This window comes from Ochotona curzoniae, unplaced genomic scaffold (genome assembly GCF_017591425.1).
Source record: "Ochotona curzoniae isolate NIBS_2020 unplaced genomic scaffold, NIBS_Ocur_1.0 contig_2754, whole genome shotgun sequence".
Taxonomy (NCBI): Eukaryota; Metazoa; Chordata; class Mammalia; order Lagomorpha; family Ochotonidae; genus Ochotona; species Ochotona curzoniae.
In genome coordinates this window covers 16789019-17365734 of record NW_024465582.1, presented here as the reverse complement: position 1 = coordinate 17365734, position 576716 = coordinate 16789019, and the positions used below count along the sequence as shown (strand labels likewise).

General features: G+C 41.6%; 5 protein-coding genes and 2 pseudogenes across 10 annotated transcripts; 4 read left to right on the top strand and 3 right to left on the bottom strand.

Annotated features, from left to right (window-relative positions):
• Positions 1 to 37182: 37182 nt before the first annotated feature.
• On the bottom strand, positions 37183 to 37283 carry LOC121154704 (annotated as a pseudogene).
• A 117739-nt stretch (positions 37284 to 155022) lies between these two features.
• GDNF (glial cell derived neurotrophic factor) lies at positions 155023 to 178623 on the top strand. Of its 3 annotated transcripts, none has more exons than XM_040977672.1 (3): positions 155023 to 155077; positions 159613 to 159711; positions 178139 to 178623. In XM_040977672.1, exons 2-3 carry the CDS (start codon positions 159639 to 159641, stop codon positions 178621 to 178623), a joined length of 558 nt encoding a protein of 185 aa, XP_040833606.1. In that variant the 5' UTR covers positions 155023 to 155077; positions 159613 to 159638. The 3 variants fall into 3 exon arrangements, with proteins under 3 accessions (XP_040833606.1, XP_040833604.1, XP_040833605.1); XM_040977670.1 differs by having other exon boundaries at positions 159613 to 159789; XM_040977671.1 differs by lacking the exon at positions 155023 to 155077 and adding an exon at positions 158104 to 158131 and having other exon boundaries at positions 159613 to 159789.
• Positions 178624 to 215749: 37126 nt separating this feature from the next.
• Positions 215750 to 417205, bottom strand: WDR70 (WD repeat domain 70). 3 transcript variants are annotated; one of them, XM_040977476.1, is made up of 18 exons: positions 417114 to 417205; positions 416962 to 417027; positions 412523 to 412606; positions 401651 to 401768; positions 398992 to 399190; positions 380135 to 380194; positions 376799 to 376932; positions 358314 to 358467; positions 344186 to 344262; positions 310072 to 310246; positions 264218 to 264317; positions 262659 to 262743; positions 261330 to 261468; positions 244413 to 244513; positions 242849 to 242928; positions 240749 to 240865; positions 238623 to 238785; positions 215750 to 216410 (listed from the first exon to the last, which is right to left on the bottom strand). In XM_040977476.1, exons 1-18 carry the CDS (start codon positions 417136 to 417138, stop codon positions 216323 to 216325), a joined length of 1965 nt encoding a protein of 654 aa, XP_040833410.1. In that variant the 5' UTR covers positions 417139 to 417205; the 3' UTR covers positions 215750 to 216322. The 3 variants fall into 3 exon arrangements, with proteins under 3 accessions (XP_040833410.1, XP_040833409.1, XP_040833411.1); XM_040977475.1 differs by having other exon boundaries at positions 215751 to 216410; positions 401651 to 401771; XM_040977477.1 differs by lacking the exon at positions 416962 to 417027 and having other exon boundaries at positions 215751 to 216410; positions 401651 to 401771; positions 417114 to 417153.
• On the bottom strand, positions 277831 to 277985 carry LOC121154686 (annotated as a pseudogene).
• LOC121154488 (translation machinery-associated protein 7-like) lies at positions 363560 to 364084 on the top strand. The gene has a single exon (XM_040977478.1). It carries the CDS (start codon positions 363562 to 363564, stop codon positions 363754 to 363756), a length of 195 nt encoding a protein of 64 aa, XP_040833412.1. The 5' UTR covers positions 363560 to 363561; the 3' UTR covers positions 363757 to 364084.
• A 2636-nt stretch (positions 417206 to 419841) lies between the features above and the next one.
• On the top strand, positions 419842 to 466136 carry NUP155 (nucleoporin 155). Of its 2 annotated transcripts, XM_040977473.1 has the most exons (35): positions 419842 to 420123; positions 422588 to 422725; positions 422994 to 423090; positions 423447 to 423517; positions 426599 to 426691; positions 428128 to 428294; positions 428600 to 428705; positions 430118 to 430191; positions 430993 to 431084; positions 431482 to 431579; positions 432034 to 432186; positions 433763 to 433863; positions 434764 to 434934; positions 436958 to 437068; positions 437940 to 438034; positions 440173 to 440261; positions 440686 to 440748; positions 442405 to 442549; positions 444318 to 444384; positions 445917 to 446032; positions 447825 to 447922; positions 448363 to 448493; positions 451024 to 451215; positions 451903 to 452041; positions 454987 to 455122; positions 456064 to 456217; positions 456411 to 456515; positions 457063 to 457217; positions 459380 to 459509; positions 459732 to 459845; positions 461247 to 461367; positions 461796 to 461906; positions 463811 to 463947; positions 465504 to 465610; positions 465949 to 466136. In XM_040977473.1, the coding sequence occupies exons 1-35, from the start codon at positions 419967 to 419969 to the stop codon at positions 466085 to 466087; spliced, it is 4173 nt and encodes a 1390-aa protein (XP_040833407.1). In that variant the 5' UTR covers positions 419842 to 419966; the 3' UTR covers positions 466088 to 466136. The 2 variants fall into 2 exon arrangements, with proteins under 2 accessions (XP_040833407.1, XP_040833408.1); XM_040977474.1 differs by lacking the exon at positions 451024 to 451215.
• Positions 466137 to 470530: 4394 nt separating this feature from the next.
• CPLANE1 (ciliogenesis and planar polarity effector 1) lies at positions 470531 to 558782 on the top strand. The gene is made up of 54 exons (XM_040977331.1): positions 470531 to 470559; positions 473510 to 473628; positions 476446 to 476581; positions 476689 to 476808; positions 477213 to 477445; positions 479350 to 479456; positions 480805 to 480961; positions 482230 to 482333; positions 483085 to 483267; positions 486714 to 486963; positions 487128 to 487283; positions 487438 to 488204; positions 489063 to 489271; positions 489770 to 489850; positions 490928 to 491086; positions 493836 to 494009; positions 495670 to 495898; positions 496563 to 496702; positions 497944 to 498161; positions 498961 to 499125; positions 500313 to 500451; positions 502995 to 503104; positions 503254 to 503412; positions 505247 to 505355; positions 506389 to 506686; positions 508188 to 509130; positions 510730 to 510875; positions 511418 to 511584; positions 512971 to 513053; positions 514363 to 514466; positions 516904 to 516981; positions 520538 to 520724; positions 523593 to 523886; positions 524023 to 524769; positions 527217 to 527383; positions 529837 to 529969; positions 530933 to 530987; positions 534251 to 534355; positions 537300 to 537421; positions 537696 to 537876; positions 538050 to 538226; positions 540967 to 541065; positions 541275 to 541522; positions 542124 to 542211; positions 544183 to 544341; positions 547010 to 547040; positions 547146 to 547277; positions 549657 to 549822; positions 551708 to 551766; positions 552217 to 552384; positions 553331 to 553455; positions 555097 to 555186; positions 557472 to 557650; positions 558341 to 558782. Exons 2-54 carry the CDS (start codon positions 473548 to 473550, stop codon positions 558515 to 558517), a joined length of 9894 nt encoding a protein of 3297 aa, XP_040833265.1. The 5' UTR covers positions 470531 to 470559; positions 473510 to 473547; the 3' UTR covers positions 558518 to 558782.
• The last annotated feature ends 17934 nt before the right edge of the window (positions 558783 to 576716 follow it).

Below are 576716 nucleotides of genomic sequence, written 5' to 3'. Positions count from 1 at the left end.
TCCATCACAAATGGGATGTCTAGTTGACTTGTTATCATTTGCCATATGCATCCCACATTGTAAGTACTAAAGGAACCATCAAACTTTGCATACACACACACACACACACTATAAACACTTCGCTATCAAAAAAACATACTTTGAGAACAGATTAAAATGTTTTTATAAAAGCATGTTATTTTAAATTTTTTATTAAACTTTATTAAATTTCAGATAGCAAAGATATAACTGGAATAACAGAGGGTCATTTATTTTTATTGAAAAGGTAGATTTACAGAAAGATTTTCTGTGCACTGATTCATTCCGCCAGTGGCTGCAATGGCCAGAACTGAGCAGTTACAAAGCCAGGAGACAGAAGTCAGGAGACTCTTCCAGGTCTCCCAAATGGGTGCAGGTTCCCAAGGCTTTGGGCCATCTTCTACTGCTTTCTTAGGCAAGAAGCAAGAAGCTAGATGAGAAGTGGAGCAGGCAGAACACAAACCGGTGCCCATATGGGCTCCCAGCATGTGCAAGATGAGGATTCAGCCACTGAGCCATCACGCTGGGTGAACAGAGGGTCATTAGAGATGATTTTTAAATTTCAACAGTAGAGAGATGATGTAATTCTATGAAGCTTGGAACATGAGCACTTGAGTTGTACCTGTAGGATTATTGATATGCAAATAGGTATAGAGCAAGAAGAATGTCATTCTGGGTGGCAAAGCAGTGAAGGTGACTCAGATGAGTCCAGGTGGTCTGGTAAACACAGAGGTGAAGGCATTTTGACTGGTAACAGTAAGGACAGATTCTGAGTTGTCAATATCTTATTGCAGTGGTCTGGGATCCACTGTGTCAACCACTTCCACAGTAACATACTTCATCTATGTAATTTCTGGAAGCCCAGGCTAGGGAATATTCTTGCTGAATTCACAACAATTCTGTGAGCTAGTATCAGCTAACAGATATTTTTCCACTTAAACTAGCTAAACACAAATTCTGTTGCCTACTTCTAAGAACCCTAACCACTTAACATTTTCTGATTGAAAGCCCATCTCAATTGCATCTTGACAGGTAAGAAAATGGAATCTGTGAGACTATCTCATTTGTTGAAGAGTTTTCAGCAGATATATGACAGAGCACAATATGAATCTCAGACACAATTCCACGTCATTTCTACACCACAGAGACATAGATGGTACTCACTATTTCTGATACTAACAAGTGTATCTCCAAATAGAATAGTTTCCAACATGGGTCATAAAACACTCAATTCAAACTCTGAATTTGAGCATGTAAAAGTAGATGAGAATCATTCCAAAGGAAGAGTAATACCAAAAAGTTGAAAATTGTCTGTAATTTATATTAAAGACAAAAAAAAAAAAATCCCAATGAGTCCCTGGAGTGAATGGGCCAACCTAGCCATGTCTAACTTTACTTTTTATAATTTTTTATTAATTTAAAATAAACTTCAGCAATAATCTCTATAGCCTCATAAATAGTTCAAATTCACAACGTAAAACAAGTTTCACATTGCTCAAGCCATGCTGTTTCGTATATCGAATTTCAACATCTCATGAAGGTTAAGTTCTTTTCCAGGGATAATGGAGGCGATTTAACCACCTGCCTTAATGCTTTTAACTTTAAGATCAATTTTATTAGGTGTTCTCATTAGACAATGGCTGGGTTGATGCATTCTCAAGACCACATGTCCATGCTTAACGTAGCATCCATGACAAGATTAAAAAAATAAACGATGTAGTATCCTCTCTGGCCTAAGAAAATATGACCACTGTTGGCCTCTGGCCTAGAATTGTTCTTAATACAGTGCGCCAGACTGTCTCTTCAGATTGACGGAGTTGGTGACTTGAGATAAAACCAACCTGAAACTTTTATCTATCTCCTTCCTTTGGCGCCTTATCAGGAGGACTCACAGTCAAGGAGTCTCACTGCAGCCATTTTATGCCAACCACAACTGGAAGTCAGCCAGAGACTGACTTAGACTGCAGGCGCAAGAAAATTTACCCCCTAACCTCACACTTCAAGCCTGATTCCACACCTGTTTAAAACACTTCACAGCTCCCGTCCATTCATATGGTGTACTTCATGATGTTCCTGTCTGTCCTCAATTCCATCTTCAGCAAAGCAAACAAACGCTGCAGGGACTCCCAGCTTGTTCCCAAGAGGAGCCTCATACATTTAAACAGTTTTGCTCTGTGTCCCGACCTACAGGCAGACTGCATACTTCATTGCCCTGACAGCCAAGTCATGTCTTTTGTCCCAGGCACACGGATAGAGCAGGGTAGAGAAAGTTCACGTTGAATGCTCTCATTTCAAAAATGTAAACAAATGGCTCACACCAGAGGCCCAGCGCACTTAAGTTGAAAAGACAGACCTTCCCAAAGAAAGGAGTGATTCAAAGAGAACTTTTCAAGACCCTGGGCTATGATGGCTGCACCTGGGGGCGGGGTTGGAAGAGGCCACCAATTGGACGCAGGGTATCCTGCAATGAGTAGGACACGTCAACATGCGTACTTTCTATGCTTTCCTGACGTGTACCCTGAAATACATTATATTATTACTAGATGCATATCTCTTATAATAGATGCACATCTCTTTGCCCCACTAAGCCCTGTTTCTACCTTTTTTCTTCTTTCTTTTGTCCCTTTTTTCTCCTTATTATTCCTTCTGCTTCTTATTCCTTCAGCTTTTTATCACATTTTTGGGTTCTGTGTCTTTTAGATTTTTTTTTTTCTACTTTGAAGCTTTTGCTTTTCCTCCAGTTGTCCAAAGAACTTTCACTGCTGGTCCCATTTTGCTGTGCCAAACGATCCTTTTTCTACTTTAACTATACTTACCTACTCTTTGATTCTATCTGCCTTTACTGGGGGAGCCCTATAACCTCCATGCCCTAAATCCCATCAATGAATACAGATCTGGAAAAGGGGGGTAACCCTTTAAACATTTGTTATGGGTAACCAAAGCACTAATAAACCACCACAGCCTATCCTTCTCCTACAGTTGCCCTTTTAAAATAAGTTACATTTTGATACTTAAATCACTGCAAGATTTCCATATTCTTATAGTGCAAGTATGTTCATTATAGAAAAATTAGTGGCAACAGATAAGTAGAAAGAGAAATGCTAAAAACCATTTGCAATTTTATCCTTAGAGGACACTCCTGGGTTTGATGATTCACGCTGTTTTAAAGATTCAAAGATGAGTGATAGAGACATTGTCTCTGCTTTTGCAGAGCCTATTTCCAATGTGGAAGAAAATTAAACACTTAGAATACAGCATATTAAGAACGAAAGATAAAGGGCCCAGTGCAGTAGCCTAGTGGCTAAGTCCTTGCCTTGCATGCACCACGATCCCATCTGGCCACTGGTTCATATCCCAGCTGCTCCACTTCCCTTCCAGCTCCCTGTTTGTGGCCTGGGAAAGCAGTCGAATATAGCCCAAAGCCTTGGGACCTGCACGCACGTGGGAGAACCAGAAGAAGCTCCTGGCTTCAGATGAGCTCAGTTCTGGCCATTGTGGCTACTTGGGGAGTGAACCAGTGGGTAGAAGATCTTTCTTTCTGTCTTTCCTTCTCTCCATAAAATCTGAATTTCCAATAAAAAATATAAATAGATCTCATACACACAAGACAGGAAAGCTAAGAATCAACAGAACTGGTAGGGGATGATTAAGGGTGAGCCTAACAGAAGTTATATCATCTTGAATGACAAGTAGAAACTAGCCAAGCACAAAATAGGAAATGAAAATCACTCAATGGTAAGTCTTTACAGCAAGAGAGCATGAGCCTGAGAACAAAGACCTAAAGGGAGTTCCGCATGGTTTAGACAAGAGACAATGGCAGTCAACAGGCCAGGAGAGCTGAGCACGCAGGGCCGTGTAAGTTTGCAAAAAAGCAAGAGAAGCATTGGAGAATGCTAAGGAAGGAATAACATGACTAGGCTTGAACTTCTAATAGGTCTACAGGCTTAAGAGATAGAACCACAGCATACAGTAAGTGCCACCTTTGTAATCAGGACTTTAACCCCATAAAGAAAAGAATGAAGAGAGGGTGATAGGAGGGGAGGGAGCTAAGAGAAAAAGGAGGGACAAAGAGAAGAGAGGGAGGGGAGCAGGAAAAAGAAAAGTTCTGATGCAGATATTAGGTCCAGGACACACTCTCAGGCCGTCGCCTACACTATATTCTCTCTTATGATGCTAGTTACAATCTTTATTGAGACCCAGCCATTTGGGATGATCAATCAGGAAACGCAGGCTTCCATCTTTTGTACAAGAGCTCTCTGTTCTTCCTTTTTACGATGGAATTAACCCTTTGACTTGGACTTGCGGTGTGATCAGGAACATGGTGAGCTAGGACTGCAGGGAGTGATCCAGGACTCCTTGGGAGGAGGACCTCTCCAAGCATTCTGTGCGCTCTGGACTGGAACCAACCATGTGACATTACCCAGGTTCCTGTTTTGGCTGCCTCAAAATCTCCAATGATCACTCACTGCTATGCTTTCATTTTTCTGCATAGCTCTTATCACTGTATGTTTTTAAATATTATTGTTGCTGCAAGTTGCTCCAAATCCTCAAAGACTTTATGATTTTCCCACCCCACTCTAGATTATATCTTTTCCGTCACTCACTGACACCAGGACAATTTTCCCATTAAAGCAACATAGCCAGCACAATCACTTGAACTTGAACCTAGAGATTAGCTAGCTCCTTCTTATACTTTTTAATGATAACTCAGTAAAATAGTATGTTTCATACTGATATCTAGAATAAACATAAATGTCTACATAATTGAAACAAACGTTTGAAGAAATATTAGTTGCACACTCACATGCAACACAGTGTGTGATGCTGACTTCTTTTTTTTTCAATCCTGTTCTGTTTCTATTTATTCTATTGCATTTGACTCTGGATTGATACAATCACTTCAGCAAACTGTTGCAGGAATTACTAAATGTGAACATATCATATGATGTATTGAACAATTTCATTCTTAGGTTTATATTCAAGATAAATGAGTGCATGTGTTTATCACTGAACTTGCTTAGAATGTTTACAGAAGTAATACAAACAAAAACAATGTTCTTAAGACCAAATTTTGGAAGTTACCCAAGGGCTCATCAATACTAGAATGTGCAAAATATTGGCATGTTTACACAATGGAGCATAGGATTAGTTGTAATCCTATGCATGAATATTATGTATAATATTAGGTAGACACTAAAGAGTAGTAGGGGCCAGTATCATCACACTAAAATGCGAGTGTCCCATTTGAATGTAGCTTTGAGTCCTGGCTGCTCAACTTCCAATCCAGCTCCCTGCTAATGTGTATGGTAAAGCAGTGGAATATTGCCCAAATGTTTGGGTCTCTGCATTCATGTAGGATCCAAGAAGCTCCTGGATCCTGGCTTCGGCCTGGCCCACCTCTGACCATTGTGGCCATTTGGAGAGTAAACAAGTAGATGGAAGACTCCTGTGTGTGTCTGTATCTCTCCCTCTATGTGTAACTCTGCCTTTCAAATACATAAATAAATCTTTAAGAAAAAGCTCATATTACATACTGTCATGTATGTAATATTCAAAAGCATCCAAAACTAATGTGTGCAGTTAGAAAACAGAGCAGTGACTTACGTTTGGAGCAATAGTGATATTTTAAGAGTTATGGGTGGCTGACATTGTGGCACAGAGAGCTGTGCTGATGCCTGAGACACTAGCACTCATACGCAACACCACTTACAAAGCTGGCTATTCTGGCTCCAATCCAGCTACCTGTTGATGCACCTGTGAAGGCAGCAGAAGATGCCCAGATACTTGGGCCCAGCCTCAGCTATTGTGGTCATTTGGGGAGTAGAAGGGTGAATGGAAAGCCCTCTTTCTCTTTCTCTCCCCATCCCCTCCTTCTGTGTCTCCTTCTATAAGTCTGTCTTTCAAATAAATAAATAAAAGCCTTTTTAAAAGAGTCATGAAAGGAGCTGTTAGGGAACTGGTGCTTCTTGAGCTCACTTCTGGCTATAAGAACGTGTCCAATTTGTGAACATACATCAAACATAATACATGCTTGTATCTGTATTATTTCATCATGCACTACATAATGTATCAGCCAACAACAGAACTCATACATAATCATGGTCTCTCAGGATTATATTATCTAGGGACATCATAGCCAACTATTCTGCAGTACTTCATAATGACAAAATTATCTAATAACATTTCTCAAAACATATCCTCTTAGTTAAGCAATGCATGATTGTACTTCCATAAAATATTAAGAAAAATTACTAGTCATGGACCTCTAAGTTAGATTCTTTTTTCTTTTTCATTTTATTATTATTATTATTATCTTATGATACAGTTTCATAGGCCCTGGGATTTCCCCTACCCCCTCCCCAAATCCTCCCTTTCAATTGCTAGTAATCCATGACTTGAAATACACTACATTAGATACTTAAAAACACCAATGAAAGAAATGCTATGAACTATAACATATTAAATTTTTCGAATTTTATTTATAGCAAAAAACCCTCAAAAGCCTTACTTATGAACCATTAGACAATCAAAACATATAGAAAATCCAGCAAAATGGAACTAAGACAAGAATATTTTGTCCCTTCATATTGATTTTTTCATATTAATCTAAGCTTGGTGCCAATCACTTTGTTAAGAAACACAACAAATTAGAATATGCTTACTCAGCTTTTTCCACAGTGCCTAAGTCACCAATCTCTTATGGAAATAGCAAGCAGTAGTTTACTGGTAAGGAAAATATCCTCTAAAGCTCCACTTTAGGACCATGTTCTTCCAGCTGGTCTTTCCTATTGGAATCTGTTTTGCCTTTGGACTTCCATCTATCAAAAGATCCTCAAAATTTTCAACCTGCCTTGGTCTTTTCAGGAGGTGAGCAGAGATGGCACCCAATCATAGATGACTGCAACCAGCATTTACACGCTCATCCATGAGCACAGTGCTTGGTATTTTAAAGAGACCCAGATGTATTCCTATGTGCAACCATTATCTTTCCCAAGCAAAATATAGCTTACAAGCTACACTGCATATGATTTTTGTTTCTCAAACAGCAGATTGTTACACACATATAGAAGGCAGATGTCTTCCAGGATACTTCTTGGCTAACATCTTTATTCCATGATTCCCTGAGAGTTTTATTCAACTTCCACCAAGTAGTAAGATCTCCAAAAGAAGGAAGTCCAGCTATCTTGGGAAACTGTTTTCCACTTTAGCTGGCTGTGTCAAAACATCACTGGTCACAGATGCCATTGCTTGGCTACAGTCCTTCAGCACATCACTGTGGAACCTATATAGATCTGTGGGGGCCCTACACTCTCCTGAAACACAGACTGCATCCATTTCCAAGAATGTCTAGCTGTGTCAGACTGTCCGAAACATCTGCCCAAGTCCCCCTCACTCTTTACATTTGTCTAAACACAAGGTCAAGAGATATGTTGAGTATGATGGGAAGCCAAGAGTCTGCTCAGGGTTCTGAGTACACCTCCAGAGCTAACAGTGAGAAAGACATGAAACAAATTCAACCTGGTTTCTACTGCAGCAGAATTTAAATTTTCTGTCCACTAAAAGTACTTTTGAAAAATGAAATCTTTCCATATGGCTTCATTTTCTTCCATATAAAAGGGTTAGCCTGAATTTTACTTCAAAAAAGAAATAGAGCTCTATGTACATAGTGCTGACATATACACGAAAGTCATCTGGAAAAAATACAAGCTACTATAACAAATGCCAAATGCCAAAAGTAGCCCTCTCATTCTATTGGAACAAATAGAATGCAGGGGAAGTATATTTAGTTGACAGACTGAACAGAGAAAAACTGATTTTTATTGTCAAATCTACCGTTTCTGAAGGCTGGGAAGTTCTGTGCACAGAAAATAAACTTCAAACCTACAGATCAACTTATCACAGCACAGGATAAAACTATTTACATGAGACTGTTCACATTAGCTGTTCCTCTTTAATTCTTGAAATAAAGAAGAGCTGTCGTTCAGTAGAAAAGCACACTTTTACACAGTTTTGGATCTCAAACGGAAAGAAACAACACATCCCATAAAAAGAACACTTAGCACCCAATGTTCAAAGGATCCTGCTGGGACCCCTTCCCCTTTTGATGAGTGCACAGTCACTTAAGATTACAACAAACTTGTCACAGAACCAGATTTCAATTTGGAATATAATACGGCTACAAACAGGAAAAAAATGTCGCATTTCCTCCAGTGATTTGCCACAGGGCCATATTCTCTCCCTATATGAGAGTCTATTAGAGTCCATACAGCACCAGAAAAGAGGGCAGGCAGGGATAAATATGAGAGTAACCAAATCCTTCACTTCTATTTGCCATAGAATAAATCCAAAAAGAAAGAAAGCATTTCTAAGACCAAAGATCATATTTTCAAACATGTAAGTTTCCTTTTCAATGTGTCTTTCAAAAAACCATTTGGCTAAGAATCAAAGTCTTATTTTGGCTGTAACACAGGAAGCTTTTCATGGAGGATCTGAGTTGCACATGGTTTTTAGAAACATATAAGGGGTTCATCTGCACAATCCCCAGTCTTGGCTCTTACAGGTAACAAACTAATTCCATTTCCTTCCATTTACCAGCAAAATTCTGCCTCTTTGCATTGCTACCATTTCTTCTACTTTGTTGTGTCTTTCTCCTCAGTAAACTCGACACTCTAGTAATTCAATCTCCTGTTCAATGTCATGGTTGAATCAAATTGCTGTCACTCAAAATATAACCTGAGGCTTGAAACGTGGTATGGTTGAGTGATCAGGGCAAATATCCTCAAATCTGGAATTTCTGGATTTTCAGTCATTGAGCCACTAAGTGGCTTTAAACAATATGTTTCTCTGTCTCATGAGGACAGGTCAAATCCTGTTTGTACTGACTGGGACCCAATTGGGTCCCACACGTTAGGCCAGGAAAATTCCTTCTGCAGCTGACCTCTCTCTGGGTTGCATGGAAATTATTTGCAATAGGATTTAAAAATTGGTAACAACAGCCAGCATTGACCTCACAAAATGGAGATGGAAATTAGCAATGAATGGGAAAGCTTAACAAATGTCAACTTTCACACCAGGGTAGAAATTGAAAAAGACCAAAAAGAAACCGTGTTTAAAGATTATTTTACTCGTGCAGTAAAAATAATCATGTTTCCCAGCGGAAATCATTTCCATTCCCACCACCAGCTCCACTTAAACAAATCTGAAGGCCAATAAAATCATAGAGCTGGTTTACAAGGGTTACGAGAAATGAAGGAAGATGGTGAATCTTTCTTAAGTTCAGAAGTTTAAAGGGAAAAATCTTAAGAACAGGAAATGACAAATTGTATCACTACTGATTCTATGTTTGCATGTATGTGAGTGTATTGTGTGTTTATGTGTGTGTGTATATATATATATACACACATATATATATATATATATGTTCAAGACAAGAACCAGGACTAAGCACATCACACAAATGTTATTAGACAAGAGTAGAAATCTTTCTAAGGATGATGACAGGGAAACACCTGGAGGAGCAGCACTTGTTCATGAATCAGAAAACATGGCTACATGAACATACCACTGACTGCAGCCAACTAGCCTGCTGGACATTTGTTGTACACAGTGAGAGCAGTGCTGAAAGGAACCCAGAGGAGCTGAAACCCTGAAGATGTGTTGGGAAAGCCATCTGACAAGATCCAGAGCTAAGGCACCTGGCTCAGAGCGCAAGACTTTTGCCTAGCAGATTCCTCCTGATGGAGAAAGAGGGCAAGCAGATGGCTCTTAGTGAAGTCCTATCACAAAGTAGGACTATGGCTCCATATATCTTTGTGGAACTGGATTGTTGAAATAAGCCATACTCAGACAGAAAAGCTGGGATTTTTCAAATTAGAAGAACTACTTTGATGAGTCGCTCTGCTCAAACTGCAAATGGTCCAGGAAGGAAGACTCTAGAAATAAATACTCTTTTTTGCAACCGATAGTAAAATTTGAGGGAAAGTCAGAGAGCAGGCAATCAAAATCAAATGGATGTGGGCCATTTAAGTAATTGGGTCAAGGGAGAGTAAATGCAGTTCAATTTAAGATAATGTTCAATAAATTGCTTTAAGAAATAACCTAGGGAATACAGGTTAAATGGAACATCCATGTAGGAGATTGATCTGCAAGACATAATATAGAAAATCGTTAAAACTACCCGCCGGAGCATTACCAACATTAGTAAAATGGCCATGGCTACCCTTACAGCAAAAATGCAAATAAAGTCACTTGGACCAGGGAACAGCTGTCTTCATTCATGTGCTGCTTTTTCCTACAGTAGTGAAAAATTAACCATTTTCTAAGCAGCTTTCCAAACTAAATGCTTCAAGATTATTAGAAGTATTCTCTAATTTTTCTCTTCTTTTTTTTTTTTTTGCTTAGAAATTTCACAGATAAAAATTGACATGGTACAAATGTTGCTACCCCCTTGTCAGAATCTTTGGCGGACCATCAGTGGTTGTGCTTCTCCCTCCAAAATCCATGTATCACACTTTTCCCCTATAACAGGTGGAATAAGGCTCAATGACAACCTCAAGCCCCACAGATAAAACTAATAGTGAATTAGGCTTTTATCTACAGTAATAGAAGTAGGTGGGCTTGAATGGTCTATTTGAACTTAAACTTGATTCCTTTAATTATAAACAAGACACATACGAACAGTTCATTTCAATGGGCATCTGCTGAACCATGTGCCACACACTGTGCAGGGCATTAGAATTCTGCAATGAATAAGCTGAACATTCTGTCCCAGTTACTAAAGGAGACAATTCCAACCAGCCAGCTGAGGACAATTTCTGCTTCATGTAAGGGCAACTCACATGTTCTCAGCACACCTGGTCCAGACATAAATTTGGAACCAGCTTTACAAACCAAAAAAAATAAAACATAAGGGAATATTGTATCAAGGCCTTTTTAAGCCCAATTGAAAGAGAGAGGCGGGGGTGATGAATTCCAATTATTTTGTTAAACAAAGAAGATCTGTTTTGCCAGTAAGACAACAGTTTGAACAACAATATTCCAGCCAACTTCTTTTCCCAGCTTGGTTCCACTTTGCCATAGCCCTGGAGGAATTGACTTTCCCTGACATCTGGGATTCACCTGATTTCCTAAAAGGACAAGGAATAACCCAATCAGACTAGTTAAGTGACTGGATTTCACTAGTTCAAGGAAAAAATTTTTAATTAAAGGAGCATAGGCGCTGGAATCTGAGCGAGATGTCTGGTCAGTTGTTATTTAGGCTTCCTGACCCTCAGAGTCCAAATCTATACAATATTTGACTATTGAATTATTCGTTATAGGTGGTAAAATATGTAACACAGTGACTCATATATAGCGATTCTCTACATGTTAAGACCCAGGCTACAGGAGGAGGCTTGTATCCCAACCCTGAAGACTCCCAGATCCTCACCAAACACTATCAGTAGGAGCACCAAGGACTACATCCCAACTGCCAAGGAGACCAAGGGGAACTGGAGTGCCTCCTGAGCCTGAGAACTATGAGGTCAACCACCTCCATCTGGATCTACCACGTGGGATGGAAGAAGTTCAAATCCTGCCTTGCAGGATCCAAGGTCATCGGAACGACAACCAGGAGCCCTGAGCGGTCCACAGAAACAGAACAGTAAACTTCCTTCAGGACTAGGGAGGGGAGCTTTCTCTAGTCCTTGCCTGTTTCTGACTTTGGGTCCCCACCCTCTCTCACAATGACCATCAAGATTGCCCCCAGAAACCCCTCAAAACAAACAAACAAACAAACAAACAAAAATCTAGAATAGATAAAGAACAACAAGGAAAGCTTAGAATCAGACAAGAAATGGTCAGCATGGATGCACTTATACCTCACTAGGTGGGACACAAAGATTAGTTACTCCTCACTAGGGTACTGAAGATTTCTCTGCACACCCCTCCTAAAACTGTTCACCTAAACTGTTGACACATGTCTTGTTAGAGTTATAGAGTTAGACTACCAGAAAAACAGCCGGGTTCAGCAAAATCATGCTTCAACGCTATAAACTGCTAAATACTAAAATTAAAATAGACATGAAACAACTGAATAGTAATCTATAGCCATTTTAAGGTGTATAGAACCTGGTTGTATATAAACTAACAATTGAAATGTCAACGTAGAAGTCACAGGATGTGGTTCAAAACTTGTATTTTTTTTAACATATTGGTTACTCAATACCATGTCAATTAATTCCATAACGTTATAAATTGTTGCTGATGTTATGTCGGGGCTTTTAATTGATCAGGATGATACTCTGCAGGGTCTACCTTCAGACCAGAGATGGTCTCCCCAAGAAACTTTTGAACTTATCTGGACAATAAAATACTGGACTTTGTGCTTGGTAAATGCTTGCAACGAAAGAATCTCAACTGAATTTGAACTGTGGTAATGCAGCAAGGTGGAGGATTCCACCATGGGAGGAAGGTTTGGGGAGGAGTCGGGGGAATTCCAGGGCCTATACAACTGTGTCACATAATGCAATGTAATCAATAAAAAAAAAAAAAAAGACCCAGGCTAAACCACTATTCCTGTCCAATGTGAGAAAATTATCCTTTGAATTTCTATTCTCTTATTGAGCATACTGATGGGCAGAGGAGAGTAAGAATGGCCTCAGCTTACCATTGGATCCAGTAGATACCAAAAATTGCTTTTTCTGAATGAACAAAAACATGGCAGACTTAAGATGGGGAAGCCATACCTCTTTCCAGAAAATACATTCAAGGTCACATTTCTTAAACCAGTGTTGAAGCAGAACCTTATGGAATTCTCTCTACAGTATTCATAGCCTAGTAGAAATGAAAAGAGAAAAGCATAAACATTCCTGATAATTCAACAGGAGAGAGGTTGAATCACTAGCCAAATACACACAGCATTTCCAAAGGAAAATGATGTGCCATGTGCCTCAACTTCTACACTGTGTTCTCTTCTGGCATGAATTGGCTTTGTTGTTTTCATCATCAGAGCTCAACACCTAGCAACACCCAAAGCCCACGACTGTTGGCAACACCTAGCAACACTCAACCAGAGTAGGCATGCACTAATGCTTATATTGAAATAATCATTAAGAAAGATTAAATCAATATCATGGAGCAGTTCAGAACCTGTCCTTAAACCAGATCTATGTACCAGAAAGAAGATAACCTGTTCCAAAGAAGGAAAAAAAGGAGCTATTTTGTTCCAAAGCAGAAAAAAAAGATGCAACCAAATTCCTCCACTCCCACCCCACATCATTATCTTCCAATATTTCTTAAGAACAATTTGTTGTCTATTCTCAAAGCAATTCTCCAAACCAAAGAGATTTCAGCATGATTTAAACTTACAACATTTTTTTTAGTGAAGAGACACCAGACAAACACTAGGAAAGCTAATACTTCAGTCCCAACCAACCAAACAGATGTGATTCCTACCACTTCCTACCTTTCCAAAAAGACGTGATTAATGGTGAATTATAGGAATATTCTAATACTTGTTGAAAAGCTTGATCGATTTATCGGTGCTAGCAGCCAAGCCAATAACCAGGTCCACAATCTGGGTCTCATCAAGATTCTATACTTTGCTCCAAGACTGATGCCAAGAAAATTCTCTTCCAGCTCAGTAATCCTTCTTCCTTTCTGGATAAATGCTATATAGCTTGCCTTTTGTTCTTGCCTTGGGTTAAGATTTTTGTGCAATAGTCTTGTAAATGACTTCTGACTTCTGAAGATTCTTTAAAGTTACACCATGTCTCTGCTCCCCACCCATGGAACCATTTCCATTTTCCACCAAACAAAATCTTCCAAAGAGGTCTCCACCTGGCATTCACCACTCCCCACCTCACCCCACTGCTCAGGAAGCTGTCTCCAATCCCTATGTCCCTAGCCTAGGTTGGGGTCTTGTGCCTTGTGTTCTCACAGTCTCTTCCATATCTCATCTTTACACTTTATTTTCACTTTCTATTTAATTACCTGCAAGACTAGGATGAAAAGATCATGTTCTTGGTACCTGATAGTTGTAAAGTAAATGAATTCCTACCAAGGTTTTATCAGCCCTCAAAGTTCAAATGAAAGAAACCACAGCACCTCCACTTTAGTGGGTTATATCACCATATTTGTTGCAACTCGTACCCTTTGGTTAATTGAACTGTAAGGTTTTAGACTGAGAATACAGCCACACAGTTGGAGATGCTGCCATCTAGGTCCTGACCAACTGGATGTGAGTTGAAGAGGCAGGTGCAACTTCCCAGTCATATCATTAAAAATGGAAGCTTCTCCACCTATTCCTCCCCTCTTCCTTCAACCAGAAAAGTGGGGATAACAATGTAAGGGATGAAATAAATGCACAACACAAAAGAAACTCCATTCCTGGGTGATCTTAGAGAATACAGCCATCGGTCTACTCTGCTCACTCATTTACCTGTGGATAGGAAGAAACAAACTTGTCTTCTGTTTATGCCTCCAAATTTAGGGCTCTTTCTTTCTCTTTTCCTTTTCTCCTTCCTCCTTCCAATTTTTTTTTCAAATATTTAACTTATACCTTAATGATCTAAATCAATTTCAAATTTCCATAACTTAATTTTGCCTGGAGAACATTTTTTAGCTTTCTTATTCAAATTATCAAGCATCTGTCATTACTTTCACCATGTATATCAGAAACTCATAGTTTAATATTCATTAGCTACTATCCACCAATATTAAACAATTTAGTATAGCATAACTATGCTCACCATCTACACTATAGTGAATGTTTTGTTCAATTCACAAAGAACTATTATCTTAATTTTGGACTGTAAAATAATGTGCTAGGTGGTAGAAACTGATACAGATTGCCTTTCTCAACATTATTTAGGATCATAACATGTCTTGAGTGGAAGTAGTATAGTCAAACAGGCCTAACACATTACACAATTGTTATTCTACTTCCACAAGACATTGGAGGTTACAAATAGAAAGAAATACAACTAAGATTCATGGGGAACCTACACAATCAGTCTTGAGTCTTCAAGTCACACCTTGCATATTTGGGTTTTCAGAAAGCCAGTATTTCACTGTTAAAAATAATAAAACCCCAGGGATCACCACAATGAACCTGGACCTTCTTGTTCTTTTTCTTAGTACTGAAATCCTGAACTCAGAGAAAATACTCACTTTTGGCTGGCAAGGACTTTCTCAGCTTTTAAAGCTGTTAATGACACTTCAGCCTGTCATGGACTATGAGTTAGACTCAACCTTTGCCATGACTGATTTCCTGCAAGCATATCCAATAGTTTGTAGAGTTCTCCAGGTGTCCCAAATGAACCAGGTGGCAATAAACCAAATCCCCTTCAAAACAACAACACTGTTACCTATGATCCGTTGCAGGAGTTAGACTATATCCTCTGGATAAGCTTGCCTTGCCTCTAACCCACTTATGCTCTGGTTAGACCCGAATGGATACTACATTCCCCTTAGCACTCACCTTCACAGATAACCATATCACTTCCTTTGGATGTTTGTGCAAATGGCATTTTCCACTGAGACCTATTCTGACCCTTCCCATGCCTGTATTATTATATAATATACTCTACACTTTGTTGCTTTCTATTATTTGTTGTCTCTCCCCTACTAGAAAATAAAATCTGTGTATAACTTTTTGTTTAGTGCTATATCCTAAGACCTAGTGCTTGTCATATGGGAGAGGATTTCAGGAAATGCTTATTGAACCAATGAACGTAAGGAGGTCCCTGTTTTGAATGCCTGTGTTGCCCAACTCAGCAATGTATATTCTGATCCTAGTGCTTGCTCACACATTCCAACAGCATCAGCCATGAAAATCACTCGGTTGCTCTGTTTTTGCTATGCTTTGTCTCATCTGTGACAACAGATCAAGGAATTGGCACCTAAGATGTCATCACAATGGACAGCAATCTAAATATCTTTAAAAATTAAAAAAAAAAATTTTCCAATAATAGCTGGAGAGGTTTAGCTTCACTTATGGGTTAAATTTGTCTCCCAAATACATATATTGACATCCTAGCTTCCAGTACCTCAGAATACCATCTTATTTGAGGGTAGAGTTTTTTGAGGGGTGCTGAAATTTAAATGAGGTCACCAGGATAGGCTCTAATCTGAATGAGGACCTTACTGAAGGAGACAGTGGAGACACATAGAGAGACATACTCAGAGGGAAGATGATGTGAAGACACACGAGATGAAGACAGTCATGTGACTGGAGTGTTGTATTTATAAGTCAAGGAATGTCAGATAGCCAGCAAGGCCAGAAGCTGATATAGAACAGGAACCATTATTTCTTAGCACCAACAGAGATACATATAGGCCCCACCAACACTCTGCCTCCATAATTGTAATACAATACATTTCTTTTGTTTTCAGATACAGAGTGTTTGGTACTATGTGCTAAGAAGCTAACAAAGCTTCTACATTCTTTAGTGCATGGCTCAGAGTCTCTGGAAGCTTTTCTCCAGTTCCAGTCTTGGCCGCCTATCAGGAAGCTCAAGTAGTTCTCAGGTGCTCCCAAGTTAATCATTAGCAATTTCCAGGACTTAACGCTTTTTCACATAAAGTAGGGAACAGTAAGTTAGCTTTCACAGCAATTAACTGAAGTCTAGGGCTTGAGTCTCATTCCTAACGGTCTGATTTGAGTCACATGCTGAAATAACAAATCAGTGACAGCATGCAAGGAGACAGATTATGCCAAAGACATCTTGTTAGTCAAGGTCTGCCCCTTGAAAGGTACAGGGACGCGTACGAAAGCAGTGACTAGTGGTGCTACACACAGTCCTCAGCACTCAAGCTTGTTTACTGCAAACACCTGCTACTCTGACAGAAGCCTGTTTTTCTTCCTGACCCCAGAATAAGGGTGTGGCCCATGCATGAGGCAAATGAAAAATTCCAGCATCAATGCCCTCAGAAGCAACCTTCAAGGAATAGTTAGTAGGGAACTAACAAGTGAATAGCTCAACCACCTCTCTCTCCACCTGGGAAAACTCTGAGATATGCTTTGTAGATGTATCCAAGAGTTTCCATGGGTTTTTGAGCTCCAATTCCTCGTACTGGTTGAGTAAACGCTGTCTTAGTCTTTGTGTACTGGTATATCAAAATGTCAAAGACTGGGTTCTTATTAGCCATCAAATTTATTTCTCACAGTTCTAGGGGCTATAAGCCAAGGCACTAACACATTCAGAGTATGATGAAGGCACAGCCAGCCATCTTATCACTACATCCTCACATGGAGGAAGGGGGCTATGGAGCTCTCCAGTGCTTCTTTTACATATGCACTAAATTCCCCACTGAAGACTCCACCCTTATGACCTAATCATTTCCCCCAAACACTAATCACCTAATACCAATAAATAGGGAATCTGGATTTCAGCATTCGGGGTTACATATCCAGACTATAGTATATATCCTTTATTGACTTTCCTCCCTCCCTACCATACTTCCTCATTCCCTCACCACCAGTATTTCTCCTAAATTCTTAGTGCTGGATTGGGCTCCAGAGGTAACTAAACCAAGATTGTAAGGGAAAAAAAAATTGTAAGGGAAGATATTCTGAGTTCTACCAGGAAAGTGAAAGGTGAGTCTAAAAAAGCACTTCAATGTCAACCAAAAAGTATCCACCACAGTCAATTAAGGTTTCCTTGTTTTTAACTAATCGATAAGTCAGTTATCTGTTTCCCCAAACAGATTTGTTAAAACAGATAAGAGTTCATCATTACCTAGTAGACAGGATGCACATACTGTGTCTTTTTTTTTTATTCCTTCTCTTACCTGCTATGTTTCTGCAGGTCAAGTTCTTTCTCTACATTACATCTCAAGTCCCCACATGATGAAGACTTAAGTTCCCACTGAATTAACTTCTTGCGTCTAGAAGAGTAAGACCTCAAGAAAGCAAAGCATGGCCTAAGGTGAACCCGTCTTAAACCTCTTTCTGAGTGGGTTTGCTGCTTTAAATCATCAGATTGGCATGCTTAACACTATTCCCCATCACTTGATTCCAGAAGACAGCACTAGAATTCCAACGAGTTAGATCAAAGATCCAGGACAGAAAGACAAATTTGCTCAGGATCATTCTCTGCTGTCCAGAAGTCAGCTCTTCTTGTTTTAATAAACTACCTTTAAAAATACAATCTTTTTTCCTGGAGGAGCTCATGAATGGTTCCCCCACAATGAGGCCAGTGCTTCTTAACAGTCCATTCATATTAAGCGTTCCCTAACTGTTCCAGCATATCCCAGCTTCCCCAGATGACACAGAAACAATCCACAAGAAAATCTACCATGTCTGCAGCAGGCATAGGCGGTCCTTTGCAAGTACTGCAGGTTCGCATCCTTCCAGCTCTCCTTTGTTCTCTGAGTATAAGCAGATGTTAGGAATTCTTCTCATTATCTCAGGAAACTGTGTAATATTATTACGGTGTCAGACTATTAGAGGCAGCAAATGCTATACAACAACAGCCTTAATTGAGGCTTAGAGTTGAATTATAAGTATGAAACCTAGGGTGTTTGCAAATGCTTTCTGGAAACAGTTTAAAAAGATGTTTTCAATTGTTCAAACAGCTCTTACCCTGCCAAGATCAAGTAAAAGCTTAAGATATGGGCACAATAAACATATTTCTTAAGATTTTGATTTTTTTTCCAGCCAGAAACACAGCCAATGTGTGAGCCAGAAAGCCTCATCCATGCCACTTCCTGAACCATCTGAGGGAAAAATTAATGAAATGCTGCAAAAATTGAACTATGATCTATTATGATCTCACAGCCACAGAATTTCATTCTTTCTTTGAAGTTATTTTACTATAATATACTTGTGTGAGTCTGGGTTTGGCACTCTTCTATCCATAGGAACAGAGACCTGGGCGCATCTGGTGACTGAATCTCTGCAAGGAAGCTCTGACAAGAAGACCATCCATCAGTCTTAGCTGAAATGTTTGTTATCATACACGTGAGGTTATTGGTGCTGTAGTCCTATGACAAATTACAGCCTCAAGCATTTGGTAAAGGCACATTAAAAGGCAGGAAACTCCAGGTCGCTTAATACTAGTTCCAGGCATAAACTATTAAACCACAGTTTGACTCTCCTTTACTGGAGAGAGTAAAGGGGAACAGAAACCAAGCACTTTGAAAAGCACACTCTGAACAGAATCTGGAGGACATGGCATATTCTCCAGACTGAGTTATCCAACTCACTGTTTCCAAAGTCTGCTCCCAAGGAGTTGACTCCAGTGGGGGTTTGGGGTTGTTTTCAATGACTTGAAAGGGACAAGCATTACATGCCCTTTTTGTTACTTGTTAGTAGAAATGATCATAAACTAAATAGGGAGATCCAGAAGAATGAAGAAATTGTAGAACTACGTTAATATAGATCCTGGAACTCAGAATTTAATGTTAGTCTAGCACTGTTGTCTTTTGAAGGAAATTCATGTTGGAATGAGACTAGAAAGCTATTATTCTGCAATTTTTTCTGATTTCATGTGTCTTAGAAGGAGATGGATTTCAGGCAAAGAATAAATGTAAATTATCATGTATCTGCCTAGTAGAATCCAAAAACTATAAACTTGTCATGAAAAAATTATTTACCAAAATAAAACTACATTTCTTTGAAAACCTAAATATATCAGCTAAATATTACCTGCACAATTAGGTTACTCAACTCTATCTTTATCCTTAACAATTCTGTTTTAGTGTTGTATTCACTATACTAAATGAGATTCAGCTATCAGTATTTTCATTTTTTGCAATTACAACTTATGAATATAAACAGTATTTTAATATCAAGATAATCCTGGCAAGTAGAAGAAATCCAGTAAGTAGCAGAGGCCATATTTTTCTAATTATCTCCTGCCCTGTTAATTATATTTAGATTTTTGAATCTATCTTCAAAAAATTCTACTTAAGGAAAAAAAAACTGAAGCTGAGACCACATATCCAAAACAAAACACAACAGGCCAGGAAATATGATGACATCACACAAGAGTAATCATGAACATGGACATATTGCAGCCATCTGGGAAGTGAGCCAGCAGATGGAAGATATCTCTCTTTTTCTCTGCTATAACACTGACTTTCAAACAAATAAATAATTTTTTGAAAATTATCAATTTAAAAATTAGCCAGATTTCTCTTCTCTTCTCTTCTCTTCTCTTCTCTTCTCTTCTCTTCTCTTCTCTTCTCTTCTCTTCTCTTCTCTTCTCTTCTCTTCTCTTCTCTTCTCTTCTCTTCTCTTCTCTTCTCTTCTCTTCTCTTCTCTTCTCTTCTCTTCTCTTCTCTTCTCTTCCCTCCTATTCTATTTTGAGCCTGCCTGCAGTTATCTTTGTAAGGTTAGACCAAATGATTTCATGGGTCTTAGAAGGGCCTAATACCTGAAAGACAACCAAATCCACAAAACACACAATTGATAATATCCACCACAAGGCCATTTAGTTAAGCATCCTTTCAGCACACATCTGGCAAACCATTTTGATTCAGTCTATTAGAGACATTCTCCAAATGAATAAATCTCCAGATATTAATGGATAATGATGTTTACTTGATAATAAGCTCTAGTAGTACATATTTGCAGAAGATACTGAAAGGGTCTCATATACCTTCAAAGCATGCTTGTGAAGTATGAAGAGGAGCACTACAGAAACACTTTAGCCATAAAACAGAGAACGAAATTATTCTGAGTTAATATAGTACCAGTTTGCTTTGAACAGAGTGATAAACTTGTCAGCAAACCATTAGGAAAAAGCACTACTGAAATGAAACTTCAGCTCTAGCCATGTTATTATTTGAAAAATATTTGAAAGGCTGCCTAGAACCCAGAAAACTATGTTGGAATTTTTACATTACCACTCATAAGACTGCAAGAGAATCTACAAGAAGCAACCAGCCTTCAGCTAGCAGTGACCTATCATAGCAAGTCCCTAACAATGCTGTCTTGTTATTTTAGAGAACTAGCCCAATTAATGAAAGTATGAATTAGAAAATATTTTGTGGAATTATTTTATAGGAATATATGATTAAAATTATCAAAGTATGGCTGCCTAATTTAGTCAAATATAGTTTGTAATTAGTCTGTTATTTATATACAAAGCAATTAAACGAATGTCATTGGAAGAATCCTTTAAAAGTTGCCACTGGGGCATGTGTATATCTGTCTTACTCTCTTTCAAATAAACATAATAAATAATTTAAGCAAATACATGGAAGTTTCTCTTTTCAGGTAATCTCAATATTCCTCCTTGGAATCCAATTTTCTGCATTAATTTGCATAGAGTTCTGAGTATTGCTTTTGTTGTTGCTTTTGTTGTTACTTTTCCTTTGCATGTTTTGATAACAAAGCAAAAATCAGAATAAGTCCAGCCCACATCAGAATGATTCTAACTTTTTAATGACATCTGTATTGAACAGATTTTACCTTAGGAAACTGTGTCTTAGAGTAATCCACAAACACGGCTCTGAATAAAGGCCAAACAAAGAAAGTTGCAGGAAGAGGAGGATAAAACTGAGAAAAGGCAACAAAGAAAAAGAAGGAAAACAACAAAAGAATTCAAGTCAGAATTTAAAAACTAGATATGGAATGCTTCCCATTGGAACTGAGTCATCCATTCCAGACAAAGAGGACCCTAGTCTTCAAACATTTATATTGAAGGAACATTTACTAAGAAGCTAATATTCACCATGTATTATGCTTGTAATTTAGTAAATGGAACAAATACCAAAAGCAGTTTCCTTGTGGCTCCTGTCCCTAGCGAATCCACAGTTTAATGGGGAATATAAACAAAAACCAATGATAAGAATAATGCTAGCCTCTATACATGCCAAAATATCCCAAATTTCAGGGGATTAATGAAACAGATGATGAAACAATTAATGAAACAATTAATGAAAGAGAGGGAAGGAAAGTGGAGGAGAGGAAAGAAATCTACCCAATCAGGGAGAAAAAAAACCTCAGAAACAGAATTCTATATCCTGCTGGTTTTATTGGTGAATTCCACCAAATACTTATGGAAGAAATAATTCCAGTCTTGTACAAAGTCTTAAAGAATAGATGAGAAAGGAACAGTTCTTAGCTCTTATTATGAGAACAGTGTAATCCTAATAGCAAATTTAAACAAAATCATTATTAAAAAGGAGAATTATAAGAACATTATTTCCATTCTAGCTGGCTGGAAAGAGGAAAGAACTTTTCTCTAAGCATGGAGATGGTATATACCATATCTATATGTGTATATACATGTGGCTGAGTTTGGTTTGAGATTTTGTTAGAGAAGCAGGAGACTACCTCAACTTCCCTTTTTCCTAACAATGGATTCAAACTGAGGTCTTTCAGAAAGAACTTCATAGTTGTGCATACACAATAGTTTAGGCTAATTTATAAGACACAATACCTGCTTGTTTAATAGGTATATGGTATCAGTCTTTGCAAATGAACACTGTGGTTAGAAATGCTGGTCTCATACATTAATAGGCCACTATGCTTTTGTTATTTTATATCATGGAACATTAGACCATAGAGTCAGGTGTGAGCTGGATACCAGATTCTCCTTCAGAATAACTTTGGATGACATGGAGCTGCTCAGAGTAGGTATAGTAGCTTGGATTGCCTTGAAATCTGACTTGGAGAAAAAGATCCAGGTGTTTGTAGTTTGTTTGAGATGTAATCTCAAGAGGAGGGGAAAGTGAGAGGGGACAAAGAAGGAAGAAAAATAAGTAAAAAGGATTGTTAACTTGCACATTATCACAATGATTAATGCTGGAGACTCAGGGTACCGAAAGCACACAGCTCTGTTCCACAGAGGGACTAGAAAGCTGAGAGTTCTTCCACATTCTATGTCCAAGCATGCTTCTGAGACTAGAGTAAAACCTCAGGCAGATATAGATGCTTGAGGGAGGAAAGCTCTGGCATGTCTGGGAACTGTCTAGAGAAACTGACAATGACTTCCACATGGACTAAAGTAATCTGAGCAAGACCTGACCAATGGCCGAAAAGACTGGCATACTTGCTGCAGAAGAGCCTCCTGCCAGTACTGTGTGGTCCAGAATAGACAGGAGGTCACACCCATCTTCACCTGCTGTGTGGTGACCAGCATTGTGTTGGAAGGGATTGGGTGTTGGACCTTTAGACATGAGGGGATGGAAAAGAAGCAGCCATGAGCCTCTTAGCACCCTTTCCTTTCTGATGATATTCCTGAAGGATTTTGGAGACAAAGTCTGCCTTTTGGGTCCTAACCACCTCCAATGTTATTTCATAGTAAGAGCGATTCCATTAGGGTGCCAGAAATCCTTCTAAACTCTCACAAGTTCCATGACCTGGGGAGCCTGTGGCTCCACAAACCCCCAGGTTCTGGTTTCAAAGCTGCTTCCACACATCCAGGCCTGCAGGGTGAGAAGCACTAAAGAAACACACTTTTCCAGATAACACTTGTCATTTCATTGTGACAGTTAGTGGTACTCCCCATTTTTAAACAGAATGAGATGCCATCATTAAAAACTACAAAATTAAAGAAGTATGCTGGCAAGCACAGAAAGCTTTATCTGTCAGCTGAGGTCGAATTACTTAAATGAACATTCATTTCTCCATCATGAAGAACCGAGAATTGAATCACCCACAAATCACCATTTATTTCTCCCTCTGCACACACTGGTGGGCAGATAACCACCCTCTGCCTCCAACCAGTGCATTTTATTCATTTTTGGTTACATTCTTGTCACCCAGTTCAATATGGAGATTGAGGTCCTGGAATTAATCAATTTCAGTTGATATTTACTTGGCATTAATTTTGGAGGGAAGCAGATAAATATGAGCAGAATAGCCATTTTCTTTTTCCTGTGTGAGTTTGCGCCATCTATATTCTTTTCTTTTCCTTTGGTTTTTTGAAGGGAGGAAATTCACAATTTCTAAAGTCTGCCAGCATAAAGGAATAAGAATTTCACAGGAAAGATAAGAAGTGGGGTAGGGGAAGGAAGTGTGAGGGAAGTACGAGGGTAAGTCATTTAACAATCTCAAGGACAGGCCATGGAGGAAATGTGTGGTACTATTTCTACTGCAGGAACATCTTGGCTAGATGAAAAGTGGTTCCCACTTTGGCATGAAGGGTGCTGTTTGCAGCCAAAGACTTGAGACTTCTGCATGGGACCTAAAAAATTTGTCAGTGTTAGTAAAAAGACATTGTCTTATAATGGTTTGGTGCACTGTATGTTTGCATGTGTTATTCCTAGTCCTTGGTTAAAAAGAGTTTGTTACATGGAATGCATTATAGAGAACAGCCAAAAATAACATCTGTCTTGCAAATAATGACAACAATCTCATTTCATATCTCTTCTTCTTTGACAGCATCCTTTTTCTTTCTTTACTGAAAAATTACAGTTTTATGTAGTTTACAGAAATAACATTTAAACACTGTCTGTGATTTTAGTCTCAAATGGGATCTACTTAATAAAACACACAAGCAATTAGAGAACTTGGTTGTAATCACTTCTGAAACCACAGAAGGTTCACATCGACTGAGCTAGGCAGCTGCCTTCCCAGCCTCTCCCGTTTCAGAAGCTGAGCAGTAGAAATCACCACTGCCCACAATGTTTATACAGATCAGCTATACCTAGCAGTGCAGATGTTTTTGAACTTCATGCTGCTACTGCTTGGGCAGATTTCTTATTTCTAGAATGAAAATTATATGCACTTGGGATTAGAGTTTAGTAGACGCAGACGTTAAACATGTTTGGCAGCTTATCTCAGTGATCTTTTTAGGAAAAGAAGAATGATTAGGAAATAAATAGCACTTTTCTGTTTTTCATTTCATGTAGTAGAGAGAGGAGTTACCTATTTTGTTGTAGACTAAGCCCACCTACTTACTTTTTTTTAACCTGCTCAAATATGAACCTTTCTAAAGGTCCAAATGCGCTCATGTGAAGGTGGCTATTTTGGCAAGCATCTCATGAAAACCAGGCTAGGTTTGTTAGGATTTGTGTTGCTCTTGTGTCTCATTCCGTGCATCAGTTGTTTTCATCAGATGAGACTCTGTTATCTCACAGGGAGATGGCGTTCCCACTGTTACGACAGGGCTGGATGAGCTCATTTCATTGCCACAGTCATGAATGTGTTGTGGGAGATGATAGTCTCTGATTCCAATGCCCTTATCTATTGGTTGAATCATCTCTTTGATGCCAAGGGAGAGTTTATTTGGATACTGGTGGTCTGTGTTGGGCAATACTGAGGTGGCAGAATTGGAAGCAGTGTGGGACATGATGTGATAATGTAATGGAGGGGGTGATAGAGCTGGTGATGAAGCTGGTGGGAGTGGTAGTGGTCATCATGGTCTAAGAAGCAACAGTAGTGGTGGTGGTGGTGGAGAAGGTGGTAATGGGATGGGAATGCTAGGCTCAGTATTTGGAAGAAGTTCCACAGAAGAGGCACTGGAACCTGCTATAACTTCAAGTGCCATCCATAGATCAGTGGCATTGATTACCACCCAAGATTTTTGTTAGAAACATGAAAGCTCAGGCTCCATATCAGATCAACTGAATCAGAAACGTACTTGGATTTTGATGATAGTCTCAGATCATTTGGGTGACTATTAAAGGTCTAGAAGTACTGTTGTGAGGGAGAAAAATCTGCACACACCTGTCACTTTTGAGGCCCTGTATCCCTGCCATGTCTACTTCCCCAACAGAGTTTTAGGATGCACCTGCATTGAAGAGAAGGAATGTTAAGCTGACCAGTGGAAGGTTATTTGAACTTCACTCCAGGATCTAGAGTTAGCTTAAGAATTCATCTGAAAGAAAACTGTGCCACAAAATTCTAGATCCTCCAACACAATACATCTTCAATAAAAACTGTTACAGTGACTGAAGTTCTCACTGATCTTTTTTATTTTTCTTCTGAAGAAGAAGTCTAGAATTTCAGCTGAAATGAAACATTTAGGTGCTATATGGAGGCACTGATAGATTACATCTAACCTGACTAATAAATTAGTGTGCAGAGACTCTTGGGAATGAAGCACACTCCACACAGTCTCCAAATCCTCAAAGAGTTTACTATCTTCCTGGATATATAATGGCATTCATGTCATTATTCATGTTCATTCATACTGATATCTATACTCTCTCTCTCTCTCAAACACATGCACAGATGATCAACGCATTAGCAGAGATTCTTTGGGAGTCATATGAGTATTAATTGTATGAGACAAAGTTGGTTTATTCACACGTATTTTGGTTATGCATCACCATACACTGAAATATCCAGAAGACCTACATGTGCTATAGGAACAAGTGCTTAAAATTAAAATGCCAGTTAAGATACCCACATTCTACTTCAGAGTGACTGACTTCAACACTTGAATCTAGATCATGACTCCAGCTTTCTCTCCAGCAAACCCCAGGAAACAGGAGTAATAACTCAGAGTTCAGTTCATGCCACCCACACAGGAGACCTAGATTGAGTTTCCAGCTCCTGGCTACAGCGGATACAGGCATTGAGGGGAATGAACCACTGCACAGGAGCTCTTTCACAGTCACTATGTCCCTTAAATAATAAAATAAAAATTTCAAAGCAGCAGCCATTTTTACTCATAAGTCTATCATGTGGGGTAGGCTTTGTGAGGGTAGCTTGTCTCTGCTTCCCTGGGCATCAGCCAGGTTAGCCAAACTAAACATGGTTGGCAGAGCCATTTCCAACTGGGGCCATTAACCAAGGCCTTGCTCTTGTGTGGCTGCCTTTTTGTATGTGTGTCCTAGGGGTTGATATGTGTGTATAAATATACACAAACACACTGATGAGAGATGATAGATAGATAGACAGATAGATAGTCCTAGTGTGATAGTAGCTAGATAATCTCCAACTACTCTTATGAGAAATTTTGATCAGGGCTTCATTGATGTGCAAGGTAATTACAAATGGAAAGTGACATCTGTAACTTCAGAAGATAAATTATAGCAAGAGTTACAAGTTCAGCCCAGGCCTGTTGGGACCCAGACCCATGCTGTGAGGAAGCCCAAGCACAAGGGCACCTTTCAAGAGGAATCAAGGCCTTGGTTAATGGCCCCAGTTCCCACCTCCATCCTAAACATCTCATCACTTTGCCCAGTAAAAAGGCTAGTAAAAAGGCAAATATCTCTCAGAAAGAGACTACCAGCCTCTCCTGTCACACATTTTAATGGTGTTTCTTCATGTACCATGAGGAGTTCCTTCTACCAGTGGAGGAAATGGAGAGTGGGTGGGGAATGCTGGTGCAAATTCGAGTTCATCATGCTTAAAGATTATGTTAGGTGCCTGAGGAAATTAAAAGAGGTACAAAGAGGTGGGTGATGTCCTTCTGCCCCTTATTAGGTAAATGGAGAGTCTTCTGTAGCCTCTTTGCCATGTTGCTGGTGTTTGAAAGAGACATTTAATTTTTAGTCAATGACTTTCTGGGTGGATCTCAGAAACTGCCAAAAGGCATAGCTTCCTTTTTGTTCTTTAGAGGGAGACAGGGTCCATGACTTGTTATAAAAGAAAATAGAGAAAGAAAATAGTAGCATGTGGACTGGAAATAAGAAGAAACAGAGCACAGAAAATGGAAGAGAGTGAACAAGTGGGGGAGCAGGCATCTGGCTTACATTTAAATGGGATGAGTTTCCTATCTTTTAAAACAAATTCTACCAACTTTTCATGTATACAAGGAGACCACACAGTGTTTGTCATAAACTTCAACTAGGATATATTTCTGGAGTGCCCTACTACCGTCCTATTTCCACCCTCTCAAAGAAACAAAAACGAAGGCCCATTTGGGAGCCAGTGGTAGGCGGAATGAGTACGGAAGAATACCACCAAGTTAACAGAATCACGATCACAGCATTTAATTCCAGGCCAGTCAAGTGGCCAAGTCCCACAGAAAGCAAACTGGTACCCAATCTTTCAGCCACAAGTTAATGAGGAGCAGAGTCCTGAGTGGTGTGAAAACTATCTCCTCCTGGTGTACCTTCAACATGAACTGGAGCTAGGTAGAGACAATTTTAAGTGCACGTATTTATTTCAGTATCTAATTCTTAGTTGGTTCATTCATTTTATCCCCTCTCTCCACTCATAGTCTTTGCATACATTTTTTAACATAGACGCATCACATTACCAGTCAGCATCACTGTATCTGCTTTTCTTCTTGAGGGCGTTCAGACAGAAAACAGTCAGAAGCGTTCTGTGAGCTTAAACGTGGCCCTGTTCCCTGTGTTTGAGAGTATTGTATTTACCTTGCAGGAAGCATTTACCTGAAGCAAGTGGGATGATATTCTAGAGCCAGAGTCAGTTAGCCTCTCTGGGAGTGAATCAACTAGAAATCCTGGAAACCAGTGCACAGAGCCCCTCCAGGAGCACACAGGTAGGTGTGGCTGCTCACTCAGACTCCCTTTGTTGATTGGAACCAGTCAGACACTTATCAACTCGTTATTCAATTGCTTCATGTTGATGATTGGGCCAGGGTAGGAGAATTTACACCACAAAATTGGAAAACACTACAGACTTCCGCAGGGTTCCTTTGTTAAACAATGACCAGCATGGCAACAGAACCTAATAGCTTGTGATAGTACATTCACACAGGGTGGAAGATGTCGCAAGAATATATTTAAGCCAAACATTATCATCATCATTAAGCTTGAACACCATCATTACATTTAACATAAATCTCACCAAGTGAGTTACTAAAATTTCTGGAACTGAAAGGAGATGACTTATGGAGGCCCTTTCAAATGTGGTTCTTCTGACTAAATACAAGATGACAACTGTAACACGTTCCCAATTAGAACAACTGATCATCTCTAGATTGTAGCTTAAATAAACACTCAGACCCTATTACACATTCAATGCTGAAAATCTCAAAAGCAAGTTGAGGGCCCAGCGTGGTGGCCTAGCAGCTAAAGTCCTCACCTTGAACATGTGGGGATCCCAAATGTGCACTGGTTCTAACCCAGCAGGTCTGCTTCCCTTCCAGCTCCCTGCTTGTGGCCTGGGAAAGCAGTCGAGGATGGCTCAGAGCCTTAGGACTCTGCACCCATGTGAGAGACCAGGAGAAAGTTCCTGGCTCCTGGCTTCAGATCGGTACAGCACAAACCATTGTGGTCACTTGGGGAGTGAATCATTGAATGGAAGATCTTCCTCTCTGTCTCTCCTCCTCTCTGTATATCTGACTTTGCGATAAAAATAATACATCTTTTTTTAAAAAGCAAGTTGAAAATTTCATACCAAAACCATAGTAGGGGTCCTGGCCGGCCGACTGGCCAGTCAATCAACTAGCTGCCTGCTCTCAACCAAGAACCCAGGTTTTGATGTGCTGAGCTTCAAAAACCATCCTTGTGCACTTGGATAAAAAAAAAAAAAAAAAAAAAAAAAAAACAACCACAACCACAACCACAACAACAACAACAACAAAACACATTAGTAGGTATGAGGCACTAGGAAGACACAGAACCCCAATCTCACATTTAGATGTTTTCAGAGGAGTCCTTTATCCAACAGATATTTACTATGGAATTAGTATATATGAGTAACTGTGCTGTGAGAAATCTGAAGATGATTAGGAAGGGTCCCTGTCCAGGTGACACATGCATGAAATACTTGTAAGTCTCACAAGAACAACAACTTTCACATCTTCTGCACTTTACCTGCCACAAGGTGGAGTACAAAAACATGGAAGGCAGTCAAGAGTCAGGTTGCATGCAGCCTGGGAAACAAAATAGAGTCTAGAGAAGATAAAAGGAAATGGTTGATGCAGAGAAAGAGAACATTGAGGGGATGAGGAGGAAATCTCACTAAGTTAACACAGATCATGAAAAAGCTTAAATATGTGACATGAAAGCTGAACTCTCAAGTCAAACACAATTGCCAACACTTTTGTTCCCAAGTTCTTTGAATTGCTCCACTCAAGTCAGCCTCAAGGAGTATTAGATATTATCCTATGTAATGGAATATTTGGGAATGGGAAGAAGGCTCTGATTTCTTCAACATCTGCCACAATACAGAGCTATTACGGGGTGGGGTTGGGCATAGAGGTTCATCTGGAAATGCAAGCAATAAAAGGTTTTTATTATTATTATTATAACCACCATCCTAGAGATCTCTCTCTCTTTCAAAGAAAGACTCAGAAAGCCAAGAGAGATGCCATCCAATGGTTCACTCCCCTAAATGACCACAATACCCAGTGATGGGTTAGGCTGAAGCTGGGAGCCAGGACTCAACCCAAGGCTCCCATTTAGATATCAGGAACTCAACTGCTTGAGCCATCACCACTGCACTCTGGGGTGCGTTTTAGCAAGAAGCTGAAATTAAAAGCAGAGCTAAGACCTGAACCCAGGTTCTCTGATATTGGATGTAGTTATCATAAACAGAGTCTTGATTGCTAAGTCATATACCTGCCTCTCCAAATACCAAATATTCCATCCTGCCCTAGTAAAGCCATTACTGCCACTTCCTGGCTTTGGCATGACCCCTGATTTATGTGGCTAGGACTTCAAGGTATAGCAAATGAATTAATCTCAGTCTTACTCTTCAAGGAAAGCACAGTCCAATATATATTATATAAATAATATATAAACATACAGCACATAAACAACATGTAAATATGTCATTTAATAACTGTGACTGAACACTGCCATGTGACAAAAGTCAGGCCAAGTTCCCTACAGGCTTTCCATACACAATCTTGTGCAATCTGGTTGGGAAGATACATAAGAAATTCATTGCAGAACTATAATTCCCACAATAACAGATGTGTTCCAGATACATGCTATAACCCCAAGTAGGCAATGATCACCTACACTACAGCCTAGGAAAAAGTCAAAGTTTCATATGACATGAGCAGTGTGAAAAAGGGCATGAAGAAGGGACGACAAAGAGCTTCCCATGGTCAAAATCAGATGACACAATGGCCTGATTTCAAGTCATGGGAATCACAGGAGCAAAACGGAAAAAGCATGTTGCCAGCATGTCAAGTTTAGGAGACTACAATAACACCTATGAGGCAATGAGTCTTGAGTTTCAGACTTGGTATTGTTACTGAACAGTTTCATGATCATAGACAAGTCAATGAAATTGCATAGATCTCAGTTTCTTTGTCTATAAAGTGGGCATGTTGGACTTGGCTATTTTCTCACTAGACATTTATTCTGCTCATCTTCCACACCAGCGTACCTTCTGGCTGAAGGAAGCCAACACACTCAGCTAAGAAACCTGCCTCCTGGAGACTGCAGCAGCTGCCCCAGTCTGACTCACAATCTCTGTATTTCTAATGACCTTGCTGTCAGTGAAGCCTTCATTCAACAGTCACATCTATGCCTCTGTCACATACAACCTATTTCAACCTCAAACTTGAACTACTCCCTAGGAGGATGCACCTCTATTACGCAACACATATCAGAAACAGCATAGGGGTACCGAAAACTCTGTCCTTAACACAAACACGACAAAAAGTGAGACTAAGCAAAAATCATTTGTCTGGGACGGATAGTCAAAAGATGACAGTGAGAAAGCCCTGTTGAAAGGTTTCAAATAGTTGAGGATTGTAAATTTTATGATTTCTCAGATTCCTTTTAAATCCACGGATTCTAAAATCAGGTTATTTTAGCTATGTAGTTACAAGCCTACACAGATTAAGGTCACAGGATTAATAATTCAGATGGAGAAAGAAGAGGTTAGAATATAAGGTCCCACCCTGCATCAGCTAGATTCAGAAGTATCAGATACTTTGACAGTTCAAAAAATACATAAGAACGTGACTACATATGCAATGCTGATATCCCAATTCTTCTTAGCACTTACTCCTGGATCACAAAGTGTGAAGTAGAGGTGAGACATAAACTACATACAGTAAAAATAAAAATAGGAGCACCACTCACGTAACACATGGCCACACGGTCAGGGCTTCTTAGACACTTCAGTAAGCACACACCCTCAGGGCATTGCTCACATAAGGAGGATTTCTTCGCCAAGGGGGGGAAAAAACTATGGGTTTGTAAGTACCAGATTTTTGACAATGTATTCAAGAACGGGTCCAGATTGCTGAGGTCTGCGTACAATCCTTAGTGAGTACAATTCTACAGGCTGCAAATTTTCTAGTGTTATAAACTAACTGAGAAGTGCTGTCTGACACAATACCCTAGTGGAGTGTTTGTTTTAGTAGTCAGGGCCTCTGAGTAGAGATGCACAGAATGTTCATCGCGTTTCCCTGTTAGTTCAGATATTGGTTGAGGGTGGCAGGAGAAAGGATGGCAGTCAGAGAGAGAGAGAGAATCCCAGAATACGAATCCACACAAAAAAAAAAAAAAAAAGAAAGAAAGAAAGAAAAGAAAGAAAAGGAAAAGAAAAAAACACACATTTTTATTTTGATGAACAATTATACTATTTCTTTACTCACTTGTTCATATCTGGGTAATTGTTTCCTACTTCTCTGTATTATTATTTTCTGTTACGTTGCTCCATGTTTTTTAGCTTATGTTTCTAAAAGGTATTCAGTGTCTTAATTTCAAAGATTAGTTACTTTCCGTCCTTCTTATTTTTCCTAATAAGTGCAGTTATGATCAAAATATTTTTCCAAGTACTGTCTTGGCCATATCACTGGTTTTTAACATGTTGTACTTTCTAAATCATTACTTATTTCCTTTTTTAACAAAGTGTTACAGAAAAATGGGGTGCTTTTTTCCGATTTCAAGAAATATATTTGGTTTTGGTTTTTGTTGTTTCTTTCTTCCTAATAATGTTAACACTTAATAATCAGTAAGCACAGACTAAATAATCTTCTTGAAAAGAAAAGATCTGTTAAAAGGGCTGGCATTGTGGAATAGTAAGTTAACCCATTGTCTGTAAGTGTTGGTTCAAGTCCTGGTTGCTCTATTTGTGATCCAATTCCCTGGCAATGAGTCTGGGAAAGCAGCAGATGGATGGTCTGAGTAATTGGGTTCCTGCCCAAGTGGGAGATTTAGATGGCATTCTAGTCTCCTAAATTCAGGTTGGTCCAGGATAGGCCCTTGTGGTCATTTGGGGAATGAAACAGAAAACAGAAGATCTCTCTGTAACTCTGCCTTTCACATAAATAAATAATTTTTAATCCAATAAGATTTTCTAACAGGATTGATTCTTTCTGAATATCTAATGTGGATTTTAAAAAACATTTTGTTTATTTGCTACATATAACATCAGATTTATATATCGTGTTGTTCAAATTCTTCATATTAGAGGTGAGGAAGCTTGTTTCTGCCAAGGGCCATTTGAATATTTATAGGATTTGCTGCCTATTCAAAATCATCCTCTTAAAAAATAGCCTGCTATGCATCTAATGGATTTTGAATCTCACCTGTGGCTGCCTTGGCAGAGCCAAGTCAAATGATTTCATGAGCCTTATGTGGCCTGCTGACTGAAACTTCCCAATCTTTGCTTTATATGATTGTTTACTTTAGTCTTTTATTTATTTATTTTATTTACTTTTATTTATTGGCTTCCCAAATATGTGTGATTTGAGTTACCATTTATCCTTATATTTCCCATTTGCTTTTGCTTCATATATTTAGAAGCTATGTTGTCAGAATCATAAAGATTTGACTGATGTACTTTTCTACCACTCTGAAACATTCATCTTTTTCCTTTTAATAATATTTTCCTTGAGTTCCATTTTGTCAGATATTAGTATTGCCAAATTTGTTCTATTTTGGTTAGTATTTTCTTTTTATATATTTTTTCCCATTCCTTTCATTTCAATCTTTTTGTGGCTTCAGCCTGCTTGGTGGAGAGAGCAGGATACACTGTTCTGGGCAGTGTGACCTCTTGCCTGACTGCTATCCTTTAGGGGAGGAACAGAATGTGCTACCTCAGGGCAGGCCCTCAGTCAGTATCCTGACAGGGACCCTATTGGTTCAGCTGGGTGTCATGGCCACCAAGGGCCCACCCAGCTTCTCCTTGCTGATAGTTTCCTAGAGACAGACACATTGGCTGCTCAATGTGTGGGCAAAGGAGAAGAAAAAAAGAACAGAGGAAAATGAATAACAGACCTAGAAGCTTCCGTGAAGAACCCCAACACATCACCCCTAACAGCTGCCTGAAAGGGCTTGTTGGCAATTTCTCGAAGCCACCAAACTCTGGCTGGAAGCATCCTTGGAGCCCTGCCCATTCCTGCAGAAGTTCTCTCCTGCTTGAATTTGGGATTTTGAAATCCTTCTTCAGTCTTGTTTCATTTTTCTAAAGTCCACAATTTATTCGTTTGTTGTTTTGCAGCATGTCACATCTAGAGATTTTGTGGGGGAGAGACAATTTGTAAGAATTTCCACATTTGTTCTGTCTTTTCAATTGCTTCTTTAGGCCAGATTACCAAAAATGGGGTTCTGGGGCAAAACATTTATGAACATTTTTAGAGACCTTGATATCCATTGCCAAATTGCTTTCTGGATGGATTATAATAATTTACAACAGCAATTTCTTCATTGGAAATTTTGCTCATTGTTTAGAGTAGAGATAGAAGATATATATTAAGTAATCTGACAGTTAAAGTCTTTTTAAAAAGCTTTACAAATTATAATCGACATGCAATAAACTTTACATACTTAAAGTACACAATTCAACTAGTTTTGCTGTATGTGTATACTTGTAAACCCATCACTACATTCAAGAGAGCAAATCGTCCAAATCCCCTAAAGTTTCCTTATATCTTGTTACAGTTCATCTCTCCCACCACTGCCTGCCTCATTCCCTGATTTCCAAGTAGCAATGGATGGGGTTTCTGTCACAATCACTTGGTACTTTCCAGAATTTCATATAAATGGAGTCACATAATATGCATATCTTCTCCTCTGGCCCTTCATTCATCCTAATCATTTTGATATGTGCCCATGTTTTTTTTCTCCAAGTGTCATATCATTTACTTCTGCCAACTGCTAAACAGTATTCCATAGTAAGGATATTGCACGACTTGTCTATCAACTCATTTGTTTCTGCTTGTATTGATTTTATTTAAAAAAGAAAAATACTGCGGTGAAAAAACAAAACAAAATTTATCACCTTAATACTTTAAAAATAACTTATTTATTTAGAATGGAGAGAGAGAGAAGAATATCTCATAAATGCCAGAACAGCTGGGTCTGAGGCAGGCCAGAGCAATGAGCCTGAACTCCTGTCAGCTCTACCATGCGTGTGGCAAGGGCCCAAGTACTTGGGCATCTTTTTTGCTGCCTTCCCATGGATATTAGCACATATCTGAACTAAAAGATAAATAGCTGGTATTTAAACTGCGTATCTCTGATATGAGATGACAGAGCTGCATGGGCAGTTAAATGTGCTCTACAACATCAGACCCCTTAGCTACACTTTTAAGTGTGTAGTTCAACATTGTTAATTATAATCCCACTGTTATGAAACAGATATCCCGAACAATGCCATCTTGCAAAGTTGCAATGCTATATCTATTATATAATTTATATTTTGCTTCTACATCTTATCCCCTATAACCATCATTCTATTTCAATTTCTATGAATTGGACTACTTTATATACTTAAGTGGAATCATACAGTGTTTGTAATTTTTTGACTGGCTCATTCCATTCAACACAATGTTGTTAAGGTTTTCTTTTTACAAAAAGGACTTCCTTCCTTCCCAAGGCTGAGTAATATTTTGATGTGTGCATTTATATACATATATAATACAGATAAAATATATATACTATGTATAAAATAAATGATACATATTAAATAGATGTCATTTGATTTTGTTTATTAAGTTATCTGCCAAAAGACATTTAGGTTGTTTTACCTCTTGACTATTGTACATAACGTGCCAACAAATGTGGGTGTTGAAATATCTCTTCAAGACTCTTTGCTGATTCTTTTCAATATATATCCAGAAGTAAAATTGATGGATCATATGACAGTTCTATTTTTACTCCTATGAGTAGTACCTATACTGATTTTTTAAAATAATTGTACCATTTCACAATCAGACCAACAATGCACAAGTGCTTAGGTCTCTCTACATTCTCAGAAACACTTGTTTTATCTCTTTATGACAGTCACTCTAGAGGGAATGAGATGATATCGCACTGTAATTTATTCCTCCAATTAATAGTGATGCTGAGCCATCACTAATGATGGTCATATGCTTTGTGACCCTCTGGATATCATGTTTGGACAAAAGTCTATCTAATTCCCTTTACCAGAATGGAGTGAGTTTTTTTTAAGCAAAAAAAAAAAGTAATGTAAACACAGAAAATTTATCAGAATAGACAAAGAACATCTATATGCCTGGTTAAAATATTTTGCTTGATTTGTTTTATATTTATGTCCTCACTTTAAACATATATTTTCATTAACTATTTCACTAACTTTCACATTCTTTAAGTTCCCATTCCCAAATACTTCATTGATGTCTTCCAAGAAAAAGGTCATTCTCCTATACAACTATCATATACATCATCATGAATTATCATATACATCATCATGATTCTATTTTCTCCTCTGCTTTGGGTTTTAGCTATAAATTTTTATTTTGTTATTTTAGTGTCTGGTTTTGGATTACCGTACACATTCCTGATTGTATACATTCTTGATTATAGCCACCAGGATCCATTTAATGTACTTACTTTATTTTTTTTAAATGCATATTTGAAAAGAACTTTGGGAGAAGGAAATCTTCCTCCATTGGTTTGCTCTTCAAATGGATGCAAAAGCCAGAAACAGGTCAAAAACAGCCAGGAACCAAGAAATGCATTCTAGTCTCCCCTCCCGGTGACTGGGGTCCACGGCCTCAGGCATTTTCCACCATTCTGCCAGGTGCATTACCAGGAAGTTGAACTAGAAGTAGAGCAATCTGGATTCAAGCCAGTGCTCCACATATCACAATGCTGGCCCCAGGGACTTTCTAGTGATAATCCTTAACCTCCTATATATCTAAAACGTGCATTTTCATTTTTGAAATATATTCTCACTGGCTATCAAATTCTGGTTGACATTTTTTTTTTTTTATCTTTCAATACTTGTGCATTACACTGTGTTCTGGCTTACACTGTTTCTGAAAAGCAACCGGTGCTATCCTCATCTTTGCTACTCCCTGTTTAAAGTGTCTCTTTTCTCTGGCGATATTCATGACTTTTCTCTTTATCAGTGACTTGATCATTTAATTCCAATGTGCTTTGCTGTGACTATCTTCAAAGTTCTTGGCTTTCTTTCCATCTATCATGAAATGCTGGTGGAATAACAATGTTTGTATTCTTGCGCACGGGCCATGCTAATCTTCTCTGTATTGCTCCAATTTTAGCATATGTACTGCCAAAGTGAGCACAATGTTTGTATTATAATACCTACATTGTATTCGTTTCCTGTAGATGTCATAAAGAATCGCCAATGACTTAAAACAGAAATTCATTCATTCTCTCACAGTTATAGAGATTACAAGGCCAAAATTAAGATGTTAGCACGACTGCATTTCCTTTGAAACCTTTAGCTTCTAGTGTTCCCCAATCTTCCTTGGCTTACAACACCAGATTGAACCTCTTCCTGTGCTTTTACATGGCCATATTCTCCGAGTCTGCAATTTTCATGGTGTTCTCCTTTGTCTCTCTTCTCCTCTCTCATAAGGACATGAATGTTAGTAATAAACACAAATATCCAATTTCCAAATCACATTACATTCAGAGGGATCACAGATTAAGGCTTCAACATACGTTTTGGCGAGAAATGATTCAACCATAATATCTTTGAATGTTACTTTACATTACTAAAGGAATTTTGTAGATATGATTAAGTTAAGATTATCCTGACTTGCCTTAAGTGAGTCAAGTGAAATCACAAAAGTGCTTATTACAGCAAGACAGGCAGGGTAGAATCACAGAAAACATGACAATGGAAGAAGCACTGGAAACAGGACAGACACAAGCCACAGAATGTACACAGCCTCTAAAAGATAAAACAGGTAAGCAATGCATCCTCTTCTACAACTTTCAGAAGCAATACAGCACTCTGAGTTTAGCTCATTTCAGACTCATTTCAAACTCTTGACCTTCACAAATAAGACATGTATTGCTTGAAGCCACTAAGTTTGTAGTAACTTGTAGAAACATGCATGCACTGGGATCCCATATGGGCACCAGTTCATATCCCAGCTGCTCCACTTCCCATCCAGCTACCTGCTTGTGGCCCAGGAAAGCAGCAGAGGATGGCCCAAAACCTTGGGACCCTGTACCCATGTGGAAGACCAGGAAGAAGCTCCTTGCTCCTGTCTTTCAGTTCTGCTCTGACCACTGTGGCCACTAAAGAAGTGAACCAGTGGATGGAAGATCTTTCTCTGACTCTACTTCTCTCTGTAAATCTTTCAATAAAAATAAACAAATCTTTAAAAGAAACAATACAAAATTAATATATATGGGTTTATAGCTTTCATCAGGTATAACATTTTTTGCAGTTACTCCGCCTTCAAGTATTTTTGTTTTTTCTGCTTTGCCTTCAGCAACTCCAATTACATATATACTGAGACTTTTGAAGCTGCCCTATATCTCATCATTCTTTTCTCTGTGCTTCATTCTTGAGAGTTTCAAATTCACTGAGCTTTCCTTCTGAAATAGTTAATCTGCCATTAATCTTATCTACTGTATTTTTCATGTGTGACTTCTAGCTTTCACAAACTATTTAAAATATATATATATATACATATTTCACATATTATATCTATCTTTTTTATTTCAGGTAGAGGGCTCTATAATTCTTTCATTTCATCTTGGCCAATGCAAAGCAAAGTTTTTAGTGTTATAAGCCTCTTATTTTTCTAAGCAACTCCACTACTCAACACAGATTAAAGATAAAGCTCCTATGATTTTAAAGTGAGGTAAAAGGAAAGTCTGCTAATACAGTCCCTCTAGGAAGCTCTCTGCTGCAAGAATTCAGATATTTGACATTCCTCCCGTGGGTACTTAAGACTCACAGAGCCTAATTTGAAAATCACATCTAGTCAGTCTCCTCCTGTTTTAGTTGGTGAAACTAAGACTCAGATTGGCTATGTCACTTGTTCATAATCACACAGCTAAAACCTGGATGAAACATCATGATGAATGTACCTAAGCGAAGACCTCAAGTGAAGAATGGTAGTACCTGCTACTATATCTGATCTTACAGTTTTGTATTTCCAAAGCTCTGTGACACTGACAGAAGAGGGAAAGACTGAGAGTTTATATAAAAAGATCCTTGCACCAGAGGATCACAGTTACCTCTTCCTTGATCCTTCAGGTTCACTTCCTGAAGCTCCAGCTCATAAGGAAGGACCTTGTGTCCAAAGTCGGTTCACAGACCTCTGGCAAAGACCAAGTTTGCGTGAATGCGTCAGAACAGAACCCAGATCCCTGAGTCCCAGGCAAGTGTTCTGTCTACTACACCCCATCACCTCCTATTCACCGGTAAAATTCTAAGATCCAGTGAAATGGTATTCTTTGTTAACCAATAAATATTTTAAAAGATATTCACCCAGAATAGCATGTTTGTGATTGTTGGCAAATTTTCCTGCAAACGCAGAAGAAGGTCTCAATTGCTCACTAAAACAGCACAGATTTCATTTTGCCTTGAACTTTTTGCAGTAAAATACGGTGTGATGGTGTTCAACAAGCAAGCCAAAGGAAGGCAGCTGATCAGGAATGAAGCCTTGGGCCCTCACTGAAAACAACAGGAAGTACATCTACTTGACATACTAGATGGTCTGGATCTACCACCTAGTTAATCTTAAAATCACTGATTTCCTCAGTAGTCATAAAACCTGTCACTGCTTGCTTCCCAGAGAACTGAGGAGCTACAACCATATTTAGAAACAATTTGTAAATTGTCCAGGGTTCCTTGAAAATATAATGATACATAAACATGCGGTATTACTATTATATTAACCATACTTACATATGTAAGCATGCTAGTCATCATTAAACATTAACAAAATTTTCTGATGTGGAATCATCCACGGAACTCTTTAGTGTCTCTTCCAATTAATCTTTCAAATGATAGAAGAGTTAATTACTTGAATCTTGTCCTATTACAATTCACTACAGCCAAACTTGGAAGGCATTTGGAACACTTTCCATATCAGTAAGAACAGAGACAACGTCATAACAACATAGTGATATTCATACCACACTCCATTACAGTATGTTCTCAGAGGCAACACCAATATGAAGAGTTAAGTATCCTCCTTGAGGACTCCATCTTGTCACTTTGTCCAGTTCTAATGAGAAATTTATATGAGGTGGACTCATTTTTTTGTGCTTTAATTGTAATTTTTAAACTATACTGTGAGCTTACAGGATCTGAGAAATAAACCAGCAGATGGAAGATATTTCGGTGTGTCTCTCACACTCTTTCTTGTAAGCTCTGATTTCCAAATAAATAAATAAATCTTAAACAAACAAACAAGCAAACAAAACCAGAGTTCCTAACCCCTAGGTCAGAACTGTGGTTTCAGGTCACCACTGGGGGAGCAAAAGGTAACCCTGGTGCCTGACAAGGCTGTGCATAGAAAGCACAGAAGACACGAAAAGGTTGCACAACATTGGGCTCTTCCCGACATTTCTCTCTCTCTCTCTCTCTCTCTCTCTCTCTCTCTCTCTCTCTCTCTCTCTTTCTCTGGGTGTGCGTGTGTGTGTCTGTGCTCCCTTTCCTCCAGCGCGTCCCTTTCATGGCAGCTCCGTGTCAACCTGACAAACCAATTGCGAGACTCACTTCCTCTTCTGCACAAACACTTCTCCCTGTGGGACAGCCTTTGGGCAGAAGCATTGGCACAAGATGGCGGCACCGTCTGTGCCTGTGAAGAGCTGAGGAGCTGGAGAAGCACCTGGCTCCATGGCTTGTCAGTGGCCCCCGGCAAGCCTCAGACACAACCCAGGCCTGTCCATTCCTGTTCCACTCGCTCCCCTCCTCGCCCCTCTCCAAGGCCTCCTGCTGGCCTGGAAATGGTGCCTCTGGGGACTGAGGTCAGCCAAACAATCACTGAGAATGCGTATTAAGATGATACTTTGACAGCACTTTGTAGAAATTGTTCCCTCATTTCCTGGTCACGACAGAGCGTCCCAAGGCCCCTCTCAGCCAGGATGGGTGTTCACAAACCTTCACCTGACCTCCTGGCAGGCAGTGGGGCTTTTTCTGCCAAAGGCCGTTTGGCTATATATACTACCACTCTGGGGCCATACAAAACTATCAACCTAAAAATTAGCCTGCTGTAGATTTATTGTCTTCTGAGTCTTGCCTGTGGTTGGTTACCTTGGCAGGACCCGACCAAATGATTTCACAGTCCTTATACTACCCCAGGTCATGTGTTCCATAACCTTGTTAGGGGAGATAGTGGGATAAAGTCTGAGGAGGAGGATGGAACACAGCTCCCAGAGAAAACCTGAGAAAATCATACTGCCCCCAAAGAAAATAACTGATTCAAAAACCCAGAGTAAAACCCAAGTCTTTACCCTACTCTGTCAGCCCCATTAGCTACCAGAAGGAGCACTTCTAATAAACATCCAGAAAAACAATCATTTCGCTTCTAAACTGCCTATACAGTGAGTTTGAAATAAATTTTAAAGGTCATTTATAGCAACTGGCATTGTGAAGTATACCAGTTAGTGGAAACTCCAGGAATAAGCCTTGGCTGTGCTAATGCCTCACGGGGCCTCTTTTGCTTGTCTTTTTCAACAAACATTTATTGCAAGCCTGCAAAAGCTAAAGAAGCATAGTCAACCATGCTCTGGCTCTGAAAACTTCTGGCTCAAAAAAACAAAAACAAAAAACAAAAAATCCTGTATTATCCTCTATGCTCTCATTTCACTAAACAACTAAGCAAAACAGTGGTCACGGCCAATTTCAGTATGCATAGATTATTCTCTCAAGGAAAAAAACACAAAATATTTGAAGACAGTTAGATGGTCCACAAGATCCCATGCTCTGAGACAATATTGTGCTACATCTGTTTTAGCTAAAAGGAGTTAGGACCCTCACAGACAAGCCATCCAGTAAGTGCAGGCAACCACAGGTTGTCATTTTTTCAACCAAAGCTAGAGACATCCTAAGACATGGGTGCTGATGAGCAGCACAAGCCAGAAGAACTCTTTGGAAGATACTTTTTTTCATTTCTGAGAATTCAAGGATGTATAGACCTGAGCCCTTTTGGAAATGACCGAATGACTACTCCACATAGTAGCAAACATTCAACCAAGAAGCTCTACACTTCTAAGGATGAAAAACAATGCCAGCATGATACCTATTCTTGCCTCTCGGGAAGCAGAATGATTTTTAAATGTTTATATGTGTGTAGATCTGATTGAGTTTGTCTACCTTTCTCCCATCTTTCAGTGCACAACTTGCCATTGCTTAAAATTCACCCATGGCTTTCTACTGATTTTATTCTTAACAATAAAAATATTCATTCTGTTTGTTCCAGTGACACTGACCTTCTTTTAGTTCTTTAGCAACTCTATGACTCTCACAATCCACAGAGCCACTCCACAGGCTGTTTCAATTGCTGGAATGATCTACACTCTCCCCTTCATCTAAATCATTTAATTCCTCTCTGAAGACTAAGTGTATCACCAAACCACAGATGTAACAAAGGACCAAAGCACGAAAAACAGTCTAAGTATGGGAAATATCTAACCCAGCTGTCTAAAGATTCCGTGTTTGAATTACAGCTATACTTTCAGAATGTCAGTACCCTAAATCCTATTGTTACGTGCTCCTGTATGATTTTTAAAAATGTATTCATATTGTCTGTTTTCTAGATGATTACTTCTAAATGCATAAGGACAAGAACTGTGTTCAATTTCTGCTCACTACAGAAAACCCTGTGTGTTTCTCTAAACACAGGATATCCTTGATATACAGTAAAATAAATGAAGAAATAATCGCTAAATGAATGAATGATGCTGTCTTCCCCCACCCCCCAACCACATACTAAAATGTCACCTCCAGCAAGAGCCCTTTCCCTGAAAAATGTGACAATTTCCACTTGAGGCCCATTTTTTGGCTAAGACAACAGGTCCAGTAAGTTCCAGAGAGTGTCACAGTAGCTGCCCTCTAACAGTGATGGATAGGGAGTCAGAGAAAAAACAAATTCTTTGTCATTTGAATGGGATAACTCTAAAGCAGTGGGTTTCTCAGTCCTGAAAAATTTTCCCATCAGGAAACATTTGGCAATGTTTGGAGACTTTGGGGATTGTCATAGCATGTAGGGGAAGCGGACAGGGCTCTCCAAGCTGCATGTCAGGGATACAGGCCAGGTTTGTAAAATATCCAACAGCACACATGCAGTTCTTCGGCAACAAATAATCATCCAGACCAAAATTCTCATACCGCTAAAGTTCTAAGGTGTGTGGTCTACACAGTCTCCCACAATGTCCCCACAGAACAGAGCTTCAGGTACCCACAGTGGTAACTGGTTTAGTAACACATCATTTATAGACGTCCTTCATGTACCTGCCTCACACCACCACTCCACAATTGATCTTTTCTCGGATCATCTACCAAATAAAACATTTGCCCTCAAGTTCTCATTTCAGATCCTGCTTCTGTAGAAAACCAAACCACAAACTTAAGGCACACAAACCTTATGTACCTCAGCAACCTGTCTCTTCCCATGTTTGTTTATGCAATAAAGCCACAGGAGCTGGCCTGGGAAACCCTAGCAATAAAAAGGGATGCTGGCATCTGAGCCTGGCAGCAGCTGTGCTGTAGCTCTTACAGAAAGGCTGTGCCATCTGATAAACTGCCTTGTGGAATGGGAGCCCCTTTCCCATGGAAATTTCTGGAGAGTCATTCCATTTGGAATAGTTACCTGTTTCATTCAGTGGAAGGAAGAAAAAATGTGGGGACCTGAAACGAGGGACCTGGTTCCAATCCTGCTTCTACTACTAATTAGATTTCTCCCATGACCAACTTCTCCCAAACTTTAAAAAGTTCCTAGAAATGCATGTGTGTGAAAAAAAATTTACATGGATTTTAATTTTTTTGTAACAGAATTAACTTAATTTTAATTTCATTTTCCACAAACTTCTTGACCCTCCTACTGTACTGTTTCCACCAACTTTAGGATGTTTGTAGATGCTTAGTGAGAACTCTTCAAATCCTAGCATTCCAAAAATGTGAGGACAGACCAGTCACCTTTCATGTCCCCTGCTCTGTGATCCAAGCCTTGGTTTCCTGCTCAGAGGCCTCCAGCTGCCCCCTGGAATCCTCCCACCCAACACGATCAACCCACAACAGGATCCAGTTGGCAGACCTCTTGCCCTCTTCTGCTAACACTTACATGATCCACACACATGCAGTTCAGCTCAGTTATGAAAATTCAGCACATCTCTTGGCTTTCCTTTCCTAGAGGCAAACCAAGGCATAAAGAAGTTTGCTCACTTTTTCAAGGTTGCAAGTTGCAAAACTCAAGGTTGCAAAGTTGCAAAAGTAAAAGTTTGAACAAGGGCACAAATATGCCTCAGCCAGCACTGGCAATTTACTGGGTATAAGATCTCAAGTGCAAAGGAAAAACCATTTAACCCTTTCTCCTATTCAACCAAAAAATAAGTAGCAATCACATGTGGCAAGTAGAATTATCAAGTGTAAGTTGTATAGGCACCAATTTTGAAAGAATTAAAAAACAATTCAAAATTAGAGCACAGAAGTCCATATCCTTTGCAATCCACACTTCACGTAAATAATTGGTTTCTTGATGGCTCCAAAGGCATTTTAAGGGGCAAAAATAACAAAAATGACTGACATTGGTTTACTCCCTGCCATTTGTAGTTTCAGTTTTCAAAAGGTTTATATAGCATTCGAAAGATCTGGGTGTGTAATTTCAGTGAGGATATAAGCATCAAGTGAAAGAGAATTTGGAAAAACAAACCGTACTTTTCTCAGTGAGAACGTAAGCTTGTTTGTCCACCTTCCACTTATATTTGACAAAAATAGCAATTATTATAGAATAATAAAAAGTGGGGCCCACCTTTTAGGTGGGTGCTGGCTCCGTGAATCCCGGGGTGGGGAATCTGGTGGGGCTTGGGTCTCCTGGTCTGGGTCCCAGGGCCTGCATAATAGGTGGGTGTCGGAATCGTGATCTCCAGGGGTGAAGGATCTGGCGATGCTTGGGACACCCGGTCCAGCTTCTTGGACTCGCCAGCAAGAACATGTCCCACTTAATGAAAAAGGCAGAGCAGAGGACACAGGCCCTGCTATAAAAGGAGAATAAGGCAGCACATTTAGTGCTGTAGCAGAAGAACAGAACTAACTGCACAACAACCCCAAACAAATGATGACAGCAAATAATCTCAGTGAATGGAGCCAATGGACATTGGAAGGGTGACATCATTCTTGGATTGGTGAAATCGGCAGCATTTCAGAACTATCCAAACCACTTGGACAGAACCCTGAGAATATGTACATTGAGACTGTGGGTCGACATGAGCTGATGGTTCCTCATCCCTGGGTACTGGAATGTGCGGAAAGTCATGAGTGCTATTCCCCTTTGTTTCTCCCCTTACCCCAGCAACTATAAGAAGAAATAGCAAATTTGGAAGCAACAAATTCACCCAATTTTCCCTAAACCTTGATCATGCCCACCCTGATCAACCATGTAATCATTATTTTAAAAAATAATAAATTATAAAAAAAGAAAAAATTATACAAGTAGACAAATGTCAAAAGTAAAAAGGATTTTATAAAGAAATACTAAAGATTTTATGACTGAAATGACATTCCCTAAGAAATTAAAAATTTTAAAAAGAGAAAAAGCCTGAAGATTAAAATCACCTACAATTCATACCTAGCTATGATCATTATTTAGGTTTCATACTTCTGTCCAAATAGTTTCTTCCAATATTTTAATTAATAATATCATATGTTCCAATTTATATCTCAGTAGCATTTAAGCAAAGATTTTTCACTTTTTAACGAAGTACTTAAAATTTCCTTTGTCAATCTGTGAAAAGCTGATTTAGCCCCACCCCTCTTGCTGAATGTTTAGGCTGAATCATTTTTTCACCTTTCATAGAAATCTCTCTGAATTTTGAGAGACTTGAAGAAACACGTTTGCTCATTGGTTCAAAGCACTGAAAAGGGGTTTAGACAAAGCTTAGCAGAAATAAAGACCACTAAGTATTTAATATGTTTCTCATTCATCCTTACCTAACAAAGATGAATATTACCCTGCTCTAATCCATAGATATGACTAGAATTCTTCCTCTAATGGGCACTTTTTTCCAGTGGTCTCTGTGGACACTGACTGTTCCTGAGAAGTTTAGCATCACATTTTGGGCAGAGGATAATTTCTGGAATAATGGTAATGTTCCTAATCTAGGTGGGCTTTCATAGCTAAACTCAGTTTATGAAAATCTGCTGAGCAACTTCGTGATTTGTACACTTTTCCATGTGCTTGTTACATTTCAACAACATGTGTGCTTACGAGAAAGTTCTTATACGTCAAAGTCACTGAGTCTGTATTTTCTCAAGTGAATCTTTGCTGACTTGGGAATAAACTACTGTGAATATCTGGAAGTGAGGGTTCTTTCCTGTCCATATAATCTCTGATTTCCTCCACACATAGGGAGTAAGGGCCCATGTAGTCAGGACACTCCAGACCCTAGGTCTAGAATCCAATCACCCAAAACATACATTTTAGCAAGTTCTTTTTCTGGGCTTAGTTTATTACCTATAAAACCTGCCTTGGTTCTCCCTGAAAAAGGTCAGCATCATACAGTTGCAAGGACTACTCACTGGCACAATGGGCACCTGGCTAAGTTATCTAGGATGGACTGGTATTAAGTGTTCACCAAGTTAGGGATCTTAGCCAGGGATATTTTTCTAATTCAAACAAAGACACCAAATGGGATGCTGAAGCCCTGCCTTTTGGATCTGACCTCTGACATTCTGGGATTTAGGTACATGAATCCATGTTGCCTTTACACATGTCCTAGCTCTACCACTTTGAGGCTATTTTTCATGGGTGCGCTGGACTGATTCTTCCATGACAGTCCATATCATTTAACAAGAAATCACAAGCAAGAGGATATTCCCACAAATGTTCAATACAGATTTTGACTCTAGTTCTAAAACAGGGCCTTTGTACCCTGTGCTCTGTACATGTATGTGACAGTTATTTTCTTAGGTCAGCTTAGCCAGACTGTGGAACTCAGTGCATTGATCGAACACCAGTTTAAGATGTTGTGTGAATGTTGCTTTGTAGACGTGATGAATATTTAGAATCAAAAGAATTTAAATAAGGCAGGTCACCTTCCTGCAAACGTGAACAAGCCTCATTCTGGTGGTTTTATGGACATATGGATGACAGATATCCTATTGATTATGCTCTCCTGATTATTATGCTGCATCTGAGAACTGCAGCCCTCCTGATGGAGCACAGCCTGCAGAGGAGGCTCCTTCATGTTTTCGTGAGACTTTTCACTGGAAAAAAAATGTCAAGGAGCATAGTGATTTGGGAAACCCACAAAAGCAGAGACCTCAATTGGCAGAAAACACACTTAGCCTTCATTTTAGAGGTCTTTGCCAAGCATGATAAGCACAAGCTGGCAACAAGCCATTTTTAGAAAATAACCAAATAGGTAAGGTTCTGGAAGTCAGGAGCTGACAGTGAATACATGACTATTTTTAATCTTTCAGAATGTGCTTTTTTCCATGCATGAGTTCATTTGATCTGGCAGTACCTCTCAGCAATAGAGGCATAAATTCAGTTCTCATAAAATTTTGGTCATTTGAAATCCATGGAATAAAACATGGGGAGAAGCAGATTGTGTTCTGCCACTGGAATCCATATGATTTCAGAAGAGTTTGTCTGGCTCCCTGGGCATCGTGCTTTTTAAATAATCTATGTCATTCAACTGATATTAAAAGCAAAGTGAATGTCTAAAAATAGTTCAAAAGAGAACATCTTCCCTGGATTTTCATGAGCAGGCCCAGAGTTTGAAACAGCATGTAAAGTCTACTCTAAAAAAAAAAAAACAAATTCTATTTAGAAATTGCAATCAATCATTTTCTTTCCTCTCCTCCCTTCCTCCCTTAATCTTTTTGGCAAATTAATCTGAAGAGCTCTGCCCAACCACCTCATTTCCTGTGTGCAAACACCCTCTAGATACAGACCAATAGATCGCTATCACCCCGGGAGTGATCGCAGGCCATTTGCTATTTTCACCTTCTCTTTTGGAAGACTCAGGCTGTCCATCTGTCCTTCCCATCTCTCGATGTTTTTTGAGACCATCTTCTTTCAGAATTGCCCTTCTCCTGTCAGAATTCCCCTGACAAAGGGACAGCTGCATTCTCGCTTTTGCTAGATTAGCATATTGTTTACTCAGAGGGAAAATTCGTGTAGTCTGATAGATACTGGGATCTGAACAGTTTTTACTCTTTGAGACTCATAGTTGGGGCTTAAGAACTGCTTTGAGACTTAAAGCAGGTAAAAACCTAATCCAATTTTTGGGGGTTGGGGCCTTTGTGGGCGATTGGGATTAGATAGGTCATGAGGGTGAATGTTCCCAGGACTGAATCCTGGTGGCTTTTTAAGAGAGAAATGAGAGGACACATATGTGTCCTCTGATCCCTCACCATGTCATGCCCTATACTCCCAAAGGATTATGCCAGCAAGGTCGTCATCACTTAATGTGGCCCTGACCTTGAGTCTCCAGAACCATCTGCGAAGATGACCCTCTTTAAAACTTAACAAGGTTGTTCTATCATATTATTAGCAACATAAAATGAGCAAAGACAACAGAGTAGCTCCACTTATCGTCTGTGTGTGCCAATGATCATTAAGATGATAAGAAGAGATAAGGAGGGGTGAGAGGAAGATGATGAAAAGAAAGCAGAGGAAGAGAGGGGATGAATGATGGACAAAGTGGAAAAGCAAATGGTTTCTTTCAGGTCCTATCATGTTCATCATTTAATCCTTGCCCCCTTTCTTTTGAAGGTTTTGTTGCAGAGTGCAAGAGGGATCACACTGGACCCACTTGTAGATGTTAGGAGGAGTCTTTATTTCCCAAGCTTGGTGACAGCAGTTCCCACTACACTCCACGAGCTACTGTGCAGAGCTGGCAAAGTCAGGGGTTTTTAAGCTCTCATCCTCCAATTAGATTGAGAGTCATGCAGTACAAAGTTTCAGGCAGGAAGGGAGTTACCAGAGCCCAAAGTTACGGTTACCTAACCTACCGTAGCACAGCAGAAGGCAGGAGGGGTAGGAGTGCAGAACCTCCCCAGTAATTTCCGTGCCATCAGAAGTTCTGAATGGTGTGGAAGGAGGAGCAGCGTGCACTCTTCGTGCCTTCAATTAACTTGAATGGCGGGAGGAGATTAAGAAGGACGTTTCTCCACCCTGTCTGCTGTCAAGTGGGTGTAAGCCATCAATGGCAGCGCCGCATTGCAAGTTTATTCATTCGTTTGTTTGTTTGTTTGTTTATTCAGAGTTGCAGAAAGTGACATGGAGAGACAGAAATACTGGTTCAACCCCAAGGTAGTCCCAACAGCCAGGTCTGGGCGAAGAAAAGAGCCAGGAGCCTATCCAGGTCTCCAATGTGGGTGGCAGCACCCAAACATTTGGACCATCTTCTGCTGCCTTTTCCAGGCTATTATCAAGGAACTGGATCAGAAATGGAGCATCTGTATACAAAGCAGTGCCCTTACGGGTAGTCTTGTGTTGCAAGCAGCGACTTTACCCACTATGCCACAATGCCAGTTCCCAACCCTTGTCTTTTAACATCATATCTAGCATACAGCATGTACTTCCTGAGTGGCAGGAAAGATTAGAAAAAAAAAAAAAGCATAGTTGGAGGCCTGGTGCAGACAGTCTAGTGGTTAAATCCTTAGGAAGTCTGTTTTGAGGATGGCTGCAATCTTAGGTGATTTAATATGTTCATTTCATGTTCTGACAGTGCCTCAGAATATAGCAGGAGACATTAAAACTGCTGAACTTTCAGTTTGATCAATGAATTGGACATTTCTTCTGAACATTCAAGGCATAATATAAGATTGTGAAAGAGATACATCTTTCATCACATTATTAATCCATTACCATGAGTTTCCACTCTCTAGTTAACAATGGAATGTTCTCTGACATCCCAGAGTATTTCCAACAGCCTCAATACACACAGGTTTGTCAGGGACTCAAGGATCATGGTGCTCACGCAGCTGACAAGTAATCACACTACATGTGCAACAAAGAGGAATTCCCTTTTTGATGACAGATGCATTGCAGGCACACCTGCTGGGTTGGGCACAGTCTCATGACCACTCCTGGGAACTGACCCAACAAGCTTTCCAAATAGACAGGTAAACATTGGTTCCAGCCTATCCATCCGTATCCTCAATGAAATGAGTACAGAGCACTCAGGGGATTTGCTAGAGATGCTGAGTGGCAGGAAAGATTAGAAAAAAAAAAAAAAAGCATAGTTGGAGGCCTGGTGCAGACAGTCTAGTGGTTAAATCCTTGCCTTGCACATGCCAGGATCCCATACGGATGTTGGTTCATGTCTTGCCTGCTCCACTTCTCATCTTTGTGACCTGGGAAAGCAGTAGAGAATGGCTCAAATCCTTGATACCTTGCACCCGCCTGGGAAGCCCAGAAGCAGCTCCTGGCTCCCAGCTTCAGACAGGCTCAGCTCTGGCTGTTGTGGCCACTTGGGCAGTGAACCAGCAGACAGAAGAGCTTTCTCTCTGTCTCTTCTGTCTCTCCTTTTCTCTGTATATCTGCCTTTCTAATAAAAATAAATAAATATTAAAAAAAAAAAAAGGCGCAGTAGCCTAGTGACCAAAGTCCTCACTTTGCACACACCGGGATTCCATATGGGCGCCAGTTTGACACCCCACTTCCTTTCCAGCTCTCTGCTTGTGGCCTGGGAAAGCAGACGAGGATGGCCCAAGGCCTTAGTACACTGGCACCCACATGGGGGACCCAGAAGCTCCTGGCTCCTGGCTTCGGACTAGCTCAGCTCCAGCCTTTGCAGCCACCTGGGGAGTGAATCAGTGGATGGGTGATCTTCCTCTCTGTCTCTCCTTCTCCCTGTATATCTGTATTTCTAATAAATAAATTTTAAAATCTTTTAAAAATGCATAAGGTCTATGTCTTTTTTTTATTATTATTCAGGCGAGAGTGCAAACGCAGTCCTCCACTACCACAAATTATGCAGTCGAGTTTCCCACAGGTCTATGTCTTAAACCCATACTTACTCATCTTCTACACCTGCCTCCTAATCACTCAACAGTAAAACACTTCCTTTACCAAGAACTCCTGAGTCACCACCTATTCATCCATCCATTCTTTTACTGATTTGCCACCCGGGGGTTATAATTTATATTGGTATTAGCCACTCCCTTGCCTTACCTAGACTATGGATTTTATCTAACCACATAACCTTTCCCCTAGATCAGAAGTGGCCAGATAGATATTTTTTTAAAAGCTTCCTCTTATGTCTGTGGCTCCTATGTTCCAACAGTCTTTCTTTGAAACTCCAGGAATTAAACCTTGAATGACAGCAGCTCATCTCAGTTGCACATAATGACAATGACAGCATTTATATTTGATGTGCTAAATTCTAATCAAAGAACTCTATTTCCATTTATAAAGAGTTGTATCTTGGTAGCCTAAGTGGCTAATCCTTGCCTTGCAACCACCAGGATCCCAAATGGGTACCAGTTCGTGCCCCTGGCTGCTCCACTTGCCACCCAGCTCCCTGCTTGTGGCCTGGGAAAGCAGTAGAGGATGGCCTAAAACCTTTATACCCAAAAGAAACTCCTGGCTCCTGGCTTCAGATTGGTTCAGCTCCAGCCACTGCGGCTACATGGGGCCAGCGGATGGAAGACCTTTGTCTCTCCTTTTCTCTGTATATCTGCCTTTCCAATAAATATGAATCTTTTTTTAAAAAAAGAAGAGTGTTTGTCTCAGAAAAATGTCCTACTCAATAAAGAGCAGGTAATAAGGGAAATTTTCCTTTGGCATAGACTGCCAGGAAAGGGGTTTAGAAGGGACGTTGGGTCCTCTAGGGCATCCTGCTTATCTGAGGCCAACATTTTGGAACTCTTTAGCTGTCAGTCCTGCTGAAAGGTCAATCCATAATCATGGTCTGGATGAGCTAGAATCTGGTGCCACAATAGCAGGAATTGAATCCCTAGATCTGCAACTCCAGCGTGAACTTGAGCACCTCTCTTAAACTCCCTGTGGAGGCCAGCACAGTGGTGCAACTTATTAAGCAGCTCCCTAATATGCTGGTACCTCATCTCAGGGCACTGTTTGGTTCCATTTCCAGTTACCTTGCTTCCAATTCAGCTTCCTGCCAATGCAGCTGGTAAAGCAGCAGAAGATGGTCCAATTGATTTAGTCCCTGCCACCCACAATGTAGACCAGAGAGAGTTGTGCACCCCTAGTTTCAGTCTGGATTAGCCACTACTGTTGCAGCCATGTGGGAAGTGATTCAGTGAATGGGGTCTTTCTGTGTGTGTGTGTGTGTGTGTGTGTGTGTGTGTGTGTGTGTGTGTTTTTCTCTCTCCCACCCCTCACCTCGCTCTTTCAAAAAAATAACTTTCTGTGGCCTGTTTTTTTCTGAGAAATAGGGAAAATGTCTACACCATAGCACAGTGAGGACATCTAATAAACTAGCAAAATAGCTGACTTTCAACTAGAGCAATCAGAGAAGACATCATGGCAGAGGAAAGTTCCAAACTGAGCCTTCAAAAGAGGGCGGGAGCTCCAGGATCTCCACAAGAACAGGGGAGCAGCATGGCTGGTGCTGACTGTCAAAAGAGCAGAAGTAATCAGGTCCAAGGAGTTGATCAGATCTATGGATACTAGGCAGCATGCAAGAGTTCCAAAAAATAGGTCTCCAATTTATCCTTGAGTTCAGATATCCATGAGGATTTTAGGATTAGCCTTTGGCAAAGCAGGATTTGGCAGATGTGTTTGCACCACTTGATAAAATCTTAAACCACACAAAACGCCAACTTTCACAAAGACATGTGAGTTCCTGCCCATTTTGTTCAACAGGCAACCTTCCCCACAACTACGCAGCCCCTATTCTGTCCCTCAAGTCACTCAACAAGACTTTCTCCAGTGATTCCCAGGACAGCAGCATCGGTATAGCTGGTGTGGTGAGCAGACTGATGGCTACCTACCTCCAACGATGCCTGTCCCCTAATTCCTGCGACCTGTGAATAGATTACATTACACAGCAAGGGAGAATTAAATTTATGTATGAAATTAAGGCTGCTAATCATTTTATTTTAAAATAAAGAGATTATCCTGGATTATCTGGATAAAGCCAGTATAATCACAGGTCTCCTTTAAGGCAGAAGAAAGAGGCAGAGAAGTTAGAACCATAGAGATTCAGTCTTCCTCTAAGAAAGACTGAATCAGCCATAAATAACTTTGAAGATGAAGAGGGGCCAAAGGCCAAGGGTTGCATATGATGAAATGCAAAAAATAAAAAATAAAATAAAACGGTTTCTCCCACCGGAGTCACCAGAAAGGAGCTCAACTCTATAAATACTTTGATTTAAGCCCAGTGAGTCTCATTTTGGACATGAGCCCTCCCACGCAACACGGTGGAACAGAGGTGTTGTTTAAGCCACGTGGTGATTTATTATATCGGCCACAGAAAACTAACACAACCTAACAAACTGTTAGAAGAGTAAGTACTATCACTGCAGCCTAGACTTCTTCAGCAGAAAATCTAAGGGTGGAGCCTAGCAGTTTGTCACCTCAAGGTGATTCTGATGCATGCTGAAGTTTAAGAACTGCTCACTAGACTAAGCAATCACAATTATTTCCCTGAAGCAAATGTATTCAGACACAGATTCCCAAGAAAACCCAACACTTACAGCTAATGACTTGATTAACCATGATCCAATCTACCAGGCCCATGTCATGCCTGCACAAACATACAATAAGAAAGGCAACCAAATACTCGGTGATTCAGATTCCTTTCCAGTTCAGGAATTCTTCATTTGGACTTCCAGTGGGGGATGTGCCTGATGCTCCAAACCTATCCTGAACTCATTTCTGTTCCCAGCTAGACTTTTGGTGGCAAGAGTCATTTCCTCTTTCTCACTAAAAGAGGGTAGTTGAGGATCTAAGTAAATCAAAGATTCCTAGTGACCTATTCCCAGATGAAATGGTAGACTCAATTTCACAGGCCCTAAGACATGGAGAGGTGGGGATTCTTAGAGAATTTCATGCAGGTTTCTCCACCCTGAGTATAGGGCATGCTCACCAAAGCATTGCCCCCGAATGAACATCTCTAAGGATGCACACCTCACACCTCCAGAGGTAAGCCATTCCGTTTTCCAGGAGTTCTAATTGTTGCACCTACAGACCCTTCACCTGGCAGTTAGTTGTCTTTGGCCCTCATGCTTGATTTCATTTTGGCTTACGCTGACCTCTTTGAAACCTCAGGTGCACACTCACATGCAAGATTGAATCACCATCAGGTTGCAGCCTCCACCACAGACATTTGCTTATTTTCTCAGCACTGTTAGCCTCCACTGACCTCAAAGGGAGGCATGTGTGTAAGCTGGGCAGGAGGTAGGCACAGGCCCTGTTAAAGGCAAAGTGCTTTAAAAGCCTTTGATGAAAGGCATTAGGGCTTGAAACGGTTGTTTCTGAAACACTACACCTCCCTTTTAAGAACTCTTAAGATCTAGAGGGTGATACTCTCTCACCCCAGAAGAATTCAAGCATGAATGTTCTTAGAGTCCCCAATTAAGAATCCAATTCCATGTCCCCAGATACTCATTTCCACCAAAATTACTGAATTGGACCTTTTTTTAAGGGACAGACTAAGTCACGGCAAACAGTATCTCAGAGTTAAATAATATATAGTGCTGACAAATTAAGATATAAAGACTCAATAGCTTTACATCATACACATTAACTGTAAATGAAAAGAAAATCACAAACCATTGTTGTGCTACTCACTAATTTGCCAACCCAGTTTTCCTGTGAGCCTGTTATATAACAAGCACTAGAAACCACAACACTTTAATGAAGTACAAAAACACAAAGGCTGTACTCCCAGGGCTTTGAAATTCCATTTAAATACCAACTCACCTATCTAGTCATATGAGGTTTTGATCATATGATAAAGAATTTGTAGAAATGTACTTGTGGACCTGGAATGTACCTAGATTCTTGATTCAGATGGCTCAGTGATGTTATGTACTATTTTTAGCAAAGGAAGCTAGAAACTCAAGACAAATACTTCCTGGATTTCCTAAATGTTGTATGTTAAAAATATCAAACAAAACATGTTCATGTGCACTAACATGCACTGTTAATATAAATGGCTAATTTGTATCTAAGAAGGAATTATTCAATAAAATGTAATGGGCGTTTTGTTTCATATTCTACGTCTTGATGTTCAGAAAGAAATTAAACTTGGTTGCTAGAGTCATCAACTACCAGAAGTAATTTGTGACCCTGTAATATTCCCTGAAACCTTGACCAGCCATTAGGAGATTTTTCTTCTCATTGCATTTACTGGTAAAAAAAAAAAAAAAATTGTAAACTACTAACTAATGTCATAACATTGGCCTTTACCTTTACCCTACAGACTCTCTACATCCCCAATTCTGGACGATCAGAACATCACTAAGACACATATGGGAACCTTCTATAAAAGCAACCTTGCTTCTATTCTGGATTAGAATGTTTGGTTGCAACTGAGACCCCCATGCAGCATCTTAGATAAGGACCCAGTTGTCTTCCCTAATGTGAACTAGAACATCAGCTCAAATCTCAAAATCAAAACCAAAACCACAAACCCTCTCAGTTCCTTTCAGAAACATTTGTCAAACACAAAACTTTCAAAATTTTGTATGTTCAGTGTTTATCCACGAGAGAGACAAAATTGTCTTTCCTGCTATATGAAATGCAACTTCCTCATGTCAGGCTTCCATGTTGTATTTACCAGAATTCTCCAGAGAAACAGAATCTAGAGGATGTATGTAGACAGAAAGAGAATGCGGAGATCGGCACATCCAAATCTACCTGGCAGCCAGCAGTCTAGAAACCCAGAGAACACTGGATGTTGCTTACTATGTCTAGAAGCACATGCCATTTCTCATCTTATTTCTTTCTTATATTTCTTGGGACCATCAACTGATCAGATAAGATTCACCCAGAGGGGTAATCTATCTCACCCCAAATTTACTGATTTAAATATTAATCCCATCTTTTAAAAATCTCTATAGCAACACTTTGACTACATTTAGCCCCGGAGTGGATATGGGGGGGACTCCGGCCTAGGCAATTTGACCCATAAAACTGAACAAATCATGATTGAACAAATCATGATTGTATCGCCCCAGCCATTCCCTTTCCTAGGCTGAATTAAACTGATCCTTTTGGTCCTTTTCCACAGTGGCAGTCTAGACTCTCCTCATCCCCTTCCATCATCCCTGCCTTCCTATGTTCATGCTTAGATCTTACTTATGTCTCCACCGCCATCTTCTGGCTTGTGAGCCATTGCATAGACTCAAACACAATACAAAATACCACAGTGGTGAACCCATCTGTCCCTTCCTGCAATGGTAAGACCATGGTTTCTGTTTAGTGTCCCATATTTTTAAATGATGTCCAAGACTTGGATTTTGGAGCCCATGTCTTCACTGTCTTGCATGCCCCCTCTTTCTAGGTTGTTTCTGGTCGTCCAGAGGTTATTATTCCACCTGTTATTTTCTCACAAATTCAAGACCTCCTCCATTTTGAACATGAAAATGAAGAAAAGTTATGACTTGCAGAACACTACACCTTGATATGGAATCAAAGGCAAAAGAAATTATATCTGAAAGCACTGGTGAAACTAGTCATCATGGTGGAAGAATACTCCACAATCCCGTGGAAACAAGTTCACAGGCAAAGAGGCCCAAGTACCAAGAAAGAAACTAAGCTGTTACTCCCAACCTATGTGAATGAGCCACCTTGAAAATTGAGCCTGCAGCTTTGACAAGCCTTCAGATGGTTCCACTCTGTGGAATCCTCCAGTGCACACTGTGAGTCCTACAGAGCAGACAAGTCACTGAGCTCACCTTCTCTGAAGCCTTGGCCCACAGAAACTACAAGATAGCAAGTGGTCCTTTTTATTTGACGCCACTAGAGTTTATGACAATTTGTTAAACCACAACAGATAATGATTACAGCATATATGTGTGTGACAGTAACTCCTCTTCAATAAAGCAATGACCTAAATATTTCACAGCGGCTCCAGCCACCCAAAGATCCTACTTTGCTACACCAGGCACTAAGATTTCAGCACATGAGATCTTCAAAAACAAATCACATCTATATCATAGCAAAACCATTAGAACAAATGATCCCCCAAAACTCCTGCTTCCTAACACACTTAAGAATTCTGTTGCCTTGTAAAGCAATATTGTTGAGCCTGGCATATGGCTGGGCAGGTAAATTTAAAAGAGCTTAAAGCTAGATCACAAAACAAGCATCTCTTAAGAAAGGTCTAAATATTTATTGTCAAGAATGATGATTATTCTGACAATACTAAGCAACACAATTCAGGCATTCCTTCCTTACTCCTATTTCAGAACCCACCTGGCTTACATTCTTTCCCCAGGAACCTGACAAGAAATTTGGCTAACTCGGGTAATGAATACTAAATAGAAATAATAAGAGGGGGAACTGTAGAGTTGGGACATTTTCTGCAAGAGGTCAGAATTGGAGGGAAAGTTTCACAAGACCTCCTGATGGGAGTCTGTAGCTCTATTTTCCTACTCTTGTCTTTGCTCATCTGTATCTAATGCTAAGGCAAGAGTTGTTGAGGCCTCTCAGCAGTGCCATCCTCAGGGTCTCTCTCCTCCATCCATTCTGCTTGGTCAATCAGATGTCAAGTGTTGTAGGTCAAGCATCATGATTGAGACCTCTTTCTCCTGGCCATGATGAACTCCAGGCACCAAACGAAGTTCTTGCACAACCTTCTTCCCATTTGCAGTCCCCTCCAGGGCTACCTGGACCATCACATTCACAACTGCCTGGCAGAAAACCAGGTGTGATGTTTCCTGCAGCCAACATTTCACCATTGTTGACTTCAAACACTAACCACCGAGTCCTCATCTTTCACCCCAACGCTGGACTTTGCTCTCAGCCTCAGCCAATTCTGATTTCCCAACAAAACATGCCCTTCTGCTACTAAAGAATAATAGAAGGAAATAATTTTTAAAATATGTGTGGGTTCAGTAGTCTACTTATAGTTCCTCAAACTGATCATGCTAATGAGAGACTTAAGATTCAAAAACCACAAGGATTTCTGCAAGGTGCAGTTCCAATATCGCTCCTGGTACAGGATCCACAGAAATGAAGGTTGTCATTCTTTCGATCTTTTCCCTCTTGTGCTTCATGAAGAGATTTGCATTTCCAAGACAGAGCCATGCAGACACATTGTGTCAATTTCTAGATGCTCACATTGAGTTTGAAAGATTTTAAACAGTGCCAAGAAAGACAAGTAATATTCCTTGGGAGAGAGAAAATCTACACAGCAGGATACAAACAGTTTCTGCTTCAGCTGGCCCAGAAATCAGCAGCCAGTTTCTTCCAATAGTAAAAATAATTTCAATCGGACTCATCCTATTGCAAAAACCATTTCATTTGTTTATGGATCAGCTTCCCCCCACCCATGGTCTGGAAAATAATTCTCCAGAGCTTTTATAAACAAGTTGAGCAGAGGAGACTCAAAGCCATCCTCTTTCTCTAAAGGAAATTACACCCAGGCCCCAAACCCCAGTATGCATGAACTCAGTGTCTAAAGAATTTGAGCTAATCCATGCCATTCTCAGTGGCTGGGCCTGCTGATCCAGGCTGAGATGTGAAAGAAGTGGGTGTCTGGGCCCAGCATGGTAGCCTAACAGCTAAAGTCCTCACCTTACATGCACCAGGATTCCATACGGGCGCCGGTTCTAATCCCAGCAACCTGCTTCCCATCCAGCTCCCTGCTTCTAGCCTGGGAAAGCAGTGGAGAATGGCCCAAAGCACCGGGACCCTGAACTTGCATGGGAGACCCAGAAGAGGCTCCTGGCTCCTGGTTTCAAACTGGGGCAGCTCCAGCCACTGTGGCTGCTTGGGGAGTGAATCATAAGACGGAAGCTCTTTCTCTCTGTCTCTCCTCCTCTCTATGTGTCTGACTTCGCAATAAATAAAATCTTTTAAAAACAAAACAAAAGAAGTGGGTGTTGTCTCATGAAAGAATTGAGCCTATGCAAAGTGGAGTCTCTTCTATTTATCATGTTACCACTTTAAAAAAAAGGGGGGGTGGCAGATAAAAGACAACATCCGATGTTCAAATTCTTTGGAGAGCATTAGCCTATTACTCACCCAGCATTCCACATGCTTCATAAGCAGACCTTGGGCAAAATGTCCAGCTGAGTGCTCCTTAAGTCTTCTGCCAGCACCAATCTGTTTTGGCCCCTAAACCCCAGTCACACCTCGTTCATATGCCAAACCTCTTACTCAGTCCCTAGCTGGGATGCCTTCACCAGCTATGAATTTTTTTCCCAACATTCAAAGTCCAGCCAAATGCTCACTCTTCCTCCTTCACACCTTTTGTAAACATTCCTGCAAGAAACCTCTACTTGCTGTGAAAGTTTATAGATCATCTACTATTTATTTCTACCCTTCACTTTAAATATATATATCATATATAATATATACATATGTATATTTTGAAGGCAGAATTACAGAGCAAGAGAGACTGAGATCAAGAGTTTTATCTACTGGTTTATTCCCCAAACAGCCAGAACAGCCAGACCTGGGCTAGGCTAAAACCAGGTCATTTATCCAGGTCTGCCACAGGGATGTATGGTCCCAAAGACTTAGGCCATCTTACTGCTGCTTACCTGGACATTCGCAGGGAGCTGGATTGGAAATAGAGCATCTATTTGAGAGACTCAAATCTGTGCCACTATGAGACGTTAGTGTCACACCTGATCGCTTAACCCATTGTGCCACAACATCACCTCCTTTCTTTTTTTTTTTTTAACATCACCTCCTTTCAACATGTTAGTTTTATATATTAATTTACTGAAGAAGTTTTTTTTATTTATTTGTGGGGTTTATTCAGTAAAGTTTACTATTTACTAAAGCCTTTTGACAATGGTTGCAAAACCAAGATTTTAAAGCAACCAAAACATGCTGTTAAATGTAGGACTACACTGCTCTTTCTAAAACTGCTAATCTCTATATTCTGAAGCTTGCCCTGTTTGAGCCAAATTTCAAGAAAACAAAAAGCTTCACAAACATCAGTAACTGCCTAGTTGAATTCACATTTTCACAAATAATGAGGTTGAGATCCAGAGGGTTCCTGCAAAGTTACAGGTTTGTGATTAGAGCTACCTCATGCTTGGTGCTGAGAACCCTGGAAAAGTTCCACATTTGGGATTACTCTACTGAGATCCCAAAGCAGAGAAAAGAAGAACTATCTCCCCAATCCACAATATCCTCAATACTCGAGGTTAGGGAGATCCTAGCAAGCTAGGAGTTCCAGGAGTAATCTAGGTTAAAATATGCATCCAATTGAATGGCTTCTGTATTAAAGGCTTCATTGTCAAATAACGAAATCTAAATCTAGTTAAGATGGGGAAGGGGACAATAAATGATACCTGTGATTATCTTATAATTTTTTCTTTAGTGCTTTAACAAAAAGTAGGTCTTAGAGCTGGCCTTACCATCGCCTGTAACACCAGCATCCTATATGAGCGCTGGTTCAAGTGCCTGCTATTCCACTTCTAATTGAGCTCCCTGCTAACACACCTAGAAAAGCAGAGGAAGATGGACCAAGCACTTGGGCTCCTGAACCCATGTGGGAGATCTGCCTGGAAATCCAGACTCCTTGCTTAGGCCTGGTCCAGCTTCAGTTGTGGCTATCTGGGTAGTGAATCAATGGATAAAAGTTCACTCATCTTCTCTCTCTCTTTCTCTCTCTCTCTCTCTCTCTCTCTCTGGCTCTCCCTTATTCCCTGTAACTCTACCTTCTAAATAAATAATCTTAAGACAAAAAAAAATAGAGCTTACTTAGAGACAATACTTGGAGTTACGTAATTCTCATGACTCTAGGTCTTCAACATCTAGCAAAGATATATCCAAAGATATCAAAAACACATGGATATACTATACCCATGGATAGATTAGATTAAGTAGATGATATAAAGAAAAGAATTGCCATCTCCTGGACTGTGCATTACAAATGTTCCTTACTTTGAGTGATAATACTTGAAAAAGTAAGAAGTCTAACAATTGTGCTTGCTTTCAACATTATTTGAAAATAATCTTCACCTATGAAATTCAAGGTCTTGGAACTACTGTCTAGCTAAGGGAGATTTCATTAATTTCAGTGCTCCATGATGTGTTTTGCCATTTATTCTCTTTCATATTGTTATCTAAATTATTAATTATAAAAGTACTCACTTGGTGTCTGTACTATATCACTCAGCATTAGAGACAAGTGCAAGTAGGGTAGACAAGGAGTCTACAGTCTGGGGAAGAGGCAGAAAAATAAACCATTACCCTGTAAAAAGTCATTGCTTCCCATCCCTGATAAATTCTAGGAGGGAGCATCTGTTCCTGCAGAACTCAACATCGCATCCTTCTAATGGACCATGCCCATATGCACAGTACTTATCCATTCATTCTTTTTAAATGTTTATTTTTATTTGGAAACGAGATTTTACAGAGAAAGGATGACGCAGACAGAGGTCTTCCATCGCCTGGTTTATACTCAAAATGATCAGAGCCGAGCCAGTATAAAGCCAGGAACCAGACGATTCCTCTGGGTATCCTACATTGGTGCAGGGACCCAAAGATTAGAACCATGTTACACTGCTTTCTTAGGTCATAAGCAAGGAGCTGGACAAAAAGTGCAGCTGCCAAGTCACAAACTGGTACCCATTTGGGATACCAGCGCTTCAGGCACAGGCTTAGCTTGCAATGCCACAGTGCTAACTCATTTTCTCTATTCATTTTTTTAAAAATATGTATTTTTATTAGAAAGTCGGATCTATGGAGATAAAGAGAGAGAGAGAGAAATATCTTTCATCCACTGCTTCATTCTGTAAATGGCCACAACAGCCAGAGCTGCCCTGATCCAAAGCCAGGAGCCAGGAGCTTTCTCCTGGTCTCCTATGTTGGTGACAGGTCCCAAGGCTTTGGGCAATCCCCGACTGGTTTCCCAGGCCAGAAGCAGGCAACTGGACAGGAAGTGGAGCAGCCAGGGACATGAACTGGTACCCACATAGGATCCCAGCACATGCAAGGTGAGAACTTTGGCCACTAGGCTACCGTACCAGGCCCTCTACTCATTTTTAAATAAGGGGTCTAGGCCTTTCTTAACGTCTGAGAGTTCCTTTGCAGTGTCTAGTAAACAAGAACCCTACATTCATTTTGACCTTTCTGCTTCCTTCAATCCCAGGTAGCCCTTCAAAAGTCAAAATATATCACATCCTTGGCACCCCATGATTCTCCCCAACTCAGGCACATTTTATTTGTGATATGTTGCCCCTGAAATATTTATTTTACTGTAAGATACAGAACCCTTTTCTGAAGGAGATTCCAATCAAGGTACATACAAAAATAATTATTAGGTCATTCAAAAAGGAAATACATGGCAAGTCACAATCATAAATTGAAATAATCACAAGAGCAATTAAATTTAATGAAACAAAATGGAAAAAGCAATAAAACTGCTTCTTGTGCACAGACAAGATAAGAAGTTTGTCTATTCCAATTTCCACCTCACACTCCAAGTGGGATTTTGTGGCTACACTACCCTTGAACATTTTCTAGCCACTTAGGGTTTATGCAGTGACCCAGTGAGGGGTAGGCTAGCTCACTGACAAAAACAAAAGAGTCGGATTTGTGGTCTTTGCCAATTTCCGATGAAACCAATACTCCCACTGCATCTGATTTCCAAATTTAAACTATTTGGCAACTGACTCACAGAACTCCTGACTGTTTAACTCTGAGTTCTCATCTGCCACTGTGAGCCAGCTCCTGCACACACCATGGGATGACTGGAATTGAAAAGCTACTACTCCACACCTAGACTTCCATCAGTATGCAAGATGTAAGACTTCTTTAAAAAGCTGAAGCATTTCCTTGAGGAAGTCAGCAACAAGCTAGTATCTCAGTGATTCACTGTTGTTACAACTCTGAAGACAGAATCCAATTGACAGCTTTGGGGGACCAAAGGAAAAGAAGGCAGGATCTGAACCTGAGCAGACATTGTACAGACTTTGGTAGGGAGATGAGCATTAACTACAGGCAAGCTTGAGAGTACAAAGGGAATGGAATAGGCTTACAGAGGGAAAGAAGTAATGACTAAAAGTGAAAATGAGAGAGAGGTAGCACATAGAGATTTTCCAAAAGAAGAACCAAGTAGAAAATTAACTCATATCATACCTTTACCTTCAATTGATACAACTGAGTTCTTTATCAAAATCCATTTAATTTTCTAGGAAAACAGAAAAATGTTGTTTTCTTCCTGTGGTCTGTCTCCCCAAGAACATGGTCATAGGAATGTGAACTCAAGCTGATAACTCCTTTCTGCACATATGGAACAGCTTTGGGATAGGAAAAATTTATTTTTTGAGACTGAAACAAACAAAACAAAACATCCCTGAAGAGAGAAGCTTGGCTTTTGGTTAATGGGCCTGATGACTTGAGAGGGATGAGGGATAAGAAGTGTGGGGAAAAAATTTTTTAATACAAATTGCTCTTCCTATAGAGTAGGGCTTTATCATTTGGTTAATGGAGGTCCACTTGTCCCCTAGGCCCAAGGAGCTAGGATATGCTTCCTGAAAGCCCTCTCCAGGAATCCTGAAGGCTAGAATCCTGAGGGCTCCCCAAATGTTTACTTACCCAAACATAGACACATATGTCTCTTTAAGAAAAAATAGCTAAACAAATAACTATAGGAAATTGAAGAACTGCTAAAAAGAAACAGTGAGAAAGTTGAAGTTACAGAAAACATTTTTGCAAGATAAGATGGCAGCAAAACTCAGATAAGTGATTTTTAATCTTTGGGATTCTGATTCATTTGGAGAAAGGTCAGAATATTAAAGGATTTTTTCCTGTTTATTTCTCTCTTTACAAAATATTCTTGATCATATTTTAGAATTTTTGTCAGTGGAAATGTTTTAACACATTGTATTTTGCATGAAATTTTAGTAATCTTTCACGGATGTACCTATTTCCTGAATTGGGGATGATAATTTTTTTGTAAGTCTTCTCACTACAGGTGATACACCATTCAAAGTCCATGTATAGACACACAGACACGGATATGAGGTACATAGAAATGTATTTTAAGGAATTGCCCCATACAACTTCTGAGGCTGGCAAACCAGTTTGTAGGGCAGGCCAGCAGGCTGGAAATTCAGCAGAAATGGATGTTAAAGTCTTAAGACTAAGACCTGTTGTGATGCTCAATGGCTAAATCCTTACCTTGCAAGTACCAGGATCCCATATGGGTGCCAGTTCATATTCTGTGTGCTCTACTTCCTATCTAGTTTCCTGCTTGTGGCCTCGGAGAGTAATAGAGGATGGCCCAAAGCCTTGGGAACCTGTACCTGCGTGGGAGACCAAGAAGCTCCTGGCTCCTGACTTCGATCAGCTTAGTTCCGACTATTGCAGGCATCTGGCGAGAGAACCAGAAGATGGAAGATCTTTCTATCTTTGCTTTTCTCCATAAATTTAATCTGTCTTTCCAATAAAAATAAATGAATATGTTTTTAATTTTTAAAAAGTCTTAAGCAGAATTTTTCCTTCCCCAGGAAACCTCCATTTTGTCTCTGGGAGCCTTCAACTGGTTAAGCAAGGCCCATAACACTGTGAATAATTTTTAAGTACACAGATTGTGAATGTTAACCTTATCAGTAAAATACTTCCACAGAAGCATCTGGACTAGCATTTGGCCAAATAACTGGCACCTAGCCAAATCAACATGTGAAAATTAGGCATCCCAGTTGAGATCAGTTTGCCTTCTCTGACCCCAGACAACAACTCATTCCCTAAAAACCCACAGGGCTTGTAGTTACATAAATGCAGCAGTTACCACAATGGCCCACATCCAGCCTGCTCTCTGTGTCTTCTAGAAGCCCTCTCCTGCCTTCTGCTCATCCCCACCTCTGTGTGTTCTCTTTTAACACATGGCTCTAGCCTGCTTCAAAGATGTGCGTCTTTTGTCCTAAATTAGAATCTGGGTGCTCAGGAGTAAATACCACAACCCAGAGTGCCTTCTCCATCAAATCAGCTCTCTTCAGGAAAGCAGCAGAAGAGTACACATCACTTGCGGGCTCCCAGCTGTGTCATCCTGCTTCCTGACCCCAGGATTTGGCCACTCTGCAGCCCTATCAGTAACCAGAGCCGAAGGAACAAGGCAGGCACTCACTTGGAGCTTCCAGCTGCAGGGTGCATATCAATGCTCAAAGCATGGACTAAAACACATTACATGGGCCTAGGAAACACAAGCAGCCACCTTCCCACCTTGCCATCAGGAGAGCTGGGAATATGTGTTGACCAGCATTAATCACTGTCACAAATCTTCAAGGTATCTGCTTAATCATAGCAGGTTGTCATGTCTTGTCTAATCAGATCCCCAGTCTTTTCTTTCTGTTGCCATGTTCTCCTGAATCTCCATCATGTGCATACAACAGTTATTCCCTGTCCACACTTATCTTTCTTTGACTTTCCTAAGTTTCCCGAATCAGTGCTGAATTTTATCATGGAAACACAATCTATACAAACAGCAGCAACGTTTTTCCAGATATACTTTGCTTTAGATGAGGGTTGCTTGACTGGTTTTAGTTTTGTCCAACTAAAATTCATTTTCTTGTAGATTAAACTTTTTAATGTATTTGAAGAAGAGGACAATTTCTGCCCAAGTTTCCTGATCCATTGTCCTTAACCTACACTGAAAATCTACCCAAGACCAATGACCACCCTAAGCTTAACATGACCCTGTGTTTCTAAAAATAAGCACTTTGACAAGAAGAAATTCTTCTGATAAAATATAGTAAGTAATTAAAGCAATATTTTGCAATGCTAAATAACCCCAATGTGCTGAAACAAAATATTTATAATACACACTTTATCTCAATTAGCCTCTCAGAAACCCCAAATGTCAGGGATTATTTTAATGTGCACTTTGTGGACATGTAAACAAAGATTCTGCAAGTCCATGTGTAGCAATGGAACGTCATGGATCAGGCCATGGACTCAGAAGCCCACCAGCAAGCATTGGAATCCCCTCTCGGCCTGATGTTCTATTACCCCACATGTCTCAGCTTCCTCATTAGTGACTGAGGGCAACATTCATACCTTGCTTATGAGGCAATGCCATTATTCACAACAAGGACTTAACAAAAATTGCCACATGTCAGCTCATATTATGAAGGCAATGGACCACTGAGATCATGGTCAGAAGGTGATAGGGCCAAAGCTGAAAGGCCAATGGGCTTGCCCAGAGCTTCCACACACTTAAAATCAACTGTACGCTGGACAGTGTGGCCCATCTCCCTCCCAAAGAACACCCTTCCTGGGCTGGCCCTTGTTAGGCCACTCCAAGGCATCCTACTTGACATTTGAAGTTTGGAATCTTCCCTTCATTCAGAGAAGCACCATATTTTCAACAACCCTATGTCCATAGATACTTCTAAGCAGGCAGAAGCCAAGGGGGTTACCCTTCACAATCAGGAAGAGCGGGGAGTTGTCTGTACGGGGCAGAAAGACACAGACAACCAGGTTGTGTTCACGTCCCGTCAAGCCACACACAATGTTCCTTAAAGGGGCTGCCTCCCACATCAAAGACCACTCTCCACCAGGTCTGAGGCAAGCACCTAGCTACCAGAACACTTCAATGGACACCACCTGGCCACCCCCATAACCAATCTGCTGTCCTGCAGGCAGCTACAAACATGTTGGACCTGCAGAAACCGAGAGTTTCGGGCCTTGCCTAAAATGTTGATGCATGTCCAATTTGGAAGCTTAGCTGAAGGAAAAAAGTCAACTCTTCCAGCTGACACCAAAGCTGAAGAAAGGAAGTGCAGGGCCTGTGAGCACGAGCCCAGACAGAAACTTCCTTTCCCTTGTTCAGTCTGGGGCTAAATGCAGAGGCCTAATTACTGCCATCCACATTCCAAGTGACTTAAACAACTTCAGTGCTGCCTCAAGCAGCAGGTGGAGTCAAACTTTCTCCTCTGAGAGGTGTAAGAAATCCCAGTGGTGCAATGGCAGACTTTGAGATTAAGCCCTTAATCCATCAACTGTCAGCTGAATAACCTGGGGCAACATGGTTCGTAAAATGAAGATGCTAATACCTATTGCATGGTGTGAAAGGGAGTTCTCAGGATTTCCTAGCCCCTATAGAAGGAAATCCAGGTGGCCCTTCTAATGAATCAAAATTTTTATTACCTCCATTTTATGTTACTTTGATCACTTGAGGGAACATGCTGGCAAGGAGGGTTATCCAGTCCTTCCCAGGGTTAGCCAGCTTCCAGAGACAGCAAATAGGTTGCCTTTGAACATGTGTCTCATGTGCAAATCAAGAAATCTGGAGCCTGTGTCCCAGCCATCTACTTCCTCTAACTCCCACACATCAAGCCAATCTTTCCTCTGCCCTAAATCTTGCCAGGGCCAGGTACTGGCAAGCAAAGACCATTAAAATTACAGGCCAGAGCCTGCCAAAAATGACTCCAGCTATCCAATTCTACTCTGCCCTGCCTGTGTTTCCTGAAGAAATTACAGTAGAGGCTCGCCCCATCTGCCTTCAGACTAATCCTAATACTTCCGCACGTGACCCTGCAGGGTGTGATGTGTCTCCTCCTCTTGGTAAACTCTTCTTTTCACAGTAGTGGTCTCTCACTGTCATCACCCAGTCACCTCTATTAATCAAATTGCTGGCACAATCAAACACTCCTGCTACCTAAAACTCCTTCTATTCACTCTTGAAACTCTGGAACCAAATAACTTTATAAAACCTGCTCTTCCAATTCCAATTCCAAATAATGCTTGCAATATGCATTCTGGGTCCTAGAGAACTTAATAATCAAAGATGCTATTGGATATCAGCAGCTCTTTCCACAACTGTCATAAACTGGGTCACTGTGTGGAGCTGCTTCTAGAGACACATACATGTGTATTTGTACACACCAAAACTCTGTGCAACTGAAGACATTTGATAACCCCAAATGTGTACATGCACAACAGTGCCTCATCAAGTTTGTGGAAAAATGGAATGCAAAGACAAGTTAATTTTGATGCAAAAAGAATTTAAACCCATGAATTTTTTTATTACAGGTATATCAGTAAAATAGAAGTCTAGGGATTTGTTTATTTTGTATAGCCCTCCTCCATTTTATTGTTGACCAGTGCTCTATTTTTAACTTGTTGAACTCTTTGCTTGCTGCAGCTTTAGGTCTACGACTATCAAGTCAATTAAAAATGGGTCACCACAAAAATTTTCAAAAGAGGAGCTGGTATTGTGGTGTAAGCCAGCAAAGCCACCACCTGCAATGTCAGGATCCTCTAGGGGTGTCAGCTTGAGTCTCAGCCACTGCACTTCTGACCCAGCTCCCTGCTGATGTGCCTAGGAAAGCAGCATCCATGAAAAAGATCTGGATGAAGTTCCTAGCTCCTGAAGTCAGCCTGGCCCATTCACAACCATTTGAGGAGTGAATCAGTACTCTCAATCTCTCTCTCATTCTATGTGTGTATGCAGGGTGGAGAGCTCTTTCAAATAAATAAATAAATCTTTTTTTAAAACTTTCAAAAGAAAGAGAAGATGGAAGGGAAGTATCACAGTCTTTGAATGAGCTACATGGTATCCGTTTCATATTTTATAAAAGTTCTAATTTTTTTAAAAAAGCATGTTTTTTAAAAGTATGTTTCTAAACTTCTTGAAGATCCTTCACAATTTATATAACAAATATACAGTAGTGCATGAAAATTACCAAATATATTATTACAAGTTCAAAGCAGCAAGAAAGCATCCACAATGTCAGCATAAGTCAATGGAGAACCAAACGTAACAGCCTAAGGAAAATGGAATGTTCTAGATTTAGGCTTAATTTTGAGGCTCATAATGAAACAGGAAACAATCCCTTGAGGTGCTTTGCCAAAAATGTTTCTATACATTCATAAGAAAAACCTTCACTGGTTAAGCTAACCCTCAGTGCTCAGCTTCCTTCTTAGAAGCTCTCCCCAGCCAGAAAACCAAATCCTGAGTTGTGGCCATACTTCCCATGGGCCATCGTACCAAACCACATTCCCATGAGACTTTGAGCCTCTCTTCATACCTGTGTCAACCTATTTTAGCCCATCATCTCACAGTTGCCTGGTGCCCATCTTACTTCTCCCTGAGGGAGTATGTGTCTGGGAATGCACTCTAGGATACAGGCAGGGGCATATACCTAGGCTCTGCCATTGATCCTTCACCCACAATCACAGGAATCACCAAGAAAACTGCTCCAGAAGTCAACCTTCCGATCAGAATTGGGTCCAGCAAGCTGCGCTCTGCAGTGGCTTTTTAAAGTTGCAGATGGGATGTCCCTTAACTGCACTATATATGAATGACTTTTCCTCAAGAACTGAAAATCAATCTGAAGAATTATCCATGTCCAGTTAGATGCTAAAAATATGTCTCTAATTTGATCTTTACTAGACTTTTGCAAATTGATGGCTGTTTGGTTGTCCCTGACAAGAATCATAACAGCGATGCATCACTACAAAGCTTTGTTTCTCCTAAGGCTGTATGTGGTAGAATACACATGGGTTGAAGAATCAGAATTAGTTGGGATCACTCGCTGGTTCTGCCTCTCCTCCAACCTGGAGAAGCTGAATGTGTCACCTAAGCTGCCCAGAGCTCAATTCCTCTCAGGGAAATGGGAATAATATTCCTACTTCATAGGGTTGTAGTGAAGATTAAGTAACATAAGTGAAATTCTTAGGAGAGTTCCAGGGATATCACAGGTACCCAGAAAAATTACATTTTCTAGCTTGGTACTAGCTAGCAAATACTTTTAAGCTCTTACTTTAAAAAGAATATAATGATATTATCCTTGACTTGAAAAAACAGTAAAAGGATGAAAAGATAACTACATGGCTATATGAAGGTATATTAGTCAGAACACACTATGATATGCTGCAATAACAGCTCCAACATCTCAGTAACCTAAAATAATCAGCATTTATTTCTTGCCATATTATACACTTATAATGTATAATAGGCCAATTTCACTCTCAATATCAGCTAGTGAACTTCACTACTGCCGTCGCATGATTCTTATTCATTCATGCTCTCATTCTTTTTCTCTCACTTTCTCTGTCTCCCTCTTTCCCTGTCTTCCTCGCTCTCTTTCTCTCATCTATAAATCTGCCTTTGAAATAAACACATCTTTTTAAAAAGATTTATTTGTTTATCTGTTCAATCGACAACTATTTTTAAGTGTTTGCCAGTAACAAGGCACTTGTTGCAGGAGCTGGAGTTCTGTTGGGAGCAAGGTTTACGTTACTTTGAAATTCAAATTCTAACATAAGGGAAAACATTGTGGGCTGGCATGGGAAATGGATTAGAGGGGACTGGCTGAAATGAGAAAGTGAAAAAAGAAAATTTTTCACAGTGGTATAGTTCAGTTAAGTAATACCTAAATGTAGCAAGAATGAAGAAGAACAAATACACTAAAGAGACATTTAAAAGAATTGATAGAGCTTGGAGACAACTGAACATAAAACGTAAAAAAAGTTGAATGAGTTAAGAATTCCCCGTTTCTCTGCTTGAACATCTACATGAACTTCAGCACTATTCACCCAGACGGAGAACTCAGAGGGGAAAGGAGGAAGGTGATGAGCTTGTCATTGTTTTTGGATACAGAATTTGAGATATGGCTACATGCCGAATATTCCTAGGAACAAATCTAAGGGAGCAGATATCATGCAGGAGGTTACAGATGAATGATAAGTGCATATCTCACTCTCTCAAAGCCGCGCTAGGGGAATATTAGAGTACTTAGGAAGATATGAATGCAAAAAGACAAGGGGAACACTAACCAACATATTCAACAAATAGTGGCTAGAGGAAGGAGAAAAGCGATAGCTGATGAAGGCATGCCAGCCATCCTCTCCAGAAATGCCAACTTGGGCAGCAGCCATTCCCACATCAAGTCACCCTCACAAGATACAAGAAAGTCAGGGGAGAGGTCGCAGTGCCCAGTTTTAGTATAATTAGAAAATGCATATCAAAGAAGATAGGAAGGGACAAGCTGTCACCTTCCACCTTCTCCAGTTTCAAGTAGTACATTGCAGAAAGAAATGCCTCCAACTTGGGCAGGGAGCAATAAACAAAGAATAAAGATTAGACCTCATTTGTTGTAGAATAATACGTAGAGACACTATGCAATAGTATCCAGCTGGAAATAAACTGAAAAGTGCCTATCGCATTGGCATTTGAAAACATACCTTTAGGAAAAAGTCTTATCACAAAAGTCAGTAGATAAAAGTGTCAGAAACAAGGGTCAGGCTTGTGGCATAGAGCGTCAGACTGTTGCCTATGATGGCAGGATCCCAGATGAGCACCGGTTCACATTACAGCTAGTGTATGTATGTATACGTGTGTGTGTGAGAGAGAGAGAGAGAGAGAGAGAGAGAGAGAGAGAGAGAGATCCAGCTTCCTGCTGATAACACTTGGAAAGGCAGCAAAAGGTAGCCCAGATCCCTGAGCCCCAGCACCCAAGTGGAAGACCTGGAAGAAACTCCTGGTTTCTACCTGGGAAACCTTGACTGTTGCAGCCACTTAGTGCGTAACCCAATAAATAATCTCTGCCTATCTCTTCCTTTATCACTGACTTTCAAATAACTTCATAAATCCTTTAAAAGCTAATAAAGGGCCCAGTGTAGTAGCCTAGTGGCTAAGGTCCTCGCACACACCAAGATCCCATATGGGAGCCGGTTCTAATCCCAGCAGCCTTGTTTTCCATTCAGCCTGCTTCTGGCCTGGAAAGGCAGTCAAGGAGGGTTCAAAGCCTTGGCACCCTCAACCACATGAGAGAACCAGAAGAGGCTCTTGGCTTCAGATCAGCACAGTTCCAACCACTGCAGCCACTTGGAGAGTGAATTAACGGATGGAAAATCTTCCTCTCTGTCTCTCCTCCTCTCTGTAAATCTGTCTTTCCAACAAAAATAAATAAATCTTTAAAAAAAAACTTTAATAGCAGAAGTGTCATTATTTATCAATAATAATTTTCATTATAAATTAAGATACAATTTAAAAATAAAGTAGATAAATGGATTAAAGAACAAACCCCAGTGATATGGTACCTACATGGAATGAACTTCACCAGTAAAGATACACACAGACTGAAAGTAAAATGAAAAAAAAAAAAAAGGCAGTCCACAAAAAGGAAACTAAAAGCAAACTGAAGTAGCTATGCTTACACCAGACAAAGCAAACATTAATACAAAAGCTCTACCAGGAGACAACTGATAAAGAGATTAATCCAACCAGACATACAATCATTATGCATTTACATGCATCTAATGTCAGGGAATCCAACTGAGGTCTAAAGGGAGAGATAAGTTTCAACTCAAGGATACTGGGAGACTTTGACAGCTCATTTCCATCAATGGATAGATCAGCCAAATCATCAACAAAGGAGAATCAGAAGCAAATTACATACTATATACCAATGGACCTACTAGAACATTCCATCCAACAGATTCAGAATACACATTCTTTCCATCAATACCTGTGGCATTCTCTAAGATAGAAGCACTCGTTAGGTCACAAAGCATGTCTCAACAAATTTAAAACAACTGAAGTTGTATCTCATATTTTTCCTGACCGCAATTGAATAAAAGTACAAATCAACAACAAAAGAAGCTCTAGAAACAACACGCAGAGACTGGAAAACATGTTTCTGAATTAATGATATGCCATTGAAAAAGAAGAAAGAAAAAAATCAAAACAAAAATGTTTAAAGTCTTTAAAACTGTTGCAGGTGTTTGGCCTGGTAGTTAAACTGTTAGTTGGAATACCTGAGTTTCACATACTAGCGCCTAAGTTTAAGTTCTAGCTCCAACTCCCATTTCAGCTTCCTGCTAATCCTAGGAGGCAATACATAATGAATGGTTCAAGTGACTTGGTTTCCGCCACATTTTTAGGAGACATGGAGTAAGTTCCCAGCTTGCCAGCTTTGGCCTGGCCCAATTCCAGCTGCTGCAGGCATTTCAGGAATAAAGCTTGAGATGGGAGTTCTAGCACTCTATCTTATCTCTGTGCTTATCTTTCTCTGTTTCTCATATAAAGAAAATTCTTGGAAGCAAATGAAAATGAGAACACAGGGAATGGCCCTGCATTCCTATCAGAGTACATGAGTGGAGTCCCAGCTCCACGCCAGATTCTAGCTGGCTGCTAATGCTCCAAGAAGCAACATGTAGTTGAGGCCCAGATACTCAGGTGACAGACCTGGACTAAATCCCTGGTTCCTGGCTTTGGCTCAGTACAGCTGAGTGAAAAACATATAGAGAGTGAACTAGCAGATGAGAAATCTCTCTAGGTATCTATCCAGCTATCTATTTTCCAAATAAAAATAAGTAAGCAAAAAAACTTTTTAAAAGGGAAATGGAAAACAACATACAAAACATACAAAAAATGCTGAATTAAGTGCCTCCATTGAGATAAAATCAAATAAACAACATTAGACAGCATATCAAGGATCTAGAAAACAGCAACAAAAAAAGAACAAAGTTAATGGAAGGAAATAATGAAAGAGTAGAGAGAAATAAAATCTAAAAGAAATAGAAAAGATCAATGAACAAGAGTTGTTTTTTTTTTTAAAAAAAAAGATAAAGATCAATATAGGTTTTTAAACCCAATAAAATGTTAAAACTCAAACCAGATATGAAAAAAAAGAATATTACAACTGATACCACAAAGAAACAAAAGATCATTAGGGATTATTGTGAACAATTATTTACCTACAAACTAGAGTGACTGGAATAAATGCAAGGAACTCAAATTTACGAATAATTTTATGAATTTATAAAACTTAACAATATTAAGACATGAACAGACCAATAATGAGTAACAAGATTGAACCAGTTATCAAAAGTTTTCCAACAAAGAAAAGCCCAGAACAAGATTGACTCGCTGATGAATTCTGTCACATGCTCATAGAAGAATACGGATTCCTGTAAAGCTATTCCAAAAAGTCAAAAGGAAAAGTACCCTTCCAGGCTGGCATGGTGGCTCAATAGGCTAATCCTTTGCTTTGCAGTGCCAACATCTCATATGGGTGCTGGTTTGTATTTCAGCTGCTCCCCTTCTAATCCTGCTCCCTATTCATGGCCTGGGAAAGCAAGGGAGGATGACTAATTCTCTGGGTCCCTGTACCCACTTTGGAGACCTGGAAGAAACTGGCTCCTGGCTTCATATCAGCTCAGCTCTGGTTATTGAGGTCTTCTGGAGAGTGAACCAGCAAATGAAAGTACATGTCAAATTCCTTTAACAAACCACAAACAAATTACATTCAACAAGTCATCAAAAAGATTATCCAAGGGCCAATGCCATGGCATATCTGACTAAGCCTTTTCCTGCAGTGCTGACATCCAAATGGGCTCGTTCCAAACCTAATGCCTACACTTCCAATCCAGCTCCCTGCTAATAGCCTGGGAAAGCAGTGGAGGATTATTCAAGTCCTTGGGTCCCTGCATCCACTTGAGAAACCCAGAGGAAACGATTGGGTCCTGGCTTTCTTCTGGCCCAGCTCTGGCTTTTGCAAGCATATAGGGAACAAACCAGCAGACAGTAGATTTTTTCTCTCTCTCTCTTCCCCTCTTCTCACTCTGCAACTCTGCCTTTTCAATAAAAATAATTAAATCTTACAAAAAAAATTATCCATCATGTTCACATATCTACCAGGGATGAGGAACAGTTTAATACTTGTGAATCAATAAATGTCAATATGTCACATCAATTGGAAAAAGAGTAAAAACAAAATTATAATCTGAATAGGTGCAGAAAAGGCATTTAATAAAATTCAACACTGCCTATAGCCAATGCCTGAAGCACTAGAATCCCAAATGGACACTGGTTTGAGTCCAGGACTTTCCAATTCTGATCCAACTCCTTCTAACATGCCTGGGAAAGCAGCAGAGGACAACCTAAGTGCTTGTGCCCCTGACCCCTCATAACAAGAGTTCTAAAATGACAATGAAGTGAGATGATGGAGGGAATTATCAAAAAACCATACCCAAAAGACATCCCAGAATTGTGGACAGATTTCCATTCAAGTACATACAAAGTAATTAAAAACAAATCTGAATTCAGTGACAATGAAACTTTGAAACACTTGACTTAAAAACATAAACTGAAGTCTGCCTGAGAGAAAAAAAAAATAGCATTGTTCATGTACAAAAGAGTGGTAGTTTTAATGCCCTAAGGTGGCAGATCACCCAAAAAGAAAACTATGAAAGTTCCAGATATCTTTGTGTAGGCAAAGGTCTCATTAAAAAGGACACAAAATACACTTTTTTTTTCAAAAAGTGAATAAGCTAGACTTGAATATATCATTACCATAGCCTTTGTGAACATTGTGCCAATACATAGATCTGACACGTTAATTGAATCCAGAATATTGAAAGAATTCCGTCCAACCAATTAAAAGAATAAATAAGATATCCATAGAAATCCACCTATATCCAAGCTATATATTTAATAACAATTGCTTTAAATTTTTGCATTTTATAATGCTATGATTGGTATTCTTAGGGAAAAAACGGCATAAAACTTACCAATGCTACACTGGAATCTAAAAGTCCATGAAGGAATGTACCCAAAATTCTGAAAGAAAATGTTTTGAATGTGGGATTTGACACTTTCAAAGTGTAACAGATAATTAAAGAAATGTTTCAGATGAACAAAATTCAAAAACTTTTTGAACATCCATGCACCCTTTCTCTGGAAGTTTTCAGGAGATGTTTCCACTAAACAAGGAAATATCAAGCATAACCAGAGAATGAGGGTATCAGCATGAAGACAGAACTCTGGAGAAAGGTACTTAAAAAAAGAAAAAAGAGAGAGAGAAATATTACATTTCTAGACATGAGTGAGCACTTGGGGAAAACTAATGATACATCTGTGACAGAGTTCAGATGAGTAGCTGTTGGCGGGTCTGCAAGTAAGAATTCAGGCTTGTCACTCACACTGGATGGAACATGATGATAGTGGAAAATAAATACTACTGTAGTCTTCTCCTTGGATCTAGAATTCATCATATGAATGTAATTAGAGTTAAAGGTTTCACACACACACAAAAAATAACCGTCTGAAAGGAGATCAGAGAGAAAATTGGGGAGATCACAGAGTTTTTCTATGTTAGCTTCAAACGTGACAGATGATACTGGAATTGTTATACTTTATGTATTATCTTTTGCCATGGTAAACAAGGTCTTTAGAAAGCAGTTTGACCAAATCCCTCAAAAATGGGTTGACCTTCTGTCAATTGCTGACTGCCTGACCCCTCCCACGCTGCCCTGTGGAGTGTGACCTTGGGCTCCTATCTCTCCTTTCTTGGCTTACTCTGGCTCCCATTCAGACAACTTTATGCTTACTTCATCCTGAGACTGAGTCCCTTGTCTCTTGCCCCTTGCCCTTCTCCAGGTGCCTGTCTCAGTGCCACCTTATCTGTTCTTGCAGCTGGCATGCCCACCTCCTGCCACACCTTCAGGAACACTTCAGCAAGCAGAGGTGGCTCTGCATTTCCTGACAGCATGCCAACCCCATAGCCACAGAGCTCATCAACGAACATTCTTCAATGAAACTGCTATCCGGCCCAATAACACAGCCACTGTGTTCTCAGACACAGCAATGCCTTGCTGGAAATAAAAGCACCAATTCCTCAGAATAGGAAGCAAAATAGGGAGACTACCCATGATAATGTCTCCAGGCTGACCACTGAATGAGCCAGAAAGTTCTAGAAATACAAAGGAAAATCACAGAAAATGTCATCAATTAGCACTTGTGAAATTAAGGACGTACCAGAGAAACACGCGGCTGATCCAAATCACCAGATGACTTGAATGGACATGTTATTTTTGTAGGGAAGCGTTTGAGATGGAGTCACTACAGACCAAGGGAAGCTATGTAAATGTAGAGGTATCTACTGAGTGCTTACAATGTGTTGCATTGAGAAGATTTGCCTAGATTGGTGTACCTAGCCCCCCCAAAAACATGCAAGATCAATATTATTATTCATATTTTACATACACAGAAACAGTTAACAGACAGATTATGTAATTTGCTCCAAAATCCCACATCTAGGCAACTGCGGTTTGAACCTGAGCTATCCCTCTCCAGAGTTACACTTACAAGCTCACACTATAATGCAAGGAATATAGACCACATGCTCTGCAAGGGTTTCCTGGCTTGGAAGCCACCTAGCTCTATGAGAAATAGACTATAAAGCCTCTAACAGAAGATATGGGAGCTGACCAAGAAAACGAACCTTGACACAGGTACCCAGTTCCTGCTCAGGGTGAAATTCTGGTAGAAAATTCTGGAGGTATGCATACAGGTATTTGTAAACATGCAATCAACAAAAATATTTTTCAATCATTTATTTATTTATTTGAAATGCAATGACAGAGGATGAGACAGAGGGAGATTTTCAATTCACTGGTTCACTCCTCAAATGGCCACAATGAGTAGAGCTGGGCCAGGTGGAAGCCAAAACCTGGAATTCCATCTGGATCTCCCATGTGGGTGATAGGGACACATTGCCTGGACCATCTTCCACTGCTTTCCATGGCATGTTAGCAGGAAGCTGGAAATGAAGTAGAGCAGCCAGGACTCCCACTGGCACTCATACAGGATACCAGTGTTCCAGGAGGTATCTTTTTTTTTTAAGATTTATTTTATTTTTATTGCAAAGTCAAAGAAGAGAATAGAGAAAATCTTCCATCCAATGATTCACTCCCCAAATGAGCTTCTTCTGGGTCTCCACGCAGGTACAGGATCCCAAGGCTTTGGGCTGTCCTCAACTGCTTTCCCAGGCCACAAGCAGAGAACTGGATGGGAAAGCGATGCTGCCAGGATTAGAACCAGCACCCATTTGGGATCCCAGTGCATTCAAGGTGAGGACTTTAGCCACTAGGCCACCATGCCGGGCCCTCCGTAAGGCATCTTAAGCTGCCAAGCCACAACAGCAGCCCAGTCACAGTAAAGTTTAACCCAGCACAAATGTAAGCACAAAAAACCTTGGCAAATACTTCTGCACCTATGCAGACATGCTCCTCATTTTCAGCACAGATATCCTCCAAGGTTACTTATCCTGATACCAACTGTAGCCTTCAGAAGTCCAAGGGTCCAACATTCAGGAGAATGATTGTGAAATTTATCTCAAACCTGGAGCCTACCATTCAGAAGGCTTTGTGTGCATTTCTAAAGAAAATTCTTCAAATAAGTTTTATTAAGCAATCAATTCACATCAAACATGATTCATCTGGAACTTTCTGATGTAACTGCCCAACTTAACTGTATAGTGTATACCCCTAAAGAAATCCATCTCCTCCAGCCCCTCACTCACATTTCCCATAGGGAGGGTCACTGAGACCTGTGCTGCCCAGCACAATTCTTCCCAGGAAGGGTTCCTGGCTCAGCACCACAGAGCAGAGGGCCTGTGGAGCTTAGACTTCAACATTAAAAAGCCATGTGGCTCCAGTCGTTCTTCACTTGCTCTTAGCTCAGGACCTGCAGTTAAGGTTAGATTTCACAGCTGGTTCCTAAAGGCAGCAAGCTGTGAGCTCTCCTACCAATGACCCAGAGCCCTCTGCAGAAGGTGCTTCCTGCCCTGACTTAGCCAGGGTAGAAGTACACCCTGTTTGCTACAGAGACAGAGTGCTCTGGAAAGTGTTAGCCCACCCAAAGGGGATGCAAGTCCCTTTGAAAACATTTCTCTAAGCCTGCTCAGAGATGAAGACAAAAACCATAACACATGGGAAGGACCAACATCCCACGCATGGCTGACTGATACTATCTGGGTGTTCTGCTTTCAAAAACATTTGGCTTATACAAGGAAAACGTGTTCCTGTCACTAACTGTACCCAGAGAAAGTCATTTACCCTTTCATTGTCTCAAGGATCTCATCTGGAAAAGTGGAAATTGAATTCATGACTGCTGAAATCTACATTGCTTAGTAATAACAATTGTCAAAAGTGATCCCAGGGGACCAGCACTGTGGTGTAGCAGGTAAAGCCACCACCTACCTGCCACCACCAGCATCCCATGTGGGTGCCAGTTCTTGTCCTGGCTGCTCCACTTCCAATCCAGCACCCTGCTAGTGGCCTTGGAAAAGCAGCAAAAGATGGTCCAAGTACCTGGGCTCCACCTTCCCATGTGGGAGACTTGGATGAAGCTCCTGACTCCTGACTTGGGTCAGGCTCAGTCCTGGCTGTTGCACCTATGTCAGTAGTTAACTAATGGATTGTCTCAGGGCTCTATGTGTGTGTGTGTGTGTGTGTGTTTCTCTAACTCTGATTTCAAACAAATAAATCATTTTTTAAAGTAATCCCATATTGGCGATTTCATGGTTCAATACACAAACACAGACACACACTGTGCACACACCCTCACAAACATTTACTCATTCATTTGATAAATATTTATTGCCTGCTGTTCAAGACACTGAAGATTCAGCAGAAAACAATGTCGATGAAGTCCTGCTTCATTGGCACTAACTTTCTAGAAGGAACAGATGTAAACAATAAACAAATACATGCCAGGTGACAGTAACTGCTATGAAGTAAAATAAGAAGGGATAGAGGGACAGGTGTTGGGTGCAATAGTTAAACTTCTGATTGCGATGTTCATGTTTTTGTTAGATTTATTTATTTTTAGTTGAAAGACAGGGTTACACAAAGAGAGAAGGAGAGACAAGATGAGACACTACAAGAGAACAGAGAGCAGGAAAGAATGAGTGAGATTTTTTTCCATCTGCTAATTCACTTCTCAAATGGCTGCAACAGCCAGAGCTGGGCCAGTCTGAAGTCAAGATCCAGGAGCTTCTTCTAGGTCTCCCAATGTGATTTCAGGGATCAAGCACTTAAGCCCTCCTCCACTGCCTTTCCAGGCCATTAGTGGGGAGATGGATTGGAAGTGAAGCAGCCAGGACTCTATCAGCACCCAGAGGGGATTCTAGTGCCACAAGCAGAGCCACAGACCAGCCCTTTGTGATGATCATACTTTACGGGATTGCCTGGGTTCAATTCTCAGCTTTGCTTCCCATCCAGTTTCCTGCTAATGTATACCATTGGGCCAGCGGGTTATGACTCAAATACTTGGGTCCCTGTCACCCAAATGGGAGACCTGGATTAAGCTCCTAGCTTCTTACTTCAACCTGGCCCAGCCACAGCTGTTGTGGGAATTTGGGGAGTAAACTAGAAAATGGAAGATATCTCTCTGCTTCTCCCTTTCAAATAAAACAGAGAGAGAGAGGAGAGTAAGATACAGTGGGGTTTTTTGGCTATGTGACCACAGAAGGCCGCCAGATCTAGTGACATATGAGAAAATACACATTTCTAGAAGATACATGGTAGGGAGTCAGCCATGGAATATTTTAGGCAAGGAGGTTCCAGGCACAGCAAAACCATATGCAAATGCCTGAGATGGAACCATCTCTATCAATTCATTATTCTGGAGTCTGCAAAAAAAACTCAGGCAGCTGAGAGAGACTTGATGGTGGGGAAGACATGTAAAGGGAAAAGAGACCAAGGGGCAGAGTGGAAGGAGGCGATGTCAGAAAGATTATCCAGGTCTGACAAAGTCTTGCTATTACCCTGAGTGATTTTTGTGTGTTTGTGTGTTCATTTGTTTTATTTTTGTTGGAAAATCAAATATACAGAGAGGAAGAGAGACAGAGAGGAAGTTCTTCCATCTGATGATCCACTCCCCAAGTGACAGCAACAGCCAGAGCTGTATCAATCTGAAGCCAGGAACCAGGAGCCTCTTCTGGTCTCCCACGTGGTTGCAGGGTCCCAAGGTTTTGGGCCGTGCTTGACTGTTTTCCCAGGCCACAAACAGGGAGCTGGATGGAAAGTGGGGCTGTCCGGACACGAACTGGCACCCATATGGGATCCCAACACGTGCAAGGTGAGGACTAGGCTACCATGCCGGGCTTTGTTATTCTGTATGAGATAGGAAGCCCCTGGAAGGTTTTGAGTTTTGGAGTGGCATAATCTCCCATCCCCAAACATAGACTCCTTCTGCCCTTTGGGGTAAACAAACTTAGAGAGACAAAAGTAGAAGCAGGGAAACCATAGGAAGGAACAGGATAATTCAGATAAGAACTGATGGTAGCTTAGACCAAATGCCAACAGCTGAGGTGATAAGTGCTGGATGTCTGAGTGTGTTGGAAGTCAAGGCAATGGCATTCACCACTGTGCAGTCTGTGGGGTCTGAGCTAAAAGCAGGGGTCAAAGATAACACCATGCTTTTGGGCTTGGTCAATAGAATGAGCAAGTGTCCATTTCCTGGACTGGAAAGGACGATTAGAGAAATGTAATTGGGATGGGGAAATAGGAGTGTAGATGTCTGTCTTTAGGCACATGAAGCCTGAGACGGCTTCCAGATACCTTATGAAAATATAATGTTAACATCACACGTTTCTAGAATCTTCTTTGGAGAATAATCTGAAACAGAATCCCCTGTGATGACATCTTTTACTTGGAAACTCCCCCAGATTCTACCTGTGACAGGTGCCAAACCGGAAAACATTTAACTATCTGTTATCCAGGTGATGAAAAAAATCACTAATGTGTAGCCTTTGCCCATTTCCATGGTGTAAATACCCCCCACTAAGGCCAGCATCAAGTTGCCAAAGGAGTCCCTGGATGCAGAGAATGGGATGATGATCTGCCCAGCTGGTTTGAGCAGCAGCTCCAGCATACTCCATGGAGACGTCACCTCCAGCCTTTGCTCAAATGGAGAACAAAAAGACAAAGTAGAAGGAATTTCAGGAGGGAAGGTGATAGCCTTGAGGCATTATCCTTTAAGCACCTTGACAGCAATTTTGAAAAAAAGAATAATAATAAAGCAGGTTATGTGAAAGCCAGAGGCATTTCTATTACAAACAGCTGCCTTCCTGTAGCAAATAGATCGAAGATCTGACATTAATTATCTCTAATGTAAAACAAATTTACTCTCAAATTTCTATGGGGGTAAAGCAGGCCAGGGGAGGATGGGAACCCTAGCCCAGCCGATGGACCTCCAAGTCCTCATTTCTGCTTTTGGAGTCCAGTGTTCCTTTCTGAATTAGTCAGGAAATACCTGAATCACCTACACATTTAGGATGAGAAAAGACATTGCTCCAGGCTCTAACTTACTCCTGGAGAGAACTATTTTCTCAGGTTGAGGAATGACACTAGGTTTGCATTAGCAAACTCTGTTGTCTGTTCAGCAAATTAAGAATTATTAGGAAAGGCTTTATTTCCTCCTCCATACTGGAACAGGGAGATTTAAATTTCTCTGCAGATGGGGGCATTTCTGGTTCTTTTTGTTTTGTTTTGTTTTTTAGCAGCTCATGTCAGGTTGCATGGGGCTAGGGTGAGACCTGGCCAAGGATGTGTTTTAACTGCTTCCCTGCCAGTCCTACATGGAACCAGGGTTGCACTATACCAAAAGACCAAGTGATGAGCAGTTAGAATCACACAATGATTTTTGGAAAATGTGCTCAAACACAGAAGGCAAGTTAATTTGGTGAGATGGAAGAGGACGGGACTAAGAATTGATGAACCCCACGTTCTGGTCCTATTTCTAGTATCTAGCCCATGTTGCTGGAAAAGCTACTCTAAAAATAGGGACTTTAGGCAGCTTCCAGGAGTATTCATGTCCCTAAAGGCCCCTAACAGGTATGTCTACTAAAGTCAGTAAATCACAGGAGCTTACTTTGGCACCCACTAAAGAGGTGACCTGGGGGACCCAAGAGTGGGTTACCAGAAGAATGACAGTATGGTTGCTGTTTGCAACTAATCAAAGAGCACTGGCTCTTTGATAACAGGACTTCTCCTGTGAAGGAGTGTCCATGCGAAGTCGGGTTGAGCCAAATGACTGCCCCAAATCAAATAAATCTTCTGCCCAGGATAAAGGGCCCAGGTTGACACAGGATCCTGGGTCTTCCCCATTCTCACACCTGAGCAGTTTCCTAGTTTCCTCACCTCACAAGGTGATAGGAGTCCAGTATTCTTCCAGCCTTATGGTTTGGATATGGTGCCCAATCCAAACCATAAGGCAACAAAGGTCAATTAAGGAATGTTTTCTAACATTAAATAATACTTCACTGTCTGATCTTCTGAGCTGGTAACCATAGAGTTCCCTACCATGAACCTGATCATTAATGGCTGCTTACACCAAAACCCTCAACATAATGGCAGTCTTCATGTTCTCCACACATCCTGTGCTTCCATTCAGACCAATCCCATCCTCTATCTCCACCCCACACATCTTTCCCCAGTTCACATGTAGATTCCAAAGCTTGGATCCAAAGGCGCAAGAAAAACACAGCAGACAAGAAAGCAGAATGGATGGAGCATGGCCAGCAGGACTGGTGGCTCAATGAAAAGAGAAAAGCCCAGAAAATGAGTATGAGGATTACAAGACTGCAGACAAATCTTCATAAATGTAGCCCAGGCAAGGACAATCAGGATGTGGTGCCTGGCACCCCTGGAGGGACACAGCCACTAGAGGAATCACAAGTGACTCCGGGAGGCAACAGCAACCTGTACTGATTGCATCGGAGACATTCCAGTCCATCTCCCTTCTCCAAGCATGTCTCTTGGGGAGTTGGAGAGGAAGGAAGGCTCAACTGCCAGTAGTAGCAGAGGCTTTTGATTAAGGAAAACAAATGGAATGGAAGCTTTGTCCTTTAAATCCCCCTATACAGTTTTCCAGAAGAATAATGTCGATTAAAAAAATAATAAGCAGCAAAAAAAAAAAAATGAGTAGACACATTCAAGGCTTCAGCCTGGAAAGCCAGATGGGAGAAGCAAATAAATTCAAAGCTTTCAACAAGAGTGCTGGGCAATGCTGCCAAACCAGACAGGGGAGGGATTTCTCTGTTTTCCTTACCTCTTTTCTCATCCAAGAGCACAAGCTCTGAATTTCATGGAAATAGATGGGGGATTGAATCAGTCACATTCACCTGTGAATCCTTCTGCAAACGCAGTGGTTGGCTTAGCACATCTGGCCTTTGGCCTGTGCTTCAGCCGTCTGCCTGAAAAGATTCTTTGCTTCACCATTGGGACCCACATGTTTCCTCCCCCACAGAGCCTCTCCAGGTTCCCCCTGGTAGTCTCTTATCTCTTCTCTCTCTTTTTAAGATGTATTTGTTTTTATTGGAAAGGCAGAATAACAGAGAGGACAGACAAAATTCTTCCATCCACTGATTCACTCCCCAAATGGTTGCAATGACTGGAGCTGAAATGAGCTGATCTGAACCCACAAGCCAAGAGCTTCCTCCAGACCTCCCATGCAGGTGCAGGCTTCCCAAAGCTCCAGGCCATCCTCCACTGCTTTCCCGGGAGAAGAACAAGGAGCTGTATGGGAAGTGGAGCAATGGGACACAAACCAGCACTCCCTTGGGTTGCTGGCACCTTGACGTGGAGGATTAACAAAATGAGCCAACATACCAGCTCCGTCCCTTCTCTTTTGTTTTCAACGCCATGATACATCTTCCCCAAAGATGGACTGTCATACTGTCATCTAGTTATATGTCTGTCTTCCCAAGTAAGCTAAGGACTCCAGGAAGGCAAAAGTGAAGTGCTGCCCATCTTCTCATTTTTTGTGCCTAATAAATCTCCACTAAAGGGAGCAGATGATTGGACAGACACAGGTGCCAGGGGAACTCAAAAGGAGGCTATTGACCTAAAATCAATTTCTTCAAAGGTGGCAGAGCAGCCAGCCCATGAGACAGACTTTCCTACAGATACCAAATCTTTTCTTGCTGGAAGTTTGGAAGGACTGTCAGCAAGATCTCTGCCAGTCTCCTCTGTCTCCATTTATGCCCTGGAGTTAGGAGACAGGAGACCGGAGAGCGACTGCACTCAAGGACAATGAACTCAAGGACAGCAAACACCTTCACTGCATTTACTGCTGGCAGGCAGCCCTGGCGATTAGGTTTCCTCTAGAAAGCAGCCGCTGAGACAGGAACATTGCACTCCTCGATCCTGGTGCTGTTTTCACAGAAATTGACAGAAATTTTAAATATCTGCTTGCTAGTCCTTATGTCGTCAAAATTCACCCTTAAACTAGCAAACAAACAAAAAAGCCAATAGAGATTGCAGTAGTTGCTGACACCAAGACTTCCAGGGAGGTTTCTTAACTGAAGGGGTATCAGAGTGTGGACTGTTTTTTTATCAGCAAAGAGGACACAAAATCAGCCTATCCAAATATTTTAACTATGTAACAGACCAAGTTAAAAAAAAAACTCAGAAAAAATACTTGGTTTTATACTTAATGGATCTGAAAACAGAGACGTTCTGTGAGATTACTATGAAAAGCATATTAACTCAAATTGCAAACACCTCAATATACTCCCTTTAGGGGAAAGAAGCATGAGGCTCCAGGATGAAGCACACACATTTGAGTGTAAGACAGCCCTGAACTAATTCCTGCTCTCCAGCACACCAGCTGGGGGACCCTGAGCAAGTTGCTCAACCCCTCTGAGCTTCAGTTCATTTTGTTATTAAATGGGGCTGTTGGATGGCTGACTGGGGTGCTCTGCACAGAACAAATTTCAGCCCAGTGTTCACCCAGACAAAGCAGATAGGTGCCACTGTTAACAGAAATTGTCAGTCATTACTATCACTGTTGTCATAACAAAGCAAATGGAGCCAGCAGGAATTCAGGAAGAAAGAACTGGACCCACTTTGAAAAAGAATCTCCTGAACTTTCTGCTCTAGCTCTACCTTATGTTTATCAAATACGTTGGTCTGTCTTTTTGCAGGACCCTCAGTAATGAAAGAAAGATCCAATTATGGTCATGGAATTTACCAGGAGGGCAGTCACACATGGGATCTAATGGTTGAGGCAAAAAGTGTTTCTCTTCTGAAGATTCGATGTCCAGCACACCCCATGGCTGCGGAGTTCTGTGAGATTTAATTATTCGTCAGCTTCAGGAAGCCCAAGGGACCACCTACAAGGTAAATTTCTCTTCAGAAGTCACGCCAGAGTTTCCACCCACCCTGCCTTCTGCAGTCTAGAGGAGCGGCATACACTCCAAGAGGAGGATTTGGGGGCTATTGGAAATAAAGTGCCATTGTCAATCACTCAATCCAAGTTCATGAACTTCAGTGGTATCAATCGCTGAGGACAGCACCCCTGCCACTAGAAACTTGAAATACTGAGCACAAAAAAAAAAAATCATCCTCTATTTTCTTCTAGGTTTTCAAGGGTTAAAACCCAAATATTTAAATGCAGCATATGGTGTGTGTGTGTGTGTGTGTGTGTGTGTGAGACAAAAGTGGATCTGAGGATGATGAGCCATGTCCCAATACCTAGTTCTGCCCATCACATCAAGGGCACTCCCAACATGCACAAATCATGTCATTCATGTCAGAAAACAACAATTAAAAAAAAAACAGCCAAAATACACATATCGGGTACTCAGAATCATACAGATGCAAATGAATGCCAAAGGTACATTCCTATGACCCTCATTTTCATCTGACTTTAAATGTATAGGCAGGCAATTGGATCATCAATTTTTTTGCCTTTCTTTTTGCAGCTAATCAATATTTACTTTTTTTAGTAAATCCCAATTACAATATAATTGTACTCCATTTGCACAGGCCAAATAATGATTGTTGAACTATACTTGCTAAGAGAAAGTAGCCTTCCTCTGATGAAAACCACTCTGGATAAAACGATAGATAATGACTTACCATGTATCTGTCTCCACAATAGCTATACAGGTGTGCATATCTGAATATATGCCTATATGTAGTAATATGCATATATATATAATATATATATAGACCTATGCACCCATACTAGAGGGATTGAATAAATTCCTGTGTGTGAATCATATACGTGTGTGTTCTTGTGAAGCTTCATCCTCACAAAAGAATTTGTCTCACGAGCCCTGTCTGTTGCTGACATACAGCCTTCTTTTAGAAAGTATGTTTTCCATTTGTATGGTTTATTATCCCCTATTGTTTCCTTCCTTAAGTAAAGAAATGCTGACCCTATGGCTTCTTTCCTTCTCCCTGCAGGTCACCTACCTTCACTGGGCAAGGCCAAGTTTTTTCCTCTCTCGGAAGACAGTGACACACCATCCTTCCCCAGGCTACATCAGAGAAGCTCTACCCCAATCCTAAGTGATCTAACTATGGATAACCATTCCTTTGTCCTCAAGGACCTTTCTTAGCCCTAACTGAAGGTTCACACAGGCAGCCTCTATGGGACATGTGACATCTGGACCAATAATGCCTTATAACAAAGCACCTCCTATAGCCAGAGAGCAAGTCACATCCATTAGGGTCTTGGTGGAAGTCATCTGTCTCCCTGTGTTAGAGTCCCTTATGAGGGCATGGGTTTAAGCTCTGGATTTTCTATACATACAGCCTATCACCCTTCCAAAACTACGGAACATTCTCTAGCTTGTAATGGATTTGCATTCTATAGTGATACATGCTCACTTTCCTGAAGCCAGATATGTAGGATGCCATGCCTGGATTCTCTCTCACTGGTCTGGGGTTCTCTCCCAAGCACATGGCAAAGTCTTCTTTCCACTCCCTCACTACCTCAGCTTCTCGAGATAAGAGGACGACTATGCACACACAGTGCCACCATCCTATTTCCCAGCCATGCTTTCAGTAGGTGTCAGTAGGGTTCACCCTTGTCCTACCCCAGGCAGTTGTCCTTAAAAATGCTCCAACAGCCCATCTGTACCTCCACACCTCTTCCAGGACCTCCTGCACATCCTCAACTTCCTAGTCATGTCCTACAGGAATCCACAATTCTGCATTCTCTTTACACATCCTTTTCCCTCACCACATACCTATCCATTTGCTGAGTCCCCCATCCTAGAGGTGATGAGTGATGAGTCATTATCACCCAACATGCTTGCTAGTGAAGTGTTAGCCCTTACTCAAAAATAATAAATAAATAAATAAGCAAACAAATAAAAGATCCATAAGGGTTAAAATTAGAAGTGAGATTGTAGAAATGCAGGGCAGGCATAAAAATGGTCATTAGAGAGTAAAGTAGTATTTTAGCCCTCTTATGATACTCCCTGTAAATAGCTGCCGACTCCATACCTAGCAGTGTCAGGAGAAGGCACAGATGACCACAGGAAAACACTTCTCTGAAAAGACAAAAGGAAATGTTCCCAGTGCTCGCCCCACCACTGACCTCTCTCCAAGCCACACAGGAAGCCTCTCTCTGCTCCCACGTGGAGGGTGGGCTTCTTCACAGTGTGGTAAGGGAGTACAGCAGACAAACAACACTCGAGGGGCCAGCAAGCCTCATGTGCTTTCCCCCAGGGCATGGCAAAGGAGCCCAAGTGCATGAACTCAGAAGCCAAGCAATCAAAAACACTTTTGGCAAGAATATGAGGGCCATCAGGAAGCTAATTTAGATCCTGCCTGCCTGGCTGCCTGGAGTCTGGAAGGAACAGAGAAGGAACAAGAAAGTTATGCAGTGAATTGTCAGAAGGCAGGAAAGACCCAAGGCCTTGGTCTTAATCAGGTTCCATGTGAAGAAGTTCTGGCATGGTGCATCCATGAGACCTGCCAAACCTTGAGTAATGGGAACAAGCATGGGAGGAGAGTGAGAAAGAGCTGAGAGCAACTTGGGGGGGGGGGGGGGGGGGGGGCCAGTCTGTATCTAGGTAGTGCCAAACATCTGGGTAAATTGTAAAATGTGTAAGCCAACAGCTGGTTACTTTTTCTATAGAACAGCAAACATCCCATGTGACAATGTCTAGGTTATACTACTAGGACTTCATTTGGTTTTATGCTTCGATGTTTGTGCAGATGCTCAAAAGTTGCTTGAGGGTACAATCAAGGTTTACTTATCTTCAAGGGTCTCCACAGTCCAAGCACTTGGCACATGTCTCACCCCTAGTAGTAGATACCCTATGCAGGTATGAGGAAGAAAGAAGAGGGAAAGGAGAAAAGAAGGAAGCCCTCTGCACATGAGCCTCCCAACTCGTAGTTATTAAGTGACTAAATAATTTATTATCCAAATTGGGACAATACTGTGAGAGTAAAAAGGAATGTTGACACTGGCTCAGAAAAACCTGGCCATATGGTCACCCTATGTATAGAACAATGAGCTGTTTAAAAAAAAAAACTGTCTTCCTTATTTTCCAACTTCTTTTCTAACTATAAATAACATAAGCTTGGAATAGGTGAGGCACAGCAAGGAGATCGACATGGTAGAAGTTGAGATGATAAGTCACAGAGACTTCATTGTAAGTATGCTGAGGAGCCATGGGAAGCCAGGTCAGCTACATGAGGGAGAAGGTCTGACTTATCTTTTAAGAGTTCTGTCAGACTGAAGTATGGTGAATGAGTCACAGGGTACAGGTAACAACAGGCTGCGATGATTGTCCAAATGGCAAAAGATGACAGCTTGGGCTGATGGTGGGAAGCATGGATGTTGCAGAGGAGGTGAAAAGGGGGTGTGGCTTGGGAATAGCTGGTCTATGCTGAGTTGCCAGACTTTGTTGATGTAAGGTAAGGAGGGGCATCAGGGGGAACTCCCAGAGGGTAGTGCTGTCCTTTATGCATTTGAAGAAGTCAGGTCAGGTCTGTTGTCTGGTGCCGTGAGCAGGTTTCACTGGCTTTCCTCTAAACATGGTCACTTTACCATCTGCCATCGTGCATTACTGATTTTTTAAAATTTTATTTATTTATATTGAAAGGCAGATATACAGAGAGGAGAGACAGACAAGAAGATCTTCTGTCCAATGGTTCACTACCCAAGCTGCTGCAATGGCTGGAGCTGAGCCAATCCGAAGCCAGGAGCCTCCTCCAGGTCTCCCATGCAGGTGCAGGGTCCCAAAGTCTTGGGCCGTCCTCAACTGTTTCTCCAGGCCACAGGCAGGGAACTGGATGGGAAGCGGGGCTGCCAGGATTAGAACCGGCACCCATATGGGATCCCGGTGCGTTCAAGGCGAGGAACTTAACTGCTACTCTATCATGCCAGGCCCCATAATTGATTTTTAACAGGTTTACTCAATTAATCTCTCCCATCAGATTGTTGTCCCCCTGAGTCAAGCCAAAGTCTGGTGTCCAAAGTCATCCAAGCAATTTTTGATCTAAAACTTGAAAGGGAGTTGAGCTCCAGTGCCCAAGCCTTCAAACTAGTGAGTATAGATAAACATACCTCACAAAGAGGGCAACACATCAGGTAGAGCAGGCCTGGCTCACTCCCTAGGATCTTTGCAGGAAGTACATTATCCTTACTACATGGCACCAGCCATATACCACTTGTCACCATCTTTCCAGAGTGTTATATATATAGTGGTCATGCAACACAGTATAAATGATCAAGTCTGAGATCCTCTGACAATAGAGTACACAACTCCTATCTCCTGTCCCCTGTCCTTCAAGTCCCAGCTCCCAGGTGAGCTTTAAAACATCTTCAAGGTTACTGCTGAGCCAGCAGCTCTGTGATTCCCAGGTCTCCCTGAGTCTACATTTCGTATTCCCAAGTGCCACAGCTCCCTTTATCTTTCCTCTCTCCAAGTTAATAGAAAAGACATAAAAAGGAAAACATAAAAGGAAACCAACCAAGCACCATGCTCTACTAGTTAAGACCTCCATGGCTGTTCACAAGAACCAAAATTCCTGCAAGGAAAGTTTCGAAGCCTGAACATACAGGCTGTTGACCAGAGTGGTAATGCTATGTACTATAATTCTAAAACCCGCCCCTTGTTCTCAGGGTTAGCCCATGCCAAAGAAAAGATCCTGAAAATAAGAATCTGAACCAGATTACTGCTGAAGGCTCCATTCTTCTTTGTCCAAACTTTGGTTCCCAAGCTCAATTCCACATCTAAAGATCACACTACCTCTGTGCCATCCTCCTGTTCACTGGACCTTTGATACCAGGCCCTTATCCACACTGCCTCTGTCCCTGGGTTGACCTGCACCTCTGTCAACACTAGGCACATTGATTTAGCTTCTTTTGGAATCCAAGAATCCCAAGTTTTGCAGGTTCAGCAGTTCCACTCTACTCTGTACTTTGCCCCTCCATCCCATGATTGCTCAATTGCTATGGTCTCCCATGCAGGAGCAAGATCCCAAGGCTTTGGGCTGTCCTCCACTGCCTTCCTAGGCCACAAGGAGGGAGATGGATGAGAGGTGGAGCAGCTGAGACACAAACCAGTGTCCAAAGGGGATCTCGGCGCATGCTAGGTGAGGACTTTAGCAACTAGACTTCCATGCTAGTTGCTACCCCAGTTGTTTTTTAAACACACCAGGCATGCACCTCCCTCAGGGACTTTGCACGGCCCTTTCCCTTCCCCAAAATAGTCTTCTAGCAGCTGGCTCTTTCCCTCTGTTCCTTCAAATTTGCTCAAATGACCTGTGCTTTCATCTGGAAGTCCAATTCCTTTTATCTTGGTTTTTTTTTTTTCTTTTTTTGGTATCTCAATCACATTCTAGCACACTATATCAACTACCTATCCAGTATGTTAGTCTTTTTCTGTTCCCTCTGATAAAATTTAAGTACTAGAAGGGAAGAATCTTTGCCCAACTTGTTCAGTGCTTAGAATAGTGCCTGGCATAATAAACAACTGAACATATTAACCAATATGAGTTGCATCAGTAATTAAGAGGCCAGACTCTGACCTTAGCACTAGGTGAGAATTTCAGCTCTACTCTTTACCAGCCGTGTGACATCAAGCAACTTTGTTAATTAACTTCGATATGTCAGTTTATCCCTCTATAAAAACGGAAAAATAACATAATCACTTGCAGAATTGTCTATGAAAAATGTCTCACAGTCTGCTTAGCACAGAGACTGGAATGAAGAGTGGTGTTTGAATGGAACCTCTTCTCAACCATGATGGACAAGCTAAACCTTGGAAAATATCAAAAGCCATCTGGTAGCTGAAGTGGGCAATTTTATTTATGTTCCAGAACAAGATGGGAAGGGGTCAATATCGTAGTCCACAGGGTTAGGCCACCACATGTGACACCAGATATTCCTTATCATGGTGCCAGTGAGTCTCAGCCACCCTGCTTCCAATCCAGCTCCCTGCTAACATATCTGGAAAAGCAGCAGAACATGACCCAAGTGCTTGCTCCCCTGTCACCTACAATGGGAGTCCCCGATGGGATTCCAGGATCCTGGCTACAGCTATCTGTAGAGTGAACCAGTGAATGAAAGGCCTCCTACACACCCTCTCCTCTGCACCCTATCACTCAGCCTTTCAAATGTAAACTTAGAAAAAGATGCAAGGATAATGCAGTGTGAGTGGTTCTCTTCTGTGGTTCATCAACCAGCCCTACAAAGCAACCCTGGGAAAGAAAATACTAAAGAAACCCACTTTCATGTTTGAAACAAGAAAACTGCCAGTGTGGCCCCCATTGAAGGGCCCCATCCATCTGACTCTGTAAGTCCTGACATTTGTTCATCAAAATCCCAATAGCAGAGATAAAAGACCTTTAGAAGTCCTCTGCCATATCACTGCCTTCACTGATGTGCTTCACGTCACTTTTTTTTGCTAAGGAAAATGAAGTGTTCCCTGAGTATCTGGGTCAAGAACCTCTGGGGAGAGGGTGTCATACATTCTGTAGAGAGGATATCATGGAAAGCGATAGCCTGCCCCAAGCCACACAGTAACCTGAGTGCTGGGAAGGTCTCAAAACCTGATCTGGACAGCAGAGATCCGACCTGGGAACAGACTGTCTGGGGCCCAGAGGCAAGAGTGGGGGTAGACTCACCCCCAGGGAGGCTGGCCATCAGCCAGGTCCTAAGACTTCTCCATCTTCCTCTTATCTCTCTCAACATCTCAGGAACAGAGGGGTGAAGACACAAAGGAGGCCTAGAGTGACACACTCAACCCTGTCAGCCTGAGATGATCTCCCATCCCAGGTGTACTTTCTGCAGTCTCTAGGCCAAGTGCATTCTTCTAAGTCCAGGAGCAGCTCAAGGAGGGACTTTCACAGAGGAAGGAAGAAAGGTTCAGAAACAGGGTGCAGGTATGGCTGACACAATTAGTGACCCACCCGCATCCCCTCAGGGCACCCTAGGGGACACATGCAGATGTTCTCCTGCCCACCACTGACTTCACACACCCCCTGGAGCATGTTGAGCCTGGAGGTGTTACAGAGGAGTTAGCACCTCAGCCTACTCTCCATTTCCTAGAGCTTCACAGCTCCTTCCCAGCAGAATGGAGTCCCAGTTGCTCTGATGGGCAAACCTGCACCATCACATCCTCCTTATAAGCCCTTCTCCTTCCCCTGTCTAATCCCCCACTCTCTCAGTGGATCCACTATGTGTCCACTAGGAGAGAGGCCTTCAGAGTAGTGTGTGCAGGAGCCAACCCAGACTGCTTCAAAGAATAAAGTCAGTTTAGTGAGCTGCTGTAAAGCAAAACCATTATTGAAAATTCAGTTATATGCACTGCCATGGCCTGAATTTCCTCCAGTAGTCATGCTTTGAAACTGGACCCTCAATGCATTGGGGCTGAGGTGGAGCCTTTGGGGAAGGAATTAGGTTCTAGGGAAAGCGGTACCCTCAAGAATGGATTACCCAAATAGAAGAGGACTGCAAAGGCCCCATTTGTCCTTGAGCCTCATGCTATGCAAAAATACAGCAAGAAGACCTTCACCAGACACAGACAGCTGGGTCACCTTGGTCCAGGCCAGAAGTTAAGATGCCAAGGAGGACAAATGTATCTGAAATTGGATTTCTAGGTTCAAGTCTCAGTTTCTCTTCTGATTCAATTTTCCTGCTAAAGCACACCTTGAGAAATAACAAGTGATGGCTCAAGTACCTGGGTTCCTGTTATCACATAAGAGACCCAGATTGAGTTCCAGGATCTTTTGCCTAGTCCACCCTGGCTATTGCAGATATTTGAGAGGAATGAATCTGCTGATGGACAAGATCTCAACCTCTGTCACTGTCTCTCTCCTACTCCCTCTCAAATAAAATAAAAATGAAATTTTAAAAAGGAGAATATTATCATCAATGTTTATAAATAATGCTAACAATAACAGAAGCAAGTTTTTTCACCACTGGAAAACAGAATTGTAAATACAGAAAGGGAAAAAACTATAAAATGATTCCTCACATTGGATTTGAGCCAGAGGTAACTAGGTGAATATATGATTATCAACAGAGAGAGATGTCAACACAAAACCATATCCCTGGGCCCTGGCCAACTGAGAGGGCCTGGGAGCAGCAACACTCCACCAGCCTTGAGCATACCCAGTACTCAGCTCTTGGATTCTAAGCATCATATTCCACTAAAAGGAACCAGGGCTCCCTAAAGAAATAGCTGATTCTAGGGCACAGGAAGTACAAAGGACCCTCTTTGTTCCAGAAAGTTCACAAGTGTTCCAAAGAATGATGGGGTTCATGTGAAAGGAAGATAGATACCAGCTGCAATAAGACCCCATTAGCCAAAGCAGGGACAAAGTGAGCATCAGGATAAGAATTAAAAGCCATTCACTGTGATAGGAAATTATGATTCTAATAGAGAAATAATTAGAATTGAATCTTTGGTAAGAAAAGAGATATTTGTTTCAAAATATTTCCTAATGAAACTGGACAGTTTCACAAGAAAAAAAAATAGATTTAGAGTGGGAACATTCAGAAAATACCAATTTAATCAAGTAATAAAAAGAAACAAAAGCAATTGCAATGGTGTAAATTCGTGTTAGTTGATAGGACAGAATGAAAAGAACCAACTTCTGGATTTCACTGCTAAAAATGCATAATCTAAGTAAAAGCATGAGGAAGCATCAGGCAAATCTAACCTGAGGAATGTGCTACAAAAACAAACAAAATAAAACAAGCAAACAAACAAACAAAAAAATTCCTGCCTTGCAAATCTCAGGAGGTATCAAGATGATCACAATTAAAGAATGTTTCAAAATGAAGTCACAAGAGAGATAACATCTGTACACAGAAGGTGATCCTGGATGACAACCTTTTTGCTATAAAGAAGTTACCAGAATAATCAGCAACTCTCTGAGTGTCAGGGTTAGGTAGACTGTAAGACACCAATGCCAGTTTCCTGTTTATTCTTTACCTTGGAAAGTTGGCCTTCACTGTTGATCTAAAGGTAAATGACCCCAACACAAAGCTTTTTGGGACTGAGCACAGCACTCACTGAGCATTTTGGCCTTGCAGAATGGGGCAATACACCAAACCTCACCTCTCCACATGGGTCGTCAGTGAGCATAGGCCACCAGGAGGGTGGCCAGGTGGAGAGCAGCAATAAATCAAGAGTAACAAGGCTAAGACCAGTTGCAGGATGCTTGTGTTGCTTGTCATGGCTTCCGGAAAGAACCACAGCTCCAGGGAGAATAAGCAAGGACGGGGAGCTTCTTCCAATACAGGAACACTGTCAACACTGAGAAGTCCAAAAAGAAAATGTCCAGAACAGAGATGCTGCCAGCTCGAGACTCTACCCATGCACCCACTGAAAGGCCCTCAACCTTGACACATGCTGAAATCACCTGGAACATTCCTTTCTTTTTTTTTAAGATTTATTATTATTTTTTTTATTACAAAGTCAGATATACAGAGAGGAGGAGAGACAGAGAAGAAGATCTTCCATTCAATGATTCACTCCCCAAGTGACCACAATGGTTTGTGCTGCACCGATCTGAAGTCAGGAACCAGGAACCTCTTCCAGGTCTCCCATGTGGGTGCAGGGTCCCAAAGCTTTGGGCTGTCCTCAACTGCTTTCCCAGACAACAAGCAGGGAGCTGGATGGGAAGTGGAGCTGCCAGGATTAGAATTGGTGCCCATACGGGATCCTGGCGCATTCAAGGTGAGGACTTTAGCCACTAGGCCACGCCACCGGGCCCCCATTCTTTTCTTTTTTCTTCTTTTCTCTTCTCTTCTCTTCTCTTTTCTTTTTTCTTTTCTTTTCTTCTCTTCTCTTTTTTCTTTTCTTTCCTTTTCTCTTTCTTTCTTTCCTTCTTTCTTTCTTTTTTCTTTTCTTTCTTCAAACTCCACTGTAATGGACTTTGTTACCTGTCACTTTGAAAAAAAGTATCTTGTCTCAATTACAAATAACCCCCAGAAAGGTTTGGCCAAACAAGACTCTGGCCCCCAAAGAAGTAATTTAAAGGAAATATAAACAGATCAATGAACATTCAGGCATGGCCTCCCACACTAAGTACAAAGAGTAAGAGAGATGCATCTTTCCTGGTGCCAGTGGTAAATGTGTTCACTAAAAGTGGTTTTTTCTTTGTTTCTGGAGTTGGTAGAGGTCAGCAACAGTCAATCTCACCTACATTCATTCTTTCACCCGGTCCTCTGTGAGAAGAAATGCACACTAGGTACTAAAGTTGCAATAAGGGGGAAAGGCATTGGCCCTACCATAAGATTGAACTAGGCTTTGCTTCCATACTGAGCCAACTAAGCCCCAGGTTGTACCATTTCCACCCAGTAACTGAAAAGTCAAAAGCAAAGCAGTTTGAAAAGTCTTCCTTATTGAAGAAATAAAAAGTTTTTAAAAAAATCCAAATCCATGAGATACAGTTTCCACTGATTTTTGTTGGTGAGATATGTCTCCTGCAGGCAACAGAGAAATGACTTTTGTTTTTTGATCCAATCTACTAACCTATGACGTTTCATTGAGGAATTTAAGCCATTTACACTCGGGACTAGTATCAATAGATAGTAATTTGGTCCTCTCATTTTAGCAGTGGGTTGTTCATTGTTTGATTTAGTCTTCTTTTGTTGTTTTACTGGGATGTTCTTCATGTTTGCCTTTGGTTTTGATAGATGCTATTGCTTTTCTCTGTCAAGAGAACATCTTCAAGTATCATTTGTAGGGCAGGTCTGAAAGAGGCATATTCTTCAAGCTTTTCTTTACTGTGGAAGAATTTTATTTCATTTTCAAAGACAAATGAAAGCTTTGCTGGGTACATTATTCTGGACTGACAATTTTTTATTCTTAGAATCTGCAATATGTCTCTCTATTTTCTTCTGGCCTGTAGAATTTCCTGTGAGAGGTCAGCTGTGAGTCTGATTACCATTCCTCTTTAGGCCAATTGATTTTTTTTTCTTGTGCACATTTAAGGATCTTTTCCTTATGTTCGATTGAAGAGAGCTTGATTATCATGTGCCATGGCAAAGATCACTTTTGGTTAACCCTATTGGGAGTTCTGTGCCCCTCTTGGATGTTGTTTCCCAATTCTTTCTCCATATTACATAAGTTTTCATTTATTATATCATTGAATATAGCTTTAAACCCAGCTTCTCTTTCTGTGCCTTCTGGAACTTCCATAATGCCTTTTAATTCTTGAATACTTTTTTTAGCTTGACCCAGCCTGCTTCCACCTTTTTGGTTGATTCCCCATGGTGACAAGAAATATCTTCCAATTCTGAGATTTTTTCTTCTGCTTTTTCATACTATTCTTGACAATAGGATGCTGGACTCTCTGCCATTATCCATGTCTACAGTGATGGACTTATGACTGTTTACAGTAGACCTATACTATTATAATAATATAGGAGAAATTTGTGATGGGGAGGGGTTTGGGGGAAGGGGTGAGGGAAATCCCAGAGCCTATGGAACTGTATCATAAAATAATAATAACAATAATAATAATAATAATAAATAATGGAAGAAATTCTTTCTTTTAAGGGACTTTGGCATTATTTAACCTCAACATCACTTTCAACTTTCATCCTAATTTCTATATCACTTACTGTTTCTCTATTATGCACACTGAATGAAAATGTCTAGATGTCTCTGTTGAGAAGTCAAGTTCATGGAGCGGCCATGGAGCCTAGCAGTTAAGTCCAACATCACAGTACCTGGGTCCAGTTCCTGGCTCCTGCTCCAGATTCCAGCTTTCTACCATTTCAGACAAGGGACGTCAGCTGTGAAGGCTGAGGGAATTGGATTCCTGACATCCATGCAGGAGACACAAATTGAGTTATAGGTTCCTGGCTTCTACCCAGCCCATACCCAGTCACTGTGCGCATTTAGAGAATGAACTAGTAGATGAATAATTTCTCTCTCTTTGTCTCTGTCTCTCTCTCACTGAGTGGTTCACCACTGAACCCTTTCACATGGCACACAAATGGACACAGGTGCTCAATAATGGGTGCTGAATGAAGGAAATATCTAGTAGTAGTTCTGTAGTGAACCTGTTCTCAATTGGTCACAAGAACATTAACTTCCAACCTTTCAAAATATGTGACCCACTGTTTTCATTACTTATCCTTTTTGCATCTCCAAGTCCAAATCCTAGCCAATGCACATAAACCACACAGGAAACAATGTCTTAAAAAAATTTCCCCAAATCCTCACATGACTCTGCCTCAACCACACAACATGGTTTCTCTTCAGCTGCCAAACTGCTTCTGCGAGATTTTGAATCTAGCCAGTTACAGTAGCTGGTGTAAAAGCTAATCTTAGAAAACACACATCACTTCTCCACCCCTGTAATTAAGACCAGAAATCTGTAACTGAGGCATTTGTAAAACTTGGGTCTCCATGTGCCAGCTTTGCCTTTGGAGTTCTACTGAATGGGCTAGAGGAGGGGGTGCATGGCCAGGATCATGTCATGGGGAGAAAAGTGAACTCAGTATGGGTGCTAGCCAGTGAGAGGTGACCCAACCCAGGACTTTCTTTAGGGCTCCTCTGCTTGATCCATTGTTCACTATTTCTCTATTCATCTTTAATCATGATTTAAGTGCTACAGCTAATCAACCATTTTCAAATCCACAACTTACAAGAGTAAATATCGAAGGGATAATGATTAATAACGTGTTAGTTTCTTTGAAACTCTGTATTAATGTCTCCAGTAGCCACTTGTAAACACAAAGGGTTTTAAGTTTTCATAACTATATTTCTATTTCACTCATTTTCTCTATCACAGACGAGACCAACTTCAACCAACTGTTTTCAGTCCTGATATTTGGATTCAAGTCAGAGACAGTTATTAAACTTATTTAGACAGAGCTTATTACTGAGTCCTGATTTATTAACATGTTTATTTAGACAAAGCCATAACCGCAGCTAGGAAGGTACAGCCACTCCTTCCCAGAATGCAAACTTTACTTTTGACTTTAGACACTGCAGTCTATCTGGATGAAGTACTGATATTGGCAGGATATCTCTGAATACATTTCAGGAGTATGTTTCGTTGATATAGCCAAGAAGGTAAAACTGCTGCACTCACATGTGTCTTCAATTTCAAAGATAATCTTTTCCCACTGCTTCCTACTGTGGAGACTTTTTCAATCTGTTTAATACTAGGGAGGAGCCAGGTTGCTATTTTGGGGCTAACTGAAATATTTATGGAGCTCTAATTTACCGAAAGCTATTTGAAATGCTGGAGCCTTAGGAATTGGATTGTTTTTATTAAATGGAGACCCGCAATTGATCATCTAATGGGAAGAGGAAGAACAAAGGCCATTCTAATTGGAAGGCTTGTGCACTAAGGGACACAGCCTAGAAACACCAAGAGGACAAGAAGGATAGCTTGTGGGTGTCTTGTCCATGTCTGTGAGTATAGCACGTGAACACTGGACAGGACCTTCTGCAGATTTTGCATGTTTTAGGAGAAAACTGAGAACCCAAGACTTTAAATGAGCCATTAAGGATCACACAATGAGTGGCAGAATTAGGATTGGCTTGTTGTGACATTTTTTAAAATTCCAACAAACGGCCATGAACACTACCAACCAAGAGCATGTGACTGCTGTTCTATACAAGTCAGAGCACAGGGTGGCTAATGTTCTCACCTCCACTCTGCACCCAAGTGAATATTCACATCAGCAGTATTTGTATTAAATTTGTTATACAAATTTGTTCCCAGAAGCGCAAAATCTGCTGTTCAGAACAGGGTTTCTTAATGTCAGCACCACTGACATTTTGGAATTGAAAGGGGATTTGGATAACAGGAACCAAATAAGAGTTAGAAGAAATGAGTATCTAGTTAGCACAGCATTGGGAAGTTACTATATAGTTCACGATAAACTGGTAAATGTCATAGAAAGGGATAGAGAAAAAAAGCTCCAAAGGGTTTCACTGATGTAGCAAGAAACAACATGGCACTTAACAGTCTTACTTTATTTTCATTTCAAATTCTCATTTCTGAAGCAATCCCAAAGGTCTAGGGAATGTGGCAGTTTGTAATTGTGCCAAGATACCAACTTGCAGCTGGTGGGTCCAAGACAGTGGTCAAAGGTGCTAAGCCAACTGACTAGCAGCCAGCAGTCAGTTCCACTGTTTGCTACTCATTGAAAACGTCTACACTGCAATTCAGGGAAACAACTTTCAAAAATGCCTTTTTACTTTAAAAAATTAGTCATCAAGTAAGTGATAAAACTTCAGGGAAATTTAGAAAGGCCATTAGGTATAGTTAGTGAGCAATGTGAGGAAAAGCCCAAGAACATTCAATTCTCAGCAGAGAGGCAAATTAACAGAAAAGAAAGAACTCGTGCATTTTCTCTCTGTTCTCAAAAGCTTGGGAAATCCAGCACATGGTCCTCTGGAATGTCAGGAACACCTGACACCCAGGGAAAGGTCAAGGGCACCCCAGGGAAAGGTCGGCTGAGTGAGGGCCAAGGTAAGGGGCTTTAAAGAACTAGGCTTGGTGAGGAAAGTGTGAGTGGGTGGGAGCCAAAGAGTTCTCAGAACTGTCTTCACAAGGAGTTCTCATTTACCTTCAGGGCGGAAGAGATTGCTGCTGGCACGGTGAGTTCACTGTAGGATGACAGGTGTAAAAAACAGCCAAGTCTTCTGTCTCCCAGACCCATAAAAAGCATATTAGCTACAGAAGGATGCTAACCCTAACATCTGAAAAATAGATCAGGCATGGCAAGTCGAGGAGACTGACAGAAGGTTAAAAATATCTGTTTTGGGGCCGGTTCTGTTAGTACTATAACATAGTGGTTTAAGCCACTGTCTGTGGCACTGGTAGCTATATGGACATTGCTTTGAGTTCTGGTTGCTCAACTTCTGATCCAGTTCCCTGCTAATGCACCTAGGAAACCAGAAGAGGATAGCCCAAGCAATTCGGCCCCTGCACCCATATGGGATAGCTAGATGAAACTCCTGGCTCCTGGCTTTGGACCAGCCCAGCTGTCTGTCTGTCTGTCTGTCTGTCTCTCTCTCTTTTTCTCCTCCCTCTTTATATAATTATGCCTTTCAAATAAATATTTTTTACAAATGAAAGAAAGAAAATGCTTGTTCTGCCTAATCCTAGGCAAAGGATAACGGATGTATTTTCCAAGACTCACCAAGCTTTTCTGATCATCTTCCCTATAAAGGGCATCACCAACACCCAAAGAAACCAGACCCAGCAATGGGCTGTGCAATTCCCTGCCACGGGCCTCTTCACTAACACCCAGATGAACAGATCAGCTGCAGATCTTAATCAAATGAATGGGGAGTGGATTGTCTGCCTGGCTGCATTGCCAACAGATCCATATCTCCAACAGTGGCTCCCACATGAGCCAGCAGGGAGATATTCATATTAGACTCTACAGCCATTCACTAAGCTGGAGAAAACCCTGCAACTCTGCTTCTTGAGAAAGATTCACTGTCCCATTATGTGCCAGGTAACTTATCCAGTTTTATTTCTACTTTGTGATAGCCCTCCTTATAATAACACAGCAACATACATATTTATAAATGAGAAGTTAAGTAATTTTCCCAAGGTTACACAACCTGTAAATGATCTGGCTGGGACTGAATCAAATCTAAAACCCTGTGCTTTCTCTGACAGCAAGAGATGTCCAAGATTCAAGAAAGATGCAGTAGTTAGGGCAAGTCTAAACAAGAGGCTAAGTGAGACAGACCTGGCAAACTTCACCAAGGCCATATATCCCCATGAGGCCCATCGTGTTGATGCCATGAGAGCACTGTCACAAGTGGCTACAGGCACTCCCTGTCCCCTAAACCTGCGCTTCCTACTATAGCCAATCTGGAACCTCCAGGGAATCAATACAGTCAGCCATAAAGAAAGTCAGCCCAGGATCCCCCAGCAACACTCCCGGCATGCAGAACTGTCGTTGGAGTTAGGAAAAAATAACTTCAGTCTGACTCCAGGTCCAGAGTCCGTGGCTGCTGAAACCAATGAGCATACATTTAGTGCTGTGAAACAAGACAAATTCATTATTTTATAGTTCTTAGGCCCAAAGTCTGATATGGATCTCTGGGCTAAAATCAGATGTTGGCACGGTTGCACTCCCAGCTGGAGGCTCAGGTGGAGGATCCACTTCCTTGCCTGGTGTACCTTATAGAGGATGCCTGCAGCCCTTTGCTCCTAACAGTCTTCCTCCATCTTCAATGCCAGCCTCAGCAGACCTACTCCTTACCTGGGGATTTGGTTTTGATGTGCGTTTTTTTTTCCCTTCCTAAGGGTCCCAGTTTTGTAAGCCTAAGTGCTGAGGTGGGTAGATCTTTAAGACAGGAAGGCCTAATAGTAGATTTTTAGATCACAGAGGGCCTATCCTCAGAAAGAATGAAGGGAACTGAGATAGGAGCATGAGTTTATACAAAAGAGCTATTACAAAAGAAAAAAAAAAAAAGAAAAAAAAGAAGAAGAACAGCAGGCCATTCCCAAGCCTCTGACTTCAGGCCTTCGATGGCATCTCCTTTGCCCACACATGCTCTTACCATTGTGGCACCATCCACTGTGAGGACCTCCTTGCAACTGAGCTGACTGTAGGGGCCATGCCCTCAACCTGCAAAACCCTGAACTAAATAAATTCTTTTTCTTGAGAAAGTTTTCCAGCCACAGGCACAAAGGTATTTCATAAAGCAGAAAAAACAATTAAAGGAGTTTATTGTGGAGTTTATTTTACAATCCATGCACCATTTTTTCATACTACATATTTCCCATGAAATCTGTGAAGATGCTCCCTTAGCTTTCATCATAGTAATGGGAAAGGAGCTAATACATATGATATCACACATCCTCCATAGTCACATCCTCCCTCCTATTCTCTTGTGCCTCCCTATTTCACTTTTTAAAAACTTCATTTTATTTGTTTATTGGAAAGGCAGAGAAAAAGAGAGATCTTAGTCCACTCGTTTACTCCCCAAATGCCTGCAAAAACTACAGCCAGGCTAAAGCTAGGAGCCAGGAACTCCACCGTGATCTCACACAGCTAGTAGAAGTCCAAGCACTGCACTGCTACCTTCTCAGGTGTATTAGCAGGAAGCTGAATCACAGCAGCCAGGACTCAAGCTAACACTCTGATATGGAATGTCAGTGATGCAAGTTATGGCTTAACACACTGTACCACAATGTTGACCTTTTTTTTCTCTCTCTCTCTCTTAAAAATGATAACTTTATCTATTTGAAGGAGAGAGAAAAGAACACTTGTGATTCAGTTGAATCTACCCAGACAATTCAGGTTGACCTCCCCATGCCCATTTCAAGGTCCTTAACATCAGCTACAAAAATTTCTTTTACCATGAAAGGTAACACATTCTCAAGCTCTAGCATTTAGCACATGAGCATCTTTGCGGGGGGGGGGGGGGCATATCCCATAAATCCTTACCATTCTTGCATCCTGCAGTGTTAGCATTTGCACAACTCTGGCCCAGGGCAGCCTTGGATTGTGAGCAAGTTGAGGACAAGACCACTCTGGTCTTACTAACAAGTGTCTGACCCATGGAAGGAAGTTAGTGGGAGCTGATGCATGCATTAAGTGCCAATATAGCCAAACGTCACTCCCAATGCTTTCACACCCAGTGAACTGAGATTACTCACATCTCCCTCCTATCAATGACTTACTCTCAAAACCTAAACCCCCTGACCACAACTCCTCACTCCCGACACACAACCTCAGCAGGAGCAGGGGTTGAGTTCACCCATCTCAGAGATTCCCTGGCCTTCAGCAAGGGCAATACCATTGAATGTGAAACGTTTGCAAATATTAAAATACTACCAGAGAAGACAGCCCTCAGAAATTCGTGATCCTACCCCAGAATCTCAAGGATTTGAATCAACAAGTAAAGTAGCTCTATGGTCTGGGAAGCATTGATTGGCTCTACCTTAGAAAGCCCCAAGGGTAAAATTCAAACCATTCAAAAACACAAAATGATTCTGGCAAACAGGTGAGTACATGACACAGTGACACTCCACATCTGTCTCCTGTTCACCTCTTAGTGCCCCTCCAGCACATTCCCCACCCTCCCAGGAAAAGGGAATAACTATATCACATCCTTACCCCCAAGATTTTGTACAACCTTCCAGGAAACTAATTCCAGCTTTGAAATGAGCAAACCAAGACGCAGTGACAATAAAGAACTTGCCCAAGGTCATATGACATACAAATAGGAGTTGACATACAAGTTGGATTAGGATAACCCAATGTGGCTTTATTTTGTTGTTGTTGTTGTTTGTTTTCATTTTCTTTGAAAGGTAGAGAATGAAAGAGAGACAGGAAGAAAGAAAGAAATAACATTTCCATCTGTTGGTTCACTCTTCATGTCTCTAGGAGACATCCAGGACTGAGTCAGGATAGCCATGAGCCAAGAACTTCATCTGTATCTCCCAAGGAGTGGCAAGGACCCAAGTACTTAAGCCATCACCTGCTGCCTCCCAGAGTTTAAATTTAGCAGGAAGCTATATCAGAAGAAAAAGAGCTGGAGCTCAAATCCATTCTGATATGGGATGCAAGTATTTTCATTGATGAGCCAAATACCAACTCTTCTGTGTGGCTCTGATAACAGATGAACTTTTGCCTCATTACATAACCTCCAACAGTGTGATGATATGGGTCACTATATAGGCTTTATCGGGTGACCAGAAGCATCCACTTAACGCAGTGCTGTACTGGCACAGCTACTGCAATATGATTTCTGAGTAGCCACTGTCCTCCCCTAACCCATTCCTTCTGTGAACTTGGGAACCACAATTCCTGTGATTTCTAAAACTGCCTTCTCTCAAGATTTACATGTACAGAATAAGGGATTAAGTCAGAACTGGCAGAACTTGCCCAAACGTTAAGGATCTGGTTAGAACGTTGTATTAAATATCCTAAATATAAGACTAAAGCACTAGAAAAGGATTACTGAATCGCCTTTCTTTATAATCATGCACAACAGGCATCCAGTGGCTAACTAAGGCTGTTTTCAACTATCTCCAGAGAAAACAAGATGGTAGAATAGGGTAAGGACATGTTTAAACAGATGGAGAATCAATAGCCAAGGTGAAGCAGAGAAGCCACAATGGGAAATAGGAGAGGACAGGCCAATGCAGACGGATACCTGGAGATCCATGGGCAAAGAATCAGCAGATAGTGGAGCAGTGTTGCAGTGACCAGATACCCCAGCAATGGTCAGCATTTGGAGTTCCACCAAAGGCCTTGTGGAAAGGGGAGTTCACCAGGAGCTCAAGAGGTCAACCCAGGCATAAAGTGTCAGAATTGGAAGACATTTCCATCAACAATGGGGGGAAAATTAAAAAGCTGAAAGAAAAACTGAGTCAAGTTAAGAAGAGTATCCAAGAATTAAAGGACACTATTAAGAGGATTAATATAAGAGTTATGGGAGTTCCAGAAGGCACAGAAAGTGAAGCTGGGTTTAAAACATATATTCAATGAAATAATAAAGGAAAACTTACCTAAATCAGAAAAAGAATTAGTAAACAAAATACAAGACAGGTATACAACTCCCAACAGGGTTGACCAAAAGTGATCTTTGCCATGACACATGATAATCAAGCTCTCTTCAATCGAACATAAGGAAAAGACCTTTAAATATGCAGGTGGGGGGTCAATTAATATATAGAGAAACGGTAATCAGACTCACAGCTGACCTCTCACAGGAAATTCTACAGGCCAGAAGAAAATAGAGACATATTGCAGATTCTAAGAATAAAAAATTGTCAGTCCAGAATAATGTACCCAGCAAAGCTTTCATTTGTCTTTGAAAATGAAATAAAATTCTTCCACAGTAAAGAAAAGCTTGAAGAATATGCCTCTTTCAGACCTGCCCTACAAATGATACTTGAAGATGTTCTCTTGACAGAGAAAAGCAATAGCATCTATCAAAACCAAAGGCAAACATGAAAAACATCCCAGTAAAACAACAAAAGAAGACTAAATCAAACAATGAACAACCCACTGCTAAAATGAGAGGACCAAATTACTACCTATTGATACTAGTCCCGAGTGTAAATGGCTTAAATTCCTCAATGAAACGTCATAGGTTAGTAGATTGGATCAAAAAACAAAAGTCATTTCTCTGTTGCCTGCAGGAGACATATCTCACCAACAAAGATAGGAAGAAATGGAAAGTCAAAAAAATGGAAAAAGATACTCCAGTTTAATGGGAAGGAAACATGAGGTAGTGTATCCAGTCTTATCTCACATAATATAGATTTAGATGTGAAAAATATTAAAAGAGATGAAGGATAGCATTTAATGATCAAAGGATCCATTCAACAAGAAGAGATTACCTGACTAGTCTCCTAGGATGTTTTCCTTTTCACCTCTAATTTTACTCGGTTTTTCTCTCTTGCTTTTATTTGCTAATCTGGCCAAATGTTTTACTCATCTTCTTAAAAACTGGCTCTTTCTTGTTGCAATTTGTACCTTTTTTAGTTTAGTTCCATTTATTTTTGCTTTGATTTCTATCATTTCTTGATCCCTGTTTATTTTTTTAATAAGCCCCTGAGATACATTATTAGATCATTTATTCGAGGTATTTCTACTTTTGTAAGCACCTGGTATTATAATTCTTCTTCTGTTGTTGTAAATTTTCTATTTTTCTTACTGTTGTTGATTTTGTTTTATGACTTTTCATTTAAGGGGGTATACAGTAACTGTGTAATACAGACTATTATATCCAGATGCAGTATGCATCATGTATAATGCAATACAAATCACATACAATAGAGTATGCATCTCTATTTCAAAATCATAACTGAACTCTCAATGAAACTATTAAATATGTCTTACAACAGGATGCTGGACTTTCTGCCATTGTCCACACCTACAATGTCAGGATATTAAGCATAAATAGCAGAATGATGAACTTAGAACTGTTTATGAATGACTATATTAATGTGACAATATAGGAAAAATAACTGGAGGTGGGGTGACAGGATTTGGGGAGAGGTTAAGAGAAATCCCAGAGCCTACATAAAATAAACAAAAAGATTATCTCCAAAAGTAAAGAAAAACAAACAAACCAAAAAGATGACCTGGGTCTTCTGCACTGATCCCCAGCCCCCCACCCAACCTTGCCCATCACATCACCCACCTTTGCAGGCCCATGAACCCCATGTCTGGAGTGGGAAAAGAAGAGTGCAGTTGCTGATGCCAGTTCTCAGAAGGACCCGAATCCCAGGGTCCACTCTGAACCAGTGCTTCTCACACTCAAACCCTGGCCCTAGACCCAGACTTTCCAATTCAGTAGTTCTGCAGAAGAATCCAAGAGACTGCTTTTCAAACCAGCTTCCGGAGGACATGGGGGTTGCTGGTTCAGAGTCCACACTTTGGGAACAATTGATCTAAACTTTTACGGGCTCCATCTCCTTACAAACACTGGGATTTAAAAGGGATCTGGGCTTCTGCCCTTGCAAGGGCCTGTGAAGCACCCCAGGGTCTGCCTGGCCGCTAAGGGCACTTTCTCTACCACCACCAGCTCTTTTGAGGGACTGCAATCTTCGAATGGAGGCTGTGGCACTCTCTCCCCATGCCAGCTGTCAGTAGGGCTTTTCTTGTCTCTGAAAAAGACACTAATCACAGAGGCCTCTGTTTACCAAACTACCACCGACTTGGCACTAAAGTTTGCTTAACCTTGGCTCAGCTGCCGTCTTCTGAGGATTTTCTTGTCCCGCCCTTGGCTGAGCTGTAAATCTTTCAAGTTCAGTCCTGAAATCCATTTATTTACCATTTGGAGGAATCTGCACTCTCTTCCTGCACGTGCTCTTCCTGGATTTCCCACTGGGGCCACGCCCCATCCTGCAGCTGAATCACACTAGGGGACAAAATTGGCCCAACGTACCTGCCCCAGCAGGCAGGGGTACTATAACATTGACTGTTTACAGTTATTGGCACATAGTGATAATAAAAAGCAAATAAGAAAGTTTGTTTTGCTACTGCTTTTCAATTTCTACAGACCATGTACCTCTGCTCCCCTAGTCTGCACCAGGAGCAGATGGTTCCAACCCAATCCCACCTAGAAAGATCAAAGGTGGACTGTGATTGTATGATCAAGCCCCAATTATACAAGGGCCATTGCCACAGGGACTCTTGAGGGACGAACCAGTCTATAGAGATGATTCCCAAGTGTTGCCAAAGACTTTGGGCCCACTACCATCACCACCCACACCAGCCAACCTCAGCACCCAAACTTATCCTCACTCATTCCTTCTCTACCCTTCCACCTTCCAGCAATTGACTCAAGGATCCATCAAAACCTTTCTCCAAAGGCCTCCAAAGAAAGGTTAAGACTTCTCCCAGACCTTTTCACCCTAAAAAACCAATCTCCCAGATAGGGCATTGTCTATTGACAAATCATCTTGCTGATGGTGACAATGAAGTCATTCTAGGATTCAGTAAGGATTAATGGAAAAGGCAGCCTCTAGTCAGGTCCTCTCATCCTCCTGCATACACAAAACTGTGAATATCCTGTGACACCTGCTTCCTTCTAACACCCAAACAAAAGGGCCTGAGCCTCATCTCAGGGGATCACATATCCCTCCTCAAGAATCCTGAGTGAAGGCTTGGGGAGAATGAGGGTTCTTTCAGGGACACCACACTTTCGGGGCTCCTGGGTTCACCATGTTACCTCCCGCTTTTATAGTCTTGTCTGTTCCCAAAATGATGGAGAATAACTTGTGTGTAGTCACATTCATACTACAATCTGGGAAAAAGAGAACAGAGGATAGGAAAAGATTGAAAATGACTCATCCTTGCCAATGTCCTTAAAGTTGCAACTAACTACTCTGCTTCTCTCCCTGGAGCTTTCCATTCTCACCTTCTCCTAGTTCTCCAGTTTCCAAACCCTTATTTCTTCCTTCTGCCTCCAAACTATTGAGGGAAATTGAAAAGCACTGGTCCCTTTATTACACTGACCTGTGAAAGTCTATTCCTCACTTTCTAGGAGCTTCCTCTGCTTAAATATAGTCTCCGGAAAGCCATCGTTCCACAGCAAAAATTCCAAGGCTCCCACTATACAGAGGGTCTGCAACAGGCATTTCTGCTTTGAAACAAGCATTCTTCCCTTCTGTTACAGCCAATTTCCTCCTCTACCTACAGACCTCAGTTTGATTCTTAAAGGCTAAGAACTGTTTCTTTGTGCCAACTCACTATCTGAAGTTACTGACAAATATCTAGTTTTAACTTCATAATATTGTAAATCCATTTTGTTATTCATTGTAAGACCAAAAACACATGACCCAATCACCCTAACAATTTTCATTTTTGAGAATCGCCATTCTAACTTCTGTTCACACACACATACTTCTTGAAGCATCTATGTTTTCCTTTTACTTCTGTATTTTCACATGATGCTACTCACAACTTTCCACGTCTTCAATGTTATTGTTTTAAAAGTTGCATAATATTCCGCTGAGCTGTTGAGTTATAGTTTATACATTTCTCATTATCAAAGCAGGGAAATTTTGTCTTGTTTATTAATATATCCCAACCAGTCCTCAGTACATAAAAGGATCTCAATACATGATTTTTGAGTTGAATGAGTGCAATTTATAGATTAATATGTTTCTAATTTCTCATTGTTGTACGTAGGATGAAATAAACATTTCCTTTGGCATAATTATTTCCCTGATATGGAATCCCAGAGTTATAATAATGAAAATAGCCTCAGCAAATATAATATCAAATCTTTATTAATCAGATTCAACATGCCATGCTCTGTGTTAAGTAATTCACTGTATAACATTATTGAAAACAGCCTTTTAAAAAACCCTAATTATCCCAGTTTTATAGATAAAACCAAAGAACTGAGTCACTTGTCCAAAGTTACAAAGCTTATACAAGGCAGAGACTGGATTTGAACTAAGCCAGATCACAGTCCAGACTCTGGGGTCTTAATTTTTACAATGATATGTGGAGCTAAAGGTGTGAACAAGCTCATGTCTCTTAATACATACTGCTACCTTGCTTTCAGATAGGGGTATGCTCATTTACAAACACAGATTTAAAAGTTCATATATCCTTATTTAAGATATATCACTTTAAAATACACATGCTTTAAGTTTTAAATTTTATTCAATCTAATAACTTTTACCCTTTAATATTTAATTCATTAACATCTAATGTAATCATTGGCTCATTCAAATTTAAATATCTCACCTTACTCTTCCACTATCCTTTGCTCCTTTTCTCTTTTTCATGCCTTCCTCTAAATTGATTTTGCCTTTAAAACTTTCTTCTAGCCAGGCAGATATTTATGAGGATATTCTCTTACTGTTACAGAAGAGGGATTCTATCATAAAATCTGCTTGCATTCAGTAGTAAACACAGCTATTAACCTTGTTTCTTAAATGCTCATTACAGAAGCTAAAACGAATTGTCTCCCAGAGCCCTCTTAGCCCCATTGGCACTGTGGATCATAGATTCAAGTCTCCTAGAGCATGACAGTGAAACTCTGTAAGCTGAGGCAATGTCAGGTTTGGGCACTAAAATATTAAGCAGCTCCTGATGTCCTCAAAGGAGTTCTATCCAGTACAAACAAGCAAGCATATCACTTGATAACCTAATTCAGATGGCCATCAGTGAAGGGACACAATATGAGCACAGAAATGGCAGAGATCGCTCAAAACCAGTTTCTGCCACAAAGCCAAGCCTGCTGAAACACCTTTGTAAAATCCCATAAAGACTTCGGAACCACCTCTCTATGATGTGATCTAAAATGTTGCTCATTATTCCAAAGATCACTTCACTCCTGATATTGTAATCCTTTACTTATTCATTGGAACACAGGACATTCAAACAGCCGTCACTCTTGGCTCTGGATGATGGTTCTTCATTTGTATTTGAAGTGTTCTCAAAGCTTTAAAATAAAACTGTGTTGCAAAGCGCTGGAGGGAAAAACAAACAAAACCTTGCAAGGTGCCTAAGATCTTCCTCACCTCTCTCACCTTCCCTCTCTTCATTCTGCAAGTAATACATGCAGACTTAGAGGTGGGAGTGCCAGTCATAGAAGACTGCCCAGCATCTATGCATGTATTTCCATAGTAAAGTACTCCAGGAATTCCTGAAAATTACTTCCCTGGCATCTCATTTGTGACCATGGATACAAATAATGAGAATGGAAAACATCTTTGGCCAGGGAAGTAAGCTGTTTCTGTTCCTTTATTTTACATCTGTTAAGCAAAGCTCTGCTGTCTGGTCTGGAATTAGAAAGGTCAGTTTAAGGTTAAGCCCAAGTGAATGGTCCATCATGGAGTAAACATAGCGAACCCAGGACTATGCGCAATGTTATTCTTTCACCTTCTTCCTGGAATTCCAGAAGTTTTCCAAATGAAACACAAAAATGGACCAAATAATGTAACACTACAAAAATAATGTCGGTGAAGAAATGTTTACTTAGGGATTCAAAGAAGAAATGAAGCACACTCACGCTTAAACTATGTGTCCATCTCTCCCTCCCAGCTCTTGTGCTTGCTTCAAGCAGCACATACACTAAAATTGGAAGGATCCCTCCCAGCTCTGGAGCAGTCCCTTCTTCCCGCAAATACAAAAGTCCTATAGTTTCTTTTACCACTATGCTGTCCAAAAGCCTTTCATTTCATCCCACTCTCCTATATACACACAGAGAAAGAAAGAATAGGAGAGTTGAAAAGTCTGCAAATCTAGTGCTTTTCAAACTTGTTTTAAACCAAAGAAGTAAATTATAGGCAAAATGTATGTGTAAGGTGTATTAGATGGCTATGGTTGCTAGAACAGCTTTCTATAAGTCAGTTTTGTGTTACTATAATAAAGAACTTGAGAAAAGTTCTTTTTGAGCCATGGCAAATTTATTTAATTCACATTTAGAAAGGCTGAAACTCCAACTCCATAGCATGGGTTCCTGGCAGGTCTCTCCCTTAGCAGCATCACTGCAGGGTGCACAGCAACAGCGGAAGTACACACAGCAGGAAGCCACAGCCCAAACTAGGATGCCAGAGACTGAGTGGGGGCCAGGTTCAGGCTTTCAGAACAATCCTTTCCCAAGTACTAACTGGAGTACCCTAAGAAATACTTGAATCCTTTAACAGAACATGCCCCCATTGACCAGGCTCCACCTCTTAAACGGTCCATTCCCCTTGAATTGCCACCATGGGGACTAACCTCCTAACACATGAAACACTGAGGCAACAAACAGCACCCAAACCATAGCAGGCTTGTAGCAGCATGTGTTCTCATGCTGACAGATCAGCAGATTGATGCTGAGTTGACTTAGGCTACACATAGATTCAATGATTTTGTTTCAAGATATAGGTTTGAGTTAGGTCTGTTGTCTCTGTCATTTTTCTTGGCCCAGTGACTGCCTCCTGAGACACAGGCTTGCAATAAACAGAAGAGCACAGGAGGCCAGCAAGCACACTGAAAGCCTCTATTTATACCCCATCCACTCAAACCCATTAACCAAGCCCAAAATCGGTAAGAAGGGGAACCTAGCCTTCTCTTAGGAGAAAAGAGAAACGAGTAATTATTTTCTGATTAATAATCCAATCTCACTTTAAGTTTTAAAATAGACATAAGTGGCCCTTCACTAGTTGAAAGAGGGATGCCTTAGCGTCTTCTTCCTCACTCCAAATTTCCAGTAAACCCTCTGGTAGCCCTCAAAGAACACAGCATGATATTCTCTCATTGCACAAATAAGAAAACTGAGGCACCAAGAACTTTAATAACTTGCCCACAATCTGAGAAGTATCAGGCATAAGGCCATAAGCAAAAGGATCCTTTCTGCGTTTCCAAACCTGATGACAACTGGTCATTTTCCAGTTTGTATTCATAGTTACAGGGGATTATAACAGTTACATAGTTTACAATTTGTGTAAATTGCTTGCAGCTGGAGAAAATGTTCACAAACCAGGTAGCATAATAAAGAAAGAAAGAGAGCAAGCAAGGAATACAGATCTGACTACTGAATCGCGGTCTATCCATTTCAGAGAACAAAACTGAGTATCAACTGCTCCCATTGTTGTCACCCACCCATGATTTCATGAGTAGCGCAGAGGAGAGACAGAAAAAACATATGGGAAGGGCATAGCTGTGCTAAATTCTAAATGTATCTTTGGTAGAGGAAAGCATCAAGAGAGAGAATACAAAAATCATGTTCCATGTGTTAGAAATGAAAACTTGAAGAGCCAGAAAGACTAGGAGGAGAATTAAGGCTTTCAAAAGGTTCTAACTCGTGAGCACTAGAGTGCTTGATGGTCTAAAGATATCTCTCTCTTCTCTCTCTCTTTCTCTCTCTGCCTTTCAAATAAATACATAATAAATAAGTTAACTTCAAAGTGGGAGCAGCAGAATAGGCATTGTAGAGCATCAGTTAAGCTTCTGCTTAGTCCACCCAGTATCAGTATCAGACAGTCTAGGTTCAAGCTTAGGCTCAACTTCCAACCCAGCTTCCTGCTAATATGCCCCAAGAGTTTCAGACTGCTGAATCTGGCCTGGCCCAGGCCTCTCTCTTATTCCTTCAAATAACTAAAAATAAATAGGTAATAAGACTGTAAAGATGTTAGCTTGTAAAGGCACCTGTTAGGTATGGTTAGAGAACTTAGGAAAAAAAAAAACAGAAAATAGGATCAATGCTGAGAAAACCAACCACTTCAACAGACACCAGAGGAGTTGATGTTGTGGCAAAGTGAGTAAAGCCACCTCCTACAATGCCAGCATACCATACAGGCATTGGTTCACGTCCTGACCCCTTCTAACTCAACCCAGACCCCTACTAACAACCTGCAACAACAGCAGATGATTGCCCATGTTTCCGGCATCTTCTATGCATGTGGGAAAACCAGATGAGGCTTCTGGTTCCTGGCTTCAGCCTTGCCAAACACTAGCCATTGTAACCATCTGGGAAGTGAATCACCAGATGCAAGATAGGTCTCTCTCTCTCTCTTTCTCTCTCTCTCTCTCTTTCTCTCTTTGACTTCAAAATAAATAAATACCAGAAGCTGAAGGCATAGCAGGAATCCAAAGAAAGCCAGATATTTTCAGTCATACCAAATCCCAAAGTCAAGAATCAGTGCAAGCCTGGCACAATCGCGTAATGGTTAAAGTCCTCACTTTGCACACGCCAGGATCCCATATGGCGCCGGTTCTAATCCCGGTGACCCCACTTTTCCATCCAGCTCCTTGTTTGTGGCCTGGGAAAGCAGTCGAGGACGGCCCAAAGACCTGGGACCCTGCACCCATGTGGGAGACCTGGAAGAGCTCCTGGCTTCAGAGTGGCTCAGCTGCAGCCGTTGCAGCTGCTTAGGGAGTGAACCATTGGAGGGAAGATCTTCCTCTATGTCTCTCCTCCTCTCTGTATGTCTGCCTTTCCAATGAAAATAAATAAATCTTGAAAGAAAAAAAAAGAATCAGTGCATGAGAGACTCCCCCTTGGTAGTTACAGGTTTCAGGAAATGCTAAACACCCAACTTCGGAGATGAGATGAAATGGTGAGGCTTTTCCTTGACCTAAGAGTACAAGAGCTCCTGCTCTCAGCTCAGCTCTCAGTACCTCCACCTCTCCTGCAGAGCACAGAGCATGGCCTCCCTGAGCACTGAAGCCGCCACTCTGTTCACTGCAAGGACCCCACGGTGATGATGTGTGCTGTGTGCAAGAACTCAGCAGAAATTCAAGGGAACTTCAAAACATTCATGGAAAATGGAACTTCAAAATTGAATTAAAAGATAAGTTTATTCTTTGCCAGTTCCAGTACAAAGTCTTTCAAAAGTTCATGGGAAATGTGTATGATGAAAAAACAACCAACTTTTTTTCATCTCCTTCCACCTTCACAACAACAGGATGATCTAGGCAACACTGTTCTATTCTACATACAGGGCTAAATTCAGGACGTTATCAGCAGGCAAGGAGTGACTTAAATCCAGGTTCAACCTCACAACCCCATTCTTTCATTACAGTCTCACAGAGCAAAGAGGTGAAAAAGACAGAAAAAAGTAAAGCTACCCTGATCACAAGAGGAACCAGGCACGAGACAGCAGCTAGAAGATATCAAGTGGGCAAAGAAAGGACAGATTGAATCCAAGCTGTCAGAGCAGACATGGGGGCTGGGGGATCACACGGTGGCCTGCCTGAGGTTCAGTGAACAGTGGCTTTGCTCCAACAGATCTCGAGGGCAGAGGCCCAGACGAAAGCTCCCCAGCAGTGTAGAGAGCTAGAAATCAGAGTCCAAAGAGACAGTGAGTCCAAAGGTATCAGGGTCAGACACAACTAAGGAGAGCATCTGCAATGCCCACCAAATGCCCCAGCCAAGGCGTCTGCCCCAGCTGCACAAAAAACACCTGAAGACTTTTAAAACTTATTACTGCCCCCATCTCACCCTCAAAACCTTTAAAAAAAATGTGCCTTCTTTCATGCTAATGCACAAGAACTAAAAAGCCATCACAATTCTGAGATCATGGTTTTCTTTCCATTTGAGTCCATGGAATTCCTCCACACTCTACTTGGGCTTTTCAATTCAGAGTCCCTGGGTGCTGGCTGATGGTAAAGTGAATGGGGAAAAAAAAAACCCTCCCTAGGATGTAGAAAAGATGAGTATAATTTTAAACCAAGGACTCTACCTGCTTCTAATTTGGAATGAGACCAAAATAGAGAAGGACAGAAAACAATAATTGTTAGCATTTGCTGAGCATATATTATGTGCTAAATTCTTTATATGAATTAACTCCCTTAATTCTGGAGGGAACTCTGTGTATGTATGCTAGCACTCAGCCCACTATGGGTGAAGAAACTGAAGCACAGGGAGGGTTAAAAACAAAACAGAAACAAACAAACACAAACAACTTGTCCCAGTTCCCTTCGGTGTTAGAGTCAGGCTTTGGATCCCCGGAATAACCCTCCGGAGTGCACATGCCTCAGCACTGCCACCCTGCCCTCTCGCAGACTACACAGGAATCGCAGGGAGCAGCCTTTCAAAATAACTGCCTTTTGAACAACCCACCCCAGACCCAAACCAACATTGGCATGTGTGCCAAGACTGAAAATGACACGTAAATAGAAGGAAAGGGCGAATCCAGCCGGGCTCCGGATTGGCCAAATGTCTCAAATTATTTGTTTCAAACATTTTGCAATTGGCAAGACCCAAACCGCATTTTTCCAAGCATTCCCGTCCCTGCCCCACCCCCACACGGCCCTGCTTTACATCGCAAGCCCATGTGTGTTTCCTTCAAAAATGCACTCCATATGTCTCTGATCCGTTTACACTTAACTCATCAAATTGTTGTTTGGGAAGAGCTGTTTGCTGCCCATGAATCCTTCTGAGACTGTCTGTGAGGCCTTCAAAGGGCTCTGTTAGCCTCTTTTCTTAGAAACAGGAAACTACATTTAGCCAAGGGCAAATGAAATTGAAAATGTTGGCAGTGAGAAGGAAGAGGCTGCCAGGCCAAACAGTTTGTTGTTTTCAACATGGCAGACCACAAGGAGGGTCCCCCTGAGGTGATATATTAAGGTCCTAGAAACTTGCTCTCTGGGAACCTAGTTCGGGTTCAATCTCGTCTTCAGCCACATTCACAGTCTCTCTGCTGGCCATGGTCCCTAAGTGGCTAGAGAATAGAGCTGGGTCACTAGTGATTCTGGTGGTACTGACTGCTTTGGCAGAACTAAACCCATATCCTAATTTTCTTCCCAAGCAGTTAAGATTTTGTATGTTCTTCTTTTCTATCTGCCTTTAAAACACACACACACACATACACACATAGACAACAAACCAAACAGTTCTCGAAACAAACCATTACATCTGATATGGTTTAACTCATCCATGTTTTTGGCTTTAGAAAAGGGTTCTAGTTTTGTTTTATTTTTTTTAATTGCTTAAGTTCAGCTAACTTATGTCCCTTGGGGAAACTGATCTATGTAAATGTGATTTAACTAAAGGCGGATTGAGCCACTCACATGTGTTTTGCATTTTCTCATCATCCTGAGCTCTGTACATGGTGAGCAGACTGAAAAATGATGGTGGTCTCATTTCAACATCAATTTTATCCATTTTATCTCCCAGGAATGCAGAATGACTGCTGAGAGAATCTCACTTCCTATTTCCTGACAATCAGAAGCTGATATGTATGGAAACTTTGTAAGTGTGCAAAACTGATTGCATGAATAGAAGATCCAAACGAAGATGGCAGGTCTTTAAGTCATCTACATGCTTAAAGTTGACCAAAACCTTAGTCAAAGTTTATTTTCAATATTTCATTTCCCTGCTTAAATCAAATCCAACAAACACTGAAGAAATGCCTGCCATATTAGTTTTCTGTCATTGCATAACAAATTAGTGGCTTAAAACAACATATATTTATTATCTCATAGTTTCTGCAGGTCAGGAGTCAAGGCATGATGGATGATTGGTTCTCTGCACGGGATCTCTTTAGGTAACAATTAAGGTGTTGGCTTAACTGTAAGGAACTGGCTACTCATATCAGGAAGCTTCAAAGGGGGAAAGATCCAATTCCAATTCTGTTTGGGTCATGGGCAGAATTCATTTTGTTGTGGCTATATAGCTAATCACTATATTTTCTTGTTGGTTGCTGACTGGGAACTACTCTCTTATCCTAAAGGCTACCCCTCAGGTCCTTTCTACATGCACACCTTCATAACTTCTCTTGAAACCTGACTGCTTACACAGCCATCAAACTGATAGGTCCCAAGCACATTCAAGAAAAATAGACTGCATAGGATATGTATACAAAAAGTGCTTCTTGAAAATTACAGTAGCCTTTATGTCAACTTCACAATACGTCTTGAATCCTGGGGAAGATGGCAATATTATAAACAAAAATGCAATCATCTGACAAGTGGTTTGAGTCTGAATGTTCCATTTTAATTTCAAGAGGGATTGGGAATCTTAGAAGCTCTTTTAGAATTCTGCACAGCACAGCTTCTATGTGCAAAGGTAGGAGATGAATCAACTATGAAACCAGACAGAGCAGACACAAGTCTGGCTCCCCCATTAGAATTCCCAAATCCAGTCTCTTCCACAACCTTTGTACTGCATTTCCACAGACCTTTAGCATTTGCTTGGATCATTTGGTGAGATCGGGCAGCCATCTGATAAGATCCAACCCTTGTGCATTCCTTCTCAGGGAGACAAAATCTATCAAGTTTAAAAATGTCCATGAAAAGCTATTGTAGCCCTTGCCCACTTGCTCATTTCTCCAAACCCCTCTAAAATCATAAAAGGTCTAGCCTGCTGAAAAACTGGGCCTCAGCCATATATATGTTGCTTCTATCCCCACATTGGTAGCTGGTCAACTCTTTACTTCTCAAATATTAAAACCAATTTGGCTGTGAGTCCTCTTGCATCTCTTTTTTGTTCTGTGGCTCTTTCCCAACAAAGCTTACCTTCAAAACAGTAAGACTAATAAGGGTAAGAGAGACATAACAACAACTATCCCATGAGATAGAATCCATAACAGAGGTATGTCCAGAAATAGCATAAAATTGATAATATCAACACTGGGTTTTGTAAGATGAATAAGAGTTCACCAGACAAGTAGATATGGGGGAGGGGAAGGGAGGAGTTAAGTAGGATTGTCTTAAAATGGTATGCTGTAATTAACAAATTACCATAATTTGATTTTGCTAAGAGTTAAACAAATGTGCTGAGCATTTTTATTTGCTTTTTTTTTTTTTTTACTAATTTCTCTTCTTTAAAAACAAAGAAGAAAATTGGATGCCTTGAAGCCAGCTTGAAGGATTATGTGTATGTGTTTACAGTATGTTGCCTATGATTCATCTACTTACAACAGTAATGAAAATAACAGTGAAGGAGAAAATGTATGACAAATTAATTCACCAGCCCTGCAAGGAAACATGCCCCTGATTTCCTTCAGACTGTACTAACCTCTTATAGTAAGAAGCCATCCCATCCAGCTCCCTGCTTATGGCCTGGGAAAGCAGCAGAGGATGGCCCAAGTTCTTAGGATCCTGCACATCTATGTGATAGACCCCAGAAGAGGCTCCTGGCTTCAAATCAGCTCAGTTCGGAAATACTGTGGCCATTTGGGGACTGCTCCTTCACTCTCTAAATCTGCCTTTCAAATAAAAATAGATACATATTTTTAAATGCCTCTAAAAAATACAGCAGCATGCATGTCAACTCTAGAATCCTTCTTGAATGACAGGAAAGATGACAATACTGCATAGGAAAATATATGCAGGTGGACTGGATCTAACTGTTCTGCTTCCATTTGCCAACAGGTTAACATCAAATATCTTCTGATTGCTCAGAGCTGTTCTAATTAATCTGCATCTTTTGGGCCTCCCTCCCAAGCCCATGGCAGAGGCAAGAACACTGAGACACAGCATGAAGAGACATGGATTCCAAGCACAATTCAATGAATCCTTTCATTTACCCGGGGTTTTTGGAGGACAAATGACTTTTCCACTTGCTGGATAAGTAAATTTTCCAGACAAATAAAACATTTTTTTAGCCACAAGATGTTTGTATTTTTATTGTTTAAATATGAGAAACTCTCATAAGATATGGAGTATATTAACAGCATGGGTCCTCCAGCCAGGATGCCTGGATTTGAGTCCCACTTCCACCTCCTGCTCATTGTGTGATGCGGGCCGATGAGTGACCTTCTCTGTGCTCTAGGGACAACAACAGTTCCTACTGAATAAAGTAGTGACGATTTTATAAATTGCCTTATAATAAAACACTTAGAAGAGTGCTTGATGCATATAACTCATTTTAATAAGTATAACCTTCATTAATAGAGTGAAACAATAAAACATAAGAGAGACTCTCCTCAGGGTCCTTCATATAAACACTAAGCAAAATGCTGTGTACATGGAAATGCATATGCATATATATATACACACAATACACATATTGACACAGCTAATCACTAACTATATAACAGATATGCAGATCTAATATGTGCATGTATGTGATATGTATATATATATATATATATATATTAGGGAGAACAATTTACCTTAAATGACCCAGAACAAAATTTTTTTTTTTAAGATTTATTTTTATTATTTTTTTATTGGAAAGGCAGATATACAGAGAGGAGAGACAGAGAGGAAGATCTTCCATCCGATGATTCACTCCCCAAGTGAGCGCAACGGGTCGATACTATGCCGATCCGAAGCCAGGAGCCTCTTCCGGGTCTCCCACCAGGAGCCTCTTCCGGGTCTCCCACGTGGGTGCAGGTTCCCAAAGTTTTGGGCCGTCCTCAACTGCTTTCCCAGGCCACATGCAGGGAGCTGGAAGGGAAGCGGGGCTGCCGGGATTAGAACCGGCGCCCATATGGGATCCCGGGCGTGCAAGGCGAGGACCTTTAACCACTTGGGCCACTGCGCCGGGCCCCAGAACAAAATTTTTAATGCCTTGTGTTTGCCTTTTGTCTCCTCTCTCATTGGTCCAGATGTTTACAGCCATGTCTGACTGTGTCTGTCTTTCCTCCCTGAGTCGTTCTCTTCTGTCTCTGGGCAACCACACTACAAAGCCCATTAGAACAGCAGTTAAAATGGAAAGTGCAAAGACCTTAACAGGACTTTCAGAGGTTCCTTTATGAATCAAATGTATGGGCTTTGACATTTGAGCAGTGTGTCACCCATTGGGGCTGATTCCAGAACAGTGTTGAACTTGCAAGCTAGACCCTGCACATGATCTAAATCTAGTTTGCAGTTGCACTCATAGGTCCTGCAGGCTCTGTGGGCAAATCACACACTTAGACCACGTGCCTCATCTGGAATGATGGAGAAAGTGGAAGTGAGAGCTTTGACCAGTGAGGCTGCAAACCTTCCTCTTCCATCTCAACTAGAGACGTGCTGATAAGCATTTGACATCATGAGGTTCTGCCAGTTGATAAAGCGTTCCATTCCTCAATCACTAAGGTTGACAACTGCTGTGCTACAAGGCTATGTGTGCCAGACAAATGACATTGAGATATACACTATTTTCTGTACATCTGAAATACTTCAAACTTCAAAAATGATAAAGTCACAAGGCAAATCATCACTAGAAATACACACAAAACAGAGACAAGGCATCTATAGAAACTATTTCCAAGTAAGCCAGCATCCTATGGCTTTTACAATTTTTTAATGAGCTTAGGCAAACTCAGTATCACATTACCAAGTTAAAAGGATATAAATTTAAAATAATTTATAATTCTGAGAAGTAAGAATGTTAACAATGGATAAAAATAGACAAGATTGAGTTGCATGGTTGGGAAAAGAATTGTTGAAAACAATTTTTCCAGTTTCTTTCTCTTATTTTTTTCCAGAACCCATGCAAAGAGAGCCCAACAGCTGACACCAGGCTTCTCACCAGCAGAGCACCCCTGCAGGAGGATGGGTATTAACACCACAATGATGTTGATGACCTCGCAGCAGCACTCAGCTCCCTAGTGCTTTCATTAAATCCTTGCTTATTAATTATCAGTCAGGATTGTTTTGACTTCAAGGAAACAGCGACATGTGAAACAGTGGCCTTTTAAACAAGATCAAGTTTATTTCTCTCCCACAGTTGATGATGTCTGGAGGGGGTTAGTCCAGCTGTGGCATGGTACTTTATGGCAGCAGGACCCCAGCTCTTTGATGCCTTGCCTTTGGTGGCTTCCATTCGAAAGTTTTCTACAGCCCCAAAGGCTGCCACAGTTCCAGATGTTTACCTGCATTCCAGGCGGCAGGAGAAAAGAAAGGACTTCCCTCCCCTTGCCAAAACTTCCAACAACTTTCACATACATGGATTCCTTTCTTGATAACTCAGCATTTGACTATTTTGCCCAGATTATTTTTTTGAATATTGGTTAAAGACTGGTTCTTTAAGCTGTGAAAATGGCAGCACCTTATTGTTTACTTAGCTTTTGTAATTATATTTTTCTGAGGAAAACACTACTCTATATTGTGAATAGTTAATACATAACTATTGTATGCAAATCTGTGACTGCAGGCAATGTCATCACCAAGGATAAGATGAATAAAAAAGTTTTATTTATAAATAAAAAAAGTTTTATAGTGAATAAATACATTCTTCTACTTCAATCATACTAATTATAACTTAGTTACATGATTGCATATAACTGCACAGAAGGGTGGGTAATGTAGTCTTTGTTCCAGAGAGTTCTATGCCTGGCCAAAAATCAGACATTCTATTGCTATGAAAGAAATAAGAACAGGGGCCTGGTGCAATAGCCTAGTGGTTAAGGTCTTCACCTTGAATTGCCAGAATCCCATATGGGCACTGGTTCTACTCCCAGCAGCCCCGCTTCCCATCCAGCTCCCCATTTGTGGCCTGGGAAAGCAGTCGAGGACAGCCCAAAGCGTTGGGACCCTGCACCCATGTGGGAGACCTGGGGGAGATGCCTGGTTCCTGGGCTTTGGATTGGCTCAGCTCCAGCCATTGCGGCCTCTTGGGGAGCGAACCATCAGATAGAACATCTTCCCCTCTGTCTCTTGTCGCTGTATATCTGGCTTTCCAACAAAAATAAATAAATCTTAAAAAAAAAAAAAGAAAGAAAAAAGAAATAAGAACAAATATAAAATCACCACAAAAAGTTTCTTCCACATCAACTCATTTTTTACTTATATTTTTAATACCTAGGTGGCCCTCCTCTCCTGAATTGGGTGGGATTTCATTGTCCACTCTTCTTTCTATTCTATTTTTTTTTTATTAATTTTCACGTCAATGTAAGACTGCTAACAGTGAGATAGGTCATGAGGCATACAATGCAATACTGTTTGCAATAACGGGGAATAAAGCACTAATGCATGGAAGAATAATGAACATCAAGGTAATTATTCTGAATGACAGCAGTTTCTTTCCCTGAGAAAGTAATTAAGCACATGACACATGGTTATATTTATAAAAAATACTAGAAAATCTAAACCAATGTAGAGACAGAAGGCAGATGAGTGGTTGTTAAGGAACACTTAATGTGAAGCAGGGGAAAAGGCTTACAATGAAGCACAGAATCTTTAGGACTGCTGGAAATTTGCATTATCCTCACTGTGGGTATGGATTCATAAATGTATGTGTATATCAAAATTCACTAAATGGATGGGGTGGGCCTTGTGGTACTTGCATGCCACATTAGAATGCCAAGAATTGAGTCCCACCCAGAATGCCAATCCAGCTTCCTGCTAGCACACACCCTTGGAGGTAGTAAGTGGTTTCAAGTGCTTGCGTCTGCGCCACCCACCATTCACATAGAGTCCTTGACTACTGGCATTGATCTAGCTGTTGCTGGTATTCAGAGGGTGAACCGACAGATACAAAAACTTACTACTGATAACCTAATGGGGTATAGCAAAGGACAGTACAAGAAGAATAATGACAGTAAACTTCTTAAGTGCCAGCCTTCTTAAACTAATCTGGAATGAAGTGAGGAATTCTTCCATACAAAATCACCCAATCTTGATTCCTTCCAAATATTGAAATGTTTTAAAAGGATCTATGATTCAAAACATTCCTTTCACTTTTATTCAATTCCTTGGTAAAAAGACAACTCACTCTCATTGTGAAACCCAATTTATTGGCATTTGAAGTGCATTTTTCATTCATGTGTGATTGCCCTAATTACACTGGCATGTCCCATGCCAAGGAATCCTGCTCATGAAAACAATCTCTGTTGAACATTTCCTTCTGGCCTGGGACTGTCTGTGCACTCCAACAGGCAGGGCAGGTAGCAAGGTTTGTTGTAATTTGCACAGTAGTTTGGGTGCCCCCCAGACTCAAGTATTGGGGGTTAATGGTTAACAAAGTAATGTTGATAGTTAACAGATGAAAGGTAGAGATATGATCTATTTATGGAACCTAGGAGGCAGACTCAGTAGGAGATCTTCAGGCCACCAGTGCAGGCCCTCCAAAGGAAGTTCTTAGAAGTTGGTTATAAGGCCCAGCCTAGTAGCTAAAGTCCGCACCTTTCATGCACCAGGATCCCATTCATGCGCCGGTTCTAACTCCAGCTGCCCCACTTCCCATCCAGCTTCTTGCTTGTGGCCTGGGAAAACAGTCTTGGATGACCCAAAGCCTTGGGACACTACACACACGGGAGACCAGAAGAGGCTCCAGGATCCTGGCTTCAAATCAGCTCAGCTCTGGCTGTTGCAGTCACTTGAGGCATGAATCAACAGATAGAAGATCTTCCTCTCTGTCTCTCCTCCTCTCTGTATATCTATCTGACTTTCCAATAAAAATAAATAAATCCTTTAAAAACAAAAAAGACTTCATTCATGAGAAGACCCGAGTGAATATGGAAGGAAGGAGAGAGAAAGCAGTGACAGTTACATCTATTCTTTAAAGAAAAGCAACTGAGCCTCCTGACACAGTATTTGAGGGATCTGCTCACTCCTGAAGCTGATGGTAGCAATTCTGTCTGGAGCAGAAGTCCTTCAATATAATGTGGTTTTCATGAGTACTGTATTTCCCAGGGGTCTAGGAGGTACAGACAGGGAGACATGTCAGAAGACGGTCATCTAGGCCTTATATTGCAAAGCCTCAGCCCCAGTGTTTTACAGAGCATGTCCCAGGACTTGCTGCATCACCTCGGAGAGCTCCCAAGCACATCCACATCTAGTTATGTACCCTTACATAAGCCATTATGTTTACACAAAAAAAGTTGGGGTATGAGATTGAGACCGCTCCAGTCTGTCATGATCTATCCAATATTTGAATCCAGTCTGGTGGAATTCCCTTGATTCTTCCCTATTGGCTATACTCTGTTTTGATTAGTAGTTCTTTATGGCATCACTCTTCAAAATTCTGCCCAAGAAAGCCCACTCTGATCTTATTAAATACAGTGTCCATGAAAAACAGCAGGTAAAGGCCTGGTGTCTGCTGAATCAACCTTCTAATATCATCCACAAAGAATGGCCTAGAGATATAGGATGATTTTACAATCACAAAAAAAAAAAAAAGAAAGAAAGAAAGAAAAAATAGGAAAGGACACATTTTGAAGGATACTGTCATTTTTTTGTTATTTTTGTTATTTGTATTATTACTATTAATTTGAGTGGCAGAATTATAGAGACAAAGAGAAAGAGAGAGAAAGTGAGACAGAGATCTTCCATCTGTAGGTTCACTCCCCATTGGCCACATCAGCCAGAGCTGGGCCACACCAAAACCCAGAGTCAGAACTCCATTCAGGTCCCGTGTCGGTGACACAGTTTCAAGAACTAGGGCCACCATCTGCTGCTTCTCGAGTGCACTAGCAGGGATGAAGAGAGTATCTGGGACTAGAACCCATACTCTGATAAGGAATGTAGGTGTCCCAAGCAGCTGCTTAAGTTGCTATGCCACAGCACTTGTCCCATGTTTTGCTTCCTGACCCATATATAAAGGGTCCTAAAAAGCTCACAAAAATGTATCATGGGGAAATCAAACATCCATTTCAAATTTTTGCACCAAGACAAACTTTTAACTCCATTTCCAATGAACTTTTCAAGTACCTTCATGGGATTTTGTTTGCTTGCTTATTTTTAAAGGCAGATTTACAGAGAGAAGAAGAAGCAGAGAGAAAGATTTTCCATTCACTGTTTCACTCCCTAAATGGCTACAACAGTCATGGCTGAACCAATCAAAACATAGGAACCAGGAACTTCTTTTGGGTCTTCCACATGAATGCAAGGGCCCAAGAACTTTAGCCATCCCCTGCGGCTTTCCCAGGCCATAAACAGTGAGCTGGATCAGAAATGGAGAAGCCAGGACACAAACCAATGCCCGTATGGAATGCTGGTGCTTATAGGCAGAAGATTAGCCTTTTGAGCCACCACACCAGCCCGAAGTACTTACACAGATATTGCTGTCTTCCAAAGAGTGTCTGAGAGCATAATTCAGGGAACAAATCACTGGCCTGTTTGTTTATCACCTCAGAGGAAAAGCATGATAATAATTTTGAAAAATTGACACATAAAAATAAAAACAGCAACACATACCATGTGCAAAGCTTGAGGAATATACAACAGGTGTTTCTGTACTTTGCCTGGCCCACTGAGAGATACATTTCTCAGTGGGCCCTGGAAAGGATAAAAGTGACTCATCTAGACTCCCCAGCACACCCACACAAAGAACCAACAGGCTGGCTACAACCTTTCCAGGTCTCCACAAAACAGACACCCAGCAGAAACTCAAGCCCCATTGGACAGAAACCCTTTCACAGTTTGCTCCTCATTGCTGTCTTGATATTTGCCTCTGGTTGCTATGGCAAAATCTGGCATTGGAATTTTTCTTGGAACAAATAGGAAATAGTTGTGGGGGAGGTTCAAGACCCTACGCACATTTAGGTTTGGTTATAAACACTCATAGTAAAATAAAGCATTGACTCATTAAATCCAAACAAACAAAAAAAAATATTTCTTTTTCAATGCCCATTCAAAAGTGAGTCCAGAGGTGAACAGCTGGAGAGATATTTGGTGTTGCCAAGTCACCAACAAAGTGAACTGACAGAAGGCAGTACTGGCCAGTGGGGAGACTGGCCACCCTGTGCCAGGACACACCCTGCCTTGTGAGTGTGTGACTTCCACAGCTATGGGTGCTAACATCACACAGAAGTGATTTTCCATTTGGAAGAGTTGATTCTTTTGTGTGGCCTCTCTGAAGAGAATGCCCAGGACTGTAATCATCCATATTCCAGCACCAAGAAACTGGAGAAGTTTATGAGGGTATGCAGGCCATGTGAGACACTTTGGGCCCAGATGTGCTGGGTGTCTCTGTGGTTCTGTCCTTACCTAAGGTCACTTCAATGTTGTTCCTGAATCCCATTTCCCAATTCACATGCACTCACTTGCCCCTTAGAGACAGCCTTATATGTGGGAGGAAGCATCACCAGGGCTCCAGAGAGCTGTGAAGGGCACATGGAAGTCTCCTCTCCACCCTCATGGGCCAGCCAGAGCGGCTGCTGTCAAAATGCAGACTGCAATGAGCTGCCCTTGATCCTTTGGCTGGCCATCTGGTTCTAGCTTATTTGGTCCATACCCCGCCCAAAGGTTCCCCGACAAACAAGCTCTACTCCAGGCAAACTCATCAGTGAAATGTGGGCATAGACCTGACTATCTTAAAACAAGGAAAGAAGGGAAAACAGGCAAAAGGAAGCAGGGAGTGGAGCTAAAGAGGTAGTCCATGTCCAGCTGTTTTTCCAGTGCTTACCACTGGTCCTCTATAACCATCTCTGTATGTGTAGCAGCACCTTTTATCACACCACAATCTTATGAAGTAATTAAGAACAGTACCCCCACTTTACACATAGAGAAATGAATAATAGAAATACTGACTGACACCCTACCTTTAGAATCTTTCTTGGGCCACTCTCCTCAGCTGCCTCAGTGCATTAGCATCTGGTCGAAATGGAGGAAGAATGGACCCTCACAGCAAAAACGAAAAGGAACTTACAAAATACAAGAAAGTGTCAATGTAAGACAAAATTGTTTTACGTGCTTCTGTGAAAGAAAACATGTTGCCAATTATGTTAAGACACACTATCACAGCAGGACAGATTCCTGGTTTCAGAAATATCCAATATTTAAATATGAAAAAAAAACGAATCTTAGCAATGATGAGATGTGAACCTGTTTACCCTGGGATGTCCAATGTTCGAAATCTTCAAAACTCTCTATAGCTCTTACTTATGCTATTATATGTATGGATTCTTGTGGGGAAATGGTAACAGAGAAAAACTCATAGAAACATCTTGAGTGAGTGTGGTATGTGTGTGCACACGCACCCATGAACACAAGTAAATAGATATACGACAATTTTAGCAAGTACAAACTTTCAGTTACTCTGTGTTCAGCTACACAAAGAAAATTTAGTTTCACTAATTCCTTTAACTGACCTGATCTTTCTCCTGAGCCACTCATCTTATGAGTGGACAAAGAAAATTCAACATCATCTAATGCAATCATGTCAACAATCTCCCATGTATTTCAATGGTGCAGTTTCTCTCTCCTGGTTTCTCAGTCCTCCTCTAAGATGGTCCCTGGGGAAGTACTGACCACTGGCAGCAAGACAGAGGCAAGAGGTCCTTGATCCACATGATTCACATATGCAGGTCCCTATACCACCCTCCAGTGTCTTCAGTTTCCAGCCTGACCAGTGCTGAAGCCTGTGACTGACCAATGTCTCCTGAGTGCTGTCCTGGTGTGGCCAGGGCCTTGCTGACTTAGCTCCTTGAAGTCCCTGTGTGAGATGCATAACCTCCTGAGATCTGGCTAGGCTTCCTATCTGCTCTCCATTCTGGGCAATCTCCGTGGTGGCAAGCCCTTAGTACACTCATTGGGCAAAGATACTCATAGCACTCACAGCAGGCTTGCTCTGGGAGCATGGGTATGGCTTCTGAATCCCCACCACTGTGCCTGCCAACCACTCCATTCAAGTTGGCATACAAAATAAACTGCTTGCCATCCTGGATCTACTTGTGATCCCCTGAGAGGTATGCTCATTGACAATTGCCTGTGCCCAGAAGACACTAATCACCTGAAGGGGAAATACAAACACTATGTAATCCTGCAATTAGTACTAAAGGATTTAATAAAGATCCCTATCATGTACAGAACAAATTAACATGCATTGCACCCCTAGCGGGATACTCAATAAATTTCCAGGTTAATTCATGATTTAGGCTGGGATTCCATGCAGCTGGGAACAATGCTTATCTTGTTCATAATTATATCTGTGTGTATTATATGGATGCATAAATATTTATCCAATGTACACTAAAGTTGAGTGAATGTAGAAAAGCAAACCACTGGCATTGAAGAATGATGTCTAAGCCAATGTGTCTTAACAGGGAATAACTTTCCCCCAGGACACACTTGGCAACATCTGAAGGCATTTTAGATTGTCACAACTAGAGACGTGGGTACTACTAACATTCAGTTCTTAGAGGTGAGTGATGTCACTCAACATTCTACAATGCACAGTCATCCCACCTTGACCTAAATGGCAATAGTGCTAAGCTTAAATAATCCTGATCTAAGGATTAGAGAGTTATAGATTAAAATGTTCTGATAAATTCTAACCACAGGGTCTTTGGGTGAAGGAGGGAGTTCTTATTTACAGTGTTTACCAATTTAAATACTACAACCATGGTTGACTTCAAGCTCCAACACAATAACCATGAATATAGACTTGGAAAAAGGGACATAGTAGAGCCATATTTTAGATATTATTTCTACCATATTATGGTTACAATAGTCATAAATAACCTCAAGAGCATAGATAGCAATCACACATTAAATATTCAGAAAATTATGAACTTTGAGTACTAAGTAGATAATGAAATGTATGTCAATGTAAGTTTAATTTAATTTAATCTTACAAGTAGCTGTGTTTGATAACTGGCTCACACACAAAAAAAAAATCTTAAAATTTGGCATTTGCCCTTTAGCACAGCCCTGATTAGGGACAGTATAATGAAAACAGAATCACGGACATCGTGAAAGGAGGCAACAGACATGATGCAAACACAAAACCATGTCCCAGGCCTTTGCCATGACACTGGGTTGAAGAGTAATAGCAGGGAGACATCTTGAAGCATGGATGGAGTACTGGAATTGCTCAGAGAGGAAATGACACAGATGTCTATACCCTAACAATTGTCGCCACCTCTCTGTTTCAAAACATTTATGACCCAGCTTCCTTTCTGTAGCTATCCCCCAGCAACTGTAAAAGATTATTTACCTCTTGTGATTATTAAGCTTAGTGGTCAACTTAACTGGATAAAGGGAGACCCACATATCTGGCAAAACATTGTTTCTCTGTATCTGTGATGATGTTTCAAAAAGAGATGAATATTTGAATCAGTGGCCTGAAGAAGAAAGATCTGCTCTCACCCAATGTGGGAGGATACCAGCCAATCAATCAAGTGTCAGGATAGAACAAAAGGACAGAGAAAAGGTGAATTCATTCATATTCTCTCCATCTTGTTTTGCTCTCTCACTCTTGCTTTTTCTCTCCCACTCTCTCCTTGAATAACACCCTTGGACACCAGGAGTCCAGCTTCTCAGGCCTTCAGCCTTGGACCAAGAGTTATACCACTGGATGATATAATTTAAAGGCCCAAATATCTCAGGCCTTTCAGTTTGGACTAAGTTATGCTGCTGAATTCTCTGTTCCTCCAGCTGGCACATGGTATCTGATTGGACTTCTCTCAGCTTCCACACTCAAAGAAGTGAAACCTCATGAGTTCCCCCTCATCTATCTATCTATACCTCCTATCAGATCTAACCCACCATTAAAAAAATTTTTTTAAGTAATTTTCAATATGTCCCTTAACACAAAGACATTAGCAAAACAATAAAGATATACAGGGGGATTCAAGAGTGATCCTGACAACCTCTTAACAGGTCATATGCACAGAGCAAGGAGGGGACCCCAGAGTGGAGCAGGAGGACAGGAGGAGGCTTGTATCCCAACCCTGGAGACTCCCAGATCCTCACCTACGACTATCAGTACAGGCACCAAGGGATATATCCCAACTGCCAAGGAGACCATGGGAAATTGGACTCCCCTCATAGGCCAAGAACTCTGAGGTCATCCACTCCCTTTCAGATCTCCCACATGGGATGGAAGAAGCCCAGATCCTTCTTCACAGGATCTAATATCATCGGAACAACAGCCGGGATCCCTGAGCGGTCCTCAGAAACAGAAGAACAGTAAACTTCCTTTGGGACTCGGGAGGGGAGCTTTCTCTTGTCCTTACTTAGTTCCAACTTTGGATCCCCACCCTCTCTTGCAATGACCATCAGGGTCGCTCCAGAGGCTCCCCACCCCCCCCCAAAAAAATTAGATTACATAGACAGAGACCAATAAGGAAAACTTAGAACCAAACAGGAAATGGTCAGCTTGGACTCATATATACCTTACTAGGTAAGACATAAAGATTAGTTACTCCTCGCTAAGGTATTGAAAATTTCTCTGCACACCCCTCCTAAAACTGTTCTGCACCTCAATTATTAACATATGCCTTGTTAGAATTATAAGCCTGTTTGGACTATCCTAAAATTCGCCAAGTTCAGTAAAAATTATGCTTCAATACTATAAACTACTAAATATAAAAATGAAAATAGACACGAGATAGCTGAATAGTACCCTATAACCACTTTAAGGTGTATAGCAGCCGCTTGTGTATAAACTAAAATTGAAAAGTCAATGAAGTAGTCACAGGATGTGGTTAAGAATTTGCATTTTCTAACATATTGGTTACTCAATACCATGTCAATTAACTCCATGATGTTGTAAATTGTTGTTGATGTTATGTTGTGGCTTTTCATTGGAAGGGATGATATTCTGCCAGCTCTACTTTCAGACCAGAGATGGTCTCCCAAGGAAACTGTTGAACTTATCTGGACAATAAGAGGCTAGACTCTCTGCATGCTCCATGCCCGCAATGAAGGAATCATGACTGGATATGAACTGTACTACTGCAACAATATGCAGGAATCCAACATGGGGGGAGGGAATGGGGAAGGGTTGGGGAAATCCCAGAGCCTATGAAACTGTGTCATAAAACAAAATTAATTAATTAATTAATTAATTAATTAATTGATAACAAAAAAACACAAAGGAAAAAGAAAGCAAATGGGAGAAAAACATATACATAATTTCTGATGTTCTTAAGAATAAAATGTACAAAGCTATCTGGTACAGCAACCTACTACTTAGTGCAGCTTTAATAAATGGTAATCACTGGTAGATAGTAAGCTATCTATCTTTTCTGAAGGAGAGAAGAGAATGCATTCCAGCAGGGACACAAACCGTCAGGATTAGCAGTCTTATACCTGACTCCCCGCTTGGAAACCAGCCAGTGAAAGCAAGCATGGCTTATATGCACCTTTCAATTTATACAAACTTGGATTCCTAGGATAGACACGTGAATAGCATATTCATGTGTATTTCTGGACATTAGGAACAAATCCACCAAAGTCTTCAGACAGAAGGTCAGGGGTGGGTGAGCAGTGTACCTTCACTCTGCATAAACCAGAGCTGCTGGAGGTCAGAGGGTCCACCAGACCCTGGGAAGGTCAATGTGTCTCTTTCCTCAACCCCATTCCCTCCCTTTTGCTGATATCTTGATATCTGCTTTATGTCCACCTCAATTGACCCACCCTCTGATCAGCAAGGAGAGGTCTTTCATATTTGCTTTTGTAAAACTTCTCAGCCAAATCTCTAAAAGCATAGACATGTGACAGGGGGAGTTACAAGGGAAATAGTGGATGGAGGTTCACTAAACATTGCTGGAGCATTTCTGGTTTGCCCCTTTCCAAGATGTGAGTGTAGGGGGCCACGAGGATGTACTCATTTGGAACATATATCTCCTCTTCCAGATCATGCCTTAGATATCAGGATTGTGAATTTCCAAACACACTGGTCTCTAGCAGATTTCCAGAGCCTTCTCCAAGCCCATTCTCTCAAAGACCAACCACAAGAAGGGACCAAGGATGACTATTGCACGAATACAGCTTGGATGTACTGGCTGGGATAGCCACACATGTGTATACTGCACCTTTTTGGTAGGCCTCCCAGGGTAGGGTCAGCTAAGGGACCAGCCACAAGCCATGGGCTGAGATTCTGTGCTCTCTGACCATCACATCCAACATGGATCCATTAAGAATTCATAAATCCTGGACCCAGTGTGATGGCTCAGCGACTAAATCCTCACCTTGCAAGTGCTGAGACCCCATATAAGTGCTGGTTCATGTCCTGGTTGCTCCACTTCCCATCCAGCTCCCTGCTTATGGCCTGGGAAAGCAGCAAATGACCTTCCAAAGCCTTGGAACCCTGCATCCCAAGTGGATTCCTAGAGGAGGCTCCTGGCTCCTGGCCATTGTGACCGTTTGGGGAGTGAACAAGTGGAAAGATATCTATCTATCTCTCTTTCTCTCTCTCCCTCTCTCTCTCGCTTTCTCCCCCTCCTTCCCTCTTTCTTTTCCTTTCTCTCTCACCCTTCCTCCTTTCCTCACTCCTTCCCTCCACCACTTTCTTTTTCTCTGTAATTCTTTCAAGTTTTTCAAATTTTTAAACAAAAGGCTTGAAATTGTGTGGTGCTCAAAATGGCTTCTGACATGTAGTAATCAGTTAAATATTTATTGAAAGAGAAACGGAGGGGACAAGGAGGAAGGAAGGTGTAGTAAGGAATTTCAGGAATTTGTGATGGAGAATCAGAGTCTAGAATTCAAATCTTGTCTCTACCACTTATGTTTTTGCTGAGCCAGGCATTCAACATCATTTTTTCATCTGGTAAATGGGAAGTCCTGTCAATCACCTAGTAACAAGTAAATATTAACTACTTCTATTATTCTCATTATCATCATTATTCTCATTCTGTCCTTCTACCCCTTTGATCCTGTTCAAGTTTTGCTATTTTCTTGGCATTAATTCACTACAATCTCAAGACTATTGCTAGTAGTGTGGCCACACAGACAGAGATAATGGTTCTCATTTTAGCTCCACTCATATCCTTGTGTGTCCTCCCACTGCCATAGCAGACACTGCTGGTGCCTACTCATACCCTAGGCACTTATTGTGTGAATTCACCAGCTTGACTTCCAATGACCAGGACCAATGTGTCTTTGAGTAAGGAAACTGTCCGTCTTCAGCCTCACTTTTTCACTTGTGTGACACAATAGCCTTCAACCAATGACGGATGTAAATAGGTAAAAACTCTATATATCTTTCACCTAAAAGTGACAGGAAAGAGATGATTCTGAGGTGTATTATACCGAATTTCAGCAGGGTCACATTCCAGTTACCATCAGTGATAACTTGCTTAATGACGGACCCTGTGACTATTTCACAAGTGTGCATAAGTATGATTGACCCTGCCAATTACTATGGTTAGCATTCCTTCTAAATACTGTCAATACCTGCTAAATATTTTTAAAATCACCATTTAGCCAACAGACTATTCTCATAAATGCTTTCACAAAACCAAATCCAACAGCAATTTCATCTAATAAATTCTCATTTATTGTTTTTTTCTCCTTCTCCCAATAACGCACAGCATTAAAATTCAATCGTTAAGTGGAGAATAGCCAATGAAAAGTCAGTCAGTGCTACCACTCATATACAAAAGCCAGACAACACCACATATTTGCTGTTGGAAATTTTCCTTTATGTTTCAATAAAGTTCTGTGACTACACACCACGAATCAAATAGGGCATCTGCTCTCAAGTACTTCTGTACTTGGCAGTGACCTCAGAGCTTAACAAATATGCTGTGTCAATGTTTTTATTTATTATCTCATAATTCTTTGGATGGTGACAAACTCTCAGATGACAACAAATATATTATGATCTCAATAGGAATATAATGTAACAAAAAATGATGACCTAGATCTAAGGCAGGTGAATGCCAACCCCAGTAGTGGTTAAACTGGGAAGTTGTTTTCAATTAGGTCTGATGAAAAAGTTTTAAACACAGCATTCCTGAAAAACCCTTTGATGTGTGTTGTTCTGTGAAGGTGTTGCTTTTAAGAGGTTTCCCGACAGGAACCACTCAAAATCCTCAGGAGAGCACGTGACTTCCTATTTTGACTTAAGTGCATGCAGAGTTCATAACTTTAATTCCCAGTCTCTAAGCATGTAATGAGATGGCTGGGAAATCACCCTGCCCAAAAGGATATCTGTAAAATCATGGAAGTGGCTTGAACTTGTGCTCTGTTGGGTTGCTGCCCTCTAGAGAAAAGTAGATGACAAAAAAAATAGCACTTATTTGGTCAATAAAACATGAATAAGGCATGTAAGAGCATTGTCTACTCCAACATAAAAACCCTACAAGAGGAAGAACTTGGGCTTGTCACTCACTGTATTCATAGTACCTAGACTGTATCCAGTAGGTTGTCAGTAATGTAGCTAAATTAATGAATGGATATTTACTGGATGAATGGAATAATAAAATTAATAGATACGTATGCTTAGAAACAAGCTAATTTCCCTAACCCACATAAGCATGTATAACACAAATACTAAAGGGAAGATATTATCTTAACTCTAATTATCTTATTGATGCTGCCTATTCAGGAATAATTTGAGATTTAAATCCTACTTTCATCTTTTTGCATGCGACAAAAAAAAAACTGAGATATGCAAGGTTTGGTTGAATGCACCAAAACAGTGTATGTAGCAGATGGGTAGCTAGTATTAAATACTCCTACATGAGGATCACTGAGGGTGTTAAAGTCCACAATCGCAGAAGGAAGGTCTATGAGATCCTGTTTTACTCTGTGTGGATGCCTTAAGTCCTGCTCCAAGGCTCTCCTTTATATCCAAGAACCATCCCACAAGTGAGTTCTGAAGAGGACACAGGGAGCCATCTTCCTTCCCTTGTGTCTGAGTTCAGCTGCAAGGTTGGGTGCATTGTTTCTTCTTATAATGTGGATTCCCCAAAGTCCCAGTCTATGCCTCTGGGATATACTCAAGGAATCTTCTTATTAACTACCACCCTGGTGATTCTGAGGCAGATGCGGAACTACTTGGGACCCTTGGAGAGCATTCTGGAAACAGAAAAACTTCCACCCCAGGGGCTTCCTGGAAAGTAATGTCCACATCTGGTTTGTTGGTGCCAATCCAGGGTATCCTTCAGGGAAGTCTTCAAGCATTCTCCAACCAGACTTTTAAGTTAATTCTTGACTATGGTAATCAGGGACACACACACTCCATCAACTGACAGGTTTTAGCTTCCTAGAAGCCTAAAAACTCACTTTGAAACAAAGAACGTTCAAGCACAATTTGGCTACACACCCACTCTTCCTCCACAGAAGACCCAGTTCTCCATTAAGAAGAATGCTGACATTTCAAAGTATCATAGAAACAGAAGCAAAGATAACTAGGAAGTTGTCCTGGGGAAGGCCAGTGCTGAAGACCAACAAGGGAGAGGAACAGAAGTTCTGACATCTGAAACTGCCTGTATGATGAAGTCCCAGCACAAAGGGGAGGGCCCAGACAGAGCGAGATTCCAGTGAGGTACTGGAGTGACAAGTTCCTGCAACCTGGTAATTTAGAGACGTGTAATGCATCTGTCCACACAATCGCTAATTTCAGAGTCAATGGTATACTCCTTGTAGACAACCTGGAAACCTGCAAAATCCAAGACAAATGGTCTGTTTTCATAAAGGATCTCGATGGTTTAAATCCTCGATCTATCATGCCTGCATGAAAGGATTCTTCTGTAAACAAAGGAGCAAGACCACACTGCCTTATATCAAGACCTTTTCAGCTTGTTTAAAAGGGGGCATTATTTTCCACTGGGCATGTGCTTTCCTCACAATCTTTGTCTCTCTCTCTCTTTCTCTCTCTCTCTCTCTCTCTCTCTCTCTCTCTCTCTCTCTCTCACACACACACACACACACACACACACACACACACACTGCTTTTCTGTGCACAGGACAGAAAATTCTTTGGCTGACAGTTGTACTATATTGCGTTGGGAAGCTTAAGGCTGCAAATTAGATCAATGCTTCTGTAAAAGTGACTTCAGTCTTTGTACGAGTTTATCATCAACATCTATGTCATTTCCTTTGCCTCCCTACCTTGCAGCCAATGATCTATGTGCTCCTGGATTTCTCTGAATAAACAAGGATACTCATGCTTCTGTTTACTTGCCCCCTAATATGAATTCAAAACTTACCGGTTATATATACAAGAAACTCAAATCTGGTTCTGTTGACTCAGAACCACTAGGCTCACATCAAAGGCTTTATGACTCTGATGGATATGGACATGCTACCTACAAATATTAGGAAGAAGGAAGGCAGAAGGACATCAAGTGGTCATAACAGGCTAGCTTATGCTGTTCCAACACTCCCAAAACCTCCAATGCAAATAAAGAGATTTCTTGTGGCAGATCAGCTAAGATGATCACATACAGTATTAGAGTATCTGGGCTTGCTTCCTTGCTCTTCTTCAGATCCAGCTTCCTGTTAATGCACAATGCAGGATGTACCACATGATGGTTCAAGTCCTTATCCCTATCATCCATATGGGAGATTCAGATTGAGTTCCAGGCTCCTGGTTTTAGTCTGGCCCAACTCTGGTTGTTGCAGACATTCAGACAATGAACCAGCTTGTAGAAGGACAGCTGACGAAAGATAGCTCTGTATCTGTCTCTCGGTTGCTCTGCCTTTCAAATAAATACATTTTTAAAGAGAAAAAAAGAGGCATTTTTTTCCAACCTACTATACAGCCATCATTTTTTGGCAGGATAGCATTAGGATATGGGGCTGGACCATATCTCCACACTCCAGGGAACACTCAGGCTGAGGATGTTGGCAACCAACTCCCATGCAGGCATGTAAGAGCCAGAAAGAAAGCTCTGCAAAGTCTCACACCAGCACGATCTGGTTGTGACACGCACTACCTCCATGCATGTCTTATTGCCCAAAACTGATCACTTGGCCCAACTGCTACTCACCCAACTAGGAAGTAAAATCCTACTCTGTGCCACAAAGTTTAAGATCCAGAGATATTTGGGCAACAGCACTAATGAACATCAATAGGAAGATCCAGAAACTGGTTGCAATGCAGAATATGCCACTGGCTTTACTCTAGAGCAGAATCAACAGCATCTGCCATTGACTATAAAATCCTGCACCACAGAGAGTATGTCCCAAAACATAATTCAGCCTCCATTCTAACATGTATAAAAACAATCTTGAACTTTGGGTTTGCCACGATGGATCAATTGGCTAATCCCCACCTCACAGATGTCAGAATCCTATATGGGTACCAGTTTGTGTCCTGGCAGCTCCATTTACTATCCAGCTCCCTGCTTATGGGATGGGAAAGCAGTGGAGCATAGCCCAAAGCCTTGGGACCCTGCACCCAAGTAAGAGACCTGGAAGAAGCTCCTGGCTACTGGTATTGCATCAGCTCAGCTCTGGCCATTGTAGCCATCTGGAGATTGAACGAGCAGGTGGGGGATCTTTCTATCTCTCCTCTCCATAAATCTGACTTTCCAATAAAAATAAATCTTTAAATTATTAATTACGTATTTCTATAAGGTCAAGGTTTTAGCAATACTTATAAGTTGCTCTGTAATTTTTTAAAAATAGATTTTTGTGAACTATAAAATCTTTTCTAGATGTCTTCATTTGCTATAAAATAAACATTCTAATATGCTAACTTTAGTGACAAAGTTGATCAGATATTTCTGGCACTTGGATGGGCAAAAAAACATTTGAAGGGTTTCATATCACTTGTCCTGATCACTCTACATCTACAAATTAATTCCAAGGCAATAAACGTGAATGAAATAATGAAGATTTATGCAAAAGGATATTTTGATGGCATTATCATTAATATTCTAAACTGGTAGTAACAAATGCTGAATAAAAGTAGTGCTGCATTCATGTAATGGGATTTCAGGTAACTACTGGGTAAAATAACTGAACAAGCTGGCATGTTACTACAACAGACTAATATATTACCATTAAGAATTAATCATTGTTATATTAAAGCATAGAAAGAACTAGATGAGGTAGCAGGACCAAGTAGAACTCAACATATCATACATTAAAATTCTACATGACTTAAACCAAGTCTATATCAAATTCAAAGGTTTAAAGCATCTATGAGGTTTCAGTGTATCCACACTTCTAACAATTTCAAAGTTGTGTTCAGATGTCTCACTCAACTCTTGTTTGGTGAATGAAAGGAGAAAAGCAAGAAGGAATGGGAAAGAAAGAAAGTGGAAAGAAATAGAAGACACAGAAACCAGAGAGGAAGTACACATAGAGAAGAATGGGGGATGGGGACATGGTAAAGGAAGATGTAGACAGCTCCCTATGGTGACTGACGTGGCTTCCCAAGGCTCTCCAACCCTGAGAAGCCCTGATCAGCCTCCTCCACTGGGGGCTACAAAACAGCAGGAGGATAATTTCAAATCTGCCACATGCAAGGTCCCACATGAGAAATACACAGAAAGTCTTGTAACACCTTTGCATACACTCAGTTATCTGTCTCCCTAGGACAATGGGATTTAGCATCTAACCACTGCCATTTGAGAGCCTCAACAACTTCCTGGAAAACTGGCTAATGTTTCTAGGATGTATGGCACTTGGTCTGGCCAATTCCAGGTCAACAGCAGAGACCAGAAAGGTTGAGCCAAGTCTTAGTAAAAAAAGAACTCTGGACAGTCATCTTTAAGGGTAAATCATAGAACCTAGCAGCTAGCAGAAAGCATTCCCAATCAAGCAAGAAACTTGTTTCAACTCAGGAGGCTGCCAATAATGAGATACCACTTTAAGGCCACCAGGACAAATAAAATTTTAAAGACTGATAATATCAAATTTTAATGAGGAAGTAGAGCAGTTGCAACACACACTGCTAACAAAGTGTATAGACTGGAACAAGCACTTTGGAAAACTGGCCCTTTTAATATAATCTATCCCTGGGTATATATTTAAAGAAAATGAATGCATATGTTCAAGAAAAGAGTTACATAAGAATGTTCATAGATAGCCTAGTCATATCTCTTCAGACTAATTTTGCATGTCTCTTTCACCTGACATGAGTGACCACCCATGATTTTCTTATAATACAGCCTGGGAGCACAAGATGGCAGAAGACACTTGGCTTGTCTGTTTAAGTCCCTCAGAATTGACACACAGTCATTCTTGACTTCTTTCAATTAACTAAGGCAAAACATATAACAAAGCATTTACTATAGACCTCTTTCATTCTTCATCATCTTCAAGAAAATATGGTGGATGAATTCTCTTTTATAGATTATGATGAAGCCAAAGATAAATTTTGCAAGACAACAAGCCTAGTAAACAGCAGGATATCAGTGCAGAGAACTGCATTCCAATGACTCTCACATGGAACCGGAAGATGGCAGATCCTACAGCAAGCTTTGACTTTACTTATGCACTTACCACAATGGACTCTGCAGTGGATTGAGATGTAAACTTTTAGGTGACTTTAAAAAGTCACATATCATGTAAGATGAGTTATTGTTTATCTCCAAGCTTATTTCCAGGTACAAATTAATTCCAGGATTCTGTGAATTCACTGGAACACTGACCATGAATCTGTCAATGGCTGCAAATGGACGATTTGCTGATCATAGGAAGTAAGTTTCAATCTACCACTGATTTCAATATGAGATATCATATTCTTGGAGGTAACAGTGAGATGATGAAATCTCTCCACGTAGGACTCTTTAGGGGCCAACATTGTGGCACAGCCGGTTAAGCAACCTCTGCCTACCATGCCAGCATCCCATATGGACACCAATCTCAGTCCTGGCTCTTCCACGCCTGATCCAACTCCCTGCTAATGTGTGCCTGGGAAATAAGCATAAGATGGTCAAAGTCTTAGGGCCCCTGCATCCATGTAGGATATCCAGATGGAGTTCCATGCTTCTGGCTTTGGTCTGGTCCAGCACCGGAAAATGTAATTCATGATTAAAAAAATAAATAAGTGCCTCCGTTTAGGCAGGATTTCTCCTTAGTTTTCACTACAAGTTCCATCCCAGGGGAGCAGTGTGCTGCTACTGGCCCATGCCTCTTCTCTGTGTTCTATGCCTTCCCCACTGGGAGAGAGCAAAACAAGGCCAAAAGTCCTCTGGGTGTTTGTACAGGCAGCCCTCAATCCCATGACAGCAAGAGCAAGTAACAAACCTCCCTCCTGACTGTTATTCTTTAAAACAACCACTCAGGCCAGTGTGATGGCTCAGTGTGATGGTTCAGTGGCTAAACTCTCACCTTGTATTCACCAGGTTCTCATATGGGCACAAGTTCTAATCCTGGCTCCTTCACTTCCCATCCAGCTCCCTGCTTGTGACCTGGGAAAGCAATAGAGGACAGCCCAAAGCCTTGGGACTCTGCACCCACATGGAAGATCTGAAAGAAGCTCCTGGCTCCTGGCTTTGGATCAGCTCAGCTCCAGCCATTGCAGCCACTTGGACAGTGAACCAACAGATGAATGATCTTTTCTCTCTGCATCTCCTTCTCTCTGTATATCTGCCTTTCCGATGAAAATAAATAAACCTTTAAAAGAAAAGAAGGAGCAGAAGAAGCAGCAGCAGCAAGGCAGCTTGGATGCTATAGGCACTAGCTTTACCGGCTATGCCACAGTGCCAGTCCTACAACATTTGAGAAAAAAAACACAACCTCTTAACACTTTATGAAGTTCCCAGTCTACCCAAGTGGATTTAAAGACTTAGAAAAAAGGCCAGCATTTGCATTTCTGTGATCATTTGATAGTATGATGTTTTTAAAACTGGCTAGAGGGAGAGATGGATGGATAGATGGATAGATAAACAGGCAGTATACCCACTCTTTTCATCACACTCTCCACATTTCACCAATCAACTCCTATTTACACACTGGTTCTCACCTCAAAAACTGCTTCCTCAAAGTTTTTCCTGATCCCTAGTTAAAGTCAAATTCCTTCACTCTGTCTTTTCAGTGTTCCTTTCTTTAGAGCACATATCTAGCTGCATCACTAAATTATGTGTCCGTCAGTACGATGATATCAATATTTAATATTCACCTCCTCATCTAGCTTACAAATTCTCTAACAACATGAACCAGACAGGACTTTTTTTATTACTATTGAATACAGTATGTATAACAATAGCCTAGTGGTTATGAAGTGTAAGTCCCACATTGGAATAACCAAGTTCAATTCCCAGCTGTAGCTTCTGAGTCCAGCTTCCTACTGATACAATGAGTAGAAGCAGCAATGGCTCAATGAATTGGTTTCCAACACTCACATGGAAGACCTGGATTATATTCCCAAATCTGGCTTCAGCCTTGGCACAGCCCCAACTGTTACAGACATTTTTTTCTCCATACATCCATATTTTCTATTTTTGTTTGTTTGTTTTATGACACTGCTTAATAGGCACTAGATCTCCCTGTTAGACAATTGAGCAAAATTTCTCTCTCCTTCTTTCTGCATCTTTCAGCCTCACAAATAACTTTTTAAAAACAAATTAGGGGCTGACGCAATGGTTCATCCTCCCCCTTCAAGTGCCAGGATCCCATAGGGATGCTGGTTCATGTCCCACCTGCTCCACTTCCCACCCAGCTCTCTGCTTAGGGCCTGGGAAAGCAGTAGAGGATGGTCCACCTTGGGACTCTGCACCCACATGGGAGACCCAGAAGAAGCTCCTGGCTCCTGGCTTTAGATTGGCTCAGTTCCAGCTGTTGCAATGATTTGGGGAATGAACCAGTGGATGAAGGTCTTTCTCCCTGCCTCTCCTCTCTATAAATTGTCCTTTCCAATAAAAATAAATAAATCTTTAAAAGTAAACTATTAATTAATGGATAAGTGCATATAAGAATAATGGGCTGTGATCTTGCAACTTCATTACAGTTATATAATCACAGAATTACAGTGTTAAAGAAAATGAAGTTTCAAGTTCAAATGGAACCCAGTAGAATAAGAAAATCCTGAGAGATTTTTAACTTAACCTCATACACAATGTGGGAATACATGAATTATATGACATTAGCCTATACTAACAAAGTTTCTCTGGGAGAATGGGAGTTGATTTTTAGAATCAGAGTTCAGTTTCTTGGAAAAGTTATTTAATATGCTGCTGTAAATCTCTAAAATGTTTAATTCAGTTCACACTAGTGCACACTCTGTATTAAAGGATTATTATTTTATACATTTTGCAATTAATCAATTTATATGCCTAGCTCAATGTGCTATAATAAATGTACTGCATATAGCATGATATAAACTAAAATTAAAACATGTGGAAATATTTTCAGCAATGAAATTATTTACATTGCACATAAGTATATCATTATTTAAAAAAATTTTATGATAATTTTTTCATAAAATGAACATTTTAAAATTCACACTGTTCTCCAATATTAATTTGTATTTTGTGAATTTAGATTCTAAATCCAGCTTAGCTTTCTGAAAATGACACAGCTGTAAAAGTACCTTCAGTATTAGATTTCACAATGAAGAAACTCATCAGAAAATCGAATATTTTAACATTACGCATAATATTTGAGGATTAAATTGGCCCTTTCTAGTGAGTTCAAAAGTCATTATAGATAACCCTCAGATTTCTCCTTTTGTTTCCTTCTCAGATCAATGTTGGCTGATAGAGAGAGTTGGTCATGATGAGGCTTCAATTCACAGCCTGTTGCTCTCAGCAAACCATGATGGGCTTCATCTGTACGGGCCTACAAACACAGTATTATGGTATCTTGGAAGGCTCAACAGCTGCTACTTAATATGATGCTAGACACAATTTGTAACAGGGAATAATGAGAGTGCAACACCATTAGTTGCTCCCTCATTTTCTTGTTGGCAGAACACTGAGCATCCATGCAATTTCATGACCAGTCCCAGATGCTGATTCCCAGACAGTCTATAAGCCAGATATGTCATCCTCTTCTCCTTTGCCAGTGCATGCTCTACGATGGGCATATGAACTAGTTTTGACCAATGAAATGTGAAGAGAAGTTGACTTATGGTTGACAAGAAAGACTTTTTATATACATCAAAGCAAAGAAACTCCTTTTCACTCCATTCCCCACTTTCTTCTCATTAGAGATATTGCAATATAAAGACAGAATTATGACATCCATACCACACCATTAAAAAAAAAAAGCATCACCGAATACATGGATATTAGCAAAACAAACATCAGGTCTTGTTTGTTATCATCCAGGAAGATTCTACAAATATCTTTATGGTTTAGTCACAATTAATCTAGCTCTTGGTTACCAGTAACCAAATGTATTCCTAATTTAAATACATCCATAGCCAATATCTTATAGCACTACCCATTATTCAAAATATTTTTTACATCCAGTACTTCATTGAATTCTTCCAATAATCCTGGCTAGACATGATAGAACCATTACTACCCTTCAATTTCGCAAATATATGAGTGAATATTTAAGAAAAAATTATCTTGCCTAAAATTCAAATCAAGAAGCACCAGTACTGGAATGACTTGAAGACTGTTTCAGTTCCTGAGCTGGTAAACTAGATGGTCTACAAGGCAAGGCATAGCAAGCAAACGAAGAGTTTTCTTTTTTGTTGTTGTTGTTGTTTGTTTTGCCTCTTTTTTTTTTTGCATTTTTAAGTGGCTGTAAAAAGTTAATGAAACAATGCTCATATTTCATGGCATGTGAAAATCATGGGAAATTCAAGTTTTAGTGTCCATAAACAAAGACTTCATGGAATACAGTTATGCTCAGTCAGGTACATATGGCTGGTTTAGAGCCATAATCACAAAAGTGAGTGGTCATGAGCAACCATACACCTCACAAAATCGAACGTATCTGCTACCTGACCCTTAGAAGAACAAGCTTGCTAACTTCAGCTTTAATCCTATCATACTCACTCGAAAAAAAAATCATTTTTCAATTTTAAAAAAACACTGCGGAGAAATTAGGACATCATATTTTATACTCTAGCATCGTGAGCTGAAGTTTGGTTTGCTGTTTGTCATTTTTTCATCCTCTGACTATAACCTACTGACAGGTTCTAATCCCCAGACTACCCAGATGGGAGCAGAGAAAAGTCTGGACTAACTGCTAATGAATGTCTGGCTTGAATTCTTCCCTTGGTAAACACCAGAGCACATCTGTTTGAAACAATGTTTTGATAAACAGTCTCTCAATCTAAAAGAAAAAACCACCAGTCCATGTCTTGTATACTGCAGTCGTTTTTCTTGTCTGAGATTTGCCATCATATGAGAAGCAATGAAACGTGCTAAATCTGATTTAAAATCTACACGAGTTTTGAGAGCGATTTGGACAATTATATTATGCAAACCATACACAGCAGATTAAAACAATAAATCACTTGGTTCCTTAATTATGTTATTTTGATCCTTTTACATTTGGTGAACAACATATTTTGTTGCATGAGAAAATATATGTAAGCATTTAATACAGTACCTAATACACACTTGTCTTAAAATTAGTTGAACCTGAAAGTGCATGAAACATGAGGAAAAAATATATTTGCAAAGCAGTTAATTATTAAAACCGAAAGGGAATATGTATGCAACTTTAATACATAAATGCCAGGAGTTGGCAAACTCCTAGAACTCATCTGAAAATAAATTTTGTTTTACATTTTTGTGGTTTTGGTTTAAACTACTTCATAGAACCCCCAAAATATGCCTTCAAAGATGCAATGCCAATTTTGCTCCATGGCATGCCAACATGGTTTTGCCAGTTTATAAATCCTCACATTGTTGGATAACAGCATAGCATGCTTATCTGCAAAGGATTCCTTTAAGCATGTTAAATTAAAAGAATGTTCATCCCACTGTCACCATTAAGTGCAGGACATGGGTTCACTGTGATACAAGGTCCCTCCACTGGCTCCCAGTCACCGTAAGACCTCAGTATTTTGAGTTTATCTGCTCCCTCTGCTGCCCAGTTTCAGCGTAATTATCAAACGCCCAGAGCTGGTCTGACATCTCATGTGATGGAAGTACACAGGCAAAGAAATAAACACAAACAGCTGTGTTAATTCCAGCAGCTTTCAAACCTCAAACAAGTCGCGGAAAAACTGCTGAATCAAAAGGCAATGAACTCAGAAGTGGCGGCTCAAAACATTCAAGTGAGGAAAAAGCACAAGGGCTATAGGCAGGAGGCCCTAGCACCCAGGGATAAAAAAAAGACTGTAGAGCGGGCAGGCTTTTTAAAATGGTTGAAGATATTTTCCAGATGAAAACTTTAATGATTACAACATCTTCTGGAAGAATTGATAAGAAACTGCTGATTGTGTTATTAGGCTCCAAAATTGCCCAAGACGTCACTTCTCACGGACAATATCTTTGCTCCTTTTGAAAGAAGACATGAGCACTAAATAATTGCCTTAATTTTTAGTTAAGTTTTTCAAATAACTTGTTACCCAACAAACATACAAGTATGTTTAGTCAGAGTTACAAAAACAACCAACATTGGACATGGCTTTATTCATTATTTCATTCTTCCAACTCCAATAAATATACTAGATGCAAGGGAATCACAAATAAAAGATTTGGTTCCAGTCTTCACAGAACATTTTGTTCCAACAGAGCTGTGACCACGCATGCACGTGATGGCATACAGTGAGAACAAAGTGCAGGAGGAAACATGCCACAGCTTCCCAGCAGTCACCGCAAGAGACCATTCCCCTATAACGAAGGCTGGGAGTTTTTCTCTGGATGGTTGACAAGCTGCTTCTATCATCTAGTCCCAGAGCAACGCTGCCTGAGAGTCACAAAACCCCAGGGTCATACAACAAGCACAGACAGTCCCCAAGTTACAGCAGTTTGATGTAATAATGACTATTCAACCTCACCGCAGTCCAAAAGCAACATACACTCAGTGGACCCATGCTATGAATTTTGATCTTTTCCTGGGATGGTGATGCTGTATTGTCAAGCCAGACAATGGCAGCAAACCACAGCTTCTAGCCAGCCACACAATCACACAATTACTGCACACATAAAATAGGCTTTGTTCTCAATTTGTATTGTTTTGTCCAGCTGTAGGTTAATGTGTGCTCTGAGCATGTTTAAGGTAGGTTAGGCTAAGATATGACATTCAGAACATGACATACATTAAACGCATTTTTGACTTAGGATATTTTCAAGTCATGATTGTCTGATCAAGATGTATTAAGTTGAGGAGCAGCCATGTTCCTGGCACATGTCCAGAGCGATCAACAAGGCGGCTCCTGGGGACTTTACTAGGCCTGCTTACAAGGCAGCGGTATGGGCACACAGGTCAGTTGGCCCTCAGCTGATGTGAACTGATGTTGGCTGTGACTTAACAGGATGGGGCTACTCTGCTCTACAGGTTTTTAGACCTCCAGCAGGCTGGCCCAGATGTGTTCTCAAGGTCACAGCAGAGGTGTACAAGACCCAGAGGAGAAAATGTTACCCTCATGGCTCTTGGCTCAAGACTATCACACCCTCACTACTGCTGCACTCCATTGGCCAAAACAAGTCACAGTGTTAGTTCAGATCAAGGGGGTGGGAGAAAAAGACACATCATTTGGTTAAAGGAATTGAGAAGTCACCGGGCAAACAGCATAGATGCAGAGGATACAGAGAAGTGCAGAGAACTGAAGCCATCACTACAATTCCCCATCAAGCCCTACCAGGAGAGCCATTTCTCAATTACTTTCTCCTGTTTTTAACCCACCTCTATGATTGGGATTGACTGCAGATGCTTTGGGGTTTGCCTAAAATTAAACCCACCCTCAAAATTCAGATAAGTGTGCCACCCTTGAAAACAGATATTCTATCTTTTGCATCTTTACGTCCCTTGACAATTGCTAATACAGGGCTTTATAAGGATAATAAAGTGATATTTGTGGGACCGTTGAACAGCTATGTCTGCATCATTATAAAACTATTTTCAGTAACAGTTGCACATGACAACAGTCTCCTCAGATGATTGTTTTGAAAGATGCCACATTCTAACATGCAAGTGCCCCTGGGTTTGTATTTTGAAAAAAATGATCCCTTCTATTTGGGTCCCCTTCCTACCATTCGAGATGGTAAGACAGGTACTTATCACATGGACCCTATGTTTTTTTAGTGCAGTTTTGTAAAGATTTATTTATTTTTATTACAAAGTCAGATATACAGAGGAGGAAAGACAGAGAGAAAGATCTTCCATCCCATGATTCACCCCCCCAAGTGACCGCAATGGCTGGTGCGGCACCAATCCAAAGCCAGGAACCAGGAAACTCTTCCAGGTCTCCCACGTGGGTGCAGGGTCCCAAAGCTTTGGGCTGTCCTCGACTGCCTTCCCAGGCCACAAGCAGGGAGCTGGATGGGAAGTGGAGCTGCCGGGATTAGAACCAGCGCCCATATGGGATCCCAGCATGTTCAAGGCGAGGACCTCAGCCACTAGGCCACACCACTGGGCCCATGGACCCTATGTTAATCATTTGTTTTCTACTCCGATTTCTAAAGCATAGTTCCCAATCTTTCATCCATTATATTCAAATGGTGAGGAAATCTGGCAAATAAGCCATTGCCTAAGTTCATGCTGGACTGATTCTTCATTGGCTAGAGAATGACTGTGACAAGCATACAAGGACCTACCTTGCAGGACAGTGGGAGGTTACATGATGGATTCCTTAAAAAAAAGCCTGTAGACACTCCTTGTGTAATATTAATGCTGTATATTTCTAGAGCCGACTTCTTTCAGAGACCTCTAAGCAGTTCGTATATGGTTGGCCAGACCCTCTCAGAGTGTAAATTATGCCCCAAGAGTAAGTTAATTGCTTGGAAAGAAGCATTAACTGTTTCAGGTCAGTAGGGTTCCACTTAGAGCACTCCAAGAGGGCAGTAATTTACCAAATAGCACCCCAGTGGCTAAGAAGAATATGTGCAATATAAATGATTCCCAGGAAGCAATTTTAGAACTCCAAAAATCTAGTTAATCATCTTCTGTTCACACAGTAATCCAACAAGGGAGAGAAGGGGCAGAAGAGAAAGATAGGTAAAAAGAGGTGAGGCTGGGGATGCAAAGCTTCCCAGACTCCCACAGCTTGTCAGGAACAGAGCTCCAACTCAAACTGCCTGATCATCCAGCAAGATATCTTCCCAATTAGCACTCCAGGATTTGATGTTCCCAAATTAAAGTTTCTGTGAATCAGGCCTGCGATCAGGGTGAGATAAAGTTGCCTGGAATGCAAAATTCAAGTCCTGCTGATAATTCAGTGAGACTTGTATTAAATGCTTGAGACATTCAAGGAGCCACAGAATGCACAGTTGGTTTTATTACTTGCTTCTATCAAACCCATAAATATTAAGAAAAAGTGGAGGAGGCAATGTGAGAAGGGGGCTAAGAGCAGAGAAGAGAGGCTGACATATTGCTCCATTGCCATAGTTGGAGATGGTCAAATAGTTCATCTATTTTAGGTAACAGGAGATGAGTCTAAATTGAAGTCTGTTTGTTACATAATTAATACATATTTTGGATTGAAGGTCCAAATATTGAGTCCTTGCTCCAGGCTCAACTAACCACTATGGCAATATTCTTTAACTGTGACTTACAAATTCCATCTCTTTAGGAAGATTCCAACAGCTCTGTAGAGGTCCTAGGTGGTCTGCAAAAACCATTAGGAATATAGATATGTTGATTCTTCACTCAAATATCTCTATTTAGCTATCTCTCCCTGCCTATTTCTCCTTCTCCTGCTCTTTCTTCCTCCCCTCTATCTAAAAGCAAATCTAGGACTATAATGACCTTTAAAAAAAAAAACCTGATGCTTGCTATGCCTTGCAAGCTCTAGTATGCCATCATAAACTTCTTCTCAAAATTAAACTTCCATTCACCTTAACCCCAGCCAGCTATAAAGACCCCGAGTGATTTCTCTGAATTTTCACTGATTTCTTGCCTCAATTAAATACACTAAATCACAACTGGAAAGAAAGTTGACACAACAGGTGCCCCAACTGCTCCCTCCCATAGACACACACACACACACACACACACAATGGTGAGCTGAATTAATATTTCACTTACTTGAACAGTAATGAGTGTGTCACTCCCTATAGATAAATCACTTAACCACTCTTTGCTTCTGTTTTCTTGGACATGACTGGAAGTCTCAAGCCCCTCTTAGTTCTAGAATTTCATAATTCTACAGCTGGTATATCTCCTCAAAGTTACAACTTGAACCTAAACTGCCATCGGGAAACTGTAACCTTCAGGACCAAACCATACCCCGTTAGTTTCTGGATGTTTCATGAGCTTAGATAAGAATGGGCTTTAAAGGGTTGGGAGGAAAAAGATAAAAAGAATAATATCCATGACATGCACAACAGCACATAAAACTCAAATGTTGGTGTCCATAAATAAAGTTTTATTGGAGTGCAGACACGTCCACTCATTTCCATATTATCTCTAGCTGCTTTTGCAATACAAGGAGAGAACTGAGTGGTTACAGCAGAGATTGTAAAACATGCAAACAGGACCCAAACAGAAAGTGAATGAATAATTAGACGATCTGATCCATTTAAAGAAACAGCCAGAGATCACTGATAAATCTACCTTGCTAATGTCAGGATAGTTTTTTTTTTTTTGGTCAGAAATAACTGATTTCAAAAAATTATCTCTTCTCAACACTTTAAAATAAAAAGCCTTTTCTTCCTTTCCTTTTTCTTTTTTAAATTGGTCTGAAGGCAAACGAGTCTTTTCTCCATAAACAAAAGTACTGTTAGTGAAAACGGCCATTAAAAGAGCCAGCAAAGAACAAGTCCCTGCCCAATAAAGCAGCGACTTTGAAAAGGAAATTGCCTGCCTAAGTGATGGATTTCATTTCAGCAGTCAGGACCCAAGTTATGAGGGAGTCCAGGGACCCAGGTCCTGGCCCTTGCAGGCAAAGCAGCTGCAAAGCCTCTCTGGGACTATGCCGAGGACTCTCCGGAGATGGCCAAAGGCTGACCCACTTGCTCCATGAGCGACAGCTCTAAGGTCCCCAGACTGAGCAAAAGTTATCACTAAGCACTGAGTAGCCCACCAGGGCCCTTTCCAGCCCCCTCAGGGCTCCCTCCTCCCTTGGCCTCCTGACCCAATCAAGGCCTATTTTGAGTTTCATGGTCTCAGGCTACAAAATAACTGATTTTTGCTTTTTGCTACATTACCTTTGTGTTTTCTCTACACAAGGTCTACAAGATCCTCCATCACAGAGAACGCAGACCGCATAGAGACCCACATGAAATTTCCGTGAAAAATGGCACCAATGGTGAGATGGGACATTGGTTGGGTTTCAAAGATTTTTCCCCACAGAGAAAATGGGATGCTGTCTCTTGATTTTCATGTGGATTTCCTATACAAAGGGTGAGAGTTAAGGGCAATGTGCTAGTTCTTAGAATCTGCTGTTGCTGTTGTTGCTTTATCAGAGAATGCTCTTCCTCTTGGGAGCAAAAGCCAGGCTGCAAATGGTTCCCTGCTGGACTTGGCTCTGACACCACCACAGGACCAACACATCTGGGCATTCTTGAGAACAGGGAAGGTAGAGCACTGGAGGTGTGCAGCTGGAGCTCTCAGCTTTGTGGGGTGTTAACACTGGGACATCAGGTCACCCCCTTTTCCCCTGTTGGACCTTCATTCCATGCTGAATCTTCAGATGAAGCTTTGGTTTTCATTCATCTGCAGGCTGTAATCATGTGTATAAATGTTCTCTCAAATTTACAATCAATTGAATTCTAAAATTAACTTAAAACTTTTCTTTGAATTCCTGTTTTTAAGATGATCTGCAGGAATTATCCAAAGAAACTTAATGATCTGGGTCTTTATTCTCCAATCTATTAAAATATGGCACACTTCCTCCCTTTGCTTTTCTGGCCAATGTGGTGGGGGCACACTAATTGATAAGCCCATGGGGTCTTTAAAAATATCAACTCCTGGATTTCACTGGTCACAAGATTCTTCTTCTCCAAGAGACAGCCTAGTCTGGGTATGTTTTACTTTGTTTTGTAACGTCCCTGCAGTTGCACAGGAGGACCACATTCTATCACCTGAACACCAGTGTACATCTTAGCTAGACTACTTGTCACCTCGCACCATGTTACAGGGCACATGTCTGCCTCTCCTGGCAGATGAGAAACTTAGGGAGGGCTTGGACTTGAGTCTTATTTATCTTGTAGCGCACAGGACAATACAGAAATCCCAAGTATTCACCAGAACCCTGCACTTCCTAAGGAGGGAAAGCCCCAGGGGAATCCTAGGAAGCTTCTTAATCAAAGGTGGCCAGCTTCTATACCTGTGACATCAACCCCCTGAACACCAACGGCTGGCCCAGAAATAGGCTCCCCCCACCTCACCCTGATCCCAGGTGTGCTGACCTACAAGAGGCCTCTTAGGAAAAGCTCCGTCCACCCCCAGCACCTGGTGAATACCCAGCAGGGCCAACTAGACTGTACTCCCTAAAGGAGTAAGATCAACGGAGAGCTGGGCAGTTGATAGCAGAGGCTGAAGCCAAAAGGTTTGGACGAGAGAGGAGCTGAATCACCTTGGCGGCTAAGCCTGTTAGTAGGGATAGCAGATGCCTGCCGCTGAAGGGGCCACCAGTGCACCCAGCCACAGAGCTGTATCCTGAATGACCTTCCAGTTCCTGAACTTCAATCCAGTTTTCGTGAGGCCTGGCTCGGTGGCCTTTCCGGAAGGCTTTTCAGAGACACGTGGCTGAGTGGTGGAGATTCCGGTCAGCCTTCCTTCCACAGTACACTCCCATTACTTAGGGCCAGCTCAGAGGTATCAGTCCCTGATAACCCCAAAAGGACCCATCAGCACAACGCCCAGGGTCTAGCATTTTGTGTGGCATGCAGCAAATACTACATATTTGTAGGTGCCTGGACGGTTTGATCATCCCCCAGTGAAAAGCTTGCAGAAGGTGAAAAAATCAGTATGGGGCAAGGGGGGGTACTGATTACTTTCACCTTTTAATTTCAAAAGCAACAGTGAACTGTGATACATGCCCGAAGCTCATTCCATCAGCTGATTTCCAAACCCAGATACTTCTCTATCACAAATCTCTCCAGTGGGGGAAATGTCACATTGCGCACAACTGTCGCTCTCATCCTCATTTCAGCGAAGACATGCTTGGATGGCTTGATTTTCACTGCACTTAATCTTACATCGTGGTAACATTAGTAAGAACAATTTTCCGCCCACTCTCTAACTTAACTGACAAACCTGCAAAGTAGCTGATCTGTGACACCTAAGCTTAATAATACATGATCTTCTTCTTCAACTACCCCCTCCTCCACTGCCACACGCGTTTCCCCTGTCTATTGTCTGTCCCAGCTACTTGAAGAATACACGCTCCCCAACAACCGGATGAGTCATAAAATAAGAGGTACATGCATGTAAACTGAGCCTGTTTATGCTCTCCCTGGCCTCGGCTAGTAAAATAAAAGAGGTCCCACAGAATTCTGGGCCAGTGGTTTCCGGAAAGCAAGCTTCTGCTTAGCAGAGACATACCTTATTTAGTAAATGATTCAAAAGGTAGCACCAGTTCCACACTCCACCCCGCCCCCTGCGTGCACACATATACTCACACACACACACATATGCAGCCTGTGAATGCAGCATGTTTGTGGGTACATCCTCCATACAAGCTGGGGAAGAATGAGCCCTCCTCCTCTCCTCTACCAAAGAAGCTGCAGGCGGCTTTTGGGGGGAGAGAGGGTGTTGGGGAGAGCTAACTGACAAAAGGAACATCCCAAAAGTCTCACCTCTCCCGTTCAGAAATCTCTGGAAAGGGGACGGGACTGGCTACATCCCTTCTCCCGGGAAAATTAGCAGGTGTTTGCTTTAGGTTTCCCGGCTATTTTTTTTTTTTTCCAAAAAAACGGGGTTGAGGGGAAAATAAAAGAGCAGGTTTAGCCCAACCTCCCCTGACCTGTTCCTGATAAAATGACCTGGCGCCTCTGGCACCAGGATTTTGAATGTATGTGTGTGTCTACCCCGTGGCTGCTATTGGATTACAACAGCATGAAAATGGAGCCTAGGACGGAGGAGCCCGCCAGCCTCAGAAGCCTTCTTCATTGCCTGCCGTGTAATAGATGATATGCAAAGCCTCTGACTTCAGCCAGCAGATATTTGGAGACCGTGTTGGCCCTAGCATGGGGACTAAACTAATGTGTGTTTAGGTCAGAAAGCGAATCAGAAAAGCCACTGGAGGGCACGTCACGGAACGAGAGCCCTATAAATTCATCCTCACTCGCAGCCTCCCCTGGCAAACCCTCGGCTTCCCTCCCTGGGCCGCTCCACGTCTCTCCTTCGTGGACGTGCTAAGGAGGATTCGGGCCGCAGCTCCTCGCCTCCTTGCTGCCTTCTGCCCTGCAGAAACGCGAGAGGGCGAGATTCAGAGCCGGACTCCAGCCCTCGACAGGCGCGAGGAAAAGCCCGAGGTAGCCCCGCACCGGTGCAGAGCGCCTTTCCTCCGAACCAGCGTTCGGCTCCCAGGCCAAGCCCCCGCGTGGGTGCAGCGGTCAAGTTCGGATTGCCCCCCTTCAGTCGGGCTGAACGGAGCTCCGCACGTTCCTCCGGATCTACCCGGCCAGGGCAGGCGCGAGCCGGGCGGCGTCTGCACGCGCTCAGCGTTCTCCCTGCACCCCGGGGAGGGGCGTCTCGCGTCACCCACTCGCACCCCCGCCTCGGGAGCTCGGCGCCTCCTCGCTGCCCTCGTCTCCCTCCCCCACCGCCGGCCTCGCCGCCGCCCGACCCCTCCCCTCCCGGGGCCCCGCGCCTCCCCTCCCCCCACCCGGCACCCGGCCCCGGGATCTCGACGACCAGCCTGCGCTCCTGGCGCCCTCATGTCTTCACGGGACTCCCCGTGCCGGTTGACGTGGTGTTGTCTCGCTCGGATCTCCAGGCAAGACCTCCTCGGCTCCCGTGGCAGCATCAGACAGGCCCGTCCTGCGCTCCCAGCCTTAGCGCCCCAAGGAGGCGCAGAGTGCGGCGACCGCCGCTGAGCCGCCCGCGCCGCCCCAGGCCCGTGCAGCCCCCGCCAAGAGCACGGCGCGCACAGCCGTGTCACCCCCCACCCAAGGCAGGGACAGCGGCTGCTCGGACTTGGGCTTCTGGGAGTACGGAGGTCCGACGCGGGAGGTGTCGGCAGCCCTCTCCCTTCTCGCGGCGGCGGCGGCTGGAACCTTGGCCGCCGCCTCCGGCGTGCCCTCGCAGCCTCGCGCAACCCCAGGATTGCGAACTCGAACCCCTGACCTACGAGGCGGGGCTCCGCGCTCCTGCCCTCGGCCCGGATGGGTCTCCTGGCTGGGACTCGGGGCACCTGGAGTTAATGTCCAACTGGAGGTCTGCGGAGACCGGATCCGAGGTGAGTGAGCGGAGCGGGCGGGGGGTGAGGGGAGGCGTTTGCGTCGCCGGCGGGAGCAGCGGGCTGAAGGGTACACTAGACTGAAGGGTGCGGCTGACCCCCGGGGCGGGCAGGCAGTGAAAGCGGGAAGACTAAAGGGAGTCCTAGGAGGGAGGAGAGAGACAGAGAAATAAGTTGGATGACACAGAGCCAGGCCAGCAACACGGAGGGGCAGGTTGCCTTTTCCACGTGGACGAAAATTAGTGGGGGCCCTGATGCCCGCAGACCCCGCCATACCGGAGAGAGAGAGGCGATCTCCCGCCCAGACTCGATGTGCGGCTCGGGTCACCTCGGAAGCCATCGCCAGCTGCGGAGTGTCCGCGCCAGCTGCAAAGGAGCTCACTGCCCCAAGTGTAACTTAACTGTTGAGCTACTTTTGATCTGTTCAGAGGGAAAGCGCAGGCCCGGGGGAGCGACTTGAGGCGAAGGTGCTGCGATCCTAAAAATAGAGGGCAGCCTCCTCCGGCCAGGTATTTGCAAAGTCATATCCCCTCGCCCTTTTGGGAACCCGGTCGCTAGCGCGCGTGCTCCCATGGAGGGTCGGAGAGGGAGGGGGCCCTGGGATGTCCCAGACTCAAGTCCTTCTCCAACAGACTTGGGACTCCTCAGGGTCTCGCCTAGGCCACCCAGGTGTTGGTTCGTGACCTTTTTAGTCCCGTGCTCGGTGCCTCCACCTCCCAGTAACACCTGCCTACCCACCACTGCCTGGCACCATCTGAGCAGCTGAGTGGTGGTTTGGTTTTCAGCCCAACTGGTGGGAAGAAATCCCCTCTCTCCAATTCTCGCCAGGAATGCACACCTGGGGGTTCCCCCAAACCTCCAGCCGCCTCTCTAGTTTTCAGCGCAAGGCTGAACCCGTCTGCAGAGCTGAGGGTGCGCTCCCTGGAGTGCGGGCAGAGGGCTTCCTAGCCCCTAGACTGCTGGGCCAGACACAACATTTCCGCCCCCAGCCCCGATGTGTGGGAGCGCGCGAGCCCTTCCAACTCAGGGTTTTGGACCCTGCAACTTTCCAGTGTTTCGAGGAAGAGCCGCAGCCCTATCACTTCACGCACAACACCGCGTCCCGCAAAGGCCCTTCCAAGTGGGAGCCACGGGGCTTCCGCTCGGCCCCATCGCGGTTTGGCTGAGTCTTCTCCTGGGCGTGTGGGAGGTGTCGCCTTTTCAACAAGTGACAAGTGTCCGGGTGTCCGGGAAGCGCGCCATAGCCCACCCCCGCCCCAGGAGGTTCGGCTGCCCCAGGACCTGGAGCCTGGCCTCGCTGCAGGGCCGCCTTTGCGGCTAGCCTGCTAGCAGCACCCGGCCTTCTTTTTCCTGGCTTCGCCTCGGGGAATCACAGTGGTGGGGAGCTAAGCATGTACACTCCCTCCCCACCCCCGCCATCAGCCAAGGACACCCGGCGCAGTTCAGAAAGGCAATGGATCTTTCTGTAGTTTCTGTCCCTGCGGCCTGAGAAAGCAGCCAAGTTTATAGCCAACACCGCCCCCAACCTCAGCGCCCCAGGCTTGCCTGAGACCTGGGTCTAAGGCTAAATGCAAACACACCTCTAGCCGGCCAGGTACAGGGAGGTGCGGGGGACAGGAGGTGGGGGCTCTGGAGCCGGGAGTGCCGCCCGCACTGGAGCCGCCGCGGGGACACAGGGGAGGGGCCGGAGAGTGGGGTGGCGAAGGAAGGTGTCTAGAAGAAGCAGGTTGCCAAGGTTTTCCGCGCAATGGGAAGGGGAAAACCGGGAGAGAAAGAAGAGGGAGCCTGAGCTGCAGGGATGTCGGCTAGGACATCGCAGATCCCCGGGGCTGCTTCGGATTTAGAGAGGGTGGTGAAGCCAGTTATGGTTCTCCGGTTTTCTACTTAAAATGACAACGCAGTCTGTCGGCCCAGTGGACACAGTGGGGACTCGGGCGGTTTCTGGTGCCCCCTGGTGCCGGGAACTCAGAAGCGTCCCGCGGCCAACCCGCGGGCGGGAGACGAGCGAGCGAGCAAGCGGCGGCTTCTGCAGAATCCGCGGGCTTTCCGGGACTTGCTCTCCGCCCTACCCTGGGGGACCCACCAGGTGCCCTTCTGGAAAACATTTGTCCAAACCTCACCGGAGGATCGACCTTTGCCTAGCAAAAAAAAAAAACAAAAAAACAAAAAAACAAAAACAAAACAAAAAAAACCCACAAACAAACAAACAAAGGGGGTGCGGGGTTAGCTGGCCCCGAAGACTTACTGCGGGGGAGCTGGGTTCTCGCACATGGCAGCGTGTGAAGCGACAAGCATACGCAGCAAAAGGTGATATAGTTGCGGAGAGGTGGGGGAACCATGGCAGCACAATTGTACATGAGTTTGGGGCAAGTGATACAGACTCAATCTGGGAAGGCCCTGGGTGAAGAAGACCCCGATGGACCCAGAGGAAATGGTTGCATGCGCCATTCCTGGAACCCCTCTCCCCGCGCCCCGCAAAATACGGGGGACTGAAAAGCCACTCTGATTGGATGGGGTCCCCTGGCGGCACTTGGAGCAAGGAATGCGCCCTCCCTGGTCCTGGGACGGGAGCTCTTTGTGAACGCTGGCGACTCCGACAACAGGGCAGGAGGTGGGAGCCTCCTCTGGCGGGGCGAGGAGTTTTCCACTCTGTCCTCTTCTGCCAGCTTCGCCACACTTGTAACTGAGGATCTCTACGTCCAATTTAAAAAGCCCTCAGTTGGCCAAGAGAAGGGAGGAAAACAAAAACAAACAAAAGGTGGGAGAAGAACCTTTTGGAATGGAGCATCAGCCCTGCGTCTCGCTACTGGTCTGCATTGCTAGCCATTTTACATGCACCCGAGACCTGGCACCCAGGGGGGACGGGAGGCACACCTGGCACGCTGGTCTTTAGCCTGTGCGCCCTGAGTCTGAGACTGAGACGTGGCTTTTCCCAGGGTTTGCAAACCTGTTTAAAGTTTCCCAGTCCCCACACTGCCGGAGCCCAACAGCTGCAGAGTGAACAAACGGATGCCCCAGGGCTGGGAAATGAATTCATCTCCGTAGTGGTGGGAGGTGGCCACTAAATTCAGCGCTTACACCCGGCCTTGACGCTTGGGGTGCCACGTGGAACTTGGAGGTTAGGGCTATGGGGAGTTATGGAATGGAGACAGGTGCGCCTGTTCTTAATGTAATGGAAAAGTTTCTACATTTACCTGGAAAGTCTTCTCCCCACCACAGGGAGAGGGGGAATCCCCCAAATCCTCTTTACCTGGAGGAGGGAGTTGTTGCGCACAAATAGCACCTGCATAAATCCCCTGAGGATTCTGTCTGTCCCTGGAGAGAACAACAGCAGGAAGAAGAGCGCTGGTGACAGTTCACCCCTAGGTGCCTCGGCCCCTCCTCGCCGCCTCATTGGCCTCAAGTCAGGGGTGACTTTCTTACCACCCCCCTCCCCGTTGTCTATGAGGCCTTCTTTTTAAGGGGTGTGGGGCCCGAGAATCTAAACCGAGACTCGTCACTCATTCTAACAAAGTGAGCCCCGACCCCGCTCCTGGGGAGGGACAACCTAGGCCAGGTTGCCAGCGCACGTCCAAGCGTGGGTGGGGCTCTGGGAGGGGAACGGATTAGAACCAGAATCTCGCCATAAACAAGAATAGAGGGTGAAAATGGCAGGGGCTATGTTGAGCCTTTAATGTATACTCCTCTGGAGCTCCCCGTGCGCTATTTGATGTCCATAACCTTAAGAGATGGAACTAGTATTTTAAGTCGAGGCCATGCTTCGAGTAATTAAGTAACTTTAACCCAAATACTCCCACGTGGGCCCAGATTCTCCAGGTCTCTACTAACTTCTTGTTCCCCGGTAGTGTCTTATCTAGGTGGGAGGGAAGAAGCAAGGAAAAGATCGCACTCAGTGGCACCCCTCCCTCCCCCCATCCTCAGCCTTGCCCCGCCTATAGCTGGGAGCTTGTAGGACCCAGCTGTTTTTACCCAAGGACCATGATAGGTCCTGGGAGCCTACGAGCGTTCCTGGGTTGGATCTCTGGTGGGGGAATACCTAGTGGGGGGGAATGTCTAGTGGGGGGGGGCATGTAGAGTGTGCCCTCCAGGAAATGGGAGGAGGTGTGCGTTTGCAGCGAGGACTGCCCAGGAATCTGGGTGTCCTGTTGCGGTGTGGAACGGAGTGGGTTCCCAGCCTAGGAGTGCGGGTGGCAATGGCTGTGCTTGAAAATCTTACCCTAGGGGCAGGGTGGCAGAGGAAAAGGTCAGGCGCGGCCTGGCCAGGGGAGCAAGAGCTGCTTCTGGGTCACACCTGGGAGAAGAAAGTGAGGAAGCAACTTGAAAGGAGGGCAGAGGAGAGCCAGGGGAACAAACGGCAGGCGTGCAGCCGTGCTCGAGGAGGGTGGTGGAGTTTGGAAGGAGTTTGGAAGGCTGGAGGAGTTTGGAAGGGGCCCGCAGGGACCTGATGGGCGGGGGATATCGCGCCCTGGGCGCACGAGCCTAACAAGTCTTCTTGCCGGTTCTCTCCTCCGTCTCCCGCTGGCCCGCCCGCACAGGTGCCGCCGCCGGACGGGACTCTAAGATGAAGTTATGGGATGTCGTGGCTGTCTGCCTGGTGCTGCTCCACACCGCGTCCGCCTTCCCGCTGCCCGCCGGTAAGAGGCCTCCCGAGGTGCCCGCCGAAGACCGCTCCCTTGGCCGCCGCCGCGCGCCCTTCGCGCTGAGCCGTGACTGTAAGAACCGTTCCCTCCCCGCGGGGGCGGGGACCGCTGGTGGACCCCCCTCGCCGCCCCTACCCGCGCCTGCACGCACCTGGTGGATGCCGTAGCCCCCCCCCGGAAGTGCACCACCGTCCTGTATGCCTTGCCTGTATAAGCCACGAGCTGCTTTGCTCAGCAGTTAGTGTGGAACCTTCCCTCAGTCCCTTAAACTGCCCGATGAACAGAGATTCAGACCACGACAGGAACACGCCCAGGTACCCCCACTTTTTCCCGACCCCATATACAGCTCCACTCCTCCATTTTTAAGTTCTTTCCCTCCCCTCCAACCCACCAAGCTCTTTATCCGTTTTGTTGTGCCTGCCCAGCCCTGCTTCGTGCTGAAAACAATGTACTTTTATCCTAAACTGCTTCTGCAAGAGGCCAGGCTTTTCACAAAAGCTAGAGACAGAATAAAAGGGGGAAAAAAAAAGCGCACAAGGTCCTCAATTTCCAGAACAAATAAATATCTGGGGAGTGTCAAATCTGTTCAGAAAAGTTCAGTTCTAGAGAAGCACAAGGGGAGATTATGCCGGCTGGAACTAAGGGGGAAAGCTGTAGTTCACCAATGTGTGTGGAGACAAAAAAAAAATTCAGAGTCAGGGTTGTTCTTGTCAGAGTACGGGTCTGTGCCGCTTGCAAGTTGACAGGTTTTAGACGCAATTCAATTGAGGCATGTCAATTGTGATCTAATAATGATAAATTTACCTTCCTCTGGTCAGAAATGTGTTGCTTAAACAGGGTCTTCCTACATGAAGTTATAGTGCCTATCAAAGAGGTATGTGATTTTAGAAGGTAGCAGTTGAAACGCTGACATTGCCCCTAGCATAGGGCAGGAGAGCTGTGTGTAACCAGAATATCACATGGCCACTCCTTCTGCCTTCCCCCACTCCCACCCACACACTGGAATTATCCCACCAGGAGTTCTGTACTTAATACAGTACCATCAGGGTTCAGATGGGCCAGTCCAAGTCAGCCATCAACTAAGAATCCTCCAAGGCTAGGGACCTAGGGGGCAGGAAAAAACCCCAGGAAATGGGATATTTTATGCTTAACAGTTTCCCGGAAATCCCACAACAAAGAGTGCAACTTTGAAAATTAGGTAGATTATAACTTCAAGAGTGATTTAGGATTACAAACAGGACATGGTGATCCCTTAGATCAAAATCCATGAAATTCCGTCAGTTCCCTATATCAGCCTATTTGTAAAGACTTTCCCTTATGTCACATGCACAATGCTTCTTTGGAGCCGCATGCTTGAGAGCTCAGGACCTGGTGCTCTGTTCAGGGGCCGGCCAGGCTGTGGCAACGAAAGGCGGTGCCTGAGGATGGGTCTCCAGCATGGATGTTCAGGGAAGAAAAATGAGAGTGTCGATCAATTCATGGAGCCTCAGCACAGAGTATCCTGGTTCTGTGTTCAGCTAGCTGTGGGGTTACAGATGAGTTATTTTAAACTCATTGGAACCTTATACCTGTTCAATAAGAGGCAACTCTGACCCAAATCATCAGTGGCTCTGAGATCTGCCCCTTGGCCTGTATAGTCCTATCCCAGCCAGTCCTTAGGACAAGCCCATGCTCATTGGAATCACCTGGGGAACCTTGAAGACCAGTGCTGGACCTAACCCTAGGAGGGTCAGATTTACTTGGCATAGAGTGGTCCTGGGTTTCTGGAAATTGAGAACCTCCCACCCCCACCCCACTCCCAGTGAACCTGATGTGCCACCAGGGTTTTGTCAGTAATAGCTTGATGATATCTAAAGAGACACAATCTGTGACTCACCCAAGTACAAAACGACAAAGCAAGCAGCGGACAAGCTTCTGATTACTCAATCTGCATTTGAACCAGCAGAACACACCCAATTCAGTTTTAGCTATGGGAGACCTAATTGATCCTAGAGGAGACCTGAAAGAGAAACATTCCCAAGGAGAAACTCAGCGGCATTCTAAGCCAAATTGATTTCTTTCCAGGTATGTTCAGTTCGGTAGCAAGCTGTCAGTGCAAGGAAGGCCAAACAATGACAGTGTGCAGACTTTGGACACTCCACCAGTGTCAACACGCCCCTGTCACAGTACTGACATTTATATCCTGCACTGCACACGGAGCAACTGGCTAAGGCTTAGGGAAAAAAACATTAAGTCATTGCATTTCATTTGAAAGTAGAAAGTACCATAAATTCTCAACCCTCTAGTTCCCTTCAAATCTGTGCAGCTTAGGGATCAAGTGAAAGGACTTTGATGTCACATTAAGCGCCCTGTGCTTTTCAAAAGCACTGGTCCCTGACCTGTCTGCACACTCGCCCTTGAGGCTCTATGTCTTCTGCTGGCTCCACTGTGGATGTCCTAAATTTTCACAGTAGGAGCTAACCAAACAGGACCCACAGTTAGCCAACTGGCTTTCCTGCTAATTGGCTCTAACTTGGTCCACGCTGCTCCTATCGCGCCTTGTAAGTTGTCTAAACTCACAGGTTAATGGTTTCCTTCACCTCCCCTCTCCCCCGTCCCCTGAGACATTCAAGACTTTTCCCTTTAGCTATCCCTGTACATTTACTTTGCTTTTTGCCAGTGTCTTTTGCAAAGGGTGATTAGAGCAGGTGTGAGACGAAGCTGCAAAGTGGACCTCACAGATGCCAGAGCATCTGAGAGCTGAATGGAAATCCTTTGCAGTCCTCAGACTGAAAGGGGGTAAAACAGCTAGTCTGAAAGGCCCAGAGATTCATTCATAAGGAGAGTCTGCCAAAGCTGGCATCAGTTTCCCCAAACCTTTAAGATGCACTTTTTATGGAGGGGAAACACTTAAAATGGGAAAAATTTTAAACTAGTAACTAAAACCACGTTGTACTGTGTTGTCTGAATTCATTCAAAGCTCATTTTACTCACAGTCACCATCTCAATCCTAGATGTATTTCCCAAGTAAAAGCATAAAGGGCACATGGTTTTATAAGTTGCAATCTACATGAGTCATATATTCATTTAGCACATACTTTATGTGTGCTGAGTACTGTCCTAAGTGCTAGGAATACGTTGGTAAATCTGGTAGTCAGAAGTAGAACATACTTAACAATACATCTGACAAATAAAGCATTAAGGAACCTAGGACCAGGATGGCAGCCTTAATTTGTATGAAACTGGAAGCCAAATAGAAGGAAATTCGCATTGTTAAACCATAATTACACCTAAATCCAATTTACTGTAATATAGTAGAATTATATTCTGCCACTTTGGTAGCAAATTCCCTGTAGAACAACCTCTTAAACCGAGCTGGCAAGTTCTCAGGCTATCACACAGAAAAGAAACCCTGTGTAAACCATGCTATAGCTAAAGTATAAGTCACAGGACCATTGTGATGGTCTCCATGCTGTCTTCTACAGAAGTGCAGAGAAATCAGGGAAGTGCAACAAGCAAGGGCTAAAGCAGATTAGAGTCAGGATCCCTACCTGTGGAAGGTGGGGAGCATGTTAAACCTGCCTCATGACACTGACACGAGGATGAAATAAGAACTGCTTTGGAAAGTCTGTGCTCCATAGACACACACCATAGGGGCCACTTGCCCTCTCCTACTGCTGGCTGCCTCTCCGGGGACAAACAGTGAACCCCTTCTGCCACAACATCTGCCAGGTCACTGCTCTAAATGGGGGCATTTCAGGTAGCACGACCTAGCACAGACAAGAGTGGAAGAAATGCAGGCTTGTGAGGAGGCTATTTTGGGCCCACAGTGGGTTGGTCAGCAAGTAGGCAGGCCAGTCTTGTCTGGGATTCTGCCCCCAGGTCAGCTGCCCTGGCTTTTCCTAGGTGACATAGCTCTGTCCTTTCTCTAGTCTCTCAACCCACATATTTCCCATGGAATTGTTCCCACTGGATCCTCCATGCTCATGTTAGGGAGACCCTCCATGCTCATGTTAGGGAAACCCTCTTCCTCAGGGTGAAGGGAAGAAGTCACATCCTCCTGTATAAGTAGTAGGAAGCTGTGTGTTTGAGTCTACCTGCATGAAGACAGAGTGCTTCTGTTTTAGATAATCTGGCCAGCCACTGAATCTGAGGTGTTTTTTAAGTAGAAAACATTTTAGTATACCTTCAACCTACCATCTCTCAGCTAGGAAATCTTTTAGTGCAGTAATTGAATTAAATGTTAAGCTTTCAAACCTAATGCTAACAGATACTGAATTCAGAATACATATACTTGTTATTGCTTATGAACCACTTGAACAAATGATACTGTACTAGGTATCTACCTAAACTGGAGGAGTGCTCTGACATTTGGAATCTTATGGGATCAAGAATCTGCATGTCAGTTTGTGTTTTATTTTTATGTTGTTTAAGAGGCAGAAGGAGAGCATGCATGCATGCCTATTGGCTGGTTCACTACCCAAAAATTCCTGTATGGTAGGGGCTGGGCTGGGTCAAAGGCAGAAGCTATGAATACAATCCAGGTCTCCCTTGGGGGATGGCAGGAGTGCAATTACTTAAGCCACTGTTGTTCTCTCTTAGGTACTGACTCAACAGGCACCTGGAGTCAGGAGCCAGAGCCTAGATTCACACATATCCAGATACTTCAACGTGGGCTGCAGGCATCTTCAGTACTAAGCTACATGCCCAATCTAGCATTTCTGAGACTTGTAGGGGTACTGATACCTTACTCAACATGCAGGGTCAACATCTCACTCTGCCCCAAGTCTAGATGTCTATTTCAAACTCACTGATGGAGAAATCTTTTCCTTTTTTGAAACGCAAACATAGACAGATAGTCTTGTACCTGCTGATTTACTCCCCAATGACTACAACACCTAGGACTGAACCAAGACCAAGCCAGAAGCCAGACATTCAGTCAGGGTATCCCATGTGACAAGAACCCACATATTTGACTAATCACCTGGTTCTTCCCCAAGTGCTCATTAACAGGAAGGTAGGATCAGAAACAGAGCTGGGACTCAAGTCCAGATAGTCTGATAAGAATTACAAGCTCCCCACATGGCATGTTAATTGCTATGTCAAATGCAGACCTGAGAAAACCATTTAAAGCTGACTTTGAATTCCCAAGCTGACCCAATATCTTGTGCAATATCCTCAAAAGTTTCTACCTTAGCTGATAAAAGGTATCTGGTATTTTCCTTTCCTAATTTTCCTTTGATCTTAGTTTGTTTAGTACTCATGGCCAGTAAGATCTTCATTTGATTAAAATGCTTATTTTTTAATTAGTTACTTGAACTTAAACCAAAAAGGAAGTATTAAACGTCTTTCCTATGCTAGATGCTAACAGACTTAAAAAGCAAATTTATGACCTTAGATAACCTGAGCTATTTGTAAACCATGGCAGATGGGCAGATGAGTGGGTGGATCAATTGTACAGGTTGATTTAACTGTCATGAGGGCTTTATATGAACCACAGACATGGTGAGGAATGTTAGCAGTGAAGTCACTGGGCTTGGAAGTTCAGAGCACAGAATTGAGTTGGTACAAGAAAGATGAATCTTGGGCAAGTTTGGAGAAAGGAAAGGGTGGCATTTTAGTCCAGTGAGCAGGATAGAATTTGTTTCCATGAAATGGAAAAAGGGTAGATGACAGAACCAAGGAAGACAGACAAGTCTCCAAGTTCCTAGCAAGAGGTGCTTTAAAAGAGATAGGAAATTCATTGTGTCTTGGCAGGTGAAAGCCGAATTCTGAGATGCTATAAAGTTCAGCCATTTAAAAAAAAAAAAAGGTGCTTGCTTTGCTTTCTGTGGCAGTGGGTGGCTCTGGGTGGCTCTGGAGCTGGAGGTGACAGAGAGTAAGAATTTGACTTCAGAGCTATTTTGCACCAAATGCTCTCTAAAGTACTCAGACTGTGCACAAGTATGTCCTGCATTTTGAATATTCTCTAATCTATAATTAGTTTCTAGGCCATAGGGCCAGCTGGGTAGCCTATTAGCCCTCAAGTAAGAAAGTTAACTGCAAATAAAAACTTATTCTCAATGTTCATGCCACAACACCCCTTGCTCTGCCCATGCAGGTAGCTCAGTTTTAAACAAAAAGGTCAAAGTCAGGTAAGTCTGAGCTCTCCAGAACCAGAGGAGATATGTTTTCCCCACTTGAAAGGTGAAGAAAAGATTCCTAGAGAGAGCCCTTGGAGGTCACAAAGCTTGGGAAGCCAGAATCTAGCCAGTAATTTTTGGCTTAATACAGACTGTGCTCCCAGTTTCGTGGACTTAACAGAAACATTTGGCTTGCTGGAGACAGATTCACTATCCCTGAAACACAGGTTTCCAGGAAAACCCAACAAGCAAACTCACAGAAAGGAGGAGCGGGTGTGCTTACATTTCCCCCAGGCTGTATCTCTGACTTCCTTCTGGGCTGCTTGGGCCTGCGCAGTATTATTTCAGTGCTCAGTCCAGGTTGTTTTAAGGAGAAAAGAATATAGATTTCTCTAAGTGTCCATATCAAGCGAGGAATGGATGCTTCTCAAAATGAAAGACAAAATCCCACGTTTTTATGCCCTTGAGAAGTCTCCCTGGATAAGCACATTTGAGAGGGAGATACTGGGTCTCAGATCACTCCCATCCTGCCTAGGAAGAGGGGACATACACATGGCACTAAGCACAACCACAGAGTGCCACAGCAGTTGTCCTTGTGGGAACTGAGTCACCACTGGGAAAAGCCCCCATTAGCTCAGGAGAACCAGAACCATTACTGCATGGCTTTGGTGAGGTAGGTGAGGTGGAAAGGCTTGTTTTTATGTGTGGCCTATTAACAATCTCCCCGCAAACTAGCCAGCAAGAAAGCTGGAAGGATGACTGCACCCTTTTAAGTGGACGTTTGAAGTTTTCCCCATGAGTTCCCACTTAGAGACTGTTAATATACTTTAAACAGATTTTTGGTAAGACCTTAGTCCTGCCAATTTAGCTTGTTTCAAAATATCTACTAAATCTGTTGGCCCAAATATGTTGATTTTTTGATTCAGAAAAGGTCTACCTTCATTTTCACTTTAAACATGCATGTTAATATTGAAATGAAAATTGTCACACTTTGGGGGCCTTAATTATAAGATGAATACACAGATGTGTAGAAGGACAGAGAAGCAGATAAGCCCCTAGCCTCATCACCCAGTCAGTTTTTCATGATTCATATGGGGTTCCAACTCTGCCGGTATTCAAGAACAAGGAACACCCAAAACCCTTTACTGAGTGACCTCTTTGGGGCATTTGTCTCATTTTGTACTGCTGAACCACTTGTAACATTCAATACAGCCCTTCCAAGAATAAACAGGAGGTCTTACATAACCAGTTTTCAGTCTCATGAAACTCAGCATGTATGCATGTATTATGCTACTAGTCTTTGGAACCCATATTCTCAACTGTGACAATAATGTTCTTCAGGCTTCTTTTCAATCCCTAATCATACATTACACTTTTTTTTAAATCCGTTATCTTTATCTTTCTTTTATCTAGAGTAATTCCCAAGTCTATTCCCCTCCCCTCTGACCTTGACATTTTTGTATAGTTTTGATTCTCTTGCTACTGTCTTCCAAATTGCCCTTCCACTTAGAGCCATCTGATTACTTCCATTTGATTAGACTGGGAAACACCCCGGTCTAATGTTCATAATGCCCTGTGCTCATGTTATAAAGCAGTACATGATATCAGTTTGTTCCCAGGAGCCCTGCACACCTGAATGTCTTTGGGTGGCACCTGAAGGTGTTTGCCTGGGGCCAGGGCCCCACAGTGAAATGCATGAGATAGAGGAGAAGCACAGCTCTGTAGGTGAAGTGTGAGGGCAAAGATAAGGCATGTGGGGGAGGAAGAGACACTGCTTGGGCACTGCCAGGCAGACCAGTGCTAGGGACTGCACCTGTGCAGGTGCAGTAGACCGTGAGTCCCTCATTGCCACCCATGGGTGCTGCTGAAATTTCACATATTCCCAGAGGGACATTACTTCAATTCAAAGATACAAAGACATATAGCTTTGTCTGTGGATTCTAAAACTTGTATGGTTAAATGTCAGGCATTTCCAAAAACTCAGAAGAGGTAGCACAGATCCCAAAAGACCTGCACATTCTGCCCCCAGACCACCATGCTAGGGGCCCCACGTTATGGGCAAAAGCCATAGCTCCCATAGAATGAGCTCGACTGAAAGGAAGACAAAGTTTGAGTCCCCTTTGAGGGGTGATCTTGCCTTGTCTAGAGACTACAGGGTTGATCTTTGGGCTAGAATGTAGTTGGAGAATTCTCACAGGTGTGAGAAAAGCCATGACACTGGCTTTTCTGAAGCACTATTTGTCACATGCTTTCTGTGGCCTGGACATGGAACAGAATTCTTTCACATTACCATATTCATCTTGACCTGCAAGTAAAGTATGGCTCTCCCATTTTAAAGAAAGGGAAAATGGGGCTCAACATGATCTAGAGGCAGAGTGTCTGATCCAGTGTGGGATGCTCAGATGTGATTCTCCTGACTGCATCCACAAGTCAGCGAGGAGAAAAATCAAGCATTGGAGTTTTGCAAGTGCAGTGATTTTAGAGCCCATACCTGATTGACTACCTTTACAGTCTTTTGAGATTTCAGTACATTTGTTCACTGGGCAGTTAGAAAGTCCCTCCTCATAACCAACCAAAGGTATCTATCAACCAAGTTTAAATAACAATTTTCCACCCTTTTTTTCCTTTCATCTTTTAGTCCTTCTTCTCATGCAAGCCCCTAAGCACCTCAGGGTTCTTTTACCCACTATTTACCTAGTCCCTTGGGAAGAGTGGAAGGAAGCTGATCACAGAATTCCAGTGGGAGATGGTGGCCTCTCTTTGGGATTAAGAAAGCTTGACTTCCTACTAGGTTTCTTTGGAAGCTCAAGGCATTACTTGCCCCTAATAATTTTTTTGTGCCTTGCTAGATTTTTCACAAAGGCAGAGCCCATGGTGTGCACTTGTTATCACTGGGTGTTTATTGCCTACAGTAGAGTGCTTTTAGCTCACACCAGGGAGTCCATGAATTAGCTAACAAATGGACGCCCTGTTGAATGTTTTCCTGATTTAAAAGCAGAAAAAAATGGGCATTTTCTCCCTGGGGGTTGGAAATGTATTATATTACTGTAAAATTATTAACATAACTATAATAAAAGTATGGGGCCACATAGGCAGAACTCAGAACAGAGCACTGGATTCTGAGTAGTGAAATGAATACACTGTTCCCTAATGGAATGTTCCTGGCTATTTGTATTCATGGGGTAATTTCCAGCACATTTATTACAAGTTTTCTTAGCTGAGTTATAGGATAGCAGTTTCAGATATGATATAACTAGTAAGTGTGTGATGTTGGGCAAAGTGGCTAGGGATTACAAGTCAAATAGCATTTTAGTGGGCAGAGTGGTTTTCACAACTGCATCCGAGGTTCCTTTTTCTATGTTCTGGAGTGGTGTGCATTCTTGATAGTCTTTTTTCTTCTGTCTTGAAAGAATCCAGAAATGCTTTTTTTAAAAACAACAAAACGCTGCTGTTTTTACAAAGCAAATACTTTTCAAATAAACTGATGTCGTGCCTTATTGTCAACAAACCACTGGTCATGGAACGATTGCACTAGTAGTTCTGGAAATGGCCACAATGGCTTAGTAAAAGTCACGGATGCCAATTGCCTCCAGGAAAGTGAATGTTGCAGACCCCTCTTATAGTTAGCCTAAGAGAGCAATGACCAGAATGCTCTGTCTGATGCTGGATGAATTCTGTGTCCAAAATAGGAAAGCAAGGATGCTCCTTGCATAATGTAAGATGTGTCAGCATTCATTGCTTTGTGACTTTAAAAAAAGTTTGAATAACTAACAAATTCATCATTTTGAAGTAATAGCAGATGGCTATTAAAACTTCACAGAATTTCTCCAAAATCCAAAACATTCTCCTGGATGACACAGCACACTTCAGAGGTGTCTGATAGTCAGAAACAAGCAGGCATTGACAACCCACAGATGGCCTTCAAGTGCTGGCAGTGGCCATGTCACAATCCATTTTGTACCATTCACTGTGGGCAGGACTAGCCTCAGTCATGAATTGGAAATGACCTTAACATATTTTAAGCAGCAAAAATAGAAATAAAGTCATGAATACGATTGAGAATTTTCAATTTTTTTATTTTAAAAATTAAAAATTTAAAGATAACATTGAGAATCTAAGAAAATGGCAAGTTTGGTGATTTGACTTTTGGGTGCTATAGACTGCCAGAATGCTAGCATGCTGCTTGTTGTAGGATGTGCTCTAAGAGGTCCTTGGTCTATTGCTACTTTTGCACGGAGTAACTGGGGTTAAAGAATGCCTCACACTGGATCTGGGAGCTTATAGCTGCGCATGCAGGATTCTTTCTGTGCATCTTTCCACCTCTCTTAAATAGAGCACAGAAAGATGACTATCTAGATGGCTTGAGAGAGGATTGGCTGTGATTATTTCAAGCATAGCAGAGATGCTGAGCCCAGAAGTAAAACAGAGACTGAATCATGCTAGATCCTGAAATATCTGCTGTCGGGTTGAAGAGCCTAGCCTTTTGGTGGTGGCTGAGCCACAGTGCTGCCCAGGCAGGCATCTAGAGATAGTCTCCCTGGCAAAGGTGACTGAAAATCAGTACCTGGCAACACTTTCCAGCCACAACACAGCCTGTTTCCCCTAGGAAGGCCCCAAAGACTAGCATGCTGACCTTCTATGAGTTAAGGGACTAGTCCAAGGTCACACATCAAGGCATCAGCTGACCCTGGCCTGGAATCTCAGGCTCTGTCCTCTCCACCTCTGTGCCGAGTCTTTATCGTTCTGTGCCAGTGGGAGCTAGAGAAGCTTCCGGAGCCAGGGCCTCTCTGTCTGGATCTGCCGCCACTGCTGGCGGCTAGTTTTCCGGTTTTGCCTGGGAAATTGCCAGACCTGCCCCTGAGTGACGTGCAAGAGCCAGCGCACCAGAGAGACGCTGCTTGAGTGGCACGGCTTTTCCCTTCGCCACAGCAGCCTGATTTCAGGTCCTACTTAACGTCATCCGAGTTCACACCAGATTTTGCAACAGCAAGTGTATCTCTCACTTCCTGTGCTGCAGTCAGTGAATGTGTGCAGGTGAAACCAACATGCCTTGCTCTGGTTTCAGTGTTAATGACCCCCATGGCATGGGTCATGAAAGGCTGCCTGGGAATGCAATTTTTACTTAGAAACTAAAACAAGTTGGAACTGTGAAACTAAAACAACTAAGTCCACATTTTCTGGGGCCTGGAGCAAAGATATGTCTTCTCTGAGCCTTAGCTTCCCCATCCTTCAAGGAATTCGTGAGCCCTACTTTCACCTCCCAGGGCTGTATCACCTTAAATTTCATATGAAAATTAGCCGCCACCACCACCATCCCTGCCCCCCCCCGCACCCACCTGAATACTGATACTCTTTCAAGTGCTCCCAGAAAGCTACTACGGAAGGTAGAGCCTGATAAAATTCTGTTATATGAGGAATTCTAAAGACGAGTCAGTCAGATAATTCTGAGAATTATATTTCACTATTAGTGAAATAAAGCACAGTTTTATCTTTTTGAAAGAGCAAAGTAACTGATCCTCAACTCCTGACATTCATGGGACTCTTCTGGAGTGGTTGCATCCGTCCTCAGATGACCTTTCCTTTTCACATACATATGTAATGTGTGTGTGTCTATGTGGACATGTGCATGCATGGATGTGTATATGGACATGCAGAGAGAACCTGTGCTTTGCAGATGCTGGACTTGCAGAGCAATTTGTACTTCACCTGCAATACAGGCAGGCAAAGCAGACCAGATCAGAGGCTCTGCAAACAGCCCTTTCTGGGAGGCTGTCCATGTCAGGTCAGACTGCCTGGAACCATGGCAATCCATGTACTATGCTCTATAGCCTTGTCCCCAGCACCAGCCCTCTTAGTGAGGAGCTCCAGACAGTGGTTGCAGACACAGCTCTTGTGTGTGTGGCCCTCATCTGGTCCTTTTCCTCCCAGGTCCCTGAAGTTCGATTCTCTACAGGGCAGTAGTCAGGCAGAACCTTCTTCCTATCCCCCAGAGTAAGAAACATCTGGGGCCTTTCACAAGCAGATGGTAGACAGGTCTGCAAGACCTGTCTTCTGGAAGAGGGCTCTATGGGTAGCAGGGCCAGGCCCCCTTCTCCTTTGGAATCCTCAGAGCTTCAGACACCCCACCTCTGCCCTCAGAGTCTATTTCCATCTTGGGTAGGGAGTTAGGCCTTCACCCTTTTGCAGCTTCCCTCTTGGGGGTCACGGTTGAACATTCATACTGAAAACCAGGACACAGAGGGAGAGGGACACCCAGCTGGGAGCATCTAAATGAGTCTGTGATTAGAAGATAATTAATCTGTACTGTTTATTAAGTGCCATCTGATATTGTGGGAGAATATATCCTGTATCATCCATGGGTGCCAGCTTAGCCGAGTTAGTGTTTTCAGTTACATAATTTTGAGTTCAGCTATTAAGGGAGTATTTGGAGCCCTCACCGTAGTCCCTGTGAAAATACAGTCAACTCTACAAAGTGGTCCCTATCCCTGAGCTTTGTTCCCAAGGCGACATTACTATTTTGTTCCCCCATAATCAAGGGAGGGCAAGTCTTTGCCATGAAGGGTTTGTCCCCGGAGTTTGTGCTCCAGTGTGAGGTTTCATTTGTTTAAATAGCACTGTTTATACAAAGGACACACCAAGGTTAAACCAGTGTAAATAGCTGAGTGCCAAAATATTTGGTCGCACTCTGAAGGATGACTTAAATGCATCTGAGCATCCTGATTTTTCAAAAACCTTAGCTTTTAAATGGACATGTTTTCCAAGATAGCTCCTCCAACTGGATGTGGAAAATAAACAAGTGTTGACTATTTTTTTTTTGAAGTTGACAAGTATTCTACTATTATGGTTAAGACCAATGAGCGCTGTTTGTGTCTGGCATCCAGCCAGGTTCTTTCAAAGAAGACAGTGATGCATCATTCAGTCTGAAGTTACAGAACTAATTCAAACCTACCCCTCAGCTTAGTGAATCCCTGGAAAATGGAGGTTGCTGTGTGCTTCTCAGTTTGGGGGAGGTTCTTTGCCTGGACTAAAATAGATACTTCTGCAGAATTCTTAAGCACAGGCTCAGTGAAGTCTGCCTAGCACCCACCTCTGCAGATGTATTTGGCTCCTAATGATTCCCAGATGCCTAGTACCGATACATTCAGGCTTTCTTTATCATGGAATGTAATCGGCATCAAAGGGCTTGGGATTATGAATTTAGCTGAGAGAGACAGCACTTACTTGTTCTGTGGTTTGGAAAACACAATGCTGTCATTTGTTGGTTTGCAGAAATCTTATTCTAAAATGTCAAATTCAAATATTTGTTCTATTTTTTTAAAAAGATCAGTAAGGGTCACCTGTAGCCTGAGGTCAGACTTAACAAGGTGTCCAAGAGATTTTCCCCAGGGGAAAGAGGAGTTTTCATCAGCTCTAGCCTTGTTGCATGCTTAACTGAGGGCTTTCCAGGTTCCAGGAACGCTTTTTGATAAATGTCTTTTATTTTCTTTGAGCAGTTTTGGGTTCATAGCAAAATTGAGAGGAAGGTACAGGGATTTCCCCCATGTGCCACCTGCTCCCAGACATACCAAGCCTCCTCCATCATCAGCATTCTCACCAGAAGGGGACATTTGCTGCAGTCCCTGACTTCACATTGAACCTGTATGACAAATCCTCATCACCCAAAGTTCATGGTTTTCATCAGGATTCACTTTCAAATTAGACAGAGCATGGGTTTAGACAGATTCTCTGACATGTATCTACCCATACCAGAATACCTTTTAACTCAAGGTTAGTACTCTGTTTACTACAGCATGCAAAATCTTAAAGTCATTTGTGCATTCACAGAACTGTATGGCATTCATCCAAAAAGCCCAGGTAGAATTCAAAATAAGGACAGGACTAACCCTCCTCAAAGTGAGGCATAAGTATGTCCTGAATATTGTTTTCCTTGTCCCTTGCAATATTTGGGGTTATTTTAATTTAAAAGTATTCACTTCCTGAAATTCAGATCTAACTGGACTTCTCTGAGAAACAAAGCCTATGGCACCCACAGAATCAAAAAGTCTGAAGAGAAGGAAATATTTTTTGAGAATCTAGAAAATATTTTAGGATAGAAAAGGACACTAAAGTGCTAACTCTGGTGGTGTGAGCTTATGTAGCTTGTAAGAATTAAAGAGACTCTCTACCAGAAACATGGCTCTGTATAACTCAAATGTTCTCCCATTGATTTGTATCAGTGTGGTAACATCTCATCCTTTGTGCTCACTCTTCAGTTGGTTGTGAATTGTTCTGAACTTCAGTGTTCTCAGACTCCTACATCAAGTCAGGAATTCTTGAACAGAGCCAGGGACCCCAGGATGTGAGAATCCTATTATAAACTGAAGAGTTGATGCTGTTGTAGTTTTGGAACTCAAAGACTTTTTGTGTCTTAACTAATCATCTCTAACATATCTGTTGTAGCAGTTCAGTTTTCTCTAGAAGTATCTTTTTTTAAAAGGCACATCTTTTTAAAAAATTTCGTATAATTATTTATTTAAAGACATCACAAACAGCATTAAAACAGTTCATTTTATTAAAAAAAAATAGTTTGTCTCTTTGGATCATTTGATTTAAAGGTTTCTTTTTTAAAATTTTTTAAGGAAGCCTCCTCCTAAAGCAAGTTGAATTAAAAAGCAGTCCAGGGGCCCAGCGCGATAGTATAATGTTTAAAGTCCTCATTATGAACACGCCAGAATCCCATATGGATATCGGTTCGTATCCCGGTGGCCCTGCTTCCCATCCAGCTCCTTGCTTGTGGCCTGGGAAAACAGTCGAGGACAGCCCAAAGCGTTGGGACCCTGCACCCATGTGGAAGACCCAGGAGAGCTCCTGGTTACTGGCTTTGGATTGGCTCAGCTCCAGCCGTTGCGGCCACTTGGGAAGTGAACCATCGGAGGGAAAATCTTCCTTTCTGTCTCTCCTCCTCTCTGTATATCTGCCTTTCCAATAAAAGTAAATAAACCTTACAAAAAAAAAAAAAGAAAAGAAAAAGAAAGAAAGCAGTTCAAAGAAAATGACAGTTCAAAGTTTTCTCCTATTGGCCCAGTCCCCTCTCCCAAATGGAACCTGAGTGCACTGAAAGTAATGGGAAATGACAATGCCACTCAGGGCATCATAAGCTCTCTAATGTGATGCATAGGCAGGCTGTTCAATCTGTAGCCTTTCATTTTCTCACAAAATGAGCCTCAACTGATTCCTTGAAAAATTCCAAATTCTTTTCCCTTCCTAAAGTGACTTGATTCATTCAGCAAACACTTTTAGAGGCCCCAGAGAACAATTCCTACTCTGAGAACTTGTGGTCCATCAGTGAACCATTCAGACCGAGTTCCTGCCTCTTTTCATTGGCATTTGATCAGAAAAAGACAAGTAACAAAGGCAGAAATAAGTGGGGCCACGTGTTGGGCTATAGTAAGCATGTGGGGGTAGGCAGCAGGGCAGGGGGTTCTGGATTAGGAGTTGAGGGAGTGCATTTTAAACAGGGAGGTCAGGGTGAGGCTTGTTGGTGTCTGCACTGGAGCAGAGACCAGGAAACATGGGAGTGGTCCCTGGTGCTCTGGATAAGCAGAGATCAAGGCTGAACAGACACAAAGGCCCGCGTCCCTGGCTGTGTCTGAGCTGTACTTCTCAATCCAGATTATTCTATCCCTAAAGGATATTTGGCAATTTCTGGAGACACTTTGGCTTGTGGTGACGAAGATGAGGGTGCTACTGGCAGGTGCTGGTAGGGGCCAGCATTGCTGCTAACCATCCTGTAGTGTGCACAGGGCAGTCTAGCCCCAATACCAGCTGGGTTGAACTTGAGAAACCAGGACAACAGGAGGGAGAGTAGGAAGAGAAGCAGGAGGGGAGGACAGAGGTAAGTAACAAGGTGGAGGAAACAGAAGTGGCCAGGTTAGACAGGGCATATGGACCTCAGCTTTTACTGGAGGAAACATGGGGAGCATTGCAGATTTTTGAGTGTTGGGGAGGACATGACCTGAGCTCAGAGTTTAAGAGTATTCCCCTGGCTGCTGAGTGGAAAATAGATCACATTAGAGCAGAGGATGAAGATGGAAGGCGGAAGATCAGGTCGGGGCTATTGTAGTTACATAGGCAAGAGATGATGAGGCTTTAGCCAAGGCCAAAATAGGTTTATGACCTCTACAAATGGAATTTTCCAATGTTAAATTTCTACTACCAAGCAATGAAGCAATCTAGGATTGCAGTCCTCAACCTTTCCATTATATATTATCCACTCACATACATAGCAGGCTGCTTCAAAGGGTTTATGGAGAAATGGAATCAAGCAATAAGTTTAGAAGTACTGTTTGGGATTCCCACATCTCACACTAGAGGATCTGCGTTCAAGCCCCAGATTCCATGTTCCTGCTAACTGCATACCCTGGCAGGCAGCAGGAAGTGAATCTAGGAGCTGGCTCCTGTCCACTCCTGTGCTAGTTCTCTATGGAGTTCCTGACTGCCAGCTTTCACCCCAGTCCAGGCCTGGTCACTAAATGCTTTCAATGATGGGAATTCTATCTCTGTCTCTCTTTTTAAAAATAAGATTAAAAAAATAAGCCTGCTTTTGTATCCCAAATTTTGAAATTCATCTAATATACATTTATATGAACTTGCCCCCTCATACGTACATATATGGGATATGTGCATGTTTGTGAGCTTAAGTATACATGTAGATATCTATTACATGCACATACATAGGGTTAAGTTGCCTTAGCTAGGTTTTCTTACATATTAGGATACCTGATGTGATTTATTAATTAGGTTTGTTTGACATTGGTTATATATTATTTATATTTTATTTTAACACAGACTTGGGGGGGGAACCACCTTTATTCTTGCTAACAACCCTTTTGAGATACATATTTCTAAACCACTCAGAACCCAAAACAAAGTAAATTAATTGAAAATATGATAAAAGAAGCATAATAGCTTACTACCTAGCAAATAGGAGTTTGAATTTCTTTCTTCTTTTAAAAATCCATTAAGCTGTTCCCAGCAGTGGTCTTCTACTCAACCAAAGCAAACAGCTGCTGAGACATGACAGGAAATAGCAAGAGACTGCTACTTTGTTCTTGTACCCATGAGTCTCAGATGATGGACCACCCCCTCGTTGTTACTCTAAGGTGCCTTCCTGGAGTACACATCTCTTGTCCTGTTTTTTGCAGCCAGACAGTGGGACCATGTGGCAGCCCACATGTGTCCCCACTCTCAAGTCTGGGGGCCATCCAGCCACAAACAGTGGTTCTGCTTGTTTGTGGCTGTGAGTCACTGAAAGCCGTTGGAAGGGCCAATGTTGTGGTACTTGGAACTTCCACAGCACATGACAGAGCACTGATTCCAGTCCTGGCTGCTCTGACTGGCAGAGCCCTGGCAGGTGTAGGGCATGTGGGACTTGAACCAGTAGATGGAAAGTTACTCTCTGTGTGTCTTTTCCTTTCTCTGTGTCACTTTTAAGTAAGTAAATAAGTCAATTTTTGGAAAAAAAATAATAAATGCTGTTGGAAGGAACCACTATCCTTTTTCATTAGAGTCAAGCTGTTTCAGTGAAGTGGCAGGTTCATCTCATTGTTAGTAAGGGAACAGTTGTTTTGCTTTTTCTTCACTTTTTTTCAGGAAGTTCTGGAAAAGCATGGAATGCATGAGCTCTCCCTGAGTTCTGTGGAGATGGCTCTTGCATCACATAATCATGTGGCATCACAGTTTCAGTAGACTACTCCGTATTCCAGATGAAAGCAGCCAAGTTGGGAGCCTTTAGCCTTTGCCCCCTCTAACACCATATTTCTCAAAGCTTAGACCTTGAATATCAGAATTCCTTGAGGGCTTATTAAAAATTGCAGATTCTTTGGTCCCTCCTTAGACCAAGTGAGTTGGGGTATCTCAGGGCAAAGCCGGGAAATTGCATTGCAGTGAATCTTCTGGGGCATTCCACACATTGAGGTGTGAGAACCACCACTCTCAGCTACATGAGCAAGCCCAGATTTCAGCCCTAAAGGATGGGCCTGCTCACAGCAGCCTCTCTGTAGACTTGTTACAAATGACAGGTACACAGCTAAAGATTTGTTTTCCACAGGGTAATATGTCAACCACCGCATGAGTCTGCAAAGCACTGCATGGAACATTTCGGTCCCTATCTGGTGGGAACAGGGTAGAAGGGGACAGTTACAGTAGTCACGTAGCTCAACTGGCTGACAGTTTTGCTGTGGGTCCCATCGTGGCTGACTCTCAGGGCACCTTGTTCTCGAAGCCTGCCTGGCATGATCACTATGATCTCATGTGACATTTTCTCTTTTCTCCTTAAACAGCAAATATGCCAGAGAATTATCCTGATCAGTTTGACGATGTCATGGATTTCATTCAAGCCACCATTAGGAGACTGAAAAGGTCACCAGATAAACAAATGGCAGTGCTTCCTAGAAGAGAGCGGAATCGGCAGGCTACAGCTGCCAACCCCGAAACTTCCAGAGGAAAAGGTCGGAGAGGCCAGAGGGGCAAAAATCGGGGTTGTGTCTTAACTGCAATACACTTAAATGTCACTGACTTAGGTTTGGGCTATGAAACCAAGGAGGAACTGATTTTTAGGTACTGCAGTGGCTCTTGTGATGCCGCTGAGACAATGTATGACAAAATACTCAAAAACTTATCCAAAAGTAAAAGGCTGGTGAGCGACAAGGCAGGTCAGGCATGTTGCAGACCCATCGCCTTTGATGATGACCTGTCATTCTTGGACGATAACCTGGTTTACCATATTCTAAGAAAGCATTCCGCTAAAAGGTGTGGATGTATCTGACTCTGGCTCCAGAGACTGCTGCGTATTGCATTCCTGCTACAGTGTAAAGAAAGGGACCAAGGTTCCCAGGAAATGTTTGCCCAGAATGGAAGAAGAGGACCAAGAAGGAGGAGGAGAAGGAAGATATGGATGAAGAAGAAGAAGGCAGCAGGCATGGGAGCCTGGTAGAGGAAGATCCAGCCACAGAAAACTGGACAGAAGAGAAAGAGAGAACAAAAGGCTGTCAGGACTCTCCAGGATGGCCAACCATGTCAACAGAAGCTCGGGGCTGGCGTCCCTGGCTGCCTGTGGCGTCATCCACTGTCACCAGTCGCCAGTGCAGGTGCGGATGTGCTCAGAGGACCACACTCGTGTATCTCTTGTGGTTTGCATTCATGTGTCAAGAGACACTGGGGAGCCCATCCACCTGAGGTCCACCCTTTGTCATCACGTTTTCCTGCTCAAAGTCAGAAAGGAGCATTTTCCTATCACTCAGGGATGATATCCCCTGGAAAGGAGAGGTGGGAAACGATTGGAGGAGCAATAGTAGTAGCCTTTGAATTGGAAAGGTGAGGCCTGGGGTTTAGTATTACCAGCATTATGGGGGGATAACAGTTGGTGGTTGACCCTGAACATGGTGCACAGGGTGGGAAGAAATTGTTTAGGAATCCAAAAGGCTGTCCTCATGATTTCAAACACACCTGAGAGCATTTCCTTTCTGTCCTTGGAAACAGAAGAGTTATGGTTTCCGGCGATGGCAGCAGCATTGGTATAGGAGAGCAAGTGGGGAAGACCCAGCGGCTGCCCTTGGGGCAGGCAGCCCAGCCCCCCACCCTGGCCTGTCGGTTTACAGAGAGACAGACGTTACATACCCAGCTCCACTGATGCGTGGTCACCAGTGACCAGACAAGCTAATCGATGCAATGCATCTTGTTTCAGATACAGAAATATAGAGAAGATATTTATTGAGATTTAAGTTATTGTTATTTATTACCATTCACTAATGAATTTCTCTCTCTTCCCTTATTTATTAAAGTTTCTTTTCAAAGGTGCCAAAGTATATGTGCTCGCAAAATGCAAAGATAGGTGACAAAAGGAAATTTTAATGGGGGACGAGGGTCCAGACTTTTCAAAGTATTAACAAGTTTTTCACTAGGCAAAAATCACTTACTTTACCTTTTAAGAAAATCCCAAATCCCAGTAGCTTCCTTAGGTTTCAGCTTTTTCCTTTCTTTTTTTTTTTTTTTTTTTTTTTTTTTTAATATGTCAGAAGGAGCATCCCAGACCCTCTGTGTTCCCAGGAGAGCTGTGCAGGGGCAGGGGCACTGGGCTTGATTTCTCCAAGGCCTCACCACCAAAAATATTCACCATGAGTCAGTCCACTTTCTGTTGATCTAAACTCTTAGCCCCTCCATATCTATCTCTCAATAATATGCATAGCCATATTATTATACATACACACATACACATATAAGGCTAAATTCCTCTTCCTAGGTAATCCTGGATTTAATGCCACCCTAAAAATGAACAATTCTGTCCAGGGGGCCAAGGCTCGGCCCTGAGTGTGGGGACTCTCCCTCTGCCTGCCAGCTCCCTCAGAAACACTCTGGCCACCCAATATGGCCAAGTCTGTGTGAATGGCCTTCAGAAGTGCAGGACATCTGTCTTGGCTCAGCAATTGCTGGTGCTGTATACCCAAGATCTCCCCAGGGAAAAAGGGGCTGAGGAGGGTGGGGTACACACACTGCAATACAAGTGCACAGTGCCCCCCCTCCCATGCTCACAGAGTGCACTGCCTTCCCATGAAAGGAGGGGCATGGGATGGGACCCCTCCACCTCCTGGTTGTAGATTTGCCTGGCAGGAGATGCTTACTCAGTACATATTCAAGAAAGTGTATAACTTTTTTTAATGATATTCAGACAGGGGTTTTTATCCAGGAGACAATCTATCACTCACTTAGTGGCTGTTAGCCACGAAAAGAGGGAAGGTTTAGCAATTCAGTGACCTCCTGGCCTCCCACAATCATGTTAATTTTACAAAGTTACTAAGAAGCAAAAGCTACCAGATGTCCCCTCTCTGTCACCCTCAAGATCCAAGTTCTCCACTATTCTGCCCCTCTTTGACCTTCCTGCTCTGTCACACAACCAGAAAAAAAGGAGGAAAGGGGCTGCCCTCTGACCCTGTCACTCCTCATGGCAGTCACAGCGCCAGGCATCTGGTCATTTGAGAAACACACTCTGGATGTGACCCTGGGAGCTGTCCATGTCAGAGGACCCCGCTGAGGTGCTGGTGACATTCCCAGCTGCCTGTGGAGGGTCCCTGTCCAGAGGGGCAGTTGAGTTCAGTGGGTGTTGACAATATGTTCCCAGCATCAACTACACACCATAAAACCATGCTTTAAAGAAGCAAATTGCTATGCTCAATCCACAAAAGGGTAAAGTTTGTGATTTTTCTTTCTCATTGTGATTGCCATCTGATACCATAAGGAGTGCACTTCTTTGGAAGTTCTGACTTCTCTGATCTGTCTCAGTCGTTTGTGTTATTCAACCAAAGTTCTCTACAGACTTTATTTTTGTACAATATCGTTTTGTAACTTTTTACAAATAAAAACTCATTTATATCGCGTTCTGTATTTCTGTGCTCCCTCACATAGCAGTGGACCATGGCTGCCATCCAAAGCATTAAGAGCCACCTGCTTCCCCACCATGAAAACCACTGGTTGGTCAATAAGCATGCCCATCAACTGCTAGCATCCAATCATTACCTAAGTTAGGGGAAAAGCAAGAGTTGTTCTTCATTTACTCATTCCATAAACAAATTGGGCCCATACTGTACCAGGCATTGCTTGAGGCATGGGGAAGCCAACAGTGGCCAAAACAAACATCTCTGTCTTTGTAGAACTGATATTTCAGATGGGATGGAGTGAGGAAGGGTGGGGTGTGTGGTTAGACAGATACTATTTTAAAAAAGCAAAGCATGTAGCAATATAGGTGAAGAGAAAAGCCATAAAGCATACAACTGCATATTACAATAGAAAATAATAAATTAATACTTAGGTAATAAAAAAAAAGAGACTTCAATAACTGAAGCAGGGGTCCTGCTTTAATCAGAGGTGACATTAAAGCTAAACTTAAGAAACAAATAGTTCTGGCCCGGTACTGTAGCCTAGTGACTTAAGTCCTCACCTTGCATGTGCTGGGATCCCATATGGGCACCGGTTCATGTCCCGGCAGCCCAGCATGTCATCTAGCTCACTGCTTGCAGCCCGGGAAAGCAGTCAAGGATGGCCCAAAGCCTTGGGATCCTGCACCCACATGGGAAACCCAGAGGAAACTCCCAATTCCTGGCTTCAGATCAGCTCAACTCTGGGCATTCTGGCTGCTTGGGAAGTGAACCAGCAGATGAAAGATCTTTCTGTCTCTTCTCTTTGTTAAAAAAAAAATCTGCCTTTCCAGTAAAAATAAATAAATATTTTTTTAAAAAAGAAAGAAAGAAACAGATAGTCTCAACAAATCAGGAGCTTCCAAGGGCAGAGGAAGTGGCTTATACACACCCCCAAAGCAGGGAAGAGCATGGGTAGAGCCAGCCCTTGATACAACCCTGGGTGATAACATGTCACTTCCCTATTACAATTAAGCAGAATCCTGGGATGGCACAAAACGTGACTAAGAGTTTGGTATATTCTGGTAGTAAGAAAAATAGAGTGAAGGGTCAAGGAAGTGCTCGTGCATCCTCCTCAGGAGTATACCCAGGTTATGTCAGACCACGTGTGATTGTAAAAGGCGGTCCTGTCTAGTGTTCTTGTGGTCAAGAGGAGGCACTCAGTGTAGCTTCGTCTGGGATGTCCTCCCCTTCTGCATGCATGCAGCTGTTTGCAACAACAGTCAGTGTAGCCTCTGGGACTGACTGTGGCCTCAAGCATCTCTCTACCAGAGCTACCAGAGAGCGGTGGTAGGGCCAGAAGCCAGAAGTCCAGTGCTAAGTGACCTGAGAAGAAGATGCCAATAAGATAGGACTTTTTCTCACCTTCATTGTCTTTTTTTTCTTACAAGATTTATTTAATTTTTTTTTTATTGGAAATGCAGATTTACAGAGAGGAAGAGAAACAGAGATCATTGCTGGTTCACTTGGTTCACTCCCCAAGTGGCCTCAATGGCCAGAGTTAAGCTCTTCCAAAGCCAGGAACCAGGAGCTTCTTCAAGATCTCCCACATGAGTGCAGCGTCCCAAGGCTTTAGCCCATCCTCTACTGCTTTCCCAGGCCACAAGCAAGGAGCTGGAAGAGAAGTTGAATAGCCAGGATTAGAACCAGCACCTGTATGGATCCTGGCAGATACAAAGCTAAGACACGAGGCCATTGCAACAAGTCCATCAGTGCCTTTTTTAAGCCATTGTGCTAAAGTTCCATTCCCAGGGTTACCAACTGGATAAAACACAATCCAAAAATTTTAAAATGTGAAATGCTTAAGTGATTCTCTAATCAAGTAAGTTTGCAAAACACTGTGTCAAACAGTTAAACAATATTCCCCCTTTTTTTCTTCCTAGTCTTTTAAAGTGAACATCTCAACAGTTCAAAGGGGGCATGGTGTGCAGGTTCATCCAGTAGATTTTTGACCTTGCAATTGTTCAGTTTTATTTTATTGCTCATTAATATCTACTGCATTTGCTGAATTGCCTGCTCCTGTGAGCTTTGGAGTGAGTCTGGAGCTGGACTAGATTATCAAAGCAGAAGCTATGGGACAGCTCACCATCAAAAGGGCATGTAGTTACACACACATACTGAGGATTTAGACACTCTGGTTCCATGTCTAACATGAATAACAAAACGATTATCCAGTGGTCAAATTTGGAAATTTCATTCAACCCATAAAGGGAGAATGTGTTGAAAGCTGGGAAATCCTTTAGCAATATATATAAAAGGAAACTTTCACTGTAATTTCCCCAGAAATCCTTTCCAAACTCAAATTGCTTCTAACCACTTGCACTTTAATCAGCCTTAGTCATGAAGGCTTGCTCCCGCTCACAGCCTTCCAGGAGGCAAGGCTGCTCTTGCGGCGCATCTGCTTCACACTCCTGGTGCTGAAAGCACTGGAGTAAGAGCCTGGCCACCTGGGTTGTCCACCTGAGAACATCTCAGGTCAGTTTTTCACAGGTAGCTTGAAGGGCAGTAAGGACTGAATGAGATACATAAAAGAACCTAAAAGAATAGATCCACTAAGAAGATAGAAATGAAAAATTAGAATTTCCTACACCTAAGAAAGACATCCCCATCCTCTTAACCCACCTGGGTCATGAAGCATCTGCTTATGTGTTAAGAGGGAGCCTGAGCATTACCCACCTAATTCACTCACCACCACCCCACCAACACACACACTGCAGGACAACAGTGGGCAGACCCAGGTCTCAGTCAAGAGCCTCTGTCTTTTTCCAGTCAGGTAATTAAACATCAATCCCACATGTCTTCTTGGAACACATCTTTGTTAATAGAAGTGCTGCTGTGATCCCAGGAAATAGTTGACTCATCTCTCATCTATCTCAGCCACAAGGCATCCTGAATGAAATTAAAACCAAATGCTGCCAAGTCATCCCTGCAAATATACAATTGGGAAAATAAGGGAAAATCACACACTTACTCATCAATTACAAGGCATGCACTTCCACATCCCTGGCTCAGGGCAGGTGAGTATAATGCTGATGGGAATGCAGATGCAGAAGAGTCCCCAGATCTTTCCTAGGTGACATGCTGGTGGCTAAAGGGTATAAAAAGTGCTAGATTGTGCCAGCCAGAGGAGCATGTGGGAAGAACTGAAAGGAAAATTAATCATAGACATCTGTAGAGTAGGTTACCATATGAAATACAGGCACCCAGTTATACCTGAATTTCAGATACACATGCATAATTTCCTAGTAAAAACCCATCTCATGCAACATTTGGAACATGTGATGTATGTGACACATTTGATTCTCAAATATTTGTTATTTATCTGAAATTCAAGTTAAGTTGGGCATCCTGTAGCTGGATCTGCTGAACTGGGCATGAGAAAGGGCTATTTGAATTTTATCATGACTGTGAATGGGACTCTGATAAGAAGATGGAGGCTGAGGGCAAGGGCACGACTGGGTGTGGGAACACACAGCACAACAGAAGGAAAACTATGAAAACTATTCATTTCCTCTGAAGATGAGATGAGGTCACTAACCTTCATCCTCTGATTTCACATTCCTCACCCTGGCTGATTCTACCATGGGTCACTATTGTGGCTGCCATTTTGACTGTGCAACACACACAAATCCTTTCCACTGCTGGACATGTGGTAAAATCACTCTTTGGGTTCTCTCCTGGTTGGCTGAAACCAGCATCTGACCAAGGAGCATGAGCCAAACTGCTGTCTGTTTCTTCTGTGTCTAGCACTTAGTTGCCATTAGGAGACAGACTACAGTCTCTTTCTTTGCCTCTGAGATACTAACTAGCAGCATTCAAGATAGTGGTTCTTGTCAAAATTAACTGACTGTGATGAAGACAGCCTCTCTGCCAGGCCAGACACAGCATGGGGAATGAACTATGAGCTTCGCTCATTCCAAACCATGAAAGCTTACAGGCTGTCTGTCACTGTAGCACAGCTTAGCCAATCCTGGCAGATTCAAGCTTTCAGTGCGATGAGGAACCTGAGGGACTATGAAGAGTAGGAGACCAGTCAACCCAAGACAGGAAGAATAGCAGGTGTCAAGACTGAAAAACAGGGTGGAGAGGGAAAGGGAAGGAAACAGAATTGAAGAAGTATCAGAAGGGAGCAACCATGAAGACTCTTCTGGAGCATAATGGCAAGATTTAAGCCATCAGAAAGATTTTGAAAGAAGGAATACATGATTTGCTGTATGTTAAAGAGCTTGTTATAAGGGCTGAGTTGGGCACAGATAACAGAGGAGCGAAGCATAAGGAAGACGATTGGCTAGGAGGCTGTGGCAAGAACCCATGTGAGTGAAGATGGTGATGTGGACCAGAGCATAGCAAGGGTGGTGATGACACCATCTATTCAAGCATGGGTGTGAAGAGGGCAGGAGAGGCTGAGATAGGATGAGCATAGCACTGAATCTGAAGGCAGGGCAGCAGTATCTCGAAGGTCAAGTTAGACCAATCCCTTATGGAGGAGGTATGGAGTCTTATCCTAGACCTTTTCTGCTGGGAAAGTGGGAAGATAGCTGCTCCCTCCTGACATCCTAACTGCAAAAGGCAAAAGCCAGAGCAGGGGCAAGGATCTGAGGGAGTCTGCCAGGCCCTGCGGTCTGGAATGCCATTAAAATTGCGCATGCCAAGCGGGTTGGCTCACACTCCAGGATGAATCTGCCACTGCTCCCTCTGACAATGTTTAGCATGAAATAAAAAGTATGGCTTTCAAATGATACCACGCGGAAGATTCTTGAGCAAATATGGCCAAAGCTTCTCTGCAGAATGTTCTCGGAGCCTGGGATTCCACCCACCTCCAGCCCTCTTTTTCCATCTGGTCCTTCCAGCCTTGCTCTACGGTTCAGCTGGACTGTTGCAGTGGTCTAACAGGGTTCCCAGATCCAGCTGCCAACCCAGACACTTACATTCCCAGTCAGAGCCACCACAGTATGATTCAAATGTGTCTTTTCTCTAGTGTTGTTGATGCTGTGCGTATTTTTTTTTTTATTATTAATTTTGTTGTTCCTTTGAGATCTTTCCTGTCAGCCTAAACTCTGCCCTCACTAACTATGGCTATCCTATAAAACCTCAAACCACACTGAACCTTTGTCACCATCTCATTTCTGTACCCTTGCCCAAGCCATCCCCTCTGCAGAGCAGAATGTCCCTTGCATCTTCAGTGGTTCAAATTCTCCCCTACTGATAATGACCACTCACTTCACTGTGATCCTGTGGCCAAAGCCCTTCATGTATAGATCAGACTCATGCTGAGTCTCTTCTTTTGATTATTTCTTGTAGCTAAGATCTTGTCTTCCTGTGGAATGGGACTCTGTTAAGTTGAGGGCTCCTTTAATGCAGAGGCAGTGTGTGGTTTGACTTAAGTCTCTTTTATTTTTTTCCAATTAAGTTTCTGCTCTTTTCTACTGAATTTTTAGGAACATTGTGAGATACAATTCACTAAAATTTCCTCAAGTTTGTCAACTTTTTTCAATTTTTATAATGGAAATGAAACATAAAATTACACAGACAGACATTAATGTCTTCCTTATTGCTTCTGGCCTTCAAATCAAAGTTAGAAAAGTCACCCCTACTCCCAGGTTCAAAAAACCTCATCCTTTTGCTTTGTTACTCATGAAATTATTTTTTAAATTCATAAAGGAATTATCACCTGCTGCTATTTTTAAAGTAATTTTCATGTTTTTTAAAATAAAAAACAAAAGCTATTACTACCTTTTTTTCAGACTGAAAAGAAAGTCTATTTTTCCTTTCTTTACAACTTGGACAATCTTAGGTCTCTTTCTAACTCAGATTTCTAATTTATAAAACTGTAGCTGTGAAATCTATCTTCATACTTTAAAATTAAATGAGAAATTCATTTTGAAACATTAATTTATAGATTATGACTAACAAAAACTGACATCTTTATGTCACAATTTTTATATAAAAATGAGTTCAGTCTCAGAATTCTTGCCTGTCTCTAGAAATTGGCACTCTTAAGCCCTAACAGCCAATAAGGAAGGTAAGAGAGTGCTCTCTCTCTCACCTGGACCTGGAAGCTGGCATCCTCCAGCCCTGACAACAGCCCACAGATGGAGGATCTTCTTCCTCCACCAGTTGACAGTTTACCAGTGTAACCAGTTTCCTTTGCAATGGGAGCCCTAGCACACTCTGGTTTAAACTAGCTACACCTTTACTTCCATTCAGTGGTTTTAAGTAGAATGCCAAATCCTCAACACATTTCTTTGTAATCTCATGGGGTTTACTCTCACCTAAATTACTGAACTTTATCAACTAATGATCTGGTCCCTGGGCTCCAATTAATTGAAGAAATGCAAAGTGGAAGGAAGCACATTGATGTCTATGCTAATAGCGGTCTGGTCAAACCGACCAGCTTTTCGGTGAAGTTGATTCAGGCAGGTCTTGCGAACAGTGTAGGAACAACCTAACCCGATGTGTTTGTGCATTCTCATTAAATTCATTAGAGCAGATTGGCTGCAACAGAAATTCTGCCTATTGAGCTGCCTGCACAGGCATTGTGGAACTACATGCTCAAGTTAGCAGTCTAGTAGATTATTATTTTGCTATATTTTGTATGCTGAGGCGGCCTGGGGGGCAGGGGGTTGCTAAGGGTGGCTCCCAGGAGCCCGGTGATGGTACAGCTCAGCCTGGTCTCCCTGGGACAGAGCTCAGCAGTGGTTTTATGGTCTCAAACTCCATCAGGTGCTTACAGAGACAGCCCTATTGGCTCCGGTGGAGGCCATGGCTGAGCTTCCTCTATTTTTTCCTCCTCATCCTTCTCACCACAGAGGCAGGCCTGCAGGTCTTTAAATCCTGAAGAGCCCTAAGCAAAAGCCTCATAGGTGGCATATCCTTCATAAGCACCCACACTTGTCAGAACATTGGGTTACAATGAAGACAAACTCAAGTCAAAGTGCCTTAAACAATTAAAGGAATTGATTGGCTCACACAACTGAAGAATCCTGGGGTAGATCTGCCTTCAGGAAAAAGTGGATCCAAGTGATCAACTGATGTAATGAGGAATATATTCTTTCTCACACTATCTTGGCTGCAAAAATATATAGCAGAAACTACAGGCCTAGATCTCACCCTCTAAACTACTCCAGTAGCAATAATGAATTCATTATTTGAAAAATCCAGTAGAATCTTAGGAAGGGCTAGTTGTTTTACTAGAGCCAAATGCTAATTTCTTGACCAATTACAATGGTATAATGGATGAATCATTTTGCCCTAGCCTATAGTGCACAGCAGAGCTAACCCTAGCTGAGCTGAATGAAGTAAGAATATTGGAAAGCAAGATTCTTGCTGCCTGTTTAGATAGGCTTTACCCTCAGTGGATGTGATGAAAGTTGGGTTCCTGGTTTGGCAGTGGTTAGTGGATAAAAGCTTTAAAAGGTAGGGTCTAGTTAAAGGTAATTAAGTCTGGGGACTTTACTCTCTTGAACGGATCAATGGTGTCTTATAAGAATGGGTTGTTAGACCATCCTTCACTCTGTGACGCTCAGGGAATTAGCTCTTATTCCATTTCTCTGCCATTTTATGACCCATCCAGACACCAGCACCCCTGCTGTTTAGACCTTTCAGCCACCAGAACTGTGAGCCAAATAAACGTCCTGAATTATAAAGTACATGATCTCAGGTATTTTGTTATAGCAACAAAGAACAGAATGATTCAGTTCTGAAAAGGAAATCGGGTTCTATTTCCTACAGAAAGGGCAAAGAATGTCAAGCAAACAAAAACAACAGACAACCATGACAGAAACTTTTTTTTTCTTTTCTTTTTTTTTTTGGTGATGGAACATTCCAGAGACATAAATTGTAACTTCTTTTTTTTTTTTTTTCAGATTGATTGTAACAACAATTTGCTCAAAGAAATTAATGTTTCCATCTTGGTCCACTTGTTGGTCCATAGCAGCAAGTTCAAACAGCAACAAAAAGTTGGTTAAGGTTCAAAATAAGAAATACGAATACTGACCGTTTTGTTTTGTTTTGTTTTGTTTTTAAATAAAAAGGAATACTAGGGTCTCAGTATGGTAAGTTTAATGGCTAGAGTCCTCGCCTTGCATGTGCCAGGATCTCATATGGGTACCACTTTAGGTCCCAATGGCCCTGCTTCCCTTCTAGCCCCCTGCCTGTGGCCCGGGAAAGCTGTCAAGGATGACCCAAAGCCTTGGGACTCTGCACCTGCATAGGAGACCTGGAAAGAAGCTCCAGGCTCCTGGCTTTGGATTGGCTCAGCTCTGGCCATTGCAGCCATTTGGAGAATAAATCATTGGATGGAAGAACTTCCTGTCTGTTTTTCCTCCTCTCCATATGTCTGACTTTCCAATAAAGAAATATCTCTTTAAAAAAAATTTTTAAGAAAGGAATAACAAATGGATGGATAGAGAGATGAATTACTAGTTTAGTTATCTGACTGTGCTACTTATCAGATAGATATTACTACAATAGACATCATTATTATGACCAATCAAAGGAAGTTCAGTTAATGGAATATCCTACCACAACAGCTCTAATAGGAGTTTACTTATCTCACAGATAAGTGTGATATGTGTGAACACATATAATAATATATGCTACAGTAATAATATTTTTTGCGAGTAGCTACATTAATTTGGTGTTGCTGTTAATGAGCAAATATTTAACAAATATTGAGAAGCAAATATTTGAGGAGAAAAGGACATCTGAATAATCTCAAAATATCTCACCCAATATGTTTGTTAATTACAAAGGAGAAAAGTCTAACTTTATAGTAGAGAAACTCACTAGACAATACCTTAACCAAGTGATCATTGCTAAACTCACCAGTAATAAGATAAATTGATCATATCCCCTAATCAAACATGCACTGAGAGCCTGGCACGATAGTGAAATGGTCAAGGTCCTAGCCTTGCACGTGGGTGTCGGTTCTAATCCCGGCAGCTCCCTCTTCCCATCCAGCTCCCTGCTTGTGGTCTGGGAAAGCAGTCGAGGACGGCCCAAAGTCTTGGGACCCTGCACCCACAGGGAGAGCCGGAAAGAAGCTCCTGGCTCCTGGCTTCATATATCAGCACAGCAATGGCCGTAGCGGCAACTTTGGGAGTGAATAATCGGATGGAAAATCTTCCTCTCTGTCTCTCCTCCTCTCTGTACACCTGCCTTTCCAATAAAATAAAATAAATCTTTAAAATAAATAAATAAATAAAAAACATGCACTGAGGAAGGCATAACACTCCTGCATTGTTTTTATAAAGGAAAAAAAAAGAAAGAGAGGAGAGAGGACAGGAGAGAAGAGAGGAGAGGGGGGGAGAGGAGAGGGGAGGGGAGGGGAGAGGGGAGGGGAGGGGAGGGGAGGGGAGGGGAGGGGAGGGGAGGAGAGGAGAGGAGAGGAGAGGAGAGGAGAGGAGAGGAGAGGAGAGGAAAGGAAAGGAAAGATCTCAGTACAGTCTTGAGAAAACATCAGACAAACTCCAATTGAGAGACACAAACGTTCAAATCACAGCAGATATTCATGGGGAAAATGGGAAATTTCATTAGGCTTGCAGTTTAGTTAACAGCATTGTATAGAAGTTGATCTCTTGATTTGGATCATTGTACCATCACTGTGGAAGATCTCAGCATTGGAAGAAAATGGAGAAAAGGAATATGAAAAATCTTATTTTTATAGTTATTATGTTAGCCTAAAATTATTTGAAAAGTTAAAAGTTAAAAAACAAAAACATTGTGTGAATCCTTAGTAAACTTATAAAACAATGGCTACCACAAAATAGAAATTGTTATAATCATAGATAGACACATGTTTGAGTTTAAAGAAAAAAAGGGAACTGTGTGAGTGGGAACCATCGCTTTCTCTAGGAAGGACTTAAAGCCAAGTGATGGCTTTACAAGTGTGGGTAAAATTTTGTGGTGTATCCCAACAAAGCAAAGACATGGAAATGTGAGTGAATTAACATGGAATATTCTGAAAGCAACACAAAGTTTTTAGATAGTAGAGAGGCAGGCTTTGGGTTCTAATTTGATCTAGCACTCTACAATTTCAGATTTGGCAATTATCTGTGGGCCTATACAGTAATATGAGAAAAGAAAGCTGCAGCTTGGAAGACATCAGTTGAGAAATGATTCAAAATTTGAGGTAAGACTCAATCTGGAACCAAAGTCCCCAGGAACCCAGAGGAGATAATGCCCTGTGGTCTTAAGTTCTAGTTAGAATCTTTGGGGAGTAGGACTTGGGAGAACTGAGAGATTCACTCTGAATAAGGAAGTCAGGTGGCCGCCCCCCAACCCAACCTTCTGCCTTTAAGATACTCTACATGTGTCTACCACCTCCATGTAGACTATCCTTATGGTGAGTAGAACTCCCCTGAAGAGCAAACCTAATCCACAGATCAATTCACTTCAGCCTCACTCAGAACATGGCCTTGTGCATTCCCCATACTTGGAGATTCTTCCTTATAGTAGCCTTATTTCTCCCCAGATTTCTAAATCATGGCCACAGAACTTTAATAAGCCCATTATATGCCTCCCAAGTCCCTTTCCTGAGTCTCACTGTCCATCCACTGCCCTGGTTTCTGGGCCATCCCTCAAGCGTGGATCACACACCCTAGGGACCACAGAACCTGCCTACCCTCCTAGTTCCTTCTCATTCTACCACTTTCTGAGCAACGAGGACAAGAATCTTCCTGGGTCTATCGCCATCTTCCTAGTGTTTACTTGACCCTCTGCTCTTACTAGCTGTTGCTTGAGAACAGCTTCCCCCTTCCTCATCAGAATCCTGGCCTTTCAGGTCTATAATCACTTATACCACTTTCAGATAAACTTCAGAAAACATTTTCTACCAAGCCCAGACTCCTTCCTAGGTTCTGATGAAGATGGGCGCAACAGAGCATAGCCAAAATATTCAAGAAGACAAATGTAAAGTAGCTAAGAAAGCCACATCCAGGGGTGTTCAAAAGAAATTTTTTGACAAATTTACTATAGGTTCTTTGAACAAAACAAAATTTACAACCTGGCCAATACTCAGAACCAAAAGAAGGTCCACTCTACAAAGTGGCTATGTACCAAAATGAAAGACAAGTACACAAACAGCTTGAGTATGGCTAGAGTTCTGCAATTGTATGATCTAGATATGACTTGATCAGTTGGCTGCCTGTGATAGGCTGACATTCCGCTCTTTGTTCTGCTCCTACATTAGGTTTTCAGTTTGTTCTCATACTTAGTTTGCAATTAGGCAAGAACATAAAGTATGGAGACAAGCTCTTGCTAAATTAATTCAACAAGGGTTTCTCCGACTCCATCTCACACCACCCAGACCTACAGGTAATTTGCAAGGTCCAGTGGCTCCTTTTTCAAAAGTTACTAAGAATCTCAACAGCATTGCATTAAACCAAGCATAGTTTTTTGAGGAAAATTTTTGAGGAAAATCACCCAGGACCCATTGACTGTTCCTTGAATGAGGTGGACATGTTCTAATTTTCTATGTAAGTTTTGAGGAACCATCAAATGCCTCCACCATTTTACCTCCTCCATATTGCCTTATCAACATTCTTATTATTACTATAGCAACTTATAATAGACTAGTAGTATGAACAATGATGTCATCATCCTCACTCCGTAAATGAAGACATCTTACAAAGTAACTTTACCAAGATCACTCAGCTCAGATGAGAACACTTTTTGAAATGCTTCGACAATGAGTATGCAGACTGGAGAGGGTGCACGAAGGAAGGGTGACTTCAACAAGTCCATCAGGGGGTTGCCAGGTGCTGTGTGCTCCATGCTGCCTCTGGGCGTTTATGACATCCCACATATTGTAGTAACACTATTCTTTGCCTTTGCTATGGTTTGTGTCCCCCAAAAGGTGATGTTAAAATCTTGTGTTGTTTAGAGCAATGGAAAACAGATGAAGACAGACTTCTTTTCCTTTATACGCAGACAGTATTTCAAGAATATGCAAATGTCTCAATTTCTTTGCCATCCTGATTATGTCACTTAGTACCTTGAATTCATTATTTTAATCCTTAGGGAGTACATGCCTGCACGATTTTGTGGAGAGCAAAAGCCTTTTCTTCTTGAAGGAAAGAACACACCCCTCCAACTAGAATTTAATGGGAACAGAAAGGGGGCAGTGAGCCCTGGCGGATGCAAGCGGGAGCAGTGGCCTCCCAAGACAGGGCAGCCTGGGCTTGGGAAATTCCTGCCTTTGGGCCCTGGTGGCAGGGCTGACTCAGATGCTCTCCTGCCCCACCCCCTTCAGACATTCAAGTCCCCTATTCTCCATGTCCGCTCAGTGCTCCCACGGAAGGAACTCTGTGTGCCAATATGAGATTCCAGGCCTTGTCACGGCAATTTCTCACTGAAAATTAACTGATCCAGCTTCTGCTTTCATCTCAGTCTTGGGAGCTCAGGGAGGATGGGACTGCCCCTGGACTTGCCCTTGATCTGTGAAGTACAATGACAGAGCCTACAGCCTGAGCCCCAGCTCTTAGACTTGAGGAATCCCTCAAGGCATGACCTCTGCCTGCCAAGGACACCTCTGGGGCTCCTCTGCCTTTGAAATGTCTCCAGGGACACCTGGTGCTTTTTAAAATTTTTTTAGGTTAGTTAGTCCCCTCTTCCTGAAACCATTCCTCCTCTCTCCTGTAAAGAGAAATGGTCATTTGAAAAGGACTGCCAGTATGAAAAGGATGCCTTTTGGGGAGGGCATAGAGAAAGGTACCACTTTTATTAGAAAGAGTCTCACAAAAATGAAAATAGGATCTCAAAAGGAAGCTAGCCTGCCAACTTCTACCTGCAGAATTGGGGAAAGACTGAGGGGCAGGGCATGCAAGTTTTTTGGCTTACCTGAGGCCGCAGGGAAGATACTTGAAGAAAGCCACCTAAACATGTCTAATGTTACCTTAGGAGCCTGAAATGGCCATATTGGAAATGAATCACTTCTAGCTTGATATTTTGGAATGGTGTTTCCAGCTTGGGAGAAAATGTACTGATAAAACAATAGCACCAGGACCAGCATTATGGCACAGTGAGGTGAGCTGCCACCTGTGATGCCTGTATTCTATACTAGCACCGGTTCAAGTCCTGGCTTCACCACTTGTGATTCAGCTCCCTGCTAATGAGGCTGGGAAGGCAGCAGAGGATGACCCAAATATCTGGGCCAGATGCACTTCTTGGCTCCTGGCTTGCATCTGACCCAGCTCTAGGCCCTGCCATTGCAGGTGTTTAGGGAGCAAACCAGCACAGAGAAGTACTGCTCCCTCCTACCCTCCCTCTTTCCTTTGCTTCTCCCTCTTTCTCTGTAATCCTACCTTTCAAAGGAATAAATAAACATTTTCTAAAATGAAAGTGTTCACAGTTCAATTACATAGGTTGCTGGATACACCATTGCTGGACACATTTTGTAGAGTCACAGCTTAGAAAAACACAAGCTCCAAAATGACTTCAAGAAAGGTATCCTTCATCCCAGAGGAAAGTAGTGACCAGTACAGCAAGGACCCCGACAAGCACATCTCAATCTGTTTCTCTTACAAGCACATCACCTGTGAGGAAGAGTTCTCTGACTCCGAGGAGGAGGAAGAGGGTGGCTGCAAGAACTCTTCCAACTTCAAGAAGGCCAAAAGAGTCAAAACAGCAGATGACTAAGATAAAGATTCAGAAGAGAAAACCAAGGAGGAGAAGCCAAAAGCCAAAGGGGTCAAAGAGGAGATCAAGTTGTCCTGAGTGTAGCTTTCTAGCTCTGGCTTCTGGCCAACTTCCCCACCTTTCTCCTTCAATTTCCCCATCCTCCCCACCACTCCACCAGATTTTATAGCTTCTGTTTCTGTGTATTTATATAAAAATATATTAAAAATAAATATCCCAAGGACTAGATGAAAACCAGGGCCCCAAGGCCAGGGCAGCCAAGCTGGGTACACTCTTATAGCAGCTGCCTTGCCAGCCACCTCTCTCCATTCTTCATTTTTTAAGCCCTGAAGGGTGCCAGGCCTGGGCAGAAGGATGCTCTTCTACAGCAACAAAACATCAGAAGTGCCAAGGTGTCTGCCCAGCAGGTGTAGAAAGGGCTCCCACTGAGCACTCTAGGAGGGTAGAGGATAGAGGTGGCCAGGTTCTCAGAGACTCCCAGCTCTTTTCAGGCTCCTAAGGTAACATTAGACATGTTTAGGTGGCTTTCTTCAAGTATCTTCCCTGCGGCCTCAGGTAAGCCAAAAAACTTGCATGCCCTGCCCCTCAGTCTTTCCCCAATTCTGCAGGTAGAAGTTGGCAGGCTAGCTTCCTTTTGAGATCCTATTTTCATTTTTGTGAGACTCTTTCTAATAAAAGTGGTACCTTTCTCTATGCCCCCCCAAAGGCATTATTTTTATATTGGCAATCATATTTACTTACAAACATTTTATTGTACGTTTTGTAAAATCTTTATCTTAGCACAAAGATGGGAAACCAGACAGCTTGTGTAGAAATGTGCTTGTGCTCCAGAGGTCTGGGAAGCAGCTGGGACACTGTGTGGCCCCATTCCTGCTCTCAACAACCTATGAGCAAGCACAGAGAGACACATGTGTGCATGTACATGGTAATGGGCCTGATGTGTGGGGACACAGACACAGAATCAGGAGGTAATCCCTAAGACCTGTGGCTCAGGCACAAGCCACAGATGCCTGCAAACCTGCTCCTCCTGGTTCCACTTCACCCACTGAGGATGCTCTGTGCTTCTGTCCAGTGGCTCATCTTTTCTGACATTTATCTTCTCAGATTCCTTTCAAGAGTTAGGATAGAAAGCTTTAAAAATGACATTGAATGCTCTTACTACAAGGAAATGCTACACGTATGAGAAGATGAATATAATAAAAGCCTTTGTTTGATTATTGCCTAAAGTACATAATTTATTCTCTGTACACACAGGTCCAGCATTTGCAGATTTAACTAACTATGGGTCAAAACAATCCAGAATAAAGTTGAAATGAAAAATCTCTATAATCAAAACTACTAAACATTGGTGAAAGAAATCATCAAGGACACACACACAAAAAAGGAAAAATATTCCTTGCTCTTAGATTGGAAAAATCAGTATCATTAAAATGTCTATACTACTAAAAGCAATCTACAGATTCAGTTCATTCTCTGTCAAAATAACACTGACATTCTTTATAGAATTAGAAAAAGCAATCCTAAAATTCATATGAAATCTCACACACACACCCCAAAAATCCCACAGAATAGCCAGAGTCAGACTGTACAAGAAAAGTTAAGTTGAAGGCATCACAATACCTGACTTCAAAGAATACCACAAAGGCACATAACAAAAACAGCATGCTAACACACACACACACACACACACACACACACACACAAACCAATATGCTACTGGCACAGATGCCACTACACAGATCAATGGAACAGAATAGACAGCCCAGAAATTAATCCATATACACAAAGCCAAATGATTTTCAACAAAAGTATTCAGATCATACAGTGGAAGAAGGATAAACTCTTCAATAAATGTTGCTGGCAAAACTGTATATATACACATCCACAGTGTGTGTGTGTGAGTGTGTGATACATGCATATACACATACACATGATATTCTATACATGATAGCATGAAATCAGATCCATACCTCTCACCACAAAAAACCAACTCAAGGTGGACCAAAGACTTAAATGTAAGATCTGAGACTACGAAAAAAAAAAAAGATCTGAGAATACGAAGCTGCTGGAAGAAAATGTGGGGAAACACTCCAGAACACTGTTATATAGCTGATGACCCCGAAAGCATGGGCAACAAAAGCAAAATTAAACAGATGGGACTACATGAAACTCAGAAGCTTTTGCACAGCAAAGGAATTCCACAGTCAATACAGTGAAGAGACATCCAACAGAACAGTAAAAACTATTTGCAAAACCACTTACCTGACAAAGGATTAACATCCTGAGTACATCTGCAACTTAAAAAATTTGTAGGTGGGGGTGACCTAAGTTAAGTCACCACATTCACTCTCTTACAGATGAGGAAGATGAGACAACAGAAATGAAGCTCAACATTTTCTATAAATCACAATATATAACACATTTTTGCATGCATAAAAATAGGCCTGTTAAAATCACATTTTAGGGACACTGAATTCATTCCTTAGCTTTATGTTTTGACCTAATTTCTCATAGTCTCAATTACCCCATCTGTGAAACATGGCCATGGAGCCCAAGGGCTGCAAAGCTCCTAGCTAGCTTTGAATTCCATCAATCCAACAAGTGTTGCTAACTCCCAGGGGAAAAAATGACCATGGAAGCAGCAGGTCCAGAAGAGGGCTGCAGGAGTGGGTGCCGTGAAACCACCCAAGGGGCTCAGGCTGAACCCAAAGCTGGAGCCAAGGTGGTGGGCACAGAGACAGAGAAACTTTGTAGAGAGCAGGCAGACACCTCAGGAGTAGAACATTCCTGTTGACTGGGTGCGGGAAGGGACAAGGAGGGATTCTTGCACTGCACCAGTACTTCACAACCACAGCACTTGGAGTATGTCCTCCAGAGCTCTTGACTTGGAAACCTAATCTCCAGGGCAAGAGTATTGAGAAACTGAATGTATAAGGGGTGACTAGGTCACCTGAGCCCCACCCTCGGGAATGAATTAATGCTGGCATTACAGGTGTGGCCTTGGTGTTGTAGGAAATGGCTCCTACACGAGCAGCGCTATGGCTCTCTTACCATCACACCTGCCCGGGGGGCTAAAGTAGCAACAAGCCCTTTGTCAGAGTCGGATACCTTGACCTTGGACTTCGCAGCATGTGAAACTGTGAGAAGTAATTTTTAAAAATCTAACTACCTAGCTTGTGATATTCTGTGTTAACAAGATTAAACACACTGAGGCAGCAGGGATGCTGGTACCCATAAATCTAACTTCCAGGGGTTCAAACAAGGTCTTGGGAAAATGAAGTGACCCTTGGGGTGGAATGGCTAAAAGTGGGATTCCCAGAACTCCTGGTACATGGGCCATAATGATTTCAAGTATGTCCCTAGTGACTCATCCCAAGGGCTATCATTACTTCCTGGAAAACTCAATGAGCGTCTGACTTCACGTGTGTCGCGTTCCAGCCACCTCACATGACAAGAAGGAACCACACGAAGAGAGTGACATCATGAGCCAGTCAGTCAGTATTCAAGCGTGCCCCGCGGTCTCCTTACACAGCCCCCTAATTATAGACCCCAAGGAAATGCTGCGCAAGCATACATACCGTGTGGAGAAGCCGGCGAGTCAGGCCGTTCCTAGAATCCCAGTCGATATTAGCAGGAGGCTTGGGGGAGGGAGGGTCAAAAATCCTTCACATGCAATAAAAGTCCTCTCAAGTTTGCTCGACACAGCAAGGAACGTCACTCAAAGCGTCCCCGCGGGCTTTCTCGCCCCGCAGTCCTGAGACCACGTGAACACGGGCCCACGTGACACACAAGCCTTTCTCACACCCGGCTCCTCCGAGGGCGCTTTTCTTCCACGCGCCCTGCGGTCCAGGCCCGCCGTTAAGGGACTCCTCAGCAGACCCCCGGGACGGCCCACGCCGGTGGAGCTGGGTCCCTCGGAGCCCAGGCCCGGCCCTCCCTCCCGGCCGAGCCGCCTCCGGCCTAGCGGGGCTTCCAGGCCTCCGTTTGCTGACGAGAGGCCTCCTCACAGGGCGCTCGGGCCGCGACACGAGCCCCACGCGCGCCGTCAAGGCCGCCGAGTCCACTCCAACAGGAGCGAAGGCGAAATGTTCACACTCCAAACAACCCCTTGACACCAGCCTTTCTGGTGTTCTTGGCCGGGCTCTGCTCGTTCTGTGAGGCGCAGTCTTCGTTCGCGAGTTCTTCCCGCTCGTGCCCGGCCTCAAATGGAGACGGGCGGGACTGGCTCCCAAGTGCTTCCTTGCCTCCTTCCTGCCTGTGGCCTCCCCTGAGCGCTGAGCGCGGACTGGAGGGCTGGTCACCGCCGTCCTGCGGCCGCCTTAGGGCTGCGGGATCCTAACCGCCCTGCCCCCACGCGTACAGCCAAAGCGCCCGAGCCCCACGCGGGCAGAACATTCCAGCTGGTGGGGAAAGCGAGAGGGAGGGGAATTCTGGGAGGGAAAGCCCACCTTTCCCTCAGTCTCACCACCTGGGGAAGACCCAAAGGAGCAGGCCCACAGTCAGCCCGCCACCCGGGACGCTGAGGAAACAGTTCGTCCAGGCGAGTGTGTGGAAAAGGACACGGAGCGGGGTCCACAGCGCGCCGCCGCCCCCTCGCGTGGCTCCATTTCAGAGAAGCACCACGGGAGAAGGCCGAACTGGCCCCCTGGCGGCTGACAGGCTCCCCTCGGCTCCCCCTGCCTGCTCTCCTGGCTCTATCACTTTCCTCCATCCTGTCCTTAGCTCCTGTCACCCAGAGCTGCTTCTCCAGATGGGAGGACTGGCAACGAGCTCCTCTCCCCTTGTGCAATCGAACAGCTCACCCTGAAGATATGCTCAGCCTCGTCTGGCCTCGGCTCAGCCCTGTCGGTTCCCAGCCCGAGCTCTCGGCCAGCCAGCAGGGTCCAGCACCCACCAGCTTCCAATGAAAAAGGAACAAGTGTTTCTCCCGACCCCCACTGCGTTCTTAGAGGGGCAACAACAGGCTGCTGTGCAATGGGCTGCTGGGTCTCAAAGTGGCTTGTCCGCTTCTGGAGCTAAGGCCATCAGGCTGGTCTTCTAGAGAGCAGATTCTAGAATTACTGGTAATCATGACTAACCTTGTCTGAGCTCTACTGCTCTCTAATGCCAACCAAAGAGAACGTGAATATGTCTCTGGAATGGCGTTCCATAGACGTGAGAGGGGCAAAGGAATTCCCATGATTTTAATGTGTTGGAGCTGCAAAAACAAAAAATAATTTCCTGTCTCCCTCAGGTTATGAAAATTTACATAATCCTCTCCAGATTGATCACATTGAGCAGCATGCTATGGCAATGTAAACACTTCTGAAAATAAAACAGCTTTTCTAATTAAAGGTCTGGAACTAAAAATCCACCCAAAGCAGAAAGGCATCTGGAAAAGAGCAGATCCCCAACCCAAAGTGGGAGGGGGGTCTGTGCAGCCTGTCCCAGCTGCAGGAGGCCAGGATGGTCCGGTCTGCGGGTCATGTGCGGGCTTCTTCCCCTAAAGGCAGGGATGCCATCCCAAATACTTGACAACCGTCATGGCCCAGGGCAGGGCCTAATGAGAAACTGGATGTTGGACTTAGCACTGGAGTAGGGAGCTGGGGGCCTAGAGGTTCCAGCTGGACCCTCTTTTACAGTCAGACTGTAGAGAAGGGAGTTAGGGAGGTGCAGTTTGGGGTGGCCCAGAGCCTGGGAAACACACTCAGGAAGCTGTTTACCCATGGGAATAGAAATGTCACAATGGGCCCAGCCGAACCAGGGTCTTCCCACTAAAGACTGTGTCTGCCCAAAGGGACCAGGCAAGAGTGCGTGGAGAACAAATTCTGAAGCATGGCCTGGTAAGTGGCCAGCTATTGCTGCCACATCTGGTTTGTAATGAGAAATAAAAACTCTATATTCCAGTGTGCAAGTTGACCCTTCCGTGAACTATGGTGGATATTGCACAATGGGTGACGAAAGGAATTGGAGTCACTCGGGCCCACAGGTGCCACAGAAATGTCAATGCACCAGGTGGTTTCAAGATTCCAGTGTCTCTCCTCTTCCACAGCCTGGGCCTGGCTTGGCTCATTTCTTGGCTCACTTGCTTCACCTCCACAGATTCCAAATGTATGGACACTCCCCTGGTATCCCAGACTGCACCCTTCCCCTGGTATCCCAGACTGCCCCCTCCCAAGAGTGCCTCGTCCACCTCACCCACAGGCTCAGTTTTATTGCTGTGTCTGCAGGACCCAGCATGGAGCTTGGCACCAGTAGGCCCCAACAGGAAGGAAGAAGGAAAGTTTTGTTCAGTTTTTTTCAGTTCCTTTACTGTGATGCTGATACGTGCTATTGCAATCTATCTTTGTTGGATATACAACATGCTGTCTTACCTAAAGAGGAAATAAATAAGAAGGTGCTATCTAGAGATTTCATATTACAAGAGCAAACTGAAATTGTAATAGTCATGGCACCATGTTGATGCTTTCTTTTCAAATTAAATTATTGAATAACAATTTAAAAAACCATAATGCAGCTCTAATTCTTTCATAATGAAAAAAAAAAACAAAACACAAATAAAGGCAGTGGTATGGCATAACTCAGTAAGCCTCAGCCTGTGGTGCCATCATCTTCTGTGGGCACCAATTTAATCCATAACTGCTCCACTTCCAATTCATGTCCCTGATGATGCCCTAGGAAAGCAGCAGTCTTTGGGCTTAAGTCCTTGACCCCTGCACCCACACGAGAGACACAGAAAAGTTCCTGGCTCCTGGCTTTGCATTGGCCAAACTCCAGTTCTTGTAGTTATTTGGGGAATGAACCAAGGGATGGAAGATCTCTCTTAGGTGAGCCTATTCTTGTCTCTCTGTAACTCTGCCTTTCATATATATGAACAAAATTTAAATCTTAAAAAAATAGATTTTCAATTTTGTTCCTTGTTTCACAATAATGTGAATATGCTTAATGCTTGCAAATGTACACACCTAAAAATAGGATAGTAAACTCTTATGTTTTTACCACAATGAAAAAGTTTATTCAAAAAAGTAAAGCAGAAATTATCCTGAGCCACCCTGCTTGTGATGGAGAAAGTTGGCACCAGCACAAGATAAAGAGGAATAAGGAGAAATTGAGACGGGTCCCATGTTCTTGGTTCTGGCATTACACGGTCATCTTGGGAACTGTTGTACTCAGGGGCAAATACTTTGTTATTTTTTAGTTTTCCCAGTCCTTTTCTACAGGGATGTCCACTCATTTAGTGGACAGTTACTGAATGTCCACTGCCGAGTTCTAAAGATATCATGAAAGTGTAATTTCTACTCTGGGCTTACTCTAAGTCGTGATCCCAACATAGTTGGCATTGAAGTTACAGTCGGTGGGGTTTCTATGATTCATCAGTCTTTAGCCACATTCCTGCGTTGGTCCTCACATCCCTGGGCCACAAGGAATCCAGCCCCATCCTGCCTGTAGTTAGGGATACTCACTAAATTGTTATGCACTTCTCAGGCATGAAAGTATCCAATGCTGTCTCCTTAGCTTTCTCCTGGCCATGTTCTGCTCAACTAGAGGTTCTTGGCTTCCCTTGCATAGCCAAACAAAAGCTGCAAGCAATGAGTATCTGTGTGATCTGGACACAAGGAAATGTAAACATATCTTACTCCCATATTTTTCCTAAGTTATGCTTGAGCCACTGTGTTTCTGGGGATTCACCAAGAAGTAACACCTTCAGAGCTGCTGTAGCAAAGGCTACCTGCCACACCCATATCCTGAATGGGTACTGTTTCAAGTCCTGGCTGCTTCACTGCCAATCCAACTCTGCTAATGCACCTGGGAAAGCAAGCAATGGAAGACAGCCCAGGTGCTTTGGAAGACCCAGAAGGCCCTGGTTCCTTGCTTCGGCCTGGCCTAGCCCGAACTGTTACAACCATCAAGAGAGTGAACCAGCACATTGAAGATATCTCTGTGTGTCTCTATCTCTGTAACTCAGATTTTCAAGTTAATCTTTTAAGAATTTAATACTTTCAGCCCTGGCACGGTAGCCTAGTGGCTAAAGTCTTCACCTTACAAGCACCAGGATCCCATATGGGCACCAGTTCATGTCCCAGCAGCCCTGCTTCCCATCCAGTTCCCTGATTGTGGCCTGGGATAAACGGTAGAGGACAGCCCAAAGCCTTGGGGCCTTGCACCCCGTGTGGGAAACCTGGAAGAGGCTCCTGGCTCCTGGCTTTGGATTGGCTCAGCTCTGGCCATTGTGACTGCTTGAGGAGTGAAACATCAGATGGAAGATATTCCTTTCTGTCTCTTCTCTCTGTAGATCTGATTTTCCAATAAAAATAAGTAAATCTTAAAAAAATATTAATACTTTCTTATCCCCAAACTAGCTCCTAGAGAAGGCAGTCATTCGTGCATTCATAAATTCTCTTTCTTGGTGAAAACTACATTAATGAGCATTAGATCCAGAAAACCGGTTTTAGCATGTTCTAGATGAGGAAATGAAGACTATAAGAAACTAATAAATTTTACAACACAAGTGTCCTGACTCTTCCAATACTTTATGCCAATCACAAAATAGCTGCTTAAAAAGAATAGCGATCAACCATTCAACTACAGCTGGTCCGATTTCAGGGAAGAAGGTCTGGTTACATAAAAATCCAAGATAGTTTTCCTGATCATTTCAATGGTATGGTCTGTAGCCAACTCTCCAGAGTAACAGCAGCAACTCCAATCATCAGCCATGGATTCCATACAGAAGATGGTCACCCTGGTGATAGAGGGTGTCCCAGTTCTAAGTCTAGTTCATAAGAGAGCAAAGAAGTGGAAAACGTCAGGACAGATCCAAGAGGACCCTCCCCCCATAGCAAGCGCCACAGCTTTCCAGCACAGACTTGCCCCTGGGCCCTTGGAAGAGCAGGACCTCCACCAGAACTTCAAGCTTTCCGGTTGACAGGATGGTGTCCAATGTAAACATTACCTCTAGAACACATCTCTGTGCTTCACTTTTTAAATAAGCAAAGTAATTAAAAAAAAAAACTCTAGTGTGTGAAAGAAAATAAAGTAAAAAAAGATTTCTAAATTGCATATAAATTTAAGCTAGCACTCTTTTAAAAATATTTTAGTGATAAAAATTACAGATAAAGAGAACAAGAGAGAGAATGAGAGACAGAAAGAGAAATCTTTTATCTACTGGTTTCCTTCCCAAATGCTGGCAATAACCAGGCTGAAGCCAGGCACCAGAACTCCACCCAGGGCTCCCACGTGGGTGCAGGGCCTTCTTCCTTGGGCCATCTCCCACTACTTTGCTAGGCATAATAGCAGGAAGCTGGATCAAAAGTCAGGCAGCCAGGATTCAAAGCAGTGCTCATACAGGCTGCTGGTATAGACAGCAACTAACCCATTGCCCCACAACACTTGCTCCTTAAGCAAGCACATTTTTAATCAATACAATCTCTTTTGTAGTATGGGGATGAGCACTGTGTTTTGGATAATAAAGATGCTGCCTTTTGTGCTGGTATCCTGTATGGGCACTGGTTTGAGTCCCTGTTGAGCTCCTTGCTAATGCACCTGGGAAAGTAATAGAGGATGGCCCAATTGTCTGGGCCCTTCCACCAATGTGGGAGACGTTTGGGCCATTTATGGAGTGCACCAGCAGATAGAAAATCTGTCTCTCCCTCTGTCTCTCTCCCTTTTTTTTCTCTTAAAGATTTAATTATTTCTTTGAAAGGCAGAGTGTTACAGAGATAGAGGGAAAGAGGAACAGACAAAAAGAGAATCTTCTACCTGCTAATTCATTCCCCAGATGGCCATAACTGTGAAACTGAAACCAGGAGCTTCATCCAGGTCTTCTATAGGGTGGCAAGGTCCCAAGCATTTAGGTCAATTTTTACTGCTTTCCTACTTGCATTAACAAGGAACTGGAGTGGAAGTGGAACAGGTGGGATTTGAACCATTGCCCACAAGGAGTTCTGGTGTTGTCGGCAGTTTATTAACATGCTGTACCACTGGGTCTCAAGATTTAGTTTCTTAGAAAAATTGAAGATCAAGGTTGTGGGGAAGGGAAGGTAGAACAGCAAGAATCTTTCATTTTAGATCAGAAACCCATTCTCTCAACCAGGCCATTATGCCACAGCTTTCCTCAAGTTCAGAATCACAAGGAATATGAGCAGTCTGCTGTCCTGAGAGTGCTTCACAGAGCCGTGTCTGTGACCTCCCATTTCAAAGTCCCCTGGGACATCAGTTACAAATGCAGATTCCGAGGTCCTTTAGAAACCTAGATGACAGGGAACAGTTCCCAGGGTTTGCTATTTCTAGTCATCTTTCCCAGGTGACCAATGAAGGCTAACACTGTAGAATCACTTTCTCCTTGTCTTGGACCACCACCCTTTTCCATGGAGCTCACAATCTCTGGAAGTCTGAATCCGTAGAGGGCCGCTTTCCAGGCAACATGCTTTCGGCAACTTGTAGGACTCTGCAAAGCTCCATAATGGGCTGTGTGGAGAAGAAAGCCACCAGTGACATTTAGGATTTCAGACAAGGGAAGGGTCCCACTCCTGCTTCCCAAAGAATGAGTACTCCGACAAATGGCTGAGTGAGAGGTTAGTAATGCAGCCTCAACCACAACCATGTGCCACCCAGACAGAAGCTGCCCATGGCCATGACTTAAACCCCAGTTATGGCTTTGACGCTGGCAGGGTCTTGGCCTGCATTCTTGTGAGACCAGATCACCTTCCCCGCCTTCCCCATCTGAGGGTTAACAAGAGATTTATGAACAATGTCCATAAAATGCCACCTTGAGGGTACAGGAACTCTTGATCTCAGGGTCAGCTTAGCTACACCTGCTAGTTTAAAAGTACAGTTTAAATCCCTGTGCCTGGGTTTCTTTAGAAGCAAAACAGAAATGCTCTCGCTACCCTGCCTCTGAGGGGAGAGCCAGGATAAAGAGGCAGGATTTGCAAAGCTGAGTGAGTAGAGGACAGGCTTCAGCTCACAGATGCCCTTGTGTGAATTACACACTCTGGGATTTAGGGGGAAATCAAAATGGATTCCACCTGCTGTGGCTCACCCTTTGGGTCTGGCCGAGCAGCACAGGCCAGGGAATAGAACCAAAGGGGACCAGCTGCCCCTTCTCATCCTGCACTGATGTCTCCAGCACTTGGCCTTGCATTGTTCCATAGTTTTTGCACAGTGAGCTCAGCTGCCTCCTGTCCCTCCTGCTCTGTGCCCTCAGCACTAGGTGATTCACAGCCAGGATTACACCGTATGGAGAGAAGTGTCTGGAATGATCCAGAGAGGAGACAACAACAGCAGTCCTTGCCACCCAAGCACCCAGTCAGTGCACTGCTCCCCTCTCTGCTGCTCCTGGGACACTTTTACAAAGCAGCCTTGACATTGTGGGTGGTTTCCAGAGAGGAGATTTGAGAGTGATCTGTGCTCAAAATCCTCGAAACTCCGAGGGCTTTCGTGGGGCCTCTGACTATTTGCATTCTCCAATGTCTATTTTTAAAAGTACAATCTGAATTGTCTCAGCTTAATGGAAAGGCTCCAATCTGACCAATTATGGTTGAGAAAGTTGCCAAGAGACAAGGAAGAAGCAGACCAGCTTCTCTCATCTATATTTGAAAGACACAGTGAAAATAGTATAATATGATACACTCCACTTCCCAAAGCCTTTCAAAGACAAGAGGGGCAAATCAAACCAGAGAAGGCTGAACTACTAGGCACTGGCAAATTCACTTGATTTGTGCCAAGCTGATGTCACAGTAGGGTGATTACAGAGTGCTTTATTGGCCCTTTGCATAACCATCAAAACTGCCATCTACTGTGTCTGGGCCATTGGTTAGGTCTTTTCTTAAATTAAATCATTTAGGGCCCAGCACCGTGGCCTAGCGGCTAAAGTCCTCGCCTTGAACACGCCAGCATCCCATATCGGCGCTGGTTCTAATCCCGGCAGCTCCACTTCCCATCCAGCTCCCTGCTTGTGGCCTGGGAAAGCAGCCAAGGATGGCCCAAAGCTTTGGGACCCTGCACCCGTGTGGGGTACCCAGAAGAACTTCCTGGCTCCTGGCTTTGGATTGGCATAGCATCGGCCATTGCGCTCACTTGAGGAGTGAATCATCGGACAGAAGATCTCCTCTCTGTCTCTTCTCCTCTCTGTATATCCGCCTTTCCAATAAACAAATAAATCTAAAAAAAAAAAATTACATCATTTAATCTTGACAGTAACCCTACAAATATTAATGTTTCATATTTGCAGATGGAGACAGTAGTAGTTTGCTATAGCAGCAATAGCAAGTTAGCACAGACATGGGGCAGTTAACAGCAGAAATGGACAGTGTTACAGATTCAGAGGCTGCAAGCCCAACATGCAGGTATGGGCAGGTATGGCATGGCCTAAGGACTCTCTTTGGCTTGTAGATGATTTGCTTCTCATGCTGGCTTCCCTCTGTGCAGGTCATTTCTGGAGTCTTTTCTTGTGTTCCAATTCTTATAACCAATCAGAATGGATGTTTTAACTTAGTTGTCTCTTAAAAAGCCCTGTCTCTAAATGCAGTCACATGTCAAGGTCCTAGGGTCAGTGTTTCAAAACATGAATTGGAGGAGGTAGGAGACGCAGTTCAGTCCATAACTGGGACAATGAGGCTTGAAGAAGAGAGATGAATCGATGGCAGAATAGGGATCTCATTACAATGCGTGATTATAGGGCACTGAACCCCCCAAGTGTAGTGGAGCTAAGGGTACATTGGGCAGGTCAAAGATCTTGGATTTGAGCCTGACTCTGCCCACCACCATTAGCTGACAACATATCCTGGCACTGGGGCCTAATCCCCAGGGACCCTGTTTTCTCATCGATGAAATATGGGGCTCAGCATAGATGATCATCAGCATCCTTTCCAGAGTAGCAGTCTTTAGTTACAGCTTTGCGGTCCCATTACTCTAGGGCCATCTGCTGCCTTCTCTGGACTTCAGAATACACGGTTAGTCATAATGATGAGCTCTAGGGTACTCAGGCCACAAACTCATCAGCTTCCCAAGTATCACAGTACTTCTACCAGGAAAATACAATCTTCCTGGCAAGTGCACACTTTGCCACAGCACACACCATGACATAGGTCCTGAGGTACATCGAGGCAAAGGTAAGGCATTGCTTGTCAAGCATCTCTAGAGATGAAAACAGCAACACTTGCTCTCCCTGCTGTTCTGCCTTCTCATGACTCAGAATCCCGGGATTCTCAGCAAAAACAGAACATGGAGAGCTGACTGCACATAAATTAGGAAATCCTACTTATGGGTGTTGACTGTTAAGGTCCCAGGACTTGGAAGACGGGAAAAAATCTTATCCTAACTACTTAAGGACCTTTCATCTAGCACTGGAGCAAATTCATGAGCCTCACCTGTAGGCCATATTGTCAGGCAGAGGGGAAAATCATCCCGGGGTGCTGGCAAGCTTACCAGATGAAAGAAAGAGCATGGCTATGGGGGCTAGGGATGGGCAAGAGAAAGGCTCAAGGGATGGCTCACACACCAGGATCCAGCTCTGAGGAGGGGCCAGAACTGTTGGCAGAACAAAAACCAGAAAGGGTTGAGGTGAAGAAATAGACCTGTGACCAATTCTCTAACCCTCCTCATTTCAGATCAAAGCCACATAAGCCAGGACACAGTATTTGTAAGAAACATTTGGAATCTGAGTCCCTTGGCAAGCCTTCCTACCACTGCCTGGCTTCCTGTGAGAGAGATGCAGTGAATACAACACTGGTGTAGTTTTATTGGTCCAAAGGCTTCCCATTGTGCCACTCACAGCATACCCAAGTCACCAACACTCCAAAAATATCCTGTATACTGATCTATGGTGGATTTGAACTCAGATCTCCTGACTCCAAAGCTTTCCCCTGTATTACATATCTCTGAATAATATTTCCCCCAAAGGGGGGAGGAAGGAGTGTTCTTCTTTTGAAAACAAAAGAAAGGAAAGAAAAAAGTTCCTGGATTTTGGAGGCAAGACTGCTGCTGCCCATTTGTCACGGTTGACACTCTGTTCTTCATAAACAAGGGACAACAGAGTCAAAGGGAAAGGTCGCACAGCACCCCACAAAGTGAACACAGCGCTTTTTAGTAGTGGGCAGAGACAAGGGCAAAAAAAAAAAAAAACAACAAAAAACGGAAAAGGCAGCATCAAAATAGCATATGAGAAATACAGAGGACAACTTTCCCATTATTCTAAATTTGGAAAGATTACAGATGTTACCACAGACACGACCACGAGGGCCATTGTGTCCAACTTGGCCAACAGTGTGTTACAGGAGCTAGGGCAGGGTCACATCTGGCCCCTACAAGAAGCAAAATCAGCAAAGGCAGGGTCCCACCCAAGAAATCCTTAGCCAGATCTCAGACAACCCCACACTGGGTAGCATTCTAACAGAAATGCACAATCAAGGCCTCCCTCTTGGTGGAGTCTCCAATGCCATTGCCATGATTTGATGATAGAGCTGATGTGTTTTCTAAAAATATGCCCCTCGTGTATGTTCAGTCAGTTACTATTACAAACTACAAGACATAACAAAACTATTAGCATCACATGGTTGGCAACACTCACTCCTGGTCTCTGTTCCCCTCCCTCCCTACACACACACACACACACACACACACACACACACACACACACACACACACACACACACACACAATGTCTCCTTATTTGAATCAGAAAGCATCTTTCTGAGTGTAGACTGAATGGTTCCTATTGTTTCCATTCTACACAAATTCACAGTTTCTGTGATGTTCCTGATCTCATAAAAGTACTTAAAGGCAGGGTAAATATCTGCCCTAGTGATTAAGATATCCCATCCCATATCAAAGTGCCTGACTCCAATTTCTTTGTTTGTCTGTTTATTTTTGTTAATTGGAAAGGCAGAGTTACAGAAAGAGAGAGGTCTTCCATCTGCTGGTTCATTCCCTAAACGACCGACCGCAATGGCCAGAGCTGAGCTGATCCAAAGTCAGGAGCCAGGAGCCTCCCTGGGTCTCCCATGAAAGCTCACGGCCAGCCTACACTGCTTTCCCAGAGTATAAACTGAGAGCTGGATCACAAGTGGAACATGTGGGGTACAACCTGGCATCCATATGGAAAGCTGGTGTCACAAGCAGAGGATTAACCTGCCACTTGTGCCAGCTCCTGACTCCAGCTTCCTGCTAGCCGGAACCTTGAGAGGCAGTAGTGATGGATTAGATAATTAGTTCTGTCACACACATGGGAGACCTGGATTGCATTCCCAGCTCTTGCCTTTGGCTTTGTTCAGCCCTGGCCATTACAGGCATCTGAGAAATAAATTGGTGGAAAAAATTGTTCTCTGTTCTCTTTGTATCTCAATTAATTATTTTTAAAAACCTATAAATAACAACGAAATACATGAATCCAAAACTTCTTACTTCATAATTTATGCTACTTCCAAGATACCAGCCATACTGCTCAAGACACTTTGATTAATGCAGTAATTACTATTGTGTCATGTTTATTGCTCGCCACGGCTGAGGAACTTCAGGGATCTGAGTGAGACACGGCACCTTCATGTGGGCACATCAACTCTGTCAGGCACATATGAGTCAGGCAAATATGAAAGAGTCCACTTTCTCAGCCAGCCACGTCACATGGTGACTTATAAACACCAAAGTCATCACCCCATTCTAGGCTTTAGATATCCTGGAGTGATAAAGGAAGAGAGGAAGACTTACTTGGTAGGCTACAACCTCTTAGATGCTGTAAATTAGCAGACCATAGCACTGGATGTCTCTCTGTCCCCAGAACAGAAGGTTAAGCTTGAGTGTAGAAGCCAGAGCAGGCCAGGGCTGTACAGTAGCAAAACACGTTGGCTGAGGGGAAGGGAGTAGCAGTTACACAGAACTGAAAGAACTAAGCAAAGAACATCACAGTTACTGCCTTATACCCTCTGGACTGTCTCAAGTGGCTCAGGACAGTCCTTCCACTCTATGGAATAAACTCTCCATCCCCTCATTCCATTAAGAAAAGTCAAAAGATCTCATTGTCTTAAGACAAATTCTTCAATGAATTTGGAGTTCAAATGAATTCATTCCTAGATAATAGATAACAAGTCACTTTCTGATCTGATGTCTACATTTTCAACATGTAACATGGATTGGTTGCACTAGAAATTGTGTTATGACAGGTGTTTGAAGCAGCAGTTAAGTCTATAATGGAGTAGGTTTGAGACCCTCCTCCGCATCTGATCTAGCCTCCTGATAAGGCACATTTTGGGAAGCAGCAGGTGATGGCTCAAGGAGTTAAGTCCCTGGCACCCTTACAGGAGATCCAAATTTAGTTCTTGGCCTCTGGCTTTGGACTCAGCTGGGCTCAGCCTGGGCTACTGAAGGTGTTTGAGGAGTGACCCAGCAGATGCAAGATCTCCCTCCCATCCTCTTTCAAAATAATAAAAGAAGTGGAAATTAGTTTTAAAATTTATTAGTTGCCTATTCCTGTATAGAACTGCACCAAAATAAGTGGACTAAAATAACAACCACAGTATCTCAAGAGCATCCTAGGGGGAGAGAGCAGAACTCCATTGATGGTGGTCTCTGGGGGTGTTTTGTGGTCAGTGTCTTTTTTTGAGTTGTGGTGAGTTGTGATGATGGGCAGCCTTGAGATGCCTTGTCAGACAGCAGGTTCTTCACATATCTTTTTAAAAGTGCAGTCATTTCCCAGGCTTTCTTGATAAATCACTTCCACTCAGTGGCTTCAAACAATAGAAATTTATTCTCTCAGAGCTCTGGAGGGTAGGAGTCTGAAAATGAGCTGTTGGTACAGCCAGGTTCCTCTTTAAGGGAAGCACCTCTCTGCCAACTTCTCAGCGTCTGGTGCTACTCTACGCACACAAAGTTCAGGCATAACACAGTCAACGCAGCATCATTATAATGGCAAATCTACAAGCAATTTAATTTGTAATATGAAAATGGTTACAAATGCCAATATAGCTACACAACAAAGTAACCACTGAAATTATATTTGAGGTTTACAGTAAGGCAGAAACTTACATACCCATCTTAAGTAAAACATACCATAAATCTTACAAATATGTTTTAAGATGAGAAGAAAATAAATCTCTAGGCTATGCATAAATGAAAGAAAACCGGAAGAAACCTCATCAAAACACTAGTTCTGTTATTTAAATGGCATATTCTGGGTAAATCTAGCATAGCATCAATTCTGCAAGATTCTGTTAGCCAAACTACCACAAACTTTGTTCAGATCTGAGACAAGGGGTTTTATCAGTGGGAGGGGTCAGGGAACTGTGGCCATCCTCAGTCTATCATTGTTAAGTCAGTCCCAATTTTTCCATGCATATTATTATAAGTAGGGGCATGTCAAATGTGTTTAAAATGATTTTAAGAGAACACTTAATATAAACTCTGATAACTCAAAAAATTACCAAGAATAGCAAACTTTACTTGTTGCCCTCGAAGCTTCTTCTCCAGCTATACACACACACATACTCCAGTGGCAACGTCCCCTTGTCCCCAATCTTCCTCTCAATTTTTTGGTCAAAGAGTATGAACTAAAAACTATAATGAACCTTTACTGCAGCTTGTGGTAGACACCATTTTAGATTCTTTCAAAGAGGATTCTGTTCATTCCTCTTTCCCATTTCCTGCCTGTCTTGCCTGAATGAGGCACAGCTGCTCTGTAGGGTGACCAACCCAGGCTAAGGGAGAGGCTATGGCAAGCAGGCTCATGGGCTGCCAGCCTGTCTCCTGCCCATGGGGCCCATTGGTGATCAATATGTAAGGGCTCATGGGGGCCGAGATGGTTACACTGATTCTTACACGTCTTTCTCAAATGGACTGGAGTCTCATCAAACTGGTGTTTAGATCTCATAAAAAAGGATCCACCCTTGGATCCTCCCCTCATGTGATCATGAAGCTGAACTCTTGTTTTTCATGGGACAGACGGCTAATTAATCCTTCTGGGAATAAATATTAAGCTCTTAACCACAAACAATATGACCGCCTACAATTTGTGAGGGCCAATGTGCTCGAGATGGTAGTTTGGTCTGAGCAAAGTCCACTGCATAAGACTAGAAAGTCTGTAGACACCCTGCCTGAGGTCAGAAGACCTGAGCTGGGATTTCTCAGAATCTCTTGGTAATTCAGGGTCCCAGACCCCAGTGGAGGAGGAGTAAAGCAATAGGGATATGGACACTCTTGGATATGAATCATTTTCTCATACCTCATTCTCTTCTCATCCCTTCCTCATCTTTATCTCTTTTCCTTCTGCCAAGGAATATAAATATGGATACAATATGCCTTGTTATCTCATAAAATGAATATGTTGAATATTTCAGAACTCAATGCTATTTTTAAACAATAAATATTCTAGTGTGTTCACACACACAAGCCACACCCACAATCCATGCACATGTATACATTTATCATACAATATGAAACACTACAATAGAGAGATATGAGAGCAAAAGAAGGAAATGGCCAGTCCAGGCAGGTCATGAAAGGCTGATTAGGGAGCAATTTTATTCTGGTCTCCAAGAGAAAACAGGGAGCTTCTTTAAAAGATGGGGGCAGGGAACAAGGCTAACATGCACATAGATGTTCAGGGACCAAACAACAAGGTTCCACTTGGGTTCAGTGTGGCCACATAATAGACACATGCGCCAAACCAGCAGGAGTTAAAGCAAGAAAAAGAGGGAGAACCAGGGTCCTGGATGACCTTCTGTGCCCCATAAATTAACACTATTGATCTGAATAGTCTAGGCAAAGGAGTGAAATGGATCCATTTTGGTTTTGGAAGACAGAGTCTGAAGGCAGCAGGAAAGATGGACAGGATGAGGATGGCAAGAGGAACACCCAACACAAAAGTCCTTGACTGGTCCTGATGAAGGCTAAAGTCTGAAATCTAGAAGGGGTGGTACAGAAAAAGGAGGAGGAAGGCCTACCTGAGAAATTCAGAAGATGACACAGGCAGAAATAGGCTAGAAACCACATGGGGTAAAGAGGTTCTTCTGCTGATGTTTAAGTCCTTTCTTCGAAGAACTAAAAATACAGATGACCAAGGCAGAATACAGTAAGGTTGTGCGGAGGCAGACAAAGGGTCTGAGGGACGGCCAACTGATGGCATCCATCAGGACAACAGATGAAAACTCACCATTTGTCCAGGTCTGACGCTCCAGCTTTCCTTCACCAAATTCCATACTGAAATCCTTATGTGTATTTTATTACTCTCCCATGAGCAAAAGCGAAATCTTCATAAACTTCTCTAGAATGTGGCAGATGATTGCAAACCTCTAACGGTCCACTGGTGCTGTGGGTAACAGCAAGAAAATCATCTTCATGTTAAATATGTCTTCCCTCCCCTTACATCATCACAGACCTGGCTGAGATCATTTCGATTAGGATTTTACTCCTCCCCTCATCCCTCCACTGCTGGACTGTACAAGCAAACACTTCCATATGGTGCAATGTTTATATTAAAAATGGGAAAATGTAGAAGCTTTTGGTGAATCTTATCTAAGAAGCAATACATTTACAAATCCTGAGCAGCTGCAACAAAATATTGGTCTGTAATAGATTTGGGATGAAGTGTTTTGCAACAGGAGTAGAAAAATGGGGGCAATTTGTTAATTACTGCTGTTTGGAGATCTGGGGTCGCTTCATTTGGGCCTTCAGTGACTATGACCTTAGACTGACATACTGAATTTCTTCTGTTCCATCTGTAAAGTGGGTTTAACAATTTTGCTTATTCATGGGATTTTGCAAGGATAAGATTCACTGATTCAAGTAAATAGCCTAGACTAGTACTCATCACTTAGTTGGTCCACAGCAAATGTTTGCTCTTTCCCTTATCACCTGCCAACCATGGGTTATGCCACAGGGAAGGGAACTAAGATGAAGATGGAGTGGGAAGGAAAAACGACTGCAAAATGGTACTGATTATGGAATTTCTGAGGCCTTTCCTACAGAAGAATGCCCAGTGCCCTTTTGGGAGCCATAAAAGCAATACAGCAGTGGTTTTCAAAAAGGTCTGCAGAGCCAATGGACAGAGTACACGAAGCTCATGGAAACAGGAACTTCCTGACATATTTTTTGGAGAATCATTCCCTTTCCACAGAAGAGAGCAGGAGGATAAAAGGCAGTAATTTAAAAAGAAAAAAAAAAACTGGAGGGAACTATTTAACATGCAAAACTATCCCATGTCTGTGAAATCAGTCCACAGAATTTTATTCTATTGACTCATTATTACTTTGGACAAGCTGCCAATATTTGTTTTAGTTTCCTAGTCCCCAAAAGCAGAAGAATCTGATTAACATCTTCTACTTATCTAGCCTTACATTTACAAAAGCACTTGGATGCCTTTCTAATTTAACATCGATAAAAAATCAGGCAAAGATAACATTATCAGACTTATTTTTGTAAATTCATTTTTAAATTCCTTTTTCCACAAAATGTTTATTTTGTTTGTTTGTTTGTGTGCTTTAAACTTCCCAAATGCCCACGGTAGCCAGGATTTGGCCAAGGTCAAATCAGGATCCAAGAACACATTCCAGGTGTCCCTTGTGGGTGCCAAATATCCAACCCCTTGAGCCATCACCTGCGCCTCCCAGGGGGCTGCATCAGTAGCAGGCCGGACTGTAAGCAGAGCTGGGACCCGTAGTGTGTTTATCACCATACCAAACGTCCATATTACCCCTATTTTTCAAAAGTAAGTTGTGTGTATGTGCTGTGTGCCCTATACTATAACAAATATTCTATTAAGACTATCTGCTTCCACTTTCCTGACCAACCTGGTACTGGTATAATCAAGGCTAAAAAAGAGAGAAATTTAACAACTCTCCTATGGTAACTTAATCAGTAAAGAGCAGAGCCAGTACTTGAACTCACACTGCCCTGACTTCAAAGCCCACTCTCCTAGCCCGTAACCGCCACATTGCACTGTTGGAGGATAATCAGACACATGTTCTTTCCTAGTTTGGCAATGATCTGGTTTGAACTCAGCCTAATTATTTACAGTCACGTAAACAACCATTGTGACATTATACAGAAATATTAAACTTTTTGATCTTTATTTCCAAATTATGTTGCTAGAATAGCCCAATGCAGATGAACATTTCTATGTACATGTTGCCCTCCAAGGTTATGAGACTCTGTGCAAGATCAGTAACTAACTGAATAGTCTCCAAATACCCTGAACACTCATACTTGGTGATGGGCTTAGAATCTGTTTCTTGTTTACTTGTAATACAGCTTAATAACAGTAGGCAAGAAAATGTAAGCATAACTTGAGTGGGGAACAGCTACTAATCTTTTCAAATAACTCAATAATATACAGGACAAAAATCCGTCCATAAAAATGTTTTTTTTAAATTTTTTTTTTTATTTCACAAGCATTAAGGAAAAAATCTTGCTCCATATCCATCCTATTCATTTGCAAACAGTTCCTGTTGAAAGTCTTCAGATTTTACGTTTTTTCCATTCTGGTTCATTCTTTGCTTCCTCGTCATCAGATTCAACTTGAGCAAACATGGTTTTGGGCTGAGTCCTAAGAGAAAATGTTAAAGAAGAAGAAGAAAAATTTTAGTCTGCTATGTTTGTTATGTTAGACTTTGCTTCTTTCACTGAGTGGGAGAAAAAAAACCTGAAAAACCGATTACATTTAGATTTTTAAATATAAACCTTTAAACTGCTGGCAAAGAAAAAGGAAAGTGGGTATATTATTATATTCAGAAAAATAGTCAAATATTCTTTTAAGGTTTTCCTTCTGCAGCAGTTCTCATCTTAAAATGGAAATGCACCAAATCTGGGGGAACCTCACTCACACACACACACTCACCATCTTCTACCTCATTTTCAAAGACTAATTATGGTCACCAGGCAAGACTCAGCAGGATCTTTACAAATGATTCTCTGGGTTGCTCCTGGATTATGGCACAGACAGGAGTGTTGGAGTTAACAGGTTACTCATAGAATTAGTTCAAAATGATAGCTACTATATATAGCAATTTGAGGCAGAAAACAAAACAAAACAAAAACAAAAACATGACCTCCCCTCCACCTCCAAACTCGGAACAATGCATGGAAACCCAAGCACTGCGGAAGACATCACTGCTACTGGCAATCACATTGTTACACCAACGTCACTGCCAGAGGCCACCGAGCACGCCAGGAGCCTTTGCAGGAGGGTTTTCTATGACTTGGACACACACACCTGGTTCAAAGGCATTCCTCACCACACCACCCACGTAAGAAAAAATTCCAAGGAAAATAAAATAAGCCCTTTTTTGTCAAACTACTGCTGATTTCCTTTTAAAAGCAGCTATATCACATCATAAAGATATATTAAAACATTATGTTTTTAGCTTACATTTATATTTAAATATAAAAATTTGGGGGCTTATATCTTCATTTCAACTCATTGTATGAGGGTATCTCCAGAATGCTGTAAAAATAATGACAATTCCTTTTATTTGCCAAGTGAAACTAAGGCTGAAACTTTACATTATCTGTATTTCTTTGTTATCTTGGGGAAGAAGGTGAAATGACCCACAATTTATGCTGATGTTCTCTCACTAGAGTCATGTTTGAGAATTCCCAATGCATGGTTTCGCCCATTCTCTCAAACAACAATACAGGGCCCAAGCTGTCCCCAAATACAATGTAACTGGTTAAACTTGCTGTCACCTCAAAGCAGTGTCGGGGCATCCACACACAGGTCACAGCTCTGACATTTCAAAAAGCAGTTGTGGATTTTCATGAGCCACAAGTTGCTGAATCACTAGAAGCAGGACCACTGGGCTTTCTCATGCGCTACAGCAAGGCAATTACTGGTGCTTGTCACATACTTCATTTTCTGCCAAAGACACTGACCAGTTAGGTACAGACAAACCCTTACAGGAACAAGTATGTTTGGTTTAAAAATATCCTTTGAATTAGGTGTTTGATACCTAGCAAGGAAAAAAGGTTCTCCAAAGATATATAACGATGTTTCACAGGATGCCAGCTAAATTTTAGCTGTAATGAGATTTAAGTACCAATAAAGTACAATATCACTTTCTAAGATCAAAACAAAACAATGATGGCAGATCACAGGAAGAAAACTGAGAGCTTTAAGAGGATATCACATTCCATCAACTTCCAAAAGCAGTTAGTTCCATAAGGGTAATGGTGCACAATAAGGAATACTGAATTAACAGAAGCACTTAATGTCCGGTAGAAAGAGAACTACAGAGAGGCCTGAGGGGACATTTTAGATATGTTCCCTCATGGAATGAAAATGTTCTAAACTCCTGATTAGAAGGGATGACCACAGAGGTGGTATATGTGTGCTTGACAGAATTTAAAATGAGTACACATTCTACTTCATTGTATGGAAACTGTATTTTAATAAAGTTGATTTGTAAAGGTCAAAGCAAAGCAAATGAGTAGAAGGTCAAGAACTAAAGAATGTAAAGGTATGTATCCAAGCACAAATTTTGGCACTTAATTTCCTTAGCAGCCATTACAAAAAAGAAAAATGCAAAAACCGCAAGTTTTCCAAAGGAAATACTTTCCCCCAACCCTTTAGTCACTGACCTTGATAAATTTATGAAGTAAATGCTTACATTACAATCATGTAGCCACAACATTTTCTTGTCCTTATCAGGAATTTAAATTTGGTGGATTTGGGCTTGGGTGATAAGGATTCTTTTTTTTTAAATTCCATACTTTATGTTAATCTTCATTTCTGGATTATTCACAATGTTGGCAGCAAAGTGGCCATGTTATATGTATATAATATCAAATCATGAGCTAACATTCAACTTGCCATAGTCCCCCCTTCCCCACACTACTAAATCAAGGCACAAACCAGTGTCCAAATTTGTCCAGGGTGTGTTTGCCATTTCTCCTTTCATTGTGATGGCCAGGTAAGGAATACATAAGTGTAGAAGCTAGGATCCTACTAATCCATAGTGTTGGTCAAAGTACATATCCACATGCAAAGGAGCAGAACCATTATGTAATATATGTAATCCTTATGTAATATATGTAACCTTTATGTAACATACAAAAATCAAAATGAATCAAAGACTCAATATCAATATGAAGACCATAAATCTCATAGAAGGAAACACAGGGAAGAGCATTATGACATAACACGATACCTTGAGTATGATGCCAAAGACAAAATGAGAAAATAAATAAACTGGACTACACCCAAATTTAAAACTTTCGTGGAGGGAAGGACACAAAACACGGAGTTAAAAAATCTATGGAATGAAACAAAATATTTATAAATCATAAATCTGGATAAGGATTAATATCTTCTAATATTAAAAACTCCTACAACAAAAACCCACACAACTCCATTTAAAAATGAATAAAATATATCAAGATATTTCTCCAAAGATATAGAAAAGTTTAATGAGTCCAAGAAAAGGTTCAGCATCACTATGCGAATGAAAAGCTAGACCATAATAAGATGCCATCTTACACTCATTAGAATGGCTACAATAAGAATGACCAGAAAATACTTGTGGCCAGGACGTGGAGAAACTAGAAACATTTCACACACTTGATGGGAATGTAAAATGGCACAGCTATGATGGAAAACAGTATTGCCATCTTCAAAAAATTATCAAATGGAATTACCATATCATGCACCAATTGTACTTCTGGGTATATATTGCAAAAGAACTGAAATCTCAATGTTGAGGAGATATTTGTACATCCAAATTCATGGTAGCATTACAATGCTTAGTGGATAAAAAGAACATAAGTTCTTTCTAATTGATACAAGGAAACGCAAAATGGGGATAAACATAAGTGGAATAATAATCAGCCTAAAAAGGAGAATTTTGAAAGCTGCTTTCCCAAAGCTGAACCTTGAGAACCCTATGCTTAGTGAAAACAAATCAGTCACAAAAAGTAAACACCACTTATAGGAGGTAATTACAATGGTCAAGCTCACAGAGACAGAGACAAATGGTGGTAGCCAGGCAATGAGTAGAAGGGGCAACAGGGAGTTGTTTAATGGGGTGTACAGCTTATAGTTTTGCAAGATGAAGAGATCTGAAGATTGGCTACCCAACAATATGAACGCACCTAAGACCACTGAACTGTACACAAAAGATGGCATAGGAGTAAATTTCAAGTCATTTGTATTTCACTAAACAGGTTTAAGTTTGTTTTGAAAAGAAAAGAGGAAGAAAGGAAAAGAAAAGAAATATTGAAATTAAACAACTAGTCTCTTTGGCTTAGAGTAAGGAATAACTATTCCTCTTCCATAATAACAAGGAGGCAATCTGGACAGGGCCTGGGCCTCCAAACTAGGGCTGTCTGTAGGACAAGGCCAGACTTTGTTTCCAGCTGTATATTTCCAGAAAAATAAAAAGGCTATTAAACACAAACACAAATTTTATTACATTCAACAGATACACTCAATTGCTATAAAATTTTCTATAACTCCTTCGCTCATCAGTGCTGTGGAGGACCACACTGAGCACCACCTGCAGAAAGCTCCATTCTCCTCTTTCCACCTATTTCTCTCTCTCTCTCTCTCTGGCTTGCAGATAGACAAATGAATCCTGAAAAGTAAGGAAAGGAAAAGAGGTTGCCTGCTGTGGCACAGCACATTAACCACTGCCTGTGATACTGACATCCCATGTGAGTGCTGCTTTGAGTCCTGACTGTCACTTGTGATCCAGCTCCCTGTTAATGCCTCTGGGAAAGCAGCAGAAGACGGTCCCAAGTGCTTGGGCCCCTGCATCCATGTAAGAGACCTGGATGGAGTTCCCAGTTTCTGGCTTTCTTCCAGAGCAGCCTTGACTTTTGCAGCCATTTGGGGAATGAACCTACAGATAAAAGACTCTTTCACTCTTACTCCAGTTCTAGCTCTCTGTGTAACTCTGCCTTTCAAATAGACAGATATGCAGATCATTTATTTTACAAAGCGAGCACCAACCCTTCTGACTACAGCTCAGGAAAGACAAGAGAGAAATAGGGCTCTGACAGAAAGACTGTGGAGCAAGAATCTGGCTTCTCAACACAAACATTTGCATGATGAATTTCTGCCAACTGCGGGGAAACACTTCTCAGTGTGGTAAAGCTGGTCCCTGCATGCTTGATGCTTCTAGAACAACACTGAAGGGGGATTATGGGGTTGTGCGTTCAAGTCCCTCTGGTAAGGAGCGCTCTTTAACTCTTGGGAGTTAGACACGAAGTCATTAACTCAAGTAGATACCTAATGACAGGTTTTTTTTTATCTTGTCCAAAACAAAAGCCTATATAGGGACTGACAGAAAAGAAAACAATGCAAGGAGAGCATTCCATTGGGCCAGATAACCCATCACCACGGTGCACAACAGCTTGAGCCTTGCTGCAGAATCACTAAGGGATCCTGAGTGAAGTGATCTTTCCTCAAACTGGGTTATGGTCCATACATTCCCCTTTTTCTAAGTCGCTCATTTAAAACCTTCCACTTTGATTAACTCATTTATAGAATAGTAAAGACTTTTTTCATTCAACACTCTATATAAGGGATCTTCAATAAATTCAGAGGAAATATGCACTACAAAAAATCATGCATGAGTTTCAAATTATTTTTTGCATCAGAATAAATTTATCTTTTAATTTCCAATTCCATGAACTTTAGGGAGTACACTCATTTGTAAATGTGTTCACTAGAACACATTTACTGTCAACTTTTTGCTTAAAGATTTGTTTTATATTGGAAAAAGCAGGTTTACAGAGAGAAGGAGATAGATAGAAAGATCTTCCATGTGTTGGTTCACTCCCTAAGTGGCAATGGTGGTTGTAGCCAAGCTGATCCAAAGCCAGGAGCCAGGAGCTTCTTTTGGAACTCCCTTGTGGGTGCAGGATACCACAACTGTGGGCCATCCTCTACTGTATTCCCAGGCCACAAACAGGGAGCTGGATGGGAAGTAGAGCATCTGGGATGGAATAGGCACCCATATGGAATCCTGGCACATGCAAAGCAAGGGTTTAGCCACTAGGCTGTTGTACCAGGCCCATTGCCAGCTATTAAAATAACCAATCAGAGGAAACCTAAAAATAAAAAGCCTTTTGTTTTATTTTATCTCAGCTTCAGTACACTCTGAATTTGCTAATATTTACCATAATTTTATAGAACAATTACAAAGATTTAAACAAATGTCGTTCTCAAATCCACAATTCTAAACATTTGATATTTTGTGCTGATTAATCTTTCCAGATATCTTTTTAGAAAACTAATTCTCAGGCCTGGTGCAATAGCCTAGTGGCATCAGCAAGGAGTCCATATGGGCTCTGGCTAGTATCTCAGCTGTTCCTCTTCCCATCTTATTTCTATGCTGATTGTGGTCTGGGAAAGCAGAGGAGGATGGCCCAAAGCCTTGGGATCCTGCACCCATGAGGGAGACCTGGAAGAAGCTCCTGGCTTCGGATCAGCCTGGTACTGGCTGTTGTGGCCACTTGGGGAATGAGCCAGTAGACACAAGTCCTTTCTCTCTCTGTATCTCTTTTCTCTGTAAATCTGCCTTTCCCATTAAAAATAAAATAAATCTTAAAAAAAAAATAACTAAACTAAATCTCAAAGATATTTGAGACAAGGGCCAGCATTGTGGAGCAAGAAGTTAAGATGCCACCAGTAATATTAGCATCCCATACTGGAACACCAGTTTTGAGTCCAAGCTGCTCTGCTTCTGATCCAGCTTCCTGCTTATGTGCCTGAGAAGGCTGCAGCAGATGGCTGGATGCAACTCTGGGCTCTTGTCTTTGGCCTGGCCCAGTCCTGGCTGTTGTGGCCAGAGAGTGAATCAAAAGATGGAAAATTCCTCTCTCTTACTTTCTTTCTCTGTCACGCTTTCAAATAAATAAATCTACTTATTTGTGGGCCTGGTGTGATAGTGTAGTGGCTAAAGTCTTTGTCTTGAACATGCCAAGATCCTATATGGGTGCCTGTTCTAATCCCAGCAGCTCCACTTCCCATCCAGCTCCCTGCTTGTGGCCTGGGAAAACAGTCAAGGACAGCCCAAGGCTTTGGGACCCTGCATCCATGTGAGAGACCCAGAAGAAGCTCAAGGATCCTGGCTTCGGACTGGCTCAGCTCCAGCCACTGCAGCTACTTGGGGAGTGAACCATCGGATGGAAGATCTTGCTCTCTGTCTCTCATCCTCTCTGTAAATAAATAAATAAATCTATCTTTAAAAAAATAACTATTAGAGACAAATAACAAAGGAGATCTTTTCTAGAATCTGTGTGCTATGGAAAAATGCCAGAACCCAAGTCCATTTTCAGTGCTTCTACATGAAGGAAATCTTAGCATAGAAACAAGACAACAAGACAAGGTTCGCCTGTGGTTTCCTCCAAGTGCATTTTGGGGTGCATTTGTTTTCATGAGCCATTCTAGGTATGAGTATTTCTGCTCGTGTCTCTCATCTGACTAAGCTCCAGACTCTGCCTTCTGTACTGCTCTAACGCTCATGCCAGAGTGAAATCATCAAAATGTTTTCAGCTGCAATGGAAAGTCCACACATTTTCTTTCATTATGAGTGTTCTGATATGATTCATTCAAAAAGCATAAAGCAAAAAGTGTCCTGGGCACAAGGGGAAATCACTGGTTTTACTTAATCATCACTGTGTAAGTCTAAACCACAAGCTTTTTTGGCTCAGGGCCCATTGTTTATTATGAAGGAAAACCTCAAAGCCAAAGTCAATTATAGCCATGACTTGACAATCTGACACACTTATTAACCCCATTAGAATGAATACGGCTCAGATGACCTCTGACCCAGTCATCACAATTGCAGAATTATTAACATCAAATAAAAGCCTTAACTGAAAGATTCCTCTTGAAGTGATTCTTTCTAGGGAATAGCCAATCAAAGACTTAAAAAAAATACCGGGACACATAAGATGAGAGACAACAAGATTTTTCTAGATAAAGTATTTTCTATTTTTGTTAGGATACAAATACAAAATATTTTAAAAATAAACTCAGATCCCTTAATAGGGCACATTTATACACAATGCTGTGTGTGAAGAGTTCAAAGACTGTGAGGATGGTAAGGAACATAAGTGGAAATTGTGGAAACAGAGAAAGGGAAGGAAGGAAATAAAAATGGAAAGAACATAAAAAATAAATAGTAAAAAATTAAAATATATATAATAATAATAATAATAAAGGCCATCAGCTGCCTTTTGAAAACCCCTTTATATCTTTTTCCATCAAATGGTAAGTATTTAGAATAATAAGTCTTTTAAGGACAACAGACCTGAAACAGCCCACTAAAGCCTGGAATCCCATTTATAGAACACACAACTATGTGCTACCATCTCTTTTTTTTAATTTTTTTAAAGATTTATTTATTTATTGGAAAGTCAGATATACAGAGAGTAGGAGAGACAGAGAGATCTTCCGCCCAATGATTCACTCCCCAAGTGAGTGCAATGGCCGATGCTATGACGATCCGAAGCCAGGATCCAAGAACTTGTTCTGGGTATCCCACACGGGTTTAGGGTCCCAAAGCCTTGGGCCGTCCTCAACTGCTTTCCCAAGCCACAAGCAGGGAGCTGGATGGGAAGTGGAGCTGCCGGGATTAGAACCAGCACCCATATGGGATTCTGGAGCATTCAAGGCAAGGACTTTAGCCGCTAGGCCACGCCGCCAGGCCCTCCTGCTATTTCTTTTCAAAATCATCAGCAGAGCTGGGCCCTGGGACAGCCCTACCTACTCCCTTCGCAGGGGATAACTGCATCTGGTGAAACCCAGTGAGATCACAGTATGGCAGAGCTGGAAATGATCCCAGACTTGTGGTCCAGGTCCAGTGCTCCCTTTGCTACACCACGCTGGCTTCATATCAACACTTTGAGCATCATAGCCACTCAGTTGTTCTGTCTCTTCCCCTCAATTTGGTAACACTTACTTCCTGGGATGCAGGTATCACTTATCTTAATTGAAAGGACAAAGTGTTGTCTATACGGTTCCCAGTCCAGATCCTCTCCCTGAAGCTGGACCCGTGAAGCTCCCTGAGGGAGCCGCTTGGCTGCATGGAAGGTAGAAATGCAGCTTGCAACAGCTTTCCAAAGGTAGTGTGCACCAGGGGTCAGTAATGTGGCACATAGGCTAAACAACCACCTGTAACACTGGCACCCCATACTGGAGCACCAGTTCACTGTTAATGAGCCTAGGAAAGCAAAGAAGGATGGCCCAGACACTTGGGTCCCTTCCACCCACATGGGAAATGATACAAAATTCAAGGCTCCTGGTTTCAAACTGGACTATATCCACAACCAATTAGAGAATGAAATGGGATGAAAAATCTCTGTTTCTCTGTCTCTGTCAAATGAATAAATAAGTCTTTAAAAACAAATAAAGGGGGGAGAAGAGTGAGAGGAAGGGAGGCGAGCACTGTCAGCTACCCACCTCTCAGAGGAAAAGATGATTACTTTCTTAAGTTTAAAAGTGTCTTTTTAAAGGGGTAAGAAGCTCTTGATTTAGAAGGCAGGGGTTGGAGATGAGTGGCCAGTGGTTGGACAAGAGCTTTTCTTAGGTCCCCACAGGCAGAACATTCCTACAGGGCTGCTCACCATGGAGGGCAGGGACTAGAGCGACCCTGGCCTGCCTAGGGCAGGAGACTCAGAGAAGAGGCTGCCAGGCCTGTGTTTGAGCTCCCGTCCTGCGTGGAGACAGCAGGACCCTCTTCCCACCTTCCTGGACAAGGCACGCTCTAGACAAGGAGGCCGCTTTGCTGCTTGTGGCTGGCTGCCAGCCTCCTTGTCGGGGGCACCTGCTCCCTACCCTCCTATCCTCTAGTGCACAGCTCACCCTCGTCTCCTGCCAGCTTCCTCATGCCAATAGCTTCTGAGTCACCCTGCATGTCCACCTCTGTAGCCACAGGGATGGAGTCTTGAGGAGGCGGGGACTCCACATTCACCTTGCTTGGGGCACTGCTCCTTGGGCCAAATTTAATTATTTGTCCTGCTTTCATCTTTTCCAAATTTTCACTGCTTATTAACCAGTGTGGGAATCAACAACAGTTTTCTCAAAGAGCAGGAGTCCTTGGTCAGAAGTGAATAGAGCAGGGCCAGGTCTGCAGTAGCAGCGTCACCTGTGGCTCGGGCAGGTTTGTCTCGTCCTTTCTCTGTCTCCTGCCTTCTCAACATTCTTACAGTTGCAACTTTTCAGATAACTACTCCAGTTAGTTTATCATGATAAGCAGTGTCCTGCTGGATTCTGAAGCCAATCTGTCTGCACTCAAACCCCAATTCTGCCACCTACTTCCTCTATGGCTTTTGGTTGAGCTGCAGTTTTCAGTTGCCGTGCCCCTAAAACAGGGATGAGAACACCACTTACTTCATAAGACCACTATGAGAATTAAATGGATGTTATGTATGCAATTTAGTCTGGCATAGTATAAATAATACAATAGAAATGTCATTTAAGGGGCATGTGTTTGGTGTAGGAGTTACGCTGGTGAGGGATGCCCCAATCCCATATCAGAGAGATTGGGTTTGAGTTCTTACTCCACATCAGATCCAACTAGCTGCTAATGTGCTTGGGTCCCTGCCAGCCACCTCGGATATTCAGATGGAGTTCCAGGCTCCTGGCTCTGGCCTGCCCAGCACCAGCTACAGCGGGCATCTGAAGAATACAACCAACAGAACAGAAGATAACTGTCTTTCCATCTTTGGTCTGCATTTCCTATAAATAAATAAATAAATAAGACCTTTAAAATGCCACTATTATTACATACCTTGCTTTAGCTATCAGGTCTTCCTCATTTCATGTGAGAGATGCATTTTAACAAAGCTGTGTATGAAATATACATTTGGTAAAATAATTTACATGTTAAACAGAACACAGCAGTCTTCCCTTTTTTTAAAGTCCTGGAGAAAAGCCTTTGTTATGTAAATATTCTTCCAGCACTAGGAATGTATATAACTGGAATAATCTGTAAGCCTGATTTTTTTTAAAGGGGTCATCACTTATGGTTTGTTTTCAATGACTGCTTTTCTATCATTAACAAGGGATAGAAAGCAAAACAAGCATGTGGGGGCACATTTTAAAATGCAGAATCCCAGCTGAGACCCACAGACTGCTCTAGGCAGTCAGGGATGGAATCTAGATATCTGAGTTTTCATCAACACCCCTCTTCCACCTGCCTACTGCTGCACCCAATACACACTTGACTTGATGAAGGCCCTCACAAAAATCACTCTAAAAAACCCTGGTCTCTACACAGAAATATGGCAGACAGTGACAATTAGTCACCTAAATATAACTCTGGAGGGAAAAAAAAGAAGGTATTTTCTCACTGTGGATTTATATCTCTTGCTGACACAAGTAATATATAAACCTTCACTTGCTCAAAGTGACCTCCTCAAACATTACCTACTAACTCAAAATGCTCAACATGTATTAGATAAGACACACACTGAAAATTAAACTGACTGAAGCAGCAGTAACGACAGTTTATCTGGCAGAAAAAATGACCATAGTTGACAGAGCTGTCAGCCTGGCAGGCTGCTGGCTGGGCTCCAGGCTCCCACACACATCTATCCCTGTCTGATGTGTAAGCTAATAGCATTCTGGATCCACATCCTGCCCACTCCCCAGCCAGCTCTGTTCTCCTGGCCCCCAGCAGCATCTTTTAACAAGCCACTGTAACCGAATCTGCCTGTGTGTGGCTGAACAAGAGTCCCCTGTGATCGTGCTGTGTTTGAAACTTACATGGCTATTACATTGCTAGTGCCAGAAAGAGAACTCAAATAAATGCCGAGTGTGCACAGACTCCTCATGATCATGACGAGAGAACACAGGTGAGCAGGTGCCAAGTGCAGGCAAGTAGAACTGTGGCATGTCTAACTGTGCTTTTCTGTGATAAATATGAGATACAGTAAATAAATCTTCATTTCATCACTGACAGAAGGCAATTGCAGTGAAGAAAAACAACCAGACACATATTCTCAATTACAGTGACCTTTAGAATATTAGCTTCCCTTCAAACACTTGGCAGTAACAGTGTATATACTCTAGCAGGTGAACATAGGAGAAACAGCATGGAGAGCCTGTCTAACAAACTGCATGCCACAGAAAGTGCCATGAACTTTGTCAGTTAAGGTGACAAAACTGGGTGGGAGGAAAGAAATGGAAGCAAGCACGGGGTATGAACGTTTAAGAGAAAGCACTTTATCTGAAAAGTTTGGAATGATTAGGAGTCCAGGAAAGTGGTTTTAGCCCTGTTGACTGCAGATTTATAAACTGTAGCCCTTCCTCACAAGAAAGACGAGGATATTACCAGAAAGAAGAGGATATCACAACACCTGTTCTACCTACCTTGCAAAACTACTGTTGAGGTGGTACATCATTCAACAGTAAATATAACTAACTTACCTATAGTACAGAAAAAAAATCTATAGGTAATGGTCATCAATGATTCAAAACAGCATCAACTTCAATTATTTCTTTTTAAATAAAGGTGAAAACTGGGATGCACCAAGCAGCCTCAGAAGCATAAAAAATTCACAGAATATTTGGGAAGGAAAGAAACTAATACATTTCTACTCAACTTCCACTCCATAAAATGACCAGAGTTCGACAGAGTGACAGGTGAAATATAACAATTCTTAGAAAAGAGATAAGTATGACAGCATTCAAAATAGCTTGAAGCTAAATATAGAAAAGAAAAACACTCAAAAAATTTTAGGGAACTATCCCAACACAGGTCAAAGATACAAAACAACCATGGTGGGGGAGAGGGGAACATCAAAGATGCTGAAAGGGATTGCATTAGGAAATTCAGAAACATAATTCATCAGATTCATGATCTAGGTGAGAAATCATAGGATCACTTCCACACAGGTCAAGGAACTCAGTAAAGTTCAGCATCCCTTGAGGATGCACACTCTTCTGGCTTTTGCAGGGGGTTTTCTCCACATAAGATGTTCTTCCTTTTAGCTCTAGTTTGCTCTCATTTCCCTAAAGTCACTTTTGCAGAGGTTCCACCCATACTATCATAGTCCAAATTCTATCGTCTTTCTCCACCTGATTACTGTATGCCCACTAGCCCTGTTATAGTTTCCTTCCAGGCATTGACTACCATTTAACATTTACAGATTTAATTACTGTCTATTAGAATACAGGCTGCAGGGCAATAGTTCAATGGCTAATCCCGGATCCCCTATTGGTGCTGATTCACGTCCCAGATGCTCCATTTCCCATCTAGCTCCCTGTCGATGGCCCAAGGCCCTGAGATCCTGCACCTGAGGGTGACCCAGAGTTCTTGGCTCCTGGCTTTGGATCAGCTCAGCTCAGGAAACTGTAGCCACTTGGAGAGTAAACCAGTAGATGCAAGATCTTTCTCTCTGTAAATCTGCCTTTCCAACAAAACTGAATAAATCTTTAAGAAAAAAAAAAAAAGAGTACAAGCTGCAAAATAATGACTACAGTCCCATATCGTAGAATTTTATCTGATAGTAAGTGTTGAGTAAATCTTTCTTGAATACACAAGTAAGAGATTTTTTTTTATCATCTTCTATGTGTTTTCAAAGTTACTATGCTTTATATGGAAATACCACAGGATTGAATATGAAGCTGTGATATTTGACTCTTTTCACTTATCATAAAGGCAAATTTCATGTGGTTGAATCTTAAAGAAACATTCTTATAAAGATCAAAGTGAGGAACAGATGTGTACTTTCATTGAAATGATTTAGTGTTATTCTAATGCCAGTCAACATAGTTAGATAAAGAATTAGCAGGTATAAGAATTGAAAAGGGGGAGGTAAACTTTGTATTATTTGCCTATTGCCTAATTTTACACCTGTAAACTGAAAAGAAATTAAGTAAAAATTATTCAAAACAAAAGAATAATTAATGGTTGTATACAAAACCAATATACACATATACATAAATAACAAATTTATATAACTGTATGGCATTCCCAAATATAAAGAAGTTATATATCTGGTGGATGAAAAAATGATAGCACAGGAAAATAAAAACAAGTAGAAATAAACTTAAAAGAAAAGCTGAAAGATGTATGTAAACAGAACTATAATAAGAGATATAGTGATGTGACTAAGTAGAAAGATACACCTTGCTCTTAGTTGGAAAGAATTAATATAAAATTCTACCTAAATTATTATACAAGAAATACAATTCCACAAAGAATGGCACCAGTAATTTTTTTTGGAGGGAGATTGTCAGAGAACCTGAAATAAAATCAAAGAGATCTGCAAGCATAAACTGACAGATTCTGATGAGAAGAATGAGTTTGGCAGTTGGGTGGTGCAGCCTGGGGGCACAAGATGCCTTAGCAGTGGCTATAGAGGTAGAGGTACCGCCAGTGTCACCACTCTGGTGCTGGTGCAGCCACCCTCGTTCCCTCTGATCCTTCTCTCTTCACTTGAACCATGGCTGATTAACTGAACGAAGAAGAGAATTCAAGGAATTTGACAAAGCTGGTGATGACATCAACACAACAGGAAAGTTGCAACTGCTGAAGTCACTGACTGGTTCAAAAGCTAACTGTATGATATGATCAACGAAGTAGGTGCTGGCAGTTAACACCACAAATGAATTTTGGCTATTGTGGGTAGAAAAATGAAAGACACAGAAAATGAAGAGGAGATCCACAAGACATTTCAAGTCTTTGACACAGATGGAAATGGTTGCCTCAGCGCAGAAATAGCTCACATTATGACAAATGTATATAAAAAACTAGCAAATAAAGTAGACGAAACGATCAGAGAAGCAGAGATTGATGAAAACTGACAAGGCAACTGTGAAATTCGTACAGAAGAGGAATGCAAAATGAAGGCCTACTTTCAACTCCATTCTCCCTCTAAGAACATCGAATTGATTTTTCTTTTTTACTTACATCTTACAAAAATGATCATATATTCATTCATTTTTCTACATAGCAAAACTGAATGTCAGAAGTACCTTCTACACACACACACACACACACACACACACACAGGTTGGTGGTCCTGTCCCTGAAGAGCAAGTCACACATCTGCTTTACACTATAAATACTTGTACTATAAGCAAGCACTTGGTGGAATCCTTCAAATTCCATTTGCTGATGAGTAATAATAAACTGTGTAGGCTAACCAGTTTGTCATGCATGCAGCCTGATGATCAAGCAAGCAGGCATTTGAATTAAAAACAAAAACAAAAACAAAAAAAAAAGAAAGAAAAAAAATAAAAACTCACTCTACTGGGTTCTAGTCTAGTTTGGAAGGGTTAACTGTCCTAATTGGTTTACTGAAAACAAAAGCATTTACAATTGGTTTGTACCAGGATGATAAGCAGTGAAATGGGTGAAAGAATTTGTTCAGACAGCCCCAGTAGCAAAATGGTCCTCTTATACTTCTGTGTGCTCCCACCATGGTGACAGACCAGCCTGGTGTCATGTCCACATGTTAGCTTAGTGCTGTATGCATTGTTCTAGAAAGCAACAGGTATTAGGCTATCACTATTGACACAAATTTCTAATAATACACCTTTCCAAAAGTAAGACCTTTAGACTTGTTCTTTTTGTTTGTTTTTGCAGAAGGCTGGTCTAATTTTTTTCACATTTTAATTATTATTATTATCATTTTATGATACAGTTTCATAGGCTCCTGGGATTTCCCTTATCCCAGCCCCAATTCCCCCCAACCCCAACCTAGTTCCTCTATATCATTACTAAAGTATAGTTCTTCATACAGTCATATGTCCATCATTGCGGGCATGGACAGTGGCAGAGAGGCCAGCATCCTACTGTCAAGATATAGAAAACAGTTTCATCATAAGTACATCTTTGTCTGGAAGTAGAAATGCATACTGCAGTCTACCCTCACATCTGGATATGTTAGTCTCCATTTCACAGCTACTGTACATCCCCTCAAATGAAAAGTCATAATACAAAATCAAGGATAGAAAGAAAAATAGAAATTTACAATGTCATGAAGTTAAATAACATGTTACTAAATATGACAGTCTCCATTACACAGCTACTATACATCCCCTTAAATGAAAAGCCACAAAACAAAATCAACATCAAGAAGAAAAAAGAAATTAATTAGACTTGGTTTTTAAACCCTTCTGAAGTATGACTTGGAGCTGGCAGAGTAGGCTGTAGTTGTAAACTCTAGCACAACCTTCGACATTGAAAGTTTATGTCCAATCCAAATTACGATAGTCAATTTTTTCCAATAAAAAAAAACACACTAGCAATAGAATGAATCCTAGGTTCTCTGAAACAGCAATAACTATTTGCTAATGATTCTTGAACAGACAGAACAATTAATACAACAGAGTACAAAATTAATTCTCATATGTAAATACATTATGAATAATATTTCAATTGAATGAGAAAAATTAGGTTATTCAATAAAAGGTGTTAAAGCAACTGTCTGACCCATGGGACAAGATTAAATTAGAGTTCTGCATGATACCTTCTGCAGGTTACCTTCCTATCACGCCTAATGAAATAACCCAGTCCCCAAAAGACAAATATCATGTTTTCCTTGATTTGTTGTAACTAATATACAGAGAACAAAAAAATGTAACGTATATCAGTGAAACTGCCATTTTGAGATTTGATTACTGTTTATATCCCTCATCTATATTCTTGAAGAACAAGTTTTTTTTTTCTACTTGCTATTTGTTGAATTCTTTACCTGATGGGACAGTTAAGCCTATGCTTATAGAGTGAATTGAAAGTATGTCATTGGAAAAAGGGAGGAAGAAAAGAGGGAAAGTAGGAGGGAGGGTAGAATGGAAGTATCACCATGTTCCTAAATATTGTGAAATACATGAAATTTATTCTCATTATATAAATAACGTAATTAAAATAAAAAGGTAAAAAAAGCAGACAAAATTCAGATCAGAGTCATGATAATGATGGAAAAGAAAGAATTCCCTAAATACTTGGTAGTCAAGTATGAGTTAACTTTTGTCCAAATATACAACAAAAGTAAAAATACAATAAGTACACCAAAAAATAGGATAAACATCATCTGCAAAGTAAAATTTAAAATAACTGAGAATATTTGTGATACCTGACAAAGAGTTAACTTGCTTAATTTAAAGAAGTTTTACAAATGTGTAAGAAAAAAACAATAAGCCATTAGATAAATAAGAAAAAGATGTGATCAGAAAATTCACAGAAAAGACTGAAAAACAACATGAAAGATGCCCAAATTTTAAAAAAAACAAGTAGAAAACTACAATGAGTTACAAATTTTCACCCAGTGGATTGGTTGAGATACAAGTAATATTAGCAAGGCTGAGGAGAGGAGGGCTCTGGATAAGTTAGTTAAAAAGTCTCTTTTGGAGGAAAATTTGGCACTATCTACACAACATTAAAATGCAAACATTCTTTGACTTAGAAATTCTATTTCTAGAAGTTTTACACATGTGAGCAAATATGTACGTCCAAAGATATTAATTCCAGCATTGCTTATGAAAGCAAACAATGTAGCTAAAGACAGTGTAACTGTTTTTCAAGAGGGTATTGTTTCAGAAACATATAATCAATCCATGCAATGGAATTTGTAAGCAGAGAGTTAACTTTAGATGACTGGATCGGCCCAAGCCCTAGATGCACACTAAGTAATATACAAACAAAATAAAAAATCGACTTGCAAGTCAAGCTATGTGCCCGTGTTTTCAAACAACAACTGTATCTATACATCTGTCTCCATGAAGACTTTCTTTGGGAGGATACAAAGGACCTGGAACACATGGAATGAAGGAATCAGGGGTATGTGCAAGGAGGGTTTCTAAATGTCTACTGTCCACCCTTCAGTGTCCACTGCTGGGTTTTTAGAAAATGATATGTATTACATTAAAAATCAGACATAAATTACCCACTTAATTGAAGTTAATCCTTTATCAAAATAATTACTTGTTAGGTTTTATAACTGTAACTTGAAAATTCTAAGGTCAGGTTCCTGGTCTGACTCTATATCCAGCAGATTTTCTATTGTTCTCTTCTCAGTGTTTCATTTTATTCAATGGTAAATTAGGAGTTTGATAGCTCCCATCCATCACATAATTTCTAATATCAACCAATTATCATCAAATAGCATTTCGAAAGTAGTTTGGGAGATAGCTTAATGGTTTTTATGTATAAATATACAAAATACATTTAGAGCAGTTATCTACAAAACCATGCCCACAATGTTCAGCAAATGTTAAACAATGGCTCTGTTTTCTTTCCTCTTCTAATATATGGTATGTTTCCAAACAAGTTTTTTGAAGTACTAAAAAATTAATAACAATGTGTCAACAGAAGCATAATTTATAAACTTATCTAACTGCCAATGATGTGTTGACATATATTAGCTTATGCACACACAAAGACTATAAAAAAATGGAGGCTAAGTGCATTCTACAAGCTGGCCAGCCTTGACATGACCCTCTTAGCTGCTGTAATATTATCCAACTTATTGTTCAGAGATGTTCCATCTGTGCTGCTTGGTTATTAACACATACTGTAAACAACTACCACTGTCTCTGCACAGGACAACTCTGTCTGCAGTCTCAAACATTATGCTGTGGGACTGAACCAAGACACTCCTTTTCTGGGACCTGGCTGAAATTTACACACTTACTTGGCTTTAGTACATGGCTCTACTCTGCTGCTGGCTTTCTCTAGCAGCATGTCACCTAGACATGAATCTTCATCTCAGGCTCTGTTTCTAGAGAACCAAGGCTAGGATGCTGTGCTGTTTTTTTGATGAAAGTAACTCTTAATGATCAGCAGCTAAGGGCCTGACATCAGTATACCATGTGAGTTGAGTTGAGCTGGTTTATGAAGGATATTTTTTTCCAGCATGTGACTGTTCGGAAAGGCTATCAGTGTCCAGTTTTCTCATAAAGAAGGATACAACTTCAGCAATATATAGACATCAAAGAAAAAACTGAATATATGTACAACATGTATATAGATAGACAGATACACAATATATACACAACATGTATAAAAATGCATTCACTTAAATACTCCACATAGGAGAGAGCTTATCTAAACTATGATACATCTATACAATAAGTACAACATAAGAATGAGGGTAAGTTCCATGAGTTGACAGGGAGTAACTTCCATGGTATACTGCTAAGTGAAGAAAAGAAAAACAAAAAAGATTATATCAAGTCATATATCTTAAATAGACACAACTGCAAAACGTGAACTACATCTCAACATAGACAGATATAAACTGGTAAATTCAAATGCTGTAATAAAAAGTAGTTGACATGTTAACAAATAGCATTCCCAGACTTAATTTAGCATTTAACTAAAAGGTTAATGAAAGCATTTACATAATCAATTATTTTGTGGATTGGTAATAAAGTTGAACTTGAGTATTATTATGTTAAGATTAATGGCATTTTACTTCATATATGTTCATACATTGTAATTATACTCCACCATAGATTTTCATATAGAACTCAATCAAAAGACAATGACAGGATTTATACTGTGATACTCTTCCAGTAAGAAAGAAAGAGGTATGAGGCAGTCATGTATCAATTCTTTGTGACAAAAAGGAAAGATAAATGGGAAACTGAAGACATTGATTAGTAAAAGGAAGCTATGGGAAAGGTGCAGAAAACAGAGAGGACTGAGGTAGGGACAGGGGAGTAGGGCAAAGAGGGAGAGATAACTCTGACTATACCTCTGTAAAGCTTGGACTCAGGGTTGGCATTGCAGCGCTGTGGGTTAAAGCACCATCTACAACACCAGCATCTCCTATGAGCACTGGTTAGAGGCAATGCTGCTCCACTTCCCATTCAATTCAGTTACTAAAGCTGAAGACAGCCCAGGACCTTGGGCCTCTGCGCCCATGTGGGAGACCAGGAGGAAGTTCCTGGCTCCTGGATTCAGCCTGGCCTAACCTTGACTGTTACAGTCATCTGGGGAATGAATCAGCAGATGAAGCATCTCTCTCTGATATCTTTAAAAAATAAAAACTGAAAATAAAAGCTTGGACTCCTGGCATCACCATAATATTTCACACACCACAAAATACAATACTGGGAAATCCTAAAAAAAGAAATGTAAATGTTAACAAATGAGCCGACTGCATTTCAAAGAAACAATGTAACCATACTGACTAGAATGAAAAAGAAACTCTCTTATCCAAACAATTTTAGAAAGTAGTATCTTGACTGGATATTATATGGCTATAATAAAGACAAAAGAAGCACACACAAATACTATGATATAGATAGAAAAAGTGTTTTCTTACAGGAGTATGGGTCAGCAATTTTGAAAATAGTACATTTGCATACTAGAATTGAACAAATAACAGCTAATTATCTCACTACTAGAGAAAGATGTCATAAATACGAAAAAGGGCAAGACCAAATGTACAGGACTAAAATCAGATAAACCAGTTTAAACTTACAGCTTTAGATACACATATAGAATGAGATGTGTATATGTGGAGGCTGATGGATATGCATTGGTCTCCTATATTTGTTAGAAGACAGGACCTATAAACAGTGGCACTGCACCAGCAATGAGCACATCTAGTATTTAGCTCTTGGCTTCTAAACACCATTTTCCAACAAAAGGAACTAAAGCCCTTTTGGAGAAGTGGTCAACTTCAGGGATAGAAGGAAGCAAAATATAGATGAGCTTAAAACATCTTGTGAGACCACAATCAAGGAATTTCTCTAAAAAACATACTGGAGAACTTATTGAAAAAAGACAAGTGAGACCAGTGGTGTGTTACAGTGGGCACAGTCACTGTCTGCAATGCTGGTATCTCACATGGGCTCCAGTTCATGTCCCAGCTGCTCCACTTTGACCCTGCTTATGATCTTCCTGCTTATGGCTTAGGAAAAGCAGTTGAAGATGTCTCAAATGTTTGAGCTGCCATTCCCATGGGAGACCTAAAGGAGGCTCTTGGCTCCTGGCTTTGGCTTGGCCAAGCTCCGGCTGCTGCAGTCATCTTGGGAGTGAACCAATGATTAACTTCTCTGTCTGTTTGTAATTGACTTATAAATAAATAGCAAATCTTTCAAAAGAAAAAAGTGAGAGAGAAAGAGAAAGGAAAGAGGGAGGAAGAGAAGAATGGAGGATGAAGGAAAGAAAGAAGAAAAGAAAACAGGTGCCACTGTGAAGAAGTTTTTTGCCAAAACTGGAGCAATATGAATAATAAACTAAATAAACATAGCATGAACACTGGATTTTAGCCTACAGAATACACATTTAAGAAACCACTAAAAATATCTGAAAAGTTATTAACATGAGGGAAGAGACACCTCTTCTTTTAGGCAGACTTCCAGTTATTTACTATAAAAGAATTGAGGGAAACAGAAAAATCACCATTAGGCATATTCCACAGTAATAATGTTACAGCCAAATCCAGCCAGGAATGTTAAAACTAGACAGCAAAAATTAGAAGAGAAAAAAGATTTTCACAATTTTAAACTTTTACCTCTCAAGAAAATATTGACCTGAAATATTATGATAATTTTACAGTGGAAACAATTGGAAGACACTGTCTTAACCAAGTGACAATAAGATATTTTACCATCATTAAGATTTTTATGCGTTACACTGAATAGAACGCATTGTGTGTGTGTGTGTGTGTGTGCGCGTGTGTTGGTGGTGATGACAGTGGTTTTTTTTGCTAAGTATGCATAATTTCATGCTAACATTACAAAAAATATTAACGCAACTCAGACTGAGAGAAAGTCTACAAAATAAGTCATCAGTATTCATTAAAGGTGTCAAGGTCATAAAAAGCAAGAAAAACTGAGAAACTGTAACACAGAGAGGACTAAAGAGAAATAAAAACTAAATGAAAAATGAGATCCTGGAACCAAGAAAAAAACATGAGCAGAAAAACAGGTGAAAACTAAGGCAAGTAGTTTTAGTTTACTGTATTGTAACAATGGCAGTGTCATAATTAATTACATGAGTTATATACAAACTAACATTAGGAGAAGTTGGGTGAAGCGCATATGTGAATTCATTGCAGTAATTTTGCAAATTTCCTGCAAGTCTAACATTAAGAGAAAATTTCAAAAATTCAAGGGCTGAAAAGTCTATAGCAGTGGAAGATTAAGGTAGCTGATTTAGTGGCTTTATGAACAACCTTACATTCACCCATGTGAAGTTATCCAAGGGAATCTGGGCAGGTAGGGTCTCCTACGCAGTGATACCTCCATATGCAATACTAAACCTAAAGGCTGGTCCTTAAACAACCTACAAACTACTCCATTTTATTTATCTTTAACTCTTCTCAACCAAGGAAATGCATACAGGAAGTGTTGTCTTAATCAGATACAGAATTCACATAATGGTTTATACCAGCCTGAAGATCTGAAAGAACTGGTCTATGTTTAAAATTCTTCATTTTAAGGGTGAGCATTTGCACAGAGGTTAAGAATTTGCTCAGATGCTTGCATCTCACATTAGGATCCTAGATTCAAGTCCCAGCTCTGTTCCCAATTCCACCTTCCTGGGAATCCACAACCTGGGAAGCAGCAGGGAATAGATATCTGAGATTTCTTTCTGTCTGCCTCTGATTTTTTCCCATAAACAAAGTAAATAATTAATAAATCTAAAATAAATAAATAAAACACACTATTTTAGAGTCTTAAGATACAAATGCGTAGGCTGTTAAGCCTATGAGGACCTGGCCCTATTTTTCATGCTTAAGTGTGAAATAAGAAACGGAGAAGTTAGAATTTACAAATGTCATTGTTATGCTTTCCAAATGCATTAAACGTCTCAATTTTTCTCCTTCACAGTTATTTTCTTACTTGGAATATGCTGGTGAGACCCAGTATGGGTTGTCTTCTGCGGCTTTGGCATGACGCAAAATGGCTTCTCGGGGATTGCTGTCATCAGTCTTGTCTAAAGCAATGTTCTTCACAATGTAGGAGGACAGAGTACCCCCATGGGTTCCAACGCGGCCACCACGGCCTGTCTCAAACAGAAGAAACTCAATCAGAAGCAGAGAGAACATGGCAATGCAGTTACACCTGTGATTATCTGAGCTTAGGTCTCAGAAGCACAAACAATAGCTTTTTAGTTTACACTCATCACAATCAGAATCAGAGGGAGAAGTTGCTAGACTCAGCTTCACCATGACATCTTCAAATAGGAAGAACATTTTAAAAATTACTAGTAGGGGCTGGCATTTTGTTATAGAGGGCTAAACTGCCACCTACAATGCTGGCATCCTATGCTAGCACATCAGTTCAAGTCCAAGCAGCCCCACTTGTCATTCAGCTCCCTGCTGATGAGCTGGTTGGGCCTGTTATCCACACAGGAGACCTGGATGGACGTCCAGGCTCCTGGCTTCTACCTGGTCTAATCCTGGGCCATTTGGGAAGTGAAACAACAGATGTAAGATGGATTGATCCCTTCCTCCCTATGCCCTCTCCATTTCTCTCTTCCTTACTCCTTTCCAAATAAATAAATCTCAAAAAATTTTAATGTATTCATTCCTTAATTTACAGAATACCAATATGGAAAAATCATAGTTTGTCACATTTGTCCTTAAAAAAAAAACCCTCCAATATATTAAATTAATTAAAATAACAAATATTTTATTATAAAAAAATTTCACAGCCTCCCTCCCATCTTTCAAGTGTCTATGGGTACATGACTATAGCTATAACAAAAAACCAAACACCTGAACACATTAGGTCACATTATTCAGCTGGAATACAGCTGCCTTAGTAGACAGAGATTCTAGGGGCAAAATTTTGTGCCCTGCTAAATTCCTAATGGCTAAGACAAAATCAAATGTGAAAAGTCAAAGAACTCTAAAAAATTAATCTTACAAATCAAGATTAGAAGAAATTCAGTAAGTAGAGAGACAGGCAAATGCCAGAGAATCTGTGTGGCCAGTGACTGTTAGCAGCCCCCAAACCGAGGAAACAACACTGAAGCCTGAGGTGGCCAAGCTGGTGTCAGAGTAGGAGAGCGATGGACTGTAAGGCTTCCAAGGTGGGTTACTGTCAGATTGTAGAGAACTTTTAATCTGAAAATACAGGCAGACAGAGGGAAGCCTATAAAGGTCTGGGGGCAGTAGCAATTTGAGAACTGGAGGAACTGGGGGTCAAAGCTGTGAGCTAAATGAATAGAGGCGGGGTGGGGTGAGGGACCAAGATAAGGCATCTACTTCAGAGGATTCACAATAATCCAGGCAAGAATATGACCCATAAACTTTCTCTGAGGTGGTAGCTGAAAAAATATTTAAATACTAATACTTGAGATATCTACGTGAAATGCTTTTACATCAAAATGGTGGGTCAAGTTGATGCAGGTTGAGAGCTCAGGCTCAGAGGAAAAGCTGCAGGCTTGGGAGGCTGGGACAGATGGACATTAACCAGGTGACAACGGGAAATGGAATTCCAGCAAAGGTATGTGCTATACTCTCTTGGATCAGGGGTGGGTGGGTTGTTTTCTTCTGGGACCCACTTTCTTAAAATTTCTAAAGATGTTCATTCATCTGCTAGTGATAGGAACAGCTCCCTTACTTCAACATACAACTGAATCATGGCCTCTTTCTGCCTTAGTTTGAAACCTAACCCAACTTGGATTCTGGTCAAAGTGCCCCATGCGTTTTAAGCTGGTATTGAGAGATGTGACTTTAACATTGGATTCCATGAGCCCAAGAGTTATTCCAGGGCCACCACGAACAGGGCTCAAGTCAGTCACAGCAGAAAACACCCAAACGCCCTGGGTAATACAGCACAGCAACTCCAATCTTACCAGTTGTACTCTACTACAGACCTTGAAGCAGAAAGTTCTGGCGCTAAAAAGTAAATGCTTGAAAACCTCCCTGAAGATGAAAACACATCCAGGTCCCAAAGTTGGCCCCAGTCGCATTTCATTTACCCCACTCTATCCCTCAATCCAGTTGGATCACAGTCACCTGGGCCTGCGACAGGAGGTTCGGGTTTGTGCGACTTCAGGGGATCCAGTCTGTCCTTCTCCAGCTGTTTCCTCGTACTCCGCTGGCGGGGCTCACGGAACATAGGCAGGGCATGCGCTATGAGAAGTCACATTTAAAATTTTTCATTATAATAACATTTCCATTCGAAAGCATAGCAAGAGCATGACTAAGTGAAGGACGAAATGGAAGTTATAATGATGGGCTTCATCTAATAGTGGAAGACAGTCTTACTGTAACCAATTAGCCACGTTTGTTTGATACCAGACTTATGGTTCACCTCTCCTGGCAGGCAGTGGCACTCAGGAAATGCTGTCAAACACTGTCACGGGAACAGTGGTGAGGCTCCCCATCTACCCCACCGCGAACAGCACTGGAAACTTCCTTTCTGCGGTTTTGGAAAAGAAACGCTCAATGGGGACAGCTTCTGATTTATCTTACGGGACCCAGATGTGGATAATGCCAACGGCTTGCCAGTCAGCCCTGAAGTCTCCTCAGATGCCTCATAAACACTGGAATCACTTCACACGTTTCTGAAATGTGACTACCTCACAGGAGGAGCTGACAACACTGAGTAACCGGAAGGGAGGAGCACTTAGCCCACTGGAACTGGGATAAAGGTTGCCTGGAAGGCAGGGGTGCCCGCATCACCTGGCACAAGGACTCCAGGGGTCTCCTAGATGATGGACAAAACCAGCAGATGTCAATCAGAGAGGGGTTTGTTTGGCTGCTGTTTGTTGTTCACTTGATGTGGGATTTAAACTTCAGAATAGGAACCAGTATAAAAGTTAAAAGGGGAAACTGTACAATACTCTAGGGGAAAGGAAGAGTTAGCAGAAAAAATATTAACTACCTTTTTTTAACCAAAATAAATAAATAATAAACCCACTAGAATAATTTTTTTTTGACTCTTCCATGTAGGCTGAAACCTTTTTTAACAGAAATTTCTTCTTGAGGCTAGAGAAAAGGAGGATCAAGGTTTACAGGGAACTTGCAGCTTGAATGAAATGTCTGTAACATCTCAGAAACTCCACCAGGGTCTTCTCCCACCCTCTGCTCCCTTTACCCTGGGAAGCCAAAACCACACAGCACTCCTGAGAACACACTTGCCTCGAGGCAGGGGAGCCGAGAAACCTAGCTGCCCGCCACTCTGGCGAGCAACACGACACAACAGTATTTTTAGGAGGAAGAAAAATAGCTTTTCACTTCAAACGACCAGAGGAATTTAAGTAGGCCGCGTGTAATTACATGAGCTAGTCTGGTTATGACACCGCCTTTAACACTTCCACTCTTGCACAAAGTGTCATGAGATCTCTGTTGACCGCAAGCTCCAGGGGACTTGGTCTTCCGTGAGATCCACCCCAAGGGGACAGCCCAGCAGTACAGCGCCCCCTGCACTTTACACTGATACATGGAGAAAGACAACAAGGCCATCTGCTCATGGTAATCCCTGTCACAGTCCAGATTCCCCTCCCAGCTGCACCTGTCACAGGTCTCAGACTGTTGGCTCTGGCAGCATGTATCTGCCAGACGGATGAGGTTGTGTGACAACCCTGAGAGAAGCCACTCCACCCAGGGAAGCTTTCTGCTCTCAGTCCAGGTTGTTACCGTGACATATAAATGCCTCTGAAGCAGTCCAGTCTGCGGTCGCAGATATTGGGAGGGAGCTGGAAGAGAACCCTTATCTAAGTCTCGCCACTCTACTGATGAAGTTCAGTTGCTCAGCATTACACTGCCAGAGCCAGGCCTGCAGACTTCAACGTCAGTGCTCCTTCTTGTTTATTCTTTGAACAGTCTGTTATTCTTTGAAGGACTGCTATGGAGTCAGGCAGTAGGCTCAAATGAGGTTTTTTTTCTTCCCTCTGGGGCTGAAAGAACAGATGAGACAACCCTGTCCCTGTGATGGGTCTCAGATGCAAAAGGGGTAGCTCTGCCATGACTCACACTCCTTTTCCCACGGATTTTATCATATGTGCCTAAGAGCCGGGGGCTTGTGTTTTTTTTGTTTTTGTTTTTTTTTTTCTGTCTCGAAAAACACACAATCAACACTACATGAAAGGAGAGGACATGCATACAACTTACGAGTGATGATGTAGTCTTGGGTTAGGGTCTCGGCTTGTTTTGCCTTCCGCTGGGTTTTAACCACACATAATTTTGCTCCTCTGAGAAGCATAAAAGCAAATTACTTCCTTTATTTGGTCTTAGAAATGGAACATCTACATCAAAAGCATTAGATACACGCTGGTACATTGGATGAACGCAAAAGCATTCAGAACCATACACTGGTACGCTGTTTTGTAACTTTCTGAGAGATGGCAACAGATGGGGCCCCAGTGGTAAGGGATTAAAACTGAGGGGAAAGCAAGCCTATCAGTCAGTGGTTACAACCAAAAAAAGGGGGTTGTCTAGAGCACAGGGTTTAAAAAAAATTCCTATAGAAACTGCTTATAAAATTAAGATCCTAAGGAAATATTAACAAAATTTACCCTTTTCACCCTTAAAGGGCAGTGTTCAAATTCTTGTTCATGTCCTAGATGGATGCAATATGGAGGTCTACACCCCAAGTGGCTTATGTTCACACTTCAAACACAAGAGTACAAGCGTCAGGAGTGGAGTTCACTCGGTAGTGTTGCACAAGGATGGGTGGAACACACAAAAACTGCTTGGAACACTTTTCTTCTCAACAATTCAGACCTAGCCCTCTCAGGAGGAGCAAATACAAATAATCAAATTTCTTAACACAGGGATTCCACAGAAAGCAGTTTCCAAAAGTACTCATCATTTTCTCAGATGAAACAGACTCCCTCTCTTCCTAATTACACTGGCATTTTCAATTTCCATATTTAAAACACACACACACACACCAAAATCTGACTAGTCCTTAAGCACCATAATGTACATATAATCTTATTTTATAGGTCTAGGGTTCCAAGTCCAGTCCAGAAAACTCTGAAAGAAGTTGAGGCTGTCTGCTTTTATTTATAGCAAAATCATGGCCACTTAATATTCATTAACAAAAGATGACTTTCCTTTCCAGCCCCCAGAAAGGAAGTAAGATCTCAGAACAGGTTTTAGGGGATGCCAGTGAATTTTGTATGTGAGTGGAAATTTTCAGACCTTGGGAATACATGGAGATTCTTGACTTTGGCATTTGGTGGACCAATGATAAAGTGAAAAAAAGTGATGCTGTTTCTTCCAGCCTGGCAGAGCATAACACATGACGTGCAAACCAGTAAAATGCTGAAAGTCAAAGAAAGCATCGAAATGGAAGAGCCATTTCCATTCCCTGTAAATGGTTAGGTCCTTGTTCTGCTAATCCCTTACATGCATCACTGCTAATGCCACTGTCCAGGATGGCATGCAGAGTGGGCAAGCCCACTTCCCCCCCTTGCTCTCAACATTTCAGCTAAGGAACTGCAAATCCCCAGGAAACTTCCACTTTGAATTCAGTATGGATTAAGGGTGATACCTAAAGCCTCTTTAAAGCACAATATAAGATGTTTGAAGCTTTACCCTGTGCCAGCTGCATTTTCTAAAACGGTGGATTCCTCATCAAAGGGGAAATTAAATGAAAGCAGGGGTGAAAAAAAATCCTTCCCTCCAGTTGTTGTCATCCATCTGAAACAGGCAATACTTTATGAAATACCTCTGACTCTTGTTGGGGTCATAATAGACTTTAGCCAATCCGTTTCCAGTTCCAACCATGATCTGGTTCAGTTTGGGATGCCACAAGCAGCGGACAACACTCTGTAAAAAAAAAAAAAAAAAAAAAAGGCACTTGTCAATTAAAGAGGCCAAAGGAAATGGAGAATCCTGCTGGTACTCTGATGGCTTATTTACTAAATCATATATATCCTAATAGTTACCAGGAACTTTTAGGATGCTTTCTTCTAAACTATCACTGAAGATGTACTCTTTAAAGTTCCATTCCATCACTGATTATCTGTGTGAAACCCTATGAAATTAAAAAAGATGAAGGTAGAATTTGGACTGTCTGGGTGGAACCATAGCTCTATTTGCAGCCCAACTTCCTGTTTATGCCTTTGAGGAAGGCAACAGATGATGGCTCAGTAGTTGGGTTTCTGCTGCTCACACGTGAGATCTGCATCAAGTTTCTGGCTGCTGACTTTGACCTGGGCCAGCCCCGGCTGTTAGAGCGAACTAGCAGATGGAAGACACCTCTGTTTCTGTCTACCTTATCTACCTCGAAAAGAAAACATAATTTTTCTTAAAAAAAAAGTTCCCTTCCTGAAAATACTGTCTTTTCCTGACAGTCATGGGACCAAACAGTAAGGCTTCCCAGCTCCATTACCATGTGAGGTTGGCATCACGCAGTGCTGAAGCCACAACATGCAGGCATGCTTCCTACCAGAACAGATTTAGATCTCTCTGTTTCATGCTTCACACACACAGTATAACCCTCTGGACAGCAGACTGAGGCCAGGTGGTTACTGTTTTTAGTTTATAAAGATCTAAAGCTCATACTGTTTTTTCAAACAGCACACATACTTGTAGGCATATTAAAATCTCTCCCTATCTATGAGATAAAGCAGCAGCACAACAGCAGAAGGAGAGCAGTGATGCAGAATACACAGACTCAGTATTAACCCAAATGGAAAGCTATTTGAAAGAAGGTTCACTGGCAGCCACGGTCCTCTGAATTCATTACTGTGAGAAAAGTAAGCAGAGCTATGGGGTCACAAAGAACCATGAGTTCCCAATCAGAACCACAACTTGCTTTTAATTTGTCTGTAGTAAGAGGGTAAAAGTGGGAGGGATACTATGAACAAAATTAACCAGAGAAAAAAGATGAAGCCAACAACAGTGGGGCAGAAACACCACATGTCAGGTTCTGCAGAATTCACTCTGAGCAAGAAATGAGTGTGGAGGCATAAATTCAATGCTCCTTAATAATCTACCTATTGTCAAGCCACATATGGAAGCTAAGCATAAGAATAAAGAAAATGTGACTACACTTTCAGTGATCAGTATAGCAACTGATCACGATCTGAAAATGTGAAGAGCTGCCAGACTTCCTGATGCTCCACTACTAAGAATAATTTGAGGACCATGCCCAGACCACAGAAATTTCCAAATAGTCACTGGCAGGTAAATGGAAACAAGAGAGTCATAAATATGACTTCACACAGTCACATTTATGTAATTCTATCTAGGATAAGCTCATCAGTGCCAAGATTCAGTTCTTTCAGTCTTTGCTTCAATTTCATTCTTTTCATATCACCCTACATAAATGTATGCTCATGACCTTCCTTTCCTTACTCTTCTTATGGCATGCAACACCTCCGAATGCAGTATGTGATCTGCTTATTAACAATGAGTGTTGCCACCTCCAATGGAACATAAGCTCTGTGGTCACAGATCCTGATGAGTTCTGTTGGAGGCTGTATGCCTGGTGCCTGGATTAGTGTCTGGAGCTCATCAGATGGTCACCACTTACATCCTACCTCAATAAACTGCTCTGCTAGGTAGATGTGAAGAGAATTTTCTAAGCAAAAATCATGATTCTCTATTAAGACTAATTTGATCTATCCATATCATTACATGGGACCCTCAGGTATCCCACAAACGCAGCTGGTTTAGTTAGTTCCATCCTAATGTGGAAAAGCAGAGAGGATGGGCATGATGCAATCTGCCAGAGAAGAGAATGGGAGGGGTTTTCAAGGACCTTTGGAAATAGCAGCCATCCAAAAATAGCCCCAGAGAAATCTTGAAAATATAGTTACATAGTGATCCCTCTCCCTTGGTTCTCTAGAGGTCTAAGCGGTTTAAAATTGCTGGTTCTCAAATACATTTTCAAGTAAGAATTGAAAAAAAAATCCACAATGTAGGGCAGCAGGCTACCACTACTCTCTTCCTGCAGGGTGAGGGTCTACATGCTAGAGTCAACTGCCCAGGCCAACAGACCCTTGTCTGACTGCTTTCCGGGGAACTCAAGCACCTCTATTCCTGTTCAGGTACTTTACCTTCCGGAACTTAAACCTACACATGGCTGATGAGCGTAACTTCTTCTGGAGGAGCACATTTGCTTTTCTTTCATGTCAAGGCAGAGAGAGGCAAATAAAACCCCTTGAACTAAACAGCCATCCCAGAACTCTGTCCTGTGTGGCGATGAGTCAAAAAAGTAGCTAAGCAGGGACTTATGAGCTGCAGCCTGAGTTAGGCAAAGGATACTTAAGTCTCAATTGTCCCAAAACTGGTTATTAATCACATACTACAGGGATTCCAAAAACACAGAATGAAGAAACAGAATTCAAAGTTAATGGTGAGTGGGCCTTTTTCGTGTGTGTGTTTGTTACTATTTATTGTGTATGTTTGGCTAACCTTTGTAAACTTTACAGATAATGTGGCTCCACATTTTGTCCTGTCAAGGAAATGCATCTTAGAGCAGTGAGCTGGCCATCTGCCAAAGCAAATAATCCCTGAGCCAGGGGCAGAGCTGGGGAGCAAGCAGGACTGCCATGCTGCTAACTTGTCAAATAGACATACCAGTCTTTGCTTTACAAAGGGCCACGTGCCTGCTAGAAGCCTAAGGAACCCTCGGCAGACAAACGAGCTATAAATAGAGTGTAATCACTCAATCAACCAACCATCCCCAAACTTCCTTCACCCTGTTCTTATGAGATGACTCCTTTGAGAAGGGGGCTTGACACATTCAGACCTACTGAGTTACTGAGAGATGGCAGTGCCCGCAGGGTTGGGAGCACACCTGAACTGTAGGACCCCAGAATAACATCAAGACGTGTGATTTCCAGGAGGCAAAGGCAGAGTTCTCCCATTTTATGGTGAGATTCAAACAGCAGAAAACCACTGTAGCATAAAGGACTAGATTCTGGAATTAGTCTTTTGGTGTTAATATACCAATGTACTTAATCACACTGATTAATTGTTGAATTTTTACATGAATCTACTTCATCTTACCAAAACACGTTGGCCCACAAATGGCTTCCCTCAATTTATAAAACCAAATTCCATTTCATCACAAAACCAGGCTAATTCTTTGGGCAACGAAGAGTGGCCATAAACTGCCCCTCAAGAAGAACTTGGCTCTAGCAGCAGTCTCTAGAAACAATGACCAGACCCAGGAGTAACATGCAACAGCACTGGAAGGAGCAACAAACTCTCACTGAGCTCTGTATAAATATCTTTCCTGTCTGGAGAGGCCAGAGGAAAATACGGGTTCGGGTCCAGGAAGATGGGAGCATCACATTTAGTCAGCAATGTTAAGATTTCTGTTGACCGAAACAAAACAGGGATTCTGAAATTTCCCTTTAACAAAAGTGAAAAAGCTAAAAAAATTCCAAACAGTTTATTTCCTTGGGTAAAAAATTTACTTTTAGAAGTTAAAAAGGAGAGAAGGAAAGACAGAAACGGGTTTATATTTTGGAACATACTGGTAAGAGAACTATTAGGTATCTGGAATTTTATGCTCTTTAATGTAGTTTGAGGGGCCCGGCACCGTGGCCTAGTGGCTAAAGCCCTCACCTTGAATGAGTCAGGATACCATATGGGCGCCGGTTCTAACCCCAGCAGCTCTACTTCCCATCCAGCTCCCTGCTTGTGGCCTGGGAAAGCAGTCCAGCATGGCCCAAGACCTTGGGACCCTGCACCCTCATGGGAGACCTGGAGGAAGTTCCTGGCTCCTGGCTTTGGATCGGCGCAGCACTGGCCATGGCAGCTGCTTGGGGAGTGAATCATCAGATGGAAGATCTTCCTTTCTGTCTCTCCTTTTCTCTGTATATCTGACTTTGCAATAAAAATAAATAAATCTTTTTTTAAAAATGCAGTTTGAGGTCTCACAATAATACTACTAATACAGCTCGCAATTTCACTCCGTGTCACAGATGAAGAAACTGAGGCTGTTAGAATAGATCAATTTCCCAAGGTCACATCACTTACACAGAGGAGATGGGATCAGTTGGCAGGTTTCTCCAACTGCATGGCTCATTCCCTTATTTTACTCAACAGGCAAAGCCCTATTTGGAAAGATGGGAAGGAAGGGAGGTGGGATATTTTTAATCATTTGCAAAGTCATCTAACCCAGAAGTAGAAATCTTAGCAAGTTTACATTTTAAAGCAGATGGTATTACTAAAACCATAAAAGAAAAAGCCCCCTAGATCTCACTTCACCAATGTTACTATAATAGACAAAGCCTGTGCAACATCTTACATGACTGTAATGCATGTATCCAAACACCACCCTTAGTCTACATGCTAAAAGAAGCCCTACATCGTTCATAAGTTTACACCTTAAACATGATTAGGTTGAGACACTATTTCCTGATCTTTCCCAGCTGCTGACCCACACGTAAACCAAACTGCATCTGGCTGTTTTTTTTTTTTTTCAACACCATATAGTACAAAATGGATAGGTTAACTTAGTGATTCCTTGGGAGAATGAGCCACTTTTCTAAAATCGTAGTAAATAAATATACACAAACATAAATAAAACAGTTTCAAATTAAGGGTCTGCCATTAGCCTATAAATAAGATGGTCACACAGCTTGGCAGACCAGAAGACAGGCAGCCTCAGAATGATGGACATTCCCAGGACCATCCAATGCATCTGCACAATCATGTGTGTACCCTTAGCCCCAAGGTTAAGGATGTATATCAAGACATAGGCCACAGATAAGTTTTTAAAAGTCAGGTAAAGCCAAAAGGGTACCAAATCAGACCTTTGTTCAGGCTTCCACAGGACCAAGATTTATTTAATTCAAAGAAAAGAACAAAAATGTTTTCTACATTAAAATATTCCACCAGGGAGATGGAAGAATCAGATGAGAATTGTGTTGTCTTCTCTGGGTTACTGGTCTGGTCCTGGTTCCCTCCATTCTTTCAAAGCCTTGCTTTCCCCAAACTTTGAATGACTCTCCAGAATGAACGGGCCTTGGGGGCTGGGCCGCCTCCCTTTTGGTTCAGGAAGCACACTGGGTGAGTAAACTTCAGTCCTCAAAAGCAAAATACCTGATGGAAAAAGCAACAGGTAGCTGTTGTCCCCAGACTTCTCTCAAACTGAGCGCATGCCTGTCCCTTCTTTCTCCTCTACATTCCTCTACTTCAGGAAAGGTTTGCGACAGAACAGAGCTGGAGCAATGGTCATTTGCTTTTGCTGGAAATCTCACCAATCTTCTCCCTTTCCTGTTCCAAATCATTCCCTTTTCTGATAAGCCTGAGAGAAGCCTAACAGTGAATAGAAAAAAAAAAAATCCATAGTACCTTTACAAAATGTCAGGATGGCTATAGAAAAGTGAGGAAATGTACTACTTTGCACCTGCCATAAACAGTTGGTGCAATGCATGGGTTCAACTTTCAAAAATTGGTGTCTAATTACCAGATTAATTTCCACCAAGCCCATGTAAAATATGTTTATTAAAATCAATCCACTTACGGTCTGTGCTTTGAAATTAAGGTAACCACTAAAGCAGCAAAAAATCTGGAACCTGGTAGTTGTCCCTGGCACTAAATGAATCACATCTGTGTCTGATAATAAACTTGCCTAAGGAATTTCATCACGAGAAAAAGTTCTCAAAGAAAACAGAAGGTCTCTTGGGCAAGGAAATTAAATGCAATTTTCTTCATCTAATTCAAAACACTAAATGTTAACTCCAATCCCGTTACTTAATGAGAATTTATGAAGGCAAAGAAAGCACAATGACTGAAGCAAGTCTGCAGTAATTATCCTCGTTAATGACACTCCGGCAGCAGCAGACTGAAGCTGGAGTCCACAGTGGGGTGGTCGCCCTACATTGCACTCCAGCTGGGGCTCTACTCAGTGAAGGTCCCCACTGCTGGCACAGCGTGGGCTACAGGTGTGCCAAGACATGGAGTGCCCCCACCCATCGCTTTTGGCGAAGAGGAGTCCTGCCTGCTTGTACCACAGGTTGTAAAAAAGCTTGGGAGGACCCCGGCGCGGTAGTGCAAGTGGTTAAGGTCCTCACCTAGCACGCCCGGGATCCCATATGGACGCCGGTTCTAGTCCCGGCAGCCCCACTTCCCTTCCAGCTCCCTGCCTGTGGCCTGGGAAAGCAGTCAAGGACGGCCCAAAGCTTTGGGACCCTGCATCCATGTGGGAGACCCGGAAGAGGCTCCTGGCTTCGGATCGGCATAGCATTGGCCGTTGCGCTCACTTGGGGAGTGAATCATCGGACAGAAGATCTTCCTCTCTGTCTCTCCTCTCTGTATATCCGCCTTTCCAATGAAAAATTAATAAAAATAAATCTTTAAAAAAGAAAAAGCTTGGGAAGCACTATGAATGGTCATGTTTTGCAGTCTATTCTACACAGATCCAGGCTGCTTTATTCCTCACTTAAAAAACAGAAATGAGTAAAACTATAAGAAGCATCAAACTTTTGTTTATATGAACAAAATGTATAATCCTTTCTAATCCTCTAAGATTAGAAATGTCTGTGGTCAAATCTTAGAAATCAAGTGTTAAAGCTAAAAAAAAAAAACTTTAAAAAACAAACTACATAACACATGTAAAACTTTATTTTAATACAGTACAGGTGAAGATGTTTTAAATAACATGATAATCTAGCCCTTTGAGTTTTACAGTGTCTCCTCCTTCAAAAATATTGTCTATCACTCAGAAAAGGAAAAACACTATCCTGGGTTATATGCTAATTAGAGATCCCCTTCTTCCCCACACTATATATAATTGTGAAAGTTTGGCCTGAGTTCTGATAGAACAGCTGGAAAACTTATTACCAAAGATTATTCATCAGATTCAGGTCTGGAGAAGAAAAATTGTCAGAGAATCTTACATTAAGAGCTTTACTGGCCCACCAGTGGGATGCAGTACAGTGCTGGGCATACAACAGAGCACAGACATAATGACATGACTCTATTACATGTCTGCACATAGAAACAACGGTGTGCCACTCTGAACACTGCAGATACCTGAAAGTTCAGATTCTCTTCCTCCACCATCCCCACCCCTCTTATTTTATGAGGATGTAGGAATCTCTTCCTTAGGATTCTGCTCACATTATGCAGTGTTTGGCTCCTCACCCAACTCAGCCACTCATAACAATCATATTTACACAAGGAAACATAAGTTTAAATACCTAATAAATATCAAAATTCAGGGTACAGAAAGGAGGGGAAAGTTTCCATTTAATCAAAAAGGAAACACTGACTATTCCTATACCTCAAGGAGTAGAGACATAGAAATAGATATTTACTTCCAGCTCCCTGCTTGTGGCCTGGGAAAGCAATTGAGGACGGGCCCTGCACCCTGCGTGGGAGACCTGGAAGAGGCTCTGGGCTCCTAGCTTTGGATCGGCTCAGCTCCAGCCATTATGACCACTTGGGGAGTGAATCAACAGACAAAAGATCTTCCTCTCTGTCTCTCCTCCTCTGTATATCTGACTTTGCAATAAAACAGAGAGAGAGAAATAGATATTTACTTACAAATACTGACATCAGGGGATAGCACTGTGGCACAGAGGGTTAAAGCCATTGTCTGAGACATTTACATCTCATATGAATGCCAGTTCAAGTCCCAGCTGCTCTGCTTCTGATCCTGCTCCCTGAAAATGTGCCTGGGAAAGCAGCAGAAGATGGCCCAAATACCTGGACCCCTGCCATCTACATGGGAGATCCAAATGGAATTCCAGGCTTTTGCAAGTTCATCCCCAGCCATTGAAGACATTTTGGAGGTGAACCAGTAATGGAATATTTCTCTCTCCATCATTTTTCTCTCCTCTTCCCCTACTCCCGCTCAAAAACTTTTCCTTTCAAATAAAATAAATATTAAAGAAAATGATGGCACCAACAAGTAGCAGACTTTTATGGGGTTGAATAACACTAGACAGTGGATTAATGGTTATTAAACTGGACAAGTTATTTTTTGGGTTTTTTTCATTCATGAAGCTGGAGTCAACATGTGATTGGTCCTTCATCTCACATAGTAATTCTAAATGAGATTGCTGTCAAATATTTGACCATGGGAAAAGATTCTTCACTACAGGCTTTGAATCTGTAATCCCACCATAAATACTATTTGAAAGAACAGAATGCTGGTTTTAAAATAAATCATATTAAGGGAGACTAGAGAAGCAGAAAAAAAAATGGTAAGTGTATCAGCATTTATTTCCCATTCTAAGGAAGCACAATGATTACATTTTTAACAAAATATGATGTCAAAGTCCAATAATTAATTTTTACTTCAAAGCACAGTATTCTTTGCAAAACAGGTCCAATGAACAGATCATATGCCTTAACAGTACACCGAAACAAATTATATTCATTAGAATGCAAGTTACCAGTATTTTAAGCATCTGCAGTAAATTTGTGTTTCCTCTACTGAACTTCAAACACTCAAACACTATTTTTAGTAAGTGTGAAAATGGATATCTATCTCAAGTTTTAAAGATGCAAAGTAAAATGCACACTTCTTTCATAAAATATCAAAGGAAATATTTATCTCCCAGAATTCCAAATTAATTTTTAAAAAATCTATTAATAAAAAAACAAAACACAAGAGAAGGTGAGAGAATAGTCATTACAGTAAGTCTCAACAGGAATATGTAATTAAATGTAACAAAAGGTAAAGCACAATAAAATACATTTCACTGAACAGCCACAATATGCCATGTACTGTGCTAATAAGCACGGGGAATATGATGTTCTTACTACACATACGGCACCATTAGTCCTGAGGAAAGCCTTACTCCAATTGGGTCACTAGAGAATTTACAAAAAACTGAGAGTAGGAGCAAAGATAACAGAAACACTGAGAAAATATGATACACAAGGAAATGTCAGTGAAGAACAAGCTTATATTCTGTCCTCTTAGACATCAGAAGCCTGCGCAGTAACTTTACAATCTTGAGGAAACAGGATGTTGGCCAGCTGCTCTTCAACTCCATGAGGACTATAGGAAAGGATATGGGCTCTAAACATGAGAACGTGAGGCTTAACATGAAGAAAAAAATCAAAACCCTTCAGGGAGGTTGTAAAATCTTCTGTTAAAGCAAGTCTGATTTTTACACAGGAGAATTAAGTCATAGATCTCGGATAGGCAAAAAGAGACAGATTCTGGAAAATAACATTGAGAACCTGAACAACATATATTCAATCACACTGGTGGCAGCTATGTCAAGGCAACACAGCAGCAGAGTAAGACATGACTCCCATTGGGATCAATAACATGATTTTATTTCCTACCATATGGATGTCCGTCCAAATGTGCAACTAACTTAGCCGCTTCCTCCCGGGGTCATCTGCTGCCATGTGTGCTGTTTCCTCGTGTGTTTCCTATCACCACTGTAATGCCAAAGAGCTTCTGGTCCTCAGAACCAGAAGAAAAACAATCCATTGAGTCTCTCTCTCTAAATGATGCAAAGAGGCACCGTAGTCCTGTCTGAGGACTCTAGGAAGTAAACAGTGGCTGATATGGTAGAAAGAAGACCAAAATTCAAAGTATTCCTAAAGCACAAGCTTTCCCCACTCCAGTTCTCCACCAACATAATAATAAGTAATATTAAGATAGTAACTGGTAACAAATATCAAAATTTTAAATAAGAACAAGTTTGGTCAAAATGAGATTTCCTTTCAACACAGGTGCCATAAAGCCTTGCATAGTTCTGTAATTGACACCATACCTCAGTATTTTATTCAGTATAGACATCTTATATACTATTTTTGTTATATAACCTTTCATTGATTACAGAATTCTTGGTATCCCATTGAATTCTGTGTTCGTGGTGTCTCTAACTTCACCTTAGGCCTGGACCTTTCCTTGACTTACATGTACCCCATTCTGTTATACACAAATTCGCTTAAAGTGGATGATAGAACTAAATGTTACACAGAAAACTACAAAACTCTCAGGAGAAAATACTGAGATAAATTGTGTAACCTAGGAGTTAGTCAAGGAATTTTTAGATGACACAATAAAAGTATACAATCTACAAAAAAAAAAGGATAAACTTGGCTCTAGCAAAATGAAAAATTGATGCACTGCAAAACATATTGTTAAAATAACAACAGGAAACAGACTGGGAGAAAACATTTCTAGATCATATGTCCAACAAAGAACTTAGGTCATACAGCAACATCACTTTCCTCAAGAAAGTTTTGATTTTCTTTTTCACTTCTTCAATGACACATTGGTCATTCAGTAGCACGTTATTTAACTTCATGTTGTTGTAAGTTTTTTATTTTTCTTCCTGTTATTGATTTTGTTTTATGGCTTTTCATTTAAGGGGATGTATAGTAACTGTGTAAGAGTCTATCATATCCAGATGCGAAGATACAATACATTCTGCATCTCTACTTCCAGATCAAAGATGGACTCTCAATGAAAGTATATATATATGAAATATATATTAAATATATCTGGACAATAGGATGCTGGACTGTCTGCCATTGTCCAGATACACTTAACTAACATGGGCAGAATACATTTAAATAGCATAATGATGGGCTTATGACTGTTTATAAAGCATTATAATATTGTAATAATATAGGGGAAATCAGTAGGGGGGTAAAGGAGGGTGAGGGAAATCTCAGGGCCTATGGAACTGTATCATAAAATAATAATTAGAAAAAGAAAAAAATTTTACTTTGTAAATTCAAGAAACAAAAAGACTAACCAAACAGAGGAAGCTCTCATCTGCTGATACGTCACTCAGATGCTCACAGCAGCCAGTGTTAGGTCAGGCTGTGGTGAGGGAGCTCAGTCCAGGTAAGCCCAGTAACCAATTCTTGGCACTGTTACTGAGGCCTTCTAGGTCGACATTAGCAGGAAGTCAGAGTGAGGAGCTGAAGCCATGTATCACACCCAGGAACACTGAAGCAGGACACAGGTGCCTTCACCAGCATTTTCAACACTGAGCTAAGTAGCAAACTCAGTGCAAAATAAATCAAAACTTACGCAGCATGTTAAAAAAGTTTACAACACATATGATTTTTAAAAAAACTAGTCATGGATTTCAAAACATGCAAAATTTCAAAATTAACTTATCTTTCAATTCTGTTTCCATGAACTTTTGCAAGTACCCTGGTACCAAGAGTAAGCCCCTGTGGAGTTGGTGGGTTTTTCCCCCCCTCTTCTGCGCTCAACTGTACTGTTTAAATCCTGAAGATTATTGTTCACTCTGAAACATGCATGACATGATACCTTTAAGTTCACTGAGCACCAAGAAGTAATTTAGTCAAGTCTTGGTGATACTAGCCCCTCTAGTTACTGTCTAAATGACATGTATATGGGTGCTGGAGCCATGGTACAGCGGACTAAGCTTCCGCCTATGGCACTGGCATCCCATACGGGCACTGGTTAGAGTCCCAGCCACTCCACTTCCAACTCAGCTCCATGATTAAGGCCTGTGAAAGCATCACCTCAAGTCCTTGGGCTCCTGCACCCACATGGGAAACCTAGAAGAAGCTCCAGGCTCCTGGCTTTGGATCAGTTCAGCTCTAGCAGTTAAGGCTATTTGAAGAATGACCCTTCATGGCACAGATCTCTTTTCTCTCTTTTTCTTCTCTTTGCAATCCCACATCTCAAATAAGACCAAATATTTAAATAACTAACTAAAATAAACCCCATGTGCATGGTGCTTGCTTGAGGAAATTCCAAGGAGAAGGTTAGTATCTTTATGATAGTCTCATAATGCAAATTAACAAGGTAGTAAAAATGCAATGCATTTCTCACCATATCATACTGTTATCTCTTTTCTTCAGTGATTACAGAAAATACTATAGAAAATAGTGTTGACATTGTTATCCTGACAGTGGAATACTAACGCAATAGCCAAGGTAGAATTAATACAAGATGAACTGCTGCTAAAAAAATAAAATTAGAAAAAAAAAGATATATGTAACTGCTATGGTAGCAGACTTACATTAACACTATTATCTCTTACTTACTCCCAGGTTCGCTATCAGGCATCTCTTCCCAATCAGCAAATGTTCCCTATACCAGCACTGAGTAAGTACATTGTCTTATCACTTGACTATGGCAAACATGTATTGGATGGATGGATGAATGGATGGGTGGGTGGGTGGATGGATGGATGGACGGACTGGATGGACGGACTGGATGGACGGATGGGATAGATAGATAGATAGATAGATAGATAGATAGATAGATAGACAGAAAAACATTTTATTATATAAAAAGATGCTTAATGAGACTCCTTTGGGATCTGCATTGTTTAATCTTCCCAAAAAAATGAACCACAGTAAAATTTCTTTAGGCTGATATCACTTTATTCAAAATAATATATAATTCAAAGCAACTGTTACCCCTAGTCCACAGCTGCCTGATCACTCTTTAATAAAAATCAGATAATGGAAAGCTAGTTCATCCAAAGCCTATTTTTTTTTCCATTCCCTTGTGTTTTACATTAAGAAGGTATCACTGTGTTTTAGAAAGCACATAAATGCCAAATACAGTCTTTCAAATTTATTTTCTGTTGGCGTTTGCACTACCAATAGCTCTAATCCTTTGTGTATTATTCCTTGCACAAGTCTGGGGGAAAAAAAACATTCCTGGACTTCTTTATTTCTAGAAAATCTGTAAGAATACGTAATTCTGACTGAATTGGGACTTTATATATCAGTAAGACAGATGATTAGTCTAATCCCAGTAAAGGACAGAAGAGCAGATGAACTCCTTAGCTCTTTGGGAGTCAAGCTTTCACAGGCATGGCTTCATTAATTTGTTTGAAGTGAATTCCCAAATCAGAAATATCTGTATTCAAATGGAAGAACAAAGATACATTCCAAAGCAGTTCCAAGGACACCTGGAATAACCATTTATCTGAAATACCTTTCTGCTCTCCACCATATGTACAAATAACAGTTTGGTCATGGCCTGAGTGGTAACTGTGCCTTTTAACTGGGTCCCTGAAGGAACTACTCTTTTCATGGCCCTTTTGTATCCGTTTATTCTTCCTCCTCAATCCTTCTGAATTTAAAATAGTAGTATTCTTTTTTTACCAGCAGCATAAAAACTCTTTATGTGAAATGAAGATTCACTCTTAATGTGAATTTCATATTATATATATTGCTGTATGTTATGTTTATGTGTAATTCTTTTTATGTTGTACATCATCTCACATTTATAGAGCAATTTTCTTAAACATCAAAATTCATTAAACATGGGATAGTCCACAGAGGATAAAGCTAGACAACATTTACTTTCTTCACTGTTTTTTGTATCTTTGTCAATGTCTTAGATTTAATAGTTAGATGCCCCCTTTGGAATATATATGCACTTTAACAAAATTTTTACAGTCATACACATACACACACACACACACACACACTCATGAAAATAAGGAGTAGGGATGCAGTAAGCAGGCAAATAAACCCATCTTAATCTCACTGTTGATGAGACCCAGTGAAGACAAGAGATAATGCCAAGTAAAAAATTCATTAATTTTATTTCACTTTCCTCTGCTTGATGAAGAGGAAGATAACTGAAGATGTTCCAGCACGGCAAGTCCAGAACACATGTCTACTGCCTCAAACCACAAAGCTTGCTCCCTGACAAGCACCACCACAAAAGCTCACAGTGACAGAAGCACCAATGGTTCACACTGTGTAAGCTCTAACTCACAAAGAATATGAATGGGATGTGTATAGTCTAAGTATATATTCTGGAGAACAAGTTGTGATGGAGAGAAGCACAAACCGGAGGTGATGAAATATTCTTCAGATAATCGCAGATGGATTTTTTTTTCTATAAGAGACCTTTACATTTCTATTACTTATGTTCTATGGTTCTATGGTTCTTGATCAGCCTTGAGAAGCTCAAAGTGGCTAACTGGTTAACAATTTCCTTTCCTTTTCCTTCAGAGCCCACATCAGTCATGCCAGATCAGTCATGCAAAAACACTTAAACTGTGTGGCTGTGTGTGGGGTTTTCTTCTTTCCTATCTTCATTTTGTTCACTAAGAGTATTTACAAAAATAAAGGCTCCTCACCAAAGTGCCTAAGCAAACAAATGAGAAAAGACATCAGGTTTAGGCATGGACTTTCTGGATTATTTTGTTTTCATTTTTTCCTCTTTGCTCAAATGAATGCATGCTATTTCCTTTAAATTACTGCCCAAAGCAAATGATGTGAAGCTGCTACCATCTCAAACAGCGCCCAGGCAAAATAATTTTATTAGCTATGTTTAGGTTAAAAGGTACACATGGCAATATGCTAGTACAACTGCAGCCATCTTGGGAGGGAACCAGCAGTCTCAAGATCTTTCCCTTTGCCTCTTCACACTGTAAATCTGACTTTCCAATAAAAATAGGTAAACGTTTAAGCAAACAAAAAAATACACTGTGTCAAACACACATATGAGAGTCTCACAGTGTGATGTACTGAGTTACGCTGTCTCCTACAGGACAGGCATCCTGTCCTGGCCACTCCACTTCCGATCCAACTCCCTGCTGATATGCCTCAGAAAGCAGTGGAGAATGGTCCAGGGCCTTAGGCTCTTGCACTTACTTGGGAGAACCAGATCAAGCTCTGCTCCTGCTGGCTCCTGGCTTGAACCTGGGCCCTTAGCGGAGTGAACTAGCAGATAGACCATCTATCCCTCTAGCTCACTCTCTCTCTAACTCTGCCCTTCAATAACATAAAATAAATATTTAAAAACATAGAGAAAAGGCATTTAGTATATTTTAAAGAGCTATCTTTGTGACAATTATAGGACAATTTTTAGTCAATGGGGAACTAACTGCATAAATTGCTAACATACTCTTCCGGAAAATGTTTAGCTCCCTATATGCAACTTAGTGTCCTAGAATGTAACTACTCAAGGGTTTATTTTGTTTTAGGAGACAATATGGGAAGAATATAACCAATAATATCTTACTTAATGGATACACTTAGGATGGACTTAAAGGCCTCAGTGTCTGTTCCAGTGCCTCATTCCAGCAGCTGTTGGTATTAAGAATATGAGATGTCGCCTTTTATGTGAATTAAAACTCACACAGTAAACACTTTACTGCAGTGGAGTGTGGCATTTCCAAAGAGTGATGACTATTCTAATTTTAAGAGCAAAGTGATCATGCTTCATCTGTTTCGAGGAATGTAATCTGTTTCTTTTTCGTACATTCTGAGAAGCCTTAAAACTAAACACAACAGGCAAAGGGGGAAATGTAAAGATCATTTAAGGGAATATTTTACTATATAAACAATAAACAATGGTGTCTGAACAACAACAAAAACAACAAAAACAACAAAGCCCCCATAAAACCAATACTTTAAAAAAGCCTCTTCACAGTACAAAATCAAAAGTTTTCTGTTCCATCATCCATTAAAATGTACCTCACAGTCTCTTTCCTGACTATTCTAAGAGAACTGAATATGAACATGTGCTCTATGCATTTACTGAAATTTTTCCTTTGTTTGCTTCTTTGCATTTTCTCATCCTAGAGAAACTCACACAAAAAAGTGAGATTCCAGATATAATAAACAATTCAACAAGGAGACAAGAAAGCCTATACATTAATTGATTTATTTCATATTCATAAAATTACAGCCTTATCATCTAAATAATATATGCTTTGAAAAAAATTGCAATTTTCCCCTGCAACTTTTTACCATTATTGTAATACATATGGGTCTAGTCTTAGGACATGGAAAAATGGAACGATGAACAAATGAATGTTGGTATTTTTGTATGTATCTACATCTGTAAAGAAAACTAAATATTTTATGTTTTCAATGTAGAAGGTAAATCTGAAATATTAAACTTCTAAATAACTGTATCACAAGTTTGGTAGAAGCTGAACCCTACCTTAATGGCTGCAATTATAACAAGCAGAATTTTCCCAAAGTTTTTAGTTTTAAGAAACAATGAGAAATCTTGTCACTTTCTGCGAGGATAGCTTTCATTTCTGTCCACAATCCCAGGATCTTCACAAAGTGCACACTGTGAAATTTCTTCTGTGTCTTACATGATAGTCAGCATTTTCTCTTTGCAAATGGGTTGGCACAGAGGGGAACAACATCTCTGGCCCATTTGAAACTCAGATTTAAGCACAGACACACACCAAAAACACTTGCTGAGCAGAAGAGTAAATCAGTCAGTTGGCAATGTACTGATCATTTCTGTGCTTTTTTTTTTTTCAAGTGAAGGTGTGGGAAAGTATCTATCGCTGAGCTGTAAGGGTCAGGGCTTATGCTCTATTAAACAAAACAAGGGAGCTGGCAGTGTGGTTCAATGGGTTAAGCCTCCACTAGCAACACAACAAATCAAGCCACTTCTTATGATGCTGGAATTCCATTTGGAGTGCTGATGGAGTTCCACTTGCTCTGCTTTTAATTTGGCTCCCTAAGAGTTCCACTGGGAAGGCTGCAGGTGATGGCCCAAGTACATAGGCTCCTGCCACCCACAGGGGAGACCAGGATGGAGTTCCTCACTCCTGACTTAAGACTGACCAGACCCAGCTGTTGCTGTCATTTCACAATGAACCAGTATATGTAAGATCTCTCTGTCTCTCCCTTCCCTCTGTCACTCTGCCTTTTAAATAGATAAATTTAAATAAACAAAGACCTTCACTTCGTTCTCATGAAAGAGTATACATACCGCGTCAGTGATATCCATCTCAGACACCCTTTGGAAAGTCCTGCGCTCAAAGAAAACAAGTTTGCCACTGCCACATCCTCTTTGAACAGATGTACCAGTGACAACGAGTTTATCATCTGGACTGAAACAGCAGTCAGTCCTATGGACAGAAAGAGTTTGTAAGGAAAAGCTTATGTTCCCCACAATAATGCAGTAATATAAGTGAATGAAATGAAGCATAAATATTACTGTACTAAGAGCCAACTCCTATGCAGGGTTTAATGTCAAGCATTTACATTCACTTGCTAAATCTTTACAATAATTCTATGAGATAGATGTCATCATCTCTTTTTTATTAAAGAGAAAACTGAGGCAGAGAGGTTAAATAAAACCTGCCTACCATCACAATTCAAACTTAGGCAGTCTCACTCCAGAATTTCTGCTTTTTAGTTTGTATATGTTAATATTTTTACTTTAAAAAGACTCTGGGAAAAAACTCTGTATAGGCACTGAGAGTTGTTCATGGACAAGTAAGTACATGTATGGCTAATGTTAAAAGTAGTGGCTAATTTGGTCACTTTCTTGGCTATTCTTACTACTACTACCATGACTAATATTATTCCCAAATAATTTCAGTTTTTTCAAGTCAGCTTCTTCATGCCACAAGGAGCGGGAAGACTGCTGACACCGAATTGATAGTTATTATTCAATAACTCCTGTTATCAGAGCTCAGACCACAGGACTGTGAATAATCAAAAACACAACTCAAAGAGGTTATTTAGTTAACATTATTCAAAGCAGGCACAACAGTTTATAAAATATGCATAAAATACAAATTCATATCTGTCCATCTCTTCATTTGTTCTAAAATATAAATGCTCTGGTTTTTACATAGTTTCCTTCATGAGATGTTTGCATTATCTTCTCACTCTCCCTGTTGATCATTATTTAATAAAATTTCATTTCTAACAAAATAAGAAAAATTTTCCTAGGGACCAGCAGTAGAACTTAAATGTCAAGTTCCACCTCAGTTGTCTCAGCAAAATCTTTAAAAGTTGACAACATTGTACAATGAAGGTAACATTGTTCAACTACCCAAAGAAAGACTGTCTGAACAACTAAAAGACACATGTACATACGAGTACACACACAAATGTCATTCTAACTTTAAAAAAAGTTATCTGAGTAACAGAAGAAATGAACAGAAAAAATAAAATGCACCTTAAAAAACGAGATTTCAATCACTTCCTAAAAGATGGAGGACACAAATTAACTCTAAGGTAAAGAAATTTCTTCTCCATTTTTTTTTTGTTGTTGTTGTTGATAAAACATTTAAAGTACTCCACTTACATTGGAAACATGGTGGGAAGCCCAGAGGCTGAAAAGAGTGGCTTATTAAATTGTCGAATATCCCATAATTTTAATGTATCATCACCTAGCAGAGGAAAATAGAGGGGAAAAAGTCAAAAAGGTGAAATTTGCAATAAGAATTCATTCAAGTTTAGAGTTTGCTAAACTTTTGTGAATGATTAAAAGGAAGGACAGCAATGAAGGGAAGAAGAGAGCAGGGAAAGAAAAGAAAGGCGGTAGATGCATTACAAACATAGTTTATTTTTTTAACTGTTCAGGGAGCTTGAAAACAGTAGTAGTTGCAAGAACAGTAGGAAGCTATCTGATGATGAACCAACCTTCCAGACACAGCTTCCCCAATTGATGGAGTGTCTGAGGTGAGTAGAAACCCAGACACTCTACAGCACACTTTCAGAGCAGATGGCAGTTCCCCCTGGTATACTTGAGTATAACCTGACTTCTTGGGAAGATCATAATTTAACAGCCCTCAAGGCCAACAACAGATTCTTTTTCCCAGTGGTGTGTGTGTAAAACTATCCATTAACATTAATGAAGGTGAGCAATGTGATTTCCCTCTGTAAGTGTAATTGTACCTTGCGGCTATTATTCTTCTCTCTACTGGGGAGGACAACTTTTTCAAGCCATTTAAAGCATAATGAATATTCTTTTGAGGATTCATTTTATTATCTTTCTATTGGGCTAGTAATTTGTTGCCAGAAAACAGACAAGCTCATATACGAAATGTCTTTGCTGTGATTTGCTGCCAGTGCTCACAGCTCACAGCTTACTTGATCTCTTGGGTCCAACAAGGAATCAAGAATCAGGTGCAAATGAGGTGGCTGGAGAATTCTATGAAAATCCCTATCTCCCCCGTGACCCTTACTCTAAAACACAACTTTTGGGAGGTACTCAAATACACAACTGGCTGGATTTGGGGCCTACTTGTATTGGGAGAACTCAGTAAGGCTCACCTTTGGAATGTTGCCATATTGGCTTTGGTCTTTAAGGGGGAATAAAAAGGAAGAGGGGCTTATATCCTCAAAAAATAAGAGAACATTCATCTGTATTAATTTCAGATAACCCAATAGGTTCTGGAGCTGGTAATAACACTTATAAAGCCCTAGAAACTGTTGAATGGATTTTAATCTACCAAAATCTCTAAATCCAGAAAGGAAAATTGTTAGAATGCATTACATATAGAGAGTTAATTAATTAAATTGCCCAACAGCTATTACAGGGAGAATTAACAATTATTGCCAAAATAGCACTGACTGAAATACAATTAGTCCTTATAGTAATGATCAATTGGTTCAAGGTTTGGATATTTTAGATTTCTCTGGAGAGTCACTTTCTAGCTACCCTCATGTACTTTCCTCTTCCATTCAAATACAACCTCATGTACTTGGGTATCCCATGTTGATGAGATCCAAGGGTGGCCAACACACACTAACAAGAGCATATCTAGGTTTACAAACTGCTAGGATTTTAACTTGACATTTGTTAATGTTACATATCATAATTTTATATAGAGAAACACATCAAAAGAGTTTTTAACCTACCTCCACGAGAGGCCAGGACATTCCCATCATAGGAAAAAGTCACGCAAGAAGTGTCTGTGCCTGGGATGTGAGCTTGTTTATAGTGAAATTTAGGATGAACCTGTTTGTAAAGGCAAGTAAAGTGTTAACATCTCACCTCAAATCAGATGAGAACATTTTGGTGACAAGAACATTTTATCATGTGGAAAATGATATATTCTTAAGGACAAAGTACTAATTAATCTGATTACAGGTCACTTCATTCCAAAAGGTATCTGTTGGGGGAGGGTTTAAAACTTTTCCTTTTTGAATAAAGAAAAGATAAGGTAAATTGTAGTAGATACAATTTTCATACTCCCTTAGAAAATGCTGAGAAACACAAAATTATAGCATTTAGTTCTTGGTATTACGTTTATGATATCCTTGGACTACTTCTCCTATTATTCTAAAAGCAAATATAAGTAGTCTAAATAAATACATTATTTATTTACCTAAAAATATGTATTGTATTCCTTGTATATACCAGTCATTATAAACGTAGTTGTAGATTATAAACCATTTTTTAAAAGATTTATTTATTTATTGGAAAGTCAGATATACAGAGAGGAGGAGAGACAGAGAGGAAGATCTTCCATCTGATGATTCACTCCCCAAGTGAGCACAACGGCCCATGCTATGTCGATCCGAAGCCAGGATCCAGGAACTTCTTCCAGTATCCCACACGGGTGCAGGGTCCCAAAGCTTTGGGCCGTCCTCGACTGCTTTTCCACGCCACAAACAGGGAGCTGGATGGGAAGTGGAGCAGCCGGGATTAGAACCAATGCCCATATGAGATCCCAGTATGTTCAAGGCGAGGACTTTAGCTGCTAGGCCATGCCGCCGGGCCCGATTATAAACCATTTTAAATGTGCTTGTTGGAAGATGATGATAATAATAACAGTAACAATATCAGCTAACTCCAACATAATGTTTATTACATCTTAGGCATCACACCACTGGGTTTGCCGCATCCCATACGGGAGTGCCTGGTTCAAGTCCTGTGCCCATTTCTGACCTGGCTTACTGCCTGAAAAGCGGCCAGTAATGGCTTAAGAGCCACCTAGATCCCTGCCACATATGTGGAAGACCCATGCTGAGTTCCTGGCTCCTGGCTTCAATCTGGCCAAGCCTTGAATGTGATATAATTTGAGGAGTAACCTAGCAGACTAAAAATCTCCCCCCACCTCCAACACTCTACCTCTCTCTGTTTCCCAAGTAAAAGTAAATGTTGAAAAAATTGTTGCTGAAATACAAACTCTTATTACCAAGATGGAAGCAAGCACAAGGCTACATAGAACTCATGCATACTGACACCTGAATGTCCCCTCACATTTATTTCTATAGAAATTTTATTTCTCATTAGGATTACATTACAAGTAAACACTTCTAAACAATTCTTCATGCCCACTCATATATTACTTGTTACATTACTTGTTACACCAGAATTAAAAATCTGCCAGGACTATTAATAGGCCAAGACTAAATAAATAAATAAGTAAATGCAAGACTGCTATAACCTCCTCCTTTCCCTCTGATTTTGAAGATAAATGGGATGAAGTACACCAAAATACAGGAATTATCATATAAAGTGATCTGGAAAAAAATCTCTATTAATTGAACTAATATTTATATGCCATATACTGTTACAGGCATTGAAGGATTTAGTGGTGAATAAAATAATGACACTATTATCACAAAGCCTTCATTTTATTGAGAAGAAATGACCAATAAGATATTTTTTAATGGATAGTATACTGATCAATTAACATAACAATGAGATTATCGTGACTAAAAGGACAGGTTGTGGAACCAGACTGTCAAGTTCAAATCGTTGCTCTACAATTTACTCTCTGTATGATGCTGGGCTGGTTAATCTCTGTTTGCCTATATCTTTCTTGTAAATGAGAATAGCAACAGGACCCCTTCATATTAGGAGAACATAATTATACCCATACACTAAGTTAACACTAGTATGGCAAAGCTCCCTGCAATACAATTCTGCTGTTCCTTTCACCAATATGTAGTATCTATTTTTCTATGCTTTGTGTCCAGGTACAGGAGCGAGTCACTTTGGTTAACATGATGTGCAGCCTTGAAAACATGTCACTCACAGGCCCAGCACAGTAGTCTAGTGGCTAAAGTCCTCGCCTTGCTTGTGCTGGGATCCTATATGGGTGCTGATTTGTATCTCAATTGCTCCACTTTCTTTTCTGTTCCCTGCTTGTGGACTGAGAAGGCAGTCAAAGACGGCCCAAGGACTTGGGACCCAGGACCTGTGTGGGAGACCTGGAAGAAGCTCCTTCCTACTGGGTTCGGATTGATTCAGCTCCAGCTGTTGCAGTTACCTGGGAAGTGAAACAGAGGATAGAAAATCTTCCTCTCTGTCTTTCCTACTCTCTGTGGATCTGGCTTTCCAATAAAAATAAATAAATCTTAAAAAAAATATGTCACTCAGATCTCCCACAGTGAAAATGTCTGACACTCTCACTTCCCTGCTACTAGGCCATGCTCCCAATGTCTGCTCCCACCAAGGCCAGAGGTGCAGAGTATTAGACTGAAACATTGTTGGCAGCTCTGTACTGTCCTCCAAACTCTGCACCACCTTCCTATGCTTTACTTTTAACATTATGATTTTTATCAAGTTATGGCTTACACGCAATGCAATCTGCCCACTTAAAATGTGCAGCTCACGTTTCTTAGTCTATTCAGAGTTGTGCAACCATGACCACAATAAATCTATTTTTACCACTCCAAAAAGAACCCCTCTACACAAGATTATAGGTCCCCATTTTTCTCTTACACCTTAGCACCAAGCAACTAGTACTGTAGGCTATAGATGGATCTATTCTGAATAGTAGTACAAATGAAATCATCTAAGATACTATCTTTTTATGTTCTCGAGGTTCATCCATGTTGTGTGGATTTACCCTTCATTTCACTTTATGGCCAAATAACATTCACTGTACGAATGCACAACATTTTATGTGTCAATTCATCAGCAGACAGACATTCAAGATTCCATTCTTTCCTCCTCTTTCACAAGGGTCTGATCTTCATCATGGTCTGACTTACACTTGTCTTCTCTGGATCCTTGCCAATTTTCCCGTATGGCTGCCTCTCCAATAAACCTCTTCAGTGTTTAATACTGTTTGGCTATCTCCATCTCAGAAGACCCAGACTAACATAGTAGTGCAACGAGTGATCCAACAACACACATGGTAAGATGGAAATCTGGGACTGATTCATTCATTGGCTTTTGGGCAAAAAAGGTGTTGTGCTAAATAGAGTATGAGGCGCAGACAGACCACAGCACTTGGTAGTGGTCCAACTGCTTCAGACCTCACCACAGACAACTTGATTGGAGAAAATATCCCTAAGGATGTAATGTTTTAAGCATTTAAAGAGTTATAGGAAAGAACTCCATCTACAAACACAGCAGTGTTGCTGGTTACTACTAAGTCATACTGACACTCTGCTGAGAGATGATGAGAAATTGAGGGCCATTAACAGTTAAACATTAAGTAGAAGAACTAGAGGACCACTTTAGCAGCTTTCAAGGAGACTGTCATGTCCTGCTGTGGTAGATTGAATCCAACTGAGCAACAAACAGAAGATCTGCTAGGCAGACTTAACAGAACTTTAGGGATATTTAAAAACTCAGCCTAGATGAGTCAGGACCCTAGATAGGGGGAAAAAAACAAACTGGGATCATGGAACAAGATATCTGGATCGATGCCCCACAGCACACTGGATCCATAACCACACCCCCAGAGCCCTTGTAACACTCAGTTTAAACAGGGGCTCACTCCTTTTGAGTACTCACTTTCCTAGAAGCTGGGAGATGCTATAAAGGACTCTCCCACAGTTAACAAGTAATTCCTCTTAGCACCTGTCCCTATCACCTCTCCTGGATGTCAGGACAATAACTAGAGTTAAATTCCAATTACTCAGCTGCAAAAATGTTGGGCCAGATAAAGGAGGAAAGAGATTATAAAGAACTGCAACAATTAGTTGCAAACTACTGGCAGGACCTATAAAATACCTTGAGTTTGGATCCTGAGGATGCTTGATCAAGAAAGCTGGGGTATAAGACTAGATGTACTAAAATTTGGGAACCAATTTTTAAACATAGGCTCTAACACTCTGGCAAAGGATCACAGGGGATGGGTCAAAACTGCTGCTACAAGCCTGTTACATGTCTAGACGTGCCAGAGATGATAGTCAATATTGTTCTCTGTTTTTGCCCGCCCATCCTACTTTTTCTTTTTGTTCAATGAAAGATTTACAGAAAGAAAGAGAGAGAATGTTTCATTGACTGGTTCACTCCTCAAATGGCCTAAACAGCTGGAGCTGAGCTGATCGGAAGCCAGGAGCTTCCTCTGGGTCTCCCACATGGGTACAGGAGCCCTAGATCTTGTATCATCTCCCACTGCTTTTCCCAGGCCATTAGCAGAGAACCGGATCAGAAGTGGAGTAGCTAAGATTAGAACTGGCATCATATGGGAGGCTGGCTCTGTAAGATAGAGGATTAGTTTATTGAGCCATCACACCAATTCCTGTAGTAAATGTTGTAAAGTAAAAATGTCGAGGGCTGGCATGTTGACTTAACTGGCTAACTCTCTACCTCCAAGCGCCAGGATCCCATATGGGTGTCAGCTTGAGTCCTAGCTGCTCCACTTCCCATCCAGCTCCTTGCTTATGGCCTGGGAAAGCAGCAGAGGATGGCCCAAAGCCTTGGGATCCTGTACCCGCATGGGAGATCAGGAAGATGCTCCTGGCTTCAGATTAGCTTAGCTCCAGCCACTGCAGCCATTTAGGGAATGAAGCAATGGATGAAAGGTCTGTCTCTCCTTCTCTCAGTAAATCTTTCCAATAAAAAAATAAATATTTTTAAAATAATAAAAATTTAAACAATAAAGTAAAAACTCCATAATTGCCATAGAATGGATTTGAGAAAATAGCAAGAAAGGGGCATTCTAAAATAGATAAAATTTTGTCAAGCCAAAAAACAGAGAATTGTATTTTTCATGTGAAGGCCCAGAGAAAATGCCATTCATCAAAGCCATCAGGAATGCAAAGGGAAGAGGAAACCAACCTCAGTGGTAGCTCTCTTCTGTAATCCACTGCTAGTATTAGAGCTGGGTCATTAAGAACCATGAGAATCATGGGGCCAGGAAAAAAAAAAGCCAGTTTTCACTGTGTAAATACCGGAACGAGGAGGGTAATGTTACAAAGACTGGCAAAATAAGACAAGCAGTCCAGAGGGCTTGATGTGCAGGGAGCTAGAGATATATAGGAAAAACAAACAAACACGGCATCCCTAAAGACAAAGCAAGAATCTTAAATAATCTGCAATTTAAAAAATGGAATGGAAGAGCAGGAGATGGAGGGAGGAAAGTCATCCACCCTAAAAACAGCTACAGCCCTTTGTGCTGCTTCCCATATCTGAGCCAAGAGCAGATCAAAGGTCTAGCAACAACAGGGAGAGTTGGATTCCGAAAAGAACGAGGACTCTAGCTCCTTGGGGCAAGAACACACAGTGATCATTCCCCTACCCTTCCACAAAGAGTGTTAACTGCTACCAGCTTAATACAAAGTTTCAATTGCTGTTCAGTGCGAGTGCTAAATGAGACATTATAACAAAAGCAGATTAACAAAGTCCTGTGGTGACTTTGACTTGAGGACTTTGGTTAGCCTGGCCAAACCTTTCTTAGTACTTCATGGCAGTTTGAGAGTCTTCCTACCCAGTGCTTCTTTCCTTCCACTTTATTTCCTGAGGACAGATTTGCAGAAACACCTGACCCTCTTCAACTATAATGGGGACTTCTCTCTTACTATTTCCTGGAGCTCAGCTACCTTGTGAAAGCATGGTTTAGCTTCCTAGTTGATCAGACACATGTGCTCAGTCACTCCTACAGCACCAGCTGACATTTAGACAATGTCACACATGTGAGTGAGGCTATCATAGGCCATTCCAGTACCAAATGAGTTGTTACATACAAGCAATAAAGAGCCCAAAAGAAAACAGCCAAACCAGTCCAGACCAGAAGTGCTGCCCAATGCTGAGATCAATAGAATTGTGAATTCTATAGCATGATAAGCTACCACCTACAATGAAGGCATCCCATACAGATGCCGGTTCTATTCCTAGCTGCTACACTTCTGATCTAGCTCCTTGCTAAAAACAGTGGAAGATGAACCAATTACTTGGGCCCTTGTACACATGTGGGAGATGAATAAGAAGCTCCTGGCTTCAGCCTGGCTCATCCTTGGCCACTGTGGTCACTTTGGGATTGAACCAGGGGATGAAAGATCTCTGTCCCTTCCCTTTCTCTCTGGATCTCCTTTTCTCTTTATACCTCTGCTCTTTAAACAAACAAACAAATTTTTCTAAGGAAAAATTGTGACAATTCTGTCATTTAAGTCCACTAAATTTTAGGGCATGCCAATCAATGCCAATCAAAAACCAATCAATGTCACATGTAAAGCATGTAAACAATGTTTGGCATATAGTACATGTAGTAAACAATATATAGATGTTTGTCATTATTATAAATCAGATGATTCTATGGGACTATAATCTTTTTAAAAAGGTTGATTGTATCCCATCCTCAAAATTCTACCAAATAATACCTAGCATATATTAAAACCTGTAGTCTTGTAATTTAGATTTATACAACTTCTCTATGTCTTGTACTGGATATAATTATTATATATCTCTCTTGCCTTCTTTGCACCTGCTTGTGAGAATAAGAATTCTCACTAGTAATGTATTTTAATCCTTGCTGTGGTTGCCTTTGGATAATCATTGTCCCTAGGAAGTTATAGTCTGTTTCCAATGAGTTGCAGTTTTTCTTTAATAGAATCTCTAACATCAAGTAAAATGATGACTCCAGCAAATAATACAGAAGGAAGTGGGGGGTGGTGATGCATGGAGATAATTCAGTCTTGGCAGATATAAAAAAGGAAGAATTGTGCTTATTCGTTTTTCTGTGTGGGACTCTTTCCCTACATTTCTTTCACAATCATGGGGCCAGCACCATGGTATAACAGGCTAAGCCTCTGCCTAAAGTGCCAGTATCCTGAATGCACTCCAGTTGATGTCCTGGGTGCTGCACATCTGACACAGCTTCCTACCTGTGGCCTGGGAAAGCAGTGCAGGATGACCCAATTGCTTGGGCCTCTGCATCCACATGGGAGACCCAGAGGAAGCTCCTAGTTCCTGGCTTCAGAACAGCTTAGTTCTAGTTGTAGCCATTTGCGGAGTGAACCGGTGGATGAAAGATCTCTTTCATGTTCTTCTTCTCTGTGTAATTCTGCCTTTCAAATAAAAATAAAATAAATCTTTTTAAAAATTATAATTATGGGGCCGGCGCAGTGGCCTAGAGGTGTCTGGAGTCCTCACCTTGCAACCTCCAGGATTTCATGTGAATGCTGGTTTGTATTCCAACTGCTCCACTTCCCACTCAACACCCAGGCTGTGGCCTAGGAAAGCAGTGTAGGATGGCCCAAGCCTTTGGACCCTGTGCCTGCATGTGAGACCCACAGGAGGCTCCTGGTTCCTGGCTTTGGATTAGCTCAGCTCCAGCTGTTCCAGCCACTTGGGGATTGAACCAGCAGATAGAAGATCTTTCTCTCTGTATCTCCTTCTCTCTTTATAAATAAGTTTCCAATAAAAATCAATAAATCTTTTTCTAAAATGCTAATTATGTTCCATGTAGAAATGTTTTCCTCGTTCCTTCTTCCTTCTAATCCTCCTACTCTTCTTTCTTTCCTTCTGCAGAAACAATTTAAAGACAGTGAAATCTGACAAAACCTTCCAAGAAGTCCTTCATCCTCCACAATGTGAGATCATGAAATTCATAAAGACTGTACACTCAAAGTTTGCTATTGTTCAAAACATGATTTAGCTCCTCCAACACATAACAGTGTTTAAGGCACAAAGTTATGGATTGAGTCCAAGGTTTGATTCATTTAAGGGGTCTGGAAAGTGGAGTCGGCTATGTTGAATTAGGTTGCTGGGTGAGAGGCAAGGTGACGAAGTGATTCTGCCTTTGTAAAGGGGTCACATAGCTACACTGAATGTGCTCGCCGACTCTGCTTCCTGCTTCATCATGCAATCCTTCTCTGCTCACTTTCTGCCAACCACCACCCTAATAAGAGGCTAGACCAATAGGGCGACCTGATCTTGGCCTATGAATCTCCAAAAGTATGGGAAGAAATAATAAAACCTCTTCCATTCTAAGTAGTTTCACTCAGGTATTTGTTATAGAGATAAAATCTGACTAATGCTCAATGTCAACCACATTTACTGAGAACTCATCTATATACAACACCAAGGTTGGAAAAGGAGGAAAATCTGTAAGACCTCATATTCTTTCATATTTGCTGTTCCACCTATAAGCCAAAAAACTGTGTCTGGTTTGATGGACACCAAAATATGTTAAGAACTTCCTGTGCCACAAGCAGAAACACTCACAAGTCAGAAAAATGCCAGGCTGAACTTTGTGCAGGGTTCTCCACTTAAAGTCCAATTTGGTGCAACTGCTGGGATTTCAAAAAACAGCCATGACTTAACATTTTTCATCTAATTTTGACAAACAGTGCAGCCTTCATTCATAACTGGACTGTTGCAATTATATGCTTGTTTGGTCATCTCAAATCAGGTGACTGCAGTGTGTGACTACCTAGGGCTGTATCCGACGGCCAGCTGGACGCTGCAGCTGTGAGAGAAAGCTCAGCCGCTGAGATGTGTGAGTCACAGGCAGAATATGACGCCACTGCTCTGGAATCTTCTGGCTCCCCATGTGCTTGCAACTTGAAATTCAAGGTGTTTACTTTAGTCCATAAAACAAACCCCTTATGGCTAGGGCACAAGTTACCGTCACATTAATCTCTCTTCTTATAAACCCTAACTGAGATCAGCTGGTACACCAGTTAGGCATTCTGGATTTATACTGCAGAAATCTGCATGCACACACACACACACACACGAGGAAAAAAAATCCCTACAGAAGACCCATGCTTATGGAATTTTAAGAAGTCATGTAACAAAACATTCTGTCTTTCTTGAACTCTGAGAAGTTAATTTATAATGTTGAAGCATCCTACAAAATCATGCATAGATGGGAATGTTATCTGATCAGACTATTTAAATATTTGGTATATTTGTTCTTATTTTAAACAAAGTACAACTTCCAAAGGGGACAAATCAGACAACTAGTACAGAATCTTGCAGGCTAGTCTGCTTCTCCAAATGAGGATATCATCTAAATCATAAGGAGGTATGATTTAGGAAGAAAGTCAGGGAAAAGTAGGAATTCCCAGAGAATGTTTTGTGTAACATCATCATATGGGGGGTGGGGATGATGGCCAAGTAAGCCTGGGAAACTAGAGTTTATTTGCATACCATGGTCTTGGCTTGAAGATACACAACACACACCAGTATATTAAAAGCCAGAATCTTTTAAAGTGGTAGTCCTGGAATAAATCAACCTCTTTAACTTTTCCAAAGATTATTTGACTATGACAGCATTTTTTTCCAGATAGTATATAGTAGTTTGGGTTGAACTAACATTCCCTGGGCTTTAATTGGGGAAACACATATTTAGAATAAGGGTTGGCCAACTTTTTTCTGGAAAGGCCAGAGAGTAAATATTCATGGGGTTTAAGGACCATACAGACTTTGTCACAATTATTCACTTCTGCTGCCTAGCAATAAAGCAGCCAAATATAATGTATAAACAAATTAACATGGCTGTGTTCCAATAAAATTTTATTTACAAAAAGCAGCAGCAAACTTGATTTGTCTTAGGATTAACTTACCTCTGATCTAGAAAGAACATAACCCCTAGGAAAAAGGCTTCTAGTTGCCAAGTCATTGTTAGGTAATGTTTTCTTATTCAACAATTTTAACTTGTAACACTGATGGTACTGACAATAATCATAATAACAACTATGACTGTTACATTTCTTGAACATGTTGCTACTCAGTACAACAAAAAATATGCATTTTCTAATTTCATCCTTTAAAAAAGGTTTATGAGGCAATCATGATGATCATCTCACTTTACAAACAAGAAAATTTAGATTGAGAGAGGTAACTTAGCCAGACAGGCATGACTACAAAGTACCAGAGCAAAAATCCAAACCCTAATTCTAATTCCAGAATCTGTACTCTTCCCTAAACACCCCTTCATACTAAATGCCATGGTTCTTCTTCTGGGGGTACATGTTAGTTATTATAGTAATGGGCCCCCACTGAATCAAGTCTCCTGTGTCGCCAAGGATAGAAGTTCAAGGAGACAGATAAGAAACATAAAACACATTCTTTATGTTATTACTTCTCTAAAAACTCAATTATAATTCAATCTAAACTAGCAGTTAGCAGCTCCTTCTCTCCATAGGAGTAGTAAAGTACTAAAATCCTTCCTCTCTTCCTAGTTAATATGAGCCGATACACAACAATTGCTAACATTTAGTTGGTGCTCACTATGGGCTAGCATGTTAAGTACCTAGGTTATATGAAATGCATATTGTCATTATCCTCAGAGTCCAGGAAAGGTATGAAATACAGAAAAGGGAAATTAATCACTTTAAGTATTGTGACCAGTAAGTGGTAGAACCAGACTTTGAACTGAGTCATCCTTTACTCTTAACTACAGCTCCATAAGTCACACGCTCAAGGATTTGCTACTTCCCACATGTGCAACTAAAGCGCTCCCAGACTAGGTCCATGCAGTTCCCTTGCCCCTTTGCTCTTCCCTCTCTAGTCCAGTCCACTCCCAAAACCACCAATAAGATTTGAACGTGAAAAGAGAAATGGTTCAGCAAGAGTCAAGTGCAGGATGGCAAGTGAGCACTGTACCAGGAAACAGATAAACTTTCATTCATGACTACACCAAACTCCAGGGCATTAGCTAAAGTCAGTCCATAAACACAGACTGATTAGCACAGCAAGGGCACTTCAAGAGCACAGCAAGAGTGCTTGACAAATTTAAAACTTAGTAAATTACACTGTTATAAACTGCTAATAGGGAAAAACAGTTCACTACTGTGGGTCTCCTGAGCTGCCTTCCTGTGATGCTGCCTTTTCCCTTCAATTTTGAACCCTCAAGTTTGGAGAAGCAGGGCCTAGGGTTTTAGATTGTCTCTATCACAGAAGAAATACAGATGAGAACACAAGTGTAGCTCCCAATGCAGCTCTTTAATTGAAGAGGAACTTGAAAGTCACCAGGCCAACACCGGAAGCATAGTGCTGTGGAATGACCTGCCTAGACAGGAGGGAAAGCCCGGCGGTGCCCCCCTTTGAAGTCCAGCTGCCTGAGATTCACTGGCAGCCAACCTTCAAAGAGAGCCGATGCTTCCTTCCCTCAGCCTGGCCGCCAAGCTTCCCGGGCAGCTGGGCAGATTTAGCCCCTCTCTGCCCAGCTGTCTGTGAACTCTGGCAGCCAGTTCAAGTGAGGGATAGAGAGCTGCTAGGGAGGGGAGGAGGAAGAAAGAAGGGAGGGTGGCGGGCCCAGTGGCGCCAGGCAAAGGAGGATGCTACTCTCCTTAGAGTCAATCTCATCAAAGTCATTAAAAAAAACCAAGTTTACAAGAGGACAACCCATCTATGCTCAAAGCAACTTTCTAGGGATCAGAGAAATTCAAACACTTCCCTTCAAAATTCAAATCAATGACACATATACTCTACTGGAGCTGGCCTAGTTGCCACAGCAAACAGTCCCGCCTCTAAACAGGGATGCAGGGAACAAAGCCAAGGTCAAGAATCAAAAAATGTACAATCTATCGTATTGGGATTTTCCAGCAGCATTTAATTAATGTTTCTTAGACACATCGGGTTGATTGTTGGCTTTGTTTGGCAGCCCTTTGGCCGCCTTGGCTGCCAAGAGCCGTGGCAACTTCTCTGTCTCATATCTGTGCAGCAGATGCTTGGAGAGGCCAGGCATGCTTCACACACATAATACCAACGTGTTGTTCTGTTCATCCACTTGAACCATGCACGTGGAGTAGAGAATAGTGTATATTCCCAGCTGCAGGTGCAAAACGGATACACAACAGTCCTGTTAGTGACAAGCAGTGTTCTAAAGAAATTTAAGCAAAACTAAGATTTTAAATTTGGTAAAAGGGAAGACTATCAAATGACTAGGATAAAGGTAAGCAGAGGGGCTTTTCTGATGGCAATTGCCTTTTCCACAAGCTCCAGCATCCCTTTTTGGTATCAGTTTGTGTCCTGGATGCTCTACTTCCCACCCAGCTCCCTGCTTGTGGACTGGGCAAGCAGTGGAGGATGGCACAAATCATTGGAACCCTGCACCCACTAGATACCTGAAAGAAGCTCCTGGCTCCTGATTTTGGATTGGCTCAGCTCTAGTCATTGCAGCCATTTGGAAAGTGAACCAGTGGATTGAAGATATTTCTCTCTGTAAATCTGTCTTTCCAAAAAAAAAAAAAAAAAAGGAAAGAAAGAAAGAAAAAAAAGTAACTGGAAAAGAGCAGCGCAGTGGCATTTGAAGCATCTGAAGTTGCCTAGGGCATCAATATCCCATAGGGGCTCCAATTCCAGTCCTGGCTGCTCCACTCCTGTTTGTGACCTGATAAGGCAGCCAAGAGTGGCTTAAATCCTTGGGCCCTGCACCAAAATAGGAGACCCAGAAGAAGCTCCTGGCTCCCATCTTCATATCAGCCCAGCTCTGGCCAGTGTGGCCATTTGGGGAGTAAACCAGAAAATGGAAGATAGATCTTCCTCACTCTTTTTCAAGCAAAATAAATAAATAAATCTTTTTAAAAATAGAAAAGTAGAACCGAAGGTTATGAGCTAAAGGGCAAATCATTAGATCTGCATTTTAGATGGAGATTTCTAACCACCACATGTTAATGAAGAAGATGAAAGTCAGTAGAAAAGTGATCATAAATTTCACAAAAACTTCTCTCTAAATTCAGGACAATCTGGATAGAAAACAAATGCATGGATAAGCTGATACCTTATACTATGACAAAAATATTCAGAAAGACTATTAAGATAATTGCTACAAATTCATGTTCTCTGCTCTTCAAATGCCTACATCACATGACAGCAAGCAATACATTCAGTGATATTAGAGGCAACATGCCAAACACATTGGTTAAGTTGAAAAACATAATACTTAGGGCCTGGCGTCATGGCCTAGCAGCTAAAAGTCCTCACCTTGAACACACCGGGATCCCATATGGGCGCCGGTTCTAATCCCAGCAGCTCCACTTCCCATCCAGCTCCCTGCTTGTGACCTGGGAAAGCAGTCAAGGACGGCCCAAAGCTTTGGGATCCTGCACCTGCATGGGAGACCTAGAGGAAGTTCCTGGCTCCTGGCTTCGGATCAGCATAGCATAGGCCGTTGCGCTCACTTGAGGAGTGAATCATCAGACAGAAGATCTTCCTCTGTCTCTCCTCCTCCTCTCTGTATCTGACTTTGTAATAAAAATAAATAAATCTTAAAAAACAGAAAAACATAATACTTAGCCCATTGCAAGAGCACCAACTTGTATTTGCTAAAATTAATTTATTCTACAAAAATTGCCATATGTAGAGCAGTGTTACAAATAACAATATCAATAAAATGGTTCCTCAGTCTCAAGGAGATTAAAAGGAAGGAAAAAGTAAAACCAAACACCTGCAGTAAACTGCTAATAATGGCAGTGTTCACAAGCTATGTTAAACTGGTAAGAACAGATACTACACTTGATCTTAGCCAAAAGGCAGAAAAGCGGCGCAGTGTTCACAAGCTATGTTAAGAAATCATTAAAATGTCAGCTTTTCTTTGGAAGAAGAAATGATAAAACAGAAAAAGCATTGAGAGGATGTTTGGTCATGGTCTCTGAGTATTAAGAAGACGAATTCTAAGGATACAGAAGATGTGACTACACCAGAGGACCCACCATGTAAAAACCTAGAGTGTGAAACAGCACTGTGCTTCCAGAACATCAGGTGGGTCTCAGTAACAGACTCAGGGTAGGGAAGACTTGAAAAAGCAGAGTTTAAATCACTAGTGGCCTTCTATGCTTTTTTTTACAGAGTCTGAAATTTTCCTATGTTGTGCAATGGAGTGAACTTGTGAATTTAGGTGTAGCATTATCACGTTAGTACGTTGAAAGAGCACCATGCCATGATGGAAAGGACAAGCTAGAAAAGAGAGAACTGAGGGCAGGGATATGAGTCAAGAAAGTCCTACAGTAGTTCAGGTGAGGGTCTGAAGCTAGCTAACAGAGGAGCACATAAGAGGGCAAGTTAAGTTGCAGTCAGTGACTTTGGGGTAGGCAGCTGCAGTTAATTTGTGAAGTAGCAAATATAGTCTATTCTGGATAGAAACCTGGCAATGAAAGAAGGAGAAGGCTTTGGTTAAATACAATAAATAAAAAGCAGAAATTTGAGCATATTCCTAGGAGCCAATGGGGATGAAGAGGATAACATCACAGGAAAGAGAGTAACTGATAGACTTGGGTCTCAAAGGCAGCAGGAAGGACACGATCAGGCACACAGATGGAAGGATTAGCGAGGAACTAGAGAAAGACCTCTTCCTGGGAGACTGCAGACTGGGAGACCAAGGAGGAATGGAGACAGGGACATTTATATGAGCATACAAAAACACAACAGAAATCCAACCTATTCTCCCATGTGATAGAAAGGAGGTAACTGAGGATGCAGGTGGGGTCTTATAAAGCAGACCAGAGAAGAGCTGACAAAGTTTCTGAAAACATCCAATGAGATGAATGACGGAGCTGATGAACAAGAAAGAAGGGAATTCCAAGGTGAGAGGGACCCACAAAACAAGCAGGCCAAGAATCTGCAATGGACCCAACCTATGAAACTGAGGTTTCTGAAGTTGGACTTAGAGGTAAAGCAAAGAAGCCAAGAAATCACACTACACTGACTGTGAAGCAGAACACAGGAAACAAGGCAATTTATAAATCCTAGTGAAATGCATACTATGGAAGCCAAATATCTTCTGCCTTTACCCCAAAGATTAGGTCCCAGAGTTAACTGATTTAAATTTGCTGTTTACAACCAAAGTTGAAATACTAGTTAATATAATGCAACTTGAACTTGGTGATGTTTTTTTGTTTTTTTTTTTTACAAAGTTAAAACCATTTTTTTCTTTATTAGAGAAAATTACCACATAATAGCTAGAAATGGATGACCAATATTTTGTTCATTCTGAGCACTGCTATAACTTATTTTAAAAAAAGAGAGAGAGGGTTCCAATTTCACTCATTGGAAGCAAATGTTTCCTGGTTGCTTTTGAGATTCTCAGCATTTTGACATGCTTGGGAGAACAGACGGAAAACATAATCCCTGCCTTCAAGGAGGTTGAACTATAATTCATATTTTAAGTGTTTTAATAACTCTCCCTGTTAAAATGTCTTGTATTTAATAACTAATAATGTGACCTTTCCACTAAAACCACAAATGTTGACCAAGTAGTAACTGTCACTGAGAAACCAAACTATGATTTCATTTTTCATTTATTCTTTTATATGAGGAAGACAGCAAATAGAAGAAATGAACAAGAACTTTTAACAATCTACAAGCACTCAAGAGATTAGTTTTTTGGTTTCTCCAAATACACACAAAAAAATTAACACTTCTGATTACCACATTGTGACAACAAAAAACAATGATGGAAAAGAGGCTTAACTTGAAGTAAGTAAGATATAAATTGTTTACAGTAATAAATCAACGATACTAGCACAGGGATGAACTCAAACAATTCTAATTACGACAGGCCATGTCATTTTCTTCTATGGGAAGACAAATGCCTTTGGGATGAACACTAGTCAGTCTTTAGCAGGAACTTTAGCAAAGTCCAGACCTAAAGGAAAATTTCTCCAGATAAATCTTTAGTATTCACCTCTGTCCTAGAAAACATTTGTTCATATGTAAAACTGTTACTGCCATAAGCTCAAAATACTCTTGTAAACTCTCCCGCTCACCTAACGGAAAACTTCTGAAGCTTTGCTATTTAACAATATGTCAAGTTCTGAAACAGGATAGCCACGAGTACATGTTACCCTAAGGCCCTTTACTCCATTCACTGATGGTGGTCATACACCATGGCCAGACACTATGTTGACATCCAGCAATAACTACTACTGACTGAGGATCAGACCAAACTCCATGATTCCTTACCCCTTCATTGAGAAAGGGAAGGAAAAACACACTTACTCTCACCCAACAATGCCTACAGACACAAAGCAGAATTTGGCAGCCACAGAAATCCACTGTTTGCTAGATCCACACTGCCCAATATGTTAGCCACTTAGACTTGTAACTGCTGAGAACCTAAAAACTGATTACTATGAATAGGAATTCAATTGTAAATTCCATTTTTTAAAGATTCATTTATTTTTATTGGAAAGGCAGATGTACAAAAACGAGGAGAAGCAGAGAGAAAGATCTTCCTTCCACTGGTTCATGCCCCAAGTGGCCACAATGCTTTCCCAGGCCACAAACAGGGAGCTGAATGGGAAGTGGAGCAGCTGGGACACAAACAGGAACTCATATGGGATCCTGACTGATACAAGGCAAGTATTTAGCCACCTGGCTATTGCGCCAGGCTCTGATTTTGATCTTAATTCAATTACATTTAAATAGACACAATGAATAGCACAAATCTGAATGTTCCAATTAAAAGTCAAGATTGTTGGGCCTGGCGCGATGGCGCAGTGGTTAAGCTCCTCGCCTGGCACGCCCAGGATCCCATATGGGTGCTGGTTCTAATTCCAGCAGCTCCACTTCCCATCCAGTTCCCTGCTTGTGGCCTGGGAGAGCAGTCGAGGATGGCCCAATGCTTTGGGACCCTGCACCCGTGTGCGAGACCCGGAAGAGGCTCCTGGCTTCGAACGGGCTCAGCTTCAGCATTGCGGCCACCTGGGGAGCGCATCATCGGACATAAGATCTTCCTCTCTGTCTCTCCTCTCTGCATATCCACCTTTCCAATAAAAATAAAATAAATCTTAAAAAAAAAACAAGATTGTTTCAATTTTGGGTCCCCACCCTCTCTGGCAATGACCATCAGGATGGCTCTGGAAACCCCTCAAAACAAACAAACAAAACAAAACAAAAATCTAGAATAGACAGAGAACAACAAGGAAAACTTAGAATCAGAGAGGAAATGGTTAGCATGGATGCACTTATACCTTACTAGGTGGGACATAAAGATTAGTTGCTTCTCACTAGGGTATTGAAGATTTCTCTGCACACCCCTCCTAAAACTGTTCTGCACCTAAACTGTTGACATATGTCTTGTTAGCGTTATAAGCCAGTCTAGACTACCCAAAAAAAAAAGCCAGGTTCAGCAAAATCATGCTTCAACGCTATAAAATGCTAAATACTATAATGAAAATAGACATGAGACAGCTGAATAGTAATCTATAGCCATTTTCAGGTGTATAGAACCTGGATGTATATAAACTAAAATTGAAATGTCAATGAAGAAGTCACAGGATGTGGTTAAGAACTTCCTTTTTTTTTTTATAAACATATTGGTTACTCAATACTATGTCCACTAATTCCATGACGTTGTGGATGGTTGCTGATGTTATGTTGGGGCTTTGGATTGGTTGGGATGATACTCTGCCGGCTCTACTTTCAGACCAGAGATGGTCTCCCCAACAAGCCGCTGAACTTATCTGGACAATAAGATGCTGGACTCTATGCTTGGTATACACTCACAATGAAAGAATCTCAACTGAACTTGAACTGTAGTAATGCAACAAGGTGGAGGAATCCACCATGGGGGGAGGGTTTGGGGAGTAGTGAGGGGAATCTCAGTGCCTATAAAACTGTGTCACATAAGGCAATGTAATTAATAAAAAAAAAAAAAAAGAAACAAACAAACAAAAAGACAAATGGAAATGATATAGTGCTATCACAGAAAAAGACAAATGGTTTTGGACAGCTGGGAGAAATGAATCCTCTTATGATTGGGAATTCCTCTTATGATTGGGAAAATATTTGTATAATCAGTTAAGGCTTATTATATAAGTGACTGATTTACAAGAAACTCATTGTAGGTTAAATACAAAAAGAATGGAAAAAGATACACCAGGCAAAATTAAATTAAAAGAAACTTGGAGTGGTTGTTCTAAAAAACATTACTAGGGCCCGGCGCGGTGGTGCAAGTGGTTAAAGGTCCTCGCCTTGCACGCCCGGGATCCCATATGGGCGCCGGTTCTAATCCCGGCAGCCCCGCTTCCCTTCCAGCTCCCTGCCTGTGGCCTGGGAAAGCAGTCGGGGACGGCCCAAAGCTTTGGGAACCTGCACCCGCGTGGGAGACCCGGAAGAGGCTCCTGGCTTCGGATCGGCATAGTATTGGCCCGTTGCGCTCACTTGGGGAGTGAATCATCGAACGGAAGATCTTCCTCTCTGTCTCTCCTCTCTGTATATCCGCCTTTCCAATAAAAAAAATAATAAAAAATAAATCTTTAAAAAAAAAACACAAGAAAACAAAGCTGGAAAATGATTGTGGGCTGAGGTCAGTAGCCTATCAATCTTGTCAAAAATCTGGAATCTCAAGCATGTGGTTCTCTTAATTACCCATTCATTAATATTTCCATTCTGTAAACATCTGAAGCCTAAGCACTTTTGAAGCTGGGAGGCAGCCAGACTACACTGAGGCACAGTGTTTGGGATGAGCAAAGAAGACATTATTTCTCTTCTGGTACACTAGCTCAGGTTTCACAAAGATACCATTTAAGCTTGGCCTAAAAGTGAAAGGGATTTTTCCATAGTCACATAAGGTGAGGCAGGAGAAGTTATGAAGGCTGAGGGAACTAGCTAATGAAAGACAGGGAGGTGGGAGAGTGCATGACATACTTTGGAAACATTGTGTAAACTTGTTTGGTTAAAAAACATAAACATAAATCAGAGAAAACTTAACCAGCATCAGACTATCAGGGAGCTTAAAGACTAGGTACCAACTGCTCAATCCTACCAGATAAGCCTGCTGCAATGCCTATGCTAAGGGACTGGACTCTGTTGATACCTTCTCCCAAGGACTACATTTACTAAAGGATCTTCGGCCTTTCTCATTCTCAAGGCAAGCTCAGTATCAGTCTCCAAATCAGTACAAATGAAGCAGAAGAGAGAGCTAACTAGAGATGATTCCTGTTCCAAGGTAGTGGGAAGTAACCAGTTAACTCTTCTTTGCCCCTATAAAAATAAAGCATATACTGTTGAGTGACATTCTGAAAGCCCTGAAGGAAGACCTGTTGAAGCAAATGTTGAGGCTTCAAGGCAGGATAAAAAAGAACCCAGAGTGAGTAGGTAGATGGGCAGTAGAGGGAGTTACAAAAGAACAGTTTCTTATCCTCCTCATAACAGGGCATAGAATGAATGAGGTGGAGATTCTTGAGAGAGTAAACACATGCATAGTTTTGCCCTAAAATTTGTGCTCTTCGCTCCATATCCACTGTCCCCCAAAGCTCAGGAATGCGGAGACGAAAAACAGCCCCAATCTGAAGTCCAATCTTACACTGTTTCATATTCTTCTCTCAAGCAAGGCTTTTTTTTATCTCTAATGATACTGGATGTCTCCACTTACCTGACATGTTTCCATTTCCTGTGTCCTTCCAACCCTAAATCCCTTACTGCTCTGTTAGAGACTTTACTGCCTTCTGGCATGCCCAGAATATCTCAATAGGAACATTATGTTATCTTCCTAGGATAATGATCAACTCCGTTATTTTTAACTTGATGTGAGCACAAAATTCAACAACACCTACACAGAACACACAGTTGGGTCCACATCAAAGTGTCACATACTGAGGTAGGTAAGCCACAACTCCAGGCAGGTGTGGAATACAGGTGTGTTCAGGGAAATCATACCACCTCCTCAACTCCATAATAACACCTGTTCAACTTCCAGGAGATAAGGTCTTTAAAAAAAAAAAAAAGAGCACACAGGACTCCTACCAGGCACTCTACTATGGGATGCCAACACCCCAGTGGTAACCTAACCACTACACCAAACGCCCACCCTGAACTTCCATCTTTTTACCTCTACGCTTGCTGACAGTCTAACCTTCCTTTCATTAATCTACTATACTTTTTTCTGTCACTAAACACCATCCTTGATTCACCATGTATTTCTTGACATAATGTGTCTCTCACATCCAACAGCTTCTTTCAGAAACCAGTACAACATCCACACCATCTGAGCTGCCAATAAATGTTTTAGTGCTATAATAAGTAATATTACCCTAGATGCATATGTGCTTCACAGTTTACAAAGCACTTTCATGCATACTCTAAATGTGATGCTTAAAACAACCAATAAAAGAATGTAAAAAGATATTTCTACCACTTTTTTTAAGATTCATTTTATTTTTCTTGGAAAGTCAAATATAAGAGAGGAGGAGAGACAGAGAGGAAACTCTTCCATCCAATGATTCACTCCCCAAGCGGGCCACCACAGTTGGAGCTGAGCCAATTTGAAGCCAGGAGCCCAGAGCCTCTTCGGGGTCTCCCACGGAGGCACAGGGTCCCAGGGCATTGGGCTATCCTCCACTGCTTTCCCAGGCCACAAGCAGGGAGCTGGTTGGGAAGCGGGGATAAGGGATTAGAACTGGCACCCATATAGATCCCAGCGCATGCAAGATGAGGACTTTACTGTGCAGAGCCTCACTATCACTTCTGTTGTGCACAAGTTGGAACCAAAAAGGATCAGAAAGGTGAACTGAATCAGCTGTATACCATGAGTCTCACTTGTCAAATAGCAAAATTCCAACTGCAAATTCTAAATATCTACAAAACTTCCAAAATAGTCAAATTTTGGTCAAATATTTTTAAACATATATTTTAGTATGGGGGGATATAATGGCTAACAATTTTAAATGTTCTCTTAAAAGAAAACAGGGACAAATGAGCAAAACTGAAATTTTTAAAGTTTTCAAAAACATTTATTTTTATTGGAAAGGCCAAGAGAAGGAGAGATGGACAGATCTTCGACCCCCTAATTCCAACTGAAGTGGTTACAACAGTCGAAGCTAAGCTGATACGAAGCCAAGAGCCAGGAGCTTCTTCTGGGTATCCCATGTGGGTTCAGAGTCCCAAGGCTTTGGGCCACCCTCCAATGCTTTTCCAGGACACAATTAGGGAGCTGGAAGGGAAGTGGAGCAGCTGGGACATGAAACAGTGCCCATATGGAACCCCATTGCTTATAAGACGAGGATTTAGCCATTGAGTTATCACACTGAACAAAAACTGGAAATTTAAATCCCTTGATGTTACTATAAAGACCAGCACTGGAACAATTATCACTGGGGATGTTTCTGAAACTTTCAGAATACTGACAACTCAAGTACAACTTCCTTTCCTGAGAACAGCAGGGACATTCAGTATTTTGTTGTACATAGTTAGCACATGAACATTTAGATGCTACAGTTACAGTCAATAAAGGGCAGTGTGGTCAGGAACGTTGACCAATGAGTTTAAAGATTGTCAGACAGAATACATAATGAAGTCATTAAGCTTATTCTACTGACAGGCAATTTTTAAGGATAACTGTCTGTTGTCATTGAACACACTTTAACAAACAGCACAGTGTTACAATGCTGGAAATACCAACAGATAAAGAAGAAGCAGAACAGTTGTTTTCTTTCAGAGATGATAAGCTACCTAGAAGAGCGAGCAACTCTCGCTTGTGTCAGATTCCATGAGAGATTTCTAACATTAGGGCAGGCAGCCTTTCGATGGATATATCTGGTTACACTCTGTGTAGGATCAACACAGTCACACGTTATATAAAACATAGCTGGGAAAGACCCTATGGATTTCACTATTTTTTCCGAAATTGCTTAGCAGCAACAAGCACTCAAACAAAACTCAAGCCTTTCTGTAATAAACTTCAAAAATCGTTGCTTATTTTTCTTTTTCATTTGACTAAGAGAACGCATTAAAAAGTTACAAAAAATTGACAAATTCTTTGCTAAAGAAAGGCAAAATAATAATAATAAAAGCCTGACAAGATGTTTTTTGAAGCTGTAATGGTCATTACATAATGAACAGTGACTTTTAAAAATTAGTTGATACAGTTTATTTGATAAAGTTAATACGGTTTAGTTGGCATTCCCGCTCCCAAGTTCCCTTCCCTTCCCTCTGTTCTCCCCTTCAGTCTTCTAATGAACAATGATTTACCTCTTACCTAACAATGTACTTGGCAGAAGTAACACTTGTCATTTGAGGTTCAAAATACTTCCAGATTTATTAATTAACTAAAAAATAAGATTGTGTTCTATTTAGAATTATTTCCATAGTTTCATCTGGATCATGATCTGAAGAAGGCAATGGACCTAGCAATAGCATTCATGCAATAAATACTGGTTGGAATGAGGATGTGGGTCAGTCTCTATTTATAAACATCTGATGAAATTAATTAAAGCTAGTAGAATGAGAAAGAACTGCTGAAATACTAAAGACTCATCTTCAGGGAGACTATTGCTCATTCTTTATGCTCTTCCTTTTTCCTACACCACTCTTCTAGTAGTTCTTTTATATTTCTTAAATGAACAAAATAAAGATAGCCTTCTTACTTTCTGTAATTTAGGAATCAGGACTTGGGAAATATCACGAAAGACACCCATTGTGAGACTGGAGGTCAAAGCAGAGGAGAGGGGAGGAAACTTGGGAGACAGGGAAAGGGCACTCCAACACCAACTAAACTATATCAAAAAACAATTAAAAAAAAAAAAAGAATTTTCCTGAAAAAAAAAAAAAGGAGCTCACTGGTACAGGAGACTAATACTTCATGTGTGACACCAGCATCCTACATGGACACCAGTTCATGTTCTGGTTGCTCAATTTCCAAATCAGCTCATTGCTAATAGCCTGGGAAAGCAGCAGCAGATAGCTCAAATGCTTGAGCTCCTGCAATCGCATGGGAGACCTAGAAAACTCTCACGGCTCCTGGCTTCAGATAGGCTTAGCAAAAGCCGTTGCAGCCATATGGGGAGTGAAGAAGCAGATGGAAGTTCTCTTCCTCTCCTACTCTTTGTAAATCTGTCGTTCAAACAAAAATGAAATCTTTTAAACACAAAACGCATAAAGTATTCCTAGCCACTGTACCCTCAGCTGGATTCTCTTTTTGGATTTGATTAGATTTCTTCATTTTCTGCTTGTCAGGACCAACTAGTATGTATCTTATCTGGACAGTTTCATCCTGGAAATAATCTATGGTAGCTATTAAACAGTATTTAGATATATGATGGAAGTCTTTATGCTAATTTTAACTACATTATTTTAAATCTTGGCAACAGACACTAAGATTACAATGTCAACAATACACAATAAAAATAAAAAAGAATATAATCCTTATTTTCTAAAAGCAAAGATTATTAGTTTCAGTAAGTAAGGTGACAAAGAGATGGAAAAAAGAAGAACTCTAATATGCATTTAGAAAGGAAAAACAAGAGTTAAGAATAAAGCAGGGCAAGGGCAGAGTGGGTGTTACCGGGGAAAGTTGTGGAGGTAGTATTGGCAGAATGACAGAATTAAATTGAACTGATTACTCGCCAGAAAGATGATCTTGAAATAACCATGTCTACTTTGTGTGATGGCAGGAAGGTGGTAGAATAAATATAGTCCAGGTAAGCTGGTGCTACACTCCCAACAATCATCATCTTTGCAAAATTACCATAAGCATACATAAAACCAAATGTTATACTGAAAGTTTGCCAGATTCAAGACTTTCAAAGTAACCTTTAGTAACTCCCTCTATCCACACCCCACAGATTAACTCTCTCTAAAATAGTTGCCATGTAAAGTAGTTCATCTTACTATATGGAACAACAATCATCAATTTGCAAATATAAGTGTGTTGCACACCACAGCAGAGAAAGGGGAGTGTTTGCATTTACTAGAACCAGGTAGTCTAGAGCAGGGGAGCCTGGAAGAGAAATTTTAAGTAGAGAGTACGCTTGAATCCGGCAAGTCAAACAGGCAGAAGGACGTTCTTTGAGGGTTGGTAGTGCTGGTAAAATGAAGAAAAACCAGTTTCAAAGATTGCTCCAGGTTGTTTTCTTGTCAGGCATAGCATATTGGGAAATAAGTGAACTGACCAGGATGCTAACCCATGAAGCGAAGCTTGGCAGGGTGCAGCCACAAACCTCCTTGGACTGTTCCTGAGAAGTAAGCACCTACTTCTCTACCTTGCACCTGTCTCCTATCACTATCTCATTACTGACATACAAAAAGTTTCAATCCTTCAAGGAGACTTCCTTGAAGAAAAACAGGAAAGTGCCAAACTTCTTTAATTTTCTCCTTTAAACACATTGATTACTCAATACTATGTCCACTAATTCCATGACGTTGTGGATGGTTGCTGATGTTATGTTGGAGCTTTGGATTGGTTGGGATGACAGGCTGCCGGCTCTACTTTCAGACCAGAGATGGTCTCCCCAACAAGCCGCTGAACTTATCTGGACAATAAGATGCTGGACTCTATGCTTGGTATACACTCACAATGAAAGAATCTCAACTGAACTTGAACTGTGGCAATGCAGCAAGGTGGAGGAATCCACCATGGGGGGAGGATTTGGGGAGGAGGTGGGGGGAATCTCAGTGCCTATAAAATTAAAAAAAAAAAAACTAATAATTTCTCATCCCACATGGTACTTACAAACTGGAAATGACAACTTAAAAATATACTAAAGTAAAAAATAAGTGCAGTTTTAAGATCAAAAGGTAAGCGAATATAGAGAGAAAGTACCCATCCAAAGTTTAAAACCAAAATGTAACCTACTTGTAAGACTTTATATTCTAGGGGAGAAAGTCTTTAGACTTAAATGTCAGCATGTTCTTTTAAATTCATTGTTGTGATTATTTTTCACTCTATCATTCTCTCAATGAAAGAAAAACCATACAATATAGTCTATTTATCAAAGACTAGTGAAAGTCACATCACAAAGAGTAAGTAACAGAAACATTATCATGAAAATACAAGATGGATGAGCACTGACTGCAACTGACAGAAATGTTCATTCCCTATTTTAAATCACATTAGGAAATCAAAATAAAATGCTTTCTTTAACACTGAAGTTTGTTTGTTTATATTTGTCCTAAAGAATGAAAACAAATCAGTGAGATACTCTTGATTTTCAAGATAATACAACAGGGCCTGGCATGATGGCTCAGCAGCTACATCCTCACCTTGCAAGCGCTAGGAATCCATATACAGATTTGTGTCCCAGCTGTTCCACTTCCCATCCACCTCCCAGCCTATATCCTGGGAAAGCTGTGGAAGATGGAGAGACAGAGAAAAAAATTTATATCCATTGGCTCAATCCCTAAGTGACCTCAAAGTCGGAGCAGGTCTGCTCCAAAGCCAGGAGTTTCTTCAAGTCATCCATGTGGGTGAAGGGGTCCAAGAAACTGGGTCCTGCTCCGCTGCTTATCTAGGCCCTTTGCAAGGAGCTTAATTGGAAGTAGAGCAGCCAGGACTTCAACCATCACCCATATGGGATACTGGTGCATTAGGTGGAAGCTTAGTTTGCTACACTATGGTGCCAGCTTTGTTTATAGGCATCTTAACCGCCAGGCGAAATGTCCACCCTAATACCATAACATAATCTTTTTTTCTTAAGATTTCCTTATTTTTATTGGAAAGGCAGTAGATATCCGGAGAGGAGAGAGAGACAAATATCTTCCATCTCCTGGTTTACTCCCCACATGGCTGCAACAGCCAAAGCCAGGCTGATCCAAAGCCAGAAGCCAGGAGCTTCTTCTGACTCCCCAATAGAGGTGCAGGGTCCCAGGGCTTTGGGCCATTCTCTACTGCTTTCCCAGGTCACAAGCAGGGAGCTGGATGAGAAATGCAGAAACCAGGATACAAACCAGTACCCATATGGGGTATCCAGTGCATGCAAAACAAGGACTTCAGCCACAAGGCTACTGCACAGGCCCTAGAAAAAAACTTTTAAAGCATATTAAGGATTTATTTTTTTTTAATTGGAAAAGCAGATTTACAGAAGAGAATGAGAAATAGAAAGAACTTTCACCTGCTACTTGACACCCAAATGGTGGCAACAGCCAAAACTGAACCAATCCAAAGCCAGGAGCCAGGAGAATCTTCAATGTCTCCCACACAGGTGCAGGGTCCCAAGGCTTTGGGTCATCCTCCACTGGTTTCCCAGGCCACAACCATGGAGCTGGATGGGAAAATACAGCAGTCAAAACACGAACCAGTGCCCACATGGGATGCTGGCATTTGAAGGCGAAGGACCAGGATGTTGAACCATGGTATCAGTCCCAAGGAAAAAAAAAATGTTTAAGATATGTACTTCAGAAACCTGAAAGAATCCATAGCACACACAAGGCGCCAGGATGACTCAAAGAAAATCATGATAGAATTGAGAGTATTGCCTTTAAAGTCAGACAAACCCAGATTCTCAGCTTATTTATTTCTAGTTGTACGACAACAGGAAAGTTACTTAGCCTCTTTAAGTCTTAGTTGTCTTATCTGCAAAATGACAATAACAGTAATAATGCAAGTGTAGGTTGTGGTAAGAAATATTAACTATGAAGAGTTCCAATGCACTTTTGGGATGTAGAAAATGATAAACAAATAATAACCATTCTTTTATGTGACATAGGCAATTTAGAAGAAGATGATGACTGAGAAATCTCAATTGCCATATTACTAATTCTCAGAATTTTCTAACCAGAAGTCAAGGGTATATCTCAAACCGAAGGAGTAAACTACTTCATCATTATGATCATCATCAAAGAGTGTGGCAGGACCAAGCCAGAAGAGTCACTACCTCAAGCAGCTTGAAATCCAAAACAGATGATCCTGGCATCAACTGCCTGTGAAAGGCCAGAGCTATAGACAGGAAACTGTACAACAAACTTAGACCAGACAAAGAGGAAAAGCCAAAAAGAAGAAGAAATGAAGACTTAAAAATATTCATGCATAAATAGAGTTTCAGGGTGCACCAAAGGGGCAAGGAAACTATTTAGAGAGTAGTCCCAGAAAGCAGTCTAGCTTTCCTTTGACATACTGCTTATGACAAGAAAACATTCAGGAGAGTTTTGACAAAGCTTCAGAGATGGATAATGATGATGTCTATATCCACAGGGGGAAAAAATTACAGTCATATTATACTGATTAATCATATGCCATGATGTGTGAAGTGGTGAAGAAATTTCTCAGGTTTTTCCATGGCATTGTTATGATCATTCTTGAAGGAAAACTCATGGTAATAGACAACTAAGGAAAAAATGACAAAGCCCTGACACAATGATGCTCTTGTTCGTCACTTAAATGAATACTCTCTCTAGCTTTGTTCTTCCCCTCTGAATGTTCCAACTTACTCATACTTTGGGGCAATCAATGAACCTTGAATAATTCAACTTTGTTCACTAAACTCAAAAACAAAATCCATTTAATTGGGGTTAATTCAATAGTTTAATTGGCTAGTCTTTTGCTTACAAGTGCCGGGATTCCATAGGGATGCCCATTCATGTCCCAGCTGCTCCACTTCCCATCCAGCTCCCTGCTTATGACCTGGGAAAGCACTGGAGGATGACTCAAAGCCTTGGGACACTGGACCCACATGGGAGACCCAGAAGAAGCTCCTGCCTCCTGGCTTCTGATAGGCTCAGTTGTGGCTATTGTGACCATTTGAGAAGTGAAACAATAGATAGATCTTCCTCTGTTTCCCCTTCTTTCTGTAAATCTGCATTTCCAATTAAAAAAATAAATGTTTTAAAAAAGAAATCCATTTCATTGAATTGGGCATCTTTAAATTTCATGTATATGAAACTAGAAATACTTTTTAAAGTATTGAAGGTGGTATTTTAGACTTGTTTCTAGAAAAATACAAATTCAATTCCTCCTGAAATCTGTCAGTTATATCTCACCATAGCTGTAAATTCAGATACTGTATACATTCTAACCATGTCTGGAACAAATTTTATTCAGTAATACACCAACTCACAAAATCTAATCAAAGATCTCAAAAAAAAAAAAAAAGATTCCTGGGGCCCGGTACAATAGTGTAATTGTTAAGACCTTGCCTTGCACACCCAAGATCCCATATGGGCGCTGGTTCTAATCCCGGCAGCCCTGCTTCCCATTCAGTTCCCTGCTTGTGGCCTGGGAAAGCAGTCAAGGATGGCCCAAAGCCTTGGGACCCTGCGTCGCTCCTGGCTTCAGACTGGCTCAGGTCCAGCTGTTGCGGCCACTTGGGGAGTGAAACATCAGATGGAAAATCTTCCTCTTTGTATATCCTCCTCTGTGTATATCCTCCTTTCCAATAAAAATAAATTTAAAAAAAGATCTCTGGAACACACAGAGGGAGACTTAGCAAAAGACACTAGGCTTCAATGCCCATTGACATGTATGAGAGCTAAATGGAATGTGAGACAAACTCAACAAGTCTGCCGTACATACTGGCAAGCATGGGAATCAGGGTAGGGGGCAGGCCTGGTGGGAGTCATGGGGAGTCTCCCCGACTAGGCTGCAGCTCCCACTGGTTTGCGTGAGGGCCGAGTATGAAGTGGGCAGCATCGGGCTAGACTGCAACACCCATCGGTTCGTGTGGAAGACAGGGCTGGAAGCAGAACTGACCCAGCAATTGCAATCACCAGCATATGCATAAGCTTATTGGGGTGACAGACTGTGCCGGACCCTGTACTGGCAAGTACACACAACTATCAGGTCTGGGATCACCTCAGACGAACTTTTCCTGGGGATCCCTCCAACTGAACTGCTGAGCTCAGAACCCCAATCACCAAGAGACTACGTCAGCCAGTGGATTCTGAAGAGAGTCCATCACTCTTGGAACAGCGAGATTGGCAGCAATTCAGAATTGTTGAACTATAAAAACTGCATGAGCAGGACCCTCGGAGCATGCCCCACGTCGGGCACCTGGGATGGTTGGGAGGCTGTGTCGGGCTTCTCCCTCTATGTCTTCCCTTACCCTAGATACAGAAACATATTAATGTGGAAACAATGGTCTTACCCACTTTCCTGTAGCCCTTGACACTTTGTGCCCTAATCAACTATGTAAAGATTACCAAAATATAGGAATTTTTTAAAAAGAAAAAAAAGCATGCATCAAAAAAAAAAAAAGAAAAACACAAGTAGTTCCCTATATGATAAAAATCGAGGTATTTGATCCAAATGCACAAACCTATGTAAATTAGCAATCATGACCAGTCTCGCACAGACACACACAGTCCTTTATGCTTCATGCTTACACATGACAAGTACCATCTAAGAATTTAGATTTAGCAATCAATGGATAACTTTTATTACTTTGACTTATATCTTATCTAATAACAGTGCACTATTTTATCAGTATAAAAATAGTAATTATCACATACTGTGCTGCAACCTCAAACTACTATTTCAATGAATATCTAAAATATCTTCCTATCTTTGAAACACATACTTTATGTGTGGGAAAACATTCAAGCCCCATCCAAGTATCTTTAGTATCTCCATGTGCTTCAACTCATAGAATTTGGAAAGCTTGTCCTGCTACTAAATGGTTTATAGGCAAATTTTCCTAGGTTTAAAAATAAAAACAGCAAGATGTCATCTTGCTACTAGATCTAGTCAATGATAAAGAATTCCATTTAAATTATGGGCATCTAAATTTAGCAAAAAAAAAAAGTTTTAATTATATGCTATTTCTATAATCTCAATTCACTAGCTCAGTGATAAAATATATAATGCATAATATATGAATTATTTCCTTCAATGTATAAAGACTTGACACATGATTTTCCACAGGGGAGCTAGATACAAAATCTCAAAGCACTTGTAGTACAGTTCATTTAGGCCAGAGCATTGGGGCACGGCGGAGGGAAAAACACTCACTGCCTGCTTACAGGCTCAAGTTCAAGTCTACACTGTTCTCTTCTTCAATGTGTTTTCCATTTGGATCCTTGTTAATGAGGACAGATGATCTATTTTCCCCTCCTCCTCTATTTTTTCTGCTTCTACTCCCTGCTCAGCCCCTGCAGGGAAACAGATAAGTAGCACTTTGCAATGTGAGTATTTTGCCATTGATAACAGGCATTTCCTTTGGTAGAGTAGTCAACTTCAACAAATTCATTTGTAAAACATGACTAAGAATACTAACCTCACAAAGCTATATAATGAGCAAGCACACTGAAAACATTTAGAACAACTTCCAGTATCAGGTAGATTACAATATTAGCTGCTATAATAACAACTATTATTATTATTGTTATTATTATTATTATTATTACTGCCACCATCACCATTACCAATGCTGAGGTAGGTTAGTAGTGAGAAGGTGAATTCTCTGACCAAGCTCTGGATGTCACATTAGAATAAATCTACCTGATTTCCGCAGCAAACTGTGTTGATGCAGTTCTGCAATCTATTAACATCCTGACTTGGCCTGGCATGATGGCCCAGTGTTTAACTCTTATGCTTGCATGTGCCAGGATCCCATAAGGGCGCCAGTTCTTATCCTGGCTGCTTCATTTCCCACCCAGCTCCCCGCCTGTGGTCTGGGAAAGCAGTAGAGGATGGCCCAAAGCTTTGTGACCCTGTACCCATGTGCAGAAGGCATTTGTCTGTCTGTCTTTCTCTCTCAGAAGAAGAAGAAGGAGGAGGAGGAGGAAGAGGAGGGAGGGGGAGGGTAGGGGGGAAGAAGGGAAAGAGCAGGAGGAGGAAGAGGAGAAGCAGGAGGATGAGGGAGTGGAGGAGAAAGAGGAGGAGAAGAGTGACAAGAAGGAAGGAAAGAAGAAAAGAAAGCGAAAAAGAAGGAAAATTGTGACTATGAGTGACTGAATAAATAAATAAAAGCACTTAATGATCTTCAACTAAGCACCAAGCAATTATGTACCCTCACAACAGATATCTATTTAATCACTACAGCCAAGTGAAATACTATTCAGATAAGGAGACTGAGGTGTGCAAGGCACACCAGAGCTGCCTCTAGGAAGCTTATAGAAGAATACATAAAGAATAAGTAATATGGGCTAATCTGGAATGTTCACAATAGCTAATATTAACATTGCTTCTATGAAAAACAGTGTTCCCAATACCATGTCAACTAATTCCATTATGTTATAAATTGTTACTGATGTAATGCCAGGGTTTTTAATTGATTGGGATGATACTCTGTCAGCTCTACCTTCAGATCAGAGACGGTCTCCCCAAGAAACTGTTGAACTTATCTGGACAATAAGATGCCGAACTCTATGCTTTGTAGATGCTTGCAAGAAAAGAATTTCAACTGAATCTGAACTGTAGTAATGCAACAAGAATCCACCATGGGGGGGGGGGGGTTGGGGAGGGAAGGGGGGAATTCCAGAGCCTATAAAACTGTGTCACATAATGCAATGTAATCAATAAAAAACAAATTAAAAAAAAAAAAAAAAGAAAAACAGTGTTCCAAGCAATTTAGTCTGTGGACTTTCAGAATATAATCCACTTGTCCACTGACTATAATCGTTTTATTTTCTAAGTGTTAATTGTGTATAAACATTTTCACAACAATGATTTAAATTATATGAGAGTAGTATCTGTGTTTTCTCTTTAAAACTCAACCCATCCAGTTTAGTTGAATAACTAGTTTTATATAATTAATAATAATAAAAAAAATACCACCCACAGAAGGAATAGACATAGCGCTTCTTGAATCTCCATTCCCTCAAGACAGGAAAGTTGCTTTCCTTTCAGAGATACTGACCTTTCCCTCCAGTCTGGCTTCCAGTCTTGCTCTTACATGCTCCTGCCATGATGCCATCCTCCAAGATGTTTCACAGCCACAGGCCCCCCCACCAAAGTTAGCACCAATGCCCTTGAGCCTCCACAATGTCAGCAAAACATGTCTTTATTCTTTAGACATAATTCAATGTTAAATAAACTGCAATGATAATGATAAGAGGACTAATATGGTAGAATATGACTCTAAACTCCATAGATTCAGTTACAGAATACTCTACATCAAGATAAATGCTAGATGGCAAAGGGAATAGTACCAAATATCAGTGAATCTCATAGCAAGAAAGTTCTCTTTTAAAAATTCTCTTTCAATTCTTCCAAATACACTAAGCAAAAATGTTTGAATTAATAATTTATCTTTAATATCTGCATCAGCACTTGTTAATATTGCTTTTAAACATGGAAAAATATTCAACAGCAGAGTCTTTGGCAGATAAAAAAATCTAGCTAGTAACTGCAACCATTTCATTTTTGATGTATTTTTCAAAGTTGTGTTCTATTAACAGCAACATATTTTTAAAATATGTGGTGGCATCATAATGTTTCCTTTAGAGATGGGAGTTTGTGGAATGATTACTTAATAGGTATGCAGTGTTTTTATGGGTTGATGAAATAGTTTTGAAACCAGAGACAGCTGGTGATTGCACAATACTGTGAATCCACTAAATACCACGGAATTATGTGGCTTAAATGTGTGCTCTAAAAGGTTAATTTTGTGTTATGTGAATTCTAGCTCAATCTTTAAAAAAGTACTTAGATGTTTAAATAAGTCATTTTTGTCAATCAAGTAAACTAGATGGAGATATACAGGCATGTCAAGAATTAACATCAGCAGTGTGTGCAGACAAGTGATGTCTGAGAAACAGACTGCCGTACAGCAACTGAATTAATCAAGACAGATGAGGTGAACTATACGAAGCTATTAGGTAGAGCTTGGTATACTGATTTGGTAGCTTTTCAAGACACCAGCAACTTATCGGATTTCTTCAAAAGTTTAGGCCAAAGTCCCAAGGCAGGAGAAACATGTTGTATCCATCTACCTCCTGTTATAAACATCTGCAGCTCCTCCTCTTCCCTCACCACTCAAGCACCTGCTGCCTTCATGATGACCTCTGCTCACTCAGGGCCTCAGACCATTTCTTCTATCTTGGATTCCTCAGTTCAACTTCTATTTTCGAAGTCAAGAGGCTTTAGCTATGTTTTGAATACACACTAAACAAGGCTGCTGTGAAGATTGAATTATACTTGGGGCATGCTTTAGAAATGTTTTCCAAAGTCTGGATTTTAACTCATTAATGCGTCATAAAATCAATTCAGCAGATTATGATCAACATTTAAAAACAGAAGAATGGAATGAAAGAAATATCGGTGTTCACTGCACATTGCAAGATTAGGAAATGTTGCGATGAACTTTTTCAGTTTTCTATGTCTCTGTGTCTGCCAAGATATGTGTATAGCTGTCCCATATAAAATTCAATTTCCTCTAGTTAGAAATATACAGTACTGCAAGACAAGTATGTAGATTTTCAAATAGAGAGGTGCAAGAATTATTCTTCAGGACCGAAACAAAACAAACAATACAAAACAAAACAAAACATGGTCGCCATCAGACGCGGATAGTGACTAGCTCCTTCACCTTCCGCATGAGCATCAGTGCAGCTAGACTGTTCTCACGCCCACGGCAGACCTTCACCACAAAGGAACACTTCTTACCAATCACTCAGAGTGAAAATAATTCTTTCTGCAAGCTACTATAAAGAAATTGTGGCAGTAACTTTAAAAATTAGTCTTAATTAAAGTTTGATCCTTGTATGACTTTTCAAGACAGAGCTGAAAGCCACAAAAAAAAAAAAAAAAAACCCCGATGAAGACAAAAGTTGATCAACACTAAACAATATCCTAGAGTTTTCACATATCTAACATATAAAGACAGGTTCTGAGAGAAAATGTGGTCAGGTATTAAAGCTTTGGACATTAGTAAAAGAAAACAATACAGACAGGACCTACTGCAGTACCCTTTGGTTTGCAAGCTCAAATGATCACTGATTGCATCACTTCTCCAGTTGCAATGAATCCAAGGAGTAGGTTAAAAAGGAATGCACGCCGACCACAGGACTGTTTCACATTTTTGGCTCGGGCTTTACTTTCTGTATATAAAAGCCCTACTAGTGGCTCTATTAAATGAACATTTAACATTTACTATTTTGTTTATAATGGTTAAAGCAGTAATGTTTGGCCTCATCAGCTTACAAAATAAATCATAGCTGTCCTGAAGCTGAGAAACATGGCCCAGGAAATCTCTCTACTACAGAGAGGCATCCCTTATATAGGCTTTCTAGAGACTATAGTACCCTGCAGAGAGTCTGACCATTTTAGATGACCTAACAGCCCTATCGAGACAACCACAGAGGACTCTGTTCATGTGTCATGATATCAAGTCTTTCGTTGTTGTTTTTGAGAACTAAAGAGTACTTTCTCCAACTGCCAACTGATAAAAGATATGAATAAACATAAAATTGCTCAAAATTAGCTCAAAAATAACAAAATCAAAGCAGGCTTCCACATTTTACAATCTCTAAATTCTCAAATCCCAAAAAACCTTCTTATCACTAGAAAAAACAGGTACCATATGATGAAATGCAATCATTTTCCAAATTAAATTCTGTTTTATGTCAGCACACAACTACTTTAAAGGGCATAATTATGAATACTGTGCAAGAGTGAGTTTTACATTAAACACCATTACTCAACTCTAGCTTCCTTTATAAAAATCCTCAGGATGTACAAATCACATTCTACCATCACTATGCACATCCAGGAAATTGTCTGGATGTCTGAAATGGACCCAAAGCAGTCTAGCTGCTTCCACCTCTCTACATACATAGGTACCCTCCATGCAGAAGAGCCAGGATGACTGCTTGCAACATGAAGCATGGATCAAAGCATTCCTCTTCTAAAATCCATTGAGTGGCTTCAGAAAGTACCCAACTCTTTTCCATACCTGAGCAGCTCCTGTGTGTGGCCTGATATCCTCTCACTCCAACCTCTCTCATTCATTCTTTGTACTAATTTGTGAAAGTACAAAGAACAATTGAAAATGCTTTACTTGCCTCTTTCCCCTTGGGTGCAAACTTAGACATTCTCTTCTGCTCCTCAATACCCTAAGACTTCCTGGGGCAGGAAAGCTAAGTCAGTCTTGGTTTACACGGGGTGGACAAATCCGTGCTATTCTAGCAATTAGTCAGCAGGCATTTCTGACCTTAATTCTCCCTTTCTATATGTAATAAAAGTAAACTCAGTTTTCATCTGCTATCTTTTAGTGATTAGTCTTATTTCTCAATCTGTTTGAAAAACAGGTAGAGAAAATGTGCTAAATACAAACACTATTAAAAACCCTTGTTTTCAGCAATGTGGTGCAGAGGGTTAAGCTGTAACTTGCAACTGTGGCATCCATATCAGAACCAGTTTGAGTCTTGGCAGTTCTACTTCTGCTTCAACTCCCTGCTAATGTGCCTGGGAAAGTAGCAGAAAATGGCTCAAGTGTTTGGGCTCTTGCATGCATAAGAGGGACTCAGATGAAGTTCTAGGTACATAGCTTCAGCCCAGCCCGCCCTGGCTGATGTAGATATTTTGGGAAGTGAACTATCAGTTGGAAGGAAGCTTTCTTTCTTTCTTTCTTTCACTCTCTCCTGTTCTCTTTTCCTTCCCTTTCTGTTACTTTTTCTTTCAAAACCAAGCAAGCAAACAAAACACCTATACAAGCAAACATACAACGCATATGCAAGGTGAATGCATCCTATATGCAAAGTACAGAAAACCATGACATATTCATCTATGGAGGGTATAGTTACAGGTAACTTATTTTGCTCATATGCTTTCCCATATTTAGATGAATACTGTGCAAATAAGCATGACTTCCTCTTAAAATTAGGAAAAAAAAAAAGCAAAGTTACCTTCATTTGCATGTCATTAAAAAGGACAAGGCCTGGACCCAGAATTTCAGAAAACATCATGAGCCATGTTTCAGATACATAATCTAATGAAACTGAACATAATTATCAAATGATTGTCTATAATTATGACTGTGCAAGGCAAATAAAAATATCTCACATTTTGCAATAAATCTTTAAATTTTGATTAAATTCCAGTCAACAAACAGTGACAAATCAGAATTATATTACTTTATATTACTTTCTTGATTCTACATAGCAACTTTCAATACGGTGAAAATAAATAAAGATTAGACTAACTGTTGTACTTGTCATGTTTATACTCTATAATAGAATCTTTCATTCAGATATCTAAACTGGAACTTTTGGTTTAAGACAGCTTTCCATTTTTCCCATCCTAACTGTCAACACACTTCAATAAATATTCATATGTTTTGTACTCCTATCATACTTAGCATGAAATTTTAATTCAGCTAGCTTTATATGAGTTAAAATTAAGAATGCATTTTTAACATCTTTATAAACACTTATGTTAACTGAATTTTAATTTCTCTTCACACAGTTTTCATCAGTGAGTGATTACATTTACATTTCCCCCTTTCTACTTGCTAATATCTACGCACGTACACAGTGTATAATTTTGCCTTTTTAAGGAAACTGCACAAACTCTACATGTCAAAATTAGAGTATGAAAGCAACCTGCAGGTAAATTTAGGCTGCAGAAAAATTAAGATGTTATAATTTAATCTAAAATTCTTATCAATCTCGTACTATGTATGATTCACATATCAATGCATGCAAAGTAAAAAAAAGGAAAGCATCCTTCTTCCCCAAGAGCTCACAGCACTGACAGAAACTTTGTCAACTTGGGCAGTAGAAATTATTGCCTATCTAATCCCATATTCCCAGGATTTAAAAATTCCACTGTAAATATAATTTTGACAACAACGCGGATGCAGTGTCCCAAAGCCTTGGGCCATCCTCGACTGCTTTCCCAGGCCACAAGCAGGGAGCTGGATGGGAAGTGGAGCTGCCGGAATTAGAACCGGCGCCCACATGGGATCCCGGCGCATTCAAGGTGAGGACTTTTAGCTGCTAGGCCACGCTGCTGGGCCCACCTAGTCTGATTTTTAAAAGGTTTTAATACTGGGCAAATGGAGACTCTATGATGGACTATGTCCGCCAGTGGATTCTTCACGAACCTCATCGTGCCTGGAGTGGCAAGATTGGCAGCGATTCATAACTGGGGAACTATCAAAACCACTTGAGCAAAACCCTCACAGCATGCCCCACATCCGGGACCTGGGGTGTGTGGGAGACTGGGTGGGGCTTCTACCTTAAAATGCCCCTTTACCTCAGATATATGAAGGAAACAATATGGAAATAATAGTCTTACCCACTTTTCTAAACCCCTTGAACCTTTTTACCCTAATTAACTATGTAAAGATTGTCAAAAATATAATAAAAAATGGCAAAAAGATAAAAGGTTTTACACGTAACTGGCAGTACTTGAAAGGAAAAGTAGCTAATTACCTGAATTCAATTATTATACACTGTACACATAAATCAAATTACAACACTGTACTCTATAAATAAGTACAAATCATACACATTAAGGAACAACGGGGTTTTTTAAAATTATTTTTTACTTTAAAATCACAGTAAGAAAGAGAGGGAAATGCCTGGGGGTGGGGGGGGGGGAGAAACATTCAAACTTTAATTTATGAGTCTTACTACATATTTTAAAACTAAAAAATTGTTTTGAAGAATGACTCCTGATGAAGCCTCAAAACAGCAATATTTTACCTTCATATCTCTCTTTTCCTTGTGGTGGTCCTGAAGTGGGATGACCCTGATGGAAGGAACAACAGCATTCTCTCCTTTCACACTGTCATCCCTGACTGCTCTTTGTTGCCCTTCCTATTGAGCTAAGAGTCCATGGTCTTCCATTCAAGTTACTGTCTCATCAACATTCTAAATTACAAGACTGCATTATTCTTGTATGCTTCCTATTATAGTTGTTCTTGGCCAGATTTTAGGATCCTGTCTATATTCCTGGTAGCCCTTCCCATCTGGACAGTCACCGTTTTCCAGTTCTGAGGCCTTTCTCAGGGCAGGGACTTACTTAACTATGCCTCACTTTAGTCCATCTTTTTTCCCCTATACTTTTTTCTTTTCAGAACTTTGTAAACAATTACTGGGCTTGACCCTTTAACTCTCATAGCTTTTCCACATTTAACTTCTAGAAGATACCAATGTTCCTATGGACTTTACTTCCCTGCTGTTACTATTTTCCAAGACCTCTCACTTGATTACTTTTTTTTTGTACATCCTCCTTCCCCCTTTTCTCTCTCCTTCTACCCTACAGAAAAATAGCACAATCATGTAAAAATATAAAAATCTTTCTTAGCTTATAGGCCATACAAAATCAAGTAGTGCGCTACATCTGGCTCCTTGGTGGCAGATTTATAATCCCTGATATAGACTTTGGAGACAGGCTACCTGGGACTGAGTCCTGGTTATGCCACTGTAGCCCCCACACAATTTAAAATCTGTACCTGAGTCTTCTCATTTATAAAATAATAACAATCCTGACATCACAGGTTTGATATAAAGATTAAGTGAAGCAGTACATAAAACATGTTTAAAATATTATCAGGATAGGGACTGGCATGGTAGCCTAGTGGTTAAATCTTCCCCTTGCATCTGCCAGGATGCCATAAGGGTCCCAGTTCGTGTCCTGCTCCACTTCCCATTCTGCTCTCTGCTTGTGGTCTGGAAAAGAAGTCAAGGATGGCCCAAAGCCTTGGGATCCTGCACCCACTTAGGAGATCCAGAAGAAGCTCCTGGCTCCTGGACTTGGATCGGCTCAGCTCTGGTTGTTGCTACCACTTGGGGAGTGAATCAACAGACAGAAGATCATTCTCTCTCTTTTTTCATCTATTTGTAAATCTGATATTCCAGTAAAAATAAATAGTTAAAGAACATATTATCTGGAGAAAAGTAAGTATTGTGAAGATGATAATTACTCTGACGATGGAAGAGGGAGGACAAGAGGAAGAACAGCTTTATACAAAAGTTCTCACCCATTTCAGCTTTACCTGGAACACAAGACCTTTCTAACAGACTCCCTTTACAGTACCATTCTGCTCTTTACTGGTGAGGATACCTGTGGTCTGGATGCACATGGAAGATCAGGGATTTCCAAGATAAACCAGCTCACACTTGTCTGTCTGTCTGTCTGTCTGTCTGTCTCTCTCTCTCTCTCTCACTCACTCATTCACTCACTCACAGATTACCCACACCACGGCTAAGCTTTCTCTAGCTGGCTAAGTCAGTTACCATTTATGTGTCTGGTTTCCAGCTTCCAAATGTATCCTGACTTTTGTCATCTCTCTGCTCTCATCTCCTCCCTGATTCTCTTCATCAATACAGAATTACGCTTTTTAAAATGCCTTTCCTATTATTTTACAGTGAAGTTTACAGAGGGAACAGGATTAAATGAAAGAGTTTAACCTATTCTGTTTAGCCAAAAGTGTTAATTCAATTATTATCCTTCACTTCAAAACACCAAGTTAAAAAACTATCTGTTTCATGAGAACTTTTTAATATAACTTTTCTAAAAGTCAGGATGTTTTTCATTTGACAAACATTTACCAGAACAACATCATTAAAAGGTAAGAGCTTTCATTAAAATAACTGACAGAAATTTAAGTGCAGAGTCTGCAAGTGATTTTGCAGTTATGATAGTTATTTGTGTTTTGAATCAATGAAATATCTTTCTGAAAAGTAATAATTGAAAATCATGGCAGCGAATAATGCTAAAAAGATGGTTACTCTGAGCTGTTTTCTCTTAAATATCCATAAAAAATAATTATAATTCAAGTATCTTCTCAGACATAACTAAAAATCAGGTCCATAGCATTTTAATTTATTCCTTATTAATTTCCAAGGATGCCTGTGGTAACAAGGGATCTATGTTGTCACCTTCCTAATCCATATTTCTAGTACCAAGAAATCTGTGTTACTAGATTCCTAAGACTCCCCCAGACAGAGTTGATAAACAATATCCTGAGATCTAACTTCACCTTTCTGCAAAAACTGAAAGCAGGCTAGGACCTACAAAGAAAAAGGGGTTAGTCCAACAGATGGTAGCGAGCAGTGTGTTATGGCCTGAATGTTTTAAATACATTGCCCAAAATCAGTCTCCTAATAACCTGACGAGGTCTTATCTCATACAGAAAGTGAGTCACAAAGTACATAGGAAACTGAGGACAGACTTTCACCAAGTTGCATATAAGGGATAAGGTAATCATGTGTCTCATGCATTGCTTATAAAATATGCTATAGAAACATACAGCTCTATGCAGACTTCTGGCTGTACATGCATGGTTCTAGACTCCCAGTATTAGGCCCATTGAAAAAACAAAAATATTTTTCAGAGATAGACCATTTTATTCCTCAAAAGGTTGGACAGGCGAAAACTGGGATTTGCAAAATAAACCAGTTTGTGTGTTCTCTCTCTCTCTCTCTCTCTCTCTCTCCCCACCTCCCACCCCCATGCCTTCCTCTCTCCATAATACACTGTCTTTCAAATAAATCTTAAAAAAAAAAAGGAAGAAAGAAAGAGAGAAAAAAAGAAAAAAGAGAAAAGAGAAAAGAAGAGAAGAGAACAAAAGAAAAGGAAAGGAAAGGAAAGAAAAGAAAAGAACCCTTCTTTATGAAATTCTTTCTTCTCACTAAAGGTCACTGTCAAAACATACTTACTGAACCTCCCTAAAAGTGAAAAGTGTGGCTGTAACAGCTTTCTAAGAATACCCCTAAAAAGCATTTACAGTAATACCCATTAAACAAAAGTAACCAGAGAAAGCAGTTTAAAAAAAAAAAACACTAAGAATTTAGCTTGAATGAGTTCGAGGTATGAAAGAAAAATCAGAACTACATTATGAAAATTTAACAGAAACCACTGAAAAAACAAGTTTCCAAATCTTGAAAAGCATCTTTAACAGAATAAATGCATAGCGGATGGCGTCCGACAGAGAGAAGTGAGGTACTCAAGGGCTATTTTCTCCCCAGAACAGTCTTTTATTCTGCCTTATTTTTATTTTTGGTACTTATCATCATATCAAATTGGCTTGCTGCTGCTTTTAAAAGATTGAATCTCAAAGGAGCCTTTTCAGTGTAACTTTTTATGCAGAACAGCACTGTTCTGCTTCGTTAAGTAAAATATCAACATTATCACTCTGCAATCCCCATTAATCCTGTTGCTTATTCAAACTGTACACTTCCCAGGGGCCCCATCTCTGATTGCCCCGCCTGGCCTCCGTCTTACTAAACTCTTCTGCATTTGGGGCACAGCCCAAGGTACCATGTGGTCATGAATTATGTTGGAGATTATTCTCTAAAATTTTTTTAAACAAATTAACTTTCTTTTGTGTGGTTCTTAGCAATGTGGCCGATCCTCCAAAGTCCTATATGAAATGTTTTATAGACTGAAAGACACAGATACACAGATATGGAGAAGAGCACAGAAAGAGACATACCAGGTAATTATTTGATGGTGAGGGTAGAGAAGAGAGGCAATAGACAAAACAGTAAAAATTAAAAGTTTGAAAATAAAAATTCTTTAAAAAACTACATATTCCATGCCATATAAAATTATGATTCTATTTAAAGAAATTTTGAAAAAAAATTACAAATTAAAAGTTGTATAAATTCATTTACAAGGCTCGTTTTTGCTATCCAATGAATAGACTGCAAATTATCCTATAAGTTAATACGACATTTTTAACAATATCTTTGTAAAAATGCAAGAGAGAAGAGAAAAGGTACAGAAGGACATAAACCACATCTTTAACATAGGTTATCTGACAACAGTTAGAGACATTTAACATTTGTGGTGGGCTAAATCAAAGCTATTACTGGTGACTATCTCCTATATTCTCCCTTTTGTGCCTGTTCTCTTACTCACCACGGGAGTGTTTGGTTGAGAAGTTAATCTCTTGGTATGACTACCAGTCCCAGCCTCGGCATTCTCTGATGCATTTCTTGGCATGGCTGAGAGTGAAGCAACTGACATGTCATTGTACTAGTCAAATGTCCCTGTTGTATCTGGTAGGCGGTAGGCTTGGAACATAAGTGCTAAAGTTTTGTGGTGTGTAGTGAATTTTCGAAGTGTCAGCCCTAAGATATGGGCAAGGGTTGCTGGTCAGAGGACAGCAGGATATACTCAAATCAAGGATGGGTTACATTGGTAGTGCTTAGAGCCAAATCACAGCTGAAGTATTACTCCCTCCCATCACTGTGTCTGGGAAGGAAGAGCTCCATGGATAGAATGGGTCACCACTTGAGTGACAAGAGTTCAGCCTATAAAATGACTGCAAAGCAAATACAGCAAATCGTTTCAGTAAAGAGTCTGACTTACTGATAGCTATTAAAAAAAACAACAAAATTGTTTTGAGCAAAGCCCAAAAAATGAATTTGAAAGTTTTTTACATGAACATAAGAAGCTATTAGGTATTCATAAGACTTAACATGTTAAATTACTTTAAAAGCCAAAAATTATACTTTAACAAGACACAAAAATAGTTCTTAAAAATTACCTATTATTAAGGTAATTGAAAATCTGTAGTGCATTTAGACATCATTAAGATTGATAAGGGGGCCCGGCGCAGTGGCCCAAGTGGATAAGGTCCTCCCCTTGCACGCCCGGGATCCCATATGGGCACCGGTTCTATCCCAGCAGCCCCACTTCCCTTCCAGCTCCCTGCCTGTGGCCCGGGAAAGCAGTCAAGGACAGCCCAAAGCTTTGGGACCCTGCACCCATGTGGGAGACCCGGAAGAGGCTCCTGGCTTTGGACTGGCATAGCATCAGCCGTTGCGCTCACTTGGGGAGTGAATCATCAGATGGAAGATCTTCCTCTCTGTCTCTCCTCTCTGTATATCCGCCTTTCCAATAAAAATAATAAAAATAAATCTTTAAAAAAAAAAGATTGATAAGAGAGGGCCAGGAGCAATGGCTCGATGGCTGAATCTTTGCCTTGCAAGCTCTGGGATTCCAAGCAGATGCTGGTTCATGTCCTGACTGTTCCACTTCCTTTCCAGTTCCCTTCTTGTAGACTGGGAAAGTAGTAGAAGATGTCCCAAGACTTTGGAACCATGTACCTGTTTGGGAAACCCAGAGGAAGCTCCTGGCTCCTGGATTCGGATTGGGTCAGCTCTGGCCACTGCAGCCACTTCGGGAGTGAATCAGCAGATAACAGATCTTTCTCTTTCTCTGACTTTCCAATAAAAATAAATAAATCTTTTAAAAAACAAAAAAATTAAGAAGAGAGCAAAACTTGTCTTAAAATATTTCCTCTAACCACCATGATTTATGCACATGAACATGTTTATACACACACATATTGATTGCATCTTTTCACAAACTCAGAATAGTTTAATGAATCTTACTATTTTGTAATGGCTTCTTAGAAAGGAATTGGCCATCTCATTTTATACTACCTGTGTTGGAATACAGGTATTCACTAATTCATTCAAAAAATAGTCACTGCAAATCTACTATGTACTAGGCAGTATGTTTTGTTATAGGACTACATCAGTGAGCAAAAACAGACATTTCTTTCCCTCCTGGAGCCAATATTACACTGGAGAGAAACAGCCGATAAAAACACAAAAACAGCATGTCAGTTGGGGTTCAGAGAGTATAATTGAAGGGGAGAAGGCTGCAATTTTAAACAATGTGGTCAGAGAAGCCTTGGCCTTGATGAGAAGAGGAAACTTGCTCTCAAAGAACTGAAAAAGGGGAAAAGTCAGAACATGTGGGAGAAAAGTTGCAGGGTGAAGAGTTTAACATGAGCATAAGCCCTGGACCAGGCGCACGCTGTTACTTCTCCAATGTCTTCTCCCACTGTTCTGCTCCTCCCTTACTTTACTCCAATTAGGAACTGACCCCTTGTTATTTCTAAAATAATTATACTGGTGAGTAGGGAGCAGGGAGACAGTGAGGCAGTGTAGACTTGCAGAAGCCTCTTGAAGGGGTCTTTCTCACCCTGAAAAGCAGGGGATTATTCTGACAAGGAAAGGAACCCTTGGCAAACAAAACAAAACAAAAAACACCATGACTCCAATAATACTTGGAAGATACGTTTTATATCTGTGCTCTTCATTAAGTAGCCATTACTTACATGAAATTGTTGGGTATTTGCAGTGTGGCTGGTGTTAACTGAGGAACTGAAAGATTAACTGTATTTTATTTTAATAAACTAAAATGGTCAAATGTAGCTACTATCTAGTACATCGGTCAGCACAATCCTCTAGGATTCATTTTTAATAGAGATACTTGATATTTGCAAAGATTTAAGTTGGTCTAATAACAATTCTATGGCCACACCTGGCAATAATGATAACTTTATCATCACAAGGCATATGATAACCATTTTCTGCCATGTGATTCTTTGGCAACTAATTTTAAGTATTGTTTTTAACTACTGTTCAAAGGCTTTCTTACTTCAGTTCTAATGTTTACCTGTGAACAAATTTTTATTGTTGAAAAAAGTTAAACTTTTTCATTGTTTTCATATCAAGTTGTATTTCCTGTTGCTAACTTTTTCTTCTAAATCTGATTTGTTTTCATTTGATATAAATTTACACACAAACGAAAAATAATAAGGCACACATTTATGTGCTATTAAATTCTAACAAAATGAGATCAAACACTGAAGTGTAATTACTAAAATGATTTAAGAACTAGTTTTTGGAGACTGGTAGTCACATGTCTATTTTTCACAAAATAAAGTATCAGAAAGAGATACTCCTATTTCAATATGTGCAAGATTAACCTTCAAAAATCACATTAAACTGTTTAAAAGCATATGGTTCTAAAACAAAGGCACGTGCAGACACACTACACTAAAAAAATTACTACTAAGCAACACAAGAAAATTGTGTATTTTAGAATTTCTACATTTGAATCAACAGCACCCAGAGACGATGAAAGCCAGTTACTAAAAAATTTATTGCTTGGTAAAAACTCAGTTTACAATTCAAAGGAGTTTTAAAATCTCTGTGCTGTTATGAAGCTTTATGGGGTTTACAGTGGAGATGAAAACAGAAATAAAAAGATCTGACAAACAGAAAATGCCATAGATATTTCCAGCATTATCAGCATGGATTCCCCCACACTACCCCACCATTACTGTCTACCTTATTCCAACACAACTGATTTTAACTCATCTGCCTGAAAAGACAACTGGGTTTTCTAGGATCCTTTTCTAAATGTTAATGTTTAATTAACAAAGCTGAAAAGAATATAATTTTTATGACTTGAGAAAACAAACTAGAATGTAAACTCTCTGAGGGCAGGAATTTTTGCTAAGAATTCCCAATGCCATGAACAGCGCCTGGCATATACTACATAGCCAGTAAATACTTACTGGACTAATAACCTGACCAGAGTTTTTAACTATAATAAAAAATCCAAATTATATCATTTGTATAAATATGAACCGAGATAACCGAGAGTCAGTGTACGTAAAAGACTTTCTCATGTTACCACTGAAACATAAATAAAGCCCCTTTTAAAGCATAGAGTAAATTACAGAATGAGTCAAAGGTTTTTCATATGTACTATATCTATGCCCCTTCCCAAAATTCACTTATTTGAATTATGAACTAGAACTGTATAAGAAAAACCTAGAACCTATTCAAGTGGAATGTCACAGAATATTAAAATATTATTTGGATTACTATAGAAATGTATCATCCTGGATTATTCATTCTCTTATATCTTTTAAAGAGTATTCTCTAGCTTTCTGCTTAGCCTCCTTTTATAATACTGTCAAACCCTTTACTTTCAAAATAAAATGGAGATGTTACATAATAAACTGTACTGTGATTTTTAAATTTTATGCAAGAAGGGAAGATTCATTTTAAAAGTAAAATCTAACATGCCTTGGAAAATACTGAGATGGAATGTTTGCTGAAATGCTGTTTACTGCAAAAGTTCCAATGTTTGATCAACTAACACTGAAGTTTAAATTAGGCCTAAACTCAGGAAATTGATCTTCATAATATTTTAAAGTGATGTTTGTCTTTATAAGGTAGTGGTCTCCTAAGAAAGATTTAAATGCCCTTGACTTACAGTCAGATTTCGATCCCAGATCTGGATGCTTCCATTCTGGCAGGCAGCTGCGACAAGGTTTCCATCTCTACTATATGTGCAAGTCGTGGGAATCACTTTTTTACCCTGCACTGTCCGTGGTTTAAACACACTTTTCTGCTTCTTTGGATTTTCAACTTCCCATAGCCTTACAGTCCTAAAAAGAAAGAGATGCTCATTTACAAAAGAGGATTTTAAAACAGGGAAGACTCCGTAAGCAGTGCCTCATCTTTTTAATACACATATCTAAAAATCACGTCAAGATAAAACAAGACATGATCCATGGAACATGTACCATTTATAGATGAGGTTACCAGCAGAAATAATGTGAGCCATTTACTTCAAATTTATCAGTTACTAGCTCAGACCCTCTCAAGTGGTGATTGCCAATTTCTCCTTAACTTATGTCCAGATCAGTAAAACCGTAACCTGCAACATGTACAAGAACATTCAACCTCAAATAATTACTTTAACTGAAAATAATTTAAAGCTTCAATTAGAAGGAAAAAATTTAAATACAGCATGTCATAAATATGTCGGTAGGGGCAGGTGCACCACCTACTGTGTCAGCATCCCATATGGGACAGGTCTAGCTCCTGTTACTAGTTACTGTGCTCATTTGGGAACTGAACCAGCAGACAGAAGTCAGTCTCTCTCTCTCTCTCTCTCTCTCTCTCTCTCTCTCTCTCTCTGTGCTTTAACTCTGCTTTTCAAATAAACAAACCTTAAAGAAATAAGTACATAGGCACACAGGTTATTTGTTTTCTTCACTGATTGAAACAAGTTAAAACAGAAGGAAGGAAAAAGAATAAATTGCAAACAATACAAAAACTACATCAGGGCCCAGCAGCTAAAGTCCTTGCCTTGAACGCGCTGGGATCCCATATGAGCACCAGTTCTAATCCCAGCAGCTCCACTTCCCACCCAGCTGGCTCCTGACTTCGGATCGGCACAGCACCAGCCGTTGCGCTCACTTGGGGAGTGAATCATCAGATGGAAGATCCTCCTCTCTGTCTCTCCTCCTCTCTGTATATCTGACTTGCCAATAAATAAATAAATCTTTAAAAAAAAACCATCAACATCAGACAAGTTTCAAAACAAGAATATAATCAGAGGCAAAAAGTAAAATTACATAATAATCAAGACTCAGTTGGTCAAGATATATAACAACTCTAAATGCATGTGCTTCTCATTACAGACTTTCAAAATACAAGAGTCAATTTGATGGAACCAACAGCATACACCCACATAGCTCAAGATTTGCAGAAACTGTTAGGAAAGAATATGCGGGCCTGGCGCCATAGCCTAGCAGCTAAAGTCCTCGCCTTGAACGCGCCAGGATCCCATATAGGCGCCGGTTCTAATCCTGGCAGCTCCATTTCCCTTCCAGCTCCCTATTGTGGCCTGGGAAAGCAGCTGAGGATGGCCTAAAGCTTTGCGGCCCTGCACCCGTGTGCGAGACCTAGAAGAGGTTCCTGGTTCCTGGCTTTGGATCGGCGCAGCACCGGCAGTTGCGCTCACTTGGGGAGTGAATCATCAGGCGGAAGATCTTCCTCTCTGTCTCTCCTCCTCTCTGTATATCTGACTTTGTAATGAAAATAAATAAACATAAAAAAAAAGAATATGCAACAACTTCCTCAATCAATAAGCACATAGGACACCTAGAAAGGAATATCATCTGACTTGAGCCGATGTTCTTGCACAGCAAGTAGATTTACATTACTTTCACGTGCACAGAGAATGTACATCAAGACAGGCCAACCATGGGACCATTAAGGAAAAAGGCTGAAACTATACAAAGTGCATACACTATCAAAAACTAATAAACAATAATATCTAGAAATATATACCAAAATATTTAGAATTAAGGCAATATATTTCTAAATGATCCATGGGACAAACAAAAATCATCGAGGATACTACACAATTCTTTTAATGTAATAAACATGTGAATACAATGTCTCAAAAGTAACACCGTTCCGCTAAAGCAATACACAGGACAGCATCAACTGCAACGTTAACGGGGGAGAAGAATATCCTCAAACCAACTTCCAGAGGCAATCTTCAGAAACTGATTTAAAGGGGATGGCAAGATAAAACCCAAATCAGCAGAAGGAGAAATAACAGAATGAATGAAACAGAAAAATTGGAAAAGAGAGAGAGAGAGAGAGAGAAAGATAAGTCCAGAGTTGATTATTTGGGGCAGTGAACCAGTGAATGAGAGATTTTCTCACTTTGCCTCTCCTTTGTAAATCGGCCTCTCAGATCAAAATAAACAAATCTTTAAAAAAAATAAATAATGCAAAAAATTTACAAACACTACATCATTATTTCTTTTGTTATTGAATACAATTCCACCACATAAATAAAGGAAGCAGAATGTCTGGTCTGTGGGCAATGTTAAGGTGCACTATATCATGTGGTCTGACCCTGTCAGGGTAAGTGTAAGCAAAACTCAAAATTCAATACACCTATAGCATGCTCATTTAATGTAAATAGCTCCTTTTTGTCCCATGCATGATGGTATAAATACCAAAATGGTTCTTTAAAAAGGTCCCAACACAGGAAAAGCACATTTTACTCATTCATTTTTTTTTCTCCTAGATTAAACAACTTGAAAACAGACAGTTGGTCTTTAAAAACGTATATATGTCTAACTTAATAAAAAGCTGTTTTCCAACATGGATGTTCTGGTGTGGACATCTGGAGTACTGGGGCTAACAACCCATTTGAGATGCCCACATGCTATATATCAGAGTGTTTACATTTACATTCTGCTTTATCCAAAATGCTGTCTTCATACTGAAGCATACCCTGGGAGACAGTAGATAAGGTTTACGTAGCTTGGCTTCTGCCACCCATGTTGGAGATTGGATGGAGTTCTCAGGTCCCAGCTTTGGCTCTGGCCAGTTCCCAGGCATTACACACATCTGGCAAGTTAATCAATCAACAGATAGGAGTTCCCTCTCTGTGTGTATCTTTCTTTTATCCTTCTGTCATTCTAAGTTTTTTTTTAATGGCACTCCCAATAGGAATATATAAGCATTCCAATGGTTCGACATCTTCATCTGCACTAGACATGAAAAGTTGTGTTTCTGAAAATCCATTCCTATAGGTATGCTGTGATACTGATTTAACTTCTATTTCCAAAATAACTGGTGAGGTTGGGGGTCTATCCAAGGACTATTGGCACCTGTGTTCTCTCCTTTGGTGAAGTGTCTCGTCAAGTCTTCCATTCACTTTGACTATGTCATTGTTTATTTCTTATTACTGAATTTTAGTAACACTTCACATATTCTGGATATGTTTTTGATAAGATATGGGTGTGGCAAATATCTTCCAAGTCTGTAGCTTGTCTTCATTGTTTAAAATCATTTTTTGTAACAGCACACATTTTAAATTTTGATAAAATCTACTTTATTACTATTTTAGGTATTGTATCTAAGAAATCTCTGCTTATCCCAAAGTCATAGTCTCCTGCTTTCATACCAAAAAAAAAAAAAAATCATAGTTTTAAGTTTTAGAATAGCTCTATGATATCACTGAACTTATTTTTACATATAGCATGAGAGAAATAGGAGAAGGCTGATTTTCTAGCATGTGGATACTCAACTGTTCCAACACTATTTTCTATCTGAACATTGTAAGGTATTCCTGGTATTATAAAGTATTCCAAACGCATTCTGTATTGCTTACTTGTGCTTTACTTCTGCTCACAGTATTTCCCATAGTAAGTACAAAAAGATGAGAATTGCTGTACGTCTTTTTACCCTTAGCTTTACAACAGTGAAGAATAAATTATGATAGTTTCTCTTTTTTATAACTCAACATCTCCAAATGTCAGATGGTACTTTAGAATTATGATATGAACGGCCCCACACAAGAATGAAGTATCATTATCTGGCTTGTTTAAAGTTCTTCATCTCTAAGACTGGGATAATAATACCAACCGTGAGGGGCTGTGAAGATTAAATGAGATTAGGGGTGTAAACATATCTAGAACAATCCTTGGAACACAGTAGGGACTCAATAAACACTAGTTCCTTTCTGCTCTTCCCCTGGACTATAAATGAGATATCAAAGCTAATAAATTCAACAATGAAGTATTTCCACTTATTTTAGTGGTATATTAACAGGTTTGAGCTAGTTATCAAAATAATGGAAAGGACAAAAGCACTTTATTTAGCATAGGGATGCATGAAATATAAATTAACGCAGTATCTGATAATGACTAATTACACTATAATTTTATGGCTCTGATTCTCTGAAACTATGCCTAGAAAAATGGATGGTAAAGTGCTAGGCCATTAGGTAACTGTCAAAACATTTTATGCTGAAGACACATATTTTGAAACTTGGAGTGAAATCTGGTCTTATAAAATTAAAACTGTGCTTCATAAAAAAGATTTAAAAATAGAAAAAGTATCTGCCTGGGCCTTTCTGAACCTATAATGAAAACATCCAGAAGACAAGAAAAAGACACAGGTGGGGTCATTATACTGCCCCAGGCACAAATGCTTTCTATCTTAAAATGTTGAATTCTTTCCAGATGCAAGTTCTAAACTTTCTGGCATCTGCTGCATAAACGCATCACGGCATTTGGCAGAAGTCAAGGGAAGCATTAATTTTGCATGAAAATCACTTAAGAGATCTTGGTTTAATTTTTCTCAAAAGACTACACAAGCAACTTGAGTGATGTAACAGTCTAAGATTTGTTGGCACTCTTGGCATAACAAATCTTACAAAACTTGTTTGCAAAAAATGCTCAAATATTAAGGTGCTGAAATTCTACAGAAATTGGAAAAATGTTCTGGCTTCTATATAATGCCATAATAATTTTTCTAAACACGCATCTGATACAGAATTCATATACATGTACATAGTACATACACAGAGTACTTGCAGCAAGAATACAACTGCATACTGCAGACATTTACTTGAGGTTAATGTTATATTTACTGAAACTGTATGCTTCTAGAACATTCTCATGAAATCTAGACTTATAAGCAAATGGTTCAAGAAATACCCAGTTTATCTCTTTCATTTATGGCTAATTTTTATCAAATGTGCCACAACAATTCAAGACAACAACAACCTAACAGTCTTCTTAATAACTGAATCTAGCATGGTGGTTATACATGCATAAAATGTGATTTTAGACCTCACTTCACACCATATAAAAATTAACTCAGACCTGGATCAATAGCTTCATTGGCTAAACCTTCACCTGGATCCTATATGGGCAACAGTTTGCATCTGGGCTGCTCTACTTTCCCCATCCAGCTCCCTGGTTACAGCCTGGGACAGCAGCAGAGGAAGGCCCAAAACCTCGGAGATCGGGCTCCTGAGTTCCGATTGGCTCAGCTCTGGTCATTGCAGTTACTTGGGGAGTGAACCAGTAAACAGGAGATCTTTCTCTCTGTCCCTCCTTCTTTCTATAAATCTGCTTTTGCAATTTAAAAAACAAACAAACAAACAAACAAACAAAACAGGTGCTTGTGTCACAAGTGGGAATGCATGGATTTGAGATCCAATTTCATTCCTGACTGCTATTTCTTGCTAAAACAATCTATGAGGGGTGGCAATGATGGCTCACGCTACTAGATTGGATTGTGGGAGACCTGGATTAAAATCCTAGTTCCTAGCTCCAGCCCCAGTCAAGAGCCTTTGGAGGAATCTGGAAAGCACGAGCAGGTGGTATCACTCTCACTATCTTTGTGTCTCACAAACACACAAAAAAATTTTAAGGTAGGAAAAAAAAAAAGAACCTAACTCCAAATGATCATAGATCTTAAATAACAGAACACAGAGGGGTAAATATTTGGGCTGTGCTCACAGTTCTAGATGCAGGGAAGTCTAAGATTAAGTTAGCAGCATATTCAGAATTTGGTGAGGGTCCACTTCACAGACAGTAATGTGTACACGGCAACTTTTCATAGCAGAAATATATTTGAGGGCATAAGAGAACTAATAATCCTCTTCCTAGACCTAGAGCATCTGTCCCCATGCCTTAATCATTTCCCTAAGGTTGCACCAGATAAAACAGGTTGAACACTCCTTACGTAAAATTCTGGCACCAAATGTATTTCAGATTTCACCATTTCTCAAATTTTGAAAATTTCCAATCCTCAAATCCCAAATCCTGAATATGCCAAAACCCAAAACTTTATTTTTGTCTCAAGATGTGTCAGATGACAGATGCTTAACCTGTATCATCTCCTAGTCTTCAGGATCTTAACATAAACATTTGGTGAAGACATAGAGTCACTTCCAGCACTGACTTACCACACATGACTCAATAATTTCACTTTTAAGAATCTATACAAAAGAAGTGAAAGCATACTCCACTCAGCAACTTTTACATGAATATTCATAACATAAGAAGTCTTTATTCATAACAGCTAAAATTTCAAACAACCCAAATATCTGTCAACTGGTGGGCAAGTAAAACATGAAACTGTTTCAAACGGAATCTGGCAAAAAAGAGGCAAGGTAGTGCTGCAGGCTAAGTAAACTTCCCTGAGGCTATCATGGCCCTCCACAGCCCAGTAACTTAAAACCAAAAGGAGAAATGTATTTCTTCACAGATCAAAAGATTACTAACCAATTTATTTCAAAGTAGAGTCACACAGAGAGAGCCAGAGAAAGAATGAGAGGAGGGTGGAAGACAGAAAGAGAGAGGGAAATGGGTAGATGTGAGAGAGAGAGAGAGAAAATATCCAGTGGTTTGCTCCCTAAATGGCCACAGTGGCCAGGTCTGGGATAGGCCAAAGCCAGGACCAGGAAGACCATCCTGGTCTCCACGTGAGTGGCAGGCGTGTAAGGAAGGCCATATTCCACTGCTTCCCAGGCACACCTGCAGGAAGCTGGGATGGAAGCAGAACAACTGGGACTGAACTTAAGACTCAAATAGTGGCTTCATTGACTGTCACAACGCTGCTCCTCTACCTCCATTTGTACATGGTTTTACCCCTGTGTGTTGTTTTCCTTTCTGTTTCTTATAAGAAGACTTGCTGCATTTAGTACCCAACAGATAAGTTAGAGTATCCCCATCAAGAAACTTAACAATTATCTGAAAAAAAAAATATTTTTCCACATTAGATAACACACATCAACTCTAGGGATCTGATGTGGACATATATTCCAGGTATTTCCATTCAACATTTATCTCAATATCTAACTCCCTGCTGATGCCCTCTGACACTAAGAAAGCAGTGGAAGATGGCCCAAGTACTTAGTTCCCTGATAACCACATGAAAGACCTAGATAACCTTTGTAACTGTTTGGGAAATAATCAAATGGATGGAAAGCTGGCACTAGCTCTCTCTCTCTCTCTCACTCTCTCTTTAATAAATAAAACTGCCACATCCCAAGCTGAACATAGAAACAACACCATACTGGGCACAGCACGGTGGGATCCTATATGCTTGCCACTTTGTGTCCTGGCAGCCCCACTTCCCATCCAGCTCCCTGCTTGTGGCCTGGGAAAGCAGTCGAGGACGGCCCAAAGCCTTGGAAGTCCCAGAAGATGCTCCTGGCTTTTAGCTTCGGATTGGCTCAGCTCCAGCTATTGTGGCCATTTAGGGAGTGAGTCAACGGACTGAAGATCTTCCTCTCTGTCTCTCCTCCTCTCTGTACACCTGACCTTCCGATAAAATAAAACTTAAAAAAAAAAAAAAAAGAATATACTACATGACAGTATCTGCAATATCAATCAGCAAATATGTCCTAGAAGATCCACAGGATGCCTAGGGTTAGAGATTGAGACAGGGAATGATTACACATGGTTTCTTTCTGGAGGTGAAAGCTGTAATAAACCAGACTACTGTCTGTAAATATACCAAAAATCACTGAATTATCCTATCCTCTTCTAGCTTCAGCTGGAGTAACTACAGCTGAAAATCTCAAAAATTCCCATAGGTGACATTTCCTTGGGTCAAACATGAAAAAGGTAATGAAAAAGAATTGTAAGATACTATCAATTTAGTATATATAGCAATATTCTTAACAGACAAAAATTATTCCCTCTTTTACAAAACAAATAACTCTGAAATTCTTTAGGAAGCATTTTTACAGTCTTTTAGTTCATTGAATAAAAGTGTTAAGAGAAGTCGAAGCTTGGAATTTTTTTATTTGTAGGATTTGGGGCATGTGGTAAGCCTAGCTTTTAGACACTGTTTGGGATGCCTATGTGTCACACTAGAGCATCTAGGCTTGAGTAATGACGCTACTTCTGACTGCAGCTTTCCACTAATAAGCACCCTGGGAGAAAGCAAATGATAGCTCAAATAGTTCAGTCTAGAGTTTGGCTCTAGGTTCCAGCCTGTCCCAGTAAATGGTAGCTCTTACACATGTAAGCATTGTTTCTCTTTTTCTCTTTACAAAAATTAAAATTAAAAAAATAATAGTATCAAAGAAATTAAGGATCCTATAACACACTGAGTCCCAGCCCAAGTGATCGGTTAGATCATATTAGATGAAATAATACTCAACAGCTTTCTACCAACATTAAGTTAAAATCCTATAAGTTCTTTGCACAAATAGAATACTCACATCAAAAAGCTTACAGAAAATATGGATTACCTTTTCATTCCACGTTCACAGATTTTGCAAAGTTCTCTCATATATAATACATCATAATTATATCTCAATAGGTACCATTAATTGTAGTAGAGGAGAAGGGAGAATAAAAACACAAGGAGAATAGCCTCTTTTAAATTAACCTATCATTAGGTTCACAAAAAAACCTAAGCCACTGTTCTAGAATGATACCCCCAAGGAAATACTAAGAACTGTTCTTCCTAGACTTACAATAAAAAAATGTTCCACATCTACTTCAAAGAAACACTACATAGACCTTCAAAATGTCATGTCCAGATCTAATAGAAACCACTTGTACTCTATTTTCTTAATATTTGGCATAAATTTATACAAATAAGATGCTTTCAACAAAATTAAGTTCCTATACCAAATGTCTATAAATTAGCAGTGTGAAGGTACCTCAAATATGTAATGAAAATGCATAATAAAAAAGTGTGCATGGATTTGAAGTTTCTTGCACCAAAACAAACTTAACATTCAGTTCAATTTCCATGAATGTTTTGAATCCCCTCATTTTATTTTAAATTAAGATTTATTAATTTTTATTGGAAAGTCAGACTTATAGAGAGAAAGAAAGAGATCTGCCCTCCACTGATTTACTCCTAAGAGGCCTCAACAGCCAGAGCTGAGCTGATCACCAAAGCCAGAAGCCAGGAACTTTTTCCAGGTTTCCCACATGGGTGCAGGATCCCAAGGTCTTAGGCCATGATCTACTGCTTTCTCAGGCCACCAGCAGGGAGCTGGGAGCTGGAAGTGAAGTGGAGCATCCAGGATACAAACTGGCATTCATATGGGATCCTGGTACGTACAAGGCAAGGATTTAATCACTGAATCATAGCACTGGGCATGAATCCCCCGAAATTATGCATCAGTATCATCAGCTCTGTTCCTAAGTTTCCCTGATATGTTCTTTATTATAGTTTGCTTTTGCTGAGTCAGGAGCATTGTTATGAATCTGAAGAAACAACGATGACTATGACAGGCCCTATCTTCAAAGAAACCACATCCTAGCAATAAGCAATGGGGCAACAACCTGGCAAATTTATTAAATACATTCTGTGGGCCAGAGACTTTGGTGGAGATAAGTATCCGTCCTCCTAAAACATGAAATCTCCTAACAGGAAAATGGAGAAAAAAATGCCATCAGAGGCAGCCACCAAAAGAAAAGAAGGAAGTATTTCATTAGCAAGGACATGGGAAGGAGTCCACAGAAGTGCGACTTTGGAGACAGCTGAGATTCTGTGGATAAAATTCACAGATTGCAAGTGGGAACTGAATCCTAGAAATTGATTTAGAGGCTGCAAAGATGAGGGGGTTCGAAAAAGCAAAGTCTGTTTTAGAAATAAAAAATAGATTTCCTTTGACAACTGGATATAGTACATAGCAGGCATAAATGGAAGATGAGATTGTAAAAGTGTTTGGTAAAAATCAGATTATAAAAGTATCCTGTGAGATGTAGCAGGGTTCTGGGCTCTATATTCAGGGGACTGCACAGCCACTGGATAGATATAAAATCAGATAGGCATTTCTAGAAAATCACCTGGACAGCAGAGGCGATGGCAGCTTAAGGGCACATGTAGTAATGATTCTGATGGAGGAGGCTAACAGCAGGTTCAAGTTCAAATGCACCCAGGTGGAAAATCTTATTATACAGAATGGAGTTAAAGCAATACAATCAACGTGTAGAGATACGACTGTGGAAACTGTGGAGGCAGCACCCTAGGAACAGAAATTCAGAGGACATGTATCAAAAAGGAAAGCAACTGGAGAGAAGCAAAGGAGGTAGGAAGAGAGGCAGGACCAGACAGTGTCAGGAAAGCCAAGGGTAGAAAGGCATGCGAAACGGAAAGAGTCAAATTCCACAGAAGCATTCAGTGGAAGAACTGAAAGGTCTCACAAATATGAAGTATAGATAACCTGTACAAGAGCAATAATATGAACAAGAGTTCCATGGAATGAAGAGTAGGAAGAAGCTTGGGGACAACCAGGCAAGAGTACTACTTAATTGCAGATGGGGACCCATAAACACTCGATAAGACCAAGAGGCGTGGGAATCAGGAAGAGAGATCAAGAAGATGAAACATTCTATTTCACTTCTAAAGGAAAAGGAAAAGACTGGTGAGGTACATATGAAGGACAGAATTTATAGCAGATGAAAAACCACAATTGCAATCACTGGCAGGAACAGTGAATGGAACAGTGTGTGGGAGGAGAGGGTGTGTGCATGCACACGCACACATGCCTGAAGGTGGAAGTGGAAACAGGCTAGGACTAGATTGGAAAGGAACAAACTAGGGCTTGGGAAGAACCAGACTGAACTCCCTCCCTGCACAGTGTGCCCCAGAGCCTATCTGGGCAGATATGCCAGCAATGAGTCAGGAGAATAGTGCTGTTGTTCACACAGAGAACCTGAGAAGACGACACTAGGGAATGAACTTAAAATAGGCAAGGTACAGAACCCCTAACAATATATATTTCTGATGAATCAGAAACGAAAATGAAAAAGTCACAACAGAAATCAACTGCTCTGGAGATGAAATGAGGACATACAGAAAAATCCTGTAATTCTCCATTTCTTCCACAAACTTGACTAGGGAGCAGAAAACTCACAAAGAATCTAACTAGAGCATAAAGTAAATCGTTCTAGTCCATTAAAAATTGCTCTCACAACATATATCAAAATAAGAAATGGCAGATTGATTTGGCCTCAATCTGCAGAGATAAAGAATAACTGTAATCAATGATGACTGTTCTATATATGTTAAGTAGTAATGCTATTTTATGACCTTGTGACAATAACAAAACAGGACAGCTGGTGATACACAGTACAGGAGATATGGGGGCCAAGGAGAAATTACCGTGGTTGCCACAGGATAAAACGGGCATCGCCAACCTTACAAAAATCTACCTCTACCTGCCCCTGAACCACATGTGCTGCTGGGGTATGCCAGTGCTTCTGGATCAAGTTCCACCTGGGTATCAGCAGGTGCAGACAGCTACAAGCTACTGAAGTCTAGCATGATCATAGCCATTACCATCCATTTTTGAGAACTGCCTCTGAAATACAATAGATATTCAATACTTGGATTCAACCAATCAAGTGTAAAAGCAGCAGATTTCACATCTGTGAAACAGATTCTAATGAAAAAAATGTATGTGCCAAAGGGTGATTCAGTGCAAATTTGAAAATGAGATAAATGTTCTTCTTTTTGAAATGGAATGGAAGGTTCTCTTGAACCAGAAAATTAAACAATGCTTAATCAAGCTTTAGAGCTAAGTAGTGAAGTCAATGTTACTTTGGAACTTAACACTAAAAATAGTCAAACATCCAATATTTCTAACAAATTAATCTACAACAGAGCTCTTGTACTGGGAGGAGTATTTCCAGAAGTCATGAAAAGGCAAAATGTGTTTGATAATGAATCCAGAACACTGAATTCATAGAATTGAATCTTCATAAAAATTAAGATCTGGAATCACATCAGTCTGGCTAACACGTAAGTGTTCATAATGTAGCATGCACTGATCACAAATGTCTGAAGAATAATATGATATTATCTCTATTTTACAGAAAAAACAAAGGCACAAAAGAATTAAGCAATGATTATTTCAGTTGATTGGAATCATCAACCAACAAACTTTCTGTCAACCTACTTAGCTATATACCTTGTATTTTAATGAGTAAAGCCTTGACTTTTTGGACTGATGTGCTATAATATTATTGATTCAAGCAATACTTTTACTAAAGAAAGAACATTGCAAAGCTGCAATATATGTAATACTAATGCAAATAAGGCTGAATATAATCTATATTTTGCATCTTTTAAGAATTTTTAAAAATTTACTACTGTAAAATTTATTAGAATGCAAGAATACAGATCTACTGGGGCTAATCCTCTGTCTGCCAGCACTGGCACCCCATATGGGCATCAGTTCATGTCCCAATTACCCCACTACTAATCCAGCTCTCCGCTAAGAGCCTAGAAAAATAGCAGAGGAGGCCCAAATCCTTGGATCCCCGTACCCATGTGGGAGAACAGAAGAAACTTCCAGCTACCAGCTTCAGACAGGCCCAGCTCAGCCATTTTGGTTATTTGGAAAGTGAAACAGGGAGATAAGATCTCTCTCTTTCTCTGTCTGTAACTCTGACTTCCAAGTAAAAAAGAAAAATAATATTTTTTAAAATTCCAAAAATAAGAATACAGATCCACCTATTCAACAAAATACCAACTTTCCTTCTCCCAGTGAAGAAAGCACTTTTCAAAAGAACACAAAAATAATGGAGCCCACCCTAGGAAAGCCTGTTTTTTTCCAATCCCTTAAACTTCTTCATCTCCCAGACCTTGCAGACTTTTGTTCATAAAACAAGCATTTTCTTCCTGAATAAGCTCTATTTCTACTCTATTTAAATATCTCTAGGAGATAAATTTTTATGCATAGGGAGAGTGGAATACCACATAGGAGGCACAAAGTTCAAATGGGGAAACTAAAAAGTAGAATCCAGACAAGGATTGAAAACTCACAATAGCATAGCTTAAACCTTGCAGGAGCTGTAGGCTACTAAAATGAAGAGTGCAAGTGGAACTATGCAAATGGCATTTCTGATAAGAAAAAGAAAAGTTACTTGGGAAATGGCTACACACAAGGTCAGGTCATGCAGATTAGGGGTGAAACTTAGCACACTTTCTACCTACTTTCCCTTGACTTAAGATCTTTGAGACTTCACTGAGAAGCATGAAGAAATGTCTACTGTTTACAGTGTTATTGTTAAGTACAATAATAGCACTATGCTAGGCGACTGATATTATCTACTTTTAAATGTTTATTTTTATTTATTTGAAAGGCAGAGTGACATCCCCACATGCCACAACACTGCTCCCCATTATCTGATTTTAAACTCACCATTATGAGACTGATGCCACCAGTTTCACAGAGGAGGTATAGGAAGTTATATAACATTCACATAGTTAACAGTGGCAGGGTTAGGACTCTAATCCACATCAGCCTGGTTACACACCCCTTACCTCTACCTAAATACTTATAGGATAACCACGTGTGAAATCTCTGGTTGAATAATCACTATATAAAATTGGGCCAGACACTGTTAACTAAGAGAGTACTTTTGGACTATTTTACTACTGATTTTATTTTCAGGAACCATGAAAATGACTATTGAGAGTTGTACATCTGGCTTCCAAGGGTTATATTCTACTATAAATCTCCCCAACACACTAAAAATCTTAACCTCATAATTCGGTTTTCTCCGATCCCTACAGCTAACTAGGCTATATAAAGTGGACAGCACTACATTTAAACTGATTCCAAGAGACACAGGGAACAGAATACAACTGTTACAATGATCTATCCTGTAACTGAGTACTGATGCCATCAAACATAAAACATTCTAGTAAGCAAAGTACTGCTCAACAAATTAAAAACCAAAAAAGTTTTCATATGTTTCGCCACCCACAGGAGATCCCACATTGGGATCTAGCATTTGAAATCTAGTGAAATATCTCCTTACTCATGCCTTAAGAAGGAACATACCACCCAATATTCAGCAGTCAGCTGAAGAAAAAGGAGCTGTTTCCATTTAACTTAATATTCCCTGGAGTAAACTCTGCCAGCTTTAGCCTGCTTCCCAACCTTAGATCTATATAGTTTTTGCACTTTGGTCAGGGTGAGGACAAGGTTGTACGAATTGCCTACAATGGGGTGTGTGTGTGTGTGTGTGTGTGTGCACTTTTGCAGAGATCTACAAGCACCAAAAAAAAAAGGGGGGGGGGGAGGCTTAAGGCATAGCTCTAGGAAACATAAAGCTTATTCTGGGCTCAAATAAGACTTTTTCAAAAGGTGGTTTTATATTTAGACTGCATTACTTTGATCCTCTCCTAGAATACCTTTTCTTGAATTCTGTTTTGACTTCCATTAAGGAGTTTGACAAAAACAGCAATATGAATATAACATGCGAAATTACTAAGAGTGAGGATAATGAAGACAGATATGCCTACTTTAAAATCCTCTCTCCCATCGGCAGAACCTGTCGGATCTTATTTGTAATTGACATTCTCTATTGTAATTTTGTTGCTGTTTATTTTTAAATTTTCTTTTTGTTTCACTGGAAAAGAAAAGATGCTCAGTTTAAAATGTTAAAAAAAAAATCTTCTCTCCCAATTTACTATGTGATCTTGGACAAGTCACTTAGCTTTTCAAAGCCTCAATTTCCCAATCTGAAAAGAGTACTTCAGAATTATTTTAAGGAACTGAACAAGAAAATATACATAAAGTATTTAACTCAGCGCCTGTGACTAGTTCATGCCCAATCAGCACAAAATTTTCTATAATGTATATTAAGGATACTCTACATCAGTCAGTGTTGGCTAGATGAGGGTCCTTACTTTCCCATTGCCTTGAACATTGTTCAAATGTTGTGTTACACTATTATTTTGAACATCTTCAAATTATTTTTTAATGAGGCAAGATGCATGAAAACATATAAGCAAACAAACTAAGAAATCAACAGAAAAAAATAGCAATATTTGTGAACTGAGTTCTTTGTCTACTTGTCAAACGGCTCTTTTCCCCAGGATATACCCTCCATCACCTGGACTTGCGGTAGGGATCATGCATTTCAATTCTTGATGCCCCATTCTTATCTAGCTGCTGACGAATTCTACAGAGGATGGCCCAATTGTGTGGGCCCCTGTCACCCTCCTGGGAAACCCACATGGAATTCTAGACTGCTGACTTCAGTGAACCAGTAGATGGAAGATCTCCCTGTCTCTTCCCTTCTGTCTGTAACTCTGTCTTTCAAAAACAGAAGGAGGAAGGGGAGGAGGAGACAAAGAGAGGACAACAATGAAAATGAAACAGCAGTAACTTCCTAATTCATAGATTGGATTTTTTAAAAAGATTTGCTCTGGAACAGTTTAATCTTTCAAAGCAAAGCTGAGTCAAAAGTAAAGAACAAACAAACAAACAAAAAAAAAACAAATGACTGATGTTCATGAGAACTAAACACAAGCTGATGAAGTCATGACAGATTCAGTAACATGCTATTCCTCTGAGGTGAGTGCTTACATTCTAAAACTCTACTTCTACAATTCAATGAAGAATGCCTCAAAAAGAAGTTATTAATTCAGGGTAGTAAATTTACTTATACCAATTCCTGGAAAAGAAAAAAAAAAACACAGTTTCCATCTTCCATTGTACATATTGGAACCATAGTAATGGCAGGTAATATCCAGGCAGTCTTAAAGTCCTCTTCATTTTCTGACCCAAATAAATGGGAATGTGCCATAGCTATCGTGTGTTAAGCAGATGGGATACTAAAGGGCTTGAGCAGTTGGCCAAAGACAAAGGGGAAAAAAATTCAAAATGTAAGCCAAAGAAGCTTTCCATAGCTGCTTGGCAGTACAGCTTCCAAATAAACTGTCTTAATTTGATTCACATGTTGACAGTGAAAAATTAAAAACAGAGCAATAAAAAGGGTCATTAAATAGATAAAATTATAAAGCAATTTTAGTACTACACATGTTGATATGAGTTTCCATGGATAGTGTAATTCCATATTTATAAGACATACATTGACTTGGGGATACAACCAATGGTACACCAATTTTTAAGAAACAAGTATCTTAACAAACAGAAAAGTATGACTTCTAAAGAACTGGTAGAGTAAAATCTACTTTAACTACATTATATAAAATCCTAGAGCAAAATTAAAATGGAGTGCTAAGGAAATACAAAAATAAAGACAAAATGCAAATGATCTAAAGAAAAGCATGCTATAAAATGTTTGAGGGATTTCCTATTTGCAAAAACTGCTGTTTATCACAAAAATTCCATGGTGAGTGTCCAGTCCACTGAAAGCTCTAGAAAAGAAAATTACATTACCTTGGATTACTCATAATTATGGAACAGGTAAAGATTAAAACATCTAAAAGTTCAGACTATATTCAAATCTCTATATCAAATGTTGTCAAAATTGGATTTTGTGTCATTTTTCTTTTCTAAAAGTGAATATACTAAAAAAAAAAAACCTTCTCTTCTTCCTTTTCACCCTCCCTCCCTCTTCCATTCAGTCAAAAAGTATTTATGGTTCTACTTATATGCCAAGCACTGCTCTAAATGCAGAAAATATAGCACTTAACAAAAGAGGCAAAAATTTATATCCCTTTGAAGCTCAGAATCTAGTTATTTGCAGTAACTCATCTGCTGTTTCCTTCATTCAAGTATCTTTTGATAGTGTGCCTTCAAGGAACACGGAGTATGAAGAAACACACTAGGAATCTAAATAGCCCGAGGACTAAAAGTATGCAGGAAAAGTAACACTCACTCCTCCCTCTTTCATCTCTCCATCTCTGAAACAAATAAATATTTAATCTAAACAAGCTATTTAAATGGAAACAAATATGCAGAAGAGACAGGTGAAGTTCAAGTTAGTGCCCACTTAGGGAAGCAACTTCTGACTTCTCCAGGTTGAATAGATCACTTCTGTGTTTCTAGGAGATTAAAGGAATTAACACTTCTTCCATGAAACTTGCCACACCTTAAGACATTTTATACTTGGAATATCCCTTCCAAATTACACTGTGAGCTCCAGGGTCCAGTTTTGAACTCTCTCTGTCCCTCGGGTCCAAGATCTGTGCCTTTCAAATAAGCTCAAATAAAAGTACATTGAATCAATTATCCTTAACTACCCAAGAAGAAAAGTACCCAAAATGTTATATGTTCATGAATAAATAAGAAAAGCAACACAAACTTTTCATTTCAATGAATCCAGGAACTACTAGGTAGACAGTCAAGAAAACAATGTGTCACTAAAAGGTCATAAGATACAATTACACCTGAATAATTAACTATTAGGGGACTACTTCCACATGCAATCACTGCGACTCTGTAACCTTTCCTGAAATTCCTATGATCTCCACAATAAAATAAAATAACAATGCTCTCTTGATGCATAGCCCAAAGAAAGACAAAGCAAAAGTCTTAAATCTTGACATGTTTATAATTCTTAAAGTTCATTAGTTTTGTTCTTCCTCTTCATTTTGCACATTTGATTTCTCCCTTATTTGTACCTCTCTATACCCCTCTCCTCTCTAACGTTTTTTTATTTCATATGCAACCTTGTTTTCTCTCACTCAGCCATTTTCTTGAAACTAAATTTTGTAAGATCACCAATGACTATTTAACTTCCAAATGAAACAATTATGTGCATCCCTGATCTATCTCTTTCTACAAGTCTTTCCTTCTTTCAATTTCCAGTCTTGTGCTGAACTGCATAACTTTCATCTTCAAACAAACAAACAAACCTGGTATTCCTCAGTGTTCTGAGATAGAGTACAAATCCCTATAGTTTAAAGACCTCTTATGTAATGACTCTGAGTCCTAAATTTACTATCCTAGAATCTATCAATCTGGCTGCAATTTTAAACTATCAACCAGATACAATTCTTCTGTAGGCACCTAGAACTTGATGGCAAAAACAGAATGTAATGCCTTTTCCTTTAGACCAGCTTCTCTCCCTATCCCATGTGAGAATCAGTTTTAAAGAAATTACTCAAGGCAGATTTTTCATTCATCCTTGACTCCTTCCTCTCCATGCTCACAATGTGTAAGTAGATCAAGGATAAAAAGCATCAGCTTGCCTCAAAGGTTTTTTTCTCTTTCCTGTGTTCTCAACCAAAAAGTTATCTCCTTGGAAAAAAATTTTCCCTAACTCTATCTAATCTCTATTTTGCATATTATCACTATCATCATTATCATTTTGTTCTATTCTACCTTATTGCTTTAAAATTTTTTTAAATATATCTTATTTCAAAGGCTGAGTGACAAAGAAAAACAGAGACTGAGACAGAGACATAAAGAGAGAGCTCTTCCATCTGCTGGTTCCCCAAATAAGCGCAATGGTTCAGAGGTGAAATCAGTCATATGCAAGGCCAGCATTGCAGGTGGCAGTTTACCCCAATGCGCCACAATTGTAACACTAACATATGCTCGATTACAATCCACAGTTATCAATTCACTAATGTGGTTCTCCCTTGTCAGATTGGAAGTTGTCTTATTCACTAGAATCCCATAAAATCAAGCCCTGGGTGAGACACAGAATCAACAATAACTCATGACTGAATAGACAGCTAATGAGAAGGCAGATTCTGATGAAACCCATTCTGAAAAGTGCCTCATTTCTGTCCCTTTTTATGCCAAATGGCCACCAGTATCCTGAATTCAGTCATCATTATATGTCACCTACACTTAGAATAAGCCTTATGATTATTATTTTAAGATTATTTTTAATATGTTTTAAGAGTCTACTTTTTAAAAGAAGACTCCCAATGGAACTTCTAAATATATCTGGACAACAAAATATTAAAATTTTTACCACTGGCTATACCAACAGTGCCATGACCCAGGTAAAAAACAAAGTTGGATTCATTTCTCTTTCATCTCTAATTGTAACTGGTTGTTCCCTCATGATGTACTTTGTTAATATGGCTAAGAGGTTGTTTTGCTCATCTTCTTAGGAAACAGTTTTTTCTTGTTTCAATTTGTGTTTTGTTTTGTTTCAAATCCATTTTTTAAAGAGTTTATTTATTTTTATTGGAAAGGCAGATATACAGAGAGGAGGAAAGACAGAAAGGAAGATCTTTCATCCAATGGTTCACTCCCCAAGTGAGCGCAACGGCTGGTGCTGTGCCAATCTGAAGCCAGGAGCCAGGAGCCAGGAGTGTCTTCTGGGTCTCCCATGCATCAGTGCAGAGTCCCAAAGCTTTGGGCTGTCCTTGACTGCTTTCCTAGCTCACAGGCAGGGAGCTAGATGGGAAGCAGGGCCGACGGGATTAGAACCAGTGCCCATTTGGAACCCCGGCGTGTACAAGGCCAGGACTTTAACCACTATGCCGGACCTCAAATCCATTTAATTTTGCTGTGATTTTTTACAATGCGGATGCTGAACTCTTTGCCATTATCCATACCTTCATTGTCAGGAAACATTTAAATAGTGGAATGATGACTTGTGACTATTCATGAAGGACTGACTACCCATTGCAATAACTAAGGAATCAGTGGGGGAAGAGGACTTGCGGAGGCTAAGGGGAAATCCCAGAGCCAATGGAACTATATCATTAAAAAATAATTTTTAAAAATAATTTTTAAATTTATATAAACATTAATGATTTATTTATTATTTTCATTATAAAGACAGATTTACAGAGAAAAGGAAGGACAGAAAGATCTTCAATTTGCTAGTTCACCCCCCAAGTAGTCACAACAGCCAGAGCTGAGCTGATCCAAAGCCAAGAAACAGGATCTTCTTCCAGAACTTTCACATGGATGCAGGGTCCCAAAGCTCCCGGTAGGATGTTCAGAGGCTCTGATAGAGCTGCACCATGTTCAGAGGTGCCCGAGCCAATCCCCAGCCCCTGACCTTTCACAGACGCTAGACTTGCTCCGAAGCTGTGGCTGCCCTTGTTTCCTTTCCCTGAATCTTTCACAGGAATCCCCTGCCCCCTCTCTCAGCACCCACATCGTGGAAGACCACATGAAACAGTAACAAATAACCAGAGGCAAGAAGAGTTTCAAGGAGGAAGTGGTCCTCTTCGATGAGGATTGCTGAGAAGTCAAGTCAGCTACAGAGAGGACTAACTAGTGAATCTGGCAAAATGAAGGTTACCAAGAACCCTCAAGAGATCACGTGCGGGACAGTGATGAAAAGCTAACTGAATTGGAATGACAATGAGTAAAGAGCAAGAAACTATCCACAACAAACTCACTGTGGAAGTTTTGCTGTGGGGAACTGAAGGGTGAAGTTAAAGGGGAAAGAGGATCCCTGTACTTTTTACATTAAAACCAAAACATTAAAAAAAAAATTAGCATTGACCCAAAATGAGCCAGTAAAGAAGAATGCTGACATGCAGAAAGGTGAGAATGGCAGATATAAAGCCCTTAAGTCAAAACAGCTCACTTTTCTGAGCTTTTAAAGTAGCGGAAGAAATCTCAAGAGACAGATTCCAGATTCGCTTACATAACGCCTAGCTATAACAAGTGCTGTGAAAGAACAGTACAAGAATTCAAAAAGTATAACAAAAGAATTTAATTTAGACTAAGGAAGCAAAGTTTATCAGAAGAGTGGAAATAGGAGGGTTCACGGAAGGGGGAAAAGAGTAGGTGATCCAGCCAAGGAATAAGAAAGTCTGAGTTATTAGAGGACTAGAAAAGCAGGACCAATTTATGCAAGGTCATGTGAGAACTGATAAACATCTTGGATCTTAGCCCAAAGCGTAAAGATTTTAAGTTAGGGAATTATAAGACTTGATTTGTGATTTTTAGAAAATAACACTACATTGACAGTAGGGGAAAAACAGAAGTGAATGATCCATGGAAAGCTGATAGTGTTGAACTTGGGCAAGTGAATGCATTCATTCATTTATTCAAATAAAATTGAACAGCAAGAGAAAGCAAATTGATTCAATATGTATTTCTGAATGTAGATACCTCAGGCCTGGTGAATTCTAAGACTGTAAGAAAGGCAAGCTATCAAGAATACTTCCTAGCATTCTGCTCATGCAACTGAACAAAACTGGCTAGGAGGCTCAGCACGGCGCCCTGAAGGCCACAGGCATCCAGTAACCCCCAAGGCTGTTCCAGTCCTACCTCAACAATCCCATCACCAAAGGAATTCACAGCACAGGCTTACACAATGTAATTCTGCTACAATGTTCAACCATCTCACTTTACACTTGAGGGAAGGCATTGCCTACTAGAGTTGGAATCTGGTCATGCATATTAATACTGCTCTCTTGACCTTTACATATAACTTTACACATATTTCACTGACAGGCCATAATTCCTCAGCCCAGCAATTTATTTATGGGCAGTTTCTGAAGCTGTTATCACTAGCTTCTCCACTAGCTTTCAGGGAAGTTAGAAATCCTAAATTAACCTGAGGAGGTCTTTCCTTCAGTTACCTAAGACTATCATCAAACTTCATAAACCAGATCTTAACCATCCTTGACCTTTTGTTTTTCTATTTAATAAATCTTTTTTTTTTTATTTTGACAATCTTTATATAGTTAATTTGGGCAAAAAGGGTCAAGGGCTACAGGAAAGTGGGTAAGACTATTATTTCCATATTGTTTCCTTCACATATCTGAGGTAGAGGGGGATATTGAGGGAGAAGCCCCACTCGTTTCCCACCCACCCCAAGGACCTTTTGTTTTTCATTGCAGAGATCATTTTTCCTACAATTCTAAATATTCTTTATGTAGAAGTACAAGAAATGATCAAGTCCCAAACACTGCATCAATAAAATATCAGAAAAAGTATACTAAGAAGATTGCGAGTGAATGAAAATTTAAACTACCAGAAAGGACGGAGAAAGAATATTACAAATTTTCAAGATTACAACAAAATATCTAAGGGAAACATAAATTTTTTGCATTTAGTGTTGCTATTGTTGCATGTTGAATCAAAGATAACAATTACCCACAGACATTCCTATGGACTCTAAAAGTGACTCTCACACAATGTAAATTCATGGAGCACCTTAATTATGCAGCATGAGGTGGCACAGTGTACTCAGCCCAAATGCATATACAGACTTCAACCTCTACGAGCCACATACTCCCAAACTCGTAACAGGAATAGACTCTTATATACTTTGGCACCTTCTTGAATGACCTTTTGTTCTTGTCATTTGAAAGGCACAGTTATAAGAGGTTCCAGGAGAGCCAGAGAACAACAGAGACAAGAGATTGCCCATTCACTAGTTCACTCCCCAAAAGGCTACAAGTGGGGGGCTAGATCAGGCCAAAGCCAAGCGCCTAGAACTCCATCCTAGTCTCTTACATGGGTGGGAGAGGACCAAGTATTTGGACCATATTCTACTGCTTTCACATGTGTATTAGAAGAGATTTAGTTAGGAAATGGAGAGCTGGGACTTGAACAGGTACTCATGTAATATACTACCATTAATGTACTAGTGGCCTAACCCATTGTGCCATACCAGTCCCCTGAAAGAGTCTTTTTGACTCAGAGGCTTAATACAGAGAATAAGGATAATCTACTCTTAATCGTTCAGTAAAATTCCCGTATTTACTCCCAACTCTCTAAATACATATTATGAAATGGGATACAGTTTGTGCTATGTCTGCTATTAGAAAAAAGAACATGCAATAAAGTTCACACAGACTTAGAAATTGTGCTTTTTCAGTGACTATTAATATACAATACTAAATGTGCTTTCTGTCTGAGACTTAATTTGAAAATCAAGCATTCAAATTAATAAATAGGGGTAGGCATCATGGAGCATCCCATGTTGGAGTGCTAGCTAGATTAAAAAATGGGTACTCCACATTTCTGACTTTACTTTTTCTGCTGTGCCTGGGGGGCAGTGAATGACGGCCTAAGCACTAGTGTCAGCCACCATGGTAGAATTAGATGGAGTTCCTGGCCGCTGGTTTTGGCCTAGCCCAGTCCAGGCTGCTGCAGGAATTTTAAGTGAGCCAACAGAAGAAAAATCTGTCTCTCCCTGTCACTCTGTCTTTCAAATACATATATAAACCTTCCTTTTAAAAAGTAACTTAAAGTAACTTACAAGCCTAGCATGGTAGCCTAGTGGATAAAGTCCCCACCTTAAATGCACCGGGATCCCATATGGGTGCCGGTTCTAATCCCGGCAGCTCCACTTCCCATCAAGCTCCCTGCTTGTGGCCTGGGAAAGCAGTCGAGGACGGCCCAAAGCTTTGGGACCCTGCACCTGCGTGGGAGACCCAGAAGAAGTTCCTGGCTCCTGGTTCCTGGCTTTGGATCAGCGCAACACTAGCCATTGCAGTCACTTGGGGAGTGAATCACTGGAAAGAAGATCTTCCTCTCTATCTCTTCCTCTCTCTGTATATTTGACTTGTGGCAAAAATAAAATAAATCTTTAAAAATAAATAAATAAAATAAACTTTTTATAAAGTAACTTGCTAGGAGTATAAAAGAATTTTTAAAAAAATCATAAACAGGGGCCCAACACAGTAGCCTAATAGTTAAAGTTCTCATATTGAGCTCCAGGGATCCCATATGGGGCGCCGGTTCATATCCAGGCTATTCCACTTCCCATCCAGCTCCCTGCTTGGGGCCTGGGAAAACAGTAGAGGACGGCCCAAACCCTTGCGACCCTGTAATTGCATGGGAGACCCGGAAGAAGCTCTTGGCTGATGGCTTCAGATCAGATTAGCCCCAGTCAATGCAGCCACCTGGAGAGAGATCTTTCTCTCTGTCTCTCTCTTTATAAATCTGACTTTCCAGTAAAGCACAAATAAATCTTTAACAAACAAACAAAAACGGTATCACAGTATGCCAGGCCTAAATGAATGAGTACATATTTGATGAATTCAGGAATTTACTATCCTGTTAGGATACACAAAGATACCGAAAATCATCTGAAAATCTTAAGTAGCTATCAATGTTACATAGCTTTGAAACTAGAACAAGTAATTTTTTTGGAGGAAGGGTTCACAGGAGAGAGGACATCTGAAAAATATCTTCAAAGAGGAATGGAAATACAGTAAGTACAAATATGGGTAAAGAGCGTTCCAAGTGTAAGGAACAACTTGTACTTGGGAACAGAGGGTATGCACATGTCCTAAAACCAAAGGACATTCTTCAAAATCACTTTACTTGACCTCAAAAAAAACTTTTGGCCCTAATCTCCATCCTCATAACCCTGATTTAGGAACTGCTGTATTCCTATGACTTTGCATTCTCTTAATTTTCCTTCTATCTCTCTGCTGGAGCTTATTCAATAAGCTTGTTAAATTTCTCCTTGTTTCTTAAACATCACCATTTCTCAGTATTCATTCCCAGGCTCTGTTTTAACAAGTAAAAGATACCCTGCCCGGTTGATCTCGTTACCTACCCATAGTTTCAACTATCATTTACTCATGATTCTCAAAGACGATCTCCAAAACAGGTTATTTCCTGAATTAAAGGGTAACCAAGAAGCTATGTATTCATCTCCATTAAATATCTGTTTAGCGTCTCTGTGTTTATCTATCTTTAAAGTGAATGGGATAGCAGAGCATGCAAGCAGAATTATAGTAAAGATGTTTGTTTTGTTCATTGATGCACTTTTAGTGTCCAAAGCACAATAATAATAATAAATGCACCATTAATTCTTGTTAACTGCTGATGGAGCACTTTGCTGAGTGCTGCTTTACAAGATTTTTTTTTATTTATTTATTTGAAAATCAGAACTACAGAGTACAAGGAAGCACAATACAACAAGAAGCTTGATCCAGGTCTCCCATATGGATAGCAGGTGACCAAACACCAACCGTCTTCTGCAGCTTTTCCCACGCTATTAGCAGGGAACTGGATTGGAAGTAGAGCAGCAGAACTTAAACAAATGCACATATGAATGCTGTCATACAGGTGATGGTTTTATCCATTACACCGCAATGTTAATCCCCTTGCAGCTCTTTTGATTGATGCACTACACAGTTAATCTGCATCTCCCCAACACTTAGAATTATGTACGTAAAGGGCATATTGGAGATATGGATCAGTCACTTTCCAATTGCTGTGTGCCTGTTACTCTTATTATACACTTCCCATAGGCAGAAAATATGTTCTTCATTTCCTTTGTACTGTGTTCCAGGGGGAAAGTTGTACATGCTAATAGACTATGAGATCATTAACCAACTGGTAAACAATACATTGCACTTATTAAAAACAAAAAAGTAACCAACAAATTGCTTGGTAAACATGCCTTAAAAGATTCTCATATACTTTTGAAAAATATTTATTTATTTTCATTGGAAAGGCAGATATGCAGAGAGGAGAGAAAGAGAGAGAGAGGAAAATACTCTGCCCACTGATTCACCCCTGAAGTGGCCATAATGGCCAGAACTGAGCCAATCTGAAACCAGGAGCCAAGAGCCAGAGAAGCCTCCAGGTTCCCCACATGGCACAGGGTCCCAAGGCCGCAGGCCATCCTCTACTGCTTTCCCAAGCCACAAGCAGGCAGCTGGATTGGAAGGGGACTGGCCAGGAATAGAACCAGCACCCACAGGGGATTCCCGCGCATGTAAGGTGAGGACTGGAGCTACTAAGCCACTGGCCTGGGCCTCACATATACTTTTTTTTTTTTAAGATTTTTGTTGCAAAGTCAGATATACAGAGAGGAGGAGAGACAAGAGAGGAAGATCTACCGTCCAATGATTCACTCCCCAAGCGGGCCACAACAGCTGGAGCTGTGCCAATTCAAAGCCAGGCGCCAGGAACTTTTTCCAGGTCTCCAATGCCAAGTGCAGGGTCCCAAGGCTTTGGGCCATCCTCGACTGATTTCCCAGGCCCCAAGCAGGAAGCTGGATGGAAAGTGGCACTGCCGGGATTAGAACCAGCACCCATATGGAACCCCCTGCATGTTCAAGGCAAGGACTTTAGGCGGTAGCACACTGCGCCGGGCCCCTCACATATACTTTTAACGTAACACATTGAGAATTAAAAATGCCTTCCCCCCAAAACCTTACTTAGCTACTATGATATCCATTCCCGTCAGTGATAAAACTTTGGACAGTATCCTTAACTCTTCCCTCTCCAGTATACTTTTCATTTTTTATTCTGTCCTATGGATTTTGCCTTTTACTTGAATTCATCCATTTCTCTTCAAGTCAATTTCTGGTATCTTCACATATAGTACCATCACATTTAACACAAATCATTGCAACATATTCCTAACTGGTCTTTCTGCATCTAGTCTTGATTCCTTTTATTCTAGCTTCCCCAGAAAGATATATCCCATAATAACTTGCGTGGTCTGGTTTCTAATTATATGCTAGATTCATCATTCACCAATAATCATTTATTCTTTATTCCCAGCCATATTTAACAATATATTATGCCTCAGGTCTCTACATTTCCATGCCTAAAATGCTATTTCTGCTCCCTCTTGCTAACTAATTCCCACTCACTCTGCAGACTTAAAATCTATCATTTCCAAGGGAGATCCACTGATACCTCAATTATCCCCCCCTATTGTTGCTGTCATAAGAAATCCCACCCCACTATATTTTAATTTGTGGTTCACTAGTCAGTATTTTCCCAGACTATAAGCTCACAGAAGCCCTTGGCACAGTGCCAATGCATAGTCTAAATGCTCAAAACAACTTGTGTTACGACTAAACAAACAAGAAAACCCTTAACGTATTTCACCAAAACACTGAGCACACACAGGATTAAAATCTTAACACCAACTAAGAATGTCAGGGTACACTTAAACAAGAGACTGACAGAATTATGATTTCTTCTGAAGGACTACACTATTGTAGTAAAATGGGGAAAATCTGTCAGGGTGGGAGTCAGGAGGGGGAATCCCAGCCTATACGAAATTGTAACACATTATTCAAAATTCAAAATAAAAATATATTTAAAAAAACTTAACACCAGATGTAAGAGAATTTCTTGAGTTCCTGTTTCTGATAATGTCCCCAAAGCAAATAATACATGAAATGGTGTTGTCAAAGGAGAACAAAACAACAATGAAGCATTATTTGCAAGAGGGTAGTTTAATCCAACAACAACAACAACAACAACAAAAACTAGAAGTGGCCAACAACAATGGAAACAAGGTTTTTTTTTCCCTTAGGTTCACTGACTTTGTAAACATATCATTCAGAAAAATTTTCTGGAACAAAGCAAGTGGCCAAAAGCAAGCTGGTGTCTGAAATTTTATCCCCTCAAAGGCACATAGTCCAAGGCCATCATGCATGTTAGTTAGACACTGTTAAATAACAACCCCAAACCTAGTAGATTAAAACTATACCTAGTGCTCTTAATTCTACAAGACAGCTGGCAATTCCATGTTGGTTGTGCCCTCATGGCTCTGCAACAGAATGTCACAGGTTGACAGCCACCCTTAAAATATTTGTGGCTGCCTGGTTCTTTAAATACTTTTTCATTTATTTTATTTTTATTGGAAAGTCAGATATACAGAGAAGAGGAGAGACAGAGAAGATCTTCCGTCCAATGATTCACTCCCCATGTAGCCACAACAGCTGGAGCTGTGCCAATCAGAAGCCAGGAGCCAGGAGCACCTTCCGAGTCTCCCACATGGGACCAGAGTGCCTTCTGAGTCTCCCACATGGGAGCAGAGTCCCAAAGCTTTGGGCTGTCCTCGAATGCTTTCCCAGGGTTGCCTGGTTCTTTAATGAGATATGGTCGAACACACTCAGCCAGTTATTCCAAGCTCTTTCTCATGTCATCTAGACAGAGTTACAAGAGCAAAAATGTATAAGGCTTCTAACACTACTGAACACCATCTCTGCCACAGTAAGTCACAAGGTCATCCAGAGGCAAGAAATACGACCTCATCTTTACAGGGTCACAGACACAAGGAGGCAACAACAAAGGCCACATTTTTTGGCAACACTCCACACACTATTTAAATTAATACCTATCTGACCCTACACGTACAACTACCTTGAGCAGTTCTGAAGATTCATAATGCGTATGCTATAGCAGGAAGTTAAACAGCAGTGTCGTACAGGCAGAGAAGCATATTCAAAAAGACCTCACTGATCATAACAAAGGTTAAAAGACTATGCCAGATCATTTACTTTATGTGGTATCATTCCCGACTAATTTCAGAGAATAGCATATGTATAGCAATGTATTCTGTTCACTATTTTTAATTAGGCTTGAGAAATGAATACGCTAGCAAATTGTATCACCAAGGAAAGGATTCAATTAAAATTACCAAGGACTAAACCAAAGCTAGAGCTTTTTATTGTACAGAATATGCACAGAACCACTCACTACATCCTTGTACCACAAGGAGGAGACAGGTAAGTTGACACATAAGGCCATATGCAGAGTTCCTCTGACAAATACATATAAACCTGGCACCTACCAGAAAGAAAACTAAATAAAAATGAAAACGGACTTTAATATGCATCAACTGATATAGTAAAGCATTTTCAGCAACACTAAAACTGTGTTGGGATTGAATTGGTAAACAGAAACCAGAACCAAATTACAGATAAGCTTAACAGCATGCAGATCTCTAAATCCAAGTGATATTACTGGGTGCACTTGATCCTTGGACTATGTGGCCTAGTTTTGCTGGATGACCCTCTAATTTCTGAAAAGTGCCACAGGATCCTACCGACAACGACCTCTCCTAACTCCAGCATGGGAACTCTCAGCATTTCCGATGTGGATTTTAGAGACAAAGATAGAACACTGAAATCTGCCAAGGCTGAAAGGCGTATCACTTTCAAAGGTTAAAAAAAAAATCCACCATCACCCCCCTTTTCTGATGACTACCCAATTACACAAGCCAGGCATGATAACTACAAGCAATGAAAGAAGTCTTCGATAGGCATCAGCAAATCTGCTTATTCAAATTCAGGAGAAACAAGTGAGATTGCAGTGATAAAAGGCATCTTTCAGGGGCTACAAGTGGAGGAGCTATTCTAGCACAAGGGCAGGGGTGTGGAGATTAACATAAAACATAAAACCTGAATATACTGTTAGCACTTCTTATTAGAATCTGTTTTATGTTTAAGCAGTGTAACTTCTTAATTTTTTATTTTACATATGAGCATCAAATTATATAAGATTTATTCTTAAAATTCTGTAGGCAGAACAAAATTTTGCACAGTGAAACCCATTCTTCCTCTGAGAGCTATTATAAAACCTAACATGTGAATCTATCTATAAGCTTGCCCCCAAGATCATGGGTTTGAGTTACATTTTTGTATAATGACAATAAAGGCTGAAATATGGTGCCCTTTTACATGATGCTATTTGTTTTTCTTCCTGCCCAGCTGATCTAGCTTCTATGTACCTCTGTCCAGTAACCAGCAAGTACAATATGTTAGCCCTCTTGTTTGATATTTAAGATTCAAATGAATGTTTTAAGTTTTAAATTCAGAGAAGTAATTTCAGGTATGAATTAAGGAATGGAACACATGTTCAACCTACGACTCCATTATAATTGGAGAAACAATGGGAGAGGGGATCTCAACTACAGGAATAACCACATAACAACTGCTATGGTTAATTTCTGGGGATCCCTGGTTCTGTCATCACTTCCCAAGAAGAATCAGAGAAGCCTTACAGTGATGCTCTTTAAGCATGTCTTTCTCCTGGAATTTTTATATAGTCAATTTTCCAACAGCTTCTTCATTCCACAGACATGTTAAAAAGTTTTACACAACAGTTTTAGGATGACTCTGACCATCCCCAGCTAAACTGAATCCTAGGTGAACTGTAAAGCAGATCTCCACACTAACAGAATCTTTGGTATAACTACCAAGCTTTCTTTCTCATTCTCAGCTACACGAAATTAGTTTTACCCTTATATTACAAGTGCATAGTTGTGATTCTTAATCCACTAGTCATTCAAACAATCAGGTTCCCAAAGTGCACAATTAGCAAGGATCTTGAGAATCTGCTCTGGTGGGTAAATAAACATGATCTGTAAAGAATGTCAATTTCTTGTGTACAGAGAAGGAATGTTTCTAAAACTAAGAACAAATGTAAAGTTTACTTTAAAGATTTTTAATCATTACCTCTAATATAACTACCATCAAAATATTTATTTGTATCATTAAAGAAAGGTACTCCAAGTAACAACAACAACAAAAAGTCATTGCATTTATCCCTATAGATGACATTAAAGGAAAGAAATCCTCACCTCAAAGTTTCAAAACTAAAATGAAGTAGATTCAACAAAATCATACTAAACAGCACTAAACAGTGATACACCACTATGCCAAGTTAAAGCACATAGTGATGACAATCTGCTGTTTACAGCAGGAGGAAAACAACCTTCACAGCAGATTAAATATTATAAATATTTAATGCAACTAGAATGTAATTGCATAAATCATTAACATGAAGAAATTGTGTTGTCAAATTAATATTTATTTCTCCTTCAGTGCATCATTTAAAAATTCCTAAAGTAATGAAAAGTAGATTAGTGCTTCTCATGGGTCATAGGGGAAGAGAAATAGGAAGCGACCACACAAAGGAAGAAGGTTGCCTTTTGGAGTGATGGAAATTTTCTAAAACTGTGAGCATACTAAAACCACTGAGTTATACACATTAAAAGATTTTGTTATAGCATGTGAGTTATAGCACAATAAAGTTATTGTAAAAGGCAAGTAATACTAGCATATTAATTATCTTAAGAACTCATAAAAACAAAATGCAGAAGAGGATATATGCTGAATGTATTTAAATCTTCTACCTATAAACTGTTTTATCACTTGAAGCATTACTACTAAATAAACATAAGCTTTTAACAACTGTCCAAAACACAAAAATGACACTAAGTAATCGAATATTTTAACATCTTGATGGATCCATTTGAAAAAGGGGAAGGTGTAGTTGAATTTGAGGGGGCCGCATAATATAAAGACACCTGTTTTCCTGGGAATTAACATTGTAAATACAGACAACAATAAATAATTTCACACATCAAGTAGATGTTTAATAAAGCAAATCTATTCAAGTTTCTTCTTTCATCAAGATAACAGTCTCTAGAGATAAATGACTATAGCTCATCTCAAGATCAAAAGGGAATGACTTTTGCAGCAAAATATGCTTACCAGCTAAGCTATTTCACTAGCTCAGTTACTAATGACACAAAAGCACTCTTACATGAAGCAGCAGAAAAAAAAAAAGTGCATACCAAGAAAGTATTCTTAAAAGAGCTGTCAAAGTTATAAATTGGTTTGCAGCTTTTATTCTTTTATTTAGATTACAGAGTTTAATGTATGCACAGGGGTAATAATTTTGAATTGTACTGACAAACAACAAAATGTATTTTTCCTTAACTGTACATACTTCCTAATTAAATTCAAATCCAGCCAAACTAAAGCTTTCCTTTCCTTCTTACTATTACTCTACAATATGAGTATGGTTCCAACTGGGACATCAAGAAACAACAAACTCTGTAAGGCCAGCATCTTTTGCTCTCATATAAACTGGCTCAGTTTTATGTTAATATTATTTCTCAAAGGCTACAAACTTTTTTATTTAAATTATAACTACATTAGTTACTACCAATGTTTATGCATTAAAACGTGAGAACATTTCCATCACTCCAAAAGGCAACCCTCTTCCCTTGTGTGGTCGCTTCCCTATCAAATACGTCATCATTACAAAAGGATCATGATGCACTTTTCAATTCAAGTGCAGATAGAAGCTACTTTTGAATGCACAACTTGTAGGTGGTGCTTGGTACAGCAGTCAAAACACCACTTGGGATAGCTGCATCCAAATCAAGAGTCCCCGGGGTATTGAGTCTTCGCTCCCCTTGTGAACACTGCTTCCTGCTTATGCATACCCTGGGAAACAGAGGTGGTGGCTCAAGCACCTGGATCCCTGTAACCCATGTGGAAGATTCAGATTGAGTTCCAGCTCTTGGCTTCACCTCTGGCTCCAACCCTGTTACTGTGATCATTTGAGAAGCAAACCACCAAGTGGAAGAACATTCTCTAACTTTCTCTCTCGCCCTCTTTCTCTCCCTCCATCCCTCGGTGTTTGCCTCTCAAATAAATAAAACCTTTTTGAAAAGCAAATACAACTTAAAATTACATAAAAGGTTGTATAAAAACTATGCAAAATGTTAAAATCTGACGTCTTGGGATTGGATTATATAAAAATGAGTAGAAAATATATGAATTCTACATTGAGGGATAGTTCCACATTTTAAGATTTACAACAAATATTCTTGTGATACATCAAAAAAATTCCTAATTGTAAAAAGACAGGAAAATCCACACATTTATAACCAAACATCAAGCATTCTTCTAGGCACTCAATAAACGTATTTGTTCTAGGTCCTGAGACTTTAAAACATTTTACTGTGCTTTATCCTGAGGCTGTAGAATATGATCAACTATGAGTTATTCATCAGTTATAACCTTAAATATTAATATTCACGTAGGCTTACATCTAAATTTTTAATAAAATAAAATCATTTCAATCTTTTGAAATCTGTCGGCAGCTTGACTAAAAACTAGTCAAGAAAATGATAACCACAATTTATTTTTCATAATAAAGCATTGGGTAGGTGACAAATCATGAGGCTTTCAAACCGAAATCCCTAACAATGCCAGAAAAAATGTGTGGCAGATCTTCTTTCCATGTAAATTGATTATGGAAAATAAGCTAGAATTTGTGGCCCTCAGAACAAAGATGATCTGGGGAAGAAAAGTAATTCTAGCTGCCTTACATCATTATTGTGTTCTAATATTTCTCTTCACTGGGAAGCAACTGGTCTAGAATGAGTGAATTAATAATGTATCTGTGCAGTAGGTAGACTAGCTGAGGGGATAAAAGGCAGAATAGGAACAGATCTCAACAGCAAGGAATCCTGATCATTGCAGGACTCCCCAAAGTCATATGAATGTTTGAACCCCAAAGTCTCACGTTAATTGTTAATGGATTAATGCTGATAGTTGGTGGATTATGGTGGAGGCATAATTCCATTGTAGCATCTGAAAATAGGGTTTTGTTTGGATTGGATTAGATTCTTAGAGGTGGCACACTGTAACTTAAGCATGAAGGCATTATGAAGGGAGACCCGCCTGCTATGATTATTTCTCCAGATCCGCCTCATTATTGCCAGCTTCTGTCAGATGCCAGAGTAACAGAGCTATCAAACCTTGGACCGTGAGCCTCCAACTGAAGGCATTCCCAAGAAGCTACTCACATATTTTACAGCAACAAAAAACTGGCTAATACATTCTGCCATAGCAAAGTAACACAGACTGGGTGATCTGAACAAGGGCAATTCTTTTTTTTTTAAGCTTTGGAGGCTATAAGCTCTAGCTCAACATCAGCAGGACTGGTTTCTACTAAGGTCCTCTCTCCTTAACTTGAGGATGGCCACCTTGTTGCTCAGTCCTCACGATGTCTTTACTTTTGATGATACATGCCTGTGCCTCTTCTGAAAAGTCCAGCTGTCATGGAGTAGAGGTCAACCTTGCAGTTTCATAATCATCTTAACTTCTAAATATACCCATACAATTCCTTTCTCAAATACCAGGATTTGGGCTTCAAAACACTTCAGGTCAACATACTCTCAAGTCTGAAATGCCATAGCAAAGAATCATAAAAATTATAAGCATCAAAAAACTCATATTAAGTTAAAGATGTGAATATGGCAAGCTTACTTGATATAGAGGCAGAAGCAGTCCTAACAGATCTGAGACAGGCTTCAGATACAAATTACTTGGTAAGCAAGGAAAAAAACATCACTCGAATAATGTAAGATTATGATTCATTCATCAGATGATTCATTCGTTATCATTTTTAGCATGTCCATATTTATCAAATCAAACATTACACTGTGAGCTAAAATTAAATCACAGAGTAAAAATATATAAACATTAGGACTCCTATTTTATTTTCAAGATTTGCTATACAAATATTTTTTTTTAAACCTTAAAATTATGAGTATGTTGGACAAACTGTCAGTAATACTCACGCATCATTTGAGCAAGTCATAAATTCTCCCTTTATTTTAGGATGCCATGAGCCAGTATGAAGCATTGCTGTGTGACCCTTAAAAAGATAAAACAAAAGATGTTTTTAAAAGGTATGATAAAAAACTGACTAGAAAGTGACATACGTTTAAAACTACACTCTTCTAAAACACACAGCGTTTTAGTTACACAGCACAGTCACTTGATTCCAAATGTATTTGATAATACACCTTACTTGTTTTAATTCACTTGAATACCAGTTCATAGAAATTAACACGGTGCTTATACAAAACAGGTGCTTAATAAGTTGGAAACTGAGTAAAATGTGATATGCACTCCTTAAGAAAAACACAAATTAAAAAAAAAATTTATTATGAAACACAATCCTTTCTTTAAAGATCCTGACTCTCCCTCAATGAAAAGCAAGATGAATAGAAAGTACTTAGAAATAGCCAAGGTGAAGGCTAGAGTTTGGGGTAGAGGTGGAAGTGGGGAGAAACAAAGATTAGGGAACAGGGAGTTGTAATATCTAACACTGTGCAAACAATCTTCAATCAAGAATGCATCTGTAAGAATAAACATGTGGGCACAGCACGATATCCTAGCGGCTAAATTCTCACTCCGCATGAGCCGGGATCCCATATGGATGCCAATTCATGTCCCAGCCTGCTCCACTTCCATCCAGCAACTTGCTTGTGGCCCAGGAAAGCAGTAGAGGATGACCTGAGAAAGCATAAAAGGATGGCCCAAACCCTTGGGACCCTGCACCCCCATGGAAGACCCAGAAGAAGCTCCAGGCTCCTGGCTTTGGATTGGGGCCACTCCAGTCACTGTGGCCTTTGGGATTGAACCAGCAGATGGAAGATCTCTCTTGATCTCCGTCTTGCCATGTATCTACCTTTCTAATTAAAAAACAAGAATTAAAAAAAAAAAAAAAGAATCTCTTAGAAGCATAGATGATAGACAAAAAGAAGGCTATGTAAAGATGGAGGCAGAGATGGAAATGACACCATCATAAATCAAGAAACACTTAACGCACCAGTAGCTCAAGAGGCAAGATCCTCCTACTGGAGGGAGCACAATCCTGTCAACACCTCAACTTTCCACTTCCGGCCTCCAGAAAAATGAAAGAATACATTTCTGTTGTCTTAAGCCATGAGGTTGGGTTAATTAATTAATATACTCTTTGTCTAAGATCAAAAGGACCATTAAAAACACTGAATTCTGGTTAATACATTTGTTTCTTTTTTTGCTGTGGTATGCATTGCCAATCATGAAACTGCTTTCAATATAATGAAGAATTCAGCCAATGAGGAAATATGTTAAGATAATGGGAGTCAAGTTTCTCACTGTCAGAGGAAAGTTACAAAACTAGAAAAGAAAAAGAGAAATGAACTCTGGTGTTTGAAATTAGAAATATCAATGTGAACTTGTGATTGTTTTTAAGAAGTTTGCTTTTGGGGCCCGGCACGGTGGCACAAGTGGTTAAGGTCCTCCCCTTGCATGCCCAGGATCCCATATGGGCGCCGGTTCTAATCCCGGCAGCCCCGCTTCCCTTCCAGCTCCCTGCCTGTGGCCTGGGAAAGCAGTCAAGGACGGCCCAAAGCTTTGGGACCCTGCACCCACGTGGGAGACCCGGAAGAGGCTCCTGGCTTTGGATCGGCATAGTATCGGCCCGTTGCGCTCACTTGGGGAGTGAATCATTGGATGGAAGATCTTCCTCTCTGTCTCTCCTCTCTGTATATCTGCCTTTCCAATAAAAAAATAATAAAAATAAATCTCTTAAAAAAAACAAGTTTGCTTTTGTATTCATATGCAATATTTATTCACATTTAGGGAGGCAGAGTGCTAGATTTTAATATCGGTATACATTGCTTAACAACCAGATGAGGGTACTTGGCAAAACTGGAACCTCAAGCATCTATCATTTCCTTGTATTAACAACATACAAAATCACTTCTACCAGTTATTTTGAAATATACAATGAATGGTTGAACATTAGAAGTTATTCCACCAGGGGATCCAACCACAAAGAGTGGGACCCAGCTTTAGGGACAAAGAGGTACTATGTCCCTGCACTCATTACCCATCTCCCTCTCCAACACCCTTCCTCACCTCTGGTAGCTACTACTTTACTATTGACTTCTATGAGATCGGCTTTTTTAAATTCCACATATAGGGGAAAACATGTGGTATTTGTCTTTCTGTGCCTTTTTTATTTCATTTAACATAATATCCTCCAGCCTATCCAAGTTGATGCAAACAATAGAAATCCATTTTTATTATTGTGAAATAATATTCCATTATCCAAACACTGCACACTTTTCCTTTATTCATTTTTCTGCTGATGGACATTACGGTTGATTCTGTATCTTGGTTATTGTGATAGTGCTACACTAAACTCAGAAGTGCGTGAAAGCTTTTCAGTACATTGATTTCCTTTCCTTTGGTTATACACCCAGTAGTAGTACTAATAGATCACAGGCTAATCCTGTTTCCAGTTCATGAAGGTAACAATATGGAAAATATACTAGTATTATCCACTTTCCTGTAACCCTTGAACCTTCTTACCCTAATTAACTATATAAAGAATGTCAAAATAAAATTTTATAAAAATGTAAAAAAAAAAAAGAAAAGTAACTAGTGCAATCATTTTATCAATAAAGAAACTTAATCACCTCCAAAAAAAAAAACCTCCATACTATTTTCCACAATGGCCACGTTAAGTTACATTTAAATCATTTTAGAACTCATGAATTTTATTGGATAGATATAAAACAGGTATTTGTGTATGAATATATAAATATATATTTATATAAATATAAATATATATATAATTTTCTCACATGCTGAGAATGTCTATAAACAGTACATTCATGCAAAAGAAGCATAGAAATTCTACTTCCCTATTATCCCTCCTAACTAAAATTTCCTTGAGGAAATTTCCAGATAGGGTAGGAAAAAAATCAAGATAAATGTGCAACATTTTATTGCGCTAAAAAATAAAAAAGCACTATGAAAATTATTGGTACATGTTAAAAGGATAAAGCCAAGGAAGAAGGAACTTCTGCTGGCTAAATATGGAATAAGAGGCTATCAAAATAGTGCTACTATTGGCTAGAATTAGGACCTTGAAAGCAAACTACTACCATACAGAATATGAACCAACCGATGGAAATCCCTCTCTCTCTCTCTCTCTCTCTGCTTTTCAAATAAATCTGAAAATTTTTTTAAAAATTAAATCTAAGATTTTCTTTTAAATGTACTACCTGTGAGCAAGGGGACAACATAATTACACATATTCTTTTCTAGCCATGAAAAACACAAATCCCTTGTGTTAGAGAATTCCCTCAAAAAACTGAGCCTTACGGAAGACAGAGACTGTCTTCAGATACAACACTGTCATGTAATCTAGCTTTAGCCATCAGTTTACATGAGCTGTGTGCAGCAATACTGCAACTCCTGCTGCTTGAAAGTGGCAGCAATCTTGACCATGGCATTCAATTGTGGCCATCACAATATCATCAGCAAACCAGCCCCACACCATGGTTAGAACTGTTCCTGCAAAGCCACCTTGTGTATAGCTCCCAGCCCTTCCAGTACTCTTATTACCTACAGATCAAACAGACTCCAAATTTGCGACATGCACCTGATTATGAGTACCAAAATTCTGCTTCCAACCACAGAATGAGTCAAAATTTTCAAAAGTTTTGGAAACTTTCACTTGTTCTCAAGATGCAATCCACACACTCCACCCTATTCCTCCAACTGATTTCAACAAAAAAACTCAGAACAGAATATATAAGCAACTACCAGAGCATTCTTGAATGGTGGATGGAAGAGGTAGAAAATAATGAGAAAAAGGCCTTAGATCGTCCAAGTAAAACTGAATATATCTGGGACCAGTGTGGTAGCCTAGTGGCTAACTCCTCATATAGCATCCGGTGGGATCCCAAATGGGTGTGGGTTAGTATCCCAGCTGCTCAACTTCCCAGCCAACTCTTGGGAAGGCACCCAAGGACTGACCTAAGCCTTGGGACCCTGCATCCACACAGGAGACTTGGAAAAAGCTTCTGGATTGAGATCAGCTCAACTCCAACCGTTGCGGCCACTTGGGGGAAGGACCAGTAGATGAAAGATCTTTCTCTTTCTTTCTTTCTCTCTCTTTCTTTCTCTCTCTCTCTCTCTCTCGCCTACTCTGTTAGTCTGACTTCCCAATAAAAATAAATTTACATATAAAAATGTGTGTATATATGAACATTTATATATGAACACACACACACAAAGATATAATTGGTATTCACGTGCTCTTTCAACAATGGAAAACACAAGTAACAAAAAAACCAACAAAGATAAAGAAAGCATGTATAACTCTACTGAGCAACTAAACTTGCAAATACATTTCATTTAGCAATTGCACAAAATGCATTCTTTATTAGTAGAAGCAGAATACTAACAAGATAGGTCATATTCTTGGTTTTTTTTTTTTTAAGATTCATTTATTTTTATTGGAAAGTCAGATTTACAGAGAAAAGGAGAGACAGAGAGAAACATCTTCCATCCACTACTTCACTAGTCAAGTGGCCACAAAAGCCAGAACTGAAACAATCCAAAAGCCAGGAGCCTGAAGCCTCCTCCAGGTCTCCCACACAAATACTGGGTCTCAAGGCTTTGGGCCTTCCTCCACTGCTTTCCCAGACCACAAGCAGGGAGTTGGGTGGGAAGTGGAACTAGCACCAGGTCTCCTGGCCTGAGTTCTTGGACCAACCCATGAGGTAGGTGCTGCATATGTGAGCACTGAGGGCAGGAGATCCGGCAGGGCTCAGGTCGCCTGCTCTGGGTCCTGGAGCCTGCCTACAAGTGAAAAAGACAGAGCCGTGGGTACAGACTCTGATCCACTGACCTGATGGAGAATATGATAGCTCACTGGCTACCATAGCAGAGGAAGGAGAACTAAACAGATTAGATAACTACCCTAACCAAACAATAACAGCAAAGATCTGGGTGAATGGTGACTTAAGGTCGAATATGGCAGCTAATAGACATTAGGAGCCTTGCCTCATCCTTGGATCAGCAAATTCAACAGCGTTTCAGATCTATCGAAACCACCTAGGCAGAAGCCTCAGAACATGTACCACATCAGAACCCAGGGTTGATATCAAGTGGTGGTTCCCCATCCCTGGGTACTGAGACATTTGGGAGGCTGGGTGTGACTACCCTCTTTCTCTCTCCCCTTCCCCCAGAGACAAGAAGAAGAAACAGAAAATTCTGAAACAATGATTTCACCCACTTTTCCCTAACCCTCTATCCTTCCCACCCTGATCAACTACATAATGGTCATCGAAAAAAAAGAACCAGTGCCCAGATGGGATCCCTGAGCATGCAAGGTGAAGACTTTAGCCACAGGGCTATCATGCCAGGACCCCTGCTTTTGTTTTTAAGATGTAATAATTTATTTGAAAGGAAGGCTACAGAGAAGAAGGAAAAACAAAAGGAGTTCCTTCTTCCTCAGGTTTATTCCCCAAATGGCCACAACAGCCACAACCAAGCCAAAGCCAGGTGCTTCCTCCAGGTCTCCGACAGCTACAAGAACCCAAGGACTTGGGGCATCCTCTGCCGCTTTCCCAGACACACTAGGAGTGAACCGGATCAGATAGAAAACATTCAGGACATCAACCGGATTCCACACTGGATGTCAGCTTCACAAACAGCATCTCCAATTGCTGTGCCACAATTCTGGCCTCAAGAGACATAATGTTCTAGGTGACAAAAAGTTCAGTACATGTAAAGGAATTAAAAATGCTCAAAATATGTTCCCAGACCATGAAAGAATTAAACCAGAACTCAATTACAAAAAGAAAGCAGATAAATTTGCAAATTCTGGATATAAATATCATACCACTACTTCATCAACGGTTCAAAAACACAAGCTCAAGACAATCTGATAAAAATGAAACTACAGGGCTCAGTGGTTAAATCCTCTCCTCACACATCCCATATGGGTGCCTGCTCATGTTCTTGCTGCTCCACCTCCCACCAAGCTCCCTACTTTTAGCCTGGGAAAGCAGCAGAGGATTTCCCAAAGGTTTGGGATCCTGCACCTATGTGGGATACCCAAAAGAAACTCCAGACTCCTGGCTAGGATTGGCTCAGCTCCGGCCATCGTTGCCACTTGGGGAGTAAACCAGCAGATGAAGATCTTTCTCTCTGTCTTTCCTTCTCTCTGTAAATCTGACTATCCATTTAAAAATAAACAAATAAAAATTAAATTAGAAAAAGAAACTAAAACATCAAAAAACTTGGGCCCGGCGCGGTGGCGCAAGTGGTTAAAGGTCCTCGCCTAGCACGCCCGGGATCCCATATGGGCGCCGGTTCTAATCCCGGCAGCCCCCCTTCCCTTCCAGCTCCCTGCCTGTGGCCTGGGAAAGCATTCGAGGACGGCCCAAAGCTTTGGGACCCTGCACCCGCGTGGGAGACCCGGAAGAGGCTCCTGGCTTCGGATCGGCATAGTATCGACCCGTTGCGCTCACTTGGGGAGTGAATCATCGGACGGAAGATCTTCCTCTCTGTCTCTCCTCTCTGTATATCCGCCTTTCCAATGAAAAAAATAATAAAAATAAATCTTTAAAAAAAAAAACATCAAAAAACTTGTGAGACACAGCTAAGGATATCGTAGTGAATAGTACACCACTACACACTTCAATCAGGAAATACAGGTCTCTGAGTAATAAAGTATTCATTTCAAAAATTTTAGGCAAAGAAAGCAAGGAGAAACAAATCTAAGGAGGAGGAGCTGAAATCATTATTACAAAGAAAAAAAAAGAAAGAAAACTGATGATAAAAAAAAGTTTATTCTTCAAAAACAATGGACCAAATTGGCAAACTTTTCACTAGTTCAATGAAAGAAAAGCAAGATACAAAATATCAATATCAAGAAAAAATAGGAAGTGTATCACTACTGATTCAAAAAAAAAACATTGCTAATAACTATACACATAAATTTGATAACAAGAAAAGGACATACACATAAATTTGATAACAAGAAAAGGACATGTTCAAAAGATGTTACAAATGATCATAAATCTCACAAGAAGAAAGAACTTGAATGGTCTTACAGCCATTAAATATACTGAACTCATAGCTAAAAGCTTTCAAAAATAGAAAACAGAAAATTTCAGGCCCAGATGGCTATGCTGGCAAATTCTACCAAACATTTAAAGACATAACAACACCTTTTCATAATACTTTACCAAAAATAGAAGTCTGGTTGGTATAGTTTCTGATTCATTTTATGAGACTAGCATGATTATGATAGCAGTATCAAACACAAGATAAGCATTGGTTTTTGGCTTTTTAAGGTTATCAACATAAAGCTAAGTCTTCACAAAATATAACCTACCATAAAAAAAAGAATAATATAGCAACCAAAAGGAGTTTTATCCAAGCGTAAAAGTCTAGTTTGACAATCAAAAATCAGACCATGTACATCCATTAAGGAAAAAAAATATAGAAGGAGCATATCTCAACATAATAAATCCAAGCATAACAAACCAATGGCCAACAGCACAATGAATAAGGAAAAGCTGAATACATTTACCTTAAGAGCTGAAATAAGAAAAAGACATCCATTCTCAAAGCTTTTACTCAGTACAGGACTAACAGTTTTAGCTGAGCCATACAGGCAAGAGAAAGAAATAAAATGCATATGAAAATGAATAAAAAGGAAATCAAATTATCTCTGCAGATATCTGTTTCATACAGACAGAAGTAAAGATTCCATCAAAAGACTATTTGAGGGCCCGGCACGGTGGCGCAGTGGTTAAGGTCCTCCCCTTGTACGCCTGGGATCCCATATGGGCGCCGGTTCTATCCCGGCAGCCCCACTTCCCTTCCAGCTCCCTGCCTGTGGCCCGGGAAAGCAGTCAAGGACAGCCCAAAGCTTTGTGGGAGACCTGCACCCATGTGGGAGACCCAGAAGAGGCTCCTGGCTTTGGATCGGCATAGCATCGGCCGTTGCGCTCACTTGGGGAGTGAATCATCAGATGGAAGATCTTCCTCTCTGTCTCTCCTCTCTGTATATCCGCCTTTCCAATAAAAAAAAATAATAAAAATAAATCTTTAAAAAAAAAAAAAGCTTTTTACTTGTAAGAAAAAAGTCTTAGTACAATTAGGCAAGAAAAAGAAATTAAAAGGCATTAAGCTTATGTGGAAAAAAAATAAAACATTCATGCTAAGAAACTATGACTCAACCCAGTGCAGCAGCCTAGCAGTTAAAGTCCTCGCCTGGCATGCACTGGGATCCCATATAAGGTGCCAGTTCTAATCCCGGCGGCCCCATTTCCCATCCAGCTACCTGCTTTTGGCCTGGGAAAGCAGTAGAGGATGGCCCAAACCCTTGGGACCCTGTACCCACAAGGGGAGACCCAGAAGAAGCTCCGGACTCCTGGCTTCAGATTGGCTCAGCTCTGGCCATTGTAGTCACTTGGGGAGAGAACCAGTAGACAGAAAATCTTCCTCTCCTCTCTGTCTCTCTTTCTTTCTGTGTTTCTGACTTTCCAATAAAAATAAATAAATTTAGTAAAAAAAAAAAAAAACTATGACTCTCTATACAGAAAATGCCAAGGAACCTTTAAAAAAATTCCTAGAATCGATAAATGAGTATAGCAAAGTTGCATGGTACAAGGTCAACAACAAACAATGCTTCTACATACCTGAAAGCAAAATGAGAAACAAACAAAAATTTAGAAGTGCCATTTGTAATAGCTCAAAAACCAAAATGCTTAGGTGTAAATCTATTTAAACATGGCATCTATGTCAAAATTCATAAAATCAAAATAAGAAAAACAGAAAACTTAAGTAAGTGAGAAAGGGTACTATGGGCTAAAAGACTCAATATTACTAAAATTATTTTCTCCAAGGTGGTCTTTAGTTTCAAAATAATCAATCACAATTCCAACTGGATTCTTTATGGATACGGACAGGATGGCTCTAGAATGCAACTAAAAAGCCAAAATAATAATAATAATAATAGAATGGGCAAAGCAGGGTTTTTTTTTTTTAAATAATACAAAGCTGGAAGAGTCATCCAAATTAATTTTAAGAAATACTAAAAAGCAACAGTAGACAAGACAGGGTGGTATCAGTGAAAGGACAAATGCAAATGAGGTGAAAATACAGAGCCCAAAAATAAACCCATGCAATTACAATCAACTACTATTTGGCAAATTGAAAAGGCAATGAAATAAAGGACTGTCTAAACTGCGCTAGAGGCGCTGATACTGTAGTGCGCCAAGTAAAGCTGCCGCCTGTGGTGCCAGCAAACCAGACGGGTCTTAGTTCAAGTCTCAGCTGTTGTACTTCCAATCTAGCTTCCTGTTAATGCACTTAGGAAAGCAGCACCACATGGCTCAAGGCTTGGTGCCTGTACCCACCTGGGAGACCTGGAAGAGGTTTCAGGCTCCTGGCTTCAGCCTGGTTCAACCCTGACCACTGTGGCCATTTGGGAAGTGAACCAGTGGATGAAAGATCTATTGCTCACTCTCATGCTCTGAAAGTCCTTTAAATAATAAAAATAAATCTTAAAAATATATATATTGTGCTAAAGTAACTGGTCAATCAAACCAATACAAAACATATAACAGTAAAACACCTACAAGAACATTAGAAAATCTTTGGCATTAACTTGGGCAAAGATTTCTTAAGGATAACCAGCTGTGTCAAAGGCTGATGAGACTGATCATTGGATAAGGCATGACAATAGGGCACCACACAAAATTAACTCTGCACATATTAAGATACTGAAAAAATAATAATGAAATACAGCTGACTGACTAAAATCCGTAAGATTTTCAGGATCCTTCGGAACAGGGAGATTTGCCAGCCTATTCTTAAGAAAACAAAATAGAATGTTAAGGAACAGAAGTTTGTAGATAACTGGGAATTTAACTCCATGAAATATCTGCCTGTAGGCCAAGACACAGCTCTGGATTTTTATTAGAAGGGGTACTGCAATAACCTAAGATGGGCCCAGCCTTTTAGGACTTTGGTCCCATACTGCCTTGGTCTTCCCAATCTTAAACACTACTCCAACCTTCTCATTCTTCCTGCATTTAGCTCAGCTTCTCGGCTGACAACTCCACCTGACATCCCAGCCAGTTCCTAGTGTACCAGTATTATTCTCCTCACTTGCAGAATCAGGGACTCCTCTACAACTGATTGTCATTCAATCATTAGAATCTTACTTCCAGGGCCTGGCAAGATAGCATAGCGATTAAAGCCCTCACCTTGAACACACCGGGATCCCATATGGTTGCCGGTTCTAATCCCGGCGGACCTGATTGCCATCCAGTTCCCTGCTTGTTGCCAGGGATAGCAGTCGAAGACGGCCCAAAGCCTTGGGATCCTGCACCCACATGGGAGACCCTGAAAAGGCTCTGGGATTCTGGTTTCAGATTGGCTCAGCTCAAGCTGGACAGAAGATCTTCCTCTCTGTCTCTCCTCCTCTCTGTATATATGGCTTTTTAATAAAAATAAATAAATCTTAAAAAAAAAAAATCTGACTTCTAGATTTTGCCCAAACAGCAAGTTAACACTTCATCCAGCCCAGCAAGCCTTGAAGGCAATCCCCAGAAATAGGTCTTTCAACCCCAGTATCTCTTGACTCCTAGGATAAGAGGCATATTTTTTCGAAGAGGATCAAAAGAAAACAATCCCTATTTAAAAAGACATTGAGACAAAATAAACCTGGGGTCACCTTAACTGTTGAGTACCTAGAATAAGAACATTAAAAATAAATAAAAAAAGAACACTAGTAGTAGGTTACTGAAAAAAATCTAAAAGACCATGAATGTTGTTTCTTGTTTGTAAAGATAGGAACATGACAAAGGCATTGGGAATGTTAAGTGCCCTTGTGTTAAAACAGTGACCAAAATTAGTCATAACAAAATGAAGTTCAACCAAGGATTCTTAAATGAATCTAAACAAATTCAGTACCATGCTAACATTAGTGGAAACATTTTAAAGTGACACCTTTAAAATTAGTTAGTGATGAAAGCGCTTTCTTTTAATCAATTGACCTAGTTTTCTCCATCTAAACAAGACACTCCTTAAAAAATAAATAATTACTTTAATAAACACTCATAACTGAAAATAAATTAGAAGAATAAAGCAAATAGTTGTTTCTCATAACATGTAATACACTGAATAAAGAAAGGCTTTTACTTGGCTATGATCAATACTGGTTTATCCAAAACATACACACGTGTGTGTGTGTTAATCTGTACTTAAGTGTCCATATGTTTGTGGCTGCCCCAATGACAACAGCCATGTTAAACAGCTGCTTGCTGGAATGCCACTCGCCGTCACCAGACGAAGTGAGGCTCCGTGACTCACACCACAGAGCGCCCAGAACCTACTCCTACAGAGAGCTGAAACGCAGCAGAGAATACACTGTAAATTGTCACCCAAGAGTTATTCTTAAACGGAGCCCAAGTGTTAGTTTTCAGGAAAAAAAAAAAGATATTTCCTAAAATTGTCAGCAAAATTTTCTGTGATAAGTTTTACCAGAGAAAGTATTAATTGACATATTTATTTCTCTACACAGGCATGTTTTAGGCTTTGTGGGCCAAATGGTCTCTGACACAACTACTCAGCTCCACCACTGTAACATGAAAGGATCTGCAGAAAATATTAAATGAATACATGTGTATATATTTTGTCACAAATTTTCATTTACTAAAAATGATATATGCTAGATTTGATCCAAAGGCCAGATTGCTAACCTCCATTATAATCAGTCATTCTCTTAGTCATTAAATGGTGACACTTTCTACTTTAAATTCCTCTGAAACTACCACCTGTATAAATTCTCTGCATGGTTCCAGCGCAATAGCCTAGCAATCAGTCTCACATGTCCAGAAACCTTTGCAAAAGTAATCTCCTTTTACCTATAGTGCTTACTGATGCAGCTAAGGGGCAGTATACTTGAGCTGCTTACTCCCCACATGGTTGCAATGGCCAGAGCTGAACTGGTTCAAAGCCTCCACATGAGTACTAGTTAGAGACCTGGCTGCTCCACTTATGATCCAGCTCCCTGCTGATGATCATGCAAAAGCAGCAGGAGATGGTCCAAGTACTTGTGCCCTTGCACACACGTATGAGACCTGGAAGAAGCTTCTGGCTCCTATCTTCAGTCTGGCCCAGACCCAGCCATTGTAGCCATTTCGAGAGTGAAGCAGCAGATGGAAAATCTCTCTCTCTCTCTGTCTTCCCCTCTCCCTAACTCTGCCGTCCAAATAAACAGAAATAAATCTTAAAAATAATGTGTCAGACAAGAAGGAAAAAGTCAGAATTAAAATTAAGGCCCCCAAAATTCTGCATCAATCATATTTACTTTAATATATCTTTAGTAGATTGCAGCACTGTTCCCAATCTATCAAACTTCCCTATATACCAATGTTCACCTTGCGATTCTGCAGTTCCTCTCTGGCAACCCTCTCCATATTTCTCCACTGAATCAATGTTCGGCACAGGGATGATACTTGCTTTGGCTGATTGAATGGTACCACACATGACATAAGCAAAGACTTGAATGCACTTTCAGATCTGGAGTTTCTGTCCTTACTATGAGAAAAACATGACCTGGGCAAATCTTTGAACCACGGTACAATAAAGACTCATAGAACAGACCTAGACTCTATAATTTGGAGGCAGGAACAGTCAACCTGTAACATGCTGGCAAGAATAGGACCTGCCACTTAAAAAAAAAAAAGATTTTACTTACGTGAAAGAGTTACAGAGGGAGAGATATAGAGAACATATCTTCTGTCTGCTGGTTCACTCCCCAAATGGCCTCAATACCCAGGGCTGAACAGGCTGAAGCCAGGAGCCTGGAACTCCATGTGGGTTTCCTACATCAGTGTCATGGGCCCAAGTACTTGGGCCATTCTAACTGCTTTCTCAGGACACAAGCAGGGAGTTGGCCCAGAAGTGCAGCAGCTGAGACTCTAAATGGAACTCACATGGGATTTTAGTATTGTCCACGATCGCTTAACCCATTATGGTATGATACTAGCCCCATCAAGTACTGATTCAAGTCATCAGTGTTACAGCATTATAGTGGCTGCAGATACATTTAATGCACTTACACATCAATCTCAAAACATCCTTATCTCATTAAAAACTTTATATAACCTCTTTCCTTCATGTCCTATAATAGCTGCAAATTTCCAAAGATAGCTGCTTCAGTATCCCCCACAATCTTTTAGTTTCATCTTGATATTCACAAATCAAATGGTGGACTTCTTTCTCCTCTTCATGAAGTTTACCTGATCCTGGGATGTTATATAAGAACTGAAGCCTGGGGCCTGGTGCAATAGCCTGTTGGCTACATCCTTGCCTTGCATCAGCCAGGGTTCATATCCCAGATGCTCCTTTTCCCATCAGACTCTCTGCTGTGACCTGGGAAAGCAGTATAAGATGGCTCAAAGCCTTGGGACCCTGCACATATGTGGGAGACCCAGACCATGTGGGAAACCATGAGAGAGACCCAGAGGTTTCTGGATCCTGGTTTCGGGTTGGCTCAGCTCTGGCCATTGCCGCAACTTTGGGAGTGAATCAGCAGACTGAAGATCTTTCTGTCTCTCCTTCTCTCTGTAAATCTGCCTTTACAATAAAAACAATCATTTTTTAAATTTTTTTAAAGAACTGAAGCCCAATGTAAAGGTATCTACAGTCTTCATGTACGTCTTTCAAGGAAGCCAGCTTCTAGCTCGAGGACTAATTCCACCTAGACTAGCACAACGAGAATAAACTAGACAAATGGAGAGGGGAGGCACAGACAAGCAGTCAGCCTGAGAAAAAGGCTAAGAGTGCAAGCAGGTAAAAGATAAATAAAAAAGATGCCATAAAGTAGAAGAATGATCGCTAATGATCTCAGTAATGCCATTTTGAACTTAAGTGACATCCAAGTGCCCCAGCTGACAACATTCAAATTAGCATTCTCCCAGAATAAGCTTACTGTTTTAACACACTAACATTTATGGTGAATTATGACATAAAGGTTCAAACAAGTGATTAATAAATGTGTGCTGAATTCATCAAGCTCATTTAAATATTCTGTTTCGTACTTACCTTGGTGTTGGCCATGTCCACAATATATTGGTCTCCCTTTATACATTCCATTACTTCAAAACCATCTCTGTCAATCACCTTGGCCTGAGAGCTTCCGGATACAACAAGTATCATGTCTCCCGTGTTACTATATTGTAATGATTTGATTTGATGGCTATGCAAAAGGAAAAGAAAATAATCTGGTAAGACTCTGAGCATAATATTTACACTTTAAACCAACTTAAGTGCTGCCAGAAAAAAATGTTACACAGCTGCATAAATTGATAATTTTACAAACTCAGAAACATGGATCTAAAATGGACCCTCAATACACACTGGTTACCTGCGTGAGCACTCTCTCCTCATTCTGCATATGATCTATTAAAGCATATTCTACTAGCCCTATACCTTCAATCCAGCCAATTTTCCGTGTGAGCTGTAAACTAAAAGAAACAAGTAGAAATTGTCTCAGCTCTCTTCTTCCTTGATGGTATAAATTTATCTGCACCCTTCTTTTTACCTCCTGTTCAATTACAATGGTGAAAATGAACTGCTTCCTGGCAAAGGCAAGTCACAAGGCCTATATGCAGGATCCCCTCATTCGCAGTTTTTCAAAAACTTCTATATTGTCTCTTATTCCATTCACAGTTAAATAATTTGAACAAATGTTCAAACTTCCTAATCTCTTTATTTCTCTGATAAAATACTATCCTTCCCACCCTCACCATTCCACTGAAACCTACCTTGTTACTGTGGATGTTGTGTAGACTATGATATACTGCCTGCAGAATTAAAATGCTCAGTTTCCTAGCTTTTAGAATTTTGTCTACTTAAATTGAACAGATGAATCCTTAGGAATACCCCTGAGTTTCAGAGTTGCCCTCACCAAAGGGTATGTTTCTCTCCTAGAGCGGAAAGCCCAGCCCTGCACACCGCAATCCAGGGTATCTCAGAAAGGTTATTCTCAGTTTAGATTTCCCACAGAAACAACTGAAGATGCTGAACAACTCAATTTCTCTATCATCCTAACACTATTTCTTTTGCAGCCTCTTTCATACAGGTTAATCTCAGAAACTGCTGCCTAACAAACTACCTACTTACAAAAACAAAGTTTGTTCTAGGGAACCTAACATGAAAGAGAAAATACCAAAATATGCCCTGTGAAGGCCCAGCATGGTAGCCTAGTGGTTAAAGTCCTTGCCTTGCTTGTGCCAGGATCCCTGCTTCCCATCCAGCTCCCTGCCTGTGGCCTGGGAAAGCAGTTGAGGATGACCCTGCACCCGTGTGGGAGATCCGGAAGAGGATCCGGGGTCCTGGGATTGGCTCAGCTCTGGCCATTGTGGTCACTTGGGGAGTGAATCAACAAACAGAAGATCTTCCTCTCTGTATATCTGACTTTCCAATAAAAATAAAATAAATTTTAAAAGATGCCCTGTGAAACTGAATTCAAAGTGAGATTTTGATATGTAAAAACCACTAAGTAGCTAGCAATGAGGAGCCCACCACTGGTGTTAACTAGTCCCTAATATGCTGTAACAGTGCAAACACAATTGTTAAAACTTCTGTTGGTGAAAGAGAAAGCATGGCAGGTGCAACATTTCAGGCATTTGAGAAGTACAGAGAAGAAATTAAAAGACTAGGAATTGGATAGCTGTTGCTAGGAGCAGTCAATGCAATGGAGAAAAACAATGAAAGCCTGAATGTGATAAATCACTGATTAAAGACTAGACAGTAAAAGCAAGCATATATAGACAGGGTTATGGGTCTTTGACAGCTAAATGGTATGCAGTCTTTTAATGTGGTAAAGTATGGTTTCCTCTGCTGTAAAGAATTAGAACCACACAATATATTTCCTTCTAAACCAAGGCTATATCAATTTTTCTGTCCTCAATTTGAATACGTCGTTAAGAGACCCAGACAACATGGATCATCAAGACAAAAACATCAATGATGCCCAATCTTAACAAAATCATGTTAAATGAATTAGATGAAAAAGTAACAAAAATACTGGTGAGATACAAGTTCCCCCAGAGATCAAAGATAATCCCTAGAAAAGATCAGGACCAACCTCAAAACAGACAATATTTACCAAGCAGATGAAATTGCTTCACCAGTTGAATGAATAACAGCAACCTGTTGTCATTATCTGTCCTTTTGTTAATGCAGTAGCCTTACAAATTAAATAGCTAGGGTGGTAAAATAGAATTTAGCCATGGACCCAACATCACATCTCCACAATGATCTGCTGTTGCTTCTTAAAATACAATCTGCCAATAACAGAGGCCTATGGTGAGCTCTCCCTTCCCAAACTTGCACAACTATTTAGCCTTTCATAAGTTCAATGTGTAAATTTTAAGACATAAACATAAAGGCTTATGTGTTTATATATGCATACGTGCGCGTGTGTGTGTGTGTATATTGTTAAACATGCAGTGAACTGACTGGTAACTGATGTCTAATCGTATGTCGTGCAATGCAATTAATTTATCCAGACTGCATTATTATACAGAACGGCACACACTATCCCATACTTCTATGTCTCCTTTAATACCTAGAAACCGTGCCTAGAAATTTTACCTGTCTTCAAAAATAATATACCTCATGCTATCCATACTATTAATTTCTCTAATGCTATTTCGTATTAATCATTTTTAAAGATTTATCTATTGTTATTGGAAAGGCAGATTTACAAAGTAAAGGAGACACAGAGAAAGACCTTCCATCTGTTGATTCACAAATGGTCAAAACACCCTGAGCTGAGGTGATCTGGAACCAGGAGCAGAGCCTCCTCCATGGCTCCCATGTGGGTACAGGGTCCCAAGGACTTAAGCCATCCTCTGCTGCCTTCCCAAGCCATAAGCAGAGAGCTGGAGGGAAAGTGGAGCCTTCGGGACATGAACTGACACCCATATGGGTTACTGGCACTTTCAGGTGAAGGATTAACCAGTCAAGCCATTGCACTGGTTCCATAGTGATTTTTTAAAGTATATGACATATTTACTACTTAAATATGAAATAATGGGCCTGGCACAGTAGCCTAGCAGCTAAAGTCGTTGCCTTGCCTGTAATGAGATTCTTTATGGGTACTGGTTCTAATCCTGGCGTCCCCACTTCCCATCCAGCTTCCTGCTTGTGGCCTAGGAAAATAGTCAAAGATGGCCCAAAGCCTTGGGACCCTACAACTGCCTGGGAGACCCAGAAGAGGCTCCAGGCTCCTGATTTCAGATCGACACAGTTCTGGCCATTATGGCTGGTTGGGGAGTGAATCAACAAACAGAAGATCTTCCTCTCTGTCTCTCTGTAAATCTGCCTTTCCAATAAAAATAAATAAATCTTTAAAAAATATATGTGAAATTATGGAATCCTAGTTATTTTTTTAAACAGTCAGCTAAGGGAAAACAGTGCTTTCAACTTTGCAGTTTTATAATCAGTTCTTCATTTCATGATTTTAGTAGTTGACATGAAGTTATCCATGTGGAAAAAAAATGTTTAAGTGTTCTCTCTCTCTCTCTTTCACTTACTCTGAAAGAAATGAGTAGAAATCAACTGAGGAATGTTGAGCTAAGGATTAGCACAAACTGATCTACAAGGCACGGAAGTACTTATTTATGCCTGGATCACTTTGTCCCCTAAAGACTTTGGATTCCTACTGAGAATATTTTTTAAATTAACAAAAACCTATTACACAAGAAAGAAACCATTAAAAGACAACAGCTATAAAATTTTTTATTTCTATAATCTGTGATATTCCAAGTCAATGCATTAATTAGCTAAGTCAAGAGATAGTAATTTCAAAACCTTGTAAACATTTAAAAATTTTCAATATATCTGCAACAATACAAACGTGATTCAAAAGCAACTGAAATTTACAAGGATACTTAGAATTTTTGTTTTCTACTCCTATAACTAAAAAAAAAAAAAACCAAATTCAGTTAGATGTTATTAAAAAGAGCTATTATCCAATTTCACAAAAATTGGAAGATCAGAGGCTGATTGTGATTCACCTGCACTGACTGCAAATGTCACATGGAAGCTGACTATGTCCCAACTGCCACATCTGATGCAGCTAGCCGATACTGGGAAAAGAAGTTAGGATTATCCAAATGTTTGGTTTCTGCCACCCAAAGGGGAGATCCAAATGAAGCTCCTGCTTTTGACCACTGTAGCCACATGGAGAGCAAACCAATAGATGAAAAATCTCTCTCTTTCTCGCTCTCGCTCACGCTCTGGCGCTCTCGCTCTATAGCTCTCCCTCGGTCTCTGTGACCCTTTCAGAGCAAAAACAAAAATTTAAAACTGGAAGATTGAAATAAGTAGTATGACTAATAATTTAATTAACTAGCAATTAGAAAATTTATACAAGAAACCATAAGGAAACAAGGAAAACATGGAAAAACTCTACAATGAAAAATACAGCAATGGAAACTTGCTGAAAGTTAAAATTCATGGATGGGCTTACAGCAGAGAATTAGAAGGTTAGAACCTCTGAACTGAAAAATGAAGAGAAAACAGGGGCAATGTGGAAAATAAACTACAATACAAGGTAAGATGTGGTAAAATTCATCTCACGTTGAACTGCAGAATGGGATATGAGAAAGGCATGTGTTCTGATTCAGAAAAAATTTAAAGTAGCTGTTTTAAGAAAACTCAACAAATTTCCACAAAGACAAAGAAGTAATTCAGTATTCTATCAAGCTAACTTAGTAGAGAAATGGAAAGAAGTTTTAAAAATCAAACAGAACTCTTTAAGTTGAAAAGTACACCAACTTAAGTTTAAAAACATTATATAATAATAAGGAAAATCAAGATGGCAGAATAGGCTAATGGCACGTTTAAACAGATAAAAAAAAATATTAGCCAGTGTAAAGCAAAGAGGGCACATTCCAGGAAATAGGAGAGGACTGACCGACGGCAGAGGGGCACCTGGAGACTGATGGACACGGGAAACCAGTAGAGACAATCGTGGGATTTTGAAATGACCAGTTACCGCAGCAGCATTCAGTGAGCAGCTATCTAAACTCCACCAGCAACCCGGTGGGAAGAGGACTTCACCAGGACCAGGAGGTAAACTCAAACAAAGAATTGCCCAACTGGCTAGTACGTTTGGTCAAATTGGGACAGGACTGCAGAGAAGCTGGGTTTTAAAACTGCATTCAATGAAATAATAAAGGAAAATTTTCCTAATCTAGAGAAAGAATGGGGGACACAGAATCCCTAAGACTCATTTTAAAAATTCTGATCAACAATGAGAAGCTCGGCGGCAGGAGCCATGTCCGGCCGGGAAGGTGGCAAAAAGAAGCCCCTGAAACAACCCAAAAAGCAGGCCAAGGAGATGGATGAGGAGGATAAGGCTTTCAAGCAGAAACAGAAAGAGGAACAGAAGAAACTGGAGGAGCTGAAAGCGAAGGCCGTGGGGAAGGGCCCCCTGGCCACAGGTGGAATTAAGAAATCTGGCAAAAAGTAAGCTGCTCCTTGGCACTTGATGTGATGCTGTCCTCGACCCCACACGTGTCTGAACATCTGGCGTCTCGGCCGGAGCATCTTTAGCCGCCCATAGTTAGAATGTAGTGTCACCTTGGAGCCCGATGTACATTTACAAATAAACTTTTGTAAAAAAAAAAAAAAAAATGAGGGAAAAAAAAAACCACCACTGTATGGTAGCTGTCTCCTAAGTTGTTTCATCCAGCCATCCTTAGCTACGCGTGTAAAGTAGGCCCAGCTGAGAATCCTGCCAGAGGCTGCTCTGTGGTCTCTATTCTCGAAATTCTGTATCACCTGGAATTAAACTCATTGGAAAGGCAAAAAAAAAAAAACAAAAAACATGAGAAGCTCATGCAAGAGTTCAAAGAATTTAAGGAAGCAGTAAAGCAAATCAAGGCTGGTATAACAGAAATTAAGAACACAGTAGAGCAAATTAAAAGTTCCGTGGAGAGTCTCCAAAATAGAATGAAGCAAGCAGAACATTCTCAGGATTGGAAGATATTCCCTGTCACCAGGGGGAAGCAAACAAAAAGCTGGAAGCAGAGCTGAATCAGCCCAAAAAAAAGTATTCAAGAATTGAAAAACACTATTAAGAGGCCTAATATAAGAGTTTGGGAGTCCCAGAAGGTGCAGAAAGAGAAACTGGTTTTACAAATATACTTAATGAAATAATAATGGAAAATTTCCCTAATCTAGAGAAAGAATTGGGAAACAAGATCCAGGAGGGGCACAGAACTCCCAACAGACTTGACCAAAAGTGATCTTCACCAAGACACATGATAATCAAGCTCTCTTCAAACATAAGGAAAAGATCCTTAAATGTGTATGTGAAAAAAATCAATTGACATATGAAGGAAGGCTGTGGAGAGCTCCCTGACCCGCAGAGAGAAGCTCTCTCACACACCGTGTCCTTTTCCGTGGTGTGAAGGGCCAGGTGATGGTGGTGAGTGACATTCACGTAGTCTGGTAGAGCAGGCTGTGGTGTGCAGTTCGTATCTTCTGTCTCGGTCCTCCGGTCTTCGTCTGTCCTCCGATCTTCGTCCGTTCTCCACCGGCTGCTTTTATATCGTTCTCAATCAATCACTTCTGCCCGTGATCCACGTGGCTGTAGGATAGGCCAGTACACAATCACTAGTGTCCGTGGTTCACGTGGCGCTAAGATAGGCCAGTAATCACAGCTGGGGGGTATTAGCCTAAAGGCTCCTTTCAAAGCCAGGGGTGGCTTTAGCACCCTGCTCCCCACAGAATGCCAATTAAATTCACAGGAAACTCTGCAGGCCAGAAGAGAATGGAGTGACATACTCCAGATTCGAAAAGAGAAAAATTGTCAGCCTAGGATAACATATCCAGTAAAACTTTCTTTTGTCTTTGAAAATGAAATAAAATTCTTCCACAGTAAAGAAAAGTTAAAAGAATATGCCTCTTCCAAACCTGCACTAAAAATAATACTTCAATACGTTCTCTTTGACAGAGAAGAGGAATAGCTCCCACCAAAACCAAAGGCAAATGGAAAGAACATCCCAGTAAAATGACAACAGAATACTAAATCAATGACCAATCGATTCCTACAATGACAAGACCAAATTATCACCCATACATATTAACCCTGAATATAAATGGCTTAAGCTCAATCAAACGTCATAGATTAGTAGACTGAATTAAAAAACAAAACCTGGGCCCGGCGCGGTGGCGCAAGTGGTTAAAGGTCCTCGCCTTGCACGCCTGGGATCCCATATGGGCGCCGGTTCTAATCCCGGCAGCCCCGCTTCCCTTCCAGCTCCCTGCCTGTGGCCTGGAAAAGCAGTCGAGGACGGCCCAAAGCTTTGGGACCCTGCACCCGCGTGGGAGACCCGGAAGAGGCTCCTGGCTTCGGATCGGCATAGTATCGGCCCGTTGCGCTCACTTAGGGAGTGAATCATCGGACGGAAGATCTTCCTCTCTGTCTCTCCTCTCTGTATATCCGCCTTTCCAATGAAAAAAATAATAAAAATAAATCTTTAAAAAAAAAAAAAACCTATCTATCTGGTGCCTACAGGAGACACATTTCACCAACAAAAATCGGCAAAAACTGTATTTCATGGATTTTGATATTTTTGTTTTTGTTAAGTTTCATCTCTCCAAAACAATTTCTTCTGATTAAATTATTCACTGACGCATAGGTCATACAGCAGCATCACTTTTTTCAAGAAAGTTCGATTTTCATTTCTTCAGTGACACTTTACTATTCAGTCGCATGTCATTTATTAGTAGTATTATATTATTAATAGTATTAACTTTAGTTTTCTCACAATTAATACTATTAGTAATATATATATTACAGAATTAGTATGATTCATTTCCTCAGGGACACTTTTTGATATGTCTTGACAACAGGATGCAGGACTCTCACTGTCCATCCCGCAAAGATGGACTTGTTTATCAGGAACTATGCTTCTGTAATGATATGGGGGATTCATGATGTGGAGGAAGGAACGGAAGGAGAAATAGCAGGGCCTAGGGAATTGCATGATAAAATAATAATTATAAAAAACAAAATATATAAGAAGAAGAAGAAGAAGAATATGGGGCTCAGCAGGCTAATTCTCCACCTGCAAGCACTGGCATCTCAAATGGGCACCGGTTCATGTTGCAGATGCTCCACTCCCATCCAGCTCCCTGCTTCTAGCCTGGGAAAGCAAGAGCCTGTTGCCAGGTCCTTGGGCTCTGATGCCAATGTGTGAAACCTGGAAAACTTCCTGGCTCCTAGCTTTGAATTTGTTCAGCTCCATTCATGTGGCCATCTGGCGAGTGAACCAGTGGATGGAAGATCTTTGTCTCTCCTTTCTGTAAATCTTCCTTAGAGGTGCTGGCGCAGTAGCCAAGCAACTGAAGTCCTTGCCTTGCAAGCACCAGGATCCCATATGGGTGCCAGTTCATGTCCTAGCAGCCCCACTTCCCTTCCAGCTCCCTGCCTGTGGCCCAGGAGAGCAGTCAAGGAAGGCCCAAAGCCTTGGGACCATGCACCCTCATGGGAGACTCGGAAGAGGCTCCTGACTCCTAGCTTCAGACTGGCTCAGCTCCAGTCATTATGGCCACGTGGGAAATGAATCATTGGACGGAAGATCTTCCTCTCTGTCTTTCCTCTCTGTATATCTGCCTTTCCAATAAAAAATAAATAAATCTTGAAAAAAAAAAAAGATAAACCACCCTCAAAATAGCCTCCAAAATCTATTGAAGTTTCAATACTTCTATATGATTTGGTAACCAAACACCTAATTATACCTTTATAAATCCATCTTTTGTTGTAAATTATCTTAAACATTTTGGGGCAATAATAAAGCACAAATAAACAAGCAACACTAGTAGTAGTAGTAGACACAACAGAAAATATCATCAAGGGATAGTTTCTATCCATTTTTTAAATGAAAACATTAAATATTTGAACAAGAAAAAAAACATACAGAAGGCATCAATTATAGAATAAAGCAACAGTGGACATTTGACCTAGCAGTTATTTACCCCTCACTTGGGATGACCATGCTCCCCATCCTAAATTTAAATTAAACCATAAAGTGGTACCATGAGACAAAAAATTACAATCAAATATGCCAGTTATCAATTCATGATCTCTTCACTCCAAATTCACCCTTCATTGCCTGCTATGCAAAAAAAGACTTGGGGGCCCGGAGCGGTGGCGCAAGTGGTTAAAGGTCCTCGCCTTGCACGCCCGGGATCCCATATGGGCGCCGGTTCTAATCCCGGCAGCCCCGCTTCCCTTCCAGCTCCCTGCCTGTGGCCTGGGAAAGCAGTCAAGGACAGCCCAAAAGCTTTGGGAACCTGCACCCGCGTGGGAGACCCGGAAGAGGCTCCTGGCTTCGGATCGGCATAGTATCGGCCCGTTGCGCTCACTTGGGGAGTGAATCATCGGACGGAAGATCTTTCTCTCTGTCTCTCCTCTCTCTGTATATCCGCCTTTCCAATGAAAAAAATAATAAAAATAAATCTTTAAAAAAAAAAAAAAAAAAAAGACTTGGGCCCTTTAGATATTTTTTTTCTTTCCCTGTTTGCATGACATAAGCTTTGTCAGTAGAAAATGCTGGAAAGACATTTCGGGAGAAAGTGCTTTCTCTTCCGTACCTATTGCACTCACCATGGCAGGCTCCTATACCACACACAGCTTCTCCAGGACCCACATCCATCAGCAAATGTGCTTTCTCCACTGTCAGACTCTTAAAGCACATGGCAGTCAGCAGCACCCAGCTAGTGTGGTGGCAAAGTAACCCTGGTGGGACAGATTTGTGGCAAGTTCTATCTTAACTGCATCACAAAAACTTCATGTTGCTCCGCAGCCATGATTTCTCAACCAGGCTCAAGATTTTCAACCCACATGGCCTCTTTCTTGAATGATATTTCTTAGTCTCTGAGGAGGGGGATGCTCCTTTTATTTTTCCTTCCTGTTTTCCTTAGAATTCTCCTTATTATTTACTAATCAGTCACTCATTAGTCCAAATCCATGCTTTTGTTAACAATTCTCCATGTCAAACTTCTGCTCAAGCTATATGTGACAATATGTGACAATAAAATCAATAAAAGCAACCTGACAGATCAAATTTCAGACAATTAATCCAGAACTGAAAAAATCATAGGCTGTTTAGTCATAGACACACACACACACACACACACACACACACACACACACACACACACACACACACATACACACTGAACTAACTCAAAGTCTCCCTGCAAAGAACTAGCTTTAACTATTAGTTAACAAGGAATATCTGTTAATGGTTACTCCCATTCAGGGTAAATGGTGACTACCAATATGATCAAGTACTAAATGATTATGTTGGATTCTGGGTTTATGTGTCTATCTTTGTGAATTTCTATTTTTAAGTCAAAGTGAAAACTAACACAACAACATTTAGTAAGAGAAAGGAGTACAAACAGTGGCTCCATGTCTCTGGCCAACAGCTCTATCAAATTGCTCTATTTACATTTGAAGGAAAACCCACAATCTCAACAATCCCACACTAATACCCATCTTCCTTTTAATCATTTCCCTCTGTTTTCACTGTTCATGTGCTCTCTGTAGTCCACTTTGCCAACATTAAAATGAAATATTCAGCATCAAGCTCACCATTCCTATCCCACTTCACTCTTAATTCTGCTAGTCACAGAGTTAAAAGGATGGGATTAAGAGTCATTAGACACAGTATGAAGGCGAATTAAAAGTCCTGTTAAAGGGGTATAACATCTGCTCCTCAAATTCCTGTTGAAACAACTAAGATTCCGATCAAAGAGAAGAGAGAGGAAAGCCAATCTGACAGTGAACTGGAGTCATGAGGAAGTGAATTTTCTCTCAGGGAGTAACTCTGACACCATACAAAGGCTTAGTGACATTGCACAATTCCTTCTGTGAAGTTATTCATGGGGCAAGTGGGAGAACTTGAGTGTAAGTGGAGGGGAGTGGGAAGGTGAAGATTGAAGATCCTTTTAAGTAGTTTTTGCTTGGCTAGCAAAACAAGCTGGGACATGCAAGACAGATAAACACAGCTGTTTGGGGCTGTCACTTGGGAGCCAAGGTGTCCTGCTGTAGTGAAAAGTGCACCGAAATGTGAGTCCAAGTTCTTGCTCTCTTGCTAACTGGCTGTGTGATGGTGAGCAAGCCCTTCAGCTTCACAAGACTCAGTGTCCTCATTCTATAGCAATTTCATGGCAGAGACAAGAAGGCAGCGCTGTGGAGAAAAGCTCTTGAGCCACCAAATCCATTTTACTAGTTGTATAACTTTGCTGAACCCTGGTTTCCTCTATTTGAAAAGAGGGGGGTGAGAAGACAAAGAAATAATACTTACAGGATTGGGACAAAAACCAAAAATAATAAATATAATAGCCCTGAGTAAAGTACTTAAAACCAATACTATATTTTTTCCTTTATGCCCAGGGTCTCTCTAAGATTATTTGAGAAGTTAAAATTTTGTTAGCCAAATGAAATGTTTTCCAAATTCATTAGAAGTAAGACTCTGGCACATGTTTTAACTATTACTAACCAAAATACTCGAAAGAAATGTTTTGACATCTTTTCTGATTTCCTGCTCCCGCCCTAAAAATTCAAAAACTATATTACATGTGGCTAAAAAATTATTGGGAAAACAAAGCAATAATGATGAAAGAAAATACAATCTTAGACTTGTATGCTATCTTCCTATTACTTTTCATGAAGCTATTCCTTCTAAGCATGCAATCCATATTATCTAGTGCTAAGAACAGGCCAAGAAAGCAAGAGACAGGACACAAAACCATTAGGCTTCGGTATGAGATTATGAAAAACACTAATTTTTACAAGTCAAAAATAAATCTTTAGCTACTACAAATTTATATATTTCAAATTTAAGAACAGATTTCGGGCCCGGCACGGTGGCGCAAGTGGTTAAGTCCTCGCCTTGCACGCCCGGGATCCCATATGGGCGCCGGTTCTAATCCTGGCAGCCCCCCTTCCCTTCCAGCTCCCTGCCTGTGGCCTGGGAAAGCAGTCGAGGACGGCCCAAAGCTTTGGGACCCTGCACCCGCGTGGGAGACCCGGAAGAGGCTCCTGGCTTCGGATCGGCATAGTATCGGCCCGTTGCGGCTCACTTGGGGAGTGAATCATCGGACGGAAGATCTTCCTCTCTGTCTCTCCTCTCTGTATATCTGCCTTTCCAATAAAAAATAATAAAAATAAATCTTTAAAAAAAAAAAAACAGATTTCCATTACAAAATTAATTAAGTGCATATCATCTATTGACTTAGCATACCAATTAGCAAGCTAGTGGCAATTTCAAAAAATATTTGTCAAATAACACTAAAATCACAGAAAATATCTACCCATGTTTATGCATAACAAACAGAATCTATAGCAATTTCATCAAAGTCAACAGTCTTACATGGAAATGAGATAAAATGACCATACAAATCAAGTATAAATCAATAATTCATGACTTTATATGATTTCACAGTAAAGTAACATTTTAACATAGGAAAATAAGTACCAATGACAAGAGATCTAAATGCATTTTTATTTATTTTTTTAATTATTATTTTTATTTGATGATTTTCACATAATTGATTAGGGTGACTGTGATTTGAGTCAAGAGCTATGGAAGGGTGGGTGAGATTATCATCTCCACATTTTCTTTTTTTCCTTCCTGTATCTAGGAAAAGTGGGGAGACAAGGAGAGAAGCCACATCCAGCATCCCAAACGCCTCTGCACCCTGGGATGGAGGACAGCCGTGCAACATCACCCCAGGGTCCCCAATGTGAGGCATGCTCTGAGGGTCCTGCTCAAAATGTTTCAATAGTTCAACAGTTCTGAATTACTGCCAATCTTCCCACTCCAAGCACGATGAAATCTCTCCAGAATCCACTGGTTGTCATAGTCCACTTTAGAGTTTCCATTTGCTCACTTAATCACTGCCAACACTTGGCTGGGACAGTTGATTATTTGTTCTGTCCTCTGTTATGGTACCAGGTATACTATGCAGACTCCAATGTACTACAATATCCTTCATGTGCACCTGGATGTTCTCTTGACAGAGAAGAGAAACAGCACCCACCAAAACCAAAGGCAAATGTGCACAACAGCCCAATAAAATAACAGAAGACTAAATCAATGAACAGCCCATTGTTGAATGGCAGGAACAAATTACCACCCATTCATATTAGCCCTGCATGTAAATGGCTTAAACTCATGAATCAAACATCATAGATTAGTACACTGGATTAAAAAAAACAAAATCTCTTTGTTGCCTACAGTAGACACATTTCACCAACAAAAATCAGCAGAAACTGTAACTCTTGGATTTATATTTTTTTCTTTTAGTTTCATTCCTTCAAAACAGTTTCTTCTGATTAAATGATTCACTGACCCACAGATCACACAGCAGCATCATTTTCCTTTTCTTTTAAAGATTTATTTATTTTTTTGGAAAGTCAGATCTACAGAGACGAGGAGAGACAGAGAGGAAGATCTTCCGTCTGATGGTTCACTCCCCAAGTGAATGCAACAGCTGGAGATGAGCCAATCCGAAGCCAGGAACCCCTTCCAGGTCTCCCATGCTGGTGCAGGGTCCCAAGGCATTGGGCCGTCCTCGACTGCTTTCTCAGGCCACAAGCAGGGAGCTGGATGGGAAGTGGAACTGCCAGAATTAGAACCAATGCCCACATGAGATCCCAGTATGTTCAAGGCGAGGACTTTAGCTGCTAGGCCATGCCACCGGGCCCAGCAGCATCATTTTCTTCAATAAGTTTCTTCATTATCTTTTTCATATTCTTCAGCGACACATTAGTAATTCCATAGTATGTTATTTAACTTCACAGCATTTTCAATTTCTTTTCTTCTTCCTGTTCTTAATTTCGTTTTCTGGCTTTTCATTTAAGGGGATGTACAGTAACTGTGTAATGGAAGCTATTATGCCCAGAAGCATGTTATTTAACTTCACAGCATTGTAAATTTCTATTTTTCTTGCTGTTGCTGATTTTGTATTGTGGAGTTCCATTTAGGGGAATGTATAATAACTGTGTATTGGAGACAATCATACCCAGATGTGAGGATACAATGCACTATGCATCTGTACTTCCAGATCAAAGATGGACTCCCAATGAAACTGTTAATTATATCTTCACAATAGGATGCTGGACTCTCTGCCATTGTCCATGCCCGCAATGTATGAAGAACTATACTATAATAATAACACAGGGGAACTCAGTGGATGAGGGAGGGAACTTAGGAAGGAGGTAAGGGAAATTCCAGGGCCTGTGGAACTGTATCATAAAATGATGATGATGATGATGATAAAAGAAGTAAAATCTTAAAAAGAACATAAAATAGAAGTGACCAACACTGTGGTAAAGCAGGTAAAGTCGCTGTCTGTGGTGCCATCATTCTATATGGGCATCAGTTCAAACCCCAGCTATTCCACTACTCATCCAGCTTCCTGGGAAAGCAGCAGAAGAGGGAGCAAGTGCTTGGGCCACTGACCCATATGGGAGACCCAGAAGCAGCTCCTGGCTTCAGACCAACTCAATTCCAGCTGGGCACCACAGTCATTTGGGTAGTAAACCAGTAGACGCAAGGTTTCTCTATCTCTTCCTCTCACTCTCTGTAAATTTGCCTTTCAAATAAATAAGCAAAACACAATGAAAAAACATCTTGTATTCTAATGAAAATAAAAGTCAAGAAACCTACCTGCTATTATTATACATAAAATACAAAATTGTTCCTTGGTCATTTCCACATATATAGGTACACTGACCAGAGAAGGTCTTAGTAGTGACTTACTAGATCAAATTACGTGTCTGTAAGTTGGAAAAGAATAATTGCCTTCTACGAAGTGGTATCAGTATATAATGCCACCAGCACCAGTGCTGTGCTATGGTCTGAATGTCACCACCAAAACTCACACTGAAATATAAACCTCTACCTTAACAGGTTAGACCAGGTGAGATCTTTGAGAGGTGAATAGGTCACAAAGGCACAGCTCTCCACGTGGGTTAAGCCATCTGAGGTATAGGTTAATGGCCTACTTCAAGGGCATTTTTGTTTTTGTTTTTGTTTTGTTTTAAGATTTATTGATTTTTATTGGAATGGCAGCTTTACAAAGAAGGAAAAAGGTCTTCCATCTGATGGTGCACCCCACAAATGGTTGAAATGGCCAGAGCTGAGCCAATCCAAAGCCAGCAGCCAGGAGTTTCTTCCAGGTCTCCCAAGTGGGTGCAGGGTCCAAAGACTTTGGGCCATCCTCCTCTGCTTTCCCAGGCTATAATCAGGGTGCAGAACAGAAAGTGGAGTAACAGCGACATGAACCAGTAGTGTCCATACGGGATGCCAGTGCTTGTAGGGGAAGGATTAGCCAAGGAGCCATTGTGTTGGCCCAAGAATGGGTTTATTAGAAAAGCCAAAACGATCTGTTTTTTACATGAGCACCCCTCCAGCCTAGGACAGCCTGTGTCACCATGGGACAGCAAAGAGAGTCTCTAACAGTAAGAAGGCCCACTAGATACAGCGCTCAATCCCCTGCGTCCAGAACCACAAATTAATAAAATTCTGTTATTTAGTGACTACCAAGTTTGTGATATTCCATTGCCATAAAAGAAAGCAAATACAGCTTCTTTATCTAAATCTTACCATTCATATTTCACATTTTGCTCCTGAATAGATACTTTCAAATTGTCTGTGGGGAAAGGCTGAGTGATCTTTACCTCACTGTCACGTTCTCTTCTCCCTGGATAGTGTCAACCCCAAAAGTCATGCTTAGCCCCTTGCACAAGGATACTAAAACTTCTTTCCACTAAAAAAAAAAAAACCTGTATAGGATTATTTACAGAGCTCTATACATAATACCTAAAAATCAGAAATAAGCCAAATGTGTATCAACTGATGAATAAATAAACGATACTATAGCCAGAGGAACAAAGACTGCATAGCAAAGAAACCAAAACTACCTTGGGAGGAAAGAACCACATCACACCGATGAGGACCTATAGGTCAGCTCAGACAAGCAGACTGATTACAAAGGACCTAGAGGGAGCTCAGGGGCATAATGGGATTTCTTAATCTGTTGTGACAGTAGTAACAGGATTCTACACATTTCTCAAAATTCACAGAATTGTAGTTAAAGAGAGTAAGTTTTATTTATGTAAATTATAGCTGAAAAAAATGACTTTTTAAAAGGTCATGAAAAGCAATAGGGCAATGAATAGGTATTCAACAAGTTGTAGCCAAAGAAACAAAAAGCAAATAAAAAAGGTAACCAGAATTAAGTAAGAAAGAAGAGAAATGGACAACCGATAGGAGAGTCAAAACTAGATAATTTATACTCCTAAAAAAGAAATTAGGACAGAGTCATTTGTTCTGATTTCTAGAAATAGGAAATTTTGCATTTCTGAATACAGGATTGGCTCCAGAAGGTGAAATAAAAGGCAAAGATGTTTTCTCCTTCTTTCAAAATTTGAAACTGAAAAGACAAGTGCAATGTGCTAAAAATAATATTTTGCTCTACTCAACACAAAACAGATCTTATAATATAAAAAATTCTATTATTCCCAACTTATTTAAAAATATTAACTTGTTACTACATGCCAGGCACTATTCTCAGTGCTGGAATACAAGTAAGCAAATGTGAAAAACAATTCATTACTGACAATTACAAGTGTTATGAAGAAATAAATCAAGGAAATGAGAGAGCAGGAGGCACCGGAGAAGTGGGGCAAGGAGCTGCTTTTGACTAATAGTTAGGAAAGGATCAGACATTCGAGCTGAGACATGACCCAAGAGAAGGTTGTTGGTCCTTAATTAAAAGAATATTCTAAAATTATGTAATCTGATGGCAGTTGTAGTGGTAAAGAAAGCTCGGGAAATAAGTAAAAAGCTATCTTAAGTTTATAAGCAAAGAAAAGGCGTAACACTTTCAGGTAAACAGTGTGTACCAGAGAGTATTAACTGTTCTTCCTACATACCTTTCCACTTCCTTTTAAAGTACGCTGAGGATGCACAAGGACAACAACCCCGTAATGAACAGACTAAAATCCTTCCTCGGTTGGAAAATCACAGGAAAGCACTGTGCATCCCCAAGGCTAACCTGACCTGCAGGAGAATGACCTGGAATCTCATAAGCCCACTAGCTTCACAGCTGCAGGCATCTGAGCCTCCAACTTTACCTTTGCTTTAAAAAATATTTATTAATGGACTTCAGGTGGCCTGCCTGGGGTCTTCTTGCCTCTGCCCAGCTGACAGCAGCAGAGGCGACTCCTGATTGAGCCCACCTGGAATCACGTTGATCCCGCTTGCCCGGCAGGAGCAGCAGTTGACTTCACGGGGCCTGCTCGGGGTAGATGTGAACTGTGGATGGAAACAGGTCTGGCTGGGAAGCTAATGGGAATCCTACTGGTGAGCACAAGAACCAGACTGAGGACAGCAGCCTGAGCTGGACACGGCTACAGCCTCCCTCGCTGCGGGTGTGAACTGGATCTGAGGAGTGACAGACTGGGCTAGACTCAAGCACCCACTAATACTCATGAGACCCCGGCTAGGTACAGAATGGGCTGAGACAGGTCTTGACTCCCACTGAACCACGTGAAAGCTGTGTCTGGGTGTGGACCAGGAATGACTGGTCTGCATCACCCAATAGTAAAAACCAGAATGGGTGTGGGCCAGTTGAGCAAGGATACTGTTCCTGTCAGGACAAGAGGGAGACAAAGTCAAACTGCGCAAAAGACCCTCAAGTGTGCATGAGATCTGCCACTGGGAGGAGACCTGAGAGAGGAGCTTGGGAAACTCCTTCATCAGCATGCAGTCCCTGCAGGTGAGTGCAAGAACCAAGGTAAAAAGCAGCCCAGACCATGCCAGGTTACAGTACCTGCCAGCACACATGTGGGTCAGGTCTGGGGACAGTCCAGGCTGGGCCAGTTCATCCACTGGCAGAACTGAGAACCAGAACAGGGTGCAGAAGGGGACATATTTGCTGGATTATTTTAAAATAAACTAGGCAAGGTTAAAGCTTGTACATATTTTTTAAAAAGAAAAAAAAAAAAAAACAGACCACAGGCAGCTTTTTGACACAATTAACTCAATACTGGAATGCCCACCCAAGTTCCTAGGCTCAAGTCCTGCTCTCACTTCTGATTCCAGCTTCCTGCGAATGCACGCCCTGGGAGGAAGCAAGCAGTGGCTCAAAGCAGTAGGTTCATTATCACTCAACTGAGAAACATGGATTGATTCAAGAATATGGACTTTATTTGGGAGTTATCTCTGTTTCTCTCTGTCTCTCTCTCCTGTCCCTCTCTCTTATTCTCATTCCATTTCTCAAATAAATAAAATAAATTTCTCATTAAGTTAGATAATGGTGCATATCCAGCTTTCAAAATGTTTTAAGTAATTAATGAAACTGTAGGAAAGAAACATACATTTCCTTTTACATTCATAGAGGCAGTACAGTCATAGGATATACATCATTACAGAAGGAATTCAAGTGAAAACAGCAAAATATTAAATTAAGTGACTACATACCACTCGCAGGGCTGAAGAGATCGAAATGCCTTAAAAGAAGCATCCATTCCAGCAAAATCCCAAAACTTCACATCATAGTCATATCCTCCAGTCACCAAGCGGGCACCTGAAGGATCCAGACCCAAAGCAGATACCTGGTTTAAAAAAGCAAAACAACTAGTCAGAACAAATTACTTCCACTCTTGGAATTATATCTACAAAATTCATGAAATCTGTTCCCTATGCATTAGTAATTTTTTTAAGCATTTTTAAACATCACCAGGGATCATTTTTTTAAAAATGAAAGCCAAGTTTAAACAATATTTTTGCATTAAAAAAAATTATTTTCAAAAGAAAGAAGTGGTTTTTTTTAAGCACCATTTTGGGAGAAAAAAAGAAAGATGGAAGCTTCTCTATCCTTAGTGTAACATAAGCAACAACACAGCCTAACAAATCAGATACATATTTATATACATACATATATAAGTCAGATACACATTCTCCTCTATCAAAAAAGGGTAATAGCATAAATACAAAGTTGATTATTCTCCCAGATAAAGACAGAAGATGCTAAGTTCTACAGCAAAGTGACAACACGAGAATAATACTAGAATTGTGAATATTTTAAGCTCTTTTACATTTACTGCACAAAACGTCAGATCAAATGAAAATAAAACTCTACCAACATAAAAAAAAAAAAACCAACATTAAAATATTCAGCTTTTGGGCCCAGCGCGGTGGCGCAAGTGGTTAAGGTCCTCGCCTTACATGCCCAGGATCCCATATGGGCGCCGGTTCTAATCCCGGCAGCCTCGCTTCCCTTCCAGCTCCCTGCCTGTGGCCTGGGAAGGCAGTCGAGGACGGCCCAAAGCTTTGGGACCCTGCACCCTCATGGGAGACCCGGAAGAGGCTCCTGGCTTTGGACCGGCATAGTATCGGCCCGTTGTGCTCACTTGGGGAGTGAATTATGGGATGGAAGATCTTCCTCTGTCTCTCCTCTCTGTATATCTGCCTTTCCAATAAAAAAAATAATAAAAATAAATCTTTAAAAAAAATTAAAAAAAAAATATTCAGCTTTTACCTTTTGCAGAAAGAACTAATTTTTACTGGTCTCATTGATTGCATGACCCAACTGGGACAGGCAGGCCCTGAGGCCTAGGGCATGGGGCTACACAGGCAAGGGTAAATAATGAGGACCATGAGTACCAAGTGGAACTCCTCCAGCTTATGAGATGGACCCATCAGATGAAATAGAAATAGATTTCTGAACCTGCAATAGGCAAGGCCTACATCCCCAATCAGCAGGAAGTAGTTACAGAACATGTGATTAATCTGTATCCTTCAGCAAACTTTAAGATTAAAAGGTCTGAGCTTTCTGAGGGCAGAATGAAATGGCATAGGCAGGTAGGTACCTAGTTAAGGGCCACAAGAGGGAAGCCAAGCCTCCCCACACTCTATGTAATCCTATCTACCTACCTGTCAATCAAATGGCTCCTTGCCCAGGATGTACTGCCACTCACCTGGGCCCTGGAGCTGGTTCCAGGTAACTACTTCCCTTTCCAGGCTCACAAGACTGGCAATGGAGAGGCGTACTCTCTCTCTCTCCCTCTCTCTCCCCAAAGACCACAGGATAGATTTCCACTGTCTGGAACATCAGATCAACCCAAAATAAGTTGGCATAGATCCAGAACCTTTCCCATCAGCCTGCATCAAAGGACAGATGGGCATGCTGAGGCTCAGCTCTGCAAGATGTGCACTGGCTTCCTGCTTATGGCCAGGGAGAAACAGTCCATGACATGGGCACTGCCTTCCTTGCCCAGGGGAGACCTGAATGAAGCTCCTAGACCTTGACTTCAGTTTAGCCCAATTCTGGCGGTTAAGGCCATCTGCAGAGTAACTAGCGGATAGAAGATCTCTCTTACTCTCTGTAACTCTTTCAAATAAATTTAAATAAAAAGAAAGAATTCACTTGTATCTCCCTAGCCTTCTTTCAACAAGCATTAGACTTTAACACAAAGTCACTCAACTGATTCAATAACACATTAACTATAAATGTCTAGCTGCTTACCCTTTTATTCTATGATTATAAATCACTTACCAAAATAGTAAAAATATTTCTAGAAAACTTAAGCGATTACAAGAACCATACTTCAAGCTTTGTTTAGGAATCAACACTAAATAAAAAATCTCGTAACTCATTATCCTTTACCCATTTTTTAAATAAAAACATTAGAATAACTCCCTACCTAATTCCCACTTAATAATATTTTCATCTTCTTTGTGAGTTGCCCAACAGCATTCATTTTCACTAAAGCCTGCTCCAAAAGATTGCCCTGGAAAGAAATTTGTGGGCATCAACAAGTATATTAGAACGGAAGAAAGGGCACGGCACAATAATGTAGTGGTTCAAGTCCTCCTCTTGAACACGCCAGGATCCCATTTGGGTGCCGGTTCTAATTCCAGCAACCCCACTTCCCATCCAGCTCCCTGCTTGTGGCCTGGGAAAGCAGTCAAGGATGGCCCAAAGCCTTGGGACCCTGCACCCACAGGGAAGACCCAGAAGAGGCTCAAGTCTCCTGGATTCAGATTGGCTCAGCTCCAGCCATTGCAGCCACTTGGGGAGCAAATCACCAGAAGAAAGATGTTCCTCTCTGTCTCTCCTCCTCTCTGTATATCTGACTTTCCAATAAAAATGATGTTTTCTCTTAATATGAGATGGCTTTTATACTTTTTTATATGCCAGATATTCAGAAAAAAAAGTAGTTTCATTGAAAATGAAAATAAGATAATTTTATCCTTTCATTTCATATGCATATTTCACTCATTCAATAGCATTCTAGTGCTTTTATAATAAAATACATTCATCTTCTATCTCAACTATCATATAAATTTTAATAACATAATTAAATGTAATTATAAAAATAGAATCTATATACCAAGTAATACAGAGACTGTTTTTAAAGTTCATTTCTTATCTGAACTTTCTTCTGAAAAATGAACAAACTCAAGGCTTTTACTGATACAGAAATAAAGTTAAGTGTATTAAGAAGTTTCCCACACACAAAAAAACAAAACTGCATTTGGGTTTCATTTCTTTCTTCTACTTATACTGCTCCTGTATCAGTGACAGGGAGGCATATTAGAGCCAACAATAATAATGGCAACAAGGGTTCCTATTATAAATGAAAGGCAACAGCAAATATGACCAAACATAAAATCTTTCTCCTTGCTTTAATATCTATAGCTTTTACGACATAACTGATTGTGTAACTAGCCTTAACACAAATATATCTTATTAGTTCATTTGTCCATGACAGTCCGGTTATTAAGAGAAAAAAAGCTCATCTTTTAACTTACTGTTTTAGTGCCATGCCGCAATGTTATCTCATGTGAGTCAGGAATCTTCCGGACAGGATTCTGAAAAAAGGAAATTCCATGGTATTAAATAATATAGTATCTTGGAGAACAACTTCATATCTCATTCAAAGGAAACACAATGCTAGAAATGCTAGAAAACTGCATCACTGGATTGATTTTCCTACACAAACCTTAAAGAAGTAACACCAAAAAAAAGTCTAAAATGCTCTTATCAAATATTTTTACCTAAAACAGTAATACGTAAGTAACTGTAGACTGTAGGAAATTATATTTTTTAACACAATTTAAATTGTTAATATATTCCAGTTTTTAAAAATCAATAATTGCTCAAGGTGGAGGAATCCACCATGGGGGGAGGGGTATGGGAGGGGTGGGGGGAATCCCCAGCGCCTATGAAACTGTACTACACAATACAATGTAAGCAACAATAATAATAAAAAAAAAAAAAAAAAAAAAAAAAAAAAAAAAAAAAAAAAATCAATAATTGCTAATAATATAAATCATTAAAAGAAATCAGCAAGGTTTTTTTCTTATATTTTTTCCTCCATTAAGTCACTTCCCATCCAGCTCTCTGCTTCCGGCCTGGGAAAGCAGCAGGATGGCCCAAGTTCATGGGCCCCTGTACCCACGTGGGAGACTTCAAGGAGGCTCCTGGCTTCTGGCTTTGGATCAACTGAGATCAGCTCAGCTCCGGCCATTGTGGTCAGTTGGGTAAGTGAACCAGCAGATGGAGGATCTTCCTATCTCCCCACTAAACTGCACTTAAGAACTACCTTAGGAAAGTTAGGACTCGAAGTTTCCAAATTTGTGAACTACAAGTAATAGGTCTAACAGGTTACTGTAAAGAAAATGTTTTACAGGTCCTCTCAGAGTTTGTGACAGTGACTATTTCAAGGCTTATCTCCTAGCTCTCTGCTCATAACATTCTTGTCTTTTTTCCCGCGTCCTCTCTGCCTAGCACAAGACTCAATTGTGATGTGACCTGCCCCTGGAAGTATTTTTCAACATTTCAAATTCTGATTAAATGACCCTTGTATATAACCCCTGACAATCTTTTCTTATCTAAATAACAAAACTTATTCACAATACATTGCAATTTGTGACCTTTCACCCTCTCCACCACTCATTAACCAAGTTACAAAATGAAAAGATGATATATAGATCTACTAATTCTGGACCCCAGTCCACAAAATAGTTGATATAAGGCAGAGACATGTAAAAGATTTAAAAAGGGATACAGTCCAATGTCTAGCTTGTTGATCACATCAGAGTGTAATTGTAAACATATTCTCAAATATTGATTAATGATTATATCCATTAAAAAAAAAAAAACAGGTTCGATGATATCAGCTCAGGCCTGGTGAAAGGCAAAGAGTAACTGAGTGTTTCCAAAAAATTAAAACCTTTTTAAGCTAAATTATTATATCCTAGACTAAAACACAACTGAATTTAGAATAGCAAAATAAAGACAGATTTTCTTTCAAACAGGTTTCAGCTGAAAAGTTTGTATTACTTTACTGCTGTAGATAACTGAAGCAGTGACAAGGATCCATGAGGTCACTGAAGGCCTGGTATACTAGCTTAATGGCTAAAGTCCTCACCTTCCACGCACAAGGATCCCATATGGATGCCTGTTCTAATTCTGGCTGCTCTACTTCGCATCCAGAACCCCACCTGTGGCCTGGGGAAAGCAGTCGAGGATGCCCAAAGCACTGGGATCCTGCACACCTGTGGGACACTCAGAAGAAACTCCTGGCTCCTGGCTTTGGATTGGTTCAGCTCTGACCACTGCGGCCACTTGGGGAGTGAACCAGCAGATGGAAAATCTTCCTCTCTCTCTCCTCCTCTCTGTATATCCAACTTTCCAATCAAAATAATCTTAAAAAAAAAAAAAAAAACTCTGGACTATTCTTGAATTGAACTATCTAAAATACTGCTGCTTTTTAATTTGACAACACTGCAAGCAATAAAAGATCCTGTGTAAGAACTAAATACTCTTGCAAGAATCACAACTGTTGAAATGTTTCACTTAGAGAAGATTCTATTATTCCAATCTATGCTTCATTTCATTACTAATTACTTTTATATCATTCAACATATAAAAAAAAACCCACCAAATTACTGGGATAAAAAGTATTGTATTTAATTCAATGCAGAGATAAATTTTAACATTTAGAGAAAACAATTACATGAACAGAAAACTTCACATTTACATTAGGAGTGAATTAAATACTTAAGTAAATATTTATATGTCAAATCAAAATTTTACTGGAAATCATGTAGACTTATAACTCAAAAGAAGCCCATATAGTTGGCATAACTAAATTATCTAAAATAACAGCAATACATCTTTTGATAGCATATCAGTTGACAGTGACTTACTTCTCCAGAACTTTCACTAATGACTTTTTGAAATATGGCTTTGGGTGAAAATTGCTGTAACAATAAAATATTTTCACGATTTTCCTGCCAAAGAACATCATAAACTATGTGACTTCAATGAAGTAATTTATTACTACAATTTATAACAAATGCTACAATCTTACTAGAAGGGAAAAGATATTTTTTATTTTCTTTTGTCAATTTTTTCATTCATTGGCTTTAAATGTCAATCACAGACCATTTCCCAGGCTCCCTGGTCTATCTTCAATAACATCAACACCACAAAAATCTGGAAAAACATGAGCTATTCTATCTGATGAACATCCTTACCATGTTGTCAGAAGACCTGTAAAACAGTGCCAACCTTTCTGAAGTCAATGGGTTAATAAAGTTGTAAGTATGTTAGTATAAACCACAGCAAAGTTGCAACAAAGATCTACCATCAAGACAGGAGCAGACTGTGAGGATTGTCAGAAAAAAAATGCCTAAAAATTAGTGCTAGTCTCACATTCCCTGCCCAAGTGCAGGCCGGCAGCATGGAGCAGCGTGCTCTCTTGTCCCCCACAGACCACAGAAGGGAAGGCAGAAACACAAACCCACTCCTCTTTCCCTTCCAATCCACTCCAACCCTGTTTGCAGACCACAAGTGTCTGTGATCCCCTCACCTTTTCAATAAACTTTAAAATGTTTTAAAAAGGAGTGTTATTTCTCTGATAAATTCCTGAGATATAGCTATTAGTACAGGATCAGACAAGCAAAATTACAGTTCTAATCGTCTAATGTTTGAGACACTAGTACTCCCCAAGATTTCCACATTGCATATGACCTGTCTCCCAAAAACTATACTTATCCTAGATTCCTTTGGCTGAGGGGAAAAAAAATTTGTGTAGTAGGAATATTAGCAAGGAAACGCAGTGGAAAACTAGCTTTATTCAGTCTCTTACAGGTAAGGATTTACAGTCATGAGGTCTGCATTCAATTCCAAGTTCTCCCACGTGTTAGCTCAAAGTTCTCAACTAGGAACAATTTCTCCTTCTACAACATTCGTCAAGGCCCAAAGATAGCTTTAATTCTGACAACTGGAATACTAGCTGCTAAAATTCAGTCATGCTCAGGACAGCCTCTCACATCAAAGGCTTATTTGTACTGAAATGGCAATGGTGCCAGGGTGATAAAAATGACCACTTGCAGCAGCTAGCATTGTCACATGTGACACAGCAAGTAAAGCTGCAGATGCAATGCTGGCATCCCATGTGAGCCCTGACTGCTCCGCTCCAATCCAGCACCCTGCCGATGGCCTGAGAGTAGTAGAAGATGACCTAAGTACTTTGGCTCCTTGTCATCCACAGAGGAAACCAGGATGAAGTTTCAGACTCCTAGCTTCAGTCGAGCCCAGCCCTGACCACTCAGCTACTGAGGAGTGAACCAGCAAAAGAAAGATCTTTCCCTATCTCATATTCTCATTTTCATTCTCTCTCTCTCTCTCTCTAGATCTCTGTAATTCTGACTTTCAAATAAATAAATCCTTTAATAAGTAAACACTGTATGAGTCCACATGTGAAGTACTTAGAGCAGCCAAGTTCATAAAAATAGAAGAGCAGTAGCTGCAGGGGTGATAGGAAATCGAACTGGCAATTTTTATAAAACAGGTAGAGTTTGATTTTGACAAGAATTTGATACCAATATTCAAGACAAATGTACAGCAGTCCTCTCTTATAACAAAACATCCACCCCAGTTGTTGACCTGGGTTCATGCCTTCTCAATTATGAAAATGTATAGTGATAGAGTACTGGGGTCTATCATATACAGATGTGGGGGAATAATGGAGCATGCATCCCTGCTTTCAGACAAAAGATAGATTCCCAATGAAACTGTTGGACACATGTAGACAATGGGATGCTGGACTGCCTGACACTGTCTGTAGCAATAATGTCAGGGTACACTTAAATAAGAGACTGATAGAATCATGATTCTGTATGAAGGACTACACTACTGTAGTAAAATGGGGAAAATCTGTCAGGGGGTGGGAGTTTGAGGGGGAATCCCAGCATATACGAAATTGTACGACATAATTCAGAATTCAAAATAAAATATATTTTAAAAAAAAATTCACCCCAGTGGATGTCTGATCGCAGACTATATAAAATCCTAAAATTTCATACTAAGCACATATCACACACTCTGGTCAAAATATTTTCAGTTTGAAATGCGACAACAAATCTAGCACAAATTTCCTGTTCCTTCACAATTTGGCAGAGATTCATTCACAGATCTCAGCACCCTCAGCACATATTTTTTCTATTCTAATTGCGTCAAGAACTCTCATCTTTTCACTTAAACAAAGCACTCCACTTGTGTTCCAGTTTCATGCTGAATCACCAGCATCACTATTCTTATGCTTTCGAACCACTACTACATAAAATAAGCTGCATAAACATAAGCACTGGCATACCAGAGCAGTTAATATGACAAGCAAAACTGTACTCGGGGACTACCAGGCAAGCAGCACAAAGGAATAATTCCCATCACAAAGGGCACACATCGTAAAATGATGTGAAAGAAACAGCATTGAACAGGTAATGCACTCAAGTTAGAATCTATGAATTATGTATTTCCAGAATTTTCTACTTAATATTGAGACTAAAACTGACCATGAATAACAGAAACCATGAATAAACTGGAGTAGCATGTGTTTAAAGCTAATTGTACACTTTAAAATGGTTAAAATAGTAAATTCTACGTGTTCAGGACAATTTTAAATAATATAATTAAGTACAACTGATTTGAACACAAAACGTTCTTCAACATACAAATGTTAAGCGTAAATACTTCAAAATAAGTCATTTATCAAATGTTTAAAACCTCCCTCTAAAAATCTAAAGTTATATGCTTAAAATACTGCAGGAAGAAAGGACAATTTTCTATCAAGTTCTCACAGCTGGTTCCAATTCTTCAATGGGTAGTATTCCCAAGCCACCACTAAATTATCTACAAGCCATTATGTCCTATTGCAAGCTGTAATTTTGTAGCACATTTCTGAGTAACAAGGGGTACAACTTAAGAGTACATTGTTAAATAACTTTCTTATTTATGTGATGGCTAAAAAAACTCAACAAAGCAAAATGTATTCTTCCAGATATCAAAATGTATATCTTTTAACAACTGTAGGCCCAGACCGATAGCTTAGCCTAGTGGCTATAGTCTTCACCTTGAATGCACCGGGATCCCATTTGGGTGCTGGTTCTAATTCCAGGAACCCCACTTCCCATCCAGCTCCCTGCTTGTGGCCTGGGAAAGCAGTCAAGGATGGCCCAAAGCCTTAGGACCCTGCACCCAAAAGAAAGACCCAGAAGAGGCTCAAGTCTCCTGGATTCAAATTGGCTCAGCTCCAGCCATTGCAGCCACTTTGGGAGCAAATCAGCAGAAGAAAGATCTTCCTCTCTGTCTCTCCTCCTCTTTGTATATCTGACTTTCCAATAAAAATGAACAAATCTCTAATAAATAAATAAATAAATATTTTTAAAAACTGCACTAAATTATCAATTAACAAAAATTTGATACCAACTATAATCGCACAACAATGGGAGGGAATGACACCATGGCATTTATGCCTATTAATACATGTGCTTCATGTGTTTTTTTAAATTTGTATTAATTTAAAAGGCAAGAAGACAGAGAGAAGAGCTTTGCAACCTGCTGGTTCACGTCTCAAATGCCAGCAACAACCAAGGCTGCACCAAGACAAATCCAGGAGCCAAGACCTCAATCCAGGTTTCCCATACAGGCAAGAGGAATCCAAAGTACTTGAGACATTTCCTGCAGTCTCCTAAGATGCACATTAGCAGAAAGTTGGAAACAGAAATGAAACCAAAACTAGAGCCCAAGCATTCCAATATAGCAAGTGGGTGTCCCAAGCAACATCTTCTCTGCTGTGCCAAATGCGCACCCCAACTTCACCACTTTCCTGCACACCCTTCAAATATCTATTTTAGTTCTCAGTCTTTGCTTCTTAAGTTTATACTTCTGGAAGCCAGACAGGACTCTGCAATTAACTTCACTTGTAACCTTCAAAAAGGTGTTTAGCTGCGTAAATAGAGCCTTAGGTTTTCCCCTTGAAGAGTTAAAGAAACTTGGTAAATCATGAGTCATAAAATTTCCTTTACACTCGCTCCCATTTGGAGCCATGGAGACCACTCTGTCACTTTAGAATTCCTCTCTGATTTCCATCATGCTCACTTCGCTTCACACCACTCATTACACACTCCTGTGACCTTCCTAAGTCACTTTTCATAAAAAACTCTCATTGGCTCTACACCACCTTTGCAGCAACCAATAACTTTCTATACCACTCATATATTTTTGCTTTACAAAGTTTTCTACAACACTCCATTCAACTACTGTCTCAACTTATACATCAGTAAAGTCTCAGCAATTTCTTATATAAATAAGAAAATTTCTTCATTAGAAGATAATAACCTCAGACGCAGTCTGATGACTCAATGGTTAAATCCTCATCTTGTAAACAACAGTATCCTGGGGGGGGGATGGGGGCGGGGCAGTTCATGTCCCATGTGCTCCACTTCCCATCAAGCTCCCTGATTATAACCTGAAAAGCAATGGATGATGTCCCAATGCCTTGGGACCTTGAACCGGCTTAGGAAAAACCACAAGCAGTTCTTGACTCCTGGCTTTGAACTGGCTCAGCTCCAGCCAACTGCAGACATTTGAGAGCTGTGAATGGGCTCAGCTCCAGTCCCTCGGACCATTTGGGGAGTGAACCAGCAGATGGAAGATCTTTCCATTTTTCTTTCTCTCTGTAAATATAACCTGCCTTTCTAATAAAAATAAATAATTTTTTTAAAAAAAGAAGATACCTCCAATGGTATACATATATAAATATATATATAATGTCTATATAATACAGCTATATTATAAAGCAATATTCTTGTCATTTACAGCAATATTTTTTCATTTACTTATTAATGTTTGTCTTTAAGAACTCATTCAGGGCCTGGCACTGTGGCCTAGCAACTAAAGTCCTCACCTTGCACATGCCGGGATCCCATTTGGGCACCAGTTCTAAACCAGGGAACCCCGCTTCCCTTCCAGATCCCTGCTTGTGGCCTTGGAAAGCAGTCAAGGATGGCCCAAAGCCTTGGGACCCTGCACCCGCATAGGAGACTTGGAAGAGTTCCTGGCTCCTGGCTTTGGGGCAGCACAGCACCAGCCATTGCATTCATTTGGGGAATTAATCATCGGATGGAAGATCTTCCTCTCTGTCTCTCCTCCTCTTTGCATATCTGACTTTGAAATGAAAATAAATAAGCCTTTAAAAAAAAAACCTCATTCATTCCCCTCACTAGGACAGTACTATCCATTCCAGGAGGGATCGAAAGGTAAGTGAGCTGAGACTGGTGCAGTAACCTAGTGGCTAAGCCCTTGCCTTGAATGCACCAAGATCCCATATGGTAACCAGTTCTAATCCCCGCAGCCCCACTTCCCATCCAGCTTCCTGCTTGTGGCCTGGGAAAGCAGTCAAGGATGGCCCAAAGCCTTGGGTCCCTGCACCCACATGGGAGACACAGAGGAGGCTCCTGGATTCAGATCAGCTCAGCTCCCTCCACTGTGGCTGCTTGGGGAGAAAATCATCAGAATGGAAGATCTTCCTGTATCCCCTCCTCTCCGTATATCTGACTTTCCAATAAAAATAAAATTAATCTTAAAAAAAAAATTGGTTGAGCTAATCAGAGACAGAAGTACCTCACAACAGCATTAAACAGCAGCAAACTGGCCTTTATAGGAACTTTTCAATATAAAATATCCTTCTCATATCTTCCTTCTCATTCCAAAGATTTGCTTTTACAACATCAAAAGAAGTGGAAAATTTCATGTTTTCCTAGGTCTTAGTTTCACCATTTCTCTTATTTCTGAAAAAGTCCCAAATCTAATCTGTCAGAGGCAGTAATATATATACCATTCTCACAACCTCACAAACTGGACCAATTATTCTCTCAGAGCCTCAAGCCACAGGGTAGACATTTGGCATAGCATTTACGATGCCACTTGCAATGCTTATATCCCATATCTGAATGCCTGTGTTCCAATCCCAGATCCCTATCAGATTCCAGATTCCTGTTAACATGGACCCTGACCAAAGCTGAAGTGAGGCAGGCCATGCCAGACCAGGTCGCAGCACCCAACCAGCACAAGCAAGACCCAAGCGGGGAGAGGACAAAGCTGGTAGGGCGATGTGGAGGGATCTCATCTGGATCACCACTGTCACTAAAGAGCATGAGCTGGGACTGGGGCAGACCAGACCGAACAGAGCTACATCACCTGTTGGCCTCATGTGAACGGACCAGGGAAAAGCCAGGCTGCATTGACTGTTCCTACCAGTGCAAGTATAAGTCAGAGTGGGTGTGGGTTGGTTGGGCTCTGCTGCAGCATCAGGTAGCAAACAGTAGTGGGGCGGGGGGGATGGGAGTTGATGCTATCAAGTCAAACTGCAGAAGAACCACCTGGAGAGTGTACAATCTAGATGTGGGGGTGGGCCCACTAGAGAAACAGTGGGCACCTCCCTCCTGCGTTGTCACTCTGTCTGGTGAGCTTGAGAACCAGGACTGGGCAGGCATGGCTAGACAGAGAGTGGTACCCATCGGCAAGTGTGTGGGCTGGAAAACAGGGCTGGTTGGGTTGAACTAGGCTTCAATGCCCATTGACTTGTATGTGAGCTGAATGGGATTTGGGACAGACTAGACAAGTCTGCTGTACATGCTGACAAGTATGGGAACTGGGGCAGAGAGTGGGCCTGGTGAGGATTATTGGGAGTCGCCCCAAGTAGGCTGCAGCTCCCTCTGGTTCACAGGACCAAGTGTGTAGTGGGCAGGATTGGGATGAGTTCCAATATCCATTGGTTTATGTAGAAGATGGGGCTGGAGGCAGAATTGACTCAGCAATTGCAACTACCAGCATATGCATAGGCTGACAGGGGCAATGAATCATGCCAGAACTGTACTGGAATACACACAAAAGAATCTAGTCTGGGATCACTTCAGACGAAATTTATTTGAGGATCTCCCACAATCAAACTGCTGGACTCACAACCCCAACCATGACAAGAACTGCAGGTTCCACAGTCTGACCGTGGAGTCCATGTGTCAAAGCTGAGCTGCCTCAGTGGTTCACAAAGAGCAGTGAACGGCATCCCAAGTGCACATGGAGAATAGAGCAGTACATTAGAGCCTGCATAGGACACCTGGTACCACAAGAGAGGACAGAACAAATTGGTCAACTACCCCAGCCAAGTGTTGGCAGTAAAATTCTGGGCAAGCAGAGACGCTAAGGTGGACTATGTCAACCAGTGTATTCTGAAGAGATTTCATCATGCTTGGAATGGCGAGATCAGCAGCAATTAGGAATTGTTTAACTATCGAAACTACTTGAGCAGGACCCTTGGAATATGGCCCGGGGATGGTTGGGAGGATGGGTGTGGCTTCTACCTTTGTCCCTTCCCTTCCTCCAGATACAGAAAGATAAAAGAGAATGTGGAAACAATGGTCTTACTTTCCTATAGCCCTTGACCCTTTGAGTCCTAATTAACTATGCAAAGATCACCAAAAATAAAAAAAAAATTAAGTCACAATTCCACTTTTACCTAGCCAAAATCTTATCCCATAATTAAATTTTCTCAAAAGTGTAACAATTAGCATGAGTTGTTTTTTTCTCAATTGTACAATCTTTCATTCAATAACCACTCAATATAATCATACTACGCAAAAAGACAAGGCAAGAAACTAGATTCTACTACAGTATTAAGAAGAAAAGATCTCGGATGTGAGGGTGATCTGGCTGCAACATCTGTCACCCCACTGATCACCAGGGTTGATTCAGCTGATCTGGCTGGCTAGGCGGGTGTCCCCTACCTCCCTCACCACTCCATGTACATCCTTCACGAAGTTGCGTGCTAAGTCAAAGAGGACGCCCATCCCTGCTAGAGGAGGCCCGGTCTTCAGTAGCTGCACTCCCTTGCTAGAACCTCCAAACAAGCTCTCAAGAAGAAACATCTCCTAATCTATCTAGTGTAGGTAGTTAAGGTAGAATAAGGAATAAAATCTAAATGGTGCAGAAGTTTCTTTTCAGAGGATTAGACAATGATGACCATTACACGACTCAGTGAATAAACAAACATACCTACATTCTATACTCAAAAACGGTGAACTTTAAGATGTATAAATTATAATCTCAATAGTTATTATAATAAAACACATAATAAAGGCAAATAATAAATCCAAAGATAGTCCAAAGAAGAGGTATTCAATTGTACCTCTGTGAGTCAGTGAAGGCTTTCATACAGAAAGTTCTCTTTTCAGAGAGAAAAAGTGAGATCCTGCACAATGACAAAGTTCTTCCTCAGTGAAGGAGACAGGACTGCCACAGACTGCACTCTGTAAGGGTCTCTGCTTACATAAACAGCCATTCGAACGGAGCTGTACCCAGGACTGGCCAGCATCCAGATGAGGCAAAGCATGTTGGAATGCATACCACAGTCACAACAAGGACTTCATACTTTGTACAGAGAGAGCACGAGGTAAGTGCAGGGCAGACAACCCTGAGAAAGACAGGTCATGATCAAGAGCAAAGCAGGCCAAAATGACTAAGCATGTGAATCTGGAATAGACCCTTGAATTTCAAGCCTGGCTCCACCGTAAATGGTAAATTATTGGGTGGCCTTGGGGAAGTCAATCAGTACTTCTAGGTGAACATCAGTTTCCTTGGCTGCCCCAAGAAGATAGTGGTACCTTGATTCCACAGAGGAACTGAGAGAACCAATTTATCTGGAGGGCTTGGAAAACTGCTGCACAAAAGGCGTAGTCACCATGCCACTAGCCACTAGCTGTCAGCATTATCATCTGAGTCTAAATGTGAGCACATGCTTTATGGTAAGTGAAATAAAAAAGGCCTACAGATATAAAACTGTGGGTTCACAATGATTTCCACAGTTACTGCAGCATCACTTTTTTATGATGGTGAAAACTAAAATAATGCCATTAATTTCTTCATTTAATCAAAAAAGCATTTAGTCCTGATATACAGCACACAAGGAAATGTGGGATGCCAAAGTGAATAGACTCCCTGATTTTAATCCAGATCAGAAGAGACAAAATTACCATCCAACAGCTGCCTGGTATATGCTATCTGAATCAACTTGGTGGTGTTTGTTTCATTTCAAATTCACAATTAGCTGCACTTTTAGCTTCTAGAACTCAGAAACAAATAGCATGAACATGCCTTCCCAAGTAAGGATCAAGGTCCACAAACTAATGGGAAAGATTTTGTTGGTACTGTTTTTAAAACTTTGTATCAGTTTGGTATCTCAAAAATATAAAATTAAGATATAAACTTTATAATCACAAAGAGGAAAGTACATAATTCTACTGAAAGGCAAATCATATCAATGTTGGCCATCATCTGTGACAGTCAAAGCACTTTCTAAAATATAACATTAAAATATTAAGAAATCTTTTCCAACAATCTCATAGGCAAATCTTGCACCTTTATATATGTAAACAGAAAGGGCAAAGGATCAAGGGAGCTGTTTGGCTTTCAAACACTGTTGTTTATATCTACTAAGCAGAAAAACTGATACATCTGGTTCGGTGGCTATTTTCAGTAACATTTAGAGAAGTACATAAAGTAATTATGTGATTTTGCTCTTCTTAGGAATACTTGGGTGGGGCCCAGTGCAGTGACCTAGCAGCTAAAGCTATCGCCTTGAATGCACTGGGATCTCATATGGGCCTTGGATTCTAATCACAGCAGTCCTGCTTCCCTTCCAGTTGGCAGCCTGGGAAAGCAGTCAAGAATGGCCCAAAGCCTTGGGATCCTGCACCTGCATTGGAGACCTAGAAGAGGTCCTGGCTCCTGTCTTCAGACTGGCTCAGCTCCAGCCATTGCAGCCACTTGGGGAGTGGATCACCAGACAGAAGAACTTCCTCTCTGACTCTCCTCCTCTCTGTATTTCTGACCTTGCAATAAAAATAAATAAAACTAAAAAAAAAAAAAAACCACTTGGGTGAGGGTGAAGTCTGGTGCTTTGGCATATCAAGCTAATCCTCTGCCTGTGGCACAAACATCCAATCTGAGTACTGGCTTATGTCTCAGCAGCTCCACTTCTGATCCAACTCCCTGCTAATGGCTAGGGAAGACAGCAGAGGATGGCCCTGCACCTGCATGGAAGACCTGGAAAAGGCTCCAGGCTCCAGGCTCCTGGCTTCAGATCACCTCAGCTCCAGCTATTGCAGCCATTTAGGAATTGAAGCAGCAGATGGAAGATGGATTGATTGATTGATTGATTGATCGATGGATCTCCTCCCCCTCTTCCCTTCTGCCAGTAATTCTGACTTTCAAGTACATAAATTAATGTGAAAGAAAGAAAGAAAGAAGAGAAGAAAGGAGAAAGGAAAGAAGAAAGAAAGAAAGAAGAGAAAGGAAGAGAAAGAAAAGAAAAGAAGAGAGAAAAGGAAAGGAAAGGAAAGAAAAGAAAAGAAAAGAAAAGAAAAGACAAACGAACAGAACACTTTGGAGCATGTGTGTTGTGGTGTAGTGGATAAAAGCCACTGCCTGCAATGCTGACATCCCACATGGGTGCCAAAAGTTGTACATGCTCTACTTCTCATTCCAGTTCTCTGCTAATGGCCTGGGAAAAGTAGTGGAAGATGATCCAAATGTTTGGGCCCTTGCTGTGGGCTGTTCACATGACACCAGGATGGCACTTCTGGCTCCTGGATTCAGCATGGCCCAGTGCTGCCCACTGCAGCCTTCCTGGAAGTAAACCAATGGATAGAAGGTCTTTCTCTCTCTCTCTCTGAGTTTAAAAAATAAATCTTCCCAATTTAGAAAGCACAAACTAAATTTCAATGAAAGGCTCAGAGGGAAGAGAGTAATCATGACCACAGTCAAGGACAGCCACTCAAATGTTCCTCTATGTCACTGTGAACTCAGTAGTGAAAGAGACAATGTGACTGCTCCCAGAGAACTTGCATTCTTGAGAGACAACCAGCCAATTAACAAAAGTGTCAGAGCCACACACCACAAAGCGACAACACGAAACCAGTGCAGTGCGTGGGGGTTATTAGAGAAGGTGTTCAGAGAAGATCATGCCTGAGCAACAATCCCAGGAAAGGGTAAACAGAAAGACTCCCTGTAGAAGCAAGCGCAGCTGTTCAAAGAAAAGCAGAAAAGTCGGCGTGGCTAGAGAATGAGACAGGGAGTGGAAAGGGATTTAGTCAGTGGGACTTGCAGAGGCCAAGTCATGTAGGACCCTAGAGGCCACAAAGGCCAGAGCTTGGATTTCTTGACAGTGTGACAGGAAAACAAAAACAGAAGGCTCAGAGCAGGGAAGTGACAAGACCTGACATATTTTTAAAACTCTGGGTTACACTGATAAGCAGAAATAAATGTTATTTGATGTTATAAATACAAATCTTAAATCATGAAGAATCTATCCTTAAAATTATTGCCATTAAAATGCATTCTGTATAGGTTTTATACAAAAAGGTTTAAGAATCTTTAAATATCTGTGTCACAATTCTGCCAAAAAGATTTTAAAACTATCCCAACAATAATCTGAGCCTCAAACTTACTTGTCTCAATCTGTACTAGACATTATTTATAAAACATTGGATTTGGGGTTGTTTTGTTTTTTTCTCCCACTATAGACAAGGAACCGTTGGGGGAACAATGGATTCTTGCCAAAATGCTTCTATTGCCCCCTAGTGCCCATTCTAAAGAATGAAGACCTTCACATAACAGCAGCTTGGAACCAGGAACAAATCACTAAATCTTGGAATAGAGCTTCTAGCATCCTCTGCTGACAAAATCTTGCAGGTGTAATTAAAGTGCTGTTTTAAACAGTATTAATTCTCCCCTGAAGAGAAAATCATTAAGCTTCTATACGCTATTTGTTTTAAGCTTTACTTCCCAGGCAGCTTCAATTAAACTAAAAGTGGGCAATAATTAAATATTGGTAATACTGATGAGAGCAATAAACAAATAGCAATTGCCAGTGGCTAATATGCCAGCCCCTGGGTTAACTGCATGTGAATCATCTCATTGTTACCAAGTCCTTGTACACTAACACAGATTTTTGTTCCACTTCTAACTCTTCAAACATTCCCTATATAGGAGGGCAAGAGACTGACTGATACAGGTGGTTGGCAAGAACCATGACTGAGAGGATGAGACACCTCAGCCCAGGAGACAGGGCAGCACAGTGGCAGCCCAAGCTTGGACTCGCCCCTGCAGAACGTGCCAGCCAGGGAGTCAGACAAAGTTCATGAAAAACAGGTGCTCTCAACTAAAAAGCCACTGCTACAGCTAGCCTTTAGTTACAGTCATAAAAATCTAACTCCCAGCTTTCTGCAGTAACAGGAACCAGAACAGCAAGGATAATAAAAATCCTCAATAATCCCAAAGTCTCCATTTAATTATGTGTTACAATCTTCTTTACCTTAAAAAGACTAAGGAATAGACATTTGGCCTGAAAGCTCAGATGCAGCTTGCAGTGCCCATGTACCACGTTTTAATGTCTAGGTCTGGAGATCTATTCTCAGTTACCGTTTTCTGCTAATGCACAACATGGGGAACATGAAGCAATGGCTCAACTAGTTGAAGCCCCTGCTACCAACACGAGACCCTGAATTGAGTTACCAATCCCCAACTCTGTACTAGGCATCTGAAGTGAACCAACAGCTTGGAAAGCTCAATTCTCTCTCACTGCCTTTCAAATAAATCAAGTAATTAAAAAAAAAAAAAAGAAGCATACACAAGAATGGTTTTAAAATACTTTTCACCTTTCTGACTCTTTGCTTCTAAATTTTTGTTACTTACAGTTCCAAGAAAAATAACAAACTTTCAAATCTATTTGAAAACACAATTTTACTACCAATGTAGATAAGTAAAAATGGAAAAGAAAATTAAAAAGCTTGTCATCAAGAGAAATTATGGTAAACATTACAATAATAAGCCAGTGACTTCCACTGTAACACTAAACACAATAAGCAACCAGTAACTGAAATAAAATGCATTAAAAAAAATCACATTCAGGTATTACAGTATATGTCTACTAATATGTATTTGGGAAATTTTCCTTCTAATTCTAGGGGCAAGTGTTTGGCACAGCACACAGGACACCACATGGGATGCCTGCATCCTAAGCTAGAGAACCTGAGCTAAGTCCTGGTTCTGCTTTCAATTTCAGCTTCCTACTAATGCACACCCTGCAATGCACAGGTTCTCTGGACCCTGTCACCCAGGTGGAAGACCTGAACTGACTCCCAGGTTTATGGCTTCACCTAGACCAGTACTGACTGCTGTGGGCATTTGGGGAGTGAACCATCAGATGGAAGGGCTCTCTCCGGCTCTCTCTCTTTTGTCTTTCTGACTGCTAAATAAGTTTAAAAAAACACACAAAGAAGAAGAAAATTTTATGATTCACCTATTTTTATTTGAAAGGCAGGGTTACAGATACAGACAGAGCTCTTCCATTTGCCGGTTCACTTCCCAAATGGCCACAACAGTTGGAGCTGCACTGGTCCAAAGTCACGATCTGGGTTCCCCATCTTGGTGCAGGGGTTCAAAAACACAGGCTAGTCTCTGCTGCTTTTCCAGGCCATTAGCTAGAAGCTGGACTGGAAGTGGAGCCACCAGGACTCGAATCAGCACCAAAACGGGATGCTGGCACCATAAGCAGAGGCTTAGCCTACTACACTTTTTGTCACATCCCCTTTGTTTTTTTAAAGATTTAGTAAAAAAATATTTTTTTCAAGATTTACTTATTTTCATTAGAAAGACAGATTTACAAAGAGGAGAGACAGAAAGACAAAGACCTTGCATTTACAAGCTCACTCCCCAGATGGCAGCAATGGCCAGAGCTGGGCCAATCTGAAACTAGGAACCAGGAGCCTCCTCCAGATCTCCCATGTGGGTGCAAGGTCTCAAGGCTTTGGGTCAACCTCTACTGCTTTCTCAGGCCACAAGCCGGGAGCTAGAGGGAAATGAAGCAGCTGGGACATGAACCAGGACTGATAGGGGATCCTGGCACATGCAAAGTGAGGATTTATCTACTAGGCTATCATGCCAGGCCCTACAATTTTTTGTTAAAAGACTGATTTCATTTACTTAAAACAGAGAGAAGGGAGAAAAAGACCTTCCACTTACTGGTTCACTCCCCAGTGGCAGTACCAGCTAGAACTGGGTCAAAACAATTCAGGAGCCAGGAATTTCAACTGGTCTTGTGAGAGCGGCAGCACCCCAAGCACTTAAGTCATCGTCAGTTGTTTTCCCAGGTACGTCAGCAGGGACTTGCTTCAGAGGCAGAGCAGCTGGGGCTCCAACCAGTACTGATTTGAAAAGCACATTGTGCCACAGCACCAGCTCTGGCATCTCCACATTGTAAAGCTATCTGCATTATCCACCATCTCTACACTAACCTGAAACACTGGTGGTATTTTAAGTTAGAAAAATAAAAGGAGAAGAACAAAAATAAAGGAATTCTCAGGACTACTTTGTCTGCCCTCTAAAAGTTGAAGAGTTAACTTAATCTATCAAGCTTTGCAATACCAATTAGTGCACACTTGTAAAACAGAGTTGTCACAAACCACTAACAGCTTTGTCTTAATTTCCATATAATTTTAGCAATATTTTCTTTTAACTACATTTATGAAAGACACGACATAACCATGAAGAAAAAAATTTGTTTCAAAAAAGAACTACTGCGCATGGACAGGCTCTGGGGTATGCCAGTCTGGGCTATATTCCACCACCCACCAGTGCTTGTGACAGCCAGAGTGTGTTTGGGACAGGCTGGGCTAGGTTTCCATTCCCACTGCGTCAGGGCATGGATTAGGTTTGGTCGGGCTGTAACACCCAATAGTAAAAACCAGATTTGCAGGTGCCCTGGCACGGTGGCCTAGCAGCTAAAGTCCTCGCCTTGCACCAGGATCCCATATGAGTGCCGGTTCTAATCCCAGTGGCTCCGGTTCCCATTCAGCTCCCTGCTTATAGCCTAGGAAAACTGGAAGAGCTCCTGGGCTCCTAGCTTCGGATAGACACAGCTCTGTCCATTGCAATCACCCGGGGAGTGAATCACTGGGTGGAAAAACTTCCTCATGTTCTGGATCTAATCTCATCCTCGTTATCTCTCTACTTTCCCCTAGCAGAAAATATTCACACACTATTCACATGACATGTCACCATTCCATCTGTACCTGCATACACTTTAGGTTTTGCTAACATGATTTCTTCATTTATTCACTGTGTTTGATTGATTTATTGTATTTGAAAGACAGTTTTCAGAGAGAGGGATAAACAAGGAGATATCGGGCCCGGTGGAGTGGCCTAGTAGCTAGGGTCCTTGCCTTGAACACGCCAGGATCCCATATGGGCGCCAGTTCCATGGAGGCTCCACTTCCCATCCAGCTCCCTCCTTGTGGCTTGGGAAGCATCAGACGGAAGATCTTCCTCTCTGTCTCTCCTCTTCTCAGTATATCTGACTTTGTAATAAAAATAAATAAATCTAAAAATAAATCTAAAAAAAAAATTTTAAAAAAAGGAGATATCTTCCATCTGCTGGTTTATTCCCTAAATGGCTATATTTTCTTCTTATTTTTTTTCACTTCTACTATTTTGGAGGTTGTATGTTTTCTTTATAAATCTTCAGGCAGTTACTCTAAAAAAAAAATTGCAACTTGCATACTGCATTTAAATTTATCTGAAGTTAACTGAATACCTAGCCTACTCCCAAACAATATAAAAACCTCAATTTATTGAGCTCTTGGAGTGCGTAGTTGATAAGTGGTATCTCTACCACCTGGAACACCCACATGAGGAATGGAGGGTTCCAGTCCCGATTCTGGCGTTTCACTAACGCCCTCTATGTAGGGCAGCATGTGGCAGCCGAAGCAGCTAGGTCCCTGACATCCACATGGGCACCTGGAATGAGTTCTTGCTTACTTTGCCCTGGCTCAGCATCCGGAGAATGAAGCAGTAGATTGGCGTTCTCTGTTTCTCTGCTTTAAAACCACTTAAAAGGAGGAGGGGAAATGAAGTCTGATTGCACTGATAGAATCTTCCACTTCATTGTAGATGATAATTACAGATGTTTGTTTTTAAATCTCCCTGAATGTATTCAATATTATTATTTACATTCAATGAATATATAGGTATAACAAAATATTTTATCCATTTCTATTTATCATATCACTTCCTTCTCTCCATTGACTATTTCCGGTTCTAAAGTTCTTTCAACAAGGGCTGTCAAAAGCTAATCCAGATTGTTTTTCACTTTTTTCTAATTTGTTCTCTTATGAGAATGATATAGTAGGAAACTGACCACTCTACAGCTTTAAAGATATTCATTCCTCCAAGGAACTCTTAAATTACCACTAAGACTTACTTCTTCTTCATCATCTCCTTCATCATCACCATCATCATCATTGTCATCTTCATCACAAAGAGGTGGAGGCAAAGGACCCAGAATATCTTGTTCCATTAGATGATCTGGCTCCCCTGCCACTTTAGGAGGCAAGGGAGGGCCAATTAACTCATCATCAGAAGAATCCGAACTGTCTTCACTTTCACTACTGCTTGTGTCCCTGAAAATACAGAAATAAACTCTTACCTCTGCTGCAACAAAGACACACCCTGGAGAAAGTACTGCTTTCGAAGGACAATCTGCCTTTCCTTTCCACAACAAATGGGTTTCTAGTGTTGTCAAGGATTACTGCGTATTTCAAAGGCTAAAACATTCCAAAGTTTAGAGGTGAGCACTACGGCACAGCAAATGAAGCTGGTGACCTATGGCACAGGCATCCCATGCAAGTTGGAAATCCAGCTGCTCTGCATCTGATCCAGCTCCCTGCTGATGGCTTGGGAAAAGCAGCAGAAAATAACCTGAGTGTTTGGGACTCTACAGTCATATAGGAGCAGTGAGGGAAGCACCTGGCTCTTGACTTCAAATTGGCCCATCTCTGGCCACTGTGGCCATTTTGTTCATTTATTGGATCCAGCACTATGGCTCAACAGCTTAATCCTCCACCTGCAAGCACTGACATCCCATATGGGCATCAGTTCATGTCCAATATGCTCTACTTCCCATCCAGCTCCCTGCTTCTTGCCTGCAAAGGTAGCAGAGCATAATCCAAGTCCCTGGAACCCTGCACCAGGAGGCAAGCTCCTGGCTCCTGGCTTTGGATCAGCTCAGCTCTGACCACTGTGGCCATTTGAGGAATGAGCCAGTAATATTTCTCTCAGTCTCTCCTATCTAGAAATCTGCCTTTCCAATAAAAATAAATAAACCCTTTAAAAATTTTTATTTACTTATTCAAAAGATCAATTGAGAGAGAAGGAAAGACAAAGAGAAAGGGAGAGAAGAGAGTGAGAAACATCTGCCACCCATTGGCTTACTCAGCTGGCTGCATCAGCTAGCACTGGACCAGGCTAAATTCAGAAGCCAGGAGTTTTATTCTACTCTGACATTTTTGGCTGCAAAGAACCAAAACAAATGATAGTGAAACATTTGTTTAAAGATACTTTCATTCTGAATGAATATTTTATTTAGATTTTTTATTTATTTATTTTAAAAGTTACTAAGAGACAAAGATGTCTTCCATTTACTAGTTAATTTTCCAAATGGTTACATTGCCGAGGGCTGCACCAGGCTAAAGCCAGGAGCCATCAGCTTCTCCCAAGTCTCCCATATAGTACAAGCACTTGGGCCATCTTTCACTGCCCTCCCAGGTGCATCAACAGGGAGCTAGGTAAGAAGTAGAGCAGCCGGCTCTCTTTCTTCTGCAGCCCTTCCCCACTTCTCTCTCTCTCTTTGTTTCTCACCACCTATGCTCATTCCTGCCCCACTGGAATAAAATCTCCTAACATTATTAAAAAAAAAAAAAAAAGGAAAGTAGCCAGGTCTTGAGTCAGCACCTATATGGGTTGCTGCCTGTGTAGTTGATTTAATCTATTATGCTACAATACCAGCCCCTCATTTTCTTTTCTAAAATCAATTTCCATGAAGAACATTACCCAAAAAGCTTTGTAAAAACTTGGGGGAAATGGACAAGACATAAATGTCTAAATCAACATGAGAAAATGTGCAAAGCTGTGCAAATCTCTCTTATTTTACATGGTTATATCCTACCAGAAACAAATATTGACTTAAACATTATCTAGAATATTTTTTGAAACTCAACCCATTAAATGACAAGTTATTTTCATGTCCTAGGAATACACACTGCCTAAAATAGGAATAAAACCACACAACCTTTTAATATCAAGAATTTTGACTCGGGCCTGGTACCATGGCCTACTGGCTAAAGTCCTTGCCTTGAATGCACTGGGATTCCATATGGGCACCAGTTCTAATCCCGGCAGCTCCACTTCACATCCAGCCCCCTGCTTATGGCCGGGGAAAGCAGTCAAGGACAGCCCAGAGCCTTGGGACTCTGCACCCTTGTGGGCGACCCGGAAAGAAGTTCCTGGCTCCTGGCTTCAGATCAGCGTAGCAGCAGCCGTTGTGGCCACTTGGGGAGTAATTCATCATATGGAAGACCTTCCTCTCTGCCTCTCCTCCTCTCTGTATATCTGACTTTTTAAATAAAAATAAATAAACCTTTTTAAAAAATAAAGAAAAAAGAATTTTGACGGCATAGTGCTAGGAATATCTAGAAAATTATACTGCAACAAAAACTTTCAAAGAAAATCTGGTGGGGCCAGCATCATGTCACACTTGGTGAAGCCTTCACTTGTGGTGCCAATAACCCATATCGGTGTTGGTTTGAGTCTCATGTGCCCCACTTTAGACTCAGCTGCCTCATAATGTGCCTGGGAAAGCAGAGGAGGCTAGCCCAAGTCCTTGGGCCCTTCACCCACATGGGAGATCAAGAAGAGGCCCCAAATTCCTGGCTTTGGACCAGCCCACCTCAGGCTGTTGCAGCTATCTGGGAGTGAACCAGCAGACTCAAGATGTCTGTCTCTACACTCTCTGTAAGCCTGCCTTTCAAAAATAAATAAATAAACAAATCTTTCTGGAAAAACAAGCAAACAAAAAACAGTACCTGGAAGATGCTTTTGAGCAATCTCTAACTGCATTTGAACTTGAAGATGTTGGTTCAGTATCTTCATTTTGTCTTCTTAATTCTTTCTCTCTGTTCATTTCTTCCTCTTTTTCTCTTGCTTCTGAAAAGATAAAAGAAAAATTTCCAACACTTAGAATTCAGAACTTGTTAGTATTAGAAATGCTGAAAATTAACCATCAGAAAGATATTAACATACAGTGCCACCAATAGCAGCAAAGAGCTACTAACCAGCAGCCAAGCCGTTGTGAAAGAACATTGCAGTATCACAAAGGTTAAACACAAAATGACCATCTGATCCAGCAATCCTTTTCCTGGGTATGTGTCCAAAAAAACCACAAGCAAGGTTTCAAAGACATCTTTGCACACTCATGTTTAAAACAGCACTATTACGATGGCTAAAACATGCAAGACATCAAAGTGTCCATCTATAGACAAATGAGTATGGGAAGGGTGATACAGCCATATGATGCAATACCAATACCATCCTAAAGAGGAAGAAATTCTGCTATATGCTATAACTTGGCCCAACTTCAAGGACACCAAACTAAATGACAGTTATCACATGCAGTAACTGAAAATGGTCAGAGACAAAGTAGAATAACAATAATGAGAGTCGTCTTAAGTGAGTATAGAGCTTAGTTGTTTTTTTGTTTTGTTTTGTTTGTTTTTATAAAACCAGTACATAGCATGCCAGTATCCTATATAGATGCTGGTTTGCATTCCAGTTATTCCACCTCCAATCCAGTTTTCTGCTAATATAACTGGGAAAGCATAGGAAGATGGCTCAAGTACTTGAACCGGGCTCCTGCTTTGTCCTGGCCCAGCCCTGGCTGCTGCAGCCATTTGGAGAGTGAATCCTAGGATGCAGGATCAATCTAACTCTATCTCTGTCTCATCTTCTCTGCCTGTAACTATAATAGAAAATAAAGAGGAGTCAGCTCCCTGGCAAACAGGCTAAGACTCCATCTGTGGCGTTGGTATCCCACAAGGTTACCAGTTCAGCTGCTCCACTTCTATTCCAGCTCCCTGCTTATGGCCTAAGAAAATAGCAGAACAAGGCACAAATCCTTGGGCCTCTGCACCTATGTAAGAGACCTGGAAGAAGCTCCTGGCTCTTGACTTTGGATTACCCCAGCTCTGGCTGTGGTGGTCATTTGGGGAATGAACCAGCACATGGAAGATCTCTTCCTTTGTTTCTCCTTCTCTCTATAACTTTGCCTTTCAAAGAAAAATTAAGCAAATTTTTAGAGACATATATATATATAATATTATATATATATAATATATATATAATATATATATATATAATAAAGGTTAACTATTAACAGACATACTAAGCAAAATCAGCCAGAGTGAATAATATGTGAATTATGATGGGGTCTGAATGGTTGCATGACAAGCTAATCCCTTTACCTACACAGCCATCTGCAATGCTGGAGCGATCCAGCTCGCTACTGATGGTCTGGGAAAGTAGCAGAGGATGGCTCAAGGCCTTGGGACCCTGCACCCAGGAGCAGCTCTAAGAGACACAGAAGAATTTCCTACATCCTGGGTCTGGAATGGTTCAGCTCTGGCCATTGCACCCATTTAGGGAGTAAATCAATGGATGGAAGATCTGTCTCTACCTCTCGCTGTACTCTTACTAAAAGTAAAATAAGTAAATCTTTAATATTTACATAAACTATGAAGAGACAATGTAAAGTCAGGTCACATGTAAAAATGAAACATTCAAAGATAAGATTTTAAGTAATTCATTTTTAATTTTTAATGCTTTCAAGCCTAAATCCAATACTCTATTTTTCATAATTCCTGAATTTTCTACACTGGCTTTTTAGTAAGAGATCACAGAGTTGTTAACTTTGGAAAAACTATAATTACCAATTTTTTAATAAATTTTTTCCATTGATAATATCAAACCACTGAGAAGAGGCCATAAGGAGTGAAATTCTAGGAATAGCTTCTCAATTGCCACAGTCCTCAATATTCAGAAATAATCTATAACATCTTCTTCCTTCATTAAAATATGAAACATAATACACTGAAAATTAAGTAGTCCCAGAAGACATTTACCAATTGGAATGGGTCTTTCTGTTGCTAAGAAGCTGAGGATGAGCTGTGAGGAAGTGGGACATGTCTTTAACATCAAACACACAGATAGACCCTTTAGGAAGAGCTAAGTAAGGCATCAATCTGCAGCTGCAGCTCCTATTGGTCAGTCTATGCTCCCCAATGGGCTGCAGCGGGTCAGCAGCAACAGCACTGTACTGATTAGAGGTTGGACGAAGTCAGAGATGCAGTGTTCAGATTAAAGACAGCCTGCGCAGCTCCAACCTCACTCGGCTTTTTCAGTGTATCCTCTACATCCTCTCGAGGGAGAGTGGAGGGCATTGAACCTGAGGGATAAGCTTCTCCCTCAGGTGTCAGGGCCATTTCTGTTCTTAATCAGGAAAGGATACTGAAGCAGATGTTATTAGCAGACTATTTCACTGGTGTTCTCTTCGTATTTCTCGCTAGGAAAATGACAATTTCCAGAGGCAGCACTGTGGTGGAGCAGAATAAGCTGGCACCTATGACACCAGCCTCCCATCTGGAACATCAGCTCACGAACCAGATGTTCTGCTTCTGATCGAGTTTCCTGATAATGCACTTGGGAAATCATCACAAGATGGCCCAAGTACTTGAATCGCTGCCACCCACATGGGAAAGCCAGATGATGTTCTGGGCTCCAGGTTTTGGCCTGAATCAACCCTCACCATTGCGGCCATTTGAGGAATGAAACAACAGATGAAGATCTCTCTCTTTTCTATCACTCTGCCTTCCAAAACAAATCTTAAACAAAATCCTTATTGCTAAGGCAAAACAGTCCCCCTTCTGGCTATGGTCATCTGCACATAATTAAATTTCTGGCTAACCTGGGAACAGTTTAGGACAAGTCAATACCCTGCACCAGGCACAGCAAAAGAATGGGAAACACAAAAGTTCACATCCTTCACATCAGGACCCAGGGAAGGACTTCATTCTACAATTGTCTTCTGAGAAACATTTTCTTATTGGAACTACTTTTAATTTTGCAATTTTCATAACTTTAACCAAAGTAACCAAAGGTATCTTATCCAAAGTCTTTAACAAAAAATAAGAGCAGATACTATGGACATGTGGCCACGTATATAGGACTAGTCTAAGCACTTCTTGGAGCTGGTGTTGTGTTTTACAACACAGCAAGTAAAGCTGCCATGTGCAAGCCAACATCCCATATAGGAGCCAATTCCAACCCAGCTCCCCACTGATGGCTTGACACTAGCAGTGGGAAATGGCCCAAGTGCTTGTGCCCCTGCTATGCACATGTGGGAGATCTACAAGTTCCTGGGCCTGGCCAAACCCTGGTGGCCATCTAAGGAGTAAAGCAGTGGATGAAAATCAATCAATCACTCTCTCTCTCATTTTCACATAAATAACAGAATGACAGAGAAGTACTTTTTTAATTTTCAAAGCTATCTTAGTAGATAATATTATCCCTCTATACCAATGTCCTCAGGAATTCAAGACATAAAGATAACTTGTGCAATAAACAGTAGTATTTAGTTAGCACAGCAGCAGACTGGGGTCTGTATCCACAACTGGATCCTTACTTTATGTGATCTGATCTACTAGGCTATAAAATTACCAACAAATCTGCCGCTCCTGAACGCTAGTAAAGTGCAGGCTCTAACTGTGTGCTTATATCTCAGACTACACTGAAACTGTGATCTTCCCCGACTGAAACTGCGATCTTCCCCGTCTGGTTTTCCTTACAAGTAGTAAATACTACAAAGTATCTGCCCCATGCTAGTTAAGCACCTACCTTTTAATTTAATATTTTAATGCTACCAAAGATTCAATATTTTCTATTCACAGATGTTCTCATTGCTAATTAATGCTTCATGAAAGAAAAAAAGAAAGGCATTTTAGAAAAAAGAAATTTATTTTTCTCATTGCAGACTATGAATACAAATTCAATGGACTAAAATCTCTGAGATGTTACTCATTATTACCCAATGTGGATGAAGGAACACTGTAAAAATTTATCTGTCCTTAAGAAAAGCAACTTAAGTCATGCCCTAACAGCTTTTGTTCTTCCAATAAACTTATTTTACAATATTAACTTCGCTTTTATACTTCCAGACTGATACATTTTAGACAACCCATATTTGCAAAAGCACTTCATTTGTATGTAAATTTGTCCAGTTAGCAATACTATCAAAACTGCCACATCCCATGAGGGCTAATCACACAAAGAACAGAGTCAGAGGCAGGTAGCTGCATGCTGAAAACTACAGCAATCACTTAACCAGGACAAAAATGAAAATCAAAATTAAAATTAAGCAGAGAGTTAGAGTTACCAGATATAAAAAAATAATTTTTTCCTAGTGATATTCTTTTCACCCATAGGAATAAAATACTACTGTTTCATTTATTTTAATTTCTAACAATTCACTGGCCCATCAATTTTACATAACTTTAGACCTGCTTAATGACAAACAGTATTGAAGCAAAATATTAGATGGGAACTTATCTGTATTAATCATATTTCTTCACTAAATACTTCAGTTTGGGGCCCAGCATAGTAACCTAGAGGCAAAAGTCCTCACCTTGAACGTGCCCAGATCCCATGTAGGAGCCAGTTCTAATCTCAGCACCTCCACTTCCCACCCAGCTCACTGCTTGTGGCTTGGGAAAGCAGTCGAGGAAGGTCCAAAGCCTTGGGACCCTGGACTCACATGGGAGACCCAGAAGTAGTTCCTGGCTCCTGGCTTCGGATTGGCTCAGCTCCGGCCGTGCAGTCACTTGGGGGATCTTCCTCTCTGTCTCTCCTCTCCGTATATCTGACTTTCCAATAAAAATTAAATAAATCTTTTTTAAAAAATTTAAGTTTCTAATTACCACATAGTAAGCTCTTTGCTAGACATATAAAAATGAAAAACAATTTTCTATCCTCAAGAAGTGATCATTAAATTAATAATAATTCTTAAACTGTTATCGAAGCACAGGAAAAAACAACTGCGCCCAAACAAAAGCTGAATTGCTAAAAATATATGAGCTATGCCTGGCTGAATGAGGAAGAATTAAAGAAAATGCTTCAAGTGAAAAAAAGGGGTTTCTAATTTTTGTGTATTTATTTTCATCTTATAAAGCCAGAGTGACAGACAAGCACCCAATAATTCACTGCCACAATGCCTTCAACAACCAGGGCTGAACCGGTAAAAGGCAGCAGACTGGAGCTCAGTCCAGATGCCCCACTGGTAGCAGGGAGCCACACCGTGCCAGCATCTACTGCTCCTACAGTGCGCATTACCTGCAACTTGAACCCGGTCTCTCCAAAAGAGGATGTGATGATTTAACTGCCACCCCATAAAGCTTTGTGCCAATGAACACCCTGGAAGGAACCTACTGAGATGAAGACTCAAGTGCTGAGGCTCCTGCCGCCCATGCACTCTGAGTTCGGGATTCATGGCCGCAGTCTGGCCTACGACCAGCTGTGTGCAGAGAGAACTAGTAGACACAAGTTCTGTCTTTGTCTTTGTGCTTCAAAAAAAAATGAAACATTCTTTTAAAAATTTTTAAACTCATCAAATTTAAGCAAAAAGATTTTTCAGAATAATTATTTTGTCCATCTTACAAATCCTACCTTGTGAGCCTGGCGGCGTGGCCTAGTGGCTAAAGTACTTAACTTGAACGCACCAGGATCCCATATGGACGCCGGTTCTAATCCTGGCAGCTCCACTTCCCATCCAGCTCCCCGCTTGTGGCTTGGGAAAGCAGTCAGGGACGGCCCAAAGCCTTGGGACCCTGCACCCATGTGGGAAACCAGGAAGAAGTTCCTGGTTCCTGGCTTCAGATTGGCGCAGCACCAGCCCTTGCGCTCACTTGGGGAATGAATCATCGGATGGAAGATCTTCCTCTCTGTCTCTCCTCCTCTCTGTATATCTGACTTGGTAATAAAAAATAAATAAATCGGGCCCGGCGCGGTGGCGCAAGTAGTTAAAGGTCCTCGCCTTGCACGCCCGGGATCCCATATGGGCGCCGGTTCTAATCCCGGCAGCCCCGCTTCCCTTCCAGCTCCCTGCCTGTGGCCTGGGAAAGCAGTCGAGGACAGCCCAAAGCTTTGGGACCCTGCACCCGCGTGGGAGACCCAGAAGAGGCTCCTGGCTTCGGATCAGCATAGTATCGGCCCGTTGCGCTCACTTGGGGAGTGAATCATCGGACGGAAGATCTTCCTCTCTGTCTCTCCTCTCTGTATATCCGCCTTTCCAATGAAAAAATAATAAAAATAAATCTTTAAAAAAAAAGATAAATAAATAAATAAATCTTTAAAAAGAAAAAAAACAAATCCTACCTTGCATCATTTATTTTCCAATTATATACTAGGGAAAGTTCATAATCCCTCCAAAGCACACAATCTCCCCACCCGCTTATCTCCTCATAACAATGCTAAAAGAGGGTCTACATCTTTAACATGTCATAGATATTCCTCAAGCTTCGATGAGGCATTCAAGATCATACTGCAGATTTTACTGAGATCTTATAAAACTTGACCATTTTTATTAGAATAATAGCAATCAAAACAGTTCATACACAAACTAGTTATGAGAAAGGTCCAGGTCTGACGGGGGTGTACTAAGTTGAGCCACTGCTTGGGCTGGGCTGTCTGTAACCCACATCAGGTTGCCTGTGAATCAATCCCAACTACTCCACTTCTGATTTAGCTTCCTGCTAATCTGCATGGGGGCATGAGATGATGGCATAAGTACTTGGCTTCCTGCCAACCACATGGCACACTTGGACAGAATTCCTGGTCCGTCTTTGGCCTGGCATAGCCCAGGTTGTTAACAGCATTTTCAGAGTAACCAACAAGAGGCAGTTCATCCGTTCGTTCTCTCTCTCTCTCTTTCTCCCTCCATCCCTCTCCCACTGTCAGTCTCCAAAGTAAATTAATAAACCTTAAGAAAAAAAAAGTCAGAGTTGGGGCAAGAATTTGGCATAACAGCTAAGACATAGCTTGGAAGGCCTGCATCCCAATATCAGAGTACATGGGTTTAAGAACTGGGTATACTTCCAATTCTAAACTCCTGAAAATGCACAACTAGAAGACAATCACTCAAGAACTTGCATCTTTGTCACCCACATGAAAAAACTAAACCTAGTTCCTACTACCTTTGACCTCCCCCCATTCCAGCTGTATTGTGGCTGAAAGATCAAATTCATGTAATCTTTTTTAAGTCAGTCTTTTTTCTTTTAAGGTTAATTTTCACCAGAAAGTCTCTTCTACAGAGAGGACAGAGAAGATCTTTCATCCAATGATTCATTCCCCAAGTGGCTGCAACGGCAGGAGTTGAGCCAATCTGAAGACAGGAGCCTGGAGATTTCCCAGGTCTCCCACGCTGATGCAGGGTCTCAAGGCTTTGGGCTGTCCTCGACTGCTTTCCCACAAGAGCAGAGAGCTGGATGGGAAGTGGAGTGGCCAGAATTAGAACTGGTGCCCATATAGGATCCAGGTGTGTACAAGGGGAGGACTTTTGCCACTAGGGCCCTAAGTCAGTCTTACTTTCCTCTACCATATGAATGCGCAAGGAAAGACTCCAATATCAAGATAACACCGATATTAAGACTCATTGGAATACCTGAGTTCAATTCCCTGTCCTTGCTTCTTACAAACACAGACCCTAAGGAGCAGAAATGGGTCAAGTACATCACTTTCTATCACCTTTAGGCAAGTCTTGGAATGAGTTCTTGGCTCCTATCTTCAGCTCAAGCTGAGCTCTAGCAACTGCAGGTTTCTGGGGAGTGAATAGAGTGCTCTTTAGCTCTCAAAATATAAAGTAAAGTAAAAGTAATAATCTTTCAAAACAAGTCAAATGGTTTATCAACTTATTGCTACAGTCTGAATTGCCACATTCAGGATGCATACATAAAAAATCCTCTTGGGGCTAGCATGGTGGCGTGGTAGCCTAATCCTCTATGGTGTCTCCCCCCTTATATGTGCCAATTCCAGTCCCATCAGAGGGTGGCCCAAGTCTTGGGACCCTGCACCCACGAGGGAGACCCACGAGAAGCACCTGGATCCTGGCTTTGGACCAGTCTACCTCAGGCCATTGCAGCCATTTGAGGGAGTGAACTAACAAATGGAAGATCGTAATATCTACCTATCTTTCTCATATATATAAACAATGACACTATTCATTTTATATGACATGCTTAAATAAATACATTTACACTCCATATAAGGATTCACTAAAAGGCTTATGAATACTGAAAAACGTGTGTATATATGTATTGTGCGAGGATATTGCTTCAATTCTAATATATGTGCTGCTGAAGCAAGCATGTGCAAGGACATTAAAATAGCTTAGTGTGTACATATAATAATGTTATCAAAGAATATATTTGTTGGGCCCGGCACGGTGGCCTAGGGGTTTAAGTTCTCTCCTTGAACGCACTGGGATCCCATATGGGCGCTGGTTCTAATCCCAACAGCCCTGCTCCCCAGCTCCCCACTTGTGGCCTGGGAAGAGCTCCTGGGAGACCCAAGAGAAGCTCCTGGCTCCTGGCTTCGAATCAGCTCAGCTCCTGCCATTGCAGCCACTTGGGGAATAAATCAACGGACAGAAAATCTTCCTGTCTCTCTTCCACTCTGTATATCTGACTCTCCAATAAAAAAAAAAAAATTTAAATTAAAAATTCTTCCTGTGCCCTGCACAGTAGCTTAGTGCTAAGTCCTTGTCTTGCATGTATCAAGCTCCAATATGGGCATGTCCCAGCTGTTCCACTTCCCTTCCAGCTCCCTGCTTGTGGCCTAGGAAAGCAGTTGAGGATGGCCCAAAATCTTGGGACCCTGCACCCACGTGGGAGACCAGGAAGAATCTCCTGGCTGCAGACTGGCTCAGTTCTGACTGCTGTAGCCACCCCGAGGCCAGCACCAAGACATAGCATGTAAAGCCACCATCTGCAATGCCAACATGTCACACGGGGCCAGTCCCAGCTATTCCATTTCCAGGCCAGCTCCCTGCTAATGCACCTAGGAAAGCAGACTAAGATGGCCCAAGTGTGTGAGCTCCTGCACCCAAGTGGAAGACCCAGAAAAGCTTCCTGGCTCCTAGCTTTGGAGGGGCCCAACTCTGGTTGTCGAAGTCCCCTGGGGAAGGAATCAACAGAGAGAAGATTTTAATCTTTCTCACTCTCTATAACTCTATATTTCAAATACATTAATAAATCTAAGAAAAAACAAAACTGTTTTAATGAAAAAATATTCTTAAAAAGATCAGAATAATTTCCTGTCAAAGTCACTGCCTAAACAGTACATATTACTGCTATACAATTTACAATTTTAAAATAAAAAATAGTAAGAACCATAATAATAATTTAACTAAAAGTTTTCCCAAGAGTGCTGTCAGTGCAATTTCCAGCCCCTTTTACTCTATCAAGTTACACCGATTCTTTTTCTAATACAAGAATGATCCATGCTGTGGTATAGAGGGCTAGGCTTCCACCTGTGGTGCCAAAATTCCATGTGAGGTACCAGTTCAAGTCCCAGCTACTCCATTTCTGATCCAGTTTCCTGCTGATGGCCAGGAAAGGCAACAGAGAATGGTCAAAACCTTGGGCCCTTGAGTCCACGTGGGAAATCTGAAAGAACCTGGTTTTAAACTGACTCAGTCCCAGCCATTGCAGTTATCTGAAAAGTGAACCAGCAGGTAGAATCCCTCATTCTCTGTCTCTCCGCTCTGTAACTCTGCCTTTCAAATAAAAATAAAATAAAATAAATCTGGCACCAGCGTGGTGGTGCAGCATGATAATACTCTGCCTGTGGCACTGGCATCCCATGTTCTGTTGCTCCACTTCCCATCCAGCTCCTTACTGGCCTGGCAGAGCAGCAGAGAATGATCCAAGTCCTTGGGACGCTGCACCAATGTGGAACACCCAAAAAAAGCTCCTGAATTCTGCGTTCGGATCAGCTTAGCTCCAGCTATTATGTCTATTTGGGAAGTGAATCAGTGGATGGAAGATTTCTCTCATTCTGTTTCTCCTTCTCTCTATAACTCTGTCTTTCAGACAAAAACAAATAAATAAATAAACCTTTAATAAAAATAATAAATAAATATTTTAAAAAGAAAGCTCTGGGACCCGATGCTATAGCCTAGTGGCTAAAGTCCTTGCATTGTATGCACCAGGATTCCAAGTGGGTGCCGGTTCATATCCCAGCTGCTTAAAAAAAAAAAAGAAAGAAAAGAGTTCTGAATCAGATTCATATAAAGCAAGAGTAAATCTCTGTGGATGCCCCGGGGGCAGCACCGAGAACTGTCAACCATCTACTACACAAGCCATCTGGAATGAAAGCTTAGGGCTGACACAACTCGTTAAAGCAGGGATTCAAGAGCAGCAGCCACAGTCAGTGTCCCAATCTCTACACTGTCTGGGTCATATTCAGTGGTGTGCACAGCTCTGAGAGCCACCGCTGGCCCAGCCTTCCAAATACTGGTTCCGCTGTAAGCAGGAAAAGAAAAAAACGAAACGAGAGTCAGATCAAGGTGAGGAGAGGTAACGAACTGCTATTCTGATTCCAATCAACGTGAATGCTTGTTAGTTCACAGAACACACGTTAAACAATTTCAGTACTGACGTCAGTACTCTAATCCTATTTAGTTGCTACTTCTAATATATATTTTAAATGTCTTCAAGTTCTGCTTCCAAAGGAACCAGCACATACGGTCTTTCAACAATACTGAAATGCTTTTTAACTTTTTTAAATTGTCAACTGACTGACATAAAGTACATACAGTGTTAAAACCAATCATAAAATAAGTGTGAAGACCTTACCCAGTGTTTTGCGACTTCTTTCCACTGCTGTTCTTCGAGTTTGCTCAAACATTGCTTCCAAGTCAAATGTGCGAGCTTTTTTACCTAAAATAGGAGGAAGTGGCAAACTGATTATCTTGCAATAACCTGGCCAAACTTCAAATACTCAATATTTACTGATTTTGAGCAATAACCACTTCATCTAATTTACAGTTAAGTTGCAATGTAATCATAAGGTCAAAAAACAGGCTGGTATCATTGCATATGATACAAAGTGTCACCAATATCCCATACAAACACCAGTTCAAGTCCCGGAAGCTCCACTTCTGATCCAGCTCCCTGCTGGTGGACTGGGAAGGTAACGGCCGGGGGTCAGAGTCCATGGGCCCCTGCACTTATGTGGGAAACCCAGAGGAAGCTCCCAATTCCTGGCTTCGAACCAGTCCAGCACCAATTGTTGCAGCCATTTGGAGAGTGAACCAGAAGATGGAAAATTTCTCTCTCCTCCTCTCTAAAACTACCTTTCCAATAAAAAAAAATAAACCTTTAAAAAAAAAAGTTCAAACAACTGAGATCACAAAGAATAGTTAATGAAATCTCATCACTAAGTACGATAACCAGCCCAATTTCCCCACCTCTTTTAATTTACTGAAATTCACAGCCCTCCAAAAAACGCTGCTGGGCCCAGTGCCATAGCTTAGTGGCTAAGTCCTTAGCTTCATCCACCGGGATCCCATATGGGAGCCAGTTAGTGTCCTGGCTGTTCCATTTCCCTTCCAGCTCCCTGCTTATGGCCTAAGAAAGTAGTCAAGGACAGCCCAAAGCCTTGGGACCCTGAACCCACAGGGGAACCCAAAAGCCCCTGGTTCCTGGCTTTGGATCAGCTCAACTCCGGCCACTGCGGCCACTTGGGGAAAGAATCAGCGGACAGAAGATCTTTCTGTCTCTTCTTCTAACTGGTAAATCTTTCTAATAAAAGTAAATAAATCTTTAAAAAAAAAAAACAACAACAACACTGGCGTGACAGCAAGAATGAAGAACATCCATACCTTAATCCTTGGGACCTGTGAAGCTTCACAGAGCCTGAGGACTGGGGACACTACAGTAGGCTTGAAGACGAAAGGACGACCTTCAAGAGCCAAACTTAAAGGAGCTAACAGACAGCCTGAGCCGCGGGGAGCAGAGAGCACAGGCCTGCTGAGGAGCCCACCATGACTGCACTGCCCCTCCTGCCTCCAACTAACCCCTTCACGGCAGCCCTGACACCCGAAGCAAGCGAATCAACGGAGCTCACCTGGATCTGAGACAATTAATCTGCCGTGTTTTCAGTTGCTAAAATTTGTGTTTATTATAGCAGCCACAAAACATAACAAAATGATACTAAAACCTTCACAATATTATCTTAATCATAATGAACCAAACACTAAATGTATGAATTAAAGCAACAGAACTGGGCCTGAGAGTAGGTTCTGGTACAGTGGTTAGGACATCACCTGCGACACCTGCATCCCATTAGAGGCTCAGGTGCCAGCTCCTCCCTTCCTGTTCTTTTTTGTAAAGATTCTTTTTGTTTATCTGAAAGTCAAAGTTACAGAGAAGCAGAGTTACCTTCCATCTGCTGGCTCACTCCCCAAAGGGTCACAAATGGTCGGCGCTATGCCAGGCAGAATCCAGGAACTAGCAGCTTCAAGGTCTCCCATGAGCACAGGGACCCCATCACTTGGGGTATCTCCTGCCGCTTTCTCAGGCTCATTAGAAAAAAACTGGGCAAGTGGGGCAGCCAGGACTAGAACCCAGTGGCCTCAGAGCAGGTGGCTACCAGTGAGTCAGGCAACTATTTAACTCACTTTGCCACAGGCCAGCCCTCTTCCTCCTATTCTAAGTCCTGCTATCATGCCACTCCAAGAAGCAGCAGGAGGTAGCTCGGATAGTTGGGTTCCTATCACTCAAGCGGGAGAACAGACTGAGTTTCAGACTAGCAACTGTAAGCATATGGGATATGAAACAAGAGAATGGAAGATATCTCTTTCTACATCTCTCAAAAAAATATGTAAAAAGCAAAGAACTAAGCTTGATTTCCAGCGTCCTGTTAATGGGCTGGAAAGGTAGCCAAGGACAGCCCAAGTCTTTGCGACCCTGCACCCACGTGAGAGACCCACAGGAAGCTCCTGACTCCTGGTTTTCAATCAGTTCAGGTCCAGCCATTGTGGCCATCTGGGGGAGTGAACCCAGAAAATGAGTGGATGGAGGATCATTCTGTCTCTCCTCTCTAAAAATCTGCCTTTCCAATAACAAATGAGATTTAAAAAATGCTACTCTTACAGACTAATGAGTTTGGAATAAAACCTGTCAATCACCAATGGTTGTGAATATTGAGAAGCTTTGATATACACACACTAAAAATTTCTGTAACTTTTTGATGTATATATTTCTAAATACATCCAAGAAATCTGACAATAAACAGAAAAATCTCTGGGTAAAATATGAAAGCTATTCAGGGGAGAGTGATCTAGCCCAGCAGCTGACACTCCACCTTCTTGTCAAGTGATTGGATTCTTGCTGCCAGCACGGGGGACCTGGAGTGTCCAGCTTCCAGTGTCAGCTCTGACCCAGGCCCAGGAGTTAAAAACCAACAGATGACAGCAGTTTGTCTTTCAAGTAAAGTTCTCCATAAAACTCTCCAATCTAGATTCGCTGACGAAAGTTCAAATTACAAACCATATTGGAAAAAGTTAAAAATATTACAACACCTCTCTGTGAAGTCTACTATTCAGCCTCTAGAAAGTTATTTAATAGTACGGGAAAAGCCTCAAAACACTGTGCTTACGAATAATGTAAATTTACCCATGCAATACTAATATTCTCAATATATGAAAGTCTGAAAATTTAAATTCCTAAAGGTGTATTTATTTATTGAAAAGCACAAAGACAGTGAAAGGAAAAAAGACCTTCCATTCATGGCTGACTCCCCAAATGGCCAGCAGAGCCAGACCTGGGCTAACCTTGAGTCAGGAGCTCCATTCTGGCCTCCCCCGTGGGTATCAGGAGCCAAGCACTTAGGGCATCTTCTCTGCCTTCCCTGACACATTAGCAAGAAGCTGGATGAGGAGCAGAGCAGCCAGGAATCAGCATTCATCACAAGCTGTTGTTTAACCTGCTGCACAATAATGCCATTCCCACAAACTGCATTTTAAGTCTTCACTTACAGGTCATGAAATTGAGTCATTTTACTTTCAATGTTTTTGACGGGCCCGACACAGTAGCCTAGTGGCTAAAGTCCTCATGTAGAATGCACTGGAATCCCATGTGGGCTCCAGTTCTAATCCCAGCAGCCCATTTCCCATCCAGTTCCCTCCTTGTGCACTGGAAAAGCAATCAAGGGCAGCCCAAACCGTCGGAGCCCTGTACCCACATGGGAGACCTGGAGGAAGTTCCTGGCTTCGGATCAGCATAGCACTGGCCATTGTGGTCACTTGGGGAGTGAATCATCGAACGGAAGATCTTCCTCTCCGTCTCTTTTCTCTACAGATATGACTTTGCAATAGGGATAATTAAATCTTTATAAAAAAAGAAAAAATGTTTCTGTGTTTTTCTATATTTTCTATGCTTGTCTTTTTAAATTAAAGGGGGGAATTCTGAACAAAAACCAAACAAAAATAAGCATTATTACTACTTTTCTGCAAATGTAAATACCCATTAAAAGCGGGAGGGAGACCTTTAGTCTAGTAGTGAGGACATATCAGAACCCCTGGGTTCCGCACCCACTTCTGAATCCTGATCCCAGCTTCTTGCCAGTGCAGACGCCTGGGATGCAGGTCCAGCAGCTGGGGACCCACCACCCATTGAAAAGATCCCTACAGAGCACGCTGGGAAAGCAGGCAGGAAGTGAACCAGCCCACGGAGGGACACCATGCTGACACGTGTGGCAAGCATCCTCAAGGCGTGCATGGAGTGAGTGACTGCATGAAATGAGAAAGCAAATATTTACAACTTGATTTTTACGAGGTTCCTAGTTTAAATGTGTGACTACCACGGCTGAAATCTTTGTCTGCCTCCCACCGTGTTCCAACTACGATTCACGGAGACTCAAGTGAAGACTGTGGAGAAGACAGACTTGAATCAAAAAGTCCTGAACAACCCCTACCCTGTCCACTTCATGGCCCGCTGCTGAACACGACTCACTCCTTTGCTATCAGTCTCTCCAACAACAAACCTCCTCCTCCACCTGGGTCCCCTAAACCATCTTCTGGTTTGCAGGGTCCCTTCTGCTGGTCGCACCATGGAGGGCAAACAAACCGTGTACAGAAACGTCAAGGTCTACACTGCAGCCAAAGTGAATTCGGAGTCGCCCCACTGAGAGGTGCGCGCGGCTGCCGTGTCAGGTCGGCCTGATCCCACGTTCCCCCAGGTTCTGGGAACCCTACCCGGAGAACACTGGGGTCCTCAATCTGGGAACTCACCGAACCCCGTGAAGCCCATCGTGACCGCCAGCTGCGGGTCCGGACTCGAACCGTCTGCGCCAGTCGCTGCGGTGAAAGACAAAGCAGGCCTCGTGAGTGCGGCGCCCCCCAGCACGGACGACCCCCGCCCACGACCGCCTCACATAACCCACCTTCGCCAGGTCCCGAACCCTCCATGACCGCGGAGCTTGGAGACACCGGCTACCCAGACAGACGCGGCACGACCGCCACAAACCCGGCAGGAAGTCGCGCCGCCGAGCGACAGCGTCGCTTCCAGCGCCAAGAGCGGCGTCTTCCACAAAAACATGGCGGATGGTGGAGCAGCGCCGCCCTAGAGTGCGGGCGGGGAAATGCGGCCGAAGGTGTGACGCTAGGCGGAAAAAGCTTAAACTACACACTCCTTAAAGAATGAGATTTACCACAGAGAAAAAGCACACAACTCTAAAAAGAAAACCTCGAGCTCCCTCTCTTGGCGTTGTATCCTTCTCTGTGGGAAGTCCTCGGTAATTCTCCGGGATTTGCAAATATTTTGACTCATTTATGTATTTATTTGAGAGGCAGAGAAAGCAAATTCCTATCCACGAGTTCATTCGGCCAATGCCCAGGAGCCCAGAACTCCAACTCCCCCAGCAGGGCAATGCAACCTCACAGGGCACAGTGGGCAGGAAACTAGAATTAGAAATGGAGCTGGAATTCTGATTCTAATCAAATAGCACATGCTGGTGATTCAATGGGTGTCATAACTAATGTTCAAAATACATATTCCAACTCCACCCTCTTTGAGTGCACCATAAGGAAGAGATGGATAGCCACTCCATGGCTTTTAAGGTAATGCTGAAGGAAATCAAAAACATCTGAGTGGGTAAAAGAGTTACTAGAAAATGCTCTTTCCAAGAGCCTTAAAAATTATTCGAAGTTTTCAACATGTAAGCGACATGTTTTATTAAAATCTTAACTCATCCCTGCTTGTGGCCTGGGAAGGCAGTTGAGGATGGCCCAGAGCCTTGGGACTCTGTACCTGAATGGGAGACCCAGAAAAGCTCCTGGCTCCTGGCTTCAGATTGGCTCAGCTCTGGCCATTGTGATCACTTGGGGAGTGAACCATTGGGCGGAGGATCTTCCTCTCTATCTCTCCTCCTCTCTGTATATCTGCCTTTCCAATAAAAATAATTAAATCTTCAAAAACAATTCTTAACTCATAGCATGAAAAATGTAAACTCATTTAAAAATCAGAAAAAAACCTAACCTATTGTCATAAATAACACAGTTGGATGTGAGGTCATTACAGTTTCTAAAAGTAAAAGCGAGAAAAATGGTATTTTGCATCTTTTATGAATAGCAGTGTCTTGATTTAATGAAAGCTGGATTCTTCTTATCTATCTGTTGTCAATTTATACACTGACAGGGAGAGACAGAAAGCTTTCATCTCTTACTTCATCTCCCTCATGGCTCCAGCAGTCAAGTCCGGGTCAAGCAAATTCAGGAGCCAGGAATTCCATCCTCATCTCCCACATAGGTGGTTGGAACCCAAATCCCAAGTACATGAGTTGGAAGCTGGATTAGAAACAGAGCAGTTAGACTTGTGCTGACAGTCTGATTGGGACTCTGGTCTTGCAAGTGGCTCGGCTGCTTAATCCAATGCGCCATAACACCAGCCCCTGCTGTCAATGTATTGGGACCTTTTGTTTAACTTGAGCGCATAAAGAAAAGCTGGCCTCAATTTTGTAATGGGAAAATGGAGAGTAATTGCAACAGTCTTTTAAAAACACTCTATTTGGGTCTGGAGCCATAGCCTAGTGGCTATATCCTTGCCTTGCACACGCCAGATCCCTTCTGGGTGCGGGTTTGTAACTTTGCTGTTTCACTTCTCAAAAAACTCCCTGCTTGTGGCCTGGGAAAACAGTCAAGGACAGCCCAAAGCCTTGCGATCCCTGCACTCACACGGGAGACCTGGAAAAAGCTCCTAGCTCCTGGCTTCAGATGAGCTCAGCTCTGGCTGATCAGGTCACTTGGGGATGGCAATCAGTATACAGAAGATCTTCCTCTCCGTTTCTCTTCCTCTCTGTAAATCTGACTTTTCAATAAAAATAAATTTAAAAAATTTTTAACAAAAACACAGTATTTGTTCTTTGCAAAGTGAAATTTGAAATCAAGATTCTCTGACTCCTCCACATACTAAAAAAGCAAAGCTCTAATTTTATCGTTACCAACAAGAACTGTCCATTGTTTTTCTTCAAGTGACACTAATTTTCAAGAAAACCTTTGCATAGTGCATCTAAATAGTTATACTTTGTGTTTCCTTTTTTTTTCCTTTCATTAAAATAGGTCACAACACCAAAAAACATCAAAGAGCAAAGATAAAAGCCTAGAATGTTCACATAACACCTAACTCCGTGAGGAATGTCGCCTAATTCTGGTTTATGTGCAATCTCCTTCTGACAGTTCCTGACTGTACCCGTGCACGCCGGAAGAGGCATTCGTCAGAAGCACCACAGTAACTGATGCGCGGGACCCACGCAGGAGACGTTGAGATTCGACTCCGAAGAGTCTCACGCGCCCAAACCCACCGGCATCCCGGCAGCCTCCACTGCTCGCCCGCAGCTCCCGTGCCCCATATCCCACCCTCCTCCTCCCCATCCCGCCCACCCCCGTCCCGCCCCTTCTCTCCCAGTCCTTCTCCTTTCCCTTTCTCCCTTCCCCAAGGTCTTCCCCGGACAACCTCTTTTAGTTTCCGGGTCCCTCACGCCCCAAGCCTCTCTATCCACTGGAACGCGTCTCCCACCCCTTTGCTCCTCCTCCAACGTCCCAAGCCTCAACTTCCCAGTCCTAAAACGGCGTCTGCCACTCCTCCCCCGGAGGAACCGGAAGCACGTCATGACCAGGCGCCGGAGCGCTCGTTTGGCGCGCGCGCCGTCGGCGGCGTTTCTGAGCTAGTGTCTTTGGTTTTTTCTCAGTTGTCTTTGGTGTTTGATTTCTTTCGGAGCTTGGTACCTAGGATTTTGGAGATGCCGTCGTCGTTGCTGGGCCCGGTTGTGCAGGCTTCCGCGTCGGCTGCAGCCTTGCAGGAAGCGCTGGAAAATGCCGGGCGCCTCATCGACCGGCAGCTGCAAGAAGACCGCATGTACCCCGACCTTTCCGAGCTGCTCATGGTGTCTGCCCCAAGTGAGTGATTGGGGGGTCCCTGTTTCTTCGGTCACCCTTCTTTCTCAGCCGAAAGGACCCTCGCCTTTTTAACCGTGGTCTTGTCTTCAGAGTTGGTCTTGGCAAAGGATCCTGGGAGGTTGAGGACGATGTTCTAATGTAATTTTAAGGAACCCCTGTCGTTGTCAACCATCCGTTTTCATCCCCTTCCTAGGGGATTGTTTGGAGGGCAAGTATGAAGGATAATTTCCCAGTTGGAGTAGAACCCAGCAAAGACCCAAACCCAAGCTTCGTGCTCCCCGATAAGAGAGGATCTCCTAGCCAGAGTCTTCTTCTGGCTCATTCCTACTGTTAGGATGTCAGTGAAGAAGAAATGCACTATAATATCTATGCTTACTTTTTTTTTAATGTAGTTTGTGTAATACGAAGTAGTGAAAGGTGTTGGAAGAGCAGCGAAATCAGGTGCAGATGAACAGGGAGGATGAAGGAAGAGAGAGTACTTTATAGACCCCCAGAAGGGGTCTGGAGAGTAATTCGTGTAATAGTTTTAAATTATGACCAGCTCCTCTAGGCCAAAGGAATTGCAAAAAGTGACCCCATTGTGAGGTGGAAATTGGAGGAGTGTGGGAGGGAAACAGAAGTGTTGGAAAGACGCAAGGTTTTTTGGGTAAGCAAGAACCAAGATAAGCTAATGAAGACACTAGTTGAATCAAAAAGACACCTCTCTTGATTTATGAAAATTGTTCAGTGGTAGACTTGTTAGACAAATATTAGAAGCAAAGAGTATTTTTTTTTTTTTTAAGATTTCTTTTATTGCCAAGACATACTTAACAGAGAGAAGGAGAGACAGAAAGATCTTCCATCTGCTGGTTCATTCCCTAGGTGGCCACATTGGCAGGAGCTGAGCTGATCCACAACCAGGAGCCGGGAGTTTCTTCCTGATCTCCCATGTGGTTGCAGGGTCCCAAGACTTTGGGCTGTCCTCAGCTGCTTCCCCAGGCCACAAGCAGGGAACTGGATGGGAAGTGGAGGAGCTGGGATGCAAATCAGTACCCATACGGGATGCTGGTGCTTGCAAGGCAAGGATTTGGTCACTGAGGTTTGGTGCCAAGCTGATAGTATTTGTTCCTGACAGTTACGTACCAGATTGCCTGTTAGCAGCTGTCATTTTGACGATATTACTCGTCATTGTTACTTGCTTTGCCTTCTTTTAGGGTTAGCATTGTTGTTGTAGGCCACCAGCATCCCATATTGGTGGCAGTTTGAAATATAGCTGCTCCAACTTCTGATCTAGTTCTCAACCAGTGTGCCTAGGGAAGCTGCAAAGGGTGACCCACATACTTGGACCACTATACGAGCTGAGTAGACTAGTTACCTGTTGCACTTTGCAATAGAATGCTTGATGAAAGTGCTTTATAGAACTGGTTGTCCTTCCCAAGAAGATACTCCTTGTAATTTTTTAAAGATTTATTTATTATTTTTATTGACAAGTCAGATTCACAGAAAGTTGAGACAGAGAGAAAGATCTTCTGTCTGCTTGTCAACTCCCCAATTGGCCTCAACAGCCAGAGCCAAGCTTATCTGAAGCCGCTCAGGTCTCTCATGCAGATGCAGGGTCCGAAGGCTTTGGGCCGTCCTCGACTGTCTTGCCAGGCCACAAGCAGGGAGCTGGATGGGAAGCAGGGCCACGAGGAAACAAAACAGCGTCCATATGGATCCTGGGCTTACAAGGCGAGGACTTTAGCCATTAGGCAACTGTGCCAGGCCCATTCCTTGTAATTTTTGCATATGTCATATTCATAATGGGGAAAATTCAAAGGTGAAAAGACATGGGTTGTTTTAGTGTTTAAAAATGGGGAAGACAATAAGCTGTTTTCCCCTATATATGATCTTTATTACCTGGTTATTATTTTTTCAATGTACAGATTTCTCTATATTTTTCTATTGAGCCTTACTAAAATAACTGAGAAGAAGCACTGAGCTTTTTTCTTAAACATTTCCTATGCCGTGGAGTAACCTTCCATTCAAGACTGCAACCAGTAATTGCTCCCTGGTTAACTGGGAATTTTTCAGGCCAGGTGTTGTGGTGTCACTTAGATACCTGCGTCCTGGATCAGATGTCTGGTTGGTGTCCTGCTGCTGTGCTCCTCATCTGCCTTCCTGTTAGCACCCCAGGAAGGGCAGCAGGGTATTGAAGACTTTGCTGCTTGGGCTCCTACCACTTGTGTGTGTGTTTCTCTCTATGTCACTCTGCCTTTTAAATAATTAAAAAAAGATCTAAAAAGTAGTTTGCAAAAATGAAGTACTCTGTCATTTAAGAAAGCAAATATTCTCGGGCCTACTTTGTGTCTCGGCTCAGAACCACTCTCATTCCTGTCACCGTGGAACTCTCACATGCCCACTACACTATTCGATGGCTTGCTGTTCTCCGTGCCCATTGATGAGCATTCTGTTATTAATACAAATACTCTTTTTCCCATTGTAGATAACCCCACGGTTTCTGGCATGTCAGATATGGATTATCCTCTGCAAGGACCTGGTTTGCTCTCTGTACCCAATCTTCCAGAGATCAGTTCCATCCGAAGGGTTCCTCTCCCACCTGAACTTGTTGAGCAGTTTGGACGTATCCTTGTAGCTTGTATTTAACTATTTGAAAAATGTGAAAAGTTGCTGTTTTCGGGATTAGAATCCTTACTTGTATTACTGAATTGTATGTAAGTTCATTTAAGGGTTATATATAAAGTATGTGTAAGTGCATGGATAATTAGCTGCTTTTATTAAATGGCAAAATGATAATGATTGTTGAACTCAAGTGAAAGTTGATAGTCATTGAAACACATTTCCGAAGATTGAGACTGAGCTCTTTGTGCCTTACATCCACACAATCTCAGATATGCAATGTAACTGCATGATGGGTGTGTTCCCTGCTATCAGCAGAGCCTGGCTCACCATCGACAGCGACATCTTCATGTGGAACTATGAGGATGGGTACGTATGCAGGCCTTTACTGTGAATACAGTGTCATATCTTTCTTACTGTAGCCGGTGTCCTCATTAGAAGCTCACTGGTGCTTTATGATTTGTCACTTAGCATCTGGGTCACTGCTTCTCAATAGGCATACTGATCATATGGGGATATTCAAACATGGAGTCTCCATTAGTGTTTTGAATGAGGCCCAAGAGCCACCCTTTAGAAGCTCCCAGGTAGTGCTGCTGGTCTAGGTTTTCCTTTATTGAGTAGCAAGGATCTTGATCCCAAACTCTTAGCCCAACAATATGAAATAGAATTTCAGATATGACTTTGTTTTCTTGTGTGTCTAATGTTTTTTCTTCAATTGTTGACAGAGGAGACCTTGCCTATTTTGATGGACTCAGTGAAACTATTCTTGCTGTGGGGCTTGTGAAACCAAAAGCTGGTAAGAAATAAAACTAGAGAGATGAGAAATGGCATTTTGAATTGAAATTTTATTCTAGATTGCTTCTGATGAGAAATATATGAACTGATCAGTGCTGTAACAATTTAGTCTCTTTAATTGTAAGCTTCTGCCTTTTTAAAATGTTAAACCATGTTCTAGAATTGTATTCTGCTTTGTGCTACTCTTTCTTGGCTCACCTAAAGTTTTTTACATTACTGAATTTTGTCTCCACATTATTTTATTCTTGATAGTTCATAGCTGTGAAAGCAGAGTTGAGAATAAAAAATCTTAGAAAAGTTGTGTTACTTAAACATTGTTTTGATTTACTTTTTTTAAAAAAAATCTTTATTTTTATAGCAAAGTCAGATATATAGAGAGGAGGACAGACAGAAAGATCTTCCATCCGCTGATTCACTCCTAAGTGACCGGTTCTGATCCCAGCCACCTCGCTTCCCGTGCAACTCCCTGCTTGTGGGCTGGGAAAGCAGTCAAGGATGGCCCAAAGCCTTGGGACCCTGCACCAGCTTGGGAGACCCGTAAGAAGCTCCTGGCTTTGGCTTCAGATTGGCTCAGCTCTGGCTGTTGTGGCCACTTGGGAAGTGAACCATCAGGTGGAAAGAGAATCTCTCTTGACTCTCCTCCTCTCTATCAATCTGCCTTTCCAATAAAAATAAATCTTTTTTTTTGGGCCCGGCGCGGTGGCGCAAGTGGTTAAGGTCCTCGCCTTGCACGCCCGGGATCCCATATGGGCGCCGGTTCTAATCCCGGCAGCCCCGCTTCCCTTCCAGCTCCCTGCCTGTGGCCCGGGAAAGCAGTCAAGGACGGCCCAAAGCTTTGGGACCCTGCACCCGCGTGGGAGACCCGGAAGAGGCTCCTGGCTTTGGATCGGCATAGTATCGGCCCGTTGCGCTCACTTGGGGAGTGAATCATCGGACAGAAGATCTTCCTCTCTGTCTCTCCTCTCTGTATATCTGCCTTTCCAATGAAAAAATAATAAAAATAAATCTTTTAAAAAAAATAAATCTTTTTTAAAAAATTAGAAAAAAATACTTGAATAAAATGATAAGTTTTACTTAGAGTAGATGACATCATTTGATGGATGCTCTGCTTTAGTTTTCTTTGTTCCATTGCCGTAAGCCACTCCACAATTTATGACATTCCAACTTCACTGAGATTTCCTTAGTCACAAATAACTTGAACATAACATTATGACTAAACGCCTTTTTTTTTTAAAGGCTTATTGATTTTAATTGGAAAGACAGAAGGAGATACAGAGTAAAAACTCTTCCATCCACTGGTTTATTCCCCAAGGGGTCACAGTGGCTGCAGCTGAGCAGATCTGAGCCAAGGTCTCGCATGCGGGTGCAGAGTCTGAAAGTTTTGATTCATCCTCTACTGCTTTCCCAGCCTACATGCAGGCAACTGGGTAGGAAGTACAGCAGCCAGGACACAACTGGCATCTATGGGATCCTGGATATGCAAGGCAAGGACTTAGCTGCTAAGCTATCATTCTGGGACCATAACTAAAAGCTTTGAATTGCAACTCCAGATCAGGAAAAATGTCAGTTTCTCTGACATTGGGGTTTGTAAGTCAGCTTACTGTGAAATGTGGTGTGTTTTGGGGTCACCAAGGCAAAAGGTCTATACTTTGTGGCTTCCTTAAGTTGAACTTTGACAACTAAAGCTAGAATTTCTGGCTGTGCTTCTGGAAGTTCATTAATGAAATATTAGAGGATGATATAGCACACGTAAAGAGATATCTAAAATTTTAAAGTGAGATGTATTTTGCATGATTCCTGCTATTGAGATACTTTTCTTGCATTGTCATAATATGTTGACATTGATAACTGCATATGGCCTTTTCATACTTTTGACAGTTAGTAGCTTAGGGACTACTGCTGTGGTATGCTGGGTAAAACTGCCAGGATCCACTGGAGAATGCTAAGACACTGACAGGAATCTAGAGGGACAATTATACACCTATGTACATGTTTTAGAGATTAATGAATTCCTTTTCAGAGAGGTGCCAGATCTGGTCCACTTTGAGCTTCTGGGTTTTCCACATGTGTGCAGGGACCCAACTGCTTGGACCATCTCTGCTTCCTCCCCAGGACACAGGCAGGGAGCTGGATGGGAAGCGGCGCATCTAGTACAGGAACTGGCATCCATAAGGGTCCTGGTGCATGCAAGGCGACGATTTAGCCATTGAGACACCACACCAAGCCCCACAGGTTGCTCATGTTTTTGACTGGCAGATTTTATTATTTTAAAAATTTTTTTTAAAAGATTTATTTATTTTTATTGCAAGGTTGGATGGAAAGAGAGGAAGATCTTCCGTCCGGTGATTCACTTCCCAAGTGACCTAAACAGACAGTGCTGTGCCGATCCGAAGCCAGGAGCCTGGAATTTACTCCGGGTCTCCCATGTGGGTGCAGGGTCCTAAGGCTTTGGACCAACCTCGACTGCTTTCCCAGGCCACAAACAGGGAGCTGGATGGAATGTGGGGCTGCCGGGATTAGAACCAGCACCCACATGGGATCCGGCACGTTCAACGCAAAAACTTGAGCCACTGGGCCATGCCACCAGGCCTTGGTTGATTTCATTTATTATAGATACTCAAGCTGTGTCTGTATCCATTGTCTACACCCTGGTCGTATGTTTTGGCATTTATTTTTGAAGGCGGCATACATGATACATAAATGCTAGTTCTTTGTATACCTATTTGTTGATTGGTGCATGGCTCTCACTCTTTGGATTTTGTGAATAATGAATGTTGCTATGAACATTGATATAAAAGTGTATGCCTTACTTTGTAGTGAATCTGAACTACTTTATAACACTTACTAAAATGTTGTTAAATATTGATGTAGTTGGTGTTGAAAAGAATCTATTCTAAAGTGGTTCCTTTCTACTAATATTTACTTATATAAATCTTTACACATAGTAATAGATTAATTTACACAAATAATAGATTAAGTAATAGATTCAAACTTTTTCATACTATTTAATCAGTAGCTCATTTGACTTGAAAAACTGGATTTTTTCTTCTTTGAATAATTCCTGTATTTTGTCTGTTTTAAGGTGTTTTTCAGCCGCATGTACGACACCTTCTGGTTTTGGCAACCCCTGTGGACATAGTAATTCTTGGACTCAGCTATGCGAATTTGCAAGCAGGTATAACAGCCCACATGTTGTTCATGATTTCTAATTAATTAATTTATTTGAAAGAGGAAATCTGGTGAAACAAAGAATGAGCTCTATTATTTGCTGCTTCACTCCCCAAATTGCTGCAGGAGCTACGGCCAGGCTGGTAGCCAAGAGCTTCTTTTGAGTCTCCCACATAGATGCAAGGAGCTGAACACTTGGGCCATCTTCTGCTGTTTTCCCAGACACATTAGCAGTGAGATGGACTGGAAGTGGAGAATCAAAACTTGTTGAATACAGTGGCCTAACCATCTAGGTCACAACACCAGCTGGCATATATGTTTATTATTATTTTGTTTTTTTCAGATTTATTTATTTCTACTTGAAAGGAATTTCTTTCTCTTTATACAAAGAGAAAAATAGAAGGTCCTTCATCCACTGAGTCACTGTCCAAATGGCTGCAAAGGCTGGAACAGTGTTGATCTGAAGCTGGGAACCAGGAACCTCCAGGTCTCTCATGGTGCTGCAGGGTTCCAAGGTATTAGACTGTCCACTGCTTTCCAAGGCCATAAACAGGGACCTGGTCTGGAAGTGGAGTAGCCAGGGCATGAATTGGTACCCATGTGGCATGCTGGAGCTTTCAGGAAAAGAATTAGCTTAGTTGAGCCACTGCACTGGCCCCAGTTAGGCTTTTTGAAACAATGTGCTGAGGCCTGGTAAAATGGCTCAGTTGGCTAATCCTTGGCTTGTAAGTGCTTACATCCTGTCTGGGAACCAGATCATGGCCTGGTTGGTCCATTTTCCATCCAGCTCCCTGCTTGTGGCCTGGAAGAAGAGACCTTGCACCCACATGAGACCTGGGTTTAAGCTCCTTGCTTCCTTCTTCAGATCAATTTTGGATCGGCTATTGCGGCCATTTGTGGCATGAGCTAGTAGATTGAAGATCATTTTGTCTCTCCTCTCTGGAAATCTTTAAATCTTTAAAAATCTTTAAAAATCTTTTTTGAATCTTCAAAAAAATTAATTTAAAAAAATCGCAATTTGTTGGTGATTAAATTTAAGATCTGAATGAATTAAGTGATTTCAGTGATTTGAATGAGTATTTTTATTAGCTTTTTAGACTCCTTTCCAAAAATTTAATAATTTGAGTATTTTTTAGAATTTAGTTAAATTTTTTTGCTATGTTATTGCTTGCTACATTTTGCATAGTGTCTTTTTTCTTTACTATGTAAAATAAAAGGTTTTGTAATACCTTTGCTGTACATCACTATAAGTCTATGCAAGTACTGTAGCTCACATTTAACTTAAGTTATTTGAGATTTCTTTGCTGTAAAGTATCTTACATTTTCAAGCATTTTAATAAGAGTTCAGTAGGAGTCAACAATTCTGAAAATAATTCAAAGGTCATTTTTAAACTTTGTAGAAGCTAATAAGTGATTGTTGTATTCTTTCTTTTAAAAAAACAGGTTCTGGAATTCTTAATGACAGTATGTCTGGTGGGATGCAGTTGCTTCCAGATCCTTTATATTCTCTCCCCACTGATAATACATACCTTTTAACAATAACATCCACCGACAATGGCAGGATTTTTTTGGCTGGAAAAGATGGCTGCTTGTATGAAGTAGCATACCAGGTAAGTTTTCCCTCTCTTTTTGTGTGCATTTACATACAAATAAATACGTAGTGTACTTGTGCAAATTTTGTCTTGATTGGATTGTTTTTCTTCTCAATTGGCTTTCTATATAATTATGTTTTGAAAGTCTGTGTTTGATAGATATTTTTGATTATAGGTCTAACTCACTTACATTTGAGTAATAATGTCCTAAGTTTTATAATAATTTCATTAAGATTGGAGAATTTTTGTTAAAATCGGAATACAGTAGTTGTTATGAAGAAGCTACTTACTTGTACAGTCATCTTTCTTTTTTTTCTTTTAAGGCAGAGGCAGGTTGGTTCAGCCAACGATGTAGGAAAATAAACCACTCAAAGAGCTCACTTTCTTTTCTTGTTCCTTCCTTACTACAATTCACGTTCTCAGAAGATGGTAAGTAAAACATTTCTCCACATGTTTAATTCATCTTTGATTAGTATTTTCTTCAGAAATTGCCAGTCACTGTTTCTATCCCTAACTAGCCTCAAAGGCTGGAACTAAGATCACCCAAAGATAGGAACTAGGAACTTCTTCCAGATCTCCTGGGTGGGTGCAGGGTCTCAAGGCTGGAACATCCTCTGCTGCCTTCTCAGGCCATAAGCAGGGGGTTGCATCAGAAGCGGAGAAGCCAGTACACAAACTGGAGCCTGTATGGGATACTAGTGCTTGAGGTGGAGGATTAGGCTGTTGAGTACGGCACCAGCCCCATAAATTTACTTTTTTTTTAAAAAAAAGATTGATTTATTTTTATTGAAAGGCAGATTTAACGGAGAAAAGGAGAGACAGATTTTTGTTTGCTGGTTCACTCCTGAGTTTGCCACAGGCTGGAGCTGCGCTAATCTGAAGCCATAAGCCAGGAGTTTCTTCTGGGTCTCACACGTGTGCAGGGTCTCAAGGCTTTGGACCATCTTTTACTGCTTTCGCAGGCCATAAGCAGGGACATTAGCCAGTGTTGATATGGGATCCTAGTGCTTGCAAACTGGATGGTTAGGCAAATTGAACCATTGCATCTTGTCACCTAAACTGACATTCTTAATCAGAATTATATAAGAAAGATTTATGTATTTGCTTATTTGAAAGGCGAAGTTACAGGGGAAGAAAGGACAGAAATATTTTATCTGCTGCTTGACTGCGAGGAACCAGGAACTCCATGGTGCAGGGTTTCAAGTGCATGGTTGTTCTCTGCCCCATTTCCAGGTGCATCATCAGGGAAGTGGATCACAAGTAGTGTAGCCAGGAATCAAGCCAGATTTTAGATGGGTTGCTGGTGTCACAGCACCTTAACTTGCTGTGCCACAATGCTGGCCCTGGAACTATGTTTCCAATTTTTTTTTTTAAGGTTTATTTATTTTTATTGCAAAGTTGAATATACAGAGAAGAGGAGAGACAGGGAGGAAGATATTCTATATGATGATTTGCTCCCCAAGCAGCCGCAGCAACCAGAGCTGGGCTGATTTGAAGTCAGGAGCCAGGAACTTCCTCCAGGTCTCCCACATGGATGCAGGGTCCCAAGGCTTTGGGCCGTCCTCAACTGCTTTCCCAGGCCGCAAGCAGGGAGCTGGATGGGATGTGGGGTTGCCGGGATTAGAACCGGCGTCTATATGGGATCCTGGGCGTGTTCAAGGTGAGGACTTTAGCTGCTAGGTTATGCCACCGGGCCCACCACCAGTATAATAGAACTGAACTACACGGTGAAGGACAGGGAAGCCGCTGTATGCAAATTCTAATTTAGCAACTGAAATCTGTTATAAGTGGTTACTTTGTTAATTTGTTAAGTGAGTTGTTTTTCCCTTTTTTTTTTTTAGATCCTATTGTTCAAATTGCAATAGATAATTCCAGAAATATTTTATATACAAGATCTGAGAAAGGAGTAATACAGGTAAGTATTAACATACTACCATTTAAGGGTTAAAAAAAAAAATCTGGTTTTGTGGTTTTGCTGTTTTGTTTTTTGACAGGCAGAGTAGAGAAAGGACACAGTTGTCATTCAGTGATTCATTCCCCACCTGCCTGTAAAAGCTAGGGAAGGTGCCGGTCAGAGCCAGGAGTCCAGAACCCAACCTGGTTACTTGCACCCTGATTGACGGGGAACCAAGTATTTTCGCTCTCAGCTGCTGCCTTCCACGGCTCACCTTAGCAGGAGGCAGGATTACAAGAGTGTGTTTTAACCAGTTTTCCCAATGTCTGCCCATAAATCTGTTGACAGACAGAAAGATCTTCAGTTTGCTGGTTCACTCCCCAATAGGCCCAAGAGCTGAGCCGATCTGAAGTCAGAAGCCAGGAGCTTCTTCCTGGTCTCCCACACGGATGCAGGGTCCCTAGGCTTTGGTCTATCCTCTGCTGCTTTCCCAGGCCACAAACAGGGAACTGAGTGGGAAGTGAAGCAGCTGGGACATAAACTGGCACCCATATAGGATATCAGCACTTGTAAGGTGAGGTTTTAGCCACTAGGCCATTGCACTGGGCTTCAAATCCCTATCTTTGACGAAGACATATTTCCTGTGAGTTCTGTGTTTGAACAAAAGGAAAACAACTTTTAGGTCCCATTATAATGAAATTTCAAATCTCTGATGTTTACAAAGCTTGAACGAATTAAACAATCCCTGAAAATTCATTTTAATATAATACATATAGTACATAAACATGTGAAATGAGAAGGTGAATTTTTTTTTATTCACAGGTTTATGATTTGGGCCATGATGGACAAGGAATGAGCCGAGTTGCCTCAGTTTCACAGAATGCTATTGTTTCTGCTGCTGGGAACATTGCTAGGTAGTAATGGCAGTGTGTTGTAAGGTCTCTTTTGTAGGCATAATTACACTGTTTTTACTTGTAATTATGTACCAAAAGTGTCCCCTCCTCAGAATATATCTAAAAGTTGAGGAAAATTAAAGGTGATAATATTGTAGGATTTGCTTCAAATGGTTCTGTGAGACATTTATTTTTGTGTTTGAAAATGGGATAAATCTTACAAATATGAATGCAAATATACCTTGAGAGAGGTTTTACCAGCTTTTGCCGATGTATTATTTTCCTTTAAAAATTAGTTTTAAACTATTCAATTATTAATTATTAATTAAATTCACTTTAGTAAAAATCCTGATGGAAAATATTTCTTAAACGTTTTATGAAACTTAAAATACAAGGTTTTGTCTCCTGCTTATTTTAGAACCATCGATCGTTCTGTTTTTAAACCAATTGTTCAGATAGCAGTGATCGAAAATTCCGAGTCCCTGGACTGTCAGTTACTGGCTGTCACGCACGCAGGTATGTCGTTTTATTCATCTGAGTAGATCTGGTATTGCTGTTTTGGCACTGTTTATATTTAGAAGTTTATGATTAGAAATTTTTTCACTTCTTTAATAGTTATCAAACTCTTAATTCATCAAATTGAAGTTTTGAAAGTAGGAAGCTTTGTCTAATCTTGCCTCATTTCACAGTATGAAAAGCCAACAGCCTCGTATTTAGTGAAGGAGCCTGAACTGGAACAAACTCCTTTAGCTTGTTTCAGTATTCTTCTGCAAATGTGCTAATTCAGTTCTGAATTGCAAGAGACATTCTCTTAGAAATATTTTTCAGCTGCTATTCTATATGATAAGATTAATTAGGAAAGTGTTAATATAAATTTTACAGAGGTTTGTGTGTTTTTCTATTGAATTGTTTTAGTATACATGATCCTTTATTTTTCTGTTGCTGATAAACCATCTTATCTTTTGTTGAGGTGTTCGGTTGTATTTCAGCACTTGTCCATTTAGACAGCCACTAGCCCGTCCTAACACACTCACCCTGGTTCACGTGCGTTTACCTCCTGGATTCTCTGCATCGTCAACCGTAGAAAAGCCCTCAAAAGTACACAAAGCCCTTTATAGCAAAGGTAAGTTATGAGATACTCTGATTTTAGGTGGGATTCTTAAATTTTTTTAATGAGAGAATGTTTTAAGGCATTTTAAAATATATTTTTAAATTTACTTTTGATGGTGTTTTGATGGTGTTTACATAGTAGACCAGAATGACACCATTTTCTAAATCTTCCCCCTCTTTCCTCCTGTTTCTAGGGGAAGGGAGAAATTAGGGGAGAAGCCACACCCCGCATCGCTGCCACCCAAATACCAAATACCTACCTGGTGCCATCCCAGGGTCCCCAGTTGGGATTGTGCTCTGAGGGTCCGCTAGAGTGGTTTTGATACTTTTGAAATGCTGTCAGTCTAACTAATCCAAGGATAAAGAAATCCTTCCAAGGTTCATTGGTTGACATAGTCCACCTTAGTCTCCATTCACCCAGACATTTGCTATCAACGTTTGGCTGCGGTAGTTGTCCAGTTTGTTCTGCTTTGCTTCCTCTACATTGGTACTAGATGTCCTCTGTACGTCTCAGTGCACTGCCGTATCCTCCACGTGCATCTGGGCATGCTGTCCAGTGCTCTGTCTTAGCCACTTAAGGAGTTCCAGTTCTGACACTCCTCAGTCAGATCACAGGTCCTACAGTTCTCCCCATGGTTGTAGTTCTGTGTCTAGCAGTTCATTTGGGAGGATCCCCACAGAAACTTCATCTTAGGTGATCCCAGATCTGAGTCTTGTGTGTGATTGTCAGTACTGGGTCTGGCTCAGTCCATCACTCATGTCAGCCCATACACAAGGTGGTAGTTGTAATTGCTGGTCAGTTCTATCTCCAACCCCATCTGTTACATAAACCAGTGGATGCTGTGGCCCAGCCCAACTCTGCCCACCACACAGTTGGTCCTCGGGCAAGCAGTGTAAACCGTGCCTAGTCGGGGCAACCCTTAATAGCCCTCACCAGTGCTGTTGGGTGCTGTGGCCAAGTCTGGCATGGCCTACCTCATCTCAGCATTTGCCAGCAGGTGCTGTAGCCTGGCCCCTCCTTACCCTCCCTCAGTTCCAGTTCATGTTGGTGATTGTCACCACCTAGGCCAGCCCAGCTAGCCCTAGTGTCGACCCTAAGGTAGACTGGCTGGTGTTGAGGCCTGACTCGGCCTATTCTGCTTCGCATCCTGGTTCTCAGATTTGCCCATGGTTGTGATGTATAAGCCCAGCCTAGCCTGCTGCCAGTCCTGATAACCTGGCCTGGCCTGGGATTCTCCCAGCCTTGGTTTTGTTGTCATCTGCAGGGACTGCATCTTGACAGGAGTGTTTTTGAGGCATTTAAAAATAGTTTATAAACACATTTTCTAATAAAATTTAAAATTTCTTGTTTTTATCTGGATGTTCTTTTATTATATATACTGATATACTTTGGCTATTTTTAATTACTTTATATGTTAAATTTTTTTTTATCCAGGGTTTTTGGTTTACTTAATTCAGCTTGTTTTCAGCTTTGTATTTGAACTCACTTGTCAAATCAGAATTATACAGAATATAATGGATGACTTTGTCAGTTCTTCTACAGTCTTCCTTTGACATTGTATAACAAATTATGCCTGTTAAATTTTCAGGTATTTTACTAATGGCAGCTTCAGAAAATGAGGATAATGATATTTTATGGTGTGTCAACCATGATACATTTCCTTTCCAAAAGCCAATGATGGAAACCCAGGTAAATGACTCTGAGATTTCTAAACTTTGGTACTATTTTAAGTGAAGATCAGTAGTCTAAAGAGGCATATCTTTTATTTTACTATGTCTTCAGTATTTGTTAACTTTTCATCACTACACTGAAATATATGAGAAAACTAACTTTGTAAAGAGCAAAGATTTATTTCGCTACAGTTTTGTATGTTCGTGTCCAAGCTCAGCACCTTATACATTTCCAAGATAAGTAAAATCTGTATTGGTAGGTTTGGTGCTCATATTTCGCTGACACATAGACTTTAGTTCTATAAGAAGTTAAAATTGGTTTTAAAAAAGTATTTTAGTCTAAAATACTTTACCATATGTAATTCAAAGTATCCAAAAAATTATATATATGTATGTGTATGCACTGTGCAGTCTTATACAGTAAGATACTGTATAAGATTCTTTATGATACTAAAGAATGTTAACTACTTCCTAATATAAATGGATACCCACCTCGTTATGTTTTCTCCATTGTCCCAAATTTCTGTAGGTGTTTTTGGAAACTAGAACTTAACCATATGCTGTGTTTTATTTTTTTAAATAATAGTCCATGTTTTTGAGAACTCAAGTATTGTATAAAATTATATGATGTATAGTATTTAAGAACAAAGTTAGGACTTGGTGCTGTGATGTAGCAAGTGAAGGTATAGTAAGTGTTTGCATTTATCTTAACATTTTGCTTCTGTTCTTTACTGTGAAAAGTTTGGCAGTGAAGATACTTGATTAAAAAAGTAGGGTAGTGTTACTTTATATTCATACTAATTTACTAATAATTTTCAAATCTGCATTTGCATAGAGATTGAGTTTGTACTTTCTTTCTGGATGCTTTTCTTTGTATGACTTAAATAAGGTGGGTAAAATGTTTATTTCTCTTGCACAGATGACAACCCGTGTCGACGGTCATTCCTGGGCTCTGTCTGCAATAGATGAACTGAAAGTAGACAAGATAATTACACCCTTAAACAAGGATCATATTCCAATAACGGACTCACCAATTGTTGTACAGCAGCATATGCTACCTCCAAAGAAATTTGTTCTTCTCTCAGCACAGGTGTGTTTCTATCCTATTGTGGAAGAAAAGCAGCACTTAATGATTTTCTCAAAACCCTTTTCAGAATCATTTGGGAGTATTTTATCCTAGAACTTTCAAAGGAATAGTTTCTGACATGTTTGGTAACAATAAGTAGACTATCAGGTAAATTTTACTTCTATCAGTAAGTAGATGTTTCTTAACAATTTTCACTTTTCCTTATTAAAAACATAATATTTTAATGTTTGAGCAGAATTTTTTAAAAAAGTAATAGACAGTATACATAGTAAAATCTTCCATGCCAGGTATATTGTCTCTAGGCTTCCGTAGTGTCAGTGTTTGAGTCCTTGCAAAAATTGTTATGGATACACAAGTAATACATATTTCAAAGCAAAAGATAGCATAGTTGTACACTGTTGTATACTTTGCACTTTTAAAAATGAGGTTTGTTTGTTGTTTGTGAAAGTGGAGCATCAGAGAAAAAGGGCAGAAGAAAAAGGGAAAAGTGAAGGAGATGTCTTCTGTTCACTGCTTCGCTCTCCTAAAGCCTGCAGTGGTCAGGGCCTTGCCAGGTTAAAGCCAGGGTCCACGGACACCATGTAGGGACCCAGGGACTTGGGTCATCCTTCACTGCTTTCCCAGGTATTTCAACAGGATGCTGGTCAGAAGGCCAGCAGCAAGGAGTCAAAGTAGAACTCCAGTGTGGAATACTGGTGTCCAAGTATTCTCTCAGTGCTAACTCCTTATATTTCTTACATTTCAAATATCCATTTGTGAGCTCTTTCTATATTAGTTTATACTGTGCTTTCTAATTCTGTTTTATATTTGAAAGATATTCCTGTGTATGGATGTATCTTTTTGGACCTCTATTAATAGGTTATCTCTTGGAATTAAAAGCACAATTTTGGAGCAAGCATTTAATGTAGTAGTTTAGATGCTTGTTAAAAACTTGGATAAATTGGAATGACTGGGTTTGGCTCTTCTCTCTATAAACTGACTTTCCAATAAATAAATGAATAAATAAAGTTTAAAACATCTTGTTTATATTCATTGGAAAGGCAGATTTCCAGAAAGGAGAGGTAGAAATCTTCCATTCATTGGTTCACTCCCCAAATGGCTACAATAGCTGGAATTGAGCAAATCCAAAGCTGGGAGCCTGACCTAGGAGCTTCTAGGGCTCACATATAAGTACAGTGTCCCAAGAGTATGTGCCATTCTCTGCTGCTTTCCCAGGCCATAAGCAGGGAGCTGGATCAAAAGTGGAGCAGCTACTGGGACCCGGCACATTAGTCTTGCTGCTAAAATCCTCACCTTGGATGTGCTGGGATCCCTTATGGGTGCGGGTTCTAATCCAGCTCCCTGCTTGTGGCCGGGGAAAGCAATGGAGGACGGCCCAAAGCCTTAGGACCCAGCACCTATGTGGGGGACCTAGTGGCTGCTGGCTTCTGCTTCGGATCAGCGCAGCTCCAGACATTGTAGTCACTTAGGGAATGAATCATCAGCAGATCTTCCTTTCTGTCTCTCTTTCACTCTGTATATCTGATTTCACAATAAAAATAAATCTATATATAAAGTGGAGCAGCCAGGATGCAAACTGGTGCCTACATGGGCTGTTGGTGTTTTTAGGTGAATTATTAGCCAATGCACTGGCCCCTTTGCTCTTCAGTAAAACAAACAAACAAAATTAATGCTTTTTCTAGTTTCTTTTTGGTTTATCTTGTCCTTTAAATCATTGATTTGGTTAGTATTATAGATATGGATCCAACTTGTTTTTTGTTAAATAATACAAATATGATCGGCTAATAATTAACTGCAATTCACTGGCTTGAGGGGCAGATTTAGGAAAAGCACAGTGTCTTTTCTGTGTGAATGTGGAGATTATTCTAGATATGAGTTGAAATATAAATGATGGTTTTTCTTTTTTTTTTAAGTTATTTTGTATATATGTTATTTTTGTTGTTCTTGTTGTTTATTAAGTTAGTGGACGAACTTACTACTGGCCAAGCTTGGTAAATCTATTGTGTTCTTTTTTATGGTTTCATAGGGGAGTCTTATGTTTCATAAACTTAGACCTGTAGATCAACTGAGACATTTGCTTGTGAGTAACGTGGGTGGAGATGGAGAAGAGATTGAAAGGTTCTTTAAATTGCATCAGGTAATTATACTTTTTTAGTCTGATGATGTTTTGAATAATGAAATAGTATGAATAGTAGTTGAACTTAATGTAGCTCAAGAAAAAACACTGCAATAAATAGGTAATCTTAACAATCTGTATGTAACTATATGTATACAAAATTTTGAGCAAGATTAATGTTACAAATATATAGACTCAGCTTTTTTTTTCTCATTGATGAGTTCTTGTTGGTGTGTTTTGGTATTCAATTTATGTGATAGATGCATTTTTATTAAGCACAAGACTTACAAATCAATTTTATTTGCTTAAAGATCAAGAAAGGAATTTGAGATAATAATTAGGAGACATCAGTGTTTTAGAGCCATAACTAGAAATCCTGAAGTAATACTGAGAACACTTAGCTTAAAATAAAGAATGTCAGATATAAGTTAAATATATAGACTGGTTGAAATCACTTGTTAAAAATTGCAGTTACACTAGGGTAGATTACTTGGATTCTCTGGGATTCAGTGCTACTAAAAACGTGTCATATGGAGCTTAGTATATGCTCAGCTCTACACATGGTGTCTAGCCCACGACAAGTACTCAGTGGATGTGCACTGTTCCTGTTGCTTACTGAAGTGTAGAAAGATCTGGAGAAAAAGGAGAGCCAGCAGCCAAATCCAATGCTGAACGAGCAGAGAGCATCCTTTACTACTACTGCTTGTGGGAAACTTCAAAGCAAGGATTGTTGACTCTGGTGTTTAATAGTTGATTTCAGTTTATCAGAAAGTATTTATTGAGCAGCTGTTCATTGCCTGGTACTGATAGGAACACTGACTGCACCACTCAGCACCTTTTAAAATACTTAGTATGGAGACAATAATTTCTTTTTCGTATGTTTGTTTAAAAGGAAGATCAGGCTTGTGCAACTTGCCTTATCCTTGCTTGCTCCTCTGCTGCCTGTGACAGGGAAGTATCTGCTTGGGCTACTCGAGCTTTCTTCAGGTGAGTGACAGTGTTGTGGTGTGTTGGGACACTTTATTGAAATGCTTATATGGTTGTTTTGATCATGTAAAACCTGGTCAACCAATTAAGGCATATGTTGACAGATTACTAAAATGAATTTACAAAACAATGAAGTCTGGAAAAATTATGTTAAGAAGTGGTGAGATTAGCATCGTGTATCTCTGATTACTTTTACTGTGCATTATGATGCCTACTTTGCAGTTTGCTTAAAATTTATTTATTAATTGAAATGTAGGTTTTTCTCTGGGTCTCTTCTCTAAATCTACCTTTCGAATAAAAATAAATAAATATTAAAAAAAAAAGTTACTGAAGGATGAGAGAAATCTCATGTCTATTTATTCACTCCCCAAGTGACCACAGCAGCCAGAGGTGGGCCTATCTGAAGCTGGGAGCCAGGGCATTCTTCTGGGTCTCCTACATGGCTGCAGGGGCTTAAGTGCTCGGAATGTCCTCTACTGCTTTCCCAGGCCACAAGCAGGGAGCTGGATGGGAAGTGAAACAACCTGTTTCCCTATGGAATGCTGGCATCACAGGCAGAGGCTTACCATTACAAACCATGGTACTAGGGCCTGGCACAGTAGCCTAGCAGCTGAAGTCCCTAGCTTGCACATGACATGATCTCATATGGGCACTGGTTCTAATCCTGGCGACCTTGCTTCCCATCCAGCTCCCTGTTTGTGGCCTGGGAAAGCAACCTTGGTTGGCCCAAAGCTTTGGGACACTGTACCTGCATGGGAGACCTGAAAGAGGCTCTGGGCTCCTGGCTTCAGATTGGTTCAACTCCCATGGTTGTGGCCACTTGGAGATTGAATCATCGAATGGAAAATCTTCCTCTCTCTCCTCCTCTTTGTGTATCTGAGTTTCAAATAAAAATAAAATAAAAATTTTTTAAAGATTTATTTATTTTTAATGGACAGATATATATATATATGTGTGTGTGTATATATATACACACACACACACACACACACACACCTATATATATATATATAGCGAGGAAGAGAGCCAGAGAGAAATATCTTCCATCCAATGATTCACTCCCCAAGTGACCTCAATGGTCAGTGCTGTGCTGATTTGAAGCCAGGAGCCACGAGCTCTTCGAGGTCTCCCACGCGGGGGCAGGGTCCCAAGGCTTTGGGCCGACCTAGACTGCTTTCCCAAGCCACAAGCAGGGATCTGGATGGGAAGTGGAATAGCTCGGGTATGAACCAGCACCCATATGGGATCCCAGTGCATTCAAGGTGAGGACTGTAGCCATTAGGCCACAGTGCCAGGTCCTAAATAAATCTTTCAAAAAAAAAAATAAACAAACTATGGTACTAGCCTAATTTTTAAGTCTCTATCTCAGTGGTTTTTTTTTTTAATATTTACTTTCTGTTTCTTTAGCTGCTAGGCTACCGTGCAGCTCCCTCTACCTTGATTTTTATGTTTCTTTTTTTAATTTCTCAGACACTATGAATTTGTATTCTTGTACCGTTAGTGTTGGGCGAATCTGAATCACTTTAAGGAACATAGTAGTCCAGGAGATTGGTATGTTGTGCTTATTGAAAATGTGGAATGACAGAGAGTGGAAGAGTAAGAGTGCTCATTCATGTTCGTTCCAAACACTTGGAACAAGCAGAGCCAGGACCAGACCAAAGTCATGAGCTCCATCCAGATCTTCTGTGTGTGACAGGAAGGCAAGCACTGGAGCCGCTGTCTGCTACCTTCCAGTTGCATTTAAGGGAAGCAGGATTGGGAACAAATAGCCAATATTTGTTATCACATGCAAAGCATTCCAAGTAGTGACTTAACACAGTAATCAAAAATGTTTGTATAATGTTGTGTAGCTGTAATTTAGTATTAGAAATTATAGTGCCGCTTACTCATCAATTACATACACTGCAGATCTTTTTCTAGAAGTTGCCAAAGTCCTTTATGATTCTTCCTGGTAGCAGTTTGAAATCCACATTTACTGAATATGTATTTATTTTGTGTCTTACACTATCATCATAATACTTAGAAGTCTGTAATGCTTAAAATATTTATTTAGAAACTGAACAGGACTAGAAGCAGTTCCACGTGTTAGGGTGGATAGTTTTACTGAATGAACACAGCCTCTGTTGTTCTACGAATAGGTACGGTGGTGAAGCACAGATGAGATTTCCAACCGCTCTTCCCCCTCCGAGTAATGTTGGCCCCATCTTGGGATCTCCTGTCTATTCTAGTGAGTATGAAATGATGAAATCAAATTGCTGTTAATATAGTTTGTAGGTTGGAAGGTATATTTCAGGCAACAGAGTTTCACTATTAGCTAATACTACATTCTTTATCGATGGAGGCTGATTTAATCTAGTGATGGTGACACTTATTAATATTGAAACCCTATTGTGTGCTAATGAGCATAATACGTTTTTAGTAATATTTATGGAACTCATTTGACATTTATTCAGTGTGACAGAGAAGTGTGATTTGGTGAAATGTGTTTCCCAGTGTGGGGAATGAGATGAGTCACTGAGTTAGGATTGTCTTGTGAGTGCTGCTATTCCTCACTTTCACGCTTAGAAGCATCTCATTGGCAGACTTTTGATCAGAGTGAAGAGACTAGGAAATGATTGTATAAATTTTCATATTCTTGTTCCTTTACTTAGGTTCTCCTGTCCCAAGTGGTAGCCCTTATCCAAATCCATCCTTTCTGGGAACACCATCTCAAGGTATGTCTTCTTGTTGTTTGAATTGCTGATTCTGATTTTTCTGAAAAGTTAATATTATGTGTCATTATCTGTGATGTTTAGTGTGAATGTGAATATTACTAACTTGCAGTCTTTCCTTGAAAACAAGTGTCATCTTTCTGTACCAGCAATGTTGGGGCACACGTAAATAAGAGACTGATGGAATTATGCCTCCTTATGAAGGACTATACTATTGTAGCACTGTGGGGAAAACTTGTTGGGGGCAAGGAGTGGGGACTAATCCCAAATAAAATAAAAGAAAAAGAAAATGAGTGTCATTTGTGGCTCAATGCAACACCCTAGTGGCTGAGTCCTTGCTTATATCCATTGCTTCTCATATGGGCACCGGTTCATATCCCAGCTACTTTAATTCCCATCAAATTCAGCTGCTTGTGGCCTGGGAAAGCTGTAGAGGAAGGCTCAGTCCCTTAGGACCCTGCACCTGCATTGAAGACCCGGTGGACGCTCCAGACTCCTGGCTTTGGATCAGCTCAGTTCCAGCTGTTGCGGCCACCTGGGGCATGAACCAGCAAATGAAAAATCTTTGTGTTTGTCTCTCCTTCTCTTTATATATTTGCCATTACAATTTTTAAAAATTGGTGAAAAAAATATATATATAAACAAAGAAAAGAAGTGTCATTCAATAGAAATTATATCCCAGCAACTATTTTTGGTCCTTGAATTCCTTTACCTCAGAACTGGCCAAGCTCTGGCCAGTGCATCCCTTTGTGGAGTGAACCAGCTAATGGAAGATCTTAGTTCTTTGTCTGCTTTCTCTATACAATCTGCCTTTCAAATAAAAATTATATTTATTTATTTATAATTTAAAGATTTATTCATTTTTATTTTAAAAGCAGATTTACAGAGATAAAAATCTGCCACCCACTGACTCACTCCCCAAGTGGTCCTAATGGCCAAAGCTGAGCAAATCAAGAGCCAGGAGCTTTGGGTCTCCCACGTGGGTGCAGTGTTCCAAGGTTCAGGCCCATCCTCTACTGTTTTCCCAGGGCACAGGCAGGGAACTTGATGGGAAGTGGAGCAATTAGGACACTAACCAGTGACCATATGGGATCCCAGCACATGGAAGGCAAGAACTTTACCTATATCGCACCTGGCCCCAAAACTATTTTAAGAAATTAAAAAAAAAAAAAGCAATTTTTTTTTAAATTTATTTTATTTTTATTGGAAAGGCGGATATACAGAGAGGAGAGACAGAGAGGAAGATCTTCTGTCCGATGATTCACTCCCCAGGCGGCCACAATGGCTGGAGCTGAGCCAATCCAAAGCCAGGAGCCTCTTCCAGGTCTCCCACGCTGGTGCCGGGTCCCAAAGCTTTGAGCCATCCTCAACTGCTTTCCCAGGCCACAGGCAGGGAGCTGGATGGCAAGCGGGGCTGCCGGGATTAGAACCAGCACCCATATGGGATCCCGGGCGTGCAAGGCGAGGACCTTAACCACTTGCGCCATCGTACTGTGCCTAAAAAAAATTTTTTTAAGAAAATTAAATTAAGCATTGATTAATTCCATGGATTGCATCTTAGTCACATCTTTCTGTTCAGATGCAACTTGGGATTTTGATAATACTGAACTTTTGTGAATATATTTTGATTATTTTTTTTTTCCTCTATGTGTGTGTAAGGTCTACAGCCTCCTGCCATGTCGACTCCAATGGGTGCTGTGGGAGCCCCTGCAGCTCAGGCCACCAGTGTGAGTTTGACTGGACCAGAGATTGTGTACTCTGGGAAACACAATGGCATTTGCATATACTTTTCTCGAATCATGGGGTAAGTTTTTCATGAATTCTGCCTACCTCACCCTCCTTTGAGTAGTAAAATATGTTTATTTATTTTTATTAAATTTTTCTTTAATTTTAGCTAACTTTTGCACTGGTGACATTGTTTTCTGTCATTCTGTTTTTATGATCTATCTTCATTTATGTGGGTTTTTTATTAGAGCATTTATGGTATCAAAATCTGTGTGTCTACATATTAGAATATGGCATTCAGGCTGCCCCCATTGGCTCTGTGACGTGTGTCTACTAATCAACTGGGCAGTTGTGATCTTGCTGCTTGATCAGGCATGAGCACTCAGCGGTGATGTTCCAGAATGTTCTGTGTGTCGTGGCAAAACTCACCCTTTGAACTTGATATCTGTTGCTGATCTAGAATGTATCCTGTCCTCCAGCATGCCACTTGATGGTGACAGAGGACTCTGATTTACTTGGCCATTTGTCTTTATTCCAAGGCCCGCCACTCACTTTCTGCCACATTCACTTGGTCATAGGGAAGCCTCAAGTCCAGGCCAGAATTGAAATGTGGAAAATTGACTCCAGCTCTTTGTGGGAGAGACATTAAAAATCATCTTGAAGGTTCAGTGCAGTAGCCTAGTGGCTGAAGTCCTTACCTTGCACGTCCCAGGATCCCATAAACGCACCATTTCATGTACAACAGCCGTGCTTCTCATCCAGCTCTCTGCTTGTGGCCTGGGAAAGCAGTAGACAAAAGCCCTAAATCCTGGGACACTGCACTTCATGGGAGACTGGGAGTAGGCTCCTGGTTTCAGGTTGGCTTGGGGAGTGAACCAGCAGATGGAAGATTTTTCATCTGTCTCTCCTCTGTATATCTGACTTTCCAATAAAAATTAAGTCTTTAAAAAAATCATCTTGATTATGATTGGATTTGAACTGTAATATTGCAACTAGGTGGAGAAATCTACCATGGGGGATTGTACAGGGAGGGTTGGGGGAATCCCAGAGCCTACGGAACTGTGTAATAAAATAAAATATAATAAAATAAAATAAACAAAATAAAAACTATCTTGGAATGGAATCTATATAAGGCAATATAAAAAATTGTGACCATTTGTGTAATCAGTCTTTATTAGCTCTCATCTAGATTTGAGATACGTCCTTTCACCACATTTGCTTAAAAATGTGAGACATTGTATTACCTTGTTTGTTTTATATGATATATATGATATATATGATATATGATATATATTCAATATGATATATATTCAAGAACGATCAAGAGGTCTTACTTCTGCTGGTTTACTCCCCAAATGGCTACAACGGCCAGGACTACAACAAGCTAAAGTCAGGAGCATGGAACTTTATCTAGCTGTCCCACGTAGGTGGCAGAGCCTGGGTGTTTATGGCATTCTCCAGGACTTTTGAGAGATGGGGAGTACATTAGCCAGGACTCCTGATGTTCAGATGTGGTATGCCAGCATTGTAGAATGGGACTTAACTCAGTGCTCAACAGCAGCTCCTAAAACCTCTTTTTAAATTTACTTCTTTTCATTGTGAGCACCTTACTTGCTGTGTTATCCATAACCTTTTGATTCTTACAGTATCTCACTCTTCAGCAAAACTTGGGAATATCACATTTGGACATTTTCCTGTTTTCCGTTTTTCTGTATAGCTTAATGTGAAATGAAATCCATCGGTAAGAGTTAAAAGCTGAGTAAAGCAAGTCCCTTTCTATGGAAAGAATTCACTATATACCTTAGTTGATTTTGTAACACAATCCATTAAAACATTTTTTGTTTCAGAAATATCTGGGATGCCAGCTTAGTTGTGGAGAGAGTATTCAAGAGTGGCAACAGAGAGATCACTGCAGTAAGTGTGCATATGGTTCTGCTATTTCTATACAACTAATTGATGGTATTAATGATTGGCCAACTTGATTAACATTTTCTGATGTTACTAATCAGAAAAAATGATTATATTATGCACATTTCTGTTCAACAAACTATGGATCCCTGGGTTAAATCAGTCTGGGTTAAACTGTCTGATTATATGTAAATATCATAATATTTCCAAGCCTGATACTTCATTGTAAAATGTGAGACTAATGTAGCTCATTTTTAAGTTTGTTGAGGACTAAATAGAATCATTGTTCAAAATTTTCCATATAATACTTTGACATATACATAAAAACTTCTTGGATACAACATGTATTTCATTGCACTGGTATTTTCTCTAGTGCACAATTCGTATGATTCAAAATTAAAGTAGCAAGTTTTTTCCTTATTCTAGAATATGAACATAATTTGTAATACACGTGTCCCTGTAAAATGAAAATACCGACATTTTAAAGCTACTATATCCTTTAATTTTTACAAATTTGTTCTTTTTAAAAAGTTGTGAAAAAGTTAAGTGAAAACATAGTGAGGGAGAGTTCAATCACTTCTTTACTCTCCAAATGCCCATAAGGACTGGGCTGGACCAGGTCAAATCCAGGTGCTGGGGACTCATTCTGGGTCTGTGGGTGAGATGGAGCCAGCTCCCTGAGCCCAGTGTACGTGTTGTTAGGAAGCTGAAATGTGAAGAGGAGCTGGAACTCAAACCTAGACATTCTTGAATGGGATGTAGGTGATCCCTGCCCCAGGGGTGTTGTATCGAACACATTTTTAAGAAGAAAGTATTTACCTAACATAGTATGTGATTTAATTTATACGATGTTATTATTGTTGTTTTAGACTGACTGACTTATTTGAAAGAGTTATACAGAGAGATACACAGAGAGGCCTTCTGTCTTGTGGTTCACTCTGTAAGTGGCTATGATGGCTGGAGCTGGGCCAGTCCAAAGCCAGGAGTCCAGGAGCTTCTTCCAGATCTCCTATGTGGGTATAGAAGCCCCCAAATTTAGGCCATCTTCCACTGCTTTCCCAACAACATTTGTAGGGATCTAGGTCAGAAGTCCAGCATGGAGGGCTCAAACTGGGACTGCAGGTTTTACTTGATACACCATGACATCAGCTGCCAAAGGAGTTTTGAGAACAGAAAGACTGAATGTGGTAAACGTGACCCCTCCAAGAAGGGCTGACCACTGACTACTGTGGGCATCAAGAAGCTTTCCTGGTGTTGGAAATAGTCTGTATTGTAATCTTGGCAGTGTCTGCAATCATGTGGAAAGCAAGCAAGATGTTGATTTTTGTATTTGCATCAGTCTTACTGGAAAAGGAGGGGAGAGTTATGTGTATCCTTTATTGTCTTTTATTCCAGTTAGCAAGTGTGAATTGATTATTAGAACCATCTTCATATTTAAGGATAATATATGTCAGTGTTAAAATTATTACAGTCCCTTATATGGTATGTGTTTTTTACATATGCTTTTTCAGTGTTTCTAAACTTGATCTTTTCTTCAGATTGAAAGTAGTGTTCCCTGTCAGCTGCTGGAATCAGTGTTGCAGGAACTAAAAGGTTTGCAAGAATTTCTGGACAGAAACTCCCAGTTTGCAGGAGGACCATTAGGAAATCCAAAGTAAGAATAAATCAGATTTATTTATTTGGTTTGTTTCCTTTTGTATTGTAGTGTTTGTGATATAATTCATATAGTATAAAAAGTTAACCTTTCAAAGTCTACACATCAGTGTTTTTTAGTGTATTTACAAGGTTGTGCAACCGTTATTATTGTCTCCTTCCAGAATCTTCATGACAAAGAAGTACTATGCCCATTAGCACTCACTCACTACTTTCCCTCCTCCTTTCCCTGGCAACCACAAGGCTTATTTCTGTTCCTATGGAGGTGACTATTATGTATATTTTTGAAGTATGTTCTGTATGAACGTTTTTAATAAAGTCATAACTTAGATATCAAAACCTTTTAACATCATTAGCATATTACAGATCCATTTCTTTCTTAGAACATAAAATCCTGGACAGAATTTAAATAGACCAAGTCTGACAGTACTTAAAAAGGAAAAGTATATTATAAGCGAGTTTTATCTAAAAAATGTAAATTTGCTTTAATATTTGAAAAATCTGCACTTTGAATGTCTGGCACTGGATCTAAAATTATGTAGAATGAGCAGTGTATCAACCTGATGCAGGAAGGAGTGAAATATTTCTCTGTGCCTCACCATTGAAAGAACTCTTTCTTAAAATCATTAAAGCATTCTTTCTAAATTATGTTCCTTGAAACAGTGAATCTGGGTGGGAAAAAATACATTGGGAACAAATGAATTAGGTAAAACTTTCATACTATACTTTACTTCCACTTTGACTTATTGGAGAGAATGATATTGTGTATTATAAATATCCTGGAGTATACTGTGGTAAAGACACTTGTTTAAGCCAGGGTTGTTCCAGAGTGTAGGAAGGACAATATTTGGTGTTGCTGTGCCTATTACAAAAAAGCAGAGCTAGTGTTGCATGACATGCACAGTAGGAAAGCTTCTCTAGGGTAACCAAGTGTCTACACAACAAATGATCTTACAATGAGTTCGCATGTACTATTTATTTGAAAGGCACAGTTACCAAGAGTAAGAGGAACAAATAAAGATTCCATTTGCTGGCTCATTCCCTCAATGGCTGCAGTGGTCAGAGCTGAGCTGAACTGAAGCCAGGAAGCAAGAACTTCTTCCTGGTCTCCCATGCGGGTGCAGGGTCCCAAGGTATTGGGCCATCCTTGCTACTTTCGCAGGGCACAAGCAGGGAGCTGGATGGGAATTGGAGCAGCCGAGACAGAAACTGGTGCCGTGTGGGATCCCGACACTTAGAGGTGGAGGATCAGCCAGTTCAAGTAATGCGCTGGTCCCCAAGAATTTTTTTTAAAAGAGATGTTGATGGCGGGCATTTGGCACACTAGTTGGAGTTGCCTTTCTGGATATCCTCATCCCGTATGGAATTAACTCATGGTTCACGTCTTGACTTCTGCCTCAAATGTAGCTTTCTATCAGTGTACATGCATCCTGGGAAATAGCAGATACTGCCTCGAATACCTGGGTCCTAACTGTTCCATTTGGGAGACCATGGCTAAGTCTGGCATCCTCATCTTCATCAGCTCAGCCCAAACTGTTACCTGAAGAGTGAACCAGCATTTGGAAGATCTTTGTCTCTCACTATATTTGTTCTAAATAAATGGAGAAATACATTTTAATTCCGTGAGTTCTTTCTTATTTGCCAGTTTTTCCTTTTTATGGAAAACAGAACTTAGAATGATAATCAATTTTTTAAAAAATTAATTATACACATGACATTGCATGTTATATGTGTTACATCTCAGTAAAATATTAGAAACTCATACATGCATATTCTACAATTTCTGTTTTCAGTACCACTGCCAAAGTGCAGCAGAGGCTGATGGGATTCATGCGTCCTGAAAATGGGAATTCCCAGCAGATGCAGCAGGAGCTGCAGAGGAAGTTTCATGGTAAATTATGGCTTTTGATCAGTTACATGTATTTGACCCCAGGAAGGAGTTTGAGTAGGAAACTGCGGACTTTTCCAAGATGTCATTGACAGCAAGTGATCTATCCACTAGTTAGCTTTACAGATGGCCACAGTAGCTGTGGCTGGGCCAGGCCAATGTCAGGAGTGACAGACTCCACCCAGATCTTTCCCCATGGGTTTCCTGTGCTCACGTACTGACTGCCTTCCTTCCTCCTCTGCCTCCCAGGGGGATAGGGAGGTACGTATGTACAAGTACAGTAGCCAAGACCATTCTCTGTTCCATTGAGCATAGGATGCTGATGTTATAGGCGCTGTCTTCACTTGCTGCCTCACCTCACTGTCCCCGCTTTTTTCCTTCCTTTTTTTTCACAAAGCCTATGTCATTTTATAAAACTTAATTAGTTGTGTTTTTTTCTTCAGAGGCTCAGCTGAGTGAAAAGATTTCACTTCAGGCGATCCAGCAATTAGTTCGAAAATCATACCAGGCACTGGCTTTATGGAAGCTGCTTTGTGAGCATCAGTTCTCTCTCATTGTGGGAGAACTTCAGAAGGTAGGATTCCATAAACAAGAAACTGATGGAATTATACTTCCTAACGAAGGATTATACCACTGTAATAAAATGGGGAAAATTTGTCGGGGTGGGGTGGGAGTTTGGGGGGAAATCCCAGTCTTCCAAAATTGTAACACATAATTCAACAATTCAAAATTAAAACATAAATCTATATAAAAAGAAGAGAAGGTAAGATTCCCTTCCTTAAGGATCATACTATTAATGATACAAGCAAATTTTTTTTCTCATACGTTTGTTATTCTATACTTGGACTAAGGGTTATTTTGTTTACAGTAAAGTGTGTTATAAGAAGATGCATGAGGGCCCGGCGCGGCGCGGTGGCGCAAGTGGTTAAGGTCCTCGCCTTGCACGCCTGGGATCCCATATGGGTACCAGTTCTAATCCCGGCAGCCCCGCTTCCCTTCCAGCTCCCTGCTTGTGGCCCGGGAAAGCAGTGGAGGACGGCCCAGGGCTTTGGGACCCTGCACCCGCGTGGGAGAATTGGAAGAGGCTCCTGGCTTTGGATCGGCATAGCATCGGCCGTTGCGCTCACTTGGGGAGTGAATCATTGGACGGAAGATCTTCCTGTCTCTCCTCTCTGTACATCCGCCTTTCCAATTAAAAAAAAAAAAAAACTAGATGCTTAAAAAAAAACAAGGTGCATGAAAGCAGGATAACTTTATGCTACCATTTTGTTAAGTCTACAGACTTCTACAGTTTATAGTGATTTGTTAGTGGGAATGTGAGAGAATTATTACTTTAAATAGTTGATTGTAATTTTTTCAGATTTTATTTATTTTTATTGGAAAGGCAAATATATAGAAAGAGAGGCAGAAAGATTTTTGTCTGCTGATTCACTACCTAAGCAGTCTCAACGGATGGAGCTGAGCCTATCAAAGCCAGGAGCCAGGAACCTATTCTGGGTCTCCCACATGGATGCAGGTCCCAAGGCTTTGGGCTGTCCTTGACTGCTTTCCCAGGTCACAAGCAGGGAGCTGGATGGGAAGTGGGGAAATTGGGATACAAAATAGTGCCCATATGGGATCCCAATGGAAGCAAGGCGACAACTTTAGTCACTAGACTACCACCCAGGCCCGATTTTAATTTTTTATTTTATTTATTTGCTTTTTAACAATTTATTTATTTTTTTATTGGAAAGTCAGAAATATAGAGAAGAAGAGAGACAGAGAGGAAGATCTTCTGTCCGATGATTCACTCCCCGAGCAGCTGCAACAGCTGGAAGTGAGCCAGGAGCCTGGATCCTCTTCCGGGTCTCCCATGTGGGTGCAGGGTTCTAAGGCTTTGGGCGATCCTTCACTGCTTTTCTAGGCCATAGGCAGGGAGCTGGATGGGAAGCGGGTCTACTGGGACACGAACCAGTGCCCATATGGGTTCATGGTGTTTGCAAGGCAAGGACTTTAGCCACTAGGCCATCGCTCCAGGGCTCAGATTTTAATTTGGAAACTTAATGAGATAGCATTCCTCATCCTTAAAGAAATGTGTATAGATCCAAATTTTGGCATGTAGTTACCAATAACTAGCAATCTAGATTAAGCAGTCCTACTTTAAAGAACAGTGTTTTGTTACAGGAAGTGAATGGAGAAATAGAGAAAATCTTCCATCTTTTGGTTCACTCAGCCAAGTGGCCACCATGGCCATTTTAGAAGTCATTCCCCTAGTTCCTTTCCAGTAGTGTCACATGAGTGATTTGGGATTTTTTTTATTGGTAGTTTTGTTTCTTTTAAGCAGATACTTTTTTTTTAAAGATTTATTTTTATTATTATTTTTTTATTGGAAAGGCAGATACACAGAGAGGAGAGACAGAGAGGAAGATCTTCCGTCCGATGATTCACTCCCCAAGTGAGCGCAACGGCCAATACTATGCCGATCCGAAGCCAGGAGCCTCTTCTGGGTCTCCCATGCGGGTGCAGGGTCCCAAAGCTTTGGGCTGTCCTCGACTGCTTTCCCAGGCCACAGGCAGGGAGCTGGAAGGGAAGCGTGGCCGCTGGGATTAGAACCGGTACCCATACGGGATCCCAGGCGTGCAAGGCAAGGACCTTTAACCACTTGCGCCACTGCGCCGGGCCCAAGCAGATACTTTTTTTAAAAATTCAAACTGCTATGTTTTTAATTATGGAAAGCTCCCTTTCTGGGGTGGTAATTGTGAGCTTTTATTGGGTGAGGATAAGTTGCTTTTCAAACAAGATAGTATTTGTGAACCATCTTCAAAGCTCCTTTGTTACACCCATTATGTGTTCAAACAATGCAAATTGTTATCCAATTTTCACTATTTGTTGAAAAATAATTGCTGAAGAAAGAAGAGGTAATAGTGATATTGCTAGATGAATATTACAAATCACGTTAACACTGTATGTTTTTAAGATTTATTTGAAATACTTAGAGAAATTTTCTACCTACTGCTCACTCCCCAGAGTGCAACAGCAGCAGGATCTGGCCAGGCTAAAGGCAGATTTTGTATGGAAATAAATAGCTCTGTAATATTAATGTAATGATCTCCTTACACTGCTAGGAGTTTCAAGAACAGCTGAAGATCACTACCTTTAAAGATCTGGTTATCAGGGACAAAGAACTCACCGGGGCATTAATTGCTTCTCTGATCAACTGCTACATCAGAGACAATGCTGCTGTTGATGGCATCAGTTTACACTTGCAGGATATCTGCCCCCTTCTGTATAGCACGGATGATGCCGTCTGTTCTAAGGTATGAGGCTTTCTTACCTATTTCAGTGCTTTCTCTGGGAGCTGTTCTTGGTATGGCCTAAAGCACACTATAACGGGAATCAGTTCCTTGGTTTACGTGACGTATGGCCTAAGATAAATGTTTTCGTTTCTCTTCACCCTAGAATCCACATCTAAGAAGAGAGTTGTTAGATCTATGCAAACTTTTCATAAAGACTCTTTGATAGTATTTGTTAGTATTTATTATGTTACAAATTACGGAAAATCACTAAGTGTGAAATGAAGGAAGTTTGATACTTAGGGTATTTCTTTAGTTAGAAGCTAAGAAAAATCACTAAAACTTAAAACTGATCTGTATTGAATAGAGTTAATGGGGCAATTTTTATTGATCCTTTCCTACAGGTGGAAAAAAAGTAAATGAGTATCACATGGACTGCCTGCTGACCAATAATATATTGACTAGGCAAAAGAATTGCCTGACAAAAGCTATCTTGCTTAACATATTTGTGAGAGGAATTAAGAATAGCTAGGATTTTTTGGTCAAAAATTTTTCTTCCTAATATTAAGAAGAAGTAAGTTTTGTAGTGTTGTTTTTGTTTTTAAAGAAAATAAACCACTTATTAATGTAGAGATGCACAAAAATTTATGTTGACAGCTCTACCACTCTGCTTAATTTAATGTATTTTTGAGTTCTTGTCATCTGTTCTAGGCAAATGAGCTTCTCCAGCGTTCCCGACAAGTTCAGAATAAGACTGAAAAGGAAAGGATGTTAAGGGAATCGTTAAAAGAATACCAAAAAATCAGCAGCCAAGTGGACCTGTCCAGTGTCTGTGCTCAGTATCGCCAAGGTGAGAAACAAGCCCCTTGTCACATCTGTTACTTAGAGGCTAGAGGACAGCGTGTGAATGTCACAAGGTACAGATGAAGGCTCAAGTGAGAGAGGCATGCTCCATTCCGCTACTCGATGATGACACTGTAATGTCAAACAGAAGTTTTCAGGCTGCTTTCTTAACTTGAAATATGTAACTTTGTAACATTGGAGCTTTAGTTTTTTTTCTTTTTTTTTAAGACTTGTTTGTTTACTTGAAAGAGTTACGGAGAAAGAGGGACACAAGGATAGATAGACCCCTTCTATCCACTGATTCCCCTAATGGCCATGGTAGGGCCTGGCCAAAGCCAGGGACCAGGAACATCATCCAGGTCTCCCACATGGATATAGGTAGTCCGAGCACTTGGGCTGTCCTTGGCTGCTTTCCCAGGCACTTTAGCCAAGAATTGGATTGGAAGTGAGACAGTTGGGACTCGAACTAGCGCCCGTGTGGGATGCTAGTATTGCAGGTGGCAGCTTAAGTGGCTATACTGTAACCCCAGACCTTCCGAGCTTTTTCATTCCATTAAACTACTGTATCTATTCGATTGCTTCCTTAATTATGTTTTTTAATTTTCTTTTTGAGATTTGTAGAGATAATGGGAGAGGCATTGAGAGAAAGAGATCTCCCATTTGCTGGTTCATTCTTTTTTTTTTTTATTAATAAATTTTATTTTGACATTCTTTACATAGTTAATTAGGGTAAGAAGGTTCAAGGGCTACAGGAAAGTGGATAATACTAGTATGTTTTCCATATTGTTAGCTTCATATTTAAAGGGGAGTATTTAAGGGAGAAGCCCACCCAATTTCCCACCCTCCCCAGGTCCCGGATGTAGGGCATGCTCTGAGGTTCTTGCTCAAGTGGTTTTGATATTGCCACAGTTATGAATCACTGTCAATCTTGCCACTCCAAGCACTATGAGATCTTTGAAAAATCTACTGATTGACATAGTCCATCATAGCTGAGATGGTTGGTTGACCTGTTCTGTCTTCTCTCTTTTCTTCGTTAGGGTTCTGAGTCCAGCATTTAGATTAGGAAGATCTCCAAAGAAAGTTCTTGTATGCACTAACAAGTACAGGGCATCAACTGGGGTTGGGTGAAACTGCAGTTGAGAACCAATACTCCAGTTGTATCTCTCCCATTGGTGACAGGGCACCATGTATTTGGACCATCTTCTGCTTTCCCAGGCACATTAGTAGGGAGCTAGACTGGAATTCAAGCAACTGGGACAAGAGCTGGCACTGAGAAACAGAAGACACACACACACACACACATACACAATGAAAAGAAACAATAAAAGAAAGAAGAAAGAAAGAAACAAGAGACAGAGAGACCACACATCCACTGATTCACTCCCCAAGTGTCCATAGACAGGTGTGGACTACTTTGAAACCAGGAGCTAGAGATTCAGTGCCCATCTCCCATGCAGTTGACAGGAACCTAACCGAGCAATCATCTGCAGTTTTTCACATTGTACCCCAGCAGGAATCCAACAGAACTGGGACTGGATCCTAAGAACACTGATATGAGTTGTAGGTGGAGGCTTAACCCCTAAACACCTGATTGCTTAAACTTATTTTAAATCGAATCTAATATACCTATTACCTATTAACACAGGTATAATTTTGGATTCTAACATTTCCAATGAAGGAACTGAAACGCTCCTTTTTGTCATGTGAAATATGAAAGTATTTTCTAATGAAGGAATACATTTAGTAGCTGACTTAATAGAAGTATATATAGTATATATACTTGGATCTTTTTTATGTGATGGATTCATCAAAATATTTTTTAGCCCTTTTTTAAAAAACATGTATTTATTTATTTGAAGATGAGTCTTACACAGAGAATGAGAATGGGCTTGGTCCAGAGCCAGGAGCTTCTTCCAGGTCTCAACTTGGATTCCATGGTCAATGTTCCTGGACCATCTTCCTCTGATATTCCAAGCACATTGATTTGAACTATAGCACCCAAATAGGATGCCGGTGCAGCAAGCAATGTCTTTACTCACTGTGCCACAAGTTTTAGCTTTACTCACTACACCACAGCACCAGTCCCCCATCAGAAATATTTTATAAGGGCCTAGCACTGTGGCACGCTGTGTTACGCCACGGCTTGTGACTCCAGCATTCCCTGTGAGCACCAGTTATATTTCTAGCTGCTGGGGCCAACACCTCAGCCCGTGGTGCTGCTATCACATGTGGGTGCCGGTTGGAGTCCCAGCTGCTCCAGTTTCGATCAGCTCCCTGTTTGTGGCCTGGGAAGGCAGCTGAGGATTGCCCAAGTCCTTGAGCCTCTGCACCTGTGTGGGAGACCCGGCGGAAACTCTTGACTCCCAGCTTTGAATCAACCCAGCTCTGGCTGTTGTGATCATTTGAGTAGTGAACTAGTACTAAAAGATCTCTCTCCTTCTCTCATTCTTTCAGGCAAAATAAAAAAAAAATTTAAATTAAAAGTAAAATCCTGGGGTCAGTATTGTGGCATATCTGGCTAATCCTGTGCATGTGGCACAGGCATCCCATATGGATGCCTATTTGAGTCCCAGCTGCTTCACTTGCAATCTAGCTCCCTGCTAATAGGAAAGCAGTGGATGATGCCCAAGGCTTTGGGCTTTGCACCCAATTGGGAGAGCCAAAAGAAGTTCCTGGTTTCCAGGAGACTGGCCCATCTCTGGATGTTGCAGCCATCTGGGAAATGAACCAACAGGTGGATGATCTCCTTTTTGTCTTTCCTTCTCTTTCTGTAACTCTGCCTTTGGAGTTAATCTTAAAGAAAAAAAAAACATGTCTTATGCTTTCTGTCATTACTTTGGTGACTATTGTAAATGGAGGTATAACCATGACTTATTTTTATATACCACGCAAGAAAAAGTATTATTTGGTAATATGCTTTAAATAAAATCTTTGTACTTTTTCTCTCGTTAGTGCGTTTTTATGAGGGTGTAGTAGAACTTTCCCTAACTGCCGCAGAGAAAAAAGATCCTCAGGGTCTTGGACTTCATTTCTATAAACATGGAGAACCAGAAGAAGACATAGTTGGACTGCAGGCTTTCCAAGAAAGGTGGGTTTTATTACCTTAACAGAATGACACCTTTAGAGCTACTAACTTGCGTGTGAAGTTTTGATTTATAGTACGAGGGAATTAATATTTCCAGTACAATTATTCCAAAATAAAATTATTCTTTCATTTACAAAATGACTTCTTGTTCTTTCTCAGTTTTGTATTTTTTAGCCTAGCAATAAAATTTTAGTCTGATAAAATCTTCCTGGCTTATAAATATTTTTAAACCTGCCATTGTCGTTTTTTGGAGACTTTATTATCTTTTCATAACATGACTGCTTTCTTGTTCAGTATGAACATTTGTATTTTACTTTAAATGATAATTTATAACTTCTCATAAATTTATACATACCGTTGAAAAAATGTATGTCAGTAAAGGAATTTGTAAAGTACATAATGTGTTTTGCTAATGTTTTTATGATTTTATTCTCATGTTCAAACAAACATTTCTCAAAGTTGCTGAAAAAATTTGTGATGTTTATTGTTTTCTATTTAAAGATTTTTTCACTAAGTTGAAAAGCAGAGTGATGGACAGGGAGGGAGAGATAGACACTGATCTTCCACTGCTGATTCATTCACTGTGACTGAAGCTAAGCTGGACCAAAGCCAGGACACAGGAACTGCACCTAGATCTTGAGAATCCAAGTAGGGTTCACGTATTTGGGCTGTCATCTATTGCTGTGTGAGGCATATTATCAGGATGCTAGATCGGAAGGATGACAAGCAGTCAGACCTTGCTGTAGTATGGGATGCTGGCTTTGCAAGCAGTGGCTTAACTCATTGCACCATAGGGCCAGCCTGATTTGTATTATTTTTGATAGCATACATACTGTATGTATTCTTCAAAATAGACCTTAAATTCTTTTTATTTAAATTTGAAAGTGTTAGCACATTGGTTTCTAGTTTAGCAATATAATCATTCTTTTCCTAATCTTTTCCAGATTAAACAGTTACAAATGCATTACAGATACACTTCAAGAACTGGTAAATCAAAGCAAGGCTGCTCCTCAGTCTCCCAGTGTACCCAAAAAACCAGGTCCCCCCGTTTTGTCATCTGATCCCAACATGCTGAGTAATGAAGAAGCTGGCCATCATGTAAGGAACATGACATATTCTATAGCAGTATACTGTATTGGAAGTTCTGTGTTCAAGTGAGAAAGAGGGTTGATAAAGCTACCATTTGAAGATTTTTTTTCTTGATTTTGCACTGGAATATGTGGGGGCTAAAATGATACAGTGTCCAGAAACAGAGCTTTTAACTATACTAATTTTTGCTATTTTCTTTTAGTTTGAACAAATGCTTAAATTGGCTCAGCGATCGAAGGATGAGCTGTTTAGTATTGCTCTTTATAATTGGCTAATACAAGCTGACCTTGCAGATAAACTGTTACAGGTAAAAAAAAAAAATACTGCTCATGTTTTTAAGTAGCATAATACAATAATCTTAGCACATATATCCTCGAAATTCAGTCTCTCATCTTCTGCCTGCCTTCAGGTATTAGTGTGCAGCTGAGCGGTGTGTCCTTTCAGAGGGGCAAAGGTGACACTTGCTCACTTTTTCTTGCTTTTTGAGTGCTGGTTAGGATGAGCTCCAGCATTGTTTCTTTGTGATTTCACATATAACTTCTGACTGTCGACTTAGTAATTCTCAGCCTATGAAATAAATACAGAGCACCTGATAATTTAAAGGATACCTTTACACCAAGAATCAAGAAATAAATAGCTTTGTCATCAATTACTATATGATTAATACTGTGGTAAATGTTTATTAGTCTAATTTCCCTTTAACTGTTGAAACAAAATTGTACCTTTTTAAATCTGTTAATGTTGGATTTTTTAATTTCATGAAGCAAAGCAAAATTGTAGTTGTTTTAAAGTATGTTTTTTACGTATAAACAACAAAATGTTCACATTTTTTTGTGCATCTATACCATTTCCAGATTGCCTCTCCATTTCTGGAGCCACATCTCGCTAGAATGGCCAAAGTTGATCAAAACAAAGTCTGTTACATGGATTTACTGTGGAGGTATTATGAGAAGAACAGAAGCTTTAGTAGTGCAGCTCGTGTTCTCTCCAAATTGGCTGATATGCATAGGTAAGATACCCTCATTGGAAGGATCGTGTGTAGACTGACGGTGTGTGGTTACATCTGAATTTCACAAATAAAGCATTTAGTTTGCATATACATCAGTAGAATTTTTACGCTTATACTGAGATTTACCTAATTTTTAAATTAAATTTTATAAACATATGAGAAGCACTAAGGGAATATTCATCAGAACTTCTCTATTCAGTATTTTGTGAATCTTTTTTATTTCAATTTTTATGTATTTTAAGAAAGATTGGATCCGGCACAGTTGCCTAGTGGCTAAACTTCTCACCTTGCTTGTGCCAGGATCCCATATAGGTGCAGGTTTGTGTCCCAGCTCCTCTACTTCACTTCCACGTCCCTGCTTGTGATCTGGGAAAACAGTTAAAGACAGCCCCAAATCTTAGAATTCTGCACCTGTGTGGGAGACCTGGAAAAAGCTCCTGGCTTCAAATCAGCTTGGCTCCAGCCATTGCCGCCACTTGGGAAGTGAAGCAGCAGATAGAAGATCTTGCTGTATCTCCTTCTCTGTAAAATCTGACTTTCCAATTAAAAAAAAAAAAAAGATTTTCCATCTGATAGTTCACCCTGCAGCAACCCAGGGTGAGCCAGTCTGAAACCATGAGCCCAGATCTTAATTTGGGTTTTCCCTGGGTGGCAGAAATCTAGCTGTTTAAGTCATCAGTTGTCTCCTAGAGTATGTCTTTGGAGTCTTTGTTAGTAACAGCACAGCAGTCGTTTTCTTTTTTTTACAATTTATTTATTTTTATTGAGAAGGCAGATTAATAAAAACAGACAGAGAAAAGGATCTTCCATCAGCTAATTCATTCCCAAAGCAGACCCAAAGGCCGTAGGATCCTCTTTCAGGTCTCCAGCGCAGGTGCAGCGTTCCAAGGACTTGGGCCATCCTCTGTTTTTCTAGGCCACTAACAGGGAGCTGGATGAGAAGTGGAACTGCCAGGATATGAACTGGTGCCCAATTGGGATTCCAATGCTTAAAGGGGGATGATTAGCCAGTTGAGCCATTGTCCTTTGGCTGCAGGCAGTGATTTTTAATGAACAGAAAGATTGTGTTTCAGAGGGTTTATAGTTAGGTTTTATTAATCCCAGAGCAGTGTCTTCTTCTGCCTCAGCTTCAATTTCTGAAATGATCTTAAAACCTATGTATTGAAACTTTTTAAGATTCCTGTTTAGATATAATTGAGATTTTTAAATAAATCTATCATATCAAAGTCAATTTTATAAAATATTAGCAGGCTAGAGCCGAGATGTTGTAAAACCAGAAGCCAGGAGCTTCTTCCTTGTCATTTACATGGTTGCTGGGCCCTGAGGCTTTTGGTCATCTTCTGCCCTCCCAAGCCACAAGCAGAGACGAGCTGGAAGGGAAATGGAGCAACTGGGATATGAACCTGCACTCGTATGGGATCCTGGTGCACCCAGTTTGAGGACTTTAGCCACTAGACTATTGCGCTTAGCCCCAGTTTAGTTCATATTTAAGTGGTCACTGTATATAATATTGAAGATGAAATATTATAGAGCCTATATTAAGGTACAGATATGAATATATTGTAGTAATAACATTTTCCTTAATTTTATTTTGATAGAATTTAAGTATAGTTACCTAAAGCTTTCATGCAGGAAGTTACTTTCTGTATATAATTATAAAAATTACCTTGTTGTGGGCCCAGTGCCATGGCCTAGCGGCTAAAGTCCTCGCCTGAAATGCACTGGGATCCCATATGGGCACCAGTTCTAGTCCCGGCAGCCCTGCTTCCCATCCAGCTCCTTGCTTGTGCCCTGGGAAAGCAGTCGAGGATGGCCCAAAGCCTTGGAACCCTGCACCCGTGTAGGAGACTTGGAGAAAGTTCCAGGTTCTTGTCTCCAGGTTGGCACAGCACCAGCTGTTTTGCAGTCACTTGGGAAATGAATCATCACACGAAAGAACTTCCTCTCTGTCTCTCCTCCTCTCTGTATATCTGACTTTGTAATGAAAATAAATAAATGTTTTAAAAAAATTACTTTGTTGTGAATCCGTCTTACTAAGCAATTAGATTTATTTGGAAAAAAAAATGATAAAATTTTCATTCAAAGTCATTTGATTTACAGTAATGCTTGACATATTGCTGCTTTCCTAAGAAATCATGTAAAAATATGATTTTCTCTCTTAGCACAGAAATTTCACTTCAGCAGCGGCTGGAATACATTGCTCGAGCCATCCTCAGTGCCAAAAGCTCCACTGCCATCTCCTCTATAGCTGCGGATGGTGAATTCCTGCATGAGTTAGAAGAGAAGATGGAGGCAAGTGCTGGAGACACATGCGCTGTGTCCACAGCCTGTAGTGATTTTGCTTTCTAAAGAAGTCATTATTATTAATTTTCACCCTTAGATAAAGATGTTAGATTTTCAGGATATTAGTATTCAGGACATAAAGACTTTGTTAACACCTAACATCAGGTGTTAGTAGGCACTCCTCAGGTACCTACTGATATATCATAGGATTCTATTTTCTGCCCCAACTAGGTTGCCAGGATCCAACTTCAAATACAAGAAACTCTACAGAGGCAGTATTCCCATCATTCTTCTGTGCAGGATGCAGTTTCTCAGTTGGATTCTGAGCTAATGGACATAACTAAGGTAATAACAAAAAAGCAAGTGTAACTCTTGTTTATGAATTGATTTAATTTGGCAAGTGTAATTATTTCATTGCTGTCTTCTTTTTCTTTTAAGATTTTTATTTATTTATTGGAAAGTGAGATATACAGAGAGGAGGAGAGACAGAGAGGATGATCCTCCATCTGATGGTTCACTCCCCAAGTGGCCGCAATGGCTGGAGCTGAGCCAGTCTGAAACCAGGAGCCCCTTCCAGGTCTCCCATATGGGTGCAGGGTCTCAAAGCCTTGGGCCATCCTCAACTGCTTTCCCAGGCCACAATAGGGAGCTGGAGGGGAAGTAGAGCAGCTGGGATTAGAACCGGCGCCCATATGGGATCCCGGTGCGTTCAAGGCAAGGACCTTAAATGCTCTGTCATGCCAGGCCCCCTCAATGCTTAGTATTGAAACATTCCTTGCTATTTTGTATTGTAGTTTCCTGGGAAGGATTAATCCAGCAGGCCTGGCATGGTAGCCTAGCAGCTAAAGCCCACGCCTTGAATTTCCATATGGATGCTGGTTCTAATCCTGCCAGCCCCACTTCCCATTCAGTTCCCTGCTTGTGGCCTGGGAAAGTAGTTGAGGATGGCCCAAAGCCTTGGCACCCTGCACCCACATGGGAGACCTGGAAGAGGCTCTGGCGTCCTGGCTTTGGATAGGTTCAGCTCCAGCTGTTGTGGCTGCTCGGGGAATGAATCAACAGTTGGAGAATTTTCCTCTCTGTCTCTCCACCTCTCTGTATATCAGACTTTATAATAAGAATATATAAGTCTTTATAAAAAAAAAAAAACTAATCCAGCAGTGTAGAGTGTGATGGATGCCTGCTCCCTCTGGGACTTAGTTTAGGGCTGGACCAGGCCATAACCGAAGCTGTCTTTTTTACTAAATAAATACATACATACATACATACATATATATGTGTGTGTATGTGTACATATATATACATATGTGTGTATATATATATATATAGACATTTACACGCATATATTCATTTACTTATTTATGCAAAGTATCACAGGGAGAAGCAGAGAAAGATCTTCTGCCCTCCGGCTCTCAGGTGGCTGTCACTGCCAGGCTGGGCCTGAATCTTCTTCTACCCCTTATATGCGGCACCTCGTTATTATTATCCCAGGCACATTAGCAGGAAACTGTATCAGAAGTGGAGCAGCCAGGACTCACACCAACACCCATATGGGATTTTGTCACTGCAGACAGTGAGTGGCTTTATTTACTCCACCATAGTGTCTTTGCCACCCCCATTATACCACTCTGAGCAGTTCCTAGATCAAATATATGTCACTGCTTTTCTGTTGTTTTCAAAGAGTACTTAATTAGTGATTTCTAAATGTTGACCTGTGGTTGCTTAATTTTGGATTTTCTCCCACAGCTTTATGGAGAATTTGCTGACCCTTTTAAACTTGCAGAGTGTAAACTTGCAATAATTCATTGTGCTGGTTACTCAGACCCAATATTGGTGCAGACCCTTTGGCAAGATATTGTAGAGAAAGGTGAGTGCTGATTCACATATTAGCATACACCATTTAGTGACTTTACTGGAGCAGCACAAGCTACTAGTGAGGAACATATATAAGGTCCGTGAAAGTCATCTTTACCTTAGTATAAAGTTAATGTCTGGGACATCTGGGTGGGGTAAGAATATTGGTACCTGAATATTGGGAAGATGCTCAGTGAAAAGGGTGCTTTTTTTTTTTTTTCCTTTTGTACTGCTTAATAAGGAATACTAACACATCTTCCTCAAGCAGTAGCATGGTTATAGAAAATGTATCATGCTCACAGAAACAAAATATGCTGAGTAGGTTGATATGATAGTCCTGGAGTACTTTTTATCCTGAAGCATTTTGAACACTGAAGCAAAGTGAAATAGCTCATGTTCTTTTTAAGTATTTTGGATTTTTAATGACATGTTTCTTTACAGAACTGAATGACAGTGTAATGTTGAGCTCCTCAGACAGAATGCATGCGCTTAGCCTCAAGATTGTCCTGCTTGGCAAGATCTATGCTGGCACGCCTCGGTTTTTTCCTCTAGGTAAGTAGTAAGTAGATACTGATTGTTTTATTTTGGTTTTGATGGTTTTCAACAAAAATGAAAAACAATAATAATCTTTATGGTGACTCTGTTGCTATGTAATTTAGCTGACTGTAATTGTTATAGGTTCCTTTTATGAGGCCTTTGCCAACCTTCGATGTCTTCCAGTTATAAAACAGTGAATGACACATTGATCCATCTGTGAAATAGAATATTATGGACTTTTTGTGTTCTGAAAAATATTGAGAAACATAAAAATTGTCAAAATACAGCATTATTTTGTCTTACTTGTTTGTTTATTTAAGACCAGTCCAGATGGAGAGCTCCCAGCCTCTGACCTTCTCCCTGTTACAATTAGATACTTTTTCTTGTAGGTTCAGTATTAAAGCAGAAAAATATTTTATCAGAAAAATAAAATAGTATGCACATTTACATATACACAGACATATATTAATAAGTGAAAGGAAGAGTTACAGTAAGAAAGATAGGGAGAGATTGTCCTTCCAATAGCGCACTCCTCAAATGGCCACAGAGGCCTGGGCTGGGCCAGACTGAAGGCGAGGGTCATGGCGCTTTATCCGAGTCTCCCACGTGAGTGCTTGGGCCGTTTCCCTCTGCCTTCCCAGGCACATTGGTAGAGAGCCTGGTCAAAAATGGAGAAGTCAGGACTTAAACCCACACACAGGTCAGCACTGCAGGTGGTGTCTTAACCCATTGCATCACTGTGTTTGCTACAGGGTGCTTTTTTTTGTCTTTAAGGTAAAAACTAAATATTTTGTTAAATATTTATTTTTATTGCAAGGGTAGATTTACAGAGACAAGAGTCAGAAATATCCCCATCCGCTGGCTCACCACACAAATGGCTCCAATGGCCAGAGCCGAGCTGATCTGGTACAGGATCCCAACACTTTGGGCTATCCACCACTGCTTTCCCAGGCCACAAACAGGGAACTGGATGGGAAGTGGTGCATCCGGGACACAACCCGTCATCCATATGGGATCCTGGTGCTTATAGACAGGATCGTCTATTGGACCATCCATGCCATTTCCCCTTCTTCCCCACCCCCCCTTTTTTAAGATTTATTTATTTTTACTACAAGGTCAGATACACAGAGAGGAGGAGAGACAGAAAGGAAGATCTTTCGTCTGATGATTCACTCCCCAAGTGGCCACAACGGCTGGTGCTGTGCTGATCTGGAGCCAGGAGCCAGGGACTTCCTCCAGGTCTCCCACACGGGTGCAGGGTCCCCAGGCCCTGGGCCATCCCCCACTGCCCTCCCAGGCCACAAGCAGGGAACTTGATGGGATGCGGGGCTGCTGGGATTAGAACCATCCCCCATATGGGATCCCAGCTCGTTCAACGTTCAAGGACAGGACCCCAGCCACTAGGCTACCACGTCGGGCCCTAGTTATATTTCTCGGGTTATATTTCTCATCTCTTCCTATCCCCAAGCTTAGGCCACCACTGTTCTACTTTCTGTCTCTATTTATAATTGTTTCTAAGAAGGTTTCACCCTACTTAATTTTGAATTAGACCTTCTATTTATAATCAAGAGGTAATTTCTAGGTCTGGTGTTATATTTTAGTGAGTGAAGCCACTGAATGCAGTGCAGGCATCCCGCATCCCGTCTGGGCTCTTGTTTGTGTCCCTGGCTGCTGCAGTTTTAATCCGGCAGCTCCTTGCTAATGTCCTGGGAAAAGCAGCAGAGAATGCCCAAGTGTTTGGGTCCTGCCACCCATGTGGGAGACCCGGATGAACCTCCTGGCTCATGGCTTTGGCCTGACCGAGCCCTAGCCATTGTTGCTATCTGAAGGGTGAACCCAGAGACTGAAGAACGCGTTCTTTCTCTGTAGCTGTTTCAACAGAAAAATAATTGTAAGGTTTGATCTTTTTCCTTTTCTAGATTTCATAGTACAATTCTTAGAGCAGCAAGTATGTACTTTGAACTGGGATGTGGGCTTTGTAATACAGACGATGAATGAGATTGGAGTGCCATTACCTCGACTCCTGGAAGTCTATGATCAGCTGTTCAAATCACGGGTAAGGAAAATATGAAATACAATAAAACTTTTCAGTGGATATCTCATGAAGGATTGTCAGTATGGGCAACAAGGACCATATCCTGACTGCCAAGGAGATCACAGGGAACTCTTATGTCAGCCATTCCCTATCAGATCTCCCACATGTGATTGAAGCAGCTCAGAACCCTGCTAGGGCCTAATGACATCAGAACAACAGCCGAGAGCCCCGGGTGGTCCTCAGAGATAGGAGAATTGTAAATTTGCTTCTGGACTCAGGAGAGGAGCTATCTGTGGTCCTTACCTAGTTCCAATCTTGCCCGCCTTCCCCCAATCCTCTCTTGCACTGACCATCAGGGTCGCTCCGGAGTTCCAAAATTAGCTCAGATAGGCAGAGAGAGACTAATATAGAAAGCTTAGAACAGTCGAGAAAAATCAGCTTGGGTTTTCCTGGACCTCACTAGGTAGGATGCAACGTGCAGGTATTCCTCACTAGCTAAGTTATTGGAGATTTCTCTGTGCGCCTGCCTAAGACTGTTTTACTCTGCAATTGTTAATATATGGTTTGTTAGAGCTATAAGTCTGTTTTGATTATCCTAAAATGCATGAAGTTATGTAAAACTTCATTTGAATACTATAAACTGCTAAAGATAATAAAATAAATCTTCTGGAAGAAAAAAAAACTTTCATTTAATAATAAAATGACTTTCTGGATAAAGTCAGGTAGTTTAATTGGCTAAGTACCTTATCACTCAGTCTAGTGGGAGTTGTAGTACAGATTTGTTACTTTGGTCAAGTTTTGAAAGTTATACTCCAGACTTTTTGAAACTGATAACGGAGAGTTAGACTGTTGTATATCAAGATTAAAATGGAAGTTTAAAAATTACTAGTATATGGTCCTGGCACCATAGCATAGTGGTTAAAGTCCTCGCCTTGAGTACGCCTGGATCCCATATGGGTGCCAGTTCTAATCCCAGCAGCCCTGCTTCCTGTCCAGCTCCCTGCCTGTGGCCTGGGAAAGCAGTAGAGGACGCCCAAAGCCTTGGGACCCTGCACCCACATGGGAGACCCGGAAGAGGCTCCTGGCTTCAGATTGGCTCATCTCCAGCCATTGCGGCCACTTGGGAAGGGAACCATTGGATGCCTTGCATACATTGGAATCCCATATGGGCATTTAGACCCTAATGACTACTTTAACATAAATAGTTGAAAATCAGTTTAGGGCCATGTCATGGCACAGCCAGTTAAGCAACCTGTGACTTTAATATCACATGTGTGTGCTACTTGGAGTCCTAGCTACTGCATTTCTAATCCACCTCCCTGCTAACATGCCTGGGAAAGCAGCAGAGGACTCTTTAATATTTGGGTTTCTCCCAAATGGAAGACCTTGACAGAATTTCAGGCTTCTGGCGCAGCTTTGACTGTTGCAGCCATTTGGAGAAGTAAATCAGCAGAGAGAAGAAATTTTAACATTCATTCTTTCTGTGTAAATCTGCCTTTCAAATAAATGAAATCTTTAAAAAGGAAGATCAGCTGATACCATTAGGCTTCCAATTCATTAGGTAATGTCTTTGCCAGGATCCGTTCTGGAACAGAATGAAGAAACCACTGCACCTTTTGGACTGTATACATGTGCTGTTGACAAAATATGTTGAGAATCCTAGCCACGTCTTAAATTGTGAGAGGTAAATATAAATTAAATGTTGAATTCTTGGAACAGTGTTTAAACACCTGTAATAAATACCTTGGTAGCATTTTGGGGGAGAATATAGGAAGAAGTATATTTCAATTAATCATCTATAATCATGATATTCTGTTTGTGTGATATTATAAGTTCTATCATATTGTGAGTTTATTATGAAGTTTTTTTCTTTATTTTCATTCAGTTGCCGTTTAATTAGTCATGTAGTCCTTAACCTCTGTGGAATTCTAAGTAAGATTTAGCAGAAGTTGGAGGGGAAGAAGCCTTTAAAAGGAAATGTTTATAAGTTATAGTAAGTTAACCAAGTGTCTTCATTCACAGGAGAAGATTCACCAACCTCTGTCTGGATGCCGTGTGTGGCTACCTGGTTGAGCTCCAGTCTATGAGCTCTTCAACAGCAGTACAAGCCATCACGGGCAATTTCAAGTCTCTTCAGGCCAAATTGGAACGGCTTCATTAATACTGTGATGTAATTTCATATGTGCATTTTGATCTGTAAAATAAACACTGTGTCCACACACTAAATGTTCTAAGATTTTAAGAAGAGTTTTAATAGAAATGGGTTTTTAAATAACTGACTAATGTCTACAAATAATGCATTTGTCAAATGACTTCTTTTTTTATTATCACTTTCCCCCTTGCCCTGATAATTGGGTTGAAAAATCAACTGAAATAGGGCTGGTGTTTTGGCATAATAGGTAAAGCTGCCACCTCAATTCCAGCTCCCACAAGGGTTCCAGTTTGAGTCCCTAGGGCTCCACTTCTCCCAGTGCACACTGGAAAGCAGCAGAAGATAGCCTAAGTCCTTGGGCCCCTGAACCCACAAGAAACATCCAAAAGAAGCTCCTGGCTCTCCTGGCTTCTGTCTGGCACAGCCACTTGGAGAATGAACTGGCAAATGGAAAATTTCTGTCTCACCTGTCCTATATAACTCTGCTTTTCAAATAAACAAAACAAATCTTTCAAAATAGTAATAATACTAAGAGCTTAACCTAAGGATAAAAGTATTTTAAAACCATGGTTTAAATCGTGCGTCAGTAGGCATATAACTGTCTTTACAATTTTTTTCTTTGAAGATTGATATATACATGTTTGAACATCTGATAAACTTGTAAGTAATGTTCTGTGTCCTGAAAGTCTGCGAGGAGGTTCTTCCCGTATCTGCTCTTTGTTTTCCTGACTACTGAGTCCACCGACGCCATTCCAAGTGTGTGCTTCAAAACAGTAGTGTCAGAATCACATGGGGTCCCACCTCCGACCTGCTGAGTCAAAAACTTCAGAGTTTTAACAAGCCCCCAGGGAATTCTGGTACTTGTCCAGTTTGAAAATCATCCTTGTGAAAGATGCTGCTGATTTCAACTTCCCATCTGATGCCTCCTCCCTGCTCCACGGTACCACAATATACAAGGGTTACCCAAGCTACACAACGGCAAGAATAAAGCAAAATTCCTAGTTATGTTGTTTTTGATCAGTCTTTAACGATTTTGAAATAACTAAGCCAAGTGACTTATAAACAAGGAAGGAGGAGAGTGGCAATGACTATGATCAACAAAAAGGTAAAAGTTGAACTCCTTCACTTCTTTTGGGAAAATAATTGCCTTTTACTAATTGTCACTATTGCCCGATTCATAATTTTTAAGTGTATTTAGAAAATAATTTTTCTTAGTTTGTCTTTTTACAGAACCCAGAGCTCCACATTTTCTAATTTAGCTCTATTTCTCCTTTAATCTTATAATAATGTGTAATGAATTGAATATTACTACCTCATAATTTCAGCTTTCTAGTCTATTTAGTCTTTGTATGAGTAAGTAAAATAAATGTACAGTATATATTATCAGTTTTGATGCTGGAACTTGAAGTTCAAATGCAGTCAGGCTGCAAGAGAAGATGCAGCAGATTCAGAGTATGGATGGAATGTGACCCACCCGAATGAGCCAGAGCTTTTGATGGTGGACTAACACATCAGTCCTCACTGCTTCTCCACTCGGTTGTCCTGCAGATGCTTAGGGTCTTCATGGAGCTAAAGACTTGCACCTGCCAGGAGATGGAGGCTGAAAGAGCCTCAGAGGGAAGCTGGAGCAGATCCAAGCCCTGACTCTGTCTCATAGCAACCACGTAGGCTAGGATACAGTTGGTAAGCCTGCAAGACCAAGTGTGTGAGTTTCAAAACAGTTGCTGCTTCACTTCCGGCCTTCAAATCTCCAATAAGAACTTTGACTAGAGGCCCAGCACAGGAGCCTACTGGCTGAAGTCTTCGCCTACCATGTGCCAGGATCCCATGTGGGTGCTGGTTCATATCCCAGCTGCTCCACTTCTCATCCAGCTCCCTGCTTATGGTCTGGAAAAACAGTAGAGGACGGCCCAAAGCCTTGGGATCCTGCATTTGTGTGGGAGACCTGGAAAAATCTCCTGGCTTTGGATCAGCTCATCTCTGGCTGTTGCCTTACTTATTTTTGCTGTAGCAGCAGAAAGCTAACCCACATTCCCATCTTTTATTTACTTAATACACTCACACGGAGAGAGACAGAAATTCAGAGCTGGGAATTCAACCACTGTCTCTTGTTGGTGGCAGGAACCCCATCACTTGGAGCCATCACTGGTGCCCGCCTGGGTCTGCCTTAGATTAGATGCAAATGAGAGCCACATTGGGAATCTAGGCACTCCATAAAGGATGAGAACACTGCTGGGCTAACTGCCTACCCCTTACATTTTAAAAGACTCAAGAAGTGTATTAAACAACCAAAACCCAAATTACATCAATTAATCCATTAGCCACATAACAAAATCACAACCCATGGCAGACAGACAGAGGTCCAAGGTATGTGGGACAACCAAGATTGATTTGCAAAGTTTTACATCACATTGAAACGACAGTGTCTCAACAAGCAGCAGGTGGATATGGGTCAGAGGTTTTTAAAATTTGTTTTGAATACTTGGGGTTTGAGAAGCTCAAAGAGGCAGTTGTATATTGAAGGTCTTGGGGTTGCCAGTCAGAACACATTCAGGGGTAGGACATGTGTGATACGGGATGGTATGTTCTTATGAATCTCTAAGATACGAAGAGTTCTTGTAAGGAGTCACGGAGGTGGGAGAAAAGAACAAAAAGGAAAAACCTTAGCTGAATGTGCATTTTATTCTTACCTGCAAAAGGGGTCCTTCTAACAGGTATTCTTTTACTTTTCACATCTTAAGACCTAGAAATGGAAATACAGACTTGTGAGGGAAAGGTCAGAATTTCTTCGCCCCTCAGGTTTTTTTTTTTTTTTTTTTTTTTTGCTTGAGAGTTGTGGTAATTCTAGCAAGATTTAAACAAGAAGTTCATGAACCACAATATTGAGCTCGGTGCTGAGACGTTAGTGCTACCCAGCTGCAACTTCATGCTACACAGCTGGGAGTATACCTGCAGGAGTCGCTGGTTAACTAAAATGAATGCTCCATTGGAAGGGGCTGGGCCAAAAGAAGAGTATAAATAAGGTAACGCCTTCGACAGCCAGGCTAACAGAACGACGACTTGGGAAGAGGATGGTGCACGGAGAATCGGGAGCAGGACACCGCTACGCCAAAACGCTCTTCCAGGCCAGACACGAAACTCGGGCTGCCCATCTGTGATCCCTTGCAGGAGGCAGAGCAGTGTAGTAAATCAGTTCCTAGGAGGGCGGGTACTGCTCCCTCGGGGTTCTGAGTGGCCTGCCAGATACACGGAGGGCAGTGTACACCCTTCTCAAGGTCTGTGTGTGGGGAGATCTCCGCTAGGGACGCAACGTCCCGTTAAGTACTTATCAGTTCCCTGCTAAGACCAGCAACTCCAAACAGGAGGGGCCCTGGGGCGAATACTGAGTGCCTGACGGGCGAGGGGAGGGCGGCGCGGGTTCCAGGCGACCAAACCGAGGGCGCCGGGTTCTTGAGGGAAGGATTGGGAGGAGGCGCGAGGCAGCGGGAGGAGGGAACAAGCCGGCGCCGGCTTCCCGCCCGCGCTTCCGGCGGCCTGGAGCAGGCGCCCTGGCAGCGCCCGCGCCGCTCCCCGCCCTCCGCCGTCGCCAGGGCGCGCGGCTCCGTTGCTCGGTCCAGTTTCCTCGCCGCGCCTTTCCGGCGTGGGGTGGACTCGGCCCCGGAGGAGGTAACTGCTCGCAGGTTTCTTCCCCCCACGCACTCCGGCCCTTCTGCCCACGCCATCCGTCCCTGAGCGGCCTCGGCCCTCTCCATACATCCCTCTACCGAGCACGGCCGCGACCTGCTTCTTCCCGCGCCAAGCGCACCCGGCCGTTCCTCAGCCCGGCCCTCCCGTTAGGCTCGTCCCGCTGCTTTGTGCCGCCACCGCCGGGGCACACGCAGGCTGACGGGGTCTGGGGTCCTCGAGGGGTCGTCCTCAGGCTGGCGTGGTCCGGGTCCAGGTGCGCCGCGTTCGCGGGTGCTCCAGTGCCCGGGCGGTACCCGGGCACCTCAGACGTGTTCTCGGGATGACGGGCGCAAGGCTCTTGCCTCCTGGAAGCTTCTGACATCACCCCCACTGGTGATCTGGGGATCCGTTGAGCGCTGAGGAAAGGGCGTGATGTGCCGGGCTTGTGAGCGGTGGAAGCGCCGAGCTTTAATGACTCTTGTGAAATTGAGTTTATCACCAAAAAAAAAAAATCTTGTTACCTTTTTTGGGGCGAGGTAGATATACGCTTTTATTCTTCCTAACTTTTTTTTTTTGTGGGGGGAGGTGGGGAATCCCTGAGTTTATTTTCCTTAGGCTAATTTTATGTGTTTGTGTTTGTTTCTTATATATAAGAAGCGTTAATGTTTTGAGAGGCAGTTACGTATATAGCAGCAAACCAACTTTGCTTCATCCCAAAAGGTGTTTTTAAGAGTTCTGAGACGGTGTTCACCAAGTCTTCATACCAGGAATTCACGGACCACCTGGTAAAGAGTTCTGAGAAATGGGAAGGTGGAGTAGGTGGTTTTTTTCTTTTTAACCTCTAACATATTAATTAGAAAAGTTATGCGGAAGTGTATATGTTATTCAGTTAGCTTATCTGAAAGGCAGAGCAGGCATCAGAGAGCTCCCTAAATACAAGGGCTGAGGCCTGTCCAGGCTGAAGGCAGGGTTCTGGAAGTCCATCTGAATGTCCCTCCTGAGAAGCAGGGTCCAAAGTACCTGCTGCCTCCAGGGTTTGCATCATCAGGAAGCTGACTGTTGGAAGTGGAACAAGGACTCGATCCCAGAGGCTCGAAGGGAGTGTGTCCCAAGCCATGTCTTCCCGGCCCGCCCTTTCACAATGGGATATGTCAAGTGGAATTATAAGCTTGTTTCAGTGCAGAATAATTTGAAAAAAAAATCCCCAAGCCTCCATCCCCCAAGTTTTATAACTGTATTATGACCAAACTATGGAGGTTTTCGAGTTTTTTGTACCAAAACAAACTTTTAATGCTGAATTTTCTGTGTGCTTAGTATGTTTGAAAGACGGGTTTTGTCCTTAAGTGCCTACGACAGCTTGGCTGGACCAGTCTGAAACCAATAGCCTGAAGCTTTGTCCAGTTTCCCTCCTGGGTTGTAAGGACCCCCGAGTCCGCGTTAGGAAGCTGAAATTGGGAACGGGCAGGTCTGGTCGTAGGCATGCCGATATGCAATCTTGGGTAGCAACTGTAACCCACCCCAGAGCTGCCACTTTAAATATTGTTTTAAAAATTACTGTTTTTAAACAATACTTGGAAGGCAGAGTTTGAGAGTCTGATAGAGGGAGGGGTCTTTTGTCTGGTTATTCACTCTGAAATAGTCAGAGCTGGGTCAGACCAAAGTGAGAACTGTAGCAGAGTGGCAGAGACCTGAATTAGCATTGGCAGTGGGATGCCAGTGTTGCTGGTGGCAGCTTAACTTACTTTTTTTTTAAGATTTATTTTTATTGGAAAGTCAGATATACAGAGGAGAGACAGGAAGATCTTCCGTTCAATGGTTCACTCCCCAAGTGGCTGCAATGGTCAGGACTGAGCCAATCCTGAGCCAGGAGCTTCCTCCAGGTCTCCCTCGCAGGCACAGGATCCCAAGGCTTTGGGCCGTCCTCGACTGCTTTCCCAGGCCACAAGCAGGGAACTGGATGGGAAGTGGAGCTGCTGGGATTAGAACTGGCACCCATATGGAATCCCAGTGCATTCAAGGCAGGGACTTTAGCTGCTAGACTACTGCACTGGACCCAGCAGGTTGACTTATCACATCATCATGCTGATCCTCTAGGGATGCTTTTTTTTTTCTTCCCCCAAAGATTTTATTTGCATTGGAAAGGCAGATTTACAGAGAGAAGGAGAAACAAAATGATCCTCCATTCCACTGATTCAACCCCCAAGTGGTTGCAATGGCAGGAGCTAAGTCTGTCTGGATCCAGGAGCCAGAGGCTTGTTCAGGTCTCCCACGCGGGTGCAGGGTCCCAAGGCCTTGGGCCGTCCTCTGCCGGAGTGAAGCAGCTGGGGTGTCTAGCGATACAGTTGTGGGATCGTGGTGGTTGCAGGTGATTTAGTCATGGGCCATCACACCAGGACCAGGGATGCTTCTTGATTAGCACTAGTTTATACATTTTTTTTTAAATCATTTTTGGGGTGAGGGCAGTTTGAATAGATAACAGTGAGCTTGAGGGCTTTGTGAGTTATTCCAGGGAGCAAGCTGCATTACCTTTTTTTTTTTTTTTTTTTACCCCCCTTTGTTGATGGGATTTTATTTCGGAGTTTATACACCTGCCACCCCCTCAAATGAATGTATCCTAGGTCGTGAAATTCACCCTAGGGAAAACAATGTCAGTGTCTGGTGTTTTTCTGTGACTCAGCCTAAATAGGTTTTTATCTTCCCCAGGGATCCTTTTGTACTCTGTGTGTGGCAGGTGAAGTTTGGGTAGCTGACAGCCTGGGTTTGAATTCTGGCTAAGTCAGTTGACTTACAGAGAGTGACCTTGGGTCAGTTTCTTAATTCTGTGCCTCATCTATAAAATGGGGGTGATATGGGGTATGTGCTATGACCCAGGGGTTTAGGCTGTGCCTAACTTCCCAGCTACTCATCATTTCCACTCCAACTTCCTGCGATGTGTCTGGGAAAGCAGCAGCTAATGGGCCGGAGTACCTGGGCCTGTGTCACCCAGGTTGGGAGACCTGGATGAAATTCCAGGATCCTGGCTTCAGGCTGGTGTAGCCTGGGCTGGTGCAGGCATTAGGGAGTGAGCAGAGGTCAGTGCATTAAACAAGCTGACACGTGTACAGAGGTTAATGTCTCCTGAGGTGTTTGTAACTGTCATTAACCTTGATCTACCTGACCATGTGTGTTTATATTGAAAAACTTCTGGAAAGACTTTTCTTCCCCCTCTGGTCAGGGGTAAGGTCTTTTTCTGTTTCTGCGACAAGAGGGGAGATAAAGGGAGAAATCCCACCCAGCTCCCACCCATCCCAGGGTCCCCGGCATGGGGCCTGCTCCCAGAGCACTGCTCAAGTGGTTTTGATAGTTCAACAGTTCTGAATTGCTGCTGCTACATTACCTTTTATGATTCAGTTTTGGAAAATACATAACATCAGTGCTGTTACACACTGAATCAGAGTAGTCAGATTTCTTATTTCATGGGAGGAGGCGGAGAGCACAGTATTCAGTAGGAGAAGTGCTGGTCACCCTGAGTGTGTATGGAGTGGGAGGTGGTGTGGCTGTCCTTGAGTAACACAGTGTGCCACACCAAGGCAGATTCTATAGAAACCATCCAGATCCTTCTCTGTTTCACTTGTCTTTACTTCCTGTTCAGAATGAGGTACGGAAGATAATTGACAGTCATGTAAAAATGAGTTAAATCAAGCCGTTGATTTATCAAGCATTGGGAATTTCTAAATTAAGAGCTAACTAAATATGGGCTGTTGATAATTGCTATCCATTCGGCAGCATCATGTGAGTGGTTTTACCTGATTCGTATCTGAAGCATGGAGATCAAATTAGAAGTTCTAACATCAACAAGTATCAAACAGAAGAAACCTTGGCCACGAGTCTCCTGGTTGGGACAGGTAAGTTTCTCTTCATGCAGACAATACTGGTTTTATATGTGTTAAATGTGAGTTTGTCTGTAAGATGTAGCAATGTTCTGTGGCTTTAAAGAAAGAAATGAAGCCTTATCACTATAAGGATTATTGGTCCAGTGGGCAGGGTTTAATTAGCCCAGGTTTTCCTGTAAAGTCTTCTTTCTTGTAGAACACCTTGCTTTCCAAAAAAGGTCTTTTTTTTTTCCCCCCATGTGTTTAAGTACATTGGGGTTTGGGATGGCATATATTAAAAAGGATTATTTAATCTTAATTTTTCTCGGCTGGAATAGGTAGTATATGCCTACCCTGGTGGTTTTCCTGTGTGTTCTTTTTAATGATTTATTTACATGAAAGACAGAGTTCACAGAGAAAGGGAGAGACAGGGCTTTTTCATCCTTGGTTCACTCGCAGGATGGCTACAACAGCCAGGGCTGGCCAGGCTGAGGCCAGGAGCAAGGAGTTTCTGTAGATCTCTAATGGGTATAGCCGGGGCCCAAACACCGTGGCCATCTGATGCTGTTTTCCCCCGGCCATTAGCAGGGAGTGGGAGGTGGAGCAGTTAGAACGTGAACTGGCACCCATATGGGATGCCGGAATCACTGGTGGAAGCTTATGCCACTGCACCATAGTGCCTGCCCGAAAGCATCCTTATATCTGGGAGAGGTGAGATAGTCACAATATTGATTATCCAGTGATGGCACACATGATATCTGGGAATTCTTCACCTTAGGGACAGTGGGAAAGCCTGTAAAATCCTCTTACAATCTGGATAATGATTATTGAGATTATATAGCTTACTGTAAGAAATTTTTCAGTTAGCCTACCCTGGGAAAGATGTTCTCAAACTAAGTTTCATCAGAAGCACTTGTGGAGGTTATGAAAAGACAGCTGGGTCCTGCTCCTGAAGTTTCCAGTTTGGTAGCTCTGATATGCATTTGGATCATTTTTTTTAAGATATTATTTATGTGAAAGGTGGAGTTAAAGGCAGAGATAGAAAACTTCTGTCACATGGCTCACTCCCCAAAAGGCTGCAAAAGTCACACCTGGGCTAGACTGAAGCCAGGCCATTCTTTCTGGTCTCCATCTGGGTGTAGGGGCCCAACTCCTTGGGCCGTCCTCTGCTGCTTTCCCAGGCACGTGGGCAGAAAGATGGATCAGAAGTGGAGCAGCCAGGACTAAGACCAGCATCTATATGGACCCCTGTGTTGCAGGCAGCAACTTGGCATGCTGCATCACAATACTGGCTTCTGGATAAGTTTTATTTAATTTTTTAAAAATTCATTCTATTTGAAAGAGTGAGAGAATGACAAGTACAAGAGATTTCCCATTGACTGGTTCATTTGATTGCAACCACTAGGGCAGGCCCAGGCCAAAGTTGAGAGCCGAGACCCCATCCAGGTCTTACACTTCAGCATCACCTGCCTCCTGAGGTGCAAATTATTAGGAAGCTAGAATGGAGAGCCAAGGCTTGAGCCCAGGCCCTCTGATTATCACAAGAAGCATCTTAACCAGGATACCCAACTGCTTGCATAATTTGAATTTCTTTTTAAGATTTGTATGTATTTGCTGCTTAAATGCCTGCAGAAGCTAGGTCTGTGGCAGAGTGATGCTAAGTCTGAAATTCAATCCATGTTTCCCATGTGGTTTTTGAAGACCCAAGTAACTGGGTCATCATCTACTGCCTCCCAAAGCACTCATTAGCAGGAAACTGGAATTACTCGGGTCTCTGAGTATATACTCAGACATTCTGATAGGGGTATGGCATCCTAAGTGGTATTTTAACAAACTGTGTCAAATGTCTGCCCCACAGTAAATAGTTCAAAAACTTGCCTGTAGTGCTGTTAACAAAAATCAGTGAGAGATCAAACCACAGGTAGCCCCAAATTGGAATATATTCATATATTGTTACACTTCAAAGAATTTTAACTGCAATGATTAGATCATCTTACTTAGTATTTTTTTTAAAGATTTATTTTTATTATTTTTTATTGGAAAGGCGGATATACAGAGAGGAGAGACAGAGAGGAAGATCTTCCGTCCGATGATTCACTCCCCAAGTGAGCGCAACGGGCCGATACTATGCCGATCCGAAGCCAGGAGCCTCTTCTGGGTCTCCCACGTGAGTGCAGGTTCCCAAAGCTTTGGGCTGTCCTCGACTGCTTTCCCAGGCCACAGGCAGGGAGCTGGAAGGGAAGCGGGGCTGCCGGGATTAGAACCGGCGCCCATATGGGACCCCGGGCGTGCAAGGCAAGGACCTTTAACCACTTGCGCCACCGCGCCGGGCCCCTTAGTATTTTTTTTTTTTTTACAAAAATTTATTTTGATTGGAAAGGCAGATTTACAGAGAAGGGGAGATACAGGAGAAGATCTTCCATCTGCTGGATCACTCCCAAAATATCTGCAATGGACAGAGCTGAGCTGCTCTAAATCCAGGACTCGGGAGCTTCTCCTGGGTCTCCCACACGGGTGCAGAGTCCCAAGGCTTTGGGCCATCCTGCATTGCTTTCCAAGTCCTAAACAGAAAAGTGGGTTGGAAGTGGAGCAGCTGGGACTAGAATCAGCCAGAACTAGAATTAGAACCCTGTATGGGATGCCATCGCCACATGCAGAAGATTAGCCTGTTAAAAGAACAGTTTCTAAGTTACTTTAGAATATCAGCCTTATCTTATGATTAGTGGTACAATTAGTGGTACAAGTGGTATAGTCTTAAAGGTTATATTATCTTCCTTTCTAGAGTAATTTAGATAATACATTAAATTAACTTCTGGGGTCTCTTAAGGTTGTCACTTTTTTTTTTTTAAGGAAAATGAAGCTGTTTTTCTGTTGGATGATAAATTCATAAATGAAATTAATCTGCTCTCAGGAAGGACGAAGAAGAAGATTCCGAGTGTACAGCCTGTGTTGAAGGATGTCACTGCCCTGACAACCTCTAGTAATGGTGAAGTAATACAGAGATTCTCAGAAGGCTAGGAGAAGTTTAACACTTTAAGGTAACATTGAGAGAAATGTTAGATTATAAAAATTGTATTTCATTTCTGGAAACAGCTGCCTGGCTGGCTGGGGCACTCGCTACAGGGGACCTTTTTATTTGGAACAAAGATCAAGATTGTTTGAAAACCATACAAGTCGCTGAAAAACCTAAAGAAATAATTAAAGCTACTGTAGGTAAGAATTTGTTTATTTAAATTGGCTTAACCAGGAGAAATAGGAGAAAAAGATGCAGAAGCATTTCCCTGTCACTGTTTTCAAACTGTGTCTGTATGTATGCCTGTGTTATTTCTGTGTAGATTCCAAAAAATGTGTGGGGTATTTAGCTGTGTTACCTAGATGGAGCTTAAAGATGGACAGTCTGGCCTGTTTAACATTCCTGTGATAGCAATGGATTCTTGATATCAAGTAATAAGTATTTGATAAGTGATTCTACGATTCGCACTTTTTATTGCTAATTTCTTAGTGTTGACATCCTGAATGTAATGTCAGTGGGTGTCTTGTTTTAAATTGAGAGAAGATACTTACTTCCTTGTGGGAAATTAGACTTCAGAAGTTGTTTTTTTTTTTTTTTTTTTCAGCATGCTCCTTCAGATTGTACTTGTATGTGTCTGGAAATGGGAAAAGAATTCTGCTTGTAACGCTCTCTGGATGCGTTTTTCTCTGGGAGTATTTGGAATCACCGACTATCTTCTCTTGTAAAAGCCTTTCATTAGTGGGTCGATGGTCCCAGATCAGACCTGAAGAAGCAGTTATTTTGCCTTCCCCTGAAGATAAGGAAGCTGTAGTGAATGCTGTCTTTGTTAAAAATGAGGTAAAATCCAAACCGGAGAGGATGTTATGGGAATTGAAAGTCTCGTAAGGAAAGACACCCTGTGTGGATCTTTTCAGAAGAGTGTAATGGTATGGCTGTTAGTAGTTACCATTAACTGTCATGATAATTATATAATGATACAAAAGATGTTTTTATGTCTTAAATCACATTTTAAAAAATATTTTTATTGATTTGACAAAGATCTGCGTTCATTGCTGGTTCACCCTCGAAGCAGTCTTGGTCGGGGTGGGATCAGACCAAGAGGAGCAGAGAGCTTCCTCCAGGGATCCCGTGTGGGTGCAGGTGTGAGCGTTCGGGCCATCCTGTGCCAAGCACATGAGCAGGGAGCTGGGTTGAAAGTGGAGCAGCCAGAACTTGAACAGGTGTCTGTGGGATGCTGAAATTGCAGCAGGCAGCAGCTTAACTTGCTGGGCTACAGTGCTGGCCTCTCGGATCACATTCTTAAAAAAGAGGTCGATTTTTGAACTTAGAACTTTTTTTTTTTTTACAAGAGAGATTTATTTGAAAAGCACAGTGACAGAGATGGCGATACTCCATCTTTCCTCCCGTGGCTCCTTCTCCGCATGTCTGCAGCTGGCACTCATGTGTTGCAGGTGCTTGCAGTGGCAGCTCAACCCACGGTGCTACAGTCTGACCCTTTCTTGTTTCTTGGCTTAAAAGTATAAGTTGTTTAGTAATCTGATATGTTAAGATCAGTGATACAGTATTAAATGAGCCACTGAATTCCCAATAAATAAGAGATTCATTAAATAAACAAATTTTTTCATAGTTGCTTGATATTCTTTGAGTACATTTTATAATCTGTTGTTAGAAATTTGAACATTAATTATATCCCTTGCTTCTTGGGGTAATGCCTTAACTTGGTATAAAATTACTAAGAAGCAATATTAAATACATTTCTTCCAGTTAAAGCCACAGTAGGGGCTGGTGTGATTGCTCAGCTGGCTAATCCTCTGCCTTATATACCAGCATCCTATATGTTTTTGTCCTAGCTGCTCCACTTCCCATCCAGCTTCCTGCTTATCACCTGGGAAAACGTGGGAGGGTGACCCAAAGCCTTGGGACCCTGCACCCATGTGGAAGACTTGGAAGAGGATCTTGACTCCCAGCTTGGGATCCATTCAACTCTGACCATTGCAGCCATTTGGGGAATGAACCAGTAGATGAAAGAGCTTTCTGTCTCTCTCTATAAATCCATCTTTCCAGTAAAAACAAAAACATCTTTAAAAAAGCCACAGGCCCAGCATGGTAGCCTAGTGGCTAAAGTCCCTTCTTTGAATGCGCCAGGATTCCATATGGGCCGATTCTAATCCTGGTAGCCCTGCTTCCTATCCAATTCCTTGCTTGTGGCCTGGGAAAGCAGTCGAGGATAGTCCAAAGCTTTGGGACCCTGTACCTGTGTGGGAGTCCTGGAGGAAGTTCCTGGTTCCTGGCTGTGTATCGGCGCAGCACCGGCCATTGTGGTCACTAGGGGAGTGAATCATTGGATGGAAGATCTTCCTCTCTGCCTCTCTGTATATCTGCCTTTCCAATAAAAAAAATAGCATTTACTGTGGCTTTTTTTTTTCTTAGAACTTAAACTGAAGTCTGCTTTTCTATCTGGGACAGGCTTCTGGCTCAAAAAATATTTTATCCTTATTATTAAGAATAAAAGCATACTGATTCTTTATGAAATTCATGGAAAATGAAATTTTAGGACTCTTTTTGGTACATAAAATTTTGAAATCCATGCAGTTTTTGCACAGTAAATGTTTTTTGGTATACAGGCAAGAACCTTGTATTTTTCATTTGTTTTATTTATAATTAAAAATATTTACATGCTTTTGTCTTAATTTTAATTTCCAGATTAATTATATACTAAAGGGTATTTAATTTATTTGCAGCTGTTTGGTGACTGCTGCCTCTGTGCGTTTAGCTTTTATTCTGGGGAATGCCTGAGGTTAACATTTCTGGCAATTCGATGGCAAGAGAATGTGTTTACACCTTTAAGGTAAGGCAAATGCTTCTGGGTCATACATACATAATAAAACTTGTAATTGTTATAAAGCCACAGAACATGAAATTTATAATTCCTTGTTTTTACGATTTCATTTCTAAAGATGTTCTTCATATTTTGGTTTTGTATCTTTTCTTAAATGAAAACCCACTAAAGAGAGAGGTTGTGTCTTAGAGGTAGGAATTAAATTTAAAAAGGAGTATTTGGATTTAATGTCGTAGCTGTTCAGTGCTCAGGTTTGGGGCATGGGTTTGGCCCATCTTTCAGTAGACTTGGCTGACCTGCTTCCTGTGCTGGAGTGCTTGGTGTGATTCCTGATGGTCCTGTACTGCACACAGTGAGAACCTGTCACGATGGCTTGGGTGCTTGACCCCTGCCCCCATGTGGGAGATCTGGTACTAGTTCCTTCAGTCCCGGCAGGATACGCCTGGGCAGTGCTGGATGTCACAGGTTTTTGGAATGCACTCTCTGTTTCAAATGAAGAAAAAAAATTATTTTGCAAGTTTAAAAACAGTCAGATTTTTAAAAAATGTTCTGAGAAGCCAATAAAGTAGAAGATACATTTAAGAATTCAACAAATATGTTGAAGTAGGACTTGTTAAATGTTTTGTTTGCTTTTTCTTGTGCTAACACTTTATTAAGGTAGTTTGCCCAAATGAACAAATAGTAAGTGTCCAACTAAATGGACTTTGACAAATATAGACAGCTGTGTGACCATCACTGAGATCCAGTGTGGAGCACTGACACTGCTCCCCAAAACGCTCTTTTCTACTTCTAAAATTCTCAAAAAATGCTTGCTACTGTGTGAAAGCATGTGTGTGGAACTTCAGCGGAACGAGCTCTGGTTGTGAAGTTATTTAACCAGCTGCTCTTCTGCAGTGTGTTTGAAACTTGGGAAAAGGTTGCTAACAGTCCTAAGTACATGTGACATGTCAGGATTTAGGCAATCTAAATTTGTAATGGGCCATTTATTTAAAAGTTACTGGGGCTGGCATTGTGGTACAGTGGGTTAAGTTGACACTTGCAGTGCTGGCGTCCTGTGTTAGTGGTGATTTCAGGCCTGGCTGATCTGCTTTGATCTAGCTCCTTGCTGCTGTGCCGAGGAAAGCAGTAGATGATGGCTCCAAGTAAGTGAGCCTTGCCATGTGGGGCCCTAGGGCGGAGTTCAGGATGGTAGAGGTTTGGCTTTCTTATCTGGCGGAGGCCTGGCTGTTGTGGTCATTTGGGGAGTGAACCAGTGGGCGAAGACATTTCTTTCACATTCTACTTTTCAAATAAGCTGATAAAAAATTTTTTTTTTTAAAGTGACTGTACTTTGTTTTCACCAATATTGCTTCCTTAGATTACTACCATTCCACGTCTGCTGGGCGCAACACAATTGTGCTCTGTGCGATCTGCGTCCTAAGTGCGAGTCCGTGAAGTCAAGAGGAGCTCTCATTTCTGCCTTTTCAAGAGACGGCCTTACCCTGGCAGTAACTCTGAATCAGAAAGACCCGAAGGTCAGTAAATACAACCTGTCTTGGGAAGTCATCCATGAAGACGAGTTTATTTTTGAGATAGATTTTCCATTGAAATATATTTTTTAATACTGCTTGTCATTCTTTATACTGTTTTTCTCATCCAACGTGATATTATGGAAGGTGGAGTTATTAAATTGAGCTGCCAATGTATTTTTAAAGTTGATGTATGTACGTAAAGAGGATAAGTGGCCCCGTTTTTCCCTTTCTGGCTTTGGTTCCCCTTTTATTTCCCTCACCCCTCTGCCTCCCGAGCCCCAATTAAAAAAAAAAAGGATAAGTGGGGTGGTGTTGTGGGTAGTTCTGTCTCCTGCTCCACCAGAACCCCATTTGGGTGCTAGTTCAGGTCCTGGCTGCTGCTGATGGTGTAGGAAAAACAACATAAGACGGCCCAAGAGTCTTGGCACCTGTGAGCCATGAGGGAGACTCAGACAAAGTGCTCGGGTGAAGCTCTTGGCTCCTCGGTAAGAGCCAGGAGTGAGTGCAGACAGTGCCCACTTGAGGATGTGGGAGATGCTGCTGAGTGGAATCAGGAGTGGCCTGGAAGGGTCTCAGATCTTCGTTGTGGATTCCGATATGATTTAGTGTGGTCCAGTGCTGGTTTTAGGGGCAATCTGGGAAATGATCCGATGGGTCTCTTCTCTCCTCTCTGTGATTCTGACTTTGAAAATACATGAATCTTAAAAGACAAAAAAAAAAAAATCTTTAAATAAAAGGGCCCAGCATGGTAGCCTAGTGGCTAAAATCGTCGCCTTGCATGCCCCAGGATACCATATGGGTGCTGGTTTGTGTCCCAGCTGCTCCACTTCCCATCCAGCTCTCTGCTTGTGCCCTGGGAAAGCAGTCGAGGACGGCCCAAAGTCTTGGGTCTCTGCACCCGTGTGGGAGACCCGGAAGAGGCTCTTGGCTTTCCGATCAGCTCAGCTCTGGCCATTGCAGTCACTTAGTGTGAACCAGTGAACAGAAGCTGTATCTTCTCTTCTCTCTGTATGTCTGACTTTCCAATATAAATAAAATTAATTTTTGAAAAAGGTGACAGAAAAGGAGGAAAGAGTGATAACGTATTTTTGTTTTTTTCAGGAAGTGTAAATATGTTGGATTAACCGTGGTTGTCATTGCCTAGCAGGTTGGGAAAGACTCCCTGGATAGTTCATTTATGGTTTCTTGATGTGATTACGTTTCTAAGTCTCTTGAGTTACTAAGTAATGATTGAGATCATTTGAGTAGTTTTGTCTTTATTATCGTTCTAGGCAACTCAGGTATTATTTATCAACACAGTGAATTTTGCTACTGTTTCTGGTAGCCTTAAAGGCTGTAGTAATAAGAACCCTGTGGTTCCAGCTGCGCTTGTCAGGTAAGAACTCTTAGCTGTCTCATGTAGTGTTTTTATTTTTCATTTCCAGTAGTCTGACAAATTTAGCACTATAATAACTCAGTAGATTCGTAGAGATAGAGAATCCAACCTGTCTTCAGTGTTTGTGCTTGAGAAACTTTCAGTTACTTAAAGAAAGCCTTAAATGTCATAAGGAAAGAGGAGCTGGTCTGGAGGTGTGGAAGACGAGTCAGTATATTTCCATTGCGTTTCTGTGTGCTAGGACTGACTGGAAAGTGCATTTTTTCCAGGAAGGTTGGGGTGGTTACTGCCCTTTACAAAGCTGTCATCCCTGCATACTGATCAGTAGTGGCATAGGTGATTTTGGATGGCATGTGAACTACCGCCAGGACCTATGGAATTGCAGAGTGTGAAGATTCCTTGTGGAGCCCTGACACTGTTTCTTAACAGTTTCCCATGAGATTCTCCATATTTTCAGAATTTTCAGGTCCAACCTGCTTGGCCTCCTCATTATTTTTTTTGTTTTGCCTTCCCAAAGTTCCTTTGTAAAAGTATGGCTTATGGATCGAAGTACATTTTCAATTACAATTTGTACTAGATGTTCATGAGCAAACATTTTTTGTTATAGGAAGTGATATTCATGAAATATGTGTGGCAGTTCCCACCATTGTTTTGCCTTCTTTATTTGAAATGTCTTGCCCCTACTTGGTGTAAGCTTCTTACAAACTGTCAAGGGCAGAGTCGTTCCTAACATGTCCTTTGCTCTTTCTAGGTCCTATTGGATAGGTGACATCAGCTGGACTCATGATAGTCTTTTTCTGGCTTGTATATTAAAGCGTGGCTCCTTGTTTATATTGACATGCCAAGGTGAATTGCTAACGTTAATTACCTTCGGTTGCTCTATAGAATTTGGGCCAGCAGAATTTATTCCTCTTCATCCTCTAATAACGTACAGGTGAGACATTGAAGCCATTGGAATTTGTGTGTAGACGTTTTCAGTTTGCTTGTGGAAGTTTTTGTTGTTTCTACTGCGTATTTTTATTTTTCACAATACTGTCTATACTGTCTTTCAAGTTGTTTTATTCTTTCAGTCTGCTGTATCAATATGTTTGTTTATATTCTTCTATTTCTTTTTGTGGCTTAATCCTGGTAACAGTTGACATTGTGACTATGTAAGTACAAGCTATTTAACTGTTCAGTACCACTAAAAATTTATCTTTATTGTAAGTGTTAGTAGAAGTATGTTGTGGCATATTTTGGTTAGAATTGTACTTAAAATTGTATTTAAAGTTAATTTGGCCCATGGGTTTGTCCACTTTTTGCCTAATAGGAAAAAGTTCACAATAGATAAAACACTTTAAAATTTAGCGTATTTTAGTTTTCAAGAAGATTTGTTTTATTGGTTTGATAGGCAGAGCCAGAGTCCCCCATCTGCTGTTTTATTCCCCAAATAGCTTGAAGGACCAGGACAGGGCCACGATCCAGGAGCTGTTTCTGTGTCTCCCATGTGGGTGTGGGTGCCCAAGTGCTTGGGCCATCCTCTATTGCTTTTCCAGGCACAGTAGCAGGGAGCTGGATCAGAAGTGGAACATTTGGGTCTCAAACTGGCACCCAAATGGGGTGCGAGCATTGCAGGTGCAGCTTACACTGTATGCTGCAGTGCCAGCCCCTGTGTTTTAATTAAAAACAAAACAAAACTCATTTCAAAAGGTAGAATAGCAGAGATGGAGATACAGAGATTAATCTTTCACTGGTGACTGGTTTGCTCCCTAAACACCCACAACAACCAGGTCTGGGCCAGGATGAAGCCTGGTTCTAGAAACTCTGTTGGAGTCTCCCTTGTGGGTGGCAAGGACACGAGTAGTGTTTGCACCTTCATCTGCTGCCTCCTAGGTGCATTAGCAGGGAACTGCAACAGAGCAGCATAGCTAAGACTGGAAACAGCACTAAATTAGGGGTGCAGGCATCCCCACTGGTGTCCCAAGTACAAGAGTCAAGTATTGATTCTTCTATTTAATAGTTGTGTGACATTATTTTTCTTAGCCTTTTTTCTTTTACTATGGAAAGAGAGTCCTGTTAGGGTTGAGGGAATGAAGTGAGGTAGTGCTGGTATTTAATTATAAGTCACCTAACTCTATCCTTCCATAGAATAAGTGCTCGCTAAATATTTGTTACTGATTTTGATCGCATTGTATTTGTATGTGTGGCTAGTTCTGTATGTTCAGCTATTGACAAAATAGAAAATTGGGATAAATCTATTCTCTACTTTATGGAAAGGAAACTGAAGTAAGATATGACCTTGATTTATGTTAGCAAAAGGTAATGCCCAATTTTTAGTCATAGATGGAACAAATTGGGAAAAGTCATTATTTCCTGCAAAGTATTTGTTTTCCTTCTTAGGGTTCAATTCATAATTGACCAGAATTTCTTCATACTCTTTAAAGGGATTTAAAAGAATTTCTTCACACTTTTTAAGCCTTTTAAATTTGTTCCCATTATAAAAGTAACAGTCATTATTTTACTTACTTTAAAAAGTTGTTTATTTAAAAGATCTTAAATAACAGAGCTCTCATCTGTTGATTTCGTTTTCCTAATGCCTGCAATGAACCAAAGCCAGGAGCTCAGAGCTCCGTCCATGTCTAGTGTGAGTGCCAAGAACCCAGTTACCAGAGCTGTCAGTATTGTCTTATGGTGTGTGTTTGCAGGAAGCTCAAACCAAAAGCAGAATCTGGTAGTCTGGTATTGAACCCAGGTTAAACATCAAGATCGTAGAGTGTAAATAAGTCTTGTGGTTACAAAACTAAATCGTGTAGAAAATGAAAGACTTAATTTTCCTGTTCAGGCATTCTTTTGTAGTGATTTTGTAGGGTTTTTAAAAATTTCTTTTATGATGTTTAATTACCTGAAAGACCGAGTTAGAGACAGAAACAGACACATGCAGAGACTGGAAAAGAGAAGGGTAGAGGGGTGTCTTCCATGCTCTGGCCCGTCCCCCTAAAGGCTGCAGGGCTGGGATTGGGCTGGTCCAAAGCCAGGATCCAGGAACTTATTGCAGGTCTCCAATGTGGTTGCAGGAACCCAAGGTTTGGGGCCATCCTCTGCTGCTTTCCCAAGCACTGCAGCCAGAAGCCGGACCAGTAGAATAGCTGGAACAGAACTGGGGCCTGTATGGGATGCTAGCATTGCAGGTGGTGGATTTATCTGTTAAACTACAGGGCCAGCTCTGGTTCTACAGATTTTTGTGTTACATTTGAATAATTTCCTAACCAGAAAAATATTAGTGTACTAAGGTGATTTGTCATTTATATAGCCCCATGCTTTATAATAGGTGATATCAAATAATCAGAATGCAAAATAACAGTAAATGAGTATACTTAAGTGAAAACTCACAGAAAGTTAATCTTTAAAAAAAATTTTTTTTATTGGAAAGGCGGATATACAGAGAGGAGGAGAGACAGGAAGATCTTCCGTCTGATGGTTCACTCCCCAAGTGACTGCAATGGCTGGCGTTGAGCCAGTCTGAAGCCAGGATCCAGGAGATCTTCTGGGTCTCCCACGTGGGTGCAGGGTCCCAAGGCTTTGGGCCATCCTCAGCTGCTTTCCCGGGCCACAAGCAGGGAGCTGCCGGGACTAGAACCGGCGCCCATATGGAATCCTGGCGTGTGCAAAGCGAGGAGCGAGGACTTTAACCACTGCACTATCGTGCCAGGCGTTGAAATTTAATCTTAAACTGATTTCAATTTTACTTGTAATTGACCTTTCCGCAAATTCCGTTTCTTTAAAGCACTTGTGCTGATAGCTCTTAGTTGTATTGCTATTAGTATATTAAATATGTTAAAGAAGCTGGGCTTCGGCAGTGTTGAAGCGCCCACAAGGGTTGCCTGCCTCACATACTCAGTTTTGCAGTAAATCCTGGCTCCACTCCTGATTTCTAAGTAGTGCACACCCTAGGAGGCTGCAGGTGATGGCTCCAGTCTTGGAGTTCATGCCACTCATGTTGGGAGACTGGGATTGATTTCCTGGCTCCCTGATTCAGTCTGGCTCAACTCCGGCTGCTCCTGTGTTAGAGGTGTGAACTAGCAGAGCGTCTCCCTCATTCTCTGTAACTGTCTCTTACGAAAGGTAACTGCGTAACTCTTTTTAATAATAAAGGTAGACTGCTTTAATTCTTTTCTGAAATGGATGGAATATGAATTGAAAGCAAAGCAGAGTAAAAACAATTTGAGGGCAAAAATCAAGAATACACAAATTTAAATATTATGTAATCACCCTTAATCTTTTTGTGTGTGTTTCATCTGCTTGCTTCATCATTATGCAGCTTTTATATAGCTATTTCTTTGGATAAGTTTGTTTCCTTTAAAGTCTCTCACTGATTCTTGAATTTTAATATTTGTTTGCTAGACCACAGCATTTCATGGGTCAAGATTCGCAGAATTCCATAGATTCATCAGCTTCTGAGAATGACCCTATGAGACAGAGATTTTCTGTAAAAACACATTCCCGGCTGCCCTACTTCATTGCTTCTGATGGTTACATGGTCACAACCCTGCGGTTTGTTGATAGACTGTCTCCATCCTTGCTCATGAGGTCACTGCTGCTCGACTCCACCCTGAGGCTTGAGAAGGCCTATCAAAGTATGTCATCCCTGAAGGTATTGTGCTTTTTGGTCCCACTGGTGAAAGCCCGCTTCTTTATTCTTAATTTAAAATTAAAACTTGTATTTATTTCATAATTAAGTATAGTTATCTACATATTTCTCTTGCATGTAATGGAATTGCAGATACAATCTCATCTTGGAAATCTCTTCTCCTATAGCCAAAAAGCAAAGGGCTGAACTTACGATCACTGGATTCCCTGAGGTCCAGCCTGTTAAAACACCACGGAAGTGAGGGTACGGCGGATCCCACTGTCCCCAGGTTTTTGCAGGCAAGAGAAACAATGGACTTGAATGGAAACACAGAGGAAGATCAGGTACCTGTTTACTTTGAGCATTTCCATTTTGACTTTTGAGAAACACATTTCACATTTCCCCTGTTAAAGGGAAGAGAAATGAGAAAACACAAGAGTGATTCCAGTTACTGGTATTAAGTGATATTAAGCATATACTTTTTTCTTTCATAATTAGGACTTCGAAGCAGAGGAAGTGAATGAAGGCAAATACTTTCCAAACCACTTATTTCCTTTTTGGAACCAAAAACATGACGAGCGGTTCAGTAGTATCAAGGAGGGAAGATTGGAATTTGCATCTATGTTTGATACGATACATGCAAAGGATGACGGCAAGGAGGCAGACAGAACTGAGGGAGAGCTGCATTCCATCCAGAAAAATCTGCTGTCAGCATGGGCTGTAGGCATTTCAAAAAATGTGACAGAAAAAAATACAATGTTAAATTACACAGTGATCTGTATCACTCATTTTTTCTACATTCTTCAATTTATAAAGTGTCCTTTTCCTAAACTTGATCTGCCTTTAAGTGAGACCAGAAAACATAATGCATGGCTACTTTGTATCTTTGAGTTTTTCCTTCAGTGTTTGTCAGTCCAGTATTGGGATGTGAGGTACAGGCACGATGTGGGATATTTGATAAAGCTGACCTCAAATACCATCAGACTCTGTCTGGATCAGCAACAGAAGGGTCGGTTGTTCTCAGAGAAACTTTTAGCCTGTTTTTATTTACTCAGAATGGTCACTGACGGTTTAGATGATGTATACAGCCTTCACCATGAAGTTGTTTCAGCATCAGCTGAAGGAAACAGAACAGCAGATCAAGACTCCTTGGTGGTGCCTGTTTTTCAAATGTTGCAAGACCGTAATTCTCATGGAAACTGGACATGGAAGTCATCTTTCAAGATTCATCCACAAGTAACACGTGTTCAACAACCAGGACATAGGTATAAGTGTTTATGTTAATATTAGGAAACCATTATCATAGATTCTTTTTTTTGCTGTTTTAAAAAAAACGAATTTCATACTGTAAAATTCACTGTTACACATATTTCAGTAGGTTGTATGGTGAAACCATTAATTCAAGAACTAATTCAAGAACTGTTTTTATCTACAGAAAAGAACCTGTGTCTGTTAGTACTTAGGGTTAAACATTTATTTTTTATGACTGATTGATTTGGAAGATGGAGTTAGAGAGATCATTCAGTAGTTTATTCCCTAAACGGCCACAATGGCGAGGGCTGGATCAGGCTGGGCCTGGAACTCTACCCAGGTCTCACACATGGGTGACGGCGTCCCTACTCTGTGGTCAGTGCATGCTGCTTTGCCAGGCACATTCGCAGGGAACTAGCTTAGAAGTGGAATAGTGGTGGTGACTCGAACCCATTCTCATAACAGATGTCAGATTTACAGTAGGGAGCTTAACTTGGTGTGTAACAGTGCTGGCTCCAAAGCTCTGTGTTATTTAAAAACAGGTATATTTAATATGTCATGTTGCTGATAAATACATAAAATCTTTGATAATGATATATTCAGATGTATGGTCTCTGTAATCAATGGTGAAATTCTAAGACACTGGTTAAGTACTATTGACGACTGGAGATGTGTTCAGTTGTGCAGGTGTGTTTTTTGTATGTATTGTGCATTGTTTAATTGTTGGACCTTGCACTGTGTTTAAATCTGATCAGTTTTTCTACGTATTATTCCATATTATAGGGTGCTGTTTTGCTTGTCAAAGGCAGGCTACCAAGGGCACTAAGCAGGTGTGAAATTTTTTTTGAATGATGACCTTATTTTATTTGCAGATTGGTTGTTCTCTGGAGATTATTGTACCAGAAAACTTTATGGTATCAAGCACAGTTAGGTCAAAGAGTTCCAGAAGGTGACAGACCGTTAATTGATAAGATGGCGTTCGAAGCATCTACTGTCAAGTCCTTGTTGTGCCACATACAGGCCAACTTACAGACTGCTGGAGACCGTTTGAACCACACCTTAGAGCTTAAACCTATCAATGGTCAGTGTTTCCTTTTTCTTTCTTATTCTTTTTTAAGATTTGTTTATTTGAAGGGCAGAATATTACAGACACATACAGATTTCTATCTGTTTGCCCAAAGTCAGGAAGAAGCCTGGGATCCCATCCAGGTCCCTTAGGAGGGTGGCAGTGGCCCAAGTAGTTGGGCCATCATCCACTGCTTTCCTAGGCACATCAGCAGGGAGCTGGGTCTGAAGCAGAGCAGCTGGGACTCAAGCTGGTGCTCCGTTAAAGGATGTCAGCATTGAATTCATTAGCTTACCATGCTGCACCCAAATACTGACTGCCTCAATATCTTTCAAGCAGTTTCTCTTCTAACCAGGTTTGCTTTTTTAAATTGCTTGTAGTTATTTGTTTTTCAAAAGTAATATATATATATATATATTTTTTTTTTTTTTACCGAGTTGTATCTACTGAGTTTTTAAATGAAGTTCCAGAAAGCAGTGTAATTAGGGCTACCTGTTTGTTCAAACTTCCCAGGTGAAGAGTGTTTCCTGTTAGGTGAATATGAAAAGTCTGTTGATTGGTGGAATCGGGCACTACGAGAAGCCCAAGAGGAAGGTAGGCGAGTAATGAGAATGATATGTGTCATGACTTTGCTGGGAACAGATTTTTTTACTTGCTTTAGAACTTAAGCATAATTAGAAATTTCCAAATGATCGCAGCTTCTTAATGCCCAACTAGAGTATATGTTATAGGCAACTAGACTCGGCAATGTTTATTTAAAATTTGTCTTGAAATGCGTAGCATGTAGAGTATTCACAGGGATCTCTGGGTCAGTCTCGTATCCTTTGGTTAGTGATGAAAGTTGTGATTGATTATTGATGTGGAAAAATGGGATTTAAGTGATAAATACAAGATTTTTTTTCTGTATTTAGAAGGATTGCAGATTATCTATAAGAAAACTATTAGTACAATATTTCACCACCTTCTTACAGACATACAAAATATTACAATGCCTCTTTAATTTCAAAAATTTCCTATTACACATATTTCATGTAGCCCAAACTAGCTCAATAATATTTATTTTTATTGGAAAATCAGATTTTACAGAAAGATCTGTCCACTGATTTACTGCCCAAGTGGTTGTAATGGCCAGAGCTGAGCCAATCTGAAGTCAGGAGCCTGGAGCTTCTTCTGGGTCTCCCATGTGGGTGCAGGACTCCAAGGTTTTGGGCCATACTCCACTGCTTTTGCAGGCCACCAGCAGGGAGCCGGATGGAAGTGGAGCAGCTGGAACCGGCACCTACATCAGATCTTGGTGCATGCAAACCAAGCTTTTAGCCAGTATGCTAGCACACTGGGCCTTACATGAAATTTTTGTTAAATGTATAGGGTTGCAGATTCTGTAGATAATAAGGCTCAACTTGCAGATAAAATGAAATTCTCAGATTGTGACCTTGAAGATAACCCCTATTACAAACTGTTATGTGACCAAATTTGGCTAAAAACTGCATTTCTTAGCTGCTGTGGTTCTGTTACTCATTTACCTACTTGAGCAGTATTTATTTTAAGAGAGCTAGAGAGTTCCCGTCACTGTTAAGGATCTTCATGGAGTGCTCGCCTCTGTCTTCCAAGCATTAGACCAAGAGTATTGCCAACATGCTCTTAGGGAAGCTTAGCTATTTGCCGTTTCAGGAGGAAGAAGGACGTGTTTTCTTCAGACGCGCTATTATCTTTCTGTATTATACTGCTACCTCTATAGTTACAATTTAAATGATGCTCAAGGATTATGTGACCTACTAGTGAGGGAGATACTGAGATGGTCCCAGCTGCCTGTAAATGAACACGACGATTGTCCAGGTATGTCCTTTTCACCTTAGTTACAGAATTGTCTATATATCAGTTGTCTGTTCAGCCTCTTGGGTGAAAAAGCCTCTGTGCTGACTGAATTCTGCGCCATTGGATGTCACAGGAATCAGGTTGAATTTTTGGTTTTTCAGGTTTTGCCTTAGGATCCTCAGGTTGCAGCAGTAGCTGCCTGTAGAACTGGTACAGTTGTTTCCTCACAACCGTATTTGTTAGATCTAACATTACATCCTCAAGTATTTTTACACCATGTTTTTATGTTTTGTTTGTTGTGGAATGTTACAAAAATCGTTTTTCTGAGATGTTCTAAGTCTTTTTTTAATATTTAAGAGTCCCCAGGGTATGTGGATAGCCCTTTTTCAAAGAGCTACATTTCAGCTAACCAGAGGAAAAGCTGAATTTGAGTGAGTCCACTGTTAATGACTAGAGGATGATAGATCGTTGAATGTGTGTACTATCCATAGAATATATCCGAAAGACTAAATGAGTCAGAACTATGTTGGTGGAGTCAATCTTCTTAAATGTTAATGATCATTATGGAAGAAATTTATACTCATTTTAGATAACTTTAACACTATGAAAAGTACAAAAAAAATTTTAAAAGTCTACTTTTTTCCCTCTAGGGTCTGTCAGCTTATGAATATCAGATATGTGTTTAGTTTTGTCATCTTTTGAAGTTTAATAGCATGAGTGTTTTCCATTTTTGATAAATATTCTTTAAAAATTTTTATTGGAAAGAAAGGTTTATAAAGAGGAGAGACAGACAGATCTTCCATCTACAGGTTTACTCCACAAATGACCACAGTGGTGGTCAGAGCTAAGCTAAGTTGAAGTCAGGAGCCAGGAGCCTCTTCCAGGTCTCCCACATGAGTTCGTCATCCCAGGCGTTTGGGCCATATTCCACTGCTTTCCCAGGCCATTAGCAGGGAGCTGAAGTGTAAGTGGAGAAGAGAGGACTTGAACCAGCACTCATATGGATTGCCTTTGTTACAGGTGGCTGTTTGTTCCACTGTGCCACAATGTTGATCCTAAAGACATTTTAAATGACTGAAAAGTTCATTTTCTGGTAGTATTATCTTTACATGATTTAACTTTAAGGATTAATTTAACGTGTAGTTACTAATCTGTTTAAACTTTTCAAAAACGTAGTATTTTCCCCTTTAGTTTTTATTAATTTTGGTGGCAGATTTTAGAGGCAGAGAGAAAGAGAATGTGAGTAGCTCACTTTCCAGTTTCCTGCAGCAGCCAAAACTGGGCCAGTTTGAAGCCAGGATTCCAGTCACGTTAGATCTTCCCCTGGAGTGGCAGGGACTCAAATCCCTAAGCCATCACCTTCTGCTTCGCAGGTACTAATGGGAAGATGGACTCAAAAGCAGATCTAGAACTTGAACCCAGGCACCTGATAGGGACTGCAGGCATCCCAAGCCCTGTCCACCACACTGCCACATGGTCACCCCTACACGATAGAATTTAATATAAGACTATTTGCATCCCCCTCATCCCTTGGGGTAGCCCAGCAACTAAAGTCCTTACCTTGCATGCACTAGGATCCCATATGGGCATTGGCTTGTGTCCCGGCAGCCCAGCTTCCCATCCAGCTCTCTGCTTGTGGCCTGGGAAAGCAGTCGAGGAAGGCCCAAAGCCTTGGGATCTGCACCTGCGTGGGAGTCCTGGAAGAGGCTTGTGACTCCTGGCTATGGATTGGCTCAGCTCCAGCTGATGTGGCTACTTGGGGAGTGATTCATCAGATGGAAGATCTTTCTCCGTCTCTCCTCCTCTTTATATATCTGACTTTCCAATAGAAAAAAATCCTAAAGCAAAAGGACTGATTATCAAGTGATTTTTTTTTTCTGGGAAAGAAACATACTTTTCTATTGTTGGAACTATATAAATGCTAATGTTTAGTTTTTATTGTGTTCAGTTTTTTTTTAAATTTGAAGTGTCAGCTTTTATTAGTGAATTTGGTTTCCTGTTGGGTCTGGCACATATGTCCTCCAGTCCTGCTGATGCTTTTCAGAATCGCCCTGGAAGCTTAAACATGACCTCTCCCTTCTCCAGGCACTTACCTTCAGCTTGCTGCTCCTTCTAGCCACACATTTTTTTTTTAAATTCAACTCAGTCACTGATATTAACAAGAGTGTAACTCCCAAACCAAATGATACAGGAAGAAATACTAAAAATCCCTGTTTTACTGCTTTTCAGATTTTGTGGAGGAATCCTTTCTGCCCCATACCAAAAAAAAAAAATGTTGAACATGCAAGTCTTTCAAGGATGGATTATTTCATGTATATCTCTATTTAATAAAATGGAAAAAATTGTTTTAATCAGAAGGTAGAGAGACATGGAGGGAGATTTTCCATCTGCTGATTTAATTCCTAATAATATCTCTGACAACCAGGTCTGGGTCAGGCCGAAGCCAAGAGTCAGGAAGTCCCAAATGGATGGCTGGGCTGTTTACATTGCCTTCTCAGGAAGTGGGATCAGAACCAGGGCAAGTGGGACTTCACGCTATACTCTTACATGGGATGCTGGTATAATAACAGGACCTATTAGATAGCTGTTTTTATTCTTATCTTCAGGAAATATAAATATAGGGTAGTTGGTACAGTCCTTACGTGGCCATTTCAGAAAAATGTTGTAACTGTTATTTTCTTTGTGTATGATGTTGGGAACTTGCGTGTAACTATTTTCTGCTGGTTGGATCAGAACTCTTCTGACCATTGGCTATGTTCCTTAGTTTCTGAGACATATCTCGGTGAGTTTGGAATGACTGGACGTGTCCATCCAGAGGCAGCAATCAGAGCTGTCCAAGCCATGGCTCGTTTCATGACTGCCTATTTCACCAATCAGCTGCTCTGCATTTTGCCCCCTCACAATGTGAATGTTCTTCCTCCAGTCCATATGAAAACAGGTAAGGCAGTAAACAAAGGCCTCACTTTCCTCTTGCCACTTGTTTTAAGTTTCTTCAGTTAATTAATATTCTAAGGCAACGTTTGCCCACCCCGTGAAGATGAAGTCATTGCAGCGTCTCTACTTGTGCTGTTCCGCAACTGACCTTGGCAACATTCTTGCCTTCTCTGTCTCCATCCTGTTCTTGTTGGTCCGTATCTTGTAAATCTATGTCTGGATTCGTTTTTCTTTGTATAGTCCAAGGATTTGTAAATCATGCCAAAGTCCCTTGCCTCTTCTGCCGTCAACAAAATGGATTCTGTTTTGACTCTTCCCCTCCCTCACCCAGATTTCTAACTGAGGCATTGTGTGTTGCCTTCCGAAGGTTGGGGGCACCAGTGACACCTGTTCTCTCTGAAGCGATCAGGTGATCATGACCTTCTGGTCTGCAAGGTTACTGGATCATTAATGATGTCAATCCTCAGGTACCCATGGAGAAGCTACATATAACTATTTATGTGTAATACATATCATAATTAATATCTTATTGTAATTATTCTATGGAAATAGTTCTGTGCTAGGATCATGCCTGACATATTAGAGATGGCTCAGTGACCAATTCTGAATGGAGTGTAAGTGGTAATGGCTTTGATATGTTATTTTTTGTAAGGTTTTTTTTTTGTTGTTATTTGTCTAAATATAGAGGGGCAGGTATCCCATCTGCTGGTTCAGTGCCCAAGTGGCCACAAGACCTGGGATTGAAATAAGCCAGAGCCAGGAGCTCAAAACTCTGTGTGTCCCACATGGATTGTAGGAGCCCCCAACCCTCAACCATCTTGTACTGCTTTCCCAGGTGCATTAGCAGGACCTGAAGCAGAATTGGGACACAAACTAGTGCCAATATGGGTTGTATGGTAGCTTAACCCAAATTTTATTCTATTGCACATGAATTTGTTTGCGTTTTCCTTTTAAAGACTTATTTCTTTATTTGGAAAAAGTCAGAAACAGACAGGGAGGGGCTGGCATGAGGGCTCAATGATTTGTTCTTTGCCTGCATCCCATTTGGGTACCAGTTTGTGTCCTGGCTGCTCCACTTGCCATCCAGCTCCCTGCTTGTGGCCTGGGAAAGCAGCACAGGATGGCTCAAGTCCTTGGTTCCCTGCACCCACGTGGGAGATCTGAAAGAGGGAGATGTTCCACCTATGACTCGGGCATTCCTTATGGTCTCTGGTTCTAGTCCTGACTGCTCCGGTCCTATTTAGTTTCCTGCTTACAGCCTAGGAAATGCAGTGGAGGGCTCAAGTGCTTTGCCCTGCATCCAAGTAGGAGACCTGGCTTGCTTTGGACCAAGCCAACTCTGGACTAGGCCAATTCTGACCAGTGCAGCCATTTGGGAATAAACCAGCAGATGGAAGACTGCAACCACCCCCACTCCCCATCTTCGGTCTCTCTGCTTCTCTCTCTAAATGTACCTGTCAAATAAAACTTAAAACCAAAAACAAAAAACAAAACTGTTGCCACACTCGTTTGGTGTTATTTCAGCCCATTTTGTGAGTAATTACCTTGCTGTGGCTTTCTATAAGAACTCTCAATTCAAGGGATAAACATACCTATGTAGGGAGTTATGCTTTTGGATGCACGAGTTTGTAATTACAAATATCCACGTTAATCTTTGCTCACAGAGCAGTCCCTGCGACTTATACCTCTGCAACACTCTAAGGTGGCCGCTGCTGTTAGAACTCAGAATCTCTCCAGTGTGTGGACTGTTGAATACGCCCTGGAATTACTGTTTATTGGTGGCCTGGTTCCTGAGGCTGTGTGGTTGGCACATAAACTTGGAGATTGGAAGACATCTGTTTCGATCGGTGTGGCTTTCCAGTTGTTCTGTAAACATGATAGCAATTTCACAAGGTACGTATTTTTAGGGCAGTAAAAGTTAAAATGCAATATAAAAATGTTCATTGAAAGACGTCTTACATCTCTTATTGCTAGCATTTAAATGCTAAATGGAATCCTTTGGTTTAGTTTGTCCAACAGAACTTTGTTTACTGATAGAAACAATGTTTGTTTGCTGTCCAGTGTGGTAGCCATTGGTATAGGATACTTCTGAGCCCTTGAAATGTGGCTCGTTAGATCCAAAGTTTAATTTTCAATAGCTTCATTAGTTTTACTGTGCTAGTTTAGTGGCTAATTTAACTCATTTTTATGTTAACAATGACCTTTAAGATCTTAGAGTCAGTATGGAGTGTTTATCCCAAAATAGGATTTGAGTTTTAAGCAAATTAAACTTATTTCTAATTTTAATGTTTTGATTTATTCTGGTACTGTTATCTCTTACGTATTTTTCAGTTCACCATATTTATTTAGTTGAAAGGCAGAGTAATAGAGAATAAGATGAGTGGGAAGGTGTTTAAAGTCGTAATTGTGGCAAGCTATACAGTGTTTACTCAAATTTTTATTTTCAGAATATGAGGACAAATTCCATTGTTTTGTAAACTTTCATGATTAGTTCTTATATGAAATCTTTAATTTTTTAAAATTTGGATTCATTTTTCTTAATATAATGTCATTTTAGGTCTAGAAAAAAGGGTCTGAATCTCCCATTAAGTATGACTCCAGCACAGGTTTTCCAGGAAAAACTGAAGGGTTTTTTGGGTCAGCCAGCCTCTGTGGAAGCAAAAACTGAAATCCGTTCAAAATGTAAACAATTTACAGGTGTGTTATGTGCATAAGGTGTGATAATTGTATCAGGTTACAATAAACCCTGTAATTTTTTTTTAAAGCTTGCTAGCATCTATAAGTATACTAACACTTTGAAATAACTTTACCAAACACAAAAGTATGATATTTATACTTCATTCTGGGATTAACCAAAATTTTTGATGGCTCTATATAGGAGCATTAATGACTGAATGACTTTCTGATTTTTCCATACTTTTCCCCCCATCTCAGGTTTATTTGTATAGACAGCACAGTACCCTAGGGATCACACCAGTTTTTGTGTCTGCACAGTGGCCAGCAAAGGCTGTCACTACAGAGCCTTCCTGAGGGGCTGGGCACCTTTGGAAGGAGGCCAAACTGGAACTGTGCTACAAACACAACCTGAGCCTGGGCATTGGGCTGGGTTTGAGCCTTGTCTTTGCCCTTGACCTGAGGAACTTTGAGAAATCTACAGTTGCAAGTCTCACTCATTGATGAAGTTCTGCCCCCTCCATTTCCTTGCATTCTGTCTGTATACAGATATTATGTGGCTGAAGTCATATCTTACGTAGGGTCATTTTGTATGTTTGTATTTTTGAACTTCCTAAGTAGATCTTACTAACATTTATCAGCATGCAACTGTGATAGACTAAAGATAAAGAAGGGATGGGGCTTTAGCCTGCAGGGGCTGTGATGCCTGTATTGCATGTTGCAGTGCCCGGGTTTGCTGCCAGCTCGTGCTTCTGGTTCCCTGTGTACCTCTTCCTCTGCCTCCTACTCATGCAGACATTGGGGCCATCCATGTGAAAGGCCTAGATCAATCTCCCAGTGCTAGCTCTGGTTTGACCCGGTCCTGGCCATTGTAGGTATCTGAGTGGTGAGCTAGAAGATAAAGTGCTCTTTTTCTGTCTCTGATATTCAAATACAAGATGTAAAGAAGAGAAAAGGAAAAAAAATTACTATCCCATGGTTTACAAATACTGTCTGTTTTGAAGTAATTCTTGGCATTCTTTTCTCTATTAATTTTTAGTATTTTTGACAGTGTCATATGCCAAGAATATTTTTAGTGCATCGTTATTATGTCTTACATAATTTTGGGGGAAAACAGTTGCATGTGCTGATTTTCTCTAAGTTTAAAGTAGCATGTTGGCCAATACATTTGTTCATTCTTGTCAATCGACTTTCTCAGATTTGAAATTTTATTCTCCAACATGAAAGATCAAACAGACGTTCTAACCAGATTTTGTGCTTGGTAGATCCCATTGAGGAGGAAGATGCAAACGTGCTGTTGGGTTCAGTCCAGGAAGTGCTGAAAGCGTCGGTCATGGCGGATGCGGACGTCCTCTCGGAGGCACTGCAGCTTCTGATGCACTCCGCCAAGGACTTCAGTAGGAGGCTCTGGGGCTTGGTGCCAGTGGGCTTGTACCTCCCTGCTCCGCCGTTGTATTGTCCCCAGCCAGCTATTCTTAGCGAAGTAAGTGCAGTGTATTCCTGTGATTCATCTGAAGTGGATTGTCTATTTCTTTAAATGAGAAACTTGTATATTGTCTGATAGTATACTAAAATACTGTGCAAGTTTCCTTCTCTATATAATGCAGTTGATAGTAGTAAAAGTTGAATAACTCTTTTCTATAGTGCTTGGGCCCAGCAGTCTTTCCTGATTTGAAAGTTTTTAGACTTTAGAATGATTGTATAAGCATAATGAAATGCCTTGGATGTGGGTCCTAAGACAAATAGTTGAAATTTACTTAACTGCTATATCCCTTTTTATGCATATACCGAAGGTGATATTACACAACACTTCAATTCAATTTTTAATTAGTTTATATATTTGAAAGGCAGAGTGACACAGATAGTGGCAGGAGGAGAGAGAAGCAGACACTTGCACGTGCTGATTCACTTCCCAAACGGCCACGGCAGTCAGGGCTGGACCAGACGAAGCTGGGAGCCGGGCGTCCCGTGCTAGGAAGGGAAGGCACGTTCTCCTTGGCGGGAACTCTCAGCCTGCATCCGTGGGGACAGGAGTGCTTGGGTGTGGCTGTTGGAGCTGCAGACATGTGACTGAGGTTAGCTTAGGCCTTGGCATTGCTTGAAGGGAGAGAGAACGCTCGGCATAGGTGAGATCTCAGAGCCCGTGCCTCTGCATTGCTTCAGCCGTCTCTAGGAACGCTCTCATCTGAGAAGCCCTAAGCATCATTAACCTGGCTGTGTTTTCACTTTAGAACTTCATGTCTTCTGAATTACCAAAACTGAAATGATTTCGTTTTCCTTAGGAAGATGGTGATGATCTTCCTCTAAAAGCCGAAAAAGACAATCGCCAAAAGGTGTCTGGAATCCTCCAGCGTGTTCTCCTGCTTTTCCGAGCCGCTCGGTGTTCCGTTCCTGTGGCGCAGTGGTATATCTTGCAGTTGAGATGGGCACGAAAAGTCATGCAGAAGGTATGGAAGCGTCTGGGTCACTTAGGGACCACACTGGACAACTGAGCTGTTTGGGTACGAGGGTCCTGGAAGTGTTCATGGAAACGTGTGTTGTAAAACGGCTGCACCTTTTCTTTTCTTTTTTTGGTTTTTGTTTTAGATTTATTTTTAATGGAAAGGCAACTTTACCGAAAGGAGAGACAGAAACATCGTCTGTTTGTAGGCTCACTCCCCAAGTGGCTACAAGGGTCAGAGCTGAGCCCATCCAAAGCCAGGAGCCAGGAGCTTCTTCCAGACCTCTCTCTCAGGTGCAGGGTCCTTAGGCTTTGTGCCATCCTCGACTGCTTTTTCAGGCCACGAACAGGGAGCTGGATGGGAAGTGGAGCATCTTGAACTAGAACTGGTGCCCAGATGAGATACTGGGCCCTGTCATTACTTTTTAAAAGTTTGCATCTGTAGGGCCCATCGGCGTGGCCTAATGGCTAAAGTCCTCACTTTGAAAGCACCGGGATCCCATATGGGCGCCGGTTCTAATCCCACCAGCTCCACTTCCCATCCAGCTCCCGGCTTGTTGCCTGGGAAAGCAGTCAAGGACAGCCCAAAGCCTTGGGACCCTGCACCCGTGTGGGATGCCTGGAAGAAGTTCCTGGTTCATGGCTTCGGATCGGTGCAGCACCGGCCATTGCGCTCACTTGAAGAGTGAATCATCGGATGGAAGATCCTCCTCTCTGTCTCTCCTCCTCTGTGTATATCTGACTTTGTAATAAAAATAAATAAATCTTTAAAAAGTTTGCATCTGTAGACTTAAGGCTTTAAAACTTGTTTTTAGGTATCACACATAGGTCTGTGTTGGATAAGATTTAGATACTTAAATTTTAAAATTTTCTTTATTATGCCTGTGGGAAAAGCCAAGGGCAGATAGCCTAAGAGTCAATAGTAGAGGAAAAATGGTTAGCGACAGAGTGTTAATGATCCTGCCTTTTTCTCTCTTGAGATATAATCTAATGCTTTGTATTAGGTTTGTGAACTAAGTTTCTGCAAGGACAACTAGCCTCAGTGTGTGTTCCTAGGGCTTACAGGAACTGTATTTTTGTTGTTGTTGTTGTTGTTCTGTGTGGTTCCTCTCACCTGCCTTGTTCTTTGTACTTCCCTTGGAAAATGGTTTACATGACTGACAGTCCACATATTGTATTGCTGTTTACTTCCAGATTCGAATGAAAGGATCCCTTCCTGCATTGGGTCCTTTCCCTGAGTCTTTACTCAATTACTGTAAAGGAGGCATAGCATTCTTTAGACCGGGCGCGACTGGAGACCGCAAGCTTGATGCAGTTTCCATCACAGCAATAGGTTTGTCTCAAATGAATCTCTGATTTATTTGGTTCAACTACAGATAACGATCTATAATTTTTTTTATGTGAAAGTTTCTTTGCGTTGCAACAAAGGCAATAGGTTTTTTGTGAACTTTTGTTTTTACTAATAAGTAATTTATTCTAACAGCTGTGGAGGTATTAAGGAACTTGAAATATCCTCAGACTAAAATAAAAGTTTAGTTTTGTACAAAAAGTTTATAGAATGTGTGAAGTTTTTCAGTAATAAACATTTTTTTTCAATATTTATTTTTATTGGAAAGGCAAATTTACAGAAAATGAGAGACAGGAAAATCTTCCATCTGCTGACCCACTCCCTAAGTGGCTGTAATGGCCAGAGCTGAGCTGATCCAAAGCCAAGAGCCAGGAGCTTCTTCAGGTCTCCCAGGCAGGTACAGGGTCCCAAGGCTTTGGGTCATCCTCTGCTGCTTTCTCACACCACAGGCAGGGAGCTGGATGGGAAGGCGGGGCCACCAGGACACGAACCGGTGCCTAAATGGGATCCTGGCATGTATAAGGCGAGGACTTTATCCGCTAGGCTACCACACTGGGCCATGTAATAATTTTTAAAAACATTTACTTGTGTTTGGGATACTGGCATTGTGTGTTAGAGAACGAAGCTTCTGCTTGCAGTGATAACATCCATGTGAGTGCTGGTTTTTGTTCTGGCTACTTCACCTCTGATTCAGTTCCTTGCTAATAACTGTATCGAAGCGAGGTTCCAGGAACTCCATCCTGGTCTTTTGTGGGTAGCAAGGGCCCAAGGGAACCTTTATACATTGCCTTTGTAGGTGCATTAAGAGGAAGCTGTTATGGAGGTTGGCATACTCAGAACTTGAGCTAGCACTCCAATATGGGATGTTGGTATTGCAAATAATGACTTAGCTTGCTGTACTTCAACACTGGCCCTTATTCTGTTTCTTAAAATAATATGACAAATCTTAACATACTTTAATTTGTAGGGAAAAAGACAATTTATTATATATATATATATATATAATTTTATTTTGAAAGTGTTTTCTTTGAAGAAATGTCTTTTTGAGAGAAAGAACTGTCATCTGCTGGTTCACTTCTTAAATTCCTGCAGTGGCTCGGGCTGGATGCGGGCCTTAGCCAGGAGCTGGGAATGTGATCCAGATGTCCCACGTAAGTTAGAAGGAGCCTGGAGCAGGGCACCCAGCATAGGTACTCGAGTGTGAGATGTGGGTATTTTCACCTGCATCTGAACCAAAAAGCCCAAGGGCCATCCTGTACACTATTAGGCTATTTGCGGGCATCATTTACTGCGTGTGTTTTCTGGTGTCAGTCAGTTTTCTGTTAATGGTCTAAAAGTTCATCAAGCACTTCAGATGTCATTTCCACTGTTGTAATGTTATCAGAATTTGATGTGAGGGAGGTGGGCTGTAGTATGAAAATACCTGTAAGGTAATCCTGATCGTCCCCTGGAACTTACGGAATTTTTAGAATGCCTGTATTCTGATCAATTTCCATGTCAAACTACTTAAAAAAGTAACTTCTTTAGAAATTGCAACTGCAGACTTACTGTAGAAATGAGCTCATTTAGAAAAATGGAATGGACAGGAATTTGAGAAGATGGTATTTCTCCCTGCCTAGCAAGAGTTTTTGTTAACCACAGAAGAGTAGAGAAAATAATGCGTTAATTGCTCATACTTGTTATATTAATGAAATTTTAGATTGACAGAGCAGTGGAAATTTTGTTTTGCTGGTTAGATTGGGGACATGTGATTGTGCATAGTAAAATCATGTTGTACAACAGAATGTTGTACTCATATTAAACCCTTTAATAAGTGTTTTTGGGGCTGACATGGTCATGTAAGAGGCTGAATCCTCTGCCTGCAGGCCAGCATGGGCACTGGCTTGAGTCTTGCCTGTTCCGTTTTTGATCCAGCTCTCTGCTTATGGTCTGGGAAGGCAGCAGGGGATGGCCTAAGTCCCCAGTGCCATGTACCCAATTGGGAGACCTGATGGAAGCTCCTGGCTTCTGACTTTGAAAAAATAGCTCAGCTCTGACTGTTGCAGTGGTTTGAGGAGTGATGGAGTGGATGGAAGATCCCTCTTTCTCTGTCTCTCCCTCTTTGTAACCTTGACTTTCATGTAAAGATAAATGAATCTTTTAAAAAATCAACTTAAAAGTATTAGCACCTTGAAAGGACATTCAACATATATTAGATTAAAAAAAAAAAAACAGGTTACATACAAAACCAAAAGAGAAAAACAAAACAAAAATCTTCAAATTTACAAACCAAGTAAAATCATAATAGAATTGATTTTATTTACTTTACAGATACATTTTCAACATTTTCATGCTTTTGAAATGCATGAAATGTATTAAAAATTCTGGAAGATCTTTGACTTTCCTATAAGATGTTAAAATGAGTATGTTTTTCTTTCATGATCAATGAGGTGGAGATCTTTTTAAGAATGAAGTTGTGGCAGAGGTGGAGTTGTGGTGGTGTTCGTGTATGAACTGGGTGTCCCTTCATATCTGCACCCCTGCTTCAGGTTGCTTCAGGGAGCTCTGCGCTTTGTGTTGGATGCTGCACGTCCGTGATCAGTTATCCTACAGCTGCAGACAGTATCAAAAAGCAAGAGAAAGCATCAAGAGAGAAAAGGTACTTGCCTGCTCAAGAATAAAGGAACAAATGTAACTTGGGAAATTACCACACAATGGTTTTATTTGTATCAAAGTTTTCTTTTGAGCTCATTATGGTTTATCCCTCTAAGCTGGAAGGGGAATGACTCTTTTTCAATCTTCATTCAGGACCTGGAAGTCGAGTTTGATTCTTGTATGGTTGAGCACTGCCTCAATGCAGTAGATTGGGCTTACCGAATGCTGCCTTTTTCTCGGTTTTTTAATGTTGAGGAACTTATTCAGGACATAATTTTGAGCCTTCTTGGAGAATTGCCACCAATCAGAAAGGTAAGGTGATTGTAATCAGATTTTAAAGGATATTTTAATTTTTAGTGATTCATTTGAGAGGCAGAATGACAGAAAAAAGGAGAAACAGAAATATTCTATCTGCTTGTTTACTTCCCAGATGGCCACGACCACTGAGACTGGGCCAGCTCAAAGCCAGGAGTCAAGAGGTTTACCTGAGTCCTCTGTGGGGGTGTGGGAGCAGGGAGCTGGACTGCAGGCTGACACTGCAGCCGTACTCGGACAAGGGGTGCTGCCGTAGCAGGAGGCGGTTTAACCTGTGGCACCACAGCTCCAGACCCAGATTTCTGTTTTAATTAAGAATGATATCGATTTTCTCTGTCTGGCTTATTTGACTTAGTTTAATCTTTTCTAGCTTCAGAAGACAGATTCCACGCGTGAGGTCACAGAAGTCAGACTCATGGGAGCCAATGGGAGAATGGTGGTTGCCTAGGACTCTTGGGATGGGAATGGGAAGATAGTGGTCAGCGGATTCACTTGCAGCGTTCAGTTGTAGGATGAACGCGTTCTGGGGATCTAATGTGTAACATGGTGACTAAAGTTACTAGTACTGTGTTGCTTTTCTGGAATTTAAGGAAGCAGATTTTAATGTCCTTGTCAAGCATGCGAACTAGGGATTTCAGAAGGTCTGTGGAAATGAAATTTTAGAATGGCTTTATTTTGCTGCAAAATTTTTTGAACTTGTGTATACAAGGGATATATATGTAAAATGTGGGAAAATATGTGTTCCAAAATTACATATGGGTTTATAATTTAAAAGGTAAACTCATCTTTTAATTGCGTTTTATCAGTTTTTTGAAATGTCTGAACCTACACAGTGATAACTGTGTGGTGAAGGACGTGTAATCATGACTGTGGGGACCACATAGTATATACAAGGATACTTGGAAAAGCTGATGGAGTGGGAGCGTGTTTGGACATCTTTCAACCAGGCCCTTGTTCGGTATCAGAGTGCCTGGGACCGAATCTCCATGTCACTCCAGATTCTAGCTAGCTTCTTGCTAATCTGTGTATCCTGGGAAGCAGTAGGCGACGATGCATTTGATTGGGTACCTGCCACCCATCTAGAGACCTGAATTGATTTTATGACTACGGGTATCTGGGGAGTGAGCCAGCAGGTGCTAACTCTGTGTGCGTCTCTCTCTCTCTCTCTCTCTCAAAAAAAAAAAAAAATATATATATATATATGTATATACATACACACATATTTAAAGATTTAAAAGTTTATTTTTACTGGATAGTCAAATATGTAGAGAAGAGGAGAGACAAAGATATTTGTCCACTAATTCATTCCCCAAGAGGCCTCAATGGCTGGAGCTGTGCGGATTCAAAGCCAGGAGCTTCAGGGTCTCCCACATAATGCAGGGTCCTAAGGCCTTGGGCTGTCCTCAACTGCTTTCCCAGGCCACAAGCAGGGAGCTGGATGGGAAGCGGGGCTGCTGGGATTAGAACTGGCATGCATATGGGATCCTGGCGCGTGCAAGGTGAGGACTTTAGCCACTAGGCTACCATGCTGGGCCCTTAAGTCTGTATTTTTTTTTCATAATGTGCATTTTTCCTGAAATTTTTTGAGATGCACATGTATGAATTACTGAATTTATTACACCCTAAATGCATTTAATCATTATTTTTCAGTTGAATATTCAAGTTCACAGATGAGAATTCTGAGCTACAGTTGGCAAGCTTGTGCTTGCTGGGTACCTTTGACCTAATAGTGAAAAAGCAGTAATGAATGTATTTATGATTTGAACTCAGATATTTGAGGAATGGAAACAAAAAAATATTGTTTATAAAACTCAAAATTCTTTTTCTGAAGGTAGCGGAAGTATTTGTGAAAGCCTTCCCCAATCCCGAGGACATAAGAGTTCCTTTAAGAGAGAAATACCATTGTCTTCAGCAGCGACTCCGGCACTGTGTTGTAAAAGGTATTTATTATCTATAACGTCTCAGGTAGCCAAGGTACTGAAGATTTTCCTTTAGTTTTGAACACATTTAATTTTGTCCCTTACATGCCATGGCATTTTTGCCTTTCCCAACAGATAGGAGTGTGAGACAGTAGACCCTGGCTCAGTGGAGAACTGATACTGTTGTCTGCAAGTCAGAGCTGATTTCATGTCCTGGCCCTGTGGCTTCATGTGTGACCCTGGGCAGCTTGCTCAGTCTCTCTGGGCCCCCTTTCTTTTTCTGTAAAATGGATATAGTATTACCTATTTTGCTGGTTCACTCCCCAAATGGCCGCAGTGAAGCCAGGAACCTGGAGCTGCTTCTGGTTCTTCCATGTGGATGTGGTGACCTAAGCACTCGGATGTCCTCTGCTACTTTCCCAGGCTGTCTGTTAGTAGGGAGGTGGCCCTGAAGTGGAGCTAGTGTCCATCGGGAGTACCAGTGTCCTAGGTGGTGGGTTAACTAGCTATGTCACAGCTCTGGCCCCTCTGATGGCACATTAATTCATTAACTTTATTTGTGATTTCATTTTAATACTTTTTTGACATCCTATAAAATGTCCTATGTATAAAATTAAAAAAAGCTTAAAATTTTTTCTATAGGTATCCTTGAAAATCTTGTTTTACTTTTAGCTAGTACTTGTATTAAGAAACATATATTTTTTTGTTAAGATCACACTCCACTCTGGAAAAAGAAACTAGAAAGAATACTTGCCAATTATTTTTAAATAATTATATCTCTGATTTTTTTGAAATTGTTAGATAACTCCAGCCTGTGCACACTGCTCCCCTGCCAGGCATTTTTTTCTTTTAACGAAGCCTGAACTCTGGTTAGCTTCTGCAGGTCTACTGCAGAACACCACTCATAATTTTTCCAGCACACAAAGAAGACGACTTGTGGGAATGTGGAAATAAGCCTTAGTTTTTGGATAGGTTGCATCTTCCCAGGACGTAGCAGAGGTACCCTCTTCGGCCTTGAGTTGAAGCAATGTTTTTTTTTTCTTTTGCTTTCCAGGTCCCCAGACCGAGGAGAAGATGTCTGTCGTCATGCATTCTGTCCGCAAAGTGAGCGTGAAAGCCCTAAAACGCGTGCGGAGAAACATTGGGTTGTTCGAGATGAATATATGGGAACCTGCTGAAGAGAAGCCGGAAGAGCCTGGAGGCCTTGACAGGTTCTCCCTGGGGACCAGCCTCAGTAGGAGCACCCTCACGGATCTGGCGAGTTCCCTGACTCACAGCGAGGCCGACACTGCAGAGACGCGCTCGGAAGCGTTTCCTGTGGAAGGGAGAAGCGGCATGTGTCTATCTCAGAGGTACAGTGGGGACTCCCCCCAACAGGGTCCGCTTCTCTGGGAAGCTCAGGGTTTTCAAAATCTTCTAGTTGCAGCAGCCCTGCCCTCCCTGATTTTGGTATAGTGATAGGCGTGACAAGCACTACTTGTCCTGCCCTGAAGAGTGTTAGGACTCAAGTGAACGCTGCACATCTGAAGTTTGTGTTAAGTAATTGAGATATGAGTTCATATTACTGTCTGAAACCATGAATTCAAACTGAATGGCTCATTGTTCATTCTTTCACCAGTCATTAAATTGTGTGTGATTATCGGGGTGGCCATATTATTTTTAAGGACTTCCAAAGAAGTACATTATACATTATCTTTCAGTCCTGTCTATAAATTGTTGGAAGAGTCTCACTCGTCTAGACTCCTGTTACTGTGATTTAAGCTTATTTTTCTCTAAGATTCTAGTATTTCCATTTCAATTTATCTTTCTTACGACTTAGAGCTAACCTCTTGAGTAAAATTATCGCATCTACTGTAAATATGTGCTTAAATCATAGCAACCATTTTTAAATGCCATTATTTGCCTCACAAAGCAACTATGCTTAAATATTATCCTAGGAATAGTGTGCCGCTTGCTTATTGTACGTTTTCAGTGACGAGACATGTGATGCCTTTAGCCCGTGTGCGTAACATCCCTTCTCTTATTGAAGGAACCCAGGACTGCTTGAAGTGAGGTACCTGCCCGACGGGTTTCGTAAGCGCTGCGAGAGGCCACGCCTGTTGTGTGGTCCAGCAGAAAAGGGCAGTCCTGCTGGTCGCACTTGGGATGAGGAGACCTGAAAGGGACGGCCCTAAGAGGAAAACTAGCAAACAAAACCCTAAATTAAGATGGAAATTCATGGCTTGTGATTCTTAATTATGAATTTGTACTTTGTATTCATAAATGCTGTGCTATAGCACTATTTTGTTCCTCCTGAAAAAACTTTTGTTACTGTGTAATGAGATTTCTGTGAGTACCTTTTGTATTTATGTAAAAGGTGGTGAGAAAGAGGGAGAGATTTCTCATCCATTGGTGTTTTCCAAATCCCCACTAGAGTTAGGGCTGGGCCTGGCAGAAATAAGAAACCCAGAATTCACTTCCACATGGTTGACAGGGACCCAGGTACTTGAGCCATTGCCTGCTGCCTGCCTTGTGTGCTCAGAGGAAGCTATATCGGGGGCAAAGTCAGGGTTGAACTCCGGGCACTCAGCTAGGGCCTGTGCCTCCCAGTGCAGTGCAGCCACAGTGCTAAACACCGCCCCGTGAACAAATGTTAACCTCTTAACACAAATCCTGTACTGCATTTTCTGAGCTTTAAAAATATTCCTCCATTCAAAATACTTTAAGATTGTTTAGTCAAGCCTCCTCATTTGAAGGATAATTGAGGCACAAAAATGATCTGTGACTTAATGGAGAGAATTTTTAATGTCAGTTCTAAGTTTAGTGATAGTAATTAAAGAGTCCTTAATTTTGTCTCTTTCCTTTTTGTTGTAGAAGTGCCACCAATCCTATGGACTGGACATTGATTGACAAGCCTGGTGATAAAAAGAAAAGAAGCAATCAGAACCTACAAGGAAACCCTCAAAGGAAAGATCATGGAAAGTTACCACAAAATGGACTTCCTGTGATAGGTGTTTGGGAATTTGAACGTGATGATGATGAATATATTAAATTCCTTGACCTCTTCTTGAGTTATGTTCTAGAAAGAGACCTACAGAATTCCAGGAATCCCGGCATTCCATTGCTCACCAGCTTTTCTGGACAGCTTAGAGAACATGAACTGAATTCTTTACTTTTTGATGTACATACAACATTGAAACGACGCCAGGGCAAGACCAAGAGCCAGAGTGTGTTCAGAGCTGGTTCATGCTTTGTCGTCTCTCCCGAGTGTCAGGATTCGGAGAAATCTTCCTCCTTATGCAAGGAAAGCACCCTCCACTTGGGACAGCAGGCACTTTCATCTTCAGTTCCGGTTCATCCAGGGATCAGGCCTCTTTTAGAGAACCGTATAAATGAAGTCAGTGAAAACGAAGGTAGGAATGGATTGTTTGGCTTAAAACAAAAGTCAGTTTACAGAGTACAAGCTGATCATCGAGAGAAGCCGCAGATCCTGAGATCATCAGACCTATCTGGAACTCCCCCGTGCACCAAAGCCAAGAGATCTGTTTTCAGAGCAATTCAGGAGGGTGACATGAGCCCTCGGGAAGACCTTCCCCCAGCACTCGGCGACACACTGGGCCGTGTAGGACGACTCCTGGAGTGGATGATAAGGTGGTCTGACAGGAGACTGCTCTGTGACCCTGGCACACTGCAGTCACCTTGTGGGTATAGACCAGTGATTCGTGTAAGGACCTCTGCAGCCGCCATCCTGACCTCACTGTGGCTGCTGGAACAGCCCTATTTTGTTACATACAAGGCAAGAAGTGCCAGTATTAAGGTATATGCATCAGTTGTTAAGTTACAAATGAAACCTTGTATTTTTCATTTTATTCTTCTGCTAAAGAATCACTCGGTAGTGGGAAGCAAATGGCAATGTTCATTGTAATTTGTATCACCTCTTTAAAAAAATTTATTTGTATCGCAAAATCAGATATACAGAGACGAATAGTCAGATCTTCCATCCAATGACTCGCTCCCTAAGTGACCGCAACAGCCAGAGCTGAGCTGATGCAAAGCAGGAACCAGGAACAAGTTCCAGGTCTCCCACATGGGTGCAGGATCCCAAGGCTTTGGGCCGCTCTCGACTGCTTTCCCAGGATATAAGCAGGGCGCTGGATGGGAAGTGGGGCTGCTGGGAATAGAATCAGCATCCATATGGGATCTTGGCATGTACAAGGCAAGGACTTTAGCTGCTAGGCCACCACCTCGCTGGGCCACCTCTTTTTTCTTTCAAGGGTTCCTTTCATTCTTTTTTTTTTTTAAAGATTTATTTATTTATTGGAAAGTCAGATATACAGAGAGGAGGAGAGACAGAGAGGAAGATCTTCCCTCTGATGATTCACTCCCCAAGTGAGCGCAATGGCCGATGCTATGCCGATCCGAAGCCAGGATCTAGGAACTTCTTCTAGGTCTCCCACACAGGTGCAGGGTCCCAAAGCTTTGGGCTGTCCTTGACTGCTCTCCCAGGCCACAAACCAGGAGCTGGATGGGAAGTGGAGCTGCTGGGATTAGAACCGGCACCCATATGGGATCCTGGCGTGTTCAAGGCGAGAACTTTAGCCATTAGGCCACGCCACCGGGCCCAGTTCCTTTAATTCTTAAACATTAGTGAAGTCTACCATACGAGATGCTTTTTTTTTTTTTTTAAAAAAAACAGGCTTCATTCACTTCATTTTTCTTACATGAAAATGCTGTCTTGTAACACAGATATAGGTTCTCTGCGCATTCTTGCTTGGGTCTTTACCAGGTGGGCAGTGAGTTCCCAATAGCAGGACTTGGTGCAGTGTGTTCCTTTTCCAGAGACTGGCGTTCAGGAAGCTGTGGTCTTGGAGATGATATCAAAAGTGGCCATGCCGCCCCTGGCTGAGGATCAGGATTTGTCTCTGCCAGCCATCTGCAGCAGCTACTTGGGCACTGAGGCCTCAGGGTCAGGTGCAGGAACGAGCTACACCACCTCAGAATGCAGTGGCCCGCCCCATACAGGGGACAGTGTAGGGCTTGCTGATGTTCCCATGGTGTGCTCTTGCTTGCTGATGTTATTCCTGTGGCATGAGAATGGTGGATAGCTTGGCCAGCATGGTGGCTCTTTCAGATGACAGAGGCTGCTGGCCCTGGAACACCTAACACCCAGGCCAACATATCTTAAAAACTTAGAAGACAGATTTCTGTGGAATCATAGTTAGGGAGTCATTTTCTTTTTGCAAGTAAAGACTTGATAATTGTCTTAGCATCGGATGTCGAGTTGAACAAATGTAATTATTTCATACAGAAATAAAACAATCAGCAGAAGGTTTGCACAAAGCATGAGGAGTCTTAAAATATGGTGAAAAATAAGGGGTCCAGTAGTAAGCACTAAATACTGTAAATGATTTTGCAGGTGCTAGGAAATCATCCTGCTGGGTCTCAGACTGGATTCGGTACTCGGAGGGAGCTCAGAACAGATGCTGGCTGTTCAGCTGCAGCGGCTCCGCATAGAACTAAGGCAAGAATTAATCAGAAGCAATCTTGTTCCAGTATCTACAAGTAAGTTGCTGATAAACACTGTGCTTTTCAGTAGAAGATACCTGGTTTGATGGTGTTTGGGCTTGAGAGTTAAAGCAATGAGCATGAACTAGAGAAGTAGGAAGTGAGCTTTCTGAAGTGCAGCAGCTGTCACTGTAAAGCTTCCTTGCCTGTGGGTCTACTGTGTGTCATTTGAATAGGAACTGAGTCATCCTGAATGATGCCTTTATTGTATGTATTTCCCATTTGTAATTTTAAAGGAGTATTAGGCGTAATGTCCTTGAGCATCAAGACAAAAGTCCTTACGGCATGAAAATTGTTTTGTGAAAATGATAATTATAAATGTCAGTTATCTTAACATTTTGAGTAAGTAAAAGTGAGACTGCTTAGGCATTCATGGACTTAGCTCTTATGGAACTGCTACTATGTACTAGAAATGTCTGTTTGAAAAAGTTTGTAAGTGTGAAAAGGTTTCAGCTTTATCTAAAAGGATGAGTCAAGTGAAAGCAAGCCCTGTAGCTCCCAAGAGTGAGTTGCAGTTTTCAGTGTTGCATTTCCATCAGTAGAAATCCAATGGAAGCAGAAGCCCCTGAAATAGAAGAAACCAGTGAAGAGATTGTTTCCATCTCTCGTAACACCGAAAAGGAGCGTGTGTGTGTCACTGAGGATGTGTTAGAAGTGGAAGCATTTACACAGGAGGAAGTGGGTGTGCACTTATCAGACTGTGAAGGTCAGTTCACTTGGTTAATTTGAAATTGCTACATGGTATTGTCAGAGTTAATCTTGTCTAGTCTAATGGCCAAGGTAGTTCATTTACAATAGCCAGAATGGAAAACTAGAGAATGTGGCATGTATGAAATATGAATGTTGAACATATTCATTTGTAACCTTTCTTAAAATATTTCATCTACTGGAGTCAGCAACAAAAGAGAGATCTTGCATCTGCTGATTTTCTCTCTAATTGCTCACAAGAGCCAAGGCTGAGCTGAGGCCAGACCAGGGTCGGGGAACACCATTTGGTTTTCCGTGTGTGAGTGGCAGGAAGCCAAGTCCTTGCACCATCATCCACTATCTTCCCAGATACATCAACTGGGACTTAAACCAGGTGATACAATATGGGATGCAGGTTTAGTCCGCTGTGCCTCAGCCTGCCCTACATTGTTTGGTTTTGATAAAGCAGGACAATCTAACGTATTTTTAAACTTTTGACTTTTTTCTTCTAAACGATTGTTGGTTTTCTTTCCTTGCTTACATAATATTATGGTTCTCTTAATTTCTGTGAACCACTTCTATGAACCCTTTCCCCTGCTCATCTTCCTTAAGATAGTCACTATCTTTCAAGAGAGGGCATTTGGTCTAGGAGTTAAGATGCTAGTAAAAGGTGTGGCATTTGGGGCAGCAGTTAAAATGCTGTTCCAGAATCTTCACATTCCATAGCGAATATTTGGGTTCTACTCCAGCTTCTCTTTCCATTCTGGCTTCCTGCTAATGTGTACCCTGGGAGGCAGCAGGTGATGGCTCAAGTTCTTAAGCCTGTGCCATCCACATGAGAGGTGTAGATAGAATTCCTGACTTCTGCCTTTAGCAAAGCCCAGCCCTGGATGTTGTAGGTATCTGGAAAGTGAACCAGCACATAAAAAGTATATGTGCCTCTAGCCTTTTCTTTAATTTTCTACGTTCTAGTAGTTGAAGTTAACTAAATTAAAAAGTCTTGGAGGGGCTGGCATCATGGTATGGCAAGGTAAAGCCTCCACCTGCAATGCCAGCATCCCATGTGAGCACTGGAGCAGTCCCAGCTGCTCCCCTTCCAGTCCATCTCTGCCACATGGGAAGTCAGCAGAAGAAAATCAAGTACTGGGTCCCTGCGCCCACCTGAGACCTGGAAGAAGCTCTTGGCCCCTGGCTTTGAGCTGGTGCAACCTAGGCCTTTGTGGAAGATATTTCTCCTCTCTAATTCTACCTTGTGTACAAGTAAAATTTTTTAAAAAATTTCTTTTGGGTGAGGGGCATATTTGTTATATAACTTGTTTCTTGTTAATATTCTCTGAACCATATAAGATTCAGTAGATGGTTATTTCAGTGATTAATTTTTCCTTTCTCTTTTATTTTCTTCTAGAGTATGCTGGAGACACTGGAGGAAGTCTCCAAAGTCCCAGTGTTGCCCTTTGCAAGCTGACTTCGCCTCAGAAGTTGGAAGAAGTAAGTCAATCAGCAGTGAATACAATTGCGTGCCTTGGGGCTGCTGCTTAGCCTGGTGACTGGAACATTCGGGATGCCTGCATGCCATATCAGTGTCTGGCAGAAGTCACAGCTCCAGCTCTTGTTGCCAGCTGCCTGCTACTGCAGACTCTGGAGGCAGCAGAGATGGGTTTCCAACAGTTGGGTCCCTGTTGACGCACCTGGCAAATCCAGATCGAGTGCACAGCTCCTGGCTCTGGCCCGCCCCCCCCAGCCCATGCTGTTTTGGACATTGGAGGAATGAAGCCGCAGATAGAAGCTCCGTCTGCCTGTCTCTCTGTGCATGTGTCTAAAAACTAAATAATTTAACTCTTAATGTGACTGATATTTAAACTACACCCTAATGCCTTTATTCATGGTGACAAAGTACATTGAAAAAATTATCTCGTTTTTAAACATTGAAACATTTTTCTTTGGGTGAAAATCTTAGTAACAGGTTCAGTAATTTTGAGCAGTGAAACTCTCATTCCACAAAAGGTTCTAGCAATTATTGTAACCAAGAAGAGTGGAAATGTCCTTTATTTTAAAAAGCATAAATCAATCTTGTCATAACATAGCTTTTGTATATATGTGCACTTTAAAAATACTTTAATATAATTTTTTTCTGAATGAGCTCTTTCTCCCCTGAATTTGTTCCTCAGATACCTTCCGCAGCTGACGCTGTGGCAGGCTGAAGCCAGGAGCCAGGAATCTGATCTTGATTTCTCATGTGGGTGATAAGGGTGAAGCACTCGGGCCACCCTCCTAGGGAGCTAGCGGGAAGCTGGATTGAAAGCACAGGTGCTGGACACGACCCAGGCACTCCAGTGTGGCAAGCAGACATCCTAAGTAGCATCACAACTGTGCCAAGCACCCACCCCCATGAACTTCCTTGCATCATCTCTCTCAAACTGTGTACCCTGGATTTCCAGATGGGACACAGACACTTCCAGTTACCATAACTGTTCTTCTTGAAAGGATTCGTTTTCTTAATTTTAGAGTTGTTCTTGAAGGGTAGCTAATAACCAGGTAATGGTGCAAGTGTGTAGATGTGGTCCAGGTCATCTCGTACCGTAGAATGTGCAGTAACTCGGGATGGGTTAAAGGCCGCCACACAGTCTAAACACCCACTTAGGGCAGGACTGGGAGTATACTGTAGTGTTTGGTTTCTCACTTGGCTTTTAACCTGTTTTAAGTTACTTTGGCAAGTAGCTTCTGTGAAACTCAGAATACCCATGACAGTAATGTGTCTTTGTTTCACTCCATTTTGGGGTACCATTAATTTTAACAGCATTTCACAGAAGTGTTCCAGTTCCCCAGGGATGAACCATCAGAGACAAGTAAGGAGGAAGAGCAGACTGAACTGGAAAGTAAGGTGAAACCTGCAGGAATTGTGTAAGTGGCTCGTTTGCCTCAGTGGAGCTTCCTTCTGACTTTTTCTTCATAATTTATAATACATACTTTATGGCAGAATTGTTTTTTAGTGAAAATGTGATTTTTTTTTTCAGTAATTATTTTGTTGTTGTTGGGTTTTTTTGTTATGTTGCTGTATTATGGTGGAATAAACAGCAATGCCCAGAATGCCTTTTGTTCTCTCATTATCAGCCTTGTCAAAGTAAAATAGTCTTTAGTAGACAGGAGTATATTCAATTTCTACTTACAGAATCACTTTTGCCTACTGATTCCATTTTTAATTTTTCATTTTTAACATTAACTTTGTTATTTAAAAGTGTTAGAGGGACAGAGAAAGATCATCTTTTTGTTAGTTCACTCCCCAAATGGCTGTAGCTGCTGGGGCTGGGCCAGTCCAACCCAGGAACCAGCAGCTTAGTCCCGATCATCCATATGGATGAAGAGGCCCAGATACTTGGGCAATTTCTTTCTTTTTAACTGCTTTTCCAGGCATATTACCAGGGAGCTGGATCAGAAGTAGAACAGTGGAGACTTGAACCAGTGCTTATATGGGATGCTGGTGTAGCAGGCAGTGGCTTTAAGTGCTATGCCACGGTATCTGGTTGATTTTAAATGAATACAGGAGCCAGGCACTCCATTCAGGTCTGTCACATGAATGGTGGGGACCCGAGTACTTGGGCTGTCATCTACTACCTTTCCAGGCATATCAGAAGTTCTTGAAGGTGGCCTGGAAATAAGGTACTGGAACTCAAACTGATACTCCAGTGTGGAATTTGGGTATCCCAGGCAGTGGCTTAGTCTGGTACATCAGAATATCTTCCATTTATTTATTTGAAAGAGAGAATGATCTTTTCTACAAGTTTAATTCCCAAGTGCCTGCAACAGTCACTTGTGGATCAGGTTGAAGCCAGGAGCCAAAAACTTGTGGATGTCTGGTGTGGGTGGCAGGGCCCACGTACCTGAGCCGTCAGCTGTTTTGCAAGTACATTAGCAGAAATCTGAATCAGAAATGGAGTAGCCGGAACGTGAATCAGTGCTTGGATATGGCATGCCAAGCAGCGGCTTAACTTGCCACACCACCACAGTTGTCGCAGTTGCCTTTTTGTGGACTCGAGCACGCATTGTGCACCTGTCCCTCACTGTTGTGCTCTGGCGGCTGCGCACTGCCCGTTAGGGCTGTGATGCTCGTGTCCTCTGCTCGCTCATTTTCTGGCAGTTTTTCTGTGTTGCGGTTAGGATGTGATTTCTTATTGTAGGATTTTAGAAATTTTAGAGTTACCATGGATAGGAGAGGCAGCATAATTTTCTTACTGTTTCAGCGTGCAGTTTTGTTTTACTATGGATAATTCACCAAAAAGAAACCTGTAATATCATATACCTGTATAACTAATTAGATATTACTGTTCGTAAAAGCTAACCTTAGAGCTAGTGTTGTGGTGTTGTGGTTAAAGCTGCTTTCTGCAGGGCTGACATCCCAGATGGCTGCTGGTTCATTTTTCCATCTGTGCGGTTTCCAGCTCTCTGATAATGGCCTGGAAAACCAGTGGAAGCTGGCCCAAGTGTTTGGGCCCCTGCCACCTACCTGGGAGACCTGGATGAAGCTCCTGGCTTCAGCCTGGTCCAGCTTTTGCAGTCATTTGAAGAGTGAACCAGAAGGTGGAAGATCTTCTCTCCAGTCCCTGTGTACCTGTGTCTGCTTGTCTGTAACTTTTTTTTTTTTAAGATTTATTTATTGTTATTGCAAAGCGAGATATACAGAAAGAGGAGAGACAAAGATCTTCTACCCACTGGTTCACTTCCCAGGTGAATACAATGATCACCCCTAAACTGATCTGAAGCCAGGATCCAGGAACCTCTTCCTGGTCTCCCACAAGGGTGCAGGGTCTCAAGGCTTTGGACCAACCTCGACTGCTTTCCCAGGCCACAAGCAGGGAGCTGGATGGGAAGTGTGGAGCAGCTGGGACACAATCTGGTGCCCAGATGAGATCCCGGCACTTGCAAGTCAGAGGATTAGCCAATTGAGCCTTCACACTAGCCCCAATACATACATATTTAAAAGGCTGATTTGTACAGCGTCAGTTGTGAGAGAAGACGCGGGTACACCGAGTCCAGTGCCTGTCCCCGTCATGAGGGAGCCCAGTCCCGGCAGTCCTCTCGTGTCCTCTTAGTTCATACTCCGTTTTCATTACTAAACAGGAGGGTTTAAGTTGCATGTTATGTCATCCGGACTTATTCTTAGCTTTTGTTTGGATCTGTGACTAATTGCTATGGAGACCAGTGTAAACAGATGGTAATTATGAGCTAAGCATTGCGTGGGAGGAGAGGCTGTTTATACTTCAGATGGCTAGTTATTACATCACCTGGACTTCTGATAATGCAAACAATATCTTGCTTCCTAATGACTAATCTTTATTTACAGAATGATTGACGCCCTCGAACACCCTGAACATGCCATTTCTCCCTCTTTTAGGGCAGATACAAACTCAGAAATGTCTAGGTAAGTATTTTTGCCTTCTGCACCAATCTGAAATAACCATGTTTTTATAAGTGAGGGAATGCAGTGATGCATACTATGCCATTTTGAAATAATTACTGTTTTAACTAAAACCAAGAAAAGATGGAAGCCAGTGAGGTGTTGACAGCGCCCTGGACACATCCTTGTTACGCTGTGGTAATGTTGGGTTCTTTCTGACATCTGTGTTTTCAAGAAACTGTTAAAACAGCTGATAAATCAAGTATTTTTTTCTACAGATAGAAGAAAAGGAATAGTGTCTTCTGTATTATAGAAACACGTAATTGATGTTTACTTCTGGCTTGTAACATTTCAAACTGCGTTGGAGAGACTTTTCTCTCTTGGAACAGTTCATCCACTTCTGACTTTTAAACTTGTACAGAGGGCCCGGCATGAGAGCCTAGCGGCTAAAGTCCTTGCCTTGTATCCACCAGATCCCACATGGGCGCCGGTTGTAATCCCAGCTGCTTCACCTCCCTCCAGCTTCCTGCTGGTGGCCTGGGAAAGCAGTGGAGGACTGCCCAGAGCCTTGAGACCCTACATTCATGTTGGAGACCTGGACGTAGCTCTTGGCTCCTACTCTGGATTGGCTTAGCTCTGTCCACTGAGGCCGTTTGGAGAGTGAATCAGCAGATCGAAGATCTTTATCTGTCTCTCCCTCTCTGTAAATCTACCTTTTCATTAAAAGTAAAATCTTAAAAAAAAAAAAAACACACTTTTACAGAAGTTACAGAGTGCTTAGTGTTGAATCTTGTCAAAATCATAGAAATCTAGCACAAATTCACTCGATTTTTTTTTTTTTAATACAAAGTCAGATATACAGAGAAGAGGAGAGACAGAGAGGAAGTGAAGCTGCCTGGATTAGAACCGGCAACCATACGGGATCCCGGCGCGTTCAAAGCGAGGACCTTTACCACTAGGCCACGCCACCAGGCCCTAGCACAAATTTACTCAAATTTTACATAACTATTCTCCTCGCTCCTTTTTGAAAGCACAGCACAATAGAGTTGTCTGAAAATAGGCAGATCAATTACAATACTGGCTTTTTGTGGATTTGCCAGGTAGTTTTGTTACTAAGTTTATTAGGTACTTGATGAAAGGCACATATTACTGTTGAATGAGTGAATAAACTTAAATGCAATTTAGTATGTTCTTTTCATTTTAGAAATAGCTATTGATTTATTTTAATACAACTGCCTACTTCCTTGTTTAATTTATGACATTTATTTACCTAGAAAATATTGAGCACCTGTTAATGTTGAAGGAATCATTCTTCCAAAGTCTTATTTAAAAACCAGCGCTTGTTTGACCTTAATGTTCATTTCTTAAGGTAAACACGGAGGGTTTTTTGGACTGATGCATTTGAAAGGCAGAGTTGCAGGAGAGGGAAAGACACTAAGGCCTCTTTCATCTGCATAAGTTTTTTTTTTTTTTTAAATCGGAAAGGCAGATATACAGAGAGGAGAGACAGAGAGGAAGATCTTCCGTCCACTGGTGCACGCCTCAGGTGGCTGCAACAGCTGCAGCTGAGCCGATCAGAGGCCAGGAGCTTCTTCCGGATCTGTCACTCTGGTACGGGGCCCAAGGCTTTAAGCCTCCTTGATTGCTTTCCCAGGCCACAGGCAGGGAGCTGGATGAGAAGCAAGGCCGTTGGGACAAAATTTGCCCATACAGGATCCTGGTGCATGCAAGGCGAGGACTAGGCTACCGTGCTGAGCCTCATCTGCAGTAATTTTCCTAATGCAAAAATTAAGTATTTTGGGCCCAGTGCAGTAGCTTAGTGGTTGAAGTACTCACCTTGCATGCACCAGGATCCTGAAGAACCTAAGTGTTCTCTGCTTTTGTGATTTCTGCCTTACTTTCTTGGCTGGGGGTTGTGTGAACTCCAGGCCTGAGGGCCTACGTGACACCCGGCAGTACACCTGGCAGGTCACGTAGGCAAAGCACTCCTCAGGAAGGAGGTACCTGGTGTTAGATAAGACTTAGTGCCCTGGGCCCGGCACGGTGGCAGCAGTGGTTAAGGTCCTCAACTTGCACACCCGGGATCCCATATGGGCGCCGGTTCTAATCCCGGCAGCCCCGCTTCCCTTCCAGCTCCCTGCCTGTGGCCCGGGAAAACAGTCGAGGACGGCCCAGAGCTTTGGGAACCTGCACCCGCGTGGGAGACCCGGAAGAGGCTCCTGGCTTTGGATCGGCATAGTATCGGCCATTGCGCTCACTTGGGGAGTGAATCATTGGATGGAAGATCTTCCTCTGTGTCTCTCCTCTCTGTATATCTGCCTTTCCAATAAAAACATAATAAAAATAAATCTTTTAAAAAAAGACTTAGTGCCCTGGGCCTGGCGACGTGGCCTAGCAGCTAAAGTCCTCGCCTTGAACGCGCCGGGATCCCATATGGGCACCAGTTCTAATCCCGCCAGCTCCACTTCCCATCCAGCTCCCTGCTTGTGGCCTGGGAAAGTAGTGGAGGATGGCTCAAAGCCTTGGGACCCTGCACCTGCATGGGAGACCCGGAAGAGGCTCTGATCTCCTGGCTTTGGATCAGCTCAGCTCCGGCTTTGTGGACACTTGGAGAGTGAACCAGTGGAAAGATCTTTCTTTCCATTATCTCTTTCTCTCTTAAAGTTGCCTTTCCAATAAAAATAAATAAATCCTTTTAAAAAAGATTTATTTTTATTAAGAAGTCAGATATACGGTGGGGAGGAGAGACAGAGAGGAAGATCTTCCATCTAATGATTCACTCCCAAAGTGACCACAATGGCCGGTGCTGTGCCAAGCAGGAGCCAGGACCAGGAACTTCCTCCAGGTCTCCCACGTGGATGCAGAGTCCCAAAGCATTGGGCCATCCTCCACTGCTTTCCCAGGCCACAAATAGGGAGCTGGATGGGAAGTGGAGCTGGCAGGATTAGAAACAGCGCCCATGTGGGATCCTGGCATGTTCAAGGCAAGGACTTTAGCTGCTAGGCCACTGTGCTGTGCCCTAAAACGCATTCTTCATTTACTTTTTCAAGCTTCTATTTATTTTTTAAATGTTATTTGAACATCAGAGTTACCCTGAGAGGCAGAGAGAGAGTTTCCACTTGCTTGCTCACTCCCAAATTGGCTGAAATGCCTGGGGCTGTGTCAGATTGTAGCCAGGAAGCAGGAGCTTGCTCGAAGTCTCCCTCCTGGTAAGATCTCAAGCATTGGACCCTATTCTATAGGTTTCTCAGGTTCATCAGGGAGCTGTGAAGTCTTTACTGTTTATTTCAATGATTGGATGTTTCTCAAAATCAGATGTCTACAGACACCAGACAGGTAAAATGTGAACTGTTGTAACGGCATAGGAAGGGACCATTGCTGACCAGGCAGGGTCCCCAGTAAGGCATTGAGATGACCAGTCACAGAAGTTCAGGGACTGATGGGTGCTAGAGAAACGGGCTTTACAGCCGAGAGTTTTCTGAAAGCTGAAGTGGTGTCGGCATGTTCAGATCACAAACACCCGTTTTTTATTGGTGGTGTTGATGAATGTATTTTTTGTCATCTCCATGCTTTCACGTAGTGCGCAGATTTCTGCATGTGAAGCAGAGCCTCCAGCCCCGCCCCCGGTGCCAAGTGGAGTCAGTGTGGCTTCACAAACGCCTGCAGCTCCTCGGCAGACGCAGGGCCACGAGCACGTGGCTCCGTCGCCAAACCCTTCTGGTTCTGTTAGTCAGCTGCTCCAAGATGAAATGCTGAAATTAGTTCAGGTAAGCATATGGTTGTGTACATAAGTTCTACATAATATATATGTATATATGTAAATTTAAAATATTGATAAGCTTGTGGACATATACAAGATGGAATTAAGTTGCAGCCAATTTCTGTGTTTTGAGCACTGCTTGTCATCCAGAAATTGCTACCCTAAGGCCTGGAGTCTAGGCTAAGCTCCACCTTTCTCACCACAAGCGTCTTCGTTCTGTTGACCCCTTAGGGCTGCACCTGCTCACAGTGGTGAGTGGGGAAATCAAGCTGTGGGCCTCTACTCCAAAGTCAGGCTTATGTTGTGACACAGGCTATTGCCTCCTACACGAACTGGCCCCCACTCTCCTATTTTAAAATCGTCAAGGGCCCACCGTGATGGCCCACTGACTAAATCATCGCCTTGCGTGCGTCAGCATCCCACATAGGCACCGGTTCATGTCTCAGTTGCTTCATTTCTCATCCAGCTGCCTGCTTGTGGCCTGGGAGGGCAGTGAGGGAGGGCAGTAAAGGATTGCCCAGAGCCTTAGAATTCTGCACCTGAGTGGGAGGCCAGGAAGAAACTCCTGGCTCCTGGATTTGGTTTGGCTTAGCTCTGGCTATTGCAGCCACTTGGGGAGTGAATCAGCTAATGAAAGATCTGTCTCTCCTTCATTTTGTATGTCTGCCTTCTCAATAAAAATAAATAAATCTTTTTAAATCTTCACTAAATTTCAGGTGCAAATTTGTATACTATGTGAGTCAGTTTTTTAAAGATTCATGTATTTATTTGAAAACAGTGACAGAGAGAGCATCCATTGCTGATTAACGCTCCAGGACTGGACCAGAAGGAAGCAAGGAGCTGACGGCTCCTTGCAAATATCACAAGTGGGTATTGGGGACCCAAGTATTTAGGCCGTCTTCTGTTTTTTTTTTTTTTCCCCAGGCCATTAGCAGGGAGCTGGATTGGCCATGGGGCAGCTGGGATTTGAACTGGCACCATATTTGATATTGGCATTGCAGGTGGAAGCAAGCTAGTGTATATGCCAATATGTCCGAAGCCTTTTTGCACTTGAAAATTTCCAGGTCATCTCTTTTTTTTGTTTTTAAAAATATTTTATTTTACTTTCATTGGAAAGCCAGACATACAGAAAGAAACAGGAAAATCCTTGATCCATTGATTCACTAGCCCAGTGGCCACAATGGCCAGAGCTGTGCTGATCTGAAGTCAGGAGCCAGGAGTCTCTTCTGGGTCTCCCACATGGGTGCAGGGTCCCAAGGCTTTGGGCTGTCCTCTACTGCTTTTCCCAGGCCACAAACAGGGAGCTGGATGGGAAACTGGGCAGCCAGGACACGAACCGATGCCCATATGGGGTCCTGGCAGTGCAAAGTAAGGACTTGAGCTGTTAGGCTACTGCACCGGGCTCAGTTTCCAGGATATCTTAATGTTTGCCCTTGGCTACTTTCCCTGTTTTTCTGATATAGCGGTTATTGAGTGACTTGGCCTCAGGTGCATCTTCAGGCTGCTGAGATGATTCTAAATGTGCAGCAACATGTGGAAATCACTGTTTAGCTGCCTTTGCCTCTCACCCAGGCAGCCCTTCCAAATCTTGTATTTGTTTATTTGAAGGGTAGGTTACAGAGAGAATGAGATCCTCCAACTGCTGGTTCGCTCCCTGATGGCTGAGGCTAGTCCAGCTGAGAGAGCCAGGAGCCTGGAACTCTGTCCATTTCTCCCACCTAGATGACATGGGCCCAAGGACTGGATCCATCTTCCTCTGCTTTCTCTGGAGCATCAGCAAGGAGCTCTGTTGGAAGTGGAGCAACTGGGACTGAAACCTGTGCCCGTAAAGGATGCCAGCCTCACAGGCAGCAGCTTAACCAGCTGCAACACAGAGCCTGTCTCCAATCCCTCACTCTTCACCTGTGTGTGACTGTCTTCTTTCTAGGAATCCATTCATCCATCTTTCCCCTTTCTCTGCTCTCTTCCCTCCCTCCCTCTGTTGTCTGTATGTCCTTCTCTCCCTCTCCCTGCCCGCCTTTCTTCTTATTTGAAAGACGGAGCGAGAGGAAGAGAAAGGATCAAAATCTTTCACTAATTCACTTCTCACATCCCTGCAACAGCCACAGTTGGGCCAGACTAGAGCCAGTAGCCCAGAACTCAGTCCTGTTCTTCCACGTGAATAGCCAAGGCCATCTTTTGCTTTCCAGGAGCTCATTAGCAGGAAGCTGGACCACAGGTGGAGGAGCTGGGACTCACACCACACATTCTGTCATTGGCGTTTCAAGCAGCATTTTAAAATGCTGCACCCAATGCTTCTTTCTGGGACTCTTTTAATTAGCTTCCACTGCATTGCATCCTTCTCTAGTCTCTGGTTGTTTATAAAAAGTCGAAGTCACAGGTCTCATTCATGAGTTAATACTCATTCTCAGTCAAGAGGAAGCTCTATCTTGTTTTCTCTTAAAAAAATAAAAAGCAGCGTCAGAACGGGTCTTTGACCTAGAGTTAAGATGTCAAGATTCCCACAACCCCGAGAGGAGCGTCTGGGTTACACAGCTGCGGAGTCCAGCTTCCTGCTGCTGAAGGGCCGAGACACAGCAGGATGACTCGGGGTCCTGGGTTTCTGCCATCTGCCTTGGTGTCTGCTGGCTTCAGGCCTAGCCTATCCTAGCAGTTGTGGGTATAGAAGCTCGCTGTCCCACAACCTCCACCCCACCTGACTCTGTCTAATAAAACCTTGGTATTGTATAAAAAGAAGTGTTGCTTTACTGCCTGCTGAGCGCTCCTGAATCTGCCAGATGAGACAGAAGTATCCCTGTTACAGTATATTCAGATGATCATTGCTTTTATATTTTCATTGATTTTTAACACGTCTCTGATTTCTGTTTTGTTTCAGCTGCAACAGATCAACTTCTTGAGCTTAATGCAAATAGTAGGATCTTCCTTCTCTAACCTGCCAGATATACATCAGCTCCTTCAGCCGTCTCAGCCTGTGCGCTTACAGGAAAGGCAAGCATCGAACCCCACAAACAGAAATGATTGTGTTGAAGAGAACAGCAGAAATCCTAAGGAAAGTTCTTTCATTAAGCCACATTCGATGGGAGGGTACAGCAAAGAACCTGGCAAGGACAGCCCTCACTGCCAAGAAGGAATTACCCAAGCTGATCAAAACAGCAATGGGAATTTACCGGTAATGCATAGGAAAATATCATCCATGTCCTAGTAGTTCCACTGCACACCCCCACCCTTAATACATATTGAATATCTCCCAAATAAGCAATGTGTAACATATGCTAAACCTACCCAATATCACTCTTCTCTTCCAGAATGTTCCACATGAGAGTATTCCTTCACTTCGTTTAGGCAGCCAAACCCAGAAGAGAGAACCAACTCCAGCATCTGAAAGCTTGCCACCCTCAGGGTCGGCCGTGGCTCCTGCTGGAAGTACTCACCTCTACCTTCTGTCCACACCTTCTGTTTTTCCGAAAACACCTAGACTCCTCCCGCCTGCAGAAACTTTTAGTCCTAGCGATGGTTTTCCTTTGCTTCATTTTCTGCCTAAGCAGGAGTTCAGGCCCCTTTGCTTACCTGCAGTTCCCATCAGGCCTCTGGCCCAACCAAGAGAGGCTTGGGGAGTCTCGGACTCTTTGCAGCCTCCTCTGACCCAGACTGTAATGTGCCCTCCATCAGTATCTCCTTGGGATGGAAGCCAGCATAATGAGGAAGCCGCCTCAACAGCTGCTGGGAAGCGGGCACAAACTGTGGCTAGAGAGATCCCGAAGCAGGTGAACTTGGATTGGGATGTTGGACCTGCAAACGTGACACCTCAGCAGGATTCTTCAGTAATGTTAAGTCCCCCCAAAATACCTAATATTAAGGTGGGGCCCCTGGAGATTCCTCCTCCGAATTCCCTTGGACTCCCCTTGTTGCACCTACAATTTCCTCCTCCACTGGTCTCGGCGAGCTCCAGGGCATCAGTTGCAGTTCCTGCAGTACCTATCAGAGCTGTTGCAGAGGAGAGCAAATTTTCAGGACTATCATTGCTTCATTCATGCTTATCTCCAGAAAATACGGTAATGAATTCTTGTCCATTGATGATGCAAAAGCAGGCATTTTTCATGTCCTCAGTACTGTATGTTCAATGGAGAGCTCTTGCACATTTCTGTTTTAAAGACGGTGCTTCTGTTTATGGCAATCAACATAAAAACCAAATTTAAATAATACTATATTTCAAAGGTGTTTGGTTTATCTGGCCTATCAATATGTTTATTCTCAGCTACTTGAAAGGCAGAAAGAGATCTTCCGTCTGCTCCATTGCTTCCCAGTGCCTTCATCAGCCAGGGCAAGGTCAGGCCAAAAGCAGGAGGCTGGAACTCCATCTGGGTCTCCCCCGTGGATGGCAGGAGCAGTGCTTGGGCTGTCGCATGGTTCAGGCCTAGGAAGTGAAGCAGCTGGGAGCCAAATGAACACCGACTGGGAAAGCAGGTGTTGCAAGCTGCAGTTAATGTGCCGCACCATGTTGCTTGCCTGCCCATTACTAGACTCACTCAAAATAATTTGTTTTACTCAGAGAAGAAAAAAGGACAGTAAATTGCCCGCTAATCAGACTCCTGTGTGGGGTGCGTGTGGAAGTAGTGACCCAGCGCACATATTGAGCAAGGTTCCTAGCTCTTGTGATATGGTTTTCTTTGAAACATTTGGCGGTTATAATCATTTGGTGATCCTAGGGTTTGTTTTAGCTGTACCTAAAGCAAAATGGTAGCTTTATGACTCTGCCTCTTTAAAGATATAATCCTTGATTTATTAAAATTCAAATTGTTTAGGTTCCAGCTTGTAAGTAGTATCTTACTAGTTCATTCTTCTCATGTCCTTTTAAGTTTTGAACATGCTAGTAGAAAAGTAGCAGTTACTCTTTCTTATTTTTAAGATTTATTTATTTTTATTGGAAAGGCAGATTTACAATGAGAAGGATCTTCTATCTGCTGGAGCAGATGCCAATGCCTGGAGCTAAGCCAATCCACAGCCAGGAGCCAAGAGCTTCTTTTGGGTCTCCCACTCAAGTACAGAATCCTAAGGCTTTGGGCCGTCCTCCACTGTTAGCTAGGCCATTGGTGGGGAGCTAGAGGGGGAGTGGAGCAGCTGTTACAAGAATCAATGCCAATATAGGATGCCAGCACTTGCAGTCTGAGGATTAGCCAATTGGTCTGGCCCCATAACAATTATTCCTTAGAAAAAATATTTACCGGGCCCGGCGCGGTGGCGCAAGTGGTTAAGTCCTCGCCTTGCACGCCCGGGATCCCATATGGGTGCCGGTTCTAATCCCGGCAGCCCCGCTTCCCTTCCAGCTCCCTGCCTGTGGCCTGGGAAAGCAGTCGAGGACGGCCCAAAGCTTTGGGACCCTGCACCCGCGTGGGAGACCCGGAAGAGGCTCCTGGCTTCGGATCGGCATAGTATCGGCCCATTGCGGCTCACTTGGGGAGTGAGTCATCGGACGGAAGATCTTCCTCTCTGTCTCTCCTCTCTGTATATCCGCCTTTCCAATAAAAAATAATAAAAATAAAAAAAAAAAAAAAAAAAAAGAAAAAATATTTACCATGCCTCCTTTTTGTCTGAACACATGACTAGAAGGTGAGCGGATTGAAGGGGTAGAATAAGAGATTTTGAGAATAATTTTTTAAAAGTATTTATTTGAAAAGCAGAATTGCAGAGAGAAAGATCTTCCCTCTGTTGGTTCACCCCCTAAGTGGCTGCCAACAGCTGAATTCGGTCCACGTTGACGTCAGAAGCCCTGGGTTTCTTCCAGGTCTCTCGTGGAAGCAGGAGTCCAAGGATTGGGCTGTTTTTGTTCCATTCCAAGTTGCGTTAGTAAGGAGATGAGCTGAAATTGGGGTAGCAAGAATTTGGGCTGATGTCCATATAGGATGCCAGCATTGCAGGAGATTCCATCTAGTACGCTGAAGTGCTGACCCTGTGTAGAAATTTTTTTAAAGATTTACTTACGCACTAGCTTTTAAAGTTTTACTTATTTGAAAGGCAGAGGTAGAGATTCACCTTTCATTCACTGGCTCGTGGCCTGTAACAGCCAGGGCAGGGCCATGGTGAAGCCAGGAGTCAGGATCCATCCTGCTTCTCATGTGGGTGCAGGGGCCTAAGTACTTGGGCGTCTCTGGCTGCTTTCTCCGGCATGGCAACGAGGAGCTGGATCACAAGTGGAGAAGTCTGATGTTGAACTGGCGCCCCTGTGGGGTGCAGGTGTCATAGGCAGCGGCTTCACCCACCATGCCACAATGCCCCCTCCCACCATACCCCGAAGAATTTTTAAACACAGGTTTTGTTTTTTAAAGTTCTCCCCAAGTTCTTATTACCTTGCGTCAGGAGTTGTAAGCACACTACTCAACCGTTTTGCATCTCCAGGCTTTTGTATCCTCCCTTTGAAATCATCTTTGAAATGTTTTTCTCAATTTCTTAATATGTGGAACAATTGAGTTTATGTTTATTATTTTGTTGATGTTTCTTCTAGTATAAGAAGCCACAGCTCATCCCACTTGAAAACCTCCTTGCGTTTAAACAACGCCAGCAGAAGCTGACACATAACTTATTTGAACAAGGTGATTCTGCACAGCTGCAGCTTCTGAAGGCCAAAATTGAATCGTCTGAAGTAAGACAAGAAAAGGACAGTAAAAAAAGGCAAGTTTTAAATGGCATTTCGGTGTCTTGTGCCATCAAGTTCATTATTATTCATACTCATTTGTCATAAAGATGCAGTTTATCTGGTTTCACCTTGTACACTTTATATAGTTTCATGCTCAGTTCCCTGTTCAAGTGTCATTTTTGAATATATCTTGTAATGAGCAAAATTTCTGCACTGTTGTGCTTGGCACAGTGACATAGGAAGCTAGGCTTCTGCCTATAGCACAGGCATCCCATATAGGAGCCAGTTTGAGTCCCAGTTGCTCCACTTCTGACCCAGCTCCCTGCTTATGGCTTGGTTAAGCAGCAGAAGTTGGCTAAAGTCCTTGGGTCCCTGCACCCACATGGGAATCCTGGAAGACACTCTCAGCTCCTGGCTTCAGATGGGTTCAGCTCCAGTCACTTGAGGAGTGAAGCAGTGGCTAGAAGATCTCTCTCTTGCTGTTTGACCTTTCAAATAATAGTCTGTTTTGAAAAAAAAAATACTATATTGTAAAACAAAAACTATCATTTTCTCAAGGAATTTTATCCTGTTCATAGGCTGGAGTACTTTTCTTTTCTGTAACAAGATGCATGTTTGGTACCATACGATGGTCTCGGTGCTGTCCTAGATTTGGTGCAGTACCTATCAGATGTATTGTTTCCTTATTTTTTAAGATTTATTTATTTGAAAGACCAAATTAGAGGGAGAGGGAGAAATCTTCCGTCTGATAGCTCACTCCCTAAATGACTGCAGCTGCTGCGGTTGGCAAGACCAAAGGAAAGAGTCTGGGACTTCATCTGGGTCTTGGGCCTAAGTACTTGGGCCATTTTCTGCTGCTTTTCCATGCCATTAGTGGAGAGTTGGCACCCTCATGGGACACTGGTATCGCAGGCTGGTGTGCCACAGTGCTGGTCTGTTCATCATTTTATATTCTCTTAAATGAAGATTCTGAAATGAAACAGTAGCATTTATGAAGAAAATAGTTTCAAGATACTGTGAAAAGTGCATGAGAGCAAACGAAGCTGTGACAGGCTTTTGGTGACGCAGTTAGGGCCCTAGCATCCCCCACTGAAGTACAAGGATGGGATGGCTGGCCCCTGAGGCCGGCTTCCTGCCAGTGTACGCCCTGACAGGCAGCAGAATGGCTGAGAGTCTGAGCTCTTGCTGCCTCCACGGGAGACCCAGGCTGAGTTTCCAGCTTAGTTGTGGCCACTGCAGGCAGATAGGGAATGAAGCAGCAAACTACAGCTTTCTAGATTCTCCTCAAATCATTAACACAAAGTCTGCAGAGCACTTAATGCAGCATTTTACTTACCCTGGGTGTTCACTGCTTACATAAAGTATTAATGAGTCTAGGAAATAATTTTTAAAAGATTTATTTTATTGGAAAGGCAGATCAGATTTACAGAGGGAAGGAGAGAGAGAGATCTTCCATCCATTGATGCTCTCCCCCAAAGGCGGCAGAACTGAGCCGATCAGAGGTTCTTGCATCCATCATCGAGTGCCTTGCCAGGTCATCAGCAGGGAGCTGGATGGGAGGTGAAGCAGTCAGGACACCAACTGTCACCCAGATGGGATCCCAACTCAGTGAGGCAGAGGATTAGCCAGTTGAGCCATTCTGCTGCCCTTAGAAAAGAATTTAAAGTTTCATACATGCTATTTCTAGAAATGGTTCGTTCCTCCCATCTTTTCCAGATACTCCGTCCTGAAGCTGTCCCTTTACTGTTTGGGTATCTGGTTCCCCTCCAGTGGAACCTCAAATAGGGACCTGCAGTCATCTGGTAGGATTTCTGCCACCAGTTTTGAACCCACAGTAAATAGAGTTGGAAAATGCCATAATGGTTCTAACACAATAAATACAATGAAAGATATAGCCTATCCTAAGATTTCCATTAGTAATACATGCTATTTCTTTGAAAGATTTCTTTATTTTTATTGGAAAGTCAGATATACAGAGAGAAGGAAAGACAGAAAGATATTCTGTCCACTAATTTACTCCTGAAGTGGCTGCAATGGCCGAAGCTCAGGCATTCCAAGGCTAGGAGTCGGGGGCCTCTTCTGAGTCGCACACACAGGTACAGGATCCCAAGGCTTTGGGCCGTCCTCGACTGCTTTCTCAGGCCACAGGCAGGGAGCTGGATGGGAAGTTAAGCAGCTGGGACACAAACCTACACCCATATGGGATCCAGGTGCATGCAAGGCGAGGGCTTCAGCCACTAGGCTACTGCACTGGATCCAGCAATACAGTAATGGAGGAAGTTAATGTAAATTTCACATTTCTTTGATTTTTTTTTTCCCCTTCCTTATGTTTTTCTTTCATTAGAAAATGTTGCTCATATAATTAAATGCTACTAAATGTAACTTAGCATAATACTGCTCATTGTTCCCATGTTGTGATACAGACATAAAACTGCTGATACTGTGGTGAGCGTGAGTGTGCTTCATGCTGTACTGTTTTGGTTAACAGGCAAAAGCGTCGAGCCCTCAAAGAGCTGCAAGCAAAAAGCTCCGAGAAACTGAAAAGACACCCAACTGTCACTTCACAACCGGAGGATTCAGTCACCAAGAGCGCTCATCCCCAAGCGGCTGTGAAACCCCAGGTATTACACAGCCAGGTTCTTTCCTGTTTGGCTTGTGTTTGCGATTTATTTCATGTGATGGCTGTCGGCCTTGGACTGTGACCAGGACAACCCTGAAGTCGCTCCGTGCGTAGGTCCCTGCTGCTTTCCTCCCTAAACCGTCAGGCGCTTGGTCAGGGGTGTGAGAAGCAGCTGAAGGGAAGGCTGGAACTGCAGGGAAGAACCTGTGTGTCTTTTCCCTGTGTTCTCAGTCATCCTGCTTTGTCTTCTGTGGCACCCCGGTGTGTGTGGCATGTCACCAGGGCTCCTGTTACAGTCCGGATCTCTGAGATGCCTCTGGGAGTCCCCAAATACAGATTTGGGAAACGTACGCTATTTAGCCTGTATTTTAAGTCCGATCTTAAACACTCATGGATTTTTTTTAAGGCCTGCCCCAAGAGTGTGTATAGAGTCATGTAGTCACAGATTCCATTGTTCTAACTTTTCAAGATTTTATTATTTAAAAGTCAAGGTGGCACAAGGAGAGGGAGAGCCAGAACCCAGAGATCCCCAGGTGCTGAGCGTCTCCCCAGAAGGTCACGCAGCGGGGCCAAGCCGGGGGCAGGAGGTGCGGCTGCGTCCTGTTCTCGCCCGTGGGTGTCAGGGGCCCAAGGACTTGGGCCGACTTCCGCCTTCCCAGTTGGATTAGCAGCGAGCTGGGTGGAAAGCCAAGTGGTTGACACTAGGCCCATGGGATTGCAGTTGTTACAGTCACACATAACTTAGCAACTTCACACTGAATTGGTTGACTCATGAATTTCATGAACTCTTTTCCAAAGTTGTTTTATGGCACATAACTTGATGGGACAGATAATGATGCTCAGAATGAAAGAAACTGAGCCTCTAATTAAGGATTCTGCAATCTTCCTAGCTATTGAATGTTTTTTTCCAAAATAATAGATTTCTTCGAGTTAACCATAGTTTGTTTATTGGATGTTCATTTAGGAAGAGCAGGAGCGTCACGCTTCCCAGCCTGCGGATGGGTTTGATATTCCCTTTGGTATGTATACACGTGATTAGCATTAATACCTAAGTTTAGAGTTAAAAATCAGCCTCTAGAATTGTGTACCAGAATGTGTTTATTATCTTCGGCAAGGCATAGGGTGTGTGTGTTTCAGTTCTGCTCATGTAATTATTTTGGGAGGCCAAGAGACGCACAGTCCCACGGAGCAGGAGCGCTCTCATCTTCTGGTTCAGCCCTCAGATGCTGGCAGTCACTGAAGTGGGAGCAGGGAGTAGGGAGCTTGGCCCAGGGCTCCCTGTGTCTGACAAGTGACAGCCTGGGCCTCCAGGCCGTGTGCTGCAGGAACCCAGAACTGGGGGTCAGAGCTGGGAAACGAACCCAGGTCTCCTGTGAGGGACGTGGGCGTCTTCCACCACGAGGCCAGATGCCTGCTCTTGTGTGTGTGTGGATTTCTTATTTACTAAAGCTGTGCTGGACAGGGTGTGGCCTAGAGGCTAGGTCTGAACTACTTGGTTTTTGCAAATGAATATTTGTTGGAATATAATCTAGTCTATTCGCTCACTCGCGTCTGCAGTGACTGCACAGTCCAGCTGGATAGAGTGGTTACCACTGGACACCGTGTCGTCCTTTGAGTCTGAACTATTTCTGATCTGGCCCATGACAGAAAACACTTCCTGACCCTGGCAGGGGAACAGTGTAGTTACTTAAGATTTCTCTTTCTCTATTTCCGTATTTTTTTAAATATTTATTTAATTTTACTTGAAAGGTGGATTTTTACAAAAAGGGAAGGAGAAGTCTTCCATTTGTTGATTGACTCCCCTAACGCCCAGAATTGAGTTGATCAGAAGCCGGAGCTTCTTCTGGGTCTCCCACATGGGCGTAAGGTGCCCAAGGCTGGGCCATCCTTTGCTGCTTTCCAGGCCAGGGAGCTGAGTGGGAAGTGGAGTGGCCAGAACTCAACAGGCACCCACAGGGGATGCTGGAGCCACAGGGTGGAGGATTAGCATGCTACACGCCAGCGCTGGCCCCAGTTACTTAGAATCTTAAATAAGATATATGAGCTCTGAATGGAAATCAGTTATGGCAATGTCTGGGATTGAATTCATTATAGAAAATAGATTCACATTAAATATAGAAAAACCACTTAAGGAAAAATAACTGATTTTATGGATATTGAATTGTTCTTTTTCTTAAATTGTCATTGTGTTTCTAGATAAGTGTAGTCCTTAACGCCTTCTCAGTAACTCCTACACATAACAGAATGCTCACTGACTTATTCCCGCTTGCTGGTGTGCTCGCTTGTGCTTGCAGGCTATTTGTTCCTGTGCCTAAAGCTTTGCACTGTTTTTGTGTAGTCTCTCATCTTTGTTTTGTACTTGTTCCTTAAATTCAGTTTGTGCAGGTTTTAAAGTGGCATCTTCCTGTTAATGATACCACCATTGTATTGACTGACCCCAATTTTTCCTTTGAAATTCACCCTTGATTTATCCGTCAGCTCCACTCCCCTGCATTCATTTAGCTTTTAAATGATGGGGGTTCTTTCTTCCTCATTTTGTTCTCTCCCTTTTATTTGTTTAATCAATTAATTTGCTGTGAACTAAATTTCGTTTTTACAAAGGTATTACATACTTACAGGAGAAAATTTAACAACTAAGTGTAAGAATATTAAAAGCACACATCTTGTCTCGTGTTAACCGGTATTAACCTGCATATGTATGTGTCTACATTTATGTGTAACTGACACGGTTTTATGTACCAGCATTAAGTTAAATTTTCCAAAACACTAAGTATGCTTCTATAATGTTTTCTTTTTTTAATTTTTAAAGATTTAATTATTTATTTCAAAGATAGAGTGACAGAGTAGGGGATATAGAGAGATCTTGGATCTGCTGGTTTACTCCCCAAAATGGCCTCAACAGTCAGAAACCAGGAATCGGGAGCCTCCTCCAGATCTCCCCTGTCGGGGCAGGGCCCAAGGACTTGGGCCATCCTCTGCTGCTTTCCTAGGCATATTAACAGGGAACTGGGTCAGAAGTGGAATAGCTGGGACTTGAACTAGTGCCTGTATGGGATGACAGTGCCAGAGGCAATGCCATGGCACTGCCCCCTCACTTTAAATTTTTTTTAAATTTTTACATGAAAGGCAAAGTGACAGAGAAGAATAGGGAGAATGTCACCTTTTTTAGGGACTGTATAGTGCTTCTGTGGCTGCGCGTTGTAACTCTGCAGTTCCCTGGCACTAACTGGTGTCCTGCTGTATTTGCCTGCTCTGATGCTGCCTGCCTGCAGTGAGCGCAGGTGCCGCAGCTGCAGTGCTCACTCCTGCAAGAGTGCTCTGCGTAGGAGCCAGCTGCACGTAGTGACCCCGGTCACCTGCATGTCTGCTACCATGAATGACGAAAGAATTGCTACCGCTCAGGAAATCCCAAGAATCTAAGAAAGTGTCACAAACTAAGGTCACAGGCTAAATACAGCTTACCTTTTATTCTGTCACCATAGCTGATTCGAATCCATCATCCCCTCCCCCTCCACCTAATTATTTTCTCCTACACTCCCCTTCTCCAATCTAGTCTCAGAGTAACATATCTGTACTGTAACTCGTAGTCTCTCCTCTGTCCTCCATCCTTCACCACGCCTAGGTACTTACTCCATCTGCTGTAACAGCCTCCTTTTCTTTCACATACATTTTCTCAAAAGGCAGACTGACAAAGACTCTCCCATCTGTCATTCACCAAGTGGCTGCCCTGGCCAGAGACGGGCCGTGCCAAAGCCGGGAGCCAGGAACTCCCTCTGGTTCCCTATTTGGATTGGAGGGGCCAAGTACTTGGGCCACCTTCTGCCACCTTCTTCCACCTTCCAGCTCCCATTAGGAGCTGGATCAGAATTGGAATATCTGGGACTTCAGCCGGCACTCCAGTGTGGGATACTGGTGTTCAGGAGGCAGCTGCTAGCATGCTGTGCCATGGTGCTGGCCCGCAGCCTCATCTGAGTGATTGCCTTCAGTTTTATGGACTCAGAGGGTTGAGGAGGACGAACTTTTCCATAACAGTAGCCTGACCACACTATTTCTTCAGCTCACTGCTCCCAACCTGCTTTAGGCAGAAGCCCATCTCTGTCTCTGGCCTGGATGTACACTTTTCTCTGCAGTTCGGTTTTGGTCCCACCTCCTTCAGAAAGTCCATTTTTGTAACATCGGAAGACTCCAAGCTCACCTCTTGAGCTCAGTACATTGTTTCTGGGCTTCTAGAATAATCTTTTGGACTTTCACAGATGGCTTCTGATATTTTGTTGTGTTTTAGAAATGCTGCAAGATGACATTAGTTCTTCAGCTGGACTGCATTTCATGGCTTCTGTAAGGAAGAAAGCTGCAGGAAGCCAGGATGCAAGTACAAACACAGACCCAGGTAAAGTGCTGTGTTTCCTTGTTTAAAAATGTATACGTTTCATCATATTTAACATATGTAAACTTAAGGCACTGTCTTTAAGGCTATGATGTAAAGGAATTTTTAGTCATTCTGCCCTTCCCAGGTATACGGTATACATTTTGATTTGCTGTTAACTTGAGTTAAAAAAAAAAAGAAAACAGATAGTTATTCAGAACTGAAATGGACTCCAACCTAAGTCAGTAGGAATAATGCTTTGAATTGGATTCTCTCTGCCTGTAATAATAAAATGAATCTTAAAGAAGATGGAGAAGGAGCAACAGCTATCTCCCATCTGCTGGTTCATGCCCCTAAAGGATTAAAACATCTGGGACTGGTCCAAGTGGGAGCCAGAAGCCTGAGACAGCATCCAAATCTTGCCACATATGTGGCAGGGCCATCTTCTGCTTTCCCAGGACATTAGCAAGGAACTGGATCAAGCTGAACAGCTGGGATTCAATAGCTGCAGAAAAAGCTTTCGATAAAATCCAGCACGACTTCATGCGAAAAACACTAAATAAAGTAGGCACAGAAGGGACAATCCACAACGTAATAAAAGCAATGTATGAAAAACCCAACGCCAATGTCATATTGAATGGGGAAAGATTAGAAGCCTCCCCGCTAAGCTCTGGAACCAGACAAGGATGTTCGCTACCACCACTGCTATTTAACACAGTACTGGAACTCACAAATGCTATTAGACAAGAAAAGGAAATCGCAGGAATTCAAACGGGAAACAAGGAAGTCAAGATATCTGTTTGCAGATGACGTGATTCTGTACATAGGAGAACCAGGAGACTCAATAAAGAGTCTGTTACAACTTATATGAGAGTTCAGCAAAGTCACAGGATACGAGATAATGAAAACACATCAACAGCCATAGTATGTGTAAACAACCCCAAGGCTGAAGAGCTAACCATCATGGTGCCGTTCAGAATTACAGAGCAGAAAACGAAATACCAAGGAATAAACCTAACAAAGGATGTGGAAGACCTATATGAGGAAAACTACAAAACATTAAGACAAGAAATAGAAGACTTCAAAAAGTTGAGAAACATACCATGCTCTTGGATGGACAGAGTCAGCATCATCAAAATGTCCATATTACCAAAAGCAATGTATACATTCAAATGATCCCAATCAGAAAGGCAGATTTATAGAAAGAAGGAGAGACAGAAGATCTTCCATCCGCTGCTTCACTCCCCAAGTGGCCGCAATAGCTGGAGCTAAGTCGAATTGAAGCCAGGAGCCAGGATTCTTCTGGGTCTCCCATGCAGGAGTAGGATCCCAAGGTCTTGGGCCTTCCTCGACTGCTTTCCCAGACCACAAGCAGGGAGCTGGATGGGAAGTGGAGTAGCTGGGACACGAACTGGCACTTGTATGGGATCCCAGCAGATGCAAGGCAAGGATTTAGCCACGAGGCTATCATTTGGGGCCCACCCATGAAGTTTTTAAAAGCCTTTCATATGTATGAATTTCAAAACTTTTTGACACCAAACTAAACTTGTCTAATTTTTGTGTGTTTTGAGCAGATACTTTGAAGCACTTCTGCATTCCCTGGTTGCTTGTGGAGTGCATTCAGTAGTTCCCATTTTGTTTCATGAGTAATGCCGCGGGGACCATGCTCTTGCCTAAGAGCCTTGGTTAGAGACTGATTTAGCTCACTTTTTTTTTTTGCTTTGTCAATTGGGTGGATCAAAAAGCAGCATTATTTTAACTTGTGGTTTTTTTTTTTTTAATCTGGATGAAGTTGAACCGTGTATGAGATGTTTTTCATGTGAACAAAAGCACTGCTTTTGTCTGCGTGTGTCTTGGAGCCTGACAGGTTCTTTGTCTTGACCCTGGCTCAGCTTGTCGGTTTGGACAGCTACTTAGTAATAGTTGATTGTTCATCTAGGTCAAAGCCCAGGAAGTAAATAGAAACAAAACCTTTTTTTTCCTACTATTTTAGGTTGTAAGTATACCTCTCTTCCTCTGTTTATGTAGAATATGTGATTATCTGTGTTCATATATTTAATTTCTTCTTGTGTTTGCAAAAATCCTTTGTTTTTCCTTATGCCCACAAAGCACCTAATGTGTTAGAAAACGAGGAAGCAGCTCCTGCAGCACTTGCTTCTGAATGTGGAGAAAATCGACACATCATCCCTTCTACTTCAGGTACAGCTTGTCTTTTCTCCTGAGAACAGTTGCCTGATTAAAGATGATGTGTGTACGTGTGCTGCTGGTGCACGAGTCCGCATCGCCCTTGAGAAATAACCAGCAACTGGGTTAGAGACAGTGTCACATAAATGCTTTCATTTTATGTTTGTAAATTTTTTTTTATCAGTTTATGCTTTAAACTCAAGCTTGTTGGTAAGTTTCTAGTATTTAATTTGACAGTGAGTTGCAATATGACATGTGGAGGTAATGCTTTCTTAAAGATAAAATGCTCATGACTGGTGGTTGGTGCAGCATCCAGATGCCGCTTGGGGTATCAGCATCTGAGTAGCTGGGTTTGAGCCCAGCCTGTGTTCCCAGTTCAGCCTGCTACTGGTGCAAACCCTAGGACAAGGTGGTTGGTCGCTTGCTCGTCTCGGTCATTGCCAGAGGGACCCAGATTGGGTACTTGGTTCTTGGCTTCAGCCTGGCTCATCTTCGGCCACTGAGGCAGCATTTGGGGCATGAACCAGCAGTCAAGAGATCTGACTGTCTTCCAAATAAAAGTAGGCAAAATTCTCAGAAGATCAGAGTCCTAGAACCAAGGGCACAAAGTTCAGCTGCTAACCAACCACAGTGAGCCTATTTGCTGTTGAGTGAGAATAAGTACATTTTTTGAGATAAGTTTTTACCTTATGAACATGGAGCTTTTATTTAGATTTCCCAGTATTTTACAAAACGTGGTACTAACTTGATATTTCTGGTCTTCTCTTTATTATTTAACCCCTAGAGCATGAACCTTTGCAGATTCCTCAGCAGTTGGTTCCAGATGTGTGTCTAAACCCCGAATTTTCCTTGGAAGTGCCAGAGAGGGCTTCGTCACCTTCAGCATTTAATATGACAACAAATTCGGTTTGTGCTTTATTCAAGAACTTTAATTTGGCTTTGTGCTAACATGGGTACTGGTCTTCTAGACATCATGTAACTGGGTGAAATGAGTGGCTTTGGCGGAAGGGAAAACATCCGATGCTAAGGCCGAGCGTGTACTTGCTAGCGCTTTCGCTAAGGCAGCACACGCAGCTCTGCTGGCCTCAGGAGAATGAAAAGGTCAGCCTTGCTTTGCAGAGTAGCCATGGCGAAGAAAGCAGAGTCCGCCTCTCTGACATTACTCCGTGTTTTGACGCAGGCGGGCCATGCTTACCTGGCTGTGATGGACATTCAGGCTGATGAGCTGCTGCAGGAGCTGGCCGACACCGAAGGGCCTTCCTGTGCCAGCGTGCCCGTGCCAGCCCCGTCGGGTGCCGAGCTGCACTACCTGGCCGCCTCAGTTACCAATGCTGTTCCTCCACACAGGTTTAACAGTCAAGGTCAGGGTTGTCCCCTCCTTCCTAAATAAGTACCTTTTGAAAAATTATTTAAGGCTTTTTTACCCTACTTGCAGCTAGGTCCCCACAGTACTTTCGCATGTTGATGTTCACGGTGGGAAATGTTGGGTTAATCCTTGTTTGAATGCTTGTGTGACTTTGATTGCCCCTAACAGACTGTGCCAGTTCGGCTCTGGGTTTACTGAGACCTGCAGAAGAGACTCCAGGACTTCTGGAAGGAATAAGCTGGAGAGCGGCTGTTACCGAAGCGAAGGAGCCCAGCTTCTGCTCAGCTGCTCCACCAGCCAGGCAGCAGGACGGAGGTGAATGGCGAGACAGCCCTCCTGCCCCGGGTTAGGGGCCGCGCTGTGCGCTCCACCACAACGTGGGCGTCCCAAGCGGCCGGCCCACCTGCAGTGCAGCTCACTCCCGCTGCGCCGCTGGTCCCCACACCCCTTCTCCGTCTATCTCACCGCTCCTGTGCGGCGCCACCCTACGCCCCCACCTTTGTCCGTCTGCATCTCTCTGCCTTTCAAACAGAAAGAAATCTTTAGAACATGAAAAGAAGCAAGCGCCGGGGGTAACTACAGTTAATGCCCGAGCAGCTGATCCTTTGCTAAGGAATGGGCAGGTAGATCAGGGGGAGAAATCGCTGGAAGGCTCACACTTACGGGTGGTCTTCAAGGAGGCTACCGAGCAGAGCATTTTTTTCTAATTAGGCTAAGAATAAATACACTGTGGGAATTCACTGTCTTAACGTTAGAGGAGCTCTGGGGCAAGTGCTTGGCACGGTGCTCGAGATGCGCTGGGACTCAGTGCAGTGCCAGGACTCGAGTTTCCGATTCAGATTCCTGCGTCTGCAGACCCAGATTCAAGGTTGAGGCCTGGGCTGCTGGCTGTGGCCTGGCTGTAGCTGGCGTGAGCATTCAGAGTGAGCAGCATGTGGAAAGATCTCCATTTTGTTTGTCAATCTCTGCCTTTCAAATAAAGTAAAAAAATAAGTTAAACCTTAAGATTGAAAATAGCCATTCTTCTTTTTAAGGAGGAAATCCTTAATTGGCACGTCAGCCAGAGAGAGGCATGGTGGCCAGTAGTACTTTCTGTTTTTAAAGATTTATTATTTTTCCATTTTTTTATATTTTTGACAATCTTTACATAGTTAATAGGGTACAAAGGTTCAAGGGGTTCAGAAAAGTGGGCAAGACTATTATTTCCATATTGTTTCCTTCATATATCTGAGGTAAAGGGGGATTTTAAGGGAGAAGCCCCACCCAGTCTCCCACCCACCCCAGGTCCCTGATGTGGGGCATGCTCCGAGGGTCTTGCTCAAGTGGCTTTGGTAGTTCACCAGTTAGGAATCGCTGCCATTCTCGCCACTCCAAGCACGATGAGGTCGTTGAAGAATCCACTGATTGACTTAGGCCTTCATGCAGTCTCCATTTGCCCAGTTTTTCACTGCCAACATATAGCTGAGGTGGTTGACTAACTTGTTCTGTCCTGTCTTTTCATGGCTAGGGTATGTGGCACTGCCTGTGACTTGGCTGTGGTCAGTGGGCACTCGGAGCCCGGAAAGAATGGGTGGGAGCCCTTCACTTGATGTGTTACGGCACACACATGCCAAGGATTTGTCACGGAGAAGTGTGGGCGAGGGCGCAGCTGCCTCAGACGGCCGCAGTTACTGGGATTGGGGCAGGAAAAAGCTAGGAGCCTGGAGCTGTGTCTGGATTTCCAGGGTGGGTAATGGAGGCCTGAGCGCTTGGGCCATCTTCTCGTGCTTTCCCAGGCGCGGAAGCAGAGAGCCGAGTTGGAAGTGGAGCAAGCAGCACTCCAAGGGCTCGTGAGACGCTGGCTTTGCAGGGGGCAGCCCGTCTTCCTGTTCTGACCCTGAGTTGCCAGTATTTTAGATTTTGAAACTTTGGCAGCCATAGAACAGGATATAGAAAAAAAACAGCGTCCATGGGTGATGGGGGAAGAGAGCGCAGCCAGCGATCCTTCAGGCTGGGGAAGTGTGGAGTGAAGTGGAGGTGAGAACAAACTGGGATTTCAGACCCACTTCTATCACCTAATAATTTAGAGACTTCTAACACATAATTACCCGAATCTCTCTTCTGTCCCTGTGGGACTCAGGTCTCTCAGGACTACTGCAAGGTATCTGCAGCCATGTCTCTGGCCACTGAAGTGTCTCATCAGTTTCCTTTTATTTTTAGAAATTACTTTTTAAAAAATATTTATTTTTATTGGAAAGTCAGATATACAGAGAAGATCTTCCGTCTGCTGATTCACTCCCCAAGTGGCCGCGACAGCATGGGTGCAGGGTCCCGAGGATTTGAGCCATCCTCAATTACTTTCCCAGGCCACAAGCAGGAAACTAGATGGGAAGCTGGGCTTGCTGGGATTAGAACCGGCGTCCATATAGGATCCCAGCACATGCAAGGCAAGGACTTCAGCTGCTAGGCTACAGCACTAGGCTCGAGTTATTTACTTTTTACGATTTTTTTTTTTCCTTTAGAAGGCAGATTTATAGAGATAGGAGAGACAGAGAGAAAAGGTCTTCCATCTGCCAGTTGATTTCCCAAATGGCCTTAATGGCCAGAGCTCAGCTGATTTGAGGCCAGGAGCTAGGAGCTTCTTCTGGGTCTCCTAAATGGGTACAGGGGCCTGAGGCCCTGTGCCGTTTTTGCTGCTTTCCCTGGCACATTAGCAAGGAGCTTGCTCAGAAGTGGAGCAGCCAGGGCTTAAACGTACTGTGCCAAGGCACAACCCCAACATTTTTATACCAGCCAACTCTAGAAAATTAAAAGCATCCAAGAAATATTAAAGGGAAATATGAATTAGACTCAGAGCTTTGATAGAGTCTGCTGAATTTGAGAAAATTAAAGTTGATTGAAATGGAATGTTTGTTTAATGAAATGGTATGCGCTGCTCCTGGAGAGGTCGGCAGGAAAGCTTGTGTGTGTCTTTTACCCTGTTGAGGCATCTGGGCTGTTAGCAGGATCCTGGGGTACCGGGGCTGCTCTGAGGGGCCCGGGCAGAGAAGGAGCAGCACATTGGTGGGGTCTCAGATTTTTTTCTGTATTTTATTTTGTTTGAAAGGAAGAGCCAGAGAAGAACAGGCAGAGACTAGAAAAGATCTTCTGTCCACGAGTTCATTTTCCAGATGCCCGCAGCAGCCCAGGCTGGGCCCGGATGAAGGTGAGAGCCAGGAACTTTGTCTCCCACGGAGGTGGCAGGGTCCCTTTAACTTGAGCCATCAGCTTGTGGCTTCCAGGATGTGCACTGGCAGGGAGATGGAATTGGGAACAGTCTAGACTCTGCGCCCGCACTCCGATGCAGGAAGTGGGCCACCCAGACGGTGCTGGTGCCATTCCTGTGGTCAGTGCTGGTCTTGTGTTGCTGTGTAGATGCAGCCAAGCCGGAGCTCAGAGCATGGAGCACGGAAGCCGCCCGTGCGGAAGGGGAGCTGCTGCAGAGCCGGCCGCGGGAGACCCCTGCACCTCGGCCCACTCCCAGCCCCGCGGCCCGCTGCCTCCAACGCCTCACCGCCAAGCTCCGGGAGATTGACGAGCAGCTGCTGGCGGTGCAGAACATTGCCCAAAGCATAGAGCAGGACTTCCCCGGGCCCGAAGTGCTGGATCGCCACAGTTCCAAGGTAGAGTCTGGCCTTTAGTTTTGTAACTGAGTTGTTAGAGTTCTAGTATGATGCAATTTGAGGCACTTGATTTCTTCTTTTCTTACTCTTTTCTCTAAGACTTATTTTTATTTGAAAGTCAGAATTAGAAAGAAACAAATATGATGTATAATGACTTGTAGCTTGCAGTATTTATTCTACCTGTGGAATTATAAAGTGTTACAAAACAAAGTAATAAGTAAGCATTTTGCCATGCATAGGCTACCTAAATGTCTTCATTTTTTCCAGTACACCTGAAGTAAAAGCTTTAAAGTTTATATCTCTATTCCCATATCAAGAAAACAAGAATAATTATAAAGTAAAAAATATAATATTTTCTAAAAAAAAAAATCACAGCCGCTGACCATCTGGTCCTGGTTCTCAGTGCGTGACGCTCGAGAAAGGTCGGCTCAGTGAAGGTGCGAGGCAACACCTCTTCTGGATTGATCTCTGGGAAAGTCCAGTGTGCGCTGAAATCGCATTTTCTTTTGTTGCATTAATAAGTGTAAAACTTACATTAAAAACATTTGATATTTTGAATATCAGTGTTAAATCTGTAACTGTTGCTCTGTGTTTCCTCCAGTTTGGACAGGTGAACCACGGTGAATTGTCTGCTGGCTTTGAATTTGAAAAACCATTCCCTTCCAAAACCATTAGCGTCTCTGAAGAAGGTTTGTTGTCGCGGGTGGCAGGGCCTGGGCGGACACCTCGCTGGTTCAAAGAGCACTGTTCCCTGGCCTAGGAGAACCGAGAGTTCTCCAGTGGAAGCCTAACCCTTCAACCTCCGAGTTTTTAGTTGGGGATTATTTTTATAATAATGTTCTTGGCTGCCCCCTCAGGCCCTATTCTGTGTCCTGAGGGGCTGGTCGTGTCCTCCAGTGTGGACCCCGGGGTGGGGCAGGCTGAGCGGGGTCTCCCTGGGTCCCACGTTCCTGGCTCCACGCAGCCGAGGGTTGCCAGGGCTGCTGCTGGCGTGGCTGTGGCTTGGTGATCGTCATGCCAGCTTGCCGTCTGCGTTCTGGTTCAAGGGCCAGGCAAGGATTGTGCTTGTTTCTGAAAGGTGTGGTGATGTTTACTTGTTTATACCTGCGCTTACTTTCTCATACAGTCTGGCAAAAAAAAAAACCATCCCTTCTGATGTTGTTTTCTAGTATCTTAGGTCTACCCTGTGGTTTTAATTAAAAAAAAAAAAGATGTTGTTCTTCTTTGAAAGGCAGAGTTAGAGAGATGAAGAGACAGAGTGGAGAGAGTTCTCCCACCCTCTGGTTCATTCTCTACCCAAATGGCCGCAGTGGGCTGGAGCTGAGCTGATCTGAAGCCAGGAGGCAGGAGGCTCTTCCAGGTCTTTCCCAGGCCCAGAGAAGGGGAGCTGGATCAGAAGTGGAGCAGCTAGGACCCCAACTGGTGTTCTTACAGGATGTCAGCACTGCACACAGCTGCTTTACATACTCTGCCGTGGTGCTGGGCCTATATAGCCACTGCTTAAAAGATTTTAATTTCATTATGTAGAGTCTGAGAGTGGCAAATTTTCCTGGTTTTTTTTTTTTAATAACTTACTGTGCTATAATTTTTTATGTGATAGCTTATTTAAAGCAAAACTCTAGGATGATCATTGGTTTCTCACACCACTTTGAAGATATGTACTGTGGTTTCCCTTCAAAAAGAATTGAGGGAGCTGCCACTGTGGTACTTCGCACAATCATAGAGGTGCCTGCATCTCAGATGGGTACTGGTTCAAGTCCCAGTTGCTCCACTTCCAATCATGCTCCGTGCCGATGTGCCCAGGAAAGCAGGGGAGCATGGCTCAAGTCCCTGGGCTCCCTGTGCCCAATTGGTCTCTGAGTGGGGGGTCCCAGTTACCCCAGGATTCACAGCACTTGGATTTTGGAGTTGGGAGTGCAGGCGGATGTGAGGCCCAGGTGCTCTCCGTCTTGGATGTGCGTGTCTTCACTGGCATCTTAGGACCAGGCATTTGGCCAAGTGGCTATCTACTGACCACCTGTGTGCTGGCAGTCTTAATTGCATGCCCTTTTATCTCCAAATGCCCTAACATGGCTTAAGTTTCTCCTGCTGTTTTGCTGCAGTATGTGCGGCTCTTCATCTTCCCATGAGTAGCAGTGCTGCTTCAGTTGGATGGTTTCCCACTGGGCCGTTTTCTTGTAGCGTGCTCGGGAGGCCTGCGCCCCCTGTTGTTCCCTCTGAAAACGAGCTTAGAGCTCGCTCTGTTCCTTAGCTGTTCTGGGCACTGTTCATTTCCGCCTCTTCTGTCTCGGTGGAGTAGCTGGCAGGTCTGGGAGCTCTCCATCTAGTTACGAGTCTCCCTGCGCTCCTCTCAGCTGCTTCACCCGTTCATTCCCTATGACTTTGTTTTCTGCATCTACATGTTTAATTTAAAAGTTCTACTTTTTTTTTTCAAATCTAGCTCTTTTAATGTCCTATTCCATTCTTTTATGGTTTCTGTGCTTTCTTAAAATTTTATTATTATAAGGGGATTTTAAGTTTCATATTTCTGTATTCTGTAGAAATGCATCAGAAGACTATATTAAACCTTCTGACCTATCTTTGTTGCCTGTGAAGGTATTAGCGTGATTTGGGGGGTCTGGGTCTATTTTCTGTTAAGTGTAGTTTATACTCTCACTCAGTGCGAGTCCTGGCTCCTGTGGATGAGGAAGATCAGAGTGACCCGGAGGAGACTTCAGCCCAGCTGTCCAGAGCAGAGCCTCTGTGTCCTCAGCAGCCCCGCGTGCTTCCTGGTGATGCAGCGGCCAGCCCCTCCAGTGGCCAGGACACGCCTTTTCCCGGTACTGTGCCTCGTCCCTGCTCGCCCTGCTCACTCTCCGTCAGGGTTCCCGAGCTGTGCTGCCTGGGCCCGTCGACGTGGGAGGTTAAAGCTGACACACACAGCATGCAGAACTGGAATGCACAATGCATCGGTCCGTGAGGCTCTGCCAGGTTAGACGTCCCTTGACAGACACGATCCTGGTGGAAGCTGGACCTGTGGCATACGTTTGTTATCTCTGTCTTAGGGTGGAGAATGTTGAAATGTAGATTCAGTGCTACTTTTGGTTCTGTTTCACACAGAAGGGACAATGGCAACTGATATGCTTTTGTTTACTTGGCGTATTTTGTCATGACTAACAGGATATAGCAAATGCAGCCTTTCAATCTCAGAGTAGCTTAAATTTTTTCCTTAATTCTGATTCTGATGGTCAATATAAATTATTTTACTGAGTGTTTAAAGCATGTTATCACCATTAATAAAGTAACATGAGCAGTAAGAATACCCTCTTTAAATTTTTTAAAAGATTTATTTTTATTGGAAAGTCAGATTTACAGAGAGGAGAGAAAAAAAGTCCTCTGTCTGCTGGTTCACTCCTCAGGTAGCCACAACAGCCGGAGCTGAGCCGATCCGAGGCCAGGAGCTGCTTCTGGGACTCCATGCTGGGCTGTCCTCAGTTGCTTTCCCAGGCCACAAGCAGGGAGCTGGATGGGAAGTGGGGCTGCTGGGATTAGAACCGGCGCCCATTTGGGGTCCCGGTGTGTGTAAGCTGAAGACTTTAGCTGCTAGGTTATGTACCGGGCCCAATAATACTATTTTTAAATGCGTTGCTGTTGCTTAAAAAATAAAGTATTAACAGGATGACTTTAAAAACTTAGGACTTTTGTAAGTCCTCCACAGGGCAATAATAGTTTCCTCTTGCCTAAGCTGTGTGTGACTGCTCGTCCAGGGCAAAGCCCCTTGCTGGGCGTCCGCTTCCTGTCTGTGTGTCCCGGTCTCTGACGGCTTTCCTCTTTCCTCCCTGGGGAAGGACCGACAGCCCAGGTTCCACAGGACTCGTGCTGGGGGAGCGTAGTGCTGGGTGCATCTGAGGGTGTTACACGCTGTCCTTTACTTCAGCGTTCGTGGAGAATGCTGGGGAAGTGCGGGACACAGGGCAGCTGGCAGGTCTGGACTCGGCTGACCTTTGAAAGAATGAGGTCCTGCAAAGCACTGTGGGAAACAGAAGAAACAAGACATTCTAAAATATAGCTGGAGGTAGGCAGCGACTAAAAGGTTAAGGAGGAGGTTCACTACCTGTTCAGCATTGCCAGATGGTAGGAGCCAGTGAGCAACTGCGATGTCCGCCTCGGGAGCGTTCTGAAGGCCAGTCTGACAGGTGAGGGTGATCCCAGCTGAGGGGCGTGGCCGCATTACCACACGAGTAGGCGGCAGCTTCAGATGAAGAGACGGATGTGGATGGAAGTGAAGGTCTGAAGGACCATGTGAAAGAGCTGTCATCTAATAGCCTGTTCAGACCCAAGTGTCTCTGTTCTTTGCAAGCAAGAAGGAAAAAGGGGAAACGCCAGGACCGCATCCTGTGAAATATTACCTGTTAGAGAGCCAGAGGAGATCCCGGGTGAGATGGGCGAGTTGGGTTTGGTGGAAATCTGCAAGAAGTGAGAGGCTAACACCTCCAGCAATGAGGAAGGAGTTGTAGGGGCTTTCAGTGTAATGTCAAGTAGATGTCGGGTCTGGCAAGACAGCGTAGTGGTTAAAATCCTCACCTTCAACATGCTGGGATCCCATGTGGGCGCTGGTTCTAATCCCGGTGGCCCCACTTCCCATCCAGCTCCCTGCTTGTGGCCTGGGAAAGCAGTAGAGGGCGGCCCAAAGCCTTGGGACCCTGCACCTGTGTAGGAAATCGGGAGGAAGTTACTGGCTCCTGGCTTTGGATCGGCACAGCACTGGTCGTTGCAGCTGCTTGGGGAGTGAATCATTGGATGGAAGGTCTTACTCTCTTTTTCTTTCTCTTTGTATATCTGACTTTGTAATAAAAATAATCTGAAAAAAAAAAAAACCCTCACATGCTCCCCACCCCCCCATTTTTGAGAGGTGATATCTGTGCCTTTTTCCCCTCTGTATTAACACATTTTCCCAGGTTAACCTAGGAAGGTTTAATAAATTGTCTGCTTTAAAGACACATACTTGATACTGAACAGGTTTTAAAAAATCATTCCTTTCTGTTTGAAGTAAACCTTGGATTTAAATTAGGTATTTTCCCAAGTGTCACTCCTGGAGGGGCTTTGTGGCTCTTGTGCTGTTGGAAAGTCAGCTGCGTCCCAGTGCTGCGCTCTGTGTCCTGCAGATAGACATGGCCTGGCCGACTGCAGTGCGCCGGACACAGCTCAGCACTGCAGGCTCTCCTGGGTGTGAGCCTCCGTGACCACCATGCATACAAGCAAAGCCTAGATACTACAGAAGGGCTGCACCCCAAAGCTATTGTACAGAACGCAGCATGGAAAAGCAGCAATCCTAACATGTAGGCTGTGTTGACTACCAAAGAGCATATTCACTACTAGTGACATACATGTGTCTTTTAACCAATTTTGAGGTTAAAAATGTGTAAAATTCTCATTGTGGAAATAGATTAATGCTTTAAAACAAAGAAGACCTGAGATTTTTAACTGATAACATTTCTTTTTTTCAAGGTACAAATAACAGTGAGGAGTTCCCTGACAGGTAAGTGTGGTAAGGGTCCGTCCCAGGGCGCGGTCTGTGCGTGCTTTTGTAATGTAGTCATGTTGTGGATGCTGCTTTGTTTCTCCAATTGCGCAGGCCGCTCAGCCTTTCCGCAGATGCGCTCCAGGCGGCTGGGCTGACGGACATCGCAGACATTATTGATGATCTTCTAACCGGAGGTGGAGTTTCCAGTGAGGAGCTTGGCCTTACAGAACAGCAAGCTAAGAGCATCTCCAGGTAAACTTGGGAGCATTCACTTCTTTCTTTTGAAAGGCAGAGAGAGGGTGACAGATAAACAGAGAGCGAGGAGGTATGCGGGGGTTCTCACGTGTATTACGTCATTCTCCAAATGCCCGTGGCTAGATTGGCAGCAGCTGAGAGACAGGCTCTGTCCACATCTCCCACAGGGAGAAAGGATCCTGGAGTCCGGCCCTTGAGCCAGGAACCAGCCGGAGGCACTGGTGTGAGATGTGGCCTGCTCTCGGTAGTTAAATGCTCACCTCCAGGAACTCACTTTCAGCCTATTAAAAATATTGCCAGTTTCTGTGTTTGTGCTGCATCCAGAAAGATCAACAGAAATGTGTGACTGAGTTGCAAGGGACAGTCTGGGAGTGAGACGTGAGGAGCAGGGAAGGGGACAGTCAGACGGGGCTGCACTGTGTGCCGGAGAGGCTGGCTGTGAGGACCGAAGCCCCGAGTTCTTGCTGCAGGTGCTGGGCTCGGGTCAGCTGAGGGCTTTCACGTTGAACTGAAGCCAGCAGAGGAGCTGCTGCGGGGATACAACAGAGCAGAGTGCAGGGTGCAGGTTTGAGTAAACACTGGCAGGCAGTGAGAATGACGGCTTTTCTACCTGGAAAAGCTGAGTTCGTGGTGATCCGTCTTTTAGCAAAGTGGAAACGTTGTCACTTTCACCTCTTTGACCTAATCCTGACTTTTTTCAGCTACTTGACAGAAGACAAATAATTGAGCCATCATGTGCCACCCCCAGGGGTGGGCATTAGCACGAAATAGGATTGGGAACAGAGTTAGGACTTGAACCCATGGCACTGCAGTGTGGTGGGAGGGTGTCCCAAGCAGTGACTCAGCCACTGAGCTAGCTGGCTGCCTGAGAATGCAGTTGGTCCATTCTGCAGGACACGGGGGACTCATGGGGACTCGGGATCAGGTCTGACCACCACCTTTCCAGCGCTGCCTGTAGTTCTGGCCAGCACCAGCCTCCTCTCTTCCCTCTCTGCTTAACAAGCAGTGCTCACACCCTCCCCATGAGTCCCCTGTGTCCTGCAGAATGGGCCACCCCAAACACTCCTGCCAGGGGTAGTCCCTGGTGTGGCCAGACTCCGTGTTACCACAAGGAGCTGGAGAGACCCAGAAGAGCTGCTGCTTGCAACAGTCTCTGTACCGCAGGAAGTGAGGGGGTCTGGGACATAAAAGATCAGAGTCCAAAACGGAGATCAGAGAGTGAAAGGCAGGGCAGAGCAAGGAGCCAAGGTGGGAGGCCGCTTGTGTTTTCAGAGTTGAGACCCAAGCAAGGGGTCCAAGCATTGTGGTTCAGTCCCAGCCACCCTGCTTCTGAGCCAGCTCTCTGCTGCTTGCCTGGGAAAGCAGCAATGGCCCAAGTGCTTGTGCCCTGCCCCTGTGTGGGAGGCCCAGAGTTCCTGACTCATGGCCTCAGCCTGGCCCAGCACCACCTATTGTAGCCATTCAGGAATCGAACTAGCAAATGGAAGTCCTCTCTCCCTGCACCTCTGTCACTTTTTTTTTTTTTTGAAGATTTATTTTTTATTGCAAAGTCAAATATGGAGAGAAGAGTTGGGAAGATCTTCAATCCACTGATTCAATCCCCAAGTGGCCGTAACGACTGCAGCTGTGCCAGTCTGAGTCCAGGAGCCAGGAGCTTCTTCCAGGTCTCCCACAGAAGTTCAGGGTCCCAAGGCTTTGGGCGTCCTTGACTGCTTTCCCAGGCCACAGGCAGAGAGCTGGATGGGAAGCAGGGTTTCTGGGATTAGCTCATACAGAATCCTGGCATGTGCAAGGCTGAGGTTTAGCCACTAGGCTGCTGTGCCCAGGCCCCTCACTCTGCCTTTTAAACAAGTAAATAAGTAAACCTTTTAAAGGATCCACTCATAGGGTTTGAAGAGGGTGGAACTGAAAGCAGGTATTGGTCTTTCTGTGAACCCCTTTTTCAGCGAGTTTCAGGGACTAACTGACGTGCAGGTCTGTGACTGCTTTCCAGGAGGGGCAGACTCTCAAACTAAATGCTGGTTAGTCGTGCTATCTACTGTGTCCGTGAAAATTTAGGAGTCTGGGCCCGGCGCGGTGGCGCAGTGGTTAAGGTCCTCGCCTTGCACTCCCGGGATCCCATATGGGCGCCGGTTCTAATCCCGGCAGCCCCGCTTTCCTTCCGTGTGGGAGACCCGAAGAGGCTCCTGGCTTCGGATCGGCATAGCATCGGCCGTTGCGCTCACTTGGGGAGTGAATCATCGGACGAAAGATCTTCCTCTCTGTCTTTCCTCTCTGTATGTCTGCCTTTCCAATAAAAAAAATAATAAAAATAAATCTTTAAAAAAAAAAAGAAAATTTAGGAGTCAGTGAAACCTTGTTTTTTCTACATCGCAGGATTCAGCGTTCTTCTGGCAAACGTCCACAAAGAACTGAGAAGGAGAGGAGAGAGATCCAAGTGTGGATGAAAAGAAAGCGGAAGGAAAGGATGGCAGAGTACCTGAACGAGCTGGCAGAGAAGCGAGGGCAAGAGCATGAGCCCTTCTGTTCCCGCAGCGACCCAGTGAGTCTGCGCGTCGGGACGGTGGGTCGGTGGGTCAGCGGGTCAGCACGGACGCTGGGTCAGCATGGAACGTGCCTGGAGTTTTTGTTTTGGTGCCAAATCCCAGAAGCTGTGTCTGGTTGTTCCTGTCAGATACTCAAGAAAAGGGATTGTGTAATTTGGGTGAATTTTTTTAATCAGAAAGTCAGTATTTTATTCTTTAGTCAGAAAAGTGTAGCAGGATTTTGTACAAACCATGCTCTTGCTTAACCTAGCTCCAGTACTTGCTTGTTTGCCCAGTCTCCTGATTGCAGCACTCATGGAGGCCGAGTGGGTGGGGAGCCAGTCAGAGTTGGTTTTATAGTTTTGGTGAGAGTCAGTAACAGCTGGATGACTGTGTGTGTATAAACCATGTTTCAAACATTCTGCATTAGTTATCTACAAAGAATTTAAAAAGTAACATTGTTCAAACATGTACCTGCAGAATAGTGACTCTGAGTGTGTGTGTGTGTGTGTTGGGGAGGTTACTTTATAAAGTTTTGTTTCAGGGACTGGTACACAAGCTAATCTTCCATCTGTGGTGGTGGCATCCCATAGGGCACCGATTCGAGTCCCAGATGCTCCACTTCTGATCCATCTCCCTGCTGGTGACCTAGGAAAGCAGTGGAGGAAGGCTCAATGTGGGGACCCTGCATCCATGTGGGAGACCCCGAAGAAGCTCCTGGCTTCCTACTAGCTTTGCTCTGGCCATCGCAGCCTTTTGGGAAGTGAACCAATGGATGGAAGGTCTCTGAGTCTCTCCAACCCTTTCAAAAACTTTCCTTTAAGGGACCAGTGCAATGAGTATCAGTTCTGAGTCCCTGCTGCTCCACTTGGAGTCCAGCTACCTACTGATGTGCCTGGGGAAGCAGTGGAGGATGACCTATGAGCCTGGGCCCCTGTACCCCTAGGAGAGAAGCAGTGGATGGAGGATCTCACTGTCCGTCGTTATCTCTGTGTTGGAACTCTGCCTTAAATAAGTTTTTGAAAAGATTGCTTTTATTTTTTGAAAGATAAACTGATGCAGAGTTCTTCTCCCCTCTAGTTCATCTTGCAACTAGCCCCAATAGCCAGGGCTGGGCCAGGCTGCAACCTACCACTGCTAACTCCATCTGTATCTCCCATGTACGTGCAGGTACCCGAACTCCTGGACCAATTTCTTTAAAGATTTAGTTCTTTTTGTTGGAAAGGCAGATGTACAGAGAGAAGGAGAAAGAGCTGGGCCATTCTGAAGCCGGAAGCCAGGAGCTTCCTTTAGTTCTCCCCAGGCCACCAGCAGGGAGTGGGACTGGAAGTGGAGCAAGCAAGACTCAAACTAGCACCCGTGTCGGTTGCCTGCAATTCAGCTACAGGCCTGCCATGATGCCGGATCCCAAAAGGGTGATTGCAGATGTCTGACTCATTTCTTTTGTTCATCCAAGTTCTTGGTCAGACCACTCAGACTGAGTATAACATAAGAATTTCCATTCATACAATACTCCTTTTTTTCTGATTTTAATACAGGTAACAACTCGCTCCCCTTTTGCAATAATGCAATAGCTAGTAAAACAAACTGCATTACATTTATTAAGTTGGGATTTTACTTTTTTGCTAGTTGTATAAATTTTATTTTTTGGTACTGTTTTCATATTTGATTAGGGTGTGAAGGGTCAAGGGCTAGAGGCTTTGACATTCTGTTTTTTCCTTGTATTTTTTGGGGGGCTTGGTTTTACTTTAAACTTACAAATTTTAGTATTTTCATGTTTTGTGCTAGCTAGGTTAGGGGACTTCATCAAATGTTTACACGGTTTCCTAAGAGCAGAATTCCGCCTAGTGATTCAGTGACGAGGACTGAACAGGAAGGCACTAACGGGTTATTTCTTGGCAGTTTTATATGACCTCAAGGGAAATCAGACTGAGACAAAAGATGAAGCACGAAAAAGACAGGTGAGTTTGGTAGCTGCACCCTGAGCATTTCCCGGAGCCCATTCTCCCTCAGCTTAGAAAATGCCTGAAAAATTCTGTTTTCCAGAATATTCTCTTTTGTTGATAAACAGAAAACTGTGGGAGATATCAGTACAAGGAAAACCATTTGACTCACTTCCAGCCATTTCTAGAATTTGCTTTCAAATATTTCTTCCCAACAGTTGTTATGACTTAAGTTTGCTGTCCCCATTCTAACCCCAGTGCTATGCTTTCGGGGATTGTCCAAGGGTCCAAAGTACAGGTACTGTCAGTGACGCACCTTACTGGAGACTGGCTTCGAGAAGTCTGATGAACAAGAGACTTTGAAAACATTGAGGAAGTAAAAGAGCAAATGCTAGTTCCTCGTGAAGTGCTATGTGTCCTCAAGAAACACGAGTGGAAAGTAAATGATACTTCATTATTTGCCCGAAGGTTGCTGCTGCGTGACCACTACAGTCGTCGCATCTCACAAGCATACACTTTAATGAATGAACTGCTGTCTGACTCAGCTCGGCTCCCGGGAGCCACTCACAGACCAGCGCCCCCCAAACCCAGCCCGGCCCAGGCCCCCAGAGGCCACCATTGCCCTTCTCCAAGAAGGTAAGACAAGGTCAGCCTGTCCATCTGGCTGTGCACTGCCCTGATGAGAAATGTGACAGTTTGTGACATAGGTCCTGTTTATTTCCATCTACCTAGAGTTAAGATGGCAAAGAAAATAATAGCTACACAAACATGAAGCTTTTTAGCATGAAGTTTGTAGAATTAAGGAAATGGGCAAAAAATGGTATTAATTTTCTAAGATTTAATAAAGCACTTCGGTCTGCCTGTTTTGTTAAAATTTGCTTCCGTAATTTTGCTACTATTTTTTTCTTGTCATTGTCGCTCATAGAACCAGCAAGTCCCCACGAGCTAACCAGTTCTCTTTCTGATTCCCTTCCCACTCTGCTGTCATTCTCACTGGAAGCATAGATATTACTATGCATGTGTAATTTCGCCTGCAGCAAGTTTGGAGTCATTAGGCAGGAATTTGTGTGCATAAGTGATTAATACATACATAATTGTGTCATTTTTTTAAAATAAAAATTGGAGGAATTCTTACGAATTATGTCTTGTGATAAGATGAACATGAGTTAGGGAGTACATAGTGTTAAAAATTGCTTCCTTTGACAAAAATGCATTAGAATTAATACTTGTATAACTTGAGTGGCTAGAGGAAATGCCACTAACACAGCTGCGTCATCACTCATGTGTCGCTTGGAATGGACTCTGAATACCGGAGACCTCCTTTGAGCCTTTTCTAGAATGCACTGGGGGATCCTGCACATGAGTAACTGCCAAATACATAAAGATCTGAAATAGGGAAAGAGTACTAAAAACTTCTTGAGAAAGGGAATGAGTTTGAGGTGTAAGGACAAAAGGATCATTGGTTGAGGGTTTTAAACTTTGTCACTGAGGCACAGAATAAGCAGTACCAAGTGCATGGGCTTGTTAAATGTGGAAGTGTAGCTGATATCAGCTTCTAGCAATATGGCAATCTCTACTTTAGGGAGAATCAGCACGGTCACAACTGTCCAGTAAACCGACCTGGAAAATGCAGATACACAAGGAAACCAAGTTGCACCAATAAGAAGAAACCTTTTGGGCAACTTCAGAGTTCACCTTGGGCACATGGTAAGACTTTTTTATCTTGTGTAATTTGGATCACTTCCTTCTTGTCTATAAAGATGTGTTGTCATCAAGAAAGGCTGTGAATCTTAGCAAAAAAGGAACTCTGATTTCAATACAGAGTAAGAGATCAATAGACATAGCTAGAGGAAGATTTTGTGTCCTGGCTTTGGAATAAGCAGGCCCTAGGAATCCTTTTAAAACTGTATTTGAAAAATAGAGGGAGAGCCCGGCACAATGGCTCAATGGTTAAATCCTCAGGTTGCAAGTACTGAAATCTGTTGGTTCGTGTCCCAGCTGCTCCACTTCCCATCCAGCTCCCTGCTTGTGGCCTGGGATAGCAGTAATGACGGCCCAAAGCCTTGGGACCCTGCACATATGTGGGAGACCCAGAGGAGGCTCCTGGCTTCAGATCAGCTCAGCTTCAGCTCTGGTAGCTACATAGGGAGTAAGCCAGTGGACAGATCTCTGTCTCTATTCCAATTTATCTGACTTTGCGATAAAATTTTTTTTGAATATGAACTCCTTAAAAAAAAAAGGTCGAGCATCCAGTAGTCAAAATGTCACCTATTTGACATGTTGGCCTTACAGGAAGTGGCTTTGCCCACTATGCCACAATGCTAGTCCCTCAGCCTGCCTTTAACAAATTTTCCCGTATTTGGGGTTTGATCACTAAAGTACAATGTATTTATAAAATCATTACACATTCAAAATAGATAGAGCTAAAATTCATAACAGCTAACTTATGAGCCAAGTTCTTTTTAAACTCTTCAACTATAACACTATGAAATAGGTACTGTTGTATTATTTTAAAGATGAGAGGGGCCTTGTGCGGTAGCCTTGCAGCTAAAGTCCTCACCTTGCATGTGCCCAGGAACCCATTTAAGTGCCGGTTCTTATTCCACTGGCCCTGCTTCCCTTCCAGCTCCCTGCTTGTGGCCTGGGAGAGCGGTCAAGGACGGCCCAAGACCTTTAAAAAAAACAGAAAACCAGGCCTGGCATGAAAGTTCAGTGGCTAAATCCTTGCCTTACACACACCAGGATCCCACATGGGCACTGGTTCGTGTTCCAGCTGCTCTGCTTCCCATCCAGCTCCCTGCTTACAGCTTGGGAAGGAAGTAGAGAATGGCCCCGAACTTTGGGACCCTGCACCTGCGTGACCCGGAGGAAGCCTCTGGGAACATGAGCAGCACATGCAGGCGTCTTTCTCCCTGTCGACAGATACCGTCCTCCACCTGGCAAATAAACAGAAACCTTCAAAGACCTCATAGCTATTAAGGAGTACAAATAAAATATTCTCTATAACATAGGTAGTAAGTGGTTGCTGAGGATTTTAAGAATCCTTAATTATTCTCTTGATAAAATTTACCCGAGGACTGACCTATGTGTTCCCTGCTCCTAGGTTTCTTCCGGCCCTGGCTGTCCAGTCGCCAGTGATGTCCAACAGTTTGACAAAGGATGCCAGCCTTCATACTCTAGGATTCACTTGGCTTGGCTTCTTTGGTTCAGATCAAGCACCAGTTATGGCTCCTGCTGGGAGCAGGGCCTGGGCACAGAGAGGGTCAGGCTTCTGTTCGCAAGGCCTTGCCAGTATGTTCTGTGGAAAGGCCTGTTTGCACGTAGGGCTGTAGAAGTGTGTCTTTGCAGGATCCGCCACCTGGACCGTGCAAGAAAGAGCGGGCAGTGCCAGATCTGCAGGAAGAAAGCCTGCGAGGTCCCCAGTCACCCTCCAAAGAGGTAAGCATAAAATAATCTTTTAAAAAAATTTGGTGCTAACCTTAAAATCATAAAAATAAAAAATTTCAAACAGATTCTAGAAGCAGGGCGGCTGTGTCGCGCAGCGATGTAGAGAAGTGACTTAGCAGTTACTTCATCTGGAGTCCCACTTCACCACCCACTCTGTAACCTTGGGCAAATCTCACGTAAACTTAATTTTTTAATAATTAAACTTTGAACAATAGACAACCAAACAGAAAATTACTAAGGAGTTAAACTCTACTATAGGCAAAAACGGACCGAACAGTTAATATACAGAGCTCTCCATCCAACTTCAAAAGAATACATATCTTTCTTAGTATATCTTAAAAGCTACCCTGAATAATGTTTAAGTTGAAATAAAATAAGTGAAAAAATGCAAGAAGGAACCTGGCCCAATAGCCTAGTGGCTAAATTTTTATCTTGCGATCACTTGGATCCCATCTGGGCACCAGCTAGTATCCTGGCTGCTCCAATTCCATTGAGAGCTGCCACCTCGCGGCCTGGGAAAGCAGTAGAGGATGGCCCAGGCTTTGGGACTCTGCAGATCTACAGAGACAAGAGTTAAAAGAAAGACTCTGTCACCTGGCTCACTCCTCAAGTGGCTGCAATGCCCAGAGCTGAGCCGATCCAAAACCAGGAGCTTCTTTTGGGTCTCCCAGACAGGTGCAAGGTCCGAAGGGTTTGGGCCATCCTTGACTGCTTTGCTGAGCCAGAAGGGAAGTAGAACAACTAGGATGTGGGATCGTGGCAGATGCAAGGTAAGGATTTAGCTACTAGGCTACCGCGCCGGGCCCATGCTGCAAATTTCCATGAGGGAAGCCAACAGAGGTAAATTCTGTATTCAAGACAGCAGGCAGGCTGCAGTTCTGTGACACTCTGCCACTCACCTGCCACTGGGGACATCTCATCCCACAGTGGGGCCTGCATTGGTTCTTGTCCACCTTCTTGCTGAAAAACAGATGAAGTTCTGACCCCCTGGCTTCGGCCTGGCTATACTGGCTGTCCTGGTCACTGGGAGAGCAGCCCAGTGGATGGAGGGTCAGTCGCCTTCTCCCCTCCACTGCTCCACCCCCAGATGGACTAACACTGTGCCTGAACGACACAGGGAAAAAACTCAGATAGCAGGAGGATAGAAGAATGCTAGAGAACGGAGAAGCCATAGAAAATACCCATAGACCTAGATTTTGAGACAGTAAAAACTGATCTTAGATGAACTTAAACATGTAAATTCAGAACTGATAGTTTATGAAATCGCTGTGTAATTATTTCCCATCCAGCGGTTCACTCCCCAAGCGCCCTCGGCAGCCGGGACTGGGCTGGTGTGAAGCCATCAGCCAGGAGCTGCCTCTGGTCTTCTAGCACTTGGGCCGTCCTTTGCTGCTTTCCCATTATCATAGAACTGGATTGGAAGTGAAGTATCGGGAGTTGAACTGATGCCCATATGGGATGTTGGCATTGCAGACTGAGGCTTACTGTGCCATGGCACTAACCCCCCAACTCAATAATTTTTAAGCTCTCCCCAAAAATAGAGCTGAAGGGGATACTCTGAACTCATTTGGGGATTCCAGCATTATTTTTAAAAACTGTACCTGACACAGCCACTGCAAAGTTAATTAAACTTTTGGAAAGTTTACTGATTAGCGTGTATCATCTTTCCAATGTTTAATCAAGCAGGGTTCATCCCCAGCATACAAGGCAGGTTGTTACACACAAATCAGTCAGTGTGATTCCACATAGTAGTAGGCTGAAAGACAAATGACCAGTTGACACGGACAGAAAAAAATGGAGGGGCTGGTGTTGTGTAGGTAAAGCCTCCACCTGCAGTGCTGGCATCCCATATGGAGGCTGGTTTGAGTCCTGGCAGCTCCCTTCCAGTGCACCTGGGGAAGCAGCAGATGATGGCCCCCATCCTTGGGCCCTGCACCCCTGTATTAGACCTGGCTAAAGCTCCTTGCTTGGGCCTGGCTCAGCTCTTGCTATTAGAGCCATTTGGTGAGTGAACCAGGAGATGAAAAATTCTCCACTCCTACCTCCCCAATTCTGCCTTTTCCTGCCTCAACTTCCTTGTCATTATTTCAAATAAAAAGAGGTAGCCAGAATTCAGTTTCCACACACTGCCAGACGGGACTGAGATCTCTAAATGGACTGTATCCAGAACGCACAGCTCAGATTGTAGGTAAAAGGTGACTTTGTTTAATGATGAAAGAAATTAACAAATTAATGTCAGTCTCCATTTATGCTTTGTTCTCTTCCCTTGAATTCAGGTTCCCATATTGCACGTCATAGTCGGCAACATACAATAAAACAAGGAGGTGCTGGGCTTGACCCGCGAACGCAGGAGGCACGTGTGGAGTGTGAGAGAGAGGAGGCTGTGCTGAGTCCCTGGACGTTACCTTCCGAAGTCCAGGCGATCCTTCAGCGGAGGCACAGCTCCCTGTCCCCGGTAAGCACCGGTCTAGGCCGCACTTTCTGGTGTTACAGCTGACGTTTTGTTCTGGCGGGAAAGAAATGTGGAAATGCCAAATAATCAGATCAGTTTGATTAAGGTGTCCAGCTTCTGGATTCATACTGAAGCACCTACCTTTTGGAATCCTTGCCTTGGGGGTGGCCGTGAGGATGCTGCTCTGGATACCCCATCCCGTTTCGGGGTGTCTGCACTCGAGTCTCAGCTCTGCTTCCCAGCCAGTAGCCTGCTGGTGCACATTCTGGGAGGCAGCAGATGGCTCAAGTATGTCCTGGAAGGAATTCCAGGCTCCTGGCTTCGGCTGGGCCATCAGCAGCTGGTGAAGGCATCTGAGAAGTGAACCAGCAGATGAAAAGCAGAGAAAAATTATCCAAGTTAAATTTAAATAGAAAGTTAAGGACACACACGAATCTCCCATTAATTTGTGCTTTTAAACTAAAAAGACAAGGAAACCATAGTAACATCATTACCAGTACCAAAATCCCATCTGTGCCCTCTGATTATGTCAGATGCTGTTCAGTGTTCAGTCCACACATGGCTGACCACTGCCAGCTTCCTTCCCTTAAGAAACAAGCAACTCTAGAACCTTCGGAAACCTTAATTCATAGTTTTTTCCCTCCAGGACTATCTAAAATAAGACCACAACTGACTGTTCTCCCCATCTCCTAGGATTTGTCAGCAACCGAAGGTGAAGAGTTAAAGCTGCCCTTTGGGGTGAGGGGCGTGGACAGCGTGTCCGAGAGCACGGGCAGCATCCTGAGCAAGCTCGACTGGAACGCCATCGAGGACATGGTGGCCAGCGTGGAGGAGAAGAGTCCCTCTGTGCACTGGCCGCTGGACCTGTGAGCGCTGGCCAGCATTCCTGAAGACAGGCCAGGGCCTCAGGAACGTGACCTGGGGAGCAGCAGCGCAGGAAGCAAAACGACCTGCCAGCCAACGCCCTGTGACTGCATGGAGGATAATACACACGGCCCAACAATTCCAACTACTTGGAAAAAGGAAAAGTTAACTATAAATATTATATTCTTTGACTTGTCTTTAGATGTAGTTTAAAACATATATACCTTTCAGGAAGAACTTACATAATAAACTACTTTTAATGAAAACCTTATTTTTTGCCTCCTTTTTTGTTACATTGAGTTTTGAGAGCCAGCCTTGACTGGATGAACCTGATTGTAATGAGTCAGTGTTGTATACTTGATATTTTATACTTTCACATCATCCGTTATACTTACCACAACTAAACTAGTTTAACAAAAGGTCTTCTTTGTAACTGTTCTCCCATTAATGTGTAAAACTTCAGCTGTTGGAGCAAGTCATTTCCACTGCTTTTTCCTGTCAATTTCTATATAATATTTTCCTTCAGCTTAAAGAACATTAAAATTTCTTGTAGCATAAGTATTAAAATGTCTGATTTCACTGACCCAAGCATTTCCTTATTTTACTCTTGGCTTTAAAGAATTTAAATTTTCTTTTGTATTACACAAGCCATACAACATGTTTTGACACGCCATATTCAAGATGTACAATTTGATGTTTGCTATTTTTAATGAAGTGACTCACAACCCAATTAACATATACAAAAAAAAATAGGGATACAGGAAACATGAAGGAAAAGTAAACATGTCACCAACAAAATAACCTGAGCAACAGATGACAAAGAAATTGAGATTGATGAATCACCAGACAAGAATATTTTTTTAAAGATTAATTTATGGCCCCAGTGCGGTAGCCTAGCAGCTAAAGTCTTTGCCTTGTACACACCAGTATCCTATATGGGTGCCGGCTCTAATCCCAGCAGCTCCGCTTCCCATCCAGCTCCCTGCTTTCTCCCTGGGAAAGCAGTTGAGGACGGCCCAAAACCTTGGGACCCTGCACCCCTGTGGGAAACTCAGAGGCAGCCCTGGGTTCCTGCCTTTGGATCAGCACAGTTCTGGCCATTGCGACTGCCTGTGGGGGTGAATCAACAGACGGAAGATCTTCTCGGTCTCTCCTGTCTGTATGTCTGACTTTCCCACAAAAATAAATTTCAAAAAAAGATTCATTTATGCATTTAATTGAAAGTGCTTCCATGTGCTGGCTCACCCCCCAAGTGGCCACAGTAGCCAGGGCAGGACCAGGCTAAGTGAGGAGACACGAACTCCTCAGTCTCCCAAGTGGGCAGCGGAAAATAAAGCACTGCAGCCATTGCCCACTGCTTCCAAGAAGGATAGCAAGGAGCCGGATTGAAAGTGAAGCAGCCAGGACTCAAACTGCACTTCAAAATGAGAAGTTAACATTCCATTCTAGCAGCTTAATCTGCACCGCAATGCCCACACTCTCCAAAAATTTTTAAGGAAACAATAAGATAAATAATAATTCAACAGCATTAGGAAGACAGTTTATGATAGCAATGAGAAATTTACCAAAGAGATCATAAAAAAAATTTAACCTGAAATCTTAAAGCTAAACCATTGAGTGAATGAAACTAAAATACATTTCAGAGCCTCATTAGCAGAAATGAGCAGGCTTCAGAACTTAAAGACTATTTGTTTTTCTATTCAGGCTAAAAAAAAATGAGGAAAACATTTAACATTTATAAGACGCCATCAAGCACGCATGGGTGTTCTAGAAGAAGGGAAAAGCATATGGAACTGCAAAATCCTGAAAAAAATCAGTGGCTAGGCAGCCCAAAGGAATGCTAATGAACTCTCCAAGACAAGTCTAACAAGTAAAATCAAACAGAATCCAAGACAGGGAATTCTGAGAGCAGTAAAAGCAAAGTATCAAGACATCTGTAAGGAAAGCCATATTAAATTAACGTTGCAACCCTATAGGCCGGGAGAGAACAGGTTGAAATGTTCAATGTCCTCAAAAATTGCTGACCAAGAATACTAGTATCCAGCAAAGCTATCCTTCGGGAGTGATGCAGAAGTAAATAATTTTTATGACAAGCACAATTGCAAGGAATTTACAACCATTACACAGGTTGACAAAAAATGTTTAGGGGAGTTCACATTAAAACCTAAAAGATCACCACTACCATGAAAACGCAGGGGAGCGCAAGCCTTGGGGCTAACCTCCACCTGCATTGTTGACACGCTGAGCGCCAGTTCAAGTTCTGGCTGCTCTGTTCCAGATTCGGTTCTGCAGTAATGTGCCTGGGGTAGCAGTGTAAGACGGCCCAAGTCTTTGGGACCCTGTGCCCACTTGGGAGACCCAGAAAAAACTCCTGTCTTCAAACTGGTCCAGCTCTGGCCATTGCAAGCCACCTGAGGAGTGAATGGAAGATCAGCCTCTACTTTTATCTTTGTAAATCTGCCTTTCAAATAAAAATAAATCTTTGTTAAGAAAAAATCATCATTTAGGGAATTTCATTGTTGGTTTCTACTGAATCCTTTTTTTTTCTGGATCCTGGGTTACAATTTCATATGTTTACTAATTTTCCACTGCATACAGTATATGCCAGATAAAACGTAATAAACTCTTGATTCTGTTAGGCAGCCTGAAAAGGTATTCTTTTCTTTCTTTTTTTTTTTTTTTAGAATAATCATATTAGTCTAATGTATATCCCAAATCTCTCTAAATTGGTAGAAGATAACTTTCAAAATATCTTTTCTGTAGATATTTTCTGGGTTTGGCATTAGGCTTTCAAGACCTTATTGTACAGCAAAATTTTAATACAAAGACAGGCCCTCCTGGAGTATTGATGAGGTGTTGGTGCTACAATGTGGCTACACTGGCTCTCCACCGGCCTCTCAGCTCAACCTTTAGAATCCCTGTCCTCACAACCTGGGAGCACCTATTAGAGTCCTGCAGCTAAGCCAAGCAGCTTGTTTCCCAGGCAAGGCTTCATAGGGAAGTCCTACCAGGACTTTAGGCAAGATGTCAGGTTTGTTAAGGAGAAGGCAACGGTCTAGAGCATAGGGAAATGAAAGGTCTTTTGAGTTAGGAAACAGATTAGTCCTCTGTCACTTCTATCTTACAGGGCAAACTCCACCTTCTAGTGGAGCAGCTCTGAGCAGCATTAACTTAAGACTTGGAGTTTAAACTTCTGTATGAGAGGGAGGCATTTGGTTCAGTAAGTAGGATGCCATTTGGGATGTTTGCATCCCATACTGGAGTGCCTGTGTCCAGTCCTGGCTACTCCAATTCACATCCAGCTTCCCACTAAGGCACACATTGGGAGGCAACAATAATGGCTCAAGTACTTACGTTAGCCACCTAGCTCTCACCGGATCTGTTTCTTGCTGTTGTGAGGAGTGAATCAGTGGATGGAAGATGTCTCTGTCCAACTCTCTCTGCTTCTCAGATAAAATGAAAATAGATATATCCGATGAGTTGGGGAGCAATGTAATTTTCTTTTAAGATTTATTTTATCTTTATTGGAAAGGCGGATATACAGAAAGAAGAGACAGAGAGGAAGATCTTCCATCTGATGATTCACTCCCCAAGTGAGCGCAATGGCCGATGCTATGCCAATCCAAAGCCAGGAGCCTCTTCCGAGTCTCCCACGTGGGTGCAGGGTCCCAAAGCTTTGGGCCGTCCTCAACTGTTTTCCCAGGTAACAGGCAGGGAGCTGGATGGGAAACGGGACCGCCTTGATTAGAGCCGGCGCCCATATGGGATCCCGGGTGTGCAAGGCGAGGACCTTAACCACTGCGCCATCACGCCGGGCCCGCAATGTAATTTTCGATTAGAATTATGATGAAGAAAAAAAAAGCCCCATAAGTCCGAAATACTCCCTTTCTTTCTTTTTTCCGTTGACCCACCCTATAGACTCCAGCCATTGATCCTCCAAAACTGGCTTTGCTTCCTCAGCTCAATGGGAACATGCAGTTTGCCTGGACAGGAGCTCATTCTGGAAGTCAGGAGAACATCATTAAGCATTGTGACTAAGGTATTCACAGGACTTACCTCTTGAGTTTCCCAGATCTCGTATGCCACATGCTGTCCAATGTCTAAAAGGATTTGTCCCACATGTATTTTGCCCAATTTTATGGTTACTACAGCTCAGCGAGTGAGGTGCTACTAGTCATAGCTGGAAGAAGTCTTCTCTTCCTGAGCTTTATGGCCACACAACAATCCTGAGACAGAAGGAAGAAGGATGAATGTCAGCAGAGGACCAAGAATCCCAGGAGATCATCCGTTTGATTACAATATGTTGTCTTCTTCGGCTGATTGAGACAACTTGGCTCAGTATGTCTGAACACACAGCCAACACTTAAATGAGTGTTTTAGATGTTCTGCTTCTGTGGAAAGGCCACCGGATGACATGTTCTCCACACGTGAAAGAAGCAGCAGTTTCCACAAATAGACTTGAAGACTTATACCACACCCAGGTTTGAAAATTACTCAATTCAGTTTCCCAAAACCCTCTTTTATTTCACTTTATTTGAAAATAAGTTATATGTCTATTAATATGGTCTGTCTATAAGCCAAACCCATACAGATGTTTAAACTCCAACTCTACGCTCTGTCCTGTTGGCCGAGTCTGGAATCTGTCAGTAGAGAAAGCTCAGGTGCACAGTCTTTTTTCCATGGATTTTAACTCTAGGCATTGATGTAAGCCTTACCTTCTCACTTCAGCAATACATTTATGGCCAACACTATAATAACAGGAAATGTTTGATGAACTAATGACAAACCATTATACATTTTTCCATTTACTATTTCTCAACATATCAAATAATCTTACACCATGCTTTGTGTCCTGTTTGAAAAATCTTGGATTTCTTGGAGAAAAGCAATCAACAAGCTCTTCCTCCTTTGACATTGCTCATACTCTTACCATTCATGTGAACTGAAACTCTATACAGTTAAGAAGATCTAGTATTTCATTTTCATGGAAAAAAATGAATCTGGGGACTACCTCAGGAAAAAAATGCCTTGTTAGTAAGGTTGATTTTTGAGTTATGGATCAATGTCCCAACTCGCAGGTCTGGGGCCTTCTGAGAGGTTTTTTTTTCCCCTTAGTTTTTTTATTTGTTCTTATTTTATTTGAACGACGGGGTTGGTGGGGGAAGAGAGAAAGCACTTCCATTTACTGATATGTTCTTCAAAAGCCAGCATCAGCCAGGACTGGGCCAGGTTGATGCCTGAAGCAAGGAACTCAACCTGAGTCCCAATGTGAATGGTCGGGACCCAAATACCTCAGTCATTACCAACGGCCTTCCATGATGCAGATTAGCAGGAAATCGTACTGGAAGCAGAGCAGCCAGGCTTGAACCAGGCACTCTGACAAGGGATATGGATGTTTCAAGAGGCATCTTAATCGCTATTCCAATGTCTGTTCCTGAAGGAAGAATTATTACACAGGATTAAGAACACCCAGCACACTAACTTAAAAAAAAACAGCATTGGGTCTGCTGTGATGGCTTAGTGGCTATATCCTCACCTTGCAAATGCCAGCATTCCACATGGGTGCTGGCTCTAATCCTGGCAACTCTACTTCCCATCCATCCCTGCTTGAGGCCTGATAAAGCAATAAAGGAAGGCCCAAAGCCTTGGGATTCTGCATCCACATGGAAGACACAGAAGCTCCTGGCTCCTGGTTTTGGATTAGCTTAGTTCCACTTATTGTAGTGTTTTTGGGAGTGAACCAGCAGATGGATTTTTCTTATCTCCTTCTTTCTGTAAATCTAACTTTGCAATAAAAGTAAATAAACCTTTTTCTAAAAGCTAGCATTTAAAATATGTTCAGAGTCAGCCAATATAAGAACAGGCTGATGCCGGCCCAGTGCCATGGCCTAATGCCTACAGTCCTCACCTTGAACATGCTGGGATCCCATATGGGCGCCGGTTCTAATCCCGGCAGCTCCACTTCCCATCCAGCTCCCTGCTCGTGGCCTGGGAAAGCAGTCAAGGATGGCCCAAAGCTTTGGGACCCTGCACCCATGTGGGAGACCCGGAAGTAGTTCCTGGCTCCTGGCTTCGGATTGGCATAGCATCAGCCATTGCGCTTACCCATATGGGATCCCAGCATGTTCAAGGCAAGGACTGTATGTATTAGGCCACGCTGCCGGGTCCATCTTTTTTTTTTTTTTTTTTTTTTAAGAATAGGCTGATGGGGGTGAGGGGCTTGTATTGTGGCACAGTGTGTTAAGGCCACTTATGATGCCAGCATCCCATATTGCAAGCTAGCAGATGATGGCTGAAGTACTTAGGCTCCTGTCAGTAATATGAGACCAGGATGGAGTCCTAGGCACCTGGTTTCCACCTGAGCTGCAGTTAATTGGGCAGTGAATCCAGATGGAAATCCCTTTCTTTTTCTGTCACTCTTTCAGATGGGCAAATTTTTAAAAATGGAATTAAAATAGCATCAATGTTAAGAATTTTCTTTGTTTAAGTATTTATTTTTATTGGAAAGTCATATTTACAAAGACAAAGGGCTTCCATCCACTGGTTCCACTCCCTGAGTGGCTGCATTGTTTGGAGCTGAGCCGACCCAAAGCCAGGAGCTTCTTCTGGTTCTCCCATGTGAGTGCAGGGCCCCAAGGCTTGGCCCATTCTCTACTGCTTCCCCAGGCCACAGGCAGGGAGCTGGATGGGAAGCACAGCAGTTGGAATATGAACCAGCACCAATATGGGATACCTACACGTGAGGCGAGGACTTCAGCCACTAGGCTACTGCGCTGGGCCAAGTGTTAAGAATTTTCAAATAGTTTGATACAGTGTGTAAGTATTTTTATTCCTTTTCTAAGACTCAAGTAAAAAGATAATAAGGCAAGTGTTTTTATTATTTTTAAAATCTGTAATGCTTATTTATTTGAAAGGCAGGGAGAAAGAGCATGAGAGAACTCTTCTACCCACTGGTTTACTTCCAAATGCCACAATAGGGCTGGGCCAGTTACTTAATCTAGGTCTACCATGAGGGTGGCAGAGACCCAAGAATTGGAGCCACCATCTGCTGCCTCCCAGGGATTATATTAGCCTGAAGGTCGGCTAAGAGTGGAGGAAGCACTTGAACTCAGCAAGCTGATATGGAAGGCTGATGTCCCAAGTGGCCATTCAACTTTTGCAGCACAATATCTACTTCAAGAATTTATACATTCTATAAATCAATGCAAACAATGTTTAGAAGAGAGCCAGACTATTAGAAGATGGTTAAAGAAGCAGCAGATGTAACAGACCACAAACAGCGTAAGTTGTGCTAAGTAGCATGTTGAAGTGCGAGTTTGAGACTCCAGTCTGACAAGCACAAAAAAATGGTTGATGAACAGTCATGGCTGTAGTCTACACAGGCAACAGCTCTAATTCATACCTGGAGTTCCCAGCAACAAAGCCCCTGGCAGAAGCGGATCTTCCCTGGCGGATCACCTGGAACAGATGTGAGCACTCTGGTCCACTGGCCAAACCTGGTCCACTCTCTGTATATCTGACTTTCCAATAAATAAATAAATCTTAAAAAAAAAATCCTAGCATTTGCCACCACATGGGGAAAATCTATGTGGTACTAGGTTGGGTGTAATAAGCTATGCTTACAAACACTCCGATGCTGGTCCCTGAAGTGCGTATTTGTAATTTAAAGGGAGGGAATAGGGGCTCCAGAGAGTTTCTGTGTCCATATGGAAAAGAGAATGAGAAGTCCAGTACAGCTTTGTTATAGCCCTAGAAAATCAGTCTGAATTGGTGGAAAACAGTTCCAAAAACCATGCTGAAGGGGAGGTGGGTCAAGGCACAGTTACAGGCAGGGGAAAGTCTTGAAAAATTTGTGCAAAATTTCAACATTGTTGCCTTCAGGTTTACGCTGCAGTCTTTTTTTTTTTTTTCTTTTTAAAACGATTTACTTATTTTTGGCCTTGGCGTGATGGCCTAGCGGCTAAAGGCCTTGCCTTGAACACTCCGGGATCCCATATGGGCACTGGTTCTAGTCCTGATAGCCCCACTTCCCATCCAGCTTCCTGCTTGTGGAGTGGGAAATCAGTCGAGGATGGTCCAAAGCCTTGGGATTCTGCACCCATGTGGGAGACCAGGAACAAGCTCCTGGCTTTGGTTTGGTGCAGCACCAGCCATTGTGGCCACTTGGAGAGTGAACCATCGGACAGATCTTCCTTGCTATCTCTCCTCCTCTCTATATTTTTGCCTTTCCAATAAAATCTTTTAAAAAGATTTACTTATTTGTATTGGAAAGGCAGAGTTAAAGAGGGGAGAGACAGAAAGAGCTTCCATTCGCTGGTTCATTCCCTGGATGGCTGCAATCGCTGGAACTGAGCTGATTTGAAGCTGGGAGCTTCTTTCAGGTCCCCCAAGTGGGTGCAAGATCCCAAGGTCTTGGCTCATTTTTCTCAAGATGCTGCTTTTTCAAGCCATATGCGGGAGCAGAATGGGAAGCGGAGCAGCTGAGACATGAACCAGCATTCATATGGGATGCCAGAGCTGGCAGATAGACAATTAGCCTGTTGAGCCACTGTGACACTGCTGGTTGCATATTGAAGTGCGAGTTCAAGTCCTGGCTGCTCTGCTTCAGACCCAGCTCCCTGAAAATGTACTTGAAAGGCAACAGATTACCCAAGTGCTTGGTCCCCTACCACCCACTGGGAGTACAGGATAGAGTTCCTGGCTCCTGGACACAGCCAGCCCCAGTCCCAGCTCTTGTGGCCATTGGGGGAACAAACTATTGGATGGTTCATCTCCCTTTGCATTCTGCCTTTCAAACCAACCAATCATTTTTTTGAAAAAGCAACGAATTCTATGAAAGCATTTCAAAAGAAGTAAAAACTTCTATTGTTGATTTGGCTATTAAAAAACCAAAACAGGAGCCTGTGCCATGGTTAAGCTTTCACCTGGGGAGCCAGCATCCCATGGGGCAATGGTTGATGTCCTGGCTTCTCCACTTCCCAGCTGCTCCCTGCTTATAGCCTGAGAAAGCAAAGGAGCATAACTCAAATCCTTGGGCCATCCACCCACGTGAGAGACACAGAGGTTCCAAGCTGCTGGCTTTGGATCAACTCAACCAAGGCCATTTTGACTATTCAGGGAGTGAACCAGCTAAAGGGAAGCTAAAGTCTTCCCTTCTCTCTGTAACTCTGTTGTCTCAACTGCTCCACTTGCAGTCCAGTGCCTTGCTGATGGCCTAGGAAAGCCACAGAGGAGGATCGCCCAGGTCCTTGGACTTCTGCACACAAGTGGGAAGCCTGGAAGAAGCTTCTGGCTCCTGGCCTCAGACCAGCCCAGCTCTGATTGTTGAGACCATCTTGGGAGGAACCATAGTCTGGAGGGTCTATCTCATTCTCCCTTTCTGTAATTCTTCCAAGTAAAAATAAAAGTAAGTACCCCCTCCCATAAAAAAAAAGTCAATTTCAATAAGAGAAATAAAAAAGTAGACAAGAAAGAAAGAAAATGTGTAACTCAGAGCATGCTAAGCAGTAGCTCTGAGCAATATTTAGACTTATACAACACATTAAGGTTCAATAATATACAGATAACCATATGGAGAGGACAGGTAGGAGAACCAAGTCATAACCTAGCCTAACATTCTTAATAAGAGATTTACTGTTTTTCTCCTTTTTTGATAATATCATATCTTCTAATTCCTTTCATCATTTCAAATTGTAGTTGTTTCTCATGCACAGTTCTCCAGATTAACCAAGTTGTAAGACCTGCTGTCTTTTATGTGGATACATTACGCAGAGACTTGCCTTATTCACCAAATCTTCCTAAGAGAATTCCTGTTACCTCACCTCAATTTAAAAAACAAACCAAAGCTTCGATTGAAACAGATACAACCACTCTCCTTACCCTACCATCAGTCTATCCCAAGTAATCATCTCTCATGTGGGCTACTATGACCTCTTTGTTACAAATTTTTAAGTTGTATTTGACATTTAAAATTGCATACTTGGAACCAGCATGATAGCCTAGTGGCTAAATCCTCACCTAGCATGCACTGGGATCTCATGTGGGTGTCAGCTTGTGTCCCATCTGCTCCACTTCCTATCCAGCTCTTTTCGTGGCCTGGGAGGGCAGCAGGGCACAGCCCAAAGCCTTGTACTCATGTAGGAGATCTGGAAAAAGTCCCTGGCTTCAGATCAGCTCAGCTCTAGCCATTGCAGCCACTTGGGGAGTGAACCAGCAGATGCAAGATTTCTGTCTCTCCTCTATGTAAATCTGACTTCCCATAAAAAAATAATCTTCTAAAAAATATAATTGCAAACTGAATTCCATACATGCAAATTGTTGTTCCATGCCCACAGAACTTTATTTCCTTGCTTGCTTCCCATTGCTTGTATGATCATTCTTAACAAGGCTTGAAGTGGGAATTTGCCCTTGTCTATTTCCTCAGCTTCCTCATTCGCTCAATTTTATGTCCATTTATAGGAACTGTGAAGCTTCTGAAAGCTATATTCACTTCTCTTTATCGCCTTTGCAAATGCTTTGACATCTTTTTCCCCCCTTATTCTTTGAAACTAAATTATCATGTCCTGCAGGGGTAAAATACTAGTGGAAATAATATATTTATATAATTATATATTATAATATATACATAATATATAATTTCCCATTTCATACTAGTTCAGCTTACATTATTTAGTATCCATTACCCCGATTAGGTATCAAGCATTATATGAAATTAGCTGCATTCAGCAAAATATCTATCAAATAAGAAACCTGTAAAAATTTAAAAAATTGGGCCCAGTGCAGTGGCCCAGTAGCTAAAGTCCTCACCTTGCATGCACTGGGATCCCATATGGGCACCAGGTCATATCCTGGCTGCTTCACTTCCCTTCCTGCTCTATGCTTACAGCCTGGGAAAGCAGTCAAGGATAGCCAAAAACCTTGGAACCCTGTGCCTGTATGGGAGACGTAGAGTAAGTTTCTGGCTCCTAGTGTTGGATTGGCTTAACTCCTGCCATTGTAGCCACTTGCTCTCTCCTTTCTATAAACCTGACTTTGCAATAAAAATAAATCTTTTTAAAAACTTTAGAAAATCATTGTTATACGTCATTATTCAGATTTCCTAGTGAAAGCACTAGTGTAACAGTTCAGAAGCAACAACTCAGTGTTTTACTTCAGTTACAGACTGCACACTACACCTTGCTACTACTTGTATTTCTTCAATGCTAAACTTTATCTCTTCCCTTTAATTTGCTCCCAAGCCAACACACTGTGTCTTTCGCCCAGAACAGCTCTCTCAGAAATCTTATCACACAGGGGCCATGAGTTTGGTGTCATGGTTAAGGCCACTTGGGACACTATGATGCCATTTTGGAGTGTCTGGATTCAAGGCCTGACTCTATCCTATTTTAACTTCCACTAATATGCACCCTGGAAAGGAGTGGGTGATAGCCCAAGGGTCCTCTCTCAAGTGTTACCCAAGAGTGACACATCTTGAATTCTTGGCTCCTGGTTTCACATTGCCAAATTCCAGCCATTATGGGCATCTGGGGATTGGGAGACCTGTATCTATATTGGAAATAAATAAAATCATATATATCCATTTCTCTGTATTATCCAATTACTTCATTTGTTACTCCCATTACACTGACTCATTTATTTTATGGCGATCTCTGAACCTCAATCCAACTTCTTTCAAAGTATCTCTTCAACCTCTATCAATCCCCCAATCCTGGCTCATGATAAATTACTTTCTTTGTCAGACACCTGAGCGTTACTGGACAAAAATAGCACAACAATGCAGTTTGGCATCACCACAAATTTCCACACTGCAAGCTCTGAATTCTCTGTATGCTCCAACTTAACTATGTTGTGTCCTTTTGAAGGTCTTTCTCCAGTTCTGAATGTGGCTCTTAAGATCCTTTCAATACTTTCATTTGGATTCACTTAGAATTTCACTATCTTGGTCTCCTCTTTTGCCTTGCCACTCTCCTTCAAGATTATTATTTCTTAATTCTCATTCATCTCCTGCTGAGGGTTACATCCAGAATGTCAGATTAAAAAAATTGGGGTCTGGCATTGAAGCACAGTGGGTAAAGCTGCTATCTGCGATGTAGGCTCCTTTATAGGTGCCAGTTCATATCCCAGTTGTTCCAATCTAGTTGTCAATGGCTTGTAAAAAGCTCCTGACTTGGGCCTGGCTCAGTCCTGATGTTCATTGCAATCTAAGGAATCAATCAGCAGATTAAGATGTTTGTTATTCTTTCAAATAAATGTTAAAAAGTTCTCAAGTCTTCCACTTCATCTTATGTTACTCTTTGTTGAAACTGGTTCTTTGATTGCTGCATTCTTCCTTCAGGCTTGTACTAATTTCTCTGTATCTCCTCCAAACTCATTTTCTTCTATTGTATTTTATATTGGCAATCTCCACCTTTCTGTGTGCTGCTCTTAATCTGCAGCATATGATGAAGATAATCTGCTTGCCCTAAGTGTTGACACTTAATTTCCACTTTCTGAGCAACATCTGAAGTTCTATAGATACTCACTGACTTTTCTTTTTTAAGATTTACTTATTTTCATTGGAAAGGCTGCAACGGCCAGAACTGAAGCCAGGAGCTTCTTCTGGTCTCATGAGAGTACAGGGTCCTGAGCACTTGGCCCATCCTCCACTGCTTTCCCAGGCCTTAAGCAGGGAACTGGATGGGAAGAGGAACAGCTGGGAAATGAACTGGTGCCCAATATGGGATACAGGCACTTGAAAGTGTAGGATTAACCATTTGAGCCATTGTACTGGCCCTCCATTTACTTTCAACCTATTTAAAACTGAGTCTAGTCACTTATCTAGAAAATCCCAATTAACTATTCTTAAACATGGTTTCATTTATTCCACGTATTAATTTCCATTATTTCCTTACTATATCAAAAAATCATTTCAAACTTTCTCTACTGCCATCATCATCCTAGTTCAGACTCTTCAAAGTCTATGGCATCATTATCTCTTTGAGACTGCCCAATCTATTTTCTATATAGCATGGTGAGCTTTCATTAATTCCTGTTTTTAAATAAAAGTCCTACAATCAGGGCTGATGTTATGGAGTAGCAGGTAAAGATGCTGCCTGCTGCCTGCAGTGTCAGCAACCCACATGGGTGCTGGTTTGAGTCCTGGCTGCTCCACTTCCAATCCAGCCTTGAGGGAAAGCAGCAGAGGATGGCCCAACTGCTTGGGCCCTTGCACACGTGTGGGATATGTGGAAGAAGCTCCTTACTTTGGACCTGCCACGCTCCAGTCATTGAAGCGATTTTGGGAGTGGACCAGAGAATGAAAAATCTCTCCTTATGTGACTTTTTCAAATCAATCAATCAATCGATTGACCAATGTTTTTTTAAAAAGTTCCTCACTCAGCTATGCATTAAAACAAATGACATTATTATCAAATTTCATTTCTCTATTAATTTGTTAACAGTTTTTTTGATATTGTACTGTATGGCTCCTAGTTTTTCTACTTACCATACTGTTTCAACTTCTAGATTTCCATCCTTCGTTTCCTGGAACATTATAATGACCCAAATATATGCAATATAATTACGCATCTCTTTAAATAAGAAAATAATGTGCTAAATTGTTTTATTTATCAAACTGTATTTTACAATTGTTTCAGAAACACACTGATGTAGACTATGTGTTCTGATTTCAAAGACACTTTACAAATCCAAGTTTTAGTCTTCTATATCAAACCAGATGATACAGAAAATAGTTAAAAAATAGAACACACACAATAAAAATATCACATTTACTCTTCTTCATTTATCTAACAGAACTGCAGGCATCTCAAAATTTGAGAATATAAAAATGGATCTTTTGAAAAGGTAGTAAAACAACAATAACACTGTCACTAAGCAGCCTATATTCAAATCTTGTATCAGAAGACTGAATGAAGCCCTTCCAAGAAAAAATTCATCTCTGTAAGAGCAAATGGTATGGTTGCTCAACTCTGCTGTTAAGATGTATGTAGCTAGGCCTGGAGTGATGGCCTAGTAGCTAAAGTTCTTGCCTTGCATCCACTGGGATCCCATGTGGGCACCAGTATATATCCTGGCAGCTCTACTTCCCTTCCAGCTCCCCGCTTGTGGCCTGGGAGAGCAGAAGAGGACAACCCAAAGCATTGGGACCCTGTACCCACATGAGAGACTCAAACAAGCTCCTGGCTCTGGATCGGCTCAGCTCTGGCCATTGCAATCCCTTGCGGGGAATGAACCAGTGGATGGAAAATCTTTCTTTCCTTCTCTCTGTAAATTTGACTTTCCAATAAAAAACTAAACAAATCAATCTTCAACACACACACACACACACACACACACACACACACACACACACTCAGAGGCATGCAACTTCTGTGATGAATTCACTTCTCAATTTTACCCCCTTCACAGGATGTATTTTGGTTAGAACCTGAAACCTAAATATGTGGTTCATAGATTTCCAAAACAGAATAACAGAATTGAGGTGGGGGAGAGCAAAATACTATGAAATTGTATGCATCACTCTACACATGAATTTGCTCCATTTTCTAAGGAGGTATTTAACAGCTCTCATTAGATTCTCACAGGGATTCATCAATTCAAAAGTAGTTAAGAACACCTCAAATAATTAATTTTTTGAATCTATATTTATGAATCCATAAATATCTTTAAGACTATAGAAATCCATTATTGGTTTAGGGTTTACAATAAATTTAGGTTAAAACTAATTCCTTTCTGTTCTTTGTTCCAGGATCTAAATCTAATAAAGCTAACCCATAAATACATTTTGTATATTGAACACTTATAGTGCTATTTTTTAGAGGAAAAAAGGCTAACATAAAGGGTGAAAACAATGTGATAAAGACAAAGTAACTTCTAATTTCCAAGATTCTACATGTTTCAGACTAATCAACAACTGAAAGTCTTAAGTTAAAAAAAAAAAAAAGGTAGGGGAGCTAAGCATGTGCCCATGCACCATATGATTTGGGTGCCGGTTTATGTTCTGGCTGCTCCAGTTACCAGTTCTCTGCTAATGGCATGGGAAAGCAGCAGAGGATGCCTCAGATCCTTGGGTCCCTGCACCCCTGTGGGACACAACAGAAGTTCCTGGCTCCTGGGTTTGGATTCACTCAGCTCTGGTCATTGCCACCATTTGGAGAATGAACCAGGGAATGGAAGATCTCTGTCTCTCTTTCTAACTCTGCTTTCCAAATAAAAATGAAGTATTTTTTAAAAAGATAGGGACAAAATTCTGTCAAACAGAAACATTAATATCTTTAAGTTTTATAATAAAAATTACAGTCTGCTCAAATTCATTTATTTCAAGTAGTATGTAAAACAAAATTAGGGACCAAAAAAGGAACTTTGATTACAGGCCATCCAGTCATTCAACTTCAACTTCCTTACTTTAATTCTTTACCTCCAATTGCCCACATGGCATGTCAACTCAAAGGATTGTACATTGGTCACCATCTTTCTGAAAACTACATCTACCTCTTTATTACCATTTTTAATGAAAGTTTTGTTCAGAATTATCAATCTGGAAAAACAGATCTATTATCATACACCTATCGTAAGTTTAGAAAAAGGATTTAAGAATAAATAGCCAGAAAATGGAGATAGGTATTCTACCTGGTGGTTAAGACACCATTGAAATCCTTGTATTTTCCATGGGAGTCCCTTGGTTGACGCATGGGTCTGTCTCCTGACTCCAGCTTCCTGCTACTGTGGGTCCTGACTAGGGCCGGTTGTGACTGCTCAGCTAACCGGAGTTCCTGCAGCCCACAGACTGGGACCCGCACAGAGTCTCTGGCTCTTGGCCTCAGCCTGTCACAGCTCTGGGTCCATGATAGGTATCTGGAAAATGAACCCACAAACTGGGAAACCAGAAAACAACTGTTAAGCCTGTATTTAGAATCAATTATTTTCTTAAGAAACTAAGGAAAAAACAATTCAATTTCTTTGAAAAAGATCAGTAATGGAGAAAAAAAAGGCAAGTTTTGTATTTACATGTATGAAAAGCAGAAAGACACCTAACACATGCACATATTTCTCCTCCAACAGTTCACCCCCCCAAGTGCCTGCTGTAGGCCTGGGACTATGCTGGAGTGAAGTCAGGAGTTGAGAATTTAATCTAGCTGCCCCCCAGTGTTCACCAGCAGGAAGCTAGAACTAGGGACACACTCAGATCCTGAATTCTGGCACTCTGGTATGAAATGCAGGAATTTCAAGTTGCATCTCACCTGTTGCACACACCAAATGCCTGCCCTGGTAAGTTCTATAAAGCCGGAGAGTGACACACTAAAAAAACTGATTAATATTCAAAGATAACATACACAGATTAAAAATGCTTGTGATCCGTTTCAGAAAAACAGACTGGAATACCTGGGGCACAATTCAAACTAACTTGATCACAAATTCAGAATGACTTTAACTGAGAGACACATACATGGGAGTTTCCCTAATAACATTTTGGAGTAACTTAAATAATTTGATGGGACAAAATAATTGTGTGTGCAATACATCACTCTGAACACATACAATCAGGGCTGTTGAAAGAAAATGGTGAGTTGATGGTACTGCCCCACACAATCATGTGAAACCGAGATTTCCTGACTCCTTACACAGCAGAGGATGCAAACAGGAATTTGGTCAGCGGCTTTCTTTCATACCATCTGTCTCTCTAATAGCAAGGGCTATTGTCAGAAAAAACATCAAATAAATAAAAGCAGTAAAATCAATGTATAATGCATTTTACACTTACAAAACAACCCAAGATCAATTTAAGAATCTTATCAATAGTTCAGAAAATGCAAGCCATCTGGACATTAGGATAGTGGCCAACATGTGTTTTTGGTGTAACCAGCAGTGGTGCGAGAGAGAGGAAGAATACATATATTCTGGTTAAGTTCACTTTTTGAATGAAAATATTACGAATTTTCTTGTTGAACATCATACTGGACAAATCCATAGGGGACAAAAATCAGTTTGACTTACCTGTCTTCAGGAGACACATTGCCTGTGTGCTTCAGTTACCTGCCAACAATTCAAATATCAGCATATCAACAAAGTAAGCTATACCTGACTCTTCTCTAAAGGCTCACTATTTCTTCCACTAGACATGACAAAATCCAGTTAAATTTTAGACTGAACTTTCTGCAATGTGTGTTTTGGTACAGGTTTTCTTTTTAACAGTAGCTTTTCTTTGTTAAAATAATAAACAATTTGAATAAGATGCTAAAATTTCAAATTTATATATTTAAAGAGGTTTCTGAAAATTTTTATATACAATACAAGTTTTCAATATAAAATAAAACATAACACAATTTACTACATCTCAATCTATGGAAATAAATGAACACATTACAAATTAACTTTGTTAATCTTGAATATATTTGAATGCTTGATTTTGTGTATTTGAGTACCACGACCTTAACTTATTTTGTTAAAACCTAAAAAGAATCTGAGAAATTATCAACTCTTTGAAAACTTTGGTTTGTATAATCAAGAGTTAAAGGCCTATGCATCTTATAAAAAGTGGAATATATCAGCATTAATAGGTAAAATATCAAAGTTTAGAATATATGAGAAGTCACAAAACTTACAATTCATTAAACTCTAATGCATGGCAACCTAACAATTCACTGATTATGTAATTAAGGCAAGGAAAGTGTTACTTATTCTGCACCCACTTTCAAAACCGGATTCCCAACTGTATCTAGTACCAGGATCTTCCATGAACTGGTGTACTTTCAGAAAGGAAACACTTTCTTAATGTTTGATTTTCAACTGACTAGACTAGTGAGATACTGTTTCTTCACATTTAAGCTTAAATTATTAGAACATTTATTATCAAATTCCTGAATTTTTGAATCTGCATTCCTTATCTACAAAAAGTGGGAAAAATATTTAACTAGCAGTTTTTGTGAGAATTAAATGATAGGCACATAGCTTTCAAAACTTACAGTTTTACTTATATTTTTATTCGTTAGTATTCTCTAGGCTAGATTTATATACATATATATTCTAACATTTTCTCTAAATTGTATTTCACTCTTTTTTATATATTATGTTTTCAAATGCTACCTCAAAATTTTTGATAACAAACTCCAAGGTGGGGGATAGTTAGCTTTGCTCCAAAGAGTTCAGCGTACAAGCGGGGGAAAAAACATGTAATTAAGTGGAAGAAAATAAATAGAAAACATTTTTT

What these genes read in the sequence shown, in the direction of transcription:
- CPLANE1 (XM_040977331.1), top strand. Translation starts at nt 473,548, where the DNA reads ATGGAGATCAAATTAGAAGTTCTAACATCAACAAGTATCAAACAGAAG. An exon ending in AAAGTATGTCATCCCTGAAG is followed by an intron (nt 486,964 to 487,127) that starts GTATTGTGCTTT and finishes CTTCTCCTATAG; the next exon opens with CCAAAAAGCAAAGGGCTGAA. An exon ending in AGAGCTTAAACCTATCAATG is followed by an intron (nt 489,272 to 489,769) that starts GTCAGTGTTTCC and finishes CAAACTTCCCAG; the next exon opens with GTGAAGAGTGTTTCCTGTTA.
- NUP155 (XM_040977473.1), top strand. Translation starts at nt 419,967, where the DNA reads ATGCCGTCGTCGTTGCTGGGCCCGGTTGTGCAGGCTTCCGCGTCGGCT. An exon ending in CAAAGCCCTTTATAGCAAAG is followed by an intron (nt 432,187 to 433,762) that starts GTAAGTTATGAG and finishes TTAAATTTTCAG; the next exon opens with GTATTTTACTAATGGCAGCT. An exon ending in TCTGGGAACACCATCTCAAG is followed by an intron (nt 440,749 to 442,404) that starts GTATGTCTTCTT and finishes TGTGTGTGTAAG; the next exon opens with GTCTACAGCCTCCTGCCATG.
- GDNF (XM_040977670.1), top strand. Translation starts at nt 159,639, where the DNA reads ATGAAGTTATGGGATGTCGTGGCTGTCTGCCTGGTGCTGCTCCACACC. An exon ending in CTTCGCGCTGAGCCGTGACT is followed by an intron (nt 159,790 to 178,138) that starts GTAAGAACCGTT and finishes CTCCTTAAACAG; the next exon opens with CAAATATGCCAGAGAATTAT.
- LOC121154488 (XM_040977478.1), top strand. Translation starts at nt 363,562, where the DNA reads ATGTCCGGCCGGGAAGGTGGCAAAAAGAAGCCCCTGAAACAACCCAAA.
- WDR70 (XM_040977475.1), bottom strand. Translation starts at nt 417,138, where the DNA reads ATGGAGGGTTCGGGACCTGGCGAAG. An exon ending in TCTCTTCAGCCCTGCGAGTG is followed by an intron (nt 358,468 to 376,798) that starts GTATGTAGTCAC and finishes CCTTTTGCATAG; the next exon opens with CCATCAAATCAAATCATTAC. An exon ending in GTCTCACCAGCATATTCCAA is followed by an intron (nt 216,411 to 238,622) that starts GTAAGAAAATAA and finishes ATTTTCTCTTAG; the next exon opens with GACTCAGCCCAAAACCATGT.